Source organism: Ooceraea biroi, chromosome 3, assembly GCF_003672135.1.
Source record: "Ooceraea biroi isolate clonal line C1 chromosome 3, Obir_v5.4, whole genome shotgun sequence".
NCBI classification, from domain to species: Eukaryota; Metazoa; Arthropoda; class Insecta; order Hymenoptera; family Formicidae; genus Ooceraea; species Ooceraea biroi.
Genome location: NC_039508.1, coordinates 15,838,148 through 16,383,336, shown reverse-complemented (window position 1 = coordinate 16,383,336; position 545,189 = coordinate 15,838,148). Strand labels below are relative to the sequence as shown.

Sequence of the window (545,189 nt, the reverse complement as noted above, 5' to 3'; positions counted from 1 at the left end):
ATTATGCAGCTTAGGATAAAGTTATCAATTAATTTCATTGTGAACAAATTGTGAACTGCTTCACACACATTATTTTCTCCATCCTTTATTTTATTATTATCGTTATCATTATTAGATGTATTTATTATTATTATTATTCGATTAAAAACCAATAAGTGATATACCGACGATGCTCTTCACATTATGTTCTGGTTGTAACATGTGTATGTATGTGTGTGTGTATAATGCACGTAAATGTGCACGCAAGCAAATCTAAGCGAAAACGACGAGGGAGACGTGAAGGGGGGACGACGGATTCCACGGAGAATACACGAGAGTATTGAAATGCAAAAGGCATAAAATATATTTGAAAGTTAAATACGAGTCAAGTGGCGCCTCGGTAGGGGATAACCAGACGCGGTGAAGTCAGGGGTCCGCCCTCACACCAAGCAGAATTTCGACGATTTCCTGGACCTCTATCTGCGAATCCCGCCGAGAATTTTGATGCCGTTAAAACTCTCCCTTATCTCGCGAATTCGTGCAGGAACGCGCGCATTCGTTGCAACGATTCAGCATGCGTCAGCGAAGGGGATAAATATCGCGTTGGATTTCATCATTACATAGCTATATTGATATTTTCCAGGAATTTTCGCATTTTCTAAAAAAAGTACAAAATGGATTTGGCTACACGGCAGCTTTTAGAAAATTATAATTTTCAGAAATAACATATAAAAGATGCAACTTGACAGCATCTAAATTAAGACTCAAATGAAAGAAGGACAACTGCGGCACCGTTCGACTGTAAGAAGGTACGGCTAAGAAATTTTGTCAAAATTAACTTTATCAAAATTATATGGACAAGTATAGAACCTGAAACGGATAATAAAATAAAACGGAATAGAACTTTTAATAAGTAATAATAATTGAATTTTAATTCAGATAATCGTGGCAAATGGAGAGTCGTCGACCAGTCTTAACCGCTCAGTTAAGGAGGTGAAGGCCCATTTATCTCCTCCCGTTTAAGACGATGATCGGGATGAAGCCAACTCGTTCGTTAGCCAAATAACTCTCTCGTCCTCGCGTCCCGATTTCCGAGGATTCTCCATCGCGGCCGCCCCATTGTTCCGCAGCCTTAATGCGCGCGTCGCTGTAAACAGCGTTACAATGGAACAACTTCGTTAGCATAATCACGTCACAGAGTCACCCGTGCGGCCCCCCGCTCGTCCCTGCGCTTCCCCGCACCGCCGCAGCTCCCTTTCGGATTTTACGGGTGGTTTGCGTCCAGGGCCTCCTCTTCCTCCTCGTAGGCGGGCTTGATCCGGTCCGCTTCTGCGTTTAACCGTCGCCCGTCGAATAATATTCATTGTCGTGATCCAATCGTTCATCTTTGTACCGAGACTGTCATAGGCGCAGCGAGAGGGATGCGGGGAATTGCACTTGCACCCCCCTCGGCCTACGGGAAAATTCGGAAAAGGGGAAGAGAGTTAACTGCAGTATGTCTTTGCTCTGGCAAAATCGAAACTGATTGTGATTCAGGATTTTTACGCCGAGGACTGTGCGTGTAACAGGATGTCAGTTTACGCTGATGCGTTTTTCGCTGACGTATCGTGATAATATAATATTCTTTGTGCAGAAGTAAAAACCGTTTCTCCATTATAAAGACGCCGGAATGAAAGGACATTTAATTCTATTTTCGCTCGCTTTCGCCACCCTCTAGAAAAATTCTGTTGGCGCCGATGAGTACTCCGTTACGCGCCCCCTTTCTTCCGCCACCCTCGTACAGATTACGGACTGATTGAAATGGATCACGCTTGTCTCTTGGTTTATTTAATCGTGATGAATGAAACGGCATACTTTCACACTATATTATCATAAATTTGTATCTATAATGCTATATATTACTATATATAGGTACAAATATAGAGATGATGCTCCAAAATGTTGTATGTTGCATAGAATAAATGCAAATGTATATTCAATCAATATTAATATCTGTTATCTAATTTATATAATTATTATTTAATAATATAAATTAGTTAATTAATTTAATTATATAAATTAATAATATATTAGAGATACAAAGTAATGCACAATGAATTAAATTTCTTTCTGATTACGTTTGAACATCCCTCACAGAGCAATGAAGGATGAAGCATCCCGTGCTTAACGCGATGTCGATCGGTCAGGTTCGCCGACCGATTACCAACGTTAATTCGTCGATTATTATAATCCTCGACGGCATGTCGAGGCTTTCGTGCGCTCTACGCGATCCTCTCCCCCAATGCAACCCCTCTCGTTCTTTCCGCCTCTCAAACCCCGGGGATGGCGTTCACAATGGAAATGTTAAGCGAGTCGTAGATTCGTAACGCTCGTCACTCTCGTTTGGCATTGGACGAGCGGGGCTCGTGTCTGCGGACGTCAATTTGCGAGACTGGAACGTCGAGGGGGTCAAGGGGGTTGATTTCTCGGCTTCTCTTTCCTTTTCTGTAACTCCCCCTAATAAAATTTCTCTTTATCCATCTTCCTCCATTTAACTGAGCGGATACCCCACGTGTGCGTGATAGCAGCAGCCGACGACGTGGTGGTTGAGATCAAAACACACCCCAGGGGCTGTCCGTCGATTATAATCGTTCGCACGCACTGCCCGCGATCATGACAATCGCTCGAGCGACTTTTGACGGCACGCCTAATTCGGTGCCCAAACTCTTCGCCCCCTCTCGATTGAATCTCTGAGTCAAAAGTGGTGTACAGAGATTGATCTCTGAGAACGTGATGTGTGCTTGCATCCACGCCCTATTATTTCCTATCTGCCTTATGAAATTTATGATCATCGTTTGCATGTATGTAGTCATCTTTTTTGCAGTTCTACAGATAACAAGCATAATCTTCCTTTTTCTCCAATTAATATGTGTTAATTATCTCTTTCTTCGCGTGTGTATTCCGTCATTAATTTTCCATTTTCATAACGAAAAACCAATATGCTGTTGCTTCCTTATTTTCTGCAAGATTTTAAAGATATCGCACAACACATAATGATTTATTCTTATTTATTTAACATAGCTAAATCATAGCTAGATGATTTGAAGAATTGTCAAAAAATACATAAATTATTGAATAAATCAATTACAAAGAAATGCTTGCAGACGGGACAAGCGATGCCGTGTAGGGAAGATTACGTAGATTCGTCAGGAAAGCATTAGGAGCTTTCTTCACGCTAGTTTCTCTCATCGCGATTCTCCGCGGCTACAGATTCAACCCCCTCGGATAAATAATCTTTTTCCTCTCGTTCTCCGTGTCTCCTTTTCTCGTACCCTTTCTCTCTTTTCTCCGACGCCCGCTCCGCTGCGGACGTCAAAATATGACAGCTCTCTCGAGTCACCACTTTCGCGACAAGAGTTACGTCACAGGGGGTTGCCGCGACCGATCATTAAAGTAAGGGTGCGCTTATGACTTCTATCTGCGTAGAGACATTTAAGTCGGTGTCTGACCAAAATTATTAAATTAATTAAAACTGGTGTTTTTGAAGAAACTTTAGTTACTGAAATTGAATTACATCCACATTGGAAGCTACCTAATTTTTATATTGATTAACTTTATATTATTAATTATTGTGAGATATAAATAAATACTCTCTCATTGCTTTTCCCTAATTTTCCAGATCATATAGATAATACTTGAGAAATTATTAAAAAATCTGCGAATATTTAATACATATCTCGAGCAAATTGTTTTAGGAAAATTATATACAATTGTTACAAGTTTTCTAGATCTAAAACACGCTACTTGTTTGTATAATCCCAGATATAAGGAGGGTTGATAATCACTGGCGCGCTCTGCTAAGCTGACGGAAGCGGTAAATGGTTCGCAACCAACCCCTTCGACGAGACGCTAATTCATATTCATAGATGTAGCGTTTAGCATTACGCCGTTAAATTCTCCGGAGAGTCGGTTAAGAGATGGAGTGGCTAATATTTCTATTCGTATTTTCGCTTCTCGCGAAAGTGACGTGGGAGTTCCTTTCATTTCTTTTGCAAATCGTTTATTTCAAATATTATTAAATATTAGCTCTTTGTACAGGAAATAGGAAAAATTTCAGTGAGCAGTTTCGCTGACTATTCCAGCAATAATTCGAAATGTCTTTATTTTACGTAGTTTCTGAAAATAAAGAAAAAGCTGATAAAAAATGCTGGTGTTTGGGAGAATAATCATACACGTATTTGTGCATGAACTCTTCTGGTTTATTGACACTTTGTTCATCTCTTAATTCAACTTTAATCATAAAAATATAGAAATTAATAAGTTTTATTACATAATTATGCAATATATGTACAATATAACATAATATTTAATAATTTTCTTCAAAATTTGTCAAAATGTTTGTATTTAAAGTTTCCTATAATTAACATTTATCACAAAATGTATGTACTACTTACAACTGAATATACATACGCTACTGTTAAATACTTGCAGGCATAAAGTTTAGCATAAATAATACAATCGATGCAAAAAATTATAACGACCTTTTCTTTTTATCATCATAATTAATCAAGTGGTGGGTGGGACTTTCGGCTTTATATTCGACTTACGAAAGTGATGATAGTTGGGGAGCACCTTCAGCAGAAAATCCAACTGTCCGATCTGAGGCTAATAAAAGAATCAAATTTAGAACTAGAAGATAATAAAATAATTAATTACATACTCACATATGGCTTGTCGTTCATCTCCCGACGTTGACACTGACTCCCGTACACCACCGTGTTCTCCGGTATCGTTTCTTGCTCCGTCAGCGAGCATGCGGCTCCAATTACGCATCCGTTTGTCAATTCGATTTCGCGGGCAACGTGTGCTGTGACGACGGATATATTTATTCACAAAAACATTTTTTAATTAGAAATCAATTCTGAATCATCTTCCAAACTATTCAGCCTGACACAAAGTTAGCTCCACCCAATGCAATATCTTTCAAGTGTATGAAGAAGCAACTGCAGCTGCAAGTACCTTTCGCTTCCAAGATGTTGTTATCGCCGACTTTATACGATTCGCAAGTGCAATCAGTCTCGAAGACGTTATAGTTCCCTATTATCTGCACTGGCACCGTTGCGGGCTCTGGCTCACCTGGTGGCAATCTACGTATTGATAATAAATGATGATCAGTATGCCACCACGTGCTTTGCATGCGACGCGAGTACGTGAGACTTGCCTGTTGGCGATAGTCGCCATCTCTTCGATTATATTGCCCTCCCCTATGATGATCGGCCCAGCCTCCGCTAGAATACATGCTCGAGGATGGATTATGGTTTTCGCACCAATGGAAATATCCCCCTTCAGAATGCTTTCCTCGCATACTACTGCGCCAGGTGCAATTTTTAAGCTAAACATAATTGCAAAGACGTGATGCAATTTCTTATAAAAAAAAAACACTTTGATATATACATGTATGTTATATGACGTGCAATGTTCTTCCTCTCCTTCTGTGTTTCTTAATATATAATTTTGTTTATTACAAATTAAATAAATAAATATTCTTAGCATTATTCTTAAGAGGGTTTTTGTATTCACTGCATAACAATATTATAACTTATATTTTGCGTTATAAATATATGTCAACGGTTAGGTGTCACCAACCTAACCTCCAAATACAAGAAATCCGGCATTTTACGATATAAAACAAAAATATTTAACAGTGAAATCTTACGTGGATAAAACTATTATAATTATATTTACTGGAATTATCATTTAAACTTACTTGGCGCGGCGATAGGCCGAGGAATTATTTGCAGAATTGGTTTTTCCGTCCATTTATTCGATGACAGTTCTCTGCTGGCTGTAACCAGCTGTAACGCAAAGTCGATACGTGGTAGTGAGGTGTTCGATATATCGAATACTTCGATACAAGTCTCGATAAATTCAAAACTCTCTTGATAGTACCGTGCAAGGAAATATCCTTTATTCAATTGTAAAAAAAATCATTTAAAAGAACGTTTGAACAAAATATTATGCAATGTAACTTTTCCTAGAACATCTTCAATTACAGATAATAAATAAATTTGGGAATACATTCACTAGATTTTTAGATAAAACTGGACACTAGACGAGAGAGTAGAACAGTTATATTTATAATAAAAATAATTCTTGAAATACTTTCTTTTATCGATATATTTATAGACGAATATTTGAGCAATATTACTGTGTCGTCATAAATAATTCGTAATCAGAAATAGCGAATAAATCTCAGATTCGAAATATTCGAAATATTAGACTGCACATATGGCTGTAATATGTTAATCATACTTTGCTAAAACGGTGAATTATGTTTATTAAGATGTACATGAGTAAAATAGTTTATTACTATATTACGCTATAATATAGTAAAAATGAGGGAATCAATTTATTTAAGTTATTTTCGGGATGATTGCAAGAAGGAAAATCTTGATTGTGATTGCGCAACGAAAGGAACAATATATTCACATACGAGAAACACACGAGCACCTTCGTTTAGATATTTAATATAACTCTATATTATCCGTCAACTTTTATTTATTATATATATTTTTTATATATTATATATTATAAAATTTAACTCCAAATTGCGATAATAACGTCTAATTGCAACGTGCGTGCGCGTGTACGTGTTGCGCCTTATTGTACGCGTGTATGGGTGTGTAATTTCGTGTGCGTGTCGGTGTATATGTGTATATGTGTGTGCCGCTGTGGATGTACATGTACGTATGTATAACGTGTATGTATCCGTGTGCGTATGTGTATGTTACTCTTGAGTAAAGGGGATAGAGATGTGAGCGAAGAAGGGTCGTAGATGGTATGCATTTTGCACTCGCGCGTAACGTGGCTGTGTACGTGTTCGATCTACAATTAAACGAATCCTACGCACTTACTCGTTAATCGGCAGAATAATATGCATTCTCTTAATTTTTCGCTATAAGTATATGCGACCGTCCGAAAGCGTGTCAGTCGGCGCACCGTAACTGATTCGCCATCGCTCTTGTCGATCCATCTTCGATCGCTCCGACCCAGCGCTCTCGGATGCATATTAGATAATCCTTTTTCTATGTAACTTAGAAGAAACACTATGCCAAGCGTGAGCTCATTCTAATCTCATTGGAAATAATGAAAAAAATATTATCTGCAAATTAATTTTGCCTTGATGACAGGGAGATTAATGTAAGAGTATTTGTGATGATAGCTTTCCGCTGCACGTGTATCAAAATTATCCTGCTTTTCAAGAGAGACAATATAAGATGTAAATTATTGCTAAAAGTCAGACTTGATTTAATATCAATCGTGTTAACGTTAATGTCGTATATTATATTTAAGATATTATATAATTAATTTTACTCAAAAGAGAATCTCAAAAGAGAACGTTCCGCGTTTTTTATTTGCCGGAGGAAATATTATGACAGTACTGTAGATAGACGGAGTTGGTATTTAGAACTAATGAAATAATATTAAAGCTGCCATTTTGTGATGCTAGATAGTTTCACTTTTCACAAAAAATTGAGAACTTCTCACTGTCTCGTATAAAGTATTTTCAATTAATATCAAAGGCTTATTTGAAAAATAATGTAATAGGTGAATACAATATCTACTGAATGCAATTTTTGGCTATAAATCAGAGTCTATAGAAACGTTTATAACTAGTATAAAGTTGAGATTTCGCATATATGCATCCGAGAGTTATTTTCCGCGCGTCTAATTGCGATATTATATCGTAATTAGAATTATAATTTCATCTTATTCTAAAACTATTTGGAAATAACGTTGCGCTTTCCATAATAAGTAAAATGTTTTGAAATCAACAATAAAATAACAATTGTGAAAGTTTTACGGTAATTTCACTTCGCGAATGTAATCATAATTATTCATAATATTTCAACCAGTTGAGCTTTAAATTAACATTCGCTGGCTTTCTACTTTCTATAATGATCTTGCAATTTAAAGATTCGAAGTTTGGAAAACTTTCTCATAATTAATATCAATAATGCAAAACATGAAAAATGTGATAAAAATAAAAAAAAAACTTGAAATACTTGGAAGATCAAAGATGCTTGCACCAAAATTAGATCTTACTTTTAAAATTAACAATCTAATTTTTTAACTTTGATAAACTAATATGTTGTAAGTTATTATTATGCCATTAGTTGACATGTAAGACATCATATATTTGAAAAATGCGAATTACCATTGTTTAATCGTTGTTTCAGTATATGGAATTAATAATCTTGGTATTCAATATCGAAAATCGGAAAAATAGAGATAAATAAATATACAATATAAATCAATATATAAAGAATTTACAACAATATCGTTAACACTTTCGCGACCGCTAGATATTTAAGCTGCAGATTTACGCAACTTTGATATTGATATATTTAACCCATTAAAAATAACATTGTTGCATGATTTTACATAAAATCATATTACATTAAATATGTATATAAATATACAGAGAGTATAATTATTTTAATAAATTGCTATTAAAAGAAATATAAATCGACAATTAAATATTCATGAAAAATAAATTGGAATTTCTAAAGATAACGAACAAAATCATTATCTCATTATTACAATTGTAATATTATGTACAATTATAAACTCATGTTTTACAATTATAATGGGTTAAATATATGATATTTGTTGAAGATTGTTGCACCCTAAACAGCATAATTTTACTTTACTTACGTAATAATACAAAGGGGGCCGACGGACGCTGCATAGATTATGCAATAATAAATAGTTATATAAAAATAAAATATATCCGACTTCTACATGTGGAAATTAGATTTTATTCATTTATATTAAACTTTATAAATACAAACAAATAATAATAGCGCTATAAAATTTCTTTAACGAGTTGCAATGAAAAACGGTCTGTCAGACCCCGCTTATATATGTATACCGTTTAGGGTTCACATAATTAGCTGCAATATACTCAATAATTCGCCTTAAACAAATTCACTATACAATGAGACAAACAGTATTCGCACGTCATCGCTATAAGTAACTTTTAAATGAGAATGCGGTCCTACATGTATGTATGTATGTATCTCACGTATTCTTTAAATCAATATTACGAGCTATATATTTTTAAGATTCCTAAACAGTTTAAATATCGCGTCGTAACAAGTTAAATAATGTAATAAAAGCAAACGTGTGACGTACAAGTACCTTTTAGCGTTACAGCTTAACAACGTAGTGTTATTTATAGCAACAGGATGATGCTGTAGGAATACTTTCGTTCTTTCATTCCAGTCTGCCTCTTAACATCGTAATTTTATCCTTAGCAGCGACACGAAGGCGTACGAATACTTTTTCAATCCGGCCCGGCACGCAATGACCTGATTTTGCATTTGAGAACGGTCGCGAAAGTGTCGACGAGCAACGGCGAGCCGTTTATTCAACTCTTCTCGATCTCCGTCTTGATCCCTCGATCAACGATCGACGACAGCGAGGAAAGCCGGTGACGGTGCGTAATGTAAACGCTTCGCGGGGGTGTCCCAGCGCGCGACGACGGGCTATTGCATGTGTTTTTTCTCTTTTTCTTTTTTTTCTTTATAACCATAAGAAGTACGGGTTTTTCATTTACGTATAAAGAGACGCGTCATACAAGTGCCGTACAGTACCAAAAACGTTTTTAATGCGCGCGCATAATGCGATCGATTTAGCTCTATCTACGCCTGCATCCGTGAAAGTCGCATCCGCGCGTATCGACTCATATAACACTTCTCTCTCGCTCTCACGTTCATTCTCCCTTTCTTACTCTCGTTCACTCCGTTTCTTCTCTTTGCCGGTTTATATCTCTGCGCGTTTATGTACTGTATTGCATGGACGTATGTATGTATGTATGTATGTGTGTGTACGTATAAATGTATGTACGTATGTATACATGAATTCGTGTTAGGTGTTCCGTTATCCGTGAAATCCGGCCAGGCTGGTGCGCAGGGACGAAATTTCTTTCTAATCTATAACGCTCATCATTTTCGCTAATCGCGAGGACCGTCGAATCTCGATCGTTCCGCCGAAAATATATTCTCATATATATAGTGTATGTATATATATATTTATTTATATATTTATATATTTATATATTTATTTATTTAATTATTTATTTATTTATTTATATATTTATGCTAAAGTAGCTCAGAACTATACTCGAATCACTACTCGAAGTCGCGGCGGCGGCAGAACGCGTGACCGCTGCCGATATTTTGCACTTAAGCTAATTGTGAGTAAAAGGATGCGTTTATTCGCCGAATGTTCTTGCTAAGCCGAAAGAAATTTTCCGCCTCGAGTGAGTAATGATGATAACGCGTGATTGGCAGCGCCGTGATTGGAAGGGCATCTAGACGAAGCAGCTGTTGCATCCCTAAATAGAAGACGGTGCTCTATCATGTACTTGCTTCTTTAATCGTACGTACGTTTTCGCCTTGAAACTCATTCAATATCTCGCGCTCGAATATTTAGCGAACAAATGCGTCCTTTACCGGCTATACGAACGGAGAACGCAGAAGTTCCGATCGCCTCGCAGCTCGTGCAAGCTGATTACAATAATGACGATCGATAGGCGTGCCCTCATCAGCCCTCGAAGCTTCCTTGCACTTTATTATCGACTCTTGTTATTCTTTCATGACTCATACCTCTTTAATTTGTCTCCGGACTCTCTATCTTTCTCTCTTTGCTCGAAATGTTCCCCGCTCGTTACTCTACGATTCTAGCAGTCTTTATTAAACCCCTTAAAATTAAATGAGCCCGCGCTCTAGTTACTACGAAACGTTTCTTCATCACTCAATCTTGATTATATCACGTTCCCTTTACGGCACAATATAGTCTACTCCCCCTTCCTCCCCGCGCAATTGATGATCGACAAAACAAAGCGAAACAATGTAACGAAGATGGAATTTAAAAAGAAAAACGTCCAAACGGAGGTCCGAGGAAATTAGAGAAAATTGGTAAACCCCGTAGAAGAAGAGAGTGTGATCAGGGCATCCCCCATCACACCGCCATCATCGCGCTTAATTACGTCTAATCTCCGACGCGGTAGCACGGTTCCTCGCCCGCAATAAGCTCTACCCTTCGTCGATCGCTATTTCGCTGGGTTCGCCCGTACTCTCGTGTGTTCGATGGTGCGATAATTATTCGGTCTCTACATCGCACGGGCGGTCCGATCGAGATTCTCCTCCCGTAAAGGGAGAACGCCAGTCCTCGGTGTAGTAATATTATGCTATATTCGCGCGTCGTCGTCTCGGACCGTCCTGGCAGGACCCGGTTAATCACCGTCCTCCTCTCTCCCCCACTTCTCCTCCCTCCACTATTATCTTTTTTTTTTAGTTAATACAATATATACTTTTATCGTATGTATCGTAACAACCGATATCTCTCTTTCTCTCTCGCTCTCTTTCTCAATGATCCGCACTCGTACGTACTCTCGCTCTTTTGTCTCGCATCTCGCTCTCACACTCATTTACTCTTGTTCTTGTCGCGCGCTCGCTCGCTCGTCTCGCACACGCACACATTCGCGATTTCTCCGTCTATGTAATTATAATCTTATAACGACACGCGTATGTGTATACACCTTTGCGTCGGTGAGACGTGTCGCGCGCGCGCGCGTATACACATACGCATCCACACTATATGTATATATTTATATTTATATTTATATATATATTTCTTCTGTATATACTTTATGTTGCTTCTTTTATGTATACTTTATATATAACAATGTTATGTTTATTTAAGGCCCAATACGTTCATTACGAAGGAAATAATCTGCAACAGAAAGGAGACGAATATACGGTTAAACAACGCTTGTACCTGGTTTGCTCCCTGTCGTAAGCACCGTGAGTATAGAATTATTCAGTCGACAAGTTATCCGTTTCTTTCACCTCTCCCTGCTTCCCAACGTTGTCATTGTCAGAGTTATCGTTATCATTATCATCATTGTCGTCTTCGTCGTCGTCGTCGTCGTCATCGTCGTAAAAGATTCACAGAGATGATCGCGATTTGAACGCTGAACGCTAGTAAATGATCTATGCGTCATCAAACATTGAATTAACTTGAGTCGCTCTTGCAACTTGAACTTTCCATTATATCTTGCTCAAAGAAATATCGCAGGAAAGTAATAATAGAAAATAAAGAAATTAAAATTAAATTAAAGTAGTAATATTATTTGTGACAGACTTATTATTTCAGAAATTACTTATTAACAAACTATTTATTACATATTTTTATAAACGAAAGAAAATAAAATAACTGACCTCAAGAGTTGAATATTTATTTGTTCTAAATATTTCTATAATGGTGCAAAAATTAGGCTTGCGAAGACACGTATCTTTTTAAATAAAAAAAATAGTATAGTATTTGTTTCTCTACAAATCATAAAATTATACAAGAAAATTTCTATAAGTCCGTTTTATTATATTATTAAACAATTAAATACTCGTGCGCTCTAAGCATTTCAAAAAAATTGTCAAGTCAGGAAATTAAAGTACAAACTTCTTACATAAATCTGCAAAATGTTTTGTTAACGATTGCTGCAACCATGTACCAGCGTTCAAATCAGCTCGACGAGTGTTCTTCTTCGCGTGATTCTACCGTATTACTTTTTCTACTTTCCTAGATTTACCTTAAGCGTGCTTATGCTGACGTTTCCTAGGAAGAATCATCCGATTGAAAATAGGCAACCAGTCGTTTTTTTCTCTCGAGAGAGGCGTCACTCGATACTTTATCTAAGACAGTCCATTGTGACGTATACTTGAGAGCCTACCGGACATTTGATTTGAATTTTAAAGGCCGAGTTTCGATCTCCAAGAATGACACGTTAATTTGCACGGCGCAATATCGTCACGTACAATATAATTACTACAGCGAATTAGTGTATAATATAATTTTATTATGCATTGCTAAGACGCACGAGAAGCACGGAATGTCCCAAAAAGGTATCGCCAGAATTGTTTGAAAAATCTTAAATAAATATTTTTGTTAATTAAATTTTTATTATTATAAAAGATATATGTTGCAGATTAAGTACGAAATAAGCTAATGTTACTTATTAAAACATTGCAAAAACGAAGAGTAATCCAAACCAAAGTAAATTTGAAACTAGTTTAATTAAATTCTATAATTAACAATTCGCGCAAATGTAAATTCTTTCTCATGAACATTTAAATAAAAAAGATTTTAAAAACTCCTGCCATCGATATACATTTCTTTGGAACATTCTGCAGCTTAAAGTCCAATTAGCAAGAATGAAATTTCCATTCACGTCACATTAAAAGCAAATTTATCCCGCATACATCTTACAATTTCACGCATTCTTGCAAATTATTTTTAGTACAGTTTTCAGATTCAAGTACGTTAATCATAATGCTTTTTATTATTCTACGAGCGAGAAGCATCTTAAAGTACACGTGGACGTATACAAGATTTAACATAACGATTAAAATTAAAGCAAAATCTAATATTTAACAACGAGGAGAAATAAGTTAGAGTGTTATACAGTACGCACGATATATAAAGACCCAAATATAAACCGCACATGCTATCCGGTAGGCTAACCGTTCGAAATTTGAGCCATCTGATTTAGGATAAATACGAGTGAATGAAATTGAAGGATGAATCAAAATCAAAGTAAGAAATCATGTTCCAGAAAGAGCGTCGCAATGATAACTTATTTCTGTTTAGTGTCCAGGAGAGATTAATAAAACAGTGATAAAAACCGATTTTCCTATAAACAAGTTGAATTTCCACTAGAAATATGATTCAATCTCCAGTCGTATTCACTCGCAGTTATCACATTGATTTCTCGTTCAGGACGTCCAGGCAATATTATTTCGGATCTAACATTTGCAGAAGGGAGATGATTTAAGAAGAAATTGGAACGATGTTGAGATATTGTAATAGTCACGAGCTATAAACGTCTATTAGGTGGAAAGCTTTTTATCATTCTTTTAATGGGTCAGAGATTCGAGGACGTTTCCGAAGGAGAAATATGGGATCGATCTGCTTTCGTATCAGAATTGTTGGTAACCGTATAAGCATATTTACAAATTATTCTTTTCTATCTCTTGCCAGTTTTAACCCTTCCGACGGTAATGTCGAGTTCACCTCATTCGCGATTTCCAGCGCGTTTTCGCGGCCAGCGACGATCAAAAATTGCTCGAGTTACCATTCAATTATAATAACTAATATAAGCTATGAGATTATATATATATATATATATATATATGTATATGCTTTTTATTAACTTTTATTAAATCTTACATACATATATAATTTTATTCTTATAAAACGTAAGTAAAAAGGTACGTTTGTCCGATGACATGCTCTAACTCCCTTCAAAATGATAAACAAATATAATTTACCGGTAAAAGGGTTAAAATTGACATGTCGTTTGCTATATATTATATCATATCCTCATCACACGAATTAAAATATTATTAAAAAATTCGTACACGCGGGCAATTGGGAGTTCGCTCCTCTATCGTTATTTTCTCGAAAATTCATTCTCTTTTCTTCTTTCTTGCACTTTAAACAATAAAAAAGATATATATGTACAAACAGTAATGTAACAGTCCCAAACGTTAAATACATTGGTACTCGGACAAGCGATTTCGTAAAAAGCGATGTCTGGCATCCAGCTATTTTTATATATTAATTAGGTTTTATTAAATCTCAGTAAATTAAAGTAACCTCCATTTAATATGCTATAAAATGACAATGCGTTTCTTTTATTTTATGTCCCACATGTTTTAAAATATTCACGGTTATACATGAAATATAATATATTATAAACGAAATTAAAATGTCCCATTTCGCGTTTTCGCATTGTAGCACAGTTCTTTTTCCGATTATTAAAAGTACGAATACTAAAAGTTCGAATATTAATAAGAAAATTTCAAAATAGCGATATTTTTCTAGACACAACAAGTTTAATACGAGATCGCTGAACGTTGAAAGTGGGTTGAAGTATTCTTGTGTATAAATTACCAACCTATATAAAAAACTACGTTTTTAATCCTTATCTGGATCTCTCTTAGAACACGCCGCTTTTAACTTCACTCACATATTCTGAATGTTTCAACGATAATTAATAATTGTCAATATTGGTTTTATACTTCTGACAATCTCGATATTACTGAAATCTACCTCTATTTTGCGCACTAAATTTATTACTGTCAAAGTTATCACTTTTCCGTGCGTTATTTTACATGGTGTGAACAGAACAACATCAAACAGTTTTAAACCGTCCCGAATGCAGCGATCTTAGAAATTCTAGCTTGCATTCATTTTACATACTTAGTGCTAAACATGGTCGTTCACCTTTATCCAACGTGAGAATCGCGTTTACCGTAATCATGACGCGGCTATTGTGGGACCACATTTAGCGCCAAATGCAGAATCTGACCACGAGCCCGAATCCTAAATCTCATAATCCAGATAAGCATTAGCCGACATCGTTCCTCGCCTCTCTGAGCACCCATTTATTTCTCTCTCTCTCTCTTTCTATCACTCTCTTTCTCTCTCTCTCTCTCTCTCTCTCTCTCTTGAACCGTCTAAGAAGTACTCGTCACTTAAAAACACGAATCTTCGATCCAAAGACCCGCGATCGAACAAGCTAACGTAATATGAACGACTGTCGTGTTCGCGCGCGTTGCCTCTGTTGTACGTATCGTTCCCGTTGACACAGGCAACGATTCTGATCCTTTCACGACAGGACGGGCCGTGTCAGCACGATCATCGTAAGATCGATTCGCCGACGCGACTCGTGATGCGTCACCTCGTCACTTCATCATCGAGATCGTTCTCATCCGAGCCGACTCACGGATTCTTCCTAGGAAGCGTCGCCACTTCCGGTCCCCCAGGCCGCGAGATCGTCGGTTATCTCTCTTCCGGGACGGTCGGACTCACCTTGACCGAGCCAAGGTCCGCGACGCTACTCGCGCTCCTGTCCGCTCGGCAGCGCCGGGACGACGCTCCGCGCTGCGTCGCTCGTTCAGCTATCGACGCTGAAGAGCTCCTTGTGGAGGGCCGGGAACTCGAGATGCGGCTGCGACCGTTTGAACTTCGCCAGCGCGTCCATGTGCAGCAGCGAGATCTCCCGTAGCTGCGGTATCTTCGCGAGGATCGCGTCACACACGGTCACGTCGCCCTTGATTGGCGTTACGTGGTTCCGATCGATTTCCGACCTCAACGCCCTGACCACCGCCTGCGACAGCCTAGTGATATCCATCAGGCACTTCAATCCGGGTCGATCTGCAAGGTACCGTCAGTCAGATAGTGAATCAAGATACTGTTTAGATAATGGACTGTATTATCAAATAACTATTATGCAATCCTGAACCTATAGAATATAATTTTTAATATTATTATACATCCTATTTGAGTTTTAGCAGAAGGAGAGGAATTTTTCATGCAACGTCAATAGCGTGGCTGCGTGAGAGATATAGTGTTATACTGTTTTATAATTTTCTGGAAAGATGAGACGATCTTTCATCTCAATGTATCAAATTTTTCTGCTCCACTCCAATTTCTGTTTCCAATTTTGCTTCTATCACCAGTGTGACTTTGATAAATTTCAAATACCAAAGTTAAAAAATATTATTCAGTCGCGAGGTACAAGTAAACGATCATGAGAAAGATTTTTGTCGCAACCTGAATGTTTTCACAAATTAAAAAAAAAACTTATTTCAACGCGGTGGCAATTCTTGACAAGTTTAGCTTTTTATTTGGCAGAGTTGAAATAACTTGTACTCACCAGGGGTAAGTAGAACAGCCGCGCTATAGAGCGCCAACTCGGTTTCGGTGAGCTTCATTTCGGCGATGCTTCTGGCTAACTCGAATACGCAGGAAACAAGCTTCATTTCCGCCGTATCCGTCGTATAAAACGCCTCCTGCGGTAGCAGGGTGTCGCCGTATAGGACACAGTTTTGCTGGATATCGAGGTACCTGCTCATTCGTAGCACAGCCAATTCGAAGGAACCTGTCATGTTTCAAAAGAATATTAATAATTTGCATTTCTTTTCGTTTCCCTGTCTAATTCTTTTTAAGAATAACGGACGTCACTTTGATGATATAAAATATTATATGCATTCAACTTAATAGCATCATCTATTAGTCTACTAATAAATAAAAGAATCTGCAATTTCCAACAAATCTTCGACGTCAGGAAAAATTATTTTTTAATCGCAAAATAAATGTTAATTTGTAATTAAGAAAATTGTGTTGGGAAAATTTAAAATCGATTGCATCGATTGTTAATAATGCAGTTACTTACCTATCCCCCACATTGAACATTAAAAATAAGGTAATTAATCTCCAAATTAATTTCTGCTGAAATTTACGGTCGAATCACGAATAATACAAGAGAATAATACGCTTTATACATCGCTAGGGGACAATTATCTCGGAGAATCGTGTATATTCAGACGCGATTACATACCGGCCTTTAATAAAACAATCTGGTCATCCTGCGAGAGCTTCATGAATCCTGGGACCATCTTGGCGAACTCAATGATCTGCTGGATGACAGTGGTTAGCTTTTGAGCGCATTCCAGCCAGAGCTGCTCGTGCGCCATGTTCTTGTAGTAGATCATTCTGGTGATGTCGGTGGGCTTCCGGAAGGACTCCTGGATTTGTTCCGTCGACACCAGGCACGTCCTTGCATGCGCGTCCGCTATCGTTTTCGAAAGAAGCTCGCTGATCTGTGCCGGATCTGCGAAAGTCCAATGGATTTCTCACTCGTAACTTGCACAATAGACACATAATACGATTTAATTATAACTACACAAAGATACTTGACTTAAAGAAGTAATCTAATTGAAAATACAATAATAAAAACGGTTCGTGAATAAATCGTTATCTCATAGTGCGGATGTTGCATGTAGCATTTGCAGTCAAATCATGCAAGCTATGTTCAAAAAAATAGGTGCAAGCAGAGTCAAATAAAATCTACATTTTCATACAACTATGGCATGCAAAATAAATAAAGTAAATGAAGGTAGGAATTAGTGGAATTCTACGAAAATAAGTTTATGGAATTCAGAGATTATTAGTAAAATGTCAGAGCGTAAAAATGTCAGATGTGTAAAAAAACTGAGAATTTATAAACTTCTCGTAATTTCTTCAAGAGTGCCGCTATGAAAAATGCAAAGCGTTTCAGAAATAAAGATGTATGTAATGTTTTATATTAACACATATGTATGTACAAGTAATGTGAAAGCTTAGCAACACGTTTCGTGATACAAACATATAGATTTTGGGATGAAGCTTCAGAGGACCCACATTTTTATCATATAGTTAAATACACGTGAAGATTGTTATAATATGCAAAGTAAATAGGTATAGATAGCGCCGCCAGTTGTAACATAAAAGAGCAAGTAATTTCCATTTGTGAATAACTGGTTATGAATTTTTTATGAGACTGAACTAGTTGCCATGTTGATTAATGAATTTTGTTGGCAAATCGCCTTTCCTCAAGATTCATTATGACGTTACAAATGTATATTATATCTTACACTATTATCTCAAATTATATCAAGATACTACATTTTTTTTTAATTATCAATTATACATGTATATTTTTCAGCATTTGATAAGTTTATTACATTAATTTAGTTTTGATAAAAGATGTGGTTTTACTGGTAATAACTAACATAATATACCACATTTTATGAGATTTTCAAAATTAATTTTTAAAATGTATATCTGTATATCTGAGTTACGCTGTACGAGGCATCTTTGATCGAAACAGCATTTTCATAAAGAAAATACACATTTATTAAAATAATACATCAAATTTTTTCCCATCTATCCTGATTTCATCGGTCCTCCAGAACCTTTCCGCAAGAGGTACCGGTAAACGACGGTACAAACGCATGCTTTGCATGCAAAGGGGGGACACAAACGTAGCCTCACGTCTCATCGCATTGGAGGACGTACTCGGCAGACTCGGCACTTCGTCGTCTTCGGATGGGTTGCTGACCCTCTGCTGTTGGCCGCTCAGGAAGGTCGTCGAGTCAACCATCGTGTACGAACCGTGTCCCAAGCCGGCGAGCTCGACGGTGGTTTCCTGCTTCACGGCGACAATTCCGCCGCCGCTCAGCGAGCCGCTACCACCGCCACCACTACCGCTTCCACCCCCAGCAGCCCCGCCAGCGGCTGCGGCAGAACCACCGCCACTACCACCGCCGCCACCGCTGCTACCATTACCACTACCGCTTCCAGCACCGCTACCACCGTTACCACCACCACCACCACTACCGCCGCCGCCGCCGCCGCCACCGCCTCCACCGCCTCCACCGCCGCCGCTGCCGCCGGTACTGCCACCCCCCGCGCCGCTTCCGGTCGTCGAAGCGGACAGAGACTTCCCTGATGCGCCGAAAAGTCAAAGTTCATGAGGGCTCGAATTGGTCTGGGAGTCTCGAGGGCCGGATAGGTCTAAATGGTTGCCGCGTGAATGAGTCTTATGCAGGTCCTATCTTACGCCTGGTCGAGCCAGGCACGTATCTCATTCTTTTTTATCAAAGCGTAAGGGCGAAAGTATTCTCCATCCCTTTTATTAAAATGTGGCGTTGTGTGTGGATAGTCATATATATATATAATATTCTTCTTAAATCCCAAAATTCTAAAGGAGGCTCTGCCTCCATGGAGCTCTTCAATGGAGGAGGGTGAACGTTAATATGACACCTCTTATAATGAAAAATATGATTTTCTCTAATATATAAGAAATTCTATGAATTCCTCTGAGCACGATTTTTGTAAATTTTTATAAAGTTTACTTTTATCACCGTTACGCTAGAAAAAGATAAGTTTTTCGTTTAATTTGTAATTGCAAACAATTGTAATAGTTGCAAATCGTAGAGGGCTGATATTTTGAGCAACTTTTCTTCTAACAAGAATACCCTGTTCGACAGCTAGTGATAAATGTCGTCATTGTGTCAGCCGGTTGTATAGCGCGTCATTGATTTCGCCTCTCGGCAAACTTTTGTCATCACGCATTGTGTCGAGCTCAGAAACTCTGTCAGTATCAATGAAACTAACGTGCTGCTTTGTTAATTAAATCCAAGTTAACCTGAAGACAGACGTAATCAGTTTTGCTGCTGGAAATTCGGGACACAATTTTTAACACGCAAGTATTATATTGCAGTCAGTCCATTATGTTAAATTACATACATGTCAGGAAACTTTTTAACACATAGCAAAGTATGAAAAAACAGATAAATTGAGTAACATAAATTATATGTACAACATGTGATTGAACTGCAGTATTCACAGTAAGCACTGGTTAACATTATATGTAGAATTTTTTATGACAAATCAATAGAGCAAAACACAGAAATTTTGAAGAAAATGCTTGCGTCGATGCTACAGAAACGATTACCGCGCAGTAAAACGCGAAGAATATTTGCGGTTTTGCGTGAGAAACCATTATCGATGACAAGGACGTGGGATGGAAGGAGGTCTGGTGACATTAAAGACGCGAACGCAATTAACTGCAGGTTAATGATAGTGCTCCGGAATGCATTTAGCGTGCCGGTTACGAAGCGAGAGAGAACTTAACAGTCGCGCCCACAAACTTACAATTCCAATTTAGCGCGTACTTATTAAAATGATCTCTTACGTAATGCGAGTGCGCGCTCGTATCAGTTTTATCCTTTGTATTGTATAATGCATCAAAATAAATCTGATACGATGAAAATTTTATGAACATTTACATATGGAAATGCACAAGGGAGATGTATTGAGAATTCGTGCGAAAGCATCGCCATTTTCCAGATTTATTATTTCATCATATTTCATCCCCATTGTTTTAATAAAATGAAAAATTTTATGCGTATTATGTAAAATAATAATTGAAATAAAATAGATTAATGTATAAAATTCACTTTATAATCTCTTTAGTGAAATCTTTTTTTTATATATGTATTAAATATATAAGATAGTATCTCGAAAAGTTATAAGCACCACGCGATATTCTTTTTATCAAGTAAAATACTGTTTTCGTTGCCTGTGAGGCAACACAAAATACTGAATTATGCAGCGCAGAGAGAAGTATCTTCGCTCATTTCTCGAAGAGTTCCTTAAGCAACTTGGTATAAATTTTTACTTAATGGAAATTTGATTGGACCTTGTTTTTCTGTTCTCTCTAATAACTTTACAACTTTCGCCATTAAATACCTTTGTAACTAAGCCCCAATTTAAGATTCTCTTAAAGTAAAGTTTGCTTCAAGCCAGTTAAAGGACAGGCTCTCTGTATTATACCAATTTAATTCAGCGGAATCTTTTAATCTGCACAATTTGCAGTCCTGAGCTTCCATACTTGGACAGTCTATTAATTCTGGATCAAACGCCGATAACCTTTTAGCGCGATCCTTGTATCACACCGGAATTAACGGATGGACATGTCAGAGGTCGCAAATCAGGTCGCTACTTACCGGTGGTGACCACGCTGGGAAGCACCCCGGTCGCGGTGACGGCCGAGGGTGTGTCGGGCGCGACGGTGTCCGCGACCTGCGTCTGCGTCGGTCTCGGATCGTAGGTCGTCGTGCTGTCGACGTAGTCGGCACTAAGCTCGTAATTCGTCATCGCCTGGTGATTGTAATTCGTGTAACCGCCGGTGCCGGGTCCCGACGACGTGTATTCGCTACCGCCGTACGTGTACCTGTCGCGAACAAATGATGAACTCGTGTCAGATGTTTCTCGACGGGAGGTGCATGACGACGCCCATCAAAAACTACGCGAGAAAAAAATTGGCAGCATTCGCATCCAAAATTCATGGTCACGTGTACGTGTGTGTCACGAGATGCATTAAAACGAGTTCTTTATGAATTACAGATTTTCTAGAATTTCACGAATAAGTTTTATAAAATTTCATAAAATAAAAGATCGTGCTAAAAACTAATGTATGCACAAACTCGTTAGTGGAATCCTTGTTCCTTCATTTTAATATACATTTTCAGAGTCGTACTCACCCGCCATTGTAGGGGTGGTGTTGATCCGAACTGCTCGGCGTCTGATGCTCGAACACGCTGCTATCCGGCGCCGTCTCCGAGGCCGCCCTCATTTGCGCCCTGTGGAATCTGACCTCATCCTCGACCTTCTCCCGTTGCTTCTTCGACATGCGCCCAAATTTAACGGCTTTGAACAAAACGAAAAGTTTCATTCAAATTATATTGTTAAGAACACATTAGATTAATGTTAATAATTCCTTTTGTTATCACATCAAGATCGTCTAAAGATTCGAAAGGTTCTATATATAAATTTCAAAACTCCGCGAGGCAACTATCTAATTCTTCGACGCTCTTTCCAGAATCAAATATACAGCTTTACGTGTATTACGCGCAGATTTCTCATCGCAACCTTACGGATATCGATCCTTATTCTATCTCGCGCTTATTACACGGAGTTATACGGGCAACATAAAAATTTCATCGCGATACTGCGCGATTTCCAGATAAGGCGAGGTGAGCGTAATCGAATTGTGTGCCGAACGCTCAATCATCTCCTCCGCTTTCTCCCATTTTTGCTCATTATCGGCAGCAATTACGAGCAGTCACAGAAATCAGATAGAAGAGACCGTCAACGTGATGGCCCCTCGCGAGGCGATAAAATCTAACGGGTGTTCCACGGATCGATCGAGATCGAGTCACACGCGATCCTCCTCCTGTCGTCGACCGGTCGACCGACCGGTCGGTCCCTTCCTCGCCATGAAGAAGGCTCGGCGAGGAACGCGGAAGAACCTCGCCGCGTCCTCTTCGTCTTCCTCGGCGACGCTATCGTCGTCTGGTCGCGACGCACCCACCCGGTGACGTCACACCCGTGAACCACTGTTCGGGCAAACACGCGCGATGCGCTGTTCTGAAAGCGCTATTCGGGGTAGTCGTAGTTTCACATAGAGATATTTAGTCTATCGATATTTTTCAGCCACTCTGAAGCGTATTTTCTCCTAATAAAAAGATCAAATTTGGAAAATGGCATTTCAGTAATCTCGTCAGGAGCAATTATGGATCTTCGTCTATTAAATTCGAGAGCCCGAGTGGAAATCTTCCTCTTGAATTAATTTCAAGTTAGTAGGAGCTTTCCTCAAGAGAATTTTACATTTTTAATTATAATATGATAAATAAACATAATGTAATTATAATGTAATTTATAATATAATTTACCCAGAGATGAAATTGAGAAATGTCAAACTTTAAAATATCAAACTTTAATTTATGTATCACGTCAAAGAGGTAAAATTAAAAAGAAATTAATATTCTATTTAAAAATTAATTTTCAAAATTATAATCACTTTTTGCCTTTATGCTTTTTGGAATCTCTTTTTGCCTGGATCATCTTTCATTTTGGTCTTTTATTACACAATCCAAATTTGAGACCACCGAATTTTTAAGTATTTTTTAGTCGGAAAAAAGTCCAATTATGTTATTATTGTTTTTATTTTCCAATAATCTCGCTGGTGGAATGAAATCTTTTTCATCACTTTCCCCGCCGTATTAATGCATCCTCAATTCACCCCTTCGCTCCTCGCGTATGATTACGCGCGTGCGTGTTACGAGGGTGATCGAGGGTGGTTCGAACGATTGGAGGGAAGAGGATGGCAAAGGGATGATAAGGGGACAGCGACGTCAGCGGCTAACCGAACAGCTATCACGTGGGGACACCGCGAGGAGAGAAGGGAGGAAGCGGAGGGTGATCGACCGAACGCGGATAAAGCGAGAACGAGAGAACGGGACGGAGGGAGAAGGAAGGAGAGAGAAGGAAAAAGAGAAAGAGACGGAGATGGCAACAGGAAGAGTATACACCGACCGGTAGCTTTACGATGCACTTTCTGGCATTCTGCGTACGTGCGCGCGGGCACACACGCGACGAGTTGAAACGATGTGTTCGCCGCTTATCGCGCTGAGGGGTAAATAAAGCGATACTGCATCTGAAATGCGCGTCGAGACCTGCCATTACGGTGAATCCTGAATTTAATCCTTTCAGTAGCGAGTCCTTATTTACCAAAAGAAAACTCGGAATTATTCACGAGGTGTTTCTATGTTCCGTATTGCTGCAAACGAGGACCGAAACTGGTACAATTTGAGTGAATTGAATTTTAGATGCCTCAATCCCGTAAGAGCGATGCGTGAAAGCAATACGTCATAGACTAACAAATGATTTAATTCATTGTCCAATTAATAAAACTGATTAATTAGTTGTCGTTGATATTTGCGATAATCACTTTTGATGGTTTATTTAAAACGTGCATATGATCTGTTAATAATAAGAATCGAATATTTCACATACACATAATTGATGTAATAGCAGTCTTGATTCTTTGCTAAAGTCAATCTTAAGTACCTTTGTTTCAAGTATTAAAGATATTACTCCACTACTAGAAACAAAACTTTTATTTTGTTCAATTTTGTAATACAAAATTCTATAATAGTTGATTATTAAAAAGAAGTTAAGATCAAGAAATTAAAATTGTAATGGAAGATTTCAATGCTAGGAGCAAGCCGTAAGGATTTTCACAATTAGGTAATATTCTTATCACGCACTTTTAAATGTACAATCGCTTTATTTAAAAATCGATTATCTAATGATACTGCTTTGGCATCGTGAATAAGTTTGACGGGTTAAGTTTGGAATGCACAAACCGCACACCACACTACCGGCGACGACGTTATTTATTCGCAGTCAGATAAAAAAGCCGTGCTTGATAATTGGCCACCAAAAAGCAGGAAGCTGCGGTTGCGTCCGAATATCGCGGCTAAGTATTGTTCGACGTATGTGATAAATTAAATGACAATATATATATATATATATATATATATATATATATAACTCAAAAAGATAAATAATTTTGTAAAATATGTAAATTAAAATTATAATAACTAAAATAAAATTATAATAATTTCTCCACAATAATAAAATGTTATCATCGAGCCAGATTTATTATAATTTTTAATTTTAATTCGAAAATTAATTCAGATCATTAATTTTATGTAAATTGCGGGTTCGAATGTGGTTCGCAATGTTCTCGAGATTTTCCTGACCATTCGACGCTTGATTTAGATTCACGGAAGTAACAATCGCGGAGCTATAAAAAAAATAGCTGGCGCATATAAAATTCATGCCGCATCTCTGCGACTTAGATCGCGTTTATTTGTCATACGGTGTAGAGAAACTCGGCGACGCGAGATCGAATCGAAGATTAACCGGATCGATGGCGCGTATTTTGCTTTAAGACGTATCGAAGAAGAAGAATGAGTAACACCGTTAGAGAGGCTCGCTATCACACGTCGAGAAATAAATTGCCGCTTTTTTTAACGCGCGTCTTTTGGGACACCGTACATATCTTGTGATAATCGCACGACAAGTTGACGACGTTACCGTTGCGTTGCCATACTCGTGTATATTGATAAGAATCCGGTTCATCGTCTTCTCGATGCACGTCCGCGTGCGTATCTGATGCATCCTCGTGCAACGACTCCGATATGTCATTACAACGCAACAAATGACGTCCATTTTATCACGTTGTCAATCAATTTAGGTCGATCATCACAAAAGCTTGAGATGAATTTTACCTGCTATTTAGTAACACAGTCGTTACATGGTTCTGAATTTAATACATATTATAATATTTATATTATAATTATTATATATAATATAAATATAATAATAGAATTTGATATATCTTACATTACATTTACGGCTTTATACATTTTTAATCTGTGTTCAGCATGCGGAAATTGCACTATCACGATTAATGTTGAATCTTCTAAGTAAAATCATCTTAAAATTTATGCTCGGTTTATTAGTATGAAGAATTGTAAGACAATCTCATGAAATTTCGTAAATTCATTAAAAATTTGTCTCATAAGATACTATAATTTTTATGAAAAATACGATTCTTACGTAATAACAATAACTTATTACGATTAATGTTGAATCTTCTAGGGAAATAGTAAAATCGTCTTAAACTTTACGCTGGTTTGTTTGTAGTATGAAGAATTGTAAGACAATCTCATGAAATTTCGTAAATTCATTAAAAATTTATCTAATAAGATACTATAATTTTTATGAGATATACAACTCTTACGTAGTAACAATAAAATATACGAAAAACTTCGAGGGCGGAAGAATCAATGATATAAGAGTCTAGGAGTGCTCTTTCGGTCAGCGTGTTTCCGTTCGGATAGGGTGGCTTCATCCGTCCACGCACGAGGTATCTTCCGTCGTCTCGATTCGTCTTGACGGCCTTGTCTATTAATATCGCAGTCGCCTTCGAGAATAGGCTTCGGACAGCGTATACAAACGAGGCGGTTTAACGCGCCGAAGACAGTTCGTGGCTCGTACCGATAACGTGCGGTGATGACTCGCCGCGGGGAGGGAAGACGGATTTCTGATAAGGGGTCGTGCACCCCGGCCTGGCACGCGTAGCTTCCCGCTGCAATCCGCGTGTATGTTAGCCACTTTCGCGTCATCCGAATCGCCGGCGTTGCTGCAATTTTTTGCGCGAGAGAGGATTGATCTCGCGCCGCTCGTCGGTACGTTACGCAATATAACTCGCTACTAAGAATCAATTATCTTTTGTTGCTTCATTATTAGTACTTAATTCGCTAGAAAAAAGCACACTTGGACTAATTAAAGTGAGTTAAGTTGTATTATATGCTACCTGTAATTGTGTTACATGTACATAATTTAAATTTAATAAAGCAGACTCGATACATCCACGTTACTTTTTCTAACTTTTAAGCATAAATAAATATGTTAATTCTGCATCATAAAAAAACAATCACGTCAGTGTGCATTTTGCGAATTTTATATTTTTTCCCCCCCGTTGTTACTGGTTTATGCTGCGTTAATATTTGCGTCGAGTAAATATCGGGCATCGATGTTGCTCGCGCATGTCGCAATATCGCATCCGCGAGCGATAGTTCTCCGAACAAAGAAGCTTTTTAAAGAGCCCGTGTGTGACGCTGCGCTGCGTTTCCGCGCTGGTCTCGTAGAGCCGTACTGCGGGGAGCTTGTTTGGATTGCACCGTGATTAACTGAATAATGTGTATCGCGTATACGATGCAACATATACAGTTTCAGATCATTCTTCAAGTTACCCGGCTATTGGAGTATAGTGATACGATTATCTTCTCGCGTATTCATTGATTTTCACGCGAAGGGAGAGACGTTTATCAGCTTGCCGCGTATGGCCGACGAAACGAAAAGATGTCACTACACATCTCAGAACATAAAAATAATTTTATATAAAATAAATAAAAATAATTATATAAAATAATTAAAAATAATTTTATATGATATATGACGTTCTCGTTAACTCAATAATTAAATAACGTTAAGAGCGAGAAGTGGTGTATTTGTTTTTATTTTGGGGACAGGGTAAATGCATCTTTTCACTTAGATGATTCACACAGCGCGATAAAATCGTCGTTCGCCTTTCTAAGAGAGGGTGACGAAAGGTCGGAACAGTCGAAAGCACTCACCATCTCTTGACATGCCGAGGCGTAGGCACTTTTGCAACCGACAGTACTGGCACCGGTTTCTGTTTACACGGTCGACCACGCAATTCTTGTTTCGCGGACATTGATAGTTGACGACCGACGACTGCGACCGCCTGAAGAAGCCCTTGCAGCCCTCGCAGGTGATCACGCCGTAATGCACGCCACTGCTCTTGTCCCCGCACACCTTGCACGGGATTATCTCGATCTGGGCTGCAACCATAAAAGAAACGAACATCTCAATTATGCGCTCTCGCCAGCAGGACGTCTTGCGAAAGCAAGCTCTCCTCTCTCGTTTTATAGCCTACCGCGATCTCTTCTTTTTACTCTGAGTAATTTCATCAAGCCACGAGATTTGTTCGCGTACATGCAATGTTTTATTAACGGAGGACTCATATTTGCGCGCGATTCTCCTCTTGGCCCTCTTCTCGCCCCGATATGTATCGAATCACTTTACTCTCTAGAATGTCTCCAAATCGTTAAATTGATACGAGACTTAATACCTTATTAATTAACAACTTAATATTTCATTTAATATCAATCGAAATATATCTCTCTTTAAAAGTATGTCGTGAGAAGTGTCTATATATATTCCTGTAAGGTGATAAAAAATTCTTGGATAACGTGACGATATTCTCTGCATTATACACGTAGTCGGAAATATCCAAACTGACACAATTTCGATAAGTTTAATATTCTATGCCGCACGCAAAGAATTATCGTGTCAGGTGTCGTGTTCCTTAACGCCACGGTGGATTACAAGTTATCGATAAATTACAAGTTGCGCTATTAGTTCGATGACGTTTTCCCCGCATCTTGTTTCTTCGGTGATTCTACCTCGTATCGAATTCGCCTGCAGTCTACGATCGTCAGCGATCGCGCTACCGGCGCCGACAGGCGTCTCTCTCGCCGATCTCTCTCTCGATCTCGATCCTTCCGTCGGTTGAGGACTCGTGCTGTCCGCACCCCACATAGGCCCGCCAAATCCTGACAGACTTCCCTCCATTTACGGATCCTTCTTGCTGGTTTCATTTAAGGTCTATCGTGAGGACAACACCGGCTTGATCCTGGAGATCCGCACGCGCGATCGAGATTGATCGTCCGTCGAACGAACGAAAAGTCTTTAATCGTTTTCTTAAATTCACATGACTGTGTAACGAGGGAAGAAATATGTGCAGTCAGTGCTGGAGCGAAGTCGTCGAATCGCTTTCTGATTAAACGTAATTGAGTCCCTGAGAAATTAATTAAGTTGGATCTCTGAGAGATGAGTTTATTATAAGAAAGATATTATCTTAATATTGATTTGCATCATTATATTAAATTGTTTTTCCAGAAATTTTCAAAATCGAAAAATTAATAAAGATATTACAATGTATCGGAGAATAAAGAAAATAGAATATTGTCTCTCTCAATTGTTTGCTCTTTACAAAAGGTAAGTTTCTGGATAAAATTAAGCTTGAAAAGTCATATCTGTTATCGGATGGAGTTTGATCCAATATTTCATTCGCTTATCGGTAATAATTAAGATAATGGCATTCAGACAGACACTGCGGTATCGTAATCTAGTTCGATTTCTGGAAGATACTGGTATAAACTGCACGATTCGATAAACACATCTGTATCACAATCGAATCCATCGTCTGGAATGTTTTTTCTTAGATCTGATTGATAAATTAGAAATTGTTATGTTTATCGAGCTTTATTTTTGCTCTATCAAATAATGAATTTATAGATCTTATGTATGTCTCTATCTTAGTCATATATGCGTATATATTATTACTTATATATTTCGAAAATATAAGTTAAAAAATAATTATAAAACTCGAGTGATAAAAATTGCTGTATAATTCAGTTGGAACAACATAAAGGAGCAAGAGGAATTTGCAAAAATGCAAAGAGCATTGCATCCACGCAGAAGACGAAATATTTCCTTTATCTTCTTCCTGAATAAAATAAGACGAATATATCGCAGGGAGTTAAGTTTCTTTTGGGGAATACATCTCTCCGTACATTACACCTCGTACATTATACATCGTTCTCGGGAAATACAGGGATCTAAAAATTGCGTGCTCCTCAAGGGAATAACTTACTTTTTAGAAAATTTGCTACTATGTAATCTCATCATGCTTTTTGTAAAATTTCTAAGTCATAAGATTCTTGAATTCTTTAAATTCGATCTTAAAAAAAGTTTAATCGTTAGAAATTCCGAATATTCTTGGATCCATGAATCTTTAACTTTTAATTCTCTATGCATCTCTCTGAAGAAATTCTATGATTACCGTAGATTCTCTTAATTATGTGATAAGATTATTAATTATACACATTTTCACTCATACATTCGACATTGACAAGACATAATAAAGCCACATCAATCGCAAAAAAAAGAAAGATCGAATTTTGCATTTTTTACACTAAGCTACAAGATTATTCTTCAACTTCCCCAGAAATTGAATAGTCAATTCGAGGTTGAAAAGTTGTCGGGAAATCGGAGATCTGGTCCGCGATGGAGAGCCGCAGCGACAGAAAAAGCTTGATGCAAAGCGGTGTGGTGCAGCGAAAGGGGTACGAGCGGGGGACGGGGAACGGACAAAGAGAGGCAGACCGAGAAAGAGAGACGTGACGATGCGCGCGTACGCGTGTGCGTGCACGGAAGCGAGGATTCTGTGCACGGCCGGCCCGTCTGGATATATCGCCCGAGCGCGCCTCTCCCGTCCGGCAACTCTAGCGCCACGAGCAGAGCGTCGAGGCGCTTGCACCATACGTACGCGGCCGAACATTACATAACCGAGAACGATGAACCCAGAGTACAGTCACCCAGCACGCTCGCATCTTCGACGTGCGTCATGCGAAGAGCGCAGCGGCAACGGCGGACAACCGCCTATACCCGGAACTCCCGAAATCGAAACGAACTCGCGAACCTCCCGCACACCCAGAGTACATCGGTGGATATCTTATGCAATTTTCAGGTGTAGATATTCGCGGAGAGGATGCAACGGCACCACAAAATCGCCGAATAATGGAATGAACGTGTGAATAAAATGAGATTCGATGCTTATTGTGCTTAGCAAAACGGAGCACGTCTGCTGAATTAAAGCACTAATTAGAAAGCTTTAGGAAAATCTCGACGCAGCGTACTTTCCGTTTACAAAAGCGGAGACTTCTTTTGCCGAATGCTTCGTTGTATCTCGTGAATGATCCAAGCCGATTCGCACAAATGGCGCTCATTATTTTTTATCAATAATGGGGGAGACGGTTACGCAATATGGAACAAAGATTTGCCTCGCTTCTAGGCATTTAAATTCTTCTTTCTTACACACATTACGACATCACTGAATCACTTTACCAGGTAATTGTCATGATAAAAGGGGGAGACGTAATTTCGAGCAAAGCTGATAAGATATCGCGTTCCATTGTTACGAAGTTGCTGTATTTATTTGTCACACCAGACAGACGAGTCGATAGAAGAATCGTTGCCTGTCGCCAGTCTCTACTTTCACCATTTTAATTTTCTGGACCACCACTCAACTGCTCCGCTTGCTATAATAAGCTTCACGAAACCGAGTTTACGAGGAGTCGTAGTAGCGTCTCGCGCCAAGCATATAATAAATAAATCCATCCTGTAAGCTATACATAGCTTCCGCGGAAACTGTTGCAGTGCAACTTCACGTAAGCGAAGAGATATTTCGGCAAATATCATGCTCCGATAATTTCAAGATTAATGGATGGCGTGCTTGTTTGACAGATCGTTCCATGTACATCTCTCTTCCATATTTAACGCGCTAGTCGAGATGTCTGTTCGAAAGCTCGTGAGCTCTTTATAACAAGAAATATCCCTTTATCTCAAAACCTGCACCACAACATGGATTATCTCGAAACTCAACTCCGAATCACTATCGTCATGCGAGGAGCACTTCGGCACCTTTCAGAATCGCTTGATACGATCTGCCTGATCGTCCAGCTTGAAGATGAAATTTCTGGAAGTTTCTGGAAGATTAAGAATCTACGCTGCGCGTTACTCCGCGCAGATCGACGTGCCAAAAGCTTACACGTGCTACATCGCATGCGTGGCGCTCGTAAACGTTTCCCAACGACGATCCTTTCGTGTCGTAAGGAGAGCGGGATTTTATTCTCCTCGCAGCGTTGCTCCCATCTGGACGGGGGCGACTTTGATCCACCGTGCGGCCGTGCGAATAAACGCGATCGCGGCGCAAGCGCGATTGCAGAAAAGCGTGAGTGTACGCGCGCTCTCCTCACGCGATTTTCCTTCGCCACCTGGAGGAGGCTTTCCAGCCGCGCCGCACGATCGCACTCCGCGCCTTCGCTGCACACGTTTCACACGTACACACAGAAGCAGCATACACCACTCGCGCGATTTTCTCGCGAGGCGATTTTCGCGCGATGCATGGGCGGAAGACGGTGCTCGCGTCAGCGGAGAGCGGCGGAGGGGCGACGAGGGAGTTCTCTCATGGATCGATTCTCGTCGATGAAACGACGGACGTGCGACGGAAGGAACTTCCGTTGCCCGCGCATTCAGAGGAGACGAGGAAATCCCGGAGAGCAGTCACGGAGAAACTGGTGCAATGATGAAGAGGAGACGGAGCAAACGAGGAGGAGGAGGCCGACGGCGGAGGGAAGGAGAGGGAAGCAGGAAAATAATCCGTGTAACACGCGTCGCGCAGTCGGCGTGCAGAGCACTCGCGGTCGCACTCCTCGGATTTCTCCGGTCGATCGAGAATTTCGGGTGGCACCCGGAGCGCGTATGACTGGTGTGTGCGAGGAGAGCGAGCGAGTACACGCGGCGCGTGACTGCGTCCTCTCTTTCCGTCTCACTTGTTTTTTCTCTCTGTCGCGTGGGGAACACCGACCTCTCGGCGCTCGCGCTCACGCGCGCTCGCCTGCAGCCGGAAAAACTTGCGGAAAGTTCACGAGTGGTCGTACGAATATTTTGGGGATGTGACGAGCTGCGAGACGGCGGCAACGTGTCGGAGGAAGGAAGGAGAGTGCGTGTACGTCGCGTCTCACGCATAAAAGAGAGAGAAACGGACAGAAAGAGAAAGAGATCGGAAACTCGTCAATGTGAGAAAAACAGAAAGAGAGAGAGAGAGAGAATGAGTGAGGATCAAAGGAAGGAGAGAAAGAGAGAGAGAGAACACGAGAGCGCGGAAAGAGTAAAAGAGAGATGGAGAGAGGTGTTTTTCGGGGACCGGCGTTAGCGGGCTGGCATCTCACAATATGTCAGAACTCCCCGTACCCCCCTTCATCGCGCAACGATGCGGCGGGTCACTGAACTGTGCGCCTCCGCTGATGATGGCCGAGTGCCTCACCCTTCGCCCCTCTCACCCCTCCGCCCGTGCCGACAGCACCACGCAGCCCCCGCCGCCCCCGCGCATCGCGGAGGCCGACGAGGGCGTCCGAGCGTCGTCGGTGACGACCGATCGTCGTCGGAGGGGCCCGAAAACCACGCCGGCCGGATCACGAGCGCGCAGCGCGCGCTTTCCGATCTCGACTCGTGCGACGCCTTTGCTTTATTAGTGCGCCTCGTTAAGGTCACCGGCGTGCTACCGAAATGCACGCGCGTATCGTGTTTCCTGCAACGCGCGGAAGCGCGGCTCGGCGTAAATCGGGGACCTCGTGGCGGGGCGAGAAGTCGCAGTCTTCGTTTCCTCAAACGGAAATTTCGCAAAAGCGGAGGAGTGATAATAATTCGTTACGAATCTCGGAATCAATTCTTGTAGCTCTTTTTTAATTGTAGTTTAAGTAATGAACGTACTTTTGCTTTCTTTTCACTTGTTTACGCCTTCTCTTTGATGATAATGAAGTATTAAATAACTTTATCCGTTATTGAATTTCAAGTGCACTTTATTGGAATAACTTTAACCGTTTTAATTTCAAGTTTGCTCAACAAAATATTTAATGTTTAAAACTCGAGTGAAAAATTAGGTATATAATGTGTTCATACACAAGTAAACAGTATTCCTTGTCAATAATCCAATAATTTCTTTTTGTCGAGGAAACTTGAGTCCTGTCCGATCAGCTGATTTTCTCTAGCCCCCGCTATCGGTTTTGCATTTCTGTAAATCGACCGTGTTTTGTCGACTTCATTCTTTTCTTTAGTATTACACGCGCACACACGCATTTCGCTACTGACATCATTATCTCACCTCGTTTTTTTCCACCCTTTCCACTTATGTTCGCACTACGTTTACCCTTCCCCTTATTCGGTGTTCCGTCCTTGTGTGCACCCTCTCTCCACTCATTTTTCCCTCATTTTCCAACTCTTTCACTCTCTCTCTCTCTCTCTCCCTCTTTTTCTCTCTGTTCCTTGCTCGAACACGCGGCAGCTTCATCCTCTCCATCTCCCCACGCCGCGCCATTCTTTCCACGCCATTTTACTCCTTCCTTTTCTCTTCATTCCCTCACCGCCGTCCACCCTCCCTTCTCTCGTCGTTCCTCATTGTCCTCGCTCGCCTCTCTTGTCCCCTCCCTTCTTGTATTCGCCGCTCACTCCGAGCGATTTCCTCCACCGTCCTCCCGCCCCCTACCCCTCGCCCTCGTCGTGTCCCTTTCGCTCCTTCGCTCATTTATTGCATAACCGTGCACGAGGTTGCCAACCTGCGCCGCGTAATACTCTATAAATACGTTTCGCAAATAAATATTCGCGCGACGACGATATGCATGCGCGGCGGCTGCAAGGCGTCGTCGGTCTGCCTTTCCTGCCTCGGAATTCAGCGTGCGAGATCGCGCGATACGGCGCGGATAGGGCAGATAAGCCGGTTTTTGATAACGTGGTGCGCGCCAGTGGCTGCGCATGCTGGTCGTGTTTACGTTGCTGGTTGTTTGGAAGACCGACGAGATATGAGTCCCAGTGATTATCGGCAAATTTGTGCTGTTGGGTGTCCAAGAAATGTCCAAAGCAATTCGACAGCACACTTGATTCGCTTCGTAGATATTTTCGCAGATAGATTCTTCATATGAATTAGGCCCTGGATCGTGGATCGCGATCAATACGCATCCGTATAGATCTTCCAAGAGTGCGAGTCCTTGGTACCACAGCTTTTTAGTATCATAAATTTGGAGTATCATAAAATTTCGGTCATGGATATTTTGAGACCACAGACATTGACAAAGTTACAAATCTGTGATACCATAAATTATTAACAGCGTGATACAGGTTTTTGGTACCATTAAACATTTTTTATGGATTTCTAGGTCTCTTTTTTATAATATATGAGTTCCGATATACATAGTAAGAGAATTGTACAAACAACCTGCTCTTTGCTAAAACAAAGAGAAAAGCTGATACTCTTGCATCGCAATAAGATTAATTATCCAAATAATTAACGCAATTAAACCGTACATGCTGCCGTTCTGGCATACCTAATCGACACGAACGTTGAGTCATACAACTAGCAAAGACACAACTATTTTTCATACTGGGCTACGTAACAATTCAAACGTAATGCAGATACGAGCGAGAGCAAAGGGTTAACGTCGGCTCGCATTCACGCGACGCTCAGGCTGACGTCACTTCTCCGACCGGTCCCCGAGACGACGAACTTTAAAGACAGGCGTTTCCGAGCGGTATAATAAACGTCGAACGCGTAATTCGTGCCAAGTCCGCTCTAATGCTATAACCGCGGTAAAGCGATACGCTCGCGCGTGTCGCGCGTCATCTCAGAAAGCTCTCTCGCGAGGTTCAACGACTCTCAGGCTATTATCCGGCATACGTACGAGCGACGCGCATTGTTTGGCGAACGATCGTAGGCGATACGCCGAGATTTCGACGAGACGCGAATCGTGACGACTAGACGGCTACCCTTGTTAACCCATTTCAGCAGCGAAATACACAAGTGGAGGGGAAAGGAGAAATCTCAAATGGCGTTGTAAGGCATTGTCACATGCCGAAACGTGATCTTGGCTTCTCTTATGGAAAGCAGAATTATGAATCACTACGGATTTTCGGTGGATAATAAGCCACGTAATTTGCATGCATCATTTGCACATGCGATTTGCATACGTTACATCAGAATACATAATAATACGTAATAGTATTCTGCAACTGTTTAATTCAAGAAGATCAATTCGAAATCGTTTTGAATATGCGCTGTAAAAACGGACTAATTGATGACACGAATATCTTTTCTTTTCCTGCATAAAGATATTTCATAAATAAAGAAAAATGTGGAAGTGTTCCGAATTTAAACGTGTAGATTTTTATCTCGGTCGCAAATCAAATACAACAAATTCTCTTCTGTTCAATTATTTCTTCTTGAGCTAAATATGACAGTTTAAAGATTCAATTTACGTGTTAATATTATCTAATATCTGCTGACAGTTCGCAGACTATTAATAAGATACGTTTGATGAGAAAATCGATGAAGATTTAAATGCGATGGAAATACAAGCTGTAAGCCGATAATGCCTGAGTTGTATGTTTCATTGTATCAAATTGACATATATCCCTCGAGAATCTCATGATGTATAAATAACTATATATTTTCCCTGTCGCGTGCGCGCTATGACTTACCTTCGTACCGATTACTTTGCGCTCTGACCTACATTCGGGTCGAGATTCACGCTGCACTCGCTGCGGCCATGCACTCACTTCATGAATGCACTCTAGGAACTGGATATCGCACTACGGCGCGAGAAGAAATAGGAACGGCACTCGAATTTTAAGATTAAGCCATGAAAGCGTGCGTTTGTGCATATAAATGGCATATTAACTTCCACTGCCAAAACTGAAGTACCGTGCAACATTTCGATGGCATTAATAATGCAACGAATTCAATTGGACCTTGCACCATAGACAGACCACCGGAAAAAATTCATTTTCATAAAGAAAGAGTTCTCACAAAAAGAATGAATCTTTATTTTAGAATTAGAACAGCATCTCATTATAGCTTAGACAGTGCTGCTGAAGCCGAGACTTCGAGACTTGTTAATTATAGTAGCACCTTCTCAATGTATATTTAAATAATGTTTGATTGGTTTGGCAGGTGTTTTATAATTAATGGATAATAATGGGAAATAATGGAGTCGTTTATGATAATGAATGAATTATTGGGTAGTTACATTTATATCTTGAATATCGACTTGCTTCTGACGAAGTTCAAACTTCAAATTGGAAGACCATTCCAAACTGGCCTACATTTGTAAACATTTTAACTTCATATTTCATCACAAATATCTGTCACCAAATAAGGAATTCAAAAGCGATATGACAGATATAAACTGAAAGCCGACATCTATGAAATTATGCAAAGGCGTCTGCAAGGCGAATGTTGTAGTTGACTGTTATCCTTTAATCATTATAATTAATTTTTCACGATGTATATTATATAGTAAACGAGGCCAGTCGTGAATTAAATAACAGCGTTTTATTTTTGACACTTTTGAAAATACGCTCGTTAAACAACATTTATGTCGAGAAGCAAGAACATCTGTTGAAAGTCAAGAGACTAATGCAACTGTAACGACATCTTCTGATTGTCTAATTAAATATTAATAAAGAGCAGGAAAAAAGTTTTTGAATCCAGAAGCTCACTTAAATAATTCTATCGTGTTAACGAAAATGAATAACTCTTATGAAAATAAATAAAATAAATCTTATGAATAGAGAATTGAAAGACAAAGGATGAATGCTATTCTGGCAGCGGTTCCGGCCACGAACTCGTCGTCAACCGACCGGTGCGGGATGACCAATCTCAAGGGAGTTACGCAACTCTGCCGACTTTGCGTCACTTTGCAGGAGATGCAACCGGCAATGGACGAACGAGCGGGCCTTACACGCGGAGCGGTACAATCGTTCTCGCTCTCGCTCTCTCGATGGGGCCTCGCTCGGCCGCGGACAAGAATGACCGTTACAGTTTCCTTAAGCGAGGCCCCAGATGTGGCAATGCTTGCGACACCGATGGCCGCAGGTAAATACACACGCGGGCCAGAGCCGACCGATCGAAAGGCGCCCGCTGCCAAGATCGTCCGGCATTCGAAACGATTTTCGGATTTGGGCCGTGTAGGACGTGAATAGCTACCTCACGTAGCCCGCAACGTGCGCCTTCGAGCAGCGGCGCGCTTCGTTTCTGACTACGTCTGCATGTGCACTGCGATTTTCGTCTACTTTCGTTGGATTTTCACGAGAGCACGTTGGATCCATCTGCCGGATGGATATCAATCGGTAACAGATTTCGTGAGTGATCGCAGAGTTCTTATCGTCATCTTGTCGAATGTCATCCCAATATTCGGCTAAGTGATGCAGCGCATCGTCATCTGTGGAACGTCGATCTGTACTTTTTGGCATTTCATTTTCGCTTGTTAGGATTTCGATTATGTCGGCTGTTTGTTTGTCGTGAAAGCAAGTCCACCGCGACCTCATTCTTCATGGATCGTCGCTTGAACTTTTATTCACACACTGCACACATGTAGATCCAGTCTTCGTCGTCAATCATTGGATTGGAGAGTTTTCAGGATCTACTCGAGAGGACATTCGAAATCTTCCACACGTGTGTATTAGGTGATATGTTGCTTGGCTTGGTAATTTAACGTGATTATCATGTTAAAAAAAAAGAAACTTGCAGAACTTGATGAAAGATAAAAAAGTAATTCTTGCAAGGCAATTGCAAGAATTACAAGAAAGGTAACAAGTTTACAGGCGGAGTTGGCAAGACTCTTAGTAAGAAACATATAAAAACAAAGCGCAGTAAGAAAGCAGGGCAAATCGCAGCAAATCCGATAGTGATAAATAAGTTCACACTAGACTATGCTAACGTTCACGTTGTCCATTGACAAGTTGACGCGTGGTTTTAGACGATGGTCGCTTCGACAACGGCATATCAGGACGGTATAGTCTTTCATTATCCACTTCGTGCACAACGAGGAAGACATATTTCATAAGACTACCGACACAATCTTACCACCCATTGTTCTTTATTCCTGTGCACTCTCGTCGTCGTGTTGCGATAGCCGCTTAGTGCTCGTGCTCGGAAGGTGGGTATACAAAATTCAAGTCCTTTCGTCTAGGATAATGGTAACTCCGACGCGATCGATTTCAGCGAAATATGATTGCAATTCGAGATTTCTGAATGTGATGGAGGATTACAAAACTCACGTTGTCTACAATTATGTAAGTTTTAACAAAATAAGTTTTACATTAAAATGTACAAATCTAGAAATATTATTTATAAAAATATTGATTATATAAGAGAACAATTTGAGAAACGCTTTTTCTCTTCTTTCTCCAAGAGAACTTGTCTGGAGATTTCCTTTTTTCACGCTTCTCGTAGTGTCATCTATCTTATAAGTCTCCTATTTCTCATTTCATTGCTGGAATAAAATGATAGTCTTCATCTGCAATCTATTCATTAGGAGTTTTTCAAAGTAAATCGTCGGACGATATTATTATATTATATAAATCCATTGGCAGTCAGCCATGTCTGTCTAAATGATGGATATTTCCATTTTAAGGCAGGGGCAAGAATGTGAAAATGGCGATTATGGTAAACCATTTCGCAAGTTTCAACTTCTCTCTCTCTGCAGATCCAGATATGCAAAAGATTCATTAAGCGTGATTGTTGCATGCAAAATGCAAAAATATTCAGAGTGATATTTCTCGCGTTCATAACAATTTGAACTATATCGCATATAATTATACGTGTATTCTATGTCGCTGCATTGCATTTCTCATTGTCATTACGATCAACGAAGAAAGACGGTGCGAATTGTACGGCGATCATTGGCGGGTATCGAGCCGTAACGATTCAATGTCGATGAAATCTCACTTCGATCGGCAGATCGGCACAATGACACGCGCCTTCACAATCATGGATCAATCATCGTATCCATCTCGAATCGTTATATCTCGAATCTCGATTTGCACGGCAAAGAATTCCAAATATCGACAACATCAACGTGCTTTATCCAATAATCAACCCCCCAATGCGTTTCCCCGTAAGTCGCACCATTATTGGCGCTTATGAACGACGAAAGGGAAAACCGGCACCGAAATCGATACCCGGACGATTACCGGACGGATGGTAAGTGCGGAAAAGTGTTCCGACGTGTGTGGGAGGTATGCAGACGGCGACATGGGACGAGGAAAGGACACACAGGTCGCGTCAACGGACGTTGAGGAGGTGTCCCCCCGCGCGCGCGAAAAGTCAACGTTTTTCCGGCGGTCAATACGAGGAGAGCCGAGCGGCGACCGGGTGTCGGAAGGTTAGTAACTTGGTCAACGGTGAACGACCGGGAGTCCGCATCGCGCATGCGCCGTTACGCCGCTGACCCAGATGTGCGCAACGTGATTGTCGCTCGGCCGTTCCCGTCGATCCTCGGCGACCCTCGGGGGCCCCCTAGCGGTCGCCCCGCGGCTGACCCACATCGCTGTTACTACTCCTCGCGGCACTCACCGCGTGGACGGCGATGCACGCGTTCTTGTTCTTTTGCACTTTGTGTGCCACACGATCCGCTTCTTCACCCCTCTCTCCCCCCCTTTTTTTATTTTTCTATGATACGTTAATCGTTTCGACACGAAACGTAAGCGGTTGTCTTCAAGAATTCATGATGAAAGATGTTAATGTTTATTATGTATGCACGCATTAATTTTTACAACGTGTAGTTCATCGTGTGTCACTGTGTAATAGCGCGCGCGAAACCCGGTGCGCCTATTAAATTCTATCGGATGTCATTGACACGTACCAGTGTATCGGTTGGCGGTGACTAGTTCACGTTGTAATTTTGCATTGCAAAAAGATTTGCAGTGCAAAAAACGTACAAGTTTATTTCTATGATAAGAGGATTATTTTTCGTTATGCGATTATTGTATAAATAGCGTTGGGTAAATTAAAGATTCAAATTTATGCGTTAATTTGACAAATATTTAATTTTCGTGTATCATATTTGCGTAACAAATTTTATTCCATCATTGCATGCATGATAATATGCGTGTACGTAGAATATCAATAAGCGTTATTTTATGTACCTCTTGCAAAATAAACATTTATTAAATAAATATATCATTTAAAACCGTTTGTATATCTCTTGTCTACATAAACCTTTTTCTTTCTAAGAGAGAGACAGCCGTTTAATCTTCTTCGTAATTAAAAAGAATGAAATTGAAAATTTTAGATATAACAGAGTTGTCGTTTACTAATGAAGTCTTCTTTTCGTCTTTAATCAAAATCTAATATCAAGATAAATATATCTCTCCTGTTTGCAAAGAATACAACAGTAAGATGCATTAGCATTCAACTATAACGCGCTAAGTTACGAAACAAGCCCGTGGGTTTTCTCGCCGTTTCACGGATTCTGCGCCCCCCTCCGCCCACCCGTCCCTCGCGTTCTGCACCGCGGAATTCACCAAGGCCCGCCGTCTGCGCGACTTCACGGAGAACTTCGTGTTCTCCGACTTCGATCGCGCCGCCGAACGCGACGTGAAAAGCCTTTTTGCGCTCCACCCTTTTGCAACGGTTCCTCCTATATGTGTCAAGGACTCGCACGTAATCTTCTTACGTATCGCTGCATCCACGGGTTTATCCGAGCGAAAGGATAACTTATTATTTTTTCTTATTATTTCGACTTGCAGCAACTTTTTCTCTTTCCGTTGCTCCGAAACCGAACATTATGTTAATTTAATGAACAGCTCGAGAAGTTGACGCGGAACGGAACAACCTGCGGCATCCTTCGTACTTGATTAGCAATAAGCTGTCCAATTAATTATTAATTATAATAACTATTTGTCCAATTAACTATTAATTATAATAACTATTTGTTCAATTTTGAAATATTATTATAAGATTTGATTAACTTCAATTTTTCTTGTGACTTTGGTGCTACCAAGATTAAATGTCTCGGCACATACGTTTTAATGGTATGTCAATTTCCTAGGATACTGTGTATTCATCAGATGTTTAAACAAGGTAAGAGCGTTTGGACCAACTGCGAATTTTTCATTTTATCCCTTTACGCGACCCTGAGGTCGCTTTCGTTTGCACGATAAGACGAGCGATCGTGTGGTGAGCGGTGAAATTTAGAAAGCACGCCCGCATCGACGTACTTGCGACCCACGTGCACCTAATATTGAGCATACAGCCAGGATATTTGAATACATATTACGTGAACATGAGCGCGCAGGTGAATTACCACAGCAAAGAATTGTCCGTTCCATTGTCGTTCGCAAAACAGATTACGGTGAACTAGATTAGTACTCATGCGCGATAATATTATTATGAAGAGATTAAATTGACAAGAATTGCTCTCTTTGCCCCCAAAACGATGGAAATTATTTCTCATCAGATATATGCGACCGAGAACAACCTATCTTTAGAATATCATCTGATGTTATTTTTGTGTGGCCAATGATCCCTAATGATCCATACTGAAATAAGGATGAGAAAACAATTTTAGGATGAAACATAAAGTTTTCTGAAAGCAGAAAAACAACTCGCGATATCTCAAATATAAGAAGTGTTCACTAAGAAAAATTTTCATCGGATAAACCGATTACGTAGTAACAAACGGATATATCCGATTAAAGTGCATAAAAGACAAAGGAAAATGATCGGACATATCCGATGAAGGTAATCGGAAAACAAAATTAACAATCGGAAAACTATTTAATCGGTTTATCCGATGAAAAATTTTTCTCAGTGTTGTAGATAATCAAATGTGATTAATATATAATCGATTAGTTTGAAGCGACTGCTTGACTCTATCGCAAAAAATAATTTCTATTATTATCCATTGACTATGAACATGTATGTAACTCTAGTACGTATCGTGTAGATCCGACACGCATAATTACCAAGATGAAATTAATTGGAAACTATGTTGTAATGAAAAATACAAGAGATTGTAACAGAGAAATCGGAACTTTCAAGCTGAATTTCCACTTAGAAGAGATAACTGAAATAACGAAAAATTTAGGATTGGACCGTTTCGCAGTTGCCGGAACAATCGGAGTAACGAGAGCAACCATCCCAAATCCGCTTGATGAGTCGGAGGAGGAAAGATGTCGCCGTAGCTCGTCCGAGGATTGCGTAACGCGCGGAGCGCGTGGTTTCGCGCTTCCGTCCCCTCGGTACACGCTTTTCCCTTTTTACACCGGGTCGGATTATAGCTTCTTACACCACTCGTGTCGCAACGCGGCCGTCGCCGCCACTACCACCATCACCGGTGGCCGTCGTGTCTCGTCGTAGCCTCGAGAAAACGCGACTTTCGGTTCTGCGAGGAGCGCGCGTTCGCGGAACAGTCCTCGGCGATTTCGCATTCGCGCCGCGATCCCGTGCGCAATAACGAGCTACGAACCGTCGTCGTCGGTTGCGACGGTAATAGTTGGCAGCGAGCGCCATGGCATACGTATGGGATTTTATTAAGCACGCCTTATATCCCGATATTTTCAATGAAATTTTTCTCCAGCTCCAGCGAGGGAAGGTCGTGATCCAAAAATGCGATATTTAGATAAATAAAAGCGAATAGAAGGATGCGAATTAGAAGTCTCCGCGAAGTCTTATGAAGAGATAGAGAAACAGTCCGATATCGAAGTACACAAGATAAATCCATATTCTTTCTTTGGGACGGATCTTCTGCGAGTGATTTTGATCCGAATAATTCTGAATTGGATCTCTTCTATTTTATTTTATCGAATATTCCATTTTCTCGACTATCCGCTGTTAGACATTAACTTTTACTGAATAATTAATTTTCCAGAATATCGATGTAAAATTTCTCTTCAGTAAAACTAAATTGGAACGTATATCATCTCTTTATGTATTCTCCGGTCCCTTCTCTCTGGTCCCATTCGTTCTACAGATGCCATGAATACCTTTTAGATACATCTTCGATAATTGTCATGGGGAGTAGTGAATAATGACGCTTCGATAAACAAGGATCGACTTGAATTACCGATGGATCGTCACCTTCGCCGCAGAACGGGGGGTTCGCGGGCGCAGGGGTGAACTGCACGATTGAATATTACGTGATGGTAATGCAACGGTTCGCCTACGTTCGTTCTTCGCGTATCCACATACCTGCATCACCCGCACCTACGCACTTATTCGAACTCTCACGTTTTACGTCAGCTGCATCGTCCGGCGAACGTCGGAGAATCCGGCACACGGGAGAACTTCCGCAACGAACGCCTCCCTTCTCAGACTTATTCGAGAACTTCGAAGTAGATTGGAACGTCTGGCATATCTGCGCCTTCATTTATCCATCGCGCTCTTGTATTGGTTTGCGCGATTTCTTATTTACGCGATGAAAAATTCCCTATCGAAGACAAATGCACGTGATGAAGAAAGACGTGACTTGAAATCCAATACGTGAGATCGAATTTTGTGAAAATTCAGCTTATCTCGTTTTTTGAATGAACAAAAATCGCATGAAAATTTTGTGGCTGAGGGAACGGAAATGTATACCGTGTCAGTCACAATTCATGGATTGTTGCTATGATTTTCCTATGTAACCATCGGCGAACTCGATGACAGGACGATGCATTACGCGCGAACGCGTGGGCGTACACGTGTAATCGGTGCTGTAATTGGTCGATCGCGCGAACGTTTCTGGCAGCGATTCGACATGCATTACCCCGAACGATCGCTTTCCTTGTTAGGGCAATATCAGGCGTAATGCCTGACATTACGTGCGATACATAAGCGGGCGTTATAAGCAATCGTGCAACGTCGTAAACCATCGCAGATTTAGAACGCTTGATCCGTGAAAAACTGCCGGCAACTTTTATAACGTGGCCCTAAAAGACGCGATTAAACATTGCACTGCAGCGAGGGGGGAAAAAAAATGAAAATCTGAATCGAATTTACGAGGGTTGCATGGAGAGTTGGCGATCAAGTTGAATTTCAGGTGAACAATATTTTATGATGACGAATTAAAGAGTTATGTAATTATACTAATTAATTATATCTAATTACACTAATTAAATTATACGAAACAAAGAGAGAGAGAACGTGGAAGGAAATAATTTATGCTCAAAACTAAAATTCTCGAAAGTAAGATTTTCAAAGATGAAGATTTAACGTTTCTTCTCATTTGTGTAAAGTTTAATGAGCGAAGATGACTCTGTGGGATTAAATTCCTGATTATTACATGTATGTTAATTGGAGCAGAGCTCCGACAAGGCAAAGTGCACTAAAATGGTAAAAGTAAATCGATTCGAAAATAGTGCATTCCGTAGAAAATGTACTCTATATGAAGCCGATCGAAACCCATGATCGATAAGATGTACGCGAATAAACGTGCTTTAATATTGGTAGACGCCCTCGTTACCCGTAGAATGTAGGTTAACCACGAAGTTAAAAGAAGAGTGCGGTATTTTATATTCCGAAGAGTAGCATTAACTTTTTAATATTATAATGCAGCATGTACCGTTTAGAACTCGTATTGTATAATGGTCATCTCTCTTTAATAACGCGATATAATATTCTGATATTTGTTTATGAGCAATAAAACATTACATTATCGCAGATGTAAATTTTACATCTGTACTTTTGCTTACGTTATGATAACAGCAAAATCGGAGAAAACATCTTTCGAAAACAGCTTCTATTTTCATATAATGAATAATGTCACAGTACGGACGTCAGATCGAGATTTATATTATACGCAAATTGAAATTTAATAGATATCCATTCTAAAACGAGACAGCCAAAGTGATCTGTATCCATTCGATTCGTTACCGAGATAATAATTAATAACACGATGAACGGAATTGAATAATCTAATTATAAATAGTACAAGAAAGAAAGAAGAAGACAGAGCTTTCTCCTAATTTCTAAATATTACAGAAATAGCACAAGTGTATAAAGCTATTTTCTGTCAATCTGCTTAATCAATCATGTATCATGAAACCAACATTTACTTACAAATGCAATTGTTGTGCAAATTTTACTTGTACATTAAACGTAGATTTATCATTATTATTATATCTGAAAATTTATAGAACAAATATGTACACATAGGAGGAGGTGCATCAGCTCAAAGCTTGTCACAAGGGGAGATGCTTATTGCATGTGGGGGAGAGGACAAGCAGAAGTGGTACCTCTCTCAAAATTAACTTTCAATTAACTCAAAATTAATTGGGGGAGATTACATATGCAACCCTCGCGCGAGGGGACACGAAACCGGGGGGCCGGCGTCGCAAGGCATCGCATCAGCGATTCCCATCAAGCCCGACTGTCCCGAGAAGTGCAGCGAGTGTCTTTTTGGCAGCCGCGGCGTGTTGCCGCGACGTAACGCGACGCGAGGCGTCGGCGTCGGGTTTTTCGCGTCAAGGCGGCTACGCGCGAACGGAGAGGCCGAAAGTCGGAGGAAAGTCGATGACGGCGATGACGCCGCGTGTGCGTGTGCGGCAGCGCTAGTCAACGCGCGTGAGGGAAGAGACAGGCGGAAAGTGGGACGACGGGGGACGACGAGCGCTCGCGCTCGCGCCCGCGCGCGCGAGTGCGAAGCGAGTGCGAGTGCAAGAAGCGTCGAGGTGGCAGGGGCACCACTGAGGGAGCTGCAGCGTGCGCGCATCGGCGCGCACCGCACAGTGCATGCACCTCCGAGAGGTGTGGGTGAGGATCGCGCGCGTGTGTTGGGCACGAGTGTGTAACTGGGTCGCGGGTTCGACAACTTCAGCCAAGGCTGCTCGCGCAGTGGTTCTCGATCCTCTCCTCCTCGGCAACGGCGTTCGATCTTGCATCGAGCCGTCCGCCGCCACCGCCGCCGCAGCCGCCGATGCCGCCGGCATGGCCGGTGGTAACACGACGAGGGTTGCGATATTATTGTTGCCGCGGGGCGACGTAATTTTTCGGTCTTTTTTATTGCCGTTGTTTGCGCCGTCCTGTTTAGATCTCTCGCTTGCATCTCGATCGCGGACGCGAAATTCAGTCGTATCTGCAACGCGCCGCAACGTGTCCGCGATAATTTTCTATTATTTCTTATTAACTTCGCATGCCGTGAATAGAATGCACGGCGATACGGGATATATGGTAATTGTAAACGTAAAGTGGTACAACAGCGTGGGGCATTAGAGAGTATATAAAATACAAAGCAACGTGGAATAAACTATAGAACGTGCAAAGCTGTTATAACTGAAATATAAAATGTAAAATTGATATTGAATAAAACACATTTGTAATATGTTGTATGAGCTTTGTTGTATGATGCAGTTTTAACGCGCGGTTATATGCCGGCCAACATTATTTTCCATGTACGTGTTTTCCATGTACCGGGGTAACAAATGATACAGTTCTGCATTGAATAACAATATTTTCGCATGTAAAACGAGCGTAAGAAATGTTATCATGTTTCATTTAAATAACAGCGAGAGAAAATATCAAAAATATACGTATAATATACAATAATATACATACAATATAAAATATGTGTCCAAAAATCTGTCACTCTTAATTAACTATTGATTCTATCATTTTGTTTCGTTATTTTTCTTTCTCTTGAGGATGCACCATTTTCGAAAATAGGCTTTAAATTAAGTAAAATAAATATTAGGATGACACCTGTGCTGTGATTTAAAATCTCCGTGTTTTATCGGACGTAAAATAATCCTGCTGCATGGAAGCATCGGATATTAAATTGTGTAAAATATGTGAATACGCGTGTGCGTGTTGTGTGTGTGTGTGTGTGTGTGTATCTTTTTTTCACACAGGCGCGCGAATCGGCGAAGGAAATCGTGAGTCGCGCGAGGTTGCGGGATATTCTTGCACACGTTGCCGAAGGCGAAAATGGCAGGTGTCATTGCGGGACAGCGGTGGAATTATGCGACAGACATTACGCTACACCACGCTATTCTCCGTTTGGTCGCTATAACTCCACATGACGTCGGACAGACGCGCAATAGGCAATTGTTTCTCCATTAACCCTTTCGCTGCTACGTGTTTTTGTTTCGACATATTGCATATCGCTTTGTTCTTCGTGTGCAAATCGGAGCGAAGTAAAAATGTCACAAAATGACATTTTCTCCATGCGGGATTCCACGTAAAAAAATTGCCATCTTATTTTACTTTATTATTAGTTGGGCGTACATTGCGGATGTACATACATAAGTTCCTTCCAAAGTATCGCGTTTTCTGTCGTGCATAGATGCTAGAGAAATGAGGATATCACAATTATCAAGAGATTTGAGAACAATCGATGTTATTCTATAACTCGCAAGCAGGAAATGTTGAATATGTACATATATATAGTATACTCGTTCTTTCACCTCTGAGTTATAGAACGACATCGGCCGTTCTCGTTTCACGGTATTGATCTAATGTTGACTATTAAAAAGCTGTGACACAATTGAGAGAAAGATCTCAAAGATTCATCAGGGTTTATTTCGACGGTTCGCACCTCTCTTTAAAACGAAGTGAGCTTCAGATTATTAAAGAATTTGCGGCTTAAAATATTTCTCTCTTATTTCTCCCTTTATCATTATTTTTTCAGCAAATGTGATATATAACTTTTATAAATCCTGAAAATCGTTTTCTAAGAATATCTAAATGCATCAGACATTTTTTTACATATACATAAATGATATAAATGATACACTGATTGTGAGAAAAATGGTTTGATTGTACCAACAAGACGTACATGATAGAATGCATTTTGGTTAAATCAAGCAGAATTTCTAGTTATAATAAGACTGGATATCTTATAACTAGAACGTTTGATAGACTGTACTATAATCTAATAATTCCTAAAGGAATTCTGATTCGTCCATTTTCCAGACAGATTGGTTGAACCTACCAGATTTCTAATTAATGCAACCAGATTTTTTTTCAGTGTATATATTTAATTTAAATAATCTTGGTAACTGGACGTTGCTCGGTTTTTCTTGCAACAAAACTTAACGCTAATGCACGCGATATAATATCTTGTACTTCGTTAACGCAATTGTTAATTAATTATTCATTGATTGCAAGACATAGTGTAGACGCATTACATAAATCAGAATCTGTCGTCAGATTCCGCTTTCATAGTGATTCGTGACATTGGGTCTTACGGTGGCAACATAACATCATTTGGGGATGATTTTGCACCTTCGGAATGATCAATGATCGCTGAGTAGCGTTCTCGCCAATCGCCACAATTATTGATAGCTGTAACGGTGATAGCGACGCGATCAAGATCGCGAGCTCTCTCTTTCTTGTTTTCTTGCAGTGCCGTTTAAAGTCTCCTCAACACTACGCAACACCTCTGCTACGGCCCCGATAAAAAAAGACAGTCACGTTGCGTAGTTTGTACGTAAATAAGCGCCGGGACGAGATCCGACTATCATATTCACGCAGGATGCGATTACATAAACGCGCTGGCCGTCTTTCTCTCGATGCCCCCTCTCGGCCACTTTTTCTCTTGATCCCTTCTCCCTTTCCTCCCTATCTGATTTATTCGAGAGCTTTAAATTTCATTGAATCAAGCACAAACTTATATTTACACTACCCCAGAATGATTTAGTATTCATTTTTATTATTGGACATGTGTTAAGTTTTGGGGACGTACAATGCACAGTACAATGAGCAGTAGCGTTTATAATTGATCAGTTCTGCTTTTGTTTTTATATCTCTTGTTCGAGAGACTTGCTGTCAGAGTATACAATGGTTTTCCTTTCTCATTTTCTCGATTCATTTAATTTTGAAATATTTGATATCAGCTGTGAAATTTTATTTCAATAATATTGTGTTCCTTGGTTATTTATTCATTCTTTCGTATAATCATGCCATCATGCGTTTTTATTATTTATTAGTATACGCAAGAAATGCAATATTATAAAAATAGAATAAATATTCCTCCTTTTGTTAGGTTTCAACTTTCACACATTCCTGCTTCTAATATATCTTTATTATTTGTTACTTTGTTATTTTGTTAGCTTGTTACACCATGACACGTTATTTTCAAGTTATACTATGTGGCGTTTTCAAATATTTACGTTTATCACTATCATACCTTTTGCGTGTAGTTCGCTTTTAGTTTGAAATCTTCTAACGAAGAGTCCAGAAGTAAGCGATAAACTCCATTCTACTCCGTTCTGTTCTACTCTTTCCGTGTGGAGCGTGCAAAATGCAGACACACATATACATGCACGCAGACAGGAAAATACGAAGTTGGCTTGCTCGAGCGCGAAATCGCAACGACAATGCGCCGCGACGCGGACGTCGAGTAAACACGGCGCTCCCCGGAATCGATTTCTCCACCCTGCGCCACCCCCGTTCCGCGCCGTTCCCTCCGCGCTTCCGTTACAAGCATGCATCATCCGTCGTATAGCTGAAAGCGCAACCCACCCCCGCAGTGTAGGACTCGTGCCGCGGTGAAAAGTGCGTGTTAACGATTTAGGACTACAGGCCACCCCTTCGAAAAAAAAATTATAAAGGGAACGCGAGGTTCCATTCACTAGAAATAAATCGGAAATTGATACAGTGTTTTTATTTTGTATAAATTTTATTCTATTCTAAATAAATTGCGAAACCATAGGAACATATTGATATAGATATATTCTTTTTTATACAGAGTAGTTGATAAAAAGTTTCCTCATTTAATTGTAAAAATATCAAAGATGTATAAAATATATACTCTCTGGATTAATATTGCAATTTCTCTGTGCAAATAATGTAATTCCGATTCTCTCTATTTTTGTCGTAATTAAATCCAATTTCGCATTTACCTATCAAAGGATTTTTCATGAAAATCTTGTCGTAATAAAATAATTTTCTCGAAAACTGGAATATTTGTAAAGGTCTATTTATCATTCCTGCATATCAGATGTGTGATATTCGAGAAATGAATTGAATTTTATACCACAATGCATTTCCAAATTTCTACGGCCGCGCAAACGGGCGAAGTCGATCGATTTCTCAATCTTATGGGGGTATTTAAAGCTCTGCCCTGCCCTGCTTCGCTTCCTTTCCATTCCTGCCCCGCCGTCTCCTCCTGCAGTCTTGGGAGCAACCCTCTCTGCGAAGGCGATCGTGCTTCCCTCTTCATAGAGTGTGTTACGTAAGATTTTACAACAAACTTCTACGGCGTTTACTCCGATAAATTCCGAGACGGTGTTTCTTCAGCGAAAGTTTGTTTCAACGTTATCTTTTCTCATACACACAATCAATCCTAACAAATAAACCTTAAATAAATGTCACGATTATGTAGTACAAGTTTGAAGACGTTCGATCTTCAGAAATTCGTTACGGAATATTTTTTATTACTCATTTAATCCTTCAAAGTTAACTAACTAATTCCTCAAATATAACATTGCATCATTATCGACATTCTTTGATTTAAAAAAATTATAAGACAAGATATTCATTCATTATATATTAATATAAATTTATGCCATGTTCTTCTGCATGTGCATAATTATGAATATGTATGTATATAATTACGTAAAAATTAATTCAACTTTTTCTCACCGTTCGTATATTAATAGCGATTTTTCTCAATTCAATTACCAAGCGTTCAGGATAGCAAAGAGTATCTTTTTTTACTATTAGCTAACATTCGCTCAATCCACAAGGCGCAAAACTACCAAAGAAAAAATCATGCGTGGCGCACGATCGATCTAGGTCTTTTGATCCGCACTGCACTGGAGATAGATCGACGATCAGTTGCAAGGACGCTGCTAACGAGCCTAATGATACAACGCTCGTACAGGTATGTACGAACGGATAGGTCTAAATCGGTAACGATGCCGGCGAGCCAAGAGATACCCCCCGCGATGTTGTCCTACATCCGATCGCATCGCATCTCGCTCAGATAGTGCAGTCGATCGATGATCTTCCCTTTTCCACATGCTCCCCTTTCTCAGCTTCAATCAATAGTCCAAGAGGATTCCATTTACAAGATAGTTATTTGACGGAATAATTTCAAGCGGGGAAAATTTATCTTGATTAAATCTATCAGCGCCGAAATCTTATAGATTTGTGATTTAAACTAACAAACTGTTATTTGTTAGAATAACTGCATATTTTTTTAAACACTCCGCAGAGCGGTGAGTAAAATTGTAAAAGGAATAACAGAGTGAGATTTCAGCACGGAAACTACCATCAGCATAATCCCGGGGGGTTTTACACCGGTCGTAATACTGATCACGTGAGAGCACCATAACACGGGTGTAAAAGTGTCCGCTAAAAGCTCTCGCGATATCGGGATATCTCGCTTTAAGGAGCTTCGCGCTCGCTCCCAAGGCGCATGCACGTCACTTCGTAAACTTCCTCCTCGAGGATCCCAAGACTCGTCGACGTATTATGTCGGTGATTCCCCACATTTTCAACGCACGAAAGCACAGGAAGTAAAAACTACATTGAACTCGTTCACGTTCCTCGCAAGGTATTACCTAGCTTCTCCCATATCATATCCTGCGATTTACAGGTTCTCGTTTTGCTACGTTAGAAGTTCTAATAAAATCCTTTATTTTTTGCGATTCTTGAACGTGGCAGAGTTTTGAATGTACTTACGTGCAAGAAACATGAGAATGTCCGTATATGAGTTTTCATAAATCAACACTATATTTTTTATGCATTTTCACTTCACCAGTGTTGATGCATCATTGCATGCAGTTAAGCACAAATCTGCTTGATCTGGAGAACAGAATTGGGGAAAGAATGGGCAGATTAAGTATTAAACGTGTCCGGAAATACGAGGTAGGATGTTAAGTCAATAGAAATTCAATTCCCGATTGTAGCGCATATTATTACTTAATTCAATATTAGCGCGAGCAAGATATAGCTTCCTCCGATTTAAAAAGATCTACACCCATACTTTCAGCTAAATATCCTGTACTTTCTGCATAGAATCGATAACGCTTCCGGAAGGAAACGTCACAGCGGCAACGCGCGGGCGGGAACTGGCCGAATTAAAAATCGCGCCAAGGCTCTTTTTTCGCCACCCTTGTCGTTTTACCGTATTTACGAGAAGCTGGCGCTATTCACGAGCTGGAGATTCTTGCACTCCATTAACGCGGAGCGTTTGCATCGACGAGCCGGAAAGCCACATGTCTCTCTCTTTTTCTCTCTCTTTCCTCCTCTCTTGTCACAGTGAAGTAGATATTATAAAACGGTAGCATGGAGCATTGTTTTACATTTCCTCCACCACCTCCCCTGCCTTGCCGTCCTGCCTCCCTCCTGCTCACCCCGCTTTTCATCTTCCAGCGGAGAGAAACGCTTTCGGACGATGCGGAAACGATGCACGTGCGAGCGTATCGACGTTTCGTTGTCGTCGATGACGACGGCGGCAGTGGTGGCGGCGACGCCGGCGTCGGTATCGTCGTCGTCGTCGTCGTCGTCGTCGTCGACGTCGACACGACGAGAAGCGCCCGTCGGTTGCACGGCCGCGCAACTATCGATCTGAAACCCACGCTTCCGTTCCTCCTTCGTCCTCCACCGCCGCCACCGCCAACACCACCACCAGCACCACCACTGCCGCCACCACCACCACCACCGACATCACTACTACCACTCCCGTAACTGCAGCCGCAGCTGCAGTAGCAGCGAGGGTGACGACTACCTCGACGATTTCACGAACGGTGCATTTGTTTACGCGCGCTCGTACACGTATTTTACTCGAAGCACCCGAATTTTGTGTGCTCTTTGCATTTGTTTAATCGCGTGTATTATTTTAGTCGAGACGGCACGCGCAATTTCCTGGTCTGGAACTTCGCGTTTGCGCGCGCGGCGCCCGCAATCCGGAATTAAATTTGCTCCCAGGAAAACACTGCGAACGCGACGATATATTTTACGTTGGGAGCGTAAATGAAACGGGGGAAGTTTTCAGTTTCCCGGCAATTTGTTCTTTAGCTTTACTGAATCACGGAACGAATCTGCTTTAACGGTTCCACGGCGCTGTACGGCAGTTCCGCACTTCCAAATGCTGGTATTAACTGATTGCCTGTCATTGCAGCTGCACGAAATCGATGCGCGGTGATAGTGCGAAAATTGCAATAATAAATATGAAGATAATAGCGACAGAAGAGAGAAGAGGGGGAAGGAAAAGGACGACGGCAAATTGTCGATGCGGTTCTCGTTCGCCACCGTTGCTGCAGTTACATGTACAACTACGAACAGCTCACTCTTTTATTTCTAGCCTCCACTGCTCTTGGATCTCACTAACGATTAATCGTATCATTTGTCCGTAATCGCGAGTGCAGCTAAATCACTGAAATTTATCGCCGGCGATCTTTTTAATGACACTCCCATCCAAGCGCTTCAACATTTAAGTGTCCATTATTTCTCTGGTTTCACCAGCAAAGGCTCGACACCAGCGATGATCCACTTGTGCAATAAACACTACTTTGCTTTCTTAATCGATAACAAGAGAAAAAGAAACTGTGCACATTTGCCCTATGAACACTCCACCCGTTCCTGATATCGATTAAATGTAAACTCGATAATTTATTCCTGAAAATTACCTACCGCTGCCAAGATCAGGCACGCGAAGGATCCGAGAGGTAAATGCTGCAAATTGGATAAAATTAAAGATCGCTTACGTAACGTGCGGCAAGAAAATGGCTCACTGGAGGGCGACCGTAAAGACATAACACGGAGAAGTAAAGCCAGAAACGGCTGCACTTGGCGCGCGCGCGCGCGCGCGAGTGCGTGCAACGATGACGATGACGATGACACGTAGAAATGAGGCGAATTCCGTGTGTGCGCACTGCCTATCCCACCCCACAAATAAATTGCTCCGCGTTATATTTTATTAGCTGAACGGCGGTGCAATTTCGAACGATAATGCGGCGTGCGACGCCACTTCTCGCGCTGCCGATTGACTTTTGCATCGCGGACGAATTATCGCCGCGGAATTGCAAGATAAAACGCGCAACGAGAGGCAGCTCGTCGAGTGGCTTCTCGCAACGCAAGATAGCCGCGCAGCGGTAAACAACTTCCAACCGAAGAATGCATTCGCCGCTTTTTTTCGCCGTTTCAATAATGGCATTATCCCTTTCGCCTGTTTCGTAATGCGTTTCCATGCACTCGCGCCTTCGCGCTATCTCGCCACGTTACTCCGATCGCGGCAGATTAACTGATCGGCGATTTGTTTACGTACGCGTGAATTAATTAGCGTACGCGTGTGCATTAGTCAATTCCACGCGGCATAATTATTGGGTCAAGGATACCTCGGCTTTTTAATAAGTGGGATGTTATAACGCGTTGCTGACAACAAGATTAAACGCTATCACCCTTAACTTCTCCGTAATGATTGTTTTATGTATAGTATTTTTTCGTCATTAGAAAACTATTACACTGTTCCACTTACTTAATGCCTTCGATTAGCACGTTCGCGACTCCGTGTACTTTTATTAAACGATTCCAAATCGGTCCAAGAAATTCACTCGAGCGTCCTGTACACAGGCGCAGCGTCCAATCTTTATTTGCATCTCTATCTTTTTCTCTCTTTTGCTAATCGTTTCTCTTGAATGTTTGCGAATGAAATTTATCATAAGCTCGTTACTGCCTCAGTCATGTAAATATCCCTTGTAGCTGTCACGAGACCTGTCCCAGATTTCGCATAAAAACTCCCATCAATCCGTTCACGTCTACCCCTTCGCGCTCGCGCGCGATGGCGTCACGTCGAAATTCCCGACGACGCGAAAGGGAAAAGTTGGAGGACGCTCTCGCCCGTTTCGACGAAGTCGATTGAGCGACGTGACGCGTCGCGAGACATTGACGGCATTCGGCCACGATGACGGCGACGAACTTTCGATCAGCTTTGTCGTCGGGCATCGGCCAGGCGGTCGGGATATTTTTTCGCAAGTGAAAGCTGCGGCCACGTGAGATATGCCCGTGCGGTGAGCGGTGCCGCGTTTTCGGAGCGGACGGACCGGTTCGAAGGTTCTTCGTTGCGAAATCGATGCACGCCATCGTCGTTTCGCCGCGTGATCGCTCATTTTGCGCGTTACTGTCTTACGGCCCGAATAAATATCAAAATGCCGTGTCGGAACGAAAGGATTTCTTAGGTGGCCGAATAAATATACATCGGACACCAACGACGTAACGAGCATTTCGCAAAGAGAGAGAAATATTTTGTGGAAAATATTACGAGGAAAAAGAAAATGTTTAACAATAAGTATTGAACGATATGATGTACGTTTATTGTATATACTATGTATTGCATGTCATGTGTTATGAGATGGCAAAAATTTGATATTGGATATAAGATTAACGAAAGATGAGAACCATAACTACATCCGCTGGAAATGGTTATTAAATTATAATTTAATACTTCAAGTGTCAGATCAACACACAATTGGCGTTTGTAATGGGCAATTCTGTAAAATTAATAATTTCCACGCTTTGCATCCGGTTAAAGATGAATTTGTTGATCGTTCTAGCGCATTTTATTAAATAATAGTTGAATCTCTAGGAATAATTAATTTATTACTCCCTATACATTGAAATTTTTCGCGTCATGCGCAATTGTCACTTCCCACGCAACATGATCAAAACTTTTTACGTGACACAGTCAAACTTAATCACAAAAAAAGAATACTTTATTAAGAGCAACTTGAAGCTCTTACTGTAGCGAAATAATTAAGTCTTTAATTAGTTCTAAAGAAGATTAAGTGTGCATGCACAATTGATTTTCTATACCTTGTTAAGGATTATAAATAGTCTTTAAAAATGGCATTAAACATTATAAATAGCTTTCCATTAAAAGTTATAAAAAACTTTAATTTCCTAGTGCATTATTTGCAGAGCACCTGGGTTCTCCGCACTTACCGTTCGCTCTGCAAATTTATATTTTCCAAGCATTTTCGTAAAACAAATATTCAAATACGAGATCCAAAATATAAGAAGACTAGCATTTAAAATATACGTGCAATACATAATAGCGTAAATGCATTGTAATTATAAAGCCTCTTTCGATAAAGAGTATCGTCTCATTGTATCAATTATTGTGACGGCAATTACAATTACGATGCTACATTCGCATTTCTCAGATTTCGCTTATTAAATCGATGTATTTTATTTCATTTACTTGATTCATACGCCCACCTATTCATTATTATCCTGTACAATGTTGCATATTGCAGCAAATAAGCTGTGACTCTTTCGGGGATTCCCGAAACAAAAAAACTGGGTTAACATGATTAATATAGCAGTACTAATGTCACATCGCTTAATATCCACGAAAACAAAGATCCGTTACGAAAACAACGTAATGTCTCATAATTGTCTTTTCAGTGCTTTCTCTTATTTCGTTGAAACATTTGATTCATCAAATAAAGAGTGATATTATCTCTGGATAAGCATTTCTCATTTTCATGTGTGTATTGGTGACATAATTCACAGTTGATTGCATCACAAAACAGATTTTTATAAAAATAAAGAGAGATATATCAAGTAGAAAATGTGAAAAGATCTAGCTGATTAGTTACACTTTATGTTGCAAATGCAGTTTATTAAAAAATAGTTACATCTGAAAAAGAATTATTTGCCTTTATGACAAGTGACAAGCGACCCTAATTTTTAAACTTGTAAGCTTTTCTTTTATATAAATTTATGATCTTCCAACAAAACAAATACTTGTAATAAATTACAAATAAAAATTTATGTTTTCCGAGAGAAGAAAATTAAAAAAAAAGAATTGAGAAAAAGGAGAAAAAAAACAGAGAAACCGTGAGCTTCTACTCTTCAGAAACAAGATGTTTGAAGACGTCTGGAAGCGACTTTGATATCGCGGCACGCGGTCGTCCCGAATATGAATACTCGATCGAAACGCATGATGCCGAGCGAATTATGCAAAGCGAAAGTACCCACGTAAGAACGGATTGCGCAAAACATCGTAAGAAGAACGCCCGTGTGAGGCCGACTGGCAATATCGCACGGTCTCGGCGAAGACGCACGAGGATGCCAGAGTGAGTCTTCTGTCGGCGGATTTGTGCCGCCCCCGCGAATAGATTTGTCCTAGGATTTATCACGTCTTTCCCGCGAGAAAAATACGATCTCGCGGGATACGAAAGATGTATATTCATTCCATTTAAATAAGGGAGAGCGATAATAAAAAAGATATTTTAATTATAGATCTGAGAATTGTAAAACTAGCTGTAGAATACTTGCTAAAATTCCATAACACTAATTATTGCTATGGTAAAATTTTTATGCGACTGTACGAAATATTGTGTAATATTATTTTAAGTAACTTAGTGTAGTTATTTGTTATACATATGCAAATGATCTCCGTACGCATAATTCATCTTTCATTTTTATCCTACTGTTTGCACGTCGTATGTTGTAACATATTATATGACGTAATGTATTATGCAAGAATATAGACGTGTTTATCCCGAATCATTTTCATAATTCTGTAATAAGCAAATAATGCGTTTAGACATTTCAACTTTTATTCTCGCGGTTCGACGATCTTTGATCCGTTCTTCTTTTGCTTCACACGATCCAACAATATCCATCGCGATAATTATAAATTAATTACATGACTGACGTTATAATTAACATAGCATAATACATGAGTAAATATATTAAATGCATTATTAGAGCACATATGTAGCATGTAATTAACATGTCACGTACACTATGTTAATGTGCTGCCATTATGAGTCTTTCAGTCCACCCTCTGCTCTGCCTCTTTTCTTTTTTACCCCTACCTACTCTAGCAAATGCGTTTGCCAAATTAGCGGTTTGAACATTTTTTCTCTTCTCTTCGCCTTTCATGTTCACGTGAAAAAGATTTACGCTATGTTTGAAAGAGTCACTAATAAAAAAGAGGCGAATTGTGATCGCCGCGCGAACGGTTTTAACTCGGATCGAGACGATCGTTAATAACACAATATACATATCGAGTGTCGATCATGATGGAGACGACGACCGTGCATTGATTTCGCAACGAATATACCTTTGAACCGGGCAATTGCATTCGCACCGCGGCGATTGCACCAGCGGTACTCGGCAAAAGTGTTCGACCTGTGGTACCCGTAGGCTACGTTGCATTTTTAATACTCTCCATCCAGTCCATCAGTTTCATGTTAATCTAATGAGACATTTCTAGGAGCGACATCGGAGAAAAAACGTGTACTGGAAATACACGTTTAACTCTTATTAGACAGGTGCGCTGTCTCATGTCGCAAATCGGTATGACAAGTCATTTCGGGGATGGTAATTTTTGACACTGATTACCTGCTGTTGTACGGTTTGGATATTAAAACGTAAGCAAACGAACCGGGCACAAATGGATATGCCAAAGCGACGTATAACGAGAGATTTATTACAACGTTCGACGCGCGCGTGATTAATGAGATTTTATAATTCGCGCCGATACGCGATCAGACAGTCCGTTCTATTTCGTCATGTGGATGATGTATGAGTCTAAAGGGTTAAAGATCGAGTATCCCAATATGCGCTTCATCGTTACCTCGACAGAAACCCCGGGATCTAGAAACGATCACAAGCATCACCGAGTACTGCATAAGCAAGACGTTCAAAAGCTTCTGGATCTCAACGCAACGTTGAAACGGCGTTTCAAATGATCTCCAGAATCACGTTAATTTACCCAACTCCGCATTTCTTTCTCTGCGAAAGCTAAACGATCTGCTAAGATTCTACTAGATGTTGCTGAAATGAACTGTAATTCTCGTTTCCACGACTCAACTCAAGTTAATTCTGAGTTAGCGTGGCTCGCACTTTCTCTCTGCTTGGATTATCGCAGATGTAATGTAGATTCCAACAAGAAATTAAGTCAGTCTGCGCTTTTAAGTGGCACTGCTCGGGACATATATTTTACACTGAGATCAACTCTTTCCTCTCTTTTCCACGTGCTCCGTAAAGAGCTGAAATCCTTTACCTTTTATGCTCCCTGACGAGGTGTGCGGTGTCTGGGGCGCGTGCGAGGTCAACGGCAACGGCGAGCCTGAGGAGGTCGCGGAGTGTTCCAGCTTGGAACTCACCGCGCTCCACATCTCGAACATGTTGAACGCCGTGGTGACGGTGACGTGGGCCGACGTCTGCCAGGCTGATGCCCTGCTGTACCACCGGCCGCCGTTCGCCGGTCCGGCGTAACATCCGCGGCCGTGTAACCGCGTTAATCCCGAATGCGGTTCTCGGACGCGTCGTTCGCAATCGGGATCGACTCCACCACCGTCACCCTTCGTAGGGCGATCTGTCTAGTAGCACTGCGCGACGCGTGACACTCGCGATCAGTCTGTCTCGTCGCCTTCTTCACTTCACCACCGGTTAAAAAGTCCTTCAAGTTCTCTTGTTCCCTCCGTTTCTTTTTCTTCTTCTTTTTCCTCTTCTGCTGCCTCTCCACACCTCCTTCGCCGCCTCCTCCACGCCACCCCAGGACGGTGCAGCGTGACACAATTTATCGTATACTATCACTTGCCCTCTCGATCCTTGTCGTCCTCGTCCTCGTCCTCGTCGTTCTCGTCGTCGTTGTAGTTCAATGGCAGCGCTCAATAGTGCTCACATTAGTCGCCTCGAAGTCGCAGCACACCCAGTCGGGTGCTCGTCGTGGTCGTTAACGTCGTCGCGCTCGCTTCGTTTGCCGTTATCGCGGTCGTTCGCGCGCACCCCGTAGCCGTTGTCCGCGTTGTAATCGTCGTTGCTGTCGTCGGGGATCGCGCGAGCACCCAACAAGCTGACATGGCTCCGTTGAACTTGCCTCCTCGCTTCCGATCTGGAAGTAAATCGCCGTCGCGCCAATTGCGCGAGAACCGTTTTACATGCGATGCTTTCGTCGTCCCTACTTCCTTGCGTACTATAATCTCGGAGCTCAAATGATTGCTTCAAGAAATTAAAAGCATCCCTGTTACGATATATTATTATACAATATATTATATTTACAAGGGAGCGAAATTCATCCAATTAGCGGACCATATCGCGCGGGGATCAGTACAGCAAAATTGATTTCAAATAAAAAATTTGAACCCCAATTTTCAATTTATAATATGACGCGTTTCTCGTGGATTAATCCGGGAAATACGCAATCGCTATTCCAACTTCGATTTTTAATCGAATTAATTTTTTTATAAAAAGTATATATTATATCCTCAAATTTTCGAATTTTCACGTGCGTTCTGATCAATCGACCAAAGTGCTACTGTACTTTTCCATTTAATGTCTTTTTCAATTTTCTTCGAGATGTGAAAGAGGGATAATCGATAGAAAGCATCAAATATAATGTCAACTCATTCTTTCGATCGGCGATTACAACTTCCGTCGGATCGTTTCGTGCTCGTACCTCGTTTTGAGTGGAGGAAGATATTAGAATTTTGCCAGACAGCGAATTGAGATTCGCGGAATTAACGAATTCGCGGAATGGAAGAAAGCTCTTGATACATTATAAGGATTGCGACGAATTATTAATTAATAAGAACAACTAATCTATTCGTAGAAACACCGACGTGAGGTCTAAATTGTGAGACATTTATGTAATCCTTTCGAAAGTTCCTGTGTCGACTTTCTAAAATGGAAGAGCAACGAAAACAGCTGCTCTTCCGAATAAAGACTAAAACGCTAAACTAAAATATAATTATGACACAGGTAATAAGAAATAAATTAAAATATTAAATAAATTTAAATTATTCTTCTGCAATCAATGCCTGCGCAATATTTCATAATCAAATCCTTTGAAAATATTTACCAACTCAATATATAAATTTAAAAAACATCAAGTGTTTCAAAATTAAAAATAATAAGCACTTGTTTGCAAAATTTGTAAGTGATAGCTTTTAAATAAAATTCCAATAAAAAGTGATAAAACAAAATAATGCAAATCATTCTTCGAAATGTAATCGTTTCTCTTCTCTCGATGAGAAGGACTTTATTCTTTCGCCATCAAACTACTAGAAAACTATAAAAACATCAAGAAACGTAGTTGTTTTTCTGGGCGGGTTTTTCTGTTTCAAGCAGCGTTAGCCAATGTTATCTTCGGTATTTGATCATTTAAGACAGAAAAGGTAGTAGTTAAGAGTTAAAGTATGGGATTTAAATGGCAGGTGGATAAAGCCTGACGACACGTCATCAATCCTGTGCAATCGATCCGCTTGACACGAAAAAGTGCCCGACTCCTGGTGCATCGATTCTGCATTTCCACGCACCGCGATGGTTCCCCTTTAATCCCAACCGTTGCAAGCAGCAGCGGAGAGCTCGCGCCGAGGGAAACCGCGCGTCGCTATCGAGCGACCACCGGCCGAGCTTGCGAGTCTGCTTCACAACGCCGACCACCCACTCATACAGGGTGTCCCAAAAAAGATGTATGCTAATTGAATAACTTAAAGAAATTGGGGAAAATGTAAATAGAATCTCATAATTTTGCTCAATTCTCGTTTCTTTTTGTGCGATCCTGAAATTTTATCGTCGCGCCAATGTGAAGCTTTAGTTGATCAAAAGCGAGAATACATTACATCTAAATTTAGATTTATGTTCCCGCTATTGAATAATACAAATATTTTATGAAATAATAAATAATTTACATACGAAGATAAAAATACGCGAAACAGTTTGAAAACTCTAAGGTTCATTTTATGGTTGAAGAAGATGTATTCAGAGATGTAAGAATTTATGGAAATGCATGTGAGAACTTTCGAAAATCTGGGTAGCTAATCATTCTTACAAACAAATGCGAGAACTACTTGTATTAAAGATTGTCGACTTGCAATCATATGGGAAGCGTTGCCCTCAAGTGTATACTGAAATCACCGTTACTTATGAACGCGGTAGACGTCTGCGAACCACAATGGAAGGAGAAAATCGCGAAGGAAGAGGATGGAAGGCAGAAAGTACAAGAGACGGAGGGAAAGAGGGACAGGGCTCGCGGTACCGTACGTACGGTTTACGTTCCCACTAGCCTACTGACTCGATGCTCTCCCTCTCAAACTATCCTCCTCGTTCTATCTTCCCTTCGCTTTAGCAACGCGCCTCTAGCGCATCTTCTCGATCAGCGAGAAGAGCGCGTTGCGTCCGACAGAACGTGAGGCAACGATGAGCAAATTATTCCCAAGCCAACTCAACTCGTATAATTTTCTTGCGAGAAGTCTGTCCAACGCAACAATCTTTCTAATGAATTCCCATTCTAAATATTAATTGTTTTTCGATAATTCTTAATTATTTTAAACGGTACAAAAACGGGAAATGCGATAATCAAATGAAATTAATATAGTTTAATAAGCGAGAAATAAATTGTTACCCGAAGTTATCTTGTTCGACCGGCATGCCGTACGTTCCTCCGGTAAAGTCAGGTGCAGTAAGTTACAAATGTTATCAGAGAACCACGCAAATAAAACCTAAAAGTCGGTGAAGTACGGCGTACACGCGCGGGCTCCCGTTCGCTCGTGTGAATTACTTTCGCCCTGGGGGGGCATCGCATCTTATTTAGGTCGTATACATCGAGGTATACTTCGGTTCTGGCACGAGCGTGTCGGCGGCGTTATTACGGCATCGCCATTATCATGAGAGGAAGAGAGAGACAGAAGGGAGAAAGAAGAGGAAAGAGAAAGAGGGAGAGGGAGAGAGAGAGAGAGAGAGAGAAACGCACAGGTGACCCGACCGTGTGCACGCGACTTGCACTTATCCCCACCTGTCGCGACCTGAACAGCTTACATTAGATACTTATTTCGTGTACGCGATGGAGTCCCAAATAACTGTCGCACCTGACTCTCTCGTTCGATCTATTTAAATAAACGGTTCCATATAGCTCACAAAAATTTGTGGGCGTTTTGTAGAAACGCTATGGGTCCATTAAAACTATCACTGCAAACCTAAGTGTGTTACATAATGCACTTTATCCGTGTAATGTGGAACTAACAAGCTTATTTATGTTATTTTCGCACATTTGAATTGAGTAATAATGCAAAACAAACAATTTGAGTAGAATGTAGAAATAATATTCGCAGGTTTGCAATTTTTATAAAGAAATTTTGTTTTGATTCCAAATAAATTCAGTATTAATTTAAAACACAAGTCGCTTCATGATATGGTCTGATTAATGTCAAAAATTTACAAATTGTGAGTAAAAATGACATTAAAAACTTTTACTTATTAAGATTTTCTCAATTACATTTATAAAGAACTCAAGTTTTTGCTACCGAAGATATTTGCTACTAAGGTTTTAAAACACTTCGTGTACAACGTAATTTCATGTTTTCTATCGTCGTCTTCGTCCCACCGTGTCACGTGGTATTTCCGTTCGCCACGCGAGGACACCGTCGTAGATAACAGCAGGAATGGTCTATCTTCTAATATACATTCTATAATTATACCATGTAAATTATTTTGTAAAATATATATATATATCGATAAAAATTCAAATTACTAAATAAATTGTCCTTCCGATGCTTAGATTCATCAAAAATGCATCAAAACATTTATTTTCATGTTCTAGTAAAATCAATAACGAAAGGTGATGGAAGTAAAAAGATCAATTAGAGTCAAGACGCAGTTGTTAATACGCAAATGTTTATGTTATTAATGATTGTTTCAATAATGATCGTAAGAATGTTAAATTATTTATGTCACTAATGATCTTCCTTCATTAAGATTGTATATCACAAAGAAATGTTCCATTTCTCCTCGCACTCGAATACCTGATATAAATAACGAAACAGCAGGAAAAAATAGAAAAAAATGAACATCTTCATGTAAAATTGAAATGGAAGAAAAACAAGAGATGTGCTTTACAAGCTTTTCTTTCAAAAATGTCAAAAATATTGAAGAATCAAATTTCCAGACGACAGACATCCAATACCTTACTCCTTGAAAACCATCTCTCGGAAAACTTTATCCTCGATTTAACAAAAAATATAAGTCACTTATACGGACACGTAACGTCTAAAACTTTGCGAGAAATTGCCGCTGACAGGAAAACGTTCGTGAATTTCCCAAGTAAAGGGGCCAAGATGCATTATGAAATTGCCGAACACCCTATGCATATTTCTGGTATTGATTTCTATGCGAGCTGCGACAAACCGTTATCATACCAAAGGGTTCTTGGTCCTCCTTTCACGTATTCACTCGGTGCTGATGAAAGAACAAATCTGCGATCATTGCCTCGCGAGTGCGAGAGATATCGACGGAATGAGAACCCGCGCTTTTCCGCTCGCCTGCGTGCAGCACGCGCGCGCGCGCACTTACAAACACACACGTGCACACGTTCGCGAGTCTGTATCGCCGTGCGTGCAGTGTAAGTATTACTTAATAATATCCATAACCGGGAGGTAAATGCTGGAGTGGGCGAGAGGACGGGAGGGAGAGAGAAAGAGAGAGACAGAGAAAGAGAGCGAGTGGGAAAGAGCAATAGAAGACAGAAGAGATTGTTCAGAGACGGAGAGAAAGATGGCAAGTTATCGTGAAATCGTAGACTTAAGGAAATAAACGCTGAAGATCAATGATGCGAAAATAAAAAAATGAAAAGAAATATTCATATCATTTGAGAATTATTAATCGGATCTTTATATATCGTGTTGCTAGAAAAAGATACTATGGAACAAATAATACACTGCATGTGTGTTATTGCGGAAAATCCCGATTTCTACTGCGATGGATAGTTCAGCTCTATACTGTCTTACTAGACCGCTACTATCTACTGCGCATTCGGTGGTAAACGTGACTATTCTATCGTTCAGCGCTAAATGTCGCATAATTCGTTTAAAATTCTCGATTTATATGAACAAAACGTCGGACACTTATATTTAACGGTAATCGTGCAACAGAAATATCAGCTCCGCGTTACATATTCATAAAGTCGCGAATAGAAAAATAGCTCGCTTGATTGAATGGATGATCAACATAAGAAAGATACAACGTAGAGAGCTTTAATCGCGTCAGAGTAAATCATGAAAATCACTGATTCAACCTCGTCTCAAGACCCTTTAAAGTGATCCTAAAGAATGACTTTTTAATGACGCAAGATTGTTCACGTGGGGACGCGGAAGCCCTATCTGACGGTATGGAATTTTTCATTGACGAGGAAGTTAAGCACACTCGCACCACCCCCTCAAGATCGACCTCCACATCGCTGTCTGGCACCGTTACGACGCGTTGCTCCTCCCAAGAGAGACCATCCCTCCGTTCGGAGGGGCGGCTAAACCCGCACGAAACGAGCCGAGGGACACGCTTTATTCCGCAACCCACCACTGCGTCGCGCCCCGCGTCAAGCTGAACAATTCCGTAATGTCGCAGCAACCCTCGAGGACCGTCGCGTCACGTTATCACAAGAGGGTGAGAGCGACCCCGTAGAAACCGCCACGGCACTTGCTCGCCCCGTAGTCGCACTCGTTCCTCCCCCTCCTCCACGTCGGTGGACGCGCTCGCATCACTCACTTTCACTGACGCGTCGTGCGGCCCGTGCGGGCCGGCCGCTCCGGTCCCACCGCGCACAAGGGGTGACACCCCCGGCGCCGGCACGAAAAAACGTCGATACTCCTCTCTCTTTCCGTCTCGTCGCGGCACCGTCGACAACGACGACAACGGCCACGACGCTGATGTCGCCCGTCTCCGGCAGCACTTCGTCGACGCTCCGTGAGTCCGTACGCGGACGCCTGCGGCGCGGGGCGTCGACTGGCACTCTCGCGCGGACAGTCACGAGCGGCCCGTCCGCGTCCCGACTATCCGCGCGCGAGGGCCGCACGCGGACCGAGCGACCGCGAGGACGGGCCCTGGCACGCCGCGTGCCATCGGTCCCTTCGCGGAAGCGTGCTAGCCGCGGCGATCCTCGGCGATCCTCGGGATCCTTGTCGTGGGATCGACGTCGCGACGCGGTGTAGTGCGGTGCGTCTCGCGTACGCCGGTCACTTAGCGGTGTCGGGGAGCGCGTGGGTTACTCTCCGTGGGGTCACTCCGAAACGAACGCGGTATCGTTCGCACGCGAGGGCAAGGGGCGGGGCGGGGAGGAGAGGATCGGGAGATACCGCGAGGCACTTGAGGGAAATTGCGACCCGCGTCGGCTGCGAACGAACCTTTTAACGGGCACCGCGGCTATCGCACGACCGTGGCTCTGGGTTGACTGGTGCGCGTCGCGCAAGACCGGAGAGAGCCAGCCCCACCGTTCGCCCTCTCGCTCCCTCTCCCTCTTCCCTTCTCTGTCAATGCTTCTCTGTCTGGCTTTCCCGTTTGCGTGCCGGTTGAAGAGAAAGAGAGAAAGAGAGAGAGCGAGAGAGGGAGACGAAGAAAGCGTGAGCGCTATGGCGAGGAGGGCTCGACGCGCAGGGTACCAAGTGGGAAGTAGGCTAGGGGGAGGGTGGCAGGGACGCAGAGGGATGTGCGGGAGGAGAAAAGGAGAGAAGGCGCGTCGCGAGTAAGGAAACTCGGGTGACGGGAGGGAGGTTTCGGGCGGAAGGGTGAGAAAGGAGGCGCGGAAGGTGGTGGGCCTTTAGATAAGTCGGGACGCAAGAGATGCAAGAGAGAAAGGGTGGCAGGGTTTGCTGTAAACAGGATCACGTTGGGGTAGGTCGAGCCGCGGCCTGCGCTCCCTTCGATACTTTCCGGAGTCTTCCACACGGACGCGGACCGACGCTCCGATCGCAAGGTGTTAGCCCCTCGATGTTAACGATCCTGATTACAAAGGGTGGTTTCTCTCTGCGACAGGACGCTGCCAACAAAAACGCGAGCTTTTGAAGTGGTTTCAGCTTGAAGAGCTCTGATGGATGCTGCGTGTGCTACATTACACCGTTGCGACGTGCCGGCTCATGAAAATGGGTTATTAAGGGGGAGAGATGCAGGTTCTCCGATACACATAGATGCCACTTCATAAATTGCGGTGCACTATTTTCGATCGCTCAATGGGAATATTGGATATACTTAACTTCTGAAAAATTCCGCAGGATATTTGTATTTTGCAGATTTCACCTTGCTACTTTGAAACTCGATAGGAATCATGCTGCAGGGAATTATAATTCCATTCGAATTTTGGGAAATCAATTGCGACGAAATATTAATCACACGGTGCTCTTGGGAAGATTCAAAACAATTGTACAATCTTCAGGGAACTCTTCAGGTACATCGGTGCAGCATCGTTTGAGGCGTACTTTCTCACTCGACGTCCCGATTATGTCAGCTCGCGCGTTAATAAATATAATGAAGAACGATTTCATAACGATCCCTTCGTAAGTGTAACACATATACGTGACAAAAGAATGGAAGGGGAAATAGGGACGGAGGGGGTTAAAAGCGTTTACTTTCTGTCTACGAGCAGCGAGGCCGGTTACAGGATGGCGCACGCATTCGCCACGCCACGATCGATCCCAGAAGCGATCGATCGGTAGGGATGCCGTCGTTGTCGTCGCCACGACGAGGCAACGTTACTTGCTCAACGAAAAGGCATCGTCGTCGTCCGAATGCTACCGTTAGGGCTAATCGCAAATCCCGATCCCGTAGTTCGGGCGTCCGCGTGGTGAGAATTAACATGCGATTAGCGAGAACTGAATCCTGATTATCGAGAACTGAATGAGAATTTTAAGAAGGCATCGGTGATTAATGCGAGAAAATGTCGGCGACAAGACACTTAAGTTTGTCCATATCCTCGTTTTAATTGGGTCACTGAGATTATTGTCCGTCTTCTACTGTATATAAAAAGAAACTTGCAAAATTCTCTTAAAACAATTTTTTCAAAGTAATATCAAATAACAATGCAAAGTGTTCGTTGAATACTAAATATTCTAACACCTGAAAATTAATATTAATGTAATAATTTTGCAACTTTTCAGCTAGTCGAAGAAAGTTGAAAGTGAATTGGTTACACCGAAATGAATTAAATTGTCAATAAGTTCGAGCTAATAATGATTAAAAAGATTTCCAACGAGACTTCGGCGGGAAGGTGGGATATTTCTACACACAACGCACTTATCTCTATAATGAATCATACGTTGAGATATATAGAGAACAGAAATGTAACAGTCACGAAGTTTTCCGAGACGTAAACTGATAACACGGATTGTAATGGCCCAAAGAAATCTAACGATCGTTGTGGCCGTAAATAAATTGTAACCGCTGTTCCAGAACTTCTTCTTTGATCTCACCGGTCTTCTTACATAAATTTCTTCATTCTACCATCCTTTCTCTCTCAGTAAGCGTTCTATTTCTCGCTCGTCCTCTCTTTTCGAACGATCGCTGCGAGCAGTTATTCTATAGGTCGCATGCTCGTTGCGCGGTTCCCATATTTCTCTCAGCGTTTCCGCGATTAGCACAATTTCACGAAATACCTTGATAATTCGAAATCCCGCATTTGCATCATCATAGCGGCGTTTTCCGGCGTAACCGTTGCTCGTCGCAGATCGAAATACGTAGGAACCTTCTGATGACCGTACAAAAGCGTCCGACACTCGATATCGCACCGTTAGGTCGTTCACTCCCTCCCACTCAAGCTCATTGTCGTTTCGCGCATTATTCCAGACGACGGATTCCCCAGCAGGTACGTGGGAAGACGCGGCGCGATCGAATCGATCGGCCCGAACACGGGAAGAAGGTTTCCATTATCCGATCATGAAAAAAAGTGAACCAAAACCTCCCTTTAAAATCTAATATATAAAACTCGGCCGGTGGTGTGTCTGCGCGAGTCTGCGGAGGCGCCATCGATCGCTCGAGTTCGAATCGGATACGAATCGGGTTTCCAAGTGGTCGCTATTATTTATGTAAAATTGCAAATGCACGAATCGTGCGAACGATGGTTTGCTGTCAAACGGATGAAATCCACTGAAACTCAGAATACAGATGTTACCAGGTAAACGACGACTTTTAAATAATTTTGCGTCTTGTCGCGCGTAACAATTAATCCTCCATTATCTATTGTTAAAAAAATGCTGTGCACATTTTTGAAGAAATTCAGATTAATGTTTAGTTAATGCAATTAAGTTTGACGTGCGTAAACGTTTTTGTGAAATATCGGAGAGATTGTACGCTCATTTTCAACCGAATGCTTCTCGCGTACTCGTTACTGCGTACTGCGCTCATAAAAAAAAGAAACACAGTTAAAATGTGCCTTTCCGACTCATTAGCACAAAATATACCGTCGTTCACTATTATGCTCACACTCCGCTCGTTATAGCGTTTATGCTATTTTAATTTCGCCATTACGCGTCAATTTTCGCAACGAAATAATAAATGAAAAATGCGTGTCGCTACAAATGCGGCCTGAAGATATAAAAAAATGTGACAAGTGGGCGCGAATAATACAATATCGCAATAACGTATTATTACGCAGACGGCGATACCGTTCGTCGTGAATTTTCATCAGTCCAACTATACAGACGTGGAATTGTGTGCGGGTTCGGTAGAAGACTGTGACGCAATCGTCCACCGGTTATCTCTGTCTGTGATAGAAACGAATTACAGTTATTTACGCGCACATCTACTGTCAATGACCCATGCGGCTTGAAGCCGGACGCAAAAGAGCGTCGGTTCGAACGGTCGAGGACATTGCGGTTTCGAGGTGGCTTTGGCGGAATTGGGAATTTCATCAGTTTCACGGATCACGAAAATCCCGTTATTATATCGTCATTCCCTCTAGCCACTTTGCACGTGTACTACATCTTCTGGAAGTAGCGATTCAAATGACAAAGCGTCCCGGTAATCATTATTGCTATACGATCATTACAGCAGAATTATTTATGTAACAATTAACGGCATTATTGTAATGTAACGTCATTCGTAATTAGTATCCAGTTTAATTAACTGGCAATTCTCGTGGAATTTGTAATCGAGGGATTAAACAAATGAGATAAGGGCGTGTCTCAAATTATCGACATTCTTCAAAGTTTCCGTGCAAAGTTTCAGTCTTGTCGAGAACGATCGCGTGCACCAGCAGGCAGATGTAACGCGTACGACACGTAAAAAGATAATTATTTATTTACAGAGACAAGTCAATTTTCGTAAGAATGTGTCATACCTCCTTCAACCACTTGCCCCTTTAATTGACGCAGTTAAGGCGGCGATACGGCAAGGCGCATTATTAAATTCCTAGAAAGGCATAATCGTCCGTCGCCGGCGAGTATTTTTTCACCTAAAAATCTGAACAATAGTCCACGTCCATTCGAGTCGTCTATACATTCGTGACGGCACGTAGAGTCCCGTCGCTTTAAATAAAACCGGAATCGGCTATCGGTTCGAAACCAGAAAGTTTACTCGGCCGATGCATAATCGTATCAATAGCGACGTACATTCTCCTCTCCGAGCAGCCTAGATATCACGATGGGGTTTACGTCCCGCGCTCGGGGTAGCAACCCCCGGCATCGCTGCGGTACCGGTGTAAACATAATAACGCGACCGATGCGCAACGTGACACGAGGGTAGCTGCTGCAGATCTCGCATTCTCTTCTCATCGCGATCGGGCGGCGGGGCGGCGGAGGAAGGCGGGGGTGGCCGAGGGCTTTTTTCGTTTCGCTTTTTTTCCCTGTGCGAGAGGGAAGAAAGGCGATGCGACGAGGCGAGTCGGGGGCAGCGCGATCGATAGGCATGTACGCGTTATACATATAGGCGCGATCGATGCCGGGCCTAGGCTCTGCAAGAGCGAAGGATGTGTATAGGTATGTAGGTAGGTAAGTAGGTAGTAGGCAGATAGGTAGGCACAGTAGGTTGGTAGACCACGCTGAAGAGCTGTGCGCAGGGATGTACCGATCGCCGCGACACCCGCCCCTCTGTGAAGTGACGTGGTGCCGTCGCGTCTGAAGTTTTGCGGCGCAATTTTTCATTCCACTCGCTGGAAACCACCATCGGCATCGCCACCGCTAACCGTCGAAAACCAGCCATGGAATCGCCGCTTCTCGCGGTGGCGCAATCGCCCCGTGAAAGTGCCGCGAATTCGCGACACGATGCCGCCGGAATAGAGCCGAAGGAAACTTTCCACGTTGGGACTGCGTCGTATCTCTCTTTCTATCTCTTTTTGTCTCTCTTTTTCTCTCTTTCTCTCGATAGTGTTTATGGATTCTGTCGTTGCTCGAGTCGGTAAATTATGCCGCCACGTTTGATTCCGAGACGAGTTGTTGAAGATTTATTACGGAAGAATTGCAAAATGCGTCGACAAATATTTAAATAATATTTAAAACGCGAAAGCTAGTCCTCGAAAGAAGCATGCAGCAATTTGTACGCGACAAAATTAAGAATTTTCCACAAACATGGAAAAAGAGTAATCTCAGGAGAATAGTTCATTTTGCAATTTGGCCTTATTTGCTGGAAAGTGAAGAGTCACGACGGGTCTTCATCAAATTTTCATCTAGTAAACAAGCCTGCTCGAAATTCAGCAAAGTAAAATTCCCATTTCCCCCCTCGCATGCTCTCTCCTTCCCCGGAACTACTAAGCTTCAATTTTAGCCAAGCGTCTCCGGCTATTAAACCTATAAAGTCACCGGCAGCAAGTCACGTAACTTAAGGTTCAATCGCAGGAAACGCGCGAGCGCTCCCCCCCGTTTCGCGCGCCTTTACGAGGCATTTTCCGCATCTACTCGCGAATTATTGGAGCGCAGCAACCATGCTCGTTGAAAAAGCCGTCACATCGAGCTCGCGCGATATCCCAAGGTCGAAAACCACCGTGCCGTTTTCTTCGGTGACCGATTCAAGCCTGCCGATGCTCGTAACTGGCGAACGTGCGATGGCCGAAATCGGCGCGCGCGATTACAGTCGGGCGGTCTGCTTTCTCATTCGGGTTCATTGCGCTCTTTCGGCAGGGACCCGCAGCGTTGTAACCGTGCGCAAGTTGTAAAGTGAAATTTCCAGGCGGACTCGGTCGTAAATTACGTTACGACAACGACGCGTTTGACAAGCGGTCTCCCTCCGAATATACCGTTGCACGCAACGACAAACGGAGAGGCCTGCCCGCCTCTCTCGGCGCAAAGTGAATTCCGAACATCCATCCTCCGTCTTTCTTTTTTTCATGCGCTTCTTGCATTTGTCGTGCCGGTGAAATCGACGGTCGGTAATTTACGGTAGTTTACGGTTTACCGTAGATTTTCTATTTTTTCCGCTTCTTAAATTCAAGGACTGGCGAGGAATTTAGCCTCTTCGTTGAGTAACTTTTATGGTCGATGAAATTTGTGCAGGAGTGTGGCAGTGTACCTGCTTCTTTCACTAACATCCGCAGATGAATTCCATATTTGTCTTCGCAACAATTTGATTCTGAGATCGGATATAGGAATCAGATTGAATTTTTACAAAGGACAAAAGCAGCACCGTCTGCACTCTAATTCCCGGTTTTCCACTTCGACATTATCTTAGTTCGTATCAGGATAAGCTCCAGTGCAATGCTTTCAGGCTTCACCGCCAGTTTCGCGAGCCGATCCGTTTGCGACGAAAATGAGAAGGAGAAGGTGGCCAAGAGAAAGACGAAGAAAAAGGGGTATATATTTAGGCAAGCTGGACCGGTGCCAAGCTCATCAACGAAAATGAAATCTGGGTCTTTCTCCCTCCGTCTCTCTCTCTCTCTCTTCTTTTCTCTCGCTTCGAGTTGCTCTAAAACGTCGGCGATGAATTCGCGATACACACGTACGAAATTTTATCTCGTCGACATCCCTGTGCGATTGAGATGTGTCAGAAAAAGATTCAAGTAGATCTAAGAACCCAAGAAAGAACTTTCGCAAACCAACAATAGCGAAATCGCGACAAATTAATCCGCGAGATTCGCGAATCATCGGACGCAGAAAAATCTATGACAAGAAAAATAGAAATTAAAAATAGAAATAATTAATATAATTTATTATTTATCGCAGACGTTATTTGTTTAAAGATTACAAAATTTAATTTGAATACACCAAGACACAGAGGTGCAATGAAACATCCACGCACATTGCGGGACCTATTGCGGAAGCATTCTCCGATGCTATGTATCGTATCGTATCAATGGTATCGTAAAGCAAGGTTTATCCGTAATCCCTAAATGCCATGTAGAATTCATAAATCTAAAGAAAACCCTATCCTATTACGGTAGATTATCCGAGTGATCAAGTTTTACAAGAAGAAACAGGATTTTAGAAACGATAGATGTACAGATAGATTTATGACGGCGCGCTCTCGGCAGTTCCATTTATCTTGCACGAAATGGCCCCGGTAATCATGGTTCCGATAAACGGTGCTTCGTAGCGCAAGCAACAATAAATATTCCGCTACGGATTGCGCGGCACTTCAATCACCCTTCATTACGCTGTCGATGCACACCCGGGGCCTAGCTGATGGCTGTCGCAGTAGCGCGAACCCGGAGATGTCGAAGAAGGCGCGAGAGCGCGCGAAAGAAAAGAAACGTGTGTCAAGCTAGTCCCGCTTTCCCCGCCTGCGGCACCAAAATCGTTTCCGGACCCGGGTCGGGGTCCGGGTTCGACCGTAACCCGCTCCGGGGTCCATTTTCGTCAGTCCGATCCCTCACACACTCTCTCGTGGGTTGCGCAACTCATACGCAAAAAAAAGAGAAATAAAAAGATGGGTGCGCACGATGATCGAAGATTCGCGAAGTACGCCATGAGAATCTTAATGGCTTTCTGTTTGCGTCTGTAATCAACTCTTTGCTTGTAAAGCGTTTGCTCACCAGTATCGTCATCTGCGTTAATCATATTGGCTTGGTAATTTTACTTATAGAGATATTTGAAAAAGTAAAGAATGCCTAATAATATAACGAGTAATAAAATTCAATAATCAATTAAAATGTGCGGGGTATTTTATTTTGCAGATAAACAAATGTTAAACGTTTATCATGTTTCTGGAATCACGGTGCAGCGAAAAAATTATCGCACGCGTGGCACACATGGAAAGTGGTGGATTGATCCAGTCAATGTCGAGTCGATACATCGATACTTCGAGACCGCGTGCGATCCGCACAGCCGATTACAGGAGGCACATTTTACCGCGCGCGATCCGCGTGTCTCGATCGTTTTCACAACGATCCCATCTAGCATAAATCTATCTACAATTATTGCGCAAACCCTCGATACCTCACCGACATGACTGCACTTTATCGTACCCCGATCTATTTTCAAACGCCGCCGGCTAAGCCGGCGGGTGTGCTCCGCCACTATATGCGTCACGTGGTGTGTGTGTGTAAATATATATGTGCACATTATACCTTGGATATGTACTTTTCGTACCTAACATTGCTTAACCCCTCTCGAGCCGCATAATAATGCGTACTCCTATTTTATGAGTTTTAATTAACTGTGTGTGTGTGTGTGTGTGTATGTGTGTGTATGTGTGTGTGTGTGTGTGTGTGTGTGTAACGCTTATCTCATTTATCGATAATCCGAGTTTTCAATAAATAGGAAACTTCTCACGTCACATGCTCTAGATTTGCTTATCATCAATAAATTACTTAATTCGCACATCATCACTGTATTCGCGGCTCGTTAACGTATCTGATATTTACTCTATAATCCGCTACATATAATACATCCTTAGATCAGTATACTTAATTTCTGATTCAATCTGTCTGAAATTGTTCCGAAGTTAAATAATGATCCTTTCAATAGCTTCTGGGAGTGTCTGATGTCTTTCATCACTCTTGTTAATATAGAAACGTACTCACCGCAAAGTAACTGTCTGGTACGTGACTCGCATGTAGAATGAAAGTAATGATCTTACCTGAAATAGAAAAACAATTATTAATATAGAGTCAAAAGCATTTGTTTCATTAACAATTAATTTCCTGCACGCAAAAATTATTGAAAATTATTATTAGGTTTAATTTAGGTGGAAAAAGAGATGATTAGTGATATGATGCGTATGAATAAAATATAAGATGCATTAACATGTTTAATATCTTTGTTTTATATAATCAACATTTCCCTTAAATTATTGTACTACATTAAAATATCGATATTATATTTTTAATATTTTATTTTGTTATTTTATTTAATATCTTTTGTAGCTCGTATCTTCTAGCGACAAATACCGCGAAATTTCTACATAAATGACGCGGCAGCTCTTAGCTTCCTCCCACATTGCTTCTGAGTTAGGTAAGATCCTTGATTTTGTAAGGTCATCGAACTTAAAACAGCCTTAAGGTAAACCGTAAGTAACATCGACTGTACGTGCGAGAGCAAGTTGTCAGTCATGTATTGTAGATTATATCGAGATATTGATTAAAGAATACATTCTAATTGATTTCTCTCGAAGATCTACGTGACGTATCATAGATGGGAATTGTAATGTTCCATGTGAGCGTGTGTATAAAGGGTATGTACATAATGGATAAAGATTTCACAAGATTCGAATTATATTAAATATTATATTATCAAATATTATCAAATATTACTTAAACAAATAACCGTGCAAAAATAAGATAATAAAAAATGCATAAAATTGTAAAACACAAGTATGCAAGAGCATCCGCCATTTTTATTCCGACATTTACTTTAACTGAAATTTAATAAAAGGTAAAAGTATTTTCGAAAATCACCACGCGATTTTCTGCGGCGACGCTGCGGGAATCAATCGGTCATCGTCTCATCTCTCTCTCTCTCTCGCGCGCGCGCGAGGAGCTGTCGCAATCGGAAGTTCCGTCTCGCAACCGGCGATGCATCGTTCCGATTCGACGCACTCGCGCGAGTAGTGCGGTTGCCGCGCAAATCGGTGAGGGAGAACGTGTTCGTCCGAGCGCACCACGCCGTTTACGCTCTCCGTTTCTCTCTATTACGGTCCATGCGCGTCCACGCAAGTGAGATGCAATCGCGTTTGCCGATTCCTCTTTCCTCTTAATTATTAAAAAAAAACAATGCAGAAATATTCATCCATTATCTACAGCACACGTTTATTCTAAGATTGTCTCCTTTTATATTATAATACAAAGTATAACATAAAAATATATCATAATACCATTAAAATTTGGAAAATGAAGCATCACCATTCGCACCCAATTCGTCATCATTCCCACTCATTTCGTCATGATTACGGTTCCATCATCATCCGTCACTCTATGCATCTGCCCGTCTGCCCACCATTTTGCGGACTCTCGCGACGGGCGGCATCCGTAGCTTCTCCGCGGCCTCCATGTCGGTAAGGACGAGCATCAGCGATAAATCCTTGGCAACTCGGTGAGCGCGGCTGCGGTCGATACCGCCGGCGAGTGATCGGGTGCGCGGTTGGTCCGTGCGAGCGCTGTTGGCCGAGTCGGATCGCGCTGGGCCGAGCCGAGCGGGGCCGAGCCGAGCGGAGCCGAGGCGACCGGCCTTGCAAGGCTGCCGGTCATCGAACCCTTGGCCTACTGCCGTCGCGCGCGCCACGTAACACGCGCGTACGCGCGAACGGGGATAGCCGTCGAACGCGAACTCGAGGGGAGAAAAAGGACGAAGGGGACGGCGGACGGTGGACTTGCTTGGGGACATCGAAAAGGTTCGTGCAAGGCTTCTCGCCGATTTTTTTGACTTGCAATTTTTCGGCAGAGTTTTTTAACGTCTTTGAGAGCGGAGAGAGCCGGAGGCTTTCACTTGTATTTTTGTTATTTAATTGGGGGGGAGGGGGGGAGAATGTATTGCTGTGAAAAATGACCCTAACATTAATTTTACACGGATGAAGAGACCCAGCCATGCCATGGTCACATGTGATTTGCGCGCTTATGGGGCTTCGCTGTCGAACGCACTATCGCTGCGTAAAGCTCCGAGTAAGCTTACCGGATAATGAGTAAACTTGTTATACCGACGCAAATCTCGTGCAACATACCGGCATGCTAGATCGACGCACGTGACCGTCTCCAATTAAAACAAAATCCTTCGATATTACAAGAAGATAAAAAATAGACTTTTTGTGTCTAAATTTTATATGCCCTTATCTGAGCGCGAATTAATTGCTTTCATTAGAAACGTAGAAACGACAATCGTCATCGAGACCGGAAATTGGAAAACTTCCATTACCGCGAGATGCTTGTCCCTCGACAAAATCAAGCTGAAGTTTCAATTTCGATAACTCAAGATAACACGTTGTATTTTGAAGCATTTCAACAGAAATCGAACTTTCAATCGTTTCGCCAACACCAATAAACGGAATAACGATCGGTAAAATCTGCTTTGCGGAATTTTATCTCGCCGGAGAAGGAAGGATCGATCGCTCTGGCTTTACGTCGCTTCGAAATAATAGTACCGGGATTTGAAACGGATAATAACGATGGAAACCTGTTGTGCATCGCTACCAGCAAGTTTAAATCGCATCGTTCTCGCGATCAGTCACGTTAACGGAGCCGGTCGATGCGGGACGCGCAGTCGGGTCTAACAACAATAATAACGAGAATAGCAATACCGTCGGGGAATGCACCGGGGAGCTCTCCCGGACACGAACGGTAAAACGACGAGGAACCTGACCTGCTAACCCCTAGACCCGCGGGACACGCGCACGCGATCACGTTTCCTCGCAGCTCGGCTTTGCCGTTACGCGTAATTTTACACGGTGTGTGCGCAACGCGCGTTCACGATCAAAACGGCGCTTTTAAGGCGCGACAGCGGTAGCGAGCGCGAGCCTCGCACGTATCGTAATCGCCGTGAAAAATTACCGGATAACCGGTATTCACGCCTCTACCGGTGTGTCTTTTGTACGTCCGTCTCCTGGATGGCGAGTTGTCGAGTTTCCGTCATGAACGGCGCCTGAGAAGCGATCGCGCACTCATCCGATCTCCCGGATATCGATTAACGTCTGTTTACCGGATAATGAGCCTGCTCGCGACTCTCGATTAGTCTCGTCTGCTCGTTTCGATCGCTCATTAGCCAAACGGTAATCTTCTTTGCGGTCGGAGCATCTCCCGATTACACTCGTCGAGCAAATAATAATTATAGTTGCAGGTTTCCCGTGAACATTAGCATATTATTCTTAGCCGGATCGAGTGACGACAGTTGACGTTAACTGTAATTTAACTGGATGCGGCTTCCAGGTTTTGTCTCCAGATGCTATAGACAAAAAGGGAGATGGATAGAGAGAGAGAGAGAGAGAAAGAAAGAAGGTATATAGCTACCGCTAAATGGCGGAATCACCCCTGCGCCATGTGAATTCTACCATTGACGTATTGCTACGTCATAAAAAATCAATGCGACGGCTATTGACGTACTAATGCGTCACGTAAGAAGTACGAGTTGTCGATTATCGACGTAATGCTGAAATGCATCGCAGCGTTATCCGTTATATTTTAATACTAGCCCTGTGTATGTGCGACCAATCATCATTTGCATCAACATCCCACACAGACGCATGCCCAGGCGTAAACTGCGCCTAGCGGTAAATGTCATAAATTTAGCTCTCGAATAACGTTGTCAAGAAGGCGTTAATCATCTTCAAATATCTGGCAGCCGGAAATTTCGTTTGTATTAAGTCGCACGCGTGCTTTACGTATTTAGCATTTTAACTGTGCCTACACACGATTTGTTTCTCTCTCTCTCTCTTTTTATTTTGTAATTGTAAACGTTGCCGTCATGTGATCGCAGAATTAATGCAAAAAATCACATTCTGCAGCTTGAACCACGAAAAAAAGCATTTCGATTTCAAAAGAATCAGCCAACAATTCGTCTCCACAAGTATCAATTGCAACCGACATCGTAACAATGTATTCCATCAAACAAACCTAGTGTGTGGATTTGTTCAGATCGATGTTACAGCAGTTTACTAAATCAGTTTTCGCCCGGACAAATCGTGATAATTGTTCCATGAAGGCTCACGTATCCCCTAAAATGATTCCACGTAATTCCGTTCTTCATTCTTTACTTCTATACAGAACCATAGAGGCCTGATCGCGTCAGTCTAACAAAAACTACCTATCTCTCTCTCTCATCTGTCTAATCCTCTATATTTGGACCCACACGTTCACGAAGATATACCGTAGCAGCGAGTCCAAAGCGCCGAGTGACACATCGAGGCTGTGTTTCGGCGTCGGTGCCCTCTTGCATAAGGCGCTACGTTGAATTTTCCCACCGGGGCCAGATCCCTCTGTCTCTCTCTCTCCCTCTCGTTCATCAGGTGCTCTCTCTCTCTCTCTCTCGCCGCTCTCTCGAGGGCGCTCCAGCGTGAGCGACGAGGATGACGGGATAGGCGGCACGTGGGGGCCACTCCGCGCATCGGCGAAGTAACGGTGTCCGGTAACCGCGTCAGAGCCGGTGCTAGCGGTACTCGGCGGCGTTCCGTTATTCGACCGACAGATCCGCTAACGCGACTTGCGCTCTCTCCTTCTCGCTCGTTGCACGCTGCCCCTTTCTCCGTCACCGTCGTTCCCGCCATCGTCGTCACTGTGGCCGCTGCCGCCACGCCGTCCGCGTCCCTTCGTCATCCGGGCAGCGAGTACCGGCGAGTATCGTGAGGCCGCTCCGTCTCGCCGTGCGATTCGCGTGCTGGCGGAATGATGGTCCGGCGTGTTGCGCCAACGCGATTACGCGCGGTTACGCGAACGAGATCGTGGACCCCACCGGTCTCCCGATCGGTACGTTGTAAATGGTACCGGACGACAGATCGAAATGCGAGACTATCGTCAGACAAAACACAATGGACACTGACGTATAAGCACTGCAGGTTTCATGATGAATTGTCGGCGTATGTAGAGAAACGTATTCCATGAAAAATTTGCGGCATTCTGTCGCGAATGTGTAAACCGGACTGTAATTAATTCAGCAATCGATTGCTGAATATTATTTAAAATTGTAGATTCGAACAAGTCGAAGAAATAAGCAGGGCTCGATATATTCAAGAGAGTATCATTCAAGATTTTCTGATTACGAAATGTTCTTCAACCGTTTGTCAAACTTTAGCATTTTGTTTCCTTAGAAAAATGTAGACGTATGATAAAATAACTTCCGTAAATCATATATAAGCATATATAAGCATTTCCTACTTTCCTTTGGTTCCCTAATATTCAAGATTGACCGAATGAAACGCTGACACCAAGATAAAAAAAACCTTTAAACAACTCTCTCAATTCACGTCCATACCTGTTCCCGTGATTGGTGGAGACGTCAGCTGTGAGCTACTTATATCCGGTGGCTGTTGCGTTTGCTGTTGCTGAGACTGCTGCTGCTGCTGCGGTTGTGCTTGCTGTGATTGTTGCTGTTGCGGTTGCTGCTGTTGTTGCGGCTGCTGCTGTTGCTGAGGGCTGTTCGCAGCGACGTGCACGGTGGCCGGACTTGCCGCTCTTTCAGCCATCTTTTGCGCGTGTTCGTTTGCCAGCAAAAGTATCTTAATGCAGATTACGGCATTTCTACATATGATGACTTGAAGACAGTGTCGTTGTTGTTGCGTTGCGTGTCGAGGCCGGTGACACGCTGATGAATAGATGAGTCTTTCAGTCAAGTTTGAGATTGCTTAAGTTTGCTTCTTTATCCCATCATATTCTCGCCCATGTGCAAATATTCTTCACATGTTTATTGCAGATCTTACAGGTCTAATATGGACTTATTGGCATCCCCTCATGACTGCCGGGTTCATCGTTTAAAGAGGAGAACTCTTTAAAGCGTCTTTGTTCTTGAAGCGCGCAATGTTTCGCGCCGTTCTCGCTTCCCTTAATCTCTCTCTCTCTCTCTCTCTCTCTCGTTGTCGCTTGTGTTTGATCAGATATCCGACGATCTTTTTCGCCAGACCATACGTGTAGACCGTTATTAACGGCTCACACCGGTACGCCGCGCTTTTACGGCACGTCGAGATAACGCGCCGATGTCGATCTCGATCTCGATCCCGACGTATCCGCCTTCGGTCGATTTTCCGGTGAACGCGACCGTACGTTCGCTCCGATTCATCTTCGCGGGATACAATCGGCTCGATTCGCCAGTGTCAAAATAAAAAAACGCGGAGGTAACGACGGAGAATCATCACACATTCGCGGGAGCTGGTTCAATGTCGCAGTACATTACTGAAAGCGATCGATATCTGTAACTCAATTTGGTGGTATTTAAGGGAGGAAGCGCCATTTACGTGCTCATGACATTACGCGAAGAAACAGAGCGAGTGATTTTTCGATTCATCAAACACACGGGAGGAATCGAGCTGCAAGTTGGACCGGGGATGAAGGAGCAACGACAACAAACATCAGGGAGGAAAGTGCGAAGCAGGGGTGGTCAAGGCGGCCTCGAGTGGCGGCTCGCTGAGTCGATAGGTCAGTGGGTCTCGTTCGGAGAGGGTCGCTTCGATTCAACCACGCGCTTCCTCACGCGCAGCCTCGAAACAGCGAATGGAACGTATCGTGCTCGAAGTTCTTAGACCCGGCGCGAGTTCGATCTTGCTGACCGATTGAACGACAAAGTACCAGGTACTGTCGACGAGAAGACGAGCAGCTCGGACAAGAGCTTATCTAGAACGAACGAGTTCATAAATACAAATCTTTTTTTGCCGTACGGGAATCGATTTTACACAACGGTTGTGACGATCACGAGACGTTAACGTTTGCGTTGACAAAGCGCGTCACGCGTGCGAGCTCGAAGAAGACGAACGCGCACGGACGGTTTTTCCCTCCACTCTCATACACAGGTTCATTGAACAACATTCATCGCCGGGTTAGTCGCAATGATCGTGATGACGAATCGATATACTGATCTATGCACGTCGGTCTGAAGTTCTCCACACTTCCGCGAGCTCCCACAAAAATCGCGCTGCTGAAGAATCGTTTTGATCTATACCATCACGGGCAGGTCGGCACAGCTCGGATCCGATCCGAGGGAACAAGGAAGTTCCGCTTCAACGATTGATCTCGTGATTCCGCGCGATTGGTAGATCGGCAGGTATCGCTCAGGCCTTCTTGTCCGATCATGATCGCCGGTCATCGGCTTGTCCTTGACGGAGATCATCGGCTGGGGAACGGTCAGATCGCCGATCAGGTCGCGCGAAGGGCAACAGAGCGAGGTGGTGCTCGTGACGACCTTCGGCGATTAATTCGGCGGCTGCGGTCGATATCTTGCCGCCAACCACCAGCCTCGCACGCGATAAGGTACCTCGGCACTCGCGATGGAACGCTACCACCGGTCGTCCCTCGAGCACGGCTCATACGTGCCGTGATGCTTCGTCTTCGTCGATGACCGTCACGTAGATCTCGCCGATCACTGACATCCTCGATCGACCGTCGCACCACCGAGGACACCCGCGTCACGAAGCACTCGTTGTCTTCGCGATATCATCGACGATTTGTATTCCGTATTTGGGGATTTGCTCGAGATGTCGACGGATACGTTACTCTCGTTGACGATCAACAGGAACGGCTTCCTGGCAGCTTAGAGTTCCTCCTCGTGTTTGACGTATGACGTTCGGGGGTGTTTCGTGTGATCACCGGCCGAGACGGACGCCGGGCGAAGCGAGCTGGTGCACTCTGGGATGTTTCGCGAAGGTACCACCAGGGAAGCGCGACGGGCTCGGGGTTGATTCGGGCGTCTCGTGGTTTCACAGAGCTGCTCGCTGATGATGGAAGTGGAGGTTCGCAGCTCGTCGCAGAGGAAGGCTTCTTCGTGCTTCTTCGTTGGCAACACGAGCGGATCGCGCGCGCGATGAGCAACCCCGTGCGCTCCCGGGTTCGTCGTCGAGGAGGCAGCACATCAGGTCCTCGTCCCGGGCTCAAACCTGCCTTCCTTCCTTCTTGCCTTCCTTCCTGCCTGCCTTCCTGCCTGCCTGCCTGCCAGCCAGCCTGCCTTCCTGCCTTCCTTCCTTTCGTTTCGGCGCTATGCACTTTGCGGGGCACCAGTGGCTCCTGCTTGCACCGACCGCCAGCAGATGGCACCCGGGGACCTGACTCGCCCCCGAGCAGCCCCGTTGCGCCCTCGGAATCCTCGCCATCACCACCCCGCCCGGATTACGCTAGCTAGCGAGGGATTCCTCCCCTGCGCAATATTTATGGTGACGTGGAGGAAGGGTTTTCCTCACGCTGAGGTCATCGCTTAAGTTAGTAACGACGTAGAATAAGGGTGGTAGATACGGGGATGAAATGATATGCCTAGTAGCAACGGTGAACAAATATTAAATTCATATTACGTTACGAATTACGACTTACGTTTTATTGTATTTTGCAGCTGCGTTCTGTCTGTTGCTTCTTTGACGGTTTATCCGTAAAATACAGCTGTACGTGTGGGCAATTTATGCCTGTTCTTTTCTTGTTTAAAGTGTAAGTGTAATAATTCTTATCTTGTATATTTTTTCCGGTTCATATTTTTTTATTTTAACGAGGGAGAAATATTGCCAAATTCATTTGTCTTCAAAATACGACGCAAAAGGAGTAGAGTAGTTTAAGAAATTGAATTACGCGCGGCAAGTTCTTCATGAATGGAGGAAATAGCGTAAAGCGGCCTGCGTACGATTCGGGGGTGGTGCACCCCTGCGCATGTGCGACTCCCGCGCGACTTCGCTACCCTTCCTTCGATCGCGTTACCAGCCCGAGTTCGTTGGAGGATAGTCCATCTTATCGGATAAACGATAGCACAGGCTGCGATGTCTGTCTGTCTGTTGTTTCCCCCCGCCGCGGAAACCCCATTGCCTCCATTTTCTCTTTCGGTGGCGGACACGAACCAAATAGCGAGGGCGGCGATTTCTTATCAAACATGTACAACTCTCCCTTAATAAATAATCGACAGGGCAAAGTGGGACGACACTGTGTTTCCATCGATAAGCATCAGACTCGTAAAATATTTTTACTATTGGAAAAATATCAGGTTTTAGTTTGTTTTTTTGGTTAAATCTTCATTAAATAATTTTCAGGAAGAAGGGACAAATGTTTGTCGTGAATGATCTCCATGACAATTCGATTTGATAATTCGAAAATAAATTCTACCGTACTCATGCTTTGTGTTTTCGCGAGAGCTAAGAGAAACGCGTAAATTGTCGATTAACGCTAGAAGTAGCTCTTGATTTCGGTGACTTGTACATTCACCGTTCATCGCTTTTTCATCCGCGTTTTTATCGAGTGCCTTGATGAATATCGCGCTACCGTTATCGCGCACCCTTTCGAACGGATCTGCGACTCGAGCGTGTCCGTTTCGCATTAAAACCGTCTCCGGGATGCGAGCACGGAGAGGGGAGCCTCGCAAAATGGGCCCTCTTCTTCGGGCCCCGAGGAGGCCTCGCGACGAGGCCCGGCGCGAGACGAGAGCCGTTGCATTTTCAGAACGGTACTCCTAACTGTATCTCGCATATGTATACGCGCGTACGTGCGCCACGCCGCTCACCTGTCGGCCAGCCACGCGCGCCGATCGCCGAACAACAGCAGCCGATGAACTCACCGCGCGACCGGTGGCGGTGCGGCCATTGATCAAGAGACGAGAACTAGTGCAGCTCGTTAGAACCATCTATTATGGAACAAATAGCTTTTATTCATATCAAATTTCCTCAATTCTTGCATCGAGATTCGATATTCCGAGGTGGAACATTTTTGGTATATTTTCAACATTCTTAATTCTCAGATTAAATATTATATCTATCTCTTCCTTTTCAATTGGGTCTTGGGTAAATGTATATTTTATCGAATTTTATTAAGAAACAGTTTCTGAGTGAAGTGCTCGGGCGTCGAGTTCCATTTGTGGTTTAACAAGTGTGTTAGTTTTAATATTATATTACATGTATGATGAATGTATGAAAAGTATTTCTGTGAGAAATACGAATGACAATTCGGGCACATATATTTGTGGGTTATTTCTAATTCTGTTCTATTTGCAGGACTGCACTTGAATGGGTTAAAGAAGCCGCCCGTGCTTCAAAGAAGGATGCACGAGGACGAGAAGAAGACGGAGACGGTTAGCGGATCTTCTTCTACGCAGGTACTTACGTACATGCGGGTCGCGTGTACGGATACTCACGTAATGTGGGCCCGTTTGCTGGGAGATACCGTAAGACCTTGCGGTGTTACGTCACAGCGATAGAGAAACGGCATGGTTAGGAAGCGGAAAAGGTGGATGGCGCACAAAGGACGACGGAGAAAGGGGCGAAGGAGAAAGGAGGGGCATCTAGCGCAAAAATAAACTCTGCGTGCTCCAAATTAGAATTCGCGACACGTTACGCCAGCAAACGTTATTTTTATTCGCTAAACACCATGTACCATCATTCAGATTTTATTTAGTTTTGTGAAAAAATTTTTTGGCCTTTTATCGACAATATAGAGACAAATAAAAATAATTATGCCTTTATAATTAATTTATAGCAGATTATTTGTCAAGAAGAATTAAATAAACTTTGCAAACAAAGCATTACACATACACGTACACACACACGCACGCACGCACACACACACATTAAAAATATGTTTTATAATATATAAAAATTTTTAAATTATTAGTTGCACGTTAAACTGACTTTGAAAATAAAATCAATATTATCTTTTCAAATAAAGATAATTTTCTTCACAGAAACTTACAAAATAATTGTCATAGAAAATTCATATAAACTTTCTTCCATCAATCTGGTCGGGTTGAGAATTGGAAGTCAGCGTGCAGAATTTTGAAACGCGTTTAGCGTTGCACGATCGAATTTGTAAAAGTAAATCGGGCCAAAACAGCCGTACCGACTTTCCGCATGAATCAAGGCGAGTGGGTTAGAATCGTAGATTCCCGCTAGTTTTATACTGTTTGCCGTTAAGCTTCTCATGCGTGCACGCGTGCGTGCGTGAGTACGATTCCGATTTGCAGATGTTTGGCTTTATGCAAGTCGATGCGCGTCCTGATAAGCTCTCATCGCGTGCAACGAGTCGCTCACGTAGCGCTCGGCAACGAAATTTTCCTAATCAGTCCCCTCTAATTTATCCTGCAATTTATTCTCAGCTTTTAGATGATAGACACGCACAGCTCATTATGCTTAAATGAAAGATCGAGGAAATTTGAAGCATATGTACAATATGTTATAATGTTAAAAACATTTATACCTAATTTATGTAATTTCTGTAATCTCTTATTCTTATAATTATTATTTATTATATATTATTTTATATATTATTATATATTATTCTGTCTTTCTTATAATAGTTTCTAGTGAAAAAGTAATCATAAGTGTAAGTCAAATTATAAATTGTATTTATAATTAAATTAATTAAAATAATTAAATTATTAAATTAATGATATTACACGAATATTCTACATAGATATCAATTATTGCTATTATAACAATATTATATAATATTAATATAGTGATATAATTATAACAATAATATCATTATTAATCGTTTTAATATTTCAACTATATCAACAAACAACAATATCATAATTAATATCATTTTAATATTTCAAATGCATACAACTTAAATGCATACATACACATGCTTCTAGAAATTCTCACAGACTTCTTTCCATCTTTAAAATTTGATTAAATTCTGAGATTAACTTATTAATTACTTCTCCACAAATCCAATAATCTTCCAAATCCTCATATCTCTAGCCATTAAAAATATCTTCCAATCCGTCATTCTCGAGATTCATCAGTCGGCTGTACAAACAACCACGTTACCGTTCGAATCAATATACCGTTATCGCTTGTAAAGCGATATTGTTTGTCTTTACTCATTACTATCTTTTATGTACAGAATTAAACGACAGGCGAGTCAATGGAGACGTGTCAGAATGGCGCGATGCTTCGTTAAGCATTTCGCAAAATCCTTCGCTCCTGCCGGCGAGCGAGCGCGGCGCGAAGGCCTCGGTTAAAATCATCGGGCCCTTCCACCACCCTCCGGCCCGCCATCCCACCCCGCGACCCGGACCTCTCCTTCCTACACCCTCTGCCTGCCTGCCGATGCGGACCCCGTCCACGTGTTTCTGTCTGCGGTCAGTGCACTTTGCTGCACGAACCGCGGCCGTTTACCGAAGGTCCACGCAACGCGACCGCGCTTAATAATCATCCTCCGGAGGATCGTCGACCCTGCGCGGCCCGGGAGGAAGCGCAGGAAAACAAGCCTGGCATACGAATTCGGCGGATTGCGCGCCGGGAAAACACGCGGCCGCCCGCAAGATAAGGGATAACGAATAATCACCCGTCAAGCTTCGTCTGGGAAAGGGTTGGGGAAGACAGGGAGATTAGACTAGCGAGCGAAATGATATTGGGTTGATTATTCGCAAACTGGGTCTACTTTGACGGAAAACTCGATCCCGAAAGATCCGAACGCTCCGTTCGGAGTTACCGAAGTCTCACAATCGGAGGGAGGTTTATCAGGAAAGTTGTATAATTTTAATCGTATTTTTGATGTTGGATCTGAATCTTAGATAGATTTAATCTTAGATAGAACGCGTGGATAAACACATCGCGTCTACTGGAATCTATCAGATTTCATTTCTAGCGGAGTCCCCTTCTTTATCCTACACATTCCTCAGGTTGGACTTTTGATTCTTCCCAGGTTGCGCTTATCGGATCTATATGACTTCGTCTATACGTCTCGTTCTGTCTTTACATCACATTTGATGTTCTGTCTCTATATTTACTTCTGATGTCATCAGTGGATTCTCGTTTCACGTACATTTTCTTTTTCTTCACAGAACACGATCATTATATTTTTATCTGTATTAAGAAGTTTGGATCTCGTGAATGGATCTTCATCTTATCTCCACAGAGAGATTGCTGGATCTATAAGGCTCCGATAAAGTCCGATTCTCTGGGTAATTGCTCGATTTCCTAGAATCATCTCGCGGATTCTGCCTTTATCATCTCGGTGCAGAACGATACGTCCGAGGCGGAAGTGAGGGAGACCGCAGAAGATGCATGCCCGATAAGGGAATACGCGTGGGTTCCGGTCATTCGTCTCCATCTCGATACCTCTTGGGCGCGAACGCCGCCGCGTATCTCCGTGTCGCTGACACGTACTAAACGGAATGCACCGCACGGAAACGGAGTATCGCGACGTCGCACAAGTGGAAAAAAATATGCAGATACAATCACCGGCTGACAACGTACTAATGACGACGTGAGTATTTTCGTATCGGGGATTGCTGACACCAATCGCGTTGAAAAATTTACAAGTAACTTGCTTCGTCATCGGAAAGTCATTCCTGCTGTCTGCCACCGCTATTTTTTGGCCAAACTGATCGCCGGAGAACCCGTGTTACTGGTAGATAAAGGGATGAACGATTTTTGCCAATATACACACGGAAAATAAAAGTAAGTGCCATAGCTAAAAACTGCGCGTGCTAACTAAATTCAGTCATAATATATAGACAGCTGTCTATGTATCTTAGCTGTGATACCTAGCTGCAAGAGCAAACATTTTGCTGTAGTTTAGAAATTTATAGCTACGGTAGCAAAAATTTTTTTCCGTGTATATAACATATCCTTCGTTATTGGAAGTCTTATTATTTTTCTCAAACTGATTTAAGTACTTTGAGATAAGTACTCTTTAAGTACTTTGAGATAAGAATCATTAAGTATCTTGTTATTCGTTGTCGATGCTATTGCTGTAAGTCACATCTATCGTAATTTTGGCTGTAGTGATCGTTTATTTTTTCAAATCATTTTGATTAAAAGAGGCAAAAATCATGTTATAAAATTCAGCTTGATTTTCCAACAATCCGTAAAGATATTTCAGGTGTCAATCATCTGTCTTATTATGTAGAATCAAGTCTTCGAACTGTAGGTGCTACAAGACACTTACTCATTCACTATGTGCTGACCGGTAACACACGGCCGAATCGAAATGCTCGCCCATCGGAACAAATTACTGTTAAGACGACCTTAAACTTGCCAGCGGTTTTACAAGCATGCAACAGCTACTGATTTAAATCACAATTAATTTCATTGCGTCATCGTCAATCCATTCTCGGCTACGCGACCTGCCCACGCGCAGTAGATAGATACATGCACACGCCATAGGTACGTACAAGCCAAGGTATGCCAAGGAGATGGCATACACTCTTTCTCGGGAGCGCCAGAAAGAGAGCGAGCAAGACGGAGAGAATTCAAGAGAAAGATAAACCGACCGGGAACGGGAGTCGGGTAGAGCGTGAGGAAGAGAAAGATAAACGGATGGCCCTAGGAAGGTTCACGGCCGGGTGGTTGCTTCAAATCAAGCAGGTAAGGTGATTCGACGTCGGAGGAGAGACATCGCTTTCTCGCCACGTGGTGGCGCGGGGTCAACGTTCTCCAGACCAGAGGTTCGTGGAGGTGAGCACTCGTGGAGGTGAGCCACGGCCGGTGACTTCGCCGCGCGGACTTGCCTAAAGTTCCCGGCACCGTTCATCCCGTTCGCTTCTCGTGCCTTATGGGCCGGCACCTCTCCTTTGTTCCCGTCGTGGAATTTTTGTCGACCCCTCACGGCGTTCGATCACGCGACGCCTCATCATTCGGCATCATCACGCAGCGGACTCGGAGCGTATCGCGCCGTGATTGATGTACCGATGTCGCGCATACATCGCGCGTAATAGGCGCGCGCAAAGAGCCGAGTGTCACCCCGACAGATATGTCCGAGACAAAGGGTTAATTACTGACGCCGCGGGTCTGCTTCCGGGCCATTCTCTGCTGCCACATCGCAGCATTTTTGATGTGCAGAGGAAACGTCTGAGAGAAGACAAGGCGCGTTGGTCATTGTGTGATGCAACCACACGAGATTATAGCTTGTCCATTGTTTTGATGCTAATGGTAGGACCAAGAGATCAACGGAACTCAGATTAATATTATTTATTCGCAATTTAGATCTTGAATTACAATAAATTGCAAAATCTTTATTTCATTTCCGATTCGTTTCTGAATCACATGGTTACATCCTCGTCGCAAAAGATTGCAAAAGAATGGTCACTTCCGTGAATGAATTAAAAATTTTTCAAAACTTAGTAAACATATTTAATAAAAAATTTTTAAAGAATTTTTTTTAAGTCTTTAACGCAACGAATTATTCAGTTAAACTATGTTGCAATACATGTAACAGCTTCAAGATCAGCCTCATCAAAATGCGTAGCGAATCTTGTTTTAATCTGTGTTCCATTGAGCAATATCTCCTTCTCTCCCTCAGATGATTTACAGCCAACCCACACTATCGACTTTTGTAATTCATTGGTTTGCCATACTCTTTATGGTTAGTCATCACGATGATTTTACGGTACCTTCGAGGTAACGCAAGACTCGCTGCTTCGACGTATGCGTAATCGCGGAGGGAGCGTTCCGTGGGCTGCGAATTTCGACGGTCTCCGGAATAGGAGAGGGAGAACGCGCGAGTTTTCGGCCGTGGCGAGGACGAGCCGTGCCGAGCGGACTGAGCGAACGAGCGCGTAACACCTGCGGTCAATGACCCTTGCGGTGCTATCGAATACCTGCCGACGCGACGACTCGCTCGTCCATGCTCGCGTCGCTCTTTCGTCCTGTGACGGCTTCGATTTGGCCATCGGATGGCGATCATCGATTTCTATTTGAGTTACCTTTCTTTTAAGGAACACTCTTCACTCTTGCCTATAAAGTAAGGATCTCTACTAAATGGAAAAGATGACACGTTGTTGGCATGACGAGTGTGTTATGATGCGGAAGATTTGTACAAATCAGTATTTTCGCATGTTTCTACGACAATCTTATTGAAAATCTTGAGTAGTCTAGAACTGCACTGATTGTTATTAACGTTTGCTTGCGATAAACGGAATATTAATAATGCAGGAGCAATAAAGATGACGCTCCGGAATGTGCGTGGATACTTAAAAACTTGTTTTAGGCGAATTATCAATTCTAACTGTCCTGTTATCTACTTAGATATGCGCCATGTCATCATTCAGTCGCCCCACGTCGATATCACCGTTGCGTGCACCAGGTAAGATCAAAAATGCGTGAAAGGGCGTTGAATGTGGGCTCGACCTTCCCCTCCGCGACCTTACGCGCTCAACAGTAATGTTCAACGAGAGCTGAAACCAGAAGAGAGTACATACCGTCCTATGAGTCATGGATGGAGCGTGGCAGTGACCGAGCTCGAGCTATCGCACGTTACGAGTCCGTTCAGTACAGTCAGCTATCGTGCTTTCTGTCTTTCGAAGGCTTCGAGCGACCTGAGAGAAATTTCTAGTTGCTTTTCTGGATTTAATTAAACTCTTTCCAATTTCTCCTTTTCGAATAAATATTAAATTTCTGTGCAAGTTTGTAGAAATCAATATCTACCGCTTTTAATTCCAATTCCGACTTACATTCTCCCTATCTTTACTCTTTCTCTAAATGTTGGATTCTGGCAAATAATTAAAAAAAATAACGTACTTGTAAATTGAAGAGTATGTCTAAGGAGATTAAAGCGAATCGTTTAGATTTTTAATGTAAAAATTATTTTGCACAACTAAATAACATATTAAAACACGATTATTATTTATATAATTAATTTAATTATTATGTTAGTCAAAATTAATTCTTCATCTATAATCTTGATTAGATTTCGACCTAAGCTTCTTCTCTGAGGAAGCTTTAATATCCGTATGGCTTATCGACGATTGTTGCGGAAGGATCAAGTATACTGAAAAGATCGAAAATTGCATCATCTTCGAATTCCTCACTGATCAATACAATATTAACGTACATTAACGGGCAACGAACTCGCACTCGAGCTAACGGACTTTCCCGCTCGAACCTTGTTGAATGAGAATCTCAGAGACCAACGAACCATCTATCTCTCATTCGCGCATTCGTTGCTCGTCTCATATTTTTTCGCAATCAGCAGATGAAAGCATGCGTTTGAAAATGTGAGCACCAGTTTTTCGTCGCACATTATTCACCGCTGAATGTTAAGTATGCAAGAATTACAACATAAAAGGAGGCTGAAATAGATCCGCGGAAAACTTGTGTATACATCCAAAAATCACAACTGTATCCTGAATCAACAACGACGCGCATGAGTAATAGGGATGTAACACCATGCAGACATTTGAAAGGAATTGAATGCTCCATCCGGGGAGGAAGGAAACAGACACCTGTGTTCCTCCTGGATCAATGCTTCGTACGAGGAAAACGATGCCGCAGATCATAAAAGTGTCGAAAGAGACACGGTCCAGGGTCGGAATGGAATGGAATAAGGTAACGTAGTACACTAGTATTAGTGGTAGTAATACTAGAATAGTAGTAGTAGTAGAAATAGCGGGATGAAGAAGGAGGAAAGGCGAGACGGAGCGCTGGTGGGGGTGTAGTAGTAAGAAACAGCTGGTGGGTTGAACGAGTCGCGCGAGTTCAATGACTGGAGAACGAAGGAGCGTGTGGAGGAGCCTGGTTTTGAGTTAGGTAGGTAGGTAGGTAGGTAGGTAGGTAGATAGGTAGAGCCGCAAAGAGTGGCGCAATTACGCGCCTAGCTACGCACGCTCGCATTAAAACGCACATGTACGTACGCGCGCGTACGTCACCCACGGGGTTGTTACACGGTATCTCCATGGAATCAAACTGAACGCGTTATCTGCGTGCACGGTAATCCTTTAAAATATCAAAAAGCGCTATCTATGTGCGCAAACAACGAGACAAAGAGAGAAAGAGAGAGAGAGAGAGAGAAGTTCCTGATGATACGCTCAAATGTAGTTTCGTAGTATCGTTAGTATTCCTAGTCACGTGTGGCAAATAGCCCTCTCGAATAGCTGGAATCATAGTGACAGTCTTCGTGGAGTGTAAATGACCCCACATATGTGCAACGGTTTTTCAACATGGTTTGGCCGTTCCTCCGCGAGGGGAACGTGCATACATTACTCAACGAGGATCTACATCAATCCGTGTGCAACAGAGAAGTTAGTAATAAATTTAAATTGACTGTGAGGATCCTGCATTTGTAATTTGCGAGTTACTCTCTTTTTTTTAGATATAAGATCATCTTGCAGTTCTTTTTTCATGATAGTGCAAAGTTCAAAGTTCCATCTTGATCTCATTTTATTCTGAACGTCGTAATAAGATTTACGTTGAGCCCACCGTGATGATGAAAACTGATGCTTCTATTGTGCTGCTCAAGGTACGGGAAGAAGTACTGCAAGACGATCGCTCGAACTTGCTTCAAGTCGCTCAGAGTCGCTCGGTCATGGGCCTACCATAACGGTACTCGGCAGCGTAATTTGGATAGAGGCTCCCATCGACATATACAGGCTCGGTTCATCGCCTGCTTATACCCTTCGTGCGTTTTCGACGTGCGCGATGCGGCGTGCTTGGGTAATGTCTTTACATCGGTCAAGCCATACTTACACGACGATATCGCGCGATGGTATAAATAAATATCCGGGGTTACCGCCCTCTTTCATTCTCGCACGTTCCGGAAAACTATAGCTCAATGGGGTGATTTTATATCCTTTGAGGTGAGTAGCTGCGAAAATTCACCGAACACGGCATAGGTAGCTCGATGGCAAATAACGATCAACTTGGTCTATTATTAGTCTTTACACTGCTTTACATGGATTAAAAAATCAGATTTCTTTATAATTTGACAATATCCCTGTAAATTGCATTTTTAACATTCTTTGACATTTTAGTAAGTCTCAACTTTATCCAACAAATGAATTATTAAGAAGATTGGTTGCGAAAAACGTGTATATTTAATTAACATTTGAAACAATTATTTTTAAGTATATTAAATGTAGAAAAGTTCGAATATTGCAAACACTCTATTTAAATTATTAAAATCATAGCTAGAGTAAAATTGTTTCATATATCGGATTCATGATTTAATTAAACGGTACTATAATTGCGTTAGATGTTATTAATCATATCAATAGTTAATCTTCGGAGTACATTTATTTCTGAATTTGCGTTAATCAAACGCTCAATAAAACGGAACGTTTGCATTGGTCATTGGCGATGGGCTTGTATTGTTTAACCATATCCCGACCAGAAAGGGAGACGGACACTGATGATTGATTTTACTAGCGGAGAATCGATCCTGTTTTAACAAGTAACGAACTGTATTCGTACGCTTCGTTCTCTGGTTCTGAATTTATCACAATCACAACTTGATTTTCGTAAAATCCGAAAATGAAAGGTATTTTCCGGGATTGATTAACACTGAAGCTAACAAACTGATTATGTAGAATAGATTATTTGTGTTTGCAAAGTTGGATATGAATACTCAGTTTTAACGATCAAAACTTTTCGACATTTTAATGTAGTTATATTAAAAAAATTGATACGAGACTACGCAAAAAAATATACCGTGCGTCCACATCGTGAATTTATTTTCGCATCACGCTAAATCTCTCTACATTCGACTGCATATGTCATTGCAGTATGACGCCTTCGTTTTTCGATATCGCAACCGACACGGCAACCCTGAATTTTCACAGCGACTTGTGTCATGAATTTTCATGGCGTCTCGTATCGCCTCACTTCACGGGAAAAAAAATACATATGACACAATGCAGCGTGAAACCGTGACGCATTTCGTCTATCTCGCACAATGGGGTTTCCTTTATTCATTTATTCTCACTTTACTCTCATTCTCATTTGAGCGCGAATAACTCTTCCGCGCTTCTGGCGGAACGCCGAAATTTTGTCCACGACATCATTTGCATCGCGTTTCACGATAAGGATAAAGAAAAATGGGGAGAGTACCGAGGACAAAGGCGAAGAGCGGCCGCGCACGAATGCGTGGAGGGACCATGTGCGTGCGTACATGCGTGCGTGTGCCGTGCCGTTCGGAGGGTTCATTGACCTCCGCGCTTTTGTTCGTATACCGAGCCTGTCGGCGTTTAGTTTGGCAGGCGGGCGATGGGCGCCGGCCCATCGCGAGGCCCGGGCCGCATCGGGAACCGAAATCCGCTCCTCGTCCTCGGTTAGGTAATCGATCGCAACGCCCTTAAGTTTACCAAGGTCTTTGCCACCTGTCGCGGGAAGAGAATCTCGCTTTCCTCCTACCTGCCCTGCCCTTCTCCCTTCGCTTATTTCTTCCTGCCTTCCTCTTCCTCCTCCTCCTCCACGCGGTCTCCCTCCGCAACCCTTTTTTTTCTGCGTTGCCCAATTTCCGATTACGCAATACTTCTTGGAACGGACCCGGATATTTTAGTCCCCTCTGTCAGTAATATTTAATTTAATTCAGTAATATTTAAATTACTCGTTCCTTTTTTATGTTTCCTTTTTTTTATGATTTATTTTATTGTTTACTGTGTCAATTTTTGACGTGTCTTTATTAATGTTTCTAGCAGTGACTGGCTATTGTTTAGGTGTAGTGCGCTTTGCTCGTTTGTTCATCTTGATCTTCGTGTGATTTTGCGTTGGAATGACCACGTTAGCTATCATTTTCTGCCCATTAGTGTAATTTGATGCGTGCAACTGCATTCACATACATTCTTTTAATATCAATTTATCTATGCTTTGTCATTTAATTTTTACTACGTGTGCACGTTCACGGAGCATGATTTATTGCGTTTCTATTAGTTCCTTTATATTCTCGACTTCTTTCTCGGATTACCTTTTGCATTTTATTTCTGTTTCACAACACATTGTGTCATGAAACCCGACGTATAAAGCGTTTTACGTTTATTATATGACTCTAATTTCAATTTGCAAACAGAGTTTACTAGTTTATCTCCAAAATTAATCTTATTAATATTGTTTTAATCCTATTTTACGATTAAAATTATTATTGTTTGATTATAATCATCTTATTAGACTTTTCAATAATTTGCGACTAAGTCAATTAAGAACGCAAATTCGTTAATCAGTCAGAAGAATTATCGATTGATTTAGTTATGTGCGTTTATCGTTTATTTATATGCGATAAATAAATAATATCGTAATACACTTTACATTAAACTTGAAGCGAATTATTAATCATTAATAATCATCTGGAATGTTTCCCGAATAATTGAACAGTTGACTATCTCGTAATGAAGCAAAACAATTCAATATTAATGAAGTAATTTCAGTTTTAGCTTGATTTTTTGACTTGGTCAGTTATTATAGTACAAGAACACGTGTGTATGGAATTGGTTATGTTATTTATAGAGAACTAGTCGGCACATAATGATGATACTGTGTCGAAATCGACAGGTGATAGCGATAACAACACTGTGTAAACGCAGATAAAGATAGATATACAAATAACTTTAAAAATATATCTCCGAATTTTATTTGTCAAGCTATTTTGACCCTTGTATGTTTTTTATAAAAATTTATTTAATCATAATTACGCGAAACAAATTTTAAATATTCCGAAGAAATTTTTATGATTCATGATTAAGATAATCAGATGTTAAAACAACTAAACTCGAAAAATCGAGATAATCGCAGATGGACCAAGATATTGAAGAGCGCACACTCGATGAATCTTGAAGGTAGAAGAGCGTCGCGGATTACGTGACCACGTCGTCAGTGTGTTACTGACCTCGAGTGACCCTGCCATCGTGACCGCAACATCGCGTACTGTTACCTCCCGCGAACGAGCCTATTTCTACAATACCTAATCAGTATTCCTTTTCATTCCAACGCAGTATCCTTTTTAGCTACCCTATACTTTCGAATATTTTGAGGTTGACTTCTCTACCTTAATCCCTTCAGGAAAAAGAATCGAGAGAACCGTTCTGAATAAGTCCAGATAGAATTTACGAAGAATGATACGTGAAATCTCGATCTTTCGCTTGTCAAGATATATTCACATCAAATAGTCTTTTCTTCAGTACCGTTGTAATTCCTTGCAGCATATGTGCAGGCAGAAATTATTGTAATAATTTTAAGATTATCAAAATAAAAAGATAAAGTAATATGTACCTTGTTTAATTTACACACTTTTATATCTAAGAGATGAAAAATCTACCGAGCGAAAAGAGTTATTTTATACTTTGTATTACATTACTAAATTATCATGGAAAATTTGAAACTACTTATGAAGTGATATATATGCGATGCAGTTTATTAGACATTGTAAAAAAATTATGTCTACAAATTGATCACCTGATCCGTTAATTCAGCAATTAATGCGCTTTTTAATGATTTTGATAAATCACGAAAATATTTGACGAACGATTCATCGAGAGCATTCAGGCAGTTAATCATAATTTTTCCAAGAATATGACGTTGCGAGTTTGCATAATTACGTGATATATAGCGACACGCGGTTTTATTTTATTTATAAGAAATCTCAACCTAATATGTCGCAAAAAAGATGCGATCCTTTTTTCTACTAAATCAATCGGCCGCAGCGAAAGGGTTAAAGCGCTCAAAGGATCGATGCCGTGTAAATCTTTCATAGCGTCCATTTAAAACCATACACTTGGATTTGCCTTTATCTCTCGCGAGACTTTCCACGATGTCTTTAACCCTTTACACCCGGAATAAGGTTTACACCGTACTATTAGTTATCACAGCAAAAACATTTAGGTGAAATTAATTTTTTAATTATTGCTAAAAATGATACGTTGCAATTAAAAGTATTTAATTTAATTACGAAGCATTTATGATATTTTATTTTATTTTATTGCGAAAAATGCCACAAAATTTTCGCGAGGCCTGTCTGAATATTATTCTTTCTAATTCTGATAAAGATAGATAATTCTGATAGATGTGACATGTCACTCACCTCTTATCGTGCTAGGCATCTTGTCCGAGATTGCATATCCTGGTATCCAACACGCTGCCTGTCCCAAAAATTGCTTTTATTTTTCACCTCGACTCTCTCACTTATCACCCACTTACGCAAATCCGTTATGATCACTATTACGCGTTAAGAACAATTCCGTTCTTTCCGGTCCGTCTTTTCGATCGCTTTCTCACTGACCGTATATTTGCACCTCGTTCTTAGGATTAGAGATCAGAAAACGCGTCTTTTCGCCACATATCGAGCGTCATGACACTCGATCCAGAATCGATCACGGTCTCGTCCTCCACTTGCGATCTTTCTGGTTTCGCACATTCGCACATTCGATCTTACTGTCTTTTCTCCTTCTGCGGCACTTTACAAAAACGCAAGTACAAATTTTGGCTGCGTGGATCACAATTTTTTCTTCTCTTCCAAACTCTTCGTGAGGGAATGATCCTTCTAAAATTTATTACTAGGCACTCTGGCTCGGATTGGCTTGATAAACACAAATTGCGCTTAGAGATCGCGAAGTCAACTTTGTGCCGATATCGACTAGAGCTCAATTACGGATCATTCGGAAGCGAGTTCGTTGCTCCTCGCGAACGCGACGTGTTCCCACGACGTCACCGACGACAACGACGCCGTCTTTGAAACCGGAACCGGCGCGATCACGACAAATCGCGACAGCAGAATGGAAAGTCCAACGTTGATCACGCTCTTTCAGAGATCACACCTGAATCTCAGTGATGAAGCGAACTCTCGCTGATTCTTCCTCGCGTGTCACTGTAATCCCAAATTTGCACTTGGCGATGTACCCTTCCCTGATTCGTCGCCTTCACCCTTCTTGCACGAGAATTAATTGCAACGGAGTAACTATCCACATGTATTTTTATTCATTACGTATTTCGTATTTTTCGCATTCCCAAGAAAACTCGATTTCTGCACGCGCGATCAGAAGGTGGTTTCTTGATCTTCAGCGTCTGCGCAATCGGACGGCATCACCCTCGTTGGCTTCTTCGGCAAGGATTCGATCGACGTTTCTCCACGCGAGACTCAGGGCCTTCTCTCTTCACTTCCTCCACTCCAGTCTTCCTCGTGTACGTCGCGCGCGACGTGTCGTTTCCGTTCGGTTCTACTTGTAACCTCGAAGTTCGGCGGTGGTCCGGTGGTGGTAGCTGGTGAGTGACTCTACCGCGACGCAGAGATCCACAGGTGCTCGCGCACGGTGCTGCTCGTCGTACCCTCACCACCATCGGCTGCCACCGCCGCCGCCACCGCCGCAGCCGCCGCCGTCACCCTGCCCCCTCTACGTGGGTTCACCGGTTCACTCTTCCGCCTCCACCACCGGCGGCTGGTCGTCATTCGTGTGCCCCTACCAGACGATGCGGTAGCACGGGCAAGAGAGTCTGTCTTCATCCCCCACCAAGGCGACTGTCTTCCTATCTGTGGTGTTCCTCCTTTCCTCTTTCATCTCTTCCTCTTTATCTTCATCGTTTCTCTCGTCTTTCTCCGTTTTTATCACGCTTTTTCGCAACTTTCGGCCTCTCTCTCTCTCTCTCTTTCTCTCTCTCTCCCTTCTCGATTGCCGCTCCGGGTTCCGCCGTTCTCCGCGTTTTCCCCGTGCTTTCTTCTTCTACCTTCTCTTCTTTCTTCTTTCATCTCTTTCATCTTTCTCCGCGACTTTCTTCCTATTCGGCTTTGCTGTTGTTCTCGTTGCTCTCTGCGTCTCTTCTTTTCCTTTAGTTATTCGTATCACTCTGGTCTTCTTTCTTCATCTTCCCTTGATTCTATTCCGTTCTTTCGTTTCCGTGCTGTTTTATCACATTGTCCTCTTCGTCTCGCAGACTCACCGCCTCCACTTTGCCGTGCGCGCGGATCTCTTCCGTGACGAGCGTCACTCGGTCGCGCCATTCACCGTTACTCGCCCGTAGGGTGCCACCCTCTTCGAGTCTGGCATCTTGCTGGATCCGTCGTGCATTGAGCACACGGAAACGGATTGATTGTGGATGTTCGATTTCAATGTAATGAAATGAGAAAGCGAGTGATAGCAAGTAAAATCCAACGAGAAATTTTGCAATAATTTCGTAATACATACGTAATAATTTTGTATAAATGTTTAGTGACTTGATTTAATCGTGTACTTGAGAAAAATGTTTAATGTTTATTAATAGTTTTCATTAAAATTGTTAAATAGTTATTAATTGATTCCTAATTGGAGTAAAAATGAGTATTTACAATCGCGTTGATGGCTAGTCGTTGATGGATTATGCGCTTGCCGTCAATTAATCGCACGAGAAATCATAGCGGTATCGAAATCATGCACTGAAAAAAGGATTAATTGTTTCGCGTGGATTCCTTTTACACTTCTTGGTTGCCGTTACAGAATTTTCCGTGAGAAAGCTTGATCGTAGCATTATAACTTAACTTCGTAATGCAAAACTTCTTAATGCAAAGTGCATTCTCAAGATCAGAAATTTGCGAAAATATGAACTGTTTTCTATCAAATCTCCAGGATACTGATGTAAATTTTTAACTAAATTTTAAAATTTTTGGCATTTTGACACAAATAATTTATTCGCTCTCCTTTCCTCTCTCTTCCTACTGTAATATTGTCAGTAGGTGTTTCGTAAACTATGGATCTTTAAGAGTCCTCATAGCCAATCGAATAGATTCAGGTAAATGAAGGTGGAACGAATCAGTCAGGTAATAGGACCTATCGATTTACCAGGAAAACATTCATCTAAAACTCTGCCTTCTTCAACGTCTCACCAATAACATGATCAGAAATTCGAAAAATGTTTAAATTTTTTAATAAATTCGAATATTCGTTTTTACAAATATCTTTGTCCTCTTGTAGTTTTCAACAAATTAGGAAGCACCCTATACATTCTCCCCTATTAATTACTTTCTTTTATAAAGGAACTAAATTAAATATCATTTTTTTTCCAGAACGCTGTACCTAAGAATTGCAGCAAGTGTCACAACAGAGAAGATACATATTTCGCGTTAATGACAAAGAGGGAATCGAGATTCGCCGACCGACGAAATCGATTCGCCGCGTCTTCCATACCCTTGAACGCGCGATAATCTCGAGACCGGGAATCGCTCGGACCGAGTCCGTGATCGTCCGCCGGCCGAACGTGAATATTCCGATGGTCGTTGACCCCAGGCCGGTCTTTGGCGCCAAACCCAAGGCTAGCCCGACTCTGCTAAAGCGCTTGCTACCAGGTGTTTAGCTGTAGATCTCCGTATCCGCGCGCTTCGGCGTTTTTTGAGGCGAGCTCGATGAATTTTCTGGCCGCGCGAGCATTCGCATCGCGCCTATGATCCTTCGCTCCTTTCCCAATTTCGTTTATCCCGGTCACGTTCACGGTGTTCAGTATCGACGGTTTTCGATATTGGTATCCTTGTAAATCTACTCGGCGATTAGACCGTTTGGCGAGAATCGAACTTTGAGAATCTGATCTTCAATTGGAATTTCAATGAAAAATATCAAATTGAAGAAGGGTAGACTAAATTAAAAAAATTATAAACGTTTGTTCTTACTCATAGCCACACTTCGAACGAGCTTACGTCAAATGGCGTTACAATGCTAAAAATTAATATTACAATATTATTAATTATTGTTAAAAAGTTTTTTTAACATAAAATAGAAAGTTTTATGATAGAAAATATAAGCATTTGAACTCTTCAGCTGAAAAAACTTGTGATGGATCAAAATGAATCGATGGAGAATGGATTATATGATCCAGAATGGATTATAATGGATCGAAATTCCTGTTTTTCATTTAAAGGAATCTCTGTTTGATCGCAAGCTCGGTGACATTTCGTGCGGCTAATGGGCGAGCGACTCACGATTTTTCCTGTGACTAACGGGGGTGCGTTGTCGATGTCGTTGATGTTACCGGAAACGACGATCGATTTGAGTCGCGCGCAACCCCGTCGGTAGCGAGGTGGCGGTCCGCCATTGGCGGATTTCACGCGGGAAAGCTTCGTCGTGCGTTCGCTCGAAGGTGAAGGTCTTTTCTTCTTCTCAGTTCCGCTCTCGCGATACCGCTCGCGCCGGATTTTCTCCTCTTGACCCACACAGCGGCTGTTACGTGCAATAATGAAGAACAAAAATGATGTGGCATAATGCGCCATTGTTTACCGTAATATAACATAACGCCTAAATGTAGCGGTGGAATACATCAGAGAAATTTATGCCAGGAACACAGTTCCTCCGTGAACATCCTACACATTTTGCCTGCAAAACTATACGATTGTTCGCTACCGATTCCGCCAAAGTTTCTCGTAATCTCCATTTGAAGCATCCTTCTTGCTTCAGCAGCCACTTTGATCTCGAAAGTTGCGCTACAAATGATTAGCGATACCGGAACTTGCGCGTTCAAAGGTACGTCTGCTCAAATGGGAGATTTGCTCGCTCGCTCGACCGCGTGCTTTCGGAAGCTTCGTCCCCCGAGCAGACGCCCTCGTAAATCTCGCTCGTTGGAACGTGCGGGCGTCTGGATGCTGTGAATCGTCGCTGAATCAGGCGAGGGCAAGCAAAATCTCGCTTCTCGCGCGAGTAGGCGTGCGAGAGAGCGAGAATATCAAACGCGCTGTGCGCCGTAGCTGCGACGCGGATGCCGCGCGAGCGAACGAGCGGCTCGCAACGGTAAAACGTAACCGTTGTGCCCCCGACTGCGAAAATTGTGGCCAAGAGGGGGCACGAAGGTGGTGGCGGAGGGACGTCGAGGAAGAAGGTGGGCTCGACGATGTAACGCATAGCGGTACAGCATCCCCACCGTCGATGAAATCATCCTCGGGGTTCACGGACAGTCGTAATTCGTGGCTATCGCGCGTACGCGGAGCTCGTTTTTTAATTTTCCGTGGGATACCGTGACCGATAGCTCGGGAACCGGTATTTTATGATAATATCGCGTCATAGACCGGCTCGAGCAATAACAATCTGTTGATTTCCCTCCGTATGGCTGTTACCGCCACCGCCACTGTTGGGGTGTTCGTGTATTATATTTGTAACATCGAAGTTAATTACCATAAATTTGGAAATTAGAAATTAAAGAAACTTAGAAGATATTCCTGTCGCTAATTTTACATAAAATTAACTTAATACAAAGATACAAAGATATAATCGGAATCCCTTCTCTATCAATTGTATCTTTGTATTTATTAAATTAAAAGAAATCATGACGATCGAATTAGTTGCGTAAGGACTCGAAGATAATTTAAGATTTATATATATATATATATATATATATATATATATATATGAAGAAACATATAAATGAAGCATCATATTTATGACGCACGTGAAAATATATAATATATTAATAATTAAATAAATCTCTGTATGTATGAGAATTGTTTGAATGTTTGTGTAGTGTGCAAAAGTGGAAAATATGTAAGGAATATTTTTACGGTACGTAATGCCATATTGATTTCAGTACTATCGGCTTCCAAGGAATATCACTACGCAAACAATTTTAATTATTTTCATTATTAAATCAATAATTATTCTATCTTCTAATAGTTTTTTTTTTTTTTAAAAAACCAGTCCCTCCATGAAAAGTTATTGCGTTAATATGTGCGAAGCATCTTGTAGAATGTCGTTTATTGTCATCATTTTTATCATTATCGTCAAAGTTGATACAGCATTTACATGTACAGAAAATTCCTTGATTGATCATATTTTAATTAAAGTAGAAAAATGTTAAATATTAGAAAATTAAAAATTAAAAAATTGTTTTAGAAATACAGTTACAAATATACTTTTCTGAATAATGTATTCAAAATTGATCGATGCTAGAAGAAATGGGATTTCCGATATTCAAGGAGTTAATAGCCGATAATGATCAATCTATTAATACGCCAGCGTAGAAATCGTAAAGTTACTGTTACAGCGGTACCTTTATTACGTCTTGTGTGACGTTCTAATCTTTATGGATTTATTTATACTTGGAATTATTTGTTTTTTTATATTCTCATACTATTAATCTTAAAATCTTATAAAATCTTACTAAAACACATGTGTCTAACATATTGCAATTATGATAACTTTGCGACGCATTAAACAATCTAATTTTTATAATTTAAAGAAAAAATATAGAACGATTTATTTTATGGATTAAAATACCATCTAATTTAAAATTACCTTCTTTGCGAGATTATTTAATGAGATTAAATGCTAATGCTTTTGAAAGGTCAAATATATCGAATATATTAAAAGCTAATAATATCTTTTTTTTAATGTTAATTTAATCTTAAGTTTTAGATTGAACTGATAATGCATATAGCTGCAATTTATAAAGGAGTGACGTAAAGCCATAGTATTAATGTATTAATTTGATTTTATTTCAGTTTAAGTGATGTCAGCGTTCCAGCGAAGAATAATGATTTTGCCAACTTTGCCGTTACCGTCGTCGTAATAGAAAGAAATATTTCTAATGTTGGGCATGATTATGGCGAAGTTTGCGAAGCAGTGATTTTCAGATAATGAAGAATGAAGAATTCGTAATGCTCCGCCCTATTGCCGCCTAGTAACTTCGAAGCCGTTGACTTCGAGGTTCATGGTCGGTCATTTGCAGCTATCGTTAGAGTACACGTTTGTGATTACTTCAACTTTGGTATCTAAAGTTTTACTTTCGACACACACATACACAGACATTCCCACACATGCTTAAAGTAACGTTAACTTCAGAACAGGAACTGTTAATTCTCTCTGACGATTCGGTAACGCTTTTTATATCGATTTAATGAAACTATTCTAATGAAGATATTTGTTATCGCTAATTGTATGTTACGAAAACCAGCGGTAATAAATATTATAACAATAAGAATAACTGGCATATAAGACGGAACGGACACAATAACAAAACAATAAAATTTTGACTACTTTTGTTATAGAAACTTTCGAAATTCGATTTATCGATAATCTCGATAATCGATAATCTCTTAATATTTTCTTAATGTAAAATCTCTATTTGCATAACTTTTATTGACGAATTTATGATTTTTGCCCGTAACATTAATAAATTATATTATCACATGCACCATCATGATGCTTGTGGCTGCAAAATACAATCGAGGTTGAAAAGAAGCAATGTCACTGACCATAGATTTGTCTTCCGCGAAGTTCACGGTCGGTCGTTTGTTCGTTCATCATAGAACCGTTCGCCTCCGCTTGTAACGAAACCTGCTTCGTGAATTCCGCGCATTTTTTATTTAGGCCTTGGTGATTTCATCAAGTGATTCCTTATTCTGTAGGTATTCCAACTATTTCGCGATATGCATACATTTCGAAAGTGACACGATTCAAAGACATTTTTCTGTAACGAATCATATCATTCTGATTAACGATATGATAGTTGAAATGAAGAGATATACATATTTTACTTTTTCTTTACTTCATAACGCAATCAAGACTTATTAAAAAAGGAACTTGGGCAATTACAAATGCTTCTTGTTAATGCCACGAATTCTCATTCTCCTTCATACGCTCTTATCCTTTTTTTCCTATATATTCCGTAACGTCGGGTCATGTTGAGTAATGAGCAAGTTTGAGTACCGACACTTGCGCGCGGCCCTAATCGAAATGCTCATGCGATGCAGAGCGCGCCCTGTAATTTCGAACGTGCAATCGAACATTATGTCCGGATTCTTCGAATCCATCGAGAATTATATTCCGAACGGGACGGGACGAGACGGGACGTACACTGAGATGAGAGGAGAAACTGGTAGGGCGGAAAGGAGCCACGACGCCCACGGCGATCAACGGTACATCGCACCCGCTCGTAATGGCTCGTACAGCAGCCCGTAAGCACGAGAAGCCGTATGCGCGCCTCGGATATGTAATAAGTCTGTCCATAAATATGTAAATCTCCCTAGCTTCTTGTCTGTTACGCGTATCGCACCCCGTTCTCCGCGTAGTCGAGGCGCGGGATGCCGTGCAACTGTTATACTTCCCTTCATTCATAATATCGTGTCTCGGGGGCAACACCAGCGTAGAGCGCAGAAAGTCAAATCTTTTGCTGTTTTACATTGTTGCATTATAAAATACAAGGATGTTGTCGAAGACTTTATAAATGTTTCCTACAACTTTGGTAATTTTCTTCTGGATTTCTAATTTTTCTACAAATTCTAGGATTTCTATAAAATTTTTTGATTTCGCGTTTTGGAAAAAAAATGTAAAACCAAAGAACGTCGATGTATCTTTACCTATCTCTAAAATATAATATCATGCAGAGCGTTATTTCTCACTGTGTAAGTGATATTGTGGACTTCGAGGAAGAATTATTCAATAAATAAGAAGCGCAAAAATCTCTTTACATGTGACAGCACAGATAATTTTTTAAAGGAAATTATTTAACATTTATATCCTTTTAGTCGGCTTTATGATAGGCAGAATAACCCATGGGAGTATTTTTTGTATACCTCGATACCTATACAGGGATAGAGTTTTAATAAATTTGGTTTTTATTTAAATAAAGAAGTTTATTTTATTTTATTTAAATAAAGAAGAGAAAAACATCCTAAGAGATCTAGTTTATTTAACTTGAGTTTTAAAGAGCCTTTTGTAGTAGATGCGCCATCAACGAGCAACGAATGAAAGATCCAGCTACTTCGGAGGGAACGAAGCAAGAGCATGATTATCTTCCGTCGCGTTTGTAGATTTTATTTTATCGGTATTACAGAGTAGTTGTTGATTTTATTATTCGATGTTACTGTCACATACTGCATATATAAGTTCTGCAAATATGTATATACACAATATTAATAAGTACGTTTGTTAAGAACTTATTGAGCAATTAATGATGGTCTTTATCTATTAATATAATAAAAATTTATTTGGCCATTAAGTTCCTATAATAAAAATTTTGTTTGACTAGCTTTTACGTCATATCATTTTAAAATAAACGCGATTTTAATTTTTATAATAGTTCTTATTTTTATAATAGTTTTTATATTTATATTATTATCTTACATAAAAATAAGATTATGTTTAATCCGATGATGAATCGTACTATTATTTCAATTTTTGATGAAAGACTATGGATGCTCGTAACGGAATTTTAGAAATCAAAAGATTAGTGAAAAACTGAAAATATAAGGTGCCTGTATTATCGCAACCCGATTAACGGAGCCTGATACCTACAGAATGGCAATCCTGTTCAAGTTGACAGCGCCTGTGGATTAATAATGCATATACGAGCGATTTTAACCGATTGGTTGCTATACTGCAGATGTTAGTTTCTACAATAAATAATGGATAAATTGCCATTCTACAAGCGCTCTGTATCTTCTCGTCTCAGATTAGAGACTCTATTTTTTAGTTTTCAGAATGTCCGTTGCGAGCCTCCACTGTCTTGAATGAATTGTAGAGATAGTAGTAAGATCCAGCATCGAGCCAGACACAATTTTATTTTACATTATGATTAGACATTTTAGAATAAAAAGCTTTTATTTTTATCTATTATAACCAGAAAGAATAAATCTATCAATTTCGATTAATGCTTTGGGAATCGTCAATAATTGTATAATAAGCGCTTTCCTTTGCTGAATATAATTGAATACAATTTGTCGGAAAGTTATGGGAACGAGAATAAACAGTATCACTTGATAAAAAGAGAATTCGTGTCACTTGTTTAAAAATAAAGATATATCCCAGACAGCACAAAATTTCCTCAGGATCATCCTGAATATGTCCAGGACGATTTAGGATATTTCGAGGATGTTTTAAGATATGATTCTAAATTTGTTTTATGAAAATTTAGTATGCATTTATAATTATTTTCAATTATGTAGAATATTTAACATAATTAGAAATTTTGAATATTGTAATAAAATATAAATATCCCATAAATATCCACTGGATAACCACAGGATGTTTGTAAAATATCTGGCCTGTCTATATTATGTCAGATAGCTTATAACGTCCTAAAATTATCCTAAACACATTCAGGATATCCTGAGATTCCCGCCTCTAATTCACCAAGCGACCGATAGATGGCTAGGCCAGGCGTGACGTTCTCGCAAGAAACATTTGCGTTATCACCTTATAAATAACCATCCGGAAAACCGATCCAGTACTCTTTTCTTCTTCTTTTCTTTTGAAATCATTATTGCTTGAAGTGATATCTCATTCTAAAAGAGTGAGATTCCACTACACGAAATTTAGAGAGTAATTCATAAAATATAAAAATCTATTTTTTTACAAAAATGTGACCTAACTCTGTCTATCTTTGAGGCACTGATATATAGAATTGGTAAATACCCATACAGCACAGAAATCAATTAGGACATATATCATGTGGACGTCCCTGCGACGTCCCCTGGAGCTTCTGTGCTGTATGGGTTTCGTCCTTGAAACGTACGAATAATATCCCAAACATATCCTATAGAAATCCTTAGGATATTTCATAGGGTTTCCCTCGATATTCCAGAGGATCATATACGGCTATCATTTCCTCTTCCTCGGGACATCCAGAGGAGATCCGAGGATTAAAATGGGATATCCTCAGGATATCACACATGAACGTCCTGGATGTTCTTCGGATGTCCTTAGGACATCCTTGTGCTGTCTGGGATATATGTAATACATTACAGTGATACGCGACGTATATCATTACATCATAGATGTTCTCGCTATTGCTATCTCGAATCGGCTCGACTCTTTGTCATCTTCCCATTCGTGATGTTAAAGCCGTTATAGATACTAAATATAAGCGATTTCATCGCAATGCCGCTCGGGCAAAAGCAAAAAACGTAATAGATGATATGAAAAACGGACATTGCTGAATATTGGTCCTTATACAACCAATAGTTTTTAATTGCTTTCCTTTATTTGTATAAAATATGTTATTACCCAGCAAACACAAAGTAACAGTAATATACATGTTAGTTATAATTTCCCACTCAACAATATAATTGTTACATAATACGTATGTTATGTTGTATTTATATTAATGAATGGAAAATTATAACTAACATGTATATTACTGTTACTTTGTGTTTGCTGGGTAATATCAATAATTTTAAATATCACTTTAATATGTTTCTCTTTAGTATTCCTATGTATTGTATATACAATGCCTTGTAATATTATTTTAAATAAATGTTATTAAATTGTTGTTAGTGTTATAAAAATTATGCATATAACATTTTATTATTATACAATTACGTTATAAAGGGATATTTTCTTTTATCTTATTATTGTTTAAGATAAAAAGCTGCTGAATATGCAATGAAGCCTTAGATATTTTATTGCACTATACAAGGACTTCCGTAAAGTCAATCGATACTTCGAATACACATTTTATCGGAACACAGAATCTATGTATCGAGAAACACAAGTTCATTGAAATAAAACTTTTAAGAAGTTTTTGATCCATTTCATTAATACTATATGCATAAAAAATTCAGGCTTTTTACTTCAAATACAATCAGCATGTCAACATTGCGATATAATAAGCTTAAGGCAAATTAGTTGTATAACTTTAAAACTTTTAAACTTATAAAGAAAAGATATGGATATTTCGGTAGGTAAAAATATACATTATCATCAACATTGCAAATATTGTCTAATCACAAGATATAAAAATGTGAGATATGGTTACTGGTAAAGATGATGATGTCAAGGAGATGGTCAAAAATAAGGTATACAATTATTTACGCATAAAGAAAATATCAAATACATAAACAATTTCTTAAAATTATTCTATTTTTTGGTGACATTTTGATGTATGTTGTATAACATTTGTCTAATTTTCTTTTAATTATATTTTGTTCAATTGTAGCGCTATTAAATACGCTATTAAACTCCTTATTCTACACGATTTTTGTGAGAGATTGCATGAAGAACTTATACTTTTATTGTAGTGGGTGACGTCTCAGGGTAGCAAATCGTGATCATCATTGTTCCTCGGTTCCTCGTTACGCTTGCGCTATCAGAGGAATCGTACGCAGAGCGCGCGGCTGTATAAAAGCAGCCACTTGTTGAGCGACACGCATTCCGCCGATTCGCTTCCGCCGCGGATATATCTCGCTCGAAGGACGAAAAGGGAGACGCGAATATCCGGTAGGTGATCAGGACGATACATCCTATATCGTGCGGCTTTAAGTCACATTCCTAGCTGAATTCGTCACAACCTGAGTGATCGACGTGGGACTTTCAATCCGGTAAGTCGATCGTAATCAAGTCAAATTAACGCACATCAAGAAGTAATCTGATTCCGTGGGCATAACTGCATGTAGGAGGATCCTTTTAAGTAAACAAATTATCAGGTGTTTAAACAAATTATTAGATGTTGAAAGCAAAAATTTGTGTACAAGTAGAAGTCAGGTTTTTCCTTCATAATGTAATCAGCATCTTTTTTAATAAAACAGCGAAACAAAAAACAATGCATTAATAAAACAGATTTATAGCTTGAATAGTATCTTATGTCTTACATGTAAAAAATGCAACAATATTTCTAAATATATTTTTTTGTAACATAAATTCATCAATTCAAGATATTATCGTAATTGACTTAATTAACAGTCTCTAATAATAATAATTTAGGATAATTTGGAATTTCAATATTTATAATATTTAAAGAATTACTATAATTCTGACTTGGTTCCATGACCAAACTGTCATGGAACGCGATATCTACTCGGAAGCCATCAGTACTGAATTACCATAATTATTTGATAAAACATACAGAACGTAAAATTGCATTTGTAATATGTCATATTTGTTTACTTATAAAAAATTAATTTATCTATATATAAATAAATTTGATGTATAAAACTCGAATAATTGATTGTGGGATCTGAGAGATCGTCTCGATGGGATAAGCGATATGTTAATTAAATAAAAAAGGCATATCGACAAGCCTGCCATTGATTTTTGTTAAAATGTTGAATATATTACTATTTAAGGCACGAACTACGCACGTATATCGTATTTTTAATATTTAAATTGATTTTTATTAATAACGTATATATATTATTTTTTCTCTCATTGTGTAATAATTAAAATAAAAAAAACCCATATGTGTTAAATTAAAAAATAATAGTTCTTTTTAACATTAAATTGCATGTATGTACATAGCTAATTGGCTTACAATTCATTTAATTTATCAGCTTGTTTGAAGCGGTTTTAATTGCATAGCAACATATCATACATTTATCATATCAAACTGTGTTGTCATTTAACATACTTAATTTTTATTTACTCTAACTTTTCACCATTTGTTAAAATTACATGATATATTTTTACATATATAAGTAAAGTAATTTGAGTATATTCGTAAAATTCGGTATGATGTAACTTGATGGAATCAAATTACTTGATAATTGTCAAAGAGGTTTGAGGTGCTGCTACTCTAACTGGCACTCACTAGCATTTTCTTGAATCGTTGAATCGCGAAACACTGACGGAGAATCCGCCGTTGCCGTCGCGGATAAATCTCTCGGCAAACCATGCAACGGCGGTGAAAGCTACGGGAAATTACAAAAGTCGGAAGCGGAAACGGAGGAAGGACGAGCTTTTAATATCACCGGGCGTCATTCTGACTTCAGATCCTCGTTGCTGCTTGTGACCGGTTCGATTTTCCGTTCCACGGCCGTCCCGTGATTCTTTCCGTCTCTGCGACGATCGTCTTGTTCAGATCGCGATCCGGATCCATCTTTAGCTTTTTCAACTGAATGCATAAGCTGTTGTTTAATCTGAAAGTAAAATTCGTGTCATGTGATGAGATTCGTTTCAGCGTTAGTATAGAATCCAACATGTCCTAGGACCACGCCGGTTATAGGTCATAGAAGGAAATTTCGATTATATGAATTATTTATTTATAGTGCATATATTTTCAATCCTAATTAGACATAAATAAAAGAATATTTCGCATAATGTAATCCGAAAGATATGAATATGTGAAGATCGAAAACTAGAAATTTTAATAGATGATTACTCGTCTAACATTCAATGTTTCTCTTGGTTAATCGCTTCTAACATCTAACATACCTCAGATTTACTCATGTTAATGGTGTGCGATAGTGAGTAGAAGAGCAAGTGCAGTGGAGCAAGCAATGGTCAAGAGTGGGATTCTGTGTTTTCCGAAACTAGATTAGTTACTATCCGCGAACGTACGACGTTTCCACTTATCTCTGCGCTTACTTTGCTTAATACATCCAGGTAAACATAAATTTGAAAGAACTGATACGTATGAATTAATTACATGGAATACATAAGTCACTTAACGAAGGTGGTTTCACGAAAAGATCTATTTGGAAAAAGAATTTATTTTCGAGCTAAATTATTGAAAAACTGTCGAAGATAGATTGGATTGAGTTTTTGTTAACTCTTTGCTATCGGGAGCGCTTAGTAATGCATCTTCTGTTGACTAAAATTATTTTTGCGCGACAAGCGAACAATGGGCATTCAATTAAGTTTTGATACAAAAATCAATAATTAAAATAATATTTTATAATTTCTTTATTTCTTAAAACAACTCTTTTTTGAAAGCTAAGCTTTCGACTGCAAACAGTGACAATTTGATTTTCGTCTTTCACCAGGAATTTTTCTATTGGGACAAACTCAACATTCTTTACTACAACCTTCATCATTTTGTCAAAGCATATGGAGTCTCTTATTTAAACCTTCTTTAAACCTTCTTTTGTATAAAAAGTATTCTGTATATCGCGAAGTTATTAGGCCTAGTAAAGTTGTAGAAACAACAGATAAACATTATTAAAATATGTAATATGGTTCCATAATTAATTTAATACAATAAGATAGATCGAATCGTATTATATTTTCAAACAGATGATCCGCGTTCTAAGAGTATCTCAGTTTCCGATCGCAAGGGATTAAAATCTGGTTCTAGGCCGCGACAAAATCCTAAGAAGCTCGACAGCCATATGACGCTAGTGCGCAATCGATGATGAATCCGTAGAAATTAACGACAAACTAGCATTGCGAATTTTCGTGCTAGGTCAACGTCGCTTGCTCTCACGTAATCACACGTCAGCGGTGTCCGTGTCCGTAAAACTACTTTTCCTAGTATATTACAGATTTTTACCGAAGGATTAGAAAATCATCCTCGCGGTTGGATCGTTGTGATTTCGCAGTATCAATACGTACGAGTAGTGAGCCTAGATCAGTGCGAGAATTCTCTTGAGTTAGCTTGAACTGGCAAGATATTGGCAGATGCTACCGATAAGGTACCGATAAGGTATCCGATAATTGGTAAACCATCGTTATCTATTGGAAAACCATACGAATCGTAATTTCGATATGAATTATTTTATTTTTATCACTTTTATTTTTATTACATAAAACTTATATTATATATTGCTACTTTTGAATTATATATCGTATTGTTTTTCTAAGAAAATATCACATTTGACATTTACCGCTGAGCAGTTTGCTGAGCAGTGGGGTATTTTCTATGCGCAAGGCTTGATCGCTGTTGTCAATCGATTGTAATAAAAAGAAAAACTCAGTATTGCAGTATTTTCCATGAGCAAAGGAATTAATTTTTTAATACAGTGTTAGAGCATACATTTACGCTAAAAGAAATTTAGTGTTTGATTGCTTATGTATGTCACATATATCACGAATACAGAAATATATAATATAAATAGTTTATAAGTAATAAGTGTTTTTTAACATTGATTGCTGCAGGTAAAATGAATCTGGAGGAATACCGTAAACATGGTAAGTAAGTGCATACATACACGTAAAACGTTAAAAACATAGTTATTCACATTATTTCGTTATTTGGATTTACGCATGAGCGCAATCACTTATATTCACATAAATTAACACTAAATTTGTGTGTAGATATTAATAATCAAAAGTTGGTGTAATAACATTACAAAGATTTTTAGAACGGAAAGATTTCAGGTCACGATGTGTTACCAATACACGAAGTGTCAATGCACATCAGTGTAAATTTAAATTAAACCGACACGTTAAATTGCGTGTATTCGCAAGCGAATAAATCAAACCATTTCAGGACAATGATCGCACGACGCTAAAACGGCATCAATAAATAGAGATCACCGGTAGAGACTTTATATCGGCGCAACATTACGTTTCCGTTACGACATCATGAAGTTACAATCTAAATCTCCCGTCTCGAAGCTACAAATCTCGGCTCGAACTCGCTTTTCTCTTGCAATTTCAATTCCAATCGGTTGTCTCGTCCATTGGTTTCGATAAATTGGAGTTGACAGTACGTGTTTCTTTGCACTGCAATATAGGATTATCCGTTTATCAATAATTACTCTTATATAAATATGTGAATACCAATAATAGTGAAATAAAATTTATTACTACTAGAATGCTCTCATCAAAATTCGGATATAGCAAATTATAATGAAAGAGCAAATATAGAAACCTATTTATCCTTGTTTGTCAAGAACTAGTGTGTGTTTCAACAATAAAACGGGGATTGCGTTCTCCGCGAAACTTTCCACGCGTTCTTCAAACAAAGAATCGCAATGTCTCGTGAAATAGCGTGTAACCCTTGAAAAGTCTTTTCTTTGGTACAGAATAGCTTCTTGATAAAGCTCTCTTTGTTTTTGTTTGATTAGTTTTAATCATGGACAACAACAATTGCATTAAATTCTAAGCGAAGAGAATTCACAAACTTGATTTCCGCAGATTATTTACTAAGGATTTTTAACTCTAACTTTAGTGTCTCTCAGCTTAAAATATTTTTTGGACAGTTACAAGTATTTATTTTAAAGTAATTATTTATAAAATATTAATTTGTGCAACTTGTAAGTTACGACAAGAGATGAAACGCATTGTTTCTGCAGAAATGAATCTAGTTACGTTCTGCTCATATATTGATGATCTGAAAGAATCAAAATGACTCAAAATTGAACTGAATTGTGCAGGCAAGGAAATGGTGGATTACATCGCCGATTATCTGGGAAACATTCGGTCTCGTCGCGTGTATCCAGCGGTCTCGCCGGGATATTTGAGGAATGTCCTACCGGCAGCGGCCCCAGTGGACGGCGAATCCTGGGAGAATATATTCGCAGACATCGAGAGATGCATCATGCCAGGTGTAACGCATTGGCAGAGTCCGTACATGCATGCCTACTTTCCGGCCCTGAATTCGCCTGCCAGTCTACTGGGCGACATGCTGGCCGACGCCATAAACTGTCTGGGTTTCACATGGGTAAGAACAATCTCGTATATATCCATCTTTTACAATTTGTGTAATATATATTTGAATATTTTTGTATTTTGTAATAAATTTTATCATTTTACTTATTGTATAATAATTAAATGTAATATAAAACTAATATTTTCCGTAGATTAAAATTCGCTACGTATTGCAATATATATAGATACTGTTCAATTAATAACAGAAAAATAATAAAATAGAATTTACTTACATATAGAAATTGATCCTATTCTAAAAAAGGCGTGTTAACTTCGTGAAGTTCTTTTTTATCGAATATTGAGCCCTCTTTTCCGCGACGCTGATTGGTTATCTCTATTCGCGTTGTGCGTTATGTTCAGTTTAGATTACCATCGCGCGGCTGTCTTCGCATGGAGGTTAACAATTTGGTAGAGTGTGATAATTGTGCATATAATAAATAACGTTTTTATTATTCGAAAACATTATTAATATTGAAAAATAAAATAGCGCGTGCCTGTGTACTGGTAACAATATGAATATCCCAGAACTCCTCGGAAAAAGAAAAAAATTGTAATGGCTAGAACTTTTTCATTTATTGTTTTAACGAATTTTAAATCATCGAGAACTCTAGGCAATATGCCAATTAACAATATAAATAGCACAGAACTCCTCGGAAAAGAAACAATTTTAATAGCTAGAACCTTTTCATTTCTAAATCTAAAGGATTTTCAATCGTCGAGACCTCTTCGCTATATGTCAAATAACAATATAAATAGCACAGAACTCCTTGGAAAAAGAAAAATATTTTAATGGCTAGAACTTTTTCATTTCTAAATCTAAAGGATTTTCAATCGTCGAAAACTCTTCGCAATATGCCAAATCCACTCTTAAAAAAGCCGTATTAAATGTCTTCGCGTGGAGGTTAACAATTTGATAGAGTGTGATAATTGTGCATATAATAAATAATAGATGAATATTATTATTCGAAAACATTATTAATATTGAAAAATAAAATAGCGCGTGCCTGTGTTGTACTAGTATTAGAAAAATTGCTATATTTACATTTAAATTGTTGGAATGGCCAGTCGCCGTGACAGAACACGATTTTGTGTTCGATCGTTCGATGTAGGCTTCCAGTCCAGCGTGCACCGAGTTGGAAACAATCGTCATGAATTGGCTGGGGAAAATGATCGGTTTGCCTGAGGATTTTCTGCATCGACCGGGAGGTTCTGGCGGTGGAGTCATTCAAACGACGGCATCGGAAGCCACACTGGTGTGTTTGCTCGCAGCCAGGACTCGAGCTATCAGAGACGTGCAGGAGAATGATCCTGATCGTTTGGCAACGGAGATCAATTCGCGGCTGGTCGGTTACTGCTCAGATCAGGTCTGTATAATAGTTGTTTGTAAGAAGTTTTATTTTTTACACACACATATATATATATATATATATATATATAGAAGACTAAGTAAGAACATAAATCCTCGTGACACTTTATTTAAAACTATAGGACGATTGGGAGCAATCGCGTGAAAGTAGCGAGGAGAAATAATAAATGTTGATAAAAATGAGAAAATAGTAAATATTGCGAACATAATAAATGATTATCTCAAGACATTTCTTTAAGACATTTTTTAATGTGCACTTAGGCACATTGAAGATGCGCGTTGGATTATTATACACGTTGGAGTAAGTTTCCTTGAATATTAAAAAGCTTTGTTGCGTGTTTTGAATGGGTACGAAAGTAATTAGAAGGGTGTTTGGCTTATCGTGTAATATAACAAAAAACAAGTATGCATATTATGCATTGATTTATTATTATTTTATCTTGAATATATCAAATTTTAAAATGTTTTTTTAGATTGTTTTGTTATACGTGTTATTTGCTTGACAGGCACATTCAAGTGTGGAAAAAGCTGGCCTTATAGGACTAGTACGAATGCGATATATCGAATCCGACAATGAATTAAGCATGAGAGGCGATGCTTTACTCGAAGCATTAACACGCGACCGAGCCGAAGGCCTGCTTCCTTTCTTCGTAAGTTTTGTTAAACTCATATTTATTTTTCCTAAATATAATGTAGACATTTTGATGTATTTCACAACTCGTATTTGTATCTGAATCTATATCTTGCAAAAAAATATTTAATCTGTGTGGTTTTTAGATTATTAAAATTTTTATATATATTCTAATTTTTTAAAAATATGTATAAAAATTTTAATAATTACCATATATATTTTCTTATCTTATTGTAAAAATCATATATTTTTTGCATCTTTATTTTTAACCGTTATTAGAGTATATCTTTTGTAGTATATAATTCTCTTATTAAATTTTTTAATAATACCGGTCATAAGAAATGCAATAATAGATTCAATAAGAGTACAAACGACTAAAACCCATACGTAGTTACTAACGTTGCACCGCAAACTGTAAGCTAGCAGTGCAAAATGCGTAGACCGGACAGTCTGCCAATTATATGCGTATTTTCTGCAAGCAGATAAGAGGAGCCAAGCCGGATTGCAATATCGCGCTAGTTAGTCCCACAGGAACATTGTAGTCCGATTTAGTCTTGCCAGTTTGTTTACAAAAAATAGGATAATTATTATAATCGAGATGTCTTTTGCTGCAATAATATTTCTGCCAGACTTATCTTCAATTATTTCTTGAATACTTGTTAGCAATTCGTAGTGTAACTGTTTTCGTCTAAATTTTATTTTAGAAAGGAACAAAGGAACAATGTAGCAATGCGCTTAAAATTAATGAACGTAGGAGTCAGCTCGTATAAGCAGATTGTAAAGATTATGTCAAATATAACGTTAATATATTATGTATCATATAACATTAATACAATATACATTAAACAATATACATTAAACATTAATACAATAAATATTAATATGTTTTATACATACATAGTTGTGTGTATTATGTTTCTAGATAAAAATAAAATCTCTCCATTTTTTACTATAAGCTGTTTCTTAGCGTTAGTTTCAAAATGCATTGAGGTTTAGGGGTTTACAAAAGTCATTATATTTAATAATTGGGTTTTACGAGGCCAAGTGAATCAAACACGAAACGTCAGTTTTGATAATCTTTATCTCTCAAACAATTAACGTGCCGCAACTACAACTGAACACAACATAAACTGTTACGTATTGACCTTATTCAAACCAGGAAAAAAGTGTTGCCAACTTAAAGAAACATACAAACCAACAGAAAACGCTAATATGCATTTATACTTTCGTATAAAAGGTGCGAACAACAAAAGAAAATCATCTAATGTTTTTTTTAATAGATAGATTATATCTATCTTAACATTTAAAATATACAGTTCCATATAAAGTAATCCGTTATCTGTACAGGTATGCGCAACCTTGGGCACTACTGGTGCATGTACTTTCGATAATCTGAAAGAAATTGGACCGATATGTAAGTGTTCAGTTTATTTGAAAAAAAGACATACTTAACGTTACATGTATTATTAAGATTTATATCGAATCTGATTTTGTCAAAGAAATTTCCATGTTTAACACCAATTTATGTTCTTGTTCTAAAACGTTATAAATATAATAAATATTCATGAAATTTTAGGTCAGAAAAATGGTTTATGGTTGCACGTCGACGCGGCCTATGCAGGTAGCGCTTTCGTGTGTCCCGAATTTCGCGGTTGGCTTCAAGGAATAGAGCTCACCGATTCCATCGCCTTTAATCCCAGCAAGTGGCTCATGGTTCATTTCGATTGCACAGCCATGTGGTACGAGTAGTTTAACTATAAAATCGCCCTATTTATGAGTTATAATTAAACATGTCACTTTTACAAAACTTAGCAATTTATTATGTGAAATTTATTTTCGGGAAAGTGAGTTACACGCCTCTTGCGAGATTACTGCGAGACTACTGATTCCACGATTTTCATTTTATTAGTTGAGTTTTATTAGTGCGCGGATGCACGATTATCTCTTTTTCCGTTCCTTCGCAATTTCCGTTAAAGACCGTACCAACGATCGAACTCAGTTCATAATCTTTCGGAATATTATTTGAATTGCGTTTAAAGTCGATAGCACGGAATAACGTGATTTTTTTCATAGTATTCTTCACCATTTTACGTCTCAATGTATTTATTGAAAGTGTATTCTCCTTTATTTATGCAGATTTATTTATTAAATCGCGACAGAATCGTGCAAAGTGTATTTTATTACAATTGCGGCCATAATTAAATTGGCAGAATAAAATTACGAATAACTGCGAGACGTTTCATGAAAGCATCTGCGGAAATACAAATTAAAAATCAATAATATTGGTAACAGTCAAAAGTAAATAGTGCATTTTTTAACAAAATTATTCATGTTTCCGTGATGATGTGTGCGAAATGATTGGATATAATACTATAATAATACGCTAGGAAATATAAAGAAAGTGCACTGCGAATTAAAAGGCCATTCTGTGTTTATTATAAATAAAGGAGAATAAAATGTATATAAATATAATTGTCAAAGAAGAGATTACATATTAATTTTTTCTTTTCTTCAATGTGTGCTTGTTTCAGGGTGAAGAACAGCCAAGCGCTGCACAGAACTTTTAATGTGGATCCACTGTATCTGAAGCATGAAAATTCAGGTAATTTTATTATTTACCAGATCTTCGTAATTAGTCGTTAGAAAAGTGATGTCATTTGTAAGATTTTGCTATTACAGAATTAGTATGCAGTGTTTATATGAATTATATTTATCAATAAAAAGATATTTATTTTTACAGGACTTGCGATTGATTATATGGTAAGTAACAAATATGTGTTATAATAATGATATATAATAAATAAATGTCTAATAAAATAAGTGAAGAAATATTTATCTGGAGTAAAAACGCTAACATCAATTGAAGATTTAGTTTTATATATTTAATAATACTTATACTTTATTTCAATATCAATTTTAGCACTGGCAAATTCCTTTATCCAAAAGATTTAGGGCGCTAAAACTATGGTTCGTTATCAGGAATTACGGGATTACTGGCTTGCAGAAACACATACGAGAGGTAAACAACGTAGAAAGATAAAACTCTAAATCATTAAAAAATTTATATTTGATAAAATATCTAAAATAAATTAAGCTAATTATAATTATTTTATGTTTTTTACACGAGCATGTAAAGCATAATTGTAATATGTAAATTTGGGACATACATTTTTATAGGGCGTGAGACTGGCACAAAAATTTGAAGCTTTAGTTTTGGCCGACGCTCGTTTCGAAATTCCTGCTGCACGGCATCTCGGCATGGTCGTCCTTCGTCTTCGTGGTGAGAACACCTTAACGGAGCGTCTATTGAAGAAACTTAATTCGCGGGGTCGATTGCACTGCGTGCCAGCCGCATTGCACGGAAAATATGTCATCAGATTTACAGTTACCTCGACACAGTACGTTACTTATATTCGCCTTTCGGTATCACTGCTACATATTATATACATATACTTAATATAGAATATATAGATTTTTGGTTTTGTTTTGTAATGAAATTATCTTTAGCTTACTTACGATTTAAGTCTCTCAAATGAAATGTGGTTCTTACAGCACGACGAATGAAGATATTGTAAGGGATTGGGCGGAAATACGAAATACAGCGAATGAGATTTTGAGTGATAGTTCCGGATCACCTACTATACGAGCTAAAGTTCCTCTTGCAGGTAGTAACGGGGTAGAACCGGGATTCAAACAACCCCAAGAGATTTGACATTATATAACAAAAGAATTTACTTTTTTACATTTTCTATGAACTTTGATAGCAAGATGCATTAATTATTCGTTTCGTTAGACTTTATTTTATGATAAGATTATTTATATCTTAAATTTGATTATACATTTTTAAGTGTACGTTTTATTATTTTTATTAAATTATTTGTAACAGTGATAAAATATTATTATTGTAATGATTTTATTGTGATTTTATTATAATAATTTTATGTATTTCATTATGACATATATTTTTATTTATTTATTACTACAAATACACATATTGTCGAGATTCAACCAGCCCTAAGAGATTTGATATTATTCAACAAAAGAATTTACTTTTTTACACTTTCTATGAACTTTGATAGCAAGATGCATTAATTATTCTTTTCGTTAGATTTTATTTTACGATAAGATTATTTGTATCGTAAATTTGATTATACAGTTTTAAGTGTACGTTTTATTATTTTTATTGAATTATTTGTAACTGTGATAAAATATTATTATTGTAATGATTTTATTATATTGTGATTTTATTATAATGATTTTATTATATTTCATTATGATATATATTTTTATTTATTTATTACTACAAACACATATTTTCCCAGGTAACACAATACACTATCCAAAGATAAGTTGCAACTAATTGTTTAATGGAATTTAAAATATAAGTTATTTTTTTATTAATTAATCTATAATAAACTCCTCAACAAAATTAAAGGATCACTTAAAATCAGCGCAAAAAAAAATCAAATTCAAACTCACGTGTATCTTTGTGAAAAATGGACGTAGAGAGATAGTTAAAAAAGCAGTTTAAGCTTAAAGCCTTAAGTTTTCAATGATTCAACGCACGTTTCTCTACAAAGATTTCACTACTTGTTACTTTAACTTAACTTGAACTTTGTAAAATTGAAGAATAAATTTCAAATATGATAGCATGTGCAAAGAGGAGAAAATTTTCTGACCAAATAGTTCTGATTGCATCGTAAAATTTAATATTTCCTCTTTAAAATGCGTTTTTAACAATAACGCAGCGATTTTTTTGTTACTAAGATTATAATGATTTGAAGTGTGAATAGAGAATTTTCAAGTCTGTTTTTTAACAATCTGTATTTTGCCGCTAGTATTGGCATTATCTAAAATGTACCAAAGAGTGGACAGTCGGACTTATATCTCGTGTGTGCGTTCACAATGAAAGTAATTCTTTAATTTGTTGAGTAGTGTATATCACTATGGCGAGTATGATATTAATTTTATATTTTCTGATTTCTGCAGCTACACGGCAGAAGAATGAAAATTTCGGATCAAGTTTGCTACTGGCCAATTCTCCAATGTCACCAAAAATTGTGAACGGTAGCTTTGCCGCCATATACGACACAGCTGACGTATTTGAAGAATGCATGAAAACTTTCGGGAAAATCCATCTTGAACCGAGAGATAGTCCAGGTAAATACTTGAATATATATACGTTACTTGATTCTAAATATAAGAATTTATATTATTAATCAAAGAAATACGTTAATTATATGTCAATAAATTCTCTGGATGTATTTCAACTAAACAGAATTATTCAAAAACTACTCTTAAATCCTTTTTTAATCTAGAAAATACTTTTGTTATCGTAAAATTAATATTTGTACATTGATAAACCGATACGTCTCGCGATTTTCAGCTATGCGACGTCGCATCCGTGGAATACTGATGTCGGGCAAACAATTTTCCTTGGATTCTCGTATGGATCTTGTTCAAGTATGCTTTATTAATCGTTTAATTTTTCTAGTATTTTCTTTTATATATAAAACATAATATAATACTTAATAACGCAAAAATATTCTATCTCTTAGGGGTACGTTTGCAGCCGTCCACTTTCGGAGCCTTCCGAATTGCCATTAATGAAGGAGGATGAAGATTACGCCGGGATGAGCGAATCAATGTCCGACATCGATAAAACGGACGAACCTGCTGACGGTGCGTCAATTTATCATTGTACATTTATTACTTTAAATGACAAAACTGGATGCTCATGCTATGTGTATATTATCAGACAAATCACTTGTCCATAAAAATTCCGGTGGCTCCGAAACGATCAAGAGAAAAGGATCACTCCCGAAGACCGGTTCAAGTTACGCAGTAGTAAACGGCTCCATCGTCAATCTCGACGTTGAAGGCACCAGCGATAATACGGTAACCATTGCCTCGGCGGACGTAGGTTTTCCCAGAAGCGAGACCATAGCTGCTATTGGTCATCGGTCCTGTACCGGCGATCTCGAACTTGTTCGAGTTTTAAGGGAAAAATCGGTGACGGGAACGGAAAGCGAGGAGAACGATGACAAAGGAGAGCTCTGCAGAAAGTGTGGTCACTACAGTAAACTCCAGTAATTAGTCCAGATGTATTACATATTCTTCATACGTTGACGATTGTACTCTCTTGCAGTCGAGACCATCCTTGCGCGTTCACGATCTTTGACAATTCCGAGTTCTTTTTGCCTGAAATTTTGGGAGATTTTGTTAGAATAAAAAATAACATTATATTTCGATATTCTTTTCGATATCCTTAAGATTTTAAGACGTGCTCTAGAAATTCTTTGAATAACACGCGACATATTTTTGAATAAGAAAGAAAGTTAGTAATTACTTTAGAGATATAATTAAACATATTATATTTAATAAAATAATAACGCGTTTATGGAAGATAAGGTATTAATGTTAAATGAATGTCCTAAAAAAACATATTGCCAATTGAGTTAACAATTTCTTCACTTTCGACGTTATGTTTTCGTTATTTGTATTGTATTAGAAGGACTATGGTGATCGTGTCAAAATAAAAGCATAGAGTGCAATATTTGTAACAAACGTATGAAATCAAATAGATGCACAACATGACAAAATATTTGATGGTGTATTAATTGTCATCTCCGCATCCACTTTTAAAATCTACGAAATATATTAAGAATACTTGTAAATATTACTGTTATTCCTATATAAGTATACAGAATTTCCGCACGAGAATACTTTTATACTGGCAAGCATATGTTTTACGCAATAGACTCACAAAATATTTTCGTAACATTTATTTATTATTTTTACATATACAAATCAGAAAATTTCATTTTATCGTTTCCCCTTTATAACTTTTATTTATCGTGCTTCAACTTGAATTATTCTTTATTAATATTTGACAAAAGTATGACAATAGTGAAGTATTTGAAATAATAAATATACGTTTCATTTATATCTGTTAGTTCTTTAGCAATAAATAGCAAATTTCGTAAAATCCTCAAATACATTTATACGTGATCCTATGTAAAATAGATGACATGAATATATCATGGATTTGACGCAGTGCAATATGTACTTGGTAATCAAGCAAATTTCAAATTTATATATTGAAGAATTTGATCATTAACCTATTGATTAATTAATATTCTAATTAGTTTATTTTGATGTTCTATCATTAAAACATGTTATAAAATAAGTATTGTTATTGGGGTCGCGATTTACTTTTCTTATTATTTTGAAATTATTCTCTTAAGATTGATCAATCTAGATTTTGACATTCACCAATATAGCGCTATAAAAATCATTGAAAAATACAAAATTGAGCATTAAGGTATTAAGGGCATTATCTCATTCAAGAATTATTGAGTAACACTTACGCAGGATCGTGGAATATAGCTACCTTTTGTTTAGTTTATCATATAACTTAAAAATATTTGCGATTACCATTTTTTTCAGAACCTATTTACAAATTTGCGACAAAGTATGCCGTAATAATCGAAGTAAGAGAATTAATACATTTACATTTGAGCAGGAATTCTTTTTCTCACGTACCACAGGTTGCGATAGTTTTTATTCATGGCAGCTAATTATTAACGGTTTGAGAACGAGAGTAATTTGTAGTTTTTTACATTCTCATCAACGCAAGCGACATAAAAATTTAGAGTTTATCGCCTTAAATTTATATGTAAGATTAACACATGCCTTTGCGATACATATTATAATATCCATAATAAAATGATAGTTCCGCTTATCTCTCAATTATCTTATATACACTAACTATGCAATATAGCACATATGTATGGTACAGAAATACCATATACGTACGCGGTAGGATATACTATTCTAAAATAGTTAACCCTTTAACCGTGATCTCTCAATTTCACTTTTTCATTTACTACATCCCTTCAATCGTCTCATACAAAACAAAGATATTCTGTTACATAAAATTAAAATATTAAGTTACAGAAGAGAGAGTTAAAGAATTAGTAATATTTCTTCTTATATCTATGCTCATCTTTGCATCGACGGTTTGCTACACTAAATAATCCGCAGATAGGCTGATTTAATAGCTATACGTGGATACTTTTCAGCTGCGAGGCCAGGTTTTGATTATTATCAGCAAGCGAGGATATTCGAAATCCACATTCCATCCGTTGCGACTCAGGCGTGGAATGAGAAAATGTGCTCGTTTTATTAGTTCTTTGACACGTTAGTCAAATAGAATTGCTAGTTAAATTGTCTTTAAATTGTCTTTAACAAGGTAAATGCGTTTTACTTCAGGATTATAATTAAAAAAGAAATAACTGAGCTAAATAGCTACAGTTAACAATAATCCTATAATCTTTAATTTTACACCAACACATGGATGACTGACATTTTTATCATAAAAGAACATTTTTTTAAATTATTGCGATATAATATTTGTAATTGCAAAATATAATCTACTGAATGTTGAATATTCTCTAATCTCTTAATCCAATTTTAAGAAAAGCTATTCTTATTTGAAAAGATAGTGAGTATCGGTTAAATTACATAATCACACTAATACATGATCAAGCAATCAGTTCAACCTGAGCACTTTCCTCGATCGCACGACGAGCGCTTAAGCTTGAGCATAAGAGCGTCGCGCGTTAGATCGGAGGAGTCGAAGGATGCTGGATGAAATAGCGGAAGGGAAGAAAGAAATAGGGGAGGAAACGAGATGCGCGAGCGAATGAGAACGGCATAAATCGCGGTAGAAACAGAAAATGGATAGCCTCGCAGCCGCGCGTGCGACAATGAACAAATGACGCGACACGAGCCGCATGGCTTGCCAAGAGAAACGTCGGCCTGCTCGCCATCAAGCAAGCACCGAAGCTTGTTTGGCAAGAGGCTCCGCTTGGAAAGCCTCTCTGTGAGGACATGCGCGTTCAGCTTGCTCGTGCCAGTCGCGATCATATTCAGCAAAGTAAACGTTACATCATCCCGGTGCAATGATCGAATTCAAGGGACAAGTACATCGGTGACTCCATACCATCAGCACATCAGTAAACCTCTCGCGACACGATATTTTTTATCAAAAAATCATGGCCTGCATTCTAATAAAAAATGTAGATTATAATAATTTACTCTGATGTCCCTTTTGTATATTTTATATTCTAAGCAAGCATTCAAATAGTAAGTAAAATTTTATTTTGCTTTTGCAAGCAAAGTTTGGTGCAAATATTTTCTTTCAGCTGCGGAAATTATACATATATCTATAAAATTTTGCGTAATACTTTCGATGGAGATCACAGATGTATGCCAACGAATTAGACACGAACATTGCGAGTTGATAATTCAACAATTTTCCCTACTAAATAGTTAAAATTTATTTAAATGATAAAATGACGCTAAGCTTAATTCAGCTTTCAAAGCTGAATAATTTCAAATCAACAGAGTGTGATTAATGTTTATTAGAAGCAACAGTCTCGTTAGTCGCGGCACGATCGAAGCTGAAGGCCCACGTTGTGCTTTGCTTCTCCTCAGCTTTGCGTTGCATTCGGGGCGGAAGGTATCGTGGGTTATTATAATAGTCACGGTTGTTATAAGTGTCTTGTATTTTTGTTGATGTTGTATAATGTAAATGTAATGTTAAGTAATTGTTGTATTATTGTATCGTTTCGGACGAGCCACAGGTGGAAAGGAACAGCGGAACGCTTTTTGGATTTGTATGAAAATGGAACGAATTTTTGAAATTTTATCAATACCTCATGCAATTTGGTAGCAAGTATTTGATAAGATTCAGAGGATATCAGAATAGACGCTGTCCGCTTTCGATCAGTGACCGTGGAAGTGCAATACTCGTGTACACGCAAGAATAATAACGAGAGGATCATGCAAGTGTCATGCAAGGTAATGCTGTACGGCTATTTGAAAGTTGTACGGCGCGAAGCTGCTATAAAATATTTTATATAAGGCATAAAACACGAAGTCCAAATGCATGGGACGCTTATTTGAGAAGGAAAACAATATTACAAGTATTAATTATATATTATAAACAATTATTATATCCAAGCGAGAAGTGATGCATGTGAATTTCAACAAATATTTCATTATGTATATATAGATTCTTATATCCTTTTATATTTTCTTTCGAAGTATATGGTACATTTGAATTTATATGAAACAACCTACATTATATATATAGTAAATTAATCTTCTGTGTAAATCTGTAATTGAAAATAATACTTTTTTGTGCCGACTTTCTATAAACCGTACAGTCTCGTGAACGCTATAATCCATGCATTCAACTTCACTTTCGTTTACGTGCGACTTAATCTCTTTTTAGTGCCAGGAAACTTCATTACTCTAGTGATCTATATTTTAAAATGTGCGCCCGTTTTCACAAGATTCCAGCAAAATTTGTATATTGTTGAATTTTTTATCTGCATGTCTGATGTATAAGATTCTTAAATTTTGAGAAATTTCAAATCATATACAATTCCAACTTTAAACTTTCAGATTTTCGGTGGTTCAAAAGTTGGAACTTCTTATGATTATTAAAGTCTCGATAACAAACTTTTGAAGATTTCTAAGCAATACATTTATCTTTTATTTTTTTTTACTTTATTGACTTTAGAAAACGTGCGCATGTGTGTGGTTTAGACAACTTTTGGATTTTAAAAAGGTCATCCTCGCTGGCTGCCGACCGGTTCTCATCTGCATCTGTTGTGGTGCTGTCTGTTGGATGTGCATGCTGCAACCATGCCTTCTAACGTAGGTCGTCTTTCTATGGTACAAGCTCGCCTTTTATCGTAGACTCGAGTGCCTTCCGTCTTTCGAGCATGAGGATGTCTTGTCAGAATGGCGAACGGACATTTTCTACAAGGAAGTTGCATCAAAAAAAAAGAATGGAAATAGAAACGAAGAGTGCAGAGGGCGAGAGAATCAGTAAAATGTGTAATCAAGAGAGAAATACAAAGAAGAATAGTGTAAAACAGAGAGAGAGAGAAAGATATAGTTGTGATTGGATGGAATTAGGGAAGCGTTTTGCAAATCGATTGAATTGCGCGATGAATGAACGCCGGTTGTCACTATACAGTCTCATCATTATCATGTAATAATTACCTACAAATTGCAACATTGTTAATATGACCATTAAAAAACATCCAAGATGCAATTTATCATATAAACATTTGCAAGAAGTGACTTATATATTCAACAATATATGAACGCGCAAATATATATCTCGAATTTTTATTCAACATTTTATTCAACATTTATATTATATTAAAACTTTAGTTATCTTCTTTTTCTTTTTTCTCTCTTGAAAGACAACAGTTATACATTTCTGAATGTTTTCACAAATGGATTATAATGAGTCTCGTCACACTGCACAATTATAAAATTTTGCTTTTAATTCAAGATTTCTTTTCTTCTATATGGAAATTTTGTAAAGATCTTTATATGGAGATATCTTCTTTTGTATATGTGTCATATACGATCATATCGGCGTCCATGTCTCGTGCAGTTTTACTGTGCTTCTTGACAAATTTTCGCATCGAACGAAACTCGATGAGTCGCGTCAAACATTGTCGCATCAGAATAAGAGAAACAACAGTGAGGGTGCATCGTCGTGAGAAAAATTCGAAAGCTAGAGTATCCACATTATTCCTTTTCCTCTGTCGTACTATTAGGGTAAACGTAACTATCATCAATGTTCTCAGACGATAGTCGAATACATGCAACGACAACGCCGAGGAAGGAATTCAGTTTCTGCAAATATATATAATATTAATTTAATTAATATTTATATTCTTATTTATTAATTTACAACTAACATGTGTTTCTGTTGTTTCAATTTATGATTTATAATAATTTTATTATAATATTTTGATATCACTAAAACATCAATATATAACACTGATATAAATGAAAAAAATTTCAAAATTATATATACTATAGAGAAATAACTTATAATAATTTGAATAATACAAAATTAACTGGAAAAGAGAGCTGAAATAAGATAAGATTACGCAAATTACCTCAGTTTTGTTACAAAGATTGTTTTAGACTTATTATTCAGATTATTTAAAATCAATAGTAACTCAATATTAATTTCACATGATAACAATCTTTTCTTTTCACTGAGGTTCCTTCCTCAGAGTTTATCACGAATGCATTGTAACGATGCCAGCCGTGCTTGCTCGATGAGCAACTAACGGAGAACTCGGAGCTCGCGCCGAGATCGTCCGAGAAATCGACTGGACAATCGGGATGATTTCTACACGAGAAACTCCTAGGTAATCTCGATGCTAAGGCCAGTGATCGGAACGAACGATGCACATAAATCAGGGGGCCACTCTCTTATAGTAGAACTCTCGAAATTATCGATCATCGAAAACGAGAAAATCGAACGCTATCCGTTAACCAGATAGACATTACGATGATTCAATCCAATATTTAGAACGGGATCTGTACTAAAACAAGCACTGTTACAATTGCAATTTAATATCAGTTTTTTTTACATTAAAAATATATATATAAATCGAAATTAATTCGAACTCTGCGATGCAGTAGTTAATACGATAATATTTCTTAGAAGAATAGATGAATGAATATTATTTGCTATTCATGTCTCCTTCCAACGCTCAATATGTATCGAACTCAACATTCGCGCGCATTCCTCGTGATGCGTATATATTATCTACCGCGAGATATGCAACTTTGATAAAATTTTTATGTATCATACAAATATATTCCATCTCTATCTGCGATCCAATCGATAACACGCTTTTTAAAGAGGCACGAAATTAATGATAAACTCTGTACTGATGCGTCGATCGTCTCCGTCCCGCTGCTTACCACCGACTTACTATTACTTTCTTTTGCACGACGAAGGATCTAGCCTTCTTTCGGGATCGAAGCCAGCTCGATCGTTCGTTCCGACAAGTGGTCGTGTTGTCGACTCGCTAGAATCTCTACGAAGGATATGATTGGACGCCACTGCGATGGGTGGATCGAGTTAATTGGTGTTATACGACGTGATCATTGCAACGTTCTACAAAGCAAGCGGAGGCTCCTAAGACGGCCGAGCGCAGAACAAGGATGGTCGACAGGATCAGCAGGAGTACGGGATTCGAGCGCGAGGTCGGGGGTACACGATTGCACATATCCTCCTCACAGAAGCACATGTGACCAGTGCCGGTACTTTCCATCATGCACACGTGGTCCACCATGAATAAGTTTATTTGTAGCTGCGAGGTGCAGGTTCTCCTCACGCTCTCGTACGCTGCAAGCAGAAGAGGATTGTTAGTGTCAAGTAAATCCCACCTGCGTCATGCAGAATCATGTGATTCTGCAATCGCAGATTATCAAAATTCTAATGTACTTTCTTCTTTTTGTGTAGTAATCATTTCTTCATAACTATTTGCTGTAATAATTTACTGACCACAAGAGGTTTGCGTTTCGATGTCGAGTTTCTTTTGACTTGGAATTCTTCAAATCTAATAAAAAACTGATTTATCCGATAAAGTCTAAATTGGATTAATTTTATGCAGTGCATCTTTCTTTTAGAATAATTTTTTATAGCAAAGTGATTCACTTACGTGATTTCGCGTTGCGGACCATTTTCACGCAGCATCCGTTACACGTCATCAGGGGCGGCTGGTCCCTGGGTAATGCCGTGTAGTTGAAAGGATCCTTGCACCTGAGATCCGTCCATGAGTCGCACTCATAACAGTAAACGGAGCGAGCTACGAAATAAATGTGTTTTCAAAGACCGTGCGGTGTATTTATCGCACTCGGAAAAGAATATGCACGAAGACGAAGAGCGCAATAAGTCATCCATAAGACTCTTCTTTCGCCAATATCAAATTTTTTCACAGATCCCTGTTCGCATTTAGTATTAAATGTGGCTGCTTAAGATCTCATTTGTAACGAATACATTTGAAAAAAATTATTATAGGATATGTATGATGATCAATGATATTATGATCAATTTACGAAACTTTTAATTAGACAGCCATATTTAATGCTAAAAATGTGGCATGATTAAAGATCAAAACTATGATTAAAAGAAACATATCTGAATAAATTTAAAAATATTAAATACAAGATTACAAATTATTTTATCTGGATGAATGACTTAATCAGCTTGACGACGCTGATGGCGGCGTGAAACGTAAAGATAAATAAATTAAAAATATTATACCATTCGCGGAAACACTTTTCCATGTATAATATTTTAAAATGGTATAATATTTTAGAATTTTTTTAGGTTTTCCGAGTGCACATCTTTCAATATAAGGCTTTTCGCATCGATGGGCGTCCGCGCGCGCGTGGGCTCTAAAAAGAAAAATCAGGCTATTGTTCGCGCTTTTCATGGCACGATAGAGAAGCGCAAGCACTTCAACTGGCTTCGACGTGGCTATGCTCGATGAGATTGGACGAGAATCAATTTAAATTATACTTAGCGAGCGGAAACGCTCGCGATTTATCACGGGACAGTTTGATTCGTTAGATTACTGGAATAGCTAGATAGTCGCTTAAGTGAAGCGCTCTCGCTAATTGTAAGGACAAATCCGCACGTTTCTCGTCCAGTTCGGAGCGAGAGCGATCTCGCACCGGGATATGTCCTTCGATGGAGAACGCTCTCCCGTCCATCCCATGGAGATGGTCCACCGTGATGGACCGACGAGAGAATCACTTCGGGCACATCGAGTTCCTAGCGAATGAGTCCGACGACACGGCACGGGCATACCGAGAAGAGTAAGCTGGCTTGGTCACTCACTCTGGCACTCCGCATGACAGACGTTGACAACCGCGAGTACAATTGCCGCTGAAAATGAAATATCGGTTACTGCTTTAGGCGACGTGCAAAGTTGGCGAGAGATCATGGATTTTTGCTAAGACTTTTATAAATATTATAATAAATATTTCGATAATTTGATGTGTCTGTCTGGTAACACAAGTGACAGCACTACACTTCGCTATCCGTCATAGCGCTAAATATAGTATATACGTCGGCTATGAAAATGCGACTACTACTACAATCGCTACTGTCTCTACCGCGACGCTTTAGGCGTATCAATATGAACGATGTTGAGAATCATTGATAATTAAAGCTAATGATGCTATCGCTTGATTGATCAAGAAAGGTGCACCAGACACGTCCAGATTTGTCAGTTCGCTTCGTATAGTTCTGAACTTTATATAATTGATCCGCGATTGTTTTTCTTGCACATTGCGAAATGGACGCAAGAAAATTTTTCTTTTTAACGTTCAGAACAAAAAGAATACGAAATATATGTATAAGAAATATAAACTACATTTACATGAGAGATATAATACATGAAATATATTACGCAAATAAAATATATAAAACATAATGCAAAATTAAAAAATTAATATTAAAAATTATTATATTATATTAATATGAATATGAAATTAATTAGTTAAATATAGAATAAAACACGTAGATAATAGTTAAATGTTTACCGATTTTTTCACATTTATTTTTAGTGCTGTAATATGTAATATGAAAGAGTACAACAGTTGCGCGATAAACTAACATGCAGGGCATATTAAAATATTGAGAACGATTGCAATTTACTTTCATGGTTCGCCGTGCGATAGAACACGAACGGACGCTTATAAGCATGTACTGCGTAACACTAGAATAGGTAGATGAACCAGATCAATATTCTTATGTGTCTGCACGGTATATTTTGGCGAATATTATGCGGCTAGTGTAAAGAGTCTGACACAGTTTGTGTCGGAAAACTTCTAAGGTTCTCTGTGTGATGTGAAGCATCAAATAAAAAAAATATATGGAGGAGATATACGGAGAATGAGAATAGAGTGAGAAGAATAGAAGCATGCTAAGTGCAGAGAGCTTAAAAGATATGGATACAGAAGATGATACAGAAATATGACAAATGGATGCAATTCTTTGCAAAAAAGCAAGTACCTATATACATTATATTATTACATTTCGTATATATTGCAAATTCTGCCGTATTTCATGCATAAATGTAATTAAAGGCTCAGTTTTATGACGTTATAGAGTTTAACAAACTTTTTGCGTTCTTCTCTGAGGAAGTGAGACGTTTAGTGGCAATTATCTGCATTAACGAACCGAGATAATTGGAGATGCCTAGCGCACTTCTCTAAAAATAAACCTCCGCATTTGATCGAATCTAGAGGACTTATAATTTTTTTTTAATAGGACTTGCACAATTTTTCATGAAATTTATCGACGAAATCAGTTCTTAACCTGATGTTACATAATTAATGAGAAAGCGAAATCACGATGTAACATTAAGGTATACCTGCAGGTTTTTGTACAGTCCTCCAGATCTCTTCATGCGCATATTTTCATGAATTTTACGTACGTACGTGTCCACGTACCTAGCAGCACGGAGGCAGCGACCGTACGCATGTTGATTGATCTAATACTTAATAACACCTATGATCTGATATCGTAATAAAGCTCATAATAAGACTCATAGTAATTGCGAATAGTAACTATACTAATCTGGACAATTGGATTTTCAGAAGAAGAGACCGACGTCCAAAAGTAAATAATTACGACTGTTCAAACTTAATGTAACGCAAAAATGGACAAATATCCTATATCTCATGATGCTTTAGATATAATTTTTCTCAAATTACAGCGAAGCAATTACGCTGGTCCTAATTTCAAAATGCAGAAATTTCATGTTGTTTGCGCTCAGTGTTTGCGCGAAGCAAGAAGGCTATTTCAATTCGACGACGCTACGTTTTCAAGACACAAAAGAACCTTTCGGAGATTAAATAGGAAGCCTGTCGAGGACACACGCACACTCACCCACTATCAAGTGATTCGTCCACATGCTGACAGCGGCGGAATCTCCTTTGCACTTCGTCTTCAGCTTCGTGTCATATCGAGGCTTCCTCGAGCACCAAAAGACGGCCGATTAGCGTAAGCTGATTCAGCCGCGTTTCTCAGACTCTGAAATTACGAATTGGCCCTCAAATAAAATTTAAATTGATTTCTGACGAGACGTCCTCAAGTACTGCGATCGCCTAATGAATACTTTCCATCGAAATTTTAATTTAATTCGCGCTTATATATACATAGTAAAATTATAATATTTATTAAAATGATAAATAATATTAGTATTAATGATTACTCTGTGCACACATTGATTAAAAGAGATTTGTTTAGTTTCTTTGCCGCGAAAGAATATTTTATAGTTATTGATTCATTTAAACTGATATTATTATTAAAGTCAGTTTAGAGTTTCCTAAAATTAAAATATTGGATTAGTAACTATCGATTTCTAGTCATGATAAACAGAATCGATTACGTCATTCCGTATTCATATGCTAATGCGTGCGTGTTTAAAAAATGTTATAACGTGAATGCTCCATTTTAAGGCACTTAACAACTCAATCAGATAATAAAGCGCTAAACTGTTTAACTAGTCCCAGAGTTCACTATTACTTCATGGATGTGTCATATAACAATTTGTTATATTTACATGTTTGTATGTTGAAAAACTTTAATATTAATTACGCTATCAAGTAATTAATAATGATTATGTTGTTTACTAAAATAGATTATTTTATGTGTCTAAAATCATTTTATTCATATCTTTGACACAAATGTATTCGCTATGAAAAAATAGACCTAGTAAAATTAACAGAAGTTCTAATCTTGTTATAAAATGATATATTTAATTTCTAATTTTTTTTAAATTACGACACAATTTACAAACATTTTCGTTTTCTCTTTCTATATATACAGTTTTGTTTTAATTTTAATTTTTAATTAATTTTCTTCTATGTTATATTCTTCTATGTTATATTCTTCTATGTTATATTGAGTTTGAATTAAAACATTAATTCGATTGCTTCAAAAATTATGAGTATCAAGTTTATAGATTAAATTCTAAACTTCTTTTAAATGCAGATTTCATGATCCTTTATCCTTTATACCGAGTTTAAACAATGTACCTAGATATTATGTCACAAGAAAATAATTAGTCACACACACAGCCGCGTTCGAACGAACGGCACAATTAAAATATGGATTGCAAAACGCGCAAAATCGAGGGGGAAGAAATACATTACTCGTAATCCGTAAACCAGCTTGCAAAGCGGACTTAACGCATTCATAGATCTGATCACAATTCGCACATACTTCTTATCTTTTCACACCACCAAGTCCAGAAGGACTAACTCTCTCTCTTTCTTGTGGCGGCACCGATATATCCTCTTTTTCAATGATCTCGAAATATAACGCCTATTTCTCCCTGTTGTTTATTGTCATCTCTCGCGTCATATCGTCTCGCGATCTCGGCCTCGATTGTCGACCCTGCTAGCGACACCCGGCACCCCTCCGCGCGTTCACACTTTCCTCAAGCTTAGACACCCTTCGGCGCGTCCATCGACGAGTCTACATCACCGGTGCATGGCGATGGCGAAGCGCACTTAACGAGGCCACGATGCAGCACGATGCAGTTTCGCGAAACGCTACGATGCGACTACGATGCGGCCGTGGCTACGCCGTAAAGTGGCGTCCAGAAGGCTTTTAAGTAACTGACACGCGCGCGAGTCGACGCACCGTTCGCGGAGAGCGGATTCAGGTCGATCAATATGACCGTCCGGAGCCGCCAGTCCATGCCACGTGCTCACGTTGCGGTAACTGTACCGACGACGAGACCGTCACTGCTACTGCTGGTGCTGTCGCTGTTCGAATAAGGGTTCGCAGCACATGATGGCACAATAGCTCTCGCTGATACGATTCAACGCCGGGCTGTCGAAGCGCAGACAGATGTACACGTTTGACCAATTGTAAAGATTTAAGTTAAAGCGAGAATTTTCAGATTAATTCTAATTTTCCGCTCGAACGCAAGATCCGCTGCATTAGGGGCTTGCACGCCTTTACGGTGATTTCCTGCAACGCTTTAAAGCGAAAACAATGAGAATTTTAGATTTCACGTCAAATACGGAAACTGGACAAATAGCATATAAAAGAATAAATAATTAAAAGTAGGACGTTTTGCTGTAAGATAAGAAGAGAGTAATTAAGAGACTGAAAAGTTGCGGTAATGCAGAAAATCAAAAGTTACAGACTGAAAATATCATATTGTTAAAAATTATTGGTAAAAGCAAACATTGTTAAGTATTATATTTGTTCAACTTAGTTTTGAATATGATCTGCTGAGTCTCGTCAATTCAATGTAGAGAATCATTGTAAGAATAAGCTTTTGAATTTATACTAGCATGTACTTCAATTGAAACGCTTCGCGTACAGGCATTCTGATATGCGAACTAACGACATTCTGTCAAGTTAGAAAATGACTTAAACCGAGAATATAATTCAATCATGTTTTGAATTTGTATTACAAAAAACATCATTGAATCGAGTCAACTTCGTTGACTCTGTACAATTTCATCCATTGCAATAAATAACTCTTTTACTATTTATTGGACCTTGAACCGAATTAAGTCAAATATGAATAGAATCATATCATTAATGTTAATATTAGAATAGAATAAATTTTATACAATTAATTATTTCTTTAAAAAAAATATTTAAAAAGTTATCTAAAATGAGATATTAATTGCATTTTGCTAAAAATCGTTGTTTGGAAAAAAAGAATCTTTGTCTTATTTTTATTGAAAGCAATTCGTTACTGTGTGAAACATGTAGAAATTAATTTTAAGTGAATGCATAACTAAAGAAATAACATACAATTTGAATTTTATTTTTGAGCTTTTATAATTATATTAATTAAGCACTATAAAAACAACAGACACTCTTTAATTGTATTACATCAGTAAAATAACGATAATTCTTCAAGTAACGTTGCCTCCATGGCTAACGTTACGTAGCCAACATGGATATCCGCAGCAGCAAATACAGGAATCCGAGAGGTATGTTCTTTGCTGCGGATCACAGAATTCTGAACAAGTCGATAAATCTATGTACGTTCAGCAGCAAACAGTTTATGTTAAAGCAAATTTCTTTCTTCTCTGTACTTGATATTCAGTTATATACTGTTTATATTGAGTAACATATATTCATTATTAAAAATGTTAAACAAACGATACGAATATGTATTACAACTCAATAGAACGTAGAAGAATATGGAAAAATAAAATTGTCGTAAAAGTATTGACATCTAAAAACTAAAAAACATGTGTCATCTGAAATTAATGAATTATATTTACATGTAATTTTAATATAGTTTTCGTTATAATTATTTATTCCGCAAGGATGTTTTACAAATTATTTGCTATTGAAAAAAATGCCAGCTATATTTTTGTACAATAATATTACAAGATAAATCCTGTTCTCCGATATATTTTTCGTTTGTACGTGCGGAATCTCATAAATAATTATAACGAAAACTATATTAAAATTACATGTAAATATAATTCGTTCATTTCAGATGACAATACCTCATTGAATAATACATTTTCAACAAAATTACCAACCTCGTTAATGTCATATTATATTTAACACAAACTCCATGACGCAATTTGCTTTCTCCCTTAATTCCCTTCTCTCTCTCTCTCTCTCTCTCTCTCTCTCTCTAATAAATAAAAGATCTTGCAATACTTCCAGTATAACTCCACAATAACCGTAACAAAACATAAAAAGAAACAATTTACTTCTCTAATTGCAATCTTCTCAAGCAATTTACAGCTATAATACATACAAAAATTGCATTAAACTGCATTACGGACAAATGCAGGCATGTATTTCGTTGCACGTCGCGTAGCCGAAAAGGAGCAAGGGATGTTGGAAACCTTCCGGGAGCCTTGAAACGACCTCGACGCCGACTCGTAAAAGATGCATTGGTGCACCTTGCAGCGCGGGTCGGCCTTGCCACGATTGGTCTGGCCGCACATCGGTGCATCGCGCAGATCTCCGCGCGCCGCAGTGCACGGCTGCAGTCGAGTCATTATGCAGGTACTGTCGCTCTTCGGCTCGACCTCGACCGCAGACCGGCGTTGAGTGTTGACTGTCGCCGGTGTTGACTCCCAGTTGCACTTGCATCCGGATCCGCGATGCTGTACTCGTCGCGTCAGCCGCACCGCGTCCCGGTCTACCGCCGAATCCATTATATCACGATGAATGTGATTTCCGGCGTACGATGGGACGACGGATCGCCATTCCACACCGTTGCACTCCACCCCCGTCGTACTTCGACTCGCTTCCGCGTAACGTAGTCATTAATCCTTTGAACGGCTCCATATGCAGCGTGCCATGTTGACCTTGATCACTCAACCGTTTTGCATCGCAATACGATGAACGAGATACGATAAACTTCCGTTTATCCGTTAATTAAAGCATTCCTTTAATTACGATTCGAATATTAAAATGTTGCCTTTAATTCTTAATTTTATTATTTCCGGACCGAATTTTTTAGTGCATTTTTGTAGACTAGAGGTACTGAGGATGTGTATCACTCAGGCGTATTTCTGTCTTAATTAATTCAACTGACATGGTTAATGTCGGATAAGGCGATGCTGATGTTCATGAACAAAAATGTAAAATGTCTTAATTTTATTTTCAGTTTTAAAGAAGGTCTTAGCAAATTTTAGCAGACACTCTTGGCATTTCCCGAGCTACGCTTTAATCCCGATTTTATATGCAGAGTGCACGCAACACACAGACGAAACGTTACTCACATGAGGTACATTTAACTTTTAAATGTATCGCGAGATTACGCGAGGCCGGACTCCGAAGACTTTGTCTCAATTCAGTTCTCTTGTAGAGTAGCAACTCTGTTCGCCTAAATATCTCTGCACGAGTGCTTCAACCGGTATTTTCGCGAGCTATATTTTTAGCAGTGAACTTTCGCGAGTTGCAGTCCATAAATCTCGATACACTGCAATTACTTCCGGCTTAAATCACAGCGTCGCGATGCAGCTGGCCATCGCCGGGTACCATTATGCGGTTAACTTGCGATTCGCAACTTCATCATGGGTACCGATCGATCGTAGTTCTCGCATGGTAAAGGATTCACGCCAAATCAAACTCTCGAAGGACTCGCACGTGATCACTTCGTCCAAGAAACTAACTCTACTCGAGGCCAACGAACCTAATCAAACAAAGTCAAGGACGATCGTGTTAAGATACGTTGCTCCCTTTTATCGATTACATTATTAGAAGGCTTCGATAGGTCCCGAGCCATCGGGAGATTAAACCTGAAAAAGCTCGTAGAGCAATTCAGGTGAAACTTAAGCCTTTATTGGAGAGACTCGATCTTTATTTAATTGCCATTAAAAAGGGACATAATGCATTAAAGAGAGAGATAAGATAATTTTAAGTATTTTAGAGCTATATTATTAGGTAAGTTCTGAATCTTTAATGTCACTTAGTTTCGATTACAATCTGTTCTTTTATTATTAATTTGATACACTACATTTAAGTTTTCAATTTGATTATTAAAATCGAATTCTTATCGATATTACTTTCTATTTTCTTTTAACACTTTTAAGAATAGGTCGGATTTTAACTAAATTAGTTTTTTAGTTAATTATTCTAATCTTAGTAATAAAAAATAACTCGCTGTATTCTCTAACGTGGTTCTCCACAATACTTTGTCAATTCTGTGTTTTGAATTTCGCACTACTTATATATCTGTTCTATTCTATATTTTTCGAAAATGAAAATGATGAATTAATTGAAAGCAATGGGCTTATTATCACTCTTAAGAAATATAAAACTCAGAAAAGTAGAGTAAAGAAATATACTTGTATTTTACTTCTTTCTACATTCGATAAATGGAGTCTTAATTGACGTCATTACTATAGCACTGCATTTCGAGAATATAATATCGAGAACATAATTTGGGATTTTCGCAGTTTCGGGAATTTTGCGGAACTAAAACACAAGAGTTATATAGTTTGCATGCGCGAGTCGCTAAAAATAGAAAGACTGATGACACGTTCTAATTCAGTTTGAGAATACGTTATTTGTAAGCAATGTTCTATTTATAGCAAATTGTTAGAATAACACACGCTATCTTAGCGAATCTGTCACTCCGCAATATCAATACGATAATCCGCTTACACCGCTGATTAGCGGGATTCCGCTAATAATCATTACGCAAACACATGCCGCATCACGTTACAAATTGCCATTAAGGTAACCAAAGTATAATTACACGATTAAATTTTCCGTGTAAATTAGAGATTCAATAAATAAATTCCGCAATCGAACATCACTTTCCAACGCATTATTTCATTTTTGTGATTAAATAGCTTTCCAATCCTGAAACGCGACTGCAGTAATTTATACTTGTGCCCGATTTTATCCCACATTGCTATCACCGATCCATGGTCTGATTAGCATCTATCGATACTTTTAATAATCCGGCTTGGTAGGTTAAGCCATCCTGCGATAATACTGGCGTAAAGTTTGATTTATGACAGTTTATTTTCGGTGATCACCCTGGATTCATTCATGATGGGATCATCTAAAGTGGATGAGTTACATGGACGAATTTGTGATTACATGATTGCATCAACACTAATAAATTAGTCCCTTTTCTGAAAATCAGTTTTTCATAATCATTTATTTCCTTATCCTTCATTTCGCACAATTTATAATAATTAGAACATTGTGTTAAAATCAATCGTTCATTTATTGTGTGTATGTTCATTAAGTGTGTTATCTTCCGTACGGGATTTCGCATCCCATACATATAATATATTCACTGAGAAAAATATCATGGCCTATCTAATCGGATAATCCAATTAAATAGTAACAAACGGATATATCCGATTAAATTGTATAAAAGACAAAGAAAATGATCGGACATATTTGATGAAGGTAATCGGACATATCCATCATTTAATCGGAAAACAAGAGTAACAATCGGATACACTACTTAATCGGTTTATCCGATGGAAATTTTTCTCAGTGTTGCAATTTAATCTCCTTCGCCTTTTTCCTCCTTCATCAGTATCTTAAAATAAAGCGGTTTTAATAAAATTGTAACGTTAGCGTTAGCGATATCTCATTAATAGTGGCTACAGGGCGAATGGATGCAGATTAGACTTACGCATCCACGAATTATCCACAGTAACCAATGTACGAAGCAATGACACGCGCGGCTGACCCTGGAGAGCCTTTAACTTTGTTCAAAGTGACCGATCGAAGCACTCGGTCGATGCCATAAATACACATCGGGTGCTTGCGAGGCCTAGATAAATCAGCGAACTTGAGGAGCGTCTTCTCTCCCCTCGCTCGAAGCTCGTAGCGCACGCTGCATGAATGCGATTGCGTGACCACCGGCTCTCTGACCTTTGGAATTTCTTTCATGAATCCTATTTGCACTCAGTGACGTTGCAGTCGCAAAAATAAGTTTGTGTCAGCCTCATGAAATATTGCTTTGTTACGCTAATTCCGTGTGCCTAGCCGGTGCATGTCGATCGTACATTCCTCTCTGGAGGAATATACCGAACGAACCCTCTCAAATATAAACTTCGGTAGTTATTCGCCGCCATGGCCAATTCGAGTTTAGGCTCGCAACAAGACGACCGAATACCCTGCTTTAAAATTGAACGAAAAGGTACGATCGAATCCGCGCGATACAGTCAACTTAGATTAAATTTAAATTTAGGGCTTTAATCCGTTTACTTTCGCGAATGGAACCGTTAGATTTACTCGCGATTGCTTCACAGTGTGTCACGGCGAATTCTATTTGTTCTTCCAGTTGTATTTACGCTACACTATAATTGGCAATATCGTTGACAGAGCGAATCACCATTATACGCATTGTAAAGCTCGAACTAAAAAAGTATAGAAAAGTGTTGCGCGATATTTAAAAGATTGTGCAATCATTTAAAAATATTTCCAGCTTCAACCACACACACATATTATCTTTTTTACTATAACATTTGAGAAAAGTTCAGGGTGAGATTCAGCCATATAGATGCATGATCTACATCTACGTTGAATATTAAAACTTCTATCAGAAAACAAAAGTAAGTAAAGTAAATTGTCATTAGAAAAACAAATCAGAATTGACAAAAAAAATAGAAAATAAGAAAATACAGGGGAAATAAATTTTAAACTCTCCGGGGTCGATACGAGGATATGGTGTCAATGATGTTGTGTCGCACAAACTCTTGAACCTGAAACGATCGCAATCAAATGAAGAGCCGGGAACTCGAGTGATGCGTCGCGATCCATCAGCACTTCTGCACTCAGCTAATCAAACAATTACGATCTGGCAATTAAACTTAGTTAATATCGCGCACCAATATTAGTTCAATCGCGTTTAATGGACGCGACCGAATTACGATTGTGCGCCGCGCGCGTCCTTTTACATTAGTGATGGGAAGCAGAGCGTATCCCAGTATTAGAGACTTTGTATGTAGCTGCATTATGCGCCGATTGCTGGTCGAATGGTTGGTCGATTCGACTGTGCTTAACGTTACATATTTACCCAAGCGTGTGCACAAAGTGGCCCAGTTATTATTTTTCGCACTTCTTTTATTATATTTATACATTTTAAACATATAAACAGAAGTACAGTTACCAGAAAAATTCAGTACAAATTTTTTGATATTGGATATTATATTATAATATATGCTTCTATGATGGGATGAGTTGTACATGAGTTAATTTCACAGTTATCGATCGGGAGAGAAAAAGCGAGATAAAAACTAGAACGCGCGACCGAAAAAGTTGCATTGCAATTTCAGATGTCAATTTTGTACCCGCGGGATGGAAAGTTGTCGATAGTCAAATCGATGGCAAAATAATGTATCACCCTGATACATTCAACACTGATTAATTCCGATCGACCATGCTGACTTTTTGCTGATTGGCGTGAGTGTCGGTATTTAATTAAATTTATTTATGTGCAAGTATTCCATCGTGCGATAATGCCGTCTGCATCGAAAATCGATTGCAAGAGACATAGAAAAAGATCTCAATTTCTGGCTGTTTATTTAATGTCTAATGGTCATCAGATTTTGATTATTATCAAGTGTTCGTATCAATGAAAGTTTGAATCAAACAAGCACATTTATACTTAAACGCGTGATAAAAATTAATTAAAATTTTGTTAAACCTCAAAAGGAAAGTTCTGATTAAATTTAAGAAAGAAAATTAGTTATTTTCAGAATAATAACAATGATTTAATTGAATCAAGCATTGTCTTTCTATTATGAGCGCGAATCATATTATTTAATTAATTGTTTCTATTTTAATTATTAAATTATTTACATTTTATTATTAATTATTTAAATTATTTAAATTTTAAACTTCTAAAATGTAAAGTCTAGACCGTGATTTATATAATGTTTATGAATCTGAATAAGATTATGACAAGAAGAAATATATCATATAGGTATGCATATAATATTTTCATAAAACTTAATTTAGTACATATTATAACTCAATATAAAATGTTACTTAAATTATGACACACCCAGTAATTCTTTTACGCGGATAGTTATATCATTTTATAACAACGCAAAAGGGAAGGTCGACACTTGGTCGACGATGCAATTTGTTCTCTTATTGTACACGGAATTCGATATTAAACACTTTGATATTACAGCAACATCCAGAATGCAGCACCGAATGGAATGTATCAGCGCTCTCGTTACGTCGAATAAAAATCGTTTGCGATCCCTCGTGAGCCATACTCCACACACTTTAATGATAATTGTGCCTCTTTGTTTCCATCGATTTGTCGTAGCGACTCCATTATACATTACCCTCCTTCTGCGCCGTGTACCGTAAAGTAACGGTAGACAGCTATTCGCGGAAAGTATCGAACAATCATCAGTGCTCGCGACATTCGGTGTCGAATGCGTAAAGATATCAATACACCTCCGTTATATTTAAAACATCCCCAGTCCGGTTACGAGCACCCGGCGGCCGTAGTGTAGTCCGCCGTGTGCGCCGGCGGGCACTTCCGCGTAACCGACCTCGACAAGCCGGGGCGAAACGAGGTCAGGAACGGCGCGCACGACGCCGAGCGAGGGTCGCGCGTTCGCCTGCCTCGCGGCTCATCGGCGCGGTGCGGCGCGGCAACCCTAGCTGCTGCCAGCCGGGGGTAGTTCGCCCGCTCGGAGCCGCTCGGCTCGATTCGACGCGACGGCGCCGCGCGCGGGGACACCGTCGCGGCACTCCACCTGCACACCTGCATACGGATCTATGGGGTGTCTCGAATTTACCGGGTTGTTCCGCTTTTTAATCGCAGATTCTTAGGTGGATCGTTTGGCTTCTCGAACTAAACAATTCTCGAGGATATTTTTTAGAACGAAATACGTCACTCTTAATTTTCAGCCTGTTCGTGTCGCGTTTAGTGCATCTCCATTGTCTATATTAAATTTTTTAATATTAACAATCGGTCGGATAATCGACGCTATGACGTCGATACCTCAGCACGTAGCCCACTTTCCACCACTTGCGACTGTAAGCTGCGACACCCCATATATACATAGGCGAACGAGCCAACGCCAGTTCGTGCGCAGGAGCTATCGCGTGTCGACGGGGTGCAGGGGTTGGCGGGGGTGGCCGTCCTCACGGCAGCTCTTGCTCATACGGAGAGCGAGCACGGCGTCATTGGGCGTCGGGACGCCGCCACGACGCCGCGTTCTCCGACTCTGAAACGCGAAAGCGCGACCGCGAAGTGCCGCGACACGAGGACGGGATTCTATTGCGAGTCCCTCGGACGAATAATCGTTTTCGCGTACGCGAATATCCCAAGCGAATCCACGGTTTCTCGGGGGTGAAAAGCGCCCGCGAACAAGGAAAACCAAAGCGTTGATCTGCATCGAGGAAGATCGCGATCTCGCTTCAAGATCGGTATTAGTAAACCACTTGGGGACAAGATTAATCTCGCGAAAAAAAGATACTCGTTGTTGCAAATCGTTAAGACGAATCGGCTTGAAAAGTGACGGTGATCGCGCTATAATTTATCGAGATCGCGCCGTTTCGTTGGGATAGATCGATCCTAGGTGATCGATCGTAGTTGATTCGTTCCTCCAGAAGATCGGCGAGGTTCGACGGATAAATTACTAGTGCGTGTGTCCGCGTGTGTTGCAATCTGTCATCGGGGGTGAGTGAGACAAGCGCGTGAACCTCGTTGTCTCGAGGAACATTTTAAAGACTCTGCTTCTCGAAGGAGAAAGAAAGAGAGAGAAAAGGAGACGTCTTTTTACAGTTTCGATATTCTTCCAATCAAAGCTGCGTGTTGCTCAAGAGATCCTCGCTCTTCTTTGTGGCGTTTCTAGATCCTGAATTTGAAAGGATTGAATTCGGCGGGATTCGGTGTAGTGGAGAGTAATGCAATATTTTTCGGAAGTGTCTTAAACTTGATACTCGACGATGTTCCAGTAGTGTTGTAGATGTCAAATTTGCGAAATCTTCAAAAGTAGATGCAGTCTAAGAAGCAAAGTTTAGCGGAGAAGCTTTGGAGAAAATTTTTGTAAAGTGTTTATCCTTTAATTCCTTTAACGACTCGCTAAAAGAAGACATCGTAAAATCTACCTGTGAACTAAACCTGCAAAAGAGAAAGGAAACTTTCTCGTAATGAGAGTTTATTGAGTACTTCTACGAGACGAGATGTGCTCCTATCCTTCCACTGTACGTGTAACGCTGTGTGTAACCTTGGCTAAAAATATCAAAGCTGCGAGAATGATTCATAGATTCTGAATGTACGAGCGAGCAAGACCATCGGTCAGCGGAAATTCGATGAATTCTTTATCAGGGTGTCTAAGTCCTTCTATTGTGCAGAAGGCTCTTCAGCATCGGGAAAACGATCTCCGTCGGTGTTACGTTTCCAAGTAAGGAATCCTGATCGATCGGTTCGCCGGAAACCGGAATCAAACCTAGGTCAAACCCAAATCCGCGAGAGGTGAGGGCTCTCTCGCGCAACCTCGATGAACGCTTTCGCGGGGCAATTGGATCCTCCAAGTTCACACTCAATTAACTCGCTCAAGGGATCATTGCCTGATCGAGGATCAGTCACGAGCTCCGACAGTCTCGAAGGTAGGCAGGAACGACTCATCCCAAATAGTGACATCTCGAAGCAGTCGCTGTAACGTTGAAGACGTCGAAGACGACGAGCTCCATTCTCCGCGCTATCGATTCCGCGGACGGATCGTGCTTCCGCTGGCGGGAGGCGGTCCTGTGGATCGGGCTGTAGGATCCGGGGTGTAGGACCCGAGTGTGTATGTGTGATGACGATGACGATCGCGCCGCGGGGACCACCGAGGTGACTCGCGGTGGCGGTGGCTCTTCGGGGATCGGGCGGTACCGCGACACGCAGGATGCCGCGGCAGGAGGCAGGAAGACCACGCGCTACAGGATCGTTCGACATCCCCGACCCGGTCTTGGCCGACCGGAAGTAGAACCGATGACGGGATATGACGATCTAACGGCGCGCGTTACATCACGCGTCGCCGGGACGCTCGCGTCGCGTTCGCGACTCCTACTGACGACTCTGACGACGTTGCTCGTCGCGCTGTCCTGCTGCTGCGCTCGCGCCAGCGAATTTCCAGAGCGGGAATGTTGCGACCTACCCTACCCGATCCCGGAGCCCACCGGCAGGTCCACGTCCGCGCCGACGCCAACCGGAAGAAGCGGTAAGTTGTTCTCGGAGATTACGAGACTGACGTCAAGAGCAGCTTGCTTAAAATACGAGACAGTCACCGGATATGCGGACCCGTTTCTCCCCGTAAACGCATTTGCTGCAGGCATCCGTCAAGTACCACGCACTGACTCCAAACGATCTCTACTTGCTCTAGAAGCTCTTAGGAAAATATGTGATAGTTGTATTATTTATAATATCTGTGATATATTTGATAGTGATATATTTTCAACAGGAAATTTAAACATTTTTAAACATAAGATGAAATAATATGGAGAGGATAATTATTGCTTGTACACTGAGAAAAAAATGTAATTGATCCAACGAAATGTCTTGTCACGGGGTGCCAACAAAATATATACTTATTTCGACAAGTTATATATTGAAACAAATATGTAGTTCTTGGATTACACACATGAGAATTATAATCCAACAATTATATATTTGATTCAATATATAACTTGTTGAAATAAGTATATATTTTGTTGACACCCCGTGAAAAGACATTTCGTTGGATCAATTACATTTTTTCTCAGTGTATTAATGAAACAAGAAATAACTTTAATACATGTATAAAATGGACTTGCGAAGTAAGCAGATGCAAAACGTAAAATCTAAGGAAGAAGGATTATTGGAAGTTAGCCAAAGATTGTTACTTTAGTTATAAACAGGAAGAAGCGATGAAGCTGCGCGCGTATCGTGATTATCAATGATGCTTATCGATTAAAGTCCACGTCGACGAGATGCACGACGAATTTTAATTTTTGATGAGATACCTGAGGGAATATATCGGATTGCGAGCGCAAAAATCTGCTTTCGCGCAATTTGCGTACAATGCCGGTTATTAGTGAAACAATGAAATAATATTCCGCTACTGACATAACGCGACAGAAAATAAATTCCAATCTAATTACAATGACGTTTACAATGACAACTGGGATGCAAAGCGTCGTGGAAGAGCACATTTTCATTAGTTTTTATGGAATTAAATATTACACGATATCTATATGAGATATTTCCATAGATCCATCGCAGTCGTAAGATATTTAAGGCGCAATATGCTACGATGTATATACGCGAATATTGACGACCCGAAATAAAACCAAAATACAAAATTCAAAAAGATAGAATCCAAAGTGTAATAAATGTCCAGCTCAAGTTTCAAAAGTAAGGGTATTAATATATTAATGTACAGAAAGTTTAAAAAATTCTTTTTACATTCGTAACCGACACATGCTTTTGCTTGAAAAACACTCACCGCTAGCTATACATATAGTAGAATATTCTATTTCAGTAGAAATGACAAGAGAGAGAGGAGGAGACAGGCTCCAATAATTGAACGGGAACCAATAACTGCATAGGTATGCCCTAGCCACGTTCCGTTAACCGCAGCTACTGGATACTACGATTCTCGTTCGCGGATGAGCAGATCATTAATTCGGTTACAACGGGTTATTAATTTAGCAGTGTGTGTATCCAACACAAGTTCGTCACATTACAAAATTTAATACTCGACACGACAGTTGGTACAATTTCCGTGTCTTTAATCGACATATGTGGTACAGGACAACGAAGAATTAATAACATTAATAAGAAATAACGGTAATTAATAGAAGACATGTAAATAAGACATACAATTTATCATACGCTTCAGAATGATTTTAAATGGTAATTATGCAGATATAAATTTCGCAATAAATGGTTGATATGAAATCTACGGAGCAAACTGAGCACTACGGAGTAAACGTACGAAAAAACCCTGATTCGCCAGAAATTCTCAAGTTAACTCGTAACTCGCAGTCGCGCGCCATTCCGTTCGCTGTATAAAGCAACGAGAGAACTTACCGCGTAATTGGTCGCATTATTTGTGTCTCTGAGATCGCTCCCGGTCCTCGTACTCGGATGAACTTTGATTGAGGTTCATTCGAAGGTAACCTTCGATCGTACGCTCGATCGAAGATTATCTCCTCGCTCTCTGTTCGAAGCGACGACGTAAGTTCAGGCAAAGTGGAAGTCACTAGTAGATCCCTTATGGAATTTCCCTGTGGCAGAGGTATTGCCTGCGCGGCTATAAACACCCTTAATGATGAAAGATGATCAAGCTGATTGGCTTTAGTCATCAGTCTGCACTGGATTGCCTCCTGACTATTTTTGACTCTCTGCTAATTATGAACGCATATAAAAATATGCACCAATGTTAAATATCTTTATTGATACGAGAGAGACTTTGTTAAAGAGCTTGTCAGTTGTTGATCGTAGCTGAATTTTTAATCTTGTTTGAGTGTCGTAATCCCAAAATGTTCGATATTGAGTACATCTTCGTGTTTAACACTTTAATCTTGTTTTTAATCGCGAAAGAGCTTTGCTTTTGTCAAGAATTGGTAACGTTGAATAATGCGCGCTTTTCTCTTGATGCTATTGTCGCAATTCATTTATTAATAAGAGGAGTTATCCGATTGTTTAACAAATATCCTCTGCGAACACGGCTACACTAGTATGTTGATGAAAAACTTTAGCCGTGCGTAATTTTCACTGTGTTACGCACGAATCTAATTACTGTTGCATATTTACCGTTTAAACCAGTCATGTTGGCTTCATTTTATTATATCATCAGTGTTTAACGCATTCTGCATCGGATAATTCTTTATTTCCGCTTACAGTTATACGCATCGCGTACTTTTTTCTGCCATAACAAGATTTAAATTTTCTAGCATTAATTTGTTACAAAGAGAGATATTATCGTGGATTGTTTTCTGGTTTCTTTCATTGAATTTAATAAGTCTTTCTCAGTTAAAAACTATTAAGTACTATCATTCCTGTTTTTGGGCGAAAAATACTCTATGCGCTAATAATTTTATAATAATAGATATTAAATATTTCATTTATCACACATGGAGCGTATAATTATTCATAACTATTCACCACACGTGTCGGTCGCATTTGCAAGGAACGGTACTTCTCACTTATGGACTATCCTTTCGAGCATATTATGTAAACGTTTTCTGCGAAGTGCCCATCAGGAAAGACTTAATGACGAAACGTGATCTGCTTCATCGATTGCCCCGTTTAACGATCGTGGAATTAATTTGCTGGCGGGCGATTATGAGCTCGCGAAGCACAGCCTTCTTTTTGGAAGGGGCGTTGAATTTTCGCGAAGTAATCAGGAGCGACGGGAGTCACGTAAACGCATAATTGCAGTCAGTTCGTTTGCACCTTCTCGTCCGTGACACTCCGAAATAAGCTTCCGCGAGGGAATCGTCTTACATTCCCCACTGAACTTCGCCGCGACGACGCGGTCTACGTGCTTAATGATGAAAGATGATCGCTCGGGCGGGCACTAATTTATCGCTCGTTTATCGGCTGGCGTTTCATAAACGTTTGCACCAATCGACGGGGAAACAATTCTCTTCGCAAGACTCGCGGTGGAACGTTTAATTTGCATTAACTGGAAAACTTTGCCCTAAGAATTGATAGCAATTTTGAGTAAAATTAAGTTGCCAGGCAATCCATCACAATTCAGAACAGAATATTGTATCATGCCGTGCGAAGTGAGATTAAATGACGTAATAGCATGACGAAATATAATTTAACATATTGTGAAGAACGTTTCCTTATTATCTATATTGTGACATTAAAAAAATTTTATATAAACGTATTTATCAAGATGTATCCATCTGGCAACAATTTGAATGCGTGGTAGATTTGTTATTTGGTTTGTGTGAATTTTTATTGGAAATTTTATTACATAGATAAAAATGTAATATTTTACTTACGTCAATATCGAAACTAAAAATTGATATAATATTTCCATTGGAGTTAAATCTGTCGAATTTACTTGTACAATCGCTCACAATATGCAGTAGCGTCGAATTGTTACACATACAATATTGGACAAAGCAACATTCATTTCAAATTGATGGAGATATGCAATTTGAATCGTATATGAAATATTAATTTCTAGTACATAGCTTATTTCAAAGAGCAGCGATTTAATGAAATTAAAGTGTTATTTAATTTGTAATTTTCGTTAAAAGTTTATAACACAGTGAAAGTGTTGCATCGCGGCGAGCGTACTGTGGATTTTCAATCGATTATCGCCGCCGAATTTGTACCGACAAAAATCAAGAGGTAATTTGAAATCGCTAAATTAACACTCGACGTGTGACATGTATTGATATTTCGGTATTGATTTCCGTGTTGCATGGTTCCACGTGGACACTCCTTGACGGAAATGATTCGTTTCCCTGTGGAATTACCGCATAGCCAAAATATCGACTGTCCAGACGTAGAGTATAAATAACGAAATACGTTTAATCCGATCAGACTAGATCCCGCGATTTATCGTTCAATTCGTTGCATAATTCATCGATTCTTAGCACGCCGGATTTGTGAATTGTACCGCAAAATACTCTCTTCTCGATGCAAATTAGGAATTGGATAATTTCTTCTCTGTCAGTGTATATGTATGTATTTTGTTCTTCGTATATAATATTTCGTCGATATTTCGCGACAGTTCCAACACAGAATAATTTATACAATTTTTCCAGAATAAATAATCCATTTCCGAATAAATAAACTTATCTGATTTCGGATAAAAATATCTTTCTGTCCGCTTTAAATATGGAATCTAGTATAATATAACACACTTGTGAACTTTCATTTCATTGTATCATTTTTTCAATCGTTTGTTCATAAGTCATTGATGCCTCAACATCGAGGAAACTTTCAGCCACTTTGTAATCATGTTCTCTTATTTGTGGTGCAAAAAGAGTGCGATTCAACCTGCCGTGCAATGTGCTTTGCGCTAACAAGTTCCTCGCATCGACCGTCTTCCTTTGCCTTGCATTTCGGACATCAAAGCTCCTTTCGCATCCGCCAAGAAGCGTTAACATAGACGATGCAAGAGGTGCCAGTCCGTTTAGAAGAAACTTTTCTGAGAAAATAAAATATCAAGCTGCGGTGTTAAAAGGGGGAAGGAAATCACGAGGCGCTTCGCGTCTTGGCACGTTTCCACGTACTTTAGATGTCGAAAGTCGGTCCGTAAGACAGAAAACTGCACGAGAAAGAAGTCGCATAATCGACAAGAACAGTTGGCGATTTACTCGTTCGCTGTTCTTTTATCAGCATTTGAATTCACTCTCAGCATCTCTATAACATGTCTACTTTTATTGAGAATACAATTTGATACAAAAATCTTAAATATACTTCTATAATCCGATAAATTTAATTTACATACATTTTATTTCTCTCTTTGGATTTTTCTCTCGCTTTGAATAGAAATTATCGTTACAGATTACGCATGCTATTGTGTAAAAAAATTCATATCGTCATGTATAGAATGAATTTCCCCTACAGACTAGATTATATCTTACTTCGATCACATAATGCATATATAAGAAAGATATGAGCAGGGGATGAAATACGAACGACCGATGCACAAGAGGCAAAGGATGAATATCTCCATTGATGTTAAATCACACGCTGAACCGATTTTAACGTCGCAGCTATTTTCATGCGACCTACTTTATGCTGGGTCGCGTCGTAACGAGCTTGCCTTCGAACAAATTCAAAGTGCCTCCAAGTCGACGTTTCTGGTTGTTCGCTCGGCAATTGCGAAATTTTCAGCTGCTCCGATAACACAATTTTTGCATAAAATTTTATTGCGGGTCTCAGGCGGCATCGCGATGTGATTGATGCTATAATCGCGTAAATGTTCTTTTCGTTAAGGAAAAAATTGCGCATTGATCGAAAGCGTGGTTGTTATCGAATCGACTTATAAATTGGAGAAAATTCCTCTTAACGCAAAAAACTCCTTTAATTATTCAAAACCTCTCTCTTCTTTGAAAACTTTCATCCTTCGTATCACAAGCACCATTATCGTTTTAAGTTCATAAAACAGCACTCTTTTTAAGTTCATCAAGTGTTTCATCCTTCCGCGAGTATTTAAAAGAACTGTAACAGCGATCATTGATCTTTTCCGTAGAAAAAAATACATTTACGTTTATGTCCTCAATTTTGATGAAGTCAAACTTATATTTTAAACTAAATTCGCTTACTCTTCATCTCTCTTCTCACTCAGTACTTATTATAAAAATAAAATCTGTATAAAATCCTTGACACACATAAATAATCGAAACGATTAAAACGTTACACTTTATCTCTCAATTTCCTATCCAATTTTTAACTGCATCATTAACGTTCTCCGTTTTCACAAAAGGTGATCTATTTTGTCGGGCGGCGTAATCGACCGGCTCAAAATAGTTGGTGCATTCTTCGGAAAGGACAGGCTGCGCGTTTAAAGCATGTTCGGCGTCGCGCGGCGCAAAATTAATTTCACGGCCGTTAATCATAGAGAATGACGTTTCATATGCGCGCCGGAGTCGTCCGGCGTCGCGACGTAGTCGCCGCGTTCACGAGACCGCTCTGGAATTCCACGCTATCACGAAGAAGAGCTCGCCGGCTGAGCACTCGGATCGTATAAGCCCTTTCGCGTCGCCTTACTTCTCTCGCATCTACTCTCGTCGTAGTTTTTTCACTCGGCCTCGAGTGTTTACGCTCACACTCTCTCGTTCCCTCTCATCTGCATTCCCCGGTATACATCCCCGTTCATCGAACTCACCTCCTGGAGACGCGTCAGCCCCGCGGCGACGTGGCGCTTCCTGCCGCTTTCCGGGCTGCTTCCGTCGCAAAATGCGGGAAGACACGCCAAGGTAAATTCACAGGAGGAGATGCGACTGTATCCTGAATTTTGTTAAGCAAGATGGTCAAAGTATTCGAATGCGAAAAGAATTGCGAGCAGTATTTTAGACAGGTCGTTTATAAAACTACAACATATTTTTCTCACCTTGCACCTTATTTTCTCACAATTATAATAATTTATGCTCATTCATTATATTCATATGTTGTTAATCGGCTGTGCCGATTAATTGTACGTTGTTGTATTCTTTTAAAGATATAGATTTTTTTAAAGATATACAAAATTCATGGTTTTAAATATTGGAAAAATTGATTTTCTTTCATTTTCACTGCTATTATTTCTATTTATTTCCCTATAGAGTTTAGTTCAGCCTTGCCAATATTAATTCTTAAGTCCAGTTAGGCAATTATCGCCATATCGATTTTTAAAACGATATAACTAATTACTTATCTCGGAAGAAGTTCTCATTAATTTATCTTCTCTGAAAATTTAAACAGATGATTATTTTTTATCTCACAAATTGTGAGGTCAATGTTGAAATACTTTGCTTTAAATGCAAGCTTGAGTATTTTCTTATCTCGAAACTTGAATTAAATCGATCGTGAACGCGAGCGCGGGACGAACCGAGCTGAATAACGACTTTCGTCCGGAGAAGGCGCTTAATGAAATGCGACTGCAGGATATGCGAGATTAATCGAGGTGAGTTTGGAATGCGTGGATTCGTTGAAAATCGCACGGGCAATGAAAGCTGAGAATAAATCAAGCGCTCGTGTTTAACCCGCGACATTCGCTGCAATTATGCAATATGGCAGGGATGCGGCCTATTAATTAGCCGTTTTCTTTGGTCTCGACAGCGTAATTCTCATGGATTATACCGCTTTCCAATTAGGGGCGGTAATGGGCACTCAAGATCATGTCAAAGAAAACCTATTTGAGAGACGCGCCCTCGGGAAAGGTTGCTTTAAAGTAAGAATAAAAGCATGGATATATCATTCGATCCTGTTGACAATCAGACGAAAACTCGCTCGTTAAAATCGACAGCATGGAAATTCACGTCAGCGCATCTGGGGAATACATACGGTGTTTTATACTTTTGGGCTTCGGTAACATGTACCGTAACAAATTGACTTTGTGTTGTATAATGCAACAAATACGAAACAAACCTGAATTGTGCGATTAAGTGAGGAAAGAGACATCAAATTCTGAAAATTCTTTAAAATGGATTCTTCACGAAATAAGCTTAGAAAATGTAATGTTACATGTTACATTATTAATATAGGAAAATATATTTTTAATTACATATATTTTTAGTTGATATATTCTTTAAATGTACTTTTAATTGACAAAAGTTTTATTTTGTAAGAACTCAATTGTTTGACATTGATACGTAATTAATAAATCAAGCGCAGCTATTTGCAGAATAAAAAATAAATGTATGACAAAATCTTACTTTTTAATTAAAAAATATGAAGTGAATCTTCTCTCACAAAATTTTATTTTCTTTTAAATGTAGTTTTAATACTTTTAATGCGAAAATATCCAATATTGAATATTAAAAAATTGCACAATAGTTTTCCATCACATTTTATTTCTATAAAAGAGCAAAATGTATTTTAAATTTCTCGAAAAAACGCTGTGCCAAGTTTATCGTAATATGAAACAACCTGTATTTTAACGACGTTGGAGCGGATATTCGTTCGATAAACGAACTTCGAAAGAGCTCTGGATAAGAAACATATTATCGATATTGCAGTTGCTGTGTACCAGTTTTTGTCTAGCTATAAGTTTCACATCTGTTATCGGATATGAGAACAGAACGTAATGATTTAGAAACAGCTACATATATTGTATATAACATATTCAATATAAAAATAGATAGAACAAAATAATAGAATGGATAAAATCTGAAATAAGAACCCATAAATAGAATTGGCAAATTAATGCAATTACAATATTGAAATAAGATGCGATAAATTTAAAATAGATCGAGATAACTAACTTAATATATTGCTATGATATAAATATCGATAGACTGGCTTAATTAAAATAAAATTAAGCAAGCTTGATCAGAGAACCTTTAATTAATATTAAAATTATATTGTTAATAAATTATATTAATTAATATTAATATTATATTGTTAAAACTTAAGAGAGACATAAATGTAATCATAATCTAACGAAACTAAGTTAAATTAAGTAACTATACGATATATCGTAACTTGATTAAAACGAGATAAAGAAGGCGATATAGCTGAAATAAAATAAATTGAGTAAAGAATTTAGTTGCTTAAAATAAAATAAAGCATATGAAATAGATGAAGCATTTTGAATTGAAACAAGGAACATCAGTATCGTTCGACCAGTATCAGTATCAGTATCGACCTTGATTACTTGTGCTCTCTAATAAGGAAAACTCTTAGACTTTTTAATTCAAATTCCAAAAAGCTTCTCGAATATCTCTTCTCAAATTTTGAAATATTACTATTTTGATATTGCAAAATTTTTCTTTTAAACGTTGAAAATCTGGCACGTTTCTCAATATTCCTTGCGGTTTAAATTCTGAACAACTTGTTACGAATAATTAACAACGAAACTTGACAATAGCAGCCTTTAATAACATTTAAATTAATAGCGTTACGTGAATAATTATATTAATATTGTTGCAAATTAATTTACAAAAGCACAATCCTGCGGAGATTAGTAATATACATGAAGTACGAAACAGATGTACAAGTGAGTCGGAAGTAATGTAACTTTACGGTCATCGGAATTCAGTAAAGTCGGGACTTCGACGCGGGGCGTCGAACCCTTATTATGAACCAGCGGCGTCGCTTGATGCAGGATTCAGGGAATGTGCGAGGGACCGAGGGGGCTTAGAAGGGTAAATAACGTTCCAGAAACCAATATCGGCAAAGCCTCGGTTGCTCGCGAGACAAAAGTTTCCTGGTCGAAGGCTCGCTGGGCAAAGGCAACTTCCGGCAATAGTGTTGCTGCAAAGAAGCAGGAAACCGAGGGCTATGGGCGGGAGCGCGGGGGAGGAGAAAAATAAGGCGCACGTCCGTTACCCTCATCGATCATCGGCTGTAACTATCCGTTCGTAAAACGTTACGTCTTCCGTGAAATGATATTCCCTCTTGCAAATGGCCATTGTTGAGCTCGCCGTTGGGCTGCTGCGTTTTGCGTTGCGTCATTGCGTGGAAGTTACTTTTGTGTGATTTCCCCCGTCGACAAATGTGTTAGCGTGTAACAATTCTAACAAACTACCGTAATTTGTACGTGCCGTGCACATGATTTGTCACACATACACATAAAACAGACTTCGGAAGCATTCTACATTTTCATGAAATTCTTTCTCTTTAAATCTTTTCGCAAAGCTGTTATTCTTATTATTATTCCATTATTCTTAATTAATCTTGTGGCAATGCAACCATATATCGTATGATTACATTGCAAACAAATTTCTGTCGGTGTACAAAGTGTTTCGAATTCATATTTTTGATGTGGTCCAGCATAATATTTAGCCTTGATAATAACATCGAGCAGCAGCGAGACGGCAGGCAGCATTAGAAGAAACCATAGAACATTTTAACGTGTCAGATGTGCGTATCAAATGCTCTCGATTCGCATACGTGCACAGTTAAATTTATGCTACGCCGTTTCTCGAGGTAAAGCGATATACGTGTATAGACGCGTATATAAAAGTGGAGATTGCGCGTCGTTGCGACGGCCTCAAAAGACGCTAAAATACATTCGAGTGAACCTGCGTACGCACAAGCGTGTCGTAACGCGATCGTTCTGAAATCTCGTGAATTAAGTGCATTCGCGCGGCGCAAACCGTTCGCTGCCGGCCGTGTTCCTCTGCGGTATACCGGATATGAAATACGCGCTGCGCGACTGCTATTTCTCTCTCAGTCTCGCGGGAGGGTATCAAATTCGCGAAATGGCCTTTTTTTCGTCCGGATGCTGTTGAAAATCGAGTCCGTTATCAATCCCTCGGTCGGCTCTCGATATTACACTCACGTGATTTTTGAGTGCATAACGCTCCAAACCGAAAAGCTTCAACGAACGTGCACGCTGTCAGCTTGATCTTCAAACGCTGCGTCAATCCCTGTATCGAATTCGTGTGCAAGTTGTTTTGACAGAAGATTGTGCGTCGGTTTTCCGAATTTCATTCGTACAAAATTTCATCGTTCCAGATAGCGCATGTTTCTGACTCTAGTAAGATAGACGTAACATTTACGTATGTAAAATAGATAAATCCAAAAAATGTTTTGTACATTTCAAGCAAAATAATTTCTGTCACAATATTTTTTCGTTGCAGACAAGTTTTTACCGCATTTTTAAATATGCACTAAGCACCGTTGCGTAAGCAAATTCCACGCGAATTAAAGACTCCTGTTAAGAATCATCTGAAACTAATTACACAGAGTGCTGTTGTATATTTATTATCCTGAAATTAAATTCATCGAGGAATTTTTATTTTCAATCGCTGTATTTCGTGTACAGCATTTTTGCTCTTATTTGTCCATTACGTGAAGACGGCGCTTTCAGGGATGCGTTGCGAAAAGCGACTTCCACGGAGCGTGAGATGCAAGGAAAATCACCCCTCGTGGACTTTTTACTGCCGTGGCAGTCGTGAGGTACGCACATTCGAGGAATTGCGAAGGCGGCCGACGCGACACCAGTTGTCAGTTCATCGTTTACACCCTTATTACGGGCCTCGTCTGCAGGAATTGCGCTACGTTCGCACCAACGATTTCTGAGTAAATTCTCGGAAAGTAAACGGGGCGCAAATATCACCGGCGCGTTTGAACGCGCGATTTATCGAGCACTCGAGCTACCCCTTCTTATGCGCGCACGCATCCTTCGTACCTTCGCGCATCCGCGTGTACACGTGCATTTATGTAATACGATTACCGAAACGAGTCGCCTTTCTCTCCTTTTCTTTTTCTTTCTCTTTTTGTGTCAACATGCCCGCTAAATGTACCGAAGCCAGCCTTGTTTAAATAGAAACAGCACCTGACTCGATCAATTTCGTAACGCGATTGGTTAAAATGTAACTCAACAGAAACAGGAGGCAGAAAAACAGGATAAATTTATTCAATTTTTTATTGCATTGTTTTATTTATTAATAAACAAAATTTTTCTCTCTCTTTTTCTCGTCAATTCGCCATAAAATGCATATCTGTTTGTACATGAACATAGAATGTTTAAAAATTCAATGAAAATTTAGCATGAAGTAGCTTTGACACATTAATATTGTATTTTAGAAGTTGATTTGTATGACAGAAGATGCAGAAAGATCAGAAATATTTAATAAATATTATTATTTTATATTCGCATTTGTATCGGATTATTTATTTATACTTATCATTAATAATATTAATTATAACTTACGTATATTTATAAGTTTATAGCTTACTTTTAATTTAAACAAATAAAGCACAAAATACAATTATAATCTCAAAAGATTATTCTAAAATTTATTCTTAATGTATTCTTAATAGCAGTTATGTTTGTAGTCATTTCATAATATGTTGTTTTTAGGCTAACGTTATTTGAGGAAAAACAGTTTTCAAGCACGAGTGCTTAAACGTCGTATTACATGCATTGCATCATAAATGACTGCTCTTGCTCATTTTCGGTTTCTAACTCTGCAACGTTTACATAGTAAATGCAAGGTAACTATTGACGAATATCCTTGCCCTTTGACCGCACTCCTTTACGTTGATGCTGCGCGTACAGTTATTGCGTAATATTGCAATAACCAATTTGGCATATTCGTATATTGACGTAACATGCATTGTAACATCTTTGTATAATATTAATTAAAATTATAATGCCGCGCTAAATACGCTGCAACAAAATTGTTGAAACGTTTCGTCGATGTTGAGCAAAGTAATTTTCCAGCAAATTCGTGCCTGTTTCTCCAACAATTCATCGATAAAATATTGCTAATCGGATCATAATAATTTCAGATCACGTTATAATATAATATATTCATTATGTCAGTATTTCAAGCGCACAGTATATAAAGTATATAAAGTATATAAAAATAGCGTGCATATTTTGCTCGCTCTGAATCCGTCTAGAAATAAGATCGAGCAATATGACTACTAACTTAATATAGCTCCTAGTCGATTATTACATTTGAGGAAATTAGCATCCAATTTTACATGAATAGATATTTTCAATAAGAATTAATTTATCTGATTTCTGGAAAATAAAATCGCGACGATTGGTGTGTGCATCCCGTAATATCCTGAGATATCCCGCGCGGAAAGCACACTAAGTTGCGCAACGTGCCCGCGATAAATCGGAAGCGCGGTAAAATAGAAGTTTTCCGAGCGATTGAGCCCGCTCGGAAAAATGCGCGCAGCGTATTTTTCCCAGCGTCGCAACACCATTTTTCCGCAAACGCGGCAGCTCGCGATGAGTTACAGCCGCCATAATGCTATGCTAGTCGGCGCCCTGCATGGTCACGTAGGATCGGGGTACGTGGACCGGGTGGTTGCACACACAATGCACGCACTTATAGGGGTCGCACGTACCGCGCGTGTATCGTCGATGCACATTCGACGAAGACACCGCCGAAAGATTATAACGACGTGCATTAAGCACGCTCGATATTGCAATTATGCATTCACGATGCGCTCGCATGGTTGCAACGTCGATGAGACTTGCGATGAGCCACCGTGACGATCATCCACATGTAGGTACGTATCTGGAGTAGATCGAATGATCGGATTCAATCCGCGTTAAAAAACGAATTGAAATATTTAAAAGACTAAGAGTTTCAAGCTAGTGATTAAACTTATGAATTTTGTAGTCCTATCTATTATAATAATTCCGAAAATAACGCATTCTTTATTGCATCTAATTATTTATACTAATTCTAGACTGCGAAATGTCAGATTAATGAAAATTAATAGATTGATTCTTCAAATTAAATCGCGGATAGAATAATTAAATTTGAACGAGTTAATGGAATTAAAACGCAGATATAAGTTCTCTAGTTCTTTAGTTGTGTCTATATTTGAGATCGCGAATAATATTGGGTTGTGTGACATAAGTAGCGTTATTTTAGTGAAATTTCAAGACAAAATTATTATATATACGTATAGTATTTAGTATATATAGGTATATACAATACGCCGTCTTGTTCTACTAACATTTGTCATCTTTGTGGTAGATTCATGATTCCATCTTTCCAGAACTTGTCATTTTTTTCAGTAAAAAGCATTAAACAATGCTACCAGCTTTTGTTATAACGTAATATGTTAATGGAAAATGGATTGAAGCAATTCTTCATTCTTGTATTCTGGGATCAAACGGGTCAGAAATTTTCGAGATTGGGGCTTACCAATATAACCTGCTCGATAAAACTCATGTCACGCAATAATAACTGAAATAATAAAGATATATCACAGCTATAAATGAAGGAATCGAGTCATTAAGAATTCAACTGTACGTAAAACAGGAAACGGCAATGGCACAGTCAATCTCGTAAAGAGAACAAATTAATTATTGAAACATCGTTCTAAATTAAGCGACTCAACGCCATCGCGTGTGAGGTATTCGCTAATATTATCGGTATTTTTGTACATTCTGCTATTTCTAAATATACGTTCGTTCATTTTCATTTTATATTGTAGCAAAGATGTATAAAGAGACAAAATCCAGTTTTCAAAACTCCATCGCCACGAATCAGCCCGTCTTCGCATGAAACCTTGTACTATCTAAAAAACAGAATCAATCGAATTTTTCAACATCGCCGCATTGATAGAAATTAGCTCGGGTTAATTTCCAGTTGTATCTTGTGGATCTCTCGGTGGACTATAAAATCCAACCAGATCGGAATTTTTCAGGATTCAGTTTCTGTCCATAAACATTAATGGAAATCTCGAGTTTGCCTTATCGCAAAACGCAATTAACGGGGATTAACGCTCTGCTCCGTCGGGTCGTTCGATCCCGGCGCGTTGTCGCGCACGGCGCAAGCTGCACTCCGTCGCCTATAGATTACGTATGAATAAATGATCGACCGCGACCCGGCTCGGCGCGGTTCAAATATCCAGCATATACACATATACAGTATACACGTATACATGCATATCCACTCATACACAGCACACACACATGCAGTATATACACACGCACATACAGTTGCTCGCGATCAGAGCATGTTCGCGCTCTCGCGAACGTGGCGTGCGAGATCGTCGTCGACCACCAGACGGCAGTAAGCGGTCGGCCACGAGGGTGGCGAGGAGAGCACGGGTAAAGGGTGCGAAGAGGGTGGTTCTCGCCCTGGGGTGGTCAGACGGACGACGACGGTCCTTGCGGAGGGTGAAGGAGAACCGGCACGAGAACGAGCAGCGGTGAGCACAAGGAAACCGTTCGCCAGATTGGATCTTTCCCTCGAAGGGTTAAGCTCTGGCGGGGTCCTACGCTGCGATAACGCCTGCAAACGCGCTCGTTCGCAGAGCTTTCGTGTCGAAACCCGACGCCCCTTCGCGTGTTTTCCCCGCCACGACTCTCCCGCGCGGCGCAGCGGCGTTATAAAAATATTCCGGTGCGGCGCGTTCGTGGTTTCTTCGATACACAAGCATTCGTGACACGAATCCTTGGCTCTTAAAGGGCGCTCGCAAATATGTCCGTGAGGTCCTTCGAAGGGGGTCTCTACCCTTATCGCGATTCTTGTCGGCACCGGTCGATCGCGCCTATTTCTCGAACTTGACCGCGCTTGAACAATTTTTCGTTTTAATGTTTCTTGTAATAATGTTCGCCTTTCCAGTAATTTTTGGATATTAAATAATTAGCGTATGATTGAAATATCGTTCGCTTGCATCTTTCCAATTTTAGATAAAAAATCGAATTCTGGGTTGAGGTCTCTTGAGATTTTTGATTTACATTTTAGTTCAGTTATTTATTACTAACTTATCTTTTGCAAATTATTTTTTCTTTTCCTATTCCTATTTTTACCTCTAGTATCTTGTATCATCCAGAAACATGAAATGTGTACAGTTTTATTTCCAGTCATATGGACGTTGAGGCTTTAAAAATATATACATCGATTTTTAAAAATAATCTGCACCTTTTGTATACATAGCTTGATAAAAATTGCTCAAAAATAATATCCCGCGGAAAGATAGTAGTTTAAGTAAAACAATACTACCTCTTCTCAATATTTGTACTTCCAGTTATTTGAAAGAGATATGATGCACAAGTATTTCTTTTACAAAAAGAAACGTAAATGAATAATAAAAAAACTTTTTAGATTCTCTATTATATATAAAAGTTTCTTTCATGTTCTGTTACATATTAAGTCTTTAATTTACTTAAAATAAATTAAAATGGTTCAAAAATCGCATTATCGTTTAAATCTCATTATAATAACACATCGAAGCAGATAATATATATTTATTTTCTGAAACAATTAGCAAAAATGTGGAAAGGTAATTACTTGTTGCAAACATGTATCTCTCTTCGTGCACATTTTCCGACCATCATGCTAAAAAGGATTCTAATAGTGGAAAGGTTAAATATAGACGAGTCGACTTCATATGGGCGGGCTAGCCATCACAAATTTACCAGCGAGACAGTTTGATTCGCAGCAATTGAATAACAAAATCATCGCCACACTGTGAAGACGTATAATGAAAGGAGGGTTGTAATCACTCTGTTCCAACAGTCATTTATGACTGTTGGTGCTCCTCGTAGACGATGCAATGCCCCGCCCTCGGCCTCCGTTAGCGCGACAATGACGAGTTTACACGCCACCTGGTGAACACGCGCGTGCCAACTTTAATTCCATCGTCGGTTTTGGTAACCGAAAAAGAAAAACTTTGACTGGCGATTAAACTGAAAAAATTTTGCAACTCCGAGATCTAAAAATAAACTGGAAAAATATTTTTTTAGCGCTTACAGAAATAAAACTTGCAAAAAATTTGCAAATTTGTTTACATTCTTATCATCATCTTACGTATATATACGTATATATTTTATTTGAGCGTATATGATCAAGAGTTCGATTGCATCTTAGATTGTTCGGAGAATGCGTAAATGCAAAAGACGTCTAACGTTGCCGGGACACTTTGTAGTTACCCCAACATGGTGCTTTTATATTTTTTTCTCGTTCGAGTTCGTTCGCGTGTCGGGTCGACGACGACATTAAAAGCAGAAACCTGCGGCGGTTGGTACGCCACGTGGCGTGTGAAATCGTTGTCATAATCCCAACTCGCTCCCCAACCCGAAATAAAGGATCGGCTGTGATTCCTGGTGACCGTGCGAAGGAGGGTAGCAGGATCTGCAAACGTATGCGGTCTCCCCTCCGCCCAGCAATAATAACTTTTATACGTCCCTATGGTGAACGTAAAGCGTTATCAAGTTGTTTATTTGCGGACATGCTTCCATTATTACTTGCCGCTAAAAAGTTCGCGACGTGAATGAATTATGATCTGTTAAATTGAGCAATTTTAGGGAATTGCGCGAGAAAACTTTTTAATTCAGTTTTAGGAGTGTATTAATAAACAATTTAGAAAAAAATATTTGAAACTTTTAGATAACTGCATGATTGTTGAAACCAAAAACATTTTCAGTAATACGTGATACTTGTTGAAGCATATATTATGCAGAAAAATGTGTAAATATATGCACAAAACTATCAAACGTATTTTGTCAGGATACAATTATACTTTAATATACGCTGTAAAATTAACGTCGCAATGCATCATTCATCACGCACGCATGTCGCACGCTATAGATTCATACAACGTTATACAATAAAAAATAGAGCGGTATAATTAAATCATTTTACATTTCGCATTCTTTATTAGCATTTTATGGCATTAACGTCTTTATCACTGGCACTTCAACAAGTACCGTTTTTCACGTGTGGTTTTACCCAGGACACCCGATAGTGTGCACGTTGGTAACAGTTACACCAAAGAACGAAAGCTTCATCGTGACGAAAACGCGAGCGCAAATACCGTCGCGGTGAAAACCACATGGAGAGGCGTTTGATTCGATTCCGGGCGATGCGTATCGATCGAATTAAAAATTGAACCGGGCCGATCGCGCCCGCCGTCGACTCTTACCGCTAGATATTTCAAAGCGTCCAGTATCCCTCACAAACGCTGCGAATTTAAATCGGATTGTGTGTCTTCCGCATATTCAGCATTACTGTTAACATCGCCAAATTACCACATTAATTATGAATACATTAGTATCTGTAATTCCTATGTAAATGGATAATATTATTTGTGAATGGATATCATCCGCCGAAGTAAAGTACGTTTTGGATGATAAAAGTTGATCGATATTTAATCGATTGATAACGGTAACGATAAAGACAATAAGAAAGAAAGGTGTGCGATCAATTCTTAAGATGTTTGCGCGTATGTAACAATTTTTTATGATTGATTTATGATTACTCTTCTCCTTGATGGGACAATTATGGACCTGTCGAATCAAACGATGCACGGGCGCAAAGTCAGCGCGAACGATAAAGTTTATCGCGATGTAAAATCCACGACAAAGCGATTTCCGTCACCGATGGGTCGCGTTGCGTACTTAAATCATCCCTCTGACGCTTCCCGGAAAGTACATCCGCCCGTGCATCCCCTTTCGCCGTGAATTCCGTGAGACACTCGATGCATCGCGGGCGCGATGCAGATTAGGAAAGTGCGCCGGAGGTGCAACGATATATTGGCAATAAACCGACGCCCGGGCGCATCGGGCCGGAGATAAATTATTGTCGGACCGGAGGAACCTCGAGTCCCGGCTGCACGTCCCGGCAATTCCCGTCGCCGCGTTGCAAGCGCAATTATATGACGCGAACGGAAAGGAGCGCGCGCTCGCGATTACACGATCCAGAAATATTACCGACGACGCGAGAATCGTTCTCGATACCGTCCGTCATCTCTCAGTCTCGTGACTCAATCTCGTTCAATTACGAAGGATTCATCGTCGACTATCGCGTTCCGTGGGCGCAACGAACGGCTCAATTAAGTAACAAGCGAATGCACAAATTGGCATCGTGGAGCAGTATCTTCAGCAGTAGAAGGACTCACGATACCGTTCTATTAAGTGATTTCTTCATAATTGTCTACTACTACTTTCATATTGGAGCGATAAGTAGTTTCATTGGAAGTGTCGAGCTTCTGCGATAAATCATGACAAGGTTAAAACTAATTAATGTCAACAAATTTATAAACATCTAAAATTCTTTGATTTATCTGAATATTAAACATTAAAATGTGATTATTAAGATACGTTTAAGAGCTGTTTAACGTGTGGCCGCTAAATAGCCACATGTCGCAATTTATTAGAGTGGTGACTCAAGTTGCAAACAGAATACATTTAAACTCATAATTTGTTAATTAATTCGAAGAATCTCCGCGATGATACCGTCGAGTGATCTCCACTGTTAATCATTTGACGCAAAATAATTATTTTATTCAACATTATCGCGTGTCATTTCTATGAACGTATTGAATTCCCGATTTATGTACAGAATGTTCCGAATACCCAAAAAGCATATCCTATCATCTCGGAATCGAGCGAGCGTCGCGTGAGTGTAATATTTTTTACGACCGCGCGATCTAAAATTGTATCGCGCTAATAAATCTTGTGATGAATCAGGATTGGTAACAAAGGACCAGAAACACGTAGATATCCGCGTGACATAATTCAACGGCCATCAATAAAAATAGGCCCTCTCTCTCCGCATTTCTGGACAAATGTCGATGGCGCGTCTTGCAGCCGTTTATAAAACACACCGGCGACGTTATTGATTTCCCGGAGGCGGGCCGCTTTCTTCCCCGATTCTTGCTCCTTCTGGTCTCTTTGCGCTCACGTGCGATTCATTTCCCTCGACGGGCATGGGCGAAATTATAAACGAAACGACGGAATCTCGTGACCTCACTTTCGTGCGGGGCATCGATCGGGTCGAGCACGACGGCGACGGCCGTTTCGACGCCCGCTCGTTCCCTCTCGTTCCCGCTCGTTTCCGCTTGCGAAAATACGAATTAGAGAACGAGAAGGCTTGGTGAGAGCTGCATTGCGTCTAAGCGGCTAATCTAAATCGCCTGACACAAACTATTCAATTTTACGTAAAAGCATAAGATGACGACAAAGCGTAAGGCAGATTGCATATGCATGTTGGAGCAATAATCACGCGTGGACTATTTCTCTTGATTGCTAAAAATAGCATATCTTATTCATCTCATTACATTGTAAATTCCTTTGTAGCAATCATGTAGCGGTTATACAGACATATAAGTAAATAACATATATCCACTCTTAAAAAAGCCGTGTTAAATCAAATCGAAATCATTGTTGCCTCTTTTCCGCGACGCTGATTGGTTATCTCGATTCGCGTTGTGCGTTATGTTCAGTTTAGATTACCATCGCGTGGCTGTCTTCGCGTGGAGGATAACAATTTGGTAGAATGTGATAATTGTACATATAATAAATAATAGATATAAGATATTATTAACCAAATTCCTTTATTCTTGACCAAAACTAGCTTGTTAAATAGCACAGAACTCCTTGGAAAAAGAAAAAAGTTTTAATGGCTAGAACTTTTTCATTTATTCTGGCGATCTAAAGGACTATTTAAGATATTATTATTCGAAAACATTATTAATATTGAAAAATAAAATAGCGCGCGCATAGCGCGCGCCTGTGTTCTACTAGTATAATTAATTCTGTATATCAATAGAAATAAGATTTTTTGTTAACAATAAATGTAATGGAATAATCAACGAATTAATATAATCATGATTCTGCAAAGTTTTCTTATTTGTCGTAAACGTATTTAAGAAATTATGCACTTTTATAAACGGTTTTATAAATGGTTGTTTAACGATTTTGTTTCAGCTACGGTTTCAATATCCTTTACCTTGAGGTCTGCCTTTGAACATATAAAAATACGTGCTAATTAACTATCACACCTATTTTTCAAAGCTGCCCTCTCTGACGCGATCGATAGACTTCTCGCAAGCGACGATAATTATAAACGTGCTAGCTAAAGTATCGAGTTCTTATAAATGTCCAGCGAAATAATTATACTTATATAACAAGAAAGATGAAAGACGAACTATTGTAAAATTTATAAGAAGAACGATTGCAAGAAAAATAATTTGTTGAAAAGATTCAAAAAAAGAAAAAGATACAATGAAGGATTATTTTTATGTATTAATGAATCGACTTGCTTTTCTCTCAAACTAGATACGAAACTAAATACTAGATATAAAATAGAATTATAAAATCGATTTTCAATTTACAAGTTAATAACTTTTTACATTCTCTCTATATATTTGACATCGTAAATGTAACAGTTATATTTGACGTAATTCGCTAATAGTATCACGTTTATAAAAAGAGAAACAAAACAAAATAATCTTAAATATTTTGCGGGAAAAGGTATTAGCACACACATAGAAAGAGGTTTGCGACTGCGGTGATACTTTCCGAACAGAAAGTGAGTAATGAAAAAGCGTAATACATCTCAATTTGCGCGCGTGTAACGTACGATCCAAGTTGATCTCCGACAAGGAAACGCAAAGCAAAAATCGAGACACGAGACGGAAAATCGTTACCGCCTGAGATCGAGCTTTCGCCAGGAGTAACATTTATTATCCGCCATACCGGGTGCCCACTATTGCAGACGAAGGAATGAGCCAAACGAGGGGCAGGAAACGAGATGGTGCCTGGCGGCGTTTTCCGGGATCCCTCCGAGGAAAATCGAACGAGCATCCGCAAACCGCCAGTAAACAAAGCGAGGAAGAGTGACCGGTCGTTTCTTTTTGCGAGCGCACTTCCAGTTTCGTTGGACGCACACTGGCAATGTACGAGACGGAAAGAAAGGAACTTCGCGAAATCGCTTCGTTGTTCCTTCGAATGCACCTTGGCGACATCGTCGTTGAGAACTACGAGGCTTAGTTTATTACTTCACCTACTGTAGATTGCCACGAGAAATACGAACGACCAAGGCGACCTGGCTTCGTTACAAGCTAGTAATACCGGCGAAGCAAAACACGAGGGAAAATATAACAATGTGGCGACGCGAATGTTATCGTATGGCAGATGATACACACCTCCATGTGTTTGGTTACACGGAATTTTTGTTTCTCCAAAGAAAATACGGTAACGTCGGCCAGCGTCTCAAAGTTTTAACGTCAACTGGGTGGGTTTGTTTTTCATTCAGACTGGATCAATAGGATAAAATAATTCCTCTTTTGATGGACAAATCTTGAAATAATGGACTATGTTTAAAATGAAACAAACTAAGGCTTTTAATAAAATACATTCGCAAAATATGCACATATTTAGATATCACGTTGTAGCGATTCCGTAATTTATAATACAATCAGTATATAACAAAGAATAAAGTGAATATTTAGTTAAAAATGCAGCTCAATAAATATATTATTCCAACGTAATTATTAACACGTATAATTTTCCCTTATTTGCATTATATTATTCGCAATGCTTCGATGTATGCAGTATGAACTGTTTGTTTTAAATCTGAATTCAGAAGAGTAATAAATATAAATATATAAATACATATTAAGAAATTTTTGACATTAAATAAAATTTATGAAAATCGATTTCTTCTCTTAACTCTTTATATAAACAAAAATTATATTTAATATAATTTTTATATAGTATTTATATGTTTAGTTATGTACACATATACATATATTTATATATGTATATTGATTATTGACGTAAATTATTCAATTTCTATTTTCTTACGAAATCTGGACTATCTAAAATATTAAAATAAAATACGTTCATCAATTAATGGATTATATAATTTTTAATCTTATGGAAACTTTTGTATGGTTGGTCAAATATGGTCTAATTTTTGGAAATATTTTATTTTCATTAATTTCATTTATGCTCTTTACTTAGCGTTATTGTTTGCAGTTCAGCGCGCTGAATTCTTAATTACATGGCAATTAGGTAAAAACGTGGATACGAGAGACTTGCAGATTGAATCACGTCGACGGATACAGTCTATGAAGTTGCGATCGATGAAATACGTCGGAGATGCAGCGGATACAACGTGCCACTGTGTACATCAAAGCGGATCCACACGACTTATTTTCGCGCTCAGCGAAAATCGTTCTGACAAGTGACGGGAGAATTTGCGAAGTCGAAACAAGAGCGCCGCGTGGAAAATCAAACAGATAAATCGCGGCGGATCGACTCCGGGCAGACTGTATGCGGAATGAAGCTGGTAATGGCTGTCAACTGCAAAATCTTGTTTTCGCGTACCCGGTTCGAGAGGATAAGAACGGTCGGGTTGAGGAACCGCTTGCTCGCTGTGATTTAAGGCGGAAGTTCCGTCCTTCGCCGTCACGTCATTGTTATCCTTGGAGTTTGCAGCTGGAGTGCGTCAGAAGTGCACGGAACATCCGAGAAGAGCGCGAGGCAAACGGATTGCAGAACTGCGATTAGAGCAGTCGTGATAAATTCATGTAGTAATTCCAGTAAGATTTTGTAAAATGACAGCAGTTCTCTAACAACATAGACATTTGTTCCTGCAAAACAAATGCCTACATTTTCGTTGTTAGAAGCTTATTATCATTTTACATAAACATATTCGACACGAGATAGACTAGATCAATCGGATAAAAGTTAACACGATGTTGCTCATAATTCTCTGATATAAATCGAGAAAGAATATTACCTCTAAAGAGAAAGAAAAGTTTAAGTTTCCATTCTGTTCGAATTTTTATCTATTATGAATAAAGTTTTCGCGAGCTACGCGTACCTGTTACGATCAAATGGATCTTTTTTTATTAAATTTAAAAAGCACGGGGTCGCGGAATGATGGGACCGAACGGCAAACCGAATTTTCCTTTCATCCGTCTTAATACACCGCGGAGAATGGCGGTACTCACGGGCGCTACCATGTCTCTTTGAGTTCGCGAAACGTCTCGACGATTTAATCGCCGCTTCAGCATTGCCGTCTTTCCTACATCCGCGACGCTACCGCTGACGCACTTTGCCGAGTTTAACTCCGGAGCCGAGTCACGGTGGTGTGGAAACTTTCGACTTAACTTGGTCCTGGCACCGTTCGGTTGCTGTCGTTTGTCGCATCCGCGAAAACAGGATTTTCGCGCTAAGCGCAATTACGCGCCTCGGCTCGCGGCGGAGTGCGGTGACGGTCTCCTCGCTACAAGATCGCTTTTACGCATCAGCTAAATAAATCAACTAAATAAACATGCAAACATCGAGTTTTCCCTACACTCGGATTTTTTATCCGGGTGCATGGTAGAATATGCACTCGGTTATTTGCACTCGCATAGTAGAATATACAGCCGCTTATTTGCACCCATACAGTACAGTACAGCAGAATGTGCAGCCAATTACCCGCACCAATGATTTTGTTAAAAGTAATTGAGTATTTCAATACAGAATTATTTTACTTTCGTTCCCCGATTTTCGCCGCTAGGAAAATAAATTATAAATCGCTATATCGCTAACGCGCGTAAAGGTTTAATACGGGATAAAGTGACAAAATAATTTGTTTAAACTTCGAGGAAAACTCGAATTTGCCAGTTTTCTTCTATCAGCTGCTTTCAAGTTTGACGGTGTTTTCTTATCACGTAATAAACATGAACAGAAATTAGAGCGTCGTAGCGCGCGATAATTGTGTCTCGCCGGTCTCGCGGGACGTTTTGCGTGCACGTCAAGTGACGAAACGAAGAGACCGCAATTCTGTTCATGCAGAAATGCACGTTTCTTCGTGAATTGCATTTCATTCCTCCGAAATTCCATTTCTTCTACATTAATTCTCGATGTTGGTATTGTTTTATACAGTTAGATACTTTCAATTCTTTACATAGCGAGAATTTGCGGACAATTCGAAATGAAGATTGTATCAGAATAAACTTCTATTACACGTCTGGGTACACCTTTGCTATATTTTATGTTTTAATAATACTTCAAGTATCAAGTCATTCAGCTCATTGAGTTTGAACGACATTCTTCGCCAAATCTAAAGCTTTTAGAAATTTATTTCAATTAATGAGCAAAGTTTTATATTCAGTAAATCTGGAAAATACCTGGAAAACTTGTTTCAAGTTTTTGCTTGCTTGATTATTATCAGAATTTCTATTAATCTCTTAAAAATTCAATGTATTATTTATAAATTATGTACACCTGAGAATTTCTTAATAAGCCTTGAGCAAAAATTCAAAAACCATTAAATCAATATTAATAATTGTAAAGTATGGATGATTAAAATAAATTTGAAAAGTTAAAGTCAAATTTCACGCAATCACAAATTGTACAATGATTTTGATGAGATATCTAAGAATAGTTATACATTAATAACGATCTAATGTTAAGAGTTAACAACTTAGTGTTATTAAGTTAAATTCTTTTATATCATATTTCATGAAATTATTCATTATCCAGTAGTAGTAGTTATTATCAAAGTCATTTACGTTGCGGAAAATGACGGAATCACTGATTGTGAGATCTTCTTGCAAATGAAGAGCGCACAAATCGCATCTAAGATCATAAGACGATCATGTAACAGATTACCGTTATTTCGTTGACTAATTAGCGGGAGCTTGTAAAACGTGATTGTCCTGGAATACTAAGCTTGCGGTAGAGCGTTTTGCCATTTAGGATATACAATCCTGGACGCATGCTGAAATTAACGAGCGTGTCTGTGTTACTTCGTGACAAAGAAGGATGGGTATTTATTTTCGCTAATTAGCTATTATTTTAATCTCCACAAATGCTCGTAGTTCATTTATTAGCACCGGAATTTACTACGCGAGCCTGTATGCAAAACGCAAACGCGCAAATTCATCTTATATTCATCAGTCTCGTTAATCGATTTCATCACGGCAATGAATGATTGAATGGATTAATGTACACTCACGGCTCGAAAATCCGAAACAGGTACAGCTTGACGAGAGTTTCGCCACGAATAACTCTATTTCTTACAAAATATATATAGTTAAATGTTAACAGGGCTTTGTAATATCAAGTATTGCGGTTGAACAAACGATTCTCGCTCACGCGTCAATATTTATCCGACCTTGTTTAGTTATTGTTGTTACAAGCCGCAGAGAAGTGCATTGCTGTATCGTTCCTCTGCACCTAAATTTCTTAGTAAATACTATTAACGCGAGTTGTTCACTTTATTTCAAAACTGTAGTAAAAAATAGTGCGCGCAGATATGACGACAGTCATGCGAATTAGGACTCACTTCGGCGCATGCAATTTTTATTACACATCGACAAAAAACTAATAAAACCTAAGTTGCTCTAGGGTTTCATCTGTTCAATGGTGTTCCACATTTTTCTCGTTTTTTTTTACATAAGAGAAAAACGTTCTCTTTAACACCTTCCCGCTTCGTTATGCCGGGGGCTTAAAAAAATTATTAGCTTCCGCTGCGTGAGTGTGCGGACGTAACAATGCCGTCACGTCGCCCTGAAGAACACGGACTGAGAGTTCTCCAAGACACGGCCTCTTTTCTTTCCGGTTGCGTTGTTTGTTCAAGGGTCCGAGCGAACATTCGTTAACGCAGCGCAACTGCGTTTCGCTCCCGCGCGAATGGAAATTCCAGAGGGGGAGACAAAGAGGCGAAAGTGCAGAAGACGACGTCGCATTTTTGTGCCATTGTTTTTCAGGCTAATTAACGGATACAAGAGTCGGTGTTCCAGGACCGATACATATTTCATGCGCGCCGGCGGCGACCGTTTAAAAGCCGTCTTTGCTGCACGGCCGGTTATAATAATTGCGACGCTCGCGGGTGTTTCGACCTGATAAAGGGTCTCGGCACCCGCGAGATACATTTATTTCTGATAGACCAATCGAACCTTCCAAAGGGACACGTGCAAACGTCGAATGCAGTCCTGATTGGAATACATTATCGTCACTAACTGTTTATTGCATCATTTTGTACACGATTTGGAGAAATGAACCCTCTGAACAATTTCACACACAGTGAATAGTTAGAAAAGATGCTTATCAAATGTAATAGTGTACCTTCTTAATCCGAAATGTATTATTTGACTGCGCGTCTGAATAAATAATGGAAAATGAAAATTCCTTCAGAAATAACAGTTCGAGGTAAAATGCAGCGTTTCGACAAACAAAAATATTATTATAAATGATCTACCTCTCGTATTACGTGAGATTCATGCGACATTTCGTTTGCGCTCTGCACGGCATCTTCATCAAAAGGTGAAGTCAGCGCTGCTGCCGGTTTTAATCAACCCGCGCGTTCTGTTACATTTTACACAACGGGAACGCCCAATCACCCAGCGCAGAGTGCGTAATGACGCTTAGCCGGAAATCCTGTTTTCGCGGATTTCGAGTCGGCGAAGATGGCGGCGAAAGTCGACTGCCGGCCCGGCTGACTTAAGTCGAAAGTTCGCCGCCGGTAGCTCCCGTCACTGTTTTCCTTCGTGGGAGTTTAACTTGGCGGAGTGCATCGGGAGTGCGTCGGTGCATAAGGAACGAGGGAGAACCGGGCGAACGGCAGCGGTATTAGCGCTGCATCCTCGCGCGCTAATCCGGCTGTTATCCCCCGGACTTAGACGGGGGCAACCGACCCCCGAACCAAGTCTACCCGTCGTATCCCGAATACGTCCACGTTCTCCTGTCATTTTCTCCAACTCCGGTTCTTAATGAATGCCCCTGGCTGATGGGTATGTCTTCCTGATCTCTTCCAGAGAGAACAATCTTCGGTCGGCGTGTTTAAAGAGATTAAATAGGTGGAAGATGAGTTTTGAAAGAAGCTTGGTCACCTAACACAATATCTTCGATTAAAATATTGTTTATATGCAGATTTATATGCGGCGCAACGCTTTTGAAAATTTATCCTCGTCATTAAAAAATATGGAATATGCATTCGAATAATGTATTAGGTTGTTCATTAAGTTCTGCGGTTTTTTGCCCTAAATTAAAACATAAATCTATTGTACTTACATATTTATTCAATCTAGAATGTATTGTCCATCTTGATCGACCACCTTCTGCCAACGTTCTGGAAGGGACATAATGCCGCGTTTGTAGAAGTCGCGCGACTTCTGCGCGAAAAAGTCCTTCAAGTACGTTTGAATATCGTCCACTGAATTAAAGCGCTGCCCGTCGAGATTGTTTTGGAGTGACCGGAACAGATGGTAATCCGACGGCGCAAGGTCTGGGGAGTATGGTGGGTGCTGCATGACTTCCCAGCCAAAGCACTTCAACTTCTTCTTGGTCACCAAAGCAGTGTGTGGTTTGGCGTTGTCGTGGTGGAAGACATCGCCCTTCCTGTTCGCCAATTCCGGCCGCTTCTCCGCCACTGCCTGCTTCAATTTTTCTAACTGAGCGCAATGCTTCTCGGCGTCGATGGTCTGACCGCGCGGAAGCAGCTCGAAGTACAGGACGCCTCGCCAATCCCATCACACACTCAGCATCACTTTCTTCGAATGCAAATCCGCTTTGGCAACCGATTGTGACGACTCACCCGGACCGCACAATGACCGCTTGCGTCGAATGTTGTTATATACCACCCATTTTTTATCTCCCGTGACCACCCGTTTGAGAAAGGCCTCCAGCGAGTTCCATTTCAGCAGGGATTCACAGATCATGACGCGGTCCAAAATGTTCTTTTCGGTGAGCTCGTGAGGGACCCAAACATCTGCTTTTTTCGACATCCCAAGCCGTTTTAATCGCTGCGCAACCGTTGTATGGGCGATGTCGAAGCACTCCGCGATCTCCCGCGTTGTCAGGTGTCGGTCTGCTTTGATTGCGGCCACGATTTGGTCGTCGTCAGTGGTGGATGGACGACCGGAGCGAGCAGCATCGGAGACGTTCACATCTCCGGAACGAAAGCGCGCAAACCAACGCTGACAAGTGTCAGCGCTTATGGCCGAGTCCCCGTACACGCCACATATCTCACGTTGTGCGTCCGTCGCTTTTACTCCTTTGCGGAAGAAAAATAGCAAAATGTGCCGAAAATGCACCTTTTGATCCTCCATTTTCAATGAATAGCGCGTACACACAACACGTCAAAACACAACAAAGACTCTGGCGAAATGTCAAGCGTTGTCTAACCTGTCACGGAGTATTCGGCAATCCGCGGTTCAGGCGATGCATGCTATCTTTTTCAATGGACAAACGCTATCTATCAAGAAAACCGCAGAACTTAATGAACAACCTAATATAATTTTCAAATTTTTAAACAGAATATTTATATAATATTTATATATATATAATATATATTATAGATCCGATTCTGGTTGATTATCACTGATTACACAGAGGATTATCCGTATTCGACAAATATCGCAGTTGCGAGAAGGTTCGCACGCGCGCGCAACCCTCCATCTCTCCGAGATCAGAAATGCGAAAATAAATATCCTCGGCCAGGAGGGATCGGATCCGGAGATCGAGTGGAGAAGTTCCATAGCTTAATGTTCCTCCTCTCTCGCGAAGATAATCTCTGTTCACGATGGCAGGTGAAGGAGACGCGAGGAGAAGCCGGCTGCTGTTTCCGCACGTTACGTGTCTTGACCATAGAAACGGTACAATGGCCTCCGCCAAACAACCGGTCGTAACTCGCGAGTAGATAAAGGATAACATCCTCCTCCTCTCTGTTCCTCTATACTCGAGACTTCCTTTCTTCCGTAACTACTTCCTTACCTCTTCTATTCTACCGCCTCCCTATCCCCGAAACGTGCTTAGAAAAGCGGTCCTCTCGGAGAGCGACGACGTGTCGTTGATTATTTCACCTCGCACGCATCCTCGCCAGTGGCATCCTTTTCTCGCAGTTTCTTTAGAGCTCCATCCAACAACGTTACCGTCAGCGAAAATTTTCTTAGTAAGATTATATTAACGATGAAAAAGTATTTAAGACAATTATTCATATAATAATAATTTATTAGCTACCTGTCTAATTGAATGCAACGAAAAGAGGTAATCATTAATTGCATATCGGAAAATATTCCGTTTGAATTTTGTTTGTAGTGGTTTTGTTACATTTGTATATTTGTTACATTAATCCTCATGCAACAGAAACACTCTGCTGATCCCTCTTTTTCCAGAGAAGGCTAATTATCATTTTCCAGAGTTTTTCGGACGTATCGTAACGATATAACTTGAACGGTTAAACTACTGAAGAATTATGAAAGATTCAAGAATTTTTTCCATGCCCTATTTTTTTCCTAATCCTTTATTTTCCGTGCAATTTGGGATGAAAGAAAGTCAGCGTCTAACAACCAAAGAGTACCCTTTTTTCACTCGACGTGCGTCTCCTCCGAAGGAGTCAGCGATGTATTAAAAGTATCCAGCACGATGGCTTCGGGCTATACGAGAACGAGACTCTAGCTGAAATTTTAAACTAGCACGACTTTGCGCCTCGTAAACTTTGTAGATCCCGAGAAATTCTCTTTGTGTTGGAAAAGCTGAGATGCCAAGAGCTGTGTGCTGTTCTATTTCAAATATTAATGCTCTCTATGGTCTAATTATTTGTCTATTCGAACATTAATGAGTCACGCAAATAAAAATAATAAATCAACGTAGCACGTTTTATTTTGCTCAAAAATAATAAATTATTGTATTTTATGTATCGTTGATGTGTGTAATTAAATCATCAATATTCGTAGATAATTTGATTTATAACCGTTTATCTATTCTATTCTTTATAGATAAGGAAAATTATAGAATGGAAAAATATTGAAAAACTACAAGACAAAGTTTAGAAATAATTTCTAATTATTTGTAACGTGCAGAAGAGTGTATCTCAAAGATGGAAAATCGTGATATTTTATCGAAAAAGATGCGTATTCATGATGTTAATTGCACAAATTAAATAAAAAATAAATTATTTTTTAATTATTTCAAGTTATCCTAAGCATTTCCAATAAATGTCACGAAACTCCGCGCACCGCGCACTCGATTCTAGTTTCTGGTCGGTACTTTGATCCTACTCTTAGATTTCAGATCGACGGAACGTATTTGCAATCGCCGTAGAAAATAGTAGTCGCGATGTATTTCTGTCTTAAAGTCAGTTGTCTGATAGTCAGAAACGTGTGAAAATATGTGACGGAGAAAAATTCGAGGGTACGCCGCCCCGCCCGGTGAACTTAGCAAGTCAAACCGAATTCGTGCGGTCACATTCTCTGCGCTTTATGCACCGCTCGCGTTCCAAACGTACTGCGAAAAAGGCGCAGACGAAAAAGGAACGCCGACACGTGCGAAATATTCATAACACCAGAAAAATTGCGGTGGCTGTGTTACTCCCGTCGCGCGTGATACTATGCAATTGTTTCTGTGAACAGATAGCACGATTTCCTCACTACCAGCTAGGTCAAAACTACCGAAAAATACTAGGATTCAATATTGCGCGAAATATACATGGGGCGAGTGAATATCTCATGAAAGTATCCGTCGCTCACAACATCGGCCGTCAAAATACTTTTAAACATTCGCAAGTTGCAAGCTCGCGAGAAGTAGTAATCAAATAATTGCACTAAAATATCTCGGGGAAACAAATCGACTACATTAATTTGCGAGCGCATCCACGACTTTATAAAATAAATAATATTTTTATCGCTTCTGGATATGCTTCTGGATGGTAGGATAAGATCAGAGATCAGAGATTTCTGAATCGGTCTGCAACCAGACTTCTCGTAAATAATTCTGATTCATGAAGCGACTGGGCACGTCGCGTGCTGGTCTTTTTACCTAGTTACTGGTATCCTCGATAAACTTGTGCTGTCGTTGGCGAGAAACGACCGCGATGAAAACTTGATTCGGGCGACAACGCGCGCAATTCGATGACGTGGTTCCAAGACGAGGAAGGTTGAACTGGGAGAGCAACATGACGAAAATCGCGAGGTTCGATACGCGCGAGTAGGACTTACGAAAATCCGTGCAGGTCCGTAAAAATAAAGCGTCGCTAAAAGAACAACGACACGGAGCCATAACCGGTCGGCTTCTCCATCGGGATCGGCCTTAAAGTTTGAACCCCGACGCTGACGGAACCTGAAATCGTTACATCGGCCGCGAAACTTCGAGCGAGGTTAATTTTAAATTTTACATCACGCCGTCATCCCCGAGCGTTTCCATTTTCTTGCGCAAACCCGCATTTATCGGGGTAGTGATTTTCGGACACGGGCCAATTTCAGTTTTCGTTTCCACCGTTGCTGTCGAGATCCCTCGATTAATTTAGCGCTAGCTCAAGCTGCAGTTTTCCGAGCATTGACGAGGACGCTTTCGACCGAAAGACCTAAGCTTTCGCTGGAAGCCTGTTCAGGAGAATTCTGCCGCAAAACGGCACTCGCGAGGAAGACCATAAAAGGATCGCATGATGCGGTCTGCTGAAGACAAAACAGTGAGGAAAAGGAGAATGGAAGCAGAGGAGTAACGACATGACGTTGGGAGAAAGCTGAACGAGAACGAGAGGCAGGAAAATTCCCGATGCATCCCGTAAATGTCTGTAAAAAATAAAGCCGTTGAGAAAAGAAATCATATTTAGATTTCTCAATACAAGAACATCTATAAAGTAGTCTATCTGTATTTTCATTCATATAATATCTCTAATATATTTAAATGATTTAACGTTACACGATATAAATACTTTTATATCTTTTATATCCTTTTTGTTATAAATCGTATAAATTACATAATTGTGTCAATTTCATAAAACTTTATTAGTTTATTAAAAATGAGAAATGTCAATACCAACGGAAGTTAATAAAATACGTTTAAAGAGATGTTATGATTTCGACAAATATTATTCATTTCAAGAAAAAGTGATGAAATGTTCTATTAATTTTAATTTGAAAATTACCGTATATTTTAATGCATAAGTATTTTTGGCATAGTTGAAATCCAGTTGAAATGATAAATTAATATATATTTCCTCAAAATATTCATAATATAAATTTTTAATTATGCTTGATACATGAATCATTCTATATACACGCAGCGTATGTTAAATTAAATAAGTAATAAATTAGTCTATATCTCACATTATTTATCATACATTTTTCACCATAATGTTCACCTATGATGAAAATTATTTTATATTTCCTATATAGTACAAAATTTAAATCTAAAATGAAATAATAAAATATTTTATGTATGGAGAATTCTACGGTATTGAATTGTAGAATGAAAAAAAACGTACCGTTCATATAAAGTATAAAGAGAGAAAAAATACATTTCAGATAATTTTCCAGTTGGCTGCAAATAAACGTAAAGAGATCAGCGATCAAAGGTTAATGGTGGTTTTTTAACTAAGAGTTACTTTACGTATGTAAGTAAAGGTAAAACTGTGAAAACCGCACGCGACTGACTTTTATATAATATTTATTTTACAAGTACTATGCACGCGCGTGCGCATGCGCGTGCGCGTGCGCGGGTGGTTGACTCCGGGGGGATGAAAAAGTGTCTCTACGATCGGAGCGGGAATTCCGCTCGCAAATTCCTCGCATGCTCCCGCAACGGCGCACGTTTCGCGCGATAAAACTCGCCTCGTGGCGAGCGACAAGCGGCGGAGTACCACTGCGGCGGATCCGCGCGAGTGGAAGCGCTTACATACATACACACATAATCGGAAAGAGGTTTCCCATAGTCATGAATTTACACGATGAATCGGTTTTTCATGCTCTTCACACTGTTGGGAACTCGTTGCATTATGCACACTGTAACGTAAGATCATAAGATGGTAATGACGATCAAAAAGGAAAGGGATATTCAAGCGTTGATATTCAGAGATCGCGAGCAACTCATCGATTCAACGATAATCGAATTAGTGATCTATATGTAGATAATGGAATAGAATAAGAAATGAATTTCGGCATGAGTTTTCTAATCCTAGTGACGCTTTTCACCTGTGGAAAATGCATGGAAAATTTTATTCGATATCTCTAGCTATGGTGTTCGCGTGTCAAGCGTTAGTAACAGTTCTTACATACTTCAAATAGTTCTGAAATACCTTTGCATTCGTTTGGAAATATATTAGTTGCTAATACCGTAGAATAATTTACATATATGTTCTTTAAATTTGTGTTTTGTATTATGCATTATGCATAATACTAATATAAGATAATCTAAACTAAAGCGAAATATTTTTCATTTGTATTTAAATATTCATATAAGTTTATCGCCATTCAGAATACTTTTACGCGGTGTTGCACATCCGTTAAAAGAAAGCGTCTTCTATCAAAGTTGAAGAAAAAAATTCGAGATTGCGGCAATCAAAAGAGCGCGCGTTGGATGGCCTGACATGTGTGTGTCGCATCCATCGCGATGCATTTCCGATACGATCAAGAAAACTCGAAGGGGGCGAGATATGAATTCGTATGAATACATCTGCGGTGAAATTGCAAGAGGGAACGATATGAATGAATGGAGAAATTCCGTCCTATAGAAATTCAGAGCGCGTGCACGCGTCGCGTTACGCTCACGATCGATCACGAATGTGGATCGAGAAGCACGAACGACATAAGGCATACGGTATAAACGGAAGTAGAACGGCTGCGTAAATGGAGCTAAGAAAAGTGCTAACCCGCTGGATTACCAAAAAAATTTACATCGCAGTAAAAGATAATGTTTGTGCACGTATAGCGGACTATTTGGAATTTTTATTAGTGATATTTTTGTAAAGTATCTGCAAATAACGCACACATATACACACATACAGGAAATAAATCAAAAGTTGAAGAAGATTATCGAACATTTTGTCGACTTAACTCGAATCAATAGCACTTAAAAATGCACGAGTTCAATCACCACTTCCTTGAACCGCGCAAGAGGGATTCATCGCGCGATACGGATTGATTCTTTTTTTGCAAAATGATTAAATGGGCCTTCAATACGAGAATCGATTCTGGTTATATCTAGACGAGTATAACCGAGATCTAGATGTGATGAAAATGTAATGCGTTATTATTAGAAGGCGCTCGAGCCACTTTTCTGTTATTTGTGAAACATGATTGTGGAACGTCAGGTTATCTTGCATACAACTTTCTTTGCCGATATTCTCCGAGATATTTTTAATGACATTTTGTATTACATAAAACTGGTTAATTTATTGATGTTTCAATTACATAATTGAAATTCTTAAAATTTTTCAATTCGCGTATGGCTTATCCGATAATCTAGCACGATGTAAAATTAAAAAGCACGAAAAAGAGAAAGAGAAAAAAAGTTATTTTTATAATATTACTGAATATTTTTTATGCTTGCTCGAGCAATGTGTAATATATTTGGAATATTGGTTGGAATTTATAAGAGAAAATTAAATGTAAGAGTCGAACAATTAATATGCAAAACTGTAGTAATACAAATGTACATGTTCTCATTAATATTACTCATTAATATTATTAATAATTAAAAAATACAGTTAGGAAATCGTACATTACAGAAACATATAATGCAGAAACATATAATGCAGAAATAATGAGAAAGAATATCGGTTGATTAATTAAATTAAGCAGTGATGATCCAATATACATCGTAAATATACGCGTAATGAAATGTATCAACTATTGAGCCAATGTTACAGCAGCTCATTGAAAAACTAACGAAAATATGAAAATGCAGACAAAGAATGATCTGCACATTTGCACAGTTACATCCTTTCAATCAAAGAAATATTTAATAGAGGAAACAGAATCACTTTCCATAGAATTGTTGTTAATACAAATTTGCCGCTTTTATTGGTTAGAAGAGCATATTGTTACATCGACAAATATGACAAGATATTTTGATAACACACCACAGTTTGGTTTATTGAGAAATTATCGTTTTGGACAATGTACATCGCGAACATTACGCTGTGCGTCGAAAACTCGTCGTTATAATTGAATTATTATCACCGTGACGAATCGGCTTTTTCGTTACAATTCACGCAGTCACCAAGTTCCCGTTTTGGCTGCGCTTTCCGATGATATAAAGCCCGGTTCCAACTATCCAATCGAAGAATCAGAGAAAACGGATTTCAACGAATTTTCAAAAGCGCTTAGAATGTCGGGTAATTGCACGTAACAGAAAAATTTCAAGCGAAATGGTTTTTTTTATCTATTTCAAATAAAATTTTCGTGAATGAAAAAATGTACGTGAATGTTTTAAATTTTCCATGATTGATCGTACTCTTTTCTTTTCTGCTGTCCGTTTGCATAAGAATTCGAGTATTTAAAGACAAAGATTTAGGTGCAAATAGTGAAACTATTTCGCATTGAGTAAAAAGTATCAATATTCTGTCAACATCAAATACCGTATTTCACGCGAAAGATCGGGTCCGCTAATCAGCCGTCGAATGCAGCGGTTTATTATTTGGCCGTGGTGTGTTGTTTTGTCTGCAATTTCCAACGCGATGCCGTATGGCCCTACAATAAAAATTGATCGGCCTAATTGTTGTGCACGGAGGGAAATTTTAACGAGACCTTATTGGCAGCGTTATCAGCTGCATGGTGGTGTCGTTGCGCGAATTAAAGGTGGCATTTTGTGGCCGCTAGCGATCGTTTGCAGCGGACAAACGGCAATCGCGCGATGAATTAATTGCATGACTTTCATCGCGGCGACGCTTAATGACGAATAAACGCGAGCTGAATGCGGCGAGAAATTAATGCCGTTGGCGAAATATATCATACATAAATCAAGTAATAATAAGCGGGTTGGATGACGAATCCTGCGTACGGGTACAATTTATTTAATCAATGAATGATGTTGATAATGTAAACGTCAAGTCGGAATGTGAACCAATTATTCTTTAACTGAAACACGACATGTATATATTTATGTTGTTAAAAGGTTGATACATTATTTCGTTCCATATGTACTTATTATTCTCGTATTTTATTAACTATAACTATGGCCGCATTTAATGTCATTATCATTGCCTTTCATTACAAGCTCATCAACACTAAATGTAAAGCTATTGAAGCTTTATAAAGGATAATGACATAGAATATTCTTTTGTTGACTCGAGACTGATGTAGATAAAAACACCGAAAGCCAACAAATTTGAGATCCGCTAGGATACTCTTTTCCACGTGGTCAGCGCCGGAAAGGCTTTTTCCCGGCTGACCCCGACATGACGGGAAACTTACTCGTCGCGGGCGGAAGTTTACCAGCTGCCGGGGTAAACTATACGTAAAAGCTATGGCAGCACACATTCGTCTAACTGAAATCGGATACGTTTTTTGGGTTTGCAGTTGAAAGCCACTCGACCTTTACCAGTCCTTTCGCTTTCGTCCTTTGTGCGCGAACGTTCCTTCCGGATACTTTCAGTTTCGTTTGCCCGCTCCAGATTTTATCCGTATTCCGTGTAAAAGAGACTTCTACCCTCACTTTTACCCTCTCATTTGTTTTCATTTAAACATAATCCATTTTAATATTAAATGAATGAAAAGTTTACTTAATATTTGGACAAATTGCATGCTTGAGCATATTTTTAAAAGTGATAAATTAATGGATAATGGAAGACAATTAACAATGCTGGAAACAATATAATAAAATGAATAAAATTTGAAATTTAGAAAAAAAGATTTATTCTGAAATAAAATGGAACATATGCTAAGTACTAGATAACTTAGAAGAGTGTCATTAGCTAATCACTTTTTTGTGTAATTATTCTCTGTCTATGCTCTAAATTCTACAATAAATGCCTCTGATTGATATTAATCCATAAAAGTCAACGAAATTCTTATTTAACCAAAAAGTAATCGACATCGATTCGTGCGATTGCTAGAAGATCGCATGCGTGTATGGAAATGGTCAACTCATGCAAATGTTACGTGAACTTTCCGTGTGCAGTGCGTTAATCAAGATTGAATAATCGTATGTTAATTAAAACATTTTGCGTATACATGTGTGTGTTTACTGTAGTTTGCTTCGTGCACGTTGTATCGTGGACGTAAATACAATAGCAAAGACTGCGATTAGGTTTCGCAAAGTTGTATTTTGCAGAATATTTAATATTTTATTATGTACTTTTATACATGATCGTTGTACAAAATTTACGCCGGAACATACATATGTATTATTTCTTGATTTAATTTTGGAAAATTATATGAAATGAATTAAGTTTTACCAAAAATATTTATCTTACATTGCTGATATCTATTTTGTGTACTCCAGAATATTGAGTATTCTATGAATTGAAAAGATTGCATTGTTTTTCTTATTTAATTCGCAGTAGTAAAATCTATCTTATTTTATTACACACATCGCTGTGATATAATGGAGAAACTGTAAAACTTCTCTCGATAACATCGTTTATGTTTTGCGTGATAAGTTTTAACACCGCATTTATTTTAATGTTACTCCCAAGTTTCTAATCGTAAAATTACTTTCGGTCAGTTAATTATTCAGCGAGAAGTTTCATGTGCGCGCGACAGTCTATTCGTTCGTACTGTTTATCGTGATATCAAGCACCATTTATGAACGGGTAATTATACGGACGAAGGATTTTGATTTACTGCAGTCGTCATTTGATCATCGACATGAACGTAAATTAACGAAAATTGCAATTCACGATTTGCATCGTGCATTCTTCCATTTCTCGTTTCGTGGAGCTTTAAGTATCTGAAGACTATTTGAAATCGGTCGGCCGTGACGCAAGCCTCGAGAGATGTGGACGCCGTAAAATCGGCGTTAATTAGCGGCGAGCTTTAATTAAACTACCTGCCGGCTGACATTTTACAAAGCTGTACTTCAATGCGATTCGATAATTTCCATTGGGACATGGAAGGATGCAGTCGAGTAGGAACACATTGACCTCCTCCATGCGATCCAATATGCTTTGATCGCTATCATATTTCATACGATGGGATATAATTAATTAAAACAACGTACTTCTGATCTTGCGTAAACGTCGAAAAGGTTTCCAGAACAATTGAATTAAAAAAGTTGGAAATATTTTACCATTCACTTATTATTGGAAAGGATCTTCTTGATTATGTCAAACATGTGCTCATTTTTTGAAACACATTTCGTTTAATCTACATTCTGCTAATAATTACATAATTAAATAATAATTAAAAATAAAAAATAATCAAATAAAATCAGAATTTCTAATCACAATAAAAAGATATGAAGAAGAAATTAAATTACCTTACGATATTTGTAAGTAAAATTATAGAAATCAATAAACTACATAAAATTTAAAATAGAGCTCGAATTTCATTCTTGACGTTTTATAATTGACGAAACTCTATGTTTACTCATGATAATCACACCTGTAGAAATTTCGATTAAGCGCATCGTGCAATTCCACAAAAATTCAGAGGTGCGTGACGATCTCCGAATTCCGTTTCCTCCGCGTTTCCGGCTAATTAACACCGCCTGCCAAGCTATTGGAATGCCATATTCGCGGACGTGTGAACAGACACATAGTACGCATTCGCATGTTTCGCGCCTGTGCCAGAACTCCATGGAACTGATCAGCTCGATGTCAATGCCGATATAGTAAGTTATTCTCGGATTACAGCCAAGAATGTTTCAATTTACAACCGCGCTAACCGAACAGTAAATAATCGGTTACTGAGATAGATGGGAATTAAACCTCATATTCATTTGGTGCTCCTTTAAACCAACATGATTAATGTTTTTATTTGCCGATATACTATTAACAGATAAATTAAATTTGTACTATCAGATAAATTAAAATTATTACTGGGTATATTCAATTTTTGCTTGTTGGTCATCATCTCGACATCCTTCTCTACCAAAGTTTAAATAATAAACTTCAAGTGTTAACAGTGCTTGAACAATTTCAATCTCGATTGATACGCAATTTGTACATTTTTACGAAATAAAATACTGTGAACGATAGTTATCGATAGTTTTTTTTCGGCTATGAGTCGACTACTCGGTGCATTGCACGCGGGCAAAATTGTTTGCCGGACGTTATTTACACTCGCGTCCGTTGTCGAACGTTCGACACGACGGTACTTCCCTTCGGGATGGGCTGTCTTTGCGAGCAATAGTGCCAAGTGGAGGCTCACACTGGAAGCATTGACCCGTTACACTGGTGTGTGTCCCACGGATCATTATAACTCGAGAGATACCGGTATATAATGTCTTTTCGTCACACATATGTGCTCCGCCGTTTCCCGTGCTCTTTCTCGCAAGTAGGTCGAAGAGTATCGATTGTATGCCGTGCACACGTTTTCCCGTACGGAGGTGTGCATATGTGCGCCACCTCCGTGTTGCATATCTATTCGTGCGTCTGAATGCGAGGAAGAAGAGAAGTGTGCGTGTGTCGTGAATTGGACATGAGGACTGCGCGTTCATATCTCGAAATTCAATTTCGAGTGATACACATCGGTACACGGGCATGAGAGTGTATATATCGCCGCGAGATAGAAGGAGCACGCGCGCCCGTTTTGAATTATACGGGGTGGTTCGTTATACCTTTTCGCTGTTAGGATGGATAGTAAAAATAGCCATGTAGATAAAGCGGTGGTTGAATCGGTAAAATTCTAATTGATTTTTTAGTTTACAGCTTTATTGTCAGAAATAAAATTTGGAAGCGGAACAGAGAGCAAGTAAATACAATCTGTGTTAATTTTGATGTTGCTTTCTTATTCTTTTTTCTTTCTAATTCTTTCAAAAATAAATTTCTGGTAAGTGATAAATAGTGGTTCGACAATTTTTCGTTAATTCGTTTTATTTTTAAATTAATATAATTAATAAAAACGATTAAATCTTGTTCGGAAAAACAAAGGTAATTAATGTATCGCTTCGCATATATTAAACGTCCAAAGAATATTGATGGCAAAAAGTGCTCTTTATATAATAGATATGTTGCACAATCGATATGAGTGTCCTGAATTATGTTACATATAACTTTCATATAATTAAACAATATATCTCGAGAAGTGTCACGATTTATAGATAAATCGTAAAAGTAGGCGATAGCCGCAATTCGATGGTCCGAATCGCGATCCCCTTTAAATTGATTCTGACATCGGGACATTTCGCAAAAAGCTGCAGCTGGTCGGTTTTGCCGCCGGCTATCTCTCTTCGTCCACGTCGCTCTTGTGTCGCGACAAGTTTCTTCTCGCGTTTTATATATAGGTAAAATTAATTTTCCGATGGAACGCGCGCGCAGCATCGTCGTCGGCATTTTTTGGCGCCGTTCGTGATTTAGGCGAACGACATATCCGCTTTTATGAAATTTTTCGATCTCGTTAGTGGATGCGCGAGTGATTCACGACCCGATGACTTCACGTGCGATTCATGAGGTAGATTTTGCAAGTTAAATTAACGCCTCGTCAAAATTTTTCGCTGCATCACGTCACTGTAATTCCTGATTACGGACTGGTGGTGCATTTCGCGCGGATAACAATTTTGCGGTACGAAAATAATCGCAAGTCTATCGAAGGATTTGCCGGCTCTATTGTGTCGTCGACAATGGGATACGAAAAACTTTTTCCTTCATTTCTCTCCCCGCTTTCTCCCTTCGGTCCCTTTTCTTTCTGTCCCGCTTCCCGCGGCGCCTTTGAAACTCGCGAAAAAATTACGTCGCTTTCTTCTAATTGAAACTGCAATCAGTCTATGCAAATAGTCCCCTACAGATGCATCCTTCCGTGCGAAAGGCACAAACAGGAAAGTCGGGAAGCCGGCCAAGGTGTACTCTTGTTCCTTTAAACTTCACGTACCTATCCATTAGGATGATTGCATGTTGAGTGCATCGATGTAAATACTTCTTAGTTATACAGCCTGTTACACGTTAAAACAACGTTAAAAAGCTGCAGGACGCACTTAAAATAGAAATAGTATTTCATATTTTGGCTCCGACTTATTATGCTATATATATTAATAAAAATTAGTCCGTTATAAGGCTTATAAATACATAAAAGAATATTTAATAAAAATATAGTCATGTTTGGTTACAACCAGATAAAATCAGATCTTTAACTGTATCTTTTAATCTTTAACTTGCACATTTAACTTCATTGTTTAACTAAGAATAAAATGTGACTTAATTATTTAAAATTTTACTTATAAAACTAGAGATCATAAAGAAATTACTTTTTCGGTCAAGTTAAACATATTTATAGAAATGTACATTTTTAAATCTGTCCTTATTAAAATATAAAGTTGTTTCCTGTTTTATTAATATTATTATGAAAAAAATAGATATTCAGCGTTACGAATCAAGGAATATATTAAGAACGACATTAAGAACGAGCGAAGGTTTGGCCGTGACGTCTTCGTTGTTCCGACCGTGACGCGCAATCCAGGTCGCCCTTCAAACGGTGGTGGTAATCGGGTCTCTATCGAGGCTTGCTAATCACCGGACTTCGATTGCGATTCGTCGTTATCCCGAACGATTTGTCTGCGCGCGAGCCAGACCACCTGTTGCTCTCGCAGCATGCGAGGAGAAGAAAGCCCGCGATAATTATTATGGCAAATACAGCCCTCTCACGCTCTCCTTTCTTTCTTTTCCTCCCGCCGTTCTACGAGCAACTCCACATCCCTGCACATTTGCCCATCCCCTTCATATACACTCCATTTTCCACCACTTCCTCTCTCCACGTCACAGCTGTCCCACCATCCGTTATTATTTCTTTCGTCCTTCTCGTCGCGACGGCTTGCGTGGACAAAGGTAGAGCAAGTGCTTTAGAAAATTCGCCATGAAAAGGGCAACAAGATTCTGTAAAGAAGCATCAAGCAGACAAGAAAATAACGTCGCACGAGCGGTGAAAAATTAACTGCGATCAATCGTAATAAAAGCAAGAAATTAATCATTTCAGTTACCATTTTTTCTTTTTATTGATGTGTTTGCGCATTACTTTTATTATTATCAGTTTAAAGAATTAGGATACTTTTTCTCTTTTGTTAATAATTCAGAAATTAATAGCATTTTGCAGATTAAAACATTTCCTTTGACAATAAAAAAAAGAATGAAGAAGCGAAAAAAATGAAGAAGCACTAGAGGAATTAATTTATCATTAATTATAACTTCGTGAATTGCTAATTTAACAATTATGATATTTCACAATTATGTATTATATACAAAGTGTTACACTTTGAACCTCAAATTTCTGTTCTATCTTCTTTGTTGTCACTCTTCTGCTATTACTCGTTGCGGAATTCTTTTAAATAATCTACAGGGGCTTTCATCGTCATTGTTGCAGATGGTCTTATTTAGGGCGACAATCACACGACATCGATATGATAGTGACATATATGCGCCCTGCTGCAAATCGAAGGCAGCGTGCGATTGTGCATCTGACGTCTTATCACTGGTGCCCGCTCGTACCCATTGAAACGCTTCTTAATCGATAGGCGTTTCTCGAGGTGCCAGCAAACTAAGCGTCGTCGAAGCGATATGCCTTGTGATGTCTCAGCATTATAAGATCCAAACAATACACCGCATTCGAATGCATGTGTCTCACATACGAGATTGAAAATGTGCTCATGATCGTAGTAAATTATTAACAAATACTTTTTGTGGAGGTTACATATGTTTGAATGCTCCACTCAATACTTGATAATTCACGTGTCGCAAAAATGCAACTATTATTTATTGCGATTTTTAAAAATCTTAATTGTCTTTTTTAAAACCTTGATTAAAATATATATATATATAAAATAAGGTAAAATTACGAATAACATTTCTTGAAAGTGCGAAACATGAAAGAAGAAAGTTACGGATTTGAATCTTATGACACGCATTACATCTGTTACTTGATTCGAAATAATCGATTATCTTATCGAACGCGATATTGTATGAAATCGCTGCGATTCCGGTATTAAACGCCGCGTTTAATCTTCACTCATCTGAGATAAGAGAGACCGAACACGGTGGAGGAGTACAATGAAATAGGCGGAAATAAAAAGGACGTTACCGTCAAGATCTGAAAATAATCCGAAAGACAGGAGAGGAGGAGGAGGCGGTGGAGAACGTAGAAAAGGAAAAATGGGAGTAGAACGCGAGTTCTCCCTTTCGCGCAATTAAAATTTCCATTTCTCTCTTACGCGGTCGGCTTTGTTTTCCTTCTATCTATTTGGGATCGCGGCATCAAAGGTACCCTGTGTGCTGCGGTAATAATAACGGCCCTCCCCCGCCCCCTCAAAAAGCGTTTTCACCGTAACGAGTCACAGGATTTAAACCGTTCTCTCCGTTAATTGGCCTGTCGCTGCGCCTAGCTGCACCGAGAACTCCCGCAGTACTTGGTATAATGAAACGCGATTGCGCAAGAGCGAGCGGTCGGTTGACCGGCCGGCCGGCCAGCCCTTCTCGAATATTGCTATTACCTGTTGACGTTTAATCCCGAGGAATACTAAAATTATATGAAAGAAACGCGATTAATTAATCACGGTGCGTTGACGCACGCGCGCGCGGGATTGTGATCCGCCACTTGTTATTTATCGGGCCATCTTGATGGCTCAATCGACACGGCACAATTGCAACTTCTGCATTTGACACCGACCCTGTTTATTGGAGTGTTGCGCTCGGAGGAATCCGAATTTATCACGACGCATTAGAGTTGTATGAGTCTACCATCATTCAACGGATTTTCACTTTTTATGTCGACAATTTGTACGAAATGATTAATTTATTGAACTGCAATATTTACGATTATCAATTAGTTGTTGCAGTCAGAAGCCTTTTGATAAGAATAAAATTTTATGCTTATATAGGGGTATATTGCTAATTTTGCATTAATATTGTATTTCGTTAAAATGCGAAATTATTCTATTTTAGTTCTTCTTGCAAGGATTTTACGGTTCAAAGATCTATCGTTATTTCGTAGGATTACTCTTTGAACTTTATACAATATTTCAAGCGTAAAATTTATGGCAAAAGTGTTCAATACAAAAATTTCTCTAGGCTTGTATCTGAATCAAGTTGTAATGGTAGCCCGGGCGCCAGTACATCAGGCTACGTTGTATCGAACAGTGAAGATAGGATTCGCGCGCAGAGATAAAAGATCAAAAAGCCGAACTCGTGCGCAAAGAGTGCACGCACAGGCAAACGAACCAATTAAACCAGAAAATCTGTTCTGCTCTTCTAGTTTATTTAACGTCCATGCAAAATGGTAGACAACAACAAGGTATTTCTGTGTATTATTCCATTTTTCATTATAAATTCGTCTAAATTTTGCGTATCATCAATTAATCCTTAGTTCTAACGCTTGTGCTACGAGTTATGGTAAACAAAATTTTTATGGTTTGATGTAATTTATTGATCTGATAAAAAAACATGACGCGAGATAATTCGTCAATTTTATTTTTTTTTAAACGTAGTCGGATTTATTCTCGTACTTGCTCTCTTCCATTTTCCTCGCTCGTTCGAAAATCCGAACGTTTTTGTGCGTAAAGCTGCGATTAGCACGCGTCAGCGAACCGAGTCTGGCGATCAGAGATATAGTCGCATTTGCAGAATGAATAAATTCACTCACGATTGACGATTTTCTGCTCAGTCACGCGTTGTTTACCGCAATCGATCTGTCAGCCGAGCGCTTTTAGCCTAAATTTTTAACTAATTACGTATCAATGTCTCGTTAATTCCGATTTCATGTTATGTAAACTGTCATTCTGTAAAACATTCCTTTCCTAAAACGTGTGACATTAAAAAAAAATGTATTATGAAAATTATAAGATTAACATGAAAAAGAGACTTTAGATTAATTTGAGCTCAAGTAGATTGGGCAATTGCCGGCACAAACTTGGTTGACTTTATCGCGCTTAATCGTACACTTATTATAGTGTACGTATGTAGCGTGCATCTCGCGTTACATTTTCTCGCAGGGTGCGGATATGGCGGTGTCGCTCCGCTCGGCGTCGATTATGCCAGCCTATTTCGCTCTTGGATTCTCCACGGGGGGTAGGGACGGCGAGATGAAGGAGGTAGCTCATTATGGTGTCGAGGTAAGAGGGTGCACGGAAACGCGCGGAGGAGCGCCTCGCGAGATGTAGGGTGCGTGACGTCGCGGTAACTTTGCATTTGGGTCGTCTGATAGGTGCGCGCTCATTCGCCTCGCACGATTAATAACGGAGAGGAGTCGGGGTGTCGGAGAGGCGAGGGTGAGAAGAGCTCTTATCGTATATCGTTAGATCTGAAATCGATTTGGGTATTGGCAAAGGCAAAAGATATCTTCGTCCTGGAGATATACATGTATAACGCATCCCCCGCTATTGCAATTGATCAATCGACTCCCGTTACAACGAAGGGTGGCGTCTCTTGTCGCTGCTTGTAAAAGCTTTTACCAAAAGGGTGTGGATGCTTGTCAAGTAAACGTTGGGTTATTCGTGAGGGTGGATTATGTAAGATTAGGAGTATTAATGGTTGAACAAAGGTTTCCTTCTGAAAACGGTTGAGATACTGTAGGATACAGGTTTAACAAATGTTTCTTGCTTGACAATAAACTTAATTCTAAGTTTTATTTTTTCATGGTTGATAAAAATGCTAAGATTGCTAAAAATAATGGTATCATATATACGACATCACATTCAACCAACGTTTTTAGTTTACTTATTTATATCAACACTTTTATAAGCCAGCAAAAAAGACAGGTTTATTAACCCTGTTAAATTCAGCTATGATCTATGATTAATTTTCATTTTTCCGATACCTAAGTATTTTCAGCAGTCTCGATCTTATTTCTGGAATTGAAATTTGAATAGATCAATGTGCGGAGAAAAAAGCACCAATAGCAAAGCTCCGACACAAATGGTATAAGATTGCAAGCACCGAGAATGGCAGATCGCCCCACGGCGATAAAATAATCGCTTACGGAGGCGATGCGCGGTCGACTGAGTCTGCTGATCTTCGAGTGTGTTCGATGGAGTTAGTAATAGTACTGGTGGTAGTAGCGGTGGTCGGTGGACGATCGTCGACTGCACTTCCTTCGAGATTAGGGCATCCCTTAGGGCGGTGTGGACCGCGGGATAAACCGAGATGAAAGATTGATAAGGGATGGTTGAATGATGTACGAACGGGAGAAGAATCGATCGAGTCGACACCAAGTTTATTTGATTGGAGCAAGTTCCCGATAGATTCTAAGAGCGCGAACGGAACGTTGATGTCTTCTAGTATGGACACAAATAATATCGGTGGCTCGAGGTGAACGGATTTTTCTGGAATTTTGTCATGAACAAAGCGCAAATGTATCACTTTGTTATTGTTATAATGATTCCTTATGTGCATTTGAAAACTAAATGTACCTTTACTCATTAGTTTTTGTTTGATTAATAGTTAATTTATTTTGCTAATTATGATAATTCATCTGAATCTTATCAGTATCTATTCTAAATTTATATTAAGAACGTTTCTTCCGTGTGAATGTTTTCATTACAAACACGAGATATTCCGAAATTTAATTTATATTTACGTCATGTTTTATTATATTGCTTGTATTACTTGCAGAAATAAAATCTCTTTTTGAGATATAATCATGGCGAAGAGCTTTGTTCGATGCAATATCTTTGAATTGAGAAAACGATTAATTTAACATCGCACAGGATTCCAGCGTATATAGGTATATATATTTCTCTCTCCTCTTGATTTTCGAGAATGAGTGCGATAAGAGGCAGCGTACGTTCTCCACAAGTTTCGATCTCACCGTGATCCGCTGTGTAATCGTTTCCTCCTCGCTTCAGTTTTCAGTAACAAAGCGATTCCTTCGATGCTAGTTATATTTACCAACTTCCGTTGCAACCGGCATCAGAAGCGAGCGGAAAACGGAAACTCTTCCACCGCATTGCTTTCCCTTTACGTGCGTCGGCCAACATTATAGTTCGCTGCACAAGTCCGCCATTACGTGGTGCGCAGTCGATACGATGGCCTTTCGATAACCACAGTAGAGAGCAGGATTATAGCAAAAGTAGAAAGGAGGGAAATGAAAGAAAGAACCAGTAAAAGAATAGATAACATTACAGCGCAGAGAGAAGTTGATATTTTACAAATAAAATAATTCTTTTTTTTTCGCGTACATCTCGCATGTTTTATATATCTAATATTATATTTATTATTTTAGAATTTCGAGTTATTGCATTATTCTGCATTATTCTATATGTCAAAGAAAAGCACTCCCATTTTACGACAAATAGATATAGCTATCATAATTACGCACGCATTATTATAAGACATACACGTAATATCAGTTTGTTACAGAAAGAGCTCGTAAGAAATTGGATGCAAGAATTTCTATGGGAGCAAATATAATTATTATATATAATTACAAATATTTCATAATGCAAGATCTTGCGATTTATGACTTTAAAGGAAAGAAAGATATTCTTAGATATTTTCAGACGATCTCTGTATAGATTGATTACCTTAGCTTTTATTTCTCTTCAATAAATCAATATAGTCCCTCGAAAATTTGTGATAGTAATTCATCGCCAGCAAGCTCCGTTAAGCACTGTTAAAGGTATTTTCTCGCGAACTCGATGCTCGTTATAAAAAGTTAAAAGTAGAGCTGCGCTGTGGACTTAAGGCGAAAGTTATTTGCCGTCAACCTTCGCCCAGAAACAGCAAAAAGCAACTGTGCATGCAATGCGCTGTTCCGTTCTTTTTGCCACGGTGTAAAATTCGCGTCGGTGTAAAACTCGCATTCACGCTGCATTTTGCCGAATTTGCAATAAAGACGTTTTATTGGCATTTTCACTTTTATTTTATTTTAAAGAAAATGAATAAATTTAATCATTGTGTAGACAATAAGATCTGTAAAAAGTAATAGCGAAAATATGGCACTTCCAGCTTTTTTCAAATCAAATTTCCCATTATTAAATTTGGATCTATATACAAGCATATTTGCAGATTTTACGCGTGCTAATTCGATTACTGAGACAGAAATATGCTTGTCAAGAGTCATAAATTTGATAATGAAGCTATCCGGATTGTTCTTTTTTTTAAATAGCGATATGGACGATGGAGAAGAAATTGGACTGTTCTCTGCTCGAGAAGTTCGAGATGGGAATTCACGATAAGACTTGAGACTTTCGAGATTTCAAGTGACCACACTTCTCGCCTTCCAATGGCTTTGGAAACTTTACTACGCCGACAAAAGTTCTGTAAATCCACCACTCCAATTGTATGAAATCTTTTTGCAATGTTGAGATTTGTTATGATCTTTGAGCATTATATTTTCATTATAATTTTCGGATATTTCTGAGAATCTTATAACTTAAAGCTTAAAATATTAAAATATTATTATAGTTAGTCTTTTTTACGTATTAAACAAATTTTAAATGTATTCAGTAATTATAAAATAAATGACAGATAAATATAATTAACATATAAAGAATATATTTAAATTACATTGGTCCATATTCTCAGCTCACTTTTATGATAAATGCGTGCATTTAGTATATAGTTCACGTTACATAATATTATAGAATATTAGAAATAAATACGCGCATTTATTGATAAAAGTGAGCTGCAAATATAGTCCATTGTATTTTATATCAGTTAATAAGCAATGTTAATATGTAACAATGTTAAAACGTAACATATTAATATTGCTTTGTTGTAAAATACAAGCACGAAGTAAATGTAAATTATTGAAACAACATTTTATTTATCTTATTTTTTTTTAAGTATATATCATTAATTATATATCATTAAGAATATCATTAATGAAATAAGTTAAGGAAATATGTGAATTTACCACAATGAATTTTCCATCGGTAGTTGTTGTTTAACGCGTATATGTGAACTGCTGATCGAGTTTCTCATCTATCGTCTCAGATTTTTCCGCTGCAGCCACTTTTGTAATTCTTTCCTATTTTCCTGTCTCTTCGTTCGTATCTATCTCTCATCTCCAAACCGTCAGCCCTTTACCATTGTCCGCCATTGTTGGCGGTTCGTGTGCATCGCGGAAAGCGAATTCCTTCCATTGTACGATACACGGAAAGTAATTCGAACACGAAAAGGGCCCCTTGCCTCATCCAATCGTTCTTCCAGATTGAGGAAATCGAAAAGTTGATGCAACCGCGATCCAATTTCTGAGGTACCGTTAACCGGTAACTTTATTTTCAAACCATTGACTACCGAGAGAAATGTTGTGAACACGAAAATTAATTAACGCGATCGATTTAATAACGAGCATGAGGTGATTCGCGCAGAGAAAGTGAAAAATTTAACAGTAATTTTTTCTGCTTAATAGTTCTTACTTTATAATAATTATTAAATCAATAGGTATTATTAATAAATGAACCTCCTATAAAAACAAATCAATACACGTAATATGACATTCTATTAAAAAAATATCCAAATTTAATTAGTATTTTGACATTTTCTTTTAATGTTTAAATGAATTTTACAAGATTAAATTATATTGCAAGATATGCTATTTTTAATCCCTGACATTCTAATTAGAAATATGCCAACGCAAATAAATAATAATTACATAATAATATCATATTATATAATATTATATAATATTATCAAAAAATTATATAATATTACCAAAATAATATCACATATCAGAGATCAACAAAAAGAAGAGCATAATTTTACTTCACGCAATACGAATGTGTTGTTTCAATATAGATAACTAATAAAGAATGTAAATGTGTTACGTAAATAACTGCATTTTTTTCTATTGAGTTCAGGGATTACTTTTTCGTAAAATATTTGCGTTTAACGTTTAAAGGACTATCGTTATATATTGTAGAATAAAGACTGCCAAAGACGACCACAAAATTAATTATCGCATTAATTAACATTTTGCCTTCACAAAGTGTTCAGGCCGCTCTTTGTAGTGGCATCGATCGCATCATGTATACCACAGATTTTTTAAATTTCATTTGTGAAATATTGAGAGTATTAATAAGAACGAATACGTGTGTAAATGACACAAAGCGTACAAAATTAAAGGAAAGCGAGATATATTTTAATCTAAATTAGTAAAGAAAAAAAGTATGACATTTATCTTATTTTTAATAACATAGATTATATAATACGAGAGTGTTGCAATCCTTGAATTTCTATTAATATATATTTTAAAAAGTATTTATATTCTTTTACTTTTTTCCAGCGTTAATCAATGTTAGCAAATGATGAATTAATATTAAATATGAAACATCGAATCATTTACATCAGAAAATTAAGTTTTTCATTTATTTGTTTCTTCAGTCCCCATGTTCACGAATATTTCGTTACGGTGGAAATCTTTCCAAAATATCTTTGTATTGCGATACGGACAAATGAGTAACGGTCGTCAAAGGAATATTCCGAAGAACAAAAAGATTCTTTTAAATCCCTGAGCAAAATCGCGACAAACGGAGCTAATGTGTACGGTTGTCAGGATGTATATGCAGTTATATCGATATTGCTTATGCCGACCAGCGCGATACCGAAGGTGTTCGGGAAATTGCACGAGCTCGCGACCTGTATTCGTCCCGATAACTCCGAAGATTTACTGTTACTTTTATTATTGTTCGAAAAGTACAAAAAGCATCACGCCAGACATTCTGTAATACAGAATCTCATCTTCGAAATGGGAAATGCTTTTATTTTATCGAATTTATAGAGAAAGGAATATATGTCTTATATATTTCCTGAGACAAAAATGCACGGTTATTTCTTTGATTTTTAATAATTTTTCCTAGTATCTGTAATATTAGAGTTTATGCGAGTTTTGCATTACTTTTAATAAATAAAAACTTAGTACATTAGTAGAGAAATTATTAATAATTGAAATACAAACATCATGTCCATTTGAATATCATGTAATAAGTTAGACAGGAAATTACAATGCTAATTAACTGCAAGCTAATTTACGGATCAGGTTTAGAAAGCACGAATTGAGAATTCCTTTCAAAGAGACCGCCAGAACAATGTCCATATGTCGGGCAATTATCGTGCAGCAACCAGAAAATTAACAGCCGGTATAGTACACGTAGGCGCTTAGACAACGACGCTTTGTATCTTGATCCTCGAGATCGATCGTCATAATCCGATTAAAAGCAAACTCAACGTCTCCTGTTAGAACAGAGTGGTCGCATTTGACTCAATCAATTGGTTAGATCACATCCAGCACAATTGGTTGCAGGCGACAAGTTTCGCATTGGTCTGCACATAAGCAATATTTAACCACACCTCTATTTATTTAACACAATTAAACTGTAAAGGATATTTACAAAGATTATTTTCTACAATATTAATAAGATTATGTTAAACAAGATTGTTTACTAATAATAAACAGGAATGAGCTAATGCCAGCCTAATAAGTTTTAAATAAAACAAAATGTAACGAGATGCTCAATTGATGATAGATTGAACGAAGTATTGTATAATGGATTCTGAGAGAATAAAATTAATGACATTTACTTTTCACATTACGTATATTCAAGCATTAGGATGAAGGCTTTATGATGGATGACATTCGTATCACATGGGTGGAGGACAATTGTGCGTTGAAGTGCACAAAAGAGAAACAAGCCGAAGGTACAACGCACGATCCTTTTCGTCATTTTATCATCACCGTAAGCAGCTTAACCCTTAGGATTAAGAAATGAGGAGATAGGCGTGAGGGGAACGGATCAAACATTTTTGGGATAAGCTGTACTCGAATTCCGCTATGAAACCCGATGTAGGGCAATGTATAAGGTGGAAAAATGAAGGTTCCCGAAGGGAGGAAGGGCTATTTGAAATGCACCGTGTAACCGAATGTATGAAAAACTGCTCATTCGTCTGGGACATGTTTTTCAAGCTACTTAGTTCTAAATAAATAATCAAGCCAAATGTGCTTCATCTTGAATTCGCTCGCAGGTTTAAGATGCGCGAGCAAACGTGATGCTTTTTATATTTATATCCTTAAAATTTATAAAGTGCAGTTGCTCTCATTTTGAAACTGACATCGTGATTATTAAAAAATACGACTCTGACATGATTATTTATCTAAAAGAAGTTGAAGCAACTGGAAAAGAAGAGAGCGTTGGAAACGGATAATTTACTGTGCGGTCTTTCACTGAATGATCTGTACAAAAATATCTTTTAAGCTAAAATATATTTGTATACGGAATATGGAGAAGAAACTTTTAATCATATTCCTATGTAAATGTAATTACATTCTAAAAGTAGTAATTTAATTGGATCAAAGTAGAGTTGATGTTTTATGCAAGACGTTCGTCACATTTAACGAATACTGCAATCTTGTAAAACCGTACAATAATAACCTCGGGCAATAATTACGGTGCGCTGCTGCAATAAGCATGGAAACAAATTACAAACACACAAATTGGAATTGAATCGTTACTCGCTGCATAAAAGAAGAGCCTGCAGAACTGCCGCGGCTCGTATCGCCGTCGAGTTAAATCACGTCCTAAAATCCTCGGTTCCTCGGCATTAATCCAGCGGCGAGTTGGAAACGTTATAACTGGACGTATGCCGCCCACTCAGAAATGTTTCAATTTCAGGAATTAATTCCGGCGACGTACGTACGTTTAGTCTTGCATGTATGGATTGTATATGAGACGAGACATATCGATACATATACGTATACGATAACTTTCTGATGATTCGGCGGCGCAAAAGAATAATTACATCGTATTTATTCGATACTCGACCGATCACGGAAAGTGCGATTTTTTCGCGATATTCGTAACGAATATAATAATTAATGAAAATCTCGCGCAAGTAACGTGAATTTTAGCGAAATTTATTCCGCTATGAGATATTACGCGCAGCTTGAAGCCGGATATTTTTAAAGGAATTGCAGAGTTATGGAAATCGCACACGGAGATGACGCTGTCCACGTCCCTCCCTCGTGGCTTAAATTATTTTTGCGGCGACAAAGCGCGCTATTGCTGCAGCCGTCAATATTACATCGATTTCATCGTCGCGCGAATGCGGCAACAAGACAGAATGAAAATGCAATAAGGCTGAAAAATTCACGGCAGTACTCGGCGCGAATTCAATGGTGCGACAAATTGCTTCGCACAAAAAGAAGATGCGCGGCACGAGTACGGGATATCAGCGTTGTTAAGCACGAGAAAACGCCTGGGAGACGCATTTGAATAAATGCAAGGTGACATTAAAGCCGAATGTCGCCTCGGGATCGGAAAATATCCGGGAAGGATTTGCGATCCTACGGGCAAAGCGAGAGATACAAGCGCCTTTTGCAATATAAACGCGTGGTCCAAGGCAAGCTACTCGGCTGACAATGAGAAACACGAGAGCTTTGGATCGATTTCCTACACCGAATACATGCACGCACGTATACGTATACAGGATGTTCCTGTGAAGTCGGTCGCCCCTTCTGCAGAACAAAAAGGATGAGAACTAAGAGCTTATATTAACTTTTGAGAAAATTAAATGTCTTTGCACTAATAAAGATATGATAATTCGAACAAAACCGTTAACAAACAAATGAATGGACTTACTGTTCTTTTGTGAGTTGTTCTCCTTTATTAAAATCAAAGCAGAAAATTATTTCACGTGATCACCGAAACATTTAATGTCAAGAATTAAAAAGTTGCAGCCTCTGTTCGATCTCCTAAGGCAAAAAGTTATCTTAAAACACCTTGTATAGATACACGCACGTACGTACACTTGTACGAGCGTGAGATGAGGTCGAGGCTTCAGAAATGGAAACGGACGGGACAGAGGAATGAAGACAGCAGAAGAAAAGGAAGAGAAGAAGACAAGAGAGACCAGTATATCGCTTTAGTTATTGAGTTTCGAGAATCTATTTAGCGTCGACTGTTTTGGGCAGATCCGAGACCTTTGAAAATTCTTCAACGATATATCGGGATTCTATTTGACAGTCGAGCGTCCGCAAGGACGGAAGCAATTTCATGTTCAATGTAAATTCAACGGTGTCACAGAAATGGATATGATTGCGCCGGTTTGCATGCATCTTCATAAACCACGAGAATTAAATAATTTTATCTTGCAGTATTCGTTCCGCGTTGAGGTGGTTAATATTTCATGACACAAAATGGACAGCTCGAACTATTTCCTTTTTAACAGAATCTGTTTTGTCGATTGCAGATTCTTATTTCATTAAAACGACACGGATATCTCGCAGATTTTGCTCGATTATTAGAAAAATAAGTATTTTGTTATTTGATTTTAGGATTATAAAACTTAAATTTTTAATGGTAGCATTGATCAAACTAATAAACTAATAAACATACGCACAACTGTGATATGATACTTGTACAAACCTCAAAAATTTAAAAGAATATATACGAAGCTCGAAATGACGGGCATTGGCAATGAAGCTCGCCGACACATCACAAAATACATTATCGAGAGCATGAAGCAGACTGGAAAATCCGTAAAAGTTACATTACAATTCAGAAAAATTCTTTTTTTATTGAAACTAAATTCACTTCTTTATCTACGTCGCATACAACAAAGGCCCTCATCTTCGTGCGACGCGTGCAATTAGCTTCCGTTCGGGATCGAGGAACGAACGAGCCCTTTGCCCTTCGTCGCTGCGGTGTAATCGTCCGCGGCTTGCAAAGCTCGAAAGTACTCGTCCGTTACAGTCGTTTAACGTGGAATTAGACCGCTCTGTTGATCTTTCCAGACAAGCTACGTGGCACGGATGGAGCCAGTTTAGCCATTCGAGGTCGCGTACGTACCGGAGAGGGTGAGTTACTGGCGCGGGGGTGGGCTGTGGGGTAGAACGGGACTCGGAGATTGGTTCGCGTCAGTTCGTGGCTCACCGGCAAGGCACGGGTCGCATCTGTCTTCTCCCAGCCCTATCATGGTTCACAGGGTGAGGGACGACGGGCTTCGCCGAGGCCGTTCGAAGCACCGTGATGGATACGTGAACCCGGCGTGCAGGCAACCCTTCGCATACTAACTGTACCGTTTCGCCTCCGCCGACACACTCAGGGTATTCTGCGTCCGCGACTAGGGTGGGCTCTCGAACAAGAGTCGGCAGCTCTTACGAGGTGTGCTCTCACAGTAATGGAAGGCAGTGCGCGGCATTCTTAATCCGGCTCACTCAAATTCTGCGGCGTATGAATCTACCTCATGCTCGATTTTAGAAGACGAGAGACAGTCGAAAAGCAAAGGCTTTTCGATGGTGGTCTCGAGATAAGTCGAAATTAATAGCTAATTGATGCTTCGGTACCTTTTTCCCTTAGACAGAATACTGTGATCAGCTAATTTACAAATAATTTATACGTTCAACGAAGCTGAGAAAACAGCCCAATTCATACAGAGTAATGGTTACTATTTATGAGAAGTTTTACAAGTTATTTTTATTTATTATTTTATTATAATTATATGAAAATGTAATTATTCTTGAAATCCAGTCATTAAATATTTATTACGTTAAAAATTGTATGGTATATGGATTTAATTGGATTTAATGGGACAGGTTACTATATCTGTATGTTAGTCGAAAATAAATTTGTACTGTTTGATTCGATATTTTTTATCATAGAGTAAAATTATTTCCATGTCGAACATGATGTCAAGCAAAAACGTTTATTTAAACTAATCAGATAGCAGAGCAAAAGCATCTTGACAACGACTCCGATTTTCGTGCAATGGTTTGCACGGATCGATCCGACTTTTTCATGCCAGATAGCTAAAAATTTACGGGCTGCGTGTGTCGCCTCATCTGCTTCATCATGATAATGTCTAGTGTGCCGCATCGCGAAAATAGCGGAGGCACGCGCACGCTCGGCGTGACGTGAAATACGCGACGCGGAAATGTACAGAAAATTGCAAAAAGCGACAATACGTCGAAGGGATATGTGAAATGAAGTGTCCAGAAAGGGAGATAAACCGTGAAGAGGGATGAGAAGGGAGGAAAAATGGATGGAGCTACGATGCGGCGGCCGAGGGGGAAATTATGCGAATAAATAACTCAATCATAATCACGTTTAGCGCCACGGCTGCATCGCACGCGCGTAACATGCAGTTTTCGAGAAACTATCTCGTTCAGCTCGAATGAGAATTAAAGTGATTTTACTTCACAACCGGCAGAAACGTGTTTACTTTTTTATGTGGGATGTTGCACGTTTGCCTGTGTACTTGTGTACATTATTAAGATTAAAATTATCAGTAAATTAATCAGTAAATGAATTAGTAAACAAGCATTAAAAAATAATGAAATGAAAACAATAATTTTTATAATTCTGAAATTTAATTTTATATATACATATATGTATAATATAACATCACTTATACAAAGTTTATAATAAAATTTGAGTAATGCCAAAAAGTAAATGGCAAAAAGGGGACAAGAACATATAGCATATGGAGAAATACACTCACGTACATTCAGACACTGTATACTGGCATGCATGAAGGTTGCACAGGTAATCGAAACTGTCACTGTGTCGACTGCGACGAGAAATATGAAAAATGAAGTGTCCGGAAAGGAAAACCAACGGTGAATGATTGCATATAACGTAGCCTGTAAGTTTACAGAAGCAGCCGAGCTGGGAAGAAAATTACATCGATCGCGCTACGCATCCACCGTCGACTATCGTATAAAATTTATTTTTTCGCGGCGCGACAATGTAAACTTGACAACGTGTATACACGACGTGGCGGAGCCTTGCAAGATAAAAATTAAACACAGGTAGCAGCATTCTTACACGTTCAATATTTCTGTTTTTATTATATTGCGGCGGTTCTAAAGCAAGAAATATAAATTCCTAACTTGATACCATGCAATTTTATATAAAAAATGACGACTTTACGTGATAAATAAAAAATCTCGGATATCCCTGACGTCACTCGAATCAATCGTGATATGAAAAGTTTTCGAGATTCAAGAGTACCTCCTCCGCATCTTCTCATGACAGAACGTTTCTTTAGAGACAAGATGGGTGGTTCGAGGAGGACCGCGTTACGCACACGAAGCGAGAAAAGGGCCACGTAAGGGCTTGCAAAAAGTTTGAAAATCACTCGTGCGTTATTCGAGAAGACCGGCGTCTCTCGATGACTATGAATCAAAGCAGCATCGCTCGAGACAATAAGTCTCACGCGGAGAAACTGAAGAGAACTGAAGGAACGAGGGTTGAATTCGAGAGCTCGATATCATGTCGAGACGTAGGTATCTACAGCAGCATTCTCAAGGGTCATACATAGCGTCGGCAGCGTGTATACGCGCATTGTTCATGGCATGCAGAGGGCAGGTTTCTTTAGCGCGCGACACATTGATTGGACACGAGCGGATGTTGCGAATAATGAATTTCAGTCACAGTTTTTATTTCAAGCTATATGTAAAATAATTTATAGCATTATGTGTTACGATGATGAAGAATAGATATAATTACGAGATACATAGTATGTGTCGCGAGATAAATAAAACTCATCATAAATTGCGTATAATAAAATTAAATCAAGCCAACAATAAAGCAAATGCAGAAGCGGATATATGTATGAAACATAAAAGTGAATAATATGATGATAAAATAGAAGAGAGCTTTTCTCATAAAAAATTATAAGATTTGCGCTTGATAAAAAATAAAAATAAGAATTATGCATAAACATTATAAATTAATTAAATTAAATGAAACATCACGAGTATAATCGTTATTGATCAATAATAATGGTATCTGTGCTGCTTAAACAATTCTTGTTCTTGTTTCATGAAGCGGGATGAAATTTGAACGAAATCGGAGTACCGCCTGTGGATACATAGCAGGTCTCGACGGTCGACCTCATACTGTGAGGCAAAATAGCATTGCGAATTGAATGACATCACGATTGAATGGTCCATAATCTGACAGCCAAAATGTGCGGCTGCAAGATAGACTGGACTATTTTATCGATCTCCCCAAGCGCGATTCCCGACATTTCCGATAGAAAATATCTTGAAAATGATACAAAAACTGTATCTTTTTCCTCATGTATGTAAGCGAGACTACGCAAACAAGAGTTTGTAATTAATTTCAGTTTAGAAAATGTCTATATATTCTGTATAAAAGTATCTTTTTTTTTCCTTCGTCGTCACAAAATTTAATACAAATTCTGATTTTTAACTGCTTTTATTTGCACGCTGAGTAAGCAGTTTTATCGAAGTACATACATACGCAGTTTCCGACGGACGTTTTTATATAAAAGTTTGTGTTAAGATATTTTTATGTAAATGAGAAGTAAATATACAAATATATGAAGGTAATTTTCGTGGCTAAGTTTGCATCAAAAGAAGAGAGCGTAGGTATGTTTAATATTATGGCAGGAAGCGAAGAAAGTCAAACTATTAAAATCAACGTTTCCAACGTTAGAACATATACTTTATTTTTTTATAAAATATTTGAACATTCGAATAAAAGTGATTGTTTCGATACCTATAAATTGATACTCGCATGAACATTGTACAAGTAATTCGAGAAGTTTGAGGAATTGGACGGCATCGTAAAGGGAATTCGAGGAAGGTTTACCAAGGAATATCGATAATCCGAGCTTCTGCGCTTATCACATGCACTTGAGAATGTACTCATGTTTATCGTTCAAAATGTTGAAAGTGCTTGGTAACAATATAATTAGCATTATGTTTTCTCTATCTAGATTATTTATATTGCTGCATCCGTAAACCTTTCACTGGTCTTATAGTGAAATAATATATGTATATGAAATAATGTGGAAGCTTAAGCAATTTATAAACGATATAATAATATATAGTAATGTATTAACAGAATTAAATGAAATTCGCAATTCGAAGGAACTAAAACATTAATTAATTTAGTTTTTCATAATAAATTTATAATAATTTCATAATAAATTAGCAAGAAATAAAGTATCGTTTGGAAACAGGTTACAGAAATGAAAAAAGCAAATTTCGTGTGCAGCAAACTAACAATTAAACTTTTTCTAAACGAGATCAAAAGAATGCAAATAAATTCTGTCTCTTTGTAGAGAAAACGACGACATCCGAAGGGTGGTTTGCGGAATTACCTCGGCAAATAAATTTCACAGAAAATTCACGCGGCGACTCCGCTTCCTCCCGGCTTTATCCCTACTCGCGGTGTCGTGATTAATCGAGTGCACGATTCGATCTCGGTGATCGCTTCGACAAATGATGATTAATGGTGCCACTTCGCCGGGAAAACGCGCGCGCTCTCCGAATCGTCCATGAAATCTCGAGCTTTTCGGCTCGATTCCTGCATTCGGGACCGCTCGTGAGATTTATTCGCCGCGCGAGCATGGAAGTAAAATCCTCGTACCACCGTCTTCAGATTTATACGGCGATCCTGTTCTCCGGTAGAAACAGTATGCACCCTGTAGATCTTCCCTCGTACCTTCCTCGATTTCGCGATCCCTTGCGTAACCACTATGAGTTATCTCGCACGAATAATCGATAAATATTGAATGCATCTATCCGCGAAAACAAGAGAATGATTTTCCTTACGTCTTTATTTAAGATTCATATCCTAACGAAATTAAAGTTAATCTTCAATTAAATATCAGTCTTTTATATTTTATAAAATTATTTTCTCTAATAAAGTTATTCTCATCACGATAGCATCTGACTACTCTAATTCGCGATGATATCATCTGAAACGAATAAATAAAAATTTGGTTGCAAGACAAATTCGCTTCTTTTGTTTCTCGTGATTATCAATAATTATGAGGTTTATTTGCCAACCTAGATGTTAAAGACCGTTATGAATAATTGAACGGACAAACAAATGACTGTCCGACTTATGTCTCCTGGATTAATCATGCGCCCGTGTCTGTTTCGCCATTTGTAAAAGGGAAGCTGAAAAATCGCGGCAGATATGTAGCTTCTGGCCGTCGCAAATTTTTCGTTGTCACCCTAATCGAGAACTTTTGTCGTTAAGCCCTCTGTAAAGCCCCAACACCCTCCGGGTTTTTTCCTCCGCCAACGTTTGCCGAGTGAAGACATTTCGATGAAACGAGGGTTGCGATAGTGAAAAAATAAGACGAAGGGGAGGGAAAGGGTAACATAGAAGGAACGCAGGGAGAAAGTTTCGACTCGATTCAAGTACTAAGCTGACTTTAAACTTCCTGTTGTATCAAGAAGTTGCCATTTCCGTCAAGAGAGAGAGAGAGAGAGAGAGAGAGGGGCGAGGGAGAGGGAGAGAGAGAGCGAAAGCTTGTACGCCAAATTTGGCCGGTAACAGCGATCTCAAATTTGCCAGAGGCCTCAATCGCACGGCGTATTATGAATTAATTCATATGCCACCCCGAGGACAAACCATGTCGATCCCAGGCACAGGATTGTGGATGCATGACGATGTATTTTACCCTCCTCTCGTTTCAACCCCTTCGTCAGGGTTAAGCAAGCAAACTTGCTCTGCGTGTGCTGTTGTCCAGCAACATGTAAACGCATGAACGATATCGTTTTTCCGAGACAGGTGAACATAATTGGTATAAACCTAATGACGATAACACGGTACATTAATGCGCGTATTGATCTATAACAATATAATCTATGTTTCGTAATATATAAACCTATTTTAACTGAATGCATGTAATTTGTTTGTTGAATAATATGTTGATTAATATGCTGGTTTATAAAAAGGGCTGAATATCTAAGCTGATTATACGAATATTCTTGTTCACGTATCAGTTAAATCAGTTTCTTATTGCATCTGATTCTAAAATTTTACTTTAGCTAATTATCGATGAACAAATGTTTAGAATGTAAAAAGAAACAACGAAAAAAAACATGATTTTACGATGAACTTTGAAAACAAAGTTATTCAAACATTTACGTAAATGGCAAACGGCGCCGGCGTTCTTCTTTGATTTCATCCTCATTTTCGCATATTTCAAAGTTGGAGAGGCGCTGCACCGATGGTGAAGGGGAAAAAAGGTATTTGCACTGACTCGTTATGGATAACTACTTCCAATAACGGGCTCGTTAATCAAGCCGCACTTTCCGGCGAACGGACGGATGTGCGACTTCCGTTTTGTCTGTTTTTTTTCGTCGACTCTTTATCCCCTTTTTGTGGGCGAACGCGTACCGCTAAAATAAAGAGTCGTGAATTTATATGTCTGCCCAGAATGGTGGCTGCACTTTGTCAGCCACATATGACTCTCCGATCTGTATTGCATTTTTTGTTAACTCTTCTATTACGACTTTTAATTAAAGAAGCACTGCGAGAGAGCGATGGCATCGAATTTATCTCCAACTCAAAGTAACGGCGAATCATGTGACCGCAAAGTACCTGTATGCATAATTTCTAAAAATTATATATTTCTGGAATCTGTATGATAACAATATTTGGAAAAGTAAAGTACATTTGCAAATAAATACTTACATATTCACGCAATGTAATTCAATGGATTTCCTGTCGTGCAATATAAAATATTTTAAACTTTTTGATTTTTTAATATGTAGTTTACTATGCAAGTTTGCTTTTTTGATAGTTTTCTGTATATTTATATGATTTTCCACTCTTCAATAATTTATTAAAATTATGCATTCAGTTTGTCCTACATGTGCTTTTACATTACAGTAACCTAGTTTAGGTTACACTCTATTTTAAACAAGAAAATGAAAGATACATAAAGCACGAATGCTGTATAGCTTGGATATAAGCGAATATGGAGTTGTATCGGTTTCTTGCATCCAGCGAAGCAGTTATAATAGGCATCTCCAATTTCGTGCCTTTACGAGCAACAAGACTAGTTTCCTAGAACGATCCCTTCCGTCGGTTATTTGCGGCAAATAAACGATCAAAGGTATTCTGTTTAATTGTTTCGACCATAGCTCTCAGACCACGACCTTCGGTTCTACTCTTCTTCCTGTTTTCCGCTTGAACAGCCGTAAAATGATGCTATTTGTTCACGCAATACACATAAAACTATCGAGCTAACGTTTCTGCACTTGTTTTCGATTGACTGACCAACACTCAAACAATATTTTAATAATTAAATAATTTCATCATCAATTAAATATGTGCGTGTAAAAAATTCACAATTGTTATAATTTTAGTAATTTATTATAACAGATCTCTTTTTTCACTTCTTTTTGTTTTGCTTCGAATTAGAGAACTATGTTAATCTGCGAGAATGTGTGCAACAAGATTATTCCCACGAGCTGCAATTTTTCCGATTGTCCTCAAAGTTTCCACGGAACTTGGAAGCACGGGGATGCGGTTAATAAATTTCGAGTAACTAATGGGGTATTTCGCGCGGGCACGCTCGCGAGTATGCGGATCTTGGAGGAAGTACGCCGTACTGCTCTAGGTGGACCGACTGCAAGCCCGATGGCTAATTAGATATTAACGACAGAATTAGGGGCGGACGACGGGGGCACGGCCTAATGGGATATTAGCCGGCAAATTAGGACGCTGGAACTGGAAATTAGAAAATTAGCTCGGCGCGCTGGCGGAAGCACGTGACTGTGCCTTCACGAGAACGCGTCGATTTTTCACGGAAACCACGCGATAGTCGCTCGGCTTCATGCACGAGTAATGAGCACGTTTTAATTACGTGAGTGTTTGGAGGAAGGAGGTCAAGGATTGGAAACCTTCAAGAATTTTTCAACTCATTTCTTCGTCACGTACAGTCTAGAATTTGGGCATCGGAATTTTGACATTACGTTTTGAAACTGCAAAAGTGGAAATTTACGGAACGCAAGCTGTATTAATTCTATTGAAAATTCTATTCGAAATTCTATTCAAGAGTTGTTTGCAAGTATAGTTGAATACAATATCGACATTATCCGAGAATAACACTCGCAAGAGATTGAACTTCAGGCGGAGAAATCGTTTTATCAATGTCGCACGACTCAGAGGGCGCATAAATATCTTCCCTCTGATATCGAGTAATGTCTCAAGTTGCTCGAAAATTAAGACGCTCCGCTTCCGACTGTTTAAGAGATGGTCCTAGACACGAACTCCCGCGGGAAAGCAAGTTTCGCGAACGGAAAGCTTATTTAATCGATGTCGCAAGTTATCAGTGATGAAAAGTGCTTTTCATCGCAGAGTAAAGACTATCAAAAGTCCCCCTAAAATTACGTCTCAGGAATCCCGATCGTCTAACGATCGTTACATCGCGCGTTTCACCGAGGTGCACGTAAATATATTCGTATTCGTCAAAACTGAGATCATCGCGATACCGGGCCGGGAGCAGGTACGCCTGATTGATACCTGGTTCGCGTGATCGCCGCGGAAGGGCCCGTCGTACGACAACGTGAACGACAACGAGGCCAATAATGGCGACGATGACAGCGGCGACAGTAACGGTTGAAAAATTGTTGCGCACCATGGGGCGATCGGTTTTTTAATTTTCCCGCGCAGGCCCGCATCCGCGATAAGCGCTCTTTAAAAACGAGTTCTACTGATCGTTAACGAATTCATGAATTCGGAACGCTCCGTTGCGTCGACCGGCGATCGTTTGTATTCGATTACTTTATTGACCGTTCTGTGTATGTGTGTGTGCGCGCATTCATAGGTGTAGCATTCATTAAAAGTTTCTTGTTCGTAAACACTGCGACAACTGAATACAGACGGACGAATGCACGATTGATCCTGGAAAAAAGCGCGAAACTCAGTTTTGGTTGTTATACGCGTGATAATTCAATTTTCATTAACTCTCGGATGTTGTACGTTGCCTTGATCAAAGATGAAATTTTTCATCCCACGCGCGAACGTAACATTATTAAATTTAAACGTTATGACTAAACTACACTCGCAAACACACACAAACATATGTGGCATACGAACGAGCGGAAAGGAAACCATATGTATTATATTTTTCATTTGCAAATGCAACATCTAAATTCGAATGAATGATAACCGATGGGATCTTTCGCCTTGCGAATCGCAGTGCCGGCTGTTCGTCCCGGAAGAACCAGCACCAGCGACGTTGTTTCACTTGGAATTCAATGGGAGTTGTTTAGTATTAGTGGACTTGTTGGTCCGAATAGCGTCGCTACACTTTGACAAATCCTCATGGGGGATATCGGAACGGGACAGCACACGGCGCCCGGATACGTTTGAAATTCCGGAGTGAAAGCCCGCAGTGGTAGCAGAAGGGTTCGTCTGCACGGGCTCGTTGACCTAAGCCGTGGTGTGACCTCCCATTAGGCACGTAGGTGCCTATTCGCCTGTCTCGCAGTCGCCTCGTAAAGCCGAGACGACCAGCCCCACTGAAATCACCTCGTTTCCCTTTTTCGGCTCGTTTATCGGCCGACACGTGACAAACATGTCCGTTTGCGCCGTTGTCGGCCCGCGAATTTAATTCCCGATGGCTGACTTAATGAAACGATTGTACGACACCCATCGCAATGTTAAGCAAGCTTGCTTGTTGCGTGTAGAGTAAGCGAATAGTTTTATGAGATGCCAATCAGTGTTATTTCGCGAGGGTGATCTGATATTCCCTAAATCGCGATTTCTTATGAGAATATTATGTTGTTATTCCGAACCTTCATCTGTAGTTTGTATAAAATGTGAAGAATCAAATATTCAATTTTCTTATTGATTTTTGTACTTTTTAATAGCGCATGCATACTTCAATCACTTTACTCCGGCTTGAAGTATAAATCGTGCGAGGATGCTCGTTTCATCCGTGAGTTTCTTTTGAGAATTTTTAAATATAATTATAAATTATAAAAATATTCGCGTAGATATCTACTATATTTGCGGTGGTACTTCGTCGCGCTTTGAAGTTAAACTTGCGAATGATGCTGAGCAGCTGTACTCTTCTTTTTTACTTTTGCCTCACGTCAAAATACGGTCCGGCGCCAGTCATTAAGGGCACCTAAATTCAGTTCCGGGTCGATTCGAATCACGGCACTCCCCAGCACAAACCCTCCGGCATCCTCTCGCGTGAATTCGAGCGCGTATATAAGTCGGCGCAGAGCTAATCGCAGGATTACAGATCCGTATCGTGAAGATTGAAGCGAGTGTGCCGCGACCACGAGAGCGTTTAGTGGCCCTCGTAATCCAACGATCGATCTCGTAAGCTCTTGAACGAAACAGAAGGAGAAACGACACCGGGCGTTAATTACGGTATTGTGACGCGCAGGTATAGATCTGTTCGCGCTTTTAAGAGCTACCTGATCCTCGTGGAAGTTTTTTACGCACAAGTAATAGAAATATATGAAATGATAATGTTATTAATACTACATTTGTCAGGTATAAAAGTGAGTTGAAAGTATTATATAATAATTACAGACGACTCAAAGTTCATCATAATGCAGGATTTAACTCAAAGACGTTGATACATTCAGTTTTCAAAGTATCCACTTAGTTGTGAGCTCTTATTTAAGATTTTCTTTATAGAATCTTGGGAAGTTTTCTGCTTTTCCAGTTCCACATATAAAAGTATCTGGTTCTTTTCGTATAGAAGTCCTTCAATTACAATTAAAACTTGATAGGAAGTTTCATTTTAAAGATTTTTCTAGGTATATATCTGCGGTAGAAAGAAGAGGGAAACTTTATATTAATCCTGTAACATAATTTTCTTATCTTTTGATTTATAATAACACTAAGAAGTTTTGCATCGAACATTGAATTTTTATAAATAAAAGAAGAGAAAGGAGCAATGTAAAAAGAAGCAATGTAAAAAGAATATTAATTAAAATTGAGCAGATCTCATTTCTCTCTCTTCTTATGCTTTATCATCATTTTAAAATAATATCAACGGCTAAGTGAATAAAGAGTTATTGATGGATGGAGCCAAGATGAACGTTAAACAATGCTTGAGAAATTAATTCCGAGTTCGATTCTCGACATTAACTATTTTCTCGTGCGCGTTGTAGCGGAAGATTTTGATTAATCTCCTGGGCGTACATGTGTGTGGATTTGCCGTTCCTAACATAACCAGGCATGCCACTTCGTTGTTCTTGGATTCCCATCGGGGATTTGTCGAGGACGAGCGGAACTATGCGGATCAAGAAACTCACCGTCTCGCCCAGCTAAACAGGTGCCAAGGTAATTCGCGACTAGAGGAAACCGCAGAATTCGCTTGACGCACACGTCAAAAAAAAGAATTTCGCGCAAAGTCGAGCTAGCGTGATGCGAGTAACGGAGATTTACATTTTCGCGGATTAACACTTGCGACGTGCGCGAATCTTTTTAATTATGGTAATTGAGAAACGTGTCCCCTGAGCAAAGCGTTTTGTTCGGGCGACGTTACGGCTTATAAATGCAAAATATTCCTACGATGACCCATTTTTCGCCAAGCTTCGTCAAGTTCTCGTTAACGAATGTTAAATTGACGAAGCGTTTATCTTCCGTGATTCGTTGAAAATAAAAGCGATTCTATGATTGATAACGGTGACAAACGTCCATTAGACACGAGGATATAAAATTAACGATGAATGCAGTACATAATAGAACTAAGCAGATGAAATTATTAAAAATTTCTTAGAGATTGGAATAATTTATCATGTAATTAAAATTATTTCCCTAACTATTTCTATTTAGATTTTTATAAATACGTTGTGCATCTTGATATTTTTGAATTTAAATATCAGAGGCCTCCGAGGTGAGGATCGCTACACGTGTGCGCGTAGAATTATGTCGTTTGCACGTTCCATTAAACTTTTGGAATTTTGTGTGTCCGCAAGGATTAATTCAATCCCTTCGATCTGCTCCAATGTTGCTTCACGAAGCGCGCGCGATTCGTATCGAGCGCTTAAGGAGAGGATCAAGTTCGCGGACCAGCGATTTCGCTGCAGTTTCGCAAGTAGTTAGTGCATAGCGCGAGCGCGGTCGCGCGCACACGGCCCGTACGGAAACGTTCCCTCGGGGGCGTGGATGACCAACAGTTTAAACAGGAATTTGATCCGTTCGCTACCGCAATCTGAGGCTTTAAGCCCACACCGATAAACATTGTGTTGGGACGGCGAGACTGCTTCCAGCTGCACGTCAATATTTTCCGTTAACGCGGGAAAGGGAGTGTAATATCTACAAGATCATTGATTTTAGAGTAAATTGACCGTTAGAATCAATCGTTGCAGCATGATGCTAGCATAATATTATGTAATTGTTTTAATTATGGATTAATCTTTTAATTAAAATGAAAGAGTTGTGAATAAGATGACAAATAAATTGGATTTAAATAAAATTGATAAAATACACAACGCGATTTCTCGATCTCGCTGTCATGAAAGAACAATCGATGATCGTGGTCGCAGCCTGTATGGAATGGACGGTATGGTGCTAGCTACGACTGGAATGTCTTGTGTGTGGAATTCCATACCGGGGATGCTCAATCTGCAGGATTTTGGCGGCAACCGAGAATGTCCCACCGCGAGATCGAAAGCGATGTAGCGAATCCAGAAGAGATACGTAGATATTAGGAATCAAAGGATATTAGATTAATGTGACCCAACTAATCTCCATATTACATGAAAAATAACATATTATTATCACATTCTAACTGAAAATTATGATAAAAAAGATATTAATAATTAACAAGACAGAACCTAAATGTGCAGTAGGTCACATTATTAAATTATGCAACGAATCAAAATTCGAATAAATAATTCGATAGTTTTCTTACAAAATGGCAATAATTAATGTAAATGTGATATGGTTCGTTTCAGTAATATCCTATCTATGTCTTTATATATTTATCTCTTGTAAATGTAAATTTGAATAGATGTGAATAGCAATGCATAAATAATGAAATTGAAATGTATCATAAATGTCTATAATGTAGCAAATAATCTTCCGAAAATAAGCTAAAAATGGATGACGTCGGGTTAAATTGTGAACTGACGTGAGCGTGCAGGGATGCGCGTTTCCGTTCCTGACAATTCCATTTTCCCAGGTAATTGCGATCGCATCGGAGTGCCTCAAAACCCACGCCGAGGCGAGGGTGGCCAGCGTTCGGTTAGTTACATCCCCGAAAGTTCAGGCTAAACCGCCGCCGACCGGCCGATGTATCTCGCGACACGCGAAAACTCGTTAAGCCGAAGTCGAAACGCGATCTTTAGAGGCAGGTCTTTCCCGATCTCTACAATATATCACGCCCAACTTCCGGTGGATCGATAACGCAAGCCATGTCATAGTGCGCTTAAGAATATAACAATGAATATTTGACGTCCTATTACCCACGTATAGAGCTATCTTGGGAAGATATTATCAATTATGATTAAAATCAAAACAGACATATTAACGTATTTATTAGACGTATTCCTATCACTTTTCGAATTTATTATCCTTATTTCCAGAAAATGTGTGACGTTTCTGAAAATAGATCTCACTTCATTTCAATGCATAAAATATTATACGTAACATTTTTCTGAATTTTAGAAATGAGTTAACGGATGTTTATATAAAAAATATTTCCATGCATTAAAATTATATCATATTAATATTATTATTAACATTTTTTAATTAATATTAATTAATGCCACTTCAACATACATTGAAATACTTTTGAAATGATTTATATCACGGTACGCGATTAAGCTGAGTAAATCGTATTTTTGATTCGCGCGATTTAAAGAACAAACGATGCGATCACAGCCAGTGCTTTCGTGGTTTATGGATGGGAAGTTATCGCGCGGCCATCACACGACGGGGATTGTCGAGGGTCGCGTGGAAGGGTTCGTCGTCGCGTTTCGCAGCGGGACAACGAAGCAGAATTTCCGACCTGTTCAAAGTCGACGGCGTAACTGTGCGCGTGAGGTACACGATGGAACTTGTTCGTGGCTGTTCGAACGGTCTTTCCAGTTAAAATGTCGTCACTAAGGGCGACACGCGCAGTTACACCCTGGCGAACCTAACGGAGATTCGCCGGCAAACAGTCCCGTCTCTAACCAGGAGGCGACTTAACTCCGGCGTCGAGGTGTGTCAACCTCGTACGACCAATTTGCGACACTTCGAAATGGAGTCCAGAAAAGAGAGCTCCGAACTTGCCCAATTTTATGCGTCCGCGCGGAGAAATAAAAGAGCCGTGCTCCAGCCAAACTCTGCTCTTATCTTCGAGAATAAACGTGACTCGCTCGCGTTATTTTCATTCATTTCGCTGTCATTGACCATTAGATGAATAAACTTCCGTGGAACATTAAAACGACATTAATAATCATAAACGAGTCCATGTATATGTGCATTCGCATATCAATAAAAATTTCATAATCCAATATTTGTTACACATATCGTTTATAAAAAACTTATTCGCGTTTCTCCATGCACAAATCTGTCAAGTTTATGTTATTATATTGTCAATATTTACCCAGATCGATATTCTCGATTTGACCCCGATATTGTAATGTTGGTGCCTAATCAAAATTATCATTAATTTACTGTGCAAATGTTATTCATTATTAATCTGCTGCATTGATATTGCGTATCATATATTGTAATATCGCGAGATTTCCGTAAAACATTAAATATTAATTCTCTCATATCCACTGATTAAAAATCTAGCGTGATAAATGTCAGCTCAATCATTATTAATAAATAATTTATGAATTAATCATAGACAGACGATAAAACTGCATTATGTATTTATGTATATATGGTTTACGCTATTAATGAATTAAATATATGTTAAGGAAAATCTATTCTTCAGTTTTGATGTGGAGGAGCATTTGACTTTTTTTATATAAAAATTATTCTATGATACACTTTTGATAATTTTAGTTTAGTTAATTTTTAAAGAAGAGCAATTATGTGAAAAAGCAATTATGCTAGAAAAACCCGTGCGGTGAAATTAAAAATGGTCGCTGCTAACGAGGAAAAACGAAAAACCAATTTGTGATTCCGCTGGACGCATTCTTTTTCGTAGCGCCACTGGCGTTTGCGTCTTTCGAGCTCGTGCTTTTGAATGGCCGATTAGTTTGGCTCAATTAAATTGCCGTAAACGGATTCAACGTTTGCGACAATAGGGCTGAGATGCCTTGTCCGATCGAGCATGCGGCCCTCGCGGGGTCTTTTGTGGATAGATTGCCGCCCCCATCTCAAAATACTTCTTCTTATACTCCTTTATACTCTTTATCCCCGTTCCCAGGAAAGTTTTCCGAAGAGAGTTTCTTTCCCTCCCTCCGCCCGGGTGCATTTAATCCCCGTTCCGATCCGGAGGAGGCTTTGTCGCTTCCCGAAAGAGACAAAGCGGAATCGAACGGACGCCTTTTGAAAGAACAATAAAAATAGAAGGAGTAGGTTTCTCTTACTCGAAGTAATTTAAATACCCGAGATTTCTGTTGGAATTTTATGCTACCATATGCCCTTTTAATGCAAACATTCATGTCGTTTCTAATCGAGCGTATCTTGTAAAATAAAAATATGCGTGTACAAAATGGCTTTTACTTATCCATGCAAAATAATTTTGCATCATACATAATTTAAATAATTATATAATATTATTGCACACGTGATCCGCCATGATGATACTCGGCACTTTTTGATATTTTTTGTGGAAACTCTTAAAAGACATCTGAAAAATCTTCCTTGATTTTTGGTTTCTCAGGTTCTTCGTTCGATCGTGTAATAAGTTCGCCTGATACGATTTTAATTAAAGGATACCAGCTTGCAACTCACGCGCGTAAATACGCAATGATGACTCGGCATGCTACATCGTGGTTTCGACATAGTTTGCATACCTTATTGCGCGTTGCTAGTGCAACGAAACGAATGTCTTCTCTCAGCTTGTCCCTTCAATTCTCACCCTCTCTCAAATGAGTTCTTTGATGATTGTGTGAGTAATATACCGCTACGTACAAGTAATTGAAATGTAATACGACAAATATAAAATTCTCTAACTCCCTCATTATAACATGTATAGATTATAAAATTTAACACAATATAAATTATATATTTCGAAACTTTTCAATAACATGGATCATTTTGTTTTAAATAAAATACGATTAAAATGTGTTCTTTTTATATAATAATTTCTGAGAAAAAAATTACACTTTCCTATTTAATTACAGTATAAAATCCGATTAAAGATGAATAATTTCAAGCTGTAACAGGCAATGCAATGTTATTAAAATATATTAAAAGATATTTCATTCAAAGCACTAGGGATGACGGAGATATATCTCGCTTATAGCGCGATAGTGCTAAGGAACATGCTAAATGTGCTAATCCTAATCTAGCCACCCGATCTGGCTATAATATTTGAATTTCTGAGATAAAGCATCAACGATCGGAAAACGGGAGGCGCAGGGGAGGAGCAGAACCTTGACATGCATTCGTGCGATTATCTTCGGCGGCATCTTTTATCTCATGTCGCGTCTTGCCTCGTTCGATCGTTAATCATGGATGTCTTGTCACGCGCGCGCGTGTGCTTTCGTCGAAGCGGCCTCCTCTTCGCGCGCGTGCACGGGTGGTGCGCGTCGGATGACCTTAATTAAGCTCACGGCGAAGAACGTCGGCACGAAATAAACCGCTTTGTACGTGAGACGGAAACGCAAGTCGCCTCTATAAACGTCACGACACCCGTTGCACGCGGCTTTATAATCGTGACGCTAAATACGCGCAATTAGGGGATAATGTCGGACCTGTTAAATATTTACGGCATGTATTTTCATTCGGGACTGAGAATCTACCCTAATTAGAATAGGCGAGATGCTGTGGTTTAGCCTGATTAATGGCAAATATCAGTTCTTAGCTTTATGAACGTTTTACATTGAAAGTATATGTACATATTTATATTGTATTTCATTTTTCTATTCTATCACGCAAAAATAGATAAATGACTGAAGGGAAAAGAGTCCCCCATATAAATGCTTATACATCGGATGATCATGTACTTAATGGAGAATCGATATGAAATCTATATTCTTTGCAAGGGTCGTGAGAGTTTAGTCATGAAATGTAAAGATCAATTGTGCGGTTCGTACAATCTTTAAGATTAAAGTATGCTAAGTATCGAAATAAATTACATAAAATGCATATCCACGTTGTGCATTGATAGCAGCAAAAAAACAATGACATTAATTATCTTCTTATCATTAATTATATTACTACTATTAGTAAGATTTAAAATTATTTATGTAATAAGCATAGAATAAGCAGTAAATACCATGTGGAAGTTTTATTTGTTTGTTAAGATCATACGTAATCCGATAGTCTAGATGTTTTGCACATATCCATTTCAAATAAACGCTTTTTATAGTGATATATGTACAATTTTACAAGTCACTGAAGAAAGCAGTAAATTCCCATTTCCTTCCACCAGCTAATTATGGTTAATTATGTGTTTAATGTGAAAGTGATACGCAGAACCAATGTCCGTGAAACTCGAGAGCCTTCCATAATGAAATTGCTGCCGAAACTAATAAATCCTCCTGAAATTTTAAGCGGATCATTGAAACTGCGTCGCCGACGCGTCGGCGGGACTGAAGTTTTCCCAATTACCACGTCATAATTAATGTCGTGCGAATCCGTACAGCAGATGCTGACGTAAATCTTTTTCCATTTATCTTGTCGAAAACTTATTGTTAAACATTATTAAAGTAACGTAGGCTTATATATAGTCATTTTTATGCGTTGAGATGTCCGCTTATTTTGCGTTTATTTATATATTTTTCATTATCGTTATTATTTTCCGACTGTTTTATCTTGCAGAGATTGCAATAACATTTATTGGACTTATTATTATTACTTCGGAGAAGACGTAATTAACATGTACCTGCATATTAATTATGAACGTCAGCGATGCTATAATTAAGTATAAAAGAGACCGATGTGGAACATCAATGAATTATTTATAACTGTCCGATCAATAGCGATTTATATTTTATAAATTTCTACGTTATATATTGTTTGCATCGGTTTTTATTGTTCTTAACAGAATGGAAAGCTTCGTCGCAGGATTTTAATTTTAAAGAACGAAATCTGCATCTTAAAGTCCAGATACACTTTGCATTTCAATGCAATTCGATTGTGCAAGAGGAACGACCGAGTTCGCATTAATGTTAAGTAGTGTATTTCGCAGACAGCTTATTTATTCGACTGATGTCAAATATCCAACTACCAGTTTGTGCAAAATTCGGACGCTTTCAATTATTATTCATAAAAGAGAAATAACGAAAATTATATAATATACAGATGTGTGTTACTGGTACTTATAATTTTGCTTCGAATTTAGTTGATTCGTAATTGAGTCGCACTTACAAATTCCATCGTTACTATAATATTTATTTTTTGTTTTATGCAATTTCTCTTATTTTCAAATCAAATTTTCATAAAATATCCGACACGTTCAAACGTATTAATTTAGAATTTTCGCGCGCGTTGTACATAATTTAGATTACGATATCAATTAAGCGTAGATTAACATGTTTCCATCATTTGTTTTTAATTATCAATTTGCGATCTTTCGCTTTTATGAACAATGGAGACGTACATCTTTAAAACTGCTTTTAAAAATATTATACATTTAAAATAATCAATTGTCAGTAATAATCAGTAATGACGGATCATTGTTGTGATACAGCTATTCGCATCTCTTAAATGAACGTGATCGTCGCGTTTACATGTCCGAGGCTCGTATCTAACCGCTGGTCGTTGAAAGCTCATTCAATTAGGCAAATCAATTAGGTGAGTGAGGAGCCGGACATCTGCATACGGACGGAAATGTTTCGTCGCTCGATGTATCGATAACATACTGCACGTACACTCCCTTTAACAGATCTACGATTCCATTGGTAGTCGTATGGATTATTCTGATGAATTATGATCACTCCTTTAACACATTTAGTTTAAAGTGTTTTGAGAACAAACATTTAATGGGATCAAAAACAACACGGACCATGAAAAATAGAAGAGAAAAATTTTAAAAGGTCAAAACTTTTTACTTTAAATGAATATTATTTGGAAAATCGATATTTTGTTGTCAATTAAGATGCATTTTTATTTGTTTATCGGCTTTAAGCGCACTTCAGGTTTTCTTTCTTGGTAATGGATTGTAAATGACGGATCGGTGGCGGTTCGATATCACGCGAGTAAAATTATCAGAGTATAAGTTGGTGCATCTAATTTCGGAACGATAAACAGCATCGAGACAAAACTACGATGACAGAGATATCTCAGACGAGAATTTCATTTTGCAACAAGTGAAAGCTTTTCTCTCGCCGTTAGTCGCATTTCACTTGAAATTATATCTTCCTGATGACGAAGTGACGCCGAAGTCCCATGTCTCGACGGATCGCTCGATTCAATGCGTCAATTTCCTGCGGGCCTCCCTTTTTTGCCACTCGTTTTTATTTCATTATCGACGTCGCCGACGATCCGTCACTGTCGCAGACCTCGAAGTGCGCGACGATCGCGTGGAAAATAATGCGGCTCGACAGCTTTACCCTCTTTCTCGTTTTCAATGCAAAATTTCATAAACTACGAAAAATTCGCATTACTCATATTATTCATATATTCTGTTTACCATGAATATTTATTACACACAAGTTTCTTTAGAAATATTGCACTGAATGCACCTTCAACGTCATAATATCAAGCATTATCAGATTTCAAAATGTAACTATGTACGAAACTTCTTATTTATCATTTCCACGATGTATATTAATTACTTATTAATATAATTATTAATTATTTTTTTATCGCACTTGTCATATATAATTCAATCCTCTCCCACAATCATGGAGCGATATTTTTATTTTTAGTTACGCGATGAATAAATTGGTCGTCGCAGGGTAATTAATATTTGTGCCAAGCATTCTTAAAAAAATAGTTTTCTTTAAATAATTTGCACATTGTGAACAAAATTATTTGCGACGACATAGATTTATGATTGATTTTCCAAAATTTTATCGAATTTGATATATTGATATTGATATATATTAATACAACTTCAACTAACTTTCTACAATTATTTTCTAAATTATTTGATTCCATTATCAAATAGAATGGAAATAATAGAAATGTTTTGAACTTTAAGAAGATTAACAGGTAACAGAAAATGTAGCTACATTTTTAGACAAATGGCAATCGACTGGGGAGGGTTAGCATTAGTCATCCCTTATAATTATGACGGGTCACGGAAAGCCTGGAACTCAAAAAGAGGGAAACGTGCCGGCGCTTCGAATCGGCATGAAATTTATGCACAAACTTTCGCGGCGTCCGCGCTGCCATAAATCGTCGGTGTCGAGATGCCATCGGCGGAAGGGAAGATCGAAAATTTCCCGGAAAAATGGCATAAACTTTCGAAAGGTTCTTTGTACGATACCACCGTCCCTATTACTGTTTAAAAAATTTGCCTTATCATCCAATCACTTTTGTACTACAGCAACACGAGAATGACATTTATGTCGCTCGCCTAATAAAATAACGAAAATCAGTATAGAAAATCAATATAAAAATTAAAATTAACTTTGAAACGGATACTTTATATTTCAAAGAGACAAAAAAAAGTAACTGGAACTGTAAAGTGAAGTGTGTCAATTGTTAAAATTCTAATAGCTAATATTATAAATCGTATAAATTTATAAGTTGTGTAAAGTCAGTAACTCCAAGTGCACATAACAACTCTTATTGTACGAAATATATTGTAAGGGCTGAAATCCCTTGTGCTGTCTCTTGCGTGCTGATAAACTTCTTTAATTATGATAATAATATAAGTTCCTGCAAGTTTTCCAGATTTCTCCTCTTATCCGACGAAAATTCCGTGGGGTAACGAGGCAAATTATTAGGAAGGGGGAAGTAAAGGCTGGATCTCCGTCGATGGAGCCAATTCCAATTTTCTGGTTGCCTGATCTGGCCCATATATAATCAGATTGTCGTTGATATATCATCCCCCGCGTTATAATTATTCAAAAGTTTACCGATCATCGATCGCACGGTGCGAAACGTGTCACCGAAATGTTTGACTTGCACAAGAGGTAAGGAAGCACGAGAAGAGAGCTTATACAGCTTTCCACGAGGTAGAATAATCCGTATTAATTAATCTTTTTTTCTTTTTTCTATCATACACGCTCGAATGGCTTTTAATTACTTACTTGATAAAACGTGAATCTTGATCAAATATGGACAACACCAAATATTCGATTCAATTAAATTCGACAAACACAATTGTGTTCCACGGAAGATTTATATTAATTTATTTAGTTTATCCAATTGAAGCAACATTTAATCATGCCACATGGTAGAATAATACACTCCAGCGTAATAGATCGATTTATTTGGCCATTAAACAATACTCACATTTATGTAACTCTATAATAATAAAATCTATGTAATTATGCATTTATAATAATATAATCGTTCACTATAAATTCTTTGTAATAATACAATGATGATTTGAACATGTGCATGATTGTACTTCGTACATAAACAATCTTGACAGTGAATTTGAAGCGAAAAGCTGTAATTTTGATTGCTTAACCAGAGAGAAAGGGGAAACCGGCTTTGACATGCTAGTGATGGTCGCCGATCGACGAATAGGGATCTTCCGGGCTTTTTGGGTGATTTTTCATGCCAGTCGAATACGGACGACGATTTTTCAGGCCACTATAAAACTGAAATTTCTCACGCCCTCCATTCGCCCGGCTTCAACCGATCCGAAGCGATCAACGCCGATATCCGCGTCTCTTTTCACGTCAGCTTCACTTTACATCCTTAGCCTCTCTTAAACTTTTCGACATTTTTCCGGCGGAAAGGAATGAATCTATTCGGTCCTCGGATAACGACAATGTAGGACGAATCGGCCAACTGCCAAGGATTGCATTAAACATGCGCGATGCGCAGAGAGGATGAAGAATAATGGAAATAATCAATGAAAAACGAGAGAATATGAATTTTGTCGGATAAATGTCTTGAATAATTCTTTTTCTATTGAATTGTTAAATGTGTTCAATAAACTCTTATGACATAATGAAGAGATATTTAATCCCGTTTATATTATCTAAATAAAATTTCCGTTTTCCTGTTTTAAACAATTGCAACTGTCTTCATGTACGCGACAATATAACATAATAATATGATATATTTTTTATTTAATAAATATTTAGTGATATTTGACATGTAAGTCAATATCAGAATAAAAATCAGAATAAAAATGAATGAGTTGCAAGTAAAAAGGGGTCGCTTGTCTTATCAAGAATCGCGAATTGAAGAAACATCTTCTTCGAATGTGCTCGGATCACATTGAAAATAGCTTGACGATAGCGGCAATTGGCATACCGTGCACGCGTCCTATGTGACACTAATTGCGCTTAAGTAATCTAATGGCGATACGTGATAATTTGCATACGTGCAACACCCGCATTGATTCATGTACATATGGAGCGTTTAGATCAGCGATTGAACTTACTGTGCATTTATGACATTTTTATTTCGCAACAGCGCGGGCATATAGATATATATATATATGTGTGTATGTATCTATGAACGCACCTTTTGAGATATATACATTTTATAGAGATTTCACGTATCACTCTGTGTCCTAGGTTTAAATTTGTAATCGTATATTGCCACATGCACTTTGTCGTTTTAATAAAAAAATAAATAGTTTATTTATTCTGAAAGCATATGACAACCATATATTTCTTTTTCATCATTTTTATGGAAAAGAGCATCCGAATTTTGTAAATATTATTTTATAATGTCAAAATTGTTATTATTATTACTAAATCATTTTTATATTGAATAGAATTCACGAATTGATTTTGCATTTAATGAATTTTGATCTTCTTGTTCCAGGTAAGTTTGGCCGATTCAGTGCTTTCCTTTAGCCATTATGCCGTACAATCGAAAAGTCACTGATCAGATGCACGTACGTATATTATTAGATTAATCGCGAGTAACATTATTGCCACTGTAGAGGAAAGATCAATTTTTGCAATTAATCTTGCAAGCTAAATTCGGGAATCTCGAGCGCGGCGGGGCGATAAGCGCCGTCGATAATTACACCTAGGCGAATGTGTGTGTGTGTCTACATGTGTACATATGCAATTGTATCCGAATCTGGGTCAGGTATCCGCGTTCCATCGCCGTCACGCAATGTTTATCTCGAAATCGATGGTGAATTATTGCTGGATCGAGTGCAACCCTGCCGGAAATACTGTAGTTTTGATCCTGCCAGACTATTATTACTCAGCAATGTTTCTAGGAATGTTAGAGCCGCAACGTTAAGTCATTTTTTAAATTAAGCAGCCTACGGATATATCAAACTTTATTAATTATTATTTGATACACACACACACTTTATAAATTTGGACATTTATAATTTGAACATTATAACTTGCAAAAGAAACGGGAGATTATTTAAAAATTTAAAAAGATTTAATTAAAAAAGATTTAGTTAAAAAAGATACAGATATAAAAAATTCTGATATAAAAAAATTGCTTTTCATTTTCTTTCTAAGAAGACATTCTTCAAATATGTCTAAAATTTCAAGTATTCAGAAATCAACGATTTATTTGAAATTACTCGAGATGATTGCATTCTCAGGAAGAATAAAGGATCTCTTTTAGAAAGAATGACAATTTTGTCGAATCGCTTGTGAAAACGAGACACGCACGGTTCAAGAAAATCGAAATATTAACATGGAATAGGTTTAGCACGCGGTCCGAAATTGGGGATATTTTCGGCGCATCAATAAGCGAAACACGATATTTCAGATTTATCCATGGTTGTTCGCACAGAATATTCCGTTATGATGATGGCATCCACATATAGTTTCCATCAAGGAACAGCTGGATAATTTCGATGATATGGTTGATAGAACATATTTACAGAACATGGCAATACTGTTAAATATACATCAGAAATATATGAAGGCACATGTTATATATATATTCAAACTTTTCGCATTTTCATTTATTAGTCAGCTCTGACAAACTTGAAATATATTGGAATGCAATCAAATATTTTCTTCAAATCTTAACATTATACTTTTTAACTGTAAGTATTCTACTAGAGAAAAGTGTATGTAAAAGTAAAAGCAGAAATAAAAATTATGTATATCATTGTACGTATTTTTATGAGCGAGCGATTGATTTGTATCGTGAGTTTTAGAAACATATTATCTGAGAAAAGCAAAAGCAATCAGTTCGCAAATACACTTTTTTGTTTGAGCGAGATCGCTCGCTCGCTCTCCTTACAATTGCATATTTTTAGTTTGCAGAATAAAATAAGATTTGAGCAAAAGCGTTCGAAATATTTGCGTATAACTTGAATGCAATTATTGTCATTAAGAAATTTAATCGCGTCCCCGTAATAATTGGATCGCCGTTGCAATTTCGTTAAAAGTCAAAGGTATGCTCGACCGTGCTAACTCCTGCTCTAACAAAGTTCTCAGTCAATAAAGTACAAGATAAACTCATAATGAAAAATCGATAAGACGCCATACATAGTTTGAAATCTTTCTTCTCGGGAAGCTCACCTTGTCTGAGAAATATTCCTGCAGGGAAGATTGATATCTCTGGCATCGAAGTTAATAGAGTTCCGTTAAGTGTCCGTAACGAGATGAACGATAATAGAAAGTTTAAACAAAACGCAGATTATCGCATTTTGCAGGAAGTTTTAGCAAATACGATACATGAAAATATTAATGCATTTAATATATGAATTTAATCTTATAAAATATATCCATTTTATAAAATACGCAAAGACATTGTATGCATCGACTTTGGTATCGCCGTTATTATTAATATTATTTAATCTACCAGAAGTTTTCGCTTTGATTTAAAATTATTTTTTAAGAAAGGATAGTTCGTTTTTATACGTAGACATGTTTTTATTAAAATCTCTTAAATATAGATAATAGTTGTGTAACGTGTTCTACCGCAAGAAATATTCTAAATAATGAAGATACATTGTATATACATTACGCGTGTATGAGATATGTTACAGCAGCGTTTCCGCCATCTTCAACGTTTATTCAGAGGCCCTTCACATCACAAGAGGGATCGAGAGGTTCGCCGGGGCATACGGAAGCATTCTCGAGAAGTATCAAAGGGCGAGACGTGTTCGAGCAGTCGAACGATCTCCCTTCGGTCCTTCTGGAGTGCAGCTGCTACCGGCAGGCGTCCCTTCCCCTCGTTTCTATCTCTCGCGAGCGTATACGGAGTGATAAAGGAAAGAGTTGGAAAATTTAAGAGCACCGGGAGGAGCTCGCCGAAGGCAATGAAAAGGGCTCAGGGCACAAACGTTCTCCTATCAAATCTTTCATGATCGGAGTGCAAATTCATGTTCCGCTAATCTAAGTGACTTACTCCCGGTTGCTCGTCTGATGCTCTCAGTAAACAAAGTGTTGAACGGTTATTGAAAATCATTGTCAATCGTATATCTATGTGAGACATAAAAGCCTCTTACAAACTTACGCTCGTTGCAAAGAAGCACGTCAGTTTGTATTGTATCGAATGAAACGGTTTTTCATTCCGTCTCTTTTAATCACCGCATGGACTCATAAAGATTTTTGGATTCTTTCTTTGACATCCTGTATCTTCTGTATAGAAACTTTCCCAGGGACTGTCGTTTTCTCTTATGCGAGCACGTAACTCGGTCGAGGTCGAATCGAATCCAGCCGAGCTGCGATGTGATTCGAGAGATAAAATCAATCAGCCGGTCGGAGCGCATTTGCTCGGCAAATTCCCAGTGTCACGAATTTCGCTCGTCGTATCCCCGGAAATTTTGCAATACGTAAGACACAGTTCCTAGTCTTCGAAGACATTCTTCCGTCAGCGTAATGAACGTTTTCTATCGCAGAATCGTACGGCGCTCTCGCGAAGTGCGATTACTAGTTATCCCATCTTCAAGTATTTCACTGTTTTATTCGAAAAATACTTGTTTCTAACATGTAATAATATTGTTATATCCAGGTCTCGAGTTAGCGAACATTATAGCGAACAAGAAGAGCGCTCGGACACGACAATATTATAATGTAGAAAATGTAATAAATGGGAAAATCCGATAATCAAGCAAAAAAGGATATAAAAATGAAATGCAATATAGTGAGTTTTATATTGACAGTTTATGAGTTTATATTGACAGTATATGAGCACTAAATTATACTAGATAATAACATTCAGTTTTTTTGTCTTTATATCTGACTTTTATAGAAAGAATAAATTTGAAGAGAAAAATATACTTCTTAATTCTGCTATTTTTCGTCAATTAAAGATATCTGAATGATTATAGTCTATAATACTTAATAATAAAAGGAGAGAGATAAAAAGAGTTGGAAAATATTTAAAACATGTGAAATATTTTATTATTTATCGAAATATTCTTTATTCTCAGAAAATGAAGAAGGTAAGTAGACGTAATTAAAGATATACAGATTTGCAGCAGTTTCATTTTAAAACGATTTATCGAATTAATTTTATTTCACTGAATATCATTAAACTTCCGTTATATTACGTTTATGCAATATTGCATTAATTTAAATTTTAGTTAAATATTGATCTGGAATACGAAAATGTAAGATATATTCCATATAAATTTAGATTTCAGTACAATTACGAAATAGAGAAGAGAACATACCGTACTCCGATTTTCCTATCGAATTATGAGAAATACAATATTTATTTTACCGACTTTGTTGGTACTTCAGTATGAAGATGTATCAAATAATTACACAGAGATAATTATTGCATAATTTATCTATGAGTGGATAAAAGCTCCACGCATATTGTTCGATCACATGTCTGATCTCAGGATTGAAATTAATTATTGAATTATACAAGAGATTATGTTCGAAAGCCGGCAAGAACGAGTTTAATTTCATGAAGCACGAAAAAAATAACCTTTTTCAGCTTATTTCCAGATCGAGATACAAATTCCACGTGTGCACTTCATTTACTTGATGAAATTCAAGCGCACTGTTAGATTTCCATGTATTATAATATGAATCATGTCATTCTTAATGCAAACTCAAAGTTTTCCGCTTCGTCAAACTTGCTTAAAGATTCCCCGAGTTCAAGTAAAGTCCCGGAAGAAGGATTAGAATTAACGACGAGAGTGATCAGTTCCCCTTTCCGATATTTAATTTCGAGAACCGCTCTTTGTGTGTGTACTCGCGGACACTGGTAGTATCTCGAATTTTTCATCACCGCATAATTAAGTCGATACCCTCGGCCGGCTCTTCCACGTGCTCTCGAGAATCTTTTCGAGGATCTCGCTTTATTTTCCGCGTGCTTGTCCGAGAGGAAACGAGAGCGAGCGGCTGACGTCGTTCATTAGTTCGAGTGATTTAGTGCACTCTCTCGCGGATGCTCTCGGAAAATGCAGCTACAGTCGTATCCAACAGTGATATACCATCGCAGAGACACATTTATGATATCAATCGAAAGTGAAGTCTTTTAACCTGAGAAATGTCACTTTGACGTCCACTTAACGTCGTTCAGCACTTTTATACCTCACGATTCTTATGGTTTTCACAATTTTTATAATTTTCATCGTTGTATGAATATCGTTGTTGTAAGATAAAATATATAAAACATATGAGTGAAATGATAACAGAATTATATCTTACGCGAATCAATGTTCTACTATCCGCATCCTCCGTTTTACTGTTTGCAATTTCTTTTATCGACGAAGAAGTGCGATAATATATTGCAAACGGATAACCAATATGCTTCAAACATGACGAAAAATCGTATAAAAAGATTCAATTGCGGCAAATTATCTCTGAGTAGACTAAACAATTTTGAAAATTCCTTCATTGGTGAATACAGTTTCCGGATCGGTGGCAATAATTTGTTTTGCGTCGGCGAAAACGAAGCGTGTCATTTCGCTCGCGGAACTTCTATTGAGAGGAACAATCATGCTTCTTGCTTCGGTCGGTTCAGTACCGAAGGGTCGAGGGCGTTCTCGAAGGGCCAAGAGGAGAATCGATCGGTAGGGCGATGAGTGGCAGGAGAGGAGGCGGGAGGAGGAGAGGGATCACTCGGAGAAAGATAACGCTCTCTTCGCTGGCGTGGTTGCCAAGATATCCAGGGTCGTCGAAGAGAGCCGGGTAGCTTAAACGAATTTGAATGACGAGCAGGACAATTCGATCCGCTCGGATAATACGTCCTTTGCTACTTCCACTTCGACAAGTTCGCTGTGGGCCCACTCCCTGGGTTTGGATTCCTCTCCTGCCCGCCGCACGACATTCTCCCGGTATCTGTTGGGACTGACAGTGCCGCGTATCGCGTCGTGGATAAGCATCCCCCGCCTCCTTCCCGGCCGTTTTTGTCGTTGGGAAAGTTGCGGTGGATAAAGGGATTCGCTAGGGGGTGATAGGGGTTGTGGGTAATGGCATCGCATGGTTGATCCGTGTGCTTCGTGGACGTGGCAATTTCGGGTTGCTTCTTTTCCCCGACAGCAGAGTCGGGACAAAACGCGAGGATAATACGGGGCAACTGAAATATATGTGATCGTGCCCGTAGATGTGCGTAACACGTATGAAAAACATAATTACAGGTGGTTCTGAGCACGCACGCGCGAATGTAATAAGGAGTGTAAGCGAATTGCAATAACGGAAAAAAGTTTTATAATTTTCTAAGGAGGACTTTACGTGATCAGTTTAACAGTTTTTCTATGGATGTAATCTGGAGTATCTTTCTTTTCTTCTTGTCTTTAATACCTTTCAAAATATTTTTCGTATTATCTTTATTTTTTTTAATGTCTAATCAGCATATAATAATTTGTTCAAGATTAATACGTGCACCTCAAACTAAACGTTAACGATATACTATCAAAAGCAAATCTCTACATGAATCGCCGCAATAATCCTTGCCTTGTTGATATATCTCACAAAACTCATTATGGAATTAGTATCCATCGTCGAAATATTCCCAAACTATAATCGCTATAGTATCTCTATAGTATCTCTGTTCTTGTTTACAGCGAACGCTATATACAAGGCACACATATTTAAGCAAAATTATTATAAATTTTAAATTAAATACGTTTCTAACTTTGAAAAGTTGTCGACAGTTTCGGAATAAATAGAGTTAATAATTACTATCGGAAAAGTAGCAAACTATGCCACTTTGGTAAATACATCATTTATGACTTACAATTAGGGATAATAAATAGCATTACATTAATCGATTCTCGATAAAGTAAAACAGTGAGAAATGTTAAAAATATTACAGCATCGCGATATTTTTTATTAATGTGACTATCAAAAATATTCTCTAAATCATACTTTTTCCGAATGATTTCACATATATTCTCTCAGAATCATATGATTTCTTTATAACGTCTCCGAAATGAACTCGTTCGCTTCTTGTATGCAGATTACAGAAAATTTTCCGGAAAATTCCAGTATCCTCTCGATTGGTTCCTAACGTAGCAGGGAGAATAGTGGGAGGGCGGAGCGGTGGATTCCATCCTTCTTTTTCCTCGCTAAAACGCTTAAGCGGAACGTCGATCGACGTGAGTAAGACAAGTGCGAAAGTAACCCCTCTCCAATCAATCTTTCATCGTATCCAGCATCCAGAGGGTAGCGCCTCGCCAACATTCGTGATCTTTGAAATGGCTCGCTTTTCAACCCCCCCGGCTTCTTTCTCCTTATCCTCCTCAGTCATCGGCAAATCCTTCGGTGACAAGGAACGAAACGTTGTCCATAAAGGGTAAAAGGTGGATGAAGGAGGGTGGCGGAAGGGGAAGAAAAGGAGAAGGTGGGTGGATGTCGAGATGTCCGTCTTCGGAAGACGTGGAGGTATGGGGTGGATGAAGCTGTCGGTAACGAGGACGCGATTGATGCATTATGCGGAGGGTAGAATTGCTCGTTTCGGTGCGCCGCTGATCGATCGACCGCGTATCGATTATCGTAAGATATACGTCGATGTACGGGGTGTCTGAGGAGTTACGCGTCTCCAATCAAGTAATGCCATGATCGGAATAAAATTTGAAATGCGTGTTTAAATAATGACATTACTGGATACAATAATCGTGTATGATTATTCGGAACTGCACATGAATAGCAGCACGTTCCTTTCTCTGACAATTACGCGTTATTCTTCGGCTTTATGGGAGCTACTAATTGTCGAGTTCAATCTTACTCAAGAGTATGATGCAACTCAACCAAGTTACCTTACGTTCCGCATCACGAATGTGGTATGCTTATTATTTATTGTACTCGGCCGATACGGCCTCAATTGGAGAGCGGCGGCGATTAATAGACTAATACAATGTTCTATTCGCAGCTGGCAGCACATCGCATGCATACGTACGTGCTGTATGCATTTGAGGAGAGAAACGCCAGCCGCAAGCATCGGTGTCAATGGACATTGTATCGTGATACCGAATGCAACACGTCAATGGCCTTTTGAATCCGAAATCCGCGTTCCTGGCTGCTGCTACTGTGGTTTAAGACGCTTTGATTTTGCGCAGTCGACCGAAGTTATCGGCTCGTTGCACTCGCACATTTTTCGGATTCGCAACGCTCGCCGCAGAACACGAATTTTCCGACGCGGTCGGTCGCATTAACGCTGCGACCTGATTAAAGCGACCGCGCGAATGTCGCCTGGCTCGAAGCCTAGATAGATCGTCCTACAGTTGAATGTAACTGGCGCAAATTACACCAGTGTACCTTTTTTATGCTTCGGTTTGTGGTACTAATCTGTTAACTCTTTACGTTTCAATTCATCTCTTCGAGAAATGAATGGACTCGATAATTCGTAGATTTATGAGCGTGTGGATTTATGGATCTTCAAAGGTAGTTTATTGAGCCGCGCACTTCCCACTATTTCTGCTCAGCCATCTATGAATAGATATCACGGAATTAGCAACTTATAAATAAAGGAAACTGTGATTTCTGGATCAATAAACTCAATGAATTTCTAAATGAAACCTAATCTTGCAAATCTAGTCACGATATTCAAGAGAGAAAACGGAAGAACGGAGATGAATCAATCTTCAGAGTTCTTTGATCATAATTGCATTATACTTTCGCTATTTTAATTAATTTCATATACATTTGTCCTAGTCTAATAAAGATTTGACTTAAATTCGAATCATTGAGACATATACACATGTTACCTGTATAATCTATTACATTTTCCATTTTGTTGCATTTTAACTAACTTTTTAGAGACCAGCAGGTTTGAATTACGGTGTTGCGAGAAATGCTATCCGGATGACAAACTTTTCTTTCCTCAAGCCGCATAAATCCAACAACGCAAATGAGAAAGTATAGCAGGTAGAGCTCATTTGTCGTGGGGCTATTCCCTTGCTCGCAAGAGATTGGATCACGAACGTGTTGCCAATTTGACGCGCGCAACGGTAAATGAAAAAGTACGAAAACGCGTAAAACAGCACGGGCAGAATGGGAAAAGTTGCGCATCGTTCGCAGCGCATTTTCGTAGCGCGTGTCTCGCCCGAGTGAATTTGCATATTCGGCGCGGAATACCGCGGCACAGGAATTCGCCAACGCTAAAAACACCCAAGGCCCCCATAGGTCCTCTCCGTTATATTTTTATTTCTGCATTTTTTTTTCCTTTCTTTTTTTCGAGACCGGACTTCTCGTAATGGCCGCCAGGCTCGCGGTTCTTCTGGAGAGACGCCAGAGCTCGGGGGTCCTCCTGTCGCTCTTAGAATTATTATCCACTTTTCTCCGTTTTATTATTGTCGTTCGCCGACGCGGAGCTTTTCATAAACGTCCCTCCACTCGGTCCCGCTCCTCCCCCGCGTAATTACTCGACGACGTCGCGTCGGGCGACGCGGCGCCGTGCCCGCACCTTGCGATGCGTTGAAGGAAATTAAAAGAGGCGCATTTATCCGCGACGGAGAAAAAGTTAACTGGCGGATCCGCTTTATTGTGATTTTCAGTGCGATAAAAACTGCTTTACTTCCTGTTGTAACGTTTATTACAACCGGTATATTCCGCACGCTACGAGAAAAAGAAGAAAACTGTTCACAAACTGCAACTTCGATTGAGTTTATTGCTCGGCGTTATTTACTTGTTATACCGTTGCGAAAATATTGAAATAACTTTTTGACAGACCTGAATCATCGCTTTCGTTTCACAATTACTTTTGATTTTTGTGACAAATTTCTAAATACTTTTCTAAAGTGTAAATTATCTAAATTATCCACTTTTCTATTCTCCACTAAAGTTGCAGCTGCGTAAAGATTATAATGCATTTTGATGTAGACACACGTAGAGAAATGACTTTAGTCATTTTTTGAGTGAAGCTTTTTGCGCGAAGCTTTATGGAATTTTATGTTAGAATTTCCTTAGAACGCAGCCGTGCGCTCTCAACGGAAACGCGATTGTTTAAAGGACCAAATTGAAATACGGGCGGAAGAGTGGAGGGAACGGCGATTGTAGTTTTTGAACGTGTCTCAAGAAATCCCGCGCGCGTTTCGCTACTTTAAATGTATTATTGCGATTTGCAGCGGGCGGCAAAAATTATGGCTGCAAAATGGCCGCGCAATTTCGCGACGGGTCGTGCATGCGTTCGACTGCAAACCGTTTAAGCTGGCAATAAAATCCAACGGTTTTGGCTGTCCTTTCCGGCCGCCTCTTCTCTCTATCCCGTAAGAGCGTAACGGAGTGTTCCCTTCTCCTTTCCCTTCCCTGTTCTTCTCATCCTAACAGACCGCGCATTTGAGACTCGGAACACGTTCTGAATATACGATAAAATTTTCCCCTAGATTTGGGTTCATCCCCAGCTCCCGGTCGACCTCCTTCCGAGGATTCCGCGGGATCTCGTGCACGCGTGCGTGCACTGGGTGTCCTCGAAATAACGGGAATCTGAACACTTTGGATTTGCGATCCGCGAATCTGGTAAATCCCAATGTCTTCGATTTCTATAACTCCGGTGGAGAACGGAGATACGTTCTGAGTTACCTCAATTTGCAAAGTGTAAATAGATTGCGTTGGAACTTCGCGCAGAATCAATTTGAGTACTCGTTATCAACGCAAGGTGCTAAAAGTAAATCTAAGAGCATTACATTTCCTTAGATCTTCCACGCAAAATAGGAAGCATATTGAGTACTTTAAAGCTATCCTAATCTGGAGAGTAAATTTAACTTAAAACAGTTCGCATTCTTACTAATTTATGAAGAGTAAATTTAAATATTTCCATGATTCCTCATGACGTCAAACAGATTTACATCTCATTTAAACGCTGAGAGAAAAATCTCAAGTTTTGCTGTAAAAATTTGGAACATATTTTAATTTATATTGTTTCAATTTCTTTTAATTGTTTAGATTATTTTAACTTAAATTATTCATATTTGAAAATGAGTAAAATAAAAGCTGGAAAGTATAATTTTACCATTAAAAGTCCCATATTTTACAATAAATATATACAAAATGCTATATTTAACAAAAAAATATATAAAAAGATTTATATTCTTACTTTAATTTCACTGATGGGAAAGTAATAATGTGGATTATTTTCAGAAGATAGACGTAATTTCTATTATATTATAATTCCGCTTTTTATTATTGAAAATAGTTACCTTTTATAGAATATTAAGACAAAAATCCCTCGATCGGAGAGTTAAGTAATCATGACAGTTATTCATGCTCGGATAAATATCGTTCATATAATCGTGAGTAATTGCGCGTGAATCCGACTGCGTGTTAACATTAGCGCACCCCGTATACGTGTTCATACAACCCCGTTCCTTTTTCGATCGAAGGCGTACAGGCAATGTATGGAGAGTCATTCCCTTCCATCACGGAGTGGCTTTTTCTCTTTTTTTCTGCCATACATGACCGGCACGCCGAGCGGCCTTACGGATTCATGGCGGTCGGTGGATGGTGTGCTTTTTTTCTTCCTCTTACTTTCTCTTTTTTATTTCTTTTAGTCGAGGGTGCGAGGTCGAGTCCACTCGAAACGTACGAGTCGGAGAGGCCGTGCGTCTAAGTGTGCGCGCGTTTTTTTGCGTCAAACACGCGAGAAGGAAGCACGCGGTGGACGAGTGCTTTCTCCGTCTCTCTCTTTCTCTCGTCTCTGCTCTTTCGCATAATTACAGAGATGAAGGCGCTCGAGAAAATGAGGATGCACGTTCGGTGCGCGGACGAACCTGGTGATTATATGAATCAAACGACGATAATTATTCCTCATGTCCGATTTTCCTCTTTTGCTATGCGATTACCAACTAAAGTCCGTTCTCGCTCTTGTTCGCGATTTAGAACTCAGTCTTATGAAATTTAACGGTGCGCGAATACAAGTGATACGGTGATTTACGACAGTCTTACGTGAGATCAACTTAGCAACACTTCACGAATAATGAGTTGGAATATGCATAATTCATAGAATTCCACATAACAGTATATCAGTGTTAGACATCGTGAGTTTATCCGCTTGCAATTGAGAACAGGTCTACATTTTTGCGATTTTGTAGAACACGAACGTGAATTATCAATTACAATTGAATGTTTAAAATCAGAACGCTTCGTACATGTCGTTTCGTGTATTGTGAAATTCATGCGAATTTTGCATTTTCATAAAATTTTCATAAGAGAAACCGTGCGAACTGCATCGAAATGGACTGCACCAGGTGGAACGCGCCTCATGCAGGGCGCGAGGGTTTTTTTTCTTCCGCGAGAGTTAATGATCGAACGGCATTGCGGGCAAAATGCCGCGAACAATCGCGTATTCTGCGGCGAAATAAAAATTGCAGGGCTTCTAAATAGGTCGAGTGAAAATCTGTGTGTTCGTTTCGTGTGGCGCACACCGCTGGCATGGACTTGCACAAATTTCGTCCTCTTTGAGCCCGCGTCGTATTAAAATGTATGCAAGTGCTGTTTTTCCGTCGTTTTTATACCGTAATGGACGCGAAATTACGTTTCATTAAGTACGCGCCTGCGCTTGATTCTCAACTGCCTTCGCCTTTAATCTTCTCGAGAGCTCGTCCGCTAATCGAGAACCCGGCGGGATCACCGATCGAGAGGCTCTCGTTATCCCACGTTAATTTTAATGACACGGTCGAGGCGTTTGCGTCGGGGAATAGAGTTGAAAAATCTTCCTCTCAAACTGCATTTAAAATTCATGCTAACGTTATAAATAAAACAAATCCGAGCAAGCGAGAGATCCGCGAAAATTGAAAGAAATAATTAAGTGAGCAACGGAATTGGCTAGAAGTTAAAAAGTTAAGAAATTGATGACAAACGTCAATATGAAAAGAAATTTAATAATTCTGCAAAAGTTATTTTGTTCTTAATACACATCTTAATATTTTATAATATTATATTTTTTAATTATTAATAACATTTCTTATATCATAAAAATAATTCATACTAGAGTGTTTTTTCAGGTGTTAATTTGGATTTAAAATGGGATCAATTATTGGACTTAACATTTCAATATTAAAATCAATCGCTGAATATTTTTATATTTCTATAAGTATAGAAACTAAACTTTTACCGCGTCTAGATTAAATGCTTGAAAGCGCAGGCGAACGTAGCCAAGTTTTTCGCATGTAGACCGGGAAATTGAAAACGAAGGCGAAGCTCGATTTTCATTGACAAGAATTTACAGCATGCGGAAACCGCGATTTATCGCGACGGAACGGAATCGAAAGATATTGTTGTAGTTTCAGCTTCCTGCGCAATATCAACATTCCGAGCAAGACATTTCTCACCATTCCGCAATACTTTACGTCGGTGATATAAATATCCTGACAGACTAAAAGTTATCGTTGAGACTCCAAGACGGTGAGACGATTCGAAAAAATTGGTTTCCGGTGATTGCATTTGTCTGCAAATAATTCTGCCAAGTAGAATTATTCCGGATTAATGGCGCGGTTTCAACTTTAATCGAATTTAAATTGCAACTGCGTTAGAATAATCTTAAAACGTTTTTTGTTCTGCATCATTGCATGAATGCATGGATATTGTCAAATGTAATGGCAATTATCCCGTTATCGTGATTTTTATTTGCAACTAGCGCAGTTGCAAATGCTCAGAGTGTTATGTTCATTCATACGATGTCTAATAATAAACAAGCAATCAGTCGACGTGAGGCAGAGCTTATTACAGTTTAATCGCGAAACTGCGGCGATCTCGGACAGCTTCATAGCACAGTAGAGAATTTACGCCGGTAGAAAAACATGATTTACAAGGGCGTGCTATCGCGGCGCGTTATTGCGCTTTTTATCGTCCACAGGACATCAAATTTCCAACATGCTGACATGAAGTCTTTCCTTGTTACCGCGATGCGTTTTCTCTGTTCGTTCAGACGTGTTTCTCTTCTTGCGCGAAGATTTTCTAACAGCGGTTTCGAGACGGAGATTAATTTGAAGCTGAGCGCTTTGCAAATCCCGATGGTTGGTGAGTACTTTTTTGAAAAAATAAAACAGTGAAATCACGCTATATACAGAATTAAATTTAATTAAATTACGAAATGGTAATCTAGGAGAGAACATTACAGATTTTTTACAGTTTCTTTTTTATCTGCTTCCCCATTACTTAGAACTAATCTTTTTATTATTTTCAAAAATTAAACATTTTAAAACATTTCGATACGCTAATCTTTCTATTATAAACGATTAAAAATCTCTATAGATTTTTATAAATGTTACCAAGGATTGGATTATTCTATAACATTAGTTCAAGTGACGTTACACATAGGTACGCATCATATAAATTTTCAACGATAAAACCTTACATGCATGTTGTTAGTTTGACCATTTGACAATCATCGATTTTTTTATGCATCGCGAGTCGCATTACTGTCGTTATCGACATCGTCAAGTTCCATTCAGCCGCTTCCTCGTTATAATTTCAATTCCACATGCTGCTACCCGAGTGTCCCGTAGGTTAACGCGATTTGAGTAAAAAGCACGCTTTTTCGACGTGTGTACCTTTGGCCACGCGAAATTAAAAACGCACAGAGTCTGATGAAGCAGCTTTAATAAATATGTAAAAAATAATGCGTCTCTCTACAGCGTCAACTAACGCGCTATTTGTACCTCGGACAAGCTATTCCACGTGTAAATCTCGTTTTATCGTGTAATAATGTATATCTACAAAAAATTCATTGCGGTAACGTTATGCACATTTTATATCTCTCAACGATTAGATATTTCATCCATTAATTTTATTGATTGATGAAGAAAGAGACGAAGAAGATCACACATGTCTTAATTTCTCTCGAGATTCTCAAAGACAACCTGAGTCGAAATTTTAAACCTATATTGAATCTGTAAATTTTGTCAAAATTGTAGGCTCAATGTAGGACCATGAAATATGATATTATATATGACTTTTGCCTTCTTTTAATGCTTCAAATGGGTACTTATTTCCATTTTTTCCATAGTGAGCGTAAAAGGAGGATCTGCTGGAAGCTTCTTTAGAGCCTCGTAGAGCCTATTTAGAGCCTCTTTATAAGTTCTTTGTTTTTTTATATTAATTTTTAATATTTTTAATAGCTTAGAACTATCATAAGATATTTTAAATTATTATAATCATAAGATTATTTAAATATATTATTAAAATATCTTATGATTACTCACGTATAACAAACTAAAGGACGCTAAAAAGAGATGCTAATGCGATTTTTTATTTTCAATTAATTTCCAATAGTCTTTAAACAACTTGAATATGAGCGACATGGCTGAATAATAATTTTGCAAAATATAGAAAAGTATATGATCTATATTCAATTTTGATAAAGAAAGAATTATTCTATAGTTACTACTACATTCATTTACGACAAAAAGTTAATTAACAAGTTTCCACTATCCGCTATTCTAATGTATTTGTTTTTAGTGTAAAAATCTCAACTTCTACACACTTAAAATAAATAAATATTTTAATTTGAGCATCAAGCACGAGAACAAGATTAAACACATATATATTTAAATACATACATAATTGTGTACTGGGATAAAATTAAGGACATTGTCTTGCTTAATGCTGCGACGAAGCAACAATTGCTACTGGAAGGAGTCTTATTCCTACCAGCAGGGTGATGCTATTTTACGATGAAGTAAATAACACAAATTTATCAATATAACCGCACTAACAGCCATGACATTACACTATGACATTCTGACATTCGCAACACGAAGTTCAAGCCACACGAAGTTCGAGCCAAGCGAGAGAACCAATCAACATCGCGGAAAGGCGGCCAAGGCCAAGAAGCATTATTGGAGGCGCAAAAGACACATAGCAGATTTTAAATTTTGACTCAAGTGTTTAGGAGCATCAATGTAGGTCTAATCATGCAGAGTCGTAAAGGAGTTGGTAGATCCAAAATCGGATTTCCTGGCCAAAAAGCATTATTCGAAGTGCAAAGAGATTCATAGCAGGTTTTAAATTTCGACTCAGATGTTAAAGAGAATCAATGTAGGTCTAATCATGAATGTAGTAGGTTTACAAGGCTGATCAGAGACGTAAAGAAGAAGTTGGTAGATTTAAAATCGTATTTTCAGGCTAAGAAGTATTATTAGAGGCACAAAAAGACTCATAGTAGGCTTTAAATTTCGACTCGGGAAGTTTAATCAATTACTCTTTTTATTTCAATTTATCAATTGTCTTTGAACTTTTATGTGAATTCAAATATAAAATTCAAATGAAGAAAGAAATCATACAAGAAATAAGCAGATAACAAATTTATATGATCCTGCATTTTCAAGTATTTTCAAAATATTTGCGCAGTTAATTTTTGAGAAAAAAAATTCATAGACTACCGCACGTCGTCGGTAAATTCATAATGCAACGCATTTGTTATGATCTTCTCGTTATGAATGTTAATTAGTATCTGCCGTTCGCGCGGTTTATAATATATTTATCGCAACCTGGTTGCGCCGCGCGGGTAAACGTTACGAATTTCTAGGATGGCACGTTGCATAAGTTTAAGCTTTTATCAGGGCCGGGGGAAGGTCGGGGAAATAATAGGGTGCACAGTGTGCACGGTGCTTTATGCCGTGCAAACACCGCTTCCTGTCCTAATAGAACGCATTATGCATATGGGTTGGGCTCGACGTAACTGCTGACTTTATAGTCATTTGCGGTGGCTGCTTAAATAATTCGTGTGCTTTGCAGATGTTACCGATAAGATAGTCGATCGATAAACACTCGCTCTGTAACGCACCAGTATCATCGTAAATTAATCAGAACTCATTGCACCACTCTGCACATCCATTGCATAATTTACACTCTTATACCATAAATGCCGTAAAACAACTTCGTTACATTAATCATAATTGCTAACACATAACGCATTTTCCTGGAGCTCACTGATTATTACCTACTACGTTGTAATCATCACGCAACGAAAATGATAACTTCTTTACACAGGTTACATGTAAGAGACATCTCATATTATTTTCATGGTGTTCATTATATTATGCGCATCATTAAATAAATAATAAATGCGGATCAAACGGTTAATATGCGAATAGTTGTTGCCATGTAATAAATAAATTAATCGATACCAATGTGATATGAATAATTATGAAACAATAATATTATAATAACTCGATCTATAAAAATGATTGTGATTGCAAGTTGTATTTTAAGATAGACATAATCGTTTTATTGATATATTCATATTCGGGAATGAAATTAATTTTATTAATCTTTATGTTACTCGATCGAAACGTGTAACGAGCTTGGGATATTTAAAAAGTGCAAATACGTATTATATTTGCCGACATGGTAGCAAAGAGAAACGCCAGCATAGAGTAATCTGCACTTACTTCGTATTTTGTCCGAATCACGTACACGGCGCGCTTAGTATGACAATTTTAGAGTGAGAATTTCTCTCGAGACGGTAATTTTACAAACAGCGTGTCGTGCATAACAGTATATACGCTGACAAGCGTTGACCCTTGGGGTTTTGTCGCCGTCTCGTTGCAAAGATTTGTTTAACGTTCAAGACGATCTACCGTGCTTGCTAGCATGTTAGCTACCGTGTTTGCTACCGCTTGCTACTGTGTTCCTGTCCGAGAGAATTTCGAGAAACACGTTATTAGCAAGTTCTCCCTCGAGCAACTAGTTATTCATCGTAAATGACACGCACGACGAATGTTTGGCCCGTGCTCTCTGAATTGAATGCGAATTTTAAATGGTATTTTTATTTTAATTTAAGGAATGTTTGTTCGCGCTTGGAGAGCGGAAAGATAGTTTGCAGCTGCGTAAAATTGCGCGGCACATCAAATTTGTGATTCTATGTAAAGTGTACCGGCGAAATTCTAATAAGATACCTCATAAATAATAGATTCGCGTTTACATCAGTAAAAATGCACGGTTTTATAAAGTTGCGTAACGAGAAAATGCATCTGCGAAAGAATGCACAGCATATAAAGGCTGTATTCTCAAATTAATGATGTCATTTCGGCGCAATGTTGCGAATATTTTTATAAATTTAACGCAACAAGGTTAACGTCTCTTTTTTTGCAAACTGCATTCATAAGGAATCTGCTCATGCAGTTCACATTCATATTGTAGTGTTTTAGTAATTACGGAGCTTTCCTTATCTTTTACACACATGTGAACAACTGCTACCGTAATAACTGCGCTTAACGAGACTGCGAGCGTGAAATCGGCGCTTACCAGCGTGCATATGTAGTTATGCAACGTGTTTATTCATTTTTTGCCCCGAGAAATCCGAGGCAATTCGCGATATCTATTGCTTCATGGTAAACTGCGTATTTCTCGCGCGAAATGCGAAATAACTGCAGAGCTTTCTTATCTTTCAGAATCGCTTCATTTAATAAGAATTTCTTGACTTTCCAAAATATTCAATAAGTTTGTGTTAAGAATTTGTAAGTGGCGGAAGAAATCCGCGTTTGACAAAATGTTTTCCAAGAAACGACTTGCAGAACATTAAAGAACATTCCTAATATTTAACAGAGGAATCTTACGTAGCATACGATCTTCATCGTTGCATTACATGCTTGCGTTTAAAGATTTTATCGCAACATGTTCATCAAAATCTCATGTAATTTATTAATAAATTTATAACATATTTAACGTCACATCAAAACTTAAGATCTACAATTAAATGTTAAAGCAGACAGATTAAATATTTCAATGATGGACTATACATGCGTGTGTGTGAAATGATCCACATGGTACAAATTACATCGCACGTGTTATGTTTTAATACGTAATATAGGACGAATGCAATTCTCGAGGGGGAACGTTTCGCTGGTGCAAATTCGACGATAGGTAAACAAAGTGACGATGTCAGAAGGCTTCCATCGAACACTACGTACAGCAAGCTATCGCGTTTTAATCTGAAGCCACCGTAAATCCACTATAACTGGACGACTGTAGATCGAGTTAAAGGCTTTCGACTTTCGTTGACGACGAAACATCTATATTCCGGTAAAACACGCGCGTTATATGTGTATGTGTACATGCAGGATTCTCTCCCTCTTATTTAATTTACATAAATCTTGCTAGAAGTCCATGCAGCTGCATTGCGACTCCGCTCGCTCTTGTCACCGATTTAACTTGATGAATGAAACGGCGGTAAATATATAGTCTTGTCGAAAATGAAATGTTTCTAATAAAGCGAGTTTGTTATTTGTCATTTTTCTCGTTCTTTTTTTTATTGGATATTCAATCAACTTAAGTATAACTCATACGGAGAGTTACATATTGTCTGGCGGTATTACTCTTCAATTTAAAAAAAGATAAAAATTACGAAAATTTTTAAATGATTTAACAACTTAAAATAAAGATCTTTTCGAGAAAATTCAAAGCAAAAATATAAATAATTTATACTAAGTAAATATAAGTAATAATAATAAAAATTTACGTGAATTTTGCTTTGACATAATTTTTATTTAACGTTTAATTATAAAAATACTTTATAGTGAATATTACGTTAAATAAAAACTGAAATTGAAGTTTAAAAAGATACATGTAAGAGAAAGAAAATGTAGAGAAAACTTGGAATACTTTATGTATTATATTTGTGTAATTCGTCTTTGGCTTTTCTGCGGAAAAAAGCCAATTGACTTACGCACGTTTGATAATGTTCAGTCGACCCCATCGATTTTATTAATCTCATGGATTCCGGTATGATCAAAATTCTAAGATTGCAAACGGAGACGCAGGACGGCGGAAAAGCCCGAGTTCATGCATTTGTAAGTGCAATTTGCTCCTTAGAAATTACTTCGCGCTCGGGAAACTCGAATACCCGTCGATCGCCGATAGACGTTGAACGATTCTCTAGTGAAACGCCTGCGTTCCTTCGGTTTCTCCTGTCGATCGTGAAAATGGTTTGATGTAAAATGCAGGAACTCGATAATCGATAACTAGCTCGTAGTTACTTTGAAACTCCTCTCACACGATCTTTGTGGACGCATGCTGAGAGTTCGTTCATTGAACAAGCATCTCGCAAATAATTAAACAATCCTTCAGCACTCCCTAATTACGTAGTGGCTGTCAGTTGATATTTTGACAGAGTCATTGCTCAAATTTCTAAATTACGCAACTTTCCGCCGAGATTTATACCGGATTTGCAATGTAATTATAAGTATGAAAGTTTAAAACGATAAAATTGTGGTAATTGTGTACAATTTCGTGTAGCATAAAATTATAAAAAAATTTTTACAAATACAAAACGTCACATACATTGTGGCCGATATTATTCAGCTAAAATTTTATTAAACCGCGACTATCAATCAATTAGACGTAACATTTCGTACTACGATAGTTCACCCGATTCGTCTGTCGATCGACTGCGATCTGGACGCAAGGAGGATATTCGTATCTGAACGAACGGCTCCTCTTTCCTGGTCGAGAAAATGGAAACTCGAATAACCGTCCATCGTTCGTGGACGTCGTGACGATTCCAACGTGGAATACCGCGCGTTCCTACGCCTCGCCGTTTTCTGCGCTCTCACAGCCTCCTAGCCGTGAAATGAAGCGAAATCGATAATGGAACACGCCCGTGCGGGAATCGTCGCGAGATAAAAGCCGTTGTGAAGACAAACTGCCGATTGCAAGGAAGAGAAGGCTCACTGATTTGAATCGACTCTAAAAAGAGCTGCAATTCTCTCAGCCACCAGTTCGAATTTCGTAGACGTTCCCGGCGCTGCACGATAAATGTTTTAAAGCGATTAGTAATATGAAGTTCTACAGATGTCGCAAATTAGCAAGTATCACTCGGAGAAATTTGACTCATTTTACACTTTGAAAATTAAATTCTGAATATTCAATATTAAAATGACCTCAAATACCACTTATTTTGATAATTTGGTTACCTGTGCTTGAAAATCATATAAAACCGCGACATCACCGAGGATTGTCAAAAATAGTGCATAATATTCTCGATAATTCCAATAGTCAACATTTAAAATTTTACGTGCAATATTCTTCCTATCCTTAAAAATTGCAATTTTACTGTTTCTTGCTCGACGTGACTTAATTGCTGAATCGCAAATAACGCGACGGTATAATTTATTCTGTCTGGCGACAATTTTCAAGCTCCGTCGAATGGAATGGCGACAATACAACGGTGCTGCCGGATAAAAGTAGAACATTCGAGGTAGTACAAAAGCGCGCCGGGAAATTTTGCTCACGCGCTGAATTTCATATTCGATTTCGGCGGCTCTGCGAACGACGTGGCGTAATAACGATAAGTGTTTCCGTAGCGTGAAAACGCACTCACCCGCCGTTTCGAACACCGGAGCGGGAGGCAGAAAGAAGAGGTGGAGATGGCGAGGTAGAAAAAAAGAAGGCGAAAAGTGGTTCGTGCACACGATAGGTCGCCTCGTGGCGACAAATCGATCCCTGCTCGACAATTAAAGTCACCCATCCCCACGGGGTTGGCGTGTGCCCCAATGCGATCATTATCTACGCCGTGATTGGCCCTCGTGACCATGGTTGCACGCGGCCACCTTCCTTTCATTCTCACTCGTCATCCCTCTTGATAAAAAGGGGAAAAAGGAAGAAACGCCGCTGGCCTTTAATTCGATCGAAGGGACCAGTGACTGGACGCGGTACACCACATTTGTGCAATTTTAACTTTTTCGATATCGAAGAAGCAATATGTTGCACGGAAAAACGTCAGATATTTGGTCATTTTAGAAACGGTTTCGAAGGTGTTTCCTAAAAGTCGCAAATTGCAAAAAGACAAATGTAATTCTCGTCAATCTGTGCAAAACTGTTCATTTTATCTGTAGGTGTAAGTCAATTTTAATTAAGAAAGCGGGAAATACAACATTACGCTTGATGCGGTCGAAAGTACAAAAATAGAGATAAAGAAAGATGTCATTTAATTTCAAATTCGCCAAACAATTTGTAGGCAAACACGCTACTTCCAGAATAATTTGCGTAGATATCTAATGTACTTCCCGCATACTTCCTTTTTTCTTTTCCACCCGGCGCGGAATTTCCCGAAAAAAGAATACGAGGAATTAGAAGTGGAGAAAGGAGTGACATAGCCATCCCTTGCCTCGACTCGTTACTAACTCGGTAGGGAGAGAAAAGGGATTGCCGAAGACGCGCCCCATTGGATAATGCATCCAAGGCTACAAATGGACAACATTCGGAGAGATGCCGTGCTACTTCGGATTCCCATATCGCTATCGAGAAGTTGTGGAACAGAAAATACGGGGAAGTGGAGCGCCGGCGGCGGGTTGTGCGAGTGGATAGGCACTCCCGTAAGTTAGTTTCGTTCTGCGGGGGTGTTTTTAAAAGTTCGGAAGCCAGCACGCGGCGTGCCTCCCTTTGAGAGGAAGTCGCTCGACGAAGGCGCGCGATTTCTTCATAGATCGATAGTCGAACGACTCTTGAGACGTCTCGGCTTTCTACCTCGAATGTTACCGCAAGAAAAAATTATGTCCGTCGAGAATTTTAACCAAATTAACGTAAAAACATATTCATATAAAAGCGGTATAGAAAAGTAGAATTCGTAAGTGTGTTCCGAGATACTAAAATTTCCATTTAACATCTATGAGAGATCGAATAATTTTAATATTAATAGAATATATTATAATATATTAATAGAATATATATTGGAAGTATATATCCTATTTTATTAAATTATTCGTAAAGTTACCGAACTAATAACGACTAAACGAAAATTGTATTACATTATGCTACATTAAAATTGTAAAAATTAAAACTATACACAATTTAGCGATCGTTTGAATAATTCTTTTTTAAACTTAAGATTTTGTTTAAAGGGAGAAAAATTATTTTTCGCAGCAGGACGTCGAGCAAAGTTTCACAAAGTGATTTACCGTTATCAAACATTGTTCTTTTATGATCAATTCTAGAAATATAAGTTCGAGATATCGATAACGTATATTGATATGTACAGATACGCGAATGCATACACAGGAGAGCACACATACACGTGTCTCGCTTGATATCCCGCTAACTTACGAGTCCGCTTTTTTGATTTCCCTTGGTGGAGTTTTCATGCATTTTTCAGACATGACTCACACCGGTCGGCGCGTTTATTGAAACTGCCCGCTGTTTGAATTTTCTTCGGTCTCGACCATATCTTTCTGCGTTTCATGGAGGAAGTGGACTGTCAGTTAATCTCTTAAAATATTACGAACTTTCTCTCGATAGTCCCACCTTTCTTCTGTTTTTCTAACTTACAATAAACTTCGAAAACAGTTTCTCATCAATATTCTATTCATAAAAATTTTCATGCGTCATTATATACAGGGTGGCCCATTTTAATTTATACAGTCGATTTTTTAAAAAACTAAAAGAGATACGAAAAAATGTTTCAGACAGACATGTCACGATTTCGAGGGGGACATAAGATGATACCATTGGTTTGACCTTGAATAGTCGTTTGAAGTTCACGCGAAGATCACCTTCAATTTCTTAAATTGAAACTCCAACTTTTTATTGCAGATTCTTATTCTCCATCGAAAAGTAAGTAACTTTTGTCTGAAACATTTTTCCGAAAAATGTCATCTTATGTCCTTAAAATGTCCTCAAAACTCATCTTGAAGATCATTTTAAGGACATAAGATGACATTTTTCGGAAAAATGTTTCAGACAAAAGTTACTTACTTTTCGATGGAGAATAAGAATCTGCAATAAAAAGTTGGGGTTTCAATTTAAGAAATTGAAGGTGATCTTCGCGTGACCTTCAAACGACTATTCAAGGTCAAACCAATGGTATCATCTTATGTCCCCCTCGAAATCGTGACATGTCTGTCTGAAACATTTTTTCGTATCTCTTTTAGTTTTTTAAAAAATCGACTGTATAAATTAAAATGGGCCACCCTGTATATTGATATTTATATATATATTTAGTAAATATATATAGTATTGCAAATGATGATCTTTGTATTAAAATATCTGCTTAAAAGATTACAAATCTCAAGGAAATTATAAACTGCTCGAAAAAGATTAGGAAAGATTATTATGCTTAGAATTTTTATATTTAAAATTATATAAATGTATAAAAAAAGAATTTTATAAATCTTTATCTTGTAGCAGACTATAAGAAAAATATATGTTCGTAATACGACTAAGAAACGTGTCAATGCGTTACATTATACGATTTAATTTACATGCGAATATCGGGCTTATAAGCACGGCTTACGTCTCCGCGGACTGCTCGCTGCGCTCGAGACCCACGCCAGGATCCAATTATTCGTAACCGTGAATTATTACCGCATCGACAAATTATTGAAACCACTTGCCATTTGCAAGCTTTGAACTCTCTAAAGCGCTGAGAGGAACTTTGAGCTTGTAAGCCGATTTATATTATGCTTGCCGATACGAGCTCGCCCGTGCGCGCGCCCACGTATTTCTTTCGTCCCATGCGTATCTCGCGCTTTTTCCACCTAATTGTCTGTGGAATATTATCCTGAAAATGCTTCGTTCCAATTAATGTACGTCCGAGAATCTCGACAGGCACACGCTCGAGTACACGACACTTCTTGTTATCGGCGACTCCATTAACTGCTACGCCGTCGATACGCGGCCGCAAGGGTTATGCAATTTACGGCGTTTACGCGTGCCAACTCGGCCATAATCGCGCGATCGAAATTGCGGCCTACGGACGCGAGCAGTCGCATAATGCAGTTGAGCGACAATGCATGATTAATGATCCGCTTGCCACGGAAAAAACTGGGTATGAAAGTATAAGTACGAGAATGATTAATTGTATTTTTCTAGAACTTTAATTAAATTAAGATAAAGCGCTTTTATATTTGTGTAGTTAGTAATTTCGAAAAAGTGAAGTATTTGATTTTAAAGTTTACTGATTTACTTGCCAACGATGATGTTTCCTTGTTACAACAATAATTAATTCATTTCGACAATGATCAATTCCTGCAATCAATGCGTCAAAACAGCTGCAACGCGAAGAATTAAGAGTTCATAGAGTTCTCGTCGCAATAATAAATAATTTGGCAGTATATTGCATATATATAGTATTGCAACACTGTGTACAGAACAGATGAACTGTTACTCAATTACTGCGTACATATCACCGGCTTTCGAATCACGGCAAGAGAATAAAAACTCTATATCGGTGAAATTATTTTGTTGTAACATGTTTGACCATGTATATGTTTGACATATATATTAAATATTTATAAAAAATAAGATATCTTTTCATAAATAGATATTACACCTCGTAATCTAATGTATTTGTCGTTTGATGGATTTGTCTTTTCAGTTTCTATTGGCAAATTTGTCTTTAACGAAATTTTTCATAAATATTGATATAAAGAATTTTAATCATAATCCTCATTCGCATCCATCCGTTAATTATAGATGCAATACAAAATAGACAATTAGATGCCTCGTCCACACCCCTCCTCTCTAGCTGAGAAAATTTTATCACATTCCGTTTTATAAATTTCTGCATTATCTTCCGACTTGCTAAAGAGAATGTGCATGCATAAATTACACGTATATTAATTATTGACGAAAGAGAGAACGAGAGAAAAATTAAAATTTACGCGAGATTTATTTGATTCAGCTTTCCAAGGCGCATTAAATAATCGCAGAAATTTATAAAACAAGTTGAGGTAATCAGAAGCAGAGTTTGAGAATAAATGCCTCAGTGTAATTAATTAATTAATCAATTTAGCGGAGCGGGTAATGAAGCTCGGCACTCGCGCGATATTCATTTTAAAATCAGGGAATAGGTCGATCGCAGACGGAATATTTTTATTTCTACTATTTTTGATATACCCGCGCGTGCGAGAGAATTAAAACTGGTTTGCCACGCTCTGTATTGGCGGTGCATTTTTACGACACAACCCTGATTTATATATCGATACGTCCGCGATATCACGAGAGTTTTATTGAAATTAAACGGAACTTCATTCGGCGGATGCAAAATTTTCGATACGATAAATTGTCGTCGAGTTATTTTTATTTCGACCGGACTGCCCGTTACAGGGATGAGCGGCTATCGCATCTCGCGGGTTATCATGCTGCCAGACTTTGCGTTATTCCCCCAAATCAGTTACTTCCAATCCGGAATGATTTCCAAATTATCTGGCTGCTGTTATCGGTCATCGCAAGTATTAATAGCCGAGTAACAACGAGAAACGCAAACGAGAGAGCGATCGGATTGCTCACAGCATCGGGCCATGAAAATTGATTACTCTTGTTCGTCGAGCGGGCTAGCGTTATGTTAATTCATATTCACATAATCGCGGTCTAGAAAACGCTCGTTACATTACGGCAATTGCAATCCAAATGGATTATCAAGAGCTGCTTGCGCGATCTTTGGAAAATACTTTTTCCGAGTGAATGATTTCTCATACGGTAATTACACTCGCGTTTTTGATAAATGTAATGTAGTGTTATATAAATCAACGTTATGCTTTTAAAGTAGCCTTTAAATATGCAAATTCCTTTTGCAATCTTAATTTGATGCGGTAATTACCACACGCTATATTTGTAATTGTGATATTATGTATTACAATGCGATACGATTTTCAAACATGCTGCTCATAATCTTCCATATTAGATATTATTACTTATTATATAAATATGAAATGTACAAAAGTAACAAAAATATATATATGTAACAAAAATGCATATAAGAGTTATAAAATCAAATGGTTACGTTTGTATTTAACATTCAGGATATAATATATAAATACGATTTGTAATCTGTACGCAACTCTGCGTTTTTATTATTTTACGAAATATAGCTATGTAGCGTGTTGTGCACGCTGTAGATAAAGGTGCGATTTTTAACCGATCCCGCGCAACGACATCGTTACAATACGCCAAAAATCACGCGTTGCAAATCTGCTTTTAGTTGCGAGCGATCATCGTGAACGAACGAGCGGGTTGCACTTTGTAGCGCAATCCGGATTTATAGCGGCGAAAACACCCGCTTTTATCGAGTGCTCGCGGCCTCCGTCGAAATTAAACGAGCCCGTTTCGCGCCCGTTTGACCCCCTTTCGGTTGTCCTACTATCGTGCGCACGTAGTTGCTCTTCGTGTGGACGTATTTCATCGATGTGGAACATTTTAATCGCATTCGTAGTTCGGGAGATCTGTGGAGTTCTGTTGAAATCCTGTTCTGGAGGAATTCACGATCTCACCTACTGAAGGATATACGAATACAGAAAATTCATGCTTCGGTGCTCGTCATGATTTCGACCGTCGTACTGGTTAAATTAAACGTGAAATTCTAACATAAAGATTTGGCTTTCGTTTGTAAGGTAAAGTGAAATAAATTTTATGGTGCTTGCGTTCTCTCAATGATTACGGTATTATAAATCTCGTGTATAGATGTGCAGCTTAAATTGTACGAGGTACAATGCAAATGTCACAGGAACCCACACTCTAACGCGATCTTATGTGAGTCTGTTACTTATATAGTAGGATTATAGGATATTTAAGAGATCGGAAAGAGAGAAAGAGAGTCGCGATTAATGATAGGACCTTTGACTAATTTGAAATCAATACTTAGCGCGAAAAATACCGGGAAGATTTATATTACAATTAATCCGCCACAGGGGACACATTAGCGGAGAATAATACTTTGTAGCAATAACGGTATATTCTCCGTATATCGTAATGTAGGAGCGACCTACTGACCGCGCAAACTTCCACGTGTGTGTTAATGCGTTTAATGCGAAGACAAAGCTTCACTCGATCATTATACGTTTAGCGACAGCATCAATAATCAATAGCCAAGAATAAATAAAATTTGCAGAGAACATTAATTAAAATACTGTTGATTTTTTCCTTGTATACCGTAGTTTAGTTATTAACGGTTAAAAATTAATACTGTTAATCAAGATAATTAAGTTTCGACGATGCAAATTAGAAAGCGAGTTAGATAATCTTTAACAAAATGTTGTTATGTTGCCTTCATTCTTAGAGAGATATTTACAATATAACAATTTCGCAAAGTATAATCTTATAAAAACTGTTTGCTGTTACGATTCCGTTAACAAGCCAGCAGCTTTTTTCAAATTTGTGAAGAATTTGTGGCGAAAATAACGGCGACGTAGCTGGAAACGCGCCGCGCAATTTGCGTATTTGGAACCGCCGACGTTCATTGTACATCCGCTATTTTAATTTAAAGCGACGCGTGTTTCGTGACGCAAACATTCGCGGGTTAGTCGCACACGAGCGAGTGAACTGCACCAGAGAAAATCCCTGGCAAATCCCAGACGAGTGCATCAGCGACAATCCTCGCGCAAGCTGTAGGTAGCGCGAGGACGATTGTCCGCGCCGTTGCACGTCCCCAAAACGATAACATCTCATGATCTGTCGGACGGATGAACAGGACGTGGGGACGTGCGCGAATTCCGCGTTGGACCGATAATTGAAAATCAGTGTCCCATATATCGACTCGCCGAATTTGTCGAACCCCTAAAATCACTCGCCCCTTCGTTTCTCTACCGTTTTTCGCGCGTAGGGTTTTGATGAACGTGAAACAACGCGTTGCGTGTCGTTAAAAATGTCTTAGAAGCTTTCAAAGAAAACGTTCGTCTTATTGCTGAAAGTATATTGCATTAATATGTATATATGTTCTTTCTTTCTAACCACGACACGCGATTTTTATTTTAAGTGCAAATCAAGTCACATAATATTCGTGTCAGAACTGTTTTATTTTTTGAAAATAATACTTTTATCAAAATTACTAATGCAGATATAATTTAAAGAATTTTTTCTTTGAGAAGTGTTGCATCTTTCACTGCATGATTATTAATTTTACAATGTAATGTAAATTATACAAATGGACAATTGTTCTCTTTGTTCTAATTTAATTAGACTTTCACATTTAATATAAAATGAGTTTTCTTTGAAAGGCTCAGTGCGATTTACAAACTACACATGCATTTTGCTACTTTATGCTACAAATATTGAAATAAACCACTCACCAATACACAATGGAATCCAATGGAGTCCGCTGCAGTCAGTTCTAATCCACGCTGCACTTCCGTCGATTGCACTCCCGTCATTGTACATTCCTCGTTGATCAGTTTTTCGTGCATCCGTCGTTGATGGCACTCATGATATTCACTCGCGATATTCTTTTCTTAGCGGTATATTGACGGAACGAAATTTACGAATGTGTTCGAGACATTTTTGACAAAACGATAAATGTCGGTACTTCACTTTCACTGTTAAGCTTTATTTCATTACACTTGCTCGCGATACGAACCATGAAAAAGATAGAAAATCGCGAATTAAATAAAAAATGCGAAATTTTAATTAATGCAGACAGCATAATTGTCAAATGGGTGAAACTTTCAGACTCTATTTCCTCGCACAATATAACGAGACAGAGTTTCGCAATACTCTACGAAGTCTCTTCCGTAATTTCCATGTGAAGGCTATTCCGCAATATTTGTGCGAAGATTGTTAACGCGATATTTTGAGAAATTTAATTTAATTAGACTTTCAGATTTAATGTAAAAAATTTGAAGCAAAAGTCAAAGTGTTGATCATAAAATTACGAGCAAAAATAATACTATCTAGGTTAAAAATAATAATATCTTTTATGAACGTAGTAGGTAGAAAATTATGCGTGAAAGCAGTCGCTAAAAACTGGTACAATGGCAAAATTTACTAGCGCGTAAAACATTAAGGGGGGAGCCTGCTTTAGAACGTTGAAAATAAGGTATAATTTTACGAATTTTTTTGGAGAAACTATACAGCGGATCATTATAAAACTTTGATGCATTTATTAGTACATGTTTAAAGATAAAAAAAATTATTTTTTGATTTGAATATATCGCCTGTAGAGGTCGTCCTGGAGGCATCTTAGTGCAGCCGGCATTGTAAATTGGTGAGCATTCTCCTGCCTCCAAATTTCATCCAAACTGAAAAATTGAAATATTTTCTTGTTATTTATGAATTCCCATCGTCGATGAACCTTTAATATTCATAAAAACATTAAGTTAAACAATTATTTTTGCATGAAAAAGTTCAAAAACTTTGCCTAAAAATCGTACTTTTGTGTTCTAAGCTCCACCATTTTGACACTTTTCAACTTTTTTCTTCTCTCTTTGGTTCATCGACGATGGGAATTCATAAATAACGAGAACATATTTCAATTTTTCAGTTTAGACGAAATTTGGAGGCAGGAGAATGCTCACCAATTTGCAATGCCGGCGACGCGGCTGCACTAAGATTTCTCCAGGACGACCTCTACAAACGATATATTTAAATAAAAAAATAATTTTTTTTATCTTTAAACATGTACTAATAAATGTATCAAAGTTTTATAATGATCCGCTGTATAGTTTCTCCAAAAACAATTCGTAAAATATACCTTATTTTCAGCGTTCTAAAGCAGGCTCCCCCCTTAAGGACTATTGCGGTGATTGCACATTCTATTTACACGAGAAAGAATTTACGAATTTTTGTTACTTAATTTTGCCGCGACTTCTTCATAAATACCGTACCAATTGACGATGTTAGATGGTAGGTTAGGTTAGACACCTAACCATGTATTTGTTCACGATAAAACATTTAATTAATTAACACTTATCGTTATTAATTAAAATAATCTTTATATATTAATAACGCGATTAATTAAAATAATATTTATATTTCAATAACCCGATCAAGGTTAAACCGCGCGAATTGAACATTGAGATCTTCGAAATGGATTAAACGGATTAAATCGGAATATTATGAATCTGCGCGACTTACATACGTATTCATACTCAAGATTCGAATGTTGTATTATAGCAATGCTCACTGTGTATAAAATCCTGAAATAATCCGCGATACGACGTACGAAATGTGAGATACTACGTTGCGTTCGCGTTCAAGAGCAAAGCGGATGTGGCGCGCAACGGGGTCTTCTCGCACGGAACTCCCATCATACCGTGCGTCTCGGTCAAGCACGTAATCTCAGTAGCAATTACAAAAACGTACGACAATTGTGTGATTGTGTGGTAGCGAAAAGCTGTACAATCCATATTATAACGTGAATCAAGATGGAATATACCTTGTCTCACCGAGGAGATAAGCAGTTGATATTAATTTAATAATTCAGCATTTTATTTGTAGGAAGAATAGAAATTCCTCATATCTGACGCGCAACGGGGTCTTCTCGCACGGAACTCCCATCATGCCGTGCGTCTCGGTCAAGCACGTAATCTCAGTAGCAATTACAAAAACGTACGACAACGATTGTGTGGTAACGAAAAGCTGTACAATCCAAATTTCCATATTATAACGTGGATCAAGCTGGAATCCTATACCTTGTCTCATTGAGAAACGATAAGGTAAGCAGCTGATATTAATGTAATAATTCAGCATTTTATTTGTGGGAAGAATGGAAATTCCTCATAATGGCGATACTTTCGTCAGATTACTTTCGTAAATTTAGGCGGAGGGGAAGGTTAGTAAAACACAGAAAGGGAATATATATGTTGTGAAGAAAAAGAATAAAAGACGAAAAGCAAGTAGGAAAAGGAAAATGAAATCCGAATCGAATAGACTAAAAAAAGGAATGAAAAGTAGAACAGCACAATATTTAATGAATCAAATAACTTTTGACTAAAATATATTTTGCTTGCTTGGACATGAAATAAACGAAAACGTAAAATTAAAAAAAAACAATCAGCATCGCAAAAGAGGAGTAACATTGGAGTATCTCGTTCGAGTTTACTTCTTTTAAAGAGTGCATGTTTTATACGCTTGATTCTTTCATTTAGTTTGGCGATGTGTTAAACAGGACAATTATATGTAATGCTATATCCTTGTGAAAAAAAAAGAGAACAAGCATAAAGCAGAAAGAACGAAATGTGAAGCAAAATTGTACTGTGAAAATGTCACGAAAAATACAATGCAATGCTATATTGGGTATTGTAAGCTCCGTATTAAATATTCAATCTCTTAAATAGAAATACCAGCGTAAATCTAGAACTGTCAAAAATGTTGATTTTTTCATTCTATTATATAATGTTACAAGAATATAAATTCATGAAAATTAATAATAATTTTGATAGTTTCAATATTTGTGACACGATTATAAAATAATTAAATAATTAATTTAAAATTAATTTCACCGATCTCGAAATAATCTGTCCGGAAATGAGTTTCCAACAGAATAGTAATAACATGTAAATATGATCACTGAAACTAAATTAGAGAAATATGTTATCCTATCTCCAACATACTGCCAACATACTGAGGTATCTTAAGAGCTAAACTAAATGACGTTACACTAATGTAAATGACATTATATCAACGTTTAAGAGGAAACTATTTTGGGAATAGGATTTAGGAAGTATAATTAGAATATTTATGACTAGATACGTAAAAGGTCCGCGAGCAACGAGAGCTACAGTGACAGTATGGTCCGTGTTAAATTCAGAGATCCGTTTCTGCTCATTTTCGCGTACGCGTCGTCGAGAAGGTAATTTTTCGCGTTGTAATCGGTGTAATCCTCGTATCCGAGTCAGCCGACCGGATATGAACACTAAGAGGATTTTCCGGATTTCGAGAACGCAATGCACCACCGCGAAGGGGATGCTTCCGACAAATTATACAACACGCGGCCGGCCGCACGATAACGAGCGGTTGAAAAATCGCGACTGCCCATCCGCGAGATAAAGCAGACCGCTTGTAGCAAAATGCGTTTCATAATGAAACGGTTGTCCCCGTGAATTAACGCATGCTCGTGAGCTTGAAATTTTGCCTGCGCACATCTGGTTGATGATGAGCACCTCATGATATTTTAGCTAGCAATTGATCTTTTTCTATAAAAACAGGAAGAACATTGAAATTTTGTACGAATATAGTAAGAAGCAACTAATGAAATAAAATTTGATAGAAAAATTAGTTTAGAGAAATTAATTAATTTTTTCTAAAAATATTTATTATTTTGCGGGTTCTCGTAAACGACGGAGAGATTGATGACAGAAAACGGTATCTTTATACGTGGCATTTCGTTATAAATATTGTATAGCTGAAAATTTTGCTGAAATGATCAAAAGTTAAGGCGATCAGGAGGAGTCGTTTTACGAGCGTGTTCCCGCTTTGCGAGCGTGTTACTCAAATCGATTTCTATCCGCGACACGCCAAGGGGAATCCAAAATTTATGCCCGTATTTCTCTCGTTAATACACGACCATCTCCCGTGGAATCCGCCATGGAGAAGCGAGCGAGTAAAACGGTTCGGGCAATATCGGTGGACTTAAACCGTCCAGCAGAACGGAAAGGGTTAAAGAACGCGACGAGAAGAGAGATAGAAAAAGAAAGAGAGAGAGAAGAGAGAATCAGCAGAATAGAGAGGGACGGGAGACGAGACGGAAGTAACTGCTCGGGCGGAAGTTCCAATTGCCGGCTGGATCTATATTTAATAAGACAGGAGAGTTATACTTTCTGCCGGGGTGGTCCGGTCGCGATGTGCAGTTCGAGCGCGAAACTTTCGCCAGAATTACCCTCCACTCCGCCGGGTGCCGGCCTTCCGCACGCCGTCCGCCATCGTCCGAGATAATTAAATATATCCGCGCACGAAAATGTTCAAACGGATTTTCCCTCGGCCGAGGGTCGGACGGGAGCCGCGATAAGGAATTTTCCCGTTCAGGAAGCGGCACCGAAGAGAAACTTTTCCTCCCCCCTCGTCGCTCCACCCTTTCCTCATTATATCATTGGCGTCAGCCCTCCGTCTCGCTGATGATCTTGTCGTGTTAAAGCGAGTCCCAAGGCACGGGTCATGACGTTGCAAGGATTATGGGACGGAACCTGGGGGAATGAATCGTAACAATTTCGACAAAACTATGCTCATCACGAACCGTAAACGGTGTTCTGATATTTTACAGAAGCGACTGAGGCGTGTTTGCTCTTAGTTAAAAGAGAAAAAACATAGATTTGCTAAATGTATCATATAAATATTTGCTAATTATATCGTTCCAATAGAAGTTTTTCTCGCGGAGTATTAACGATACGCAGAAATTTCTAGTAATCATAACTAATAATATATCTAATAATAATGTTTACAATCGTTGCAATTTATAGTGCAAAAACTCGCGCAATGCATCTGCGCAGTGGAATCCGCGCAGTTTTGTTCAGAATATAACGTTTTGTCGATGTCACATCTCGCGTCTCGCACATCTGCGCGTTGCGCTTCCAGCTGCTTCCAGTGGATACATAAAATCGGGAAACATTGCAGCACACGCACATGTAAGCGTCCATTTCTGGAAAACAGCATCGAGATGCAAACCGCGATTTTATTCTCTTTTGAAACGCGGCACTGCTCGAAATTGTTGCTGGAACGTCTCGAGAGGAGCGTCATTAAGTTCCATTTTTTCTTTACCCCAATTGAGTTAGCCTCGTGCGAACTTCCAACCTGACAAAGTTAGCCGCGAACGAAGGGCTACAATTATTATGCCATATAGCGCGACAGACCCTGTTCGCGATGCTGCGACATTGGAGGTTCCCGAGGGAACCTATTCGCCTCACATTTAGTCCAACAAGCTTTGATGAGAAAAAGATTTTCCCCCGCGTCGCTTTCAGTAGAAGAATACAAAGCCCGTTTCAATATCCTGTTAGCTCAAATCATTGTCTTCACAAATTTTGTACATTTGAAATTGAGAGAAATTCTGGAAATAAAACAATTTACAGTAAGACGTTAATTAGCGCTTTACGTTAATTAACATTTCAAATTTGTTACTGAGCAGTCAACAAGATTAGCTTTCATTAAAACGTTCATTGTATATGGATGTTTATTTGCCTTGATTGTGTATTTGACTCTCGTAACCATTCCTTTAACATTGCTCGACGCGGAAATAGGTGCTTGCTATTACAAAGGAATGTTCAACGATGCAAAATTTAAAATCGGTTTGAGATAGTTAAATTAATACACAATGAATTTCGTTTGTGCATATCCGATCGCAAAGCTATTATGTCATTGCGCAATTGCAATTAAAAATACGAGCTGTGAATGAATGAAAAAAACGGCCGTACGGTGAAACAAAAGGAGTCGCAAACAACTGACTTTGTTTATTGAATATGGAAACGTGAGTTCATTATAGAATGCTATTGGTAGAATCAATACATAATAGAACTGTTTTGTTATATAAAAATTTAACTGTACCCACGCGTGTGCGCATTGTAAAGCAATAGATGATAAATCTGGCACGATGTTGGAAAGAGTATTACGCTTGATAAAAATTAATTAGCGATCCCCTTTTCGGCGATTGAATGAAATGGAAATAATTTCATAAGCGTTCTCACGCGTACACTGGAAGATACATCGTTGAAAATAGAAAAAGTGAGAATAACCGATGCGATTTTAAGCGCCGAGGGAATTCGCTGCAAACGGAAAAAATCGGCCGGAATAAATTAAAAGCGGGAATATGTTGCGCCAACTGTGGTGAAAATTTCAAGCCGACATTTGCGGACGCCACTCGTTCTTTAATCAATGAATTCCCTATCGGATTTTGTTCCCTCAGAATTTTATTTCTTCCATTTCCAACACGCTGCGGGAGAACTCCGGAATGCTGTCTCTGTCAGCGCTGAAACAAGGGATGCAAAGCTGCTTAATTGTGCTCAAAAGTCACGCATATGTGACGTGTCAGTCTCGATTCGGCTGCAGATTTATTATCTTCCGAAGTAGTTTTATCGCACTGAGCAACGTTAATTTCGCAGTCGGTGCTTCTCAGACAACCTGTCGTGCGTGCGAACTCCTTTACTTTCGCGAGTGGCTCATATCGCTGTATTGCACAGTACGGTAATCCAATTTCTCGTCATATCGAGATGCTTCTGCAATAATACCGACATGACGGAAGAGCGCGAAGGATGAGGGGAGGGTCACGTAATTTGTAATCACGCGGCGCACATTATGATTCATCGCGATAAACCTGCGTGCACTCTGCCTCCGACTGCCGGCGACTGTCGCGACATACTCGAATATCAACGCGTCGACGTAATTGTGACCGATGGCCGTCTGATTTTCACGCAACCTGTCTCTGTGAACGAACTACGCGTGCGAAGCGTTGCATTCATCTGATCCTTCGAATATGCGTGTGATAAGTACCGTTGAATTATTCGACAGGAATGACCAACGCGTTTTGTAACGGACGCGCGCGCATGTCGGGTCGCGTTTGTCTCTTTAAACAAATAATGGGTGCAACAAGGGAGTCTTGTAATGAATTTTCTAAGAAAATTCCGAAATTATTCCGATATTCTTCTTTAAGAATATTTATTACATATATGATATACATGCAGAGAGAGTTGCAGCAAATAGTTATTTGCTTCTAATTTGACGTACGTGAACTTATGATGTTTATCTGACAAAGACGGTTCAGCTTCTTGCTTGTTGAAAGAAAAATACCTTTAAGCTATAAACAGTTCTTTTGAAAACTGTATTTTCTCTTGAAAGATTTTGTATCGAAAAGGTGCATCTGTTACGGATATAGGAATAGCGATGTCTTGAGAATTAAGCTTTTTCAAATTGCTGCCTTTCTTTCTTCTTTCCATGAAAATTTTCCATTCTACTTTTTTATCGTACGTTACCAAATGTAAGAAATTACCGAATTTCCTCAGATACTTGTAAACTGCTCGTGCTTAATTGGCATATCATGAAGGTGATCAGGGAAATGAGGAGAGATAAAGCAAGAAGTGAAACAACGTTTCCATCTCGCTTTATTATATGCTCGGACCTAGAAGTCTCCCTCTTACTGCCATTCGTTGCCATCCTTCCGCAACATAATTATTCTTCGTTGCAACGTGCAGCTTTTTTCTCTTCCTCCCCCTACATCTTTTTGCGGCACCTCGGCCACGGTTTTATAATCGCCTACTGTTTCTTCTTCCTCTCACTCTCTCTCCATTTGCCTCTTTCTCTTTCTCTCTTTCTTTCTTTCCTTCTACCTTTCTTTGGTTTTCTTCTGCCATACTTCTTTCTCTGCTCCTTCTTTCTTTCGTGCAAGCACTTTCTCGCTTAACGACGGCGGGAAGAAAAATAAGTAGTGCCACTCATTTTTAATGCAGGACATAAAGCGCCGCGCATCTTGAGAGCAAGCGCACGATATCCACTCGCTAAATTGAATTTTAAAGGAACGTTCGGCTTAAAAACCGATTTGCTGGTGGAATACGGTGCTTGTACCTCGAAAAAATAATTCAGGATGAAAGCATGTGCTCCTGCAAGCATGCAGGAGGCGGTTATTATGTGTTGGAACTTGCTTGTTGGTAGCTCTTGTTAAAAATGAAGTATAATCTTTATTAATCAACCAATCATTCTCAACTATACATAACATTTTTCTAGCAGAAAAATATCTTTGCTATTCTTATAAAAGTTAATACCTATATTAATCTAAGAAAAATATTAATTTGTGACTATCCACAAAACCAGTATTGAAGTCGAAGATTTAATTGTAAGTCATTAAGATTTAACGAAAAACAAGTTATACTGTGTTTTTATTCATATGTTCGAGCAGAGAAAATAGCATTTCTCGCTCTATTTGCGATTGATTCTTCAAATAATAAACAAGCAGCCGACTGCTTAATTCTGTTTATTTCTCTAAACTTTAACCAAAATAATCCAATTTAGTTACCCATCGATTACCACGTCGAGTGAAGAGTTCATAGCCTATTTTAGAGTTTGTTAAAACTGTGAAAAATAAAACGTATACATTAAATTTTTACTTTGCAACAAAAAGTGCAATATTGCAGCAAATTACGATCAATATTCTCTACTCTCTTACTGATCACTATTGATCATATCGGTGAACTTTTCGACAACGCATGGACATTAACAAAATTAGCAGTGAATTATCATACGGACTGTATCTCCGTGAAATTTCCTAACGATGCGAGACACCGGAAGTGTACCGGCTAATGGATTTTTCTCGACGTGGATTTCTCATCGTTACGCTCGTCGAGTTTAACAGCCCATTCGCAGTTGTTTGCTCGTCTCTCATCGCAGCAGTGGCTTGCTGAGATTTTTCGCGACGAGAGGTAAAAGGGACGGAGGCGGAGAATGGAGGAGACATGTAGAGATATATATAGAGAGAGAGAATGAAATAAAGCAGACGCAGGGGTGAGAACGAGAGGGCACTGGAAAAAAATCGAGCATGCGGATTTTTACGAGCCACTCGCGGAAGTCGATAAAAGAAGAGCGCACCGTTCTTCTCTTGCCTGTACAGTAATTAATTACGAAACGTTCGAAGCGGGGAGCATGAACGAGGGGGTTAGCGAGAGAGAGAGAGAGAGAGAGACGAGCGGCTATAAAAAATTCTCTATGCGAAGCGCAGTCACCTCGTGGCCGTACTCGAGCGTGCGTTTGCTCGGGCGCGGCGCTGTGACAGCGGGATTTTTCCGATCGTCCTGCGTGAATAAGGGGAGAATTTATAGTGGCGGCAGTTAACCGGTATATAACGGCGACGTTAATGCGTTCAAGTATAAGCGGCACGGTGATGCTAATGTGGTCGATTAAACCCGGCGTTTTCCCGATCGTTCGTACAAGCGGCGAAATGTCCGCAAGCGGAAAATAACGGATCGTTGATACATAGATACGATGCATCTGTATTTTATTATTATTGTTGAAAACTGTACAATGAAATATTGGAAGATTCAGGAACTGTAACTTCGAATAACGAGAATTTAATTACGAGCCGATAATACTTGTGCGCGTTCGCAGATATTACCGTTTACGGTAATTATCAGCGAAGCGATCCCGCGGGAGACGTGAGATCTCGACAAGCACAGGTACCATTTTGAAAGACCCCGAATCACAATACCTCATCCCTTCGGCACCGGTGCCGAAATAGACGGATTTCTGCAATTGCGAACGTTGAATGAAGCCTTTGACAGCGGCCATTTCTGAAAGTGCTCCTGCATCTTTGAGAATTTCACTATCGCCGAAAGAAAAAGAGAAAGAGAGAGAGATGAAAGGATTCGTGTTCCCGTTACGCCATTGCGCGATACATCAAACGCGAAAGAAATTTCTGTGCGCACGGGCGCGACGTGTATTGTGATATCATAAGATATCGTAAGCGAAGCTCGTGATCCTTCGCCACGACGGTAACGATGCCCTCGTTCATTCAACTTGCGAGATGTAATCCCGCTCACAACGTTTCCGGTGCACGCAGTAATGCGAAAAGACATTTCCACGACGGTGACTCAATTTGGCACTGTATGTGTATCAGCACATCACGTACAAGTACACTTGACATACACATATAAGGAAATAGTACTTGACACTCGATGTATTGCTCTTTGTCATAAAGCAGTGCTCTTTGGAGTCAAATAATTAATGTTTTATTAAATATTTAAATTCACAATATTATTTATATATTCATGTGAAAAGTTTATGATTGTTTATGATTTATCTGCGATTTATTACGATAAAATGAATTTAAATGATAAAAATTGGAAAGCCGAGGTTTTGAATTGAGATTTGTATTTTGCATAATGTTTTGTTTATTGTGACGATATTCAAACTGTTATTGCATTGTGTGAGACAAAGAATTAATTTGTCGTTGTTTTTCCATTTATTGCTGACTTGAAAAATATCACAATCCTTTTACAAAGCGATTATGTTTCTGAATATCTTATAAAAATTTATCGATGTTATATTATAAAAGATTTAATGGCAGAAGAGAGTGTCACTGATAAAAGAGTAAATAGCACGTTTAATGGCTGAGCTATATAAAAATATAGAAATTAATTTAGTAAAGTGAACCGCGAGAAAACAAATATCATGTCATAAACCCATGAGATCAAAAAGTGCTTTGGGCTCTTTTACACGCAATACCCGACTGATCGCGTCATTTGATTAACGAAAAAGCCCGATTCATCTGAATACAGCTTTATCGGTGCATTAACGGCGACGCAATTTGCACTTTATACTCGCACACCGAGCAATTTACGCGTTTGTGGCTATGAAAAAATAGCGTAGTAAACAAAACGTGGTAATCATAATTTTAGTTGCCATCAAATATATATATATATAAACGATATATTCAAACGATCAGAATTCAGAATTGGAAAACCCACGTATCGCCGACATATTATAAAAATGCTGAATCACAAAGGTTTCTTTTTATTTTTTATTTTAAAAGTCCTCCGATATTCGCATTTTTCGGTCGTGTAATTTTCGCGGAAACTCTGGAATTTGATCAAACAAGCAGAATTTTTTTCATTTCATTCTCCAATATTTGCAATTTAAAAAAAAGTAAAGTATCTGATTACAAAGATACTTTATGCATCGTACGTTAACGCGGGTTGAACCGATAAATTCCAGGCGCTTCATTCCAATCGCGTTCATTCAAGATTTATTGATACCTCGATATTGAGGCAACGTTTATCTCGATCTAGCATTCCGTACTTGCGACTCGCAAGGCAGATTCCCCGTACATCTATAAGACGGTCGTCTCACGCAACTACTCTTTTCTGAGGAGATCGGAATCTCGAGCACAAACGCTCTGTCATTCAACTTTATTATTGCATCAATTAATGGTATAACAGCTCTGGAAGTTTTACAAAACAAGAATATTTCTGTTCAATATACACTCATCTCTTCGAAAAAATGTAATTTTGACGTCACAATTTACTGCTGATTTATGTATGGCGACAGACCCGTGTGCGCCCATTTTATTCGCATTTTATTCCTTCATTCCCGTTCGAACTATTCACGCGCGTCTAATGAAATATAATTTGTCGTTGCCGGAGAGTTACACGTCGGCCGGTTATAAATAACGGAAACGCTTTATCGCGGGGATATTAAATCACTGCGCACACATGCATTCGTCCCCCGGTTTCTCACCCATGTTCCGCCGCGCCGTCTTTCGTCCGGCGTTTTGTCATGCGATAATTTGCCGGTAATAACGACAAATTTCCCGAATTTTTTGGCATTCCTGCGCACTGATCTCAATGGAATTCCCCTTTCCTTTCCATCTTTTCCCCTCACGTAATGCCGGGTTTTAATCTTGTCCGTCGCGCGACGGCGCGAGAAAAATGTCGAAGACGCATTCCTTATGTGTGGACTGACTTTTAATATGCACCATGTTGGTTCTATTTCAGGATCCGGCATCAAGGTACCGATGTCCATCCTAAATTGCCTCTATGCTCGCCAACTGTGCTACGAAGACCCATCATGCAGCGCTATTTTGGAGATTATACCGAGAGTCTGCGGTCCGGAATTAGGTGAGTAAAAAGAGAAAGAGAAAGAAAGAAAAAAGAGAAAAAGGATTAGATTGACTTTTTCGGATCCTATTCGGGAAATTAATTAATTACCGATGACAATGATAATTAATCGTTAATTATTTGTCGTTTATGTTCCGATGTTAACCATGCGTGTTTAAACGGGATTTTCAATATTGGTTTAAATTCGAATTAATAATACCCAGATCGGTGATAATCGGAGCAGTCGGTTGTACGTTATTGTCATGCATCTAATTGTATATTTGATTGATCAAACATGTAATTTTAATTTGATACGTATACCGTATCAATTCTCAGTTCTTTTTTCGCTCTTTTATTTTCTTTAAAATCCTCTTACTCAATATTTGACAAGATAACCTCGTTAAGATTTAATTGCGAGAATATTAACAATTAAATTGCAAGTATAGCATTATTTACGCGCGTTTTATTCTTATTCAAGTATAAGTATAAATAGAGTATTAGAAAGAGAGAGATTTTATTGGAATACTATATATTTATATAATGTGTGTGGAAAGCCGTTTGCGAAAGAAAAAATAAAGATGCGATCAGATGCAATGCAGCTGCTCTGCAAAATAGACTCGGTTGCTTTGCGCCAGCTATTCGTTTCGTTCTTATTTATACGATTCGTTATTACCAATAAACGTAGCATCGGTTTTACTGGAAAAGTGAGATATAAGTCAATGCAATCTGCCTGAAGCCCGGACGAGGGCTTTAATTTTCTATAGATCGTATGATGATTGGTCTCGTGCGTGTTACGTTTCCCACGCGATCCACTTTGTAATAATCATGGGCTCTAATGTGTTGCACGTGACTCGTAAAATCTCGTATTAGCTCCCGTAGAATAAAAGGCGGCTCGCGGGCACGACATAACGACGTCACATTTGGGATTTTGCGATGCGATGACATCGTGACTGCATTTCCATGAGATTTGCATGCGAATCCGGAAAATCCCCAGAAATTTCTTATGGAAACGATAATGATATTAATGCTTGAATTTTAAATCATGTAGAAGTGTGTCACTGATCTTCTATTAAAGAACTCCTTTGATAGCGACTTTTTTAAATAGCGTTTAATATATGAAGAGATCGTTATACAAACCTAAAGACTGTGGTTTTGATTAATGAAAATTTGATGATTGAACTTGTGAATATTCTGCATCGTCATACCACTGTAACATCTTTATGTATAATAACTTTAGTACAAAAAAATGCAAAAATCTGTTTTCCTAAATTTGTCACAGTACCATTTATGATACAGTTCATGATGTCACTTTTCCTTCGGAATGATTATGAATCATAATGGATACTTGTGCAGCAACCTCATATCGGACATTGATAAATAAAAGACGCAGCTCTCGTCGCGCCGTTCTTGAAACAGAAGTAAAAGCCTTGGTAGGTTTTCCAAGCTAAAAGCTTTCCGAAAGCAGTGCCATTTGTTTTACTTTCGTCCGGGCGATTACATGATAGATTATTCACGTAACTCTCCAGTATCAGAAAAGAGCGCGGAAGCCGCGGCATAAATCACAATGGTCGGTATCCTTGTTTTAAAAAGCTGCGTGCGCGTACTCTGACTATGTCGAACAAAATAAAATATATAATGGCGCTTATATGGTCCGGCTTTCCTAGAAGGTAGATTGCTTTTTAATGCGACATATACCGTTTTGCATTTTGCACATCGACAAAGTCCCTCGCAAGAAATCTAAAAGCGTTTCTGACCAGGCGACAACGTTCCGCTCGCGATTAAAAAGTAATCGGGAAAAAAGCGATAAAGTGATCGTAATATTACATTATCGTTATTGAGATGCATTTTTATTGACGTCTCAAAAACCGAAACCAATCTTTGAAAAAAGCTTTTGATAATTCACAACTTGATCTTATTTGATATCAGAAAGTACATACTTGGAAATTATATTAATATTGTGATTTAAGTTAAAAAAAGATTCTGTGTGTCTTTACTTAGGTATTCAGGTATTTTTATTCTGTAAACCTCGAGAGATTCGTTGATAATTTTCCCATCATATAATCAATATTGTCTTCGTTGGTATAATTTTAGAATTGTTTATTTTCGTTTACAGAAGTTTCTCTCTCAACGAAATGAATTGTATTAAAGTAATCTCATCTAAATTCCATATATATGTGTTATCTTCTCTCGAATAAGCTCGCGATGAGTAAGAATAGAACTTGGAAGATTTTCGCTGCTTCTTAAGAACATGTATCAAGTTTTCTCTCGCTGAGACAACGTGACAATTAAGAACGATGGGCGTCTGGCGTGGCGGTGGAATTTAACGGCGTCGCGTCGGGGATAATTTACAGTTCTGCGCTGCGATCGTTCGTAACGCGATTTCCATTCGAAAGCGACGAGGGAAAAAGATGCGATGGACTAGGGATGGTGGAGGGACAACGAGGGTGTAAAGAACGAGGTCGTCGACCGTCTCTTCTCAAGTTATCCTCGTTTTCCCTCTCTCGTTACGGTCGCCTCGTAGCCGACGTGGAGAACACTACTCCATGCTCCCTTCGATTTCGTCATTGAATCAATCACCCCCACGAGGACAATTATTTCGAGAAAAGACAACCTTAACTCGCAAGTTTAAATAAGTCGACCGCAATGCGATTTAAAACTGTTCGTCACTGGAACGGTTGAATGCGATAGCAATCATCTTCATTAAGTAATTGTTTTTCAATTTCATTATCTACTAATGGAAAAAATAAAACACGAAAGGATGAGAGAGTGATAACATTGATTTTTCCGAATATTAATTCCGAGAAGTTTTCGCGATTAAATGTGCTCCTATGTAAAACGCGACGTGTTATTCTCATTTTTCTTCAATAATTATAAACAAGTATTGTAGCATATTTTGAAATACATATTTGCTTACAAACATCGTAAACATTTATTAGCTGGCTGCAATCACGAAAACATTGTTATATTGAAAAGAATTTGATAATAAACCGATTGCACTTCATCAAATCTGAGAAATTGTAAGTTTATTAAACATATTGCTCGTAGTCGGTAATGAATTCATAACTTCCTATCGGATTACCGTACCTTGTATGGTACCTTGTAGCAACAGTATTGAATAAAGAAATTTTTATCTTTATCCGTACAGTTATTTAATGCGAAAGATTGATACAAATCAAGGAAAATTTATGATTTGTTGCATTTTGCAGTATTTTAATTCTTCCATTCTAATCTTTGTGATTTTTATTTAGAAAACTTTCTAAACTTTTTGTGAATGCGGAGAACAAAACAATTTGTTAAACGTGCCAAGTGAATAAATATTATTTGATGCATCTAACTTATCTAACTTAATGATATCTGATGATCGTCAATGTCTATATTAATTTCCAAGTTCATTCTTTGTCATTTGCGAACTATTTGTGCTAAAGTTTTTCATCAAGAATATAATAATTTTCAACATTTCGGAATTGGTTTCAGACACAACACACAATGTAAAACAATATTTTTAACTCCGTTCGCTAAATGTAAAATTATTCTCGTTTTGCTACGGTACGATATGCATTGAAATATTTCAAAAATTTTCGTTTTTGTTATTAATTGTTATCTATTTTTGGATAGAGTAAAACCAGAATAAGGAATCTTATTATTATTTCAAATTTTGTACAATGAATTTGCAAATGTTTTAAAGCATAAGAATAAAACAGACAGTTTAATTAAATGCCTTTATCCAAGCTTCGAACTTGATGCTACGCAATGCAATTAACCTGGATTCGTATTAGCAATGCCCAGAGAAGCTTTATCCGTCTCCGATAGTAAATAGAATCTTCATCGGAAGGCTTATAATTAATTACGTTTGTCTCTGTGTTAGTGAAAACTTTTGGGTTTTTGGTTTCTCAGTTAAACATTTTTAAAAATAGCAATTAATTAAAAAATAGTATTTGTTAGTTAGTGATTATATAAAACTAAATGCAACCATCGCTTTGCAATTACACAAATAAGAGAATAAATATTACGAGTTGGGCGAATGAAATGAATTTAATATTTCCTGATATCAATCATACCGCTAATAACACTGCGATCATAAATAAATTGTAATTATAACAATAGAATAAATAGTAGTTTAACTAGTTTTGTACTATCAAATTTTCGACTAATTTTATTCGCTAATGATGAAAGTCATTTATGCGCGTAATGCTACGAGTTATTCGATCGCTCCGAGATATTCGCACGTGCGAGAGATCCCCGTTTTCTGCATAACGCATCATGTTGGCGAAATATAATGTTTAGCTTCCTCTGTGTATCCTCCGCCAATCGATATTATACAGAGCTGTAATTGGTGACTACCGCGCGACTAATGAACTAATTATTAAGAATTGATCTTTTATTACGTAATCCTCAAAACGACAAGGCTATTTCTCGAAAGCTTTTTTTTTGTGAAACAAGTATTTCTCAAATTGTAGTGGAATTAAAGAATGACCAATGAGGAACATTACTATGATGCAGATTACGCGGTAGAAGTAAAGCGTGATCAGATTTTAAACCGTGTAATTACAACGTTATTATTGTGCCTTGTAATGGGTGCACATAAATTAATAGTTACGTACAAGCGGAACTACATCGTAACTCCTTTGAAGCTATTACTACATGAAAAGTTCCTAATTTGTATAAATAACATGTAACGATTCCATTGGAAATGTATATATATCTTTTTTTCTTATCTTTACTAAGATATTCTGACCTGTTTTGCAACGCCTAATAGAATCTTTTCTTTCTTCTTTCCCCGTATTCCAAGGAAAACTTATCAATCTTATGCTTAAAGAGTGTCAAACATTGAGAATCAGGAAGTATGAAACTCTCATACGCCGACCGATAATATCCCAATTGGGGGAAAAAATTCTCTCCTTTCCGCTCTCGTTCCCGCGGCAAATTCTATTTTTCCCCCGAAATTTCTCCAATTGCTTCGTAACTTCCCCATTTTGGGGAAAAATACGGCCATCCAGCAATATCGCGGGTAAAGGAAATCTCGCGGGAAACGGAGTAAGGGTCGGTCCGCGATGCTCATCTTACAAAGTAGCGGGCTGTGAAATAAGGGCTTGCGGATAGTGTTACCGGGACGGTCGGCCCTGCTAGTGGTGTGATACGAGCGGCAGGACGATAATAACCTGCGTGGGAACGCGGCGTATACATCGACAACTTCCAGCTGACCTGTTTCAACCCTGTTCCGCCACCGAAATTTCAGCTTGGACGGGCCACGCCGGAAGCCTTGCCGAGATCGATATCTCGACCACGTTCCTGGTGTTAGCACTATCAATAGCTATCTGATCGCGAGCATCATGAACTCACGTTGATTCCGCGGATCCCTCAGATTTTGATTCCTTCAAGGTTTTAATGATAACCAACTTAATAATTATTTGAAATTTAATAAAACCGCGATAATCCAATTAATATTGGATTCAACAAATTAGAACAGATAATTCGATTAAATCAATCCGCGAACTGATTCCTTGATTTAACGATATTAGTAATATGGGTCAAGCATTTTACGATAATTAATAACGTACGTCGTTTGACCCACACACACGATGAGCACAAGAAACCATAAAAATAGTACAGTAAAGCTTCAATCAAACAAGGGATCACGATTAGCGAGGAATATGTTGGACAAACCTCGACATCATTGTCTTGAGATAACCGTTTACGTCGAAACGCAAACGGAAAAGGGATCCGGCACGCGGTGGTCGATAACATTCATCTTACGGGCTGAAGTGCGAAATAAGGGTCATGGATTATATATTACGACACCATTCATGGTCACTCGAACGACATTAACGATCCGCACACAGTAACACGAATTACGTTAGCGGCTTATGCAATTCGTATTCACGCAGTCCCTAGCCGAGTAAACTCGTGTAACGAGCAGCAAGTCCGAATATGATACCTCTTTGCTTTCATCGAAGGTGTACTTCAAGGAAAAGCACGTTTGAGAGTTTCTTAATAAGCAAGTCCGTTACTTTTTTCAGTAATATGCATCGTGAGCATTAAACTAAATATTGCGTCGACAAAATGGAATAGTAGTCACGAACGAAGGAGCTAATTGGAAATAGATTACATAAAGATTTTTATTGTTAAAATGCAATTATTTGAACTTATTCGGAATATCAGTGTGCAACGAAAAACGTGAACTGCCGTATAAATATAAATTTTTAAAAATATAACTGCGTGTGGAATAATTAGAGATCTTATTAATGCTCGCTGTAACGGAGACCGAACGAGCAATTAATCAAATGTTATTCTCTTTTCTTTATGTCGCGTTATATTTTATTACGTGATTTAGTAAAATATGTTTCATGTATGCGCTCGTATGTTTCATTCTGTGTGTGTATGTGTGTTTAATGATATATCACATCCATTTATATAACATTAAATATTCCGGGCCGCTGTAACCAACTTGTCTAGAAGCAATTACTGGACGTGCATTGTTTCAGAGATATTGTGTATTTCATTTGAGTTCAATCATCATAAATATACTAGTTACATACATTGTAGTGGTACGTAGTATACAATTATTTAAAGAAAATTAAAAATTTATAATATAAAAAAGATAAGTAACGTTATCTAAATCCAGTATGCAGTCAAAACGTGTTTCAATAGATGCGACGCGCTAGGAGATTTGTTTTTTATTGTATATTCACTAAACAATACATTGATTCATAAGCTATATTGCGCTTGTTCGTCACGAAATGTCAGCAATATCATTCAAAAACCTAGTTAAAAAAAAGACATGTTTGTATGCTTGCTAATAGCCAATAAAGGTAACAAAAAACAATATGGAGTTTCGCGAGTATGTAAAAATATAAAAAAAAATTTGACGTGGTCTAAAATATTGGCTCGGAATGACAAGCGATGCACTTTTTCAGCCTGCGCAGCATGTTTCGCTCGGCATGATGAACAGATTGCGCCGGCAGTGCATGTAACATATCCCCAGGTTGCGCACATCCGGCGCTGATCCTGCGGGACGCGCGTCGAAAGTTTTAAATTCTAAGTGGAATTGGAGGATTCCGCGTGCGGGTAACATTCCATTGAAGGTTGTACACGCGACTTGACGAGTAAACTCTCGACGACTTATTGACGACACAGTCGGGACCCACAAATGTCGTAACGATGATACAACAGAGATAGTGCCGGTAACGATGAGTACCTCGAAAAAAAGAGGAGGACGTGCATAATGCATGAGATACGTGATATACATAAGTGAAGATACATAAAATATCTTTAGAAATGTATTCGTCGATTCTATTGCCACCGATGTTGAAATTTAATAGAACCGAATTGCAACATTTCTATCGAAGAGTTGATACGTCATCGACTCTCAGGTTTTATTGCATTATGCCAGCGCATAGGTATGACTTTCTCACATATCAAATATACAACACAATAGTTTTTAAAATCATTTATTAATTTCTGTATTTCGAAAAAAACCATTAAAAAAATTCATTTAATTTCTTGTAACATTTTGTAGCAAAATTAAACTGATTTGAGAAGCAACTTGAGAAATGATAACTCACTCTTCATTCTAATCGCGCACATCAAAAAAGAATACCGTTGGGTTTTAATTCGCGCAGTATATCTCAGATTTTCATTCGGATGACACATAATAAATTAGACGTTTCCGTTAATAAATAGACTCCGTGTGTATCCCCGTCGGAAAAAGCTACGGTGCTTTATAATAGCCCGCTCGTCGGGAGAAATCCTGCGCGGTGTCGCGCGAATAAATCCAAAAAGGAACCCCGGGGAAACGCGCGACAACTCGGTTCGTGTAAGGCGACGGGGGTGCCACCAGAAAGGGGCTTTGCCGGAGGAATGTGTACACATTGACGCTTCCACAGAGTCGGAAATCCCCGGGCCCGTTACCAGCCATCCCTCTCGGGTGTGCCAAGGCAGCTGGTTAGCCGCCGCGGGCTGTCAAGAGCACAACCGGGAGCAAAGGCGCGTTTGGACCACTCAGGAGATTTCGGTGCGGTTCCAAAGTGGCGGTCGTATCGCTTTTCTTGGGCCGTGCGTCTCGTCGTTGCAAACGCAGCGAGATACACGACATGAACCAGCACCGCCGACACCTCCGGTTGCCGGAGTCGCTGTCACTGACTTGCGGCCAATAGCGCGACCGATTGCATTTTACCGTGAAATTTTGCCACTTCGCAAATTTGTCACTTGCGAGCAGATGTATGATGGAAAGTTCGCGATATGAAATATTCCATGGAGAACTTCTCGAGAACTCGCGCGAAAATTTACGCGTGATCGGCAATTTGATATGACAATGAACTAAAGTTACCTATAACTTGTGACTTTTGAGAATGCACGCGAAACTTGCACGTAATATTATATTCTCTTGATAAATGACATTAAAAACCTAAATTTATCTTATATTATGAGAAATATTCAAATTTTCCTGGCGAGATAATTTATTAAAGAGCAAAGTTGATAACAATCAATTCATTTAATTAAAACTGCATGAAAACAGTTAATTATTTAGCTCGAGGTCTAGAAAATTTAAATATGAAGTCCTTTAAAAAGGCTTTTTAATAAATTATCAATTTTAATTGATGCAAACAAAATGATCTAAACTTGACATTAAATAATAAGTTAAAATGTTAGTCTACAGTCCACTTAAATATAATAAAAATAATTTATCCTAAATGAAAAAAAACATTTTTTCATGTGTAATCACTTAGTTTAATTAAATTTTATTATATCTCCAATGTTACAAAATTTCATGATTAAAAATCCGTTAAACTTTTGCATAAAACACGTCGGTTCCGAATGCATCGTAAATATTTTCTTTGACATAAGCTTACGAAACATTCAGTATATTTCGGTGTATTTCGTACATAGTAGTAAAAAATCCGGCGCCGAACCTGTATACACAGCCAATGTTTCAGTATTAAAATACTAACCAGAATTGCATTAATAAATATACAAGTGAAATGCGACGTACGGCGCCGCTTAATATTTGCCTCTCACTTATTTACAAACGAAACAGAAAAGATGCTTGTTGCATCGTTGCCACGGGTAGCTAGTAGTTATTGCAGAATATATTCAACGCACTGGTGATATTTCAGACCGCGAAGGCAATATGGCGCGGCCTGTGTAAGCGGGAGATCATAAATAAAGCAACTCGCATTGTCCCGCATATCACTGAGAATATCGAGAAAGATTATATCTGGAAAAATGTTTCCCTGATTCTCCGTCGCAAGAAATGAAACAAGCTGTCTCTAATTAAAACAAATAATCGATAACTAGCGGGTCCATTGACGTCAACTACGCTGTACGAATTAATTTCCTTAAAAATAATTGATATTCATGAATTATTTATTCCCGCGGTTTTTTCGAGAGTATAATCGAGGAAAATAACGGATGCTAATGCATCCCACATTATTAATGTACTTTTCCGTAATTATTGATATTTAATAACTGACGACTTTTCATTTATAAACACATTATTTAATTTTGTGTCTCTCATTTTTCGCTGTCTTAAATATTCTACAATCTTAAAAGTATATTTTAATTATTGTTACATTAAGACATGAAGACTTTTGGATACAAATTAAAATCTTCTGAAATTAATGTGTGATTATAAAACAAAAGAATTACATTCACATGTAGAATAACAGATACAAAAAGCATTGTACATCGAAAAATTTATAAATTAATTTATGCCTAACCATGATTTATATTTTACAACATTTTCTTGAGAAGTTCTAATATAATGTTTTTCCACATCTATGCAGGTGCAACTTTCTCTTATTCTCCTGCATTTTTTCTACTGTGACCAACTGTATTACATGATTACAAGATTAATCATATTATCGATACTTGGCTTTTTTGTCTAATCTTGTTTCGCCAATGAAATGCAGTTTCGGCATTTCGTCCTGTTAATATATTCTCTATTACTATTCCGAGTATCTCATTACGCGGGCCGGCGAATCTTCGCTGCTCGTTTCCATTTTATTTCGTAGTCGTGCATATTTTATTAAATCAAGCACGTCCACGATATCAGATTATCCGACAGCTCACTCCTATTTAAAGACTCATGTTGCTCGTATATAACACGCATTATGCGCGAAACGTGTTAAAAATATTGTAGAAAGAAGGACTATGAGTTCATATTCGTCTTTTTAACTTCTCATTGATAGAACTAATATATTCACTGCAACTAACTTATTTGTGACTAATGGCGAAAAGAAATGTAAAAATTTGGTTTATCAAATTGAGTATCTCAACTAAAAATTTGTTTAATTAAGTCACGCAAGTGACACTTATATCTCTGAATAAAAATTGACTAGACTCCGTGTAAATGTCTACTTAAATTTAGCCTATTCTACATAAAATTTTTAAGTATTTGACTTTGCGTTAATTATCGCGGAGAATACGCTTTCCTGGCGAGGGATACGGAAGACATTTTCTGCGCTTGTTGACTCAGGATCGTGGCTACTTTATCGATGATCAAACGGCAGGTGGTTTGCCGACTGTTATCCAACTGGTAATCTAATGATAGCTGCAATACGAATAACGTCAGGGCGACCTTTAATCAGACCGGATGCAACGTGAGAAAATGAGACCGATCGTGCATAACCAAGCGTTATGCACGTTGATTTACATGCAAAACTGAATTAAAGACGTAAATAATCCATAACGTCACGTCTTGATATCTCGATTGATTTTGTAGTACGCTGCCGTTTATCAATTAACAAGTATCGCTGTTTGCACAATCTTACAAAATCGAGAGAGGAAAACGCGGAATTGCTCAGTTGATTAATTTTAATGGCCACGGTTTAATTACACGGTAATTTTCGGTCTGATTAAAGAAACGTTTGCGTATGGTGTAATAATATAATTCAAGTGGATATTATTAATTGTTAATACAGTCCAGCTGTTTATCTCCATTTCCATATTTATCCGAAGAGTAAACAATCATTGAGGTAATTAAAAAAATCGAGATATATACATGAGTAATTTACTACGCAATTTAATTATCAAAGTGATTGCAATAAACTTTAGTGTGGAACTGCATGGAATAATTTATGCAATACATATTTATTATCGCAATGTATAGTTGTATATATACTAATTTATTTGCTATCAAGATATGATGTATTAAAGTAAACATTTATTAAAATATTTCGATAGTTTTGTCTTGCATAACATTTTCGATCTTTTTCTTCTCTCTCTCTCTCTCTCTCTCTATTAAAATGTTATTTTTTATTTGTTTTTAAAATTATCAAAAAGAAAAAACTTTCGATCTGAAAAATTCTTGAAGAGTTCCACTAATATATAATAGTTACCTAAATTTCGATATTGTATTAGAGGTGTGATTTAGTTTTGAGGGTTTTTTTTGCTCAAAAAGGCATGTATTTAAATATGATAATGAATGAATACCTTAATCAAAATATTTTCCTTCGTTTTCTATAACTTTTTCCCATCTTTCTGGCAAAAGATGGATTCCACCACGATAAAATGACTCTTTTGAGTTAATCCATTCGTCGACGAATTTTCGCACTTCTTCGAAATTATGAAAGTGTGTATCCTCTAAAGCGTGTTGCATCGACCGGAACAAATAATAATCGCATGGAGCAATGTCCGGAGAATACACGGGGTGCGGTAAGATTTCCCATTCAAGCTCTAATAGTGTTTGTTTCACTGATAACGCAACGTGAGGTCGAGCGTTGTCATGAAGAATCACTTTCCGTCGTTTACTCGCAATTGGTGGTGGTTTTTGGTCCAATGCTTGCTTCAACTTGTACAATTGGTGTCGATAACGATCAGCCGTGACAGTCTCATGCGGATTTAACAGCTCATAGTACACTATACCTTCTTGATCCCACCAAATACAGAGCATTACTTTTGAACCGTGAATATTGCGTCTCGGAGTGGATGTTGATGGTTGGCCTGGATCCACCCATGATTTTCTGCGTTTCGGATTATCAAAATAGATCCACTTTTCATCCCCAGTAACAATCCGGGACAAAAGACTCTTTTTTTTTGCCTGGCGATCAACGAAATGCAAATGTTCAACCGGTTCGCAATGGCACTTTCCGATAATTGATGTCGAACCCATTTCCCTTCTTTCTGAATTTTTTCCATTTCATGTAAATGCTTGGTAACTGTTGTACGATCAACATTTAATGCTCTGGCAAGTTCTGAAGTGGATTGTGTTGGATGTTCGTCCAATAATGCTTGCAAATCTGCATTTTCAAGCTTTCTTGGTTGTCCCGAGCGTTCTTTGTCCTTCACATCAGTATCACCACTTTTAAAGCGTCTAAACCAGTATTCACACGTCTTAATTGATGGGGCAGAATCACCATAAGTTTCCACAAGAATTCTATAACCGTCAGCGGCAGTTTTCTTTTGAATAAAAAACAAAAGCAACGCATGTCGAAAATGCTCTTTCGGAAGTTGCATTTTTACGATGATATAAACACGACTGTTATTGCATCTATTGCTATAATGCTACTAAATGTTATGGATAATGTCAAGACTGTAAGAAACAACAGTTATCGGAAACAGCTATTGGAACAAACTGACACTACAGCCATCTGTTGCAAAACCCTCAAAACTAAATCACACTCCTAATAATATAATCAACAGTTTGTAATTTCACGTTCCGAAAAGAGAGCTTAGAATGTAATTTCCTCCGGGAAGAGGGAATAAAGAGTAATTAATAAGGAGAGAAAGGGGCGGTTGAACAAATTTTCAATTTAGAAACGGCGTGTAGCATGCGCCGCTCGTGTTTTTGTGCGGACTCCATTTACGCTTTCAACCTAAGACAACAGTGGAGTAACTCCAAGCTGAAGTGAACGACGCGTGGAGAGAATTGAAATGCTTTCGCGCAATGGGGTACCAGTTTTAGAACCATACGTATTTTATTCACACCTCTTCGTTTTGTTTAACTATTATGGCTTTTGTTTTATTTGCATTTATTTTATCGTGTTACATAGTTAACTACTAAGTTATATATCGAGAATATTATATTTACAGCGTACAAAAGAGAAAGAGAGAGAGAGAGATGGATGTAACAATTTATTATTAGATGATAAGATTTTATAGGACAATTTCAGAATAAGATACTTTTTAACTTGAAGAGCATAAAATGTTTAAATCGCATGTCACCCCCCGGATGAAAGTTTTCCCGGAGCGAGCAGCATAGCAGCCATTACCGTAGGACCGAAGGAAATTCTTGACCCAGTACTTTCGCGACAGTTGAAGGGCTTGCGCGGTCTGAGTGGACTTTGAAATCCGGCGTCATCAGGCCGAGCGAGTTTTTGAGTGAGCAGCTGCCACTTGTCGCCGTTTAGCATCGCTAATCTCAGAGAAGTAGCTCTTTCGTTCTTCGATTCTTTTTAATTCACAATAGTACATGATTTCGCAATTTGTACAATTTCTACGATTACGTTTTTTATTTATATATAGATATATAAAAAAATATTCGTGTGTCGTAAATGAGATAGATTTAAATATTCTTCCCCTTCGTACTCCCTCCTGCATTTCCATGATGCGTTTGAATTTTTTCGTATACTTCATTTATATTCCCAAGAGTAATATAATTTCAGGCAATGCTATCTCGGAACAATGCGGTTTCAGCGCGATGACCCGCTTTTCTCGTTTCAGGACTATGATTTTTCAGAACTTTGCATGTGCAGCGCGCGTGCATGCGTTCGTCGCGTTCGTTCGTGAAGTTTCCTTCGTGCGCATAATAATACGATTTTCCCCGCTAGGGCCAGGAAGGGTTTAGTTTCTCTGGTGGTTGCTACAACAAGCCTCGAAACCCTCGCTCTGGCGAATATCATATCAAACGTTTAAAGCGAATTGATCGTCGCTTGCAACTCGCGTTGAACCGATAAATTTTAGGAATGGAAGCTTGAACGGTCCGCGCATATAAATTGTTTGCAAAATGTTTCACAAGTTTCGTAATTCTCTCTACTTTCAAGATGTAAAATAAACTCTATCGAATTTATTTTGATTTGAGGATTTGGCAATTTGAAATTTTTAACTATTAGAAGAGAAAACAATTTTATTCTTCGACGGATGAATTCAGGCTTCCATGCATTTGGAGTACTCTTAAATTTAAAAAGATGAGAATGATTAATTGAATGGCGTGTAACATGAAGGTTATAGTAAATTATAGTACATTCATAAGCATGAATTCTCGCGAAAATCAAAACGCAATTGTCCGTCCATATTCATCTAAGAAGATTGTATCGAAGATTGCAAAAGTGGTTATCGAAGAAAAACGGAACCCCTGAAGGTTAGCTCATCAATTTCTCGATTTTATGACACTTGTTCGAAATGACGCGAGCTATTCGCACCCTCCTTAACTGTCAATCGTGGTGTCGTTTATTTCCTCAAAAAGCTTGAAAAAAAGGGTCGAGCGCTCGCCGTGCGATAAGGTGCGGGGTGACGAAGTGATGCCGGGTGCGGGGGTGATTGTATGGGCTCTGGCAGAAGGATAGCATTGTTCGGAAGTACAATATACGCTATAATGCCACAGTGGCATACAGCACGACCCTAGAGCACAATAGACCGCGGGCGGGGGGAGATAGCGCGTGGCCGTGAAGAAAGAATGCGCGTCGTCAGTTTCGGCGTGGAGACTGCAACTTTTCCTCGCCGATCCTCCCCCCCTTTCTCACTCCCCTTCGCTCTCCGACACACTTTTTCCCGATACTGTTTTTTCCCCATCCATGAATTATGGCTCACGGTAGAACGATTCTCGAGCGCCCGCGCTTTTTATGGAGCCGCGGTGCCGTTCATCACCGCGGGATGTTCCCGGATACACATCTCGATAATTAAAGCGGCGAGTAGGACCACGCGCGACGGTATGAGCCTTATTTATTTTGGATATTCTCTGGGCAAGAAATTTTCATTTGTTTCCACTCTTGTTCATTTTTAACCCTCGTTAATTTTTTAATTTTACGCGGAGCTCTATGTGGTTGGAAAGGCGCACGTAAGAAAAATTCATCGAGATTCTTGAGAGTTGTAATTATAAACAAAGAAACATAAACATAGAAACTTAATTGTAGAAAGATTGCGAGAACCTTAAATTCTGCAGAGTGCTTCAGGGATACAGAGGAATCTTAGATATTATTGCAATTATATATAAAACAACTATAATAAAATAATAGAAATATTATAATGTACGACGCAATATTGCGAGATGAATTTTGGTTGCAATTATTACAGCCGTTCGAGAGCACAAACGCGTCAGAAACAGGTGCAGGTACTTGCCTGCAAGTGATAGTCGAGTGGATTCAAAGCCACTCTCGCACATATTTTCTCGTTCTCGCTGCACAGCGGAATGAAAAGTCCGTTTTCCGACTTTCCTGGCGGCCGATAGTTTGTTTGCCTCGTTCCGACTTTTTCCTCCACGTCCATGCTTCCTGTCCGTGTGTGCGTGCATAACACGCGCGTTAATGAATAGCATGTTTCATGAGAACTGGCAATCTGCAAGAATGTTCGCAAACAATGAGAATAAAAAAAACTTATAATTCAATTGTCATTTCCACTCATTTTCAATAGTTTAACGGTCACAAAATGTCTTTTTACTGTTTGATTTAAGTTTTTATTATTTTCTATCTTTAATTTCTCGGATTATTTTTTATAATTATATATCACTTATCGTTAATTGCTTTTGTCAGTCATAGCGTTATTTTCTTTCCAGCAATATAACGCATTACTATTTTTGCTGAAAACATCCTCTCGTCTGTCATGTTCTATTTCTCTTGTTCCATACATAACTTTCAGTGATATTACATATTTACTCTTTATTTTAACGAATTTTTAATTATATGTATAATCTTGATGGAGATTTGTGTAAATACGAATTCGTTGAAATGCACCAAATTGCAACTGCTAGTTCTATCTACAGTCACCTGAAAAATATTATATTTTTTTCAGTTTTATTAAGAATTTTTCATCCAAAATCCACCGCTTTCTGGTTGCGATTGTCATGGAATAGAAAGATCTCGTTGGTATTCAACTTTTAAACATTAATTAATGACAGCGCCCGATCGTAAATCCCCGATCTCCCAATTTCAGTTACCGTGTCGGAAATCGCGCAATCAGCCCCGTTTGTGGGAGACCGGTGTAAATTAGTATTCCTTTCAAGGTAGCACGGAACAGCTGACCCAGTGAGAGATTACCCTCCTGTCGCAATATTAACCCCCGACACTCCTCACTGAAACTCTTTTTTCTGAAACTTCCAAACTACCGGAGATATTCCCTTTTAAGTGCTTCATTTCTTCGTGTTTAATGAAGGGACGTGAGTGCAGGAACGGTACGGAGGGGTAGGCTTGAGCATTGGTACAGCAGCGGAATGAATTGGAGGGAAGGAAGAAGCGCGCGGCAGGTGATAATATCAGAATGTAATTGAAACTTTCGCGCTACTGCTCCGTCATTTTTCTGTCTGACATTTGGCGACGGAGACAGCGACGACAACGTCGACGTCGACGGCAACGCCGACATCTGGATTCATTACTTATAGTCTGGCACCGCTCGGTTATTACGAAACTTACGGTGTCTCGGGATAGTAATTAAGGTGCCCTCTCACTTCCATTCTTTCTCCGAGCGACGTTGTACTAATTAAGCCACGAGCGCCGGAATCTTGAATGAGGACTGAGCCGGCTTTAAAAGAAAACGTTTAGGGCATCGAAATTATGTCGTCCAAGAAAGATAGCGTTGAGAAATCGTTGAACGTGTAAAAAACTATATCATCATTTGGCAATTGCTAAATAAGTTCTATAAATTTGATGACTGTGTTACGTGACGTCTAAAATGTTTATAGAAATGATTATAACAGAATAAAAATCAGTGAATAATATGAAACTTTACATATAAGCGATAAATTTCCTTGTGAATTGCTTTTAGATATTTATTCTTCTCTCAATTTTTATTATATTTTTATTAGAATTGTATTAAAATTTTATTAGCTTTTCTCTCTGCAATATCATTAAATTTTATTTTGTAAATAAAAGTTTAGAATTAATTTAGTGCAAAAATTAATTAATTCCACAATTTTCGATATTTTGATAGTTTTAATTTTGTACAATTCGTATTATAATTATACATTGAATTTAAATCCTGTTAAAAATTTATTAAATGATAAAGCAATATAAACAAATTAGACGAATCACATTGTGAATGTATAATAGGGGCATACATTAATGTCACCGTCTCGTTGCAGCGTGATTAATGCACCAACGTGCACTATGGCAAATAATTGTTGCCGTTACATCACAATCTGGTACTATGTTGCTGATAAATACACCCAGGCGTTGCATAGTTACTTTTGTGCGGATTCCACGATTATTTTGAATCCAATGTCGACCATACGGTGAACATCCGATTTAATTCGAAGTTTCCACGCTGTACATTTATGCTGCACATTTATGCGTTTTCTATAACTTGATACTATACAATGTTAGTATACATCATGAAAAATTCATCATCATATAACGAGCTTTTGATAAATACATTAACATACGTTTTCTAACATTTTTATTTTATATTTATTATTATTATACAGGGTGTCCCGGGTTTTAACCGACAAACTGCGGGAGCATATTCTACTAGTGGAAAGAAGAAAAAATTCTTATATCGAGTTTGCTTAGAAATGCTTTATTACAAAGTTATAAACCAATATTGAAAAGAAATATGAGATAAGTAACAACGGATTTTTTCACAAAAATAAAAATTATCTACGCAATGATTTAGTAACGCATTTCAAAATGTTGTCCTTGCACATCGATACAAGCTAGACATCGACGTAGTACAGAATTTGTTACGGTACGACATTCCTGAAAATTTTGTTGCATCTCAGTAACTGAATTAGTAATTCGTTGCTTTAAATCTATCTGGTACTCTCCTGTTAGGAAATCTACGTCGATACTCTCGTACAGCAGCTCGTGCATTTCCGTCACAGAATCCGTACACGAAATGAATATCAGTGTATTCCTCATTTGAAAACACTTTTGGCATTCTGATAATAATTGCTAGTTGACACGACGATTGAAATCTAACAGCTACTGTTGTGAAAGTAACAATCATACTGAATCGTTTCAACATAGTGAACATGAATACATGTGAATACACGTAACATAAACATCTTCGACCTTCCAAATTCTACACTATGTTCCGTTGTTACTTATCTCATATTTCTTTTCAATATTGGTTTATAACTTTGTAATAAAGCATTTCTAAGCAAACTCGATATAAGAATTTTTTCTTATTTCCACTAGTAGAATATGCTCCCGCAGTTTGTCGGTTAAAACCCGGGACACCCTGTATAAATAAATATGTTCTCATGCGCGTGCGTTTCATCGGATACGGATATTATATAATATAATTACATATATTGCGCGCGACAACATATTATATAATGTCATTGATGTTATCAAATTTTACATAAATGTTACGATTTATATAAAATTTGATCCATTACTCTATATGCGTATTATTTGTTTAGTAAATTTTAAATTTTAACGTGATCACTGGTAACAGCTTAACGAATTATTCGTGCGTTCTATGATTTTTTTATTGTTTTAACAAAAACGAAATCCGATAGTAACGGAGAAATTAATCGCCTGGCGGAGATCTCTTGCGTGATTGCGCGATGCAACAATAATCTGCAAAAGTGGATTCGTTCTCGAAAATAATATCAGTATGAGTGTGCATAGCATCGTATTGCCGTATTTTTCATGTTTCGCACGTTCGCGATTTCAGAGCATCGTGTACAAATTTACGAACGAGAGCGTAAAGTACGTAGCGTACAAGCCTCTCGACGAATAACACGCTCGCCGAATAAATCAAATAATATAACAACTTATACGTGCCATTAGTCGTTAACTTCATACGTTACATTATTGTGCTAATTGCATGTTATGTATGCTATTGCATAATTGCCGAAACACGCGCCAGCGATTTATTATCCGATCAAGAGAACAAGACGTAGCTACATCATTTTAATGATAATTTCTCTTGGTTGCAGTGGCTTGTTCAACAGTAACAGTGAACAAGTGTCAAGCAGCGCTGCGCACCCTGCAAGCTTTCACCTTCTTCCGACCGACATGTCTCTGCAAGGAGCCGCATGTTGACCCGGACTGCAACAGCTTTCAGAATTTCTTGTTCGATCATCCATGTGACTACGTGGAGGTGAAAGGTAAAGATGCCAGATAAATCAATATTTCGCCACCAGTCGATGATTTTTTTGTTATTTCAAGCATAGCAGTGCATCATCTTTACAATTATCATATTCAGTTAATTTAAAATCAAATCAAATTAGTCCAAACAACTCCATATAGCACGTAACGACAATATTATTTCTTCAAATTGAAATCCGAAGTCCGAAATCGTGTCTTCTACAGTCTCCTTTTTCGTTCCTAATTTAGTGTCAGTAATCGTATCAGCCATCGAATTACCGTTGATCGGCATTAAGTAATAAGTACAGTTGAACTGCAGACACGCAAAGAGGCGTGGGTATAATTCGACGAGGTAATAAGTCGTGCAATTAGGCCACTCCGAGCTTAATTACATTTATCCTGCCGAAAGCCAGTCATACGGGAACGTGGCGGATAATGGAAACCCCGTTGCGCGCGGCCAGCACCAGCTACGAAACCGGGAAGCTTCGGCACTTAATGAGATTAAATTCTCTGCTGCGCTAGAAAAAGGGAAGCAGAAGCGGGAAACGGATCGCAAAAAGAGAAGTAAAAAAGGAAACTTCGTAAACCTCAGGCTGAATTGTACGTACACGTGTCAAAAATGACACGTAGATTAAGTGATGGACTTTTTCGAAACTTCGAGTGCTCGATTCGACATTCGGCAAAATTTTTAAAAGCGTGGGAACAATTTCAGATATGGTTATCGAGGTTTGTTTTTAAACGGGCTTTGCTATATGCTGTCAAAAACGAGATAAAAGCTTCCTATCGAATTGACTCCAATGCTTCCGCAACTATGTTCGTTTCTCCGTGTAAAATTGAAAATTTCAGGAATAAAGAGAAGATGAATTGTGTTTCCGCGGAGAGACTTTCCGATCATCCGCGACGTTTTCTGGCATAAATCATAGACGCGAGTAAAACGAATGCATGAGAAAAGTGCCGATACAGTTGCGAGAAGATAGTTAGGTTTAGCAACGGCTAATTGTATTCGGTTTAACGGGATGAAAATATAGAGCGAGATACTTTGACAAGAAAATAAAAGAATGAATATGTCGGAGGAGTTATAAGAATGGATAGTCAACGGGATATTTCTTTACTTTTTCGATAAAAAATGACCGAGGAAACAGCGACATAAAGGTGATCGACCATGTGGCACAGAAGCGATTTTCGAGGGAAGATGAAATCCCTTGTAATTTCATACAGAATAAATTGTTGTCATATTAAAATTAATGAATTGCGATTTGCTTGCTAAAATTGACATCTTTTGTGACAAATTTTGATTTATATTTTCATTATTAATGTTTGACCAGCATTGTTAAAAAATCGTTTGCTTATTTTCTTTACAGAAAAGGAACCGTTCCCGCTAACTGGGTTACCGACATGCAATCACGCTGCCAACGTTTGCCAACGTGGGAAAGCTTGCAATCAGATCTTTAAGGATTTCAAGGCCAACTGCAAGTTTCAAGACGGCCAGTGCAAAATGGAGAATCGGTGAGTGAGCGCAATTTTATTTATTTGAATTTTGCTTATTAAATTGTCGCAGAGTACCATGTTGTTATAACGTAATATCGGGGAGATAAAATTGGATGCGTCTGGATAAATATGATTGCGGGATAATATATTTCGCATTACCGTGATAGAATGACATGCATGTTTACTTTGAAACAGAACAATGTATGCGAGAAGAGGAGAGGAGATTTAATTGATAATTGGTGAGCAAGCCACAAATTTATTTATCTTCTTTTATATATTTTCCATATTAATCCACACATACACAGTGCAATATTATTGTTATTCCACGTATCACCTATTTATTTAGCGTAAAATTGTATGCATTGAAACTGATATAGATGGCACATTTCATTTTATGCTGTTGTAACAAAATGGTAGGAATTATAATATTTTACAGAGTAGAGTCCAAAAATCGAATTTTGCGGATTACGCGTAACAAATTCATCTTGTCATGAATATATTACATGATGAGAAACTGTAATGAAAAACTAATATTTCGCGATAACGAATAAAAATATACATTATGTAACAATTAGAAAAGAATGTTTTATTGACATCTGTTCCGACGTATAAGAGATCTTAGACAATATTTGTTACATAATTTCTTCAATGGATGCAAGCGAAGCATTTAGTTTGAAACTTACTTAAAAGCAGTACAATTTAATCTGCTTTTATTACAGATTTCTATTCTAAAACCAGGTCATGAAATTAGACTCGAATTGTTTGAAGTAACTCATTGCGAGAATTATCCGCCTTAGCAGCGATATCTAATCTGAACGAACGAACGATGATTTTGGGAAAGAAAGTCTCGCAGAGGAGACAAACGGCGCGCCAATGGGTGCAGCGGTTAATTAATTGTTTGCATGTAATTAACCCGTGGGAACAAAGTAAGAAGGATTGTTGCGCGAACATTGACGGTAAATTGCATTTCCCGGCGTAGTTTTAAAAGTTGCGTGCCTCGCGTCGCGCTATTTCGTATTACCTCGCCGCGGAATTTCCGCGCGCAGCCACTTTGTCCCGGTTCCATTAAACCCCGAGATATGCACGAGTGCTATCTTCTCCAGTCTCTAGTATCCGTAATTCCGAGTTAACACCGCAGGTTGAAACCTGTAAACTTTCAAGATCTGACGATGTATTCAAGAACAAGCCTAAAGTTGCGACCTGCCGAAGCGTAGACAACGATTGCCGAGTTGAAACTTTTCTGAATAATTGGAGGAAATTGCTATTTTATTGAGAAACAGAAAGAATCGGTTAATTTCGATGTTTTATCAAGTTCTGATCAAGTTTTAAAACTGAAATTAATATACATATCGACATATATTTTAAGAGAAAATTTAAAAGAAAAAGAGAAGAAAAAGAAAAAAGAGAAGATATAAGTAATAGTGATATTAATTAAAAGATTATTTAATATTAACTGTTAAAACACGTTTTAACAAATTAAATTCTGTGAATACACATGAAGAAATGAAATTTTATATATATATATATATCAGTTTTCCTAAGTGAACTTTATTTAATCAAATTTAGATTCGCGATGGTAGGCAGGTCTAGAATACCGCTTTAAAACTCGAGTAGCGAGTACTTCGGGGAGTACGGAGGATGCGAGCAATATATCACTCGGTTCTCCTGAATGACAGTCGGTTCTCCGTTTCCGTCGTAAAGTCATTAACGAGCGCGCACACGCGTATGTACGCACTTTTAATTACAACAGTTCTCTGACTGGCGGAAGTTACAAGCGATCCCTCGTGGCGCACAACGACCTCATATTTCTCTTATTTTTTTATCTTTTTCGCGATACCGCGAAGTAACTGTTATTCCTAATTTAAATAAGATTCGAATTGACGAGATTTCAAACAAATAAGCTGCATAGTTTATTCACAAAATGCTTGGAAGATGTATATTTAATCAAAGGAAACAATAACAGAATACTTTTAGATATTGTAGCACTTTTTTAAAATTACACAGTAATAATGAATAAACAATAAAATAAATGAAATCAAACGCGAGGAGATTAGATCCGAGTTTCATAGAGAAGTTCGACTAGAGAACAATTTAAGCCATTCTCTTTGATTCTCATCGCAGTTGCGCGTTCGCGCACGGTGCTCTCGTTTCTGCGACACGTCAATGAACTAATTGGTGTTAAAGCAACATGCGCAAATTAATCCATTAATCGCGCAAAGAGGTGACACGGGCGTTGTCAGGACTAAAATCACTGGATTGAAAGTATCGTGGGAAAACGCTAGGCTTTGCATACCGAGAAGTGGTCAGCGAGCGCGTTGCAACTGCAATTGCATGCAACGCCATATAATTTCTTTCGTGGAAACGGATTAGCTCGCTGCAATGCCGCTTCGCTCTTCTCACATTGCAATCTTTAAAGTGAACGAAGATAAAACGTATGTGGGTTAACTGAATCGATCCAGTTTCGCGGAAGCAGTATGTAAAATGATAAAATTTTCACGTTAAGTGCAATGTATAAATCGATGCGAGCTAATAAAATTGAATTAATTGTAATTATAACACATTTGGTACCTTGACAATAATTATCTGATACATTTAAACCGGTAAAAAAACGTAATTTTTCTGATCTTATTTTTAAGGCCAAATGCGGTTATCTAATATTTCCGTTTCATATTATTGCAGCATTCTATCTTCGAAAAAAACTCATACTGTCAGATAGTAAATCGAAATTAAACTGCATTCAATATTAAATGTCTGATGAGATGAGTCAGACTTCTCTGCAAGAATGATAAATCCGAATAAGTGATGAGAAATGTAGCACGCGAGCAGTATCTCATTTGGTGACTGAATAATACATGTACTTTACGTGAAATCATTTGTGTAATTATTTTATATAAATATTTTATTGTTTACAGTGAATTGATTTGAGAAGGATTCGAGTTCTTCAATATTTTATCTTTTTCCAATATTTTAATTGTGAAATGTTTTGTTTAATATGCAGCATGCATATAACACATGCATACGTGTATAATTAATTTAGGCAAATATCCCGTTATTTCATTCGTAGCCTAATTTCAAGAAATACTCGTTTTTTCTTGTTGCGAGATGGAGTCAACCTCTAGGAAATGTAACAGCCTGCGGTTTTTACGGCGAACATTAATTAAATTAACGGGATCATTAATTGTGGTCTCTCGGGTTGCTCTAAGATCCCGTATCTCCGTAAATCCGTACGAACTGTCCGAAGAACGACTTTGCGGCAGACTTTGTGTCTTTATGAAGTGATTAGATGACTACCAGGAGCGCACGTTACTTTTACAAATATTTAATATTTAATTATTATATAATATTAATGGATTAATGGAAGTTATTTTTACAGTTATTTTTACGTTATAATCTTCAATTGTATTATTTGTAACTTTAATTGTAATATTTGTAACTTATTCTTTACGTACGTCATATACTCTAAATTAATATTTTCATAGAAATAAAATATAAGATAAGTTAGAAGATTTTTAAGTAAACAGTAGGAAGTGTTGTAGTCCATTAAGCCGTGGAGATTACAGAACACGGAACTAAAATTCAATATAATACCGACGATAGTGTCGAGTATAGCGGCTCCCTGAAATAATAACGCGTTTTCGCGAGTCGCGTCACGGACATGGTTCTGCAAATTCCGAAGAAATCCGTAAAGTTCTTAAGGCTCTCCACCCTCTTACTGCTCTTCCCCGCGATAGTGTTCCCCTTATCCGTAATAACATTGAAATTCAATCCGTCGTTCCTTCCGATAAAAGTAAACCTCGCCGACGAAGTTCCTCGATCATCGGTCTTTATCCTTGCTCCCATTTTCCTTTAATCTGCGATACCGAGATCGAGCAAGACGGTGGCTACGCCGATCGATATTATTCGTTATCGTCGCTCTCGCATTTTCCGCAGACATGAACCGGTTGTACAACTCTGTCGCGTTAACATTAATAATTACATTAATAATTACACTACAGCGAAATCGAGTCAACATTGATTCAATTTTCTTGAGGCAAATATTTATTAATCCGTTGTGCAATATCATTGATTTTAAACCTGATCCAGAAAAATTAATCTAATTTCGTAATAATCCATTTTTTATAACAAAACGAAAACTCTGCAGTTTTAACAAGATTAGAGAAACAGATTTCCACCGACTATTCTTTCATAAATCAAATTAATTCATCGACAAATTCATATTTTCTTTGTCATTAATCCACTTCTGCAATAATCTCGTCATCGTTGGTGACATGACACTTAGGATCTTCCAGAATGTAAAAAGGGCAAGTCGAGAAAAAAGTAGAGAGAAGGTCTACCCTCGTATTCTTATTGCATTCGGCGGCTCAATTAGCAGAATTGAGAACTTGTCGATCGGAGAAGAACGAGTCCAATATTGAAGCGCCAAGCCCCTACAGTCCTGGAAAATCCTACCCCTTTCACCTCCCTTATCCTGGAGTGTCAATAAGCTTCTATTCCACTTCTGTCATCGGTGTCGCACGAGAGTTACTCTCGAGAAAACTTCGCAAGCTTGTCGATGTCTGAAAAAAGGCGACATTACTCTTCGCTTCATCCCTATCGATAATAAAGGCGAACGATGGGCGACACGATTTATTAATGTATTAACGACAGCGAATAGAAGATATCTTAGCAGTATCGCAGTATTTTTCCAAGCTATAGATTTCTTCATGGATATGTCGCGCGATGTCATTTCTCTAGAGAAAAATGTATTATAAACTATTACTGCATTCTTGAAAATTTGATTTTATTATTTCAACCAAGCTATAAATAAAAATAATTTAAAAGTAAATGTGTAATTCCGCTGAAAACAGAATAGTGATAATTTCCATAACTAATGGGAAATTAAAAGAAGCTTTTTTGGATTAAAAAATTTTTCATTATAACGTAGATTAAGTTCGTTAAAATGCATCAATATTATTTTATTCCGGTTGGCTAATTAATTGATTGCAATTGTACTTATGTTTCGTGACGGTAATAACTCGACAGGTCGAGTTCGAAATCAAAATCTAAAATTATAAACGTGGGATTATAGAAATTCTGTATCGATATCACATTGTCCGCATTAGCATTTAAAATATCGTGCTATACGTATGCTACTCACACGCTGCAGTCGGCACTTCATACGAAAACGTGATCCGTGTATTAAATCCAATATTAGCATAATATCGATAGGTATTCATATTGTTGTTTGGAATTAAAATACCATACCACGCGCAGAAGCTTTGCATAAACATAATCGTTACTTTAAAGCCGCATCAATAAAATTCGTAACATTCTACGTTGACCGTTTAAAACTCTATCGATCACAAATCAGATTGCTTTGTTACCTTCTGTTCTGCAATGTGACTTTTTATTTGCTCAAAGATAATGATTTCAACTAAAATCTCATGCGATGTGTCTCATGCGATGATGGAGTTATCTACCTGACAATTAAAATATTTTTATCACATTTTCTCGTACAATTAGTATTTAGATCTCCTCTAAATTTTTCATCGCAGTATTAAGTTTACTCCTTCAGTTTCCTCAAGCTTAAAGTTAACGTGTTACGAACTACGAGTTAAACCAGACTGTGTGTGCGTGTATATGTGAACAAATCTGACGGCGTTGCGGTAAATGCAATTTATCTCGCGTAATCGGCGACGAATATCCTCGCAGAGAAGAAGCGGGTGAAATGGCGTTCGCGTTACATATACAGATTAGCGTAATTGATATTAATTAGGGTGATGAGTTGCGTAGAAAGTGGATGATGGCGCTTTATGTTAAGGGAGAGGGGGTAGCATGAGAGAGACGGAGAAAGGGTGAAGTCGGTACCGCTATCGTGTGGCTTAACTACCCACTTACGTGTTACTAGAAACTTTGGATCCCGCGGGCGCGCACTGCGTGGATTTTCCACTGCATCTTCCCCTCTTATCCTCCACGTATATCCAGCACGGGTATCGTTAAAGGGTGCGCAGCCGGGCGCTTCGAGGGGCCGGAAGAAAGAGGTTCCTTAAGCAGGGAGGAAATTGTCTTTCCTCCTCGAGGGCGGAAATTTTCTTGCCGCTCGCGCCGAGTTTCTTGCATGAGCGAGGTGCGGAAAGGAGAAAGGGGAGGGATACTCCGTCGAATACGTCGAGGGTTGCATTGCGAGGATTAATCTTGGGAATTAATAATTAAACGGCGGAATCTCCGCGCTGCGACGAGCGGTGATAGCTCGCGGAAAAGTAATGTTCTCCATATGTCGAATTCATTCCTTTTCTATCGCGTTTTACCGTATTCTATTCAATACGTTCCATTCATGTCACTTTGTGCGAAAAACGGAAGCAATTTTGTACTGTCACGAGCACATTACGTTACGATTACATCACACAAACAATCTGATCTCGTCTCGAGCAAAGCTTCGGAGAACTCACTGATCCTTTCGAGGGCATGAAATAGCCCTCCGCAAAAATCTTGCGAAATTGTTGTGTCATTCCGTCGGAGGCCGATCGGTGCAGAACTCCCTTTCACGCTTGGCGAGTTATTCATTTTTCAAACGGCGATATACCATCTTTCTCCCCGACGAGTGAATCGTCTCGAAGACGAAGGCGCACTGTGCTTTCTAAAAAGCTGCCGCTTTTCCGCTCCTTTCGGCCGTCTTGACGAAGATAAACCTTCCTCGACGGCGCATTTCGACCGTCCGCGAATAGTGAAGAAAATCCACTCTCAGTTAAAGAAAAGAGAAGAACACAATGCATTCCCTTATTTCGAGAACGACATGCATCTCTCACGGAAAGAAAAGCTCAATATTTTCTTTATTATCGATTTCCGAGTGCGTAAAAATGAGTATATTGTAATTATATTTAATTTATTAATTTTTACATAAACCTTTCTTTATTTATCCTTTTTTATCAATATAATTATATTCTTCTTCTCTCTTCTTGTATGTGTTTTCCATGACTGATATTAAAATTGCACCAAGTCGTCGTTATGGGAATGTGCTATCAGCGCCAAGTAGCACGTTGCCGTTATTCGGAAGAGATACGTGCGATATTTCGTGATTATAATCCGAATACTATGATTATTATACGTATACGTTCGGGCAAAATTAGATCCGGTCAATTTCGTCACGTGAGGCCAACGTGGCAAATGGACGCGTGCGTGACGGAACGCATCTCTCGTCGAAAATATTTACGACACGAAATGGCCGAGTTGTGTAGCGCGTTAATTAGGGCTGCCACGAAATTCCCAAGGGATCGGAAAACGAAGATAATTACGGACGTGTCGGCGAGACTGTCGGGTCCCTGACGAAGGAACTGACGTTCGAAACGAATGGATTGCATCGACCAGTACGTCACGTCCGCGTCGTCGTGTCGGTCCCTCAAAAACGCGAGGCTGCAGCCAATGACGAATTATCTGCGAAAATTAGAGAGCGAGGCAGTGGCAAATGCGGATTAGTTCAACGGAGGTTATTGAACGGTTTTAATCTTTAATGTTTTATTTTATAAATAGGACAGTGTACTTTCCAATTATACACTTTGTTTCATCTAGTACGGTAATTGCATAAATTTTGACAGGCAATATATAACGATCGATTGAAACATTAGTAAAATGAAACAAATTTATCGAATGCTTTTACACGTATTTAAAAAAAGGATATCTGTTTTATCTGAAGTCGTGGCCGTTCAAAGATGTTGCATGTATATTTCTATTTTCAGATGGAAAGTGGAAATTATTAATTACTTTAGCACTTTCGCGACGAAACCGCAACGGTGCGGTCGCGATGTTAAATAATTCCTACAGCAGATTGCTGGTAAAACGAAAGTTGGACAAATCTAACGGGCTTCCTGTCACCATCGTTGCAACCGGTCGCGATCGATAGCACGTGGAAGTTCGCTTCGCACCCCGCTCGATTTAAATTAAATGTCAACAGAGTCCCTGCCGAACCCCAACTTTGCTCGATCGGCAAGTCGTCGCGTACGTTTGTTCTTCATCGTCGAGAGGAGAGTGCAACTTGGCCGATCTCGGGTATGCAGACTCCATTCTTCTCCGTTCGTTAATTAAAAATTCCTCCTTTTTCTTGTACGTGGCGACGTCGATGAGCGGTGACTCTCGCTGCAGCAAGTATTTCCTCGCGAGTCCTTAAATTTTTTAATATTTCAGAGTCATAATGCGATAATTCTGAGGAAATATAATACTCATAAATGCGATATTCCGAGGAGAGTAAAGCAAATGAGAACAAATAGATAAATAAAAGTAAATAGATATAAGCAAACAAGTGCAATGCTTTATTTTTAGATTGATGATACTTTCTCACTGATTTATAGAAAATTATTACGCATGCACACAAAAAAGTAGCATTTCTCTCAGGAAAATATAAGATTTCAATCGAAATAAAAAAATTTGCTCAGCCAATTTATGAAAAATTGTAAATACAATCCATCCCACGCGTGTAACTCCCTTGAGTCATTTCAAAAATAATAATGCTACGTATAACGAAAATCCAAAGAAACCCTTGTACACTGGCCAAACCTTTATTTATCCCATCACTCACTTCGTGTCTTCCCTTATACCATCGCTTCTCGCTTTGAGAAATTTGGAGCCAAAAATATATTCCAGTATTCGGCTTCGCCGAACTATGTCCCCCACGAGGCTACTCCCGCCGACCCTCGCAGGAATACGTGGCTTTGAAGAAATTACTTTGATCCGCGGCAAGGCCTCCTTTTATGCGCGGAATCTCTCTCTCTCTCTCTCCCTCGCTTCTCTCTTCTCAGCTCGTAGAGGAAATAGGAAGTGAACGGAGAAAGAAGAAAGGGTGAATTACACCGGCAATTTCACACCGGTGGAACGAGAGATGGGACGGCATGATCCAGGTATGGTAGGTTATCACCTTGTGGTTGAAGCATCGTCTCCCGTCATTTCCGACCAAGTTGGACGTTCTTAATCGTTCATCGAACGCCACGATGGGATTTTTTGCTTTGCGGCGATATCAAAGAGCAGTCCTGAAAGCAATGGTATTCATGTAAATTCCGTAGATTTTACAATGTACGTTGAACCGTTTTTCCGCTCGCCAAGGGAGAGTAACATTTCTTAGATGTCGATTAAATGCGATCTAACTTTCGCCAAAGTGATTAAGATTGTAAGTTGTGATCTCGTGGCAAAGGGAAACCTTGCTCGTAATCGTGTGTTCAACGACTCTCTCGCGGCCTCGTGAATGATCAGAAAATGTTTGTAGAATATACGCTGCGGGTTTTCGGTTCGCCGTATTACGTGCATTACGTGCAACACCAGAGTTGAAAACGAAAAGATAACGTTATGCCCTTGGAGATCGTACTCGCCATCTTGGCGTATCAAGGGGGAATTAATTTCATTATCATAAGTGGCCTGGGACTTTCGAGCTATCTGTTAACTGCTCTTGCACATGTGCGCAGATCTTGAGTTAGCAAACTGCATGCGGAGTGCATTAGCGTGTACGGTTTAGCAAGTCTGGACAGAGAATTTCCAAGTAGCGAACGCAAAGGAAACCACCGCAGTGAGAAGATGAGAACCGATTTTCTTCTACCTGTATTCTACCGAAACAACTTTAGGCCAATTAAACGTTAATTAAGACTGTCGGGGTAGCGAGGTCTTCTTCGCTAATATCATTTAGCCTTTCTAGTTTTTAAAATGCAACTTTTTTATTTAATTTATGTACGCATAAGAATATCTCATAGTAATTAAAGTAATTAGTAAGAATATCTCATAGTAAACATAAACTTATTTAATATAAAATTATTTGTATATGTTAAGTATTACGAGGTCTTTTTCGCTGATATTGTTTAGCCTATCTAGTTTTTAAAATATAACTTTTTTATTTAATTTATCTATGCATAAAAATATCTCATGATAATTAAACATAAATTTATTTAAATATTATTTGTGTATGTTATGTATATTATAGATTTTTGTATCTTAAATTATTTTTGATACGAGAACAAGAGTTAATTGCGTTTCTTGTTTTATTTCGGCGATGTTAAATTATTCCCCATGCATCTCGTGACATCCATTGCATCTAACTTTATATAAATTTAACTTCGTGTAAAATGAAACTTTACATGGCACATCTCTTCTCTGACACAATGTTGTTTAAAGCTCGTTGTTAGAAATTAATAAATCACAAGTTTTCGGAGATAGAAATCAAGTATTTTAATCTTACAAAACTTAGAAATACGCGCACTTGGAAATGCGCATATCTTTTCTCACTGAATCGCCTCGTACTTTCCGCTTCGATGGTGCATCTCCGATTACATTACGCCAATCGCATAATCGCCCCGAGAATTCCGGAAAGGACTCGAGCGCCGGCATCGGAGCCGCGCCGACGAGAAATCCTCCAAAAGAAACCAATACAAAATTTATCGACAAGCCACCGCTGAATCCCAGCCGCCTTTATTTCCCTGTCGCGAGGTGGCTGCATTCGTCGGAGATTTATCCCAGTCGACGCCTCGGGGAGGATTGTTCGCGGAGCAGGGAACGAGGTAGCGAGGCTTCACACACACACACACACACTCTCTCTCTCTCTCTCTCTCTGTGCCTTCTTCTTTCTCATGTAGCTCTCTCTCTCTCTCTCTCTCTCTCTCTCTCTCTCTCTTCCTCTCTCTCCGCCATTTCCGAACGGGATCACCGAACACTGATCGCCGATTGTTTCAATCGGCTTTATCCATCCCGGGTGCACCTACTCGTTGCACTTTCCCCCCCGCGTCTTGCCATAGTTCGACTGCTGTTTAGCGGAGATACGAGCTTCCGGAATCTTCTCGGGAAACGCGAGAAAAGCCGAGTGACGGGATTTCCATACGTAGAGAGCCTTCGATACATTTCCGAGGCGGAGTTTATTGAAATCCGCGCTTACGCGTGTAGCGTGAACGGAACGCCGCCCAGGGGAGAGAAACCAGAGTTTTTCGGAAACTCGAGCAGATCCATTCACTACGAATGGTGAGCAGGCGACCCTTAGCCGTTAAACATAACTACACATAAGGTACATTAGGATTTTCCAAATGTATAAAAAAATATAATATTCCTTTCGTTAACAACTTCCTGTTAAGAAAATTATCCGACTTCATATTTCACAACACAGTTATCTACTATTATTATCTTGCAACAAAGTGCGTTTCAGGATTGAAGCACACGAGTCATTTCGCAGCAAGCTGTTTCAATACCAGAATTAACGATATCGATACACAGTGATAGCAAATTAACTTCTGGCGCTGACAGAACGCGCAATTTTCATACATTATGCTCGTTTCGTCTGCACTTTCGCTACAATTTTCCATTCTGCAGCTCCACACTTTCCTCCACTTCCTACCTCGCGGCCACGCTCGCCCGTCAACGTAACAAGAGGATGTGCGCCCGACCGCGTTTCATATTTATAAAAGAGTTAATATTTATTCGCCCCCGGGTGGATAGCTTTTTGCTTGTCCACCTTCCGCCCGGGTTTCCATTTTCAGTCGGCGGCACTCGGGTTTACCTTGATTTTCGTTTTCGAGATTGACGCGTTCCACATTGCGAGAACAACCCGAACAGGGAACGGCTGTTCTCTTATGTTTCTTCAATACGACTCCTTTGTAGTCCTGTGACATTCGTTCATTGTGTCGCGAAATAGACTGCGCGATATAGACTGACATATCCTGAGCAAAATTATTTAACGTCCTGGTGAGCTCTGGAGAGCTTGTATTTGACAAAATTCCATTTATTGAATTTCAATTAAATGGATTTCGTCAAAGTAAAAGCCACTCTATATTTAATCAAGAGAAAAAGCATTTTTTCTATCCAGATTTTTGAGAGAAGCTAACGCCGAATTTGTCAAAGAATTCACGTATCTCCAGCTGTCCCGCGTATTTTCGCCGTTTTGTCCGTTTGAGGTTTTCCGCTAGAGTTCATTTTACCGGAAATATTCGCGCGCGCTCATCGGAGGCATTCGCTCTATTTCTCAACTCATGACGAACGCTCGCGTCGTCATAACGATCCTGTGCGTGGCGCGCGTACACTTCGATAATTACGTTATCCCGCTGATTGCTTTCCAATAACGCGTTTATCCGGCTCGGTGCGTCCTCTGTGGTTATGAAGCGTGTCAGTTTTCGGAGGCGCGCCGCTTTGTCGCCGCACTCCGGAACGTACGAAACATCCCGCTGACCAGACGCATCTCGTTGCGCTTCTTGCTCGCCTCGTTACGCGTCGTAGCTGCGAGTCGGTATCGATAAATTCGTTCTGTTCCCGAATCAGACGAATTTCCGTCATGCCATCAAAAAAGACCGATTCCATATTTTATTGTGCAAAAGTTTGGTACACGAAGCTTTCGACAAAACGAACAAAATGCAATGAAAAATCAAAGCTGAATCGGATTCCGCCACAAAGAAGTACTTGTATTTTTCTACTTAAGGGAAGTAGAAGTATTTTCTGCTTGTGTCTTCGGCTCACGGACGGCAATATTATGTTCCATAAACATCTGTTTGCGGTATGTAGTTTCGGAAAGAAAAGATTTGACAAGCGCGGGGGTGTGAAAAGCAACTCCGCTTTTACATGCAAATATGCTGAATGAATTTACGCCGGTAGGGAATAAAATAGATAGGAAAGGAGTAAGCGAAGACGATCGGAAGGGAAGGACGGAAGAAGAAGAAAAAGCTTCGGGCCCCAAACGCTGAATAGGAGGTCCCTTTTAGGGTGCGAAGAGCTATAGTTCTCTGGAGATGTACGTGCAGCTAAACGGATGTTCGAATAAGTACATGTATCTACGCGAGAACGACGAGAAAGAGATGGATCGCTGCCGGGAGAAATACAGCCTATCGCAGAACAAGGGCCAGAACCATAATGGATAACTACTCCCGCGCGACGATCTCACGCGATTAAACGTGCTCGCTATTTTCGATCGGAAACTACAACTCCGAAACGCCGGAAATAGAACGCAAGAGCAATTCAGCGGTTTGAAGTTCCATGGCAACTTGAGCTTCGCGAATCATACGTGCGATAAGTTTGTTAAAGTTGTCTTGGATTTCTTGGAAATCGTTCAGCCAAGTGATTTCTCTTACGGATTGTCAAAGCAAACCAACCGTAAACGAAATAAAAGAGACTTTTCTTGTTAAAACACGAAGGCAACGAAAGCAACGAATTAATGGTCGAAAGAACCGAGCGAGCTGCGCTACGTTACGAAGTTTGTGAAGTTTCAATGCTGCGTTCATTAAAAAGATTTTTCAGTCGCGTTTTTCGAGGGGGTGTCGTTTGCTAGATTTGAGATCGCCGGGAAAAAAAGAGCACGACGCGACGCGTTTCAGAGCGTCGCGACGGTAGGATGTGCAAGAGGAGAAGCAGAACTCTGTCTCTCGTGTTCTCCGTTTCGAGGATTGCACCGTTCGGGCAATCATCACCGTATTGTAACGCAAGCTCGGAGATTAGGAGGCGGACAGTTATCGCCGGCTAGAAGGGGGACGGGGATTCATCGCCTGGAAGGACCGAGGGGACAATTAGCGTGAATTGCGCGTCTGATGCAGTTTTCGCGTTAGTCCAATTGTTTTAGCGCCGTCGAATTTTCGTCGACGGGCTCTGTCCGCCGTTTAAGCCGAATTCATGCCAGAAATTAACACACCGCCAACCAACGTGAGCTAGCCGAACGTTACGAGGAAAAACGCATGCGAGGGAAACGACTCCAACAGGCCATTGTTTTTCGACTACTGATAAAAACAGAAAAAAGAGAAACTGATGCAGTTTTGCACGAGTTTGAATAGTGCAGGAGACAAAACGCACGTACGAAAAGATCGAAATAGCTGTTATTCATTACTTCGTCTGTTGGTGACAATAGATGTAATTTTAAACACTATCTTGATGAGGACCTTCCTGTACTACTTACGACTGAAAATATCCGTTTTTCATCAAATGTCAGAGTCTAAATATTTTATATATAGGTAGAATGCTGAAATTCTAATTCAACGTTTTTCTGAAAAAGAAGTTCAGACAGAAAATAATATAGCAGATATTTATGCTACAACAGATATTTTAACATCTCTGATTTCCACATTATTATCACATTCATTAGTTTGATTTTTAGATAATTTTGTTATACACATTTATACCAGCAGTTCTTTCAACAGAATATTATCTAAAAGTAATTGTTTTGCTTTTTTCTCTGTAAAACTATTTTCGCGATAAGTATTATATATATATTTAATATTAGTTTCTATTTAACATTTATAATTTTACATTGGAATATTTTAAAGTAATGGAAGAAGAGGAAAACTATAGTTTAGAAAAATGTAAAAAGCATATTTTTTTATTACTCAGACAATAAAATAATACAATCTGTGCATAGTGTAATATTATATTTAAATCCGAAAATATATTTAATATAATTCCAGCTTAGTAACATACAATAAAGTTATTTATTAGTAATATATCGCAAAACAGAGAAAGGTAAAGAGCGTTTATGAAGCACCTCAAGATGCAAATGCATCTTTGTGAGATGAATTATCTTCATTTATTGTATATGCATAATGTGATAATGACATGAAAGACCGCCTGATGCGCACCTTGTGCAAGGGTTGAAAACTCTTTGCCCCCGTAGAGGACCTTCACACTTTGTAAATTTGTTAGTCTGGATAAACGTTAATGAACCGCGAGAATACACATTCAACCCTTGTTGAGCTCTTCCTTCTTCTCTTGCCTTCCAGTTAGACAGTCTTCGACATTCAACAAAGAATCACCTCGTCTATTTTTAATGCGTTCGTCACGTGAATGATTAAATGTATCGTTTCGATCGCAATGTAATCCGAGATATTCTGTTCATATTTTGAGCGACACGACTGATAGCGTTCCCGCGAGGCGAATTCTGTGAAGCCTATAAATAATCGTGCAAATAAATTTGACAGCAGTAATCGGAAACCAACGCGAAACGAATTCCAGGATCCCCAAAATTTCCATTTTTCCAAAGTCTCGAGTTTCAAACATCGTGTTCTGCCACCCGAACTTGGAACAGCTCTCGTGTTTCCGTGCGGCATAAATATCCCGCCGTGAAATTTTGTGGGGCACCAGAACTCTCGCGTCTCGCAATTTTTTCCTCTCTCTCTCTCTCTCTCTCTCTTTTTTCGACACTTCGCACTTGTCACACGAGACACTGTTTAAAGGGAAAGGGGGGAAGGCCGTGGGTGAGCGTCCGGATCGGCGTGCGAGGCACAAAAGCAAAGGACACTCAAAAGAGTGTCTCGTTTCGAGTTCGAACTCGAGTTCGAAGCTCGTATTAGGATTCGTCGCAAAATCGGAAGAGCGCGTCACGCGATATCCTTTCGCGTCCGTACGATCCGTACGAGAATACCATACGAACATAGGGAACATAGTTGTACGTGTTCATATATGTATGTACATACATACATATAGATACGTGTGCATGCACGCAACAGAGTGATCCTGCGTGCGTTGTAAAATCGTTATTGCAGTCGTAAAGTCCTGCGCGCGCGGCAGACAGATTGGTGCGGATTACAAGTCCTATGTAACGACCGGCGATTTGCACGAGCGGTACAACCGCGAGCATACGCACACACACAGTATTGCCGCAGCACACGAGCGGCGGAAAGTGAGGCTTGAAAAATAGCGACGAGAATAGCTGACCGGCCTCGAGTTACGTTAAGATGGCATTTACGACCGATTACTCGCGTCTCGCAAGCTGCGGACGAGCGTCTTCTTATTTTATCGTCATATATTTCAGTAATATCTTGTATTTTACTAGATATCGTGTATATGTACCAAAAGAAAAGTTAAGTGACGTGTAAAACTAGGAAAAACGATATATGCGGAAAACAGTACGAAGAAAGTATAAAAGAGTTTAAAATGCATTAAAAATATGTAATTATTAGAATGGTATGGCATAAGCTGTAAATACATAATGTTTCGTAATTGACCTCTTTTCCAGTACATAATTGACGATTTGTGCGATTAAAGCTTTCTCTATCACGCCATATTTGTGTAACACCTTGAAAACTGTAATTTGACATGTTATAACTTTTCCAATTTTTGCAACTTAGTGTGCATTCGTATGCATGCAACGTATCGATACCAATGTATGTCGACAAAATGTAAAGTGACATGAAAATAAAACACATGAATGTTCTCTCAACGTAATTGTTGTAATGATTATCAATCTGGCTGTCAATTTGCGATACGGTAGATCGTTCGAGTGTAATGACGGTAATAAGGCGTGACACGCTGTTCGACTGACAATGTAATTTCGTTGTAAACTCATCGGCTTTTACGAGCTAGTCGTCACTACGGGAGTAAACTCGACCCGTGCAAAATTTTATTGCGATGATACATTTAGTATATTTGCATATTCGTGCGCGAGGGTTTCGACGAACATCCCCCACGTCAATTTCGCGATAAGATATGTTGTTGGATATCTTTGACGGTTATTTGTGAAATGCACTGTAATACAAATGTTGGAGTTGCGTAGGTGCTACGTCACGTTGCTGTGCTTTAAACATTTCACAAATGCTAAAATCATCCTCTTCGTTACGAGTGTTATAAACAAATTCCTAAATTTTGAAGTTTACTTCGTTTAATGAATAGCGGTACTTGTTTTAAAAGTATTGTATTTTGTAGCTATGTGGAGAAGAATTTCATTATAAATGTAGGAGTGTTCCTATAATGATTATTACAAATCGCAATTCTCATTAATTAATGTTACGGAAAATACTTCCGTGATACTAACCGTGATACTGATCCATGGCAAGTAATAATTGGAGCGTAAACTTTATCCGTCTACTCAGGAAAAAGTTTCCTAAAGGTTAATAGATATGACCCGTAAATTATGGAGGCGATTAATTTTGCTTAACTACATTTTTATTCCATAAAGGGAAAGTACCGGGGCTAATAATTGCGCGACGTCACATTTACGCAGTGCGAAAAGAAATTTTGATAACAAAGAATATCTCCTGCGTAACACAGACAAAGAAAGTCGTAGCCACTGTGATAAATCACTAAACCGCACTCTTATATGCCATTTGTGCGAAGCGTACATTCATGCGTTATTCGTTAATTTTAATACAGAAAAATGCCTTCCTGCATGTTAGAAATACTTCATAATTACACGTAAATCACTTGGGATTGCGGGCATACGCTGCATTACTTACAGTCTAAAATAGATGCTCGACTAGGAAGGTAAATTTTAAGGAAATTTTTAGGAAAGTTTGAATTGCTACACTTTGTCGCATGTCAATTCATGCGAAATGTCAAACATGAAAATTACGAGATTTTGCGACAAACGTGTGACAAGTTCTGCCACCAATCTTGCGAGAGGTTGGAACTGTCGCAAGATCTCTGTATTATTAGATGTCGCGACAGTTAATTGTTCTGAAAGGGAGATTCGCGCTTCTTCGCAGAGAAAGGCTCGTCCTTAAAAAGTCACGGCGTCTCCATGGAATTTCAACGAGCTCCGCCGGCTTGCACGACCACTCTGCGCCTACAAATCAGACTATGATTCATTGCGCCCTTGTTTGCCCCTCCTATTTGCCCGCAAAGCCTCCCTCGTCGTCTTCCGGCGCGTCGTGACTAATTACGCGATCGACGCGCCGATCTTTCAGACACGGTCCCTTCATCCTTTTTTCTTCCTCATCGTCACTTAAGAACCGATCTTGTCTGAGAAGTCCACAAGAAGTCTTAATACCTTCGTAATAACAGTTGCGTATGTACTGGGTGATCGAAAAACTAAGGGCGAAGGGATTGCTGGGTGTTCTTCGTTACATTCTATTACGCGCTTTATTACGCGTATATTATTTGTCATATGAAACATTTCATCTTTCAATTACATCAGATATTAATTTTGTTAATAATTAATATTGGGAAATAATACAGACATTTTACTTTTCTAAAAATCGCACTGCTTTGTTAATGCGCGCAGCGACACGATTTCATTAATTCGTTCCTTTTTGTATTCCTCATGGTTTTTGTTTCATGAATTCTGTGGATATTGCAGGTCTTTAATTTCAATTACAGGGATAAGCATTTCCTTTCAATATCCGACTGAATCCTCGAAGGCGATCCTTCAAGGACAAAGGGCTGCAACGCGAAGTTCATTCCCGGTGAATTATCCATTCAGAGATCCACTCCAATTCCTTCCCGCATTTTCCACGCGGTATCGTTTTGCTCGTAGTTTGTTCATCCAATTCCGCTTCAGAATACAACGTAAAAAAATATTATCGTTGACGGGCATGTGCAATATTTAATTTTATCGAATTTACTGCCACACTGCGCTGTTGATTAGTGCATTCATCGCTTTAGTCTGCTGAAAGACGCCATCACGGTTGTCGGGTAGTCGTATCTCTAATACAACTTCTATACAGTTGTATATTCCGACATCATCTAAAATCATTATTATGCCGCCAAGCAATATCATTAACATTAATGCAATCGGGAGGCAACCATTTATTTCCTTCTCTTCATTTCCCAGCTTCCGCAAAACGAATAAGTACCGAAAATTTCAGTACGTTAATTAAATTCAGTTATAGACAGAATCATATTATTTACATTTTATTTATGAACATCGTGCTCGGAATTGCAACAAACTTGCGGCGTCGCATCGATGAGAATATTTTCAAGACAAATTTTGTAATTACATCTCCAAATATATATTGGTGTTTATAAATTATGATGGAGCAGTAAATTGTTTCCAATTAAACTTTCACATATTGTGGTATTCGCGAATGTAATTTCGTAGGTTACGTTTAACTGTATTAATCGTTTTCTCATTTGCAGCTGTTCTCCGCCATTACTCAAAATTGTAAATTAAATTGCGAATCTAGTGATATTCAGTGATGCAATTCACGGTATATTAAATTGTAATTTACGAAAGTACAAACTAAATGTTAATTTAAACGAGGAAAAATTCGATTTCCAACAGAATTTTAGGAATTGGAATTTGTGTATTTGCGAATACAGTATAAAGAAATTTATGTTAATTTCTTGAATTCCCACATAAATATGTGGCATCGCACAAACGTCTAAAAATTTTAACTAGGTAATACACACACACACACACACACATACACACCAATTTTCTTTTATTGAATTATTTATTAAAACAATTTGCAAAATAAAACAGTAAACATAAAACTGTAGCATAAGTATATATATTTTATATGTTAATTTTTAAATCTATATATATATATATAAGCCAAATACCACTCACTCACTCACTCACTGACTCATCAACGTGCAGCCCGAACCACTGCACCTATCGACTTGAAATTTTAAAGGTATATTACTACTATCACGTAGGTGCTCACTAAGGGAGGGTTTTCCGAAATTCCACCCCTAACGGGTGAGAAGGGATAAAATGTGTTTTTATTTAATTCTACACATAAATATTGCGGGCGAAGCCGGAGCGGGGGATGCTAGTAATCTTACATTTCTTATGTTACTTTTCATTCTTTAGTTTCAACAATAATTCTTTTATTAATTATTTTTCATGTAATTTAAATGATGTTTTGTAGAACTTCTGAACTTCTCACACAAACATTTATTGAGATTTAAACTATTTAAACTATATATAAATTATGTTTTAGTTATATTTATGAAAATGTATATATACAGGGTGGCCCATTTTAATTTATACAGTCGATTTTTTAAAAAACTAAAAGAGATACGAAAAAATGTTTCAGACAAACATGTCACGATTTCGAGGGGGACATAAGATGATACCATTGGTTTGACCTTGAATAGTCGTTTGAAGTTCACGCGAAGATCACCTTCAATTTCTTAAATTGAAACCCCAACTTTTTATTGCAGATTCTTATTCTCCATCGAAAAGTAAGTAACTTTTGTCTGAAACATTTTTCCGAAAAATGTCATCTTATGTCCTTAAAATGTCCTCAAAACTCATCTTGAAGATCATTTTAAGGACATAAGATAACATTTTTCGGAAAAATGTTTCAGACAAAAGTTGCATGTTTTCTCGCGTAGAATCCGAATCCGTAATAAAAAATACCATGTCTCATTAAAAAAAAATTTCAGACCGGAAGTTAGAATTTCGATAAACAATGACCCGTCTAGTTGTATCCACATTCTCTGTCGTGTATGGAGATCAACGTTCGAACAGTGTATTGTCGAATACCGATTTACGTAATCACGTTTGACATTGTCGATATTCGACAATACACTGTTCGAACGTTGATCTCCATACACGACAGAGAATGTGGATACAACTAGACGGGTCATTGTTTATCGAAATTCTAACTTCCGGTCTGAAATTTTTTTTTAATGAGACATGGTATTTTTTATTACGGATTCGGATTCTACGCGAGAAAACATGCAACTTTTGTCTGAAACATTTTTCCGAAAAATGTCATCTTATGTCCTTAAAATGATCTTCAAGATGAGTTTTGAGGACATTTTAAGGACATAAGATGACGTTTTTCGGAAAAATGTTTCAGACAAAAGTTACTTACTTTTCGATGGAGAATAAAAATCTGCAATAAAAAGTTGGGGTTTCAATTTAAGAAATTGAAGGTGATCTTCGCGTGACCTTCAAACGACTATTCAAGGTCAAACCAATGGTATCATCTTATGTCCCCCTCGAAATCGTGACATGTTTGTCTGAAACATTTTTTCATATCTCTTTTAGTGTTTTAAAAAATCGACTGTATAAATTAAAATGGGCCACCCTGTATATATATATATATATATAAATGAAACGAAGTATATGTTGAATGTGTGTGCGCTCGTTGCTTATTTAACAGCGATTTGAATTTTATTCTTAAGTGAGCCTCAGTCAATCCTGTCTCAATAATACGGACGCGCATTCTGAATATTTCCATGCGTAAGTTTTACCGGATAAGTTCCCGGGGATGATACGAAGGATATCTTCGAAGATCGTAGAACGGGAAGATGGAGGATTTGCGAGAAGAATTACGTGGAAGAAAGAGAAAGGGAAGAACGTTCTCTCGGGAAATTTTATAATTTACTTGCAAATTTCTTAACACCGTCAGAAACTTTAAATACTAATTACGTATCTGCAACTAAATTTCACAAAATCTGAGATATAAAAACCAATAGAAAGTAGACATAAAACATAGAAATTGAAATCAATTAAATAAGAAAACTTACGGAAAATTGAAAAATCAAGCTAGTGTTTTAAATTTCGATAGTATGTATTTGAAACTTCAGTAGTGCAAAATACAATATAGTTTTACCTTCAGTTATCTTTGAAATTCTCGAATAAATAATTAAAAAAGAAAAAGATTAATTTGTAAAGGTTACAGTTTCCATATTTATTCCAAAAATATTACGTTCGTTATTGTTACATTATTTTTTTTATAATACACAATTATATTTTATATATCACGATATTATTTAACACATATGTTGTATTATAAATGCAAAAAAATAATCGATGCAATATTTATCAACAAAAAACTCTCAATTTTCGTCTCTACGGCAATTTCAGTAAATCAACGCGTGACGACGAGGGTTCGAGAGGTAGAGCGACTTATTAAAATCACGTGCCCCGATATTGGGCACATCGCGTGTAGGATCGGCTATCGATTCTCAATTACGCCTTAATGGCAAAGTGCAGCGGCCGTATCGGCCACGTGTATCGGACCGCTAAGTTCGGGCTGGATCATCTCCCGAGCAGCAAATGGGCCGCAGGGGGTAAGATAGTGGAGAGAATATTCTGTCGTGTAGCACCATTACATTACAACGATGTTCCATTCGTGTCCGACGAAAGTGACATGCGCGTCTTTCCGACTTGCGTTTTCGATGGGTTTGCCTTCGGCCCTTCGCTAGAATTACACGTATCGCAAGGAAGTTCTTATTCGATGATTCAATTCGATGATTAGGATCTAAACTAAGAAAAAAAGTAATGGAATTTTAAATTTAATGGGCGATGGTTTCTCTGGGAAAATAGAAACGGAGAGAAAAGGGAACTAAAAGACACGCTGCAAAAAAATACGTTTTTGAAATACGCTTTCCGGATACATCAGGCTTTTACAAAATATTGATATCCTTCGCCCCTATATTACGGACTAAGCAACCTTTCTGCATTATGGTTAATTCTCAATGATAGAATGATGTTCGCTTCTCTTAAAAAGTGCACTGGCTGCCTAATTGGTTTTTCTTTCTGAATTAAACACTCGTTTTATCTCGTAACGCACAGTTCATAACCGCGCCGCATTTTCCACTTATGATCCAACGGCAAAACGCTACGGATACGTCAGCCATTCCGCGGTGCATCGAGCCAGAAGATTGCATTTTCCCGCGCGACCCACATTCCAGCCGCAAAAGTAAGTCGCCCTCTCATTCTCCCCGTTTTCCCCCGCTCGGCCTATCTCTCGCGTCCCCGTCCCCGGATTTCCTCGCGGAAAGTTTTCCGACGTCACGCTGCGACGGAGAATGCGGTGCGAGGGACGTCGATTCTCGATTGCCGCGAGAGGGAAAGAGATCCGGCCCTCCTCGCACGGCCGCGCCCTTATCTCCCTTAATGAACCTCCTCGGTACTCACTCGAGATGACGCTCGCGCGAGTAATTCTCACGATGGTATGTACACGGGACCGGAACACACAACCGGAAGCGTTAGCGAGCGCATTGGGGTACAATTCGAGTTGCGGAGCCGACGACGTCGACGTCATCGTGCTCGCTCGTTCTCCAAAGATGTCTTTGGCGCAAGTGACGACTGCAATCTCGATTTCCTTCCCTCCGGCTTGATTTTCCCTCCGCTGCATTGTCCGAGTTTCGCCCTTGGAATTTAAGTTCGCCCTTATCGCATCACCGGTAATCGTATTTTATTCTCAACGAAATGTTACGTGTTTTGGGGATTTTTACGCCATTTGCTTTGTTTTCCTCGGACGTCTTTTGTGAGAGTACAATAAACGTTCTTCAAACGATCTCTTGTAACAACGTGCGTTTCGAGTGCAGCAAACGCCAATCTTGCTTTTGTCGAGTCTTGCTTTTGCCGCACAATTCGCGGTCTTCGTTACTGCATAATTATTTTTGAATTATCTGTTTTCCGTACTGCCGCCAAAGACCTTGCAATTATTGTTCTTATGAGTTACAATCCCTCATAAATTGGCTTTGGAATTGCGTTAACGTTTTGGGCGCCGTTATTCGCTATCTGCCATCATCTCGCGGGGGTCGTATTTTCTACTGTTACTTATATACTCGTGTGTTGTAACGGGCCGTGCAACCGGCACCTGGCTTCACGACGCCGTGTAATAAAGTCCCATTATTACCTCAGTTATTGTTCTTAACACGATTATGCCCGCTCGAGCGCGCCCCGACTTCGGCTCGTGGCTCCTGCACCCGGGAAGCACGTCCCTGATCCTCCCGAAAGCTCCACTTCCGCGCGCGGCGAAAAACAATAAATTGCGACCGAGACCCCTCCGCAACTTCCGTTGTATCCGCCGCGCTTAAATCTTCTCCTCCCTTCTTACTTTATGATACTTTTAAAATGGAGTCACCGTCACAAGTTGCGATGTAGTTAAGAAGGATAATAAATTACGGACGAAGAAGCTTCATAAAGCGCTCGTTATTCTCGCTTCGACAAATCTTAATGAAATTGAATAGCACGGTGACTTATGCTCTGCAGTTTATATCATTTTAATCGCACCCGTTTCTTTATTGGAATAAAGAAGATATTTATATAACTGACACTACAAAATGTACATTTATTAAAATTTTAATAGAAAAAGATGTATATCTTAATAAAAATAAAAAAGCAGGCAAATAATTAGGATAAAAAATTATAAGAAACGAAAAGAAATATTGAATAAAATTGTTTTTTCTATATGAAATTTGTTTTCAGTTCAAGCTAAAATTATTTCTAAAACAGCAATTTAAAAATTTTAGACTTTTAATTTTTCGTACTTAATTATTTTTCTAATCTGTTTTATTAGATGTTACTGTATTGTCAGAGATCGATAGAACTTGCATTGATTACAAAACATCTTATTCTTTTCTTTTGGAAAAAATATTACTCGCCAAAAATAGTCGGTTCTCTTACTCGATATACATTTCCTTTGTCACGAAGATTTACGGGAAATCCGCGAAATCGACGCGATACGGCAATATAAACTCTCGGACTGGTACGAGAGTTCGAGAACGAAAGACCCGCGTCGCCGTCGACGGAAAAGAGCAGCGGCCGTGCGATGCGGTGCGATGCTATTCCTTTGCCGGCCGTATTTCAATCCCGCGCGTCAGCGAGTGGAAAATTCGGCCTACGAAAAACCGAAGAAACGACCAGATGATTTGTTACCGCGTGAAAATCTTCTAACAACTTTTCTTGGTCGCGACGTAAATTAAATCTTAAATCTGAAGCTTCGACAATTGACTTCTGGTTGATATTACATTACTATATAATTATAATTATATTATTCATAATAATGATTATATAATATACATGTATGTGATAATATTACTATTTTACCATTTAAACTGCTTGTGTATCTTTTCCATATTAAAAACAAAATCTGACTTAAGTTTATGGAATTTATTAATATCTGTGCATTTTATTTATAAACTGTGGAAAATAATTTAATTTGTTAAGTTTATGGAATTTATTGGGATCTGCTTTTTATTTATAAACTGCGGAAAATAATTTAACTTGTTTCTACTGTTTCTACTAAAATATTCTTGACAAAATTATTGCAATTTTGCACATAAAAGCTAATGAATAACGTATGTGAGCATATGCTTGTTTATAAATTTACATGTATCCTTCAAATAATTAATTGAACAACTCAAAGAGGAGTGCAAGCTACAAAGAGAACAAAATCCATTCTTAATTAACAACTGTAAATCTCGTAGCAGTTTATGTAGTTTTGACTTAGAGAAACACAATGTGAAATTACTTAGTTTTAGTCGTCCGGTTCTTTGTGCTCAGAAGTCTGACAAATATAAAACCATTCTAATAGGTAGGAACATGTGTCACAAAAAAGTTTTATTAAAATATTTCTTCATTTCATTTTTGATTCATTAATGCGCAATGCAGACATTTTTAAACAGATGCATTTGTGCGTCGTAGATCATTGTAGGAAAATTTCCTCTGTATTAAATTTGATTCGAGTCCTCCGCTTAACAGTTAGCAAAGAAGTGTTAACTTAACAACGAGAAAATTATGGCCCGCGATTATATCATATTTATCGCAAGTCAAGTCCATAATTGGATAATGAAATTTTGCGAGTTCTCCCGCGCGTGTAAAGCACTTTGACAATGCTTCTCACGGCGACAGGGTTAAGCTCGCAATTCATACTCCAGCAGCATCATTATTATCCATCCGAGGTCTTTCGAGCGGATTAATAACGCCGGAAAGTTAACGCTGCGCGCGCGCGCGCTCTCGACGACGATCCGCCGTTATTGTGCCGCTCCGGTATGGTAAGGGCGCAATGTAAAAAGAGGGGTTGACTGCAAGGGGTTGGCGCGCGACGTAACGGGATCGAGAACAACTGTTTCTCTTCCCTGCATTTCTCGCCAACCGGCCGACAACAGCCTCAGCACCGTGCGCTACCACCGTTCTACCACTACCGTTCACCAGTTCACCACTACCACCGCCGCCACCACCACCACCCCAGTAACAGCACTACCGCCGCCGGTCCTACCAAGTACGGCGACGACCCAGCCAACCTCCCCCGCGCGCTCTCCCTCACGTCGTCGCCGAGGTAATTGCATGTTTATCCGCTTGGCTTAATTACGTGTCCGCTTGTCCAGCTGCAGGTGGTAAATTCCGTCCGCCATTTTGCGGAGCGGCACTATGTCCCGCGGATATTTTTCTTTGACGACGGCAACTTGATGTGGCTTCGACGGGCAACATGTTCACCGATGAATTATTAACTTGCTCCGACGAGCAGCGAGCCTCTCAATAGTACACCCAGTTTTGATGTTGTTAATTAATTGTTAATTATAAGGTGTCTATGGAGTGAGAAAGCACCATTGCCAAATCTCGTTGCGTCGATCTATACGCGAATTGCGCACCATTGACATTTTGCATATTTTACTCGTTCTATTATTCTCAATCAATATCACGCGATGCGAAATCCAACGTAATGCATATTCTCATCACGTGTCTAATTGTATATAAATATTTTATAGCGACAGTAAATCTCATTATTGGAATAAGGTAATATTTAATCGATGAAAAGTTCATATTACGCGCAGGAAATGATAAACTCGCGATTCAACGAAATGTCGCTTGGTGCGGAGGAACGCGATCGACCAAACGGTGTATTTGCATGCGGGTGCATAATGCATCCGTTCGCGACGCGAAAAGCCGCAAAAGGCTCACTCGAGTTCGACCGCGCTGCTCTGTTTTCTCTGTTTCGCCTGCGACAAAGAGAGCGTATGTACATGACTGCATTCGCGAATGCACTCCGTCGATTCGCGCGTACTGGTGCGCGCTTTTCCGCACAATACAATTAAGGCCGCGATTGAAAGTCGTCCCCGAGGCGCTCGGCGCGTTTTTCGAGAGTGGCGACAAACCGGTAGGGAAAACGGATATGTATGCACCGTAAAAAAAGGAAAAGAAGAAAGAGGAAAGAGGAGAGAGAGAAAGAGAGAGAAAAGGAGGACAGGGTCGCTCACCCTAAAGAAAATTTCTCGGCGCGAGATAATCGAGATACAGGATGATAACAAATATCGGACGTGAGCGTGCGGTCCTTTCACGGACAAAATAAGGTGCTCTCCAAATTCACCCAACTACAAGAACCCTTTTCCTTGCCTCTTCCTCCCAATCTCCTCTTCTGCCTTTTTCTCTCGTCTTCCGCTTTCAGCGAACCTTAAAGCACTCGTCCCAATTTCTTGCTGAATACCGGGGACGCGTGAAAGAGGCTGACCTGCATCGTTTTTTTCTTCTCTTTTCACGTGGCCGGCCTCGCGAGCGAGATAAACGTGCGAGTTCTCGCGCGATTGGTGCGAATTGGTCAGGCTCTTTACACGACACAGATTGAAAACTGTTTCCTTTAAGCCTCAATCGTGAACATTTGTTGTTCAGCATCTCGTTTCCTGAAAAATAAATTGAACTAAAGTAATATTTTTTACTAAATTATTAATAAATGATCAAGCAGTCTTAGTCAGATAATATCAATATAAACTATTTAGTTTCACTTTTATTCACTAATTAGTAATTAATTTAGATAAGATCTCTCTCTCTCTCAATTTCCCATAGGGCAGATGCATAAAAAGTCTCTTTTAGATTTAGGCTCCGAAAAGTCACTATCCGCATCTGCTCCTAAAGAGATTGTCCGTGTAAAAGACTGTGACGGTCATTAATCGTGAGTGTCGTGCCTGTCCACGGTACGAGCGACAGGTGGAATAACAATTACGTAAGACGAGCTCATCAGTCGGGGGGATTTAGCCTCTTCAAGTCGCCCGGACGGGCAGCGGTTCCCTGTAATTGCGGCAATTATGTCCGGCCCGATCGAAGCTGCCGGCGCGAGAAGTCGATTCTTCGCTAAGCGCACCGATCCGGCCGGTAAATTTCCACCGGACGTGTTCCACCGTCCGTTTGTAATCTTCCGAGCAGAAATTAGTTTCCCGTCGGCCGGTCTTATCGACGTCCCGAAAAGGATTCTCCCGCAGGATCCTCGGCTCGCCTCGTGCAGCCGCTCTTCTAATTTCGGGGCTCTTCCGGGATCCCGCTTGCGCTCCGATCTCTCTTTTCGTTTTACTGTCTCGACGTGCGAGTCGAAGTTACGACTCGGTGATGGTAAAGGGCAATCGCGAATATCATTAAAGGCGTTTTTAAGGTACTAAAGATGTCGCGCTGTTAAATTAAAGGTAATATACGCGGGGAAATCGTATATACCTGAATGTGATGATGGCTATATGAAGCGAAATAAAGTTGAGAATTACGACTTTAGGAATATGATTATGAGTATTTGAATCGTGCTGCCATATTTTATATAATAATACGATTTTGTCATAATTTTTTTAATTATTATTTATTCTTTCTGAAATCACTTTTCTACTCGTCTTAAATATAATTAAATACAAGCGTGTATGTGCATCCGATATTTTTATAATATTTATATATCATCAAATCATACATGTATGTAATCGTTTGGTCGTGAAATTATTTGTTTCTTTACTACAATCCTTTACATCAAAAAAGGATTTTCAACGGCGGAACGCAGTGCGGTGGAACGCTATGGGGGCGACGCGACGTCTTGGTCAGCCGAGAATATGCGGGCATCGTCGATGTCGTCGTTATCGTAGTCCGGCTCGCCTTTGGAATTTCATGTGCAGCATTGCCGAAAAGACCCGACAGTTATCGGACGATAACTCGTGAAGCGTCGCGGGGCGGGGCCCGACGTCGGGGCGATAATAACCCGTAGAAGGCAAGAGGCGCCGTTAAACGGTGGCACGGTCGGACATAAATCTTGGGAAAAACACGCGTGGCAATTTTGCCACGGGCCGACGCTGCGCTCAGAAAATATGTCACCCTCCACCTCCACGTACTCCCCCTTTCGACCTCGGCCTCCAGCAGCTCGGTGCATCCACTTGCTCCTGCGCTTGCACACCGTCGTCCTTCACTGAACCTTGCTCCTTTTGCAATCTTACGTACTTTTCGAAACTACCCGGTACTGCCGGCCTTTTTGTGAGGCGAGTTGAATTACAGCGAACGACCATCATTGCCTTTTATGAGGTTTTTTCTGTTTTATGCTTCTACGCTTCTATCTGCCGTTCCAGTTAAACCACTGGTCGAAATACGGCGCGAGAGAGAGACGAGCTTTCCGTATGATAAGCACGTTGGTTGAAAGAATTTCGTTGCCGACAAACAGTACTAAGTCTTCTTGCTTCAAAAAAGCACGAAACTCTTTATGTCCATTCCATTTATTTATGCATTTCAAGATGTTTTGTTAGGAGCCCATGTACCACTCTTGTTTAAGAATGTATATCATTATCAATTTTGTTATTCAAGTTGTTCAAGTTTATTACTTGTTTTTAAATATTAAGATTGTGCGCACCTTGAAAAATCGGATTTTATGTATTTGGAAAAATCAATGTCTTTGTATTTTTATGAAATTCATAAGTATACCTTCTAGTATACTCCTCTTGAAAAGGTTAATAGAAAAATAATATTGTTATATATACGAAGTGTGTTCTTAAAATAACATACAATTTTAGGACAAACGATGTTACATTTGAAATATATTTTTTAAAAACGTACAACACTTTTTCGAATTATTCTGGATCTTGTCATTAGTCTTTATTTCAAGATTGAAAATTAGAAATTCAGACTAAATGGATGTAATTATTAGGATTCTAAGCATATTGACAAATAAATGAATGCATAATGCATAAATTTATGAACCGAAACTATTTAACATATATTCTTATCCGGAATTCAACGTTTGCAAAGATTACAGTATTATATTCAAACAAATTGTTCTTGTATTGTAAAGCTGTATTCGCGTAACGAACGTAATAATGTATCTCTTAATTATAAATCGCGAAACACGTACCGAAAAATAGAGCTACTTGCAATTTCAACAACAAATCCGTTACCGCGCTTTACATATTTTTGCAACAATCGTGTCCATTCAATGCCTGAAGGTTCTTCATACTCATTCTAATAAAAGCCAACTTTTCGTTTCCCTTTTTGAATATTTTACGCATGTATAATCGTGGTAGTTGAAATCGTCAGAGAATTCTTCAATATTATACATCACAGTCATATGCATCCATCCAGAAATTAGTAACTTTTATAGTATTTTGATCAAAACAATTCAGTTCTGCAAATCTGTAAATCTTTTCGTTACCATTATTATTACCGTTGCTTTTTTTCAAGAACGCACGTAATTGTCTGTAAATATTTTTGCATGAATAAAACGAAATTAAAAAATCTCTAACGTTGAAACATGGGAATCATAAAAGCCCTCATTTCATCGATTTAGATGGTACTTGGAATTCCCATCCCGTCAAATCGATCATTCGTGAAATAATCCGATAAAAAAGTTTGTCGACAATTCGGTGGGCAATGTGGAATTCGAAAACTCGATAAATCGTCGTCTACACCTATTTCTCTTCTTCGATCTCTTTCCCTTTCTCTCGACGCGGTCTCTCGACCGATGCACGCCAGCCCGGCATATGGAGGAGAGAGTACTGCAATGCAGTCACCCGCCAACGTGAGCATGTATTCAGACACGAGACTTAACAGGGGAACGAGCACGGCACAAGGCAGCCGATGCAATGGCGCAGAAAAATCGTGGTCTACTTAATATTGACTACCAACAGGATCCTGTTCGCTTCTTCTACATTTTTAATCGTAAAACTTTGCGCATGATTTTACGAGATATAAATGCAAATACGAGGACACTTTTCGAGTATAAAATGCAAGAATGCTTTTTATTCATTGTTTGAATATACGAGTACAGGAAGTACGCACGTTCTTCTAAATTGATTAATTTACTAGTTGAATTTCTTTCCAATTTTCTTCGGAATTTTGTTCGAGATTCGCAATTTTTTTTATGGAATTTTTTTCGAGACTCGATGTCGCAAGGAACGTGACGCGCGTGGCTTGAATTTACGCCACTGCGGCTGGGCAGACTCATATGCTGACTGTTTTTAAAGGGGTCCTCAAGCCTATACAGAGAAACGAAAACCCTGGAAAAGATGCCCGTAGAAGAGGGACATCCTTGAGCCGGCTCGAAACGATCCGCGATGATCCTCAATGCCGGCCCGCGGGCTACAACTCCCCCGCGATAAGACATGACTTAAATCCACAATCCCACAAGTCACCTCCTTATGACCCTCTGGCGACGTTAGTGCGCACGTGTGCACTTGGACATGCATGACGCGAACACAATCGTGTCTGACTGCGCAAAATCCATAAATATGAGATTAATACCGTTATTTTTGACTATTGGTGACACGTTTATTCTATACACCCTCAGAAAGGATTTCTGATAACAAGACGAAAAATATTCTTGACTAATTTAATCGTATTACAAGTATAAAAAATATATAAATAAAACAATTTTTAATTTAAATCAGTAATTTCTATTCTTCTCTCTCGAATTAAATAAGATTGTCTTACTGTCTTGAGACAAGAGTAACATATACAAATTTATGCTTATATATTCTTATATGTAGAATAATTTGATATTAGCGCCACTTTATAGTAGGCGCGAAACTATGTGCTACCGTCTTTTGTCGATGTCGACGCATTATTTTCTCACAGTTGCTCGTCGGCTCCGCGCTCCTGCGTCCTTTATTCAGATAAAACGGCCAATATTTATGTGTTGCAATCGAAAATCGGGAAAGTGTTTCTGTGTATTTCTGTGTTTTTGTTATTTACAATGAATAAGTGCAATACTCTACAAGAAATATTAAAAGATATGGAAATGTCTTATCTCGAATCTTATTTCTCAAGTAAGTATATATGTATACATATATGTATATACTTACTTGAGAAATAAGATTCGAGATAAGACATTTCCATATCTTTTAATATTTCTTGTAGAGTATTGCACTTATTCATTGTAAATAACAGAAATACAGAAATACACAGAAACACTTTCCCGATTTTCGATTGCAACACATAAATATTGGCCGTTTTGTGCAGATTCTACAAATTCTCTTATTACAAGTTACAAGAATAGAATAAGATGTCTTTTAGATCTCACAATATTCTTAAATCAAGAATATTTTGAAATTGCTACAAATTTTTATCTAAATCCTTCTGAGAAAATTAATGAGATAGCACCAAGATTATTTTAATCTAAATTTTAGAATTTTCTATTCAAGATTAAAATATTTTTCTTTTCAATAATAAATATGATTGTCGCTATAGCGATCTTATTTTATGATAGATTAAAGAGTAATAGAATTAAGTCCAGAAATCTTGTCTGTGGGTGTACGCTTGACATTTTTAAGCTATTTTTCAGAGAAGCAAAATAACTCTACTAAACTTATTCTGTAGATCTTCCCTGAATTCTAAAAACGCTCAACGTTGATTCAATAATACCCTTTCCTCGTTTAATACAATTTACACAAGTTACACTTTAATATCGTCAATTTGTCACATCAATTTACTCGTTCAATTTTGTAGACTGTTTTTACTGTGTTAATCATTACGTAATTGATTTTACAATAAAAGCCATGTAAAAGCACGTGTATAAAACATTTGTAACCCTCCAAGCTAATTGATGTTCATGAAACATTAAAAAAGGACGTTGAAAGTAATTGAAACTTGACTAGCGTTGTCTGTTTTAACAAGAGACACGAATAGCATCGAACTGACATTTTTCGCATAAAAGATTAATATCTCAAAAAATGCCGAGACAGAAAAGAATCAACCTTTATCAAGCACACATCACTGTAATATGATTATAACAGGATCATTAGATAGATTTCTATCGGTATTCCTTCACCACCCACCTTCACCCCGCTGCAGTCATTCTCCGAAAATTCGAAAATCGTCATTTATCGCGTGCGAGAAGGGACGGTCGCGGTATGAGGAGGGTGAGTCGAAATGGGACGCGAGGGAGCGCATAAACGGCTGGATTCGACGCTGCATATAGGCCGCGGATACGTGCACTATCGGGATCCCGCAGTGCAGCTGCTCGACGACGGGTCGCTTGTGCGGTAACGTAGGTGGCCGACGTAGATAACTCGGGGCGACCGGTAATGCGCGTCTGTACACACTGTTAGGGCTAAGGGCCCGCCAATAGCGGCCGACGACAATCACCCACTCTGCGGCCTTACGGCTGCCAGATATCGTCGTCGCATAATGTCACCCCCGTCCCCCTGATTCTCACTCCGTTCGCCATCGCCGTCGTCGTCGAACATCGAACGGAATAGCGGAATAGCATAACGCAGAAATGAACTTACCGAATGCGAAGCTGGGCTCGATTACAATTAATCACGTTGCTTGTAACACGTCAATCCACGGGGCGGCCGCATTCGAGATAATTGGCTATTAATTTCCCTCCCGCGTTCCCGCGTCTCCCCGCGTCACTAACTTTGTCATAATGCTCTGATGTTTGATCTTCTTTTTGTGTAAATAATCTGTGGAGTAGAATCGGATACATACAGAGCGCATCAAGTATTTTAATGGGAAGATATAAATAAACAATTCGACGTAAATGAACAATACGGCGTAAATTAAATGATTGGTTGAAGGTAGAATACGTTTTATTCATTTCATAGCTCTTCAAGACGCGGAAAAGCAAATAAGAAATATTCTTTATGTAATTTTTGTTTAACGAAGTTTTATTTTTTGCGAATTAGAAACATTAGAATTGAATATCAAATAATTACGTGATGGCGATAAAGTTTTGTTAAGAAAATCTGTGCTTCCGTTAAATCACTTTTAACACGATGCACTAGTTATGCAACGAAGATTGGTGCTCATTTTATTGCGCGTTGCGACGTTCTCGTGACTTTGCACTTGACGTCGTTCGTGTCAACGGCCTGCAACTCGCGACACATGCATGTATCCTTGCCTGACCTAATCTAGCCATTATTCTCCAGTTTACAATCTTAAATTAAGGATTTTCTATCTTAATCCTCTCCCCCGTGGACTAATTAGGTCGTAAAAAATTTTTTCACCTTTCTCCCTTAATATAAATGTGGCCACAAAATGTTGATCTGAATAAAATATTATTAAAACTAAAAGCATACACCAACGAAATAATTATAATAATTCTTAAATTGATATCTTACGTTTTAAAACATATATAGTAATCATACAATATTTAAATATATAATATCTCTTTTTATTTCATAATATTTAAATATTAATTTAAATAATAGTATCTTATTTTATTTCTCTTATTTTATATAAATATTGTACATCATGAAGCTTTCATTAGTGGTTTATGTATTTTCGATGTACAAGACCCTACTATATTTTTTGGGGTGTTGTACCATGTTGCATTACATATGCGCATATCATACATATCGTTGTCTCTTTATCTATATTTGCAGTTTAAGCGAAATATCTGAATTTCTCTCTCGAAACACTTTCCTCGCATCTTCTTGCCTTGTTTTGTATTTTTCTTGAATTTTTCTTCTTCAATTATCGAAGAATTTCGTTTCAATAATATAAATTCAATTCGAGACTTGATTTAAGACTTAATCTTTCATCTGTATTATGTTGCCGACAAGATTGACAAAATTCTTGCAGCTATAACGTGTGATTGTATTAATAAAATCTATCTTCTCATTATCATTAGAAAGTTTGTTTGGTACACGTTGAAAATGGCGGCGAGCATGTGTAAGAACACGCTTAACCACCATGTAAACTGCATGTTGCGATAATTTCGTCCGGAGGCCGTATAATTTGCTTTATGCGCAATATCGTCCTTCGTGACTTCGCTTGATGGCGTTCACACGGTAATAACCAGCGGTGTGCATTGCGCTCACGCGTGCAGTTCACCATCCGGTTAATCCCCGACTTTCTTTTGTTTTCTACGCACCGCCATAATTCCAGCATAATAATTTATATATGCGGTTGCAGAAAAATTCTAGGGACATGGCTTTTTTTACGAGTCGACTGCCTTTAATTCCCAAGTAACAACCCTCCTTCTTCACTGATAAAATATATTATTATAAAACATATAGAATGCACCGGAGAAAACGAGATAATATATCTCCTAATTAGTTAGGAAGTATCTCTCTTTTTAGCAAAAATTATATAATAGATGTTGTACAGTTTCGATTTAAATTAAATAATTCAATAAATGTTTGCCATGATATATTTCCAGAATTGAATGTTTATTATATCTACTTTTGATTAAAGAAAAGATTTTATTATCAATTTGCATTGTTTCGCAATGTTCGTAATGCATGTTAAAAATTTTTATTAGAACTTTAATTTCATAAATTAAAGTATATTAAATGGATACACTTTAATTAAATTCCAGTTACTCTCTTTTAGAAATGTAATATAAACTCTATTAATCAAAAAAGCTTACAGTTAAATTAAATTTGAATTTAATTATCGGGTCATTTTCAAATGTTTAATATGGAAAGCAATTTTAAAATTCGTTCTACACCTTACACTTTTTGTTGTACCTTACAATTACAACACTGTTGTACGTGTTTTACACTTGCGCAAATATTATCTGCGTACAACTCTAAAATAAACCGCGGATATAAAAGCTAATCTCGCCGAATTTCGCGATTACTTACGACCACAAAACCGCACGCGTAATTCTCAATTTTGCAAGCACGTTTTCTCTCCCGCATTCTCGGAAAGTCACAACTCCCGCGGAATTTATGCCCCCAAGCCGCTTACTGATTCTCGAATCGACGAAACCTTCGCCGCTTGCGAAAATAGTGAAAAATGGTCGCGGCACAATGGCATACCCGCGGAATAAGGGTTGCGGCAATTCGGTTTGCATTATGGTGAGCATCAATCGTGCCGACCTCGTGCGGGATGAATGTTTAGCGCCGCGCCGGGCATCTCCGTCTCCGTGGTCGAGCTCAAGAGCAAGGTGTAAGAAACGGGGTTAAAACCCTGGAAGAAATTTAAACCTCATGATTCTTGAAAACCGGGTCGCGATACGCAGGTTTTATAATTTTAGTGAGAACACGAAGTATTCTCTGTGGATATTTAAACAATATGGAATTAATTCTTCTTTGGTTTAGAAACATTAAGTATCAGTGTGCTTTCTTTTTGAGAAAACAATTTTATTTTTATTCATTTAGCTGCATAATTTAAACGTCTCAATATCCAATAATACTTTTAAAAAAAACATCTCGATTGTGTGTTCAATGCTCTCCTTTAAAGTTAACTATTCATATCCTTCAATTTTCAAGATCTTCAATAAGACTTCAAAATTTTTCAGTGAAAAAGAAATTGACTCGATTTGTCGGAATATTTTTGATGTCCTACGCTTGAATCCGCGCGGCGCGTTTACATTCCGCGTGAACTTTTCACACAGCCCATCACGACGTCTATGCATCTCCGGACGACGCTATAACCGAAAGTAAACTCTCTCGTGCCGGAAAGTGGAGTAGGTCACCGTTTTCAGAGTGCAGTTACGCGAGGGCCCTTCGACATTCTCGCCCTCGCTGAATGATGTATATGCATCTCAAGGCCGCGTAAATCTCGACGGCGAAGGCGTCGTGGATGTACGTGCACTTGGTGCATAGGACGCAGAGTAAGTATACATACACGCCCGCGAATCAATAAGGAGGTGAGCACAAATACATAGGCACGCATGCATGCACATTCTCACACACACACAAAATACACAGTCACGGGCACACACAAGTTCTCTCGCGCGTTCTTAAGCACCTATTTATGTCACGAGTACTCGCGTGCATCCCACATCAGCTTTTCTATTTTCGACGTCTCCCTCGCGCGCACCCTCGTAGTAATCGAATGTCAAGGTCGGTTCCGAGGGGGGTAATTATCCTGTCTGGTTGTCCAAGCTTGGGGCTGGCAGAATGGCGATGGCATTCCGTTCTTATCGATAGATCGCACGATGGAACACGTGTCGCCGCACTTCCGTCAAAGTGTTCCGACCTCGCAGGCTCGAGGCCGATGAGGGTGGTAGATCGCGATCCGGGAACGCGATACTCGGACGAAACGCGCCGCAGTTAGCTGAATCGATTCTTCTACTCTCGTGTTTATACAGCGTTGCGTAATTGGTGTCGGAATGATTGATTATTTCCATTTAACGGATAACATCTGCGAATTTAACGCTGCGTAAGCAGAAGTTGATGATGATCGTTGAAGTAGAGATACATTTACGCAAATGAGAAAAGTGCTTGCAGATCATTCTGGCAGTTTTCAGCCCTTATCACTAATAAAAATATAATACAACTCTTATTACTTATTATTAATCTCTGTCGCGACTCAGAATGCGTTAAGATTGCGAAGCTTATTTTACGACCGATCTCCTGTCTGTCAAAACAAATTAGCAGATGAAAGGATACGATACGGTAAATCCGTGATATATCTTCATGCAAATTAGGGAGATATTTATTGCACTAAAACTCTCTAAGCATATCGAAAGCGCTCCTTCTCGAAAAGTTTCATCTTTTTCTTCGAGAACTCTCTGAGGGAATTATAAGTATGTCCGCCCTCGGCTAAACCAGATTTTTGTTCAATAAGGATGCAGATAATATGTCGAAAGTTTCGCTCGTACTTTGTAATATTATACTGCGCATGGTCTCTCTCGTCGCCACATAACATACACACATATGCACAAGATTTGCTCTTTCTGCACTTCTGTATTTTCTCTCCCGCTCTGAAAAATGTAAACGCTCTGAAAAATATACTCCACGTTGATTGTAGGAAATGAAATTGAAGAAAACCATCCCGAGCTTTTTATTTCTGTTTATATTTTATTTATACTTGAATATCAATCGATTCTCGCTTTTCGAAAAGAAGTCACTCGTTTTATCGCATTACTCTCAGACTATTTTATCAGAGAATTCGTACTATTTTCTTTCTGTAATCTTGTTTGCATTTACTTGCAAAACAGCTCGAAATTTTTCTGCAAAACGGGGTCGCCGTTTAAATATCATTGCTGTGGACAATGCACAAGTTTATCATCATACATGCTCGAGCTTTATTCACACGTACTATTTGAAATATTGTATTTTATATTTCATATAGTACAAACATAAATGCTCGATCGCGTGCATTCAAAACTGCAAATCTGCTTATCAGGTAAACGCGTCGAGAATTTCCCATCAGGACGCATTTCATTGTTGCATTGCAAATAATGTGATTGGAAGAACGCGGAAAGAACCGCGCGCAATTACGAAATGCATTATGCATGATGTTTTAATACGGATTATAATTTAATCTTTGGCGATTTATGCAACTGAAATTTTATAAACATAAATATAAGATAAAACACAGCACTTTTTAAATTAAAAAAGCTTGTTTTTTATATGATTATTCGAAATCTCTGTGAAACATCAATGATATGAATGCAGTTTTACCCCATAGGACAAGCAACAAGCTACAAGGAAGTTTTCGCTCCTCTTCAATGATAACGATTAGTAACTTAAAATCAAATCGCGTGCACGCGATAAAAGGTCGACGTGTCAACGTTCGCGATCCTCGTTTGCAAAAACTAACACAGAGTTACGAGGGATACAGCCACATTTTCGTCGTACAAAACCTCGAATGCATCGCGAATGCACGGGGCCGCACGATCCAAACAGTGCAGCTCGTACGCGAGGGATGCGCTCGCTAAACGCCAGCCGTCAGTCGCTTCGCAAGAGCGATAAATCCCGCCGTGCCATTCCGCCCGCTATTTTCTCCCGGTGGGTTTCTCGACGACGACGCGGGCGTCGGTGTCGGCGTCGCTGCGCCAGAATAAAGTATCCAATAGAATCGCTAATCCGCCTGCAAACACGCCCGATATTGGGCCACCTGTTTGCTCCGACCGCAATGTTTGCGCTGGGCGCCAGTACCCGATATGGGTGAACCGATATTTTTCCGCCGTGCACTTCCGTAATGTAACACCGAATCAGTAAGCTAGAGAAATATGCGCGGAACAGGGTCGTCAATACGGGATTTGCAGAGATAATGATCGAACCGTCGCGAAGAAAAATTATCAGATATTTTAGCATTAAAAATTATTGATGAGCTTGCAAATTTAAAGAAACGTTACGTGCACTTTCATTTGATCGCGTTTCAATTAAGCAGAGAATAAGGATGAAGATAAATGCGAGAAATTCGGAATGCTGTACTCGATGACACTTATTTTCTGCCTCTTTTTTCTCGGCGCTTTTCCGATGCTAATATTGTCAAGAATACATTCCCCAAAGGGTCATTCGCACGACCGAGCAGAAATCCTGCAATCGCGCGACCGCGGCTGCAATCGGTGGTAAATGGGAGGAATTCATGGAGCAAGCCGGATCTAGTCATAACGAGCGACAGTACTTGACATCGGTCGAATCGATTCCCCGCGCATCAGCGCGCCACCGAGGAAATAGAACGACGAGATTTATCGTCCCATCCTCCTGCTACCGCTTCCACCCGTCCTCTCGCTGCAACCCGCCCCCGCCGCGTTCTCTAAGTAGGTGGGCTTATACGGTGATGTATACTGTTATCCAACTGCAGCGGGCAGTGATAATCCATCCGGGTGTCTCGCGCAGCCCCTCCTATTGTTCCGAGTTAATTAAATTACGGATTACCGCGGAGACAGAATTATTTTCCCCCGGCTCCTTTCGCAGATTTGCACCCCTTTGCGCTCCCTCGGCGGCGGCAGGCGGTGCTGGTGGATTTTCGCACGTTCTGTAATTTTTAATTTATCCCGGGGCACCGTCGTTAGGACGTGGCGATTCCGTGGGGTAAGATTGCATTAATCACCTTCGGGGGAAAATTCATCTGGCCGATTATATCGCGACCGCATTCGGAACATCAAGTGTCCCGAGAGACATGAATGAGTGTATTTGATATTATTGGTCAGTTTGCGAAATAAAGGTCGACTTTAATGTATCGGATTTTAAATAACTTTGCTGCAACAAATGTTAGATATGTCTTGTTTGGTTCAGCATTACGTATCGTTTCTCCGGTATTATTATAAATAATATCCGATAATACTATAAATATTACGTTCTCCGATACTCCAGAGTTTTTGAAATAATTAAGAGTGATATTTCAATGATATCAAAATAAAGAAAAGATTAGTTTTAAGAAATGCATTTATTTCTCATTTTTTCTCATTTTCGTAATCTGATCTTATGGATCATATATGTGTGTATCCAGTCAAGAAGTGAAATAAATTAAAAATGTAATAATACATCAGAGACTTAATACCGCAATATGCTATATAAAATGGTGTTAGTGAATCGCTTGGCACTTGTAAAAGTTACACGGAAAACGCACGCTGCACACACACGACGAATACGCCGGATGCGCGTGGACGCAGATAAAGTGTGGCAGTGATGAGGGACGCGCAGGGGATTGAGCTGACATTACGCTCGGATCCCATCGGATCGGAACAACGGCGTGTATTCGACAGTCGATCTTTTGATCGATCGTCCATAGAAACGCGAACGTTTAATCCGGCAACAAGCAATTCCCGCTGACAACATCCTCGTCGTTCGGCCTTTCGGTCGAGAAACAAATACCTTCGCCAGCTTTTGTTGCACTGTCGAAATGTGCACGCAAAATGTTACTCGCGTTTCTACCTGTAAATGAAAGCAGAGAAGACAGAGTGGTTAGCAGAATAAAAGAGAAAGAGAGAGAAAAAGAGAATCATAGTAAGTTTTATGGTAGAAAAAAGTGTTAGTTTCATCGAGAGATGCTGTTACAGTTTGTCGACCATTGTACGCCAAAATTGTAAAAAACAGATGGATAGTTTGTGAGTTTGATATCGCTGAATATATCTCTCGAGTAGCTTCGGCTTTGCAATCATCGCTAGCCAGCGTTGGGTAACTTTCTTTGATGACACCGAATATTTTTGATAAACTCCGTTTGCCATCGGTAATTGCTCAGATTGATCATACTGATTAATGTTTTCCTTGCTTTTAATTGCTGTTGCGGTGCGGTGAGTGCTACGGTGCGATGATTAAAAAGCAATGATTAAAAGCCGAGGATGCGCCATTACCGGGAAAACTGCAAGAACCACTTCCGGTCGCTTCGAGAATACGACCGCTCCCATCGAGCGAAGAGTACTCGTACATTGTTGTCGGGCGCATTCGCGATGCAAATCACTCCTCATTATTTTCTCGACGAAAAAGTAATGAAACGATTAAAATAATAATTGATATAGGAAAAGAATGTTATATAGAAATAAAATTTTAATAACATATATGACAATAATATAAATCATTGATCATTTTAATATCATTTTTATTTAAAAAATAGAAACAATAATGTTTCAACAGCGTCTAAAACAACAAATGTTAGAATTTAAATAACTAAAGTTTTTGAAAATAAAACTTTAAATGAAAGATATTTTTAAAACGTCCAAATTTCATAATTTCTGCAATTATAAATTTGCATAAAACCCAATCGTAAATTGTAACAAATTTCAAATGCAATTTACATGTGTTACATATAATTTATGTATTTTAGATTAACGCTGTGTACTGATATTGATATCAGTTTGTTGAAGAATCAACGAGCTAGTCGTACACGATTGGTTTGATCGTAAACCGCACTGTATAATGATATCTGTATTGTTCGGCAGACATTGGGATGTTGCGGGGCACGCATGCGAGATTGTATAAGCAGGCAATGGCAGCAATAAGCAATATGTCCACTACTGAGCCTAGTCCTGATTAGTCCTTTGTCACTTGGGGCCAATATTGACAGGGCTCGGTCTCCCTGTCGCATCAGTAATACACTTCGAGTACCCTCATAACGAGGAGACTCGATGCCGACATCGTTGTTTGCAACAAAACCGACAATTCGATAATTTTGTATTAATCCCTTTTCCGAAATTTACCATACATGAAAACAGAGTTTAGAGCAATACAGAAATAATTGAGAAATTGATCGAATAATTGAACGAATATTTTTCCTCTCACTATTTAAAATGCAATTCACGTAATTTGATTACACGTACATCCATTAACTTCACGTAAAGCAGATACATTCATCAGAACATTGCGCTGTAATCGAGTGGAATTTCATTTATTTAACTTGACCAAATTTGGGGTAGGTTAGACGTGAGTTTGCTATTATATCCACTACTTGAAAAAATAATTAATATTAAAAATTTTATTAAAATAATATCAAATATGTGCCTCGGAACGCTTAGTCAGGTGTCTACCAATATCCCTTACACATAAGCGTCAATGCGCGCTACGGTTTTCATACCTACCCCTATTCTCACACCCTTCGTCCCAGTGCACCTTCCAGTTGACTGGATCCCCTCGTGCTATTCGCAATGTTCCGCGGTACGCAGCCCCTATTTGTCCGAAAATTCCCCGCGGTAAAATCCCGTCCGAACTATGCACATCGCCTATACGCCCTTTCGATATGCTGCAACCCTGTTGGTTGTCGTATTCGATGCACTTCTCTCCGCAGTTTTAGGTGCACCTCGATATGTGCAATCCACGAATGCGTTAAATTGCACGTGATGCGTTAAATTGCGTGCGAATCTCTCGCTGTCTCTGATTGCCCCCGGTGACTTCCGGTTGGTGATTGATACATAATCGGACGATGGATGTGAAAAACTAGATCACTTCAGCATCGCTGGACTGACCTAGTTTCTAACGGCCAGAAAAACCCAACGATTCTTCCTACCGCAATCAATAACGAAAAAAATGATTTTTTTAATAATTAACGATATATTTTCATCTTTAGAGTTTATCTCGTTGAGCTTTCCTACGCTTTTAAATTTTGAACAAGCGAATAATCAATATTTGTAAAATTGTAATTTCATTTTGCGTGCATCGTTCAGCGTTGCAGCTTCGTTACATGCGGAGTGATTTTCGGCGAAACGGAACACGTGGAATCTCAGCGAGATGCGATCGCTATCGTGCAACGACGCTGGGATATCGAAGCCGAACGCTACTCGAGGTACAGAACCGTAACTACACTGTGTGTCTGCCGAACACGTACGCACATACGTGTGTCGGATTTCGACACGGTCACCGAACCGAGTGTTTCCGCTACTCGTTTTCCCGCGAGCAAGCAGCGAAAAGCGAAGAAAGCAGAGAAGCTAGAACGTGCGGGGGTAACACTTCAGAAATCGGTTCTCCGTACGTACCGGGTGCGCTCTGAATAACTTCTGTGGCGACATGATTCACACGATGACAAATTTAAACGGTGATTCCTCGTTGTTTTAATGGAAATAAAATGTTATTTTTGCTTCAGCTAAACTGTGACATGACATTTCGATTTGAATTGAGATCAATCGATTTAATTTAACCGACTCTGCTGACAAGAATGAAAATGTAAATAGCTTGGTGCAATCAATACATTGTTTTAAATGGATCTAAATTTACCGTAAAATTCTGCATCCAGTTTAAACGAAGCTCAATTTTGTACGAGATTTTTTTCTCTCATTGTATAATGCGTTCAAGTCACCCTATGTACTTGCGCGGTTACAATCCCCGTAGGAAAATATCGGGATTTAGGAGAGGTTCCGGCTGATTTCGTGTCGATGTACATCAAATTTAATAATTTAATTTCCGAGAATAGTACGCTCGTAAAGAAGATCTCCACATTTTCGCCGAGACACCTCGTGGAAACCGCTGATACGACGTGTGTAATCATCCCACGACGCTAAAATAAAGTAGTGCACTCGATTTTCGCGAATGAACCGAATGCTTTTCCTGATATCTCGAGACGAGAAGTTAAGAAAGGTAAGGCGCGAGGGGACAGGGGTCGATCTCGACTCTATCGCGAGTGCATGTTGAGACACCGAGGATCCCGGACGATCCCGTTGTCGGGATCCCTACGCCGCTGTCCTTCTTTTATTTTATCCACTCCTTTTATTTCCAGCTGCCCCCTTTTATATCGCGCCCCGCCCGGATATCCCGAGAAATGGGTTTCCCGAGAAGTGGAAAGCGAGACGGTTTCCCCCAGGAATGGCAAAGTATGAAATAGTAAGGAGATGCAGTCACTGTCGCAAAACATCAGTCGGATATTGGGATCGAGATTACTCGACGTATATATACGTGTGAACGTACACGTAAGCGCGCCTACGCGTGTTGCCGCATGCATCGTGTCGGTCTCGTATTCCGTTATCGAGATGTATTAGTGGATCTTCGAAGTATGAAAGTTTGATAGCCCGAACATTTTCGATAGTTCGGTCGCGCGCGAGCACGGAGCCCTCCTCGGTTCCTATCCTTGGCGACCGTCCAATCGCGAGGGGTTGTTTTATTCGTAACCAAGCACGGGACTAAAAATTTCAAACTTGTATCCAATCGAATTCCCCGGTAACGCGAGACGAGTCGCGAGACTCTTCAAATGTTCACATTGTCGAAGTGCTGAGCGGCGAAATCACTGTGGAAATTGCCGTGTTGCCAAGATCTCATAGGAAGTTCCGGATCTTTTCGAGAGTTAGCAATTCTCAGACTTTAATCAAATCACAAATTTCATTCGATTTTCCCGAAACCCGAGATTTTTTGAATTCTCCAAACTATCGGATACTAACTTGTAACTTTTCTATCTGTGGAACGTCGATGCCGTACAATAGGCACCTATAAACCGTGAACGTTTTAAAGTCAATATCCTTCAATTCTAAAATTGGCGAGCTGATAATATTTTTAAGACTTCTACAAGAGTCGAGTCATCACTCACTATTCCGCGGAAAACTTGGCGATGTCAGCGATTTCAGCGGATGAAAATTATTAATCGGATATCTCTGGACTTTAGAAATGTTGGAATTCGAGCACAGAGTGAATATACAGAGAAAATAAAGGTCTCGTATAATCTTCTTTTAAAAATTTTGAAGTTAAACAATTTGTACAAGCGAGTGCACATATGAAGGAAATGTATGAAATATTCAGTTGAAATGTGTCGTTCTACAGTGAATATAACTTTTTATTGTTACGATTACGATATGATTAAATCTATCGTGTATATGATTAAATTCACCAGATTCATCAAAAAAACACGCTGTTCCACATATAACAATGTCGTTTTTCTGGAAAATAATTGGAATGTAAAGGAAAGATTACAATGTCGCTGCAGAACTATGCCAGCTGTAGAATGTCGGATTCATAATATGTGGGACCTTTGTCGAGGTCGTGATTCCAGACAGAGTCTACGGCCGATCGATGCCCTGTCGCCTCCGTGGCATTAAATATTACACAATCAGTTGTATATTTATTCCTCAGTTTTTCGCATCTTAAAACGCCTTTGGATGATGTTTTACGTAACTGAAGTCACGGCTACGTCAACGTTGCATGCTATTGATATCAAGTTATACCGTAATTTCTACAATGGATTTGTATCACGATTCCGTTCTCACGCGAGGTAACGTTGCTGGAGAATGTCACCGTGGCTTCAATGGCGCTGCATAAACTCTTACTACAGTTTGATGCGAGTCTTGTATCAAGAAAGTGGCGTAAGTCCAATTTCGAGGAACTTGTTGAAATCGATACGACGCGCGAGTTTATATCCTGCTCTCATTGAAATGTATAATGTCTCAAAACGAACTTGCACGACTTTCCAAATAAGCGAATCGCATTATGTTAATGCTATCTGTCTTGTTTCGCAAACGGCAACTTCAAATATCTTTAATCTTTAAAATTAACAAGAATCCGATTCTTTTAATAAATGGAACTAGTAATATTTAAGTATCAGTATTTTACAAATACAAAGAACACATCATTATAAATATATTGACAATTGGACATATGAAATTAAATGTAAAATTATTATAAGACAGATACATGAAGTTAATGAAAATATGCGGTGTTATTATCTTCGTGCGATACGTGCGTGTGCTTCCCATTGCGTTAAAGTCTTCCCAAAATTCAATTTATAAGAAACGCTGGTAAAGCCACTCACATTCATACACAACGCACACACGCACTCGACGGGATAATACGACTCGGATAGAATTTCTTGAGCAAACTTTAGACGAATACAAAACAGAGGTTTAACCTGCTCGAGAGGCTAGAATTTAAAAGATAGTAGACGGTGGATGTGGAAATTTGAAAACCGCAGCTTATGTATCACGGATAACTCGGTGGTACCATCCTCTATCAAACTTTACGCGCTTCCGCTTTCGCAAACATCTGACTTGCCGATTTTTGAGAGGATATTACGTGTCAGCTACAGTTCCACGACTATTAAGTTTACAAAAAAGCCAAATCAATGTTTTTCACACTGTTATTACATCATTTTTTAAATATTATTTAACACGTGATATTATGTAACATCATTTTTTTACTTTAAGTAATACTTTAAGTAATCGTAATACATCTAATAATCTTATGCATTTAACAATTTATTACAATTTAGTGTATCGGAGCTTATTTTCTGAATCTCCTTCCAGTATATATTTTAACTAACTGAAATATATTATGGCAAAAAAGCAAAAATATGTATAGAATAATTATTTAATTAAGTATATGAGCATCTTGCATTATTATAGATTTTGTCCCAAGCCATAAGCAGGAGAAATTTTCTAGTATTTTTCCATTAGCACATTGGGGTTACAAAGTAAAAATTGCATTGTGCAATATTGAGAACAGGTCCACGGTCGGGCGGCGCACTTTAAATAGTTATACTATTATCGGGCTTTTTCATTCGGAAAACCCAGAGTACCACGTTGTACCGAAAAATCGAGCCACGTAGCTTTGTGTAGTATAAATGTCGCTATTTTCTGTTGCTACATCGATGTCCCGCCGGCCCTTAACATTTACCACGCCGCCAACGAGCTCGTTTAAGCGATCTTTTTCAGAGTGCAAATGTTGCATTCGCACTCCCGAAACGTGTTTCGAGTTTCATTAGGACGAAGGAGCAGACGTAATCGAAGTCTATGCGGATTAATTAAAACAGAACATACAGTAAAAGTGCGTTAATACATATATTTTATTGTTTCAGACGTTCGCACGTGTTTCGTGGTCTTTAATATTATTAGTATTATTAAATTATTATAAAATTAGAAATATTAACGCAAATGCAAATTTAAACATTTACCCGCTGCACATATACGCAATTATTCCAAATAACAATTACTTTGGTAACCCAATTAGCTAACCCAATATTCTTAAAACAGTTTTGCTAAATGAAATTATACCTCGCGCTTTTAACTTATGTTAGATTTAACAATTTACAAATTAAATTAAATTACGTTAAACGTAAATATAAATCACAAGTATAAATCATAAATTTAGCAATAAACCAACTCCCATTGGTCATAATTTTAACAAACAATCCACGGGAACATCGACGTCTGAGAGAACGATGAAGCTTGCAAGGCGCTTCCGCGCTTTTACCGGCTCGGTTGGCCACGCGCGGGCAAGTTAATTCGTCCACCTCGTGAAAATCCTGCTCTGGACGCGATCGCGCTTTGGAATTCGCTACGTGCGCGATACGAAACGCGGTTGCTCACGCGATGCACGTGGCTGCACGCATTCATACGCGATTACGTCGCAATCCTGGCTGCAAGCGGACAAATTAGAACGCGCCGATACGCGCGCGCGGCTCCCGGGATCGTGATTATGCGCGTTCCGCCTGTGCGCGCCCGGCGCCCATGCCGGAATTGTCGGACGAATTAACCCCCCAAATGCACCGTGTGTTTATGTGAGCATAGCGCACGCATAAAATATTTTTCGTATCTCCTATGACGGTCTTGTTGAAAAAATATTTATTCCACGAAAGAGAGAAAAAGGGACGTATCCCATGTAGGAGCTAGTGTGGATGTTTCGCAGCGGAATGGCTGAAAAATGATAAAAAATAAATTAACAATATTTTGAAACAGAATAATAAGAGGAATATCCTGTTTTCTTCAGTATATTAATCGGCCATCGCGTATATTCGTGATGATTACCATTAAATGGACGATTAACGATTTATTTCGATTCGTTTTGTTATCGGTTTTGAACCTGGTACTTTGTTTCTCGGTTTTGATTAAAATCATAATCGTCTGCCGATATATATCGCTCTCGAAATACTTTAAATATTTATTGAACAGGATTATAGTCGATTTTCGTTGCAGATACCACCGTAAATCAAAATTACTATCGACGAGAATTACGATTAAACGCGGATTTGAGCATACTTGATATGCGATAGAAAATAAACACGAAAATATTTCAACGATATGTTCCAACGGTAAATGAAAACCTGAATATTATTGGAAATAGCTCTTTGTCAGTACAAACACATAACATTTTGCCTTTATGCATTAGAAAAATGCGCGAAAAATATACAGTCACACGTGAACAAACAAATATTTAATGAAATATCAATATAAACTTTTGACGTTATTCACCATTAAGAACATCAAATGAATTGAATATGGATTTTAGCAACAGCATTTAAATTTAAACAGATCCTCTATATGTGCATATTACGAATATGAAAAATATATATATTCACAATCACAGATATTGCGAGCAAAAAAGTAAAAATTAAGAACGAATAAAATTTAAAAAAAATTAAATAAATTAAATTTCTCACGGAAAACAATTTCTGTAGCAGCAGGTTACGATTATCTGAAGTTACTGCTCTACTCCTTTCTCCTTTAATATATTTTTATTTATTCATATGATTTTGTTTAAATTTACAGCAAATTTTTTAAAATTGTTAATATTAGGTTCTAGGAAAGAGTCATAATCTATTCATGGATTAAACAAATCGTTTGAATGCTTTCTAGTTGAGAACCACCGTATTGTGTCACGCAAGCTCTCTGTCACGACGATTGTCCTTGCGAATGGCAACTATAAGCCTCCACGTATAATGAAGCAAAGCTTTATTACGTCATCGAAGTACCGTCACTGGTTGCCCCGCGTATTATTGACTTAACTCTTAATTCCACTATCGATTCGCTGCGACCACGATATATTTAGCGGATCGTTGACCCAAATCTTGCATCTCTCATTTTAATGTGAGCATTCGCGGCCGACGCAGAGAGATCAGAGGTAATTAAAGGTAAAAATGCAATGTGCGCATACAAGCAAAACAAACGCACTCATTAAGAGACAATAAGCAGATGTCTAAAGAGAATTGTGTTAAAGTCGGTTGTACTTTAAGGAACGAAGGCAGATAAAAAGTTCCATAGGAAATACAAATTACTTGTTAATTTATTAATTTATTATATTTGTAGTGCGTTATTGACCCGATTTCTGTTTTAATAAGTCTGACTTCAATAAAGTCATGAACTTTCTGATCAATCAAATGCTGCATCAGAGTTAATTGAAGATAAGAAAATGATATATCTTAAACGAGAAGTTTTACTTACACATTCAAGAAAATGAAGGAAATTCTAAAAGATTATCTAATCGATTAATCTACTTGCGCTTTGACAGGAACAATAAGAATCTTTACAAAGCTGAATATAAATTACTTATATTATTATAATTAAGTATCTCTAATTAGCACACCATCAATCTACTTCTTCGGCAGCTCTTTTGAAATCAACGAGTAGGCACGAGCGATGAGACGATCAATGACCGTATCACAATTAATTAAAGATGATAAAATAGTAAAAGAAAATTTTATCAAACGAATTAATAAAAGCTCTAAGAGGTCAAATAAGAGATAAAGATGATTTTATTGGACATAAAAAGTTATTTCATTCCACAAAAAGTAGAAATGACATAACTCGAGCGGACATGATGGAAACGTAATAATCCGCTCAAAACGCTTCGCGGATGCACGAGGAAAATTCGCGGACACTCGCAGCGGACGATCGCCGGAGTGGAAATCGCTGTCAACCGATGTTGTTGCGCGCGCGGGATCTCGATCGGATTTTCGTTCCGCTCGTCGCGATCGGAGATGGAGGCTGGCGCGACCAGAGAGCGATAATAAGTGTCCGGATTGCGGCAAAGGGAAAAAAGGAGGAAAGATAGGAAAAATGGCGGGAAAGAGCGGCAAGTAGGCGGGAGCTTGATTAGAAGATCGCTTGGGGCAATCTCTGCCTCGCGGCCTTTTTTTTATGCCGCGCAATTTTATTGTGTCTTAACGAGGTCGGGGACCTAGCCCTCCCCACGGCTCTCCCCATCTTACCCCGTCCTCTCATCCCCCGTTCTCCTGTTCGTCGTACATCGCAGGCAATTTCGTTCCATCGGTTCTTCGTTCCTTCAATTCCGCCTCGAAGAGACCTCGTCGTCTCCGATTCGTCGGCCAATCCGTTCGTTTTTACCCGATGCGGATCAAGATTCCGCTCGCACAAGACTTCTTGTGAACTTAATCTTTTGGAATAAGTAGTAATGTCGTTGCACAAGCCACCGTCTCTTCGCGTGAGACGATGAGTAAGAAGCACACGTGAGTACTACGGACAATGATACTGCATGATGTGCGGAGAAATGAGATTCTTTTCTATTGAATTATTTATTTCACATGCCACTTTTTCTCAGTTGTCAAATTAAGATGACTTAATAAAGACAGCTTGACAGATAATCGCTACCGATTGCTGAATATTCGTATATGTATTTCAAAGTGTGACTCATTATTTCAAAAGTATAATCCATGAAGCGTTAGAGGGAAAGAGAGAGAGAGAGAGAGAGAGAGAGAGAGAGAGAGAGAGAGAGAATAAAAATATATAATTTCAGCTGGGAACTGGCAAACGACCAATTTATGTCAATTTGCGTAATGAAATGTCCCAAAGATGATAAATTGAATAGCGGTATCGTGAATTTAATCCCGTCTGTTATATTTTAGTAACTTAATCAAGCGCTAATTAAATTAATTATTGGAGTATCAAATTAATGCTACCGCGATATCAAAAATCCAACGACGCATTGTTAATGAGTAATATAAATCATCATTATTGAGACCAGAAATGTCCGACATGAAAATCTTAACGAATTAACAGGAAAAATTGTTATAGATAGATAATGAAACGAGTGCAAATAATAACCTAAAATATAATATATAATTCAATAATAAATACATTTCCATAACCTTATAATTGTTTGTCTCTGTATACTTAAATAGTTAGATACACAATATGAGGTATAGTGTATAAATGTAATTATACAGATAATTGAACTCATAATAATATGCATCGTTCGCATTGTTTCGACATCGTTAAAAATAACAGCCAAATGTATGTATAAACACATTATGGACTAGTAAAAGTCGCAAATTACAACGATCTCTCGCAGAAACTTTTAAATACAGCGTGATTTGAATGCAGCTTATTACGTACTCAATTTCACTCCAGCTACAAGAGTAAATCTCGCGTAATCTGAGCAAGCTTCACGCAAAAATCTCGATTTCGTGCATGCCCGTGCAATTCGTGCTGAATTGCGTGATGTGCATCGAGGTACATCGCTGCGGAAAATCGCCAATCCAGTCCAGTTGGAGGTAAAAAAGATTTGCTGAAAGAACTATGAGGAGGGCAGAGCAACTCGTTCGTTTTCTTAATTACGCGGCGAGCACGCGGCCGCGATAATTACTAGGCAAACGTTCATTACGTAGCCGATTGCAGCGAATGCCGATCCACACTACGAATGCACCCTCGGCTCGGCGGAAATCCCGGCGAGGCGACCATCCGGAAGTGACGAGCGAGAGCGAGGGAGAGATAGGACAGACACAGTCCCGAGGTCCATCGCATGCAGGATAATCCACGCGGGATTCCTGGTCGTTGGCATCACCTGGCCAAGCCACCATGATCGCGCTCACGCGATCTGCTATCGCAACTGCCGAGGAATTCCGCGTGCGGACAAACGCGCGGCCGCGTATCAGCAGGCGTGATCGATGTTATTTATAAGAAAATTCGCCATTTTCATGAAATTTTGTATGCACATAATTTTTATGTACATATATGCAGCCGATGTCAATTCTGAAATTTTCAGAAAATTTATCTCGTCAGCGCAGATAATTAATTGCACACACACATCCTCTTTCGTGTTTTTAATCTATATATATATATATATATATATATATATATATATATATAAGCCAAATACCACTCACACTCACTCACTCACTGATTCATCAACGTGCAGCCCGAACCACTGCACCTATCGACTTGAAATTTTAAGGGTATATTCCTACTATCACGTAAGTGCTCACTAAGGGAGGGTTTTCCGAAATTCTACCCCTAACGGATGAGAAGGTGTGAAATGTGTTTTTATTTAATTCTACACATAAATATCGCGGGCGAAGCCGGAACAGGGGATGCTAGTGCTTTATAAATTCAAAACGCGATTGTCATGTCGTCTCTCCTCTTTCATTTAATAAGTAATACAATTTTATTTTATAATATGTAGATATTTATTCGAGTTTTTTGAACTGAAAAATAAGTAAGATCATCCGTTCTTTTATAACATCCATTTATTACTTAATAAGATAAAAAGTAGCAGCAACGAGAAGAGTACAATTTACAAATTAATACCATAGCGCATACTGATGATTTGCGCGAACTTCTTTTATTTTATAGCACTTGCGATTTATTATATAATAGCGACCTGCGTCCTTTTCGCCGAGCACTCCAACGTATTGCGGATTTATTTTGCTAATTTTCTGCGCACGTATGGAAACTTAATAGGCTCCGTCGGACCAGCGCGGCGCGTTCGAGCTTGCATTCCGCCGGGCTGATTATCTTCCAGATTAACGAGTTTTTCGAGGTCAGCGTAATTGCAGCGGGCGATGCGACTCGCGTATAAACCCGCGGAAACGAACAACGATGACGACGAGGCAGCTTCTTAACGAGGGACACGCTTTTTGCGAGCAATCGGTGCCGCCTTTTCGTCTCGCTTTGACGCTCTTTCCCCCTTTCTTTTCGTACCCCTCGCCAAATAAAGCTGTTTCCGAAATAACGAACAATACGAGAGTGATGCAGCAGTGCATTAATATAGGCGAAAAGAGATTTACTGAACCTGAGAATTTTCTTTTTTTTAATTTTTAATTTTTCCCTAAATTAAAAGAGCTTTAGTTATTTTATATTTGTATGTTAATATAAAAAGATCGAGTACAGAAATATTTAATATAAAATACTCAGATAAGATCTATGTGAAATTCGTGAGTAAGCTCGCGGTGATTGACAATCGTTGACGATCAGGAGAGCAACAGAGATCTGTATGTACTTCGATGCTATTGAAATGTCGCGAGCAAGTTTGATTAAGCTTCATGCTGAAACGGTGGACAGGAGCACATCAATCGCGCACGATCGAACATTGCATCTCACACGAACGTGACGTGCGGTAGAATGAAAAGTTGCTAGTGGCCAGGAAAAAATGGTTGCATCTTTATGCACGGTGTAGCCACGGAAGCCATCCGTTAATGTCCGACCGCGACAATGGCGCCTCCGCTCTCGCATGACCGAGCGATCGCTTGTACGGCTCGATAAATATTTATCCGATTTCAGGTTGGTTTTCATCGAATAATCACGTCTCGTTCGTCTTCTAGCGAGATGCTGCAAAAAAAGACTGAACTATTCCAGTTCCGTTCATATTTTTGTAATCAGCAATCTCACTGATCGAGATTCTATTGGTCCCTCGTTGAGTATCTCTCATATATATCCTTCTGGTGCCTTGTATTATAAGCATTTTGAGATCATTCTTTTTCTGGCAATAATAGAGTTATGTTAAGAATATAAAGATACAAAGAAAATATGTAAGAAGACAAAGAATTTTTTTAATAAACTGGAATAGTCGGCTTAATCTCAAATAGTTAAACAAAACATAATTCTAAAATATTTCTTAAATTATATTATTGTGTAAATGCTTTCTAAGATCTTGGGGCTGAATATACACGGGGTAATAAAGTGGAATGGACGGAATCTTGAATTAGTGCGATTACTCCTGATTTCTCGACATCGTTAAATTCCCTCTTCCTTCCCTGCACCGGCCGAAAATTAATTTCCACCGTGACCGGATTCGCGAATCCCCGAAGTCCATCTTGAATCCCTCCTTCGTTCGATCTCTCTTGAACTTCACATATTCTCCACGGGATTAATTACGCGACTAATTGAAGCGGCTCAAAATTTTCGATCGAGGCACTCGAAACGATCGGCAAATTTCGCGATCTTCCTCGCGGAGCATTATCTGTTTTGTTGAATTTAAATTTGTTTAATTTCAATTGATTGAGGGCTCACGATAAATATATTTTAATATTTTTATATGAGTGATAGTGTTCTTTTTCTTAAACAAATATGTAATAGTATACAATAAAATTATATATAATATAAACCTTTTTTATTTAAATATTTCTACAATTCATTACCTAATGTATTGTTATACAAACAACTGATTCTTAATTTTAAAGTCAATTTCAATCAAATGATATTTCTCGATATTAACGTCAATACGTATCGCGACGTATCGCTCCATTTTTCTGCATTCGACGATTTCCGTGTTAGCGCAATCGGCCGAGAGAAGCAATGCTGAATCGTCGACTGCTCCCGCGATGCAATTTATGCATCGAATCGTACGTGGAACAGTCGTGCGATCTCCCGATCAATGATAAAGCCCGATTTGCAGCCAATTCTACGGAAAACTTTGCAATCTGGCTGCCTCCGAAATCTACGTCCACATCCATGTCAATGTTCATCGAAAAAATGAATCGTGCATCTTACTTCGAGCGTGTCTGCGAACAATTACGGCTGCATTTGTAACGTGAGTTTTATCAGAAAAATTTAACATCACTATTATAATACATGTACACTGAGAAAAATTTTAATCGAATAAACTATCGAATAACCGATTAAATAATGTTTCCGATTGTTAATTTTGTTTAAATTATTAAATAACGGATACATATATCCGATTACTTTCATCAGATATTCGATCATCTTTTTTGTCTTGTCTTTGCTTAATACAGTTTAATCGGATATATCCGTTTGTTGCTATGTAATTGATTATCCGATTAGATATTATCTCAGTGTATATATATATATATATATATACACATATATAGGATATTAGGATATATCCTAATACCAAAGTATAGATATATAACTCTCAAAGATATTTCCTTCAATTGAGATAATTTAAATTAATTAAGATTTATTGATCAAATCCAAAGATACTATAAAGTTTTGTATTAGATTATAATATGTGGTGCTGAGGCAATTCGATCGCGTGATAGCAATATCCTTGCGTGCGTATTAACTTGAACAATTGTTGATTCTCATGATATTCATCTATTAATATATTCTTTCACAATAATAACGATTAATTCAATTGTCGTAATCTTTGTCGTACGTGCGTTGATCTAGTCGAACGGTGTAACTGTTGCAGGCATTAGTTGTGCCTGCAACACATCGATCTATAGATGTTTTCGAATGCGAAAGTCCAGAGATCTGGGGATTAAAACAAACAAGAATACTAGCAGAAGATATTTAGCAGGTCGGACGAAGAGAAACGCGGTTTTATTATTTAAACGCTTAAGGTATACCGGTAAGACAACTTTCTTCGCGAGTTTTCGTTAAAGTTCTTGACGTTACGGCGGACTCTTCAATGCAGGACGCCGCATCCATCCAGCTGGTTTCAGAGGAAACGGTGGAACGGCAAACGTATGTCTCCCTCGGGTGGGTTTGCACAGTCACGATCTCCGGAGTTACATCTCGAGAAACTGGCACGGACGTGGCCGCGATTCCTGGGCGCGGTGGAGTAACCCTTACAACAGGAATCACACGCGAATGGGGATGGAAGGTAGGACCAGATAGATACCCGGCAAGCCTAGATGCCCATAACAGACCATCAAAGACAGAAGCGCGACCGGTTTGTTCGTTAAAGGCCGAACTTCCTCTTGTTCGGAGATGTTTCCCGATGAAGCTACTCGCTTCGACGAGCTGCACGCCGCATCTGTTAGTAGGAAAAGAGGCGAGATGAAGGGACACCCAAGTTCTGGTTGATCAATACCGCTAACCGACATTATTATCGTATTATATAATAACTAAGTAATTATAGAGTTAGGATGAGAAAAGGGAATACTAATGTGAAAATAGAAGGATCAAATATCAAAGCTGAGTACTTGAGATTAATAAAGATACAGATACATTTCTAATGATATTTGTTAATTTAGAATTTGTTAATTTATTAATTGAAAATGGAAATATAGCATACTCTTCACTACTTATGCAAGGTAGATTTCTAATTTTCATAATCGCATATACATGTTTAACGAAATGTCAGATATAAAGAACTTTGCGTTGTCACGAAACTATAAGACGACAGTATTTATGCAAAAGGGTATAAAAGGTTACACTGCTTTATATCCCATCCCCCACGATTCATGATCGCTACATGGAGTTTCGATAAAATTCGAGCTGGCCCAGTCGGAGGCGCGGTTACATACATAGCAGGCTGACTTCCGACGAGTTTCTGTTTTGGCGTATAAGCGCATCATAAATTTGGCGTCGGCCAGCAGCCGCTGGCGGTTGTTTTATGCTCTCCGAGCAGGAACTTGGCCGGGTAATTCTGCAATGCGGTTGAAAGCGCCATTCCCCTCCGCCCTTCACCTCCGCCCGCGTCCTCGCCTCTTTCCGATCCTCTTCCCTACTGCTCTTTTTACGCACATCCTGACGCCGAGCACGACCGAGAATTACGCGCCCGCGTCAGGATGCATCATTGCGTCCTGACATGGTAAAAGCTGGCAGTAGAGACAGTTGGAAGAAACAGTGCGTGGTATTTATTTTTTAGCGGAGCAACTCGACGATTCTGTAAAGAATGTTTTATACATCTCTTCTTTTATATTTTGAAACGTATGTATTATCCATTCTTGAATAATGTATATTGCATGCACGTCTACAATCTTTTATAAAAAATCGTCCTGAAAATATTCGAGGCAGAACTGAATCTTTCGTGATAATCGTAAACGTTAAACATCTTGTCTTCCTACTTGCTTCTTCCAAACTACATTTAAATATGACATAAATCATTCCGATATGTTTCATTACATAGGCGATTTTATAATGAAGACACACGATCGTACCGCATATGTATACGCGTTATAAGATATTACGTGACGTGCACAGCCAAAAGGATATAATTATGCCAGGAATTAAATTCACAAGACTACGAGCTTCTTGACGTCGCGATCTCCCGCGATGTACCAGCGGAACGAGCGAAATTAAATCGAGTATCATCTTTAATATCGGCGCGATTTTCGCCCGAGCGGAATCCTGCGGCGATCCTCGCGATCATGGCTGATATTCCGGTCCGCGAGGATCCGGGAATTGCCCTAATTCGCGAGATTCCGCTAACAATGGTAACCGCGCGACGCGCGGAGTTAACTCGAGGGTTAATTACACCGGGATTTCGAGTGCGGCTGGCGTCCCGAAGAATTTCCGGCGGAACGAAGAGGGCAAAGTGTTAATTTATGCGTTAGTCTCGTGTCGGGCGTACACAACCGCGCCAAAGAGTGAGCGAGCGAGCGAACGGCGATGCTTGAGCTGAGGAGAATTAGCGGGTGGAGGATAGAACGATAGTGCTCTATGAAGGCAACCGTGGGAGTGGACGGTGGGGTAATTCAGACCGGTAAACTCGCAGCGTATGGCATACAATATGCAGGTGAGAATGGACTGTCTCGCTCCCACCTGCTCTCATTCCCCCTGGCATCTCGACCATCCCTTCGATCTACGATTCTCTCGCTCGCTCGCCGCGCCCCATCAACTCACCATCCACTCCGCTGCCCTTAATCATTGTGATCACATTATGCTGATAAATCCTGAACACCGTAAACCATCTCCGAACGCCAAATGCAGTCTCGTAAATCGTAAATCGCGATTCTCTCGAAAATGTTGCGTGACGACGATACGAAGCAAAAAAAGGGTAGCACTGTTTTTCTATGGAATTTTTAGGGAAGATTGGTTTCCCCAAAAATCTCTCAAATTTTGCGATTGTATTTCTGGTATATCTTTCTCGAAAAATCAGTCGTAATTTCCCAAAATTTCCAGCACGAACGACGTTATCGCAACACGAATCTCTGGTCATCGACCATGACGAGTGTACATGCGCAAACTGCCCGTTCTCCAGGGATTTTTAAAAGAGCTCTCTTTTTCAAATAAATAATGATGCATTCGAAAACCGTAACTATTCTAATATACATTTAACTGGCAAATGGAGGAATCCTGATTTTTTTACAGAACAAATGGGAGCAAATGGAGGAAATGCTGGTATTTTTTTACAGGATTGAGACAACTTCAAAGTTTAATTCATTTTGTCTCGCTGTCTAGCTTGCAGAATTCGCAAAACTTCGTAATTTCGCGAACGCTCTTTCGGTGGCTACCTTATCGCATACTAGATTTGCGAGCTGTGACGAGAAGCGTTCATGTACGTGCATGGAGATGCGCGAAAGCATCCAGGATGGAACCTACGTACGGCACGTATGCAGCCCGCCACGCCATAATTACGACAACGTAGTTCAGTAATGGGATTTTCGATGGTTTCAGCGCGAATTCCGGCACGTCGCGACGGAGTCGAGCGATAGCGACGATACGACTCTTGCCGTTAGTTGTAAGAGCGATCGCGAATGCACGATTAGTCAATTAACGCAGCGTATCGCGCGGTGCACGTCCGTCTTTACGTTTGCACTGGTTGTTGTCTCGTTAAGCAGAAGCACGTAGATCAGATAAAGATAAATCGAAATGGTCGTATTATTGCGGAATACATTAAAATTATAACCGCTCGATTAGAGCTTTCATTTGAGGAATCTTCGATCTATTAGATATTAACGTTCCTTTAACTATAATTAAAATAGACGGGTTTTCCTGTAATGTCATAATCCTCGGTTTTTAATATTTTCCCATATTTCAAAAGCGTTATTTCTGTGTCATCATCCTGGCACGTAAAACCTGCTTGATTAAATTTATCTTGCCCTTTCGACACGTTATCGGTCATGAATGGCGGTTCTTGTACCGAAATTAATTCTGCCTTTTATTAGCGTTAATATCGAAGTTCGACGCGCAGGCGAAACATGTGCGTTGCAGCGCAAACTTCGATAAAACTTCTCATTTATCGCACGATGCTGAAGTTATTGCAACTTTCTTAGGATATGAATAAAGAGTAATGTAGAGCTGCTTTCAACAAGCGTGCCGCTGCCTGGTCGTGTTTGCCGGTATAAAATACGGTTTCATATTCGTAAAATGCAATCTCAGAATGTTCAGAATGTAAACTGCATGCTCGCTGATTGAGAAGAACATTAAGAGAAGAACATTAAGTATTCCGTTGCTGGGAATGTACAGACACACATACGCAGTCGCAAGAAAATCATGCGCAAAGTTGATGCATTTGAAAAAGAAAAAGGACAATTTTTGAGATTATATAACAATGTAAATTTGTCACTCTTTTTGGAAACGTTGTATATATCGAAATAATAAATTATTTCGATGGACACCAGATTATTTCTAGCTTTTTTGCAGAACGTCATCAGTCAAGCAAATTGCAACTGCATCGCTGCGCCATTTCGCAAAACCCTGTAACCGTGACCGAGATCGAGGGGGCAGATTGCGCGAATTAATTGTCGACCATTCGAGCGTAATTAGCGCTAATTGCGAACTTTTCCCGTATGTGCGCGCTCGCGCGCGCGTACCCAACACCCACACAATCGTAGAATCGCAGTTGCAACTGCGAGTTTCCAGCGGAAACTTCGAACTCGTCGACTTTTCCTCTGACGTAACTTTCCAAGAGGGGTGAAGAAAAAGAAAGTAAAGGAGCGAGTAAAAGTGGTTCGGCGGCAAAAGTGGAGGCAGCAGGGAGAAAGGGGACAATCCCTGGCTGCGACGAGAGAGGAAAGGGGAGGGTAAAGAGATAAAAGTAAATATAGTTTCCGCAACCTCCTTCTCTTTGACGCTTGCAGTAATTATATGCGCGCGGATATATCTTTCGTTATTGGGAATCTGCTAAAGGGGAGATGCGCGCGATAAGAAAGGATAAAAATGAAAAATTAATGAATAATTACCGTCAACCGACTTTATTTCTTAAGAAGTGCCGATTAAGTTTTATCGTCCACTTTTTCATCATTATTCATCATTATTAATGAACTGAAAATATTCGGAAATTTTACGTGTTTAACATCTAAATATTAGCGCTTTTACTACATTGAGACAACTTTTTAATCTAACGTTTTGAAACCACGAAAGGAAAGAATAAATGAAACGGATGAATGCCAGTCTAAAGAATGAAAATTCAGAAAATATGCAAAATGAATAACTCCGTTTTAGGTGATGCGCAGAGGTGTGAGTTGTGTATGCACCCCGTGCATGTGTTGTTCGAGGGCATCCATAAATATATAATGCGCGCTCCGCGTACGAGACTGGGAGTGCTAAAACGGGAACCGGCGAGCCACCTTATGAATTTTAATAAGGCCATATCGTCACGTGATAGGTGTAAGGGTTGTCCCGTGCCGGTCTTCGTATCTGCTGTCAAACAAGCCTTTACCAAGCTGCCGGTCGCTAGTCTCCATCGTCGCGACTACGATCTTAACAACGTCGGAGGATGGCATAGGAAAGATGCCGCGAGCTGCGTACTAAAACCACACGCGAAAAGCGGTGACTTCAGCGAGCGGTAGAACGCTTTGGTGATGAGTTGAAAGATATCACGAGCAACTTCGATCACCCGTGAAAAAAACGCGATTCGCTTAACATTCAAAGAAATCAATAATTCCGGAAATGAGGTAAAGAGAAAGGAATGGGACGAATGGGCGTAGACGTGAGCAAAAAAATGCGGTTCGACTTTTCGACGGATCCCGGCGTCGTTAATCATTCGCGTGAGCCTCGATAGGGGCATACATTATTCAGTAGCTTTTCGATGGCGGGCTATGCATAGCTTTTGTCGATGTTCAAGCGGCCGCATTCGTCGGAAAACCCGTCGAGCTCGTGTGGAAAACTGGAGTGGGCTCGCACACGGGCACGGGCCACCGCAGAGTGGGTCTCTATTGCGGACGTATCTGCCGCATATGGGACCCTCGATGTAATTCATCCGCAATAACGCAACCGCTTTATCGCGAAACGCAATCAAACTTTCGAGAAGCCTGAGTCAAAATCTATTAATGCATTGCTTTTATAAGCATTAACTCATTTTTATATATAGAGTAACTTAGGGTATGATGGCCATACAGAAAAGATGGCCAATGGCTGTAATTTTTACAATAATTGTTAAATAGTGCATTTTGGTACTCAATCTCAAAGATAATTAATATTTACAGTAGTTAATATACGTACACTAATCGAAATAACAATATTATGAATAATATCTAACATTTTAATTTTCGATTACCTGCATAGTTTTTCATGTGTCAAGTAAAAGCTGCTGTAATGTGAAATAAATTATAGTTAAGCTGTCGTAATCAACATTAGATACATAATAAAGGTATGTAACTTGTAATTTGAGTTATAATTTGTATTTACGTTATCATTATTTATTTATAAATACTATGGCTATCTTTCCCTCACAGTTTGAGTAAGATGGCCCACTTTTTTCAAGATAAGTTAACGCATTTTAATTGTTAACTTCTTTTTGTTTATTTATCTGTTAAAACATTATGCGTTTTGTTTATTTATGTGTAAGAGTTCAGTTGTCAAATATATATTGTCAAAATAAGATTAAATATGTGAAATTATATGTATGGCCATCTTTTCCCTAAAAGTCAGGTAAGATGGCCAATGCTTATGTTGTAATATTTTGATAATATAAAAGTTCTAGTAATTATTTTCTCTTTAATTTCGATAGTATTACATATTTTAAGCTTTAGTGAAATAATATACCAAACGCCATTAAAAAATAACAGAAATAAATGTATGTTTTTTGCATTTAAAAAAACTATGGCCATCATACCCTAAGTTACCCTATGTAAAGGGATTTTTCTATGCGGCAGCCGCTTGATGGTTGATTTAAAAACGAGAAGCTAAATATTGTTAACGGTATTCTGATTTATTATTTCATTGCTAAACAGAATCGACACCTAATGAATTATTAATCAAGCTATTATATTTACCGCTGCGAATTAATTTTGCATCTTGCGTAATGTATAAATTGCGGAAATTGTAACATCTGGCAACCCGATGTTAAACGAATTTTGAGCTCTTCCTACTTGCACCGAATATTAAATAAGCGTTAATATTTCAGGACACCGGGCGCTTATTGAATTTAAACTGTCCTTTTCGCGCAATTTTCTTCATGATATCCGCCGATATTTCCGCACCGAAATCTTTCCGAAAATCTTCATTTAAGGATTTCCACAAATGGGAACATAATCGCACAGATTATATATGTATTCACTCTTAAGTCTGCAACACATTAGCACTTTTATTCAATTTTACAGTACTATCGTCACGATCAACGAAAGAATACATTTTTTTAGTTTGTTTTATTTTCAACAGTAAGCTTTATGTCTCTCCTAGTTTACGTTATATCAGCTCAAACTCGTGCAGAGGATTACGGTCTACTTTCGAAGCACAGAACGAGACCATCCGCGGTCGTCCGTGCAACATGAGGAAACGACGTCTAGAGAAGTGTCTGTCGTCGACAGAAGCGCCCGGAAACTCCTACACGAGCCTAACATCGCGATTTCCTCCGCAAAAGCTCCGGCTGACTAATTCGCGTCTGTACCACTTCGTCTTGCTATCGATTCTCCGCGCGAGTCTCAATCTCCTCTGTGCACACTATGATTATTCAAATGCTATTATCGGATAGAATAATCGATACCATTTAATAAAAAGTAGAAAAAACATACTAAAAGATTATTGTGCTTTCAATTTAACAATACAAAAAAATATAATCAGCTTCAAATTTTATTCTGAGTTTTGCGTGGTCTTATTTCACTTCTTCATTTACATCAATCTTCGGAAATTAATGTTCTGTAAGATATACCTTGCTTTTTTACGGAATTTGAGAAACTTTGCGAAGGAAAGTTCAAAAGAAAAGTTCGGAGCCATTTTTACGTTAGAGAACGGATTGTTTCAGGAAGCGAATTGCCTTCAGGACGGTTTCCCCGACTGATGGGGCGGAAACGAATACGCCACTTATCGATCGGTCGAAACCTCGGGTCAGGGATTTTCGTATATGAGGGCCATGAATCTCTCTCTCTCTCTCTCTTTCTTTCTTTCTCTCTCTTTCTCTTTTTCTCCCTCTCTCTTCCGTTGTTTCTTATTTCAACGTTATGCGCATTCATATCGCCGCGGCGCGATTTATTTACGCCAATGGCGTAAATGCGCGGGTCACTGGGCCGCAAAATTCACTGCAACTTTGCATAGTGCCACACGAAACTCGCAGCTGCCATATGAATTCAGTAGCAGCAGAGCGATCGAGTGTAACGGCAATGGTATAACGATGTAGCTGGCATGAATAAATGAGAATAACTATATGAGAATAAATATATGAGAATAAAAGTGAAAATATTTCGTTGCAAAGTAAGAAGAAATAAAAAACATCGAAGACGAGAGAATATGTATTTCGTTAAACATCGATATATATTTTTATAATAAAATTTTTTATAATCCGCTTCTTGTTAATAAAATAATTTGACAATATAGAGATGTATTTAATTCCTTTAATTGTGAAATAAATCGTTTAATATGAAAAATTTGATAGGTACTTTATATTTCAATATTATTTTCAGTATAATAAATCCTTATAAATCAGTATAATAAAGTATATTCGGTATAATAAATCCTACATTCATTCATTAGAAGCTGCATTGTGCAATTACATACATTATAATGTGGGCTTGATAACATCCTTGCGGAATGTAAATTTCTCTTTGTAACTATTTCTTGTTATTTATCGTGTTGGATGCAGACGGTACTAAATGTAACTGCATTTTTATAAATAGTACGTATATTTTCTTTTTATAAAATAATATATTTTAATATTCACGATCGTGAATACAGCAGTATGAATCATAAATCCGTCAAAAATAAGAGAATAATTTCGTTCATCTGTGCACGAGACGAACATAATCCTTATATATAAAATATATTTATCTTACACATATATAATATAAAGCCTAAAAATAAAATTTTTATGACCAATCTAAAATAAGCACCAAATTCTGTATAATATGTACTAAAGAGTTATTTATTGAAAAAGCTAGCCAAAAGAAAAATGTAAAGAATGTAATTATTTAAATTAACATTAAAATTGTTCAATTAAACTACATATATCTACACTATTAATAAACACACTGACCAAAATGCAGATTTTATTTCAACTGAGAAGATAATATGGCAAAATCTTTTTACAATCGATCGATTGAGTCCAGGTTACGAGGTCACTCTGATTTCTCGTGGCATCCTCGAAGTTTTGCGCTGTCGATGGAATAAAGTTCGCCTGAAAAGAAAGTCTTGCGCGGCTTCTAGCTTCCGGTTTAATTTACGTATTCGAGTAACCGTAAACTTATACGCAGTATCTGCAATCCGATAGAGATAACAAGGGAAGATTGGATAATCTTACGATGCCGAATAACGTAATTATTTTGGCGACGTCCACGTAAAAAGAAAAAGCACAGGATCCTACACAAAATCACGCGATGCGGAATGAAACGTGACTTGCGTTTTCGTTCTTACGTGGACTTCTGCACCCTTTGATGCACTCTCCCCGTTCATCCGGACGTCCTCATCTCGTCTCTTCAGTTTCAGCTTTACCATCCGCTCGCTTTTGCCTCCTTTGACCTCTAATTCGACGGGATTCACCGTAGCGTGTGTGCCATTAACCCAAATAATTTTAAGCTCGAGAGTCTCCACGTCGAATTCTCCTTTACCTATCTGCTTTTCCCTTGCGCTCCATATCTTTTTTATTCTCATCGAGTGACCAGTGCAGCATTGAATACGAGCAATAAGTTAAATGCTTGATGCAGCTCTAACATCATTACATCTATATAAAAAAGGACATTTTTAAAAGGACTAACATGAATGAAATTAATCAATTATATGACTGCTATCATTATTATTAATATTCGTATAATTTATAACAGTATTACATGAAATGTAAATTTTCTCTGCAATCTAATATAATGAATATTTCTTTCAAAGTTTTCTAATGAAGAGTTTGTTAATTGAATATTAAAAATTTCAAGATATTAATTTAATGTATAATAATTCTTTGTTGAAATAATCGCAAAATGGTCGAACGCAAATTTCTCACTATCGACGAGATTCAAATCGTTCGATTGCATCATTGAGTGCATCGAGCTTGCATCGAGCTGTTAGCTCGCGATGGATTGTTGGTGCGCAGAGAAAGTCTGTTAAGTGTTCCTGTGTAAGTTCAAAAGTCAATTGGTTGAGACTCGCGTAAAGTTTCGACGTTGCCTCCAACGGAAAAAGGAAGGAAAGACTCGAGTACGTTTCGGTTCTCGATCAGGGTTCTTACGTCAGATATGGCGCTTGGTGTAACCGCGATCGACTTTCTCGAGCTAACGAAAGTTCCAGCACAGAGGAAGGAAATTACGATTTACAGCTATGATGGCGAAAGTTCTCCAGTTATCTATAATCCGCAGGGTATACGTGTGCGTGAATTGGATCGATTAAATAAGAGGAAAATGTCACGAAAGTCTATCGAGAGGATAAAAGATTGAGTTAGAGAACTTTTACTGTATGGAAGTATATTAATATATATATGTACAGATGATGTGTGTGATAATGATAAAAATAATATTTGAAGAAATATTTTAGAATATTCTCTTTCTCTTAAAACAATCATATAATCTTACATAAAAATCTTATATGAAAATATACATATACATATACATATACATATACATATACATAACGCTTTCAATATCGAACTTTTGGAAGTTAAAATATTACTTTCCAGTTCTCTCTAATCTACAAAACGATACGTTCTGATTTCTAGATTTATAAATTACAATTTGTTCATATCTTCTAAAAATATATATGAGTAATGATTATGTATAGAATGCTATTTAAATTTTAATTTTCCGAGTTATTACAAGAATTTAATTATGTAATTTAATGCGTGAACATAGAGAGTATAATATTTTATTATTATTCACCTGTCACCTGACAAAAGCAAAAATCGACGAGTTTATAAAAAGTACGCTATTATATCTACATTAGCATCCATCGAAGATAGCAATCACTAATTATGCACGTATTGAAATTCCGATATGTATCACATCGATAATGTCTTGCAATTACCGCGGATTATTGGAACACAGACGTGCGCAAAAATATTGCGAAATATCGACGCTAACAGCACGGTGAATATCGGGGTTTGTGTATTTTAATATTTATTAACGGCTATTGGAGGGCCCAGATGTAGGTCGATGTACTTGGCAAAATGCCGATATTTGATGGCCAGTCATTAATCCTCCACGCGAGAGATTTACGGGGCCGAAGGTGAAGCGGGGATTCATCGCGATTAATTAATAATATTTATAAAGCAGTCGATCACATGACTGCAATGCATCACGATGACCCATTAACATCATTTCCAAACCTACGCTAACAGCGTGTGATTTTCATTCAGAACTATTTAGTTTTATTAATGTTGTTGTTTTCGTTATATTGTACATAATGCAACTTGATATTGTTGCTTAATCACATAGAGAAAATGGATATAATTAAAATATAATTAAACTTTTTTAAAAGAAACATAATCAACTTTTTATAATATCGATCTTATTTTTTTACGCCGTTATGTTAATTTTTATAAATTCTTTATTATTTTTTACTCAATATGACGCGCTCTTATTGATGTAATTCACAATTTATACGATACGTATCTGTATAGATGTGTGATGTATGTATAATATAAAGAATATTTTAAAATATTTATATAATATATAAATTTTATTTTTCATATAAAGGTATCGCAGTATCTGTGCAACAGATCTTTTATGTAAATGTTCAGGAGTACATAAATCTTCTGGTATATAATACCCTACGTCGTTTTTTTGTTTTAGGGATGTTTGCCACGATTCCTGGACGCAGTTGCGACTGTCACCGATGTTTGGCTGCATATGCCCGATCAATCAGAGTATTGGCATAAAGCGACGATGCGACAAGATCTTCTCGACGGTGAACCACAATCCTTGCGTTGGTGAGTTCAGCTGTATAATACGTGATTTGTAAAGTTTTCTCTCACTCTCTCTCTCTCTCTCTCTATTCTATCCATGTGTTTGTACATACTTACATATATCGTACACGTAATTGCGTGCGTGGCATATCAAATTCGCGCTGATTTCGCGTCAACGAGCGATAATTACAATTTAAACGTAAAAAAATAAGGATTTAATTTGCACTATTACAGAACACCAAAGTCAATTGTTGATCGTACATACAAAAGCTGTGTCGTTGCAAATGCCATCGTACAAATTCATTGCTAAATTCATTATTGGGATAAACGCGTTTGCGAGTATAATGCCGAATAAATAATTGTTTATCGGCGTTTGTTAATCAAATTTTATTGATGTATGTAAACACATGTCACGCGACGGCTGAATACGTGTACGGGGATTTCGTTTGATAAGTTTTATCGCGAATTTCAAGCGAACTGTTGTGACATGAATGAACAAGTACAATTATACTAGCACCTTGTGAAAGGCGATTGTCGATGTTGTGAAGTAATTTTGAATATTTATAAATAAGTTTTTCTATCTTCTATCTACGTTGAGTTTACGGAGCTAATCCTTGCCGTGTCTGCCTAAATGTATCTTGTACAGAGTTCTTATTTGGTTTTTTTCTGTCGATGTGTGCATTGAGGCTTGTGTCGATCCTGGACCGCAGCGATAAATTGCAATGACGAAACAAGACATTAAAAGAAAGAGCAGTATCGCATCAGATATCATTTCCTGCTACTTCAACTGTTCATGTCATGTTTTTGTTTGTTTAGCCAAATCTAAATCACAAGTGAATTTTATCACAAATAAATATTTATTTTGAACGTTGCAAAAATTATATAACTCTGTGCATTTCATGGAAAAGAAATTAAAGGTTATAGTAAATAAGTATATTTCAAAATTTGAAGTTAATTGAATAAGAAAATTCATTATCTAGTAACAATTAATATTATATGATAAAGATTATGCGTATAATCGACTGCTTTCAAATTCTATAACAGAGTGCGAAGTTTGTTAGCAACAAAGTGCATAAGCGAGAGGACTCGTTACAGCATCACTCTCGCGTTTAGAACGGACTTCCGGCTGAGAGCTGACGTGCACTAAACTGAAGCCACTTCCTGTTACCGTCTCATTTTTTCTCGTGCATCAAAGTTGCGAGAGAGGTACGATGTTGCTCGACGGGGCAATTACTTTTAAGCGATACTGTGGTGTTTATGGCTCGCCGGAGAACGTTATCCTCACCCTCGGATAAACTGCTCTTTCTTCGTAATTAACTAAAGAGGGAGGCATAAGAGTTACGGATATTAAAATAATGATAACAAAGAATGCTTCAAGCAGATAAAGTTTAATGTACTTGACACTGTAATAAGATAATTAACGGCATCATTCATATAAATATATCCAACATATTCATCTTTTCCAAAATTTATATAAAAAAATGTAAACCTCCTAAAGATTAACGGTTTCCCCCTCACTTTTATTTTATGATCTTTTTATTTTATTATCAAAAGATATCGATTGTGTATCCAGGATCGACGATGCTTCCGCTCGTGCCTCGTAACCGTAATCTAAGGCTAACATTTAAGACTCGCGTGTGCAGTGCACGCACATAACGTAAGTATCTGTACACGCATCACACACGCATGTGTGACACATGTCTTTCTTGCGTTGTGTTTGACGAATGAAACGCACCAACGGTGCAATATGCGAGTGATGAATGCGGCATACACATTCTATGATAGCATTAACAATTGTGGAATGCGTGACTGGTCGAGAGCAGTTTTCAGCTGCACGAAAACATAAACAAGCAATTAATTATTATGGTAACAATGTTATAAAGCAGTTTACCTCGACGTTACGAATAAACATTACGAACATAATGTATGAACAATTCAATTTAGCCCACAGTGGAACAATCTACTCTGCTTCGCGAGGTGAAGAAATTCTGCATTTTTTGCTGCACTTTTTAATTATTCCACGCATTGTATTTTTACGTTGATGGAAACATTTTCGATAACATGCTATAATTAACAACAACATTCGCAGCGAGATAAAATAATATAGAAGTCTAGCAACGCTTGAAAAAATTATTCTACAAGTCTGAGATCTAAAGAGAGAGTTCGAATTATTACCTTGACATTCATTACTTTATCATGAAAACTATTCTACATATATCCATATTTTTGCAAACAGACAGAAGTTTAAACAAAGTTAATAAAATTTGACATTATTCTCATATAAAACACACATTTTATTCTTGAAGATCTTTTTTTGCTCCTGTCACTTTATTAACTACAATTGCATTGGTCGCTTTCAGAATGTATAACGTTTGTTAGAGAATCATATTACGATTATTAATTTAACAATTAGCTTATATATTTTAAATACTTCTATCCACGTTCAACTTTACCTAAATTTTTCTTAAAATTTTTCATGATTCTAATATACTTAATAATCTAATATACTTAATAATGACCGTAATTGTACACAGTTCGCTGATAAGAATACTTTCCAATTTAAGCTATTAAAGTTTTGCATATGTGCTTTTAAGAGCGATTCGATCCCTTCTACGTTACTGCATCGTGCAAGCTTGAAAATAAACGAGACGTTCGAGTTGGTAATGCCAAACGATTCGCCCGGTATGTAGATCTGGATCTTCAATTGAGATTGGAAGCGCGACTTTAAATGGGCCGGCCCTTCACCAACCTCCGTTCTTCTTTCCCCAAGATATCGAACAACCAGACGGTAGGTGTATGAATAGCAATGAGGGAAGGAGGGCGAGAACGGAGGAGGAGTGCCGCCCTCGAACACGAAATTTATTTAAACGCTCGAACTACTCCTCTGCGCAATCAAATTAAATTACTCCTTGTTGTTGCAAACGATCGAATGTTCGACGAGGAAGAAATGTTCCAGATCTTCTCTCATCGCGACGCTCAATTGTGTCTGTCGATCACTCGGACTGCGTTCCGATTTTTTTACGAATCGAAAATTAATCAGAGAGATTTTACTTAGTGAATCGATATAGACAATATTTTCTCGCGATTATCACGGTTTATTAACAATCATTAATTGGTTGAATAATAATAAATAATGAATAGATGAATTAATATCGCTCAATTGTTATTTAATGCGTTATTAATAATATCAACAGCGAGCGATCGTTGTCAAAGACCCGAGATGCATTTGGAATATATTAACTTAAATATTATTCTAGATATTCTTATTATCATATTCAAATTAATATGGTTTAAAAAGATAAAATAATTTATATATAATTTATGACATAATTCTTATAATTTACAGATTCACACACACAACTTCAAATAGATCAAAATATTTTCCATCTCTCTGACATTTGATCCGTATTATATTATATAATACGAATGTACAAGAGAAAAATGAAATGTTAAGTTCCTTTCCAAGTTATCATGTCTCTCTTGAAATAAAATGTCACATATCTCCGGGTTAATGCAGAGAGTTCAATTCTTCATCTCACGTTACTCATCCGGGATTAACGAAAAGAGGCACGACACAATAGAACACGAGACACTTGAAATCAAGTGCCTCGAGACGTTCGATCGTGCTCGACAAGGCTCGACGAGGTGGGTTCGCCTCTTCGTCGGCCCGCTCCGCGAGAGGAAGCTGTCCGTCGTCCAAACGGAGGCAAACCCGAGGAGGAAGCGCGAGGAATCGATCCTCCAAACCCCAGAACACACGAGAGAAACGTCTGCACGAGAAAGCGCACCTCGGCACACCCTATGAGTACCAGCACTCCGCCCCAAGGAATCCGCGTTTCGAGACCAATATCCTCACCGCCGCCCTTTTGGATGCTGTTCCCGGACGTCTCTCGTCTCATCCGTCTACGATCCCCGCGCGCATATATATATATATATCTCCCCGCGTACATATACGCCATGAATATTTCCACGGTAGCGGACAAACGCCCGCGAGATAAATCGACGAGATGGAGAACGTTATCGGGATACGAAGCGGCGTCGTGGGAATATCGTCGCTCGACATTCGCGATCGCACGACTCTTAGCCCAGTCGAGGAGCTTTGTCATTTTAATATTAATGCCATCGCGAGCACAATGCTAGTGATATATCTCGGATGTATTATCATTGATTTATTTCTCCCGTGAATACCATGGATAATCAAGGCAATAGACACTTTTCGTTTGATTGTGTATCGCTGCACGTATTTATTCGCTCTTTCAATTCCTATGAGTTCCGCCGAACTTCTTCCAATTTTGCCACCCCGACTTGTCGGCATTTCGGCGCAGCATATCGACTTATCAATTCCTCGTGATGCCGGATTCGCGACAAACGACGAGTGGCAGGATTCGTTCGTCCGCATCGACACCCGACAATTTTCTTTCGTCGTCGTAAATCCGCCATGACGACAAATCGACCGAGTCGCGATCAGCCGAGATTGCTCGGCGCGATTCGCGATGAAATATGAAACGCGAACGCTTGACGGATGAAGCGCAAGTCCAAGGTGGCGGCGATGAGCCTCCCGAACAACCCTGTGGCGTGAAGGAATGAGCACCAGGAATAGTGCACCGCATGCTGTACTTATGCATGCTGCGAGTCCGCATTGAAGAACCGGCGAATTGGCACTCGCATGCTCGTAACTTACAAGCTTGTTTTCTGTCTGAGGTGTGTAGCCTGTCAGTGTGTATATATGTGTACGTGTAGCGCCTACTACGACTCTGTCTACTCTCTGTATACTCAACTCACTATACTCTCCCACCCTCGTCCCTTGCTGAACAATCTATCGGAGGACATCGGACAAATAATTGGAATCATCTCTACGACGAGATGATCACTTAAACGGGTGAAACAAGTTTGACGATCGGTGTTCGATAAAAATGGATTTTTCCATTTTCGATGTCGTGCCTTCTGTATTTTAGGGAAAATATTTCATGGGTAAGTTCAGTAGTGTCCTGTAAAATTCTGTTGCAAACGAGACATGCCTTGATTGGAAGTAAAAAATAAATAATTGAATTTAGTTTTATGTATATTCAACCCCGTTGGTACATTTAATTCTTGCCGTTTAATCTAATGAACAACAACAGTTTTGCATGGGATTTCTGCGTAAAATATCTTTGTTTTTTTTACCTTGATTGCACAAAAAAATTCACCAAAAATTAATAATAGAAAAGATTTGCAATTACGAAAGACATAACGTTTGAAACTTACAAGAACTGGAGAAAATACATAATTAAAAACAGGGAAAATACTACGTACGCGATACGAGTAATTTATTCATGTCTCCATTTCGTTTGCGAGCGATCGACGCGGAACAGAAGGTTAACCCTCGTCGACGTCCCGAGGCCTCTCTCTCTCTCTCTCTCTCTCTCTCTCTCTCTCTATTTTTCTCCCTTATGTCGATCCCTCGGGAATCCCAAAATCTCTTAAGAACAAAATCACGCTCGGTGAGCGCCGCGTCGCTTCGGGATAATTTCTCGCGTGCAGTAACGCTCAATGCGAGGATCTCCCGACTCCGGATGGAGTTTCAGGTTCCGCGGAATTCTCGAAGGAACCCGAAGACCCTCTCAGGAAGAGACGTCTGTCGATTTCGATTACTGGCCGGTTCGTTTAACTTCGTCTTTCTGCCGGCTTTTTATTTCGAATCGCACCATCGCGCTCGGCAAACGAGAAAATATCGACGTCGTCCGCGCGAGCGGACGCTCAGGATGATATTTGCAGCTCGTTAATAACGCGCTCGAAGTAACTTACTATCGGTTAATTTTATTAATTATCATTCGAGGCAACGGTGATGTTTAACAATGCGGAAAGCGTAAATGATTAGCAGAAATGTTTCTTGAACGTATCGTTAGCAATATCAATAATATTGTACGTCAGTAGATATTAAGAAAATATTACAATGACTATATTGCAGGGAATCGCAATGAAACGGAACTTTTTAATTAACGAGATACTTTTTTGCATCGTTATTCGAACATATCTGCATTTAATATCTGTTTTTTTAATGAAATCGCATAATAATACTGGCAGCTATTTTTTCTGTAAAATATGATCCAATTATATAATCTTGGCTATGATACCTGATTAAATATTATTTTTTTCATAGACTTAACTGTCTTCTCATATTTAATATATATGCAGTGAGAAACTTGGAACTATACTTAGGAAAAAGCTATATTTGTACTTCATGTTACTAATGCATTAATTGCGGTTAACAATGCGTTTGAAGCAAAACAATCAAAATTGAAGAAAAATCGCAAATATTTAAAATGCGCTACGAAGTGGAACTTTTTAATTGCTAATTAAAAGGATTCTGTAATCTCGACTTGATTTACATATCCATTTACAGGTTTTATTTCCTCTTATAATTTTCCTGAATATATTCGCGTTTGATACTTATTGCAGAATACAATTAGATGTCTACGAAGCATCGTTTGTTATCTATCGTCTATGCAACGCGATCCAGTTTGTTTATTTCTACATATCTCTCTTCGATAATTATTTCGTGATATCATATCGCTTTCTCGTACAATGTACTTCTTATATATTTGATATATATTTATTTTTCTCAATATTTATTTAGGAGTACATATTTATTCCTTTTTTTGAACCTAGAATATGATAAAGCTGTTTGAGTCTTATGTGATTTTTCTCTCATGAATTTAATGTTCAATATCCACACAGTTATTTATCTTGACAGAAGTTATCTCGAAGGACCACTGTTCTCTTTCTCTCTTCCTCTCTTTCTCTCTCTTTCTAGCGATCGGGCTAGAATCTCTTCTTCGCGACGATCCTCCGTTAACGTCCGTTGCTCGTGCACCGCAACTACCACCACCACTACTATCACCACCAACGTCACTATCACCATCATCACGACACTTTACTCCACAACAACAGCACGCAGACCCCGCACGTTGCGTACCGATGGCGAACGCGCACCCTCACTCACCCCGTTCTCGTCCGCGGCTCTGCTTCTGTGTTACAGAGATCCTGCCCTCCTCCACCTCCGTAGACCTGTCGGGCACGGACTCGGCCTTGTACCCGTTCGACCCGCAGCAGGAGAACTACCAGGAGATCTGGTTGCCGGCGACCAGTATGTACCCCTATTTTCTGTTCCCCGGGACCGCGCGCACCCCGCCGTACTACGAACCCGACAGCACGTACGACATACGGGAGCCCGGTGACCGACGCCCAGACCACTACCAACACCATCACCGTCACGGCAATCGGCATCATCACGGTCACCAGGAGGCGCCGGAACTACCCGGCCGGCCAGCTGTCCTCGTTGTCGAGGCGTACGATCCTCAGACCGATTCGAATCGGTACGGAACCGACGTGAATCGGTACGAGGATCGCGCGGCAACCTCGCGTCCAGGCGCTGATCATCCGGATCGGTCGACGGATGGATCTTCTTCCTCCTTCTCCTCCTCTTCTTCTTCTTCTTCTTCTTCCTCTTCTTCTTCTTCTTCGTCTTCGTTATCCAAGCATGATCGCGCCTCCAGCACAGTGCACCTGCAGCCCCAAAGCGAGCATGACGCGCACCCGCACCAGCATCGGCACCACCACCATCACCACCAACAGCACCAGCACCATCGTCAGCACCCTGCACTACCCGCACCGCCGCCGTCCGTCGTCGCGACGCTGTCGTCGTCGTCGGCGGGCTCGTATGCGCCGGCGGCCGCTCGTCCCACGCCTACCGTGCTGGATGAGCCGTTGGGGGCCCATGGGCCCGGCCACGCTGAGCCGCCACGGCTACCGGCCCAAAGGAAGTTTGCACCCAGGCCCACCTACGAGCACCGCGCGATCGTCGACGACGACGACCTCGACGACCTCGAGTTCAGGATTGGCGCGCTGCCTGTCGACCGGCTCTTCGATCTCCGCGAGACCTTCGAAGGGTTCGTCGACCAAGGTTCGTACCGGGTCCATCGGCGCGCATGGAGAGTCCCATTTGGAAAGGAGCGGCCGAAGGCGTGTCCAGAGACATGTCAAAAACGTTTTGGGAGAATCGTTAAAGCATGCGAAAACGCCAGATATTATATGATGGGCACAATTTTTTAATATTTTTTCTTTTTGTTTCGGGTCTTATATTTTTGTTCTGAGAAATTTGAAAGTTTAAAAATTGAAAAGAATTATGTTGATAATTTTGAAAGTTTTGAGCAGAATTGAGGACCATTAAATAGTTATGAAATTGATAATAACATCTGAACTTATAATCGGATGCATATTTTATTATACTTTGTCAATATAAAATCGATTTATTTTTAGATTCCTGACAATTTCTTTACAGATCTTACTGCTTTATTTTTTTCTTTATATAATAATTAATATATTGTAAAATACAGAAATGTTTGTGTAGTACCCATCGATATCCTAGCGTAAGTCGCTTTAATAATTTATTTAGAAGGAAACTGATGTTGGTTTGTTTGAATATACATGTACAATGCTTATATAATACAGGTAAATTATAATTTTACCTAAAACAGTAACATATATATATATATACATATATATATACATATATATATATATATATATATATAATTTTCTAATAACGACAGTAAATCAATATACTTAATAGTTTTAACAGCAGGTGGAATGGCAAGCATCAAAAGCTCAGAATAATTATTAATTGATATATTCTTTATTCTTCATTTATTTTATGTTATCTTATATATTACCTTGTGGAATAGTCTTTAATATTTATGGCCTTTTTAACATTTTAGGGATTTTTAATTAAACTCACTTTTTATGAAATTATTAAGATTGATTATCAGGCATTTAATATTTTAAATCATAGCACGGCATCTAAAGGTTAATAAACTGTGAAATATTTGAAAGTTAATAAATATTTTCATCTCAATATTCATTCAAAAAAGGCAGAAATCGTATCTCTGAGAAGTTATCACGCTATATTATAATATGATGATATATTTCTAATTAACAGGAAATCTTGATTATATTGTATTTAAGTTTACCTTACAATTTCTCTAAGCTCTCTTACTCATTTGATTATTTCTTTTCTCACTTACAAATTAAGAAAATCAATACCTACAGGTGTTCCGCTCCAGCTAAAACAATAATTGATGATTGCTTCTTTGCATATTTGTTTATTTAGCAGAAAGAGTATTTCGTTCGATCCATCCAAGTGCACTTAGGACGGGTAAAAAAGTCATAATTAATCATTTGACTCGTTCTCTCTCCGATGCGACTACAGATCGAGAAAAAAGCTTTCAATTCCGTCGTATTAATTTCTCATTCCCTCTGCGACGCCCTGCGGCATTCACGGAGAAATTCGCGCATAAATATTTTCGCTAATTTTCCAAAGGAGATGCTCTCTCTCTCTTCTTCGCAATATTGCAACGATCGCTGGGCGCAATTTCGCTCGCGAGCACAGTGAGTAATTTGATATACGTGCGATTGCCTTTTGATTTTTTGGAATCGATCACGCGTGTTCCTTTTTCCGCCTTCTTTCTATGAGAAGAATTCGGAAGGAGGATCCACGTGGTTTCCCCTTCCGCGAGGATGGATTTATTCCAAAGATTGCACCTTTTCTGTGCGCAACTTGTTACACCCGGTCGTTTACAGTGAAGGTCATCGCCCATCCCGACAATTCCACCAGCTTCGAGGTGATCGAGTCGCAATTGGAGAACCCGCTGATCGACGCCAAGCATCGGGACCTGCTCGCCATGAAGCAGATCCCTATCCCGGGCGGTCATCATCATCGCAGTCATCATAAGAGGAACCAGACGGACGATTCCGAACGTGAGTCTACTATTGCAAATTTGATCTTGATCTAATTAAATGATGGAAATAATTTAGATAAAATTAGAATTGCCGACGATTATTTTGTCCGATATTTCAACGCGAGCTGCAACAAACGAGTAATGGCGCACGCGATGCGCTATGATAAATTTTTCCGCCAAGATGATCCTTCTTGCTGGTGGCGAGTTATGTTAAAAACGTTGCGACGCCACAGATGTACGCATGTCATGGAAAATTCCATTTGTTTTAATGCGCTCCGCAAATTCGTATTTTCCTGTAAAGTGCCCGTCACGGCGTTCTGTTGACGAATACGCGAGGTTTCGCATGAAGAAAACTGCGAAAAGGGGTTGCATATAAGGTTTTCTTTATGCATGCGATTTTCATCAGTAGATCGTGACGTCGTAATGCATATCGCAGTTTTCGGTGGCAAATCATTTTATACAACGTTTGTTTATCGTTTTATCTTTTATCTTCGGAAGACACGGTAATTACATACTTTTCACGAGAATTTTCCATTTTTTACAAATATATTCGTAAAATTTTTATGTTTTAATGTAAGGTATTTTTATTAAAATATCTAATAGTTTATCTATAAATCTTTATACAACATTTTAAAAGTTAATTATTACGCACAAAAGATGAGAATGTAATACGTTATTTACACGAGTCTATTTATGAGTTATACATATTGTGAAAATGAGAGAAAAAAAATTTGAAACGAAAAATTCATGGTAATATTTCGTCGAGAATATAATATTAATTATTATTATAGTATATTATATAATAAATTAATGTAATATATTACCGCTATCGAATAAATCGTTGCGTATCTAGAATAAGTTTTGGAAAAAAATACGTTCGTTCCAGTATCGATTCGTGATAACCAATTGCAATAAAAATATTTCCACTGTGAACCGGAATGTAGTGAACCAATACACAATGCCGAGGTTAGTTTTTGCGTAATATATTTTCGCATATGCTACTATATTATTTGTCAAATAAATAAATTGCTGCACTTGATATTGCGATTGTGTCATAAAAATTATCTTTTTGCAGTTTTTCCTCGCTGACGCAAAATATTTTATTTATTCTTCTATTTTTGCTTTATTTATTTGTTGATATCCAGTTGCGAAATTAGTTCAATGTGACAACATAAATCAATCACATAAAAGTATAAATAGAACATTTAATTACTTTTATGTACTTAAAGAATAATTAAATGAGAAAATAAATATCAATAATGAGACGATCTCTCACAAGAATTATATATATAGAAAACTTAACAAATTATATGTATAAAAGAGGTAATAGCTTTGATGCCAACAATAAGTATTGCGGGATTAATGTAGGCAAATGGCAGAGTGGACAAATAATAGGAATTAATCTTCGGACTTTGTGCGCGCGCGATCGCGATTTTCAGTCGACATGATGAAAGAGCGGTGGATCGATCGCATCTCCGCGTAATATCTCGCAAAGATATCACCTCAACCAGCAAGATTTATCGCGGCAAAAGTTTAATTTAATTTCGACTCTCTCTCTCTCCGGTAGCTCTCATTTCCTGCTTCTCTTCGTATCTCTGCTCGCGCATCCGCATATTATTTCTCTAGCTGCCGGATTTCGAACTTTAATCCGCCATCGTGCCCAAGACTCGCTCAAGTTTTCGTCGTATTCGATATTACACGACGGTTTTACATCGATCGCCATTTCCCAGATTCAAGAGAAACGCGTCCGAGAGAGAAAGAGCACATGCAGGAGCAAGTTTGAGAGCTGCCGAACATTTTGAATTTGTTATTTTTACATAAAAGTTTCTTTGAGAAGTTGTAGCGTACGAAGAATCTCAAATTGATGGCATTGTATGGCTTCGATAAGCATCGATGTTAGTTATCACGTTATAATTACGACAGTGCATTCGTTCAATCCTGTCGGTAACAATTTCATGTCTACGTGTCCATGCGTCCGTTCATTTATTTCTACATCACAATGTCCGAGGGTATGATGAACGTGAAAAAAATGGAAAAAGAGAAAATACGTAGAACGGATTTGGATTGACTCATCCGGAATTCCGGCGTGGCAATTAATACCACGAAAAAGCGGCCAATAATTAAAACCATATCCAACGGTCACACAGTTGTAAACTTTTTGTTCGTCAATCGCAAACCGGCCGGTTTCTCTTTGATTAATTAACATTGCGGTATAATCCATTATCGATGTTTATTTTTAGTGATCGCAAGTGTATTCCGGCGATTCCGGAAATTTTTCAATCTGTCCTCATACTCGAGAGGCTAGAAGTAAGTTTATTGTGAAATAACAGAGTAGAACCGATAGGCAAATTAAAATCCTTTAACTACTCTTAACTTCCCAACTCAACAAACGCAGCAATTTCGCTGCAAGAAATAAATAATTCGATTTAATCAATAATTAGTCAAATTAAGATATAAAAAGTAATTAGCGCGGGGCAAAATATGTAAATTACCCCAATCGGCTAAAGTAATCTGAGAATGTTGGAAAAGTTTTTGCTTGATACCACCAAAGCCAATTGTGAATAACCGACCAAGCGCGATTAGCCAGCGTTTTTGGCACCATGGTGCGGATCTTGTTTCTCCGCAATGATTGCTGTAACTAATTGCCCGCGCGGCCAATTAACGTCAAATATGGGAAACGCAATTGCGATCGGGAAGCGCCGCTCGCTCAACGCGCTTTGCGCTCTTCTTTAACGCGATTTCCTCTCAATTACAGCCGCGCTAATTACTCGGTTGGCCGATCAATTACGGATATTCATTGTGTTCTCAAACAAATAAATAGCGGATAAAATCGAGATCGCTCTACGATAACTTGCTAATGATTAATTAGCACATTCTCATCTTCCTCCATACATTGTCAGGCTTAATTATATATATCATCGTTTTCTTTTCCATTTTCTATATTATAATAACCCGACTGTCTGCTTCTTAAAAATTATTAAGTTATATTATATAATTTATAATTATAATTATAAAATATAAAAAAGTTTATATTTGAAACTCTCTTTACAAATAATTATTTTCTTAAAATTTAGCAACTTGTAACTGCATTCGGTTGGAGCTGTAATTATCTTTATATCGAATAAATTAAAAATCTTTATAAAATTGAACGCGTTACGAAATGAATGAAATTTCAATCATTTGATTCAAAAGCTTGGTAACAAAACACAGAACAAAATATAAAATGTCGAATGTAAAAATTGCTTGCGCGAAAAATCCTTTTAAATGTATGATTGTAGTTTTATCGAGACATCTCCTTTGAAATCTCTCCATTTCACCACCAATTAAAATTACATTCAGAGGTGACTTACCTCAGCGGCATAATTTATCTTATTCAATTTTTACATCCGACATTTAATATTTAACCCGGAACGCATATGATGAGAGCTTTCCGGCCAAACGAGGTGGCTTGAATCGCTTGCTAAAACGCTGAGAATAACCATGAGGTCCGTCGATCTCGTGCTCGACGAATTCAACCTCGGAGTTTGTTACAGTGTTATAAATTTCAGCTGATTTCACTGAGTTCGACGTCGAAAACTCGCCACGGCGAACAAGAATTAGCGGCTTTGGATTTTACGACCGCGCGCCGGGGGCGGGACGGGGTAAAGTGAATTACACCGTGAATCTTGATCCTCTTTAAGAGCCGCATTCAATCGTTAGTATCGCGTAGCGTCTCTCGGCAGTTTAACGTCGCACTGAATATGCAACGAGACAAGAAGACAAGTCACGAAACCCGCGCCCGCGTTGAAATTGCAATTTCGTTAACCGAGCGATTTGCATCCCCGTCAAATTCGTGTCAGTGTCGCGACAAAAATCACGGATTCGCGAGATTTTTTTACTCATGGTTCTGATTATGTCCGAGTATGTAGTAACAGGAGACATTTAATGTAAGTTGACGGAAGAAAACAGACTTATGAAAATATATATATGCTATAGATATCCGGATATAAACCGCAATCTCGATTTTGCCAAGTTTTGAGGCATTCTGACAGCTCCTGTCATGTTCCATCTTTCTACGTTTCTACGCGACATGTCTGATTGATGGCGAAGAATTTGCGGATCACTTTATGAACCTATTTCATGGAGCTAAAACGTATGCGTCGATGTCGTAGAAGTCATTCGCGTGTATTCCCCCGCTTTCAGATCGTTGACACAGCCATTGCCGATTACTGATCGATTAGTTGGTATCCATCAATCATCAAGAAATTCATCGCTTTAAGTTCCCAGTACCAATAAGCATCAGCCATATTACTTTTTATTGAATTTTTTACCTGATCACAGAATTCAGATTGATAGACCATGCGTAACGTTAATCATGATGTATCGTCATATTATTCTAAAAAAGTTATTCTAGAAAAGTTACGAAGAAGCTAAGAGTTTATTCTCATATAATGTGTTAGATGTTATAATAACATTAGGTATTACTTTTATTTTATGTAATCATGCATCTTTACGCTACGTTGAGTGCCACGGATATTCGAATTCAACTGAGGGTGAGACCTTTCACTTAAGATCAACAAGAGATTGCTCTCACTTGACGAACAAAAAGAGCTCTATATTCGACACCGTTAGCCTAAGTGCTGAATACCAGGATGGGCGCGTGTTTCACTCACAGCGTTTTAGCCGGCTCCATTCTCCGTGAGCAAATGATCTCATTCGTTCGAGAGTCTAACGACTCACCGAGCGAGTTTCTGCATCCGTGCACCTGTGTCACCGAAAAGGTCTTTGCCTGACCGTAGAGCCGCGAATATATCTCGCGATGCGAAGGAGCAAGTGCGACATCGATCCCTCGGAGCCGATGCGACACGAGTTTCAATTACCATCGCTCGAAATCGCCCTTGTTTCATCGGGAATCTAAATCCGGAAAATCTTCACCGGGACACACCAACCGAATCCGGTATTCGTGATATTGATATTCCATAGGACATGTTTGATACACGTCTCGAGAATCTTTCAGTTTTATCGAACTCCGATAACATGTCTATTTGATCTGTATTGATTTTACGTACGAGAAAGGAAATAAAACTTTTAATTCCTTTGTTAATAATTCGATATAGACTGAGCTTATTTATAAATGTTTGAAAGTGTCAAAAGTGTTTGCAGTAAAGTAAGAATATCGGTGTATTAATTTGACGTAATAACTCTTATAATTCGTAATAATTACCGTCACTCTCTCGAAGAGAATGTGACGTACTAAAGACATATATAAAAGACTTTTCCGAAGTTCTTCTTTTTCTTACTTTTCATTCTTTTACGCGATCCATATGTCATGGATATGTCATTTTATCGTCACTGTCACAAATCCATACAAATTATTTATCCTCGGCCACTTTACTCGCGCCTCCATTGAAACTTTAAACAGTGGTCATTATTTTTTTCTGCGAGTGTCCAGACAGACACGTATATATACACATCCTACGAACGATTCAGGGGTGCGATTAAGGGCCTCCAAAGGTTGCGAGGGGCCGGCGGACACGCTCGTTTGTCTTAATAAAGTGCGTCGAAGCCACGCTCACCATGGTGGTTGACTTATGGCCAGTCATCTGGTGCGGCGGCTCTCTTCTCATGGGGATACCTACGCCCTTTTTTCCCCTTCGTGCGTACCGAATAAGTAACTCTCCTCGCTCTCCCTTCCTGATATTCACGGCTTCCGATCGTTAACCCCGTCTCCATGGTCCATCAATCGAGGAGAGGGTGTTAATGATGGCGATCGTTCGTCATCGAGTGAATGCTCATCCCTGACGATCGCTTGTCGAATTCGAGTCTGTTGCAAATTCGGGAGTTTCGACAGAGATTTTCATCGCAGAGATTTTCAGCATCATGATGCTGACAATTTATTTTTGAAATCATGTAATATCATTCACGTGATCTGATCGCGTTGAATCTAAAAACAAAGTTAATATGAAATTTCATTTTTTGTGTTTTTGTGATGTCGCACTCGTAAAAAGAAAAAAGAAATTACCTGTTTGTCACGAGCTTCGTGATTGTTACAGAGCTAGGAATAAAACGGGAGCACGATAAATATTGTCTGTTGCTTTACAGCGCGTCGACGCACTCGATGCGCGACGTTGATGATCTATCTAGCATTTATTTGCGTCCATTGGCAAGAAAAGTGGGTTTCCCCAGTGGCTGTGTAAACCGTACATTACAGATAGAACAGGTGGGTTAGGCCAGCATATTTAACTACGCTGATGTCGATCTCGTTCGGGGAAGAATGCTGCACACGTCGCTTCATATTGCGATCGATGGTAGGAAGCTCGCGTTTCAATTTTTGCTGGAAGAACCTTCGCGTCGCGCGCGCACAATAGTAGACATGTCCATGATAAATGATGCTTCTTGCAATTTATCAAGTGCGAGCACACCCGATACACGATTGCATTACACGGCATTAATTGGAAAAGTTTCGGCCACCACAACGGAAACTTTATATTATTATTTTTATACGGATATTTGATCACTACAAATTTCAAGCAAGATGTGGCATACGAGGCCGTGCTCGTCCTCGTGAATTGGGAGGATGAATTGGGTCATGCAATTGTACCCTTCACTATACTCCGCGGACTCCTTTACCTTTGAGCATTAAACTTTCTCTTGATTCGCGTAACTCGGGATTTTAAATCTTTCTCTTCACAATTTATAGCAGCAGCCCGGAGTCTTAATATCGAAAAAGGCACTGTAGCTGGGTTTTATATTAACTACTTTCAGGAACCTTTTTCTTTCTTAAGAGAAGAGAATGTGATTTATATGACTATTTTTAACACAAATGTACATGATCCATTACGTTAAAAAACAAGAATTAAAGTTAAACTGTAGCTATGCTATAACATGTCTCATAATCGAGTGGATCAACATTTTTCACTTATTGCATTTCTTGTTTCGCAGACACAGGTATGGTATTACCATCGTCCACGTCAGATATCGACAAGCTCCAGCAGCCGGTGAAGCTGATCTTGCCCAGCACGTGTCATCACGCTTACACGTCCTGCATGTAAGTCCGCGGATTACCGTCGCGCGACAATCCATCGATTATTTCAAACAGGTTCCGGATAAGTTAAAGAGGAATGTCTTTGTTCGCGCAGAAATGATCCGCATTGCAAGAAACTGCTGCAACCGGTCCTGAATCACTGCGACTCGACGACGTGCGCGAGGAACGAATGCATGGAAGCTCTGCAGCACTTCTACACGCATCCCGACAATCACAAGCACTCCGTGGAGATCGCCTTTTGTCTGTGCAGGTCAGCTACGAAATAAATTAGATTCTGCCGCTATTGTGAAGCTTCTACATCTATTATCTTGAACTCATAATAGCCTTTACCTTTATGTATTTTTCTTTTTCGCTACCCCGTTTTAGAAAGACGTATTTGATCTCTCTATTTTTTCCTATACATTTCATTCGCCATTCAGCGTTGAAAACCAGTGTGTCCATCGTTCTGAAAATGCATACCGGTACCATACGCGTTTCATGTCTCTTTCTAACAGCGTTTTTCCGAGCAATTTTCGTATCGACTTATCGGCATGATATTGATATACCATATCCATGAGAATATGATTGCCCTTTTCGACTGTGTTCAATCGGCGCTAAATGTTTCATTGACCGGCCATTGTCGTGAGAAAGTCATGTTAAAATATTAACGCACGGCGCTGCGCAAACGACTGTGCCACATAATGCGCGTCGCACAGAACATGAATTAATAACGGATTATTATAACATGACGTGACTGCGTACACGTGCGCGGATCGACGTCACCGCTATTGTAAATTAAATCGCGAATTAATCGAAGGTCACGTTATGCGCTCGCATTCTAATTACATGCGCGGAGCTCGCGTCGAAAATTTTTCCGCAATCTCCGCAATCGGGCAAGTGAATCCCATAGTTTTGACCGAAACAATGCACGCTCCGCCATGCACATGATGAGCAACATGCGCGCTGCAACCGAGCGTATTGCATCCGGTTGCACGCAACCAAACCGATCGACATGCCGAAAAAGAGAGAATGCCAACGCATCTAACTGACAGAAATGCCAGATCATCATGTTTAGTGCGCATCGTGCATTCTATTGGAGGTAATAAATAAACGCAATATGTGAGAATAACAGGAATGGGTAAAGCAGGATGGGTAAAGCAGTGTGCGATCAAAGCCGATTGATGTTTGATGCATTTTGAACAAGTTATATATTAAAATTGTGGAAGACCGAAACACTATGTCACGTAATGATAAATTGCAGATTCTTTGTATATGTATGAATATTTTGCTGTGTTTTTGAGATATGGTTTTAAAATATCTTCTCTTTCCAAATCAAGAGAAAATTTTCCTTGACAAGGTTGAAACGTTGTAAAAGTTAGAAACATCGTAGCAGATCAAATGCAATTTTTCTTTTCCTTTTATTTCTTTTATGTAAAAAATCTGTCTGCTCTATATTATGATACATTTCAATAAATCTTTAACGCAGTCATGTAGCAAGAATTTGTTACGAGTGGAGAATTCCTTTCGGAATATAATTAATGTAAAATCGCGAGAAACATATATAATGAGACGAAGTTAATTTGCATCAGTATATGTAACTTCGCACAAGAGTAAATGAGGAGCTCAGTACAGATACAAGGGAAAATTAATAATGAGGAAGTAACAGGTTCTTCGTGACTATTATCACTGGATTTATTATTTTATTATCATCTGTACAGATATTAACATTACATTAAATAACGCTGCAACATCTTTTATTCATCAAGGGCCGATTGTTCCAACTTCTTGGTAAGTTTTACCTGACAGGTACTATATCTTTATCTCTTTTTTAGGACTTATCTGAAAAGAGACAAAGATACGCTACCTGTCGGGTAAAACTTACCAAGAAGTTGGAAAAATCGGCCCTAAATGAAATATAATGTTTGATACAATTTAATTCCACCTTACATTAATCATACAGATTTTTTTGCACAAATATTTTATAATAAATGGTCCAATCAATCAATTCGATATCGAGCGAGAAATCAATCACAAGATCTTTGAAAGAGACTTTGAAAGAACCAGGCGAGACAAATCTCAAGATCTCGCAACAAAATCTTCAACAACGAAATCCATCCTAATATCTCTTTCGCGAGAGCGAGGAGAGGAGGAAAGCCTGGAGAAAGAGCTCGTCTTTTTTAACGAAGCTTCTTTAACTTTTAAGTGGCTTTCGGCCGCGAAACAATGCGGAAACTTTCCGCTCTCGCCTCGCGTCTTACTTTTATCCCTCGAATCCTCGTGGCAGTCTTTTCCATCGAGTCATCCTTTTGTTCAAACGTCCGTCTCGAAATAAGAGCCGAACGACAGAATAGGAGAGCGCAGCTGAACAAATTACGCATCCGTTTAATGCTCGGTGAACAATGCACGCCACGCGAACATTTTACCAACTGTGCCATAATTATCACGTTGCTATTATTTCGCGACGGAATACGCTAAGTGCTACTCCTTGAAGTACAATAACTAATTGAATTGTAAAATGAATTAATTGTTTCAGCTTTGTGATTCTTCTTCTTTTATGTTTCGGCGTGATCAAGAAACCGATACAAAAACTGGCAAAATTTGCATACTTTAAAGTATAATAGTTTTACTTAAACACGCGTTGATTTTTACTTTGGAGAGTGTCATTTATGTTTTTTATAAACCTCCTCTTGCGTTTTAAGTAAACTTACAATTTCCTATTATGTAGTCGTTATAAATCTCTGTTGCAGAAAAACGGACGGCAGAAAGGACGAGTGCATAGTGGCGCAGGAGAAAATGCACCCAATGTGCGCGCAGCGCGTGGAGGGTGCCGAGATGCCGACATGTCACAGCCTGGCCGAGAGTTGCAAAGAAAACAGGAGCTGCAGGTGAGAAAGGGCTCTCCCGTTCACGTTCACGGAAATTTGCATGCTTTTCCATAAATTATCCGTACATCAGGACGGATTGCGTACAGGCGTAGCCGCTACGGCTTGAAAATAAAGTGCTGAAACAAACAATCCAAGGCAAATTACTTGGTTCGAAACACAATGCGTTTTCGAATTAGCGCGCGCAATATTGCTAATGTTAAAGAATATTAAAAAGTGGACACTAAGAGAATTGTTTTAACGGAAAAATTATTCCTTTTCGTTTCTTTATCGCAATTGCAAGCGATCAAGAATTAGAAATTTTCGACGAATTCTGACAAGATTCGATATCGATTCTGTCTTAACAAAGATTTCATGGCATACGAAACAATACGAAAACTTCCCCGAAGAATAAAATGGTTTTCTCAACCGCTTAAGTGGGGATTCGCTCTCGCAGAAAAAAACGACACTCGTGTGCATCGTTTCATCCCTCATAGTCACACTGGTCCTCCGACGAACCAGTCTTCCTGGCTAAGGAAATATTGCATTAGCGCGCGGTTAAATCTTGTTGAATCGCGATTTAACTTTAAAATTGAAAAAGTTCCGGCTGGAAAAAATAAGGGACGGCGTGTTTGCGGTGTTTAATCGGGTACTTCTCTGGTTTACTCAGCGAAATAGGATTGCGTCATTCTAATTGGACATTATTATTTACATGTCAATTTTGTCTCCGTTACGACATACAGCGATCTTTGCTCGTGAAGAATCTCGTGGAAAATTATGAGGATAAAGAAGCAGAAATTTGATCTCGCGCAATGCAAAGTAATTCATCTTTTAAAATGGTGATCTTTCGCACAGAAGACGTATCGCGACTTAACAAGTCGAGTCGAGCATCTCGTACAAGATGGTGCAAAACTTCTTAAATTACTAAATCTTATATAAAACGATATACAAATATTGATTCACGTGAAGGAATAAAATTACAACAGTAACTGTGTGTAATTGACAGAGAGAAATTTGACTAATCGGAATAATTCGAGCACGATATTTTTACTTCAATATTTTTAGTTAACTAAGAAAAGAATTCAATTTTAATGAAAGAAGATATATCGTGAAAATTAACGTCGCTTCTGGAACACACGTGAATATTGAAATGCTTGAGTAATTGCGGATCGCATCAATGTTGATTAACACTATTCCTAGTTAATTGAATTTGCCGTTTCTCTCTTTCCCTATCTATATTACGGTTAAGATTGTAGTCCAAAGAGAAAAAGAGAATGAGGGACAAAAGGAGGCAGCAAATCAGAGTCAATCAATATTCACTCATTGTCAAACTGTCGGTACAATCCAGTTTTAGCAAGTGTTTGCATTCAGACAATTCATTATTGATGTCACTTGATTATGATATCGAATAATTGATATCGAACATTATGATTCGAGACAATAAAAACTTATGAATTTATGTCATAAATTTTATTTATTTCACAAATAGAAAAACTATTGCATTATTTTCAAAAGTAAAATCATCTTTTAAAAATGATTTTTTCTGTTTTTTTATTTATTATATTTTTCTGTTTTAATTAACTGTTTTTTAAATGAAGAAACTGCTCCAAAACCGGTTTTTTATACTCCGGTTCGGTACCGGAGCGTTTTACAATATAATCAAAAACGGTTCGCTCCGGATCGGAGCGATTTTATAAAACAAACGGTTCGGTTTACAATACTGTTCCAAATAATTTACTCCATAAATTCATCCGGTTTTCGGAGCGGTTTTTGAACTCGAACCGGTTCAAAAACGCTCCAAAAAGCGTATTTTTGCTCCGGTTTACAACCCTGATGTTTTTCCTTAATTCAAATCTGATAATATTTTTTTTTAGTTGCAGTGTTTCTTATATAAATTATTTCGATATTAATAAATTAATATTTTCAATATTAATAGTGTATTAAACGTTCCATGCTACTGGAAATACTTTTTTTTATTGAAATTTGATAATCCGTAGTTTATTGGGCACAATGTTTTAATTGTCATGGCATCGATGCACCGATTAATCCACTACTACTCGCGCAATATATAAAAAACACAGCTTGATATTGAAAAAAATTGAATTACGAATGTCACATTGGTCAAATGCTTTTAACAAGCGTATATGCTTTATTTTATACACGAAATAACATAAACCGTCGTATAATAATACTAATATAATGATTAGTGTGATGCTATAAAATAATATTACTGCTTGAATTATAAAAATTAAAAATGTTGAGTATATTACATTTTTCACACAATGTTTCATCTATTTATTCATGACTGCAAATTGGTACCTTAATGCAGAAAACACTTTTGTTTAATTTTGCTTAAAGAATATACAAAATATTATTAACTGTCTTACATAGCAATAAAAATTGAAATATTATATTTCGACGGAGTGTAAAATATCCTACATGCTAATAAGTCAAAATGTAACGCAAGCAACGGTAGATTAAAATGAAATAAAAGGAAGGCGCAATCGTGTGCACGTTCCATCGATTAAATTAGAATACGCGCACACGCATGCATGCACGGCTCGATTCGGCGTTTTAATTGATTTATCGCCGACGGCGAATGAATCCATTTTTAATTTTGCCATTTAGAGGTATCTATGCGCGACACGGAACCGAGCGATTGCTGCGTGCCATCGATGCACGTTTCGTGCTCCAATGCGTTCTCACGCTTCGAGGTGTCTCGATAGCTTTTATTTAATTGCTCTCTATAATGATCGCTTGAAATATATCTGTCGCTTTTATTATAACAATTGTTTGCAAGCAGAACTCGTATAATAAACAAATTACCAAAATCAATGAGACGCTATAAAATCATAATCGATCGTTGATTCAATTATTAACTGCTAATTAAACTATTCATGTCCATCTGTATACGTTATAAACTATGCATACGTTATGAAGGATGCATACGTTACGCGTATATCATTATCACAAATGAAAATGATAGTAAAAAAATTATGTTTTGGCTGAAAGGTTTCTATGGGAACAAAGCATGCGTTTTATTATCAGTATATCTCTCATTGAATATCAATTGTCATACTAGCGTTCCCTGTGGTCATCCAGAAATACCCAGCGATTGCCTACATTGCAGCAACATTAGTCCCCTCGGTCATATACTGTGACCAGTGATCATGTGGGTACACCTAGTGATCGTTAGAATACTATTTACTAGTAGTCATCTATAAATATATTCTTTAATCAAGTCAATTGTTTACCACTAGTTAACTTGTCAATTAAATTAATTTTCTGTCTAAAACTGTGTCAGAGTGTCATTACAGCTGATCGATTCCGAATATTCTAATGAAATATCCATAATTAATTAATTAATTAATAAACATCGATGGGTGTATTTAACGTCAATTTTGATTATTTCATTAATTCTAACGATCACTGAATCTTTTATTTTTGTCTTTCAAGACAAATTTTGGTTTTTGAAAAACTTTTTGAAAATCTTTACTGTTGGTTTCGGTTCGTAGCAGTCATCTGTGTAAATTTGTATACGCAATTAACGCAATGTCCCATATAGCCAAGGACTAACATTTCCTGTTTCCAATGTTTTAGGCTCAGTCTAGAGCATTACGAGCAAAGCTGCGCGGTCGACAGCGTGACGAAGAAATGCGCCGGGCCGAACGCAGAATGCAGAAAAGCGATGCTGGGCATCCTTGGCACCGAGCTCCACATCAATTGCGCATGTAAAGGCACGGAGCTCACCCAACTCTACGGTTGTCTGGGTTGGCAGCGGCTCCTCTGGGTGAATCCTTGCGTAGGTAAGCGAAAAATCGCACGGAAAGAGCGTGTATTTCGTGATTTGCTGTAGGAATAAATCATGCGAGCTACGTAAATCAATCGGTATCGAAGCGTGTACCTTCAGCCGAGTTCTTAGACTTGATTGTTTCTTAACAAAATATGCCTGTAATTTAAATTAAATCCAGCGCGAGTAAGTTGTCGACAGTATCGAGAATTAAGAGGACACGTTAAACTTCGTAAGAACTAATTAAATAACAAAACTTTATCCTTCGACTAACGTCGACTTAACTTCCTCCTGAAAGGAATTTAATTTCGCCTGTAATTTGCCAAGTTATTCAACATTGACAACTTGGAAAATTGCAATAAGATCGATTCGAAACTCGCTGTGGAGTTTACCCGTGTCTTAATTTTTATTTTATTGATTCTGTGTATAAATATTGCAGCGCATAACAGACAGAGTTGTGCATGAAGCGCTACTGATGCGCTTTGTATGATGCGCTCCTAGAACGCAGTGGGAGATGCAATTTCTTCGTATCTAAATGACTTATCTACCAACTGAATGCAGCCCGCTGCACTCGCCGTGCTTTACAACTGGACGGGGTCGAGAAAGATCGATAAAGGCCAACCTGTGTCGTTTGTTCGACCGGTGTAATTGCAATTCTGCACGTGGCATTGCGGTATAACTGCATAGATCGGTAAAGATTGCCGTCTCGCAGATCGTGCCTCATGTGGAGTTTCCTTGAGATCTTTTACTTGATTTAGCTTGCAAAATCAAGATATTGTACAATTGAATCTCCTTTTTTTTCTTAACGTATTAATATTTCTTATAAATAAAAATAAAATATTTTAAAATAAATTATATAATATAATAAATTATATAATAAATTAAAATAAAATAAAGTATTTTTAAAGTCGCTAGACGGATAAATAAAACCTAAACACGTATTTATGAACAGCACAACATAGCTTGTCGTATAGTATTATCATATTTTATAGCAAGACAACTTAAAAAACAAAAACATTCTAAAATATTTGTATCGAAAGCTAGACGATCCAAATTATTTAATAGCCTAATATCTTATGTATAACTTTCGAATATGTAATGCAACTATGACAACAATAATTAATTGAGTTGTCTCGGTCCTGATTAAATACTATTTGATCTTTTTTAGCTTTATTGAGAACAATCAAGGAATTTTGTACAATACCTCAGATATGAGGTTAAACACAGTGGATGGCAAATAGAAGATATTAAATATTTACAGCCGTTTCGCAGTTGTCAGTTCATTACATCCGCTCGAAGCGGACGCAATTTAACGAGATATCTTCGTGGATAGAGCATTTTAGGCATGACCTACTTCCTAAAAAAAGAAGGGAAATGAGGTGCGAAAAATCGGACAATCGCCTGATTTTTGTAATTTCGCGAGGCGCGTTTATAAATGCTGATAAGTATAATCTATTTCGTGAGAAATAAAAGTTGCAGGGTCGCCTCGCTGCAGCTCGTAAAATATTATTACGCGCATCTTACGTTCCCTATTATTGCTCTACGCGTCCCGCGAGAGGAGAGACGCGCGGTGCCCCTTGAAAGTGTAATCACCTCGGAGCCCCCACGGTAGCTGAAATATTTTGCAGCAGCTGCGCCGTTGGCGATACGGGACCGGGCGACTTTTCCGATACTTTCATACTTCCCCGCGTCGCGGATGGCTACACGTGTACATTCAACTGCAATTTTACAGGCTCTCCGTTCGGCACTTTATATTGCTTAGCGGTTGTTATTTGCGGTTGCACGTCCGTTTCCTGGCGTGTGCACGCCAAAGGGTGCAAGGGAGAAAGTATCAAGCCGAAGTTGCTCTCACTTCGAAGCGACGACGATGCCGATTCGAGTCGGTAGTTTTTCCTGCCGCATTATTGTACCATGAGATGCTATAAGTTACGACAGAAGATGAAAGAAATTTCCGGATGATCGCAAGACGCAGGTTGCAAACAGCTTTGCACAAAAGCAGTATTGTTGCAAAATTTTTATTATCTTTTATTTTAATATTTCCACTGTAATATAATAGAGAACAAAAAAGTTCGAATAATTTAATTCCTTGAAATAGCACACAGTTCTGACCACATATCTATATAAAATGTTTGCAGCAGGTATAATCGGAATGAGAAAAATTATAATTTGCTTTCATGCAACAAAAACGAGTAATAAAAAAAGCTTCGTTGTCGATACTTTCCTTATCTGCTCGTACAATCCGCACTCGGTTCCGTTCTTTAATTCACGTCGTTTCGAGGATGTCAACGATGATTACAGTGGAGTCGCAGAAGGACTATCACGCGCGCAGGAAACACCATCATTCGCGAACGACGACGACGGCGAAGACGTCGACGACGATGACGCCAGTCGTGTCGACGACGAGGTTACCGTCTAGCACGACGGCGACCATCGCGGTCGAACAAGTGGAAGATAATCAAATACCGGAAGTGACAAGGTGGCCGACCACCGAACCCACGGAAACTTGGGAAATCACGACAACCACTATAAGCACCACTCCGAGCACCACCACGACCACCACGACGCCACCCCGTGAGTCTGAATGCGTTTAATGATCATTAGTTTCCCCACACGTGTGTGATTGTGTGTATTAATTGATCGAGTTATCTGCCTGTGTCCCTGTTTCTGCCCATTTCTCCCTTTCCTAAACTGCCATTATTTTAAAATAATTCTTAAATCATTCTTTAGATGTAGAAAATCTTTTTCTCGGTTCTCAATCCTTGTGCGTTTTACGTGTTTGTTAATTTAAAACGTACAACATCTCTCTTTCACAAATAGAACGCTTGCTTCTCAAGCTTGAGAAAAAGGAGAATTTTTAATTTCTTACGTCCGCTACTGTTAAGAAGAAGTAAATTAGGTAAATCGCCTCTGGTGATAGAAAGCGGGGCTTGATAAAGGGCCGAAGAAACAATCTGGCAGAAAAGGTAGCACGTCTCACGTCACTCTCTTTGCAGGCTTCTGCGTGGTTCAAAGGCCGAGGCAGAGCCACCAATATATAAGAGAGGGCAAGGGCAAAAGGGTGAGTCGCTCGCAATCTCCCAAGTCTCTTGCGATCGTCGTCGCTACGCAAAGCGTCCGCCGCTTTCGAAGGCTGACTCTCGCGAGACAGAAAGAAGCCGAGGGTTTTGTGGGCGTCATGCGCGCGCGGGCGGGCGAGGATTTCCAGCGGAAATCGGATATTTGCTGCATCCTAGCACCAGAATCTTACCGTAAAAGGACAGGCGAATCGATTGCGATTTCTTCTCGGACGTTGACGTCGCGACAATGCGTTTTCTTTTACCTTCTTTCTCTGTGACTTTGTCACAGTGAGCTAAAACCTTTCCGCTAAATCCAGTAATATCAAGTTTTACTATATATGCATATTGACATTAATTTTCCTCTTGATTTCTTTAAATTCCTTTTTGCTTATGGAGAGAAATAGAATAAATTATTACGCTACTCGCGAAGATCGTGGTGACGCTTTTAAGATAACATAGTGATAAACGTGTTAATTTCAACGTGTTAATTACATCCGCATAGCTCTATCGTGAGGACGAGCCGGAATGCTCGGAGCTCTGCCACTGTGGTGAGGGCGAGCAACTCGTCTGCAACACGATCTGCGTCGACTCATCACCTTGCAAGACGGACTTTGCTTTCTACAACCACGAGGCGCCGGCCTATCAAGCGCATCGGGGACCTTGTCTTTGTTACAGTGGCGGCTTCATATGCATGCGGCCTTCGCCTGGTGAGCAACCACTTCTCTCGTAACAGATGAAAAGAAAAGAAATAAATGAGAAAAGTCAATCTTGTCAAAACTCTATAATTTAATCAAGAATCGTTTTAGTCGACTGACAGAAACGTAATACAGATGCCATTCTGTATAAATCATGCTAAATACGTAATAAGCTTTTTCTTGTCTCTAAATCTGAATTCGCGACACGAGATAAAATACAATTTTCGAATAACCTCAACAGGAAATGATTTTTCCTCGCACCGTGCAATACCATCGTTGTGCTATTTGTGCAGACACATACAGTATACCACACGGAGTTTTCATGTTCCTGGGGTACAGCGAAAAAGACGAGACCTTATTGAAGCAGCACAACAACGTGACCGTGCTGGACGCGGTGTCGTCTCTTGACAATTTCATGAGGGAAGAAGTCAATAATCAGGTAAGAAATAATCTAATTTTGATAGTTAATGCTACTGACACCGTGCGACATGCTGCGATTGATATTTCCGTTTTATTAATATTGGATATGTCACACCTTTGAAATGTAAAAACGTCCGTTCGAATCTTGGATTTGGAATTATCTCGGATCGATGCCTCACGAATATTGAAAACCTACTCAGTGAGGAATCTAAAATTGGTCAATTATTCCGGGATTTATTACGTCGGCCGTCGTGCGTTAGTCATTCGACGCGTCAAAGAGGAGGCAGGGATCGATGGAAGCAACCCCCAGGAAAATTCCCAGAATGCAATTAATGCGCATCACCTCCAATCGGCCGCGCGAAATCCCGATAATGAGAAACGTCAATGGGAAACGTAACGGCACTCGTCAAACTGCGCATCGATTAAAAAGTAAATCGGACTGCACGTGCGGAATTTAATAACGGCGCTGCGTCACTATTAACTACTACTACTACTACTACTATCTGTCTATATCTGCACCAAAAGACCAACTCTTTCCCGTCTTCCATTTACAGACAGTATGCACGCTCTTCTTGTACAACGCGACCCGAGAAAACGTGATTGCAGTGGCGCGGCTCGGGACCGACAATCCACCCTTAAATAGCAGCCAGGCACAGAGTCTGCAGCACCTGCTGCGCGTCAAGGTAAGCGAATCTCGGATGGACCGTTTCGCACCGCACCAGGGGGAAATTGAAAGCTCCGGCACGAGAGCTGGATAAGTCCACGAATGCACTTTTCGAGAAACCACGGCGCGACAAAACGCGCCCGAGAGAGACGGCTTTATCATTTCATTTATCGTTTCTTCCCAGGCATTCTCCAGGGCAAATGAATGAACACACGAGGGATATTTTAATATAATTATTTTTGTACAATCTGCGTTTTGGTATCTGAACTTGATGGTGAAAATAACGTAAAATAATTCTCTAGAGAACCGCACCCTCAATTGTACATATTGTATGTAATTTTTGCTACTTGCTGAATTAATGCGGTATCAAATTTTCATATTGAAGCATCACGCAATTGAAATTATATAATATTTATTTTTAAAACTTTGTTGTATCGTATTTTTAATTATAGCAAAAATATGTAGCAAAGTATTGGGTCGTCCGGAAAGTTCGTGCCGATTTTTAATAGATGGTGTTGGAACATGTCTGAATATATCAATGTTATTGAAAACATACGATTTATATACATATGCTTAAAGGTGACATTTCAACACATCTTTAGGAAAAAAGTTGTTTGAGATAAATTGATTCGTGTCAGTTTTGTACTCTTTTGAAGATGGAAGAAAACAAAGAACATTTTAGACACTTGATGCTTTTCTATTACCGGAAAGGCAAAAATGCCTCACAAGCAACAAATTCGATATGTTCTGTTTACGGAGAAGGCGCTTTAGCTGAAAGAACCGTACGTAAGTGGTTCGCTAAGTTTAGAGCTAGTGATTTTAACCTTAAAGACCAAGAACGCTCGGGCAGACCCTTTACTACTGATGATGACCAAATCAAGACACTGATCGAGAATAACCCGCGCTACACGACACGTGAATTAGCAAAGATACTGAAAATATCTAAAACCACTGTCCACGATCATGTAGTGAAGCTTGGTTACGTAAGTCGCTATGATGTATGGGTTCCACATAATTTGGCCGAAAAAATTTAATGGATCGCATTTCCATCTGCGACTCGCTGTACAAGCGCAATGAAAACGTACCATTTTTGAAGCAATTAGTGATGGGTGACGAAAAATGGATCATTTACAACAACGTAGAACGAAAAAGATCCTGGGGTAAGCAAAATGAACCAGCATTAACCACTCCGAAAGCCGGCCTTCATCCAAAAAAAGTCATGCTCTGTGTCTGGTGGGATTGGAAAGGAATCCTATATTATGAGCTCCTACCACACAACCAAACGATAAATGCAGATAAGTACTGCTCGCAACTGGACGAATTAAAGACAGCGATTCAGGAAAAAACGTCCAGAATTAGCTAATAGGAAGGGCGTCGTGTTCTATCAGGACAATGCCAGACCTCATGTTTCTTTGACTATCCGACAAAAATTGTTGGAGTTTGGCTGGGATGTGCTACCTCACCCACCGTATTCACCAGACATTGCACCTTCAGACTTTCACTTATTTAGGTCTTTGCAAAATTCTTTTAGCGGCAAGAACTTCAACTCTTTGATCGACATAAAAAACCACCTTGAGGAGTTTTTCGCCGAGAAACCTAAGAAGTTCTGGGAGAATGGAATCTTCCAGTTGCGTGAAAGATGGACAAAGGTTGTGAAACAAAACGGTGCATACATAAGTCAATAAATATTTATCGACATAAAAAAATGTTGCCTTTGAATTTTCCTTTAAAATCGGCACGAACTTTCCGGACGACCCAATAGTAGTAATACGAACGAAGGTTTGTAGAATTTATGAGGGTTTTGAAGGTCTCGGCTTGAAGAAGGACTGATCGCGTGAACGACGGCGATTCGATGCATGCGTGTGCGTGCACCCAACAGGAAGTCGGTGCGAGAGGGCGATAACAGGTCCTCTCGCGAAAGTTTTAATTTCCCCGACGAATCTTGGCGTCGCTCAGGCGGAATTATCGTAATTAATCGGCACGTTCCTTGCCGAATTTTACCCTCCGCCGCGATAGATCTCGACCAGGCGCAGATCGCCGATCAATCTCCGGGTTATTGCACGCGAGAATGCGAGCTTACGCGTGTCCGGAACGCATAATGCATGCTCGCTTAAAATGCATGCAGAGTGATTAAAACCCTGTAATTACGGTCGGTTTACGTGCATGGTGTTGCAATTCAAAGCATACCTGATATCTCATTATAATTAAATTGATGACGCGTTAAAACATTGAATCAACAAAACTGCTGATTGTAAGTAATACCTTATATTATCGTTGTTAATTAAATTTATCAACGACCACATGAAGATGAGTTTTCCTGTTTGGCGAACGTATTCCATAAATGTTTAACATGGCAAAACCTTTTGTAATCGCGAATTCTCAACGTCGAAAAATTTATACGAAAAAAGGATGGATCGGCCGACGCCAAACAACGCGCCAATTCGAATCCAGAATACCTCCATCAAGTTGCAAATGGAGCGGCGCTTGATCGTAGATTGGAAATCGCCCCGGGAACTTGTATGGCTCTGTAAAATGCGTGCCGCAAGCAGAAAGCGACATGCGTTTACCGGCATGTACAGGGTGTCGAGGAGATGCGTCAAAATTGCTCAATGCGGAACGACATTGACGAGAAATTACATACTATTTCGATTTAAAAGTTGCGTAGGAAATATTGACGAAAATTTCTCAGCTGTATCGTGCTGTACATGCGACCTAAGAGTTGTGCTGAATTTTGAAAAAATTGTTAACGATACTGAGAATTTCAGAAATTAATTATCAGAAATTTAGAACATTATTTTGAATTAATAAACCGTAGAAAAATAATCTGCTTGTCTTTACATAATAAGAAATTTGTTGCAGAAATTATTAACGTGGTATACTTAATGTGATATACAGAAATAAATATTACATTTTGTTCCTCACTAATTTCTCGTTGATTGATTTAATCAGTTTGATGGAACACATAATTAATTAAGCAAGTTGAAATAATTGAACGATATATTCAGTAAAACAAAAAGAGAATATGCTTCGTATTTTGGATATCGAAGCAACAAATAATGTATCACGTGACTGATAACTTCGCTCAGCGAATGCCCATGAATGGCTTTAAATAACGGCTCGACCGAGAGCGAGAGCGTCTGACGGGATTACGGGAATTCGTTTCTGCTGTTACCAGCGGGAGAGATAGTTTCGATTGGAGCGAAATGGCCAACTGGGCGACTTTGCGATAGATATATAGATAAATAGATTGAGGATCGGCCAGAGATCACGGGATCGCATTAAGCAACAACCGCGAAAGAGAAAGACGAGTTTAGGGAATTGAGTGAACTTACCGACCTCGGGATGACCGTTATCGTTGGTAGAAGAGTATCCTGTATCTTTCCTTTCCACTTCCACAGCTGGAGAACTCTTCTTTCCAAAAGAGTTCAAGGAAGAATCATTCTCAATCACCTCCCGATTATCTCAAGTGACATAACTTGAGTTACTTGCGCTAAATGCCAAGAATAAATTATAAAACAGACAAATTTTCTACATCGGCAAAATATAAAGAACGTATAATTTCGGACAAACGTGTTGAAGTCTGTATTATGATGTGCTCTATTAAAATGAACGAAAACTTGGAGACATCAAATGATCAATGATATGAATTTTTTTCGCGCGCAAGATACGTTCCGCAATTTTTGGATTCGCATAAGTTTCTTTGGCAGTCGGCCCGCGATCCATCCCCGAAGTCATCTCATGCCCGTTGGTCTCCCAATGTCCCGTAAACCCACGGGACTCGTAGCGGCAACGGAATGCACCATGGAGCGAAAGGGGATGGAGACTTGCATTTTCCTCCAATGACTGCACGTCGCGGCTACATACGTCATAAAACTTTGCTAATATACCGGAGGGCCGCGGCAGCATCTTTGCGCCGGCGACTCGGAATCGTTTCTCTCGCGCCAGGACCGGCATTCGTCTTATTTTCCCTCATCTTTCACTTTCCGCATCCCCTCGCATTCCCGTCTCCACCCCCGCTGTCGGCCGGGATTTATGCGATTCGAAGCTCGTGTGAACTTCGCGGCTTCCATGACGCCTCTCGCACGAATCATTATTTAAATCGTCCGCTCGTTGGTCAGTTGGATGCAACCGAACATCAAGGAAGAATTATCGATTATCTTTAATTGGGACTTCGTTCCTTGCCGCTAGTGCAATCGTTATTTTTATCTTGCGCAATTGTGCTGAACGATTTTCCTGTTTATTCGGTAACTCGACCTGATTTGATATCAATATTATATTCTTTGAATCTGTACAGCCAGTTATATACCTTTAATTAACCGCAATTGCCTCACTTGTTCACAATCTTAATATAATATAATCGACGCAAAAATTTATATTTAGTTAGTGCAAATGAGTAAATTGAACTCTTAATTTAATTTCCATCACTTCTTATTCTGATATCAAAACAGTCGACTGTTACATAACTGTTTTAAATGTTATAAACATGTTTTAAATCTTCTTCAATTCTCTAGAAATTTAAATCATTAATTATTTAGAAATTATCAAGAATGTACTGTTAAGATATTGCTTATGATTTATTCATTTTTCTATTCTAGATTCACATCTTCGCTAAATAAAATCGTAATTAAATCTTTAAGAAGCTTAATTTTTCTTCTATATCGAGACACAAGAATCCTCGGGTTAACGGTAAAAGACCGAAATGCGTTTTATGCCACCTCGTTTAGAAATAATGAGAATAGCCGCGACGCGTTGCGCAAAACAGAATTAGTCTGCGGGGTGAGTTTGCGTCGGATTAAAGATGGATTTCGGAACCTCGTGAATATCGTAACTCGAACTAACGAATTACTCTCCCGGGCGCCGAATGATACCACGATCTTTATTCAGCGCGGTGCAAAGTTACCCCCTCGACGGCGCACAGCTTAATTCCATCTTACGGCAGTTCGAGAAACGGTGAAAAAGCCGCGGTTTCCCCCGACGCTCCGTCGCGCTGCCGTTTTTCAATTATGCATTCGCATATTTTACCGGAATGCCTTGTCGCATTCAGCGACGAGCGCGACGACAGCTGCCGGACTGCATTTACGAGGTTAACAATAATTCAATGCCACCGTCTTTATACCGGTTATATACCGGGTGATCTTTTACGTGTCCAGAATTTTTGTTATTATATCGTCCAAATTTTATAAACTTCGTAATTTTCTATATTTCTGGAATCGTCGAAAATTTTGCACTTACAAAATGCACTTTTCTAATTAGTTAAAGCAAATGTCAATGTTTTAGAAAATTTATCGTATAAATTTTGCTATATGGGCGATATTGCATATCTCAGGAAATTTTAATATTTTTTGTTACATGTTACGTAGATATGTTTCATTCCTTGTATACATATGCATATGTGTTATTTCCTAGAATCTAAAATAGTCTAGAAAGATTCTCTAATCACATTCAAATCTCGTAATTCTCTATTATATACTTGCGTAGAGGAGTAATGTAATCGTTCTTTGCTAAACTTCGAAGAACTCATTCCAAATTCAAGCAATTTCTTTTGTGGATGGTTAAAATTTCGCGCATAACTGTCCTGCCTCAGTTGCGCATGAAGACGTTCTGAGAGCATGGAAAAATCTGAAAATAGCATTCTACTCGCGGGTACCATCAGAGCGAAGGATTAATAGTCTAGAAGTAGAGTACACGAGCGTCCAGAATCCCTAATAATTCAGAGAACCATCTCGACGCTATCGCCAAGTCCCTGATTCCCTACCTGCCTTTTCACCCCGCTGTTTTCCCATGAATGGTCCCTCCATTCCTTGCATGGCCGTTGTTGTTGTCTTATCGCTTCAGCGTTAAAAGCGAAATCGCAGAAAAATTGATGCTTGTTAAAATCTGTCGTCTTTTCGTTTCCGCTCAAGCTAATGGGTCTCGCCTTATTTAATATTGTCGTTAAGCGTGATTAATAAAAAATAAATAAAAAATCAAGATACACAATCACATTATCTTTTATAGTAATTATATTATAATTTGCATGACATTTTTAATGATTCTCAACATTATTGTTTAATATTTCTTTATCACTAATCGTAAAAAAAAGAAAAGACTAACAAAGGAAAGCCATCTAAATGACGCAAGGAAATTCAATGAAAAGTCACGGGAGTTTCAAGTCGATACTCGAATGCCAAGTTGAACGCGGCGGGAGGACGTTTGGAAATATAAGGAGAATGTGGAGGAGAGAAGAGAGGTATAGATGCCTTTATTGGTCTTGTGCCAATGCTTGCTATCTATGTGGAACACCTGCGTTTGCCTGATGTTCGGTCGATGTCTCGAGTGGCGACAGATCGAACAATGCGAGAGTCTTAAGACAAAAGAGAGAGCAATGGTACCTCATAATGAAACGGAGAAGAAGGGAAGGAGCATTTCTGCTTTATCTCGTTGAATTAAATTATAAGTCAAGTTTATGAGAATTCCTGATTTTATTATTATTATTATTATGATCGAGAGATTACAATTCTGCTTCTTCTCAAATTTTATAAACTTTAGTCTTATTACGAACAAAATTATCTCGCTTTTTACGAATCACAATAATTTATTACATAAATTGCAATAAATCGTATACTCGTGTGTATATACACACAAATTAATTTTTATGTCGAAATCCATTTCTTGATCAAGTGATGCATGATACTATCCAATTAGTTATATTCTCGCACATGAATCTTAGGGGATTCGTCCCAGATTCAGGAGCAGACTCGACAGAGAATCGCCACATTGGAGAGTTCCTCGATTGGTAGATAATGGAAGTAAGCGGATGAAATGGCGGTCTCGCTGTTCGGACGATATCGTCGTCTTTATTGAGATAAGGTCTCAATACCTTAATGGGTCAACGTAACGGACCAGACTGTCTGACATTTTAACGTTGTCAAGTTGCTTTGTGCAGCGAGACGTCGATACAAATACCGGATGGCACTTATTTTTGACCTCTATTTATTTTTAACTTTTGGCATCGTTACAGCATTTGCGAACAATAGACAAAAGCGATCTAGAAAAATTGAATTTAAATCTAAAATGTGTCTAAAATTTGTATTCTGCTTTTATGAAATAATTAAGTAATAAGAAAAATGATGTGGAGTATAATTAAAATTATATATCCTATTTATTATTAATTTCAAGAATTAAAAATACCGCAAACTTATTGATGCTCTGAAATCTTGTAGCATTCATGTAGAAGAGAACAAGTTGCTGTTATTATTTTGTCATTTTCGAGAGTATGGAGTACCATTTGTATATCTCTATAATGGCACACGCATGTTAAAATTTTCGGTTCGTGACGTCACCTGCGGAATAGTGAATGTTTCAATCGCACGGGCAGCGCAACCGGTTGTATCTAAAATTCTGATTTATAATTTAGAGGAGACAGCGTCGTTCCATCTGTCATAAAGAGATCGATCCAAATTTTATTACAGAAGCGGATAGAGAGGGCGAACGAAGTCCCAAGACTTCTTGCGGACTTCATCGAAAATGCATGGGAGCATCAAACTACCCAACGCTGAGTGCCTTTCTCGGATTTCTGTGTGATAGCGGAGACGCACTGCATAGCGATTGTAACGATGTCGCGATCTTCGTAACGATTAAAGCGACATTAACAAATTCGTCCAGTTGAAAGAAAACGGTCATACATAAAGCACATATCGTACTTCAAACCTCTCTTTATTGCTTTTCCATTTTTATCTTTCTTTTACTTTCTCGTTAACTCGAATTTAGCAATCAAAGAATTCTTCGTCAATTAAAGGGTTGAACATATACGGCGGCACGCATGAACGTTCGTCTAGATTCCGTTATCGGCTTTGGCGTCGCGACAACGAGGGAGAATGACGAGACTGCGGGAGACAACGTGTCCCTGATAATGGTTCCTTAGGTATACGTATCGGCGGGATGCCAATTTGACGAGGAGAGAAACGACTTGTCGTCACGGCGACACGTATTCCCGTTACGTGTTCACGTGGGCATTCCGCTCACGCGCCACGACGATCGCTTTCGACCAAACGACGCGGTTCCTCCGCGTCTATCAGCCCGCTTGGCGACAGCAAGATGAAGCGAAGGTTGCTTTTTATCAGTCACGCTGTTCGAGAGCTGACGCGTGCGGATGATCTCTCAAAGAGAAAGAAAGAGAGAGAGAGAGAGAGAGAGAGAGAGAGAGAGAGAAAGAAGAGCTTTTTCTCTCTTTCATGAGTCATTTCTCTCGTCTTATAGCTCGCGACAAGTATCAGATGGCTATGTACACTGCGTCTGAGTACTCTGATAAAATCGATTTGTTTATCACGTGAAAGCTACGTCCGATGAAATTTTTAGCATCTCTCGTCTTCGGCCATTTCCATTTGAACATCTCTCGATTATTGATCGTTGACGCGACATAATCGAGATAATCGATGTATCCGATTAACGATTGGAAAAAGGTAATACCGTAATAGCGATTTCGCTTCTGCCGCAAAACTGGAAACCGTTCGGGGATTCTCCTCGCCTGAACTTTCAATCTAATTTCGTTCCAACGGAGGACTCTTGATACACGCGAGATCTTCCTGCTGTATAAAGTTCGACGTCGAGACAGCGGCGGGCGCCGCGGGCGCGACTACAAAGCGAAAGTCAGAAAAGGACGATCTTTCATTTTTAACACGGCGTTGATGCTCCAGGCGTTTTAAAATCATCTGAGAGATCAGAAAAAGGCAGACCGCTTCTTTGATGTTCGACCCCCATCAATTTTAATCACATTTTAATGCTTGAATCTAACGGAATATTAACACATCCTGTGATTCAAATCCAGAAAGAAAATGTAAGAATTTCCGCGATTCATATAAAATTTTCAAGTTTCCTGATTAATCAGGATAAGATTGAGAATTTATGTCTATTCAAGTTTTTATGCCTATTCAAGTACCTATCTTTTCTCGTAATCATTTGATTAATTGTTTTTATTACGATTATTACATTATTATTTTATTATAATTCTTACAATTTTTCTGTTATTTATTTTATACAGAGAGACAGATTTTCATATTCTCATGCTCTTGTTCTTTAATTTGAAAGCCTCAAAGAGAAGAGAGGAAGAAGAAATTATGCCATTGTTAAAGTGGAGTCTGCTGTTATTTCATTAATTAAATTTAAGGCGCGAAATACCATCATTTTCATTTGCGCTTTTAGCGCTACTCCCTCAGGCTTTAAAAATAATAATTTTATGTAAAGAGAAAATCACAACAGACATTACAGGATCAATTGCTTCGTTTTGCTTTGCGCTCGATATTCACTCGTGAATGTTAAATGCCAGGTAACTTCCTGCATCCTGAACACGTCGATCCTCGCATAGTCTACAAAATTTCTCTTCCATTTTTAGAACAGTTCAACGGGCGCCGACGCCTTGAGGGCTTTAGAGTTTAAGAACACGCGGAACAACGGGAAAGACCCTTTAACACGCAAACTCCTTATTTTCACCGATTTAAAGGGAAGCAACTCGTGCGGGCTGCAACTGGCAGGGCTGCTCTTGCGAGTCTTGGATCCCTGAACTCGACATGCAATTATTTTACTTCGCCGAAGAGAAATTTTATTATACATTTGCAACACATGCAAAGCGGTTATGAATATATTATATATAAATATAGAATCATTCTTCATATCAATGTATTGAAGACAAAAATATCAATGATATAGAAACAGTATGAAGAGAATATAAATTATTATAAATTATTTTATTATAATTTAATCTGTTCTGTTTAATTCTTTTTTTCATTTTTACTAAATGGTACATGTAAAGTATGCAGCAATATAATCACCATAATTAACCGTAATGTGAGGAAAAGATTAGCGACAAATTGTGACCCAGAGATCATATCTATGTGATGCATTCGGCGAGCATTGAAACGAAGACGGCCCTGTCATGCGGTCGTTTCCCTTTTTGCTCCTTTAAGAGAATTTACTACCGCGTTACAACCTTTTTACACGCCGACTATAGTCGGTTCGTTTCGTTTACTTTGAAAGTTTTCGCGCAAGCTATCGCCGCGTTGCATTCGCACGTACCTACCTATCTGCCGCTCGCAACGATACCAGCCACTCTCGTGCCAATTGTTTTTTCGGATTAACGCGATTTCGGCTGCAGTTCCATTATGCACGGGATACCTTTTCAAACAGTAAATTGAAGCAAGATCCCGCGGACGCGGAGTAATTTGCTGACACGATTTCTTTTGTTCCTCTGCACGGGCGTTGCTCGCGTGTTCACGAACCATGTGCTAAAATATAAAAAATAATATACCTTGGGCACCTTGACTGATTTGACGCGACATTTCTTAAAATATGTAACGTGATAATGATACGCGTGTGATAATATCAAAACCAAAGAATTTTTGAAATCTCAACAACGCGCCTGATATTTTATCGTATGTAAAAACAATTACAAAACGGTATTTGTAATATGGTGATGTAACTTTATAACGATCTTGATCGTTCGGCCGCGCTTCCCCGCAAATCCTCTTACTCACAGACGCTTTCTTCGGTCGAAACATGGTAAAGCCGATAACGCTCATTATGCAGCTTTATGCAAGATGCACGTGGTTCCTCGGCACAGCATGTGGCGTATAGTCCGTAATTGAACGTTACGCGCAGAGTTTTGCGCTATATAATCTCCCACTATCTGACCATTATCATTAATGTACTGCAGACCCTTACGGTGACTACGATAGTTTGTTTAAACAATGATTTTGCACGGCCGGATTAAATAAGTGAATCTTGTCTAAAATGCTATTTCATGAACTTGTTTATGCAGAAGCACCTTTGTTATTTATTATTTGAGAGCCTCTAGATGTTTTAACGATCTCTAATAGTATTAGATGGATGGATGAATTCCATGTACTTTATGAATATACACGAAGTCGAATAAGTCATATGTGACTCATACCTAACGTGTTAATTGCGCGTATATCAGTTAATATGACAGCATGAATTTAATCTGATTAGTTCATAGCTAAAGAAACGATTTTTATTTACATTGCATTCTATTTTATCGTTTTATAAAAATTAATCGAAATCTATTTTACCTTTAACAATAATTTGATGAAGAATTCATCAATAAAATGCAATGAATCAGAACGTCCTACATATTTAAAATGTTAGACGATGTTTTGAAACAATATTTGTGTCTACTCTATCGATTATCAGCGATTTATTTATATTTTGACGAAAGCAATAGCCGCGGAACTTCCGTTTGTCGAAATTTAAAATATATGGAAACAATTAAATGGAGTGCAGAGATTCTTTATGTACCTTAGCAATTTATAACAATACGTGTACAGAATTGAAAGGGACAAAAAACGCAGAGCAAAAAGCAGCTATAAGTGTGGCACAAAATTACCTGTATTGATCGTAAGTACTCTGAAGTCAAGAGGAAAACAACTTTTTGTATTTGTGTCCGCGCGAATTGCCAGAAAAATTGCGAGGAGGCTACGAGGAGTTGTCGGCAATTCGACCACTTACAAGCCACAGCAAATCCTCTTACCCCTTATAACCGTTTTAGCTTCTTGAAGGGCGGACGGAAAGGGCTTTTAAACGGGACGGCGATTAGCGTCGACGCGCGAGATTTAAGATCCGCCAAATCTGGCGATTACTCGAACGAGCTAAAATCGCTTTCACAGAAGAAAGAGGGGAAGAGAGATGGCACAAAGAAGAGATGCCGAAGACTTAACCGACCCATGCCAAGGTCAAGATTTGCACCCTCCAACAAGGACAGACGCGGAAAAATGGTGAGACGTTGGATAGTCGAGGACTCGCTCGCTTCGATGACATACACCGAGGATGAAATATGAACGGGGTTTCCGTTAACGATGCTACCTCCGGCAAGAAAAAGGGGACGAGCTTCTCAACGCGACGCCGACGGTTTTTCAACAAAATGGTATTAAACGTAGAGTGAAGCAGGATAGAATATATGTTCCTGGATCGAGAATCTCGCGGAACCCGATGTACACGCAAAAGATACAGAATCACAAAGAAATCTAAGAGAAAACAGTTAACGGCATCGTAAAGAGTAGATTCTCACAATAGAGAATAAATGAAATTACGCGAAGTAAAGACAAAAGTTACTTCTATGATCTCAGTAAATCTCATCGTCTCGCTCGTGCTCGCGCGTGATAATCCAGGGATTAATAACAGTAGTAAGCAATAATCCTTAAGTACATCTATAAACGTGAAATGGTACCACGTTGAACCGTAAAGTTCACTGTCGCAAACTGTCTTTGTCTCGTAACTCTCCCCTACGCGCGCGTAACCAAGAGAAAACTTGATATTTTTAAAGTTAAAGGGCTCCGCAACCTTGCCTGCCGAAGGGAGAGCTCGCTATCGCTTTCCGCGAGCGTTATGCTCATTTGCATTGCGTGACGAGCCCGCTTTCCGCAAACCTTTACGTGTTACAAGGCCGGTGTGCGTTGCATGTCGTTACTCCTTCTCTTCGAGAGTTTCTTTTTTTTTCTTTCTCTTCTACCCTCATCGGTGACTCTTACCCTTTACTTCTATCCTTATCCTGGCGGTTTTCACCCGCGCCGCTCCTCGTCCTTTTTTTACGCTTCTTACCCCTTACGTCCTAACGAGCAACGTCGAGCAGGCTCCTCGACGTCGTTATTGATTAAGTGGCCACGCGAAAGCGCGCCCGGATTCTTTAACGACGAAATTTTATTGTCGGCTGCCTCGCGACGGCAATTTTCCTCCTCCTCCCCTTGTACCTGCTTCTCGTCCTCATGATGGCGACTCGACGGTAAAAAATTCTGAGGCACGAAATGCGACGCGCCACATGATCAGTATCGTTGCTTTTAGTGCCAAAAAATTCTCTTGCCACGAAATTCTACTACGCTAATAAATTCTTTTAATCCAAATAATCCAAATAATCTGAAAAAATAGACTTTAAAGAAATATTTGAAAGAATTGTATCTATAAATTATTCATGTTGCTACATATGAAACAAATCGCGGAAAGGCAAATCTTCCCACAGAATTAATCCTTACAGACTGCTGTAATTATTCCATCCTTGATCCTCCTGTACTATTACAGCTACAGCATCATCGCATCATTCACGCATGAATTCTGTATCCGCTCTATTATACATTGGCAGCATTGTCTCATCGCTTCGAGCCGTAATTACGAGTTGTCTTCGACGAGCGACGACAGGAACAATCGTTGCCCGATATCAGGTGTATTTGCCCGATTGAAAGGGAGGATATTGAGTGAGATGCAAGGGCTAATGGAGAGATCGCCGTTGTAGGATAAATCTTCCTCCTATTACCTCACTGACTCCTATACAGAGTGCCTCAGGAGTCAAACCTCGTATATAGCATAGTACAATACATACATCGACTGTATGCAAGCCAGCAAAACTTTATCTGAACGTCACATGAGTTCTTCCGCAATATTCAGACTTAAAGTAATACTTTAACTCTAGATCTTTTAAATTATCAACAATTCTTAGTTTTAAATATTTACGTAATAAATTTTCAGAGAGCCAAGAATGTATGTTAAAATATAGTTTATTTTAAATAAGAATAAAAAAATATAAGGTATCATTTTTTCTATTTATCTTAAATAGAACTCAAATCCGTAATATCATAAAATATCTACATATTTGTAACTAATTACGTTTAACAATTGTTTATTAAGACAATTTTATCTGCTGACAATTAATTAAAAATTCAAGGAGGAGACAAAAGGAAATGCGAGAAATTTGGAACACGCTGTACACATTGTGCCTCTTCCTCTCTGTTCTGTCAACATACACGAGGCCGCACTTTGACGTAATCACTCCTCCATCCAGAAATCCAATTAGTCGACCATTAATAAGGGATTTGTCCTGACGGAAGAGATAATAGTACCTGCCCCATCGTCAGCTGCACAGTTGCACCTGCAAGCGCACTGCACCGCGTCTTGCACCTGTCTTCACTCGCGCGGGGATAAATGGCCGATCCCATGACGACGCCGGTTGTAAGGAGAACCATTAGTTCTGGTGATCGCGAATTGAGATCGTCCTTCGTACGGAATAGCACTATCATGCTCGCTTAATGCCACTGCAGTTTAGCTCGTAACATTTCTTTGGGGCTACTGAACAATTTCCTGCAGAGATAAGGGCGAATCTTGCGTCCAAGGCTTTGGAAGAAGTCTGACTATATCTGAACTTTACTACTGAAGTGAATAAAAATTCTGAATTTTATTCTTTAAAATTAAGTACTTAATTAATATAAATTATTTTTGTAATTATTATCATATAATATTTTTAATACGCAAGATATTGATACAATCATTTGTATGCACAATAATATTCATAATATAATAATATAATAATTTGTACATTATTCGACAATTTGTGTAATAATGACTTAAACTGTAGTAGAAGCAATACAAATCCAATTTGAACAGTCAATCTACTTGATCGATCCAATGCACTAGTTCATGTATCTAGATATACAATAATAATTATTTGACCATTAATTGGCAAGCTCAATTTATTAATCAAATTGTGACGTAATAAAGCAATCCAGTTAACTTACAGAAGGACACCGACAATTTTCCAGGTGTTTACGATAGTGTTATTAGACTTGCGTGAAAAATATGTTTTCCCTTTACTTGTACATCAGTATCACGTATGATTTCGTCTCATGATGATCGAATGGATTTTTGTCACTTCTACTTTGATTCTCACATATGTGTTAAATTAACAGTGTGTTGATTTATTATATTATATATACTTATTTTTAATTATTGACGTGCAAACATGTGAGTAGAATTATTTGTATAATTTATGATGTAATTGATAACAGCATATTTAATACGTTGTTCATTTCAGTTTGAAATCATGATTATTGCGTCCACAATATTTCATAGTTCTAATGTTATTGTGAAGGAATTTTTGATGTAATATCATTATCTTTGTCTGAAGAGGACCAGAAACCTTGGTCGAAACGTCACAATTTGATTAATAAATTGAGCTTGCCAATTAATGGTCGAATAATTATTATTGTATATCTAACTTACACATTGGCGAAGAAATTGGAATACATTCATGTATCTAATTAAACTTTATCACGTCGCAGATCTCTGAGCTCACATCACCACGAGATTAATCTTCCAGATTTGTCATTACACTCAACCTTCTCGAAATCGCTTTAATAATGATTTGCCAAAAATTACGTTCGTACACGATCATTGAGCACGGCCTTGATCGTTTCCGTCTCCTAAGCCGCTTAGAATCGCTTGCGCTACATGATCCTTTGTGGATGAGGTCGACGTTATTCGTAGAAGGATATCTGTACTTTCTAAAATTAGGTATTCATGTAGATGGTTTATTAGCTTTCCTTGTACACACTCGTCCATGCATTTGGAAATTTTCGAATAAATGTATTAGCGCGTGTCTACCTATAAACCGAAATTATTTCAGCGGAACGCAACATAACGCGAATGTGCTTCTAACCCCGGATTAATACAGTAAGAGAGGCACGTACCGCATAATACAAGAGGGCGTAAATTAGAACAACCATCGAGCTCTGCCCGTGAGTTTCGTCATGTGGCACAGCTCGGTATTAATTAAAGCATAACGTTAAACAACCGACATAAACAGCTGTACGTTATGTTCGGCACGAAATCGTGGCAGCTCGTCATCGAATTGATAATTTCGATCGCAATTAATTATTTCAGAAGAGCAATACGCAGTTATTATACAGTTGAGTTTATTTGTATCGAGCTTTGATAATGACGATAGCTGATGATTGTTAAAAAATTTTAATATCTGCTAATTGCTTGTTAGTTATTTAATGCTCTTTCCATTGAGTATTAATTAAAATGTGCGTTGGAAGACAAATATAATATCAACATCAGAATTATTATTATGATAATTATTATTATTCCGCAAAGCACAAAATGTTTTTTAACAAGTATCTCTAATTAATAACTGACGATAATTCAACGTGAACAAAGGTCTGTGAAACTCTGTCTGATTTTAGTTCTAAAAGCTCTTTGGTTTTATTTAATTTCGTTAAGGTCTCTATTAAAGTTTTTTTATCTCCACTAAAGGACTGATTTTACTAAAGAAGCACAAACGAGAGTTCCGCGGAAGAAACTGTTACGTATTATACTTGCATTATTTCGTGGCAAAGCTGGATTAAATAAAATATTATCCAGGAAAAAATTAAGCGCATGTCGGTTGATGTTGAAGCAAGACGGAAGATAAGCTGCGCAATCCGCAAGGTAAAAAAGTAGGAGTTACATATCCGTAACGTACAATACTGTTGCGAATCTGCCAGGTAATCCTGATGAAAAAAAAGAAACCACGCCGTACATTTGCATTCAAAACTGGATTATTCTAGTAGGAAAAGCACACACACACGAAGGCACGTAGTAATTAAAAGCCTCACCAACTTTCCGTCGTAATAGAATTATGATGATATAATAAAAAGAATAAAATAAGTGACCGGCGATTTTCACATACTCAGCTATTCTACTTAATATACAACGATTATGCAACGCGAACCTACTAAATAATAAGCTCATCAGTTTTTGATTAACTCCACGATTAATTAGTCTCAATAAGTATATCAAGAAGAAGAAAGTTACATATTAGTAAAATAAAAAGTATCTTTCATTTTTGTTTATTGTAAGATCCACGAGATAAAAGATTGGTGCTTTTATTCATTTGTTCGTTTGATGAATTTTAACATTTAATATGGCGAGATCAAAAGAACTTACAAAAGTTTGAATTTGTATAAAAGAACTTCCAATAATTCTTAGGTGATTTAATTGAAGCCACCTAAAAATGTGTAAATATTATTTTCCTGTTTTCCTGTGCAGCGTACCTTTTATTTCGAATATCGAAATTCCATAATTATATACTTGATCGCAAAATGGGCAAAACCCGGAGGTAAAAGGAAGCGTGAAACATCCCGAATGTATCTGGCTAAGTTTTTAGGCTAATTGAATGGAACTACGCGAAGCGGTAATAACCCAAACACGGCCGGACAAAAGCCCAGTGCGATAATTCATTTTACGTATTGGCTGGTGCTAATTGTAGTCCCGAGTTTCTCGCGCGTTGCCGGTTAATTACCGAATATACGGATACGCCGCAACATTGTTTCGTGGTATCTTTACTGTCGCGTGTGCCGCGTACCAAGTGTCCCATGAAACATATTCCTCGAGGAAGATATAAGCAATAGTTACGTGAATTTCAGATAGATCAATCGTCGCAATTATAAAGATGACAATTTCTCTAAACATGAAACTAAAATATTAATAAAACGTCTTTTTGCAACTTTAAGAGCACAGAATACATCATGCTAACGCACGCAACGCGCGACATATTTAAATCTGCAATATAGACTAGATGCACTGCGATCGAAGACGTATCTCAAATTAGACGATTTACGTCCTTTTTCTACGAGCGCCAAAGGTATCACGGTCGAATACGCCGAAACTTTCATTCCACGCTGGTAGCTACGCTGGCTCGTCACGGCGAAGTTATTCGCGCAAGATTCCAGCTTCCACGCGGAATTTAATCTCATTGAAAACCTCGCTCGCCGTGAAACGAGAGGGCGAAACGCGGGCGTCGAGAAATCTGGTCGGGCCACGTGGCGCACCAGAAAGATATCACCAAAAATCGCTGCCAGCCTCGCGGGCTCCTACGCCGGAAATTAAAGATTCAACGAGCCGAGGGTAATTTTGGGGACGAGGAACAAGGACCGCGCGTGAAGGGTGGCCGGGAGAGGGTTGAAAATGGAAATCGATGCCGAATTCGGTCCGGAATGTGGTAGAGAAGGAAGAGGGTGGGGTTACATTCGACATCGTTAAGTCGTATTCGAGGGAAACTCGTATTCTGGAGGAACAACTATTGATAGTGGAGCGGAAAACGCGCGTACTTTCACGGAGATTATACTTTCGTGGAGATTTATTTCGATCGTTATGTTATAACAATTCGAAATGTATCAGAGCTGTCGTCGCTCCTTTCCTCTACGGGTTCTTTGATCAAGATAGCTTCTCTTCGAGTTCGATACATTCTTTTCATATCATTGTAATGTTTTTATGTATCAGTCTATTAAGAAATTTAAATTCAAATGCGATAACAATATTTACATATATATATATAATTACAATTATATTCACGTAATTATGTCGATAATCAAGCTATAATCATTATAATAAACATGCAAACATACAAAAGATTTAGTTTCAAAGATCTTCTAATTAAACACCAATTTGAATTTCCGTCGAAGCAAAGTTCGCTTTGAATTAAGATTGCTTCGAACTAAATGCTCTTATTAACGCGTTGACCAAAGTGCTCAATTTACAGAAGGAGTGCGCGTCGATGATGCAAGACCTTAGCGACAAGATCAACAATAAGCACCACGAGGTACACATGCATCCGTTGCTCTCAATCTTCAAGATGGCCGAGGTGGAAATCAAGATGCCCTACAGCAATGAGGCGGCGATCTCCAGGTCATCGTCGGCGTTCCTCGTCGTTCTGCTTGTCTTTGTCGGACTTCTCGGCTCGATCTGTCCCTTCGGTTCGTGACAGGGACATCAGAACACCACGAGGAGTCTGTATCGAGCGTCTCCCTCGCGGAAGATCGCTTGGATAATCACTGCTCCAACAAGAACAGAGGAGTCCAGCCGGACGAGAGAGAACTCGTGGCCTTAAAAGGCATAGATCAACGAAGAGAAGAGCTCCCGCCTTCTCCTCGATCGCCGTGCGGATCCACGGATCGCAGGGATCGACCGGCGGATCCGCACAGCGATCCCTCCACCTTTCCGCTGATCGCAGATCGCTCACCGCGCGCCGAAGATATTATTAAATGTATATTGATGTTTAATGGTATTTTTATTACCGCACCTCGACGCGGAGCGTTCTCGAGCATTGTTCGTAATCCTCTGATCGTCACCGGAACACGCGGCTCCAGATTTACTTCTGTAACATGCCATGAAAACGTCAATTAATCGAACGTGCGTATTAATTGTTATAGACAAATTTATTTGCATCTAGAAGTAAATATTTCTGAAAAATTTTCTTTTCAATGTATAACGCTGGTTTACTTTATCCGTTTATCCATATAATTTTTATGACAATTGCAGAAAAATCAGAGCGCCATTAAAAAATGTCACGCTTGCAAGATCGCGCCGCGAGAGTTGCCAATATCTAAATTTCGGATTTATTGAATTTTACTTATTTTCAGAATATGTATTGAACGGAGAATTAATGTTAATACTTCAACAAAATATTCATTAGATACTGCAACGTTTTACAGCTGTTTAATATGAATGCTAAAGTATCCTATGGAAATAATAATTCTGTCACTTTGGATATAAAGCAATGGTTACCGTAACAATATTTCGCAGTAGAGAACGATTCTATCGCGCTGTTTGATATTCAAAGGGTTAGCAACGAATGATCGATGACACCCCCGACGATCGACGGCCACTTTGAGGTCGAGTTTGACACGGAAACGAGAGTAACACGAGGCACGTTTGTCAAATGTGCGAAATCACGGGAAGATCATCGGCAGTTGTGGTTTTTGTTTCACGCGCTCGATAATTTGCTATCAAAAGTAGATGAGATTGTTGCTCGATCGACTGCTGACCGATTGTTAAAGCAGCTGACTTGATGTAAACTGCATCGCACATTGATCGTTAACAATCGTATCGATGACGTTCGATTGCACGATAATTTACTGGCAAGCAACTTGCGCGAGAAGTGGTTGATGATATATAAAAAAAGTGGAGTGCGTTAGAAACTAGTAGTCGAAATTCTTAAGTTCCAACAAAAAGAGAGAGAGAGAAAGTAACTGACATCTACATGTAAATGATACATATATATAATGTATATAGAATAAATTTTCTCGGTGCCTGATCTCGGTTGGCAGAAATATTAGAATTGTTACTTAGAATCGTGTTACAAGGCAGACAATTGACGCAGAATCCGCGGATAGCTACAAATTAAATCGTTTCGTTGCAAATTGTTGAACGAAAGTATTGTATATACATATATATATTTACTCTCGAAATGTTTTATTTCTAAATGTTGAAACTTTTCGCAGTTATATATCGCATTGTTGATATTATATTATGATGTTAGTTCGAATGGAAACCACACCTCGCGTCGAGGCAGCTTCTCTTGATGCGATCGGTCAAGCAGCAATCTCACTGAACTAATCGAAAACATTTTTTTTTAATTATGCAATTACGGATTACGTGAAAAAAATCCATGAGAAAATATAACAGGAGTCATAGTTTCAAAGGATTAGAACTCGAGGAGATCAGATATCGGAGAGCGGTGAGCGTAATTCGCGATTGTTCGGAGAGTATTTTACGGCACGTGTATAATAAATCGCGTAGCGCGAGAGAGGCAGTCTGTATAAATGGCTAAGCACTAATCTACTGTATAATTAACGGCCAAGCAACGTAAACCTCCTCCCGTACTGGACCATTAGGTGTTTGTTAAAGTTGAAACCTAAACCCAAAACATGCGTCTGCGGCGCGTCACGAGAGGCTCGAGTGTGTAGATAAATGTAGATTGTTGATAGGGATGTATAAGCAGAAAAAGGTGTGTAATAGAGGTAGGCTGGAAATACGATCGAGGGAGAAAGTCGATCGTGGGTTCTGTGCGTTTGCAAGTTTCGTCGCGCCGATGTGTATCCCTCAGCGGTCTTGACAAATCGTCCCCAAATTTTTTACTTTTTTTCGTTAATTATTTTTAAATTTTAGATATTTAAAGCTATTGTTCTAAATGTTTCTCAGGATGCTCCGAGAAACTTGAAATTGATTCATTAATAAAAGATGATTTTAAAAGTCGATAGAAAGAACGCAATTATCGTTATATAGATTTTTTTAATATAGTCTGTAACTCTTATCCGTGTTTCCTAAAAAACTGTCAAAAGTATGATAACCGAGTTTTCAACTCATTATGCGATAGCAATCAGCGTATCATTAATCACACTTCGGACGTAATTTCTTCCTCATTTAATTATAAGAGTGGCAAAAATTTTTTCAAAAGCTCAAACAGCGTGAATTGTTCGCAAATACTCTCTTCTCTTACAGTCCGCTACCTTTTTATCTATCGTATTAGTGTGATTGATTATTTTATTAACCGATAAGGGCAGCGCATATCAATGCGAAATGTCGCGGCGCGTCTCCATAATTACGGCGCGCAGTGTCAATAGTTCGTGACTGTGGGAGGCACCCTGTATAAACGGACGATTTGTCAGGCCGGAAGACGAGAGGGGATACGAGGCGGAAAACTTGTAAACGGCGGCCAAACGCTTGACGTTTACAAATTACTCAGAAATTCACGAGCTGGAATTATTCAGCAGCCGGAGAAGTCCTCCCGCTGGCTCGATCATAATCTCGATACCAGCGATTAATAACCCTCGGGATTCCGATAATTATCTCTTCCTGCGACAGACTCGTCGGTGCCATCGTCTTTTTTTCAAAAGCACTTTAATGTAACGGATTTAGTGCTTCATAAGAGCCGATCTGATTTTCCTACCATCGAATCTCGATAATGTTTCAAGCATCGATTGGTTTCCAGTAACGGAAGCGTTAAAAATATATTCTATCTAATAAAGTTCCAAAAATACGTTCAACGTACATTTATTATGATTATTATTATGAGTATAAGGTGCAAATGCGAAATAGATCAATACTTAATGTATATAGATTTAATGATAAAATTTGCATCACAATTTAAATTCTGACATTTTCTTTTTAATATTCTCTAAAACGCCAGAAATAGTAAGTTTTAACTTGGATTCCTCTTTATTTTTAAATACGTTCTTTTCCACTTATAATTTCAGATTTATAGCAAACGCGCGGAAATATCGTCGATTGTATCTTACCACCACATGATCTTAAATCACATTTTTCTCTCCGTACTTTTGTAAGCTATTTGTTATTTTCTTTGGGTAATTTTAATCCTATTGCGACAATTCATTCATTAATCACCTATCTTTCTATTCCATTGTGTCAGAAAGTTGCAATAAAGTTGCAATCGATAAACGGGCGAGAAATAAATCCCTGAAAGTAGAAACGGATTATACGAACAGCCGTTGATGGAAATGCGAATAAAACGATTATTACGAGGACTTCTGTTATCCTTACGACTCCTGCTAGCCGAATAATGTGACGAGAATCCGTTGGACGGGATTCCGAGGATTATAATTGCGCTGGAAGCTTCAGGCGAATCCGCGGCCCTCCGGGTTTCGGAGTTAACTAATGAAAACTCGCTAGACAATGTAGCGGCAGGAACAATACGGCAAATAAATAGAGCCCTTCTATGCATACGATATACTCTATAAATATACGTTATATATATGTAAGTGCATATACATATATATATATATATATATAAATATGAATATAAATATAGGAAATGCGAGATACATATATAAAGGCGGATAGCCTGAGCAGCTAACCGCCATATTGTTTGTACATGGACGTAAAGTGCGAATAACACGACAAGTTGTAATACGGTAATTTGATTAAGCGGCATACGTCGATCTAGGTGCGAGTTACACTCGCGCCTTGTGTGCATGTGAGTCCTGCGTGCGAAATGAGAGTGTGCTTCTGTGCGCGTCAATCGTTCCACGTGCTTTTTCCTGAGTTATTATTGCGTAAAAAGTGACATAAATTATGGGATCGTATTGTAATGAGATGACAAAATAACTACGTGAACAAAGGGGGAAGAGAGTGCGTTCTCTTGTACTCCGATTTGGCAAGAATCATTTCATATTACACTAATATAATTCGCGCTATTATATTGCATTATACTCTTTTTCATATTTTTATATCCATAGTTTCATTGTTCCATAGTTTAATTGCATTATGAAATTTTATGCATTGAATCATTACGTTAAATTATACTTAAATATGATTATTCTATCATAATAAATGCATAGTGAAGAGGGAAGTACGCTCAGATGTTGAATCGATACGATGCTAAAGTTCTTCTCTCTTCCGTTACTCTTGAATAATGATCATCATTTTATTATTACTGTAAAATTTACCGAAAGACGAATTTTGTTGTTTGTGTAATAATAATTTAATAGAAGCGATTGTTAAATAATCAGGAACGAAGGTGAGAGCGCGAGGCGGATTGTGCGTGCGCGATGTGGAAAAGCAATAATGTATAAAATTTCTGAATCGCGGGTACGTCGCTCAAAGGGACAGCGGATGTTAATGTCACGTTATACATACACGCACGTAGCCAGACATATAATGTATGTTAATTAGTTAGAAAGTGGCGAGAGAGTGGCGAATCGTTTTAACGGCGACGAGACGGGCTCTTCGAGGACGATCGATCGAAGAGCGGGACAATTCTCTTGATGTACTCTCGATCGACCTCGGAGACATGGACCAAACGCGAGGATCTCGCAAGAAGCGTGGATCAAGGTTGAAGAATATTCCCTTTTCCAGCTGAAAAGGGATGCGCCTCTTCAAGAATCTTAGTTATCGATTATTATTGCAGATATATCGATCCAATTGACACACGGCATGCACGGGCATAATGGACGTATGAAGAATTTAACGAGCGAGAGCTCGACAGAGCAGTTTAATGTGACATTTGGCAGATATGCAAATTGCATATTTCATCGACCTGAATTATGCTTTCGTTAATTTAACGACCACATTAATTTATTGCATTTTAATAGTGTATTTCCACTAATTACATTCTGTGGAAATATTAAATCAATTAATTCCGCGCATTTGACCGCATCTACATTTTAATTAATAATTAATTATTCATCCATTCGGAATCGCGACGAGTGTTCGGCCCGAATTTTCGACAGCACCGAAATCATTATTCTTTGGACATTCCGCGTTCAACCTTGATCGACACACAGGGTGCCTCAGAAGTACGCCCGACTTGGGGGAGTGACTCGCGAACTCGATTGCGTCTGCTCGAACGTTGCGCTTGCTGCATCAGGATGTAAATAAATTACGCGCGAGAAACAATGCCCCTGGCGATCCTAGATCGTCAGTTATAATACGCACGAATCAGCCGATAAGAACCATTACGCTCAATTACTACTCACTGGCAAGGTACTTTTGACGCACTGTTCGCTAAGAGGGCGGGGGTAGCTTTAATACTGCTGCATTCAACAGATGCGAATTTCCGCCACGAAGCACGGACGTTGGGCGAAACTTTCATCTCTTTGGTATCATTTGCGAGAAGAAAATGTATTTTACACACAGTTTTCGTACTAAGAGAATCTTGCACATGCTAAAGTCATTTTATTACATATTTAATTATGCACAAAATTTTATCGTACTTTATACATGTATGAGATATACATATAAGTACTTTTTTGTTAACGCTTTTCCACGTTTCATTTAATTCGTGCACTTCGTAATTTTATGCAAAATGAATCGTGCTCCATTACATTCGCGATTCTTTGCAGATATCTTGCGAGGAGTAATCTCTCTTTCGCGCGCGCACGCGCGTGCAATTCCTTGCCTTTTTTCAATGAACATTCGGATTGAACGCGCGTGTAATCATCGTTAATGTACGCTAAAGCGCGCCCTGCGCGTGTATCTATTTGCAGCCATCTCACACGGTCCAGCTGAATCAGATTATCAAATACCCGGCACCAAAGTCGGGACTACATGCGGCCTAATTACTCTCCGTAACGTATTGCGCGTTAGATACACGCGCGTCGAGGAATCATGATTTCGACGGTCTGCGATAATAATATCCGTTTCGCTAGAAAGCTGTTTCTCTAGATCTCATAAATATAGCAGAACATGTAGCTTTGCTAATATCATATCATATTTCATCGTATCACGTTTTTCCCAAAAACAATTCAATAAAAAGTACTTAAAATAATTAATTTGATGAGTAAACGATATGATCGTTTATAATCATCGATGTGATTAACGTAATTTGCGAAACAGATATATTTTTTAATTCGAGCAATATGGTAGAGCTTAATCTCTTAAACTCATCTATAGAACCGATTTTCCATAATTTTAGTTTGAGTGATTCTTCATTTTAAATGTTGTAATTAACTTCGCTGTATTATCGTCGCCACAACTTCCGTACTTCGTGCGAACGTGAGGGTGACTGCTTAACTGTAAAAAGCAATGCGAGGGCGATGCAATAATTACGCATGCATGCGATACGCGCGCGCGTGTGTGAGTGTATGTAGACGATGCGTCGGAGAGGGCATGCGTTACTGCAAAGGGCTCGCTTTGTGACCGCGACGTTACTTTGTGACGATGTGACTGATGCGACGATCCCGCTTGAGAGAGTTGATAAACTTCCGTGTACCTCAAACTTAGTCTCTTGCCTCTGCACCAAGTTCATATTGCATTTCGCTTGATTACGAAGTTTACAATAAGACGCGACACGTTTCCTTTTACAGACATCGAGATCCTTATCGCTGTCGTAATATCACTTGTTCCATTGAATAATTTCTGTCTTTGTTAAATATAAATTATAAATTGTATAACATAATATTGCGTATAAGTACAAAATGTTCGTCCAACAAGAAATTTTTCTGCATGAGAAGTTTTATATCATGCACTTTAGTCGCACGCATCAAGTCCAATTGATTCCTGGTTCACGGCAGATTTTGCGATTTTTTCTCTTTCAAGCGATTTCGTCGGCAAAATAGTGTCGCGGTCATGAGGTAACTCTTCACGATAATTAATTCTTCCAAACGGGCGTTGCGTGCGTGGGTCTTCGTACGAGTTGTGTGAATTTCGACTTCCCGTTGTATCACAGTATATATTAGTCTGCGTGTTACTGATCGGTCGAACTGATTCGAAGGCTTAAGGAAGCTCTTGCGAGAACTCGCGCTATATACTATAAAATATTCCGCATTTCTACATCAATTGTCACGATTTGACAAGTTATTTCGAAAAGTGTATACGGGAATTGTGAGGAAAAACTGGCTCAAGAGCGCGAATGCAATCGGCCGCATTTGAATCAAATAACCCTTCCAAATCAATTATATCATTTGCGCGATTGCGTTCGATTGCATTCGAGTCTTATCATGTTTGTTTCGGACACTGCATATCAATTGTTAAATTAATAAACAAACGTCCTTAATTATGTTATGAGGAATCTCTTTTTCCAGCTATTACTCGATATTGAGTAATAAAAGCGAAGTCGAGCTTTTGGAAATTGTTACGATACCGCAAAGCGATTTAAAGTTTAAGAATTTTACAACTCCGGAGTTATTCGAGATTACTCAAAAGCTTGATAGTTTAAAAGTAAAACTGTAGTAAAATTTCTGACACATTTGTCAAAATAATCAAGGAAATATCAAATATCAAGTTCTGTGACGACGTTACAAGGTAATAAGGACAAATTTGCGATGGTAATTCCTCCAACATAAAATATATGTTTATCAATAGTTACAGTGCAGCAAAAAGGATGTCACATGTTGAAATTGCATAAAATAATTGTATTATTTTAATGTAGTGATGTTAAAAAAAGTATTTTACAAATGAAAAACAAAAAAAGATACATATACGTCAAACGCAATATGTATAATACAATTTACAGTAAATGTTGTTAAAAAATTTTAACTCCATGCGTTGTGTTTAAGCTACATGCATCAATGCCGATTATGCATAAAATGCATTATACATTTCGATAAAGAAAGCACTAAGTTTAAGTGAAATATACATAAATTATCTATACATACGTATATATTTTAATTGAATAAAAACAAACAAAATAAAAAAAACAGATAAAAAGCACAATTATACACATATCTTAATTATATTTAATAATTGAAATCAATGAAATTGAAAACATTAAGATATTTCGTCTCTATATATTTCTGTATTGATATTACAAAATAAAATCTGTAATTGATTTCTTACAATAATTAAATTTAAAAATACGATTTTTTAATTAATTTAAATGAAATTTTCGATGCATAAAGGTTTATGATGCTATAACAGCTTTATAATGTACTCCCGGACAATAGAACAATCTGTCTGTAACCGTCAATTATGTCATATCCGTCATCCTCTTCGAGCCTCGTGCTTCGAAATTCACGTTGCAATGATAAATAATTAATATTGAGATATTATGACCGATCAAATTTAGTTATTAGGCAATTGCAAAGTATTACAAAGTACGAAGACCCGCGAAATCGACTGTGCCAGCGATAGTTTCAAACGTTTTGCAAAACGTAAAGCGAGAAGACAAGCGAATGCTGAAATTACAACAGCTATTGGAGATTATTTGCTAATTGGAATACATTAATTCCTTGCGTCAGATGATTAGATATTTATTTCTAATTAAATAATGATTAGCAAGGCAAAGCAAATTGAATTAATTTAACACGCTGCAAATGTATATTATAATTTTTTTATTACTTCTTGTATATGCAACTATGCGACATTAATTAATAATTGCGTGAAATACACATATCCAGCAGCGTTATAATTTAATACTGAAATGTTAAGTGATGTGATACTTTGGTTGTACGATATGTCTACGAGAATGGAAAGACGCAAGGAGTTAAGTGCAGTTAATTTTGACTGCTCGAAGCCGAAGACAAAGATGGTTCCAATTGAACATATCAGGGCCTCGTAGTAAAGGCCAGCCAATATCCGAATTTTTACTCTGGTTTCGTGTAGATTCAGTTTTTTCGATGCTTTTTCTCGCGACAGGAAATACATGCGCGAGCACGCGAAGCGGCTTGATCGCGCGGTGATGCGCGGCTTCCACAAGGATTATCTTGGGAATTATGTATGATCTAATATAAATACGCAGGAGAAAATCCTGTCCAACTGAAGTCACTGTTTATTTTATTCAGCGACCAATCATTCCCGTTTGTCCGAATCAAGAGAGAATTCTCTATTTTATTTCTATAATTATTACAGAAATATAATTTTGTGCTTCCTTGTAAATTATTTCATTATATAATATTTTTCTCGATGCACATACAACGTCTGGTGTAAAATAAACTTGAAGATTATTTCCTAATCTTTGTACGAACGTGAAAAATATATATTATGCATTATAAAATAGTGTTTATAAATATTTAAATAAGTATCCTAAAGCTTTTTAGTAAAATAATGAATATGTTGATACATATATGCACAAATAATTCAGATGGTTGTGTTGTAACAAATAAATACTTCTTAGAAATTCGTGGTCAACAATATCATGAAACAGTTTCTTTGTGCAATAGTTCGTTAATCATTTAACAAGTAACGAGGTCAGAAACGATCGATTCCAAAGAATGATGGCCCTCTCGTATTTCACTTGAGAGCTAACAGGTAAATTTTGATTTACCCAAAGACTTTTGTTTTGTCATTTGTTGATAATTAAAACGAGAAAAGCAATTTTTTTTAACTATTTAATTAAAAATCGTTTGTTAATTAATTGGAAATAATTTTGATATAATCTGATTTTAATATCTGTCTAAAAATATGATGTTTTCAACTGTACAGTTGCTAAAGCTCGAGTCATGTTAACAGCTTTCAATAAGAGGAGAAAGCTTTCGTATCGACTGCAAGCATGTTCAGGAAAACGTAAGCCAATTTCGATATATGGTATATCAAAACTCTTTACTGTATTTCTATTAAAAAAAGAAATTATTCCACAATTAAAAATGAGTTGGAAACAAACAATGAAAAGTAATTCTAACAATTTCCCAAGTTTTAGCTATTTTGAGATAGCAAAAATAGATATTACTGAATTATTGCTTCGTCAATAAATCTTTATGGTACATTTCCATTTTCATGATAATATATTTCATTAAAAATTGTTATGTCTCTTTCTCTCTAGAAGAAGTAGAAAAATACGTAGTACTATTGGCTTATACTTGTCATACATTTTGTTATTATAAAATACAATCACATTAATAACATCTTATACAAATTAGGTATTGTATAAAAAATGTATTTGCAATAATTCATAAATGATTGTTACAACATATTTAATATTGAAAATATATATTGAAACACACACACAGAGTATGACAAAAATTATATCCAAAATTTTAATTAAAAGAAACATTTTCTGATCGAGATACAATACATGTTTAAGAAATGCACCCACAATCCTCAGCTTTATTATCAACGTAATAATACATTATAAAAGTTATACATGTAAATAAATCTACAATTGATTGAAGTCCCCATTATGTAACTATCTTTACGTAAATTTCGTGTCACACGTCTGTCAACACATGTATCGTGTTCACCGCGATGATAATTGGATTTAGACAGCCAACGTGTAACGTAATTCACTTTCACCCTTTTACACCCTTCCCATCTCTCTCTTTTTCTCTCTCTTCCCCAGCGTCTTTTTAATTGAAAAATCGCAGGATCTCTAATCTAAACCCACGTGCTTAGGCGCTACACGATACCGACGATGAAAGAGAGTAGGGTTTAATCAGTTAGTCGATACGCAAATTGGCTTAGAGACAGCCCGAGAGACGGGGTGGATTTATGGATAGCGTGAAAAGAAGTGCACCGTTACAGCTAGTGCTAGCACCGCGAACCCGGCGCACCGACGTGACAAGATCCAACGACGACGACGACAGCGTCACTCCTGTGTTTCCTCGCGGGTCTCCTCGCGGACCCCGAGTTTCTCACCGCCGCAAGAGACACGAAAGTGTTTCGCGTGTTTTTATACGACGATACAAACTACTGGTAATACTTTCAGTAAGATCTGAAATCAAAGCCAACGAGCAGAAGGAATTGGCAGTCGTGATACGCAGGTCTGTAGCTCGTAGCTGTGTTTCAGGCTCTTGGAGAACTTCTCTTTTTCTTGAGTAAACTTAAAAGCGCGGTTGAAGCTTTATATGATTCTGTGAACTGATGATTTTACCACCAGCAGAAATCTTGAGCAAAAGTGCTTTTGTTTTGTGCATAGTTGAAATAAATTCGAGTAATTAAACATTCGTAATCTCATAGTCATAAGTATTATATATTCTTCTGTTTAAGGCTCTGACATCTCACTGTTATCTGTATCGCGTGTAACATTTGATATTTCATCGACATGCAGATTTTAAGACTTTTTTATTTTTGATAAACTTTTCGTATTTTAAGTTTCTATGTGAAAAACTTGTGTTGCAATGTTATTTTCTTCCTCTTGAATCTTTTCAATGTACATTTTTTATACGTTATACCAATAGCAACTTCTTATTTTTACGTAATATGCCATTATGTAACTCGTAACTTGTGTTCGTATCAGTTTGTGTATCTAAAGATGGGATTTGGAAATTGACCTCTTCTTATCTTTATAAAATACTACCACGAAGTACGTTTTTCAGTTATAAAAATTAATAGGACCACCTTCTCTTAAAGATGTTCCTTATGCAGTGTGATTTAAGATTTAATTTCTTAAAAATTAGCTTAGACTTTCGCTATGCAATTACAAGTTCGCCGGTAAATTTTCTTATAATCGAGCTGAGCTATAAGCACCGCGCTTAAATTATCGATTGTAAAATTTTATTAAAATCAGAACAATGAAGTTCATTACCTTAAGATTGGTAAAAGGGATAAACAGATATTACATCGCACATTGCGTAACATATCAATCAAAATTTTGTCATAACGCACATTTATTAATGAGAATTCTATGAAATCATAAGAAGTCATGTCAAATTCTTGCTGAATGTTTAAATATGTTCAGATCGCGATTACTGATTATTAATATCGACAACATGATCTATTAAGAACTTTAACTAATGACGTATCGATCCGCGTCAATGACTTCGTTCGCAGATGTAATTCAAATGCTCATTGATTCACGGGGGATCGGAAGTGATTGGAGTCCGGCGGAAAGGATTTTCGGGCAAGCGGCTGACAGCATCCGTTCGATCTTCGTCGAGAGCATTCGCCGGATTTCCGAACGATAGAATGTGCAGCTGATCGGTGAGTGGAAAATTGAATCGGAAAAGCGGCGCGCGAGCAACCGTAAAACTTTAAAAATAAAAAAGACGCAATGTGAAAAATTGTCCGTGGAATGTGTGTTTGTATGTGTATTAATTTTTTAGCCGCAAATTAATAAACACACGGAGATCTCGGAAATCAATAATTTTGTGTGAAATTATGTGATTTTTTTGGTAATAACTGTCTGGTAATAATTTCTTACGATACACAGCCGAGATCATTAAATTCTACATCGCTTTAATTGATTACGACACAGCACAAACGTATTATCTCATATTTCATCGAACCACTGCGCGTTGGAACGGAGGTTCCCCTATTTACAATAGACGTACATAAATATTATTTGTAGATAGATTCGTATATAATAGTGGTGTATAAATTGCGGCATGGAGAGAGAGATACCTCACACGGAGAGTAATGAATTGTCCGTTATTATTCGTCAACGCGTAACGCGCTCGCAGCAGCAACAACAGCAAACGATAATCCAGAATCATCAGTCGAGTTAATTATGCAGTCGGGCTGCAATATTAATAGACCCCGCACGCGCGTCATACGGTGTAACGTGACGCCGAGGAAACGAAGGTACCCGCGCGAAACGGGGTAGAAGTGTCTTTGATGTCCAGAGATTCAAAACGTTCTCATCGATCTCCCCGCGTCGATGAATTCTTCATGACGTACTCCGCATACTTCGTTGCATGCCCATGCTGCTCTTTCCTCGTGCCGTGTGTGTGTTAGCTATAACACACCTCGTCATATCATTCGCCTCACTCACTCGTTGCTCTCTTCAGGAATGACGAGGCACTCCTTGGTGATCATATGCTGCTACTTGTACACCCTGTTTGACATGGCCACCCCTCACTTCCCGTGAGTATGCAATTGTAGTTGCCTTTGTCGAACGATCAAGATTTCATCGTGCATGCCGGAGGCAGAATGTTCAGCATCTAAATTCCTATTATTGTTTAAAGTATACAATCTTTTTGCATTGAAGGATCACTCTAGCATAGGTCCGGAAAGTCAGTATCGAGAATTATTATTTAATGACGATTTTCACAGAAAGGTAATTGTGCGTGAATAATAATAAGCTTCTTTAGCATTTTTAACTTGCGAAATCAATTTGAATTCGAGAATACGAAATCAAAACTGATCCATTGCAGTCAGTAAGCTGCATCATGCCGCATAATGCGACGTGTGTGCGCGTCATATGGTGAATACTATCGCGATTTGATAACACACGTATCCACGCCTATATACTGCATTCGCCAGTGCAGTTGTTCCTTAATCAATAGCCACAATCAGACTCTAATTGAACAAAGAAAATCCCGCAGTTAGCAATTGTGGCATCGGCGTGGCCGGTCGAAGAAAAATAGCATTCACCCTGTTCTCCCTCTTTCTTCCTCTGTAATAATAAAACTGCCAACGTGCCGCGCTCGGTGCTCGCGACCGTGAATAATTTATGAGAGTCGTCGATGCTGCAACAAAAATTGCTGTGCCAACGATACCGCTGCTAATGTCGTTATTTAACTTTTAAAGTCTCGAAGTGATTCAAAATTAAAAACTGCAATGCAGTCTTTTTTTCCATCGCGATTATCTTGGGACACTTTGATTTTTTCATTCCAAAAAAAGGGACACTAGTTCAATTATAGATAAGCTCTAAATGTATTATCATATCGAGAATCTCATCGAGAATTTCTTTCCGAATCACTGAATCATGAAATATCCCGTCGAGTGCGATTCATCACAGTCGAGATAATCTTTGATAAATAGGCGCGAGGAATGTGTAACCGGTGTCCATTAGCGGGTCGCTCCTCACACCTTTTGACATTTCAGAGAGCTGGACTTCGATGAGTATGGGAAAAAGGAGACCTCCTTGTCCCTGAAGGACATCCTGCCTTTGAATCCAAAGCAGTACGACAAGCACAGAGCGCCAAAGTTCCTCGGGCAGCCCACCGTCGTTTATTTTCATGTGACAGTGCTCAGTCTAGACTCGATAAATGAGGAATCGATGGTGAGCGAGAGAAACCGACGTAAATTGTCCGGCAATACATCGAAAAATGTCCTCCCTCGTTCGTTAAACTCTCCCAAAAATATTGCGCTGCTATTTTTATCCATCTTTTATCTTTCCCTATATATTGCGCTGTTCTCTATATTAATCTTGATAAAATAGGTGCTTGCAAAAATTCGTAAGGTCAGAAATAGATGGATTGCCTCAAGAGATGAGTTATTTTATCGGTGCAGGATCAAACTATTGCCCGAAAGATGACAAAAGGTTATTGGTAGCAACGGCCAATACTTTGATTAAAATATTATATGTCATCTCATTGTTATTAACAAATAAATAGCTTTAATATCATACGCACTTTTGCAAGCATCTATGTATATGCAAAATGTCTAAAACAATTAAACTGTAATGACTTGTAAATATGTTACGCGTTAAATTCACTTCACGCTTATTAATAAGATGAATTAAAATGTTGAGTCATTTTATCTCATACGTAAACTTTCTTGATCACGTAGTAATAACAATTAACCAGATAAAAACGACGTCTGTAGATATAAAGTCAATTTTATGAATTATACAACTTGTTCTGTGAATTTCTGTTCATATTTTCCATGAATCTCAATTTATAGCAAGCGTGTGGTTCGTAGAACAAGAGAGTTAGGTGGTCTTTTATTCAGGGGATAATAATTATGTCATCTGCATACGGTCGCACACATGAAGTGCGGCATCTGTGTTCACATTGTTTTTCCAACGGCGACAGACGTACGTGGCCGACATATTTCTCGCGCAGAGCTGGCGGGACTCAAGATTGCGATTGCCGGAGAACATGTCCGAGGATTACAGGATTCTCGATGTGGATTGGCTGCACAACATCTGGAGGCCCGACTGCTTCTTCAAGAATGCAAAGAAAGTTACCTTCCACGAGATGTCGATACCAAACCACTATCTCTGGCTGTATCACGACAAAACGCTGCTTTACATGTCCAAGTAAGAATTAGTTAAATTCTAGTATCGCCGTTGAATATTTACAATACAAAAATCTGGATTTTTATATTCAAGATTTATAATATTCGAGATTTCTTTCAATGAGCTATAAATTAAAAATTTACAATCAATACAGATATTAAGAAACAAAGAACAGTTCTTTCTAAAAAGTTCGACAAAACGAGTATATATTTTCTGTAAGAACAGAAGCAAGTGCTATTGGTATGTCACGACTGCGAGCTTAAGTACGTGCTTTCTCGAGAAAAAGCAGCATAGTACTTCAGGAAATATTAGCTTACTCTTTTCCCATCTCCTATTATATTGTAAAAGCACTCTGCTTTGTGCGAACGAAACTATCGCAATGAGATACGCTCGCGACGCCGCATATTGGAGTCTGAGGAAACACTAGAGTTTAGAGAATTTATTGTGAGTTTTAGCGGCTTTCGTGAGTGGGATGCTATTAGCTCTAAAGCTTTAACGGCTCCGGAATAAGTCATAAGTGCGCGTGTGGTTTTGATACTCCTTAAACCTTTTTAATCGAGAATTTAAATTCTATTTTATAAATAATTGATTATTCAGTATAATTCAGATCAAATTAACAGCCATAAAAAAACAGCAATTTTAATTATTATAATTCTACTAATAAAATTTTAAATCAATTTTCCTCGGTAGTTGAAATATTAATGTACCGCTCTTAAAGATTCCATTACGACGCTGTGTCTTTTAATTCGCTTTCTCTTTATTACCTGCAAAAGTCTATATATCTTAGCTTTTATTGATTTTACTTGTATCTTAACTTTATTTCTACTTACATACAATTCCAATCAACCTTTTAATGTTGATATTATTGATTCAATATTGATTTTAATTTAAACAATTAATATTGGACAATATAAATCTAGTCGTTGCCAGTCGTTTGTTTTGTCAAGTTTTATTGTCAATAAAACGGCACAAATTTAGTTGTTCTAAATCTCTCGTTCCGAATCGCCCGAATCAAAATGACGTATGGTTGAAAATAAAAACCAGTACTTCGACGTCATTTTTCATTGCAAAAATAGTGTATCGAGTAATTCACGGTATTCGATAGTGTTAGAAATTGAAATGTAATTTAATTAATGGATTATGTCACACAATTAAACTTAATGCTGGTTTCAGATTGACATTGGTGCTCTCCTGCGCGATGAAGTTCGAGTCCTATCCTCACGACACTCAGATCTGTTCGATGATGATCGAGAGCCGTAAGTACATAACAATTAATAGCGTTACAATCCCACAATAATTAATTGCATCAAACATATAAATCGCAACTATATCCTACATTCAACAACGCGAATTTGCATCGATATTTATTAGTCTCTCTCGCTGCTGTTTTAATTAATTATTCGCCGTATTTACGATTGATATATTATCGTCATATTTTTCCTTTTCATTTTTCAAACGCCTTATTTCCTTTCCAGTTTCTCACACGACGCAAGACCTGGTGTTCCTCTGGAACACGACCGATCCCCTTGTGGTGAATCCGGAGATAGAGCTGCCGCAACTCGACATATCGAACAACTACACGACCGACTGTACGATCGAATACTCCACCGGAAACTTCACGTGCATACAGATTGTCTTCAATCTGCGCCGGAGACTGGGTTATCACCTGTTCCATACGTACATCCCGTCCGCCCTGATCGTAGTCATGTCCTGGATCGCCTTTTGGATCAAGCCGGAAGCCATCCCGGCGCGGGTCACGCTCGGTGTGACGTCACTATTGACCCTCGGTAAGGCCGTTCCCTCCTGTGTCTATTGCTCGCAATAACTATTCACGATATTTGCATTCACGGTAGAGCGTTTTGCCGGGATATACATGACGTCGCAAAAGCGCCAATAGCTGAATCGTGATTTGCTAAATCCTTTAATTCCTTTAAATCTGCCCGGATGCTTGTTTTAAATAAAAATAAAGTGGAATCATTTGCAATAAACTCCAATATGGCTTTCGTTGCAGAAGCGGAGACAAATGGTGATCAATACGTAATGCGATGCACATGACAGTAAACTCGCAGTAATGAAAAGTATATTAGCGCGTAAATGAAAAAAATAGTATCGGGAACGAGCTCGGATCGAAGATAATTCTGGACAGGCAGTTGTACAGAATTAATTATATTTATATTTAAAAATCGGTCTACTTACACAATAGCGCTGACCTACATTTACGCTCGCGGAATCGTAAAACGATATATTTTGCGATGAATTTTTCGTATATTTCTATTGTTGTTATATTACGTATAATAATTGAATAATTGAACAAACTTTCACCGTTAACATCATATCTTGCGCTGTTTTAAAATATATTTTTGATTTTTTGTTTTTAGCTATTTTCAATTTTATTTTGCAGCCAATTATTCAGCTCTCTTATTCAGTGTGGTGAAAAAGTTTCTTCAGTCTTTATACGCATTCTTACTCTCAATTAGCGCATATTTAACAATATATTACATACAGCATATTTATAGAGACATTATGCTAATTAAATTGCAATCTGTGCATATCTCGGGATTAACGGTTTAACATCTTCCTTTCAGCCACTCAAAACACGCAGTCTCAGCAATCTCTGCCGCCGGTCTCGTACGTGAAGGCAATCGATGTGTGGATGTCTTCGTGCAGCGTGTTCGTCTTCCTGTCCCTCATGGAATTCGCAGTAGTGAACAACTATATGGGACCCATCGCCACGAAGGCCATGAAGGGCTACTCGGACGAGGATCTTCGAGAGGCCATCGACGATTTCAAGGTAGACAAAGAGGGGAAAAAAGCGCTGTGCGCGATATTTACAGCGAGTGCTTCGCTGGCTCTCCGCGAAATTGATAGTCGAGATAAAGCGAAGGTACTCGCGGCACTGTCGCTCGAGTGCAACGCCATTCCATTCTGCCGGTGCAAGATATCGCTCAATTGAATAAAAACGCCGGGAATAAATGGCACTGCATTGTAAACTACGACCGCATTATAAATTATCGACGCTCGTGGGGCCGTGAAAATTGTCAGGACGAGCGATCAAGTTACGTCATTTCGCTCACGACCAGGAGAGGAAGGGAAGAAAGACGTTTCGCGTGCGTACAAAAGCAATGCAGCTGTATAAAAGAAAAAATTTAAATTAATTTACTATCTACCTACTGGCGATATACAGCATTGCTTTTAAATTAATTTTTTTCAATTTTCAATTTTAGCTTTTTTTATTTTTTTCCTTGACATAAAAGGAATATTTCTGCTGAATTCTCTGATTTCCTGAAAATTCTTTGTGCTGCTGTATTTCTATAAATATTACTTTCTTTTAACGTTTCTATTTCCCAATCTTTTCTCGTGTTGCACAGCAAGCATCATCTGTAGCGCGAACTGTGGCGAAGTATCGCCATTCGAAGTACGACTACTCTTAGACGATATCGTCTGTCCGTATCGCGTGGCGAGTATAACTTCCCGTGGTAACTCCCCTGCCTTTCGAGCAAGTTTGAGAGTTTTATTTTATTGCGATTGTATTCATCCACCACTCGACTCGCGCGGTGATATATCTGTTCTGTCCTTTTCTCTTACGGTTTACGCCGGCTTTGTGGTTCACCATCCACACCGCACAGTAGTGCGCGTCCCACCGTTTTCGCCGCGTCGCGTCGCTCCCGCATAATATCCGCTCATACTACTTCAACGTACACTTTAACCCTATTCTAGGACGCTCTTCAGGCGCGAAATAAATATTACCCTTGTCTAGCAGTTGATAACCAAAAGCTTTTTATACTTTAAAGTGCAATTATCATTTTTTCGTATAATCTCGCATTGCATCAATTCTGTTATGGAAATGCCAAGCATCTACGATTTAGAAGCAGAACATTTACGTATCTAATTCATTCCTTTCATGTTGTTATCTTTTCCACATTGTAATCCTGTTCTCGACACGATTAATTGCCATGCTCTAAGCACAATAGTCTAATAATCTGATATGCACTTACCTTGAAGAATAATCTTGATTAAATACTAAGTAAAGGAAGAAACAAAGACCGTAAATCGATGTGACATGCATATGGGTCAATTTTTTTTATGTTCTTGTACGTTATTCTGTGTGATTGTATTTTTAATTTTTAATTTTTCGTGTCATAGACACCGATGCGACCAGACGCTGAAAGAAGTAGAAGTCCGGTGAGGTCACCGGCGGTTCAGTACGACGAGTGCTGCCAAGGACGGGCCACCGCCATTTACATCGACAAGGTTTCCAGATTCTTCTTCCCCTTCTCGTTCTTCATCCTTAACGTCGTCTATTGGAGCACCTTTCTGTAATGTAAGTCGGCAAGACGCACGCCCGACTTGGCGAGAACCGAATGCACTTTTATAGACATCGAATCGCAGAGAGAAAGTATCGTAAAAGAAGGCAGCAATAAATTTGTTGAAGCGCGAGACAAGTTAAAGGAAACTGTATGCTGTAAAAGATATCATGTATAAAGTATACGGCACAATAAAGAAATTTAGTAAATGTCGAATTAATTTCGTATATTCATTGAAGATATCATCACGATATGATTTACACCCTTTGCCGAAATGGAGCATCTTTTAACTGTTACGTTAAATCAGTGATAAATTGATCTATGTCTAAATTACAAGGTCTTGATTAAGAAAAAAATCAAATAAGAAAAGAAAATAAACATCTTAATGAAAGATAATTGCAAGGAAGAAGAGAAGATTAGAGAGATGGGAAGAGTAGGTTTGCAATTAATATATTCCACATGCATAATATGAATAATATAACGTTTTGAACTATTAAACTACTAAAAATATTGCAAATTACCATTAAATTATTACGCTTCTCTGCAGTCGAACTTAACTGTCCTTTGCAGTACCTTAATGCCTCGTATTGTCTGATACATTACGGAGTATTACTACTGCGGCAGGCCGCTACTGCCTGGCGCGATAATAAACTGTGAGCATTAACATCAGTGTTCCTCAACCTGCAACGTAATGCCCTGCTACAGATGCTATGTGAATCCGCAAACTTTACATAATTTAAAAAAAACTTTTTTGTACACAAGATAGAAAAATTGAATTAAAAAATTTAAGGCTGACAGCTAATAGAATTTGTATAATAAAGGCAGACTTCTTAGCGCGCACAATTTCTTAAAATTATTATGTATAACATCTTCTGTATATAAAAAAATGAAATACAAATTAAAATATGTATTTACTTTCTTCAGAATTTTAAAATTAACAGATTTATATATTTAAAAATAAATTATTTACTGTTTTATACTTTCGCGTTTATTCTGTTCATTACTTAAGTAATTTCCGGTCATCCTTGCACAAGTCTTTGTATGTTGAAAAATACGTAGCAAATATACATTTGCAATAGACCCTTAGCGCAAATTAACAAAATTATTTCAATACAGAAATAGGAAAGCGAATTGCATTCTCGTTATCATTGTATGCAGTTTCTGCAACCAATAATATCTTGATATTTTTACGTATAAGGTATAAGATAAAAATAAAAGAAAAATGTATAATTACTTGTGAAGTTTGTTCAATGATTATTTTGGGCGTTGCAAACAAAAGGTACGAAAACAACTCTTTCCTTCTTTTCACACATCTGAATCTTTAAACCAGAATCTTTTCCTCGTTGGAACGCCACTTGGCAAGTATATTTCAGAATGCTGCGATGGATAAAATTACTAATTAAGTGAAACTTATTAACTGGGTAATTAGTTAAAACTTTTAGCGCAACTTGCGCAATAAAATTTGATTGAGTTATATGCGAGAGTCTTTTCAAGAAAGACGTAAGATACTGATGAAACCAACATAGATATCGCGAGGTGAATTCCACAAACTTGCTCGAAATATTTATATTTAGTCTTTTTTGACATCAAATTATATAAATTATTTCCGACATTTTAACTTCAATGAAATTAGTAAAGAATAAAAAGTTACAGAATGAAAGAATTTCAGAAGTGCGATTCTTTTTAATTTAGTTTCTTGAGGCATTCTCTCGGGCGCATCGCTACGCCCATAATATCTTTTACGGACCATGCGAAGTGTCACCGACACACGGTGAGGATTGAGCTGAATATGAATAGAAGTGTCCCTTTAATCTCTCTTTTAATCGCCGCAGTTAGCTGCGCCGGAAAAAAATGTCGGTCCCTATCATCCAGCAATTGCTGCTCGGTGAGGAGCAATTAATTGAGGCGAATCGCGCTCGTGTCGCCCGCGAATAATTACATTCACGTAAGGAATCATAATTGTCGTCTGCCAGCAGTGAATGGATCGCTCCTCTCGGTACGTCGCGTCCGAAATATTCCACTCACGCCGACCAGCTCTTCATCTTCGCTCGGCATTCCCGACCTGACGCTGCCTTTCTTCGGATCTGCCGTTTCCGTGGGAATGCCAACGATAATTTCACGACGTCCCATGGCTCGCCGTCTGCACGTGACATATGTCACGAGCGTGCCGCGTTTAATTAGCCATCACGGTTAATACAATTGCCTATCGCCTATCATCCGACACCCTATATACGTCCGATAGAGATAGATTTATTGTTATATGGCTGAAACAGTCGCACGTGATTAGAGTAAATCCCGATTTTTGCATTTGTTGTACATTAATTATCGTTTCTGTATTTTAGAGAACCCAGGTCTTCCAATTATGCTTAATTTAAAAAGATCCGCTGGATTTATCTACTGGAATTTTTATTTTAGAAAAATAAATTTTGGATACCCAATATTGAGTATCACGTTAATAATATCACGTTAAATATATTTTAAATTAAATTTGTTAAAACTTTATTTTCTGAGATATTTCCAGGATGTCTGAATTTTATGAATTGGAAAAGTGTAATAAACTTTCTGATAATAAGATATCTGCTCCAAATCGAGGAATCTCTAAGCATAATAATCATTTAAAAATTTAAGACTTGTGCAATAGTAATGCAAGATCGTTTTTATGAGGTTCGATCAAGTGCCAGGTCTCTGAATATTACCTTCTGATAATGCATCGGCTCGTATTTCACTCTTGACTCCCACACCTTTACAAATGTTCATGAAACAGTGTCGTAATAAAGGGTAAAGAAACAAAAGTTATTACTCGATTTAAAAGCCAAATGCAATCTAATGCGATTGCATCCGGGATTTAGAAGCATCGGGGATTCGCACGCAGCCACTGATCTATGCTCTTTCGATGGCGATCGAATCGATGGGCGTGCTTCTAAACGATCCATAGTCATGTTCGTCGTGTTAACGGGGATCCCTTCATTTGCGTAATTAACTATCGACTTTCTGTCGTCAGCGCAGTTAACGAACGTCCCGCCGATCATTAATGGATTCCGGATAACGTAGGCGGATTCTAAGAAGCGGCTAAACAATTATTATACTTGGCACAAATTGCCAGTCACCCAAAGTATAGATGGCAAGGTATGGCCCAAATTAATCTAAGAAACGTAACAAATTTCAACAAACTTGGCTTGAAGCTAAAGAATTATATCTTTTTTTTATAAAGAGCTATACTATTCTTTTTGTATGTCGTAAAACTTATTTTAAACATTAACTAAAAAATTAATATAGCCATTGCGCCTTAAACATACTCCTAAATAAATAATCCTAAATAAATAAGAAAGAATGTGATATCAGAGATTAAGCTTCTTTTCAATTTGTAGATGTTTGGCTGCTGGATTGAATTTAATTATAAGCGCTTTGGAAATTTTGATTTTTACGAGCAGGAACGAGGATTGATAATAAAGTTCGGCTGTAAGTATGAATTTTAGTTTATTTCCTCTTTGAATAAGGCGTGGAAGCTACCGAAGATGGACAACACCTTTGGCTAAAATGTCTTCACCTCTAATTACAATCGTCGGCAATCGCAGCCGATTGGCCGAGATATGTCGACAATATTCGTGATTCCTCCTCAAACGCTTCAATTAAAAATATTAAATATTATCGTCGATACATTGACGTTCTGCCAGGCCGTCGCCGCTCGAATATCCGACCGCTTTTACATCACCAGCGCTCACGAAGATCCGAATATCGCAAGTAACACGCGATATAAATCCTATTAAGTGAATGATCATTGAGTAGGAACTTCACGAAGGCGAAATAAGAAACAAGTTCTATTGCGGTGTAATCGTGTAATCGTGATTGTGCTACGCTATTACGTTTGTGTAAATTAATTTTTATATCATACGACTTGTACCATAATATAAAACTTATTTTTAATATTACAACATGTATTTACATACTGCTTGCTTGCGAACTGTGAAATCTGTGCTAATAATAACTTAAAAATTATTAACAGATGTTTCGCAAAACACGGCATTCGGTACACTGAGCTACTCAGATATTCAGCGTGATAGTTATGCGAGTACTCGTGCTTTGAACCAGCTTTCAGCTAGTACTTTCGACTACTCAGATAATAATACCGACGGCCCAGCTATGCGGCACATTTCTCAAACTTCTCGATCGGAGAGGGACAATAGTCGTCACGCCCGCTTTCGTAAGTCTAAAAGTAGTCGCGCATCGCGCGGAAACTATACAATTCCTACGAGGGATCGATCGAGAGCGGATTTCATCCCTGACTTTTAACGTTCAATCTGAATTTTCGCCGGCAAACGCAAAAGATCGAAGCTCCACCGTTTCTTTCGCCGATGATAAACGCTTCGAGTATCAGTTGCAAACGTCATTACGATATTTCTATCGTTTTCTCCTTTTTTCTTTGGTTTTTGTTTGTCTTATGTTTGCTAGACGTCAATCACATAGTATAAAATTGCGATGCGCTGCACATACATAGGAGTAATAAAATTATAGGAAAACTGAAATGTCTTACATTAATTAGTTCCATAGAGCAAGGTAATCTCTTGTTTGAATTTCGCTAAGCATAGTTCTCTTTAATTACTCTATTAAGTTGTACTAATAGAACAGGCATATCGCCTAAAATGCGATCGACCACTTCACCGATTCTTCAACAGTGGGAAGTCTTCTCTCCTATTAAAATAATCTGTGTACATCGATACTATAATTTAACTATTTATAGGTAGAGTCTGTCTCAAATAATTTTTTCACGGAAATGTAAAGCAAGGATGATCTTTCTTTCTTATATGCAAGATCCCACACGCAAGAACTTCGTAAACGGAGATGCTAGTGGACTTCGCGGTCGTTGGCGTTTCAGAGAAACGAATTAAGAAAATACAAGGGACGTCATCTCGCTGTCATCGGAAATTATCTCAGTAGTGAATTCTCTTTAACAAATTTATGAATCATGGACCTTTCCCATACAGCACAGAAAGTTGAAATAACGTTGCGAAGATGTTACAATGTTGAATATTAAAATATAAATATTTTTTCAACGTTGAATCTATGTTGATTCTTCTACATTGATTCTGTATGTTGCTACAACATTGAAACAACATGTAACAAATAATTTTATTAATTAATGGTCAATTTAAAGATTGTCATTCTTCTTATATGTAACAAATAATTATATTATATTTAGTAATAATTAATTAATAATGTTAAATCAATAGGTTTTCTTTTTCGCTGTACTTCTGAACTAGTGCAATAAGTTAGAATGAAGGTAAATGTTCATTGTGTCGCTCGTCGTTCATTTTTAGCGTCAAAACAAGTCACGTGATCAAAATTAACGCTGAACATTGGTCAATTTTGATCACGTGATCTGTTTTGACGCTAAAAATGAGCGACCAGCGACACAATGAAATCGCACCTTGAAAGAAAGTATATTTGTTTCGCTCTAACTTATTGCACTGTTCAGAAGTGCAGCGAAAAAGAACAATCCTAAGATCTAACAAAGGTTTCTAAATGTTGAATTGCAATGTCTTGTAGATGTTGAATGCAATATCTACAAGACATTGCAATTCAACGGACATTAGATATTTATGCAATATCTTTTCTACGTCGGATCTACATTTTGCGATATTGATGGAACATTGCAATGTTGCTATGCAACATTTCTGAGATGTTGATTTAACGTTTGTGTGCTGTATGGGTTTTATTCATTGAAAATCTCATTTGCTGGCTTAAATAGCTAAGGACGTATATTATGATTTTACTGCGAATTTTTAAGTTTCTTTTCTACAATACGATTTTTCATATCGAAAAATATCGTTGCTATATGCTCGCGACATTTAATACAATATTCTCCAATATTTACGCAACAATATTTCGCCAGTTCACTCCTGTTATCAAGTGAAAATAGCCCACGCTGCCTCGAAAAATTTTCTAACATTCAAAAGTTAATTATATTACGTCATCGATCTCGTGAAAGCTATGCCATGTGGATAGAATATTTACACCGATGACAAACTGATATTTGCAATAGTGATCATGCAAGAAAGATGTAATTTTAATCATCCCGAATTTGTGTTGCTCAACAACAAGTTAATACCTGGAACTTTAATTAAAGCCGATGATGCTCCATTTTTAATTACCATTCACAGATGCAGCATATTTTTGATATTGAAATTTACATAGTTATCAGACTGTTTGCTAGGCAACGCAAATTTATTACATTCTTTACGTCCTATAACGTTCTGCACTTTCAAAAACATGCAAATTGAAATTTTTTTAAGTGTTCTCTCTTTCCCAGCGGAGTCATGGGGGCTTGAAAGCAAATGAAAGGGGCAACCCCCGACTTTTTTCTTATATTTCACCCTAATATCCTTATCAAAGTTATTACGTCGTCTCAGAAAATATTGGCAGTACAGTAGTAAATTGAAAGACTCGTTTATTATATATTATTCTTTTTCTTCGGTCTGCTTTTTGCACTTGTTGTTCCTGCTCCAGTTGCACTTGTTGTCGCCACTGCTGTTACTTCTGTTTGCACGTTCACAACCGTTGTAATCATCACACTCACTGCTTATTCGTATCTTTTTAATTTTTCTTTCCCGCTACTGTAAAAGTAATGTCGCGAATTTGCGCAATATCATTCACCTTTACATTAAATTAAAATATAATCTCCTCACATCTTTGATAAGAATGGATATTGTACCAATTATATCGAATACATATTGTAGATGTGTGCGTGTATAATTGTATATTAAGATACACATGCCGTACAAACGAAAAGATTTCTTTAAGAAATTTATAAGAGTAAACATAACAAAGCGTGTATTTCCCAGAAATAAAAACGAATGAAGAAAAGAAAATTTCTTAGATATAATTAAGTAAAACTTTTAATTGTTATGTTAAAAAAACCAGATGAGATTGCTTTAAAAAAATTCTTGAAATTCGCGAAATTATCTCTCAGCACGCGAGTTTTGTGCACACGTGCGTATACAGGTAACACGCACAGGACGCAATACCATAGCGAAAATCTCTATCCAATTTTTTGTCTTCAATTTCTTAACTTACTTGCAATTTATTTCTCGATTACAGACTAACTCACAGGACGATCGACTGCGTCGCGACGCGCCGCGTCGTCAATCTCTCTGATGTTTAATGATGTCATATCTAAACTACGTCAGCATGATAACTGAATTAACCGAAGTAATTCAATATTCTTCCGATATTGATTTGCGCGAAAATTCCTTCCAGGCGCGTCAAGTAAATCGCTTAATGGATTAAAATTGGAACGATATAGAGCAGCATCAATCAATTAAAATAATTCATGGATCTTCAATTTTAATGATACTCTACAGAGATAACACATTTAAATTGTATAGTAAACATATATTGCACTTTAATAAAGAAATCATTCGGTAACATAATTAATCTATTCTTAATTTCCGTTAAACAAATACAGTACGATAATACGATAATACAAATGATCGGATGTAAATGTAGCGAAACAGTACATTATATCAGCGTTGTAATTTTATGCTAATTGAGGGATGAACGTAGTCGTCTGTGCGATATTTTATCGAATTATTGAAGGACGGCCATTCAGCGTTTCGAAGCTGCAAAGTAACTTCATCTGCAAGTTTGGCACACGCACAGGAAAAGCACGTGGGGTATCCCGCGAATAAATTAACTATCGATAAAAATGCAGGCGGGGAGGGTCGCGCGAGCGAGCGCGATCGTCCGTGACGGATAAAGTTAATTATTAACGGCTAATCCTGAAAATTCATGCGACGGTCCTTGCGATATATATATTTATATATATCATCTCTATGTAACTCACGTTTACTTGCTCCGCTTAATTAGACTGCCGCGTTTTTCACGCTATTTCAAATATAACCGGTGCTCCTTGGACAAATGAGAGACCGGACGTATTATATTTTCATCTCTCAATCTCTTCATTTATATAATCATTTATCTATACATATATATATCCGTTTTTTCTCTTTATCTCTCTGTTTGGCTTCTCACGCACTCAGGCACGCATTCTAGTATGCAACGATTTAGAATTTATTTTATTGCGCGATGAGAGGGTGATGCAGGTGTAAGTGTAAGTGTGTGTCGTAATGTGAATGCACTTTTTACATGCGTGTATCGTATGTGTCGTGTATATTGTATTTATCATTTTTATCTTTGCGCTTGTTATATAATATAATCTTTCTATACACATATTTATATACTCACTTTCTCTCTCGCTCTCTTTCTCTTTCTCTTTCTCTCTCTCTCTTTCTCCCAATTAATTATTTGTTCAACCGTAAATCACGCTATTAATTACAAAGGTTTGTTACAGATAAAGACTGTGCATTCTCCTTTTTTTCTCATTCTAGACTTCATGAATATTTACATTGCGCTACGTTATCATTAAACAATTCCGTTGCTCGTGCCCGGGGCCATCATTTTTTTTCCGGCGCGTCCGATTGCATCAATTAATCATCTGTGATCTAGCAAAATCGTGCAGTTTTGTGTAACTCGATCGCTTTCACAAAATTGATGCAACGTGATTTAATTCTTCATAATGTATTTATTTTGCTAACACGTGACATGCAATTGGACACCATAAATATCGATTATGATGTTCTCTCTTAAAATGTTCTTTTTGCAAAATTTATGAGTTGGTCATGGAATATTTGATAAATAAATATTTTTATAAAAATCGATAACTCCTAAATGGAAATTATGAAATTTCAAATACACTGTGTACACCATGTTCTCAAATCGCTTTAGCCTTTCACAAAATTATTAATGGCATTTCAAGGATAACTTCGATATCGATTCGCGAGATACAAAGTATCGCAAGATTCTTTTATGTGTCGTCTCACAATCAGTTGCGATGCTATCTCAGAGGAACGAAATGTAATATAAGCAGGAAGTACTTTTTATTTTCAATAATTTCTCGTGGCGGCACTCAAAGCGAGTTTTCCATCGAGAGCGATAAAAGAAAGCGGACGATTGCTATAGCCGAGCAACGGTAACGATAACGTTGTAATAAACGATCGAACGACATTTCGATTTAATTAATTACCGCCTAAGAGTCCTCGCGATCGACTGAAGTCGGCCACGAAGCTTTGAAAGAACGAGGGCATCATCTTAAGTAAAAGTATACAAAGGTACGTAGGTCCCTACCTCCACTTTTACGTTCGTTCGCACAGTCGTATCTTGACTACATCGCGTCAAACCGCCTAGCAAATAATGCTCGCTTTAGTTTGATCTCCACAAAGAAATATAAACGTCGCACGTTTGTGACGTTAAATCAATACTTATACCAATCCGTCCATTCCCAAGCTATTCTTTAACTTGCAATTCGAGGTGAGTGAGGACTTGAACAAATCTTGAACCAGAAAGCATTAATGTAACAATTTTCTTCTCTGTTTGTGACATATTTATTCAAGAATGCGTATAAAAATGAGAAAAATTATCGTACAATATAAAAAAATTAAAGAATAAAAATTGTATGGAAAAATTGAGAGTTTTATCAAGAGTAAAATCAAGTTTTCAAATAAAATATTACGTTTGTAATATTTTGTTACCATTATCTCCTTAAATTACGTAATCTAACTTTATATACAAAGTGAGAAAGAACTTAAATCAACAAAATTGTATTTGTCGACGTGATAAAATTGTCAGTACCAAGTCTCCCTCCCTCTCCAATGCTTGCTTTAATAATTTGCTTTCACACTGATTATTCGGAAGCAGCAGTCTTAATAAATCACGACATTTGGTCTCAACAATATTATGTTAATTAATATCCTGCATGCGCTTCGCATTTTCATTTGATATGTTCTGTCTTTCTTAACTCCAGACTTCGTCCTGTCCCTGGTTGTCGTTATCATAATTCTATTAACGTGTTAAATAAATAACAATATATTATTGAAAGATTCTTTCGTAAGACAAGTCATTAAATAATATCGATCTGTATATCTTGAAAAAATTTCTCAATAAGTAATACTATTTTATACATTACATACCTTTATGAGAATATTGCAAAATGTTAATTTCAATAAACGATGTTCAGAAATAGTAAGTAGCGAGACACAGATACGTAATGTGTGTAATAAATGTATGATTGCGCATACATGAATTTTATTTGAGAATACTTAAAATTATAGAAACGTTTGTGAAATAACATGTACTAAAAATTATCGTATTTGTTTGACTGCATGTTGACATTAGTACATATATTATATACATATATAGTTTCGCAGTTACGTGTAGTAATTCATACAATATATATTAAAAATCATTGATTCATATAATTTTCTGAGACTGGATAGGCACTTGAGAGTTTCATTCTCTAAGAGCGCCCCTCGATCGACGAATTTCACAGTAGCCTTGATTACGAAGAGTCTCACACCCTCAGAGAGTAACTCCGAATAATGTAACTCTCTCTCTATTTTTCTTTTAAATGAATGTTTATATCTTTCTCGTTTATCTGACCATGAATCGTACAATATGAAGATCGTATTCAATAGAAAAACAGGATGAGAATCAAACGACTGCATTTAGAGCAAGTGTTGCAGCTTAAGGACGATTATTCATACGGTTTCATAACTGCCACAATTAATACGATAAGCATTAAAAACGATGAAATTTACAGTGAGGTAAACTTCCGCCGTTACAGCGCAAGGTAAACTTCCAATCCGGGCGTAATTAATGAATCCTACGGTTTGTTCGAACAGTCCCAATAAACGAAATATCTCTTCTTCCCCCTTCCCTATTTAAGGATCACTGAAAGAACATTATTTAAGGGACGGCCTGACGCGAAGTAACGTGGTGCGAAACCTTCGGAGGACCTGATCCCGCGTGGACAAAAATCCCGTCTAATTCCAACGACCCTAATCGCAATCGCTCAGCCACACCTGGGGCACTCATTTCGCAAACTCGTCTCGCAGCTAACGCGATTTAATCAATTAATTCAGTAAATCCGCGCGACGTCATAAACGATTGAAGCTCGACTTGCCGCAAGAAGGACTCGACGCTCTCCTTCACCTACAGAAATCGATGCAGCACGTAATAAGTGCGCGGTTACAGCACGCAAGACGTTTTGCGAGAGATGTCGAACAGAAATCCACGAATTCTGACAGGATTACGCGATCATAGTGTGTAAATCGCGCGCCAATCCTCATCCCTCAATAGCGATCAATCTGCATCACAATAGTGTAGATCGCGGAAGTCCGGATCTTCCTCCATAGATCCCCCGCAGATACCGCCGCGAATAATGAACGGTCGCCGCATCCTTCCGGGAACGAATCGATCGCTCGTGAAATCGCGAACAGAACGCCGTTGAACCTGATGATCTCCAATCGCGTGGCATCGATGCAAACAGCTCGTTTTTATTACTGGAATTAAAAGACCCGAAAGTCGTTTTCATAATCGCGCAGTCGCGTGAGTGTGTCGAGATTAATATCATAAAAATAACGGAGAGATATGAAAAATTAATTATTAGCATTTTATATGTTGTAGAAAATAATCCATCGTCTAAAAACAAAGGTAATCATTTGCTTCGTAAGAGATATATAGCAAATGTATGATGATTGAGATCGAAAAAGAATTATATTAATTAATTACGGTGCCAATAATAATGATAACAATGAGGATTAATTCACGGTTCACCGGAAGAGAACGCTTTGTCGTGGCTCAATGTGGAAAGAACGAATTTGAACGAAACTAGGCCGCGTCGGGGAAAAGCCGACGCAAATCTGGAAAAATTGCCTGCACTCAGGGTTCATCCAGCAGCCCCGAGCCGCAAGCGGCCCGTTCTCAACTCCATTCGTATTTCAAGGCGGCAAACGAAGCGGACGTAATCTTGGAAAATTGTCTTACGCCCACTGGCCGATCATAAATCGCCTTTTCTCTCGACTAATACCGATTGCCAATCTGGCTTCAAACAATTCGATTGGTTTCTTCGCCACCGTGATCTTCTCACTGTCTTAGAAAAGGAAAAGAAATTGTTTCTAAATGCGGAAAAGTATTAAAAATAAATGTCCTTTACAATCAGTATGAGAATTTCATATATTCGATATATAATCGGTATATAATTTTTTTATATATATGTGTCACTTGTAGAAATCATAGAAAATTTCATCATAGAATATTTAAAAATATTGATTAATAAATATTTTTAGTAATTTTTATATTAATATATCACATTTCTCGTAACAAGAAATACTTTAAAGAATATTTCTCAAAGAATATTCGTTCACAGTACAAAGAGCTCGTTTGGTCTTTTTTGAAACAGATAAAATCAACTTTGGCTCTGATTGCGAAACTTGAAACTAGCTTCGCTGAATCTCAATCATCATACTAAGCTTTTCGAGATAGGAAAATCGATTGACACTGGAGGGTAGTAGCGCGAATTGCCGGAAGTAAACGCGAGTAAATCCTGTAAGTAAAACTAGTGGCGTGTAAAGTCAACGATACACTTGCAATCGCAACGTGCGTAATTTAACGAGATTGCACCAGCAAGCACTGTAGCCTGAGGGTATCTGAAACGAATTGATTATTTCTAAAGCCCGTAGGTGTAGAATGGACTAAAAGCGACGTTATTTCTCGGAAATAAACTCTCACGTTTAAATAAATCCTGTGAAAATAGATATTCCCACAATACACGCTTAAAATTTGAAATGTTTTTATTTAATTGAAAATAGCAAATTATTTGGCATTTTTACAAACAAAATGCAAAAAAGACTTTTATGTATTGGGTATTTTCAACCAATCATACGCTTCAACCAAAGCAAATACAACTTTATCAATATTTCGTGCTTCTATAACGTTTTAAATTTTCAAACGAAAAACTCTTCAAGCTACAACATAAACTTTTCAGTTAACCAAATATATTTCGGAAACTATTAAGGATATTGAATTTTTGTACTTTAGTTATATATCATCACGTGGAAAATACTCAGAAAATCTATTTTGCCATACAATGCGTTCCACTTAACTAAATGAAGGCTTGAACTAAATTTACCAAATCGCTTCTCAAGTAGCACACTACACAAGAATGCTAAATAAATATAAGCTCTGGATATGAACAAACGGTGGTACACGCGTTACTTTCGCGCGCGCGGTGACATTAATGGAGCTTTCAAAACGTGCGAAACAAGCGAAAAGATCGCGCGCGGTTCACGGGCTAACAAGATCCACGACTACTTCCGGTGGTTCGCGCTTCGCCCTTTTAAAGATCGTGATTGATGGCTGCTCACCGTTGCTTCGACCGTGGCCGGCCGTGGTTCATCGGGTTCAGCGAGCGCAGATTGTGGAGGAGGACGGCGGTGAGTTTATAGGTGAGTGATGGTGTGGTAATGCGTGGTTAGCGCATCGCGCACACGGACGATCGTGATCGGTACTCGTGATCGTCGTGATTCAAACGGTCTCCGATACCGGGAGCGGTGGCTGCCCACCGGAAGTAGTCATGGCGGGCGCGATGTTGGCGGTGTTGGTGGGGGCCGGAAGTGGCTGTAGGGCCTGCATGTCGCAGATGTGGGAATCGCGCTTCTTTAGGTCCTGGAACAAGTGGCATTTCGGACATGTTTGAATTTTCTCCCTCTATCGCCCACCCTCTCCTCGCTATTCTTCATTGCCATCTATCGCATTCTCTCTTTCTCACTTTCCCTCTCTCACTTTCTTTTTCTCGCTCTTTCTCTCAATCTCGCTCTCTCTCTCTCTCTCTCTCTCTCTCTCTTTCTTTCGTCCATTCCAATTTCTTCTTTCTCGCTCGCATTTTCTCGCTCATACTTGCATTTTCATCGCTTTTACTCTAGCTCTCAATTGTCCTCTAGCTTCTAGCTTCTAGTTCCATACTAAGCAATTACACTACGTCTACCTTCCTCCTTCGCCTCTGCCTCCCTCTCACTCTCCCTTCACTCCTCGCCCTCCTCGGAAAAGAAAAATGGATCCTCGAGATCTCGTCGAGTCGAGATGTCGATCGTACGAATTTAGATTAAGATTTCACGAGTCCAACGGTCCTCGGTTATTAACATATTGGAATCGATTGACGCGGCCGGACCGATGATCGACTTCAAGCAATTCTCGAGCTCATAAGACGTACGTGGATCTCCCGAGGACGAGAGGGTTCCTCGTGAAAGGTCTCAGGGCGATTTTCGTCCCGGAAGAGCGAAGAGAGATCGAGAGACGGAGGGAGACGGATGAAGGATCAGGAATGAAGAAAGAGTTATACGTGCATTAAGAGAGAAACATGCGTCGTACGAGATACAAACGAGCGGAAACAATTGAGAGGGTACCAAGGTATAAAACAAACGGCGACAACCATTAAGAGGATGACAATAACAAGAACAACAACAACAACCATGACAACAAGAACAATACATTCCATTACATGTAGAACATGGAGGTAGAAGGAAGTACACAATGCACAGGGCCGAATCAAGACGCTTCGCCGTTGCCAAAATGGCATGTTTATTCGACGTTTGATACATATGTATTACTCAAGTTAATCCAACAGAAATTTAATTTAAGATAATAATTTGTTTGAACAGATTATTATCTTTTGCTAAAAAATGATATGAATTTCATTTATAAATTAATAAATAAAATGCAGATAAAATTTCAAAACTTGGTAAATAACTTTGAAAGACTTCATAAAAAGCTAAGATAAATATGCTCGCGGTATTTCATAAATGCCACGAAAACATATTGTAAATTATATTAAACCATAAAGAGTTAAGAATAAAAATAAGTTATAACTATTTTCGTAAAAGAGCATTTAATAAGTTTTCATTTTTTTAGATATAATATTCAGAAACACATAGAGGATCTTAGATAAGTCAGTATAAAAGTAGAACATGCGACAGAAATTTCTTTTTAGAAGATAATCATGACTTTCGACTCATTATAAATAATGTGCCCAGATTTTCTTAAAATTCTAACTTATATTAAAGCATATTATGATATAAATAAAAGCAATGTAACGATACAAATAAACGTAATTCTTTACACTGATTTCACGCAAGAACAAGTCAGCGCAAAATGTTGTGTTTCATAAACTGAGATGTCTGCAGGATCGGCCCTGCGTTTAATTTAAAAGATAGAAGGGTCGCAAAGATTCGATATCGCTTTTGACAGTCGCATGCGAAGTGCGTAACAAATTTTATAAGCGCAGATCGTAAATTGAACAGTCGTAATATCGCAGCGTAACGGTTACAACAAGCAGTCATACTTTACGTCGTTTCTAAGTCGGATTTACGGCTCATCCTGGCAGCATGATCCTCTTTCTCTCACTCTTTCAAGCGTTAATCTCGCAGAAACTGTATCGCAATAATCGCATGGCAATTGTGTCGCACTTAATGTCAGCGTGACTTTCCGTGCGCTGTCTTCCATGATTAATATCGCGGATCGGTCTTATCGCAGACGTTTAATTATACCATTAGTAATAGCGTAGCGTAGTGGTAATCGTAAATCGATTTCGCAATTGCTAGCGTGAATGTGCCAGGATAACGATCGGTCGGCGGGAGATAAAGTGGAACGTAATTAATTACCACGCGTGATTCATTCTCGTCTTATTTCGTGTGCGAGACGAGGTCTCTCCGGGAAATTTGCGTGTAGTGTGCCTTGATGAAGATTCTCGGGGAATTTCATATAAAGATTGGTACACTCAATTTTTCGATAGGTTCTCGTGCCCGTTTTATTTTAATTTTGCGACGAGATAGAGGTTGTAAGATGTATGACACGAAAAATTAAGGTACCGAAACGAAATTAAGCCGTGACGTAGATGTACGATTGACCTGCGCGCGTCTACCTATATTTAATACCATATTTTTATCTATTCTATATATGACGTCGTTGTTAATAGAGAATTAAAGCGTATATAGATATATACGTTATACTTAAATTTGATCCATACGCTAATTTCAAATATAACCGCAAGCTAAAAATGTTTAACAGCAATATTGCACGTATCATGTGCTACATAAAAATTTATAACAGCACGGATGTGCAAGGGATATTCTTGTTTTGCTCTCGTCTCTATTTTGCAGTATCTGGATTCCTGGATATTGATATTTGGCGATATTTTATATCTAATTTAATTAGGACTGACGAAATTAACAAACATGACATGCTGAGAGAAATCTGAGTGTTCTTTCTTTCTCTCTCAGTAAACAGTAAAAAATCGAATCTTTGACTTATTCATCAATGATTGCACTAACGTGACCTGCAATGCAGTAAATCTTCGACAAGTTTGAGGCACGTGGATCGACCTGAGCGACACGTCGCTGTACGTGCTGACCCTTAATCCCTCGCGATCTCATCGACGCGGAAAAGCACCCGTCCAGCCCAATAATTTCTCCGCTCGTGACAACCCTTGATAATTTTACCACCGCGGGGGAGTCCGCCGCAGTGCAGTGTCGCGCCTTGCATGCACGCACGCGTGAGTGCACTAAATCGCGACGTGTCGTAAAGTTGAGTACGCGTGTATCGAATGCTGGACGCTGGTACGATAGCGTGTTCAAGTGTGGTGCCAAGCACCGTATGTAGAGTCTAGAGCAGCAATTCTAGAAAAGCGATGAAATTCTCTGACTGACGTCGTAGAAGTGGAAGCGCGCCGACCGAAGTAGTAATTGCTGGTACTCGCCAGCCGTTTCGAGCGGAATGCTGCTGTAAATGGTATTTTCTCATTCCGAAAACCGCGAGAGCCTACAGCTCCTTCTACAGCAAATTACTTCATAAATAAAGCTAAACGGCACAAGCAGATCAAATTGATTGACCTGCTTGCGTCTTTCTAAAAATAGAAACGTGTATTTAATTTTCGTTACGTAATTTTTCTTTCATGCTTGTAATTAAACCAATTCATGGCAAAAATATCACACTGGACGTTGAAAATTACGTTAAACTATGCGAAGTAAATTAAAATTTCTGGGTAGAAAGAAAACGGAAATGTTATCGGAATTTAAATAAAAATTAAGTTTACGACAACGCTGTTCGTGCGTTTTTTGTTTTCTTTTTTCGTGGAGCATAAATGTCCACAAATAATCGAGGCACATTTTTTAAAATAATTTCCGGTGAATTTATTAATGCGGCAAAACGCATGAATAGCTTGCATAGAGTGCCACCTTTATGAATCTTTGAGAATGACATGCATTGTGTGCCGACTGAAATTATTTCTACTACGATAAAACCATGATAAAACACATGACTGCTTCATGTAGAGATCAAACATAGATATCAAAAATTGCAATGCATGCCGCATCTGTCTCTCGAATTCATGCGCGAACGCGAATCATAAAAAATATCAAAATGTGGAAAATAAAGTAACTTACATTTTCATGTTCGAAAACGATATTATAAATATGTACAAAATATCAGTATATTTTTACAGAATTGTATGTGCAATATATATGTACAGAGAATCCCGTAAAACTCGATTGTTTCTTATGTAATTACATATTTTTAACTAATATCTAAATAGTACATAAGCTAAAGACAAAAACAAATATTATAAAAAGAATTGTATAATTAAAATTGAATTTTCTCAGATAACATTCTATATACAATAAATGAATTTTAATATGTATAAAAAACGTATAAGCTGATTTACACGATTAGATAATACGGACGCTCATCACGATATAAATATAATTTACGGTTATACCAATACGGCATAATCCAAATGCAAATTTACTATAACCGCAAATGCAGAAAGCACGATCGATGAACATAATGCCAAAGTAAATGCAACGTTCACATTATTTCTAGACGCACTGCTTAATGCTCTTTAGCAATGAATGCAAGATTAAGTATCGTATTATTGATTAAGAGTATACAAAACGTAAGATTATCTCAAAGAATTTATATTCAGGAATTTATTTAAAAATTTAAAATTTTAAAGAGTTAATCCTTCTTAGATAAATGGACATGAGAGAAAGAGAATTTCTTGTTTCATACAATTCAAATAAGCATTCAAATAATGTACGATGTAACAAAATTAAATTATCATTTAATTATGATTTTAATTATGATTAATTATGATTGACTTTCTATTCTTTTAATCTTGATCAATATTTATTTTATTTGATACTTTTCGTGACAAGAATATAAGATTTAAAAGATTCAATGTTTTCCATTTCATTAAAAAGAGAATTGTAAAAGGCAGACTGATGACTTAATCAAGCTGATTTGCGGGATAAGCATTGGAAATTTAAACAAAATTTTACGTCACAGTTTTAGACGCACTCGTTTCGTACAGCGGCCGTAAAGATGTTTTTATGGCTAAATTTATTCGGTGTATTGACGCGCCGGCGGCTTTATGCGAAATTTAGTAGACGTTTACGAGGATTTAGTTAACGAACCACTGTGAGCGAGCGATAGTAAATCCCACCGAAATAAATGCACAACCTTTGTCTTTGATAGTCACTTTCATAATGTCTAATTACACTTCGCATGAAACACCGTCATCAATGCAAATAAGGCAGTCTGATCTGTTTAATTTTCGTTTGCATTCACGTCGGTCGATTTTAATTAACATTATCTCTTGGTTCATTTATCATCTACTTACTTATCTAATTGTAGTTAATCCTATCGCTACAACAGAATACATAACACGGATTAAATGTAAATATAATTTAAATAATACAATGTATACGATATAACACTAATATGCATAAAAAGTATCATTTCTAAGTATATAAATCAAAATTTGCTACGTAAACGTAATTTGCTACGTAATGTATCAGAGCGTATCTATAAAATTCATAATAAATTAAAAATATCTAAATAACAAATATATATATAAAATGAATAGTTGTACTTGTATGTAATGAATAGTTCTACTTCCCTCTAAATAAAAATATATTTAAACATTAACTAATAAATTAACAAATGAAAAATAATGGTATAAAAATGGTATAAAAAAAAGAAACTGTAAAAAATATAAAATCCACGAAGAAAAGAATTTCAAAGTTTGAACGCTATAAAGAATCTTTTTTTTCTGAAGTTCATGCTTTGTTCATTACCTATGGAAAATAAACGCAATGAAATCATTTAGTTAAATTCACAGCAAAGCGAAAGATTTACGAGGCAATCGCAGCGCTCTGATTAAAATGCTTCGATAATCATTCGCTTGTTTTATAGAATGCATTTAAACAAGCACTTCTGTATCTGGGCAGCGATCACGTAACTTTTTCCCTAGGATGAAAAGTGAAAAGTTTCACGTATTTTCGCATCAAAATATTCAATATTGCATGCTAGCCTCCTGCTCCTCCTGTTGAGGTAGCTGTCGCGAGGGCTGCTCGTTCTTTATCGTCGTCGGGTCCTCGCCTATCTCGTTTATCTGATTAATCGGCGTCATCAGGTCCAGGTCAGCATAGTTTTTTAAGAAAACGGTGAGAAAGACACTCTCCTTAGGGATTGTACTTTTCCACGAACAAAGTTACGTAATCGCGTGAATACTGAAACAGTTCACACGAAATGGATAAAGTGAAAAGTGAAAAGTTTCACTCGAAATTACATGATCGATCCCCTGACGCAAAAAAATGCACGGACTTTTGACAGTCACCTAGGCAACCTGTAATTAATTTAAATTAAATGGCAGCTGCTGTGCAAACGAAACAAACTGCTTGTTTAATTATAGTTTCGTTCGTTACGTGGCATTTAAGATGTAATTTTAATGCAACCAGTGTTGCGACCAAAGTCATAAAACGTGTAAAACATTAAAGCAGCCATTCTTTTCTTTTTTCTTTTAATTGCATCGTCATGAAAATAAAAAAAATAAAAAACAGCTTTCATTTTTTTGTGCACGCAACATTTTAATTAATTATATATACGCAATATGCCAGAACCATTTTTATTATGTAATATTAACAGTGCAACTTTAAAACAATATATGGAATGCGAGAAATCTGCGTTGCGGTTTGGTCGAATGTATTTACTCGTAAAGTAAATTTATCGATAAAATAATAAACTCGAGACAGAATAGATACAACAAGCGACTATAGAGGCTTGTCGGGCATGTAAATGCTACAAAAACAATTGCCCCTCTCGCTCCGTGACGTCGGACGTTGGCGAAACGTTTGAAAAAATATTTTCATGGCGCGTGTGTAAAATGCAGTAAAGATAAAGAAAAAGGAAAAAGAAAAAGAAAGCAAAAATTGAGCGTACGAAAGCGAAGGTACTTTTTTAGACCGTAAAATCTCAAAAGAAACACGGAAAACTCGTATTTCAATCGTCAACGCCTTTAAAGTCGTTTCGAAAGAAAATCATGAAAGTGCGAAAAAAGGAAAAGAGAGAGAAACAGCGAAAGAAACTAACAGCCTATTCCGTGGTTTGTGGCCCTTTATGCCTGACCTCCTGCTCTCTTCGAACTTTTCACCCGCAACGTTTCTGCTTAACAGAAGAATGTAGAATGAGAATACAGTAATACTCGAATTTACATACACCATAGAAAATAATGATGTCTCAAAATTAAAGCCATCAACTTGTAATGACTTGCAACTTTAAATCAAATAAATTAGTATTACAAATGTGTTTGTAAGAAAACGTTTTCAAAAGATTAAACGCCGAAAGAGTATTCGGAAAAAATACTACGTGACTTTCAAACGTCGAGGATGTATTCTAAATTTTCGTGCAAGAATGGAGACGAGAAAATCCAATACGCGTAGACAAATCTCACAAAAGGAGCGACGAGACCAAAGACTGGAAGAGAAAAATATTCCGTTTTTAAAGAGAATAGCGCAATTTTTCGTTCGTTAGTTTCCTCGCTCGCGCAGTCCTTGCGCGTTTCGTGCCTAAAGTTTAAACAAAAGAAAAAGCGCGTGTCGATAGTGCTGCAAGTTGCAGAACAAAGAGAGGCCAGAAGCCGCGAACGTACATAGGGACAAGGCGTTATATTTTAAAAGAAATAAGCGCAAAGCCAGCACATTATAACGCTAATGTCAATTGTCAATTTTCATATTCATTGGCAAGATTATCCGGAAATTTGAGCTTTACGAGAACAGTAAAACTCTCTGAATAGAACAGTGAATATTTTTGAACCGAAATATTCGTTCGATCAAAAACCACCAGCGCAATGTAACTCGTCAATGTATTTTAAATTAATAACTGTAGCATACACGATTTGGCATACACGAGGTAAAAAATTTCAATTTGCGATAATATTTGCAAAGGGAAATTCACCGATATTTGAATATCCGCGAATGCCGCATGGGGCGCAAGCTTATTGAATTATATTATCGATTTTCGTAAATGAATATGTATAATCGCATAATATTTGAATAAAAATATTTTAATGACCAGCGTGATAAAAGAAATTAAATGCGTGTAAGTATGTATTACTGAAGAATGCCAAAATATAATAAAAGCGATTTACATTTATTTGTATTATTTATATTCGTGTACTGTGCAAATTACGAAAGCTGCCTATGGCTATGCAATAAGAAAAGATTTGCGAGATGAAGCTCGGTCAGCGCAGAAGAGCCATCAGCTCTCGAAATCGCTCGCGGATCCCTAAAAGCATCTAACCGTCCTCCCTAAAAGCAAGGCAGCCATACATCCATAACCACAAGAAGCAAGTTGCACACTAAATAATCCATATACTAAATGCGCAGTTCCAGTCGACGAGGCTCTCCAGGGGACAATGCAGAAACCCCTAAATAAGCGCAGCAGGAAAGAGGGATTTCTGTCGAGGATGAAAGCGGACACCGAATAAGCCAATCCGAGAACCGATCGCTCTTAGAGGCATTAACGAGCGCCGGAAGGGAGAAGGCTTGCTGGGGGAGGATCCTAATGTGTCTCTCATGGCGGAGGACGCAGAAGCGCGCTCCGAACAATTGATATATCACACAAAAATCTATCACATGTAACGTAACGTGTCATCAGCCTCATCATCATCAGAGCATCATCATTATCATCATTATCGTCATTGTTCCCACAATCGTCTGCCGAGCAACATGGTTTCTTTACCTTTTTCCGCACCTGTATACGGTCGCCGTATATGAGCACCACTCTGTCCTTGCTCTCGTTCGAGGTAAGCTGATAGGACAGACTCTACATGAGTTTTCGATCGTGTATCGATAGATCAGGCGTCCATTGTGTTTATTTGTCGCCGTAAATTGCATTTTTTGCGCATTTCATGCGTTTTTGGAGTTTTTAAATGTTTTTTTGTGGCGATCAAGCGTCGAGATTTTCAACATCGTCATCGTCGTTCACCAATGGCGGTTTCGTCCACCGTGTTTCCATGGGCGATGATGAAGAGGAAAGGAATGATGAAGCAGCGCCAAGCATCGTCGATGGGTCCAATCGGCGCCGTCATGTTGTCGTCATCGTGTTGTCGTCATCGTCGTTGACGTCGTCGGGGGTCGGAGGTGGCACGGAAATGATGAAATAGAAGAATTTGATTGATTGATTTTGTGAGTTTCGCGCGACTGTGTGTGTCTTTGCTTGTGTTATTTGTGGGTTTTCTTTTGGTGGTTTTTGGCGAATTGGTAACACATATACATATTCTATTTTCGCTCAATATATATATATATATATTTATATATGGATATATATATATATCTCTCTTTATTCTTATACTTTTTTTCTCTTAATTGCTCACTCGATTATTCGTACGTATTCGTCACATTCTCTCTCTCTCGCTCTCGCTCTCTCTCGCTCTCTCTTTCTCTCTCTCCCATTTTCTCTGTCGAACACGTGTGCTTATGTACATGCATATATTTATATCTTTTACCTTCATTTCGGTTACTCTAGATTACATCCACTTTACGCGCGTCGACAGATGTGAACGTCTCTCGTGCGTTCGCAAAGCTTTGGATCTCTAGCGTTACGTATATTTAATTTTTATTTTTTCGTTTTTTTTTTTCGCCGACGCATCCTCTCTAATGTATCTCTCTCGATTTTTATTGCGATCGCTCTCTAGGCATTGCGTACGACACTACAGTGTCGTGTTTTCGCATATGTTATCTCTATTTCTCACTCTTTATATTATCTTTCTTAGCTCGGTCCGGTTTGCTTTTTAGAATGTCGTTTACAGTGCGCGAGGGGCCTTTTCAGAACGAGGCCTCGACGAGGTAAGTGCCGTCCATGGCGACCCCCGTCTGCCCACCCTGAGCCCCGGACACTTGAGCCCTTGTAGCCGGGATGTACTGACTGTACGCCTGCTGAAATCCACAACCACAAGCACACACTACATTGTTGCACGCCAGGCACGCCTACGCTAATGCTTTCTACGGGCTCCCCCTAAACTTTCATCTACTGTCGCGATCTATCGATCTATGTGTATGTGTGCAGTGTATGTGGATGGATGTGAAAATGAAGCTTTGATTGAGATCTAACGATGCGGTCTCTTCTCTACGAAACGTTCTATGCTTCCTAATTCCTACTCGATGTCTCGCGATTCTCTCATACGAATAATTCTCATCTGGCTGAAAACCAAAATTATTAGTCTCCGGTAAGTCGAGTTGATTCCTATATGCAAAATGATATGCACCTTCCATGTTCCCTAATCAGAAGAAAGTGATTGCAAGCATATCATTGACAGCTTGTTCACGCCAAAGTAAAACGGTGTGTTAATTTGATAAATTTATTTTATGTCTAGATGAGGATGGAGAACGATTTCATGATAATGTATTCCTCTCTTGATCAATTGCCGCTTTCTAAAGAAGATTTTCGCAGCTAATTTATATGAAATGAATATGAAACATATTAACAATTCATGATGTTTCAGTAAATCGTTACGAATAATTCTTTCTTGTGCGCTCAGGAAAAAATTGCGATTCCTTAATTTCATAATCAAATCTTCTTCGCCCGTCCTTCCGGCACGTGTAATGAAATTCGTTCTCAACGACTTTTCAAAGAAATGCATGTCATATTGCGTCACGATCGTGTCGATGAGCTTCACAGCGTCTCGACTGATCCAATAATCCCGGGGAAGCTTGCAAATTGACGGAATGACGCGCATACCGTGTGCATCATCGACGAAAACGAATTAACTCGCAAACGTCGATGCGTCACGTCGCGTGCGCCTCCCACGAGCAATTCGGGTCCGAATGTGCACAAAAGCGCGAATCGACGATTTTGCATTCGAGCGAATCGCGCATTTCCCGCTCTGTTCGGCAAAGCGGAAAACTAATGAGCGCTCGCAGGTAATAGCGATTTTCGGCGCAATCATTTTCCTTCAAATTGCCGCTGCAATAACGGGTGTCCCAGCGCGAGAGAATAAGCACCCGACGTGTTCGCGTATTTTCTCGATCGATACTTGATTGAGATCTCGTTGCGAAACTCGAGATTGTCCATGGAGATCTAAGAGAGATCGAATAATAATTACATAAATCAACGTACACATTTATATAATACAAAGTGCTCCGGAAGTAAGTGCATGTTTCCAGCATTATATCCTGTGCTGCCAACTACGAGATTACAAAACGTTCAACAGTAGACAGAACGAAGTCGAGGGTTGAGAGTCGAGAGACGGTATAATGTTGATTCTTACCTTACGCAGGAAGAAATATTTTCTACGGGATGTTTCACAAGAATATCGACATGTTAATGATGTACAAAATATACAAACACATGGTATTAGACGTATATACAAGTGATGTGAATTGACACCTGCTTTGTTCAAACTGAACACATATTAATCTTGGCGGATCGATCGATCACTTTTCGAAAAAAATCACGATTACGTTAGCGATCGTTCTCGTGAATTGCATTCTGGAAACGGTTTTTCGGATTTGGAGAATCCTGTATCTGTTTGTACATTCCTGAATGCAACAACTGTGAATATGAATATACTGCAGATACAGAGAAATAAATTTATGCTAGAAAACACGATAGAAGTAAAATCATCGCGCTCATAAAAAGCCATCTCAAAGAACGGTTGCGAAAAAGAGGCGACACAGACCGGGTTCATGTTATTTAAATCTCATCAATGAATTCGGTTGTAAAAAATTTCGTGTTTTCGTGAATATCGATATTACCGCTTTAGCGTCGCCCGGTATTGCCGATTGAGGGACGTTGAAAATTCGCTTCGTGCTTTTTTCGCAACGATCAATCGAAACTGGCATAGCGCGATATTCCCGCGACGTTTACAGCCGATCATCGTACCTGTTGGACGCCAATTAATCAACGCGAATCGACGGCGAAAAAGTAACTCTGGCGGTAACGCGAAGAATCTTGGCACGTTATTAACGAGATGCGGGAAGTACTCGATTTCTAAATCGATTAATCATCTGGTCGGCTGTAATCGACGCGGCTCGACGAGATAACGAGTAATACGTAATTAATCTTGCTATGACGGGGTAAGATTTCGAGCCGGAAAATAGTAGTTGATATAGTGTATAAATATACAGTTATAAATGCTCAATTATATAGAACGTCGCAAAATCTGTGACTCGAGTAGAAAAGCAGTGCAATAAAATCAGCAAATAAAATCAGTTCAAGCTGTGCGATAAAATCGAAACTGTATTTGTGATAAAGCTATCGTTTAAATAATACTCGCGCAAAACTACAAAAAGTACAGTGCATTGCATTGTAATAAAAATACGAAATCGTCAATTGAAATAAAAACATTTTAGCAAAAAGCATTTCGAGAGAATATTAAAAAAATTTAGCTACATTTAATTTCGCGCAATTCAAATTCGAAAAGTCTGAAATGCAAGAGGACTTTTGCGGTACGAATCCAGTACGAATAAACACGATAGCGAAAATGTGTTGAAAACAAACAATTTTCCTAAAAATATATTTTATCGTAAATCACAGAAAACATAGTGCGACATTTTGCGACGAGCTGTATAATCGACATGTTGCATCTAATGCATTTGGTATGATGGTAGCTGGAAACACTTGAGAGAAATAGAAATAGAGAGAAATTTAACGCGCATGTAATTATAGCTTTCGATGTTTATGCGAAGTAATAACAGTTCTGCAACTGAACATGCAATTACACGACCAGAAACGTTTTGGTACGGTATATATGTGCAGGACAGCGCGACTGTTCACGCGCGAGACACAGGCTGAATAAATTCGGGGCGTAATCGTTACATTACGCGTTTACATGTGTTGCACATAAATTAAGTGACACACATAATTGGTACGTTGGGGAAGAAATTCGGTACGCTCGAACGGGTATTTCCGGCCGAGCGGATTTAACGGCGCTCTTCGTCATTCCGACGATAATTTCAATGCAGCATCCAAATAATTGGATGGCACTTAAATTAATTAATCTGACAGCTACGTTAGTCATCGCGGCATCACTTATTAATCGGTCGCAATCAGTACGGATAGAGTTTATAAAATTATTTGGTTAATGAGACCAAAATGACTTGCAGTAATGAACATTTTAATTTCACGTGGATTTACATAAATGTTCTACAGGTCAATGCTTCCAATATTTAAGCCTCTCACCTTTCTCAAACTAGAACGCAGGTTTTAAATAAATGATCCTCTTATTCTGTTCTATTTATTCACAGTTTCAGTTTTTTTTTTAAATAAATGGACTTTATATCGGATCTTCAAGACGCCCAAAATATATTGCTAATTTTGCACAGTGTAGGATTTTAAGAAAAGAGCATTTTAAATTAGAAGCTTTCACATTCTTTAGCAGTTATAAATTTGCAAATCATTGTGATTATCGAACGATCAGAGCGAAATGTCGAGTCGAAAGTACTCAATCGAGCGTGCCAGACTCTCCCGTCACATGGTTAACAATTAATAGTAACAGAGTCTGCCAGAAGGGGAAGAGAGAGACTACGGAGATCAAAAAGGCTGTGCTCGTTACTGGGTCGATGGCGAGTAGTGGATCGACGGAGCTTTTTAGAACGTACACTTAAGATTCAATTTTGTCTTGCCTGGCTGATCTGGAGTGGGTGCTCCACTACAGGCTCCCGCTGTTCCTTCGGCTATGCATTATTCATAAAAGCAACTCGTGTTACATTATAGCGTGCATAATGCGCTGGTTAATCTGACGCGACGTCATCGCCGACGTCGGCGCGAGCTTTGATGACTTTTCGAGAGAGCGAGAGTCAGAAGTAGGAAATTATAAATTATTTATGCGTTTCGCGGGCCTCGCAATACGATCTATTAAGTTCCGAACGTCTTCATGAAAACAAGAAAAGCGATAATCGATCACCGGTGATCGTGATTAATTGTGTGTGGACGTAGAGGGACTAAAAACCCGTTACGCACGATGACGCTGCCGTTACATTATTATTACGACGCCACGATAAAACTGACGTTGGGGATCAGCAGATCTGCCGCGTTCAACTTTTTGTACTTCTCAAAGTTCTACTTTTCTTATCCGATTTCCGAGATCCAACCCCGTCGATGTATTCGCATGCGACGAACTTTGGCGAATGGAACTTAATTGAATTCCCGTGTCCGCGAACGAAAGAAATTCTCGTAAGGGTTGGGATTTGCTTTGGGCCATCCCAGAGACCCGCTTTCGAACTATGTAAAAGTTCTGCACCTGAATCTTCAAAATCTTTGTGGCTTTTATTGAACGTGACGGCCTGTCATCCGCAGAGACTCTTCGATCTTTATTAATGTTCCGCAAATATATCTTTTCATCACCGAGATTCTACTAAACTAATAAAATACAATAAGATAAAATAAGTGGATAATAAGATGCGGATAATTCCATAAAGAACAAGAAACTAATTACGTGATGAGACTTTAAACGTTTTTCCTAACTAATAACGTTGTAATAATGTTGCAATAAAATCACCTCTAATTATGCCTTGAGTGTCATAAAACGCTCCAACTTTATGTAAAAGGATATTTTTACGCTACAACTTTAGCATAATTCCACTAATTCGCGGCATAAATATAAATAGCATAAATAATATAAATATGAAAATGTACATAAAATTTTAAGCAATGTATTACGTGTTTACGAAAATATTAAGCATGTTTTATGGCACCAAGGAAATTATGAAAGCTAATAAAGTTCATTAATAGTTCTAATATTAGTTCTAAGATAACATTACTATTACCTCTAAAGAAAGGACACTAAATATAATAAAATCTATACTCTCGAACTCTATCCTGAAATGTAAAACAATTAACGCAGATCAAGGAACACGGATTATTAATCATATCGACGATACTTTATTCGGATTAAGATTGCGTTAACGTATCAATACTTCATAAAAATCAACGAGTACGGACTCGCATACAAGTTTCTATGTACAACGCTTTATGTTGCACGTGTTAGCCAATTTGCGTTGCAAAGTGCTCGTGTAAAGACTCGAGGCCGCGTCTTTCAGATCTCACACTCTTTTGTTACGTATACTTGTATACTGGACGACATCGGAAGTCCAGCAAGTTTAAGTTCACAATGCTAGCAAGATCCATTAAGAAGCAGTACCCATAAAAAATTCAGGATAACTAGAACTTCTTACGTCAAAAGAGACTCTCTCCATGTGTCCATGATGTGGACACTATTACGCCGTATAAGACTTTATCTAAATCTAAATGTATGATATGCCTCGCGAATGACGTGTACTTAATCTAGTACGTATATAGACAATTCTTCTCTAATGCCTCTAACAGGTTTTAATGCCAGTTCAAGTAAGCAATTATGCAGTCAAAAGAAGATAATCGATATGAAGATATAGCCGATCAAAACTCGACATAAAGAGAATTTTTAGAAAAAATCAAATTCATAGATATATTTTGGAAAGAAGAATTTAATTAATCATTGCAGCATATCATTAAATTTTATTTAAATGTACCATTTCAGAGCTGCCTTGAAATAATCAAAATATTTTTTCTACTATCAGCTTTTTATTATAATTTCTGATGTTGACTGTTTCAGCAATAAATTAATTAATTCAAAATTTCATTAAGATAACTTTTTTTATAATTATATAATACAATATAATAATTAATTAAGTTTCGGTCTTTATCTTGTTCGCGAAGTCACTGAATTATGCAGGTTTATAAATTGGAGCGTCATCAAATGCATTTTGTTGCAAATCACATATTGTTATCTGCAACCGTGAACTCAACGCGCAATGAAACCACATAGGTTACGGAATCGTGAGGCGCCAGAATCGATATTTTACGTCGCGGAAAGGACGATTGTTTGAAGCGGATTGTTATGATACAATGTGGCTGCTTATTGTTGCTACTAATAGATTCGGATGCGGTTAATTATCAATGTGATTGCTGTTCGCCTTGATTAATCGATAGTCGAACCACGCGAGCACATTGAAAATTTATATCACTATCTCGAAACAAGAACATTCAATATCATTCTAAAGCATCTTATGTAATTTGATTAATTCCTTCTTTATATATGTATCGCGTTTTAATTAATTAATGAGAATTTTAACAAATAGGTCACAATGAGTGTTAAAAAAAAGATAAAATAACGCAACGACGCTACACTTCATGAAGCATTCAAAAGGATTTCGAACACGAGAATGGCAACTGTCGATTTCGATCGAACGGACTAAGAAACGTGGACGGTAAGTTTTTTCGGCAAGTTGCAACGTAATAAAAATCGTAATAAAAAGAGCGAAGTTAGAACGACGGATATTAAAGAAAAGCTAAAGTAAAACGGGGCTTAATGAGTCCGCGAATTATCAAAACCGTCTGTCATTCTTTCTGTACATTCTCTCATCCTGTCATCCTTTCATCTCGCCTTTTCCCCATTCGTCCTACGTAGAAGATCAACAAGAGTTTTCGTAACGAACGGAGGGTGGTCGATCGAAGCGCTTCGCCCTAATTGGAACGCTATCGCGAGCCGCCGGAAGAAAGAAAGCGAGTTTCACCCGGCCGTTTCTAATAGATGAATTATTCACGTGACGCGCTCGCATAATCGGGAACTACCTCTCGAGCTTTCCGGATTTTCTGCGAGCGATTAAGCCGATCGTGCTCGCCGAAGTGGCGACCAATTCCTTGCTGTTTAATTAACAGCAGACTCTAACAAATGATGATACCTGCAGCCGCAACAAATCTATTTCCGGTTGTCCAAATCAAAGAATCATATCCTTTGCAATTTATAATTTAGAGGAGACCGGGGTTGGTTGTCACACTTTTTACCTATGAATTTTTTACACTTTAGTTTTATGCACAAAAATGATTCTGTTAATGCCGTTGTTACATTCTATCCTTAAAGTTGTTGCCCTGACAATATCAGCGAACTCCTAGCAATTCTATATAGCAACCGAAAAATCAACACTGTGACAACCAACCTGTGTGATAACCAACCCTGGTCTCCCCTACTATAATTTATCACACGTGAAATTGGAACACTATTTCCTTAGGCGTATGCGGCAGAAGGAAAATAGGTGAAGGAAACCATCGCATCAGTCGCGTGTTACGTTACGTTAAACCGCAGGTATTAACTAATTGAAACACTCAACACACCCACGCCATCATTCGCAGAGCAATTTCTTTAGCGTCGATATTGGGCGGCCGTGCCATCGAATCGTTATCACTGACGTTGCCTGACGATTAAAATTAATTTGTCAATCAGGTTCGTGTGCGCGAGCGTTTCTGACACAACGCACATTCATAATGCATGTATTCCCCGCCGATGTACACGGTCACGTGCGGGTTGTACTAACCGATCGATCATCGTTTTGCAACTGTGGGTATGCCACTTACCATTCAACGCGTACAAGCTGCACGCCGCGTACAGATATGCAAGCCGCACGCGACTTGTATGCAGTTACGATTGTTACATTGCGGACTGTATAAATAAACGCGATCATATTAATCGGCCGTATCTCGTCGGAGTATCGGGCACGGATAAATTCGTTCACCGCTCGTCGAAACACTGCTTGCCGATGATTAAGCTGTTTGGTTGTTTTGCTTGGAACGCTCGTTATTTGAAAAGCGAGGAATCGTATCTGCCCCGCGCACACGCGTGATGCATGATGCAAAATTTATGAAACATGATATACAATGTACAACGCGGAGACATGGGACCGAATAAAAGCGTTGCATGTGACTCGCGGTACGTGCGGCGTGCTACAATGTGCCTGTTGCCGATGAAATTATCGCTCGTCCTGTTCCCTTAGACTTTGCGTGGCCTGCACGTATGCATACTTCATCGCTTTTGCATTCAAATCCAGTCTCAAATTATACACGTCGCGCATCACGTGACGCATTCGGGAGACTCTATAAATATCATTCTGTAATAAAAGCTTGACCCGGCAGAATGATATTTTTGTATGAAATACGCGTGCAGCGTGATTCATTTCCTGAATCAACTGTAATGTTCTATAATCAACGATCGCTGCTCCATTTACGCTTCATCTTGGAGAAATTATTACGATATCAGATAACATCAAATTACAGATTACATGAGATAAGTAATTTATCCAAGTGAATTTCGAAAGAATGTGAGCTTCTCGAAAAACGCGTAATTAACAATTTAATTAATCGTATACAGATTTAATTTCGACATATATATATATATATATATATATTGTACATTAATTAAAAAACTTGTAATATGTATTAACATATAGAGAGTATCTAATACCCTATCATTTCCGTATTTATTAACTTTTCATCGCAATATAAAGCAGACATTCGATCAAAAAGTTTGCAAATATGAATCTCGATGATGGTTGCGATGTGAATGCCGCTTTACGGAAAACATATCGTCGAAACGTTACTTTTTCCATTCGCGCGAAGCGCTATACCTTCACGTGGCGTAGCCCTAAGGTCAGGGCTGTTACACCAACATAAGTCGATATATAATTGTGCAAGGATGACCACACGTGGTTATGTACAACGACTTGTAAAGAAACTCGTGTGCATACTCGCGCAAAGTGTGTATGGACAGCGATTTCCTCGATTAAACGTTCATTTTTGAGTTATTGTCCGATTAATATTTTCTTCCATTTATTCGCTAATTAATCGCCGTAATTAACGCTATCGATTCCCATCCCCTTGCCAATGCAATAAATAAATGCTTATAAATTATGCTGCTTCCGTGTGAAACACGACGTAGCTGGAACTTTATTAGCGATAATCGACAATCATTTGCATCAAACATATGAAAAGTGTAAAAGAAATTAATCTGTTATCAGGTATTGGCGTTTTTCTTTTTCCTTATGTATTCAAATGACGCTCAAAAGAAATAAGCGTATTAACTATCAAAACCTATAAGCACTTTTTCATTAAAAAATACATAAATCTTATACCTCGAATGTAAAAACAATGTTTGTCAAGCGAATAGAAATATCACACTTGACAGTTTATATCTGGTTTAATTTAAAGTCGCAAATGTCATACGCGTCTTAAAAATATGCACAAAACGAAATCACTATTTTTTTCGCTAAATTTTATGCAATAAGAATTTCTATAAAACGGTTTGTCAATATTCCATTTTCATTGTGCAACTTATTACGATTTTTATGTAAGAAATGTGATATTTATATTGCAGAGAAAGAGTCGTGTGAAGAATGAAGGAACTTGTTAAAAAATCAGTTTCTTTATTTCCTTGATTTTGTTGATTTGATTTCATCATGCCGCGCTTAGGCCGCGATACGTGGGAAAAATAATCGCATTATATCGAAAGTAACAGACCGCTCTGGAATGTGGCAAGTATTTTGTAGCTAAAATGTAGTTAAGGGCTAATCGCGAATCTTTTGCAGGATATGATTATTATCGGGATAATAATCAAAATCAGCTTTAATACGACATTAAACTTACATCGAAATACAATTTTAACAAGATGTATTAATATAAAATTTAAAAACCAAAACTTAGAAAATAAAAATATTAATTTAATTTAATTTTAATAGAGTAATATTATTGAAATATACAATCAAGCAAGTTTGAGATTTATATAATCTTCTGAAAATCAGGATGCGTCATGATGCATCTTACTTTTATTTTTCCTGACAATCGCACGTCTATTCGCGATCAACCCTTAATCGCCACGTAGAATCGATTGCATGACGAATGAATGACGTCGACGCGGATTTCCATGAGAGTAAAAAAAATGAATAAAGGACGCGACCGTATTTCCAAGTGAATCGATCACGATGAGGAAACTATTTATATCAGACTGGCGTGCGCCAAATCGTGAAATGAGTTCTCCTCGAAATCGGAGAAAACCCAGGATGTTCGATCGATCGACAGCATTGCAATTAAACTCCTTGCAACAAGATAGCGATAACAGTTGACTTATAAAAGTAATGAAATTGGAAGTGTCCAGAATTGTAATCTCTCGCAACTGTCTTCGTCTTAACAATTTGTTAAAATTTTATAAAAGACCAATCGAAAACCGATATTGCCACTGGCGATGGCAAACTATCAAAGTGAGCGAAGAAAAAATTTAATTTACATTCAAGATGATAAATTAGCTTTCAATTGAACTGGATATTGCTATTCTAAATTTATAAATTTCCCTGCTGCATGAGAGAATCTACAATCACGATTAAAATGATAATAAAATTACGAAAAATTAGGATATTAACACCAAAATCTTTTTTTTTACTTAGGTATATTCGACGCATGCCAGTCTTCGTGATTCGATGAGAGAAGAGATGACTCGCACGTTAATGAATAGTATATACACGTCGCAACGTGCGAGTTTCTATATTATTACCGGTTGCGTAATCGCTATCGATATTCGATAATAGTCCGAACGCTTCTTCGTTATCGTCGAGCCTACCTACGGAGGAAGGGTTCGTTCATCTTAAAGCTAGTTTCGGGCAGAAAAAACCTCGCACCTATCGATCAATCTTTCGTCACCTCTCGGCAACTTAATCTGAAAACCTCGTTCCATTCTCCGCGACGGAATGTCGCCACGTAAGGAAATCTCTCGGAATTCCTCGCGCGATTTTCCGCCACTTTCGGGGTGAACTGATTATTATCGTACGTGATCATCGTTGAAATATCGCCTGTGGTATCGCCAATTCGCGATATCCAGCTCTACTCGCGATCACTAGCGTTATATAAATCCTAGATCGAAATCCGGGACTGTAAGATTCATACCTTAAGATTTAAGTACCAAATCATCCATGCATAACAAGGAAACTATAGAAACGCGATGGTTCTTAACACTAATTTCCATCTTGAAGGCCGTAAACTTGTCACTATTTGCCTTAACGTTAATGTACGATAAACACTCTTGTAACATTAGAATTTAAATGTAATCTTCTAAAAAGACGTCGAAATTTCGATAGATTCCGATTTAATTATGAAATTGGAAACCTCTAGATCATTTTTGTGCGTAATTCCTCTCACGTTTCAAATGATTAGTTGCCAATGATTAAAACAAGTCAATTAGAGCGCACAGAGACTTTCCATCGCTATGTTTTGATCAAAACTATACGCGCCAGCGTTATGGCGTGCGTTTGCCAAGATAGCAATGTTGATTTCTATGAATAATGAAATACGAGCTGGATTATTATGTCAGCGCATCGATTGGCTGTTCGTGAATCGGCCACACCGGGCCAGGTCTTGCGGTTGAATTTTCGGGACGCGGCGTGTTTGCGTCAAGCGAAGCTCGATAGATTTAAATGGAACGGGGATTATATAGATCGAGTTACAGGGGTTGTACGGGCGCGAGCTCAGGGCAGGACTCGATGCGGCGGTTTTGTGTCGAGTTAATCTAAAAATGGAAGACATGGGACACGGGGTTGCGGAGATACTCGCTCCGCGAGAGATAGGGTCGATAGTTCCTCTGGAAGACGGATCGATCTTGCTGGATCTGGATCCTCTATGGATCTAACAATAAGCGCAGCGACGCGCAATCCTTGTAATGCTCACGCTTAATTGCTACATTTGCAATTAAATCGTTTAATTAATAATTATTTGATATCGTAAGTAAAATTAATTAATAAAGGTTATCTTAATTTAACGAGCTGAATATATAATAATTAGAATGCAAACATAATTATAATTGTAATGGCTTCAATCAAATATGAATTGCTAAGTAATTAGATAAAATTCGGAAATAAACTTAATCCAATTTTTTATTGAGATTATAAGGAAAAATTTTTGCGTGTCGCTATTCTGCGATATGCTCGAGAGAAAGAGAGCGATTTGTTCCTAGGTTCTAGATCAGTGGAAGGCGATAGAATCCCAGTTTAGTTTAGGATTCTTTGTGGATCTACGATATGGTGAGAAGAGATGAGAAACCTTGTTTCACTAAACTTTCATCAAATTCATCAGCAACGACTCTCAAAGGAAAATAATGCATCACATCAGGAATCACACTCTACATCAATTTACAATGTAATCAAGAAGTACAATTGTAATTGGAAAAACAGGAAGACAGATAATAAGTATGAAAAACAATGAAATGAAATTAATCTAAATGAGGTTAACGTAAATAAAATTAATGTAGAACTGTTAGGATTAAATGTTGGAAGCAAGTAGCCTAATTTTGCCGAAAATGTTCTCCGGAATGACTGCCGCGAATATTTCATGAGCATAATGAGGATTTGAGGCCCGCACACGGCTTATACTGTAGATTAACCGGCGATTAGTACAAGACCGAAAGAAAAAGGATAAAATGTAGTCGAAGCACCATTGTGGGGCCGTCGAAAAATGGCGGTCATGAAAGCCCAGGCAGCAGAAGCATTTGTTAATCGGATTTCGAAGAGGTTTTGTTCCTGATCTGCTCGGTTCGATCGGGCCGTTCATCACCTCTCATTTTTCCTCGTTAACATCGGCCACAGCCTCGCGAAGGTCGATTTGCATGTAGATTTATGTCGTGCTGCCGATCGTTACTATCGATATGCGTCGATATGATTCCATTTCTGAAAACTGTCGTGATTTCGACTTTTCACACAGAACAAAGAAATGAATTCACGTATATTTAGTAATACATCAAAATTTTTATTAATTTAAAAGATGTTTTAATCTAAGAACCTAAGCAGCGATAATATCTGGATTTAGTCATCATCAATCATTTGTCTTCTCAAACATCATCAATATTTATCATTATTACGTATTAGTACGTATAATTATCATATAATTATGATTATAATAGCAAATCATTACCGGAAAATTAATATAATTATGTATTTGCTATCAGGAAATTGATATAATTTTCAATCAATTATATTTGTATGCAAAACAGAAATTAAATTTTGCTGAGGATTGATTTTAATCGCGATAATTTCTTTCACAAGAGATATAAATATAAATGCATGTATCAAAAAATTTGGCATCGTAATACACGAGTAAAGTGAGCAGTAAATTATTAATGTTAAACAATTTAACACGCAAGTTTCTGCGCACCACAATTTTTTAGACAGGCTTCGTCGTATTAAAAGAGTTAATGATTCGTTTATTACAGTTAAAGCAATCGACACAACAAAATTTTCAGATAAACTGCAATCGCGAAAGAGATCTGCGCGACTCTGAGATTTTCTTCAAAGCGTAAAAACGAGACGGCTTTATTTGCCTTGCGCGGCACCAGCAACTATCACTCGGAGTGATGAAACGGAAACAGAGAACGTTGGAAAGAGTCGAGGAAATAACGAGAGAAAACAGACACGCGGCCGTTTTATTCGTCTCGCGAAATGCTCGAGACGATCAAGAGCTAAGTATTGCAAAAGCACGCCGGTTAAAAACGAAAATACACTCGGGATAACTGAGAGTCGCGCCGCCAACAGACGTAAGCACACTTTCGATGTGACGAACTCCACCGGACTTGATCGCGGTAATTTCCTTTGATTTTTGTGCATGAATGAATCGCACGACTTGGTACGATGCATAAACTTTCTGGATGATATAAACCAAATTAAACGCAATAACAAATGTACGAAAGAGGGTATAAAAATAGTTACAGATTTTAAAAAATGATATATAATGCGAACAAAATAAATATTATTGAAAAGATATTGACACACATATTCAGTAAAAAGTATAATTTGGTTTAACTTATCCTATTCGAAGAATAATTCCATTGAGCCCAATCTCGATGCAAATAATATCGAGAAGACGACGATAGAATAATTACGAGAAGAGCAGAGAAAGTTCAATGCGTTCGCCGTTACTCTACCTTGATAACTATGACATCGATTTAGAATTTGGTAAGGAGATATAATAGCGACTAATAAGATAAGGTCTATCAGACTCCACCCTTGCTGGGATGCCTATAGTTACGAGAGAATTCTAGGTTCGTCGCGATTAATGTGAGAAGATTCTTCGGCCGATGCGTACCTGAGCAACCCTAGACATTAATCAACAGTAACGTAGCGGATCGGGACGCTCACACATGCTGACCACCTTAACGGTCTGCCAATATGGACATTTTCGACGATAAATCTCCGGAAACCAAGCGGGCGAAACATCGGCGATCCAATTAATCGCTGTGCCCTCAGTAGAGATTAGAATCGAGATTATCGCCTGATTCCTGAGAGTACCAATTCAGAATTCGAACCCTCGGCAGTGCTGGAGAGAGACAGATAACACAGATCGAATCTCTGGATCCCCATCGACAGTCACGGTTCATCGTTCGGGTCCAATCTTTCCGCTTTAATTCGTGATGAACTATTGAGAGTGAGATCAACTACGTGTTAAATCTCTCTTTAGATCTCTTTCCAATTCAACACGCAACTTTCTTATATGTAAGAGATTTGTACATTTGAGCATTCTTGAAATTTTGATGTTCCTCTCGCAAAAGAAAAATGACAAACTTTTCCATTAACTCTTCTCCTTCAGAAATAGCTATAAATTGTTTGATGTATTTATATAAACAGAAAGGCTTAATATTTATATTCATCTTTTGAAAAAAGGAAAAAACGATAAAAGAATCTCTAACATTGATCTTTAATTAAACATTTTAAAAATTAATATATAAAGGTCTAGACTCTCTTGAAAAGAAGAAACGAAAGTAAAGTAACTCGGTAAATTTCTCAGTGAGAATATTATGATTTTATCACTTAATGCATTCGCCGTGGACCATGAGCAAGATAATCCCACGAATTTACATAATTCAACCCGCATAATCAATCGTTTCTGCTTTTATCGAAGCTCAGAAAAGAAAATCGAAAGATTCCACCTGAATGTGAACACGGAAATATCTCCAATTTCACGAATAACGAATCTACGAATCGATCTTCGAGAAAATTAATCGCGTTAAGAACAAGTACAACAACAATTAACATTTTGCCTGGAAGAGAAACTGCACGGTATGCCAACAACGTAGAAGCAAAGATAAAGCGCACGTGCACACTCTCAATCTTTGTCTCTATTCGCGATATACAATGCAGTTAATTTTTGTCGCCGGAAGTCCTGGTAAATCGTAAACTAACTGGCCGAAAGTGACTAAGGAGAGCCTGAAGGACCAAGAATTAAGATGAACAGCTGAGATGTGACTGTTAAGTCGTTCATTGAGCTGGAAACAGCCGATTTCCATTATCGGTGGGGCTGAAAGCGTCGTATCCGAGTCGGGCGCTCTTTGGCGTCCGTTTAATTAAGATTTCTCGCTCGCGATCTGACCGCAATCGCAAGTCAGTTTCTCGAACGGGTTGCACTCTCTTCCCAATTTCATCTCTCTCCCTCTCTTTCTCTCTCTCTCTCTTGCTCTCGTGCGCGAAGAAGTTCATCTCGTTCGGCTCGTCCTCGGACCGAATGGGTTAGGGAATAATACTTTCGTCGCGTTCTCAAAGCGATTAGAAGTTTCAACGATTCGAAACCGTGGAGCAACCGTGTACTCAAGCTGCCCCAGCTGCTCGTTCTTGCGGCATCATCGCCGCAAACGTCTGCCAAACATCGACAACAAGGATGATCCGCCAGATCATTGTCGGCGCCTAAAAGTTTCGAAGACAGTCTCAGAGACAGAAGGGAAGAGACAACCGTCCCTCCTTGAAGAACGGAAATCCCAATCGACGATCAACGTCGATACTAACGACCGGTGATCATCGCCACGCGATGTCGTAGCCGGCGACCGACTTTCAGGGATCGTTATTATCATCGCCGGACACCGTTAGGGTTTGCCATCAATGGTCCTTACCCCGGCTCACACCCGAGTCTCGTTGTAGGGGCTGGACGAGCTCGCGCCCTGGCGACGCTGCCGGTCGGCGTCGCCTGGTACGTTGAACACGACGTTCGGCACGGTCGCCGGATCGACCGGGGCTTGCTGATAGTGCGACCGACCGGGTTGCGATTGGTGAGAGTGGGAGGAGGACGAGGGCGCGGTCTCACTTATGGAGGTAATCGAGGCGAGTATACGCCGACCGCGTACCTGGTAACGTTGGGGGTAGCAGCGCCCGCAGCAGGACTGCAGCAGGCCGCCCCTGGAGGCAGTGCTGTGCGCGGGGGAGGTCAGGGGCGACGGTGAACCCGGCCTCTTCGGAGCACCGTTGTACGGCACCTCCATCTCCACGAATTCGCGGTCCTGGAAAAGAAACAACCACAGACGGGCCACTTAGATGAACGGCTCCTTCATAAATTGGCGCTGAGACACGCTGAAGAGCCATGCGGAGGTAGTAGCGAGAGCCATGCTGCGGAAATACGCAATGGATCATCATGCACAGTGACGTTGCGGAAGATACCCGTTGCTGCTGTGACAGGTAATGGACAAGGGAAGAAAGAAAACAAGGGAACAAGACGCACAATGAGAAAAGAAACTGGAAAGAAGATGTTGTACACAAAAGATATTCGATGAGTTGGCAAAGATTGTGATAAGAGATTTTAAAAAACGTAAGAGGATTGACGAAACTGAATCTAATGTAGGGGCTGAAAAAAAGTGCGGATAAGAAACGATGCAGATGCCGAGGGGAAGATCCACGCGAAGAAATGAGTGACGCAGGGTTGAAGGACGGGAAGGATAGTCGGCGGACTGGATAAAGAGAATGAAATAAGAAAAAACTGCACGACATGCAGGATCCTTCTAGTTCCATTCATCTTCCGAAAAAAGAGTGAGCAGTTGCGAAGCTGAGAATGGCAATTCTCAAGTAGAACACATTAATTAGGGCGCGTCGTATTGTTGGGAAGCTTGATTTAAGCTGTGCAAGATAAGACGTGAACAAATGTGGTTTTGTTGAAGGTTTCGTATTCTCCAAGTAACTTCGCGCTCTAATAGACATGCTGAAAAAATGATGAAGAAAAAAGATTGCACAGCTTCGTCTATGGTACATCTACATTGCTTACATTACTGCATTTATCTACATTAGCTGCAACGCACCTACAAATTCAACGTCACGCCATCTAAACCAATTATAACGGGATTATTATCTAATTATTTCTTTCTTTGAATATCATTTGCCACGTAATGGCGAAATGATTAATGACGTAATTACGTGCGGTTAAAGCGCTACGTTGCATCAGAAATTAAATATGTTAGCATGCTTTCAGCGTAATCATGTCCTGCACGTTTTTTGACATGATATGTAGAGATTTCTGTTCGCATTTATAAATGCCCTTCCCTCCCGCTTGCGCCTTTGTATCAAGTTTTAATATCCGGTGAACAATAACTTTTTTGCAGCACGGCTAGCTAATTAATTAATTTATTTTGTATATACTGCCATGTTCCTGTCGTGGCAACATGCAGCAAAACTATTTCTTGACATGCTACCGCGGCTGACCCAAGTTTGGCCTGCCGTGTATCGCTTAATCTATGTACGAAGTTGCTGGTTAACCCGAATTACGCTGAGACGAGAAAGCAGGCAGAGAGTCCTTTCAGTTGTTACCCTCCGTTGCTATTTCACGCTTGTATTTCGTTCGTGACTCTGTAAACTTTTGCTTGAAATGCGTCGTATGTATTCCGCATTAATTTGAGGACAGCATGGTGGCTAATATTCTAATTACAGCCACACATATCTTACCGCATGTATGTCTAAGTGAATCTAACAGCGAAGAAAGATAACAGTCAGCAACACTCGCTCATGCACGTCGATACTTCTCAGCAAAATCTGATGAATTGAGATCTCACTCAAATTAAACGAATATATATTTTCGTATTGTTTAATAATATATTTTTTTGTATTACCTGATTCATCTTTCACATGTGGCTCATTAAATGTCTAGAGAAACTTCAGTTGATATAAAAGAATTGCGCCTTTTATAGAAACAAACTTTTATATTGTATTTTATAGTATTTCCACCGCAGCATTTTTCCATTAAAATCCTTTTTTATTTCATTTAGTTGCGGAATAGGAAAATTTACACTTGAGAGTAAATGGTACTGTGCCAAGAATTCCGTAGATTCTTCTACTTGTATTTGTTAATTAAATATTTCCATTTTAAACATAAGCTAAAATAATAATAAAGGCGATAATATTAGTCGTACATTATGTTAAATTTATCAGTTTTCTACTTCAATAATTTCTCGCACTTTTTGCGAAAATCAATTTCTTTTGCAATTTGGCATTTTTATTAAATATTTATATATTTTTTTAAGTATCCATATTATATTTAGGGTATTCTTCATTACTAGGAATATGTCAAGTGATACTTTTCCTACGTGATCTCCCATTGTTACTTCAATGTTGCTAGAAAAGTTCCAGTTGTTGCGAAAAAGTGAATGACGCGTGGGTTTCTCGTGTGAAAAACGGAAGATCTCGAGGAAATCCTGTGGGAACGATGCTCGGAAAACGAGAGGTTATCGAGTGATATCGACGTCGCCAAAGAGTGAACGTCGCGTTCTTCGTTGCCCGTCGCACGAAAGGATATTGCTCTTACAGAACGGAGCAGCACGATCTCCTTTACGATAAACGCCCTCGAAACGACTCGACGAGATCCACGCAAACTGGAAAATGCTTTTTTCGTGCAAAGGCTGACGATCGCGACAGCGATAACTATTGCTTTACCATTTTGCATGATTAGTACTTTCACGCTGCCATGTTAAATATAATCAAAAGATTGTTTTTCATAGATTACGTTAATTAACGTTGGAAATCAAGATTGTATACTTTGAATGCTATTTTACTTATTATAAATTTTACAAATTACTTATTATAAATTTTACAAATTTATATTTTATATATGAACAATATATTTTAATAATTTTTCATGATAAAAAAATTACGCAATTTTCAGCAAACATAGCTCTTAATAAAACTTATTATTAAAGAAGGATTAAACATTTTTTAAATCATCAAGACTTCTACGAAATTTATTTTAACATAAGTAAACTGTAATATTAAGTAATAAAAAATAAAGAATGCAAGCAACAGCTGTATTACTGGTTTGTAATGTCAGCGTGAAGTATTGATATCACAGTTTCACAAAAAGTCACACCGTAGAACGGCTTTCGTCAGCTATTCGAAGAATTCTCGCGGGAATCTTGTAAGGCTTTCAAAGTCACGAGGTTGCTTTCTCTCTTTCTAGCATCACGAACTCAATCTTGGAAAACTACGGGATTACACTCGCGAGAGACTGTATTCTAGTGCACGGAGCGACGCGATTTGCTCTCTTCCATCTTTACCGGCGATTTATCCCGACGGTTTGAGATTCGAATCTCACTACAAAGATCGCACGCGAGAAACGCGCGAGATCGTCGTCGTCGTCGCATGATCCACTGGCAAAATGTTTACGTTGCTTAGATGTTAAATCTTTCTTGCTCTCAAAAAGATATCCAAACCACATATGTAATAAAACATAAGAACTCAGTCACGATGTATTACACGCGTGTAATGAAATCTTCGTCGCCATAAAATTCCCGAGCTCTGAGATCCTGGAGAGCCCTGAGAATTCAAACGGCTTCTATTGATCCCTCCGACGTACGTTTCAGGATTTACATCCAGTATTCGCTTCTCCGTCGATCTGTGCTCAAAATTCTCATTCACGCGAGGTCGGTTCTTATTTCCTCGGCTTTCTTTCGGGCCAGATTAGGACTCGTCTTTATCGCGTTTCGCTGCGTCTCCTTCGGGAGGTAACCGAGCGTAGGAATAAAACGAGGAGCTTCCATGGAGGTGAGATATCTGTCCAATAAAGGACGCCTCTCGTCTCCCCTGGTCCCGTTATTTTCTCGATAGAGCTTGCGATACGCTCCTACGCGTATCGCATTGTTCGTGCGAATACTGCGCGAAAGGGAGCACCGCTAATGACGGTTTTAGAAAGATGGATGGGTCGGATGCGCTGGTGCGACAGCCCGATCGATTTCTCCAAACTTTTGCCGATCCCGCACTGATGGGCGAAAAATTAACGTGATTCACGAGGTTTCGAGATTTTCCCCTCACCGACACGCATGTCGCTTTTAGTTTCTAACGCTGATAACCGTGAAGATTTTTTATACGGATGTTTTAAGGGTGTTCAAAAAAGGAGTGATGTACCTGTCCATACGAATTATTCGCCACTGCTCAATTCTGCAGGTTATAATCCTCCTGTTTTTCAAGTTGCAACGCGAATTGTCGCTCGTAAAAAAGAAATCGCGATTCAGTACGGTGTAGAAATGTCAAATCAAATGGCGGTTTTACTGGCGCATTCGATCGGAAATATTTATGACTTTGCACATTACGCGGGACATTGCGTTGCAAATGTATCGGATCATAACTTCCGGTTTTGGTTCGTCGACAGCGGAACGTTGCGTCACGCAATGTGCGCAACGATGCATACACATATCGCAAACAGCAATTACGAGAAATTAATTGGAACCCGCAGTAATTGCGGTGACTTTATCTAGCTATTAATGATCGGGATTGCATGGCGCAACGCAAAAATAAATGTTTCGTCTTATTTTTAAATACTAAGGTTGGAACATAACAATGAACATTGTTACATTTACATAAATAAATCATCGTCACGCATAAAAATGGCAAACGGTAACGATAACGCGAATTCAGTAGTTAATAATCATTGTGGAGTATGAATCATCGTTGCGGACAAAACTGATGACGGTGGATAAAGTGTCCACGACACGACACCCATAAACCGACTGCCATTAGTCGACGCGATACTTTACAACATTCCGCGATGGGGTAGAGAATTGCGATCGAGAATAAACGCGTTGTCAGAAGTACAGAAGTGGAATTGCGGGCGTGCATTGTCTAAATACCACGGTGACTGCGGAATCAACGGAATGACCGCTGCGCATACGTCGATATATTGGCCGCGGATCGACGTGCTGCATATCAGACGTCAGATCTGGTGCGCGCGCGTGCATGAACGATACCAGACCGATCATCAGATTCATCAAGATAATTGAGAGCAGCACAGTCGGACATATCACACGTTAGCTATGGATACTCCATTGTTATAGTTCTCGGCGGTGGCATGGGAGAGATTACCCTTTTGAAATGATGAACGGGATGAGTTCTATATAGCCCTGACACTTTGAAGAGAACGGTCAAATCCGGAACATAAAAGAAAGCGACTGACGAAAATATATCTTTCAATGGAAAAGGATTTTTTTATAATGGATATTGTAATAATTACAATATATATATATTGTAATTTTATATATATATAGAATTTGTGAAAGCTCATGCAAGTGCTTCTGTTTTCGACTTTCTTTTGACCATATTTTGGTCATGTTCACTATACTTGATCATATTTGATTATATTCGATTATGTTTCTCCACAGTGTTTTAATTTTTGATCACTGAAAGATCACAATAATTCACAATTTATTTTAAGAAAAGTTCAACGAAAAATGGCACTTCTTAAAATTAATCCTATAAACTTGTGAACAGTTCGTAATGCGTAAGCGATAAATCTCAGTTTGTTAATTTGTCACTACAGTTCCTTCATGAGGGTCAAGAGCGTCGCGACGCCCGACACGAAGCGTGGCGACTCTGTCAGGTCACAGACTACGTCAGTCAGTAGATTTTATTTGCTCCACCCCGCGAGCTCTATTCCAGCCGTACCATACTCAGCCTTTCACCCCTTCCGGAGAGTTTGTTTCCAGCTGGCCGATATTAAATTCAGCCTGCACCACCCCCTTTCGGCGAGCAATGCATACGTAACTGCGAATTCACCAACTGTTGTATCCGCCCTACTCTATACGTTGGCCGTCGGTTTTGGAGACGCATTCGTTGCACGAGAAGTGTGCTATCCCAAACGTGTGCCACGAAACCCTCGATTTAATGAGCGAAATATGCGCGAGCGACATTTTTCTCCAACCGGAAAACATTATGCCGTAATTTTCCGAAATGTCAACTACTAATTAAATCATATATTTTTACAGTTCAAATAGCAAACGACAGTTTGCAAAATTTCACGATGACGAACAGAAATAACAGACGTCAGGAGTAACAAACAATATTTCTTTCTTTCGCAAAAATGTATTCGCGAAATTTAGTCAAAACATCTCGGTAAAGGAAATATATAAAACGATCTTCAATTTTGCATATTTTTGGAAATTTTATATATACAGGGTGAAGCACCTAAAACAGGCCACCTGAATATCTCGGCTGTTATTGGTGATAGAAAAAAATGTGTCAGACCAAACTTGTATGGTTTCGAGGGACACATAATTTGTTCTAAACAGTTTTTTATTAGGTGGACGCATAGAGGTCATATGAAGGTCAACTTCGTTTTTTTAAATGGTATGATATGTTTTTTTACGTATCATCTAGTAGAGCGTTTGAAGATGCGCACATTGATCTACGGGTCAAAATCATTCAAGGTCACTGAAGGCTAAAATTTTTAAGTGCTAGAACTTTTTCAGTTCTGAGTTTACGGTATTTTCAATAGCAGAGAACTCTAGGCAATATAAAAAATATAGATATCAACAACTCAGAACTTCTCGGAAAAGAAAAAAATTTCTAAGGGTTAGAACTTTTTCATTTCTGAGTTTACAGTATTTTTAATAGCAGAGAACTCTTAGGCAATATAAAGTAAATTATTTTCCCTTGCAGTTGGCCTTCAGTGACCTTGAATGATTTTGACCCGTAAATCAATGTGCGCATCTTCAAACGCTCTACTAGATGGTACGTAAAAAAACATATCATACCATTTAAAACACGAAGTTGACCTTCATATGACCTCTACGCGTCCACCTAATAAAAAACTGTTTAGAACAAATTATGTGTCCCTCGAAACCATACAAGTTTGGTCTGACACATTTTTTTCTATCACCAATAACAGCCGAGATATTCAGGTGGCCTGTTTTAGGTGCTTCACCCTGTATAATTTTACAAAATGCATCGAGTATCAATTGAATCCCAAATATATTATTATATAAAAGAATCTTTGATTTCAGTTATTCAATTATTACTTGTCAAATTTTATTTGCTGAATACATACGAAGTTGTCGCTATGGTCCCTCACAATATCTCAGCATAAGAGTTACTCCTTTCATCCGATTTTATTCCACTCAGAATAATTAACACACCTTCGTACAAATTTCGACATTAATTCTGCCCATTTACATGATCCCTCGTGAGAACGGCGTTACATATTTATTCAATTCCATTCCAGATTCCGATTCCGACGGCCGCAATTCGAGAGCGCGCTCATTCCATTTCAAGATTATCATTATTATATCATCCCCAAGCAGATTTTACCCCTCCTGTTCTCTCCTTTTAGCTATTCCTGCCGATCTTCTAATTATTAAAGTCACCATATTAATTATATATTAATGATGCTCAAAGGAAGTCAAAGAAACTCTATTTCTTCCTGCAGTGTAAAGTCGCTACAAAGTAATCCTCTCTCACTGTACTTTCAAATATCTCTTCCAAAAACGCCAAAAAGAAAAAATACACTCTTCTATCTCTGTTTTCCGACATCAGCCCGATCATTTTCACGTCCCATCGCGTCACACGAAGTGGAAAAATTGGTCGTAACTGTCGAATCGCTTCTCGATATCGTGACGGACCACAATTATTTACAGACCGATGACGTATCGTGCTAGCCACATCTACACTTCCGATGACGTTCGATCGAGCCCCCGCGACCTGGAAGAAATCAATACGCTGACCCGAAGACACCGACAATTGCCTGCTTCCGTAGAAGGAGAAGAGAAACGCCTGAGGAGGAAAGACCAAGACGAAAGAAACGTAGGAATACGATGAGATCAATCGGGGTAATTGTGACGTCAAGAAAACGAGGCTACAATCTGCAACGATATATCGGGCTATTTTCTATCTAGCTGAACTAGCCAAATAATGTCCCGGAAATAGCGTTAAAGATAAAACCAAGATTGTAAGTCTACGTTCTTATAATATTAGCTGTTTGCAAAAGTTCGTATGATGAAAACTGTAAACAATAAAATAATATATAATATTTTAATCAAAGTATTGGCTATTGCTATCAATAACCTTTTCCCATTTTTCGAGCAATAGTTTGATTTCACACTGATAAAATAACTTATCTTTTGAGGCAAAACATTCATTTGTGATCTTATGAACTTTTGCAAGCATCTGATATATCATATAAGAGTTTTAGATTATAATATTATTTTTTTCTTGAGATTGGATGACAAATTTTCTGGGAAAGAAATTATTTTTATTAAGATATAATTTTATTATTTATATACATATATATTATTTTTAATATTTATTTTTATTTTATTATTTTTGATAAAATTATAAAAAAGATCTCTTCCACATATTCTTCGTTTATCTCAGAATCACCTATACAACAGGAATTTCCATATAAGTGCAAGAGATCGCGACATTGGTAAGTCGCAAAGCAAAACTCATACTGGTTGCATATTTAAATGTATTATGCACACAGGAATTGCGCGAGTAATTCACAAATTGAGTAGAGAATTGTTAATCGTACAGTTATCTCATCGTCTCACCGCAACTGTGATGCGCCCTTCACGTGTAACAATGCAAATTCGCATGAGCAGCACAAGGATTCCCCCGGAATATCTATCCGAAGAAGAGAAGCCACCACTCTACCTCCGTTGGATTCCCGAAATATCTTCGTTTGTACGAACGCTAACGGTACGATGACGTAAAGCGGCGCATCCAGTATGCGCAAGTGTATATACTTGTAGGAAATTATGGAATTTTGCGCGTACCTTTTTAATATATCATGTGAAACGTTTCTCTATTGAGATTTCTCATTTTTTCTCTCTTCTTTCTTTTTCCGCGATAAAGGATATTTCGTAGAAATAATTATGTAGATGTCAGAATGTCGATAATGAAAGGAAAACTGTAGCCTTTTTCCTATATAATTCATGAAAAATTACAATTCATTGAATAACTTTGTTTCACCGTCCGCCACTTATTTCTTTATCTTCAGTTGCAAAGCAATCTGCTTCCGTACGGATGTCATTTCTCTTTCATGAAATAATTTACATATAAAACGGTAATATGCTTTGTATTATAGGCAACGCGCAAAATGGAGATAATTTCTATTCTTGTGTTTGGCAAATATAAATTTCAAATCGATGTTGAAATTCAAACAAACGTCATTTCTCAATATTGTACATTTGGTCTTTAATCATCTTCACAATTAAACTCTAAATCCACTTTTGTTAAGTTAAAGCCATTTAATACATACAAATTAAATAAAAAATAATTAGTTAGCTACTTGCATTCTTGCAGTTTACTTCGCCGGCTTTCTATAAATTTCGACATAATGTCATCAGTCATTAATTAAGCCTTTCAAAACTATTCATTACGAAGTTCCAATATCGAAACTTTCGACATTATCGACATTGTCATTATATCGAAGTTGCCGCGTCTTTTTAATGGAATGCCTTCGTTCGAAAATATATTGTTTCTTATATTGGGTCATTAAGTATGAAACTTTACAAATAGAACATAAACTTTTGCATTTTTTGGCACATAGACATGATTTATTTTCAATCGAAGTATGTGCCCATGTTATCTACACACTTCTGCCATTTTAGTGGTAGTTGGTCTATGCTTCTACTATAGAAGCCAGGAGTACGGGAATCGATGAAGTCGCGGAAGGCTGTTTCGACTGCCTGTTGAGAATTGAAGAATTTTCCCACCAACAAGTTGTCCAAATTCCGGAAGAAGTGATAGTCGGTAGGTGATAGATCTGGTGAATATGGTGGATGACGGAGAGTTTCCAATTCCAACTCCTGTAGCTTTGCCACGGTCAGTCGTGCAGTGTGCGGTCGAGCATTATCATGCAACAGGATTGGCATTGACCGATTGACCAATTTCGGTTGTTTAATAGCAAGTTGTTGCATCATTTCGTCCAGTTGCTTGCAATATACTTCAGCCGTTATCGATGTACCAGGTTTCATAAAGTTGTAGTAGATAACACCTGACCTGGACCACCAAACAGTCACCATAAGTTTCTTCTGTGTAATGTTGGGTTTCGCGTGATGTCTCGGTGGTTCATCAGCGTTCAACCACTGATGTGAGCGTTTACGATTGTCGTAGAGTATCCACTTTTCATCGCAGGTCACAATTCAATTAAAAAAAGATTCATTTTTGTGACGGGAAAGCAAAGAAAGTGAAGCCTCTAGACGTTGTGCCTGCTGCGCATCGGTCAATTCGTGCGGGACCCATTTGTCCAACTTCTTTATCTTACCAATTGCAGCTAAATGAACCAATATGGTGGGTATGGAAACATTGAATATCGATGCCAATTCACGTGTACTTTGAGATGGATCAGACTCTACTACGGCTCTCAAGTGATCATTATCCATCTTCGTCTTTGGTCTTCCACGTGGCTCATTAACGAGGCTGAAATCTCCATCTCTGAAGTTTATGAACCAATTGCCCACCGTTGCTTTAGTAGTTGAACCTTCACCAAATACAGCGTTGATATTACGAGCTGTCTCCGACCCTGTGGTTCCACGGCGGAACTCATATTCATAAATCACACGAATTTTGGACTTTTCCATAGTTCTATAAAAAAGAATCCACCAATAAAACTAATGAAGATATTTGAACAAACAAATATGACATTTGAAGAGCGAACATACATCTATCACATTAACCTAACCTGATACTGACGTCTGGCGCCAAATTTGAGATAACAAATGTTAAAGATGGCGCTTTTACATTTGTAAAGTTTCATACTTAATGACCCAATAGTAAAAGCATAAAAGAAAAGAATATCTTCTTCTGCGTTATCACACACTGCTTAAATAAAATTTTCAATTTTCACAATTAAATGTTTATTTTTTGCACATTTTAATCAAATTAAATCCATCTACAAATACAAAATAATCAGTTTCAAACTCTTCGAAGCGTCATACGTTACACTTGGTTGAACCCTTCAATACATATTTCGTTAAAATAGTATCGAAGTATCGACATTATTATACAGGCATCTGATAATGGTACACGCCTGATTTGCCTGATACTCCTCGAGAAATGACTTGTTAGAAAAAGCATCTGAACGAGTCTTTCACCGTGTCCGAAAATCCAGTTCGAGGATCGCGCTCAGTTGGTGGTTTCGTCCACGTCGTCCTTTGATCAGCAGGATACGTTCATTTCTCCGAGAAAACGTTTCCGTGTCGAACATCATGCGAATTGCACTCACTGAAATTCTACACGATTCGCGCGAAACCCGGAGTCCCGATCAAAGATTCGCCAGCTTCATGGATGATGTTCGCAACGAATCGATCGGAAACTCGACCCCGTAAAGCAGCAACGTTATCGCCTATGCCACAGGAAACGTTCATCGCCAGAACGATACCGTTATTCTAATATTGCAAATGTCACTTAATGATGAAACCAATTATATGATAAATCGACGAAACAAATAGTAACTTACTATTTACTAATTTAAAACATAATTAATTCTAAAAACTCAAAAACTGGCCGCGGATATCAAAATACTAGATAAAACATTACATTTCAGACTAACATACTTGTGTGTATTAAAGAGAAAATTATTTATAAGTAGTGTAATCATAATGTTACTAAATAATATATCTAAAATTCTTTCCTACTTCCTAATCCTGAAAATTATTATTCGCGCGTAATGCAAATTTACATCTGATAACGTTATATAAATGATACGATCACACGCACTCAAATTTCTCATCTTTACAATTTACAAAATATGATGTGGGACGAATTCCCGAGGGAACAGAAGTAGCATAAGGCAGGCTAGTATTACCACCTGCTTACCTACGCGTATTTTACTTGCTGTATACGGTAAGGACACACAGAGTAGCACTATTATCTATCTTAGTGACACGTTAATTTAATAAAGAATGGACGTGGATTACGTTATATTTTTAACAATGTTCCATTATCTTAATTATTTTAAAAAATGTATAGCCTCACTCAAATGAAGCTTTCCAACTAGCTTTAGACTTAAAATAATGCCAGTAAGATCTACGATTAATTATAACGCGAATCTCTCCCGTATTCTTTCCAACGTGGTATCTAATAGTCTGTCTGTTCTCTCATCCTAAAATATCGGGCATCGACTTCGGCGCATCAGCCTACATATCAGCTTCCGTACGTAGTGACCCGTATCACCCTGTATACCTTCCACGTCACAAGACCTGGCTCTCTGGCGTAATAAACTAATTTCTCCCTCTCCCGCACAGGTTATACAACCAACGCTGCCATCACACCGCCGTATAAACCATGACGCGTATTTATAATCTCTTCGACGTGCACGTCGTGTATGTCGCAGTTGGTTTAATCGCGTAAGCTTGATATACATTTCGCATCGCACGCACACGACACGTGTGCAAGCAGGTCGTGTCGAAAAGCCGCACGCTCTTCCGCGATTAAAAACCCTTCTGCGAAGTCAAATTTCCTGGGAAATTCTCTTGTATCTCGCATCAAAGTTTCTTTTCGTGCGCTATCTCTGATCACTTTACTTTCTCGTCATTAATTCAATTTTCATGTAATCGTGAGAATTCTTACTGTGCTATGCAATAATATAAAAGATAAAAACGTGGAACGCTTGATATGTCTTCGGTCGCTAAAATTAAACATCTGGTTTCACAATATGTACCCAATACAAGTCTCAAGTTTGCTTTCGCAGCACGAATTATATGGACCGTCGTACTTTCCATGCTTTTATATTTTTCTAGAAATATCAAAATGGCTCGGTAAGGTAAATGCTATTCCTATTTCATATTCCTTCACCTTCTCTCCCCTAATATATTATATTTTATTCTTCATTGCTAATATTTTATTCCCACCGTGTCCCGGCTTCTAGCACCGCGATATCCGCGATAGGGGAAAACCCCTAGCGGGGCTTTGCGACACCCCGACATACGTGCGACCTCACAATAACGTGTTTTTGTAGCAGCGACTCCGAAAACGAGGGTTGGTTCGCGGGTATTTCGGCCCGACAACTATGCCCCGTATGTGGCAATCTTCATACACCCAGCGAACCTCTCGCCGGGTTAAAATTAGACGAGCACGAGGGAGTGCGGCGCGGGGGTTTATTCAAATTACTCCGGGTACTCGCGCGCAATACTCGCGAAACGGACTGTCGGATTTTCGAGGCGGGAGCACCCATTGAATTCCCAGCGCGAGAAACCGGAAGCGCCGACGGTGCATTCACGACGTTGGCAGCTGCTTTGTCGTCCCGCGTCGCCGGGATTAATGACGGACGCGCGAGATAGACCGCGTTTTTGCGCGAGTTTGTCGTCGCCCGCGTGAACCAAAAGAACACCACTTTCATGAATAATTAATTACCGTTCCGTTTGATTAATCTATCTGCACTACGACGTTCGTGGCTTTATGCAGAATACCGAAAAAACGTACACGATGATAGTAAAACGTCTTTCGTTCTTTGCTCTGAGAAAAATGGCTCCTCTTTAGTTTCCTTAAATGCGAATCTTCTCTTTGCAGCATTATCATATCATACAGTAACTATATCTTGTTATCGTTTTGCAGAATTCACCCGTATATTTGTGATTCCGCCTTGTGTAATTCTAATGTTTATTCTACAGGCAGTTGCATGTAATATTGCGCGTAAAATTAAGAAAGAAGAAATGTCTTTACTTAAGAAAACGGAATCTCGCTCTTTCAAGCGTATTTCACCCTATATGACGTTTGTGGAATGCGTCCAGCAATGGGGAGGAAAAGGGATATTATCTAAATTCCACGTTTCTCATTGTCAAAGCGTCGGGCATTCAGGATAAAGTGCATCCTCCGCGCACGAAAGTTAATTTATCGACGGGATTTTAAGGGTTGCAAAATGAACGAGCGGACATCGAAGGGGGACGCTAGAATTCCTACGCGAAAGCGCGGCATGCAGCAGCTGTTATCAGGCAGAGACGTCGGTACTCACCGTGGTCTTCTCTAAGCAACGAAGTAGGTGATGATGCTGCAGCTCGAAGATATCCTCCTCCTTGTAGTACTCCTCCAGCTGCAGGCCTCCTCCGCCCTCCTGAGCGGCCAAACGCGCCTCCGCTGCCTTCTTTTTGCTCACGAAGGCGGCGCCGCTCGACGCCTTCGCGATTCTGATACGCGCCAATCTGGCTTTCTATAACACAAAGAACAGGAACATCCACGTTACTCCTACATTCGTTTTTTTTCTTTTCTTTCTTATCGTGAGTTTCAAACGCAAAGCAAAGAGTCAGTTAACTCGTCTGTTAATCTCGAGTTAGAAAGAAACCTCGATGAGAACGAAGAAACATGATCGCGTATAAATGATCGAAATGCGTAAAATTCCGCGCATCACGCGTGTGCGGATATCTGTATCATTTTATGATTAAGTACGCGTAGAATCTCTCTCTTCCGGCGCTCGCCCAGGGATAAATTCCCGCTAAGGCTGGAATAAACTTCTATCTTGGCGCCGTGACACATAGCGCCTAGACTTCATCGTGCCTTCTTAAATCTCCATTTTACGCCGCGTGGGGAAGCTTTCGGTTGACAAATAGTCGAATTTCGCCATCGTAAATATTCTACGTAAATTCCTGCCTGGTGAAAGGATCCTTCCTGAGAAGGTTCACTTTCAATAGGTCTCTTCCCAGCATTTTTCTTTTCCTTAAACAAACCACAAAACTTTCAACAGTTTCCCATTTTTGCAGTTTGTTATTCTTACGGACGGATAAGAAAACGTATTTTACATATGTTGAATTATGCTTAATAAATATATTATTATTATTATATTTCGCTACTCGTTTAGAAATATTAACGATCTCACTGTTCGATTTCTCACTTGCACGTAAACTTAGTGCGAGACACTATCGTGTTTTTTGATAATTTAGTGAAATTGCGTTGCAGATAAATGTATAATATTATATTCCATTATCGTTAAGTTTTTAAAAAATTAATAACTTTAAAATAACGCACTCTCTCCATGCATCCACTCGCTTCTTCATTTATGACAAAGTGGAATCATGAAAATAAAATGTAAAGCGGAAACCTGGAGAGATCGTAAATCCTAAGTTATAGTGAGCAATATTACTAGAGCAGTTGAAATACTTCAAATCATTTATTTATAATCCCGGACAAGCGAAGAACTATAAATAAACGTGGCTCTTTCCGCCCTGTATTTTTCTAAGCCTCTTTATAAATAAACGACCTTATGCAACTTTATTGACGCCGCGTACAACCACGTGTCTAATCTTTCTTTCTTTTTACGCTCGACTTGCAACACTATCGCGCTATTTTATGCGGCAAGAAATCTGCGAACGCAAATAATTTCCTTAACTAACGTTGCTTAATCCTTAAAAGGTTATTTCTCCTCGGTGCTTCAGAGTTACGAGAAGATATTTATCCAATTTCAAATCTTTAAATTTCAATTTATTATTACCTATTATATTACCCATTATATTACCGTTTACTACAGTATTTTAATATTAAATTTTATATATATAAATATTTTCGTAATTCTATAATTTTATATCATAAATCTATTTAAATCATGTATGGAAATAAAAGTTAAACTCAATAAAAATAAATTTTCCTCTAAAAATTGTAGCAATGAGTTTGCGCAGTTCTCTCGTTATTTTTATTTAAGAAAATGTTGTCAACTTCACGTTAGATATTGATCGCATATTGATCCGATATTCACTAAATAAAAACAGCTTTGATAGCATCCTATATAATGTATTAATAACATTTTAGTTTAAGATAGTATAAAATGACGTTCCGCACTTTCAGAGATAAATGGATAATGCAGTGACTCGAAACCCGCAGGCTGGACATTTAAATATTTCTTCGCATACGTTGTCATCAGAGATATAATGGAATAATATTGGAATTTCTGCGGTTTTACGCAGCATTACAGCGCGAGTAAACTCTCGACGGACTCTTTTCCGGCCGCAAACGAGGATTAACTATAAAGTCCGTGCGGTCGCGTATCGACCGCGCTAATTTTGTAACTTGCGCTATGCAATTGCGGAAATTGCGTTAGACGGCAATAAGCGGAAACTCGATGTCCACGTCCCGACTCTCCGTACGCGCAATCACTACAAAAATATAACAAGTTAAGACATGACATTTGCTCACGTGAGATTTTCCGGACGCTGTTATGTATTTTTTGTGATATCGATGGCTACCATTAATCGGCTGATTAGAGATTGAAAGGGGATTCAGCGTTTCTACAGGTTCTATTTTTGTTAGAAAAAAGGGGTAAAAGTGTATCGCAGGACAGCTCCGGTGGGTCGCAGAATTTGCTTTAGCCGATAAAAATATGGCAGCGAGAAATTAAGTTCCTCATCCGCCAAAAGGATTTACCCATCCAATCTCGGATTATTTCTGTAAATAGAAGTTATTCCCATGCAACAATCAAGTAATATAATAATTATATCGCGCTCTTGTAGTCCAGCTGCATTTTAGTTAAATCGTAGGTATCTTATATGTATATAATTCATTTACCAATTTTGCGTTAATTAACGAGCATTGACGTAAATATTAGAGAGATCGTTACTGCTTGTAATTCGCGAATGAAAAACTGGGTCAATAAAACACGAATCGTTGGTATCATCATCGTGCACTTGGCATTAAGCACTAATCTTATATATGGTCTCAAGATACGTATTCTCGCCACGAGCTCAAGAATATCGGTTGTCCGAGATTGCCAACTCGTTAACTCTGGATGAAGAGATTGCAATCAGACGGTCGAATTTTACGTTAAATGTACCGCGTAGGAGAGACGATCGTATGAGTTTAATTTCGTTGTCTGAGTATCGAGAAACTTCGAGCGGTTCATCTTCAGCGCTAAATTCGCCCCTAGTTACTTATGAGCTGGAAAACTCTCCGCTTATCACAGACGCGCGATAAGTACGAGGTGTCGAGGTGCCAAAGCGGCAAGGTCGTCCCGCAAAACAGAAGCCCCCGGTCGCCGATTTACGTTCGCCTCGGTATATTTTCGCGCGGTGCAGCAATTCCGGCTGGTACCGCGCGATTTTCCGCGACGTGCATTTTCGCCCGGCTCGGCACTCGCGGATGTTTACGCCGTTACGAATCGAGGCATCTGCGAAGCGTCAGGAAGACGTTCTCGGATGCACCATTCGCGGCTTGCGCTTTACTGTCACGTCACGACGACGAGAACGACGTCGAGAGTGCGACCCGACGACGCGGAATCGTCGCCAGCTGTGATTGAACGCGGCTTTATGGAGCCGCAATGAAAACGCCGTAAAGCGAGCGAGATCAGTCGGGAGAGCAAGTCGCGTGGCATAATGCGATGAAATCTCTAACGACGTTGTTTCACGATGGACGCGAGTTCACGCCGTGTGCACCAAACGACCAGCATTTGCGACCGATCGCGAGTTCAATAAAATTTAAGTAGATAATCAAATACGCTTGTATATGATTTACGATGCCATGTGTGATCTGATTTTTTATTTAATCGTAAATATTGTTGCTTTCTTAACGAAGAGTTAAAATATATTTGAAGAGAAATTGATAACTATCGAGAAAGTGAAATATTAAACTTTAGATTGATCGACGTTTTCACGATATAACGAAAATTTAGGCCGATTGTAGATTACGATTGGCAATGTAGGCGAAACGCGTCACAATGGATGTCGCAAATAATGTACATTGACGTATGTTACGCTGGACGGGTTTCGAATGGCGTGTTTGATAGACTTCGCGTATCAAATCAACCGCTTGACAATGATCAGTTCCCAACTCGAATCTACTGCAGTTCTTACCGAAATTACACGATGACGCGTCATGTCAACGTGCATGCTGAAACTAGTATTATATGGTATTGATTTAATATCTCTACAATAATATCTCTACAATCATTAACAATGTATCCTTTCAATTCTTAAAGATATCGCATATCGAATATTATAAAAGGCAAATATTATAAAATATTATAAAAGGCAAAAGAATTGAAAAAAAATGAGCGAAAAAAATATGATATTTCGTCGATAACGATACAGACTCGCAATTTCCTTATCGTTGCTACATTGTAAATGAATCTTTCCGAAGAAGCTTTTACATCTCAAAACCACGAAAGGGTTATCAGCATCTGGCAGCGTTGCCGGCGGAAGTTACATAGATTCGCGAATGCATTCAGCCCGTCGGCATGGTATCGCTTGCGAAACGAGAGAAAGTAGAAGTTCGACTGAAACGTATCTACAGCTCGCAGCGGTTCCACAGCCCAAGGCGGACACACAATCGGAATATTCGAATAGCTGTTCGCTAAATAGACGCGTGCGCCGAAAACAAAAGCGTCGATGATAACAATATTGTATTTCCAACGATTGCAAAGCAGATCGGTGGAAAAGCGCCCGAGGATTCCGCGCTATTACGGAAAAATCGTGACAGCGGATGTCACTTCCTGCACACATCCTCCCTCGTTTCACTCGCAAGTGACTAACCGATTTATCTCTCCGAAACGGAGGTCGTTTTCCAAGTTTGAACCCCGATTGGCTGTCGAAGCGCAGAGGGCGAGGGTTGACGGAATCCTGCGGAACGTGGAAGGACTGGGATGCTGAGGCTTGTCTAGCCCGTAAATCTGGAGCAGCCCAAGGAAGAGGTCGCGTTCAAACTCGAGAGAATGTTCAGGCACTTGCATAAACGTCAGGCACACTGTGCTCTTAGGAAAAAATTCCATTTCGCAGGAGTTCTCTCAGATGTACTCATTAAGCCCACCGAAATCTCTCGCCCGGCAAAATCTTAAAGGGATTCTCAGCGTTTCTAGTCGTCTTTCTCATGAAGAAAAAAAGCGCAACGCTGAAGATCACTCATCTCAGAAAAATCTGAGGAAAGTAGGTCTTGCATGGCACATCGCGAGTTTTCTTTAAAATATGCTAAAGCTTCGGCCTGGACCACCCCTCCTATCGTCCGTGACCCGCGTTATTTCGCCTAATTAACTTAGGAGGATAAGCGGCGTGCGAAAGCTTGCGATCGTTACCGATCACGTTATACTCTTTCCTTATCGCCGGCCGGAATTAACCGTCGGATACCACGCGAGGGTAGTCGCGTGTATCTGTGGTGTGTTCATGTCGCTTTATTGCCCAACCGAATTCGGAAATACCCGTCAAGGAGCCGGTAAGCGGCGCAATTTATGCCATTTACGTCCCTGGACGGTATCATCGTTCTGATCTCTCTTGGAAACACGAAAAAGTGAGATTACTGAAAAATGAAAGTAAGAAGAAGCTATACTAAACTAAGGTACTTTGTTATATCACTGGAGAGACTTGAACTTTCTTTCTCTCTTTATCTCAAGGCGCAAAAGCAAAGAAACAAAACTGAGATAAGAAAAGAAGAATATCATTATTATGCTACTTCGTATTTTATTCTAAACCTCAAGGAAAAAGATATCGGAGAATGTCTAAGTACCATGTTACGTCTCATGAACCCACTGCTTTTGTTACTTGCTTTGTTACTTGTAATTCAATTGATACCAATGCGGCGCGGAAAATTCCCAAGAAATTTTCTCATGATGGTGCAAGCCACAAATATTTCTCAAAAGTCTTGTATCTCGTTTTCCCCGAGAAAAATCCTTATCAAGAAATAAAAACGCTGCTACCGTGTTTCGATATTGTTCTGGAAAAACGTCGAACGCAACCGTAATTTCGCTATTGGTAGAAGCCGCGCCATCGTCGAAATAACCAAGAAAACAAGAAAATTCTACTCAATGTCTTCCGCAAATAAAACAAAGTAGCCACATCTATAGTACGCATCGATGCTAACAGTGCTCTCGATCAGAGAATTCGATCAAATCGAATTCGTGGAAACGTGTGCTAATTACGAGCTATTAATTAACGTTGCATTGCCGTGCTAATTGCATGATCATTCTGACTGCACGTTATATATTCAATTATTTCTCAGTCCGTGATTAATTTCGAGTCATCGAGTCAAAACTGTAGTCTTTAAATTTGCATTATCACAATTAATAATAATTAAATTAATGATAAACGTCCTATAATTAAAATCCGATAAACGCTAAAAATAAATGTTTAAAACTATGCATATTAATAATTTGCATAGTTTCATAACAAGTATGACATTTTAATCAAAATATTAGTACAAATTAAATAGTTAAACACAATTAAATAGTTAAAATTAATTTATTAATTAACCTTATTTCATTTTTTTGTATCATTAAGTCTTTTTAAAATTAGATATTACTAATCAAATTTTGATGTAATGTAACATGCATATATTAGACTTGATTTTCAACCAAGCTACACAAATTACATCATGTTAATTAATCGTCGCAATAGTTGCAAAATGATACGCTTTAGCTATTACAAATTGCGTTTGCTACGTCCTTGCTCTAATGTTTCGTTTATTGATAGTTTGAATGAATGGATGACGACCTTTTAGATATTAAATGCACTGCAAATCGTAACGAGGAATACGTTAGATATGTAACTAAATACATTATTCAAATATCACGACAAATTGAATTCAGCAAACACAAATTAAAGGAAGATACTATAAATTCTGATATTAAGTTATAATCCTAAGAAATAAATGAAAAGACATATGAATATTCATTAACAGAATTAAATCGAAAATTTCATCTCTTATTTTAATTTCTATAAACATTAATTGATTACTCGGATTTAATAAGCTGTGACTTAAAAAGGATGCATCATCCTTTCTAGGCCAAGATCCTATTTATTAAAAATTTCTGCCCGTCGCATCGAATAATTAAGGTCAATTATTTACATCACGTCTCACGCACATCCATTAGTCGGTGTTATTGGTGATTACTATTCGCGCTAATATCCGCGGCAATGTGATCTAATTATCACCTATGCACGTAGCATGAGCAATTAATTAGATTCGTGACAACGCGGAAGCTTCACGATAATTCATCGCCGGCAGAAAGCACCGACCTGAATTTCTTGTAGGGCTTCTCGCTTTGGAGACCACCGCTTATAATTAACCCGCCCGACGAATAGCTAATCGGTGCATTTGCATTATTGGAACATGTCGAGAAGTATTGCATAAGTGCCACTGTGCTTTTTGGCGACGTCTCCTGCTTCTGATTGAGCGTCATAATTATTCCAAAAAATACAATTGTGACACCCGCTGCCGTTGCTGCATTAAACATAGAAATCGCATATTTCTTGCGTAGTGGTGCGATAACGATCGTATTTCTAAATCAACGAAATAGTATCGCATTTATGCAAATGATAAACTGTTGGAACCTCGGAGCGAGATATTGGCAAACTTTACGACTCATTACACGAATTATACACCCGCCGCAAAGACGCTTCGTTAATTATTCCGGAATAATTTACGCGGTTTGTTAGAAAATTAGATTCAACGCACATGCAATAACGCCTGATTTACCGGTACATATTTATTCGTTCGACGATATATTTGCAATTTCCTCACTACTCGTATAATTGCATGACAAATTTAAATATTCAGCGTGTTTAAATGTGCGAAAAAATCGTTATCATTCTTAGCGTAATTTCCACTCGCGAAAAACTAATATTGTTTTTTCAGGAATGCAATAATGCTCGCTGATCTTTACAACTCTGATCAAAAATTTGGAAGGACTTTAATAGAGATGTGATAACTCAGAATAATTATAATAATAGTTTGAAAATTCACTATGACTCACTGGATACATTAAACGAGAAACGCTCAAAAATTTTTTAAGTAAAATGACAAAAGAGAGATAAAAAAATTATTATATCCATTTTTTTCTTCATTTCTCAAAGTGAAGTTTAGTTAATTTAAAGTTGAAGTTTTTAAGAGAAGATAAATTTAATAAAGTTAGTTCAGCGACTTTAAACTTTTAGGGCAATTTGCATACTTAATTCTGCGATGAATATTAAAAAGATATTTGAACAATCCCAATACATCATTACTTTCTGATAAATATAAAATTTTAAAAATTTAATGTTATAATCAAAAGAAAATTAAAACTAAGATTTTATTCCAATACTTTCTCCAGTGGTGAATGACTGAACGGGGTAATCCTGATTAACACGCAGCCGAATCGTTCTCGACTGTTTGCGGCGTTAAGAATAACCGCGAGCGCGCCGATCACCGTTGCTGCAACCGCGCACGACTGTTTGTTTAATGAAAAAGAAGCGGGGCGCAATAAACTTCGACAGCTGGCCGATGACGTCAACAATTTGATCTCTCGTCGCGAATGGGTCAGAAGAATCGCCGATTAAATCGACAAAATATTTTCCTCTTTGTCGAAAAATGGAACAAAATGTATTCTGTGGCTGTGCAAGTTCACGTGACATATGATAATTAATTTGCTTATCAAATCGCGATCAAACAATTAAGCAAACTCACAAACATATTTGCGAAATTATCCGAACACACTATTGTTAATTTCTCGTAAATCAATTAAAAGACATTCTGTGAAATTAATACAAATCTGAGCGATAAATCTCGTAAGAAACCTATAAAATTGAATCATATTATTTAAACGAATTAGGTAAACAGATTTTATTGAATTGCTTACTACGAGTTTATATAGAAAATCATTATGCTACTTGGCTGCAGAGGTAAAAAAAGCATTCTCTTCTTTGTAAAATATTTTCCAATAGAACTAAAGCTATTCAGCCAACTTTGTTCAACAAATAGGTCAAGTCTAAATCTCAATCGGTATCATAACAGTTTCAAAGTAAACATCACCGATGATAATGTCGTAAACATCGAAGAATCATGAGTGTGTTTCAATAAAGATCTCAAAGACATAAAGATATCAAAGATGCGATGCGATAAAATCAGAAACCGTGACGAATGAGCTCAAATTGCCGTCTTGTTTCAAAGAAATTTTTGATAGACTTTTAGAACGAAGGAAAATAATCCTACTTATTTTCGTTTACGTTCAAACTCAAGAGTGTGTATCAAAAGAGCGTTCTAGATGTGTTTGCATAAAATACAATACTAAACATTGTCCAAAGCAAAAGAAATCTCTCGCAGAGTCGCTTACAAGTGCATACTGAAAAAACGCTGAAAGCTTAGAAAGAGTATATATTCTATATCTTCAACAGTCCAATTTTTTGCGAGAGCATCTCGTCGACATTAAATTATGACCTAAAAACATTGATGTGTTGCCGCTAATGATTCTCGCTTTGCCGACTCCGCTTCGTCAAGATTTTCAGGGGTTTTCTACATCCTCTTCGTCTATTCCGGGAACAAACCCTTGGCACGCCTGATACTCCACATTCTCGTTTTCCTTCCGCGGCCTCCTCCAGCCGCGTGTCCGCCCTCGGGGGTGGGAGAACGCAGGGTGGCGAGTTGGTGGCGGTCGCTTTGAGGGAAAAAGAAATCTAACGAGAGATAATAGAGATACTCGGGTCGCTATCTACGTCGCTTACGATTAACCGTCGACGATGAAGCCGATTTGCGGGAGCTTTGCGTACGTGCGAGAGATAAAAGAAATGCTATGTAAATACAGAAGATAAATATACATCTGTACAAAACGATGTAACTGCAAAGAAAGATAACTTAAAGTAAGGAGACAAAATATTAAAATAATCGCAAGAACGTACCAAAAGTATAAAACTGAAAAGATTAGTAGAGTGTTGGAAATAAATATGCAAAGTAAACTTTATCTTGCGCCTTTGAAAGAAATTTATGATGGATGTAAAATAATAATGCGATCTTTTTTACCATATAAATACGTACGTCGAGTATGTAACGTTGCGAAATAAGATGTAAATTTGCTCGACGGCTTTCGCGACTTTCCGCTCATTATTCACGTTAAGATAATTTGTAAACTTCTCGTTAACTGGCATGGCTTATTGAAAATTATGCGTAAAAGTTTAAATGAGCTTTGCGAGTTTCTACGGTTTTTTCTTCAGCCATCGGCTGCCGAAATCAATCCTACGTACCTAAAGTTAACTGAAGCTAAACAGCTCTTTGAATGTATATTTATACAACTAAGCTGCTTCATCGCGAGCTTTTTGCAATAAAATAAACTTTGATTCTCAACGAGCTTAGTTCACTTTATTACTCCTTAATCTCTCAATAACAATGTGGTTGCAAAACTTAATGTGCCAAAAACTAATTTAAGATCATTTTCCTTCCTGCACGCGATATTTTTGTTAATTTATTTAATTTACAAAGTCGTTAATATATATGATCTTAATGGTTCTTTGAATAAAGTTGTTTAATTAGTAAATTTTACTCATTTTACGAATTAAATAATGTTGACAATTTGCTGAAAGTAGCGACATAAAATTGATAAATTTTACAATAATACTTGACCGAATGAAAGTGATAATATCCACGCTTCTGACAACTTTGAGAGCGTTATTGAATTCGATGACTGTAAAGTACATACAATGTGAATATATCAACTTGCTGAATTTTCATGCATAATAATCCACGATTGCTCAATTAGATATTTGAAATTATCTACTTCCATTCCGATAAATCCGACAAATTCATCACTGATCAACAAATTCAATAAATCTAACAGTTTAAATAAACATGGAAATATGGCCAATTGATCATAAAAATTAAGCTTAACATGTGATGGTCACTTTTTATGTGCGCAATAACATGAAAAATATTTTACAAATATCACAAATTAAATAAATTAAGGAATAACACGTATACATGCAATTTGAACTGAAACCGAAAAAATCCAATAAAATCTATTGAATTAATTCACCTAAAAAAACTTAATTAAAAATCTTCAAGAACGGAAAACCATCTACGATTTATTACACTAGAAAAAGTACCTATCGATGGCTCGTAACGTTTATGCTCGCCATCGATTCGCCCTTTCAGCCTCTCGACCGAAGGAATCTCAGTATATGGCCCATAAAAATAAAGCATAATCATCAAAGTAAATTCCGCGGCGTAAGCGCATTTATGATTCGTAAACCGACAAAATTTTCGTGGGCCGAGATGAAAGTGAGAATGTCCCCGCATCAGTGGGGCCACGTCGAAGAACGGCATCGTTATCATCGCGCGATACGGCACACACTGTGTGCGGCAAACACAGAAAGAAGAATCGATGAACATGGACGGTAAGGTAACAGACATTAAACGGAGATTCGTGTCAGTGTTTGCACGACGGTCAGGGTAGAGGATCGATCCGGAGAACTCCCCTGTGTTTGCCCGTTAACGCCGGACGTGACATTAAATGCAGATGCAAAGTTCACAGTGGCGTTTACTGACAATGCGGGTATATATCGATGACGACCGCACGGCGCCCGTAAATCACGCAGCCATTACGGCAGTCCACCGTTCGATCGCCAGCTATGTAATACGCGGTAGTAACCGTGGATGACTTCATATCGACCCTGTAACACGGTTCCCGTGACGGAATCCGGAAGAGCCTCATTTGCACCTCGGCGATGCAAGATCCTCTATAGGATGCATCACGAATCCTTTGTGATCGTATTATCACGGGCATTAACCTCCTTTTATTTTTTTAGGCTGTAATATTTTACTCAAGACGCTTGCTGGTGCGTAAGCTTAATCGCGACTCCTCGAATTTTTCGCTTTACTGAGTTCTCTAGAGGAAACCTGATGCGAATTACGTTTCAACATGTATCATCAGTCGCCACCATCGGTTCATTACGACTATTTCATACGTGGCGAGAAAACGCGAGGGCTGGAGAAATCGCGGCACATGGAATACGTAATGAACAATTGTGGAAGCGCCTCGAAAATCAGCGTGAATCACGGAAATAGGCAGAATGGCGTCGGAGATTCGCTGAATAGTTATCCTTCCGCCATCCTCTCGACCTTGCTAGTTTCTCTGGTCCCTAAGACTCGTGTTCGACCTCCGATTTAATTAATTCCTACATATGACATTTGCATGGTATATTTCAAGAATCCAAATTCTTGTACGATTTCACGAGAGGAAAAGTTTTTAAAAAAGAAAAATTGTTATCGGATTTCATGAAGGTTTCGCTTCCAACATGTTGTTTGACTCGAATAATCCGTATGGCTCTATGATCCGCTATGATGTACGAGGTCCATCGCGCGATACCAACGTCGGAGAAGCGTAACGAGAACCCGGAACAAAAGTTCAAACGTCAACGCGACGCAGGAGAGAAGCCCGCCGACGAAAAATCCGTCGCTGTCCGAGAACGGGAATCAGAACAAACGTGTCCATGCATATGTAGATGCGGCTGTGCATCTGCAATGCAGATCTGCGCGGTATCGGCGAGCCGACCTTCACGAAACCGTGCGATCCGAACTTCGCAATTCCGTATGAAGCAATACGAAAAATCTCAAAATGAATCGAGATAAGAGAAAAGAACGAGTGAGATAGAGTGCTAGAGAGAGAAATATGACGAGAAGAAATCCCGCTTGCGGTTGCAACGAAACTAAAACGAAAATATTAATTTTGGATTATGCTGAGAATAATGAGATAACGCAATCCCAAAACGTTTCGACTTGTCTCCAAAGAAAAATATCATAACTTTATGCTTTTCCGTAAAATAAAGAATCTTTGATGGAAACGAACAAAAATCCCGAGCACGATAAATAACACAGAGTAACCATGGGTCTTCTGAGCCTTCTGCAACATCTGCTAGAGCATTAATTTTTTAATTTGCAGTAAATTGCGTCCGAAAAATATTGCGCCCAGTGGTACAATTTCCCACATCAACATAAATTATGTCGTTCGATTTATAACAGCGACGTAAATCTTTTTTATTTGGATGCGGTGCATTTTCGCGAAATCGAGTGTACGTGGAAGATTTAAGGGAGCGCAGCTGACTTCCTTCTTCGGGGCCGTGACTCCATCTCTCTTTTCGCGAAAGATCGATCCGAAAGGACGAGTCATCGATGCTGTTTAAATCGTCACGAGTATGCCGGCGCGAGTAAAGTACACGCATATGTGTACACGGCGGGAATAAATCGTCGGTTCACGCGACGGAGATTTAAAAGATCGCTCCCGCCTTTCGGTATAAATCTCGCTCGCACATTCGTTCGCGAAGATTTCCGTAAAAATATCGCGTCGCGGATGATATTCCGCGCGAGAAGATACGAGCGGTAGACGCGACGTCTCACGGTGAGATATTCGCGGCGATGATTTTTCTGCTTTTTTCTCCTCTCTCTCTTTCCATCCTTCGAGATGAAGCGAATTCGGCTGGAATTCTTTTTATGGATCGATCGATGCGTTGCCGAAATGTCGACGCTAAAAATGGTAATCGTGTCATGAGAGCAAAGCGACCGAGAAAGAATGACCGTCCCTGTTGGGTCGTGATACCATAAAAGATTTTTTAAGAAAACCTGAAAAGATTATTCTCTGATCATAAAAGAAGAAGAGTGTTAAGTGGCTCAAATAATGATCGTATTTTCATGCAAATTTCTTTAGTACCACAATAGGTGATCTTATATAAATTTCAATTTTTTCTCCAATATTATTCTCAATATACAGGGTGAGGCACCTAAAACAGGCCACCTGAATATCTCGGCTGTTATTGGTGATAGAAAAAAATGTGTCAGACCAAACTTGCATGGTTTCGAGGAACACATAATTTGTTCTAAATAATTTTTTATTAGGTGGACGCGTAGAGGTCATATGAAAGTCAACTTCGTTTTTTAAATGGTATATATGTTTTTTTACGTACCATCTAGTAGAGCGTTTGAAGATGCGCACATTGATCTACGAGTCAAAATCATTCAAGGTCACTGAAGGCTAAAATTTCTAAGTGCTAGAACTTTTTCATTTCTGAGTTTACGGTATTTTCAATAGCAGAGAACTCTAGGCAATATAAAAAATAATGATATTATAAACTCAGAACTTCGCGGAAAAAGAAAAAATTTCTAAGGGCAAGAACTTTTTCATTTCTGAATTTACGGTATTTTCAACAGTAGGGAACTCTAGGCAATATAAGAAATAATGATATGAACAACTCAGAACTTCGCGGAAAAAGAAAAAATTTCTAAGGGCTAGAACTTTTTTATTTCTGAGTTTACAGTATTTTTAATAGCAGAGAACTCTAGGCAATATAAAGTAAATTATTTTCCCTTGCAGTTGGCCTTCAGTGACCTTGAATGATTTTGACCCGTAGATCAATGTGCGCATCTTCAAACGCTCTATTAAATGGTACGTAAAAAAACATATCATACCATTTAAAAAACGAAGTTGACTTTCATATGACCTCTACGCGTCCACCTAATAAAAAACTATTTAGAATAAATTATGTGTCCCTCGAAACCATGCAAGTTTGGTCTGACACATTTTTTTTTATCACCAATAACAGCCGAGATATTCAGGTGGCCTGTTTTAGGTACCTCACCCTGTATTTGTACATATATTAATAATGATGAAAGGAATCAATTTTCTATTTTTCTCAAAGACTCTTAATTTAATTTGTTTTCTAAATTTGGACTTGCGAAGGCGCAATTGCAAAGACGAAGAGTTAAGAAAGATTCAGTCACGGAGATAACCCGTTTTCTTCTTTGATGGCACTACTTCATGAAACGATAATGCTCGGTTAAATGATCGTAACTGTGCCACGAAGACCAAGTTACAGGCTACATATAGGTGAGAATAAATCGCCCGACTTTGCGAGAACGACGACGCGAAACGAGCTAACGTGTCATCGACTGCGACCCGACCGCCACTTCCTCCCTATAATGGAAGAAATATCTGCGAAACGTCGATATTGGGGGATACGAAAATGGTGATGACAGAGTTCCTCACGTACGAGAATGTTGGCCGAAAATTTATATCTTCCCTCCCCTCCGCGTCCGCCGCTAGTCGTCTTCAATATTGTTATATAGAAATCAACTCACATGAGTTGCAAAATCTTACGGATGATATATCGGATATTATTTTACTTTGTCCGAAACTTAGGGTCAAAACAGAAATCTTGTTATTACATCAGGACAATGTATATCATCACGTATGTGTACAAAAAATCACTCTTATCACTATTAATAAAAAAAAACGAATTGAGATACGGAATGAAAATAAGGTGATCACGTTTAGAAGTTTCCGCATTTATGCAAACATTAATATCGCGTGTCGATATTATTTCGGTATATTTTATAATAGAACGCATTGTTTATTTATAGTGCGATCTAATTCTTAATGTTGTAGTTACAGTCACACGAGTAAAATAAACGGAGAAAAAATTCCGCCGCTGTCTTGCTAGCGACTTTGTTGCATCACGGCCTTGAGCTAGCCAAGCGCGTTTTCTATTCTGAAGACAGCATCCAGAAGTATCGACATTTATTGTACCAGAATAAAGTATACTCAACGGTGCGAATAGTGACGCGGTTATTTGTAGATGCGCGTCATGTACATGTGAAAAAGGAACAACACGAAACGCAAAACATCGCACATAGAACTGCAGTGCATATACATTTTAAAATCATACGATTTAATAACTTAATTCTATCTGTGTCGCTCCGAAAAGTGATCTGTAAACTCATTCTTTGCAATATATGATTTATACTAGCACGTTTCAGAAGTGACACACATATTGCTTGCGTGTATTTCTCACTTTCATTCCTTCTGAAAGTTGCAATCAATTTTTAAATCAATTTCTTAAAATCTTTTATATAACTTCTTAAATTTTAAAAGATTAATATCAACTTCTATAAAATCTTGAGTCATTGCAAATTTTCGATTCTTCGATTTTAATTTACTTGCTTTTAATAGATTTTAATTTCCTTTTAATTTACTTGCTTTTAATAGATATCATACATCAAAATTCTATATAAATCGTTTCTATATATAAAGTTTCAAAGTGAACATGAGAGTATCATTAAAGCACAAACTTTCCGTAACAACTTTATCCATTATCGTAATTTGGATTTATGTCTGCCAAAACCGATCCAACGTACTATCTTCCACTTTATGAAAGATTTAAAGAGAGTTCTTAAAATAATTGTTCTAACAGACAGTTAATTAATTCGATAACGGCGGCTATACCGAATATAAGCACTGTTTGATTCAAATATTGTATAATAAGCATCGTATAATTGACATGAAGATGTAGCAAAAAAGATAATATAAAATCGCAATAAGAAATTGATTTAAAAAGAGTAAGATAAGACGGAAACTGCAAAGAGATTTGCTGTTAATTTCTAAAATGTTACATTGGTATACAAAAATTGAGAGATTTAAAGTGTACTCACCCTCTGCGCCTTCCGTTTGTCAGCACGTTGATTTTGATGATATATTCTGCTGAAATTACTGACGATTACAGGCACCGGTAAAGCGATCACTAGGACACCGCTTAAGGAGCATACACCCCCAACGATTTTTCCCGCGATCGTTTTCGGAACCATGTCACCGTAGCTGAAACAAACAAGAAAAGCAATATTTAAGATAATTGTTCCTAAAACTTTTCCACAAAAATAGACATTTGTTTCACAATAATCTTTTTCTCGGAATACGTAAATGTCAGAAGATGTTTCTACACAGAAATATTTCTCCGCGTCTATCGATCGTTGACGTAGTAATTATTACAAGAATTAATTAAAATCTACTCTATGCATATTTCATGCATAAATTCACGCGTAGCCTGGAACTACCAAATTCCACAACACAACCTTCTGTTTCACACCTCGAAGATCTCCAAACTCGCAGGATGTATAATTCCAAGCGAATGTCATGCCGCGCGCAACAGAAATTCATTCACGGTATACTGTTATGAGCATTGCTGGCGACGCAAAACGATGGCAGCTTAAGCGAACGAACCGGCCAAATGCTCAGAAGGCATGATGGAATTATGCATTCCCGACGTTGTCGCCTGCGGCCGAGGGTACGTGGATAATTCACGATGTGCTTGAAGAATTCAACTGTAAAAGGTACGTCCGTCCTCGTTTCTCAGTCGTGCGAATGTCCGCCCATAAAACTTTTCTACAGCTACGTGTAGCTCGCGGTACAGTTAAACCATTCCGCGCAAGGTTGCCCCAGTCCAGTCCGGGTTGCATATTCACCCCGTATCGAGTGGTGCGAACACACACAGCCGAACAAATATACCCGAGTTCGCGGCCACCAATTTAACTTGTTCTCATGACGAGCGCGCAACGCACTTGAACGTTTGCATTCCGCTGAAATTACGCGACGATACGTGACAGGGGACTTCCTCTCGTAGTAAAGCGCCCTTCTCGCATCGCGTGTTTCCTCGTTAACAAATATTTCACCGTTGTCGAACAATTTTATGCACTATTAAGGGAAGCGCGAACGTTATATTATACTTCGACACGAGTAAAATTCGTGACTGTAAAGGCTCGTGATAGAGCTGCAGTATAACAGAAATTGATATCCTGAAACTCGGGAAAAATTAAATCGTGCACTCGCAAAAACCAAGTTTTATAAAATCTGGCTTTGAAATTCTGTTTAGTTATAAATGCTGTGGTGTTCGAGGTATCGAACTTTCCAATACTGGAACTCATCAATATTAGTTGCATGGATCCAAACTGTACGCATAAAAATAATAACATGTTTATCCATTTTATTATTTTATAAAAATAATACGTTATAACATTATTGTTATAAAATAATATGTTATTTTATAAACATAATAACATGTTAATAACAATAAAAATAATAAAACTCACGTAATCTATCACTTTGGTTGCAATTTCAAAATAAATGTGAATAATATAAGTTACTAAATGTTTTAGAGAGAATCTCCTTCTCCCGTTAATGAGCAAATTGAACATTTTTTGTGCCTCAATAGCTTCTCATACTCAAAATATAATATTTTCAAGAGACACTTCGAAATGTTGCCTGATTTACGTCACTCCCACACATCGCAATTGATCGCATACGTCAGAATTTTCCGCTGGTTTTATTCATGATGTACATCTTCCGTTCAAGCAGGGTAAAACTTGCGGGCGGTGACGGGCGAATTGAAGAACGGATGCGACAGCGGGAGGAATTGTTCGAGACAATGACTCTCGTAGAGAAAACCATCGCGATCGACAGGAAAATATTTCATGCGGTACGTGTCCATCGTAAAAGTTTTATTTCAGCCACGAATAACGTAGAGAATAATGAGATTGTAATCGACAACGGATTATAAAAGAAACGCAATTTTTTTTAAGATTATTAAGATTATTAAGAGACGCTTGATTCTTCTCATGTAAATTGATACGAAAATGGAGTCGTATTATTACCGGAGACTAGAAACAACGTTATACTGCTCACAATGGCGATCGTTTATTCTGCCGACATGCCTCACTCGAGAGATCAAAAGAAGGCAGGCGCAGAAAAGGGAGAATGCCGATGGAGCTGGGGATAGAATGAAGTGTAATGGATCGCACTCGACAGCTACAGATCGTTCCTTTTTCCAGCGAATTTCTCGGGCCGCACGCAATTTCGAGTCGTGGCGCTGAGAGCTAGGTAAAGGGGAGGCTCTGTTCTGCAAACGACGTGACACGCGTCTGAAGAAAAAAATGTTCTTGGTAGAAATGATCGATCACTCAATATCCTGCGCGATATTATCGTAAAACCCACCATTTATTGTGTCTCAAGTTACTGGCTAGAGAAATACATAAGCCCGAAATGTGACAAGAGAATGATAGTTTGTTAGCACAATCTACCAATGCTAAAAGATTTAATATTTTCTAGAATTTTTATTTTATTTAATTATATAAATTATATATTTACATTATATGTTATATATTATTTATTATATATTTAATTATATAAATTATTTATTTGTTATATATTGTATTTCATTATATAAATTCCATGTTATTCTTATTTTCGAATTCTTTATTTAGAAACCAACCAAGGAAGAAAAAACTCACGTGTTACATTCTAAACTTAGCATATTATTAAATTTTCATGTTTTTATGTTTCATATCTTCACTTTGTGAATTGTGAGACTTGAAATATTAGAATTTTCTAGTTTTGAAGTTCAGTAGATTCTAAAATCTAATAAATCTTTGTCGATTGTGGTCTATAATACTTAATTCTTTTAGAGTTCCCAAATGCCAAAGTCCATCAATTCCATACTTTTTAAATTAAAAGAGTAGAAATTTTATATCAGCGAATTCTGGGGCGTTATATAAAATGTACGAGTGCCAAGTTCCACAAATATTGGCACTATGAATTGTATGAGAATCGTGCACACTTGCAAAGAAAACACTTTGAGACTGTCTCGTGTCAGAAGAAATATAAATCATGCATTGCTATTTTTAATATAATTAAAATGCAATGGGAATAAATATTGAGTACTTTCCAAGTTCTTAATCATATACTTTTCTGTATGTATGTAAGTTTGCGTAGATAAATTTCTTCATTAATAACTTTTGTAAACGAAACTTCTTCTACCACACACATGATCAATATTCGCTTATCAGAAATATAAAAAAGAGTGAAAGTTGAACTGAAATTGCAGGTCACGCGAACTTTCGCCCGGGCTCCCGGTTTTCTCAGTCGGCAATAATTTTCCCGCACCCTACGGCCCCTCGGGCCCGATCCTCAACCCTGATTTACGTTTCTTACGGACCTTAACAGCGACCATGAAACTCCTGGAGAGATCTCACCTGATGCTCGTCCGCTCGTATTTCGCGCACGTGATATGCCGCATGTTATCGATCTTACTCTTTCTTCACGCCATTTATTTATTTAGCAAGTAATTTTTCACATCAGTTAGCAATTTATCGATATAATCTCATTTCTTTTTTATTTCCCTTACGTGACTAGGGGAGTCTTCCACATGGATAAAGTTATTTTTCAATAAACAAGCTTGGTATAAATAATTTAAAATAATTAATGCATTAGTAAATTCTACTGTATTTCGATTAAAAAATTTTTAAATGACAATACGTGATGAAAAGTATTAACAAATAAAGTAGTCGTATGTCAGAATTAATTTAGTAACACAATGCTTGTCAATGCTATTTTTTGCATAAAGTACGAATGAAATATACATATACTATATATACATATATGTCACAAAGAATAAAACCCTGAAATATTTATCAGATTCAAGAATACGCTTGTAGAATGCAATTCTTGCCTTATTTCGATTTATAATTGCACCATACATTTAAAATAAACGAATATATCGTGCTCTGAAAGGTAGAAATGCAGGTCACGCGAGTCCAAGGAAAACGTTCTCGGGTCAGAGACTGACTTTTCTTATTTGTCAATGTAGTCGGAACACGCGACAGTAGCGAGTTTAGAACCGGCGAAAACGTATAGGATTAGTGATCTATTTTTAGGTAAGCACATCTTGGGCGGTCACCGGGGCGACTACCTGGGACTTATGTGCCGGATTTCGCAAAACCCACCAAAAATCACCATACTGAATTTACAGGTAAACCATGTGCAATTTGTTGTCCACATAAACAGAGAAAATCTAATAACACGTTCAGGGATCACATAGAATTAATCTCTCATACTGCCAAGCCGAGTTTATTAACTCTACATAAGTTTCCCAACACAAGCCGAGGATTTGGTGCAACACGAGAGTTGCCGTTTCCTTAACAGAGGTAAGATAAAACAAACTTGCGAGCAATCGGTGTAACATATGTTTTATACTCGTATTGCTAATATAATAAAAATATTTTTAAGCTTTCTGATCTTATGATTGATTTTCTCTCAAAGAGATGTAATTCTAAATTGGTACCGTATTTATTGAACCATTCATATAAATTAAAATTCTGTGCAAAATTTACATTACTTTAAATACAAGTACAGTTCAAAATTCGTATAAAAATTACATTATCTGTTTATATTTCTGAAGCTTAATTCAGCAAACAATTCCTAATTTAGAACTATTCTATTGATGCTTCTCGACATTATTATCACAGAAGGCTCAAGTCCAGATTGGTCAAAGAGTATATAGATAAAAGGAAATTCGAATAATCCAGCATCCATTTAAGAAGTTAATCAAATCTAAAGTTAACTCGAACTTTGGTAAGCGCGATAAAACTTTTATACAGCTGCTCTCTCTCTCTCTCTCTCTCTCTCTCTCTCTTTCTCTCTTTCTCTCTCCCGTGAAATTTCTCGGCAAATATTCTGGTTTTAACCTTTAGCTGATTTTGTATGGAGTTTCTCCAGGAAAGTTTTCGTATGAATTTGGAAAAACCACAAGAAAAGAAAATGATCTCGTAGCTAATTCATGTCACGCGTTGTGATTAATCTCGACGTTACGGGTATCGTGCGCCAGTTGAGCGAAGATAAAACTTCCGTTACAACGAGCATCTTCTAGATGCTAAAGTTTTGCGAATTAGTGAAGTTCGCACAAATTGTACGCCAGCATCGTTCTCGCGATCTTCCTTAACCCGTCACGGGAGCAGTTTCACACTCGCATTTATAATGTACGCAAATGGATAAACGAAATAGATAAACGAGAGAGAGAAACAGAGAGAGAAGGATATAAACACATTCGTTTCTATTTTTATTATTATATTACAATATTCGAAGACTTCACCTAAAATGTACAAATAAAATTTGAATAAAATCTATTATCATCTATTATCCGTTATTACTTTATTCTCAGCGAGCATTTTATCAAAATCTGTGACACAAAAAAACATATTTTAATTTTCCAGAGAAGATAAAAATGAAGTATAGCTAAATTATATATATATAATAAAACTCTTTTTAAATTTTCTTTAGATAACGCTTATATGTCATATATACTGTACACGAAGCTATAAATTAACGGAATCTGATGCACATACTTATACGTGCCTTTAAGGAGGAAAAGCCGCAGAGCCGTAAAGCCGCAAAGCCGCAGGACACACGAACGTTTCACATTACAGGCGCTTGAGAAATATTAAATTGTTTTATTTTCCAACACGTTGCCATGATAAAAAAAAGTGCAAACCAAGCAAATAACATAGTCTTACATCGCGCTTCCAGCTGTGCAAAACCAATAACATGGCACTACAGACACGACGCGATCGCTTCAAAAAACGCATGAACGTTGTACAGTTTCATTTTATGTTTTGTACCACTCAACACACACTTCGACGCACTAGTAACACGAGAACAAGGTATTTTCCAATTAATCTCGCAACGAGTCATTTCGAGAGTCAACTAGAATAATTATGTTATATGCATTAGAATAACTGCGACAATATAATATTTTCCAATTACGCATGATTAATATTTCTCCTCCTGAAGATTTTATGTGATATCTATGTAAACTCAATAATTACAATTTTTATTAAATTAAAATATAACTTATCAATTGTACGGAAAATATTCTTGAATCATCAATGTTTTGAACGAAATTTGCATATGATTATTTCAATCATACTTGCATTGAAAAATGGATTTTTAGTAAAACTAAACTAGTTTCTCTCTGTCTGTCTGTCTCTCTCTCTCTTTCTGTATTTGTTGACATGCCATAACTTTGATTTACAATCACGAATATAACAAAAGCTTTTAACACGAGATCTATGTATCGTCGATTCATTGCATTGTAGCAATCCCGCATTGTCGCACACTTTTCTTGCTTTACACCATTGTTTAGTGATCATAGTTGTGACCCATTTCTTTCTCAAGCAAAATTCGCGAAATGAAAATTGCAGTGTAAAAATTTAAAACATTTTTCCACTTGCATCATGATATTTATCCTGTTTCAATTTTCTACTCCGCAATAATTAAATTATAAAATAAAAAACTAATTTTTCCATATTATAACTTCTATTATAAATATATATTAAATCTAATTTTCTAATATATTAAATCAAATTATTTTTAATATCTTTAAATCACCATTTATTCAATCAACTTTAGTCGAACGATTTATTTTTGTAATTTTCGAGACCAAAATCTTTCTGCATAATTTTATATCAATCAAAGATATGTGTAAAATAAGTATATTAAAATCCTTAAAAGAAAATATGTACAGGATGAGGCACCTAAAACAGGCCACCTGAATATCTTGGCTGTTATTGGTGATAGAAAAAATTGTGTCAGACCAAACTTGCATAGTTTCGAGGGACACATAATATGTTCTAAATAATTTTTTATTAGGTGGACGCGTAGAGGTCATATGAAGGTCAACTTCTTTTTTTTAAATGGTATGATATGTTTTTTTACGTACCATCTAGTAGAGCGTTTGAAGATGTGCACATTGATCTACGGGTCAAAATCATTCAAGGTCACTGAAGGCTAAAATTTCTAAGTGCTAGAACTTTTTCATTTCTGAGTTTACGGTATTTTCAATAGCAGAGAAGTCTAGGCAATATAAAAACTAATGATAACAACTCAGAACTTCGCGGAAAAAGAAAAAATTTGTAATGGCTAGAACTTTTCATTTCTGAAATTACAGTATTTTTAATAGCAGAGAACTCTAAGCAATATAAAAATAATGATAACAACAACTCAGAACTCCTCTGAGAAGAAAAAATTTCTAACGGCTAGAACTTTTTCATTTCTGAATTTACGGTATTTTCAATAGCAGAGAACTCTAGGCAATATAAAAAATAATGATAACAACAACTCAGAACTTCGCGGAAAAAGAAACAATTTCTAAGGGCTAGAACTTTTCATTTCTGAGTTTACAGTATTTTTAATAGCAGAGAACTCTAGGCAATATAAAGTAAATTATTTTCCCTTGCAGTTGGCCTTCAGTGACCTTGAATGATTTTGACCCGTAGATCAATGTGCGCATCTTTGAACGCTCTACTAGATGGTACGTAAAAAAACATATCATACCATTTAAAAAAACGAAGTTGACCTTTATATGACCTCTACGCGTCTACCTAATAAAAAATTATTTAGAACAAACTATGTGTCCCTCGATACCATGCAAGTTTGGTCTGACACATTTCTTTCTATCACCAATAACAGCCGAGATATTCAGGTGGCCTGTTTTAGGTGCCTCACCCTGTATATACAGGGTGTCCCGGGTTTTAACCGACAAACTGCGGGAGCATATTCTACTAGTGGAAATAAGAAAAAATTCTTATATCGAGTTTGCTTAGAAATGCTTTATTACAAAGTTATAAACCAATATTGAAAAGAAATATGAGATAAGTAACAACGGATTTTTTCACAAAAATAAAAATTATGTACGCAATGATTTAGTGACGCATTTCAAAATGTTGTCCTTGCACATCGATACAAGCTAGACATCGACGTAGTACAGAATTTGTTACAGTACGACATTCCTGAAAATTTTGTTGCATCTCAGTAACTGAATTAGTAATTCGTTGCTTTAAATCTATCTGGTACTCTCCTGTTAGGAAATCTACGTTGATACTCTCGGACGGCAGCTCGTGCATTTCCGTCACAGAATCCGTACACGAAATGAATATCAGTGTATTCCTCATTTGAAAACACTTTTGGCATTCTGATAGTAATTGCTAGTTGACACGACGATTGAAATCTAACAGCTACTGTTGTGAAAGTAACAATCATACTGAATCGTTTCAACATAGTGAACATAAATACATGTGAATACACATAACATAAACATCTTCGACCTTGCAAATTCTACACTATGTTCCGTTGTTACTTATCTCATATTTCTTTTCAATATTGGTTTATAACTTTGTAATAAAGCATTTCTAAGCAAACTCGATATAAGAATTTTTTCTTATTTCCACTAGTAGAATATGCTCCCGCAGTTTGTCGGTTAAAACCCGGGACACCCTGTATATATATATATATATATATATATATATATATGTCTTGAGAAACAAAAATGTATCTTTCTATAATTAATATTATAATATATCTTTCTATAATTGTATGAATATTATTATAGAGATATATATCAACTATATTATAGTACATAAAATTTCGTGCATTTATTTAATTATTATTATTATTTGTCATTTATTGTTGAATTTAAAAATATATCTTTGCTGCTCCAAAAAACGAATATACACTTGTTCCACTTTACGCGTGAAAATTGTGATTAAAGAGCAGTTAAAAATAACAAACCTAATGTGGTTTCGCTTTTGGTACGTTGATACATATATGTATGCACTTGTACGAGAGTAAACCGAGTTTTTCTTCTTTACTTGGCATGAATTTATGTGTTTCAAAACCGTTCTGCTTGAAAACGTTCTCTGTATTTTTTTCGTACATAATGAAATCCTTAACGTCGATGTGAGCGCATTTTACCGGGGTTAAATGAATTTGTACTTGCTTCCGTGGTAGTGATGTTGTTTGACAGAAGGGGAAAAACGGTGGTGAAATCGATCGACCGCGGACTGTTTGCTTCTCGTTGTCAACGTTTATAGACAACTCAATGCACGTACACCGATCGATAAGATTATCTATAACGATTCCATGGTGAAAACATTATGCGACTTACATTCGCAGAAATAATCCAACTTATAAAATTGTTCGAGATCTATTGAATGTAATATTGTGAAATGTAGTATTGTGAAAATGTAGTTATGTTATTAAAAATTAATAAAAATATGAAAATAATACCATTTATCTTTCCATGTATTTTTCCTACTCCTTCCTCCTAATCCTAACAAAATAAAATTCCATAAATTTTTACATGTTTATAAATCGTTTGTCATTATTCGATAACATTTTTGGCAATCTGAATAAAGCATCTAAAATGCATTCTTAAAGATACAGTTTCGAGATATCACACGAATAGAAAGCGCATAAATAAAGCTGCGGATCTCCTCATAAATAAATTTCACACGCAATCAGTAGCATACAATGCAGTCCTAATGCAAATTATATCAACTCGACGGAAGTTTTGGCACAAAGAGATCATGTTTGCCCACAATTCCGGCTACTCTGTGTAAACCATCCCTCAACCGGTCAACAACTAGTCAGCCCGATCACAAACAAACGAATCTATATTTATAGCAAAACGATCGGCCACAGCATCGCGTCGTCGTTTGCGATCAGTCGCTATATCTTCGTCAATCGGAGCGACGTTTTCGGGCCACCCGGTATACGAATAGGCTCCGTGGACGGCGGTCCACCGCTCCCGAGATGCAGCGTGCTATTAAAAGACGAACCACCGGCTTTCCACGTTGGCCGCGAAGTGTTCGCGCGCTTCGTCTGAAAATAAAGTGCATTCTCGCCTCGAGTCGCGAGACACGTCCGTCGTAATAGCGTAAACGACGAAGGCGTAGACGAAGACGAGCACGGCGACGTGTATACGTGGACTTTTAAACGATGATCGACGGTGCTGACAAGGAATCCCGCTACTTATGAATCGATAGCACGCAATGACTCGTGTGCAGAAAACGGTCTCTTCGGTTTTCTTTATCGAGACAAAGACTTCGAAAGATGCAAATAGAAATATTGGATGGTTTAATTATAGATTAAAACATTTCGGCGAAAGAAACGCAGTAAAGAGATATAAATGATGAAAGATATGAGTTATGTAAATAATATTTGTATATGTATAGTTGTAATAATAGCTTTAACCAGATTAATAGAAATTGAATAGAAATGAAGTATAAAAGAATAGAAGATTATCAAAATATAAAATTGCATAAAATTGCCTCAAGTTATACTATAAATAAAATTATATTTGCTGCTATCATTGTTGCAGATGATATTCTTTAATAAATTAAGAGAACTGAGACACACACAGATACTGTTGACACGATACCACATTGCCGCGCTAGATGAGAATTGTGTTGTCATGAAGAATTCTACCACTTGTACATTTTAAGCGCACGTGCAGCTATTTTCGAGTTAATTGATCTATAGAGAGCGTGTCCCAGAAACGACAATAATTTCTGACCAGAAAAGAGAACTTTGCTATTTACGAATGAACTGTATTCAATAAAGTTTAACTTCATCGCGAACCACATTTGTTCCACATTAATCGATGAATAAGACACATTATCTTAATGTCACTATATAAATAAAAAAATCTATAGTCATAAGAAAATTCTGTTCTGTTCTTGCAGCTTATTGCTACATGCAATCAAAAAACAGATTTGAAGAAAAAATTTATTGGTCCATGTCTCGCGAGGAATTACCGTATCGATAAAAACCGCGAGTGAGAAATGAGATTGGCTCCGTTTGTTAATGTCTGTCCCCTTTCATAAGTAGGTGAGCGGATTTAGCACTGAAGTACAATCTAATGTACTTTTTTTCCAGATATCTTGACATTCCTTGCTTCACCTGCATAAATCCTTGTGCCACATGCATAAATCCGAGACCGCGCTACGCAACCAAGTTCTCATTCTTTACTCGCAGACATCGATGATAAATCGGCAATAAAACTTATTTCTTATCAAAGAATGAGAGAAAAATATCAGAAATATTATCTTTGCAATCGAAGTTATCTGACAGAGTAGAACTTACATGACGATTTTACAGGAACTTCGTCTCTAGGGGAAACGATTGACGCGAACGCACGAAGTAATTCCGCGGTTGCTCCACTTTGACCCGACGATCATCGCATCTCCGTACATATTTATTCGGCACACGGAACGCGACGGATGAGGGATACGGCATTGGAAGAGAGGATTGGCTCGAGATCGGCTGGCACCTGTCCGTTTCGTACCGCCAAGCGGATTTAGCATCACATCCAGACGACTCGAGGCCGTGCGCGAAGACGCACCTGCGCCTCTGTAAAAATTATTTCGACGTTTCGTGAACGTTGGGCGGGAAACGTGAAGGGACTCGCGACGTAATATCTTTCGACATTAGATCTATCGACAGCGCAGTTTCAATTTCGGAGCAAGTGATACGATTACGATTTGCTTTTACGAAACAAGATTGATTAAGACGATCGATATAAACTCTTGAATGGAAGCTTGAATATAAGCTCTTAAATGGAACAATGCAATAACTTTGTGACAACATGACTAATGCAATTGTCAATATCGTAAAGACTGAAGTACGAGATAAGCATTAAAATTCTTTATCAGAGATCGAGGAAGTTACATATAATCCTTGTAAAACCATAATTCCAATCGTCACAGTCGCCTAACTTTGAGATGTTAGTAAGCTTAGTACAACGAAGTTTTTGATTAATCGGATAATGTAGTCTGCTACGAAGAGATGTCAATATTGATCTCCACGATCTGCGGCGTCCTAATTGTAAATTTAGAGATGTTCAGCGAACGTAAATTTCCATCAACGTCGTTATTTAAAAAGATTTCCGTCGGCTATTGTAAAGCACATTCAAAAGTTAACGCGATTATTATTTCATCAAAAAAACATTGTTTAAGGTAAATTCTATATCAATTAATAATATATTATTTATGTAATTTACTTCAGTGTGCGACAGAGAAAAAATGAAAATTTAATTAAGAGGGAGTTAGAATTAAAAAAGAAATAATTTTTTTTATGCCCATAAATAATTATAGAGAGAAGCATAAAGGTTTTCAGATCCACATAAAAAGGTAATTTAAGAGTTTGCCATTCGAGTATAAATAATTTCTTCGCAAGTTAAGAAAAACTTTTATCGATCTAGTGGCACGATAATGGCATTTTATTAGGACGCTATCGCGAAGTTCAGTAATGGAGGACACGATTACCCGCACATCATCCTCAATGACGTAAGCCCTATTTAATAAAATACAAGTAAAAATACATTTCGACCACAAATTCTATGGCTTGAAATTTTATTTACAATATTTATTTGATGAACAAACATGATACATCTAAAAAAGACACAATAGAAATAATTGCACTGGTAAATATGAAATTAAGTGCAAGTTCTTTGATCGATATAAAATTGCACCGAAGGTAAAACCTTTAATTCCCGTTTCCCTGTCCAATAATGCCATGTCAACGTCAGCATCGATCTATGTCGTCGTTAAAAAGTCCATCAGTCGCACGAATAACATAATACGGTGATCTTATCAGCCTCCATTTGGCACGAAATTATTTGATGCAAGCGCAAGATCAGACTCCGTATCACATCGTATCGCAATTCTATATTGTAGTGATTGTGGCATTGTGCGATCAACGATCGTTTTAACGTAATAACCCACGTTCCATCGGTCAGAACGATAACGCCGAAGAGCAGCAAACCAATAGCGAATAGCAGAATGTGAGAGGACTAGAGTTACGTGGTTGGGAATTCAAATAGTTTCGCGAACTACCGTTTTGACCATCTCGCCATCGATTAACTCCCACGATCCATTACACGACTATTCCCGCAAGAAATATGCATTGTCATTATGAAACATTGTGTTATGACACTAGGCGTATGGAAAGACGTACATAAACTGTGCTTTTCGCTATAGAAATTTGAATAAATAAATCTGCTCTGTCTTTTTTTATTAAAATATTATATTACGTCATTCTAAAACTTACAGCTGAATATGATATTAATTACTTCAATAAAATGCTTGATTCTTCGAGAAGTCACGCCTTAAATTTTGCATAAAGCAACGCTGCGATTTTCGCATGCTTTTGAAGCATGCGAAGATCGCAGCCACGTTGCTGGACGCGGTCGCATGATTCTCAAGAATTTTTCGCTGCGCAATAGATTATTTAAAGAGCATCGGAGGTGCATCGGACTTGCTTCTCGCCGCGTTATTTCCGGATGCGGAGTAGACCCCGCCGTCGATCAAAATCAGGTACCAGATGCGCGTCTTGATGCCAGGATATCACGACGGAGTCAACGTCGAAGAATTTAAGCGATACCACAACGCACGAAACCGCAATAGCACGCTTCGTTCGCTTCACCACAAAACCACAGCCGCGCTATTATGAATGAGAATTATTAAACGAGCGGTGCACTCCCTCTCACAATTGCATAAATCACCGGAGGGTGTACGCGGATTTTTCCGTCGCAATGTACTAGAATAGAAATTTTCTGAAAAAAATATTTTGGATGTTTCGTCAGAATTTTTCTCCCTTTCTCACCACGTCAACGTACATTTTCAAACACTATCGGAGAATATAAAGTTTTATGTGACTCGAGATCCTACATATCTATATGCAGTTATTTATAAAATTCTGCAAATACCTATATATGCAATTTAATTCCGATAATCTTTAGAAAACATTAACGCTGCATTAACTATATTCTTAGTGTGCTTATATTATGTGTAGTATACTATACTATACCTTGCAGAAATAATGCAAGATTTACGAAAAATCAGATTTTGGTAATCAAAGTATTCATTTGCAATAGGTCTTATCTTAAAATCTTATCTGAACCTAAATGGCTATTGCCGTCATATCGAAGCATGTCACTTTTCTTATAAAAAAATGTTGACGGCATGCAACACAGAGGGAAAAATGTGTTACATAAGTTTGCAATCTTGCGAATGAACTTAAGGCGACAATATTATTTAATAACTGTGACGTTATGACTTATGTGGTGTCTCTCGACATCTTCACGACACATCTATCATTAAAATCTTGATATATTACACATGCCCTATCTTTTATAACGTCTTGAGTACTAACGCCTATCGCATTGCTCGCGCGTCGTATAAAAGAACTTTTACGGCCACTACAATTTATTAGCCACGAATGGTGATGGTGTAAGTCGTAAAAGCCGCAGGAAACAGAACTTTCATATTTTATCGGTGGTAATTTCATCGCCTAGAACCCATTTCGCGGATACATTTTAATTGCCGAAGTCGCTTTGTATCGCTCGAAACGCGTGCGCGTTTATCATTTTTTAAAGTGCAGTTGTAATTAAGACCAGAACATTATTTGCGGAGTATTAATGATCAAACTAATGCAAATGCGAAACAATCGAGTCTTTAAAAAATAAAATACGCTAATCAAAGCTAATGAAAGAGAAGTATATTAAAATATATCTAGAGATCTTAATAATGTATTAATATCTATGATTTATGATGTATAAAACTTGCTTGGCAAAAAATTATTTTCTGAGTGCTTCTAACTTTTCAATATATAATTAAAAGAGTAATCATTTATTGCTTATGGCGATTAGTTGAATAACAGCTCCACGAGAAATCGGTCTTCGAAAAAGCGTTCTATCTTCGAGATGAGTTTCCCCGGGAAATAAATCCCGAGAGAAATCCTTGCTTGTAAAATAAGTTTAGGGCAACCTTGAAACTGCATCAACAGAGAACAGACTCTTTTAAATCGTAGCAGAGTATAGAGACGTATATTCAAAAACAGCTGCATTATAATTTTTCGCTAAAATTAAATACATTTTACTTGCTTTTGCTTTCTATTAACACTAAAGAGACCATTTAGTTCCAAAAAGGATCCAGAAAGAATATTCTGCGATAATTAAAACGTAAAATTTTTCAATTAAACAGCATGCTTTTATGGAAAAAAGAAATAATAGAGAAAAAATAATGGTGCAAAAGAATAAAAAAGGAGATACATTTATATATATTGCCAGGAAAAAAGGAAATAACGAAGGGAATTATTTTTTCGCGTGCAAAATAAAAGGTAACGAAATTACATTTTATTCCGTGGCAGCAAACGAACGTCGGCACGTGAAATAAATTTGCGGTAAGTTGCTTGTCGCAAGAAAGTCTCGACGAATTACATGAAAATTACTCATAAACGATGCTGACATTGCATCGTGCGTTGTGATCTGATATGTATTAATACATCCAGGTTACATTGCGTGTGCATGAATCGTCAGATACGATCTAACAATCCTTTTGGCAGACGACCAAAAAGTTCTAGAGAATCCGAAGGCGCGGGCCGTACTTGGAGGTGATTCCTATATCGATTTCCTGAAAACACTTTAATGACACGCGATGTTAACACCGCGTTTCAGCTCAAGTCAAATAAATAGATTCGGCTCTGACTGCGGTCGAAGGCCGACGTCACGTTAACATCACTACATTGTACGACTTTTAACGTGGTTTGCGAAAACCTTGCGATAAAAATACCAATTCCGCAAAATACGATTCAGATAACCGCCTATAAACAATCATCTGAGTTCGCGATGAGAAATATACGCCCGATATATAACTGTAATCGATTTATTTGTTTATTCACAACGTTTTATTACTTGGATGAGCCCGCGATATCTGATATATCATTAAGTTAATTGCAATTAACGAATGCGCGTTACAATTAGACACAGTTACGTAATCCGACGAGATATCGCGTCTATTTTTAATCCTCCTCCTCTCGTCTCGCCCCCTATTTCCATCCCGCCAACGTAATAACTTAATATCACGTTTTTGCCAAATTACGGATATAGCGGCGTAATCTTGTAATTTATTATCGGCCATCTGAGTTCACACAATGGCGTGTACCATGCGACTATGGCGCTATTAACCGAAAGCACGCGACAAGATTAGCAAGAGCAATTAAGATCTTTTCACGGTCGTTAGTTACTTTTGCACTTTAATTAAATTAACGTTCCGCTATCATTATCTGTCGGCGCCAGCTATAATGTACTGTACACATATAGAGCATGATGTCGCGTTAACGCGGATATTCAGGTAAGAAATAACGAGTGTGTCGTAAAATTAAGGAAAGCAAACCCTCGAGTTTTTACAGAACTTTAGATTGCATGCGGCATGTAAAAATTAAAGCTGCCATTATATTATATCAAATCCTTATCACCTGATTCTTCACGACTACCAGATTAATATCCGTGCGCTCGCGTAATTCCGTACATGCGCGAGATTTCAGGGAATGCGGGAACTTCTTAATTACCCAAACTTGAGCGATTAGCGCGAATATTAATTGCGTTGCATGTTTTCGACCTAACGGCCGTTTAGTGCACGCCAGTGTACCGTGGAGACTAACCGCGAGGCAATAATCACTTAACAGCTTCCAACGTGATGCATAAAAACTTATTGCTCTCCGAAAAATATAGCAGCAATAGATTACGTTAAAAATAAATAATATTAAAAATATTAATAGCTTTTAATAGACATTGATAGCGCATTGACAGAGACACTGATTCTCAATTTTTCTGTTCACGAATACGATTTATTACATGTACAAAAAGTTGATTTTTGAAGATAATTTACATGTGTAATACACTCGTATAGCAAATTCTGAATTTCCACGATATGTCAAAATTACAGAAATTCTCTCGTTCACTTAAGTTAGATGGAATAATTTGAACTTAGATTGATATTCTCCGCTTATCTATAGCTATTCTGCTATTTAGGGCAGACAGAATGGCTCGGATTACAGTGTAACTGTGTGAAGGGCTTAAAGCACTGACGTGCTAAGTCAAATGATAGAAAGCCGCATGAGACAGTTCATTTATATCGGTTGCGTTAGAATCTTAATCAAACGTTCTTTGAAAGATACCAGAGCATCAAAACTTATAAATTAAGAAATTTTGAGAAATTATATTATCATTAAAAATTGAGCGTGCTTTCTTGTCAAAAATATATTATTTTTACTTGTTTAATAATAATGCAACGTTCACGTGTATATAAGAGAAATTATTAAAGATAATGCAAAGAAGAAGTTGGTTGCGTTGGTTGCTCTTCTTTATTAATGATTATACATCGCGTTAAGTAAATTAATAAGCATGCAGGAAGGCTCTGATGTCAGACACGTTTGCGGTGGAAAATTATTGTAAGCCAGCACTTCAAGTTTATCGCGAACCGCTTCTATCGCGGCGATTATCTGCGACGACGAGGAACCGATCAGACCGTAAACCGTGAAAGAGGCTAATGAGAAAGGGTAATTATGTTTGAGGGAGTCGGGTCGATTCGTGGGCGAGTAACCGTTAAATGTCACGCCTGGTGAGTGGAGATATTATTTTTAGTCGGCTACTATCGGCTGGAAACGGCGACGCGATAACCGCTTTAAAGCGATATCGGACGAGCGTGAAAAATTGTCGCGAAATTGAACTCGAAATCCCGGGTCGATGAGGCAGTGCTGATTCCCCTTTGCAACGCACGGATAGATTTAACGGTTATTTAATTCATTGGTTTTCTTTTATATTCGCAAACAAATGAACTAATAATGTTTAAATTGTTGCGATGACGATTGAACACAAGACGAAAAATTTCAGACGAAGTCGTCCCACAAATATTATTATTAATGTAAAAATATTCAATCGATACAAAATTAAACGGAAAAGTACAAAGCTTTTTTAAAGTTATCAATTAAAATTCATTAATATTCATTAAAATCAAAGACTTTTTATTCAATAAAGTTTCTGTTTTACACGCTTTAGTATTAGAATATAAAAGGAAGCCATTAAAACCTTTCCAAAATTATAAACACATGATCATAATTAAACTGGAGTCAGCTGTGTATAATCTGTGTTTGCATTAATAAAGTAGCATGGTAGTAAGAACAAAGAAGAAAGCGAAGCAGAGAGAGAGAGAGAGAGAGGTAAATGAAGAACAGAATTTGTGTCAAATGCAAGCTGAGTCTTTGCTGGAAGTTAACACCATAGTCCAAAAGAGCGTGTTAGCACTGAGCAACTGGGTCACTCCGCGCACAAACTGATTTATTCCAAAACTGGAAAGTTTCTCTAGATCATCTTGCATATATGTATACCCAAGGGTGAGTAATTACATCAAAAATATGCTCTATTATATAACTCACATCTTTCGCCTCAGTCTAGTAGACTGAACCTGAACTGAGTTAATTTCATGCTTCATGCACTTTATCGCATTTTAATGAAAATGATATTCTGCAGCAACGGGAAATTAGCTTGATTATTCTTCCTTTTTGACAAGTGTCGACTATAAAAAAAATCTTGATCAATTTTATCGTAATCTGCAATAATACTAATAAATGGAATAGAATAGAAAGCAATATAAAAGTTTCACGAGAATTACCATTTTATCTGTCAGCTACGAAAAATTTGCTTCTGCTAACTTTGCGCGGAGAGAACGACGTGTTGCACTGTGACGCCTCTATTTCTCAAAACCGGCGGCGAGGATTTCCACGGGAGAGGTTCTCTTGTGCACGAAATCGAATTTCAGAACTCTCTATACGAAGCATCGACTCATCGCAGCCAATTTTTCCTTTCCCATGATATGACCCCGCCCAAACCGGCCTTGTACACGGCCTCGGCCGGGCAGATCGATAGAGACATAGATGCCGGAAGGCCATGAAAAGATTCTATGGGAAGAGAAGAGTTAACAACGGAGAATGATGAAATGCGAAAAAAAGGATATTGCAGATGCGCCATGTCGCAGAAACCAAACATGGACCGCACTCGTTGTTAACTTAAATGGTAAATCGCCGAAATAAAGATCGAAAGGTATCTTAAAAGATACATTCCTACGTGACTACAGTAACGTGAAAGACAAGAGAAAGAAACGGAAAAATTTAGCTTCTTCTGAGATTATATTCCTTAAGGACGCGCGATCAAGAATTCTTCGGAACTTCAGAGTAACTTAACTCACAACTTGGTACAGCCACAATCGTGCAAGTTGAATTAAAATCAGATTCAAGGAGATCACACGAATTTTTGAAATAAATCATATTAAAGTAAACTGAGAAAGATTAATGTGCAACTAAATTATATATGTAACGACCAGAACACTGTGTGTTTAATGCAGAAGAAACAGACTTTTATTGCGTTTCTGAGGTGGTTTCAAATGAAAGTGCGAAGCTCTCTTTTTTCCATGCTTCCTTTTTTTTCTTTTTAACAGGCAACAGCGAGATGTAAGTGATGTAACCGAGGCAACACATTTTCGCGGAGTTAATGAATTCGACAGAAAGCGTTAGCACCAAGGCCGAAGAAATAAACCTTTTTTTTCATTCGGCTTTTTTCATTCAACGCGTGCAATCCATCCCGTTGCGCGCTTCATGAATTACAAATCGGACCTTGTTAACGCCGCTGCTTGTCCGGGAACTAAACGCCACCGTATACGGCTCGGTAAGGCTGCGGAAATCATTTTTCAGTGTTTCGCGCTAATGACAAACGACGAGGAACGCGCGCAATCATTGATTTTTCTGTCCGTGTGATACTTCGTTCAATGAAACGTGATATAAATTTGAAACAATATCGTAAATTTCACGAAATTCCATCTTCTTTTTGATGGTCTTGATTATTTCACAATTATGATTTCGGATTTGATTTAAAATTATCTTGCGACACACTCAAATCTCGGTACATTATTAGAACCATTATTTCTCGAACACAAGTTAATGAGTTAGCATTAAAGAGCTTAACATTACCAATATTTGTTTACTGACCTAAATAGCGTAAAATATTAGCGCAATATACAATATACTGCATTTAGATAATAGAATTTAATAAGAGATTTGGATTCAACGAGTCTTGTAGTTGTGCGACCTATAGTAGGTTAGTGACTGAAGGCGTGTATGTCCACCCTTTATAATCCGAATTCGAACATATAAATCACGCGTTTTTCCTGCCAACAAGACCACGGGACTTCCCACCGAACGCAAAGTACGACAGATATTTTCGAGAAGAGGTAGTAGAAAGAGAGAAATATGGAGGATGAGGGAAAACGAGATTGGATATTGGAAGCGAAACTGTAGAGGCCTTACATTTCCGGGAAATTCAGCGTGAGAAGTTTATCCGACCTGCAGAAAATGGCGTCGAGGAACTAAAACGGAAATACGACTCGAAAGAGACCGCTAAATGATTTTTGCCAATCTTTGACAGGAACTGCCGCGAAACTCGAAAGATGTCAAACTTGCATTTTACTTTTAGAACTGTGTAAGATGAGTTTGGCCTTTCCATCATGTTTTTCAAATAAGTAAATGCAAGAATTTATAAATTCTTCTCCTCTTATCAAATATAAACTCACTATAAAATCGCATAGACGAATACGATACTCGAATTTTTTACATATATAAAATCTGTGCAATTAAAATGTGAGTATGTGTGCGCGCGCGCGTGTAACATGAAAGCTTAGCTTTTAATGGATAACGAATATACTAATAGTATACGTGTCATTGGATTTACAGGAGGATCCGCTAACAATTTCTGGCTCACAGATAACAGAAAGTCACGTAGATAATTTATACACGTTCAATCTGTGGGAACAATTGGCGCTTGGGTTATAATTTTTATCCCATTCAGTATGTGAATTTGTGGCATTTGTCCGGTGGAGCGTTAACGAGCGGCTTAATTATTTATTCGCCAATCAACTCCATTAAGTCAAGGCTGGTCGATGCAAAATGGAAATTCCGTATCGACGTGGAACATTACGCAATACTCGTCAGCGATTTCATCTCGTAAGAAATATTGTGTGAAAATGTACGATTCATCACACGGTGGGCAAGAGAAAAAAACGACCTGACCGGTTTAATAATGCTGCCAATACGATACTCCCAACAGAGTGTTTCCCCGGTACGCTTAATGTGTGGCACGTGGTATAAAATCGAAATCAATCACTGAGGAAAGGTGCGCGAGAGTAGATAAAACGTGAAGAAGAAGAAAGACCAGTGGACGCGAAAAATGTCCTTACGCAATTAAGGAACTGTTCAGCAAAGAAAGCATCGACATTTTTTAAACATCAAAAAAATGAAACGTTGCTCAGTTTATTAAATATTAAAAATTAATAAAGATAGTCACTATCTGGAATTTAAGTATGTAGGTATTATATCAAATTATTTACATACCTATCTATCTAAAAAAATACAATATATTATATAATATTTACATTATCTTATAATTTCGTTGTTATTAACAAATATCAAGGCAGTTATAGCCTCATCTAATTTCTATAATGGATCGAGCAAATATTCCAACTAGCCGCAGCATCGGTTCAGTTCCTATCATGTTTCGCTTCTGTTATTTCAACCATGAAATGCCAGGCGCTAACTACGTGTACTTACAATATTTTCAGAACGAGAGGGTTGGAAAACGGCGGATCGAAGCTGGCGAAAGACTAGTAGTGTGTTAGCGAAAAAGGTCAATGAGAAAATAACTTGGTAATTGCGCCGTTATCTGTGACCATACAAGTGAAATTTTGATGCAGGCGAGAATACGGCCAATGACCTCCTTCTTGCGTGAAGAAGCAATTATCCGAAAGAGTTCGATATGTATTTTTTATAGAAGAGAATAAATATTATATAATACTTTTTCGAATTGACCATCTCTCGATTGTGTACGTATACGTATGCACTTACACTTTTCACAAGGTTTCTATCCTTACTTATTTTAAATTTATTTAAAATCTATTAATTAATCTTATAAACTTATTACATATATTTTCTTTCAAATAAACATGTGAATAATGTTTTCTCTCGTGATGCAAGAATCAGTTTGTTCCTTGTAGTTTTGCGAAACTGAGTGCACTCGAGGCAATGAACTCTGATAATCGCGCCGTCTGCATAATTTGGCAACAATTTGGCAAGAGCAGCCAATTAGCTGAGCAATACACTGTATAATACTAGGAGATTCAATGCGTAATTCAGACCAATAGCCAGAAGACAAATTGGTTACACAATAAGCGCAATAGATTTTATGTGATTTGATCCCACTTTTAAGAGAAATACAAATACACTGATATTTTATCATTGAAATACATACGTTTTAACTAAATAAGAAATCTGGCATAACATGCAACTTGTCGGGAAACTTTGTTAATCTTTTGTGTAAAGATTGATTTCCCACATGTCTGCATTAAATACACGAACAATAGATCCAGAAAGCTTGAAACAAAAAACTAATTTAGAGAACTTAGTTCTTACTGCTTGCTCTTTTGTCAATTTAATCGAGCAACTCGCAGATCTCCTGCGGCTTTCACAAAGTGCATCGGAGAGAGAAAAAGGGTGATTCTATAGGAAGTGCAGTGGTCCGAGGAAAAAGCATGCATTACCGTGGCTGGGAAGTCTGTGTTTTGGCGATACGCCAATCAGACTCGCCCGACACGGCAAAGTGTTTGTCGATGCCTGCAATCCCTCCCTTTCGTTATCCCTACGCCACCTTTCGACCTATTTTTCCGCCCTTAAGGTACACATTAACGCCACTTTAAAGCCGTCGCGTATTAAACTTCGCGCGAACGAATCTTCGATAACGTCTCGAGTTTTTAATCCCCGGAAAAAAATCTTTAAAAGAGACGGTTAATTTTACATGATGGCGCAATTCCCTTTGATCACCGCAATTTTTTGTTCATACGCTACGTAATTTACTCACCAAGAAAAGTATACTTCCTTCATAATTATAATGATGTTCATGAAAGATGAGGAAATCATTGAGTCTAAAATTAATTCGGAACAATTTCATTTGCGCAAGTTTATTAATTACAATGCGTTTATTAATTAAAATTAATTAAAATTAAATTAATTTATTTTAAGAATATTGAAAGATCCATATACTCAAGATCCATATGCTGAGAACGCGTAAAATTCCTGGTCACATAATTATACAAACTAAAAATCAATAGTACAAAATTTGTATAGTAACTATTTTTATAGAAATTTATATATTACCCAAATTCAATGTCATACAATTTTTGAAAGAACAGTAATGTACAGTATAACAGTGGTACGAGTAATATGACAAAAGTTTTACATTATATTTTTGCGGAGTCTTTAGCGAGTGTCTATACCCAATATCTACATTTTATTTTATGTCTCAAAACTTCATTCAAAACAAATTTAACTTAAAGAAAGAGTGTTATAAAATCACCGTATTTTATATTATATTACCTCGTAATTTAGCTTTTCCATTCTCGAAGCCTCTCCTTTTATGATCTCCCGCGGATGTCGCACAACCATAGCGCGGAACGTATAGACTCGAGAGATTTTATTTTCGGAACTCAATGACAGCGGATACGAAACTTGAGGAAGTTCGCCCTTGTACTTATTTTTTACGTGCACACCTTAATCCACCCCCGTCTCGTGACCTAAATAAACTCTCGTGGAGAGAGGCGGCCGCGCCCGTATGTACTTTAAGAGAGAACTCTCCTCAAAACTCGCGCACTGCACGACATACTGACGAAGAATGATATCGCTATTCTCGTACATGTTGCACGCGCATGCAACGCGTATATAAATTAACCGAACAATCGTGAGAACTCAGCCTCTCCTGAACCTTCGCCCTCTGCCGAGATGAATATTCGATTCGGCGGGGATAGAGATTCAGTGCGAAAATCTGTTCTTAGTATTACTGGTTTGCCTCTTAGACCTGAGGAATTTTCCGAGAGAGATAACCCCTCTTATCCTTATGCCACCCATCGCGCGGCCCATCTTTCCTCATAAATCTGTTCTTGCGGAAAGTGGACACTCCTATCGATTCATATCGATAATATGAATACGTCGCACGATCAAAGGCGACTCCAAATTTCTTGGAGAATCTGTTATTAAGACACGATCCAGTTTACTACACTTTAAGCCGCTCCATTTATTTAAAAAACCGTTGAAATATCAATTAAGACTTTTGTATATGCAGAAAGGTAGATAACCGCGCTTTTGTACGACATTACATTATGCATATCGCAAAATGTACATCAATATCATGATGATACGGTATAAAATAATTCGCTTTATAACTGTTCATGCCGGTTTACTTTTAATTAATGCCTGTCAATTTATATTTGACTGTCCATCATTTTCTGTCCGATTCATTTATAAATTCGCACGCATCACTGTGTTATAATACAGATACGCAGCACTGTCCTAGGATACATTGCATCCGTCGTGATTACCAGTAAAGCCACACGCGCCCGGGATATTCCCGTCACTTCCTCTCGATAATCCTGAGGATTTATCACGCCCTCGTTTCGCAGAGACAGATAGATATCCAAATCACAGCGATCCAAATCACGGAGAATAAGGAAAAAATTTGATGACTCAAAATTATGACTGTAAAATATTATCAAAGCGATCAGATACATCAAAGTGTATCACATTAAATTTGTTTCCGAGTAAAATCCACTTAAAGAATCAATTAAAAAATTATATAATTCATATGCAACGAAATTAATATTGCTGAAAACGTATAACCTTTATTTATTGAGTTGTAATATATATTTGTTATTAAAAACTCTAATAAAACGGAATGAATATATATTACAACACAATACATACATAACTCGTCGATTGAGCCTTCGTGCGAACCTTGAAGAGATGTGACTTTACATTCGTCAACAAGCACATCTACGAATCTTTTACTTGTATCATCGTGCATCTACAGTACATCGTCGTCGTCGTCGTATCGAACGCGACGTTCATTCACGCCGCGCGACATGAATTCACGCTCGATAAATTCTACTGGCAAGAGATTGGCCGATAGGGTGCACCGGGATAGATCGAATAAGGCACCACACGATACGATACGTCGAGATTTGGGAGACTGTCCCACTTACGGCAAACTGAATAACGCCTAGCGCGACGGCCCTCAAGATACTGAACGATCTCTTTAAAGGCTCGTGCTTTTTTTTCTTTTCGAACGCTGTTAAACCTCGTTTACGGCGAGCCATTACTTGCTTCGCACGATCTCGCAACGGCTTTTTAACTTGCGGAAGCCAACCGCGCGCATTTTACACGTATTCGGAAATTCGCGTAGACGATCGTTTCAATTTCAGTCAGATTTCAGCTTAGATATGACGGTAATTCGCATGAAAATTCGATAAAAAGAACGTAGAGTAAATTAAAGCACCAGCGGACTTTGCGCCACAACGAATGAAGTTTGTCATGTGATTTAATATCTATAAGAAAGTTGACACCAACTTGGATATTCACGATACTCCCGTGGTGTTTAATCTTCTCGGCCCTGAACGATGCTATAAACTTTCCTCACTTTATAAATGTCTTATATTGTTAATAAAACTTAATCCATTTTCCGGCATCTTAATCTTTCTTCATCTTTTGAAAACGAGCTCAACAAAGACCTTACCAAGAGCATTACATACTATCTAAATAACATCATAAGAACATAATATCTAAATAATTTTATTACTATGATATTTGCCAAGCATAAAAAGAGTTAAATGTAATTTTTATGTAATCGTATAGATAAGCCATTCGCTAAAAACTGATATATTATACAGGGTGAGGCACCTAAAACAGGCCACCTGAATATCTCGGCTGTTATTGGTGATAAAGAAAAATGTGTCAGACCAAACTTGCATGATTTCGAGGAACACATAATTTGTTCTAAATAGTTTTTTATTAGGTGAACGCGTAGAGGTCATATGAAGGTCAACTTCGTTTTTTTAAATGGTATGATATGTTTTTTTACGTACCATTTAATAGAGCGTTTGAAGATGCGCACATTGATCTACGGGTCAAAATCATTCAAGGTCACTGAAGGCTAAAATTTCTAAGTGCTAGAACTTTTTCATTTCTAAGTTTACGGTATTTTCAATAGCAGAGAACTCTAGGCAATATAAAAAATTATAGATATCAACAACTCAGAACTTCTCAGAAAAGAAAAAAATTTCTAAGGGCTAGAACTTTTTCATTTTTGAATTTACGGTATTTTCAATAGCAGGGAACTCTAGGCAATATAAGAAATAATGATAACAACAACTCAGAACTTCGCGGAAAAAGAAAAAATTTCTAAGGGCTAGAACTTTTTCATTTCTGAGTTTACAGTATTTTTAATAGCAGAGAACTCTATATACTACTCTAGGCAATATAAAGTAAATTATTTTCCCTTGCAGTTGGCCTTCAGTGACCTTGAATGATTTTGACCCGTAAATCAATGTGCGCATCTTCAAACGCTCTACTAGATGGTACGTAAAAAAGCATATCATACCATTTAAAAAAACGAAGTTGACCTTCATATGACCTCTACGGGTCCACCTAATAAAACACTATTTAGAACAAATTATGTGTCCCTCGAAACCATACAAGTTTGATCTGACACATTTTTTTCTATCATCAATAACAGCCGAGATATTCAGGTGGCCTGTTTTAGGTGCCTCACCCTGTATATTATTATTTACAATATGTCACGCTGCCTACATCTACAAAGTGAGTTAACGTATAATACGAAATAAGAAGCATTGCTAATTAATAAAGGAATCCCTAGAGACGAGTCCGGCCGCGATAATAAATTTGCCGACTGCGGACACGCGCTAAATTAAAAACTTGCTCGCGTTGTCGCGTGTCACATGAATTTCTCACGATCTCTCCGTTCCAGATTCGTTCGCGCCAGCTGCTCGATTTCTGCATTATAACACCCATCATTAGATACCACGCGTGCGTGATGCGTGCGTAAGATGGGACGGGTCACCGCGCCAGAAATAACGTGTCTATCAAAGAGTTGGCCACTGTGAATTACACCGGCAGACCATTCGATAGCTACACCTGCATACACACATCAACGGGGGATATGCGTGTCGAATAAATTCTGGTACGGCATCGCAGATCGAAGCGATATACGGGACGACGAAGGAGCAGACCTGGCAGCCCCCACGATTTACTTGAACCACTACCTTTATACGGCCGCTCTTATTACGAAGTCGCGAAGCGTTGACCCGTTTATTAGTTTAGCACGGCTTATGAAACTCAGTCCATCTAGAAATATGCTCCGAAAGCGACATTATTAGGTTGTAGCTATCAAACAGGGGAAGCCGAAGTATTTCTACGAAATTCTGCAGCTGGTTCACCGAACATATGTTTACTTTCACCTGAAAGCTCAATTGCGTTTATATAATTGATATTCAGCCTGCAATTCTTAATTTATATGCGCTGTAAAATTAAGCGAGAACCGCATTAATGCAGCCGGAATTTACTTATGCAAATCACTATAAGCATGGATATATTTAGCAAGCCAGTTGGGATAGTTAAAGCTTACGTGAAATGAAAAATTAATTCGCAATTTCAGCTGCGGAAGGAGCTTTTCAACTTTGCTATTTTCGGAAATTCGTACGCGCAAATTAATATGCCGTCCTTTTAACGAAAATAGATTTACACGACGGAGGATTAAAAGTACACCCAAAAAAAGTTCTATTCTTAAGCGGGGAATTCCTCTCAGGATTTCCTCTAAGCAAAACATCTTACATATTAATGGCATATTCTTTTATATATACGTATTCCTCTATAAAAGAGTGGATGCGTAAACTATACTCAATAGTAAATTCCTCTATCAGAAATATCACTATGTAATTTGAATAGCCTCTTGAAATAAGAGGATATGCAAGATATTCGCGGCACGCGCGCTTGTTAGAAGAAGATTGTCATTTAAGTATTAGTTTTGTGACAATCGACTGCACGATGCGCAGAAGTGACTGCGAACCATCATTCCGAAGGGGACAGTCGTCAGGTGCACAACGATTGTCCCGAGTTTTTTTTTCAATTTGTTATTTCGTATTTCACTCACTTTTGCAATTGGCCATATCGAACCTGAAAGGGATCGGGTGTCATTAAACACTAAGAAGAAGAAGACTGCGAACGGCGCGAAGCGCTGAGCGCACACGTACGCAGTTCTTGCTTGGTGTGTCATGCTTCACTATCGTGAGTCGTGATCCGCGGTTGCCGTCTGGCACACAGTGTGCGTTATAGCGAGTGTAGCGTGTGCACTGAATTTCAGTTTGTGTTTGTTCTTTCGTGCAGTGATATTATGAACGAAGTTCAGAAATTTTTAAGGTTAAAAGTAGAAAATATTCGTTTAAGGCCCAATTCCACCAACGTCGCTTAATTTTAACCGTGGTTTAACTCACTCTTTGTCTCTTTCTAAGGCAGGTAGTTAGAAAGAGACGAAGAGTGAGTTAAACTACGGTTAAATTAAGCGACGTTGGTGGAATCGGGCATTAAGGTATCGTCATAAATGCTATAAATAAAAATATTATTAGATTTACTAGAAGAGGAGATTCCTCTATAGCATTAAGAGGATTGTAATCTTAATTTCAGGATCTCATAGTTATAGGATATTCCTCTAGATTTCAGGGTATCATCTTGTGACCATATAGCAGAGGAAAATCCTCTATAATCAAAATGGAACTATTAAAGAATAGAATTTTTTTTTTGGGTGTATAGATGTGAGTTATATGCTCGATATACGTGCCAGGTAATCCCTATGATAAGCGAAAAGTTCCGCACAACTAATCTTGCGCACGCTGCTCTTTCGGAAAGTTCTCACGTGGTTTTTCCGAGCAGCATTGTTCTCTCTTTTTTTTTTCAATCGGTAAGCCTCGATCGAAACTAATTCGTATCGGTAGCCGCTATTCGATGGTGCAGATTAAAAAAGGATCACGCTAGCGGTGCAACTAGACGAACCCCTGAAGCACCTGTTGATCTTTCTCGTTAAAGTTTGAAGGAAGTGACCTATCCTGGGGTCCTGGATAGGCACGCAAGGCAGCTCTGACACATAAAAAAGTAGTAGGCAGCGCGACATACCGTCAGCACCACAAATCAGATTTTTCCGGCTCGACCCGACATGAATATACATGACGTTATCCATTAAATCCGGATCTATGCCGGAATTATATTTCGCGTATATTTTACGAGATCGATACGAGGCGTTTTAAGAGTACGTCAATATCCTACGGACCTTCGCGCTAGCCTTGTTTGCGAGATAATGTTGGGTAAGATAGTTTTGTGCAAACTTAGTTGTGAGCTACGAAATTTGCATAGAAAGTGTTCTACAACTACTGTCGCGCTACTCTACTTGGATTCTAAATAAGCTAAGAACAATAGCGATCCTTACAACACTCAAGCAGCTGCAGCATCTTAGAAATCCGAAATGAAAATATCTTGGCGAATTATCTGATGCGTGAAGCATCAGAGTTCTGACATGAATAACGTACTAGAAACTATAACTCTTTCTCTCTCTTCAATTAATTTTATATATATATATATATATATATATATATATATATATTTGATGAACATTAAGACGATTAAATACTTTGCAGTTTCTCTATTAATATCATATAAAATTAGTAGTATTAATTTTCTTAGCCTATTATACTATAGAATTATTAGTTTCATGAAATTATTTCTGTAGCATCCATTATGTACCTAAAATTCGAAAGTGTAAATATCACATTACTTCCACATGATAACCGGATTTTCGGCCGATAGCAAATATACTGATTTTGCTCTCAAAACTCCGAAATCTATGTCGAGTGTTCCACCATAAGATTTATCTTCAAAAAAGAAGCACGATCTACTTCTGCTTAATTCAATAATCATCATCATCAATACGCCGAGCCTCTCACTCACTCCTCACATTTAACAATCAATATAATCCAATCAAGCCTTCTCAAAGGGTATTTCCGGTGCAATCTGGACGTTATCCAGTATTCAGCGGCAATATACATACATATTATGTATATAGAAAAAAAATGTTGTGCAGTCGTCAAAACGCGGTCTAGATAAACTTGATCCAGATAGCACAGCTGGTAGCAAAGTAGGTGCAACTATCGGGCAGTTCCTGATGACTCGGGTTACACAGTGATTGTCAGCTGTCGGAGCGAAAACGCAACAAAAATACCATTGGCATAGATTCGACCAGGTAAAAATAGCACCCGTGTCGCGAAATAGAGGAACAACTGGCGCTTCCGAGGCACATCCGCGCGCCCATGGCCGCGGAGGAAACGTGTACAAGACTTTTCCCGTCCATATCTACGCCTGTTTCCAATATCGAATCGAGAAAACCGGGAAGAAAACGGTCGATGAACGCGAAAGGAGTTTACGGGCTAGTAAATTCTGCTTGTATACGTGATCTCGCTAGGCTAATATTTCCACCGAAATTTGCTCTACATCCATGTAATCCGATAGATTAGGTAATCATTAGATGAGAATTATATATCAAAAGCGCCACGCAACGCATTGCCTGTATCTACATCATCGTTATATTATGGCATACTGAGAATGACAGATTTCTGGCAAATTGCGAGTCAAATTTCCTTGTTAAAATTTAGCGTGAAATTTAATCAAACATATCTCTTCATGTCTAATATTAGTTATGCATTTGACGAAAAGGTCTAAAAAAATCTGACAATCGTGAAAATTGCTTTCAGTTTCTCAATAGTTGAATTTTCAATTTTGAAACATAAAATTTTACAATTAACGGAGTGTCAAGCAATTATCGACAAAGATATGAGGCGATAAAGCACACTCGAAGTACACGTTGCCGAAATAGTTCAAAGCTCTAAAGTAGCAAAGTTCCGGGGGCAAAAAACGTATGGGCAAGGGACTGCGATGTTCTCGTTAAAAAGTTCTAACGATGCTAAAGTCGGTCGTCGGATTGCGACGAATACTCGAACTCGCTTGCATTTTGTGCATCGACGGGCAATTTACTTACTACACTATATGGAATGCATAACGACCTTCGTCGCACTGTAACACTGCTGTCGCGCTTTATCACAACGTCGATTTTCAAGAGAAGCAAAAGCGAAAATCAGTTTATCAATAATTTCTCTTACTCGTATAGGCTTCTCGTTAGTTTCCGTTAAGTTTAAGCGGAATGAGTTTCCAAATTCAATCCTCAAGTCTTTACACATATCTTTCCGCATTTTGTAATAATTTTCTAAAATGATCATTTCTTTTTATAGATAATACATTTAATAAACACATCAGGATAATAAATATTAACATCAATAAACATTGATGCATGCAGAAAAATAACAAATGCACATGTGCGGAAGCGTAATTCCAGCGGGCGTACGAGGTTTATTATAATCCGCTCTTTGAGTTAACACTTTCATGATCATTCCGGCATATAAATGACTGTGATCAATGTTGATTCAAATCATGATGATTACATAATTGAGGAGAAAAAGATCTCTTTGTCGTGCAAAATTCAATACATAGACAACAATGTATTGCGTGACTTGCAGCTGACGCATGAAAGGTCTCCCGTGATTCATCGTTATTGATTAATAAAGAATTAATAGAGAAACTCACCCCAGCGTAGTCATCGTGACGATGGTGTACCAGAAGGCGGAAGGTATCGAAGTGAAGTTGGTGCCGTCGACGTTCTTCTCCGCGTAGAACATAACGGTGGCGAAGATGATGATAGCCATCGCGAGCGAGAACACGAGGAAACCCAGCTCGGAGGCGCAGGACTTAAGGGTGTAGCCCAGGATCCGCAGCCCCTGCGAGTGGCGCGAAAACTTGAAGATGCGGAACACGCGGAACACGCGCAGCGTTACGAACGCGCCCGACACGTCGTCGTTATCTGTGATCCCGAGCCCGATGTAGTACGGCAGTATCGCGACCACGTCGATGACCGACATCACGGATCGCGCGAACTTGCACCGGCTGGGCGCGGCGAACAGCCTGAGCAGGTATTCGGCCGTGAAGATCATCACGCACGCGGTGTCGAGGCAGAAGAACACGATCTTGTAGCGCTCGCCGCACGAGAGGGTGCCGGCGCGGCCCGGACGATTGCCGCACGGCACGGTCTCCACCACGTTCGCCAGCACGCTCACGGCGATGAAGAATCCGGTAACATAATAGAATACCAACGCAGCGGTGGAGATGTGCGGATTCTGAAACGCCCGCCACATCTTCTGCCGTATGTCGAGCAGCTGCTGGAGGTTCTGATCGCCGTTCTCGCTCAGTTTGTCGTCCATCAGCCGCTCGGCGTTCTCGCGCTTACGGTCCCGATAGTCCTCATAGCAGCAGTCGCCGATCACATCCGGGAGGATGCCGAAGAACGCTAGCTCCTCGTCGTAGCTCGTCAGGCACTCGTGCTTCGGATAGTGCAGCTTACCAGTCCTATAGTAGTTCAGGATGTGCCGGAAGATATCCGGATCCCGATCAAAGAAGTACTCCTTGCTCTCCTCGTCGTAGAAGAACTCACGCTCGTTCGAGCCGAGTAATGTATCCGGGTACTTCTCCAGGGTGTTGCGCCATGTCTCAAAGCGACGGCCACTCACGTTGATCAGCAACTTCTCGTCGTCGGCCTTGCGTCGGTCCTTCGGGATCGGCGGCGGTGGCAGTGGGTGTGTGGCGATCGGCACCCAGCCGATCGCCGCCGCGCGGGCGAACGGCAGCCACGCTGCCACCGAGGCCATGCTTGAAGGTGGAATCTTCCTTCAGGATAGCGGGAGAGCCAGTCGACCGGAAGCGTCGGCGGCACGCTCTACTCCCTCGCCGCGCCGAGTTCACCGTCGATGCCTCTGATGTCTCTCTCTCTCTCTCTCCCTCTCTCTCTCTCTCTCTCTCTTTCTCTCTCTCCTCAGAGCGGCGATCCTAGATCTACGAGCCTGACATCGGTGACCTGAACCGCATCGATCGCTTACGACAAAGAGTTGCCTTGGCGAGAGATGAGATTCTCGAACTGCGTAGAATATCTTTTCGCCTATGCGGCATTTACGAGTTGAGACGTGCGACGCCGCGCGCACTTCTCGAACGTTCGCCGCTGTCTCGGTGATGCTCTAAATATCTTTCCAGCTTGAACAAACTTGAAATAATTTTTTGTATTCGTGACTGGCAACTCTCCAGAAATCTCTTCTACGTTCAGATACAATAAATCCTTTGAATCCTTAAATAAATCTCCTGGATCTCCTCTCTCCAATTCGCGACGCGGAACACGTCACTTCTTGCCACGATTCTTCTTCAATCAGCTCGAACTGACGCTCATTTGATTCATGTCTCTTCAAGTCTACGGTGCGGTCAGTAGTACGACTACTAGCCTAGATCTCTCTTAAAGAATGACCGCGTTGCTAATCTCTATTTTTAATTCAAGTTCTCAACCTCTAGCATCACTGTCTAGCCCGACCTTAGCTCTCATTCAACTACATTCAGGATTTACTTGCTACACGCGTCTTCCTCGTGGTCGACAGTCGTTCTACTCCCATCTATCCCATCTATCTTACTTATCTATAAATCTATTTATTTACTTACTAGCGCGTCGGCTGCATACGCTTAATCCTCTCCGACGAAGCTTATCTTCCTGGGAAAAATTTCGAAACTCCTTCAAGAGACGTGTCGTTCTTTAACTTGTTGAGATTTAGATATCAAAACAGTCTCTCACCGAAATCTGTCGCTCCTCGCCGCATTCGACGTTACGAAGTCGCAAGTCGCAAGAGACTTATTAACTGGTCAGGCATCGCTTGCCGCTCCAACGTCGTGACGACGACAACGACGACGACGTCGGCGTCGACGGTTCAAGATCGGATACGATCCCGAGATTCGTCATTTCAGCATTCTTAACATTCTTCAATGATCTCTGTTTCTCCTTCTCTGTTTCAATCTCGTGGAAATATTGAGCTCAACGAGATGATGACCGGCACGCAGCAGAACCCGAGCCGAGCAAAGACGCGCGCCGAACCAACCAATTGCACTCTGGCAACATGCCCTCTACCATCATCGATAGTCGCGCGATAGCGCTCTTCGTGGTGCTCTTCAGAGTATCGGGTCGGAGATCTTCCACCTGTTTCGGCTTGCTTGGCCACCGCGAGAGCCTTAGCTTGAATCTCCGCCAGCAAGCGCCCACCAGGATACTACATTCTCGATCTTGCGAGCTCTTCGTCGGGCATCTATGTAACTACAGGCGTACTCTTCGAAAAGACGGCTGCCGGCGACATTGCTCGTCAATGGGACGCGATAGACTCGTTTCTCTGTCTAGGAAAATTGCTCGAGTTCACACATAGCAAGTAACAAAACGTTTTTTCTTAACAATAACGAGAAAACTCGTTTCAAAAGCTGTGAAGACGATCACGATACTTGAGATAAGAATAATCTAGAATTGCAACAAGATTAGAGATTTCTCTAAAATTTCTTTCGTGCAGATTTATAGCAGGTAATGCTCACGCTTTTCGCAGTAATATGCCCAAGTGGAGCTCTTCGCTATTATTTAAGACACTACGTATCAAGAGGCGAGCTTGCGAATGCCAGCTGGCTAAAGATGAGAAGAATTTCGTTTCTCTCTACAAAGATCTATCGTGCATTATCCGGATGAACAGCCGCGATCTCGCTTAGCGAGGGTACAAATTCGCGAGGGCAAAGCTTCTCTGTAGCTGCCTACAAGATAGAGAAGAGAACGCTTACGAGTAAACATCAAACAGTCAACGAAAGAGCGTCCGCAACTGCCCGGCGTGCTTTCTCAAAGCTCCGCCGTGCCTCGCGTCAGAACTAAAAGAAGCGTTCGTCACTCGCTCGAGCGTCCAACGTCGAGCGAGTTTCGTTCATCGGGCACTCCGACGGCACGCGCGAGCTTTCCGTGGTCACGCAAGCTCGTTCCGCACAGTGTCTGTCCTGGTGTGATCCCGAACTCCTTCCTCGTGGCTTTCCCGACGATTGCCAGGGCGCAAGCACGCAGACTCCCTCACCGCCACACGCGACAGCTCACGCAAGCACCGCGCGTGCTTCTCCCGCGACGCATCCAGCCTGTCAAGCTCTTCGTTCCCGGCGATGCGTCGACTCGCCGGTCGCAGACTCCGGAAGCACGCCAGCCGGTCGGAACAACTCTCACAACGGGGTTTCCTGCCGAGAAGGTAGCGCGTCTCCGCAAGCTCCAGCACCGGGAGCTCGCACGTCGATCTTCCCCCTCAGCTGTCCGCCTCCGCAAGCTTACGCTCACCACGATCCGCTCGCAAGCTCGACTATCCGCCGTGCCCGATGTCACTTGGTGCGCGAGAGTATCGCTCTCACGCCCGACAGCTTCTCCGCCGTTGCTCCTTCCGCTGCGCGATGCGACGCGTCGCGCGCGCGCGCGGACGGTGCGTACGCGCGCGTGGCTGCGTGCGCCCGCGCGGACACCCTTGGTATGAATACGTGGCGTGGCCGTGTACTTGTGCGCGTTTTTATATATATAAACGTATATATATATGTATGTATGCGTATATATATGACAGTTTAAGCGAGCGTGTGTGGTGTGCCTTTTTGCGCGCGCGGCACCGTCGCAAGCACCACCGGTGAAGCACCCGCTCGATGAGTTGGCCGCTCGCGACTGCCGGAGCTTACTGGCCGCCGCTGCTCCGAGCTTGCGAGGTTCGCGACGGTGCGGTGGTGGCAGTCCGGCGGCAGCCCGGCACCTCCGGAGGAGCGTGGGCCCTCTCGTTGCCTCTGCCGGAGAGAGCGGTGGTGCGACCGCCGTTCGCAGCAGCGCTGAACGAGCGAGCGAGCGAGCGAGCGAACGAGCACGGAGCGGTCACCTAGCCAAGGTCCAAATTGATTTTTACGGCGTCGGCGTCGGTGGCGACGCGCGTTGGCGTCCCGACGCGGCGAACGTTCCGTTGCCCGGGCAACCCCTCAGATGACGTCACCAGTACCGACACCCCCTTTGCGTCCACCGCCACCGCCACCACCACCATAGCCGGCCCCTTTCCTCGCCGATCCTCACTCTTCTGCTCCCGTATTTCCACTTTAGCCTACTTGCGCTTTGAGGAACGCTGGCTTTCAGCTTCGCTCGCTCGTTCCATTCGCGCGGCTCTCTTAATGAGAGAGAAAGAACGACAGAGAGAGAGAGAGAGAGAGAAAGAAAGAGAGGGAGAGAGAGAGAGAGTGGAGGAGAGACAGAAGTTACTCGCCGAGCTTCTCGTCTTTCACGCAAGCAAGCTACCGTATTTATCGTACTGTTGCGGTTCCTCGTATTTTTGCATTCATTCATTCCTTCGTCCTTTGTCCTCGCTGCCGGCGCGCACGTCTCCAAGTGTTCCTCCGCGTGGTCGTGGTACCAGTGTTACGAGTGTTACGAAGCTCCCTTACGAAGCTCCGTCATTCTCTCATAGAGGAACCACCCCCGCCTTCTCGTACAATCGATCCCTCGGCACAAATCATCTCAGTTTCCCACTCGAATCCCGCGTCACATTTGCCATTTACGTATTTTAATATAAAGTCAGTCCGGCTTACTCCGGTTTATTCTCCTATTCCCACGCGTAATCCGTGGTACTCCGCCGTAATCGAGCTTGCTGCGGACTTATTCTGCCTTATGGTCGGTTAAGTCTGCACCCCTCGGTTAGCTAACCTTGACTGCCTTATTATATTACATTATCGTTAGGATATAGAAAAAGAAGTTAAGGCAAAGGACTTCACCTCACGGTTAAGTGCAAAAAAGCGAAGAACTTGACCGTAATTTTCATTCGCGCTAATTCTCGTCCCCTGAACGTAATGAAAGTGGTAAATAGGACAAAGGCGGTTTCTTTCATCGCTTCGGCACCTCTTGCCCGATAACGCCACCGGCAATTATCTAGCTAAATCCGGCCTTATTATCTTCTCGACTCATCTCCTCTTCCGCTCCGTCTCCTCATGGCGAACAATGCTTTCCCATTCCATTTGCTCTTTCCATTTTTCACTTGCTCGATCTGTGCGCTCGCGTATCATCCATCGGGCCCAGTTCTATTCTCTTTTGTGTTCTTATCGTTTGACTTTTCGTATTTTTACCGTTTCGTCTCTATCACCAGTATCAATCACCATATTTGTAGTCTTCTCTCTCTGTCTTTTTCTTTTTCTCTTCCTTTCTTGTATTTTCAGCTTGAACTGTAATTTCGGAATTGTTTATCTCGTCTCTTCTTGCCAGTATTCTATTTCTGCTTTTGTTACTTTCTTTATCTTTCTTTTGTCATTGGAAATGCTTTATTAATATTTTCTTTATATCGTAGCTCACTCGACTCTTTATTCTTGCGTTGTTCACCTTCTCGTGTTCCAAATTTTAATTCGTGACTTTAATCTCCCTATCTTAGGATTTAAAATCGCATGACTTATTTAATTAACTTAGAAAAAATTAAAAATTTCGTAATTTGTCGCTATATTAAAAATATAATGAGGTTACAAATAATGATAAATAATGATAAATCAATATAAGTATGTGTCTGTGTAATTTTTATTTCAATATATTTTTGTAAACTATAAAAATAATTTTCTTTTTTTAATGCTATCTTGCACTATTCTACCACTATTCATGTTATTCTCCTCTTTTTTTGCTTACATATTTAGGTAACTATCCGCTTTAGGAAAAGCTTCTGTTCTCGATTTTACTCGCATTTCCCGTTGCACGCTCGTTTTTTCTTTTACGTTCTCCTATGCTTCTCATTTCCCGCTCGTTACCACCGAGCCAACTCTATAGATCACAATCTCGCCATGCGTTTCTACGCGTTTTTTTTCACCCGGCAAACCGTCGGCTTTATCTGAGAAATAAAAAAACCTTTTCTTCCTCCTTTTATTCCTCAACACTATCCTTCGCTCCTCTTCGGTTTCATTACCACAGGCCTCACACGTTTCCCTTACTCATCCGCTAAGTGTTGCGTTATTTTTCAGCTTCCTGTTAGTGGTGAGACAGACAGACACTTTGTTTAAACTCCCGTTCATCCGTCTTCAACAGAGCGACACGCAGATAGCTTCGTAGTTCTCTTCCTCATTGTCAGTCAGTCTGATCAGCGCTTTGTTGAGGCGAAATAATGCAGCGAGTTTTTCAATTCGTCGCAAAATTCAGCGCGAGTCTTAGAAATGATTTTATAGTTCTTTTTCGTCGATTTTCTATCGATTTAAAAGAGAGGATAACAACAAAAAGGATTCAGTGTCTATTATATTAGGTTGTTCATTAAGTTCTGCGGTTTTCTTGATAGATAGCGTTTGTCCATTGAAAAAGATAGCATGCATCGCCTGAACCGCGGATTGCCGCATACTCCGTGACAGGTTAGACAACGCTTGACATTTCGCCAGAGTCTTTGTTGTGTTTTGACGTGTTGTGTGTACGCGCTATTCATTGAAAATGGAGGATCAAAAGGTGCATTTTCGGCACATTTTGCTATTTTTCTTCCGCAAAGGAGTAAAAGCGACAGACGCACAACGTGAGATATGTGGCGTGTACGGGGACTCGGCCATAAGCGCTGACACTCGTCAGCGTTGGTTTGCGCGCTTTCGTTCCGGAGATGTGAACGTCTCCGATGCTGCTCGCTCCGATCGTCCATCCACCACTGACGACGACCAAATCGTGGCCGTAATCAAAGCAGACCGACACCTGACGACGCGGGAGATCGCGGAGCGCTTCGACATCGCCCATACAACGGTTGCGTAGCGATTAAAACGGCTTGGGATGTCGAAAAAAGCAGATGTTGGGGTCCCTCACGAGCTCACCGAAAAGAACATTTTGGACCGCGTCATGATCTGTGAATCCCTGCTGAAATGGAACTCGCTGGAGGCTTTTCTCAAACGGGTGGTCACGGGAGATAAAAAATGGGTGGTATATAACAACATTCGACGCAAGCGGTCATGGTGCGGTCCGGGTGAGTCGTCACAATCGGTTGCCAAAGCGGATTTGCATCCGAAGAAAGTAATGCTGAGTGTGTGATGGGATTGGCGAGGCGTCCTGTACTTCGAGCTGCTTCCGCGCGGTCAGACCATCGACGCCGAGAAGCATTGCGCTCAGTTAGAAAAATTGAAGCAGGCAGTGGCGGAGAAGCGGCCGGAATTGGCGAACAGGAAGGGCGATGTCTTCCACCACGACAACGCCAAACCACACACTGCTTTGGTGACCAAGAAGAAGTTGAAGTGCTTTGGCTGGGAAGTCATGCAGCACCCACCGTACTCCCCAGACCTTGCGCCGTCGGATTACCATCTGTTCCGGTCACTCCAAAACAATCTCGACGGGCAGCGCTTTAATTCAGTGGACGCTATTCAAACGTACTTGAAGGACTTTTTCGCGCAGAAGTCGTGCGACTTCTACAAACGCGGCATTATGTCCCTTCCAGAACGTTGGCAGAAGGTGGTCGATCAAGATGGACAATACATTCTAGATTGAATAAATGTGTAAGTACAATAGATTTATGTTTTAATTTAGGGCAAAAAAACCGCAGAACTTAATGAACAACCTAATATTACAACGGCTTGATAATAATGTAACAAACAACACGTTAATTATTAAAGGTAAATACAAAATTAAAACTTTCTTTAAACGTAGTTACAAAAAAACCGAATATGCTGTTGGATTTTTAAAATATGTTTATAAATATGTATATTTCATTTTTGTACTCTTTCTCTTTCTCTCTTTCTCTCTTTCTCTCTTTCTCCCTTTCCGCCTATATCACCACTGATTTTGTCAACCTTTCTAACAATACATTACTGTTGCGTTGTCTTATGATATTTTCTTTTATTACGAACATGTTGACAGTAATATTCGTAGTATCATAAATTAAAAATGTTATTGCATAAAATTCATCTCTAATTGCAACTATGAAATAACTACTCTAGTAGCAGACAGTAAAGGGGACCAAGAAAAGATACAAGGAGAACGGTACTACGCCGCCAGGTAAATTCTTGGTTCTAATGAACGTGCGAAAGAGTGCAACTTGAAAACGAGAGTGTACATCCTCTAGCAAGACCAGTAACTTTTCCGTAAGACGTTTCTTTTGCGGCAAATTTCAGAAATGTTCTACGATGACAGATAGCCGCGATAACTTTAATGCAAAATCTCAAAGGTACTGTAGTACAAATTCGAAAAAGAAATTTGCTAAGCCGAAATGGAAAATAATAAAGTCTTATTCGATAGTCGTACTCGTAGCAAAGAACAATTTATCAGAAAGATTGCTATCAAAAAGATCCTAAAACATCACCAGTGATAAAAAAAAGTGGATATAATGCGAGAAATAAACAAAGCGACGGGAGTAACTAGGCGCCGCAATATGGCCTACTTCCGGCAGATTTTGCAAATACAACTTCTTGAATCCGCAATAAATGCGACCGAGTATTTTCCGGGATATTTTCCGCAAACGAGGATCCGCGCCCCTTTCATGTATTTTTCTCCCTTTCACTCTTTTTCCTTTCACGCGAGACTTTTCAATTAATGTCACATTTCCGTTCGTAATCGGTGATGTTTTTTTCCGTCAGGAGAATTCTGCGATCGTTATTGCAGCAGAAACAGACAAAATGAAAATTTGCGACATTGTATCGATTGTATGGATGTCATTACTGACTGTGAATTAAAATAATTGCGCTTTCAACTGAATGTATAATAGGTTTGGCATAAATAAAATTATTGCCAAAGCACGGCTGTATTAAATTAACGGAATTTGTACAATATATTATACACACATAGCTTTTGCTTATTTTATAGATCTAACTTAATCTGTTACAATATTTATTATTACACAGCACTTTCAGTTATTCAGTTATCATAAAAGTATAAAAATTTTACATATTTTTACATCATATTATTTAATCGTATTTTTGTTATGGCATATTCTCATAACACTTCTCAAAATTGCTGCAGAATGAAAAATATCATTTGCTTTCATAATCGGCCAAAACAGCTGGGAAAGAATTTCTGATCCTCGAAGATCAACAGAAATTAAGGACACAAAGTTATCCAACCAAGAACAAGGCCACGCTTCCATTAGAGCTGCGAAATGCTTAGTAATTGTAGCGAGTCGACAACTAAGCTTTTCGTTAAAAATCCTAAATCTTTTTCTCTTTTCCGTAGTATTACTGATTGAAACAAACATTCCAAAGGAAAATGCGACGTAATATTATAAGATGATGCTGTATCGATTAATTATTTAAAGTTTTAACTCAAATAATGCATTCAGCAGCAACACTATTTTATAATATCAATTTCTCTTGTATGGGATAAATTCTATCTGTCATGCAAATCTATTTTATTATATTTCTAAAAAATATTATATTAAAAGTATTAAAGCTAAAAAAATGTGTATAGTTAGAAAAGATAAATCTTTAATTGAAATAATAGTCAGAAATATGATATACCTCCATGAAAGAAGAGATCACAGAAGAGGCAAGCGTGCCAACGAGATCAAATATAACATATCTCAATATAATATATCGCACTATATTGCAATAAAATCAACTATTAAATTCTTTCTAACTAACAAGTTACAAATTATTTCGCAATTTAATTAAAAACTAATGACTATTTTCAACATAGAAATATATTTTCATTGAAACGTTATTTTTATAAAGCTAATAAAAAAACGATTACAACAATCACGTGGTAAGAAATGAATCAAAAAGCAAACTGCAGTCCTGCAGTAAGAATTAAAATATTAACTTTATTAATATTCTAAGAATTAGAAACATCCTAGTATATTAATTCTAAGATGATTATCAAAAAGTAATGAAAAAATATTAAAGCATTAACATACAAAATTCTTAAGAAATAGTATGTTCTGCTGTGAAGGATATCCAAAACAGAAACATTTTATCTCTCAGTTTCCAAGAATTTCAACACTTACATCGAAAGAAGGATCGACGTCTTCCCAAGAGACTGTTTGACTTTGTCCAAAGTTGCAGATCTGCATTACGAATGAGAGTTTCTACGCGTCGAGAACTTATGTAGATGCGACGTGCGACAAGCATACGATCACTGTAACTACAAATTTTAACAGATCGCATATCAGAATGCATTTACAGAAAAAAGAACATATATAATAAATTACAAAATTACCAAAAATGCTATTTCAATAATAATATAAAATTACAGAACCTCACAATGTCTAAAAATTTCAGCGAAGGCTAAATTAAAAGAAGAAATTAAAAATACAAATACTATCAAACACACAACGTGAAAAATTGTTACATAAATATAATCACGAAATAGAACTCCCACAACATCAAAATGAATTAACATATCAAAAATATCCAATCTGAATATTGAGATTCCATGTTGATCAATAACACCTCTTGACATCCATTTAAATCCCACACCCAAAATCAAAAATCTAAAATAATCCAAAGGATTTCATAGCATGACAAAGAAATTAAACTTACAAAACCATTGATGTGCGAAATACAAACACATCAATTTTACAGGCCACACGCTGGTCAAAATTCAATATTAACGACAAGAATGAATCCAACAAGAAAATTACTAGTCCATGGGATTTCTGAACTCGATAAGAAAAAAGCAGAATTGCAGAAAAGAGTTTTAGATCGTCGCGGGACTTGTATTCTCCACGTTGGATGCATCCTTGTCGCCGACAATTTCGGCCACCGGGAGATCTCGAAAATCAATGAGAGAGCAGGATAGTGCAGAAGATTTTCAGAACATCGTGGGAGTTGTATTCTCTATATCGGACGACATAGAGATTCCTCGTCGTCGTTCAATTTCGAACCCAGTCGTCGCAAATAGACGCAGGAACAGCAACGAATCGCCAAAAATATATATACGTCATATCACGCGACATGATATTTTCGTTACTGGATGTTTCGAGGTAGTCAACATTCAATTTCGGACACCGTGGTAAATGGAAAACAGATTCAGGAGCAGCAGAATCACCAGAAAGATTTAGGTCATCGCGGAACTTGCATTCTGCACGATGGATGCATTCGTCATCGACATTCAATTCCGGATACCGTACTATATCGAAAATCGACGTGGGAGCTGCAGGATCGCCAAAATTAGACCATCGCCGGATTTGAATTCTCCACGTTAGATGTTTCCTTGCCAGTGAAATTCAATTTTGAATACCGTAGGATCTTCGAAATCGATCAGGGAAAGGCAGGATTGCCGAAAAGATTTTTAGGTCGTCGCAGGACTTGTATTCCCCACGTTGGATCCATCTTTGTCACTGATATTCAATTTTCGACACCGTGGGATCTCCAAAATCGACAAAGGATATTAATATTATTTTCAGATCATCACTGGACCTCAATTGTTCACATTGGATGCATCCTTGTCACTGACATTCAATTTCGGACATGAATTCTCGGTAATCGTAGTGAGAGCGGCAGGAACGCGTAGGAAATATTCAAATCTTCGTGGAACTTTTATTTTCCATGATGATCCTCCTCGTTCGCCGACAATCAATTTCGCTTTGAATTACAACGGAAATAAAACAAGTACCGTTACGCTTCTGTATCGCTTTATGCGCCACATTCATGCAAATTCTGCACTGATGGCTTTGAGCGCGTAGCCGCGTAGTTCGTTTTCTGTTTTTCTACCACTGCTTACTGCTAAATATACATAGGTACTATGAAAGCTGCAGATTAAAATAAAAAGCTTTTATCACGATAAATTATAGAAAGATCATGCATAACACTTGTACTAGTTTACTACAAATATAACACGTAACGTGTAATCTAAATCTGAAAAGCTTAAAATAATCGTAATGGTAATAACTGTCGCGTATTAAACATGCAGAGCATAAAATATATCTCTTCTCCTAGTATGTCACGCATTTAAAAATTTTAAAACGTTAAAGATAAATTTGAACAAAATTTGAGAACAATTATACACTCTAGCACGACGGTCGTGAATAAACCTCTGTTAAAAGTTGGACGTTTAGAAAATTGTACGAAATTAAGTAATTGTATATTACGCGCATTTCTTTTTAAAATATTATACAACTGGGTAATGCGTACTGCGTAATGGCGTACTGCGACCGACGACCTTTATTGCTGGTCGAAGACCTTCCACGCGTGTCTCCGTGGTCAATGTGCTTCTTCGTGGTTAGGAAAACGGATTCTCGCGACTGAATAATTGGCTCTTCACGCAGGGTTGCAATCCGGAATATATTTTATTCGAACAATAGACTTCTCACTCGTTATTACAAACTCAACTTTTATCGCAACCGCGTAAGACATTAAAGGATTCACAGATAGTGCTGGAACGGACGCGCGGCGCGCTTCTTCTATTGGCTGCCGAGCTCGGCAGACCCAAACAGGGCCAAACATTATCGATCGTATATCGAACCGCAGCGCGATCACAGTGACGACGCTTTATCGGCGCGAATAAATTTATGAAAAGAAAAGAAAAATATCATACAACAACCGAGAATGAGAAAGCTTCGTGTAGATACCTGGATCAAATCACTGTGAGACGTTTCATAGTAGTAACATCGCACAAATCGGCACTGCATCGGAAGTCGCCATTATAACGCGGCGTTACACTAATACCAATATTATAATGCGAATTTTATTTTGGCTGCAATGCATTCCGATGTGGCATATCGACATTGAATCGCGGGCTAACTGGTCTGATAGAAATCTCGACAACGTGTAATTTGCGGACCGACAAGTGCGCGCTTTCAGGGGTTCTGCTGACTAGCCGATAAAGCCAAGCCATCGCTGGCGTTTGCTTTATTGCAAATTGGCTCTATACCGTGCTTACGGACTGTAATTTACTTCGCGTCCTAACTCCCCCTCGATTAAAACTGAAAAATGCCTGCCGAAAGTCGCCAGGGAATGTTCGTTAATCTGCTCGGGATTAAAAACGGGATCACGAGCTCTCCACGCCTCCTCCACTTCGTGTATCTGCCCTTTTACATTTTTTTCTTTCATTTTACAAACACGCCAAACCGATCCTCGCGTTAGCGATCAAAGCGCGATAATCTTTTCCCTTGATTCATTCACTGAAATAATCATTTGCTCGCAAGACTTGTCGTGATAAGTGATGCTTTACATAGCCGAAACGTGTGTATGATGCTTATTTGAATTAACAATCATGTGTAAAATGTACGACCCATTCAAGCGAATGAGAAACAAAAACCAGCGACTTAGAACAACGATCTCCATAAAGAATATTGCAAAAATGCTATTCACTTTTGAAATTTAATATAAATAAAATAATCTAACTCGTCATGAGGCAGATAAACTTTAGAAAAGAAAATATGTTTTTTTTTTTAAAAAAAGTTTTTCTTTTTTAAAAGAAGCGCTTTTATAAATGCCTATTTTAAACGCATATTATTTGAGGTATTGAATAATAATATTAACAGATGGAAACTGGAATAATTACTTTATGATTTAAAGAAACTGTGAGATTAAAAATTGTAGTAAAGTATTTATAGAGCCATAAAAGGACATGTATTCTATAACTAAATTTGAATATTTCAATCTAATTTTAAGATATGAATTTCAAAAATCTTACTGAACAATCCTACACTGCAAAACATGTCCACTTTAACTATAACGGAAAAAAGTAATTTTTTTCCGCTTTAACTTGTAAGTGTGAAATTAAAGCGGAATCACATATATATACTGCTGCCATATTCCGCTTTAATTTCACACTTACAAGTTAAAGCGGAAAAAAATGACTTTTTTCCGTTATAGTTTCGCGGAATTTAAAGTGGACATGTTTTGCAGTGTAGTTTAGTGAAATTATTGTCGAATTGTTTATATGACATTATACTGCCTTCAATCGAACTTGAACATGAAGTCTGTATTCCAGCTTTCTTATGATTATCCATTGCGGATAAAAGGAATCACTAGCGATTACTGATAAATTGGTAATCTAGAAATATTAAAATAAGAAAAATCAAAATTACTATTTTGAATTCTATTAAGTGTTGCGAGTCATAAATAAAGTTTTCAAACAACTATCAAGCAATCCTGATAGACCCGATCTTTCCGCATCCAAATATACATTTAAAGATCTAAAGATAAAAGCATTTTGCTGCTGAGACAGGAATAAAATAAATAATATATATATATAAATAATAATTTCTTTCAAGATACACAAGACAAATAAATATTTTTAGTTTTAACGTGATTTATGTCTATATATAAAGAAAGCAAAATTCAGGTTAAGTTTTTATAAATTACCGACCCTGCGCGTCGCTAGCATCTATTCCTGTACGTACTTACTCAAGCGCGTCCTAATCGCACCGACACTCGAACGAGGTTATACAAGTTATAAATTAGAAAAATAAACGAAAAACGGAGGGAAATTACTTAATTACCGGCAAATTTATCGCCATACAGACGGTAATTAAATTTCGACGAAGTCGCGAACGAAATATCGCGATTCTCGATTGGGTCGCGCTGACCTGAAGATCGATAAAAGTCAAGCCAATCGACGAACGTTGCGCGCAGGTCGCGCCGCGCGCGAGTGCTGTCAGTCGTCTGTTTTGTGCTTATCCGTTGTTACAGTTATGTCAGCGACGATGACAGCCAAGCTGCAGGATGATATGAACAGCATACCACTGGCGGACGATGATCCTCAGGGTGAGTGTTTGTAGCATTTTGCTTGTTTATGCGACTCTTCCATTTCCTCAGCGCGGCTATTCGCCACTCTCCGCTGTCATTAGTGAATCATAACCTAACTTGCTCCAAGCAGCTGATCCCTATCCCTTCACATTTCGATCTTTATTTAATGCCAAGAGTTTTTATGTTAATCTAGTCTGCCTGATGCCTATTTCTTCTCATTTGTTTGTATAGATGTTATTTATTGCCTTAATGCGGTGAGCTGAATCACATATTTTTAGTAATAAATAATGGCAATGTGATGTTTACCCAATTTTGTCGAATGCCTGTCTCCTATGCGTTTAACAGCATGAAAGCAATGACATATTAGAGCGTGAGATTATTATTTCTGTCGCAAAGTATCTCCTTTAAGAATCGATTACGTGACGCATGTTCCATGCATGCTGCGACTCATCCAGCTTGTGGCACCTCTAAACTTTCCCCAATGGGTTCCCACACTTCGATTCCTTTGTTTGTGAAATAATACCTAATTGCTAAAGTTTTATTTCTCTCGTGCATTCTCCTTAGTGATAATACCGGAGGAAGAAATCATGGACAATGCGTCTCACATATCCGATGCACTAGGACGTAGCATGGATTCTATTCCATCAACGTTCACCAATGGAAGTTGTAGTCCTAACAGTAAGTGATGTTATTATTAATGTTCAATCCTATCTGGATGCTTGGTCTCTGAATGTTTTATTTCTTGAGAGAAACATATTTTAATTTTATCTATTTAATCTATAAATCAGAAATAATACATAAGCAGAATCCTTACTGCTTTTTTATCTAATAATTATGTTTAGTTAAGAAATATTGTAAAGATTCTAAAAAATATCAAATTTCGTTTAATACATAAAAAGATTTATATCATAGGTTTAGATCCAGATATTAGCCCAGACGAACAGGAGGAGAAAGCTAGACTGATCGCGCAGGTCCTCGAACTGCAAAATACTCTAGACGGTACGTATGTACCTTAACAGAGATTGATGTATTGCAAGTGGATATGCAGCTTGACATCTCTATGATATGCAAATATGTGTTCTGTCTAGATTTGTCACAAAGAGTGGACAGCGTGAAGGAGGAGAATCTCAAGCTGAGAAGCGAGAATCAGGTTCTGAGCCAGTACATCGAAAATTTAATGTCAGCATCGAGCGTGTTTCAGTCAACGAGTCCCAACACTAAAAAAAAGTGAATTACCGTCTCAGTTAAATAAAATAGAAAAATTATGAATCAGCTACAGTGATCTTGACATGATTGTTTCGACTGTTTTGGAAAGTACGAGCATTTATTACAATTTTTGCTTAGCAGAAGATATCGCGCGACATTTCTTCAACTTTATCTGGTGTATTATGTATTGTGAAACGTCTTCATTGATTTATACTTTTCGTAAAAGAAAGTGTCTCTGACCTATTTTTCTCAGTCAGATATAATCAAACATCCTTTTAATATGATTACAATTATATGTACCATATTCACATTTTGACTGTGCAATACATTTATAATTACGACTGTGTGCATCTAAGTAATTCACTTAACATTTTTACAACTTTTATAAAACACAAATGCTTTGCAACTTCTTAAAGGAATTTTTTAATTAGAATTAAATTAATTTCGAGTAATGCATGAAAAGTAATGCATGATAGTCTATACATATATTGGTAACATATTTCTTATCTTATTTTAAGATAATACAAACTGAAACATTTCTTGCAAAGGAGTAGTAACTAAGAATAAAATTAATTAAGAATGTTTGTATATTATTAATATATATATATAATCTTTATTATTTATTTAATATATATTGTTAATATAATATATTTAATTCTTTTGCAGTTATACGTATAAATATTAATTCCTCTTGTTGCGCGTTAATAATGCATTTGCTTCTTGCAATTAAATAAATTTTCAGAAACTTATTAGCGAAATGCCCATTTCACATTTGCAAAGCTGAGTATTAAAATATTTGAAGCTACATTTTTCGTCGTAGTAGTTTCTGTTTTAATAAAAACTGTTGCTTGAAAATTTCGACGTATTTATATATATGCATTGTATGTAGATGTACAAAAGAGATAATGTATAATTATATACAATTGCAATACGCTATAATTATAATAATATATTACGAAAAATTGATATTCACGTATACGCTACAAGCAAGATAGCTTGTGGATAGTTTGCTAGTTGTGACTACGCAACTATGACTATGATTTAAATGATGTATTTGAATGGTAAAAGAATGATTTAAAAAGTTACATTTGATTTAAAAGCATGTAATTATCTTGCTTGCGAGCGTAACGATTTTGGCGCGATTGACATAATAATATAATAATAAATATATATTTACTGCAAATAAAAAAAACTGCGACTTGCGATATAGTTTCAGTTCGAGGGCACAAGCAGAATGCACAATCCCAAACTATCTCATTGTTGAGTAACACAGTGTTATAATAAACATTATATTCTATTGGAACATTGTTCCAACATACATTTATCGTTTCACATCCAAATAAATTCTTCATCCCTTATCCGAGCGGCGTCATCTGTTCCCTCATAAAACATTCGTTTCATCGCTGTCCTGGATTTCCTACCAGGAATATCGGAAGTCTGCGATAGGATATATCGGGAATAAAAAGCGTTTCCTGCAGAAAGCGCGTCTGTGCACTAAACTCGGATTAATCCTCTTGGATAGCCGAGAATTGTATCGCCTTCTGTCCCCAAGACGTTTTCGGTCCCGGTTTCGCTCGCCCATTCTTCTTTATTCCTATCCACCATCCGTAATGCACGTATTTCCGCGATCGAAACGCGTCGTAGGCACCGATGCTCCATTGTTCCCATTCGGTATTATCGTTAGTCATATTTATCTGAAACCATATAATTGTAGTCAGACAATCAAACTACCAATCAAGTTCTAATCAAAAATAGCATAATCTTTTTTAAATTTTTATTAACTTAAATTTTATTATTTCAGTTTTCTCTCTCTCTCTTGGCAAAATTGTTGTGAAAATCAGGTCGAATAAATAAAGAGGAATTTATAGAGCTGCATAGAATTTCACATACCAGCGCATACACATAAAATTCTGTAGATATTGCACCATGAGTAATATTCCTTATTTTACGCAGTCGTGAAATATTTGACAACGTAATAAAATTTCGCATAAACACACACACATACATATACATCTTTCCACATTTTTATAACTGACGTAACATCTTGCTTATCTTACCTCTCCATATAATCGTCCTTTTTTATTGAATGCCAAATAGAGTCTCGTTTCAACATTTTGTATCCTGATAACGCCAAAAGATACCGGCGTCACATGAAGCAAAGCTGTGAAAATGCAATATTTTATAATAATTGTCATATTTATATATATATATATATATATATATATTTGTTATATTGAATATTAAAATATAATAACGACGAGATAATAATGATCGTAGATTTGTACCGTAGTTGGGGGAGGGATATAATGGGTGTACTTTGAAGATTCATTCTACATCATTAGTCTGGCTAATATTTCATGACAGTGACATATAAGTACCGTGCGACTCATTGTTTGCGGATAATCCTCGAACACGTCCCGACGATGTAATCGCCAGATGATATCCGGTTCGGCAGTAGAGCTTTATTGTCCGACAATTGTAGACTGGATTTCTCGCTGGTTGTCGAGGATCCCATATCACGCAGGGTGAGTACTTGCGCGGTTTAGACATGCGTTCGATGTTACGTACCGTCCTAAATTACAATCAGATAGCCCATAGATTACCTACGTGAATGGTGTATAGTTACAGTATTCGTACGTTATACGAGAAGGAAAATCTATCTGTTTCTGACGCAAATGCTGTCAAAACAAGATCAATATGTGCACGAAAGTTGAAATCAATACAGATTGGCGATTAAATGACGGAAAAGATGAATAAGAAAGAAAAATAAGTATGAATAAAATAGAAAATATATAAAGGAAATAGTCTGTATAATATGGAATAATATGGAAGAATACAAGTGGGAACATATGAAAATCATATTAATTAAAAACATTAGTAAATTAACAGCAAATTAATTATATAATTATGTGTATCAAACCAAATTATGTAATAATTACTGCGAGGTAATAGTTACTGCGTTCTAGGAAGATCCGGGAAGGAATATCCGTAGGATTAAATTATAATGAAAAAGAAATAGCAAACCTAATACTAAATGCTATTACCTCCACAAATCTTCGATATTTAAGTAACAAGTAAAATATGTAATGTAGAGGGAACTAATATTTTAATATTATACTTAATATTTCAAATTTAGAATATATTATACTTCTTAAGCTGTTGTTATTTAGGGCTGTCTTTATTGTTACGAAGGGTATTCACGTTGTCATACAACGCTTGGAAAATATATAGATCGACCAGTTTTCCAGGTCAGCAGGCCTCGTGAATGAAGTGCACCGCACCACACAGGCGCTCTCGCACTTCGTTAATTTTAAACCGATTCTCGGAGGAAGGAAACGAAATGTCAATAGGCTTTGTACGAGAGTTACGCGAACGGTTTGGCTGCCATCAGAAAACGTGCGTTAACACGGTTAATTTTACATGGCTTCGTATAGCTATACCCAATGATCTGTGCAAACAAAATCTATTTTCATGCAAAAATAAATACTATGCTGGAATCGGTATATCGCGAAATGTTCTACGATTATTCTGGAATTATCCAGCAATCAAAAAATAATATATACAACGAATTTTCTGCGAAATTAATAGGTCTATTATTTTCTTACTATCAGCTAGTCAAAAACAAAATAATGAAAAAAGTAGAATAATGAAAATGTCTCTTCTTTTTGTTCCTGCGAGAGAAACGGCATTGACCGTTTCTATCGAATGATACAAATTGAATCTCTCGAATTCGGCATAGTGTCGATCATAATTTGGCAAACTGCATTACGGACGAGAACGTCGCGCATTTCGCGGGAAATACACCCGCGATATCGCACGACACTGCGCGTCTGATACCGTTAATAACGCAAACTGCACCTAGTGCATCAGCTGACCCTGCGGCGATATGGAGCAGAAAGTTAATCGAGTCAAGTGATCAATGAATGTACATTATAACGTGTGTTGGAGGGCAACTAGGTAGACAAATGCGTCCTCCATGTATCCAGTAGCAGGCAGACGTTTTGCCTTGTTCCAGTAATTATGCTAATTCGCCCATTTACGCGAATTACATGTTTCATCGCCATTAGAAAGCTCATAGATGAAACACGAGGGAGATACATCAAAGTTAACTTATAATACTTTTACGTTAAGTTACGTTATCTTTTTCCATGCGACCAGTAATTTTCACCTCACATGTTGTAATGCCTTGCATTATTAAATGTAATTGTATGAAATGGAGATTGACAATTGCGCGATTTACGAGGCACGTATTCTCACGATTTAATTGTGAATCCGGTCGATTGTACCCTTTCCCGTCGAAGGTGACAGTGGTGATCGAAGGTTTTTTGGTTTCCCTCTTCTTCCGCCACCCTTTCTCTTTTTTCTCGATCCCTTTCTCGTTTTTCACGATCCCTTTCTCGTTCTCCGTTACATCATTGTTCTCCTGAAGAGACAAATCTGTATCGTAGCTGTCGTCGCTGCAGCTGTCATCGATATCGCTGCATTCTTCATCGCACGTAGGCGCTTCCAAATTCTCGTGAATCCACCGCAAGCTCATTTTCGATCTCCTCCCTGTTGCACAAATTTGTGTATTCATATTCACATCACGCATAAATGTGGCTGATTTATTTCGCTGTTACAAAGATGTCGTTCAGGAAAATTCATGTAGCCACATTTCCAAGTAAATGCAGAATATCTAATGACAAATGTCTATCTGAATTATTAGATATTACTGAAGAAGCAAAACAAGATTTCAGATTGCTTGAATACCCAAAAGCAATATGTAATTAAATTAAGAACTAAGATTACCACGAACATGTAATTCAGAAAATATTAAATTAATTCTTATTTTACATAAAACCGTATATTCCTCACTTCATATAAAATCTACGTGCGATATCTCTCTATAAAAGAATATTATACATCATTTTTTAACAGTATACGCAATCAAGCCAGCCTTAACGTTTCTTTCAAAATAATCTTATTCGAATATGTAAATTCGAAAGAAAGACAGTTTACGGGATACTAGGTAAAATCTCTTTCTATCCGAATATGTTGGGAAGCACCCATGCGTGCGAAACACTTTTCATTCGGAGTAAGAGCAACAGCGCTATAACGCTCGAGATTTAACGGTGGTCTCGGTCTACTAGTGGCCGTGTGCACCGTTGTATAGATAATTGCGCATCGGGACATATTACACACTAATTCAATGAGAGCAGATGCACGCCACGCCAATTAAATGTAACGAATTCAGAAGGCGATTATCCAGAGGCACTGCAACTATCAACTTAAATCTTCCTCGACGACGGCACACTATTAATTATTTATAGCAATTTAGCTTTCAGCTGTTACAGCCGTACCGTTCGTAAGAGGCATCGCTCACAACACATTACAATATACTCTTTCCGATACGCATACACCTGTACCATACTCGTATAAGCTCTCCTGTGAAACTAAATAAAAATTAGAACCAAAGGATAATCGAAGTTCGTACTTCGTTTATCTTTGTCTTTGCCGAAAGGAAGAAATTAATTTCGCCACGGTCACACGTAGCACTTGAGACGTAAAAAGCTCGACATGAAAAGCTCCGATCTTCTCCGCACGCGCACGAGGATTCGCCAAGCTTGATGATCGTGCAAGGCGTCCACCTACCTGGGTGTTCCGCGTTTATCACGCAACTGAGCCCAGTTCTCCCGTGCCTCGTCGAATAATAGCAGACATGACGCCGGCCTACTGACAGTCACCGGCGTCAGCGTCGGCGGATTCTTGGTGAAGCGAATTAAAAATGGAGCACGCCCTCGAGCGAGTGTTTCGGGCGCATGCACGCGCATCTTTTTTAGGAATCCTCTTTAGAAATAGTCAGCTTTAATCATTGGGTGTTTTTGAAATGTGATAATGCTCCTTGTCGAGATACCTTTAACCTTTCGACTGTTACTACGTATCACTTTGCGCGATCTAGCCTTGAGCGAAATTATTGATAAGTTGGTCGGGATCCTTCGATGATCGTTTCTATTTCTGCAATTTGCCGGAACGTATTAAAGCATAATCAGTAGTATAAAACACTCGTGTGTAACATGAAACAACACGTAATGTTGTTCTAACATTTATTAAAAAATTTATTTTAATATTATATTCTGCATTTAAGTAATTTTTCTACAATTCATATGCAAATGGACAAAATTTGCGCTTTATATAATATACAAAATCGTAGTAATCTGGTTTACCAACAAATTATAATAACGTAAAATTGATTGTCCTTTTATGTATAGTAAATTTATTGTAATTAAATTTGAGATATTTGCAAATGGTCATATAAATGATTACAAATTTGTATTATTGGTAATTGTAACAGCTTTGCACTTTCTACTAACATATGTATACAGATGACGAAGCAAATATTAATCATGCAATACTGTAGATAATAAAAAAATAAATATTACTGGTATGTTACGTTATCGATGTAATCTTAATAAAATACACACGATATTAAATCATAAACCTATTTTTGAATAAATAGTGCTACTCTCAAAATCAATAAGTATCATTAAATTAGCAAATAATATTCGTTAATCGTCATTGACAAATCACGATATCAAAACTATCATATTTCGAATAATCGATATTATATCGAATTTAATATAATAAGAAACATGCTGAAATTAAAAAAAAACATGTTGACCATACTCTAAATAATTCTTTATGATTAATAATATCGGAATATAACATTTCCAAAATTTATTCACTTAAAATCAGCGTAATGGCCTAGACTTTATTTCCGTAAACGCACGATCACGAGTCTTTTCATGATTCGATCGTCGATGATTTCATTGCGCTGTTCTGATCAGCGATAAGGTCGTCGTCCCTCAGGGTTCACCGTTCTGTGTTCATATGGCATACTTGCAGGAAGTATTATGGCTATTGATCGAACGCAGTATTCGATACACTATTCGTACAACTAATAACGTGTCGAGCTTTAGCTCGACGTAGCTCACGGCACCCAGCAATATTGAATCACGACCAGGCAATAAGGTGCGCATGCAGCATTAACCCTCGTTGTGTGTTACGCAATTTCGCTGCACGACCGTGAAGCGATCCGAGATCAGCTTTAATAGACCTGCAGCCCGTGCAATTTCTGCTGCATAAGTGTGAAGGAACGTGGATCGACTTCCGTAGCTTTACAGACAGACGTCAAGGATAGCGGATACAATAGTTATAAGATACAATACCGTACTATTGCAGATAAATTTACGTTCGTAGGAACACAAAGGATCAATCTTATTGAGGCGTTGAATCAAGCGGCGTCCACAAAGAGAGCAACTCCATGACAGTGTCTATCATTACCATACTGTCGATGGATAGCTCTCTTCATAGCGAGCGCTTCGTCCTTGAAGTCTTTTCTTCTTCTGTTTTTCACAATTTCTACTCTTGTATCCAATATTTCCACGACAGCATAGAAGAAGATACGTAGCATGACAAGCATCACTTTCGAGATTTGCTCAAAATATATTATCTGCAAGAATTTTTTTAAATATATATTTTTATGATAATATATTTTATGTTATATTTCTTTCTTAGTTACTTACTTAGTTATTTAAGGTATTTTTGCTCCACTGCAATTTTTGGTGTATAAAAGTTTCAATGAAAACTTTTAATGGTGTAATATCATCTTTTCACGGCGGTAATTTTTTGAGAAATTAAAATTTCATTAACATGGAGTGTTCATCTGAAATTAACAAGATTTAGTCATTTATTATGTTATATATAATATATTGAAGTTTTACTGTCGAATCTTTTCTTGTATATACGAAACTATAAATATCTTAACTTATTGACGTGTATACATGCCATTTACCTATCTCTAATATCTGTAATTAAAATATTTACCTTTATTAAGAAATATGTTACGACACTTGGTAGTATCATTTATCGCATCCAACTAAAAAATGTTTAAAAGTACACCAACACGTGTATCACTGATATTTTATAATGTATCTCTAAGTAAAATATGTAAGATATTTGTGGACTGAAAATCTCTGTGTAACATCTAACTGTACATGAAGGCATTCTCTTTCCTGAAAAAAGAGCTATTTACTAGCGCCAATAAATTTTGTGCGATAACCGTTATCGCACGAAAGTCATTATACACAACACAGCAATGGCGTCGTAACGTGGGAGCTCTGTGTGAGTAAGCTCATCAGCAAAATTTTAATCTATTGATACACAAAAACATAGATGAAATCATCTATATAAATATCTATGTTTGTTTAGACTATATTAATACTTCGAATAAAAATAAAATATAAAAGAATCAGCAGCGAGACTGAAGACTATTCGTAAAATACTTAGCATGTACTTCCTCATCTAAAAATATAATTTCAGACGTATCCTATCATGATATCATTTCTTAAAAAGTGAAATTTTTGAGAATTTTTTCAAAAAATAAAGTTCTCGAAACAACCTTGCTTTCATTAACGTTAATATTCAATTCTCAAATTTCGGTTTTAGTTCTCAAATTCTCAGTTCTCATCTCTCAATGTTTCCCAATTCGCTAATATGTTGCATCATTTCCATAAAAATTGACTGTCATAATTATTATTTCTCAGGATCGCTGCCATCTCAGAATTTGGTTTTATTACACTTATCAGGTATCTGATTTAATCTACCCGAGCTTTGTTAATATTCCACGATATATGTACACGTTGTATTAAGAAGCGATTATTATGCACATATGCAAAGCGACTACCTTTCTCATTCCTCATACTTGCCAGCACAGCTTTATTTGCGATGCACCGACCAATATTAGCGATTCGTTGCCAGCGTAGCTGATCCGCGATCTCGACTCGCGGAAGGTGGCAACTCCCCATCGCAAAAGTGTGGCTGCTCCAACTTAGCGGCACGACTTGTTATCAGGAAGGTGCGAGGAGTCTCTTCCTCTTTAGCGCCGCCACCTGATTGCACCGCAAACATAAGCGCTCCACTACCAGCTCGTGCCACGACTTGTTAACACTTCCTTTTGGCCACCCAACGACACCGCAAAACGACACGAGAAACTGCAAACAGTTCGGTGCCCCCTAAAATTAATCGTCGAATTACATATGTTTCATTCTCATCATGTTCTTTGTTTGATCAAGACAAAAAGATTTACGTAAAAAAGATGTAGATGTTTTGCAATAATCTTAATATATATATTTCTTCTTTCCATAATAACTGCTTCCTTTTATCAATTAATTTGATAATAATTGGGATTTCTGGATGTTAAAAAATTCAAGCTGAATATCAAACAATTAATATTATGATAAACATGGTCTAACAGACCGTCATAAGGATCTCTCTCTCTCTTTCCTCATGAAGAAATGAGACCGATATTTCACACTTTCAGTTCTTTCTGGACGAGGGAATTGCACGGTGGTTAGCATTCGATGCTCGTAGATTGCAAAGTTGCCAGCCTCGCGTCATTCGTAATTAACGTGTTTCGACTAATCCATGTACAAACCTATGTGACATAAACGAACGTCGCGACGATGTTCCCCGATGGAGCGAAATCGGTCTGCGTTCTATTTACTCAGATGACATTTTCACCACAGTTACA

The 545,189-nt window shown here is 38.7% G+C and overlaps 12 protein-coding genes across 43 annotated transcripts; 7 read left to right on the top strand and 5 right to left on the bottom strand.

Annotated features, from left to right (window-relative positions):
- Positions 1-4,195: 4,195 nt before the first annotated feature.
- Positions 4,196-5,851, bottom strand: LOC105286446 (dynactin subunit 6). Its single transcript, XM_011351403.3, has 5 exons — positions 5,726-5,851; positions 5,180-5,350; positions 4,978-5,105; positions 4,683-4,825; positions 4,196-4,623 (listed from the first exon to the last, which is right to left on the bottom strand). Exons 1-5 carry the CDS (start codon positions 5,776-5,778, stop codon positions 4,525-4,527), a joined length of 594 nt encoding a protein of 197 aa, XP_011349705.1. The 5' UTR covers positions 5,779-5,851; the 3' UTR covers positions 4,196-4,524.
- Positions 5,852-6,278: 427 nt separating this feature from the next.
- Positions 6,279-83,051, bottom strand: LOC105286444 (probable nuclear hormone receptor HR3). Of its 8 annotated transcripts, XM_026968537.1 has the most exons (9): positions 80,278-83,051; positions 27,474-27,701; positions 21,963-22,128; positions 21,426-21,652; positions 19,318-19,359; positions 18,907-19,275; positions 17,432-17,704; positions 16,748-16,972; positions 6,279-16,245 (listed from the first exon to the last, which is right to left on the bottom strand). In XM_026968537.1, exons 1-9 carry the CDS (start codon positions 80,486-80,488, stop codon positions 15,986-15,988), a joined length of 2,001 nt encoding a protein of 666 aa, XP_026824338.1. In that variant the 5' UTR covers positions 80,489-83,051; the 3' UTR covers positions 6,279-15,985. The 8 variants fall into 8 exon arrangements, 6 of the variants coding, with proteins under 6 accessions (XP_026824338.1, XP_026824340.1, XP_026824337.1 ...); XR_003406374.1 differs by lacking the exons at positions 18,907-19,275; positions 19,318-19,359 and having other exon boundaries at positions 6,279-11,760; positions 12,617-16,245; positions 80,278-83,050; XR_003406375.1 differs by lacking the exons at positions 18,907-19,275; positions 19,318-19,359 and having other exon boundaries at positions 6,279-11,760; positions 15,901-16,245; positions 80,278-83,049.
- Positions 83,052-83,317: 266 nt separating this feature from the next.
- On the top strand, positions 83,318-85,441 carry LOC105286443. Of its 2 annotated transcripts, none has more exons than XM_011351397.3 (2): positions 83,318-84,672; positions 84,968-85,441. In XM_011351397.3, exons 1-2 carry the CDS (start codon positions 84,606-84,608, stop codon positions 85,168-85,170), a joined length of 270 nt encoding a protein of 89 aa, XP_011349699.1. In that variant the 5' UTR covers positions 83,318-84,605; the 3' UTR covers positions 85,171-85,441. The 2 variants fall into 2 exon arrangements, with proteins under 2 accessions (XP_011349699.1, XP_011349698.1); XM_011351396.3 differs by having other exon boundaries at positions 83,319-83,935.
- Positions 85,442-109,679: 24,238 nt separating this feature from the next.
- LOC105286450 (histidine decarboxylase) lies at positions 109,680-123,925 on the top strand. Its single transcript, XM_026968705.1, has 16 exons — positions 109,680-109,883; positions 113,374-113,406; positions 114,597-114,883; positions 115,980-116,234; positions 116,743-116,886; positions 118,215-118,281; positions 118,444-118,606; positions 119,399-119,469; positions 119,608-119,627; positions 119,788-119,886; positions 120,045-120,265; positions 120,420-120,532; positions 121,857-122,027; positions 122,254-122,330; positions 122,426-122,549; positions 122,626-123,925. The coding sequence occupies exons 2-16, from the start codon at positions 113,379-113,381 to the stop codon at positions 122,958-122,960; spliced, it is 2,175 nt and encodes a 724-aa protein (XP_026824506.1). The 5' UTR covers positions 109,680-109,883; positions 113,374-113,378; the 3' UTR covers positions 122,961-123,925.
- A 4,756-nt stretch (positions 123,926-128,681) lies between these two features.
- Positions 128,682-135,445, bottom strand: LOC105286442 (protein quiver). 2 transcript variants are annotated; one of them, XM_011351395.3, is made up of 5 exons: positions 135,010-135,445; positions 133,672-133,815; positions 131,614-131,661; positions 130,430-130,576; positions 128,682-130,113 (listed from the first exon to the last, which is right to left on the bottom strand). In XM_011351395.3, the coding sequence occupies exons 2-5, from the start codon at positions 133,694-133,696 to the stop codon at positions 129,857-129,859; spliced, it is 477 nt and encodes a 158-aa protein (XP_011349697.1). In that variant the 5' UTR covers positions 133,697-133,815; positions 135,010-135,445; the 3' UTR covers positions 128,682-129,856. The 2 variants fall into 2 exon arrangements, with proteins under 2 accessions (XP_011349697.1, XP_011349696.1); XM_011351394.3 differs by lacking the exons at positions 131,614-131,661; positions 133,672-133,815; positions 135,010-135,445 and adding an exon at positions 131,411-131,577.
- Positions 135,446-144,361: 8,916 nt separating this feature from the next.
- On the top strand, positions 144,362-357,638 carry LOC109611464. Its single transcript, XM_020034007.2, has 5 exons — positions 144,362-146,441; positions 265,216-265,338; positions 284,348-284,518; positions 285,860-286,004; positions 352,345-357,638. The coding sequence occupies exons 1-5, from the start codon at positions 146,030-146,032 to the stop codon at positions 352,511-352,513; spliced, it is 1,020 nt and encodes a 339-aa protein (XP_019889566.1). The 5' UTR covers positions 144,362-146,029; the 3' UTR covers positions 352,514-357,638.
- Positions 357,639-359,414: 1,776 nt separating this feature from the next.
- Positions 359,415-360,965, top strand: LOC109611463 (bromodomain-containing protein 4-like). Its single transcript, XM_026968128.1, has one exon. The coding sequence runs from the start codon at positions 359,415-359,417 to the stop codon at positions 360,546-360,548; it is 1,134 nt and encodes a 377-aa protein (XP_026823929.1). The 3' UTR covers positions 360,549-360,965.
- A 76-nt stretch (positions 360,966-361,041) lies between these two features.
- Positions 361,042-399,305, top strand: LOC105286441. The gene is made up of 11 exons (XM_026968503.1): positions 361,042-362,252; positions 369,155-369,260; positions 369,352-369,507; positions 371,984-372,121; positions 375,698-375,903; positions 378,186-378,458; positions 378,881-378,945; positions 379,446-379,650; positions 379,932-380,077; positions 380,613-380,741; positions 399,057-399,305. The coding sequence occupies exons 1-11, from the start codon at positions 361,964-361,966 to the stop codon at positions 399,276-399,278; spliced, it is 1,935 nt and encodes a 644-aa protein (XP_026824304.1). The 5' UTR covers positions 361,042-361,963; the 3' UTR covers positions 399,279-399,305.
- On the bottom strand, positions 369,597-523,565 carry LOC105277251 (potassium voltage-gated channel protein Shal). Of its 14 annotated transcripts, none has more exons than XM_011335492.3 (7): positions 519,497-523,561; positions 488,086-488,248; positions 471,914-472,108; positions 458,067-458,219; positions 445,741-445,791; positions 432,151-432,451; positions 426,910-430,287 (listed from the first exon to the last, which is right to left on the bottom strand). In XM_011335492.3, the coding sequence occupies exons 1-6, from the start codon at positions 520,609-520,611 to the stop codon at positions 432,311-432,313; spliced, it is 1,818 nt and encodes a 605-aa protein (XP_011333794.1). In that variant the 5' UTR covers positions 520,612-523,561; the 3' UTR covers positions 426,910-430,287; positions 432,151-432,310. The 14 variants fall into 14 exon arrangements, with proteins under 14 accessions (XP_026824309.1, XP_026824308.1, XP_026824305.1 ...); XM_011335491.3 differs by lacking the exon at positions 445,741-445,791 and adding an exon at positions 440,858-440,941; XM_011335493.3 differs by lacking the exon at positions 445,741-445,791 and having other exon boundaries at positions 519,497-523,560.
- LOC105277249 (glycine receptor subunit alpha-3) lies at positions 410,171-419,114 on the top strand. 7 transcript variants are annotated; one of them, XM_011335487.3, is made up of 9 exons: positions 410,173-410,448; positions 411,458-411,607; positions 412,414-412,489; positions 413,453-413,630; positions 414,345-414,611; positions 415,764-415,846; positions 416,066-416,377; positions 417,176-417,381; positions 418,734-418,893. In XM_011335487.3, exons 3-9 carry the CDS (start codon positions 412,416-412,418, stop codon positions 418,754-418,756), a joined length of 1,143 nt encoding a protein of 380 aa, XP_011333789.1. In that variant the 5' UTR covers positions 410,173-410,448; positions 411,458-411,607; positions 412,414-412,415; the 3' UTR covers positions 418,757-418,893. The 7 variants fall into 7 exon arrangements, with proteins under 7 accessions (XP_011333788.1, XP_011333789.1, XP_026824311.1 ...); XM_011335484.3 differs by having other exon boundaries at positions 410,259-410,448; positions 414,385-414,611; positions 418,734-419,114; XM_011335486.3 differs by having other exon boundaries at positions 410,171-410,448; positions 417,176-418,871.
- A 10,715-nt stretch (positions 523,566-534,280) lies between the features above and the next one.
- LOC105277248 (short coiled-coil protein B) lies at positions 534,281-535,970 on the top strand. Its single transcript, XM_011335483.3, has 4 exons — positions 534,281-534,433; positions 534,980-535,093; positions 535,328-535,414; positions 535,504-535,970. Exons 1-4 carry the CDS (start codon positions 534,361-534,363, stop codon positions 535,644-535,646), a joined length of 417 nt encoding a protein of 138 aa, XP_011333785.1. The 5' UTR covers positions 534,281-534,360; the 3' UTR covers positions 535,647-535,970.
- Positions 535,971-536,279: 309 nt separating this feature from the next.
- On the bottom strand, positions 536,280-541,362 carry LOC105277247 (fibroblast growth factor 1). Of its 4 annotated transcripts, none has more exons than XM_011335480.3 (5): positions 541,253-541,362; positions 539,908-540,172; positions 538,000-538,193; positions 537,679-537,782; positions 536,280-537,315 (listed from the first exon to the last, which is right to left on the bottom strand). In XM_011335480.3, the coding sequence occupies exons 2-5, from the start codon at positions 540,156-540,158 to the stop codon at positions 537,127-537,129; spliced, it is 738 nt and encodes a 245-aa protein (XP_011333782.1). In that variant the 5' UTR covers positions 540,159-540,172; positions 541,253-541,362; the 3' UTR covers positions 536,280-537,126. The 4 variants fall into 4 exon arrangements, with proteins under 4 accessions (XP_011333782.1, XP_011333781.1, XP_011333784.1 ...); XM_011335479.2 differs by lacking the exon at positions 541,253-541,362 and adding an exon at positions 540,961-541,246; XM_011335482.2 differs by lacking the exon at positions 541,253-541,362 and adding an exon at positions 541,095-541,246.
- Positions 541,363-545,189: the final 3,827 nt, after the last annotated feature.

Excerpts from the sequence above, each read along its gene's own strand:
- LOC105286444 (XM_026968539.1), bottom strand. The coding sequence starts at position 80,488 with ATGGCTGAAAGAGCGGCAAGTCCGGCCACCGTGCACGTCGCTGCGAAC. Across the intron at positions 27,702-80,277 it reads TCCACCAATCACGGGAACAG|CCCAGATCGAGATAATCCCG; the intron begins GTATGGACGTGA and ends TTATGGTTGCAG. Across the intron at positions 19,360-21,425 it reads TCCCAGCGTGGTCACCACCG|GGAAGTCTCTGTCCGCTTCG; the intron begins GTAAGTAGCGAC and ends TCGGCGCATCAG.
- LOC109611464 (XM_020034007.2), top strand. The coding sequence starts at position 146,030 with ATGTGTGATGACGATGACGATCGCGCCGCGGGGACCACCGAGGTGACT. Across the intron at positions 265,339-284,347 it reads AGTCTGCGGTCCGGAATTAG|TGGCTTGTTCAACAGTAACA; the intron begins GTGAGTAAAAAG and ends TCTTGGTTGCAG. Across the intron at positions 284,519-285,859 it reads TGACTACGTGGAGGTGAAAG|AAAAGGAACCGTTCCCGCTA; the intron begins GTAAAGATGCCA and ends TTTTCTTTACAG.
- LOC105286442 (XM_011351394.3), bottom strand. The coding sequence starts at position 131,486 with ATGGACGGGAGAGCGTTCTCCATCGAAGGACATATCCCGGTGCGAGAT. Across the intron at positions 130,577-131,410 it reads CTCCGAACTGGACGAGAAAC|CTCGCTCCGTTTACTGTTAT; the intron begins GTGCGGATTTGT and ends TTTATTTCGTAG. Across the intron at positions 130,114-130,429 it reads GGTCCGCAACGCGAAATCAC|CGTACGAGAGCGTGAGGAGA; the intron begins GTAAGTGAATCA and ends TTCTGCTTGCAG.
- LOC105286446 (XM_011351403.3), bottom strand. The coding sequence starts at position 5,778 with ATGGACGGAAAAACCAATTCTGCAAATAATTCCTCGGCCTATCGCCGC. Across the intron at positions 5,351-5,725 it reads TCGGCCTATCGCCGCGCCAA|CTTAAAAATTGCACCTGGCG; the intron begins GTAAGTTTAAAT and ends AATTATGTTTAG. Across the intron at positions 5,106-5,179 it reads ATGGCGACTATCGCCAACAG|ATTGCCACCAGGTGAGCCAG; the intron begins GCAAGTCTCACG and ends ATCAATACGTAG.
- LOC105286441 (XM_026968503.1), top strand. The coding sequence starts at position 361,964 with ATGAGAAGAATTCGGAAGGAGGATCCACGTGGTTTCCCCTTCCGCGAG. Across the intron at positions 369,261-369,351 it reads CACGCTTACACGTCCTGCAT|AAATGATCCGCATTGCAAGA; the intron begins GTAAGTCCGCGG and ends TTGTTCGCGCAG. Across the intron at positions 378,459-378,880 it reads GACCACCACGACGCCACCCC|GCTTCTGCGTGGTTCAAAGG; the intron begins GTGAGTCTGAAT and ends CTCTCTTTGCAG.
- LOC105286450 (XM_026968705.1), top strand. The coding sequence starts at position 113,379 with ATGAATCTGGAGGAATACCGTAAACATG. Across the intron at positions 118,282-118,443 it reads GAAAGAAATTGGACCGATAT|GTCAGAAAAATGGTTTATGG; the intron begins GTAAGTGTTCAG and ends ATGAAATTTTAG. Across the intron at positions 122,550-122,625 it reads AACGGACGAACCTGCTGACG|ACAAATCACTTGTCCATAAA; the intron begins GTGCGTCAATTT and ends GTATATTATCAG.
- LOC105286443 (XM_011351396.3), top strand. The coding sequence starts at position 83,578 with ATGAATGGAGGAAATAGCGTAAAGCGGCCTGCGTACGATTCGGGGGTG. Across the intron at positions 83,936-84,967 it reads CATCGATAAGCATCAGACTC|GACTGCACTTGAATGGGTTA; the intron begins GTAAAATATTTT and ends TTCTATTTGCAG.
- LOC105277251 (XM_011335490.3), bottom strand. The coding sequence starts at position 520,611 with ATGGCCTCGGTGGCAGCGTGGCTGCCGTTCGCCCGCGCGGCGGCGATC. Across the intron at positions 488,249-519,496 it reads GTCACGATGACTACGCTGGG|CTACGGTGACATGGTTCCGA; the intron begins GTGAGTTTCTCT and ends TGTTTGTTTCAG. Across the intron at positions 458,220-471,913 it reads GTTGCTTAGAGAAGACCACG|GACCGCGAATTCGTGGAGAT; the intron begins GTGAGTACCGAC and ends TTTCTTTTCCAG.
- LOC109611463 (XM_026968128.1), top strand. The coding sequence starts at position 359,415 with ATGGCGAACGCGCACCCTCACTCACCCCGTTCTCGTCCGCGGCTCTGC.
- LOC105277247 (XM_020030968.2), bottom strand. The coding sequence starts at position 540,212 with ATGCGTGATGTGAATATGAATACACAAATTTGTGCAACAGGGAGGAGA. Across the intron at positions 537,783-537,999 it reads CGCAAACAATGAGTCGCACG|CTTTGCTTCATGTGACGCCG; the intron begins GTACTTATATGT and ends GCATTTTCACAG. Across the intron at positions 537,316-537,678 it reads AAGGACGATTATATGGAGAG|ATAAATATGACTAACGATAA; the intron begins GTAAGATAAGCA and ends ATATGGTTTCAG.
- LOC105277248 (XM_011335483.3), top strand. The coding sequence starts at position 534,361 with ATGTCAGCGACGATGACAGCCAAGCTGCAGGATGATATGAACAGCATA. Across the intron at positions 534,434-534,979 it reads GGCGGACGATGATCCTCAGG|TGATAATACCGGAGGAAGAA; the intron begins GTGAGTGTTTGT and ends CATTCTCCTTAG. Across the intron at positions 535,094-535,327 it reads TGGAAGTTGTAGTCCTAACA|GTTTAGATCCAGATATTAGC; the intron begins GTAAGTGATGTT and ends TTTATATCATAG.
- LOC105277249 (XM_011335484.3), top strand. The coding sequence starts at position 412,416 with ATGACGAGGCACTCCTTGGTGATCATATGCTGCTACTTGTACACCCTG. Across the intron at positions 412,490-413,452 it reads ATGGCCACCCCTCACTTCCC|AGAGCTGGACTTCGATGAGT; the intron begins GTGAGTATGCAA and ends TTGACATTTCAG. Across the intron at positions 416,378-417,175 it reads GACGTCACTATTGACCCTCG|CCACTCAAAACACGCAGTCT; the intron begins GTAAGGCCGTTC and ends TCTTCCTTTCAG.